At 41.9% G+C, this 576,716-nt stretch overlaps 15 protein-coding genes and 1 long non-coding RNA gene across 47 annotated transcripts in view; 6 read left to right on the top strand and 10 right to left on the bottom strand.

Moving 5' to 3' along the window:
* Window positions 1-6,907, bottom strand: part of KLHL22 (kelch like family member 22) — a 17,943-nt gene extending 11,036 nt beyond the window's left edge. For both annotated transcript variants that reach the window (XM_074607092.1, XM_074607093.1), the window contains exon 1: window positions 6,601-6,907. The gene's annotated coding sequence lies outside the window, so the exon portion shown is untranslated. The remainder of the gene's footprint in view (window positions 1-6,600) is intronic.
* On the top strand, window positions 6,713-36,969 carry MED15 (mediator complex subunit 15). Of its 4 annotated transcripts, none has more exons than XM_074607089.1 (18): window positions 6,841-7,143; window positions 13,658-13,745; window positions 14,936-14,987; window positions 15,449-15,478; window positions 16,674-16,889; window positions 17,454-17,716; window positions 18,537-18,923; window positions 19,917-20,006; window positions 24,927-25,046; window positions 31,038-31,180; window positions 31,472-31,599; window positions 32,499-32,633; window positions 33,028-33,091; window positions 33,260-33,326; window positions 33,801-33,961; window positions 34,166-34,332; window positions 35,221-35,319; window positions 35,461-36,969. In XM_074607089.1, exons 1-18 carry the CDS (start codon window positions 7,076-7,078, stop codon window positions 35,592-35,594), a joined length of 2,412 nt encoding a protein of 803 aa, XP_074463190.1. In that variant the 5' UTR covers window positions 6,841-7,075; the 3' UTR covers window positions 35,595-36,969. The 4 variants fall into 4 exon arrangements, with proteins under 4 accessions (XP_074463191.1, XP_074463190.1, XP_074463189.1 ...); XM_074607088.1 differs by having other exon boundaries at window positions 35,458-36,969; XM_074607090.1 differs by lacking the exon at window positions 24,927-25,046 and having other exon boundaries at window positions 6,713-7,143; window positions 35,458-36,969.
* Window positions 36,970-37,769: 800 nt separating this feature from the next.
* Window positions 37,770-56,126, bottom strand: SMPD4 (sphingomyelin phosphodiesterase 4). 3 transcript variants are annotated; one of them, XM_074607085.1, is made up of 19 exons: window positions 55,968-56,126; window positions 55,633-55,719; window positions 54,981-55,123; window positions 54,755-54,830; window positions 53,771-53,879; window positions 53,104-53,156; window positions 52,321-52,472; window positions 50,852-50,984; window positions 50,186-50,257; window positions 46,466-46,555; window positions 43,719-43,864; window positions 43,187-43,277; window positions 42,086-42,186; window positions 41,628-41,791; window positions 40,721-40,926; window positions 39,932-40,165; window positions 39,071-39,202; window positions 38,775-38,903; window positions 37,770-38,308 (listed from the first exon to the last, which is right to left on the bottom strand). In XM_074607085.1, exons 1-19 carry the CDS (start codon window positions 56,004-56,006, stop codon window positions 37,982-37,984), a joined length of 2,484 nt encoding a protein of 827 aa, XP_074463186.1. In that variant the 5' UTR covers window positions 56,007-56,126; the 3' UTR covers window positions 37,770-37,981. The 3 variants fall into 3 exon arrangements, with proteins under 3 accessions (XP_074463186.1, XP_074463187.1, XP_074463188.1); XM_074607086.1 differs by having other exon boundaries at window positions 53,789-53,879; window positions 55,968-56,123; XM_074607087.1 differs by lacking the exon at window positions 46,466-46,555.
* Window positions 56,127-79,167: 23,041 nt separating this feature from the next.
* GGT5 (gamma-glutamyltransferase 5) lies at window positions 79,168-100,144 on the top strand. 2 transcript variants are annotated; one of them, XM_074606931.1, is made up of 12 exons: window positions 79,168-79,557; window positions 88,335-88,465; window positions 90,114-90,203; window positions 91,300-91,489; window positions 92,060-92,217; window positions 92,608-92,757; window positions 93,172-93,305; window positions 93,889-94,091; window positions 94,533-94,624; window positions 95,410-95,519; window positions 96,660-96,767; window positions 96,998-100,144. In XM_074606931.1, the coding sequence occupies exons 1-12, from the start codon at window positions 79,397-79,399 to the stop codon at window positions 97,142-97,144; spliced, it is 1,674 nt and encodes a 557-aa protein (XP_074463032.1). In that variant the 5' UTR covers window positions 79,168-79,396; the 3' UTR covers window positions 97,145-100,144. The 2 variants fall into 2 exon arrangements, with proteins under 2 accessions (XP_074463032.1, XP_074463030.1); XM_074606929.1 differs by lacking the exons at window positions 96,660-96,767; window positions 96,998-100,144 and adding an exon at window positions 95,712-96,130.
* Window positions 100,145-102,281: 2,137 nt separating this feature from the next.
* GGT1 (gamma-glutamyltransferase 1) lies at window positions 102,282-148,665 on the bottom strand. Of its 9 annotated transcripts, none has more exons than XM_074606921.1 (14): window positions 137,422-137,601; window positions 114,906-115,073; window positions 114,120-114,247; window positions 113,793-113,882; window positions 112,589-112,781; window positions 111,262-111,419; window positions 110,231-110,380; window positions 109,586-109,722; window positions 108,529-108,716; window positions 107,586-107,713; window positions 106,620-106,732; window positions 105,420-105,533; window positions 103,056-103,240; window positions 102,282-102,967 (listed from the first exon to the last, which is right to left on the bottom strand). In XM_074606921.1, exons 2-13 carry the CDS (start codon window positions 115,067-115,069, stop codon window positions 103,097-103,099), a joined length of 1,707 nt encoding a protein of 568 aa, XP_074463022.1. In that variant the 5' UTR covers window positions 115,070-115,073; window positions 137,422-137,601; the 3' UTR covers window positions 102,282-102,967; window positions 103,056-103,096. The 9 variants fall into 9 exon arrangements, with proteins under 9 accessions (XP_074463022.1, XP_074463026.1, XP_074463025.1 ...); XM_074606925.1 differs by having other exon boundaries at window positions 137,307-137,433; XM_074606924.1 differs by lacking the exon at window positions 137,422-137,601 and adding an exon at window positions 135,603-135,949.
* LRRC75B (leucine rich repeat containing 75B) lies at window positions 146,121-167,700 on the top strand. The gene is made up of 4 exons (XM_074606932.1): window positions 146,121-146,509; window positions 151,222-151,350; window positions 154,548-154,660; window positions 165,748-167,700. The coding sequence occupies exons 1-4, from the start codon at window positions 146,252-146,254 to the stop codon at window positions 166,268-166,270; spliced, it is 1,023 nt and encodes a 340-aa protein (XP_074463033.1). The 5' UTR covers window positions 146,121-146,251; the 3' UTR covers window positions 166,271-167,700.
* A 13,101-nt stretch (window positions 167,701-180,801) lies between these two features.
* SNRPD3 (small nuclear ribonucleoprotein D3 polypeptide) lies at window positions 180,802-185,331 on the bottom strand. 8 transcript variants are annotated; one of them, XM_074606915.1, is made up of 4 exons: window positions 185,235-185,331; window positions 183,839-183,988; window positions 182,879-183,071; window positions 180,802-181,995 (listed from the first exon to the last, which is right to left on the bottom strand). In XM_074606915.1, exons 2-4 carry the CDS (start codon window positions 183,962-183,964, stop codon window positions 181,934-181,936), a joined length of 381 nt encoding a protein of 126 aa, XP_074463016.1. In that variant the 5' UTR covers window positions 183,965-183,988; window positions 185,235-185,331; the 3' UTR covers window positions 180,802-181,933. The 8 variants fall into 8 exon arrangements, with proteins under 8 accessions (XP_074463016.1, XP_074463019.1, XP_074463017.1 ...); XM_074606918.1 differs by having other exon boundaries at window positions 185,222-185,256; XM_074606916.1 differs by having other exon boundaries at window positions 185,226-185,256.
* Window positions 184,757-194,721, top strand: GUCD1 (guanylyl cyclase domain containing 1). Of its 2 annotated transcripts, XM_074606908.1 has the most exons (7): window positions 185,062-185,191; window positions 185,838-185,931; window positions 186,994-187,078; window positions 188,557-188,722; window positions 189,478-189,569; window positions 191,206-191,447; window positions 191,909-194,721. In XM_074606908.1, exons 3-7 carry the CDS (start codon window positions 187,068-187,070, stop codon window positions 191,998-192,000), a joined length of 603 nt encoding a protein of 200 aa, XP_074463009.1. In that variant the 5' UTR covers window positions 185,062-185,191; window positions 185,838-185,931; window positions 186,994-187,067; the 3' UTR covers window positions 192,001-194,721. The 2 variants fall into 2 exon arrangements, with proteins under 2 accessions (XP_074463011.1, XP_074463009.1); XM_074606910.1 differs by lacking the exon at window positions 185,838-185,931 and having other exon boundaries at window positions 184,757-185,191.
* A 981-nt stretch (window positions 194,722-195,702) lies between these two features.
* Window positions 195,703-213,414, bottom strand: UPB1 (beta-ureidopropionase 1). Of its 2 annotated transcripts, none has more exons than XM_074606877.1 (10): window positions 213,259-213,414; window positions 212,381-212,552; window positions 210,754-210,862; window positions 209,963-210,057; window positions 208,516-208,677; window positions 204,281-204,450; window positions 200,754-200,835; window positions 199,881-199,923; window positions 198,579-198,733; window positions 195,703-195,959 (listed from the first exon to the last, which is right to left on the bottom strand). In XM_074606877.1, exons 1-10 carry the CDS (start codon window positions 213,357-213,359, stop codon window positions 195,876-195,878), a joined length of 1,173 nt encoding a protein of 390 aa, XP_074462978.1. In that variant the 5' UTR covers window positions 213,360-213,414; the 3' UTR covers window positions 195,703-195,875. The 2 variants fall into 2 exon arrangements, with proteins under 2 accessions (XP_074462978.1, XP_074462979.1); XM_074606878.1 differs by having other exon boundaries at window positions 210,754-210,841.
* A 21,441-nt stretch (window positions 213,415-234,855) lies between these two features.
* Window positions 234,856-266,408, bottom strand: ADORA2A (adenosine A2a receptor). Of its 3 annotated transcripts, none has more exons than XM_074606603.1 (3): window positions 266,347-266,408; window positions 249,103-249,996; window positions 234,856-241,269 (listed from the first exon to the last, which is right to left on the bottom strand). In XM_074606603.1, the coding sequence occupies exons 2-3, from the start codon at window positions 249,450-249,452 to the stop codon at window positions 240,309-240,311; spliced, it is 1,311 nt and encodes a 436-aa protein (XP_074462704.1). In that variant the 5' UTR covers window positions 249,453-249,996; window positions 266,347-266,408; the 3' UTR covers window positions 234,856-240,308. The 3 variants fall into 3 exon arrangements, with proteins under 3 accessions (XP_074462704.1, XP_074462703.1, XP_074462705.1); XM_074606602.1 differs by lacking the exon at window positions 266,347-266,408 and adding an exon at window positions 265,950-266,077; XM_074606604.1 differs by lacking the exon at window positions 266,347-266,408 and adding an exon at window positions 260,570-260,631.
* A 12,844-nt stretch (window positions 266,409-279,252) lies between these two features.
* SPECC1L (sperm antigen with calponin homology and coiled-coil domains 1 like) lies at window positions 279,253-345,706 on the bottom strand. 3 transcript variants are annotated; one of them, XM_074606577.1, is made up of 16 exons: window positions 345,523-345,706; window positions 330,638-330,827; window positions 325,079-325,238; window positions 322,498-324,131; window positions 320,402-320,609; window positions 313,501-313,574; window positions 312,809-312,984; window positions 310,809-310,972; window positions 309,064-309,155; window positions 303,363-303,453; window positions 301,396-301,479; window positions 299,382-299,538; window positions 295,867-295,969; window positions 284,818-284,934; window positions 283,829-283,888; window positions 279,253-281,688 (listed from the first exon to the last, which is right to left on the bottom strand). In XM_074606577.1, exons 2-16 carry the CDS (start codon window positions 330,788-330,790, stop codon window positions 281,599-281,601), a joined length of 3,363 nt encoding a protein of 1,120 aa, XP_074462678.1. In that variant the 5' UTR covers window positions 330,791-330,827; window positions 345,523-345,706; the 3' UTR covers window positions 279,253-281,598. The 3 variants fall into 3 exon arrangements, with proteins under 3 accessions (XP_074462678.1, XP_074462680.1, XP_074462681.1); XM_074606579.1 differs by lacking the exon at window positions 345,523-345,706 and adding an exon at window positions 344,916-345,046; XM_074606580.1 differs by lacking the exon at window positions 345,523-345,706 and adding an exon at window positions 331,496-331,514.
* A 225-nt stretch (window positions 345,707-345,931) lies between these two features.
* LOC141750823 (uncharacterized) lies at window positions 345,932-349,181 on the top strand. Its single transcript, XR_012589800.1, has 3 exons — window positions 345,932-346,069; window positions 346,615-346,738; window positions 347,885-349,181. It is a non-coding gene; the product is annotated as an uncharacterized LOC141750823 (long non-coding RNA).
* A 4,095-nt stretch (window positions 349,182-353,276) lies between these two features.
* On the bottom strand, window positions 353,277-456,181 carry BCR (BCR activator of RhoGEF and GTPase). Its single transcript, XM_074606576.1, has 23 exons — window positions 453,937-456,181; window positions 405,425-405,609; window positions 395,211-395,315; window positions 394,505-394,690; window positions 389,937-390,044; window positions 388,127-388,187; window positions 387,170-387,222; window positions 386,682-386,822; window positions 377,206-377,327; window positions 375,823-375,991; window positions 374,326-374,445; window positions 373,295-373,370; window positions 372,593-372,697; window positions 371,693-371,767; window positions 370,400-370,497; window positions 369,588-369,719; window positions 361,836-361,895; window positions 361,604-361,713; window positions 360,628-360,767; window positions 359,011-359,145; window positions 358,292-358,397; window positions 357,075-357,237; window positions 353,277-356,428 (listed from the first exon to the last, which is right to left on the bottom strand). Exons 1-23 carry the CDS (start codon window positions 455,447-455,449, stop codon window positions 356,339-356,341), a joined length of 4,053 nt encoding a protein of 1,350 aa, XP_074462677.1. The 5' UTR covers window positions 455,450-456,181; the 3' UTR covers window positions 353,277-356,338.
* Window positions 456,182-457,925: 1,744 nt separating this feature from the next.
* Window positions 457,926-477,928, bottom strand: RAB36 (RAB36, member RAS oncogene family). Of its 4 annotated transcripts, XM_074606650.1 has the most exons (13): window positions 477,443-477,865; window positions 476,673-476,778; window positions 475,005-475,157; window positions 474,188-474,276; window positions 472,933-473,021; window positions 470,381-470,446; window positions 469,323-469,424; window positions 467,581-467,645; window positions 466,923-466,974; window positions 465,431-465,512; window positions 463,708-463,798; window positions 463,009-463,128; window positions 457,926-462,776 (listed from the first exon to the last, which is right to left on the bottom strand). In XM_074606650.1, exons 4-13 carry the CDS (start codon window positions 474,254-474,256, stop codon window positions 462,712-462,714), a joined length of 801 nt encoding a protein of 266 aa, XP_074462751.1. In that variant the 5' UTR covers window positions 474,257-474,276; window positions 475,005-475,157; window positions 476,673-476,778; window positions 477,443-477,865; the 3' UTR covers window positions 457,926-462,711. The 4 variants fall into 4 exon arrangements, with proteins under 4 accessions (XP_074462751.1, XP_074462752.1, XP_074462750.1 ...); XM_074606651.1 differs by lacking the exon at window positions 470,381-470,446 and having other exon boundaries at window positions 477,443-477,869; XM_074606649.1 differs by lacking the exon at window positions 457,926-462,776 and having other exon boundaries at window positions 462,817-463,128; window positions 477,833-477,928.
* Window positions 477,929-478,029: 101 nt separating this feature from the next.
* Window positions 478,030-576,438, top strand: RSPH14 (radial spoke head 14 homolog). The gene is made up of 6 exons (XM_074606230.1): window positions 478,030-478,986; window positions 480,566-480,668; window positions 480,866-480,984; window positions 570,966-571,191; window positions 572,544-572,677; window positions 573,657-576,438. Exons 1-6 carry the CDS (start codon window positions 478,788-478,790, stop codon window positions 573,896-573,898), a joined length of 1,023 nt encoding a protein of 340 aa, XP_074462331.1. The 5' UTR covers window positions 478,030-478,787; the 3' UTR covers window positions 573,899-576,438.
* GNAZ (G protein subunit alpha z) lies at window positions 488,911-557,131 on the bottom strand. Its single transcript, XM_074606229.1, has 3 exons — window positions 556,819-557,131; window positions 530,698-531,967; window positions 488,911-490,964 (listed from the first exon to the last, which is right to left on the bottom strand). The coding sequence occupies exons 2-3, from the start codon at window positions 531,418-531,420 to the stop codon at window positions 490,620-490,622; spliced, it is 1,068 nt and encodes a 355-aa protein (XP_074462330.1). The 5' UTR covers window positions 531,421-531,967; window positions 556,819-557,131; the 3' UTR covers window positions 488,911-490,619.
* Window positions 576,439-576,716: the final 278 nt, after the last annotated feature.

Raw genomic sequence — 576,716 nt, 5'->3', positions numbered from 1 at the left:
CTGAAGTATGTTTGAAGAAGTATGAAGAAGTTTGACCATCCTCCACAGCTGATTTTTGGCTAGTCAACAGCTGAGCCAACAGGTATTTTGTTATGCTCTATTTTATGAATTTTGGCAGTCCCTACTTCTTGTTCTCAACTTCTGCTCCTGGATTGTATCTTGGCTATCACTAGTGGGCTGGACTGTCCTCAGGGTGGTCACTCATGCATGTATATCAACACAAGACCTGTCTTGTGTGTTTGGAGCACAGAGACACTATGATATGGAAATTCAACACTGTAGCTATCGATGAGTATTTTGCCATCTGTATTTATCAGCTGCCAGCCAGTTAGCTGCATGTTGAATACCAATGTTGCTGTGGAAAAAGCGTAGAATACTACTGAGCAGGTACAGTGTACATGGTCTAAAACTTGCCAGCACTCATGAGCTCTTTTTGTACACAGATACATGAAGTTTCTTAATTATGGTGGCTACTCTGAGAACCTATATCCTGGTGTGTGTTTCTCCCTGTTCTCCTAAATCAGTCTTCAAGGCTCGTAAATAACTATGAATGCCTATTATTATAGTTTTAACCAGTGGTAACACACTTCTTTAGAAAAATTCTCACTGCTTATTTTTATGAATTCTTGCCTACTTATAAAATTAAAGGTAAGCATTTATGGTTTTAATCTATGATGTCTGACTGGCATAGGTGGTTAAGTCCTCTTTAAGCCAAAAGCTAAGGAAAGTCTCTTAACTCATACCTAGGTACTCTCAGGAGCTGGTAGACAAGACCTTTAAGACAAGGCAGGTGTTGGGGGTGGCCAGCAAGATTCACTTAGCTGATTACTGACTGTCCTCAGCTTTGTAATAGCTGTACAAGGAGCAGCTGGGGCTGGATGGGTAGGAAGTTACAACGAGTAGTTGTTGAATCAGGGTTAGTGGAGTTGTGTTGTGGGCTTCTTTGAAAGAAGTGTGGTGGTTTTGGCATTGAAGTTTTCTGGATTAAATGCAGAGTGCTTGGTGAGTTTAGCGTATCTCTCTGGATGTTGTTCTAAATGCTGACTACAAATTTGCTGTGGAGTGATATTGGTGTTGGCACAGCACCTTGCTTCTCGGGCTGTGTGGTCTAACTTTGACCTTTCTCCTGTGTCCTTTGTGCCTTTGTTACTGTCTGGTACCCCAAACAGTAGAAGTGTGCTATTTTATGTGTGGTGTACCAGATGGGTGGGGGGGAATGACTGTTAATGTACCTAGGAATTGTTATGCCTTCTAAGTGTCCATCAATCTTAAAAATAGCAAGGAACTTTATTGAATAAACTCTGTATATTTTTAGCTGAAAATAATTTAACCCCATCTCCTCAAACTTCTATTGTGCTTAATCTTTATTGTCCTTTAAAAAAACAAAAGCTAAATGTAGTACAAGCGGTACAGCTCTGAATGGAGAGACAGAACAGGTTTGTTCAGCTTCTTGCATGCTGCGGAAAACCTTCTGTTTACTCTTTTTCCTTCCTGACCACTTAGAAACTCTGCTGCTGGCTTTTAAGGCTTGAGATGCTATTTTCACAGACTGGCATATCTGTCCCTGTAGATGAAGGAGTTGTAGGCAGGCCCTTGTTAGCTAATGTAAATGCACAGTCCTTTGAACCATGCAGCTAAGTTCCCTCAGTCCTGAGCCTCTCTACCAGAAGGGGGCTTGGAGGATGTTATTGAGGCCTCTCTGTTCTCTTGCTTCTCTTACTGAGAAACTTGCTCTATGACTGAGCCAAGTTCCTAGAAATCTAAGTAATACTTCTCCCCCCGACCCGGCCTTGTGCGTGTTTTTCTTTGATGGTCAGCTGTTAACAATGGGATTCAGTGGCCGAGTATTGCAGGACTGACCCTAAGGTGGAAGAGACAAGGAACTCCTTCTGTTCACTCAGTTTCTTTAACAGTAGCAAAGATAAGAAGTATCGTCTTATGTGCTGTGGGATGTTGCCTTCAGAAATAAGGTAAGGCAAGTCCTTGTTCTAACTGTGTTGAAATTGCAGAGAAAATCAGACTAGAGATTTTCTTAGCTGGCTGCACAAGGTACTTGAGACTGAAGTTATGTATGTTTGCGTTTATCTTTTAGAGGACACGGGTTAATGTTGTGATTAATTTTAGGGTATTACAATTGAGTGTCCAGTATGTTAAGAGGAAGAAGGCGGTCAGTAATTGTATGTGCATTTCTATAGGCAATGCTAATGTAGGAAGACCTGCACTGTTTGGTCACTTCACATCAAGGAGTTAAAACAACAAAACAAACAAATCCCCCATAAACAGCAAAACCTTCAGACAAGAGGGTTGTAGAGGGCAGAAAGACAAGACTGCTCTTTTTCAATAGACTGAAATTTTCTGTGTTGTGTATCTGGATTCCATTTGGGAACTGTGAGAAAGCAGCCATGCCTTGCAATGATAGACAGGGAGGGAGTATGAAGGATATCTAATATTTCCTTCTATTCTCTGTACTATATTCAAGGTTTAGTGTGGTCTTTTCTAATAAGCTATGAACACAGTGGAAGCTATGGCATCAGTGGCTTGATGATAGCTCAGTGTGATTGTCTTGTATTCAACCTCCATTGCCACAACGTGCTTCTGCAGATTACTTGTACGAAAAAGTGCAAGTCTTAGTGAGGTTTCTGACTATTCAACTATCTGTACATGAAAAGAGTTGTGGTTCATTTTTTTAACAAAATCCCTCCTCTAATCAATGACAGAATACTTGCTTTCACAGCAAAGGTATGTGGTTTATGACTGAGGAAACCTCCTGGGACTGGGCACTGGGGCAGGAGGAATGGACTGTGGCTTGATCATTCAAATGGCAAAACAGCAAGAGACTGATATGCTGGCTTGCTCTTGTGCTCACTGAAAATTCTCATCCTTTTAAGAACACAGGGTATAGGAATGGAATAGCTGAACTAGAAGGGGGAAAGGAAAAGTTAAAGGCATGGTAAAATAGATGTGGTGGAAGAGAATGCAGTGTCTGTACTACCTAAGTTTTTAAGTGCAGAGCAACTGTTACATGAAGGTGTTTGTGTGGTGCTCCAGTAAAGAACATTCTGGGGAGTGGGAATTCATATGGCTTACAGCATGGCTTCCTGAGACCGAGAACGGAGTCCTGCTTCCCTGAGAAATATATCTGTGTTGTACCTGGGAGCGCTTCCCAGCAGCTGGGTCAGGGCACATGTCCTGGATGCATCCTGCTGCCATTATAGATATACTCAGCCTTTATCCTCTTTGGAGATATGCTGTGCACTGATCCTGTGCTTTAAACATAGTGTAGATAATTTACAGTGCTGAAGTCTGTTATTGGTGTTGCACGGTATGATACTCACCTAGACAACTATTCACCCCTTCTACGACTAGCATCTATGTCATACACTGATGCTTACTATCATCAGTGATGACAGCCTTGATTCTCTACTATAGAGAAATGGCTGGATACAGGAAGGATTACCGAAGTTAGTTTCTATGGAAACTCAGACATTTTTGTATTGAAGAGCTCATGGCTGTCAGTTACATCTCTACAAAGATGTGTTTTATGCAGATAGTGATATTTTCTTGTGCATCAGCTGTGCCCAAAATAAACTAGAGCTTGCTGGTGTCGGGTATCCAAATCTGTTTAGCTTACTGCCATATGGACAGGTGGTTCAAGCTTGGTGGGGAGCCCATGCTTTCTTAGAATTGTGGAATAATTTAGGCTAGAAAGAAACTTGGGAGGTCTCTAGTCCAATCTCCTGCTCGAAGCAGGGAAATCTTCAAAATTGGGTCAGGATGCTGAGAGCTTTGTCTAGTGAAGTGCAGAATCTCTAACCTTGTCAATAATAGGAAAACTGAGTGCTTAACCATCAAATTTGTTTCCTTCTTTATCCTGTCTGAATTTCTTTTCCTGCAATTTGTGACACTTGCCCCTCATCTTTGGCACTGTGCTCCACAAAAGAAGAGTTTGGCTCTACATTTCCCTGTACCCATTAGAGAGCTTAAAAAATGGCAACTGGCTCTCCCCTTAGCCTTTTCTTCTCTGGATTGAACAAACCCAGCCTTCTTGCCTTACATGTGCTTGTATCTCCTTGTACATGCTCCTGCCCTCTATGGTGGTCCTCCACTGAACTCACAGGTTTGTCTTTCAGCATGGACCTCAAAGTTGGGCAGGGTATTCAGGTTTTGTGGACTTATAAGTGCTGAACAGAGTGGGAAATAATAATTTCCCATGACCCCAATTTCCCAGTTTCTTGCTAACACAGCCCAGTATGAAGCTGGCCCCTACTGGAGGAATCATATTCAGCTTTGCTCATCAGGACCCTCAGGCTCTCTTCTTGTAAAGCTGACTTCTAGCCAGGCTTGTCTCCAACCTGCTCTGATATATGGAGCCATGCATGCGCCCAGATGCATGACTTTGCTTTTGCTATTGAAATTTATGTGGTTCCTCTTAGTCCATTCTTAAAGCTTGCTCAGTTGCAGCTCTGTTCTCTCTTGCAGGCCAGCTTCTTCGTAGCTTTTTTCTAATACAGAGCAACCACTATGGCGTGCTGATTGTGATCCAAATACATTAGGCCCTTAAAAGTCTTAGTGCATTGAAGGATGTTTAAAATCTGTGCCCTAAGGCTTCCCACACCTTCATCTCTCCCTAGGGAGCAACAAGAACTAGGATCTAAGCCAGGCTTCAGATGAAAGCCTGACAAGAAGACAAGATACAAGACTAGAGCAGGATGCTAGTTTATGCTGACTCTCAGGGGTTGCAAATGCAAATAGGCAGAACCTGGCCACATACCAGAATTTTAACAGGGCAGAGGGCAGGCAAACAAATAGATCAACTAGTCTGGGAGTGCGCAGAATGGGGAGGCAGCTGGGTGCCTGCCAAAATACTGCAGAAAACAGAGGTGATGCCACAAACAATGTAAACTGAAAGGCAAAACTATTCATTCTAACTAGAGTGCAAATACTGGCATAATTCACTAACTATACCATAATTTGTAATGGGCCCTTGTAAGACTCTGCTACATAGGAGACGACTGAGTACACCATTAGGTGTAGACAAGACTTTAAGCCAGTTTCATGCTTTTTGAAGAAAAAACAAAGAGAAGAGGGGTGAAGAAAAAACAAAGAGAAGAGGGGTGAAGGAAAAGCAGCAGCTTTTCTCAGCAGCGCTTCTTTCAGAATTATCCCTCTATGCATTCACAACCGTGCAAAAAAAATTAAAATCATCTTCCTGAAATACCACTTCACTTTAGGAACCTTCTACAAATAGGGGAAACAACCCAAACAGCTCCTTTGACCGAGGTCCCCACAAAAAGAAAGAAACAAAGACAGACATCTGATAGTATACAATATCTCAACATTAGTTTTGAATGCTCATCAAGTGATGAGATGCTTTTGATAGGTCTATACACACCATCTTTCTTTAAGTCACTAATGGAAATACGCAAGCACATCACTCTGGGCTGAACTTCTGAGCCACTTTCAGTTTCTAGCACTAGCAGTGTACTTGAAGTGAGGGCATAGTTTGGAAAACAGCTTTTGCAAACTATGCTGTCTCACAAACTTTGGCATTCGTTCCTTTCAGAAGCAAACACCAGTTGTGTTTGTTTTTCCAAGCCTATTAGAAGTTATTTCTAGAGCACAGAGAGAATAAAACATCTCATATTTAGTATGTATATGACAAAACTCCCATGAAATGTATCTATGTTTAAATACACAAAAAAATCTTTTTCCCATGAACAGTAGCATAACCTACAGAGTATGAGCTTTCTAACTTGAATCATTTTGCCTTATCTATGAGTAACTTGCAACTTACCCAAATTCATAAATTGTAAAGTTTTCTGTAGAGTGTTTTTGGGAGGTGGCCTGTGGCCCAAGTGTTACCAAGAAATTGTAATATGGAAGAATCGTCATGTTGTCATCCCCCTCCCTGTAACTGATACATTTTCCCATCAGGAACAGGGAATGAGCAGTGTTCTCTGCAGGGGATGGGACATCATTAAAAGAGACAGCCCGACTGCAGGCTAACCCTGTGACGAAGAAGTGAAAGCCATTCAAACATGCTTATGGTTTTACTTTCCCTTCCCCTGCTGAAAATGCCTTTGCAGGCCCTGAAACCCGCTACCCCCCGCCCCCGGCTCATCCCGTGCGGGCAGCCCGGGCAGCCGGGACGGAGGTCTCGGCGTCGGCCTCGCCAGGCCAGTCCTCAGGGGCTCCGTGCAGGCAGCAGGGCCTTGGCTGCTAGGGCGGCCCCCGTAGCTTCGTGCGGGCGGCAGGGCCTCGGCAAGGGGCGGCCCTGGCCGGCAGTGGGGCCAGCAGACCGAGCGCCGGTACCCGCCGCGCTGCCCCCAGACCCGCTCTGGCCGTCGCACCCGGCAACCCCTCGCCCGTGTCCCTCCCGCCCGCCGGCGCCCCTTGGTTTCCCTGCGGGGGGACACCGCCTCACCCGCTCGGGCCTCGTCCCGCCGAGCCGGGACAGGCTCTCGCCGGCTGCCCCGGTACTCGCTCTGTCCCCAGCGGGAACAGGTAACGCCGGGGCCGGCTGCGGGGTACCGCCTCCCCGGGAGCAGCGGGCGGCCCAGCGCTCCCTCTCCCCCCTCCGCCGCCGTCCCAGCCACCTACCGAGAGCGGCGGCGGCTTCCGCCTTCATATGCGACCCGGAAACGGCGGCGACGGCGCGTGACACGCCCGCCCGGCGAGGGCGGGGCGGCAGCGGCCGGAACCGGGGCGGGCGGCGGGGGCGAGAGCCCCCAGCGTCACCCGGGCACCCGCCAGCCCATGGGGCCCCGGCGGCGCAGTGGTGTCCCTGAGCAGGGTGTGCCCGGTCGTGCGGCGGCGCCTGGGGCTGCGGGCGGCGGCACCGCGGCGGTGCCGGCGCAGCAGGTGGGGTGCCCAGGGTGGGACTACGTTTACCAGCGAGCCCCGCGCCGGCGGGCACCTCTCGCGAGAGTTGGTGGGTCTCCGCGCCGGGACTCCATTTCCCCCAATCCTTCAGCGCACCGGAAGTGGGTGCGTGACGCTTCCGCGGTGGCGTGCGGCGAGGCGGTGGCGGGGAGCGCGGCGGCAGCGGCGGGCGGCGCTCGCGGTGGAGGCAGGGATGGACGTGACCGGGCCCGAGACCGACTGGCGCAGCACCAACTTCCGTCAGAAGCTCGTCAGCCAGATGTGAGTGCGGGCTGCGGCCTCAGCGCTAAGTAGGCCTCAGGCGGGCCTTCGCTGCTGCTAGAGGGGATTCGGTGGCTCCTGCTGCCCCCGGGGCCGCCCGCGCCCGGGTGGACGCGTCCCACGCGTCTTCGCTCCTCTGCGAGTCCTTCCTGGTTCTCCTCTTGCTGCCCGGGTTTGGCCGTGATCCCCGGTGTTTCCTCTCCCCCGGGCCCTTTCGCCGACCCCTGGTGAGGGGGCCTCGTTAGCAGGACTTGCTCAGACCCTGTGCGGGGGTAGCCGGGCCTGTTCTTTGACTTCATTTCTCTGCACTGCCTTCCCTTTCGCTTCCCTCTTCCCCAGGAATACTGGCTTCTCGTCTGGCTTGACAGCATCTGCTTTAGGGTCGATTCTGGCAGTGCCCATAGTGTTGCCAACTTTGACATATTCTGTCCTATGAAACTCACTGTTGCGATCTTGCATCTCACTTTTTTAGGGCAAAAATGAAATAAAAAATGTCGGTGACTTAATTTTTTTGTTATTTTGGACAGGGATTTGCTTTCTCACTTCTAGAGCAAGCATACTCGTAATTGGTATCTATCTGGTGCTTAAAAGGCTGTTAAAAAAAGTTCAGCTTGTTGCCTTGTCAGTTGTTTGTGAAACAATCACTTTACTTGAATGACTTTGCAGCTACGCATGCTTTTTCTATTTTATGGAAGGCTCTTTTACCCTACAAAAGATGGTTATTACAGAAGTGAAAGCACTGTTCAGTGCTTCTGAAGTAACATTGAAATCCTTATTTATGTTTGTGTGAAAAGCTCGATTTTGCCTTGTTGCTTATGAGAATCAATATTTAAAAACGGGCTGTCTTTTTTTTTTAAATGATACATAAACAGTATGCTGTTTGACTGCAGGTGGTTTTACTGCCTAGCTGTAGGCTTAAGGTGCTGTCTCAGAATTAAACTGTTATGGTATTCATTAAAGAAATACAATCGTGTGTCTGTCAAAGCCGTGCAAACTTTCTTGGTGCTCGGAACTGATGTTTTACTTTCTAAACTTTCTGCAAGGTTATTCATGTTGTTAGATTAGTCCCTTGCTTTTTCTTCTCCTCCTCTTCGACTCTTTCATGAAAACAGGTAAACTAAAGTGCCCTCAAATGCTGTGTAACTTTGAAGAAATAAATATGAGTAAGCAGATACAAACCTTAACACAATAAACCTTTGGTTTTGTGTTTGACCTGCAAACTGTAACTGTTTTATTCTCTCTGAGCAGGAAACGCTGCTGATAAATGTTTCAATGGAAGCATACAGCAAGAGATTAAAAAATTACTACTACTGACTAATAAAATCTTTAAGGTTAATGCCATATGAAGAGATGACAGTAATCCTAAACTTTTTATTCTTGCTGTGTAAAAGTAGAAATAAAATGTCCTCAGTTTGTTGTCTTTTACATATGTGTGCAGATGTCTGTATATAACCTGTGTGCTTTTTGTTACAGATGTATTGACACAGTCTTTTTTTTTTTTTTAAGATTGTGTCTGTAAGTGATATTTCTTCCTTGCACTCCATCCAGTTTTATAGTATACATCGTGTGTTTGTATTCACTATCTTGTTTAAAAAGCAAACAAACCTGTTACTGGGTAAGTGTACAATGACTGCAGTGGATTTTTTTTTTTTTTTAAAGTGATTAATATGTGCTAGATATCAGAAAACAATTTGGCTTGGCTTCATGTTGGTACTTGGAATAAAGTGAAGCTAGCCAGAAGTAGAGTTTATAATAGATAGGTTTATTGAATAATAAATGGAAGCAATATATTGCCTAAAAAGACTGGAGTTCTGTATGCAACGAATTTTTATTTATTTCCATGAGCTTCCAGTTTTACCATTAGTGAGGTTTATGTAGGAGGTAGAAGAGGGAGGTAATTAAAATAAATATCTGGTGAATCATCTGAAAGTTTTCTTAATTTGTGGGAAGGTTGTTCCTAACAGTTACGAAAATACCCTTTCTTATATGTATATATATCTTCCAGTTCATCCTGCAAGTAACAAGTGATATTTGTCAAGACAAATATTAGCACGTGGTCTTAAAAGTTAAGTTAAACATTCACATAACTCATTTTGAGTGCCTTGTTATAGCTTCTGGATACAGAAGTCTTAACGTGTTGCTATTTCACCCTTGGGTTTCCTTTACAACACTGACTGTAAGTTTGGGGTTTTTTTATGGTTTGGGTTTTTTTTTTTTGGTGTTAGGTTCTTGTGTGACTGCAGGTCCAAGCAGGACTTTCATACTGTTGCTAGATGAGCTCAGATGACTGAGGCCAGGGAGCACCTTTGGCTTGTCCCAGGTTGTTCTAGGAAACAGCGGTGATGTAGGAGTGTGACTATATACTTGTGCTTACCTTTATTCTGGCCCTTATAGGGAGCAGACACATACTGGTGCTTCGGGAGTCTCCTTTCTAAAGGCCATTCCTTAATATGTTTTTAAATGTTGGCATTGCCTAAAGGACAAATCTGAACTGGGTTGTGTGGTAGGAAACTCAGTATGCAGTTGAGTACAGTTCCTGCCCCACGCTACTTCTAGGCTATGTTAAAAGGGAATCGTGTTGAGTGAAGAAAAGGGATGTAACTTAAGTTGTGTGATGGTCCATTAGTTTTGTGTTCAGTTTTTCACTTGAAGTTTTGATATGTATATTCTCACTTAAGATTGAATAGATTCAATAGGATAATGGTTCAGCTAGATGAGAAGGGGAGCACGCGTGAACAGACATAAGGATGGGAATGTGGAGAGCACATGAAAGGAGGTAGAGGTGGAGACCAAGGAACAAGCAGGCAGGAGATGAGTGGATCAGCTAAAGTTGTTTTGTTAGGTTTTTTCGGGTTTTTTTTGTGGGAGGGTTTGATAAAAGGAAGATCATCTGCATTGCTGCACTCCCTGACACACTTTGCAAAACCAGTTCATAAAGCAGCCTTAATTTTATATTCCAGCTCAGGTTGTCTGATGACAATTCAGGCTCAAAAGGCCAAGGCGGCAGATGTTTCTCCCTTCCTGGGACTGTAGCTAGTGAGGGATGAGTTTTATAAATGCTTACTTTGACACAACTATGAGCTGAAGAAGCTACTGCCTCTGCAGTACCTCTTCATTGCAAGTGTTTGGGTTGCCATGCAGTCACCCTGTTGGGGAAATGTCTCAAAGTTAAAAATAACTCAGAAAAAGTGGTTATTTTAAACCTTGGTTGTTCTTCACTACTGCTGATGGTGCAGCCACACAGACATAACTTGGCAGGGGCAGCTTCTTACCTAGACACCTCCACTGGAGGATATCACTTGTGCTGGAGGATGTGCTTGTGAAGCTATGAAGAGGTGATGATGTGTGTAGAGGGAAGGGGTTTGTTTTTTTTTACCCCTGCAGAATTGGAGAGAAAGGTAATGGTAGAACAAGGCTTTAGGGAGGCTGGATTGTCCTTTGCTTCCCTCTCTGTAGCTGAAGGTGGTGTTCTGGGGACCAAGGCCCTTCAGGTCTTTATGTGTTCTGTCAAGCAAATGTGAATAAGTAATACGGATGATTCTGCTTTGGGTCTTCTGCTAGTCTGTGTTGTTATGTGAGTATTGCAGTGTTGAGGTTTGGTATTGATGAAACTTGTTAACGTCCAATCTGTCACTAACAGCAATGTTGATGTGGGACAGCATCATGTGCACAAAATCAAGTAGTGAAATCTTAATATATTTGTTGATGTTTACTTGGAGGTTTTTAAACCTTGTAATATGGATAGATGTGGCTAAGGGCCTATCAGCACACACCCCCGCCCCCATTGTTTTAAGCAGAAGAGGTTTGTTGAACTGATTGTTATAGTGATGAAATAGTCCATTTCATGAAGGAGCATTTGGTGATGCTTAATGTGGTATTGGCTCTGTAACTCATTGCCTTTTTGTTTCATTGGAATGACTGATTCGTGCAGTTGTGGTGTGAACTGGATGGGGAAGCTGGGATAGTTTTGAAGGAGAACGTGTTTTGCCAGATTTTTTTCAACTAGACCAGCTGGCCTGAGTGAGAGGTTGCACATTGTTGGGCTGGAAACAAGCTTCTTCGAAATGGACGAGGAATTCCTGAAGCTGATGTTGGTCTTGAATGCTTCATCTTGTGAAGCCACAGCTTTGAGTGTTCTGCATGAAATGAAAAAGGCAGAGTTTTAGCCCACATCTCATGATGTGTTTAGTAAGTGCTTATGAGGCAGACGAAGGTTGAATTGGCTGGTACCATCTAGTTTTCATAGTTTTGTTGAGTTTTGTGTTCTGCAAGGATATGATACATTATTTGGTATCCTTAAGTCTATGTTAAAGCTATGACTTTTTTTTTAGTGACTTTCCCAGTCTTTTAGCGTAAATATTTATATATCGATTGCAGATGAATATGTGAACAAAGAACAAGTTGTATGTTTTATTTTTTTTTTTTTTTCTTCCTCCTAGTCTAAACCTGTGTTGGAATGTTAACAGATATGACATGGAGTGCTTGGGGTGGCATTATTGGTAATGCAGATGTAGCCATTATAAAATGTCTTTCATGTTGTGTAACATCAAAAGGAAAGGGTAGCTACATATAAAAGTAGTTAACTTCTTTGTTGTGTTTGTTTCCTAAGTTCTTGATACCACATTGATCACTGTCTGTATGACATCCGCTCAGTACTACCTACATGTTACATCCTTTACTTCCCTCTGCATAATCTTTTTCCTGTTTTCTGCCTGCTCAGTTCTTGGTGCTCTCCAAAGGAGAGGCATTGTCATTGTACTATGGGACTGAGAAGTCAAGGAGGATTCAGAGAGTAGTGTGGACTTAGAGGCAGCCTTTCTGAAAGGGAAAGCACTGAAAAAGGGAGGTGTCAAAAAAGAAGTGGATATAGCTTCTTCCTCTGCAGCAGCGCTTCTATATGAGCAGCTCACCTTAAAGCTAGTTATTCTGTATTATGTTTGGATTCTGATTCAGTTTTCATTCTGAATAAATAGCATTTTTTTTGTGTCTACCATACCACATGAGCAAGCTACCATGAGACAGCCTTGCAGCAGGTAGCTACATTCTACTGTCTTGTACTTTGCAGGCTACAACAGGTTAGCTGTATGCTGCTAGTTTGCAAGGTAAGGGTGCGAGTTGTGGCAGCCTAAGCTCCTGCATTTTAAGGCTATAGCATCTGCTCTTCTCACTTCTGTGACTGTGTTACTGAGTTAATTCAGGAAGCTGAACCAGCTTACTGCTCATACAAGCGCCGTTCCTGCTGCATGGGAGGTGGTAGAAGTTCAGGGGGAAGAAAACGGTAGTCCCCCTTCAGACTGGCCAAAACTTTCAGGGATCGCTACCCTGACAGGCATTTAGTGTAGGGTAGCTGCTCGTGCAACAGCAGTTACTGAGAAATAAGTTGCTGAGATGTTAATTACAAGGTGAAAGTATTTCCTGGTAACTTGTTTGTGGAATTTAGACTGTAGCTTCTAGGCTGCTTTAAAACAGAACAGGTTTTGCAGTGAAGTGAAATGTTTCCAAGAATGAGAGTGCCCAGAGGATTTGAATAGGGCTGTTCACCTGACTGAACTCCTCGGTCTAGGACATCTTTATCTTGTTGCATGTTTCACAGTTGAATTGCTTGCTACTTTTTCATGAACTGAGAATACCCCTTGTTTTCCACCCATATCCTTAGCAATGTGTGGTTTTCTGTGTGTTTGTTTTTTGGTTTTGGTTTTTTTCTTGCCTTTTCATCTTGCATGTTCAGTATCCCCGACCAGAGGGCAAATCTAGATCCAATTTACTAGAGGTGTGATGGAGGACTCGTCATGGGACAGCAAGTCCCTGTGGTTCTGGCTGGTAAATGGGAAAGTACAGTAAGGGAATTGAAGGCTTTTTATTACCAAACCTGTAATTTTTCTCCCCTCAACTTTCCATCAACAGGGCCTTCTTTTCCTCGTATTGCTTCACCTGCTGCTTTCATGTCGGTTATCCACTCCCTCACTGCACCTCTGCTCTTCTCTGCCCCTGATCAATGCTTCCACTCATTTTCTCGCTCATTGGTCAAACCTCTATGACTTTAGGCATTTATTTATTTTTTTTTTTAAATTCTTCCACCTTATGTTTAGAGGATTCTTCTGAAAATGCCTGAAGCTAAGCAGGCTGAAGCCCGTTGTTTGCCAAACATGGGTTACATAATTCCTGTCATTCAGCTTTCCTCAAATGAACAGGTCCTGGTATTTTGTCAAAATAATACATCAGTAGGTAAAATGATGACTTGCTTAGCAGTTACTCTTGAATTTCTGCAAAGAAGATTTGTGTTGCCTTTTAGAAATTAGTTGGCTTTTTTCTCCATCATTTGAAGAAATTTTGAAGGGTGGCAATTTTAAGTAATATATGTAGTGGTGTTGTGGGGTTTTTCATGTTTGTTTGTTTTTAAATCTATAAATGAGAGAGGGGTAAAAGGCAGTTTTACAGACCTTCCTAACTACAGAAGTTGTTTTCTGATGTCCTCAATTAATACCCAGCCTTGTTTTTTCCTCTTGTTTTGCAGTGATGACGCTATGAGGAAGGCTGGTGTTGCCCATAATAAATCCAGCAAAGATATGGAGAGTCATGTATTTATGAAGGCCAAAACAAGGGTAAAGTACCTCTATTTGTTTCCAGAAGTTACTGGAGTGTCAAAAGAAATTTGGAACAACCCGCAGAAACAGAAAACTCAATGCATTTAGTTATCTGTTTCTGTTTAAGAGTACATAGTTATGCAAAATTTTTAATTTGTATGTGCTACTTTTACCCTGAGGGGAAGTGAGGTGTTTTCCATCCAATATATGCATCAAACTGGACTTCAGTCCAAGATATCTGCAACACTTAATGCGTATGTGGGACCACACTTAATTCTTATCCAAAGACTTGGGTGTAGTGAATTGCATACAATTTCCTTTATCTACAGTGTAGCACCATTCCTTATGACCAGTTTGGTGTCAGGAGAGACTAAGGTATCAATGAAAAGGCTGTGTCAGGAGTAAGACCAAGGGAAGTGCTGTGGTCTCTGTGAAAGTCTGGTTATCAGGTACAACTCTAGACTCTACCCAAATGTAAACTTCTTTCCTGGAGCAGTGTTAGAAGAAACTGTATACTGTTGCTGTCTCCAAATTAGCCAATTCTGAGATAAAACTTCTCTTGGTCAAAGTTTTGTAATGATGATGTCACAAACTTATGTCATCCTCACTGGTGAGTTGGTGTTTCATGGGCAGGAAGGCTGTCTCAGCCCTGTGCAGTTTCTCTTACACATTATGAAGCGCGCTAATAAAATGCTGCAAAGAATATTTGTCTTTCTGCTTCTGATGCTTCTATCATATGTTAGTCTTTAAAGTTGTTAACTTGTAGTTGTAATACTAACTTAGCTTAAAAAAAGTTCTTGTAGTATGAATGTGACATAGTTGAAGAACTGAAGTCAGTCAGTGTACCATGTAAGCAGGTTCAATCCTTAAAAAAGGAATTAGAGTGGATAAGAAGTGGAAAATGGATGTATTGGTTTATAATTATGTTCACATATTGTGATCCTGGTATTGTAACTGTCATGAAAGTTCTTTCCAGTGAACTTTGTGGTTTCCTGGCCTTCTTGTACCATCAACCACAATGACCTATTAATAAGAATATTGTCGTTCAGTTAATGAACAGGCTGTTCCTTGCAAGAGAACTCCTCTGAAAAGCCCACAGCCATTGTAAAGTAAATATGTTATGTTGAGGAAGAATACTGAAGAACCAGAAAGTCAGGGTTGCAATGTTTTTATTTCCTATACTAAAATACTAATTTTTTCACCTTTAGGAAGAATATCTTTCTCTTGTGGCCAGACTTATTATCCATTTTCGAGATATTCGTAAGTAATTGTTTCGGTTTGGCTTTTTCTTTTCCCCCCTCAGTAATGGGATTGCTCATCCCATCCTCCCAAAAAAGTAAATTTTAGGGTTTGTGCGTATGGTTCTGCATGTGACAAGTTGCTTTAAAATATTTTTCCTGTAATATACATGCCTATTTCTAAGTAGTGTTTCTTTTACACATCTGTCAATAATTGAAAAGTGTTTGAGAAATTATTTAAGCTTACTACTTTTTCCACCTTCCTAATTTTTTCCTGTATTTTTGCTTTCTTAACATTGTTTATGTAGCATTCTGGTTACCAAATTGGCTTAGATTAATGTGTTTTGTTAGAACTATAGTAGACTGATTTTTAAAATTTTTTAAATTATTATGTAAATATATTTCTTGTAGAGAATATATCAGAAGGGCTAAATTTACACGTGACAAGATTAACAAAGGCAATTAATTATTCTTCCTTTGCAGACAATAAGAAATCTCAAGCCTCAGTCAGTGGTAAGAGCTCCTTTTTTTTTTTTGCCCCCCCCGTTTCGTTTCTAAATAGAATAGCTTAGAAATCAGGGCTGTGGTGTACTAAGGATAAGAAGGCTGTGGATTCCCTAGCTGGAATATTAAATGCTGATGGAGGAGACAAAAGGTAGCATGGTAGTCTTGGAGTTGTTCAGTGATGCGGGTGACAGGCTTGGACAGTCCTTTGTATGTAACGCAGGAGACTTGTTTGTTTCCCTGTTTGTACTTTTGTTAGCTCACAGCCTTAAGGTTCTTGAAAGAACAGGAGTTCTGCTGAGCAGTCCAGGTTTCTCCTTGTTACCAGCTTTGGGTTCCTCATTGTGTTGCAGCAGAGGTACACGTGTTTGTTGGGTGTATGCATTCTGCCATATGACTGAGGTTAAATCTGATCATGCCTTCTGCCTCAGTGATAATTCTTACAGCTGTGTATGTTAGGAACATAGTATGATCCTTTATTTTTATCCCTCTGTAGGCTAAATATGCAATGTCTGTGATTGATTAACATCCAGCCTAGACACTTGGAAATTATTTTATAAAGTATTAAGAAAGACGGGATGTTGCGTTCTTTACCTGATTAATATTGCTTTGTGCCCCGTGTTGTGTTTTGCCCTCTTGAATTGCCATTCCTTTGTTGACTTCTCTTTTCTGAGTGCCCAGGATTCAGATTATGACAATTGTCTTGAAAGGCACTGATTTTATCCACTGCATAATAAACTTGATGTTATGGGGGAACTGTGTAGCAAAGTACTTCCTCTGGTCTGAGCACTGCTTCTCCATGTTGACCTCAGGAGGAACAGGCTAATTGGATCCACAGTGGAGTCTTGATTTTTGAGGTTATGAGCTGTATATCCTCATGGAGTTTTCTTGGCAGCTGGTTTTGACTTGCATATAAATTCAGAGGTGGCTAATAAGTTCCTTTTCTCTAATATATTTAGAATCTATTTGGAACTTTGCCAATCTGAAGCAATTGAAATAATCTCCACTCTGTTTACAGAGCGGCAGAGATGTGCGAGAAGCTTCTTGTGGTCTTACAGGCAGAGCAGCGAATGCTATATTCTCGGGGTGTTGCATCTAGTCATGGTCTGAAGCTGACAGATCAGAGAGTGGATGATGGAGAACAGAGGATTTTGGGGAGGCAATTGCATGGCTGGCTGCATATTGGTAACTATTTTCTTTGTAGATCCAATGAATGCCCTGCAGAATCTAACTGGGGGTCCCCCAGCAGGGGCGCCTGGAATGGGCATGGCTTCCCGAGCTCAAGGAGCACCGATGAGTGGGATGAGTGGCCTTGGTCCAATGGGACAACAGATGAGTCTTCCAGGGCAGCAGCAGCCTCCTGGAACCTCGGGAATGGCCCCTCATGGTATGCCTGGTGTCTCTACAGCTACTCAGCCGAGTAAGTGCTTGGTTTGCTTTAACCACTGAAATTGTTAGATCAGCTTTTCAGTGCATAAATCTTTTCCACAAGGAAGGGGTGCTGAAGAGATTTCATGCTTCTGGCTAAATCAGCCAAGTGAACTGCAGGAAGAATTGATTTCAAATACTGCTACCTAATGGGATAAATGTATTCCAGTCTAGCTGTCGTATGAGAAAATGCTTCGTTCATCCTACAAGATGTCAACATCAGAACTTTGCTTTTGTAGAGCTCACCCATGTTTTCTAAGGGTATGGTGCTTCCTGCTGGTGACCTCTATGTATATTTCCTCCTGCACATTTTTACATTCTTTACCTAGGTTGCTGACTCAATATAGGCAGTGAGAATTAACGGCTGGTAGTAGGAAGTGTCATTAATTCTGCTGCTAATGTGCCTCATCCATTTGGGGAAGGAAAAGTATATGCTGCTAACAAATAACATTAATGTACTTTAGGGATTATCTTCAATTATTATGAGTTATACTGGGTAACAGTCTCTCGCACTGTTCGGGTCTCATGTTTTAAGTAGAGTCTACCTTCTTTTTAGCCCAACTTCAGCTTCAGCAGATAGCTCAGCAGCAGCAGCAGCAGCAACAACAATTCCAGCAGCAGCAGGTGGCTTTGCAGCAGCAGCAATTCCAAGCCCAGCAGTCAGCCATGCAACAACAGTTTCAGGTCCAGCAGCAGCAGGCGGCAGCAGCTGCAGCGGCCCAGCAGCAGCAGCAGCAACAGCAGCAGTTGCAAGCCGTCCAGCAGCAGCAACAGCACATGCTGAAACTGCAGATGCAGCAGCAGCAAAACCAACAGCAGGTGATGACAAATAACTACAATGGCAATTGAGGTGATCTGTGGTCAGTTACTTGTCAAGTAAGGCTTGGCTTGCGTGGAAGTACTTAACATCAGCTCTGCCAGTTATTAATGCGTTTCCACTTTAGGGTAGGACTTCAGTTTAGACTGGCAAGTTAATTGGCAATAATATATTACATTCCTAGAGGAAAGGCTTAACAGTCATGTGGTTGCTTTCTTCTGTCGTAGCAATAGACAACTAAAACCTTTGTTTCTTTGTCTACTTTAATAGTAGATATTAAAGATGCTAAAGATGTCTTTAAATGTATCTGATAAATATCAGGGTAGTCTGTCATTCTAAGAAAACGGATGTGGGAAGGAACCAAAAGCACTCTAGAAATAGTGGCTGTTTTATTGTTGTGTGAATTACACATTGCCACTTTAAAAAAAAAGTATCATCCTTAGGCACAAAAGCAGAAGAGGAAACTTCAGCTGTCATGTTTTAGTGCAGTTTCTGGTAAATAGTGGTGCTGATGCAGGCTGCTTACATTTGAAGAAGTGCTTTTGAGCCCATTTGTACAGGGGAAGCTGATGGACTTCATCTTTGCTTTTGAGAACTGTTTTAGTAGCAAGACAAGCTTGTAATATTGAAACCATGGGACGTGTGCTATGTAGAGTTGAGATATATGAAAAGTGAGTGGATAAAAAGTTTGGGCTTTCCCTTTGGGCTTAAAACCTCAGGCTGGTGTACTAGGATTCTCTTTGCTCTTGGTTTATGCTATAAAAATAAGGCTGCTATCGCGTTGCTGGAAGCTTTAGCTATCTGGCTTTTCCTGCTTTTCAGATGCAACAGCAGCAGCAGCAGCAGCAGCAACTACAGCGAATTGCCCAAATGCAGCAGCTGCAGGCAGCACAGGCTATGCAGGCACAACAGCAGCAGCAACAGCAGCAGCAGCAACAACAGCAACAAATACCACAACAACAGATACAGCAACAGCCACCTCAACAAGTAATGCAACAGCAGATGCAACAGATGCAACAGCAACAACAGCAGCAGCAACAGCAGCAGCAACAACAGCAGCAGGTTGCTCAGGCACAACAGTCTCAGCTGCCACCACAATCCCAGCCTCAACCTCAGCCCATGGTATCTCAGCCACAGGCAATCTCAGGACAAATTCCTAGTCAGGTTATGCCTGTTACTCTTACGCCCCAGCAATTAAAAGCAATGCAGGTAAGGGCTAGTGACCAGCTGATTGTTGGTTCATTATGATACTCTAGAGAAATAATAAAACCATTTATGAAGCTAGTATTTAAAAATAATTTCTTGTCTTACTCTTGAATGGACAAGAAAAAAAAAGAAAAAGAAACAAACTCTGGTTAAAGGAAATATCACCTCCATGATGTTTGCTGTTCTAGGACATGAGCAAATGCTTTGAAGTGCCTAGTACATGTGACTGGAGCCAATGTTGGCTCTCTAGCATGCTGGCTTTTCTTCTGCTGCCATGTTTAGAGTTTTTGGTCAAAGGTTAAGATACCATGCCTTGAAGAGAATGTGAACAAGACAATAGTTTTATGGTGTTGAACCTCTTGCTGGGTCATCCTTTTGATGGTGCAGCTTTTTGAACTGTTGCATTACAGTCAGTTTTTTCTGTGCTGTTGAGCAGAAGCTCAGATGTAATCCCAAGACCTGCTTTTCTTTGGGCCTAGCTGGGAAGGAGTGTCAGCCATACTTGAGAAATTATTCACCCCACATGCATGAGTTAATATATCCACTGTGTGCTCCTGCTAGCTAAGCTAGGACTAGTGAAAGGTCATGTTCATCACACTGACAGTCATAATGAATGTATAGACATTTGAAATGTTGGTCATTGGTAGGTGCTTAATACAGTGTGCTTGAGGGAAGTCAGTAGTTACATGCTTAACTATGTTTGCCAGAAAGTTGAAATATCTAGTATTGTTGTAGGAAGACCTGATAGAACCGGAAAGAAGTTGCAAGAAGAAATCAAATCTTGGGTGCACAGTCTGTAGGAAGACAGTTCCAAATGTTAGAAACATCAGAACTTGCTTTCATAATGAAAGCTCAAAAAGTCTTTAGAAAGAGTATGTATGTGAGGCTGATCTTGTCTTCACACCCCTTTTGAGTGTAGTCAGTGTAGTTGTAATAGAAGTGTCATGCCCTGATCAGGTACATATGTTTACTTCATTCTTCCTTTTTGTACTCAAGGTAAGAGCTCAGCTGGTCCAGCAGCAGCAGGCAGCGGCAGCAGTGCAAGCAGCTCAGGCCCAAGCTGCTCAGATGGGAGCTTCAGGGCAGGTAAGGACCCAGGAGCCAGTGTCACTAGTTACAGGCCTGTAGCAAGTGCATGCTAGAGACTAGCATGGAGGTGGGTTTATGGTGGCTTTCTGATGAGGGGGTCTAGCATTGGTCCTCCCCTTTATAAAGGGTATATGGGCTTTTATGCTGTTTCTCCTTTGCCTGGAGTCAGAGGCAGGATTTCGTTGACAATCTCTCTGTGCATGCTCTCTGTCTCAAGTAGGTAAGATTGTTGCCTGTACTGACACAGGAATGCACAGTCAATAAGACGGCCTACTGTGGTCACACTACAAGTCTGATTGTTGGTACCTGGAGTGTATCACCTCTTCCTTTGTTAAACTTTCTTAGGTGACTGCTTTGTTGTGTAAACTGATTTCTGTACTGTGAATCTTTGCCTGCTATCTTTACTCACATGTGATTTACCTTCCATCTCTATGTATCAACCATAAAAATAGTATAGACAGTGAAATCTCTTTGCACTCCCCTCTTGTTCCTTTCATCTTTTGCTCTTCTGAGTGAAATGGGCAGTATAGATTGCTCTTGTTCTGGATGTGAATTGTGAAGAAAAAATGGCATGTGTCACAAGTGCAGAGTTACATTAAAAAAAAAAAAAGTGCTGGGTGAAAGCTTGTTGTCTAACACAATTTTCTTATCCTGCAATACACTTGTAGCCCCAGTGATTGTTCCTTGATGTGTGTCTGGTATGAAGGAGACATGGGGGAAAAAAATTGGGAATGGCTTGAGCTGAACCTCTCATCCCATTTTCCACAAGAATATGAAATAGTCTTTCGTGGCTTACCTCTGTAGTGTTTCATATTGAGGCATTTTACAGACATGGGTAAGTACAATTATCACCACTTTGTAGATGAAGAGACTGAAGCAGACAGGTGAAATGAGGTTTACTAGGATTAATGGCAGAGTTCTTTTCATATACCCAGACATTCCATGTCTACATGCACCATTTCCCCTTCAGCGCACAAGTGATACTATAGTTGTAGTGAGACATTTGGAAGCTTTTTACATGGACCGTGGGAACAATTGGTTGTTCAAGATGCATCTCCCAGACCTGTATCAGGAATAGTGCCTTGTACCATCATTGTACATCCTTGTTGGTGGCTAAGTTCCGTTTCTGTATTGGTCCTTTTGCTTGTGTCAACACAGGATGTGAAAGTTGAGCAGTGGTAAGTACAGTTGGTACAATACTGGCAGCGATGCAGAATTCTCTTTCTACAGTTGAAATGTGAATTAAAACTTCTGTTTATTTCTTAAATAATTTCCAGGTGGGAGCTGCAGGGACTTAGGCTGACTGGAAGGAGACTCTGACTTTTTTTCTTTTTACTAACTTAACGGTGCTCTTTCAACTCCTAAGCAGATGGATTGTGCTTATGTAGTCAACTTAATTCTTGCCCCATTTAGTGAATTCATATGCCAGTGGCTTAACAGCATGGTGCATTTGAAAAGTTTCAGGTGATAAGATGGTTGACAGTGGGTTTTGTATTGCAGCTTTATTCAGACATATAGTAGACTCAGGGATTGCTCTTTATCTATCATGGATGGAGTTTAGAAAATTCCACCTACGGATTTTACTCCATTTGTGTTCATGCCATTGCAATATGAGTCCACTAAAATTCATTTAACACTGTGAAGTCCAATAATTAAATGGGTTTCTTGTACTTGTGTAAATACTCTCTGTATATAATCTTTAGTTTTCAGATTGTGGCAGTGTACAGTATTACAATGCAGCTTCGGTATTGAGAGTGTATATGGAATTTCCTTAATCTATAAGAAGTTTCTTTTAAGAGTAGATTTTGGTTTGTATTTAGTAAGTTTTTCACTAGCGCCAGCATTTTTAATAAATCTGCCTTGATTTCTTCATTTGGTTCAGGGAAGCTTTTGTTATAAACAAACCCTATCCTAATCTTTGCTTTTTACATTTAAACTTAATCTCTAGGGGCTTTCAAACTTGGAATTTTGGTTGTTATGGCTGTGTTTTTCCTTTTCCGCAAAGTTTCTGTTCATTCTTCCTACATAAAAGTAAAAGCAATCCCAGGTTTAAACATGGATCCACCTGAGTTTTGAGGTTGTTCTCTGAAGTTGTAAAGACACTGTGCATGTCAGTGTTCCCCTGCTTGGGTGTCTAGTCCTTGTGAGCATGTAACTCACAGGTGAAGCTGATAAGTAAAGTGAGTAGTGTCCTAGTGACCACAGAGTGCCACACAAGTGCTTGCAGCACCAAGAGAAAATCTGTAATGAACTGGAGTTAAGTATCAATAAAGTTTAAATCACTGTTCTGGTGCAACTCCGTCAGGTGCTCAGAATGCAGATTGGCTGTTGCTTTTAGAAAATCAGAGCTGCCGTTAGTGGAGTGACAGCAGCACAGTACTTATATATGCTTACAAGAAGCTGCATATTTTTGGAATTCTGAATCTTTGGATTTTAGGTGAAAGAAAATTACAGGTTCAGGATTCTAATTGTTATATTCTACTTCATTTTTATCAAATATGGGTTTTGTATCTTACGGTGGAGGTAGATTCTCTTCCTCTGCTTGCCCTCTGTTTTTGTGGGGTAAAATTCTTGATTCTGTAAGTTGAGATAAATCAATTTCACTTGCAGAGGAGGATTTGCCTTCAGTTTAAATCTTTTTCAAAAGAACTTGAACACTTCTGGTTGTCTTCTGTTTTTAGACTGACAAAAACTCTTTCATTAATCTATTGCTTTGCATAAAACAGATGCAGTCTTGGGAACCACCTTTCCTGAGTCCTTTGTCACAAGGTCACAGGTTTCATAAACATAAATCAGCTGGAGAACAGGAAAAATAGACTACTTTTGTTAAGAGAGTGGAATTTGTGTCATTTTATATGTACACTTCCTTTCCAAAGCACACATTTCAAAATGCAAAAAATCAAAACCAGAGTTGCATGCACGTGCATACGTGTTTGACCAACCACAAAACAACAAGCAGCTGAAAGCCTTTGAATTGGAGTTTGTCATGTTGGTGTTCAGTGGTTTGCCAGGCACTTAAACTGTGAATATGCTTCTAATTTCCTTGACCTCTGAGGAAATAATCTGAATCTTCACACTTTGGTGGTGTGGCTTGAGAAAACAGGTCCAAGATGGGATTTGTGGGTCACCATAACATCCCTGGGTTCACACACCCCAGACATCCATGTGCATTCACGAGGGTCTAAGATGGGGTGATTGTGCCTGGAAGGATATGTTTATTTTTTTTTTCTAGCAATGTCCCTTTTTTTTTTTTTCCCCCTTTTTCTTTTTTGTTAGGGTTGTGTTGCTTCACCAGCTCTCATGTTGATACTGTAGCTCTTCACTGCACTTTGTAGCATCCACCTGTGCTTTGTGCCAGTGCTGGGTTGTTGTGTTTGCTTGTGGTGGCTGCTGCATGCTGTGTGTATACATGCGCATGTGTGTATGATGTCTGAAGCGCTCTCATTTGTTGCCCTTTTGAAATCCTGTCTCTGACCATCCCTCTTTGCCTGGATGGAAAGGGACTGCATTGCTCTGATGTTGTGAACTAACAGCTGTGCTGAATTTGACACTGTTTTCTTTATCAGTTATTGCTTTCCTTTTTCAGTCCTGCTGTGTTGTATTTAATTTTATTTATTTTTAACAGTTGTAAGCACATGCATTCTCTGACTTTCTAAAGACATGTTGCTGGCTGCTTCAGTCCATTTACATAGAACACTAAGCAAGAATGCCCCAAACCATTTACTGAAAGGAGACTTCATTAACTCATAGGTTAGTTAGGGCCTGTGTAGGTTCCTTGGTAATATGTATGCTGGAAAAAAAAGTAGCCCAGAGAACTTTACTGTAGATCTTTGAAGTACCAAACAGAAGCTCTTTTACTGATAAGTGAATCTGCCCAAATACTACCTCAAAAATATGCTATATTTTCTGTAAATTCTCAGCATATATGGTGTAATATCAAATTTTAAGTAAGAGAGAGCTATACAGATATGTATGATTAAATCTGTGTGGCTCATGCAGGCTGATGGTTCTGAAAGGCACTTCTAGACACTGCAGAGTAGCGTAGTCCTAATACTATTTTAAAATACAAATAGATTCTAATGCTAACCTTCATCATTTGTCCTAAATGATTGTACTTTAGGGTGTGCTCAGTCTATACATCAGAAGAATCAAATAGTGCATGAACTAGCTTGAGGCAGATTGTGGACTCAGAATATTTTTAGGACAGTTTAGTAATAGAGGAATGGGTATTTGTCAAAATGATGGAAATTGCAAGGATATATTTGGCTTATTCTGTGGGTTATAAAAGGAAGGAAATAGCTTTTTCAAACCCAGAAGTACTTTTTGTTGTCTTTGTCATTGTTATACTGTCGTAGGTTAGGTTGGTCTGAAATTTGCTCACTGTGGAGCATTCCTACTGATAGTTGCTGTTGAACTGTCTCCCAAATTCTTTTGCAATGAAATATGCAAAAATATGCAAATACTGCTAAATTCTTTGAGTCCCCAGCGGGGGAAAGCACATCAGAAACCTATGGCATTATGTAGTTTCTTATATGGAGCATTCTTGACAACAGTCTTGGAGTACTTACTTCCAAGAATTCTGGAAAGTCAAGATGTCAGGCAAAATTTAGGAAAAGCCCTTCATGCAACTGATAGCATAGTCAACCCTTGACCCATGAATCTTAATCTACATATCAGCTCTCTCAAGATAAGTAGAATTCACTAGATGCTTTCTAAAACTGGATAAAAAGGGGATAAAAAGGAGTTTGATTTACAAGCTAGCATGGTAGGTTAGCCTTTAGAGAAAAGCTCACTAACCTGCCCTTCATGCTCTTCTTCCCCCTAATTCCTGGAGGTTGCATGTGCTTCTCATCCTGCCAGTGCACTGCATTTCTTGTTTTGCGATTACTTTTGTCTGTTGTCCCTCTGTCCTCAAAGATGATCACCGCACCTATGGCCCGAGGTGGGATGCAAATAAGACCACGGTTCCCGCCTACCACCGCTGTGTCTGCTACACCGCCAAGCTCCATTCCTTTGGGCGGACAGCAAATGCCACAGGTATTTACTGAGTCAAAGCACATTGTGTCAGGAATTGTGCAAAGCGTTCAATACGTGATTGTATAGCACTTGCCTTCAAGCAAGGGGAAGTTCACTTTTTCATCAAACAACTAACTTGCTGGTGTTACTCAGGGTATTGGGCTGTTTAGGTTTTTTTATGGATCTTTTTTCTTTTTAAAGAATAGGTTTTCTGAGACCTTGGGATATCAAATAAAGCATTTTTAAAGCGGTATAGATCTTTAAAACATTTATAATGTTCATAATTGATTCAGGTCTCACTTTAGAACTCCGTGGTTTCTTTGTCTGTGCTCCACGAGTGTGCATTCATGAGAGTGTTGCAAGTCAGTACTGCATTGTACTGGCTGAGTTGTGTCTGGGACCTTACTTGTCATGTGTTCATACTCTGTACATGTGCTTCTTTCTTTAATAGTAAACTTGGCTCATTTCAGTTTGAGTAGTTTCTTGGGATGTTATCAGGGACCAAGAAAAATGGAGCTGTTCTCTTCTTTCACGGTTGTGTAGGAGGAACTGCCGGAAGGATTCCACTTGTACCTGCATCAGAGAAGAACCTGTATAGGCAGCATGGCAGCACCTCTCCAGCTGTTGCTGGAAGTTCCATGAGGTCAGAGTGCTGCATCTGCCTGCTGCGGGTCCAGATCTGCTAAAGACATCACAGTCATGTTTTGCAAGCAAAATGTGTCATTTTGGGGGAGCAGGAATGGGGAGAACCAGAATGAGATAGAATTGAGTTTTTACCAGTAAGTCACAAGACAAGGTACTGGTCTGCTCTGCAGAAGTTTGCTGAGCCTGATGTGATTGGTGTTGGTTTAAACACGTATCATATCATGATGGTGGAATAGTGTTTAACTGCTTTTTTTCTATCTGTTATTCATGAACCTCGTATCTTGTTCTTCTAGATGCTGATTTTCAAATTTAATAGCAGGTGCAGTTTTAGTTCTTAATACCACTGCATTTTGTTCCTAGGTTTCATGAAAGTTTCTTCACTTTTTGCATTTTACTTCCTTTGCAAGCTGCTTGTGGGGCTGTGGAATGTCTGCAACTCTGCTTCCTAGTGCTGCTGCACCAAGTTCAGTAGGCACAGCCTTTTCTTCTCAGAAATTTGCTAAAGTAGATACAGTGACCAGAAAGATTCTATATACCTAGGCAAACACATCTGTTGTTGTTTCTGGTTTAAGATGGATGGTCACTTTAGTCCTGGTCATTGCTTACATGTTAACTGAAATAAAACCCAGGCATAGCTGTTGAGTCAAAGAATTTAGTTTGAGCCTTATTCGCTGTGGCAGTTTATATATACTGAGAAAATCATCTCCCATATGAAGTATTCACAATGTTTAGTTTGATGATGAGAGCTTCCAATAGATATTTAAGTATTAGATTGGCTTATATTTATATTTGAGTCATAACAAAAGACCCCTAGTTTGAGCATTCAGTGCCATAGGCCAATCTTTTAGTACTGTCCTGTCTGTGGTTATTGAGGAGCTTTGATTTCTGACACCAAGTGAACTGGTCATCAAGGAGCGCTCTCAGTAGTGTGCCAAGGATTGTGAAAATGATGTAGAAGACTGAACAACTAGAGAAGGCAGAAGAAGAAAAGGAATTTCTTTATGAATAAAGTGATTGGAGTGAAAATGGCTCCAAAGCAGGTGGTAGGATGAGGGAGTGAGTCATAGTTTAATGGTGGTGGGAAGCATGTTTTTAAAGCCAGTCTGACATGCCATATACTTGACAGCTCTGTATCAGCATGAATATCTAGTGCTGTCTGCCAAAACATTTTGTTCAGGTTCTAGGTGGATTAGAAATTAGAAATGTTGTAATGTGCGCCTCTAAATATCATAAAATGCTTAAATAATACTGTCTGTTTGATATAACTACCTTGTCATAAGAGCCCTTGCAGCTGTTCACAGTAGGAGTAAAGGGCTGTAGCATATATCTGGTTATTAATTACTCATTTAAGAGTCTGTCATTTCCTTAACTACTGTTTCATTAGGCTTGGTGATAGGTAATTCAGAGTGTCTTTTCTCTTTAGAAAAGCATCCTGGTATTGCACTGGAGGAGAATCTCTTTCAACGAAAGGACCAGATGTGTTATCAATTCTGTGTGGCTATTTATTATTACCTCATATGGCATAAATGTCAGTCTGTCCTTTTTTGTCACAAGGCTTCATTGATTCTGCAGTGGGATTTTTTTTTGGTTGGGTTTTTTTTGCTATTGCAGTCTTTTCAGTCCAAAGGATATATTTACTGATATGGCATTGTATTCCACAATCTCCGGGTCTTTTGAATTGCCAGAAAATTAGAACTGACTTGGTTTTTTTTCTTAGCTGAAGTTTGTTTGTGCCTGAATAGTTACCTAACATGAACTATAATCAGTATTAGTGGCACTTTTTGAACAGCTAAGAGAAGTTTCGTATACCATATTTGGATTGGCTCAAGAAACCTGCTGATCTTGAAATTTTAAAACATTAAACTAATACTCAGCTTTTGCTTTGGCAGTTAGATAACTAATGTGCTAATACCAATCATTCTCCTGTATTTCTAGTGTCAAAACCTTCCCAGTTCTGTCCACAAATTTATTGCAGTCTGCAATAGTATGAGCTTCCAATTTATTGTTGGCACAGAAATCATCAGCAAACTGAAAATATGGGGGGGGAGGGAAGGGGATAAAACTGAGTTAATACTAAAATAAAGCAAGGGATACAGGCCTGACTGGGAATATGGAAACCTGTAGCTGAACTTTTTTGAAATTCTGCAGAATTTCATTTTTTTCATGTCAAGCAGTAACCCAATTTGCAATGGAGTAGGCAAGGCTGTGCTTACTGGCTTAACACTAAAACTGAAAGTACAGTAGTCTAAATGCTTTCTAGAGTTTTCCCTTAGACTGAAAATGTTTCTACTGTTCCTCCTTATTACCCATCACTTCCTTGTTGCAGTCTCCTTTTCCTTGCCATTAGCTTCTGCATATTGTACACCCTTGCTACCAGGAGCTGAAAAATTTTTGCTAGCCTTATCTAGTCAGTTCCTTGCCTGAGACTCAGCAAACTGGAGGTAGGTCTCATAATTAAGTTTATCTTCCAGCATGGTATGCTCTAAACACTAAGAACAGCTTTCATTTGGTGTGTATTAAGTGCAAAATTTTGTCATGCAAGCCTAAATATCTTTTGGGCAAGACTTTAGAAAATTAGGGCTTGATCAGGTCACTGCAGAGTCGCCAAGGAAATTCATGTTCAGTGGGGTGCGATAGCTGTCCATGAATATTCTTGTAAATGCAGAAACTCTCATCCTGCAGTGAAAAAATGTGTACTTGCATTTCCTTATGCGTGTTGAAGATGAAGGGTGTACAAATGGTCAGTAACCATGGCTTAACTCTTAAGGTTAAATAAGGAGCTAAATGAGTGTAATGGAGTTAAAGCTCCAGAGGGAGGTGTTTTTTTGTCTCTTGGGGTTTACTGGGTATTTTTTTTTTTTTAAGCCTTCTTTTTAGTGGGAGTCAGTTCGAAAGAGTATTCCCTAGAAGTTGAAATGTCATTAAATTGTTAATCCGTATCCTGCAAACAGGATAGAAATCTAAAGCTGAAAGCATCTTTAGATCTATTCTACAGAGAGACATCTGAAATTATTATGTAGCAAATTAACTGCTTTCAAAGAAAAGTAAGGCAGTAAGTTCAGAATTACATACTTCTGAGTGCATGTTTTTGAAAATGTCTCAATTTTGCTGAAGTTTAGATATTAGACTTGGGTATTCTGAAATGAAGCCGGTGGAGAGCAAACCTGTTTCAAGAAGGAAGGCTGTTTGCCTATGCATGTAATTAAATGAGAAGGAGTAATGCAAAAAAAACCCAAACCCTAATTCATTCTATGCTTATGTGTGCAGTAGATGCTGCATGTTATCTTTGCTTTTCGGCAAGATTAGTAAATTAATGTGAAGGGACCTTAGTGTTGAAATGGATACAGAAGCTTAAATTGGGCAAAAAACCTAATGAAATCCTTCTTCCTTCCTTCGCAAAACACAGAGATTTAAGTTTTCAGAAGTAATTTTGTGTAACCAACTTGAAACACTTAAAAGGGGCCTGATTTTCAGGAAGTGATGAACCACTCAAAAGTGGTCTTAGTTTGACTCGGTGAAAAATGGGTGCAGCATCCATATGAGTAAGTTCTAAATCACTTGCTGTTCAATAGAATGTTAACTAGATTGTAAAAAAATTAGGGAGTGCCTTTTGCAGTGTTCATAGAATCACAGAATGATTCGGGTTGGAAGGGACCTTAAAGATCATCTAGTTCCAACCCCCCTGCCACGCTTCCTTCCAACAGTGGTGAATGCCTCATTTCTTTGGGAGGCAGATCATGCTTTTCAATCTCAGAAATGCTTTTCCAGCTGTTGAGGAGGAGATACGCTGTTGAAGAATCCACCTCCTATGAAAAACAGTAAGCACAGTCTCAGTATTTGTTGATTGTGGAGAAAAGGAAGATGTAACGGCTGATTTAAAACATCATTTCAGCCTCACTTTTCTAGATATTATCTTTGTAGGAGAGGCTGTGAAAGGTAATGGGGTTATTGAAGATTGAAAAAAAAAAATCATAGTATGTCATTTGATTTTTAAACTATATTTAAATGGATGATAAACTAATATCTTCAAGCTTAGTAGTTTTACGTTTGCAACTAGCTGGGGATTGTTTGGGCTATTTTTTTATTTAGTGGAGTGTGACCTCTTGCATAGCTGTAATGTGGTATTCCAAGCAAAGCATTTCCTGTCATATTCAGTGTGTACTTGCAAAAGCAGACCTTGCAATACTTACTTCTTTTTAATGTGCTAAATATCATGTCCTCTGGAAACAGTTGGATAATTTAGATTTAAGGAGTGAGTGAAGGACAACACCAAATTGCAGTGCCCGTGAAGTGTCTGGGACTTTTGGATTTACTGGGACCTTTGTTTAAAAATGGTTTAGACTGAGGGAAACAGAGTTGTTAATTCATAAAGGTCCTAATCAATGATTTACAGAGTGGATGCATGAGTTACTGCCCTCTGTGGGCTAATACAGTTTATCTGTGTATGTACTTATTTATAGCCTCAGGTCATAAGAACTCTGCATGTGCCTTAAACAAACATGATCACTTAATAACTGCATTACTATACCATGCTCCTGGCCATGATTTTTTTTTTTTGGTTGTTTGGTTTTAAGCGATCAAGGGTAAAAAATTCCATTAGAACAAATGCGAGAAGTTGCTATAATTTGAGCATCATCTGGCTCTGACACTTTAAAGCGTACAAAATAAATTTAGTTGTTACCCAGAATTTGGTGCTGTTCTGGAAACATCCGTCTTCTTGTCCTTCAGGCACAGCTCATCATTCTCCAAAGGTCAGAAAGCTACTTCATTTTTTTTTCCACCCAGCCATTCAGTTTGGAGTGTTTTGTCTCCACCCAGATTTTCAAAGCTGAGTATTTAAACAAGATGTTGGTGGTTTGGCTTACTTAATTATTTTTATTTTCTTCCTCCTAAAGAAAGCCAGTTGGGAAGCTACAGTCAAGTCTGACAGACCTTTGAAGACTGTAATTAAATTGTCAAAATAAGGAGGGGGTTTTATGGCTGTTAATTCTCCAGTTAGAACTGTCTTTTTTTTTTTCCTGCTCTTCTTTACTCTAGTTCTAATAAAGTACAGGTTTTTCAGATGGCACTTCTGACGTTTTAATTGCAACATGATGGTTTGGGAAATGAAAAACAATTATTACACAGTTATTCAAATTACGTGCAGTTTTAATGGTTATTTCTAGTAAAGCTGATACGAAGTACTACCCTGAGAGCCTCAAGAGTGAAACAGGTTGGACCGTCATTATGGGGAGGAACAGGAAACTAACACTTTCATTTCTTGTAGGCCTGAGGATACGCTTCTCTCCATAGGTAAAGCCTTTTAGTTAAGTTCCCATCCCGTACTCCCTTTTGTTGTTATTGATCTTATCTTCTTGCACATTTCAGGTCAGCCAGAACAATATTACCATGATGTCATCCCCGTCTCCTGTCCAACAAGCTCAAACACCCCAATCAATGCCTCCGCCACCACAGCCGCAGCCATCTCCTCAGCCAGGCCAGCCAAATTCTCAGCCAAACTCAAATGTCAGGTGAGCTAGACTGCAACTTTTGAGGACTTTTGTCAACGCTGTTAAGGGTGAGGTTTTCAGAAGCATTCAGTGTATCTTACTCTGTTTCCAATTAAGTGAATGAATTTTAACTTCAGTGAAAGCACAGGTGGGATTGTGCCGAAGACACTCTGAAAATCCTCATTTTAAGTAAAGTCTACTGGCAGAGCTACAGAGTGCCATAGCGATGCTTGCTAAAAGGATATCTGCTCACAGGCTGATCATGCTTCTTTGTCAGATTCTGACAGGTTTGATTTTATGTTTATTTTTCAGCTCTGGCCCAGCTCCATCACCCAGCAGCTTTCTCCCCAGTCCATCTCCACAACCATCCCAGAGCCCAGCAGCTGCACGAACACCCCAGAACTTCAGTGTCCCATCCCCAGGTCCTTTAAACACTCCAGGTAAATGATCTGAGAGCTATACTGCAGACCATGAGTTGGTGTATGTTTTGGTAACTGTAATAGTTCCCAGGAAGCCTGTTATTATTTCACATGATGTAAACTTTAAAGAGCTCTACAAAGCAGCCAGCATTGCAAGTAGTGAACGTCACACGCACCACATAACGCAACAACATGGATATCTCAAATCCAAATCAACCGAAACCTCTTTTTTCATCACTGAGCTATGTAATGGGTTTATCTGACTTCCCCAATCTTTTGAAAAGAAGAATGATACTTAATTTAATGGAGCAAGTTTATAGAGGCATAATGATTCCTCGGTTCCATGCAGGAAGGAACCCTTAGCAACAGCATGCAATTGTAAAGGATGTAACCACTTAATCACGGATGGCAGGCTGCTTTGCTCCAAAACATCTTCCTAGGGGTACTCTGACACTTGTGCTCTTCTCTCTCCCAGATGTAATAAGCAGTTTCTGATACTGTGAGTGGAAGTAACATACTGGCTCCTTCTCATACCAGTGTTGTGTGCTCTGCAGTTTGGAAAGCACCGACTTAAGGAAAACTGCAGCAAATTCAGTGTATTGATTTAGTGCTTAATGCACCAGAGTGATGGCAAAATGAGGACCTAGAAAATGGGTATATGAAACTTTGGACCTTTTCAGAAAAAAATTGTATTAAATGGGAATTGCTGTTCTGTCTACAGAACATGTTATTTCTGCACAAAGATTAGAGGGTTGGACAAGCACTTAAACTGAGGAGGGCATCCAGTTGTGGATTTGGATATTTGACGTGAGCTACGCTTTGAGAGTGCCACATTTCAGATCTAGATTCTGAAATGTGAGAATGCTGTTCTGCAGTATCTTTTATCATCTCTGTGACATGCAGTCTTTACTTCTTGCCAGGAAATCCAAATTCTGTCATGAGTCCAGCTAGTTCTAGCCAGTCAGAGGAGCAACAGTATCTGGAGAAACTCAAACAGCTATCAAAATACATTGAGCCACTCCGGAGGATGATCAATAAAATAGATAAAAATGAAGGTGAGGTTCCCTATATTTAGTCATGCATTTCTCTCTGTCCATTATCTCTTCTGATGAAAGCAGTACCTTGCCTTTTGTGATGGTTTCTGTTCTAGGAATTAAACATGAACATCAGTTGCAGTGAATGTTAGTTGCTCTTTTTTTGCCTATGACTGTAAGGATTTTACTGTGAAGCAAAATCCTTAAATTCTCATCACTTTTCCTTTTCTGATGTTTTTGAGACGCATAGAGCTTAGACAATGGATATACTTATGATTAGATGAAAGATCTTTGATCCTCACTACTTTCTTCAGTGTTGGCTCATGTTTTCACTTTTAGCAGTATGCTGTATTTCTGTCTGCAAGTACGGAAATTATTCGTGTAGTCAGTGTTTGTGTGTCTGATATTATTTCAGATAGAAAGAAGGATCTGAGTAAAATGAAGAGTCTCTTGGATATCCTGACTGACCCTTCCAAACGGTAACTCTTTTTCCTTTTGTCTAGACATCAGATTTGCCAGCTTTTCCAGAAATTTGTTGTTTAGCATCCAGCCATGTTGGCATTGAAGCTGGCTGTGGGACTCAGGTAGCAGAAACACTTCAGCCAAGGAGACCATTTTGTGGTTATGAAATTTCTCCTGTTCTGCAGGTGCCCTCTAAAGACACTGCAGAAATGCGAAATTGCTCTGGAGAAGCTGAAAAACGATATGGCTGTGGTACGTAATGCTTTGTGCTAGCAAGAGATAAGGAATTAATTCCAAAAGGTCTTATGATTTGGCAAGATAATTTTTTTGCATTTCTTGTTGCTCATGCTGTTAAGACTTCAAGTAAGGTTGGACAAAATAAGAAAACAGGAAAAAATGGGCAAGCATTTACTTCATGTAAGTCACCTGTATATATCTTTTAACTGAACTTTCAAATTTTTCTGCTTTGTGCAAAGACTTGAGTAATTCTTTCTATGAACTTTTGCAGCTGATTTCAGGACAGACTTCCTAAATGAAGTCTGCTTCCGAAATGCAGACTGCTTTTTTTTTTTTGCCCTTTTTTTTTTTCCTCTCAGTTTTGAGAATCGTTTGCATTTTATGCATTGGAAGTTTTCTGCTATAAAATTTTGCAGAATCAATAGATCAATAGTAGAGACTTCATTTTTGGTGATGATTAAAAGAAAAGGGGCTTCTCTTGTGTTTTAGCCTACTCCACCACCTCCCCCAGTGCCCCCCACCAAGCAGCAGTACTTGTGTCAGCCACTTCTGGATGCTGTTTTGGCCAACATCCGTTCACCAGTCTTCAACCATTCCCTTTACCGTACGTTTATGCCAGCTATGACTGCAATTCATGGACCACCGATCACGTATGTATCATTGACCTGCTGTCTGTCTTAAATGTTCATTATTTAAGGAAAAAATATTTATTTGTGGAAACTATTAAAAGAATAAATGGGTTTATGGGTGGGTGTGAGTTATATCTTTTGTTTTTACACCTGTAAAGTATTTGATAAATGCAGTGTTGGCATAACACTTTCACCTAGTCCATTTGTGGACTGTATTTTCCACAGGGCCCCAGTTGTTTCCCCTCGAAAACGGAAATATGAAGAGGATGAAAGACAGACTATACCAAATGTCTTACAAGGGGAAGTTGCAAGATTAAATCCTAAATTCCTGGTGAACCTGGACCCTTCCCACTGCAGTAATAATGGCACAGTTCATCTCATATGCAAGCTAGGTAAGCAAGAAAAAACTAAGGGACAAATTCAGAAAGAAGTGCTGAGCTTGATTGTAGAAATTGAAGAGTTTTTTGCTGACAGTCTTGAATCTTGCCAACCTGTGACTTCTGCGTGAAGTCTGTACTTACCAGATTCCTAGCACTGCTTAGTCATGATGTTCGGCACAGCCTGCTTCAGGGTACACCTGGAGATTTTGTTCATGCTGATTGATCCTTTCTTTGTGCTGAAGTTGCAATTGGTAATCTCATTTAGTGTCTAGAAAATTACTTGTTGCGAGCAATAATCTTGATTCCTGATTTGAGCTATACTGATACGTAAGAATCATTCTGCCTCCAACAACTAGGACAGAGCTAGAGAAATGCTGAGTTAATTTTTGGGTCTACTTCAATTTGTACTAATGATTACCGGCAATGATGTATGTTTAAAATAGAAATTCAAATTACATCGCTTTTTCATCTCAGCTGAAGAAGCATAAAGTGTTATAGTCTATTAGCTTATTTTGCACTTGGATTCCAATGGGGAAAATAGATTCTTTCCTCCTCCCCTTCGTTTAAAAAATCTGAACTGCTTTTGTCCTGAATATTAGTACATAAGGCACTTAATTTTGAAAAATGAGGTGTATAACTTAGTGAAGTTCAGCTGATGAAATGTTGAGATTGGCAAGGTGAAGAAATATGTGAGAGATGGAGCTGTGTTTGCCAGGTTCTTCTGAGAATTTAAGAGTGTTGTTAAAATGAGAACGAGCCCACCTTCCAACAAAAATGGAGATTACAGCCTGGTTCCTCCTTGGGGTTCAGAGGCTAGAAAACAAGCTGAATTATGCACAAAACCCATCTCTGTCCAGCAAGGAATGCTTTGTTCTGATGGGAAGTGTGTTTGCATTCTAGATGACAAGAATCTTCCAAACGTCCCACCACTACAGCTCAGTGTTCCTGCGGACTATCCAGATCAGAGCCCTCTGTGGATAAAAAACCCTAGACAGTATGGTATGAGGATGCTAGCATGACATTTGTTGGGCATGTGTATGCGGTAATAGTGGGGAAATGTCAGCACCTAATGTTATTCTTTTTTTTTATATATTATTTTTATTATAACTCCATTTATCTGTTCTCTTTCTTTTCCAGCAGCCAATCCCTTTTTGCAGTCAGTGTATCGGTACATGACTTCAAAACTATTGCAACTTCCAGACAAGCATTCAGTCACAGCACTCTTGAACACCTGGGCACAAAGTATTCGTCAGGCCTGCCTCTCTGCTGCATAACATCTTACTTTCTAAATCGTGAAGCAAGAAAGAAGGTCTCAACAGCTGGCCTCTTCCACATGCCACTGGAAAATCACATTTTGGGGAGGGTACTACAGAAGAAAGAAGCCTTATGTTGTTTTGTTTCTAGGTGTCAGGTTCGGTAGAGAACCTGATGTTAGATTTAGCTTTCATGCTTTTTATCTTCTGCCTCTGTGGACTTTTGCCAGCATTTTCAAATATACAGAATGTGTATATATGGTTCTTGAGACTGTATTAGGATGAGTTTTTATTGTCTTCTTAGAGAAGAAACTATTTGTGGACTTCCATCAGGGAGTCTGGTATAAGAGGGAGTAGGGAGAGAATGTCCTAATTTGCTTCAAAGTTTGCTCAGTGCCAGTATTCCTTTCACACTGTATGTTTTGTGACCTGATGCTGCCCCAGAAATAAATTGGCTGCAACTAGAATGAGCTTGCAAATTTCTCAGTGGTTGCAGGAATCTTTTTTTGCCTATTAATTACCTTTGCCCAGAGATGGGATAAATTACAGCCTTTGAAGGCATCCCTCAAATATGTGAGATAGATAAATCTGGATGATTATACTTTGGGGTGGGAACCAAATACAGGAAAAAAAAATGTATTTTATAGCTTATTTTAAACACTACTTTCTATAAGCAGTTTTTGGTTGTCATGGACCACGTTTCTCACTCCAAAAGAGTGAGGTGTTTAGAAAGAAGAGATATTAATGTGCACACTGAGTTCCTCTATAAACTCAGTAAGTGTGTACCTGAAGGTGTGTGGGGGGAAACACAACAATATAAAGCCCGTATAATACAAATCAATCCAGCAAGCTCGTAGCTGCATTTCTTCTTATACTAAGAGTCTCTCTGTGGTGTCTGGCTTCCTTTGGAAGTTGATGCTGTTCAGTGAAAATGCTTCTATGCTACATACATTTGTTTAAACACAAAAGGAAAATCAACATAGCTCAGGAGTAGAACTGACAACTAATATTTTGTGCCTTGGGCAATGATGGGCACTCAAGTCAGTCATCAGCTGCCTTATTGTTGGGCACTTCTAATGAAAACATTTGCCACAAGTAATTCTAATTTCATGCATAGTGTGATTGTTTTATAAGGTGCTCACTCTTAATTTCCTCATGCAGAATAATTTCAAATTTCAGATGTTCCCATTATATCCCGGTCCATCTCCCTGTATTGCACAGCAAACCTTAAAGAGCAGCTATGACTTTCGTAAATCTGTGTGGTGTCATCAGTTTTAGGATGTTCTTAACTGTGGGTACTTAGTAAGCACTGACTGAGGCAGCAGAATGCTATCAGTATTTTGTACATGAATTATCTGTTTGTTTCTATTGTAATAAATTTATTATTATTCCTGTGTTGGATGCTAACATTATACTGCTCTTCCCATGCTGATCCTTAGATACTAGTTCTGTTGTGTCTGTTGGATGATGGTTACTTTGTTCTATGGTAAGGGAAAACTTGTAGGCTTTGAAGGTTAGAGGAGGAAGTCATAAATGGCTCTTCATCCCATGCAACACTGTCTTTACTGTTCTTATAGCAAATTGGAAGACCTGCTCAGGAGTTTGGCAATGGTGTCTACAAATGAAAGATGTCATTTTCTAACCAGTACTGTTACATGGCCGACTCTTTCCTTAGGGCAAAAGAGCCAGCAGCACCAAGACAGTTTGTAATCTGTCTTGATAGAAATAAGAATAATAATAAGAAATGGGGGGGGCAGGTGGGTGTTAATACCCCATTGAGCACAGTGGCTACACAAGAGGTGCAAACATATGGAGAAGTGGCTTATGGAGGTAGAAGGCATGGAAGTCCATGCCTGGACTGGGGAGGCCTCAGGCAGGGAAGAGGAGGTTTAAGCCCAACACTGGGCTATGAGATGCCACTTGTGCTGCCCTGTCCCATCTTCTTTGTTTTGTGGGTTTTGTTTTTTTTTTCCTATTGGTGCAACTTCCTATAAATGTCTTGGTCCACTTGCAGTTTCTGTTGCCTTTGTAACTTCTCTGCCTGTAAGCCCTACAGCTAATTCTTTTTTTAGAACAGTGCAAAAGGCTTCAATGCAGTCATTGGTCAAACAGAAATGTTTCTACATATGGCATTGTTCATTTCAGTATTATAAATACTGATAGCTCATTCCCCCCTTCAAAGGAAAAGGCATTCGCTACATTCCATAGGAACACTTTTATAAAAATAAAATTTACATTGATTATACTCACTCTACAAGACCACATCGTTGTTTATAAGACTCCATTAACTTTAATATTAAAAAATACTTTAGGAAGTTCTGATGTGATAATTCAAACATTTTAGTCATTGAATCCCAGGCTCATCCTTAAAACATTTATTTTTACAAGTGTAAGCTCAGAGAAGGAAATCAGTGTTCATGTGGTTTCCATCCTTCAGAGAAAAAAGTCATTATTACAGCATAAAGAAAATATCCAATCAGGATAACGAATGTGCAGCCTATTGGCCCAATGTAAAACCAGGATGCAATGAAGTAGATCATTAGCAAAGAAATGAGAGTCCTGTAGCTAGCCAGAAACCTCAGACTGATTCTTGGTCCCCAGTTCTGGTTTGTTCTGTCCTTCACCACGGGACTATACCTGATTTTCTGTATGAGGTGGGGGTTGGTAAGATGATAGCGACAAAGTCTACCCACAAAATCTTCCCTGGAGCAAAGCGCATCCATCTGATCAGCAAACTGAGGTATGAAAAGTTTAAATATTAGTATTCTACTGCAAATACTATCATAAAGTGTAACTTATTTTACAGTTTTCTTCATTTATAGGATGAGGATTATAGGAAATAGAGGGGAAAAAATATCAAAACACACTTTTAAATAGTAGAACTGCTTTAAGTGCAGACTTGCCTTTTATCTGTCATACCTATAGGAAGAAAAGGATTTGGTTTTCCTGCTTTAGAAACATTTATTTTGAATGATATTCCCTTTGTTTGTCAAACATTAATAAATAACATTTTAAATGTATTCTTTATGTTTTGTGTAGGAAAAGCAGAACTACAGGTATAGAAGCTGATACTATTAGGAAATATCCATCTAGACAACAGTAAAGGAGACAGAGCAAGAACATAGTGTCATATATGCGCAGGCACAGTGAAGAACAGGAATTTGCAACAGAAAATATAGAAGGAGGCGGTGCTGTACTTACCCTTTCGTTAAGCGCTGAGGATAAACGAAATAGGAGGCGGACAAGAGTGGCATTTTCGTAGCTTCGGATGGGCTGAAGTTCAGTATCTCCTTGATACTGCACCTCAAATCTACGTAAGCCGTTTATGATCTAGAAACAAGAAAATAAACCCTTTATTTTGTAGCTCCCATTTGAAGTGCCTTTATACAGGCATCTCTCTCTTGCCCCAGATAAATTGCACTTCTCTTGATGTAGAATAACAATTTGTTTTTTTAAGATCCATCTAGGGTAGCTATATGAAATCTTTCTTCTCTTACCTGGTACCTGCCGAGGGGTGTAAGAATGAGGCCATCCTCACTTTCAATGCAGTCTGGAAGTTGTTTTTTTCCGTTCTCATCTTGAGCTGTCCCACACTTCATCATCATCTGGGTCAGCTGGGCTTCATTCAGCTACCCAAGAATAAAACAGTTCTAAAGCATGTGTTTGATCTGCCCCCTCCTGTTTTGTTTCCTTCTCCCTTCACAAACTCCTTAGCATTGTAACCCTTTGACAGCCAGCACAGATACCATGAACTGCTTAACAGCACCTCAGTTAGACATTAAAAGGAGATAAAAGTCTCCAGAATCCTTGTCTCTGCTCATCAAATCCAACAGAGGTGTTCTGTTTTATGTGTCCCTTACGCCTCGAGGGTGTCAAATAGCTGCCTTCTCCTAGGTCAGTTGTGTGGCAGACAGAGAAATTAATCTTCTTTTAAGTTTAACCAAAGAAATAGCCTACTTCATCCATTCACCTATAGCTGCAGTTACATGTTGTATACCTCTTTACATTTAGAAGATACTGGACTGTTTTTAAAATTTAAGCCATGTCTTGCCTGTTTGTAAACATGAGAAAAGGTACAAGAGACAGGTTTGATTATAAATTATAGGCCAGGACAGTGCTCACTTGAAACAAAGTGGGCTTAATATTTAAAAATTAAGAACAGAACATCTAGTTCTATCTATATTGAAAGTGGTTTTGAAGTGGTCAGGTAAAGTCAAGCCTGAAAGATGTTTACAACAAATTTGCTAGCAGGGTCTCTGGCTGTCTTTGTGACCCCACAATGTACAACAGTGACAGAAGTACGTTTAAGGAATCCTGACTCTTGGTCACACTGCCACATAGGGAAAGTTCTTACGTACCTTAAAGATTTGGCACAAGTATTCCAGTGCCTTCTCTAAATATTCATCTGTTTTTTTGATGCTGTCTTGCCCAATTTCATCAAGGTCATTGCCTGTGTAGGAACCATTCATCTCCGACGGTGTAAATCTAAACCACGAAAAGAAGGACTGGCTAGCCGTTGTCTCCGCAGAATGGTCTGATATGGATTTTGCCGTCTGCTGCGCCTGACAAATTAACTGAGCCAGTTTTAATACCTAAACCAAAGAAAATGAATTGTGTGGGACAAAGATAAAAGACTACTAAGCATCAATACATGGATAAAACTGTGCCTTGATACCTGGCGGTGAGAGCAAACCCAGCAAACTCACTCTCTTAGTTCATATGCACTTATGCTAAGACTGTTGGTTGCGTTTCCAATAGGGCAAAGGTAGTTCTCTGCTGGTGAAGCATTTAAAAAACTTTTTCAGGTGCTTTTTTTCCTTCCTGCGATTTTTATCTGACTTGCTGATGGGTACTAATCAATACAATGGATCAGAAGTTCACAGTAAGCATGTTTGAAAGAAAATACTTGCAATATACTACTACAAGGCAGCAGGCTGTTACATTAATTTCTTATTTAGCAAAGAGCAAGATTTTTACAGCTGCGCTGGATTGAGACCTGTCAGGTTCCAGAATTCACCATCAGTAAACTTTAACTATAGTGCAGGGTGTAAAGTTTTCCATTCTTAACTTCTCGTAATATGAATGCTCAGCATTGAGCAAACACCTGTCAAAGCAGAAAGATGCACGACAAAAAACTTGTTGCTTACCAAATTTCTGACTTCTGTGCCAAACATCTGTTTATACTGGAAGTCCTGTCCTTCCAGGCTGTAAACATGACTCTTCACTTTAAATGAGGCATCTGTAATAGCTGGAGGCCATGATGAAAAGAAGCTCCCGCCAAGTGTGGAGGTCATAAAGAGTCGGTGTTGACGATGTGGAATAACAAGTTCTGGCTCCAGGAATAACTGTTCTCCTGGAATTTGAGAAAAGTAGTGAAGATGGTTACATGATACTCCCGTTTCTGTCTGGGGAACATCTAGCCACACAGCATCTTACATCTGCTGGGCAACTTGCGTTTAGGTGGGCAGGTAGTTTTGGGAGGAAAGAGGCATTAATTGCCTTTTTTTTTCATTTAATCGTCTCTGCCCACAGCAGAAAATGTCAGAGTGCATTTAAATGCAGACCACACAGACAGCATTTTAAGCCTGTAACTTGTTTTTCAGCAAAGGCAGCAGATAATCATGAAACTTAAGACACTGATACTTGTGAAATCTGGCCTCTCCCAAAATTACTGTATCCTAATTATCCTGAAGTGTATACATGACTAGCTGTTTTGCTAAGTATAGATACCTATAGAGACATAAGAAGTTTTAATCCTGAGGTAAATAATCAAGTAAGACGAGTGTAAGAAAAACTGACTTTACTGTAAACACACAATATTGTGTTCTTTATTCTTTGAAGAAAAGTTGTGGAATGACATTTAAATGATGGTGGTTAGAAAAGAACTATAGACATATTAAACCTATATGACAAACATTAGTGAAGACGCAAGCTTTTGAATGGTACAATAGCATGGAAAATGGGAGTAAGTCTATTCACCTTCTGAAGTAAGATGTAGCCATTGTGAAGAAAGATTGAGACAGGACAGCATAAGATGTCAAAATATCCATTTACCTTTCAGGATCATTTCAGCTAGATTGGGCTGAGCAAAGACCTTGGCTACTCGGAACACCATGAGAGCATTTTTTGGACTGACCAAGTCTGTTCGAAGAGCTCTGTTCAGAAATCCTACAAACAGCTTAGTATACATGAGCAGGTTTTCTTGAATGAAGGCAGCCCTGGCAAAGTGAGTACAGGATTTGTGAGTACAGCTATTTAAATAATTGTTTTTTTGTCTTCTGCCAAATGAGTCATTAAGGGAATGTTTTCTACTGTCTCTGGAAAGATGGTTTACTTGCACTGAAACAAAAGAATATTCCTCTCAAAACAAAAGCTTGTTAGAAATCATCTCTAATCGTGTACAGGAAGCAAATTCAGGTTGGCAGATGGTTCTTGAAATCCTGCTGGTTTATTTGGGATCTGCATAAACTTGAGGTTTGGTTTGGATTACTCACAGCTGCTTTCCTTCTTACCATTTCTCCGATACGCTGCGAGGTAAAGACTCTGTACTTTGTGGTGGCTTTTCCGGAGCGTACCTCCAAGGCTGCAAGTAACTTAACCACATCTCAAGAACCTAAGCAAAATCACACATAAAATCACGTGAGCATCAATACTTTTTGGAGAGGAAGACAGAAAGGCTTTTTGGTTTGTTTCTTTTAAAACTAGTGAATACAACGTTAATGACACCTAAAAGTTTTTTAGCAATAAAGTGCTCTCTAGTAATCTGAGTATCTTTGAAAAAGAACAGGGAAAAAACTATGTGCATGTTCATTAGGACTAATCTGGATCTTCTGTAATACCCAAATGAGATGGCACTCAAACAGCTACTACAAAAAAGGAAAACTTAGTTGGTGGTTATATTTGAGGTGCATTTAACAGCTCTGATAGTGTTCACTGAATCTCTGTTGAACTGAGTAAACAAGTTGCTACATTAAAATAATTTCAGCTCTTGTCTTCTGTGTAGACGGACCTACTACCCTGAAGAAACACAGTGGAGTCCTGATTGCAGTGAAGCCAAGAATAAATTTGCCACTTTTCTTCTGACATTCTGCCTTACATGTGTACCTCAAACACTGGGATATAGCTAACTGTAGGTCTAGTGAGCAACATCTAGACCTGTTACATTCTGCACTCAAACTCCTACATTAATTACCAAGAGTCGTGGTCTGATATATTTCTTTTCCTGCTTGCAGTACATATTTGCAGTATCTATTGCAAAATAATGTTTATTACTTTTGGTTATGACCTATTGTATTAGATAGGATATTAAGAAATTAGGACCTAATAAGAATGCATCTGTTTTCAGAGTAATACCCACTTCTTTCAATCAATAGTAATTTTCAGTGTCAGAAAAATCAGCCAACAACCTGTAGTAATTCTCACCAAGATCGATTCAACTTCCTTCTTACTTCTAATTGGCACTTTCTCTAACATTAAATGTACATATTATATAGAGAATTTCACTGCTCTAGAAAAAAAAAGAAGATTTAAAGACCAAGAAATAGTTGCTAAAAGGCAATAACTAATTACCAGTTATGTTGAGTACAGACTTAGAAAGAGAAGCAGGTACATACTGCTCTGAAAGAGGCATCCAGAGGCCAGTGACCAAAACAGTGTTGCAGAAAGATATAAAGCTTCTCCTGGACAAACCGAGGAATTACAACCCTGCAAACAGATTCAAAGACAGTCACATGTAGAAACTAGCAGCAAATTTTAAAAACAAAAAGCCCAACCCCACCAACCTACAACCCAACATGCTTCCACAAACGCAGATACAGAGAGTTCTTCCTTAACTGAAGCTGATTCTAGCTACTGAATTTCAACTGAAAAACATAAATACAAAATTCTGCACTAAGCTTGGCCAGAATCCTCTAGTAGCATTTTCTTTTCTTTCTTGTGCCAAGATATAGACCAGAGCAATAGCAAGACATCCCCCCTCCTGAAGCTGTCGCGTCCCCCCCAGTCTAGTGCATGTGAGAAACACAACCTATTTGCTATCATGTACTTTTAATAATGTACTTCTGTATTTAGCAATCGAAACAACCTAATTCAACCTCTCAGGGAAAAGCTCTGTATGTTTCAGAGACTGGCTGCTCAGGTACCTACCTTTTAAACTCCTCTAGTGGGCTGGCTGTGTGGGAGTGGGCTGAAGGGGAGAGAGGCTCTGGTTTCAGGCTGTTGCTGAAAGCATGTAGATGTTTCACAAGCAGCCTTACCACTAGCACATGCTCTTCAGTGGGCTTAAATGACTCCTAGATTCAAAGCAAATGACAGGAAGACAATGAGTATCATATGTTAAATGTCCAGGAGATAGTTCAGGAAAATTATATGCTCAAATCAGATATCAAAATACAAGAAATGCTCTCTTCCTTATAGGTTCTTCACTGTAGTTGGAGCCACCTGACTCTAGACAGACTTTCTCCTCAGGACAAGTTGCAGCAATCATCTGACATCAGTTCACTAAGAAACAGTAGCATATTTTTGATAATGTGATTGTAAGAAAAAATATCTACAGTACTCTAATGAACTGAATTTCAGGCTAGCATTAAGGAACAGAATAACTTGTAGATTTCAACTTACCCCTTCCTGAAAAAAGAATATTCGGCCTTTCATTACGGTTATAAGTTCATTGCTGTGGACAGCACAACAGATGCTTTGTTTATGCTCTTGACTGGCTTTACTGAATTCTCCTTCCTATGCTGGTACTCATCTGCCTTATAAGAAAGAATAATTCTAGAAAGAGTTATGGTAAGAGTAAGAACTGCTTCAAGTCCTGCGTGATCCTGTTGCTTCTGGTATTATGGGTAGAAGCAGCCTGGGTGGGAGTAGCAGAAGGAGCAATGGTGGGCCACAGTGATGTTACTAATAAATGAGTGAGTGCATGATATAGCAGGGAGATGAATGAGGTAAAAAAAGAGCTAGTTCTCCTGGATGCCCAGCACCACAGCTGGTCTGCTGCAGCATCTGGGAACAAAGCACTAACTCCTTTACTACTGTAATCTGCTTTAAGAGTAGTGAACTAAACTCAATCCACTGCTGAAGGCAGATTTTAAGATATCGTTTGTATTCTAAGTTTCACAGCTCTCATGTTTCTCAGAAGTTGGGAAGAATGTACACGAAACACAAGTTACAGCTGCAAAAAGTTACAGCTGCAAATATAATAGAAGATGCTGGAAGAGTGTGTTAGACAATAGCTGCAAGATGTTTCCAGGGTTCCATGCTGAGGTAAGATGCTGAATATGACTGCAGGGGACTGACAGGCATTTTTATACAAAAAGCTTCCACTTCTGAAATCCAATCAACAGTATTTCCACTGCTGGGGGTGGGGAGGGAGTGTGTGTCTGTATCATTTCCACTGCTGGGGGTGGGGAGGGAGTGTGTGTCTGTATCTTTTCTCTGCAATGCCTGAGGCAAAGCAGAAGTGGTTTTACAGTCTCTGAAGATTTTTAATACACTGTAAAGTACGCTCCAGGAAAAGAGTCAAAGCTTGATGATGATATAGTCATGTAGTACAGGTAGAACTGAGCCTCTTCTAAGAGAGTGGATAACCTGTTACCAGTTCTAATGAAGGCTAGTTTTGTGTTCGTGACAGCTCCTGGTTAAGTCAGCATGTTTTCTACAGTTCCGAGGAGAGCTTCTATATGAGGGCAGAACTCTGAGAAGTTACTTGGTCCTAGGAGTTTAGATTGGGATCTCCAAAAGCAATTAGAGAGGCTGAGTACTCTGCTATAGGCCTTGAAAGGGCAGAATTGTAAAAAATTCTAGGCTCCCCTTGAAGGTACCTTTTGAATTTACAAAACCACCAGTACCACTATTTCAGTACATCGTTTCAGGTGATGCTAGTAGTTTTTCCACTTAGCAATTCTTATAATTTCCTCTTCACCTGGATCAGCACCATTAGAAACAATACTGGTTTAAAAAGTATTTTTCCTCACAGATGTTTTTGTTGTCAAACTTTAGCTTACAAGATGGAGGTACACCATTCTTTTCTTAAACACATTAATTAGATAAATGTAATAGTAAAAAAGATTTAAAGACAAGTAGTAGTTCCTGTTTTCCTTTCTAAGCAGTACCTTGAGGTATCATAGCACTTAGTTAAGCAAAAAAAAAAAAAAGAAAGGATTAAACAGCAGGAAAATTCCACGTAGTGCTAAAGAGCTTTATAGTATAATAAGAGCTTTATAGTACATATGCTCAGCCCTCCCCTCTCCCAGAATGAAGACCCAATGAATAAAGGGCTGAAGTAGGAAAAGAGGAATCAGCAATCTGTTCCAACAGGAATGTTTTTGCATGCACATTTCCTGAACAATCTGCAAATGTACCACTCGTGCTTTTGCAAAACTGAACAGTCAAGTTCACATTGCCACTACAAATTTAGTACTAACCAATGACATTTCACTGGCTAAAAAATCCTAGATGTTACCTACCTTAATTTTAGGGGACAGCCATGCAAATTCTGATCTCCTCTTCAATGCAAGGTTTGCTGAAATGACTGCTGTGAGGGGCAGAAATCTGCCATCGGTGAAGCCAGTTTTGGTGTCAAAAAAATGTCAGCATAGCTGATAAACCTCTTTCTACAATGCATTACAACAATGCATTTCTAAAAATGGAGTTCCCAATTAGACCTCATAATATGCTAGATTTTAACTTTTTTCTCCATGACCTTTGCTAATACCTCTCAGTATCTGTTTTCACTGAAAATTTAGTAAATCTCAAGGCAGTGCCCTTAATCAAGTTGTAAACCCACACCTTAGCAGAAAAAGCTGTTGTACAGCTAGCACCAATACACTTTGCAGATTATATGATGGAACAAGATTTTTTAAAAAGGAAACAAAATGAAAAGATGATAATACTTGGTATGCGTGGAGGGCCTGGTAGCTGGATTGGGCAGGACTACCGTGGTGTTTACTGGAGATACTGAGTCGGTAGTGGAGAACCTCCAGCTGAGACAACAGAAACAAAAAGGAAGGGGAGGAGGGAAAAAAGGAGAGAAGAGAGCAAGAGAAAAAAAAAGTGAGAATGAGCCCAAGGAAGAAGGGTGGGGGGAAAAAATGACCATCACAAATACAGTCAGGGACAATGTATCACAATAACAACTGCAGCCACAGTATCCTCTTTTTTCTGGTGTTCAGTAGATTGATTCCAGAGCCTTTTATACCCTTTATCAACTTCTTTGAAATACAATTGGGAGCAGGTGTCAAAAAAGTATAGCTGTAAGTGGCAGCGGCGGTTCTCTTTGCTGACCGTAGAGCAAGTACTGGTAGGGCATATGGAGCTTTTGCCAAATAAACTCCCTGTTCCAGAAGTTAACTGAACTGCAGCAACAAGGATTTACACACTGTTACAGTGTTTCATTAAATAACAGAGTAAAGGAGTTCAATATTCCGCAAGCTTTTTCAATACTATTTTGAAAACTGTCATTTCTTCCCATGCTGTTGGAGAAGGGGGGTTTGTATACTGGGAAGAAAATCCAAATTGATACTTTCTTCTTTCCAAGGAACAGGAAGAAAAAAGTTTGGCTATTTGTAATCACTGTGAGCCTGTCCAGTAAGTTTCTGATTTGGAGAGATCCTCTGCCTCCTTCTATTTAAAGGCCATTTGGGAAGGCTGCAGGTCTCGTGAATTTCCTCAAAAGGGGAAATTACTTTTACTACTAGAGAAACTTGAGGTGTATAAAAAGGCAAAAGACATATATAACATCAGTGTTATATGCTGATGCAAAAGGCATCTTGCCTTAACACTTGAAATCTCTGCAAGTCTCAGACAGATCCCTTCTTGGATGAATAAGGTAGAGTATTTTTTGACAATGTGATGGTGAAGAGGATACTGTAGCAACAGTGACACACATGTATGAAATTAATGAAAAACATAAAACAAAAAATGTATACTACACAGATCCCAATGACTATTGTCAGGCGTCTAAACTAACTCTCCAGATCACACCTCTGCTGTCTTTGAACAGCCCCTACCCAGTCTCCTCTAGTGCCAGTTTGGTATCTTTTGGTTTTACACTCTTCGAAGAGTGGCAGGATTGTTACTGCAAGCTCCCCAGCAGCTCGAACACATCGTCTGCTTCATAATCAACTGCCCTGCCACAGGAATCAGCAATCTAATGGGCGTTCCACATGCAGTGCTGGGGTCTGTGGCACCTGGCATTGGAAGGTCAGGAAGCATTACATAAAGTTTTATCAAACAACTTCTTTTTAAGGGTTCATCGTGATTACAGCAGAAGGGAATGGGGAAAGAGATGCTGCACGCTTGGGCTCTGGATGATCTGAGAAAGAGAAAGTGAACAGACAATGTAAAAGAACAGGAAAATAGTTGAGTTAATGGGGAAAACAGTGAAACTCAGTGTAGCAAGTAGTATCAACCTCAGGTTCACACCAGACCCAAAAAGAATTCAAAGCAGTAGAAGTAGTACATCTTCTCAAAAGAAATTATTTACTACTCATTCTCATTCCACCCCCTTCTACTTGTAAAGAGAAGTCTGTGATGACATTAACAAGGTTTAAGGAAAATCTATCATTCCTTGAGGCACTTCGCAGGCAAGTTACACATCTGGGATCTGGCTGGGCCCATCAAAGCAAACAAGTCTGGCTGCTGGACAAAGAGCAAGTTCTGTGGAATGTCATCCCACCTTCCAATACAGGTATGTAGCTATTTCAAGTCACTGATGGTCAAACAGGTCTAGATCCAGGGATTAATGATCACTAATTACCCCTCCTTCCAAACGCACAGAAGGCTAAATGGAATCAAGTGAACCTGCGTAACTATTAATAATTTTAAGAACAAGGTTTAAGGTGATCTTGCGTTTCCAGTCAAGCCCTTTAACCCTCATGTTAAAACAAAACTCTGAGCAATCTTATCTAGTTGAAGATGTCCCTGCTTACTGCAGGGGGGTTGGACTAGATGGCCTTTAAAGGTCCCTTCCAACCCAACACATTCTATGATTCTATTCTATGATTTCTGCATTCTCATTTGAGGAACTATCATGCAGACTATACTCCTTCAGCCCACCCTGTGGCCAGTCTACAAAGTTTAGTTTAAGCATCACAAGTTCATGAACAGTCCTGTCCCCAACTGCTCTGGAACCTGCAGGAGGGATTCTTCATCCATTTATAGATGTCATGGGGAATTCCAGTTGCCTATTCAGGCATTTTAACTCCCAAAGAGCAAAGACTTCCTATATTACACGCTCCCCATCAAAGATGAAACTAAAATATTGTTAGGGGAGTTATGGCCTCATGTTGTGGCTCAACACACCTTGTGGAGGATCCAGAAGTGATGATTTTAGAGAACTTTAAGATCTACCTAGGCCCTATTTGACCATAACATTCATAGTCATTGTCTAAATTTTTGCTCCCTAGTGTTAGAAAAGAGCATCTGAAATACAGAGGGTGAACAGAGGAGAGAAGTTTAAAGCAGCCATTATAATTTCTGGCCTAAGCACAGCGCTTGATGCACAGAGACTGAACAGACAGACACACCAAAGGTACTTCAAGCAAAGCCTTTCCATCACAGGTGCACAGCCATGCTGCTGGGAGTCCCAAGTGGAGACTTTGCAACATTAGTGAGTTTGCATTTTGACCTCAACTTTAAAAATAAAAGACAAACCCCATCCCACTTCAGCTCTCCAATGTTTTTCCCCTAGCAAAATATAAATATGTTTGTTATTTTATAGCCTGTGGAGCAAAGGATCAGAATTTCTTGGTCAATCAACTCTCTTATTACTCCTTCACACAGGAATAAATCCTGAGTGGCTTTTATATTTCTCTCCCCTTCTGTGGAAGTCCCACTGTGACGCAGAGGGAATTCAGAGGATCAACATTTTCTCCTTTAAATTCCCTTTACACGTATAGTGCTTTGATCTTAGCCTCCCCAACACTTACTTAGTTTTTACATGCAGTAGATTGTTAGTGAACAGACCACCACAAACTGCTTAAAACAGTGTATTATCCGAGCAAGAGCTTGTAAGATATTCTGAATTCTGTAGCTACAGAACTGCTTCTGACACCATTATGGTGAAAAGCGTACTTTGGAATATGGAAAAAAAACAGTTTATTCACTTAAAACTGAAGGACAGTTAGTAAGATTTCCTTTTTTAATTTGGATTTATGCTAAAAAAAGTGCTTACCAATCTTAGAAATTATTAATTGGTATTTCGGTAACAGTTGCTATCACTGCTGAAAATCAATTTAGATAATTTTTAGCATCCATATTACCCCAGTGGGATTTAATACTATGGTTTTATAGTGGCATCTTCCCTATCATTGGTACTTTGATTATTGGTGTTCAGATTGTTGTGACCATCCCACAAACTCGTCTTTCACAAAAAAACCCAAACAACAAAACAACACAACTTCTGCAATGAAGGCAAATCTGGATGACACACTTATTCACAACATTCTTCATAACTGGATTAGTAATTCTGATGCTCTCATGTAGGTACTCTGATAAGTTATTTCTTTCCTTTGCACCAATATACCAAAAAAATTCTCCACAGAATAAGAGATTACTGCAAGATAAGAGGTCAACCGTCAGATGATGCTCATGAATTAAGTACAAACTATTACCTTGACATGAGGGGACTGCATTTTCTGATACATTTCCAGTGAATAATGATGAAGCCACATTTCAACAAAGATCTGAAAAACAAATATTTGCTCAGCTAGGGAAAAAGAAATAATCCACTGACACTGTGTGTCAGTCACAAGCTAGATATAAGAGAAGGCCACAGTATATAATTTGAAAGCTAAGCTGTACTTGTAAACAGACAGTTAGCACCTGCTAAGCATCAATAATTCAGTTCAGCAACATGGTAGGAACTTGCTTCAGAACAACTGTTAAGTCCAGATTCTCCTTTCCCTTCCCTTTAGGTTGAACAGAACCAACTTCTCTGTGCTCAACCTTTGCTTAGAGCATAGAATTGATGTTAGATGAAAGGGAGGGAAAGGGAAGGAAAAGAAATCAGGTTTAGAAACTTTTCTGGAAAAAATTACTCAAATGCTTGAGATCAGTTGTTAGATACGCAGACTAGAAAAAGATATTAAGTGCCTTTCTAAACTACAGCTTAACGTTTCACAGTGCCGCTTTGTTTCACTAACAGAAAGCAACAGCTGCACTGCTCAATTCCAAAACCAAGCTAAAGCAAATAGCGTAACTGTCTCTGGTTTAAAAAGAAGAGATTCCTCAGCGTCAAGAAATGTTGTGGGGTTTTTTCTTCCTTAAATCCAACTTACCTGAAGCAGTGTTTCTGATCTCCAGATCTCCTGGGAAGCTGGGTCAGCATTCACGGAAGGCTGATGGGCAATGTGCCGTTTCAGCAAGCTGGTGTGATGCATGCCATAGGAAGTGAAAGGCACTGGTGGAGACCTTTAAAGACAAATGAATGGAAATACTGAGGTCAGTAAGGCTTAGTACAGGGAAATATATCATTGCTTTTAATCACTGGATTATAAAATGGAAAACAGTCTTTGAGAAGTAAAACTTGCACGACTGATTACATACCTTAAACTTCTGCAAGATGTTATAATTACTGGTCACTTTAACTATAAACAAACACTGTATCACTATGCATACTGCATTAAACCAGTGTAACACAGACCTGATGTTCAGTAATGCATGATTTTATACTTCCTCCTTTTCAGTTTATTTGGTTTCACTCTTCCTTCCATATTCATAATTCATTTGATCTGCATTTTCCTACGTACATGCTAGGGCTCAACAGACCATCGAAAATTATATTTGAAATGTATTTAAAAATAGAAATTAGAAAATAGAATGGCTATTTATTTTTACATTAGTATGAAACTGCTAATATTGATAACATTTTATAATTTTGAGTAGCAAAACCAATTTTGAAAATGTGGACTTTCACACACTTAGCCATTACAAAGAACGAAAGACTGGGTTCTTGTATTGGAGAATTTTCACTTCAACTTCGCGAGTTTGTTTGTATGCCATTATCACATAGACACACACAACTCCAGTAAGTGGTCAAAAATCTTCCATGCTCTTCCTTCCAGTTGTGGCTAAATAGCTTGATCTATTACCATGCATAATGTCACCTGAAATGCAGTCACTCGTTATACAATTTGATTACGAATGTGTCTTGGTTTTTTATATCGGGAAGTTATGAACTAAGAAACCTATGAACTAAGAAATCTATAACCACAGACATGGTCCTGACGCAGCAGTTTCAAAGAACTGCAGAATAGGTAATAAAAGCATTACGCAATTAAGGATGGCAAGCTCGCAACTGAAACAAAATGGCCAACTGCCAAGTTGTCTGGCTTTATAGCAACATTAATGAAAGTTGCAAGTGTCCTTATAACAGTGGTTAATATCAGTGCCATCTTTACCACATACCATATGTATCTGAAAATAGTAAAAACTACTGTGAAGTTACAGTCAGATCTGTCCTAATCCAGTTGCAGGGCACAAAACACAACTGGAGCTGCTGAAAGGATGATTTTTTGTTGCTTTGTATGTGCCTTTTCTGCTCCAATAATAGCTACCTTTCAGACTTCCAAATGAAACCTTTATGGTAAAATTAAGTGAACCTAAGTCTGTTTAATTTTTGTAATTATATAATAAGTACAAGGATCATGAAGAGCAGCAGTGTTTTCTACTTGTTAGATATTTCATTCCAACAAGCCGTATTTTGTAAGCACTATTCCCAATTTGCCTCTGTCACTGCAGTCATTACCTGGGAGTTGGGGAAGGGATGGCTCCCCCAGGACTTGAATAAGGTGGAGGAAGGACACTTCCTTCTGTGGGTAGGAAACACTTCAGGTACGTGTCCACCAAGATGAAATAAGCACTGTTGGAAGGGCTGACATGATGGGTGACAGCTGAGTTCTGAAACAGACACAAGGATATACTTGGAGTTAAGTACTGTTACTTTAAGGCACTGCTAGGGAGTGTCTGCTACACAGCCAGAGCCATTTAGTATAAATAAGGAGAAGCCCAGTGGTTATAAAGGGTAAACTGAAAATGAAGACACTTTGGAGCAAAGGTAAATTACCTAACTGTAAAAGAAGTGTTGCTGTAGTAGTGAATGTAACCAATTAGGAGAAGAGTTGTCATGGTTCGGGCTGGACTGGCCACTGTCTCTACTTCTGTCTCCAAGGAGTTATACAGCACAGGTAACAACAGGGAGAGGAACCAAATAACCAGACACCAGAGCACAAAACTGCAGCTATGAGTGTCTAAATGGTGTTATTGGACAGAGGGGTAGGAAACCCATTTGGAATCCATTGGCTGCTCCATGTTGGCATGTTGTTGGACAAACTGCTTACTGGTATATCTAAGGTGGGTATTTTGTTTATTATCCAGTCTTACATCATCAACCGAACCAAAGCAATAACAAATTCTAGAAGTATAAATAAAACTACTGTTAATTTAGCTGGACAGCATCTCAGCAAGCCCTTAAAGCGTTGTGAAGAAAGGCTAATACTATTTTAAGAGAAAAATTGTGAATGGTACTTACCTTCTGTGTAATCAAACTAATTGCAAAGTAGAACATGTAATATTCAAATGGATCTGGTAGAACAGAGTCAAGGATCAGACAATAAGAAACAGGTACAGCTGTTAGATATCTGGGGATGCTGATGAGACATTGAATTTTTATTTTGTCAATGCTAAATTAACTTGCTAGATCTTAACAGCAGATTTGGCTTTGCATTCTTGCTTTCCAACCTGACTCAAACATTGGTAACTGAGGTGTTCTCTATGTGACAAGGTGTGTTTGCATTATTCTTCTTAGCACATTTCACTATCTCAAACTGAAACCAGTGCAGCTGCAGCTAGACTGCTTCCAACAAGTACCCTAGCTGCAAAGTTAACATGCCCTTTTCCTATCATATTATATAAACTATGAGTAGTTACGAAAACAAAAATTGTGAAATACAGGATCTACTGAAACTACTGGGAATTTTGTTGTTGACTTGAATAAGGCCAGAAATTCCCCCACAAGGGTTTATAAGAGGAGGATAAATTTATTTTTCATTGGAATCTAAACATTTCTAATCAGCCCAAACTCTTTAGCATGACCGTGATTTACCATGGACACACAATGAACAGACAACAGAAATGCTCGCAATTTTAGATATTTAGATATTTAAAAGGAATTAAATATACAACTGTTAAAAGGATACTAAGAGCCAAATTCAAACCTAAACCACCAGATGAAGGAAACTGGACTTTGTTGTGGTATAAAGAACATTCAGGTAAGACTTGCTCTTGTATTGAAGCCTTCACGGGGCCCTGAAAGATAGAGTAATGAAATACTAATCAGGCTACTCAGCACACAATATGTTTTCAGATAGTGAAGTTCTGCTGCATTCCAGCATTCTGGGATCATATCTACATTCAGCTCAGTGGGATTTTACTGCATTGCAGTAGTTCCTTGTATAAATGAATACTCTTTAGATAACGGCCAACTTCCTCACTGAATATGAGTATTCAGTATAAGAAAAAAACCAAACAAACAGCCTTCACCAAGACTTTGCCAGTTGGAGTGGGAGCAGCAGAAGACCATTTGCCTGATGGCTGATGGTTTTTTTAGGGTAACTGAGCTGTGGACCAGCAATTACTATACACTCAGTTGATGTTTCCTGTTGTTAAAGGCTGTGGAACTATCTGAATCAGTTTCTAGATAGCAGGTAGCTGGTAGTAATGGAAGAAACATAACAAAACAACTCTGCAGATAACACATTTTTGTTTGAAATATCATGCTTCATATCCAGGATAGCAGTCAGTCTTCAAACACAAGGCCATAAAGTGCTGCCAGGGAAGGCACTGCTCTGTGACGACCCTGGAAAACTATTTTCAATCCTGCAACTAGTGGCAACCAAGATAAAGCACACAACTTTCTCTGGGGATGGGATAAGAATCACAACGCAACTTTCTTGGCTGAACAGCACAAATGTCTAGGCACTAACAACCACCATCTCCTACAGACTTTATGGCTGGGAACTCTACTCCTCTAGCAACCGTTTAAAGAAATGAGTATGCTTTAAACCTGGAGCACTGAGGATATACCTTGGCCTATATTGATCTGTACATATAAAGTGTGCACAAAGTTCCAATAGCTGCAATAACAACTACATTATCTTCTTACAAATTTTTCAGTTACTCACTGGAAGATATGAGACTGGGAAATCATATCTATACTCTTCTGCTTGGAGTTTGTACACCAGCTTCATCATTGGGCCGCTGCAAGCAAGCATCAGAAAGAAAATCCATGGTAAGTACCCTCTCCTGTCTCACTTTTGTGAATATATGTTTGCACAATGGAAAAAGGTCGAACACTCGTTCTTTGTTCCCTGTACATTTTTTAATCTGTGCTGAAATGAATGAGTTTACCTGGGATCCAGGAAATCCAGAGCCACAGGATATTCAGTGGGATTTGTTTTTCCTTGCAAACAGCGAAGATTCCAGCCTACGATGATGCCATCTAGGCTACCAAAAATGCTCTCCACTAGCCATGGGAAGATGCCATGTAGTTCCTTTAGGGAAAACAGACACAAATAGTTAATGTGTACAATTCCTCATCTGGGCAGTAACAAGAGTGCACAAAGATACTGTCTGCCAGCTATTAACAGTACATGATTAGTTATGATTATTGCCAGCTTACCACTGTCTGGGCAGAGCTTCCATTCAAAAGATTGTATTATAATATGGCAGTAACAGGAAATCTATCCTGATTTCTGATCCCAATAAAGTTGCAAGGATACTGATCAGCACTGCATGCAACTATTGGTCACGTTTTCAAAAGTTGTTTTCCTTGTAAATCGAGGCTGAAAGTTATAAATGAAGTGCAGTCAACTGAAACAATCTTTTAATGAGTAGAAAAGGCTCTTAACTCTTAGGAAATACTGGATTCCCACTGTTTCACCCGGGGTCCTCAAAAGTCTTGATGAGAGAAATCGCAACAAAGAAAATAGTGATATCAAAAAAGCAAATGCTCCTGAAATACACCAGGCAGTGCATTTCTGAAAGGGCAGGGACTGCTCACCTTGGCAGGAAACTCCTCAATGACCCTCTCCAGGTCGTGGCACCTCTGAACGAAGGGTTTGTTCACACAGTCTGCCTTCAACGTGGCCTGTTACAAACCATACGGGAAATCCCATCACCGTTGCCAGAAAGGCCGATACTTATCACGGCCATGATGTAACCCTCCCCCCCCGCCCCAAATTACGCCGCTCCTCCGCTGCAGCACTTCTGTTGACGTGCTGAAGTTACACCGACCGACCTTATAACTTCACAGGCACGCAACAGAGCCGGCCGTTAACCAGAAACCGGCAATCCCTGCCCGCCGCTCGGTGCCCCGCCTCCCCGCTCGCCACCCACCAGCAGGAAGCTGGGCTGCTGCAGGTGCGGGCCGGCCATGCCGCCGCTCCCCCCGGCCGCGGGGCCGCGCTGCGGGAAGAGGAGCGGAAGCTGCCGCGAGCGCTTCCCGCCCGCGCCGCGGCACCGGCTCCCTCGCGGCCGCCGGCGCCGCAGTTCTGCGTCACCTCTCGCGCCCGGCGCGCCGCCGTGACGCCACCGCGCCCAGCGGGGGAAAGGCGCTGTTGCCATGGTGACGGGGCCGCCGCCATTCCCCCTCCAACATGGCGGCGCTGAGGGAGCGCTCTGCCCGCGGCCCGCGTGGCTTCAGCCCCTTCCCGAGAATCTCTGTGGGGGGATGCAGGGGTTTCTTTTGCGGACGTATCTGGAGAACTGTTAAAAATGAACGGAATCGCCAGGCAAAAGGGACGGCGGTCAGACAAGGCCACGGCAGCTCGGGGTTGGGTGGTGGTGAGGGTGAAGCCATCGTTTGCTAAGATAACTGGTGTTTGGAGAGAGCATCTTGTGAGCGAATTGAAAGCAGTGTGGACAAAGGCGCGCCTCGTTGATAATACATACTTCCTGACCGTTCAAAAGGACAGTTGTCATCCAAACTATGAGTGAATGTAAAAACAGGGTATTAGAAGAACATCACAATACTATGAAGGAAAAGTAAGAGGTTTTAAATAGAAGTGTATTAAATGGTCAGAAAACCACATCGGAAAATAGGCAGCTATGACACGAGGCTGTTAGAAATGAGAGCTACGTACATCAGTTGAGCAATAGGAAACAGTAATTACATGTTTCACATTAAGAGAATTTATAAGGGAAGCTGAAGTCACCAGGAAAAATACATGTTTACAGAGGTAAGGATAATCGCTTCTCAATTTGAGAATCACTTCTCAATGTGAGAGCAAAATAAATCCTTATGGTGGTAATATCCCACTGGTAGATGCACAAAGTAAAATTAAAATTGCTAATAATGCAAAAGAGTTTGGTACATGCCTATAATTCTTATATAGAAGGAAGCAAGATGATATATTTAATCACAAAGCCCCAGTAATTTGTGTGCAAGAAAAATAAATGGGCAGGAAAACTATGAGCTGCTCATTTTTTTAAAAATTGGGAATTTTGGGGAAGTTCCATAAAACCAAAGGAATGCTCATGTTATGCCAATATTCAGAGAGAGAATTCCAGTCAGAGGTCTAGAAAAGAATAATTATTTTATTAAATACTAAAGACAGCTATATAATTAACACCAGTAAATGTGATTACAGAAAATAATCTTGCCCAGACAAGTTTGGTTTTGTTTGTGACAAGATCTACAGGGTTTGTCAGAAAAGATCAGTGTGGGTAAATGTAGATTTTCTTGATCATTTTGATTCTTTTACGTGAGGAGGTGCAGGAATAGTTGAATGAAATGGAACGGTTTAGGTTGTGTAGGAGGCCAAACAAAATGCTGTGGCCTCATACTCCACTGCTGTCATTAATACTGAAACAAAGCGTAAAAAATTGTGTTAGAGAGAATGACAGAGGAATTCCTTTTGTAACATCAGCTCTGACCCTGCAGGTGACTTTATTCATCCAGTTTAATAGGATTATTAACCAGTGTAAAATGATTCAATACTTACATAAAAGTTTACAGGATCAGAATTAAAAATGGTACATTATTTCTCGGTATTGATCATGTGCTTCCATTCCAATCTGCTTTTCCCAAACTGGATCTCAAAACTGCGTTTTGATCTTGGCAGCCAGTAGAGGAGGGAAGGCAGCAGCTCCAGTGGCAGTAGAGCAATCCAGTTCCTGACTGCTGAAAAGACAAATTAACAGATGGCCCCATTTGGAATTCTACCAGGCAATTGATTTGTTTATTCCTTTCCTTTTTTATATTATGTATGGTTTTTTTAAACAAACGTCCAGTATTTTGAATATAGTAAGCTGGTAAAGGATGACAGAAGAGTTCTTTGACATGTATAAAAGTGTGATTGAATAGAACTGTTAGAGCTATGTTTGCTGTGATGCATATACATATTTGAAATACGGGCAATGTTTTAAAAGTGCATTTTCAGATGGAGTCTGTGTATGACAGTGATTGAACACTTTTCTTTGAAGGGTCGGTCCCTCCTCAAGGTGGGGATAAAGAGCTATTTTAGCTCCACAAAAAGCTGTTGGGACTTGCTGGCAAAGCTTCTGCAATGTGTTTATTTAGCTATAAAAGTTATGGGTATGATTTCCAGAAGTTAAGGAAACAGTAGACCTCATGTATGTTCAGTAGGTCTTAGAACTGGAGAAAGAAAACAACAAGAAATAAATGACCGCGTGAAGAAGCGTAAACAGAACAATGGAGGTGCTTGGTAGGGATGGGTCAGCAACACTTGTGCACATTAATAAAATAGCTGCATGAGAGAAATTTATCAAATTATTTTAAGAACTAGGGGAACTGCTGAGGACAACTGTGGAATGACAGTCTATTTATATTTATAGGTCTGTTCTGGAGCCTACTGAAATCAATGGTATAGGTCCATTATCACCCGTACATATAGCATTTTCAAATGTATCTATCACAATTGTATGTGTATTTTTTTCCATTTTGCAGATGGAGAGACGGAAGCCCAGACTTACCTAGGTTTCCTTTTTCCTTTTCTCCTAAATTAAAGCTGTCTTTAAGCCACAGCAACAAGAAGGGCTTTTTTGGTTTGTTGGTATGTTTTTCCTGAGAGGAATATTCCTGAGGTAGTGGGAGACTGAGCTGTTTTATGAACGTATGAATTCCATTCAGTAATCTGCTTTGGTGCTTGCTATGTGTTTTTATCAGTCATTGTGAGAGAGGTTTCTGTTAGGCAAAGTAGTACACAGCTGAAGTGACTAACTTCTGCCATACTAACACTTCTCCTAGGTAGCTTCAAAGGTAACCCAGTATTTTCCCACCTTGGTGTAATCACTACAGCATTACAGTTTCAATCAAACTCTACAGAGGTAATTAAGCTCATACAATTGCCATGAAGATGAATGACTCAGTAGAGCGCAAGCAATTTGTGCGTAGGAGAGGGAGCTAATGCAACATTCATCACTAGAAAATCCACTAAGAAAAGAGACTAAATCCTCCGATGGCAGCTTGCACCATTACTGCTCCTCAGGTTAAACATCTGGGATATGTAAGAAACCAGACTTGTGTGGTTCTGGTACTCGCAATATTGTCTCTGGAGCTCATACAGCCTTCTTTTCTGAAAGCAGTACTAAAAAATTTGAATTAAATCATATGGGGCCTCCACTGCATTTTACAGACTTCAGTGGGAAGTTTGGGTACAGGAAGAGTTTTATATCAACGCTTTAGTAAGTGGCATACGCACTTTAAAATGAAGCAGTATTTGTAGCGAAAGATGCCATGTTTTATAAAGCCAATAGATATCAGAGGGAGAAACAGACAAGCTTTTGGGCACTCCAGCTTCTCTTGAGGTCTGACTCAGATGCAACAAACAACTCCACGCTGGGAACAAGTTACTATAATTTTAACCTGATTAGGGTAATCAATGAATCTGAGAGAAAAAGATGAATTAGAAAGAATCTAATTTAACAGCATAGGTTTCTGATAAATTGGATAGAGCTTGTAGCTTGTGCAATTTAATCTCTTCGTGTAAGGACAGGTTAGAGTGTCGTAACACCAAAGAACTCTGTCAAGTGTTTTGTTTTGGCTGGAGAATTGTTTGGGTGTTGGTATATTAGGGGTGGATGAAATGATTAGAAAACATATAGTCTGTTCAGCTGTGATGGGAGCAAAACCAGACTACCCGTTAATGAGAATTCAGCTGGAACAGAGCCTGGAGTCACATAGGTGAGAAGAAAAGGGGAATTTTCAGAACTGTGATAATTTTTCTGGTCCAACTGAAGCAACTTCTTTTTCCAAAGCTGTCCAGCTCATGCAGACATCAACATTATACTGTCCCTAACATGAACAGACCTGCTAAGGCTGTAAGTCAAAGTTTCATGTGGATAAATATGAGACTTCCTTTGTAGCCTGAGGAAACATTAACCCACTCATTGTGTATAACGGCTTCTCTTCTGAATGAAACTTCAGCAGGCTCTCAGGATATGTTTAACCATTGCAGGGCAATGTATCTGTATGTCTGCCTACTTTTAGTGTACTGCTCTTTGAGCAGTCTATTGTACGTTTCATTTAATTAGCCAGGACAAATATTTTAAATATTAAACTTCGCTCTCAGGTTAAATACATACCTAGTAGCAGGATCTTACAGAAAACTAATAGATTCTCAAAGGATAAGACTTTTTGTGGATTCCTTTCTGGATTACAAAAATTTATCCTTAAGAAATATGAGACTACTGCAGTTGTGCACTACTGATGCCAGGACAGTCTCAGACAGAAATGGAAGGCTTCATAGAAATATTGCTCTAGCTTATCTCTTATGTTGTGGCTCTTTTATTAGATCAGAGAGCATTTTCTTTGTCTTTTAATATAAAGTAAAAATTGCAGTAACTTTTGGTTTGAAAAGACGCAGAAGCAGAGGACAATAGTGCATTGGAATGGCTACCTGCTGAGATGTGTAATCTCCAGGGGTTGATGGAAAGCAATAGGACAGCTCTGCAGGGAAAAGTGTTCTTTCAAGTCTTGCACCATATGTAAGAGAGAGAGAAAGAAGACAGAGGTTTTTTACGTATCAGTTAATTTCTATTGGTGTATATGCATTAATTTCTCCTAATAATTTCTGCAATTTTGTTACATTTTTGCCTAGCTTCTGCAAAGAGAGATTGCTTAAAATGTTGCCTGACAGCATATCAGTAGTCCCAATTCCAGTCTGCCTCCCACAGTCTTGTCTGATTTAATAAGCAGTGTATTTTGTGCCTTTTTATGTGTACTTCGAGTTTTGCAACTTTAACAGTCCCATTTTGAAGATTTTCTTCTCATATGAAGTGCTAGAAATTTGTTTTTAATTAAAACTGGATTTGTTGCATAATCACATGAATCCAGGAGCTTGAGGCATAAGTAATAATAAGATTTCAACACTTGGGATAAAATATGAGTACTGGTGGAAGAGCGTATAAACACAATGCGTTATGCAGGGAGCTACAGTAACTCTTGAACCCAGTGTCTGAGGAAGTTTGAATATGGTGAGCGTTACTATGGAAACTACTTTCTGAGGTTTGCTTTATTAATATAAAGGTTGAAGTCTAGGGTTTGGGCTTTGAGAAGTAAAGCAACACTTAATGTACCATTTTCCATTCTAGTTGCTGGTGATCCGTATTCTGATTTTTAATTTAGCAAAGTTAGCCTGGGGGGAAAACCACTTTGTTCCATTTGCGAGATTTTCTTGTTGATTTGGAAGGAAATGACACTTCAAGCCGGTAACTATGGTTTCATTTTGTTTCTAGATATTTCCCCAGCAAGATCTTGATGCAGTAAGATAAGCATGAATTCCTCAGTATTGATTAATATTTGAAGCGTGCAGTTAGAGTTCTGCTTGCTATTTATACTTTGCCAAATTGACATTCCTGTTTCTCAGTTCACCAGGTTTCTGCAAAATGCCATTGACCACAATGTCACCTTTTCTTATTTGAGTTGCAGTTCTACACTCAGGGCTAGATGTGGGCACTGTGAAGAAGGAGGATTGCCTTTGTCTGCACCTCCATCATACAACTGGATGTGCATACTGCACCATGTAATACTAAGGGGAGGAGTGAGCTCTCTATGAAACACTCTTCTGACTGGGGACTTTGTTACAGAGCCCCAAATCGGTCTTTAAATTCTGTGCATTTCCAGCTGTAGAGCCTGGGCCTTAGAGAGAGAATCTGACTGTCAGGTAATCATTGTCCTCATTTAGAACAAATGTCTCTGTGTGTTCCGACACATTTTCTAGTGTCTTCCATAACTGCATGATATTCAACAGTGTCTCTCAACAAAGGAGACGGTGACATTCCTTGCTAGGCTGTGCTGCGTACCTGCAAATGTGATTGCTCTTTCTGTGTGCCTGAAAGGCAGCTTCTCTATCTAGGGGATGTGTTGTAGCTGAGTTTTCCCAAGGATCCTATATAGCCGTCACCATGGCAAGATGTCTTTGGATTAGTTTAGCATTCAGGTCCTTTTATAACTCCAGGACTCCAAAAAAACCCTAAACAAGTAAATGCAGCTCTAAGCTGCTTAATAAAATGAAATATAATAAAGAATAAATAATAGCCTTAGGAAGGGAGGCAGTTCAGAGCCATAATATGGATGGAGTAAGCCATAGCTGGTTGGTTTTGTGACTGATAAAGTATTTCATGTTATTTTTATCCTTCCAGTTAAAACCAGATACTGCCGTTCTTAAAGAGCAGTGAATCTATTTAATGATACCTTTAATAATCTCCTCTTTCCTTTTGAAAGCAGTATTTGGGAAGCAGAATGTCTCTCCCACTAATGGCTGTCTGCCAACAGGCTTTCATCTTTATCCTTTCTGATTCTGCAGTCATTTACCCATGTGAAGCATTTGCTCTTAGAACATGCAGTTTTTAGCTCCTGGCAGTCAAGATGAAAGAAATCAATGTAAATTGCTGGGGTGAGTGGCCAGGAGGTGACAGTCGAAAGCCTTAGGTATTGGGTGCTTCAGCCTGACAAGCAAGATGAAGTATGCGTGAATGGAAACTTGCACAGAGCTCATGAAGGAGGATGGGTTACAGTGTGGGTTGCTAGGAAAGCCTGGTGCCCCAAGGCTCACGGCGTGATGAAAGCAGTTCCCAGAGAGTGTGAGAACAAACCACGGTTTTCCCTCCTGACACCTTCGCCGTGGGAGCAAATAAAAAAAAGAGCAAATAAAGAAGATACCCTGATTTAGAAAGGAATTATTTCTTGAGACTCCTGTAAGAAGCTTCTGTGAATATTGGATGGGGCTCTGGGTCTGCAGAAACCAGTGGAAGAACCTGAGTTGATCTCAATACTGGGAGATCATTGTCTTCAACACTATTAGCCTGTGGACCTTTTAAGATAAGGAATAAGGAAGCTAAGTATTCTCTGTCAGAAGTTTCCTTAAGTAAAAGCATCTGCTATTGAGCAGCTTAACTTAGCTTGGAAATAGTTTTAGGAAGGGGAGCCTTGAAATGGCTTCTGGAATTTGTTCGCTTACACTGATCTACACCACTGTGATTTGGGACTGGGATCCCTGATATCTGAGGGAGAGACACTTTATTTTGACTCTGATTTGGTACTACTAGATCTGAGTGCTCCTAGTCAGGGGAGCGTTTATGATTCTAGATTTTTTTAAAATTCTGTGTAGCATCCTTAAGAAACTTTATATGTTGCACATCTTGCAATACAATCATGGAAGTTGGCATTACTGCTGGTCAGTTGAAAGGATGTGTGGAAAGGACTATGAGTAGATTCTCTGCATCCCGAGACATCTTGCTACTAGAAGAATATAGATTCAGTTACTATGAGACTACCAGTGAAATACTGGGAGAATATGTGTATTTGACCTAGAAACGAACATGTCATAGATAATCACTTCATATAAGTTTCAGTATTGTCTTTGAGCTTGGATTCTCAATCCTTTTGAGTTTGTGAGATGGATGCTGTTGATTTGACTCTGTCTCTCCCCTCAGCTGCTCCTCTAGAAAACTCAGCACTGCATTTCAGAACTTCTGGTGTTGATTCAGCTTTCAAAGATTTACACAGGTTTATTCTCCACTCTCTTTTCTTTATTTGACCTAACTATTTGTGTGGGAGAGCACAGATTTGCATGAAGATCTTTACAGAAATGGCCTGGACATTTGTATTCAGGCAAATACATTTTTGAAGATAGTTTGGATTGATATGATCTGTAATTTCTTTTCAGAAGCTGGTACTTTCTTGTTCCCTGAAAATGAAAGATGGATGTGTTTCATTGCAGTACAAGAGAAATTATGTTTTGAAGCTGCTTTTCTAATGGTGGTCATGTAACACCACTTTTAATGCATCAGATTTCACATTATCTATTATTTGCCTTTTTTTTTTTTCCCAAGTGCCCAGGTCTCTAAGCAAAATTTTCACAATAAAATTTCACAGTCGTATGAGACTAGTACTTGCATAACGTTAGAATGGAATTAAAAGTTTCTGCTTTGTATGCAGAGCCAAGCATTCAAGAGCATTTGAAATGTTGAGATGAGAGAAACTGTCTTGGAACAGGCTGTTCTTATCCTGAACCATATTTCTTGGTGTATTTCCAGAAGTACTGAACATAATTGTGAAATGATACCCAGAATTAAAATTTGGGACCCAGCAGGACATGACCTGTTCTTCTATTACTTTGCACCCTTTGGTATTAGAGCCAACCTAAAGCAAACTGTCAGCCAGTGTCACCAGGCTCATGCCTGCCGTGTGTGAAAGCAATGACACAGAGCTAGCTGGAGCAGATAACCAACAATTCATCTTATGCACATGAAGTTCTCAATTGCCAGATTTCCCAGGTTGAAGTTTATTTTGTAGCATGAGACCAGATTTAAAATAAACCCTGCAGTTCTTCACTAAGTGTCACCCTGTACTAAATGTAGGGAGGTTAGTGGGATAATATCAGGTGCAGGATGGTTTCTGAGGGCTTACAGGAATATTATAAAAATGGAACATCACATTGTTCTGTTCTCCAAAATACTAAAACTTTATAATCGTGCATCTGAATATGAAATATTGGATAGTGAATGTCACAAAAGGTGCCTTTAAAATTATTCAATGTTATCGAAGCAACACTTAAGGAACAGCCCGGGGAAGTTCTCTTAGCCTTTTTCGTGTGGGTGTCCTCATCTCACAATCTATTAACTAAAAGGAATATTAATTTCTAAATGCACTGAGGCACTGATGGCTCATGCATAGATTTTCTCATAATACAACTCACTTGATAGTGCAGGGTACTCATCAAAGCATTACTAGAGAACAGCAGTAGCTTTGCCATTGGGGACTGTTGGGTCCATCTCCACCTAAACTTTAACAAGTTTTGTGGTATATGCCATTGCATGAGACTTGCTGCAGACACAGGGTTAGGGTTAGGAATCTAAGGAAGTGAAATCCTAGATGTGCAGTCGGAGAGGGACGCTCAAAAGGGGTTGCCAAAATACTTGGAAGGCTCTTAGTAGGGTTCCCTCAACACTATGTGACCTGGGGATGTGGCTGATCACAGAACCACAGAATGGTAGGGGTTGGAAAGGACCTCTGGAGATCATCTAGTCCAACCCCCCTTCCAGAGCAGGGTCACCTAGAGCAGGTTGCACAGGAACACGTCCAGGTGGGTTTTGAATGTCTCCAGAGACGGAGACTTCATCACTTCTCTGGGCAGCCTATTCCAGATCCTGGTTTAGAGATCCTGGCTTAGAGCCCAGTCTAGGTTTAGAGTCAAGATTAGGGCTGTGAGAATGAGAATTCAAGACACGTAGTAAGTGTGGAGTTCAAAGGGATACCAAAGTAAAGTGAGTGCTCCTACTAGGGCTCTCCCCTGAGTGATCCTTTGCCTGGGGAACTGGAATGCCGCATGGATAAGTGCCAGCCTAGGGAGGTGAGGGGTAGGCCCAAGTGGCTCTGAGGCTGGGACAGTGGAGACCTCCTCAATCTGAGCTTTATACCCTTCTGGCTCCTTCTAAGTTGTATTTCCTGTGCTAAGTGTGGATGGTGTGCATGCCAGCACTAGGCTGGGCACCACAGTGCACTGGAAGTGTAACTAGAACCAGAGGTATACTGTGCCTGCACAGTAGCCCTCGATGCCTGGCGGGGATCCACCCAAGTCAAAGGATTAGGGCTATCACTGCTAGAGAGGAAAGAAGACGCCATGACTATTTTCCCCTAGCACAACCAGGGTTAACACAATACAGCCTCAACACCCACTCATTTTTCTTGGGACAGAGCTACTCTCCTATGTAAACAGAGATTAAGTTCGTTGCATCCTTCTAAAGGACCTTGCTATCAAATTGCATTTAGAATTGCACAGAGGTCCAGGGAGAGGGCAGGGTTCCCAGTTTCACTAATGAACTTTGTTTTCAAGCCTGCATCTTTTTTTAAAAAAACTCTTCTCTATTTCCCAGAAATGTGTTCTGCTTTTCAGCCTTTAGTATTCATGTCTCATATATCTAGCGTGCTGAGAGACTCCAGTTCATGCTTCTTTACTTCCTGCCCTTGGTAGTTTAACCTCTAGGCATTCACATTGCTTTATCACCATCCTCGAACTGTGGTTTTGTGATTCCTTACCTATTGCCAGCCATTTTATATTGCTCTCTGCTGTTCTCAGAATATTTGGATTTAACATTCCTGTTACTTCTGTAAAAGGAAGTGACTAAACACCAAGGAGCACAGAAAAGGTGACTCTCTGATGTCAGATTGCATGAATGTTGCTGTGTATTGCAGAGCTGCTGGAGTGCTAGTTCTTCAGCATATGTAAAGCTGTGGTCATATGCATTTCTCCTTGTTAGGGAGCTCCTGGCAGTGTCTTGAAAAGCCAGCCCCTTGACAAGAATCCCTTTGCTTTGTCCACATTCTGGCTAGAGCATAGTTAAATCAGCCCTGAAGAAAATCACAAGTTCACTAGTTATCTTTTAAATACTTCCATTTCTTTTATATCATTTTACTATTGCTGACACTTTATGGCTGATCAGAGATGCCAAATTACAACCCCAAGAAAAACAAAGCTTCTGTTCTCTTACAAGAACAATATTTGCAGGATGAGAATTCATGCTGTGCTGTCACAAATAAATAGGCATCAGCTGGGAGCAAGGAGGAGACTGAGGCTAGTTCCAACTTTTAGCCTTGTTATTGAGGATACTACTGTGACAGTAGTTTTAAAAATGTAGACACCTGTCCTGTGCAGCAAGTAGTCACTGTTAATCCCCACTTTGCTGAATCAGTGAAGAACCACCAATGTAACTGCTTGGACTCAAAAGCAAGTTTCGTCTTTAATTTCATGTGGAAGCTGGCTATTATGGATAGCAGCTCTTAACTATAGTATGACATAAATATTATTCTCTGTCGGAAATGATTTCCAGTCCATCATGTGTTTTCAGTGAGACACATATGTTGTCACTGCCTCTATTGTGATTATCAGTTCATCAGTTAACACCTTTAATCTCAGTTGACTTCAAGTGTCAACATAAATATAACTGTGATAGGAATTTGCTTTTGGGTTTCTAGTGAGTCGTGGGAAATTAAGTTTATCATTTGTAAGCTGTGATTTGAGATGGTTCCATGTTTCTGTTAACTGTTCTGTTATGGCATATTTGCATTTATCAGGAGATACCATTTAACTGGCCAACACATCCATGAGGCATGAGCTAAACATTAACTGTAGGTGCAGGGTTATGGTTGAACAGATAAAGCGTGTGTTTTTGGATGACTAAGTGATTACTCAAATCTCCCTTTTTCTTTCTTCTTATCAATGCCTTTTTAGTTCATATTCCAGGACTCCTGCTGGGCTGTGACTGTACTTCAACTTGTTTCTCAGAAAAGCCCCTAAAAGTTGGCTCAGTTGCCTAAAGGGTCCTTCATAGTACAGGCAGCTCTTTTGGTCTCAGCGGGTTTCTTTCTCTCTGATTGTTCATTTAGAGTAGCATTCCCAAAGCCTTTATTCCAGGTCCTTTCATGGGCTCCTCCTTCAGGGATCAAAATGCTGCAGACTGGAGGGTGTTAAAGGGGAGTGGGTTTCAGTAAAAGTATTAGTGCTGCTTTGAGAGTGGCTTTTTCCTGGTAACCTTATTGTCCTGGATTCACAGAAGGTGCAGCAGGAGGTGACAGGCCTGACAGCACAAGAGTCCCCTCAAACAGAGAAGAGACAGTGATCCTTTCAGGTTAAATACAGCAACTTTGACAGGTCCTGTTTTTCTAAAGGGGAGACTTGCCACTTGTTCCGCTGCTGGAATGACGGCAGTCTAGGGGCCCTGGGGTGAAGAGCCTGAAGGGATGCAGCACAGTGAAGATGTGGACTGTTTCTCTATAAATTCAAGCATAACCAGGTGGGTTTAGAGGCACTGGAACATGACCATTGGTGTTGGCAAACTTGCCAGCACATTCCTAATAATGAGTTTGGCCTGTTCCAACCAGCAATTTCCTCAGACGTATCCTGGGTGTGGGTTGGCAGTTAGGGAAGTCAAGGAAGTAGTCTCAAAAGGCAGATTGCTGCCGCCATTCGGTTTTAGAACTAACCTGGACATGGCTGCTCCGTACCAGCTGACTTCCACGCGCCCAGTTAATGTTCTACTATAGATGTTGTTATAGAGCCCAGAACGAACCAAGTCTCAGCTCATGTTCGAGCAGTGCTCGATGCTGATGGAGTGATAGCCGTTGGGTGTTTTAAGTGGGTCACTCCCACTCTTTCTTCATCTCCAAATCCAGAAACTGGTCTTCTAATAGGGCCTAGAGGAATCACAAGATTGCCTTTGAGACTTCGAAAAGGAAATACAATTTTGCAGATACTAAGGCAATAGTTAATTGGTAGGGATAGCTCATTGTTGCGTAATACTTAAGCTGCTTTATTGTGGTGCTATGGCTTTTGGAATTGTAACAGCATTAAAAAACAGATAAAAACCACGCAGTTTCCTTAACTTTCAAATAAACAATAAGTTTTTATGTATTCAGTGTTTTGCTCTGAAAACCTTCAGCATCCAGTAAATCAGAAGCTGGATGAAATTAGAGAGCTTCATGAAACTAAATTATCAAGGGCTACCAGATATAAAGACTGCACTTGTTGCTCAGGAAGTTTCTGAGTTGCAAGTATTTGGAGACTGGGAGAGCATTTAGGGGAAAAATCATTACATGTTCATTGCTATATTCTTCCTGCTATAGTCTTCCCTGGGCATCCACTGTATCCACTGGGATACTGAGCTATGGGGCTCTCAGTTTGACCCATCTGTCTGTTTTTGTGTTCATATATAAATATAGTCAGCATCTAAGCCTGTTGTATAGAAATGGTGGAAACTGAATGCAAGCAAATGAGACAAATATTCTTCAGATGAAACAGTATATATGACCATGAAACCAGGACAGGGCTGCACTAGATGTCTTTACATTAGAATGTTGAACTCTCTTTTTTTTTTTTTTAATATTTTTTCTCTTTCTAAGCAGTGTCAGGAGAGCAGAGAAGTTTTCTGAATATAAGCACTTTTGCTTTTACTGAGTTTATATTTTCAAAATGGCTGTTTGTTTGGCTTTGGATAAACAAACCTCTAAACACTGTGTTGGGCAATCTTGGCCACCAATGTGTGTGTGATGTATGTGTTTATGTGTGTGTCCAACACTGTTCAGGCTGACTAAATTTCAGTGTCAGGAAAGGAAATATAAAACTTGCACAGTCTGCTGAGAGACTGGGCTTGCTCTGTAGCAAATGTCAGACCTCGAGGAAGAAGCAGAAAAGAGGAAGTCTGACTTGGCTCCAAGGCTAATAAGTGGCACCTTTTTAGCACTTGACATGAAAATAGAGACTGACATCCAGGAACTGAGCATCACTTGTCTCTTCTCAGTCACCCCAGGCTGGGGAGAGTGGGAACAGGCAAATGAAGGAAAGAAAAGTGGTGGTTGCCTTTTGGCAGGAGCAAAGAGCCTGCTGAGGGTTGAGTCCAGAAGAAGCGTTTCTTTTGGACTTGGAGTACCCCTTGGTGATGGCTGCCTGGGTGTGAAGGACTATGTTTCCTCATTCCAGATGCTGGGCAGAGCTACTGAAATAAAGAAATGCCCCTGCGGCAGAGGCATGGCCAGGAGGGAGTTACCAGGGAGGGAGTGCCCCAGGCACCAAGTGACCAAAAAAAAAGAGAGATGAAATTTTAATAATAAGGCACTGCTCATGCTTTTGGGCAACCCAGAGTATGTCCATAACCAATTATGGATTCCACATGGGTTTGGGGACTGCATGCTTTATGGCGGTGTTAATGCTATGCAGCACTCAAGAGGCTGCACCAGGGATTGCCATCTGGCAAGGTTGTGTGTACATGATGTGGATCTCAGGAAAGCAGCATGGAGGAGGACAGATGCTGTCTATGTGATGGGAGCACCTGCAGTCACCTGATAGGAGAGCTGTGGATCTCAACCCTCTGTAATTCATCCTGGGGCCTGAAGTGACAGAAAGATTGGTCACTACTGGTGTACAGCATCCAAAACACTGCGTGAACTAAGTACTAAAAGTGGAAGTATTGTGAAAGCTGCTGGTGCAGACAGGGAAGAGGGCCAGAAAGGAAACCAAGATACAATTAGTCCCATACCTGTGGCACCTGGAGTTGGGTTTTGGCTTCTTGATTTCCAGAGAGGATGATGTGTGAGGCTGAAGGACCAAGTCCATTTCCTTTTTGTTTCAGCGCCATTCTGACTGCTAGCATGAAGCTCTGGAGATGCACGCTGAGATCCTCTTTCTGTGCTACAAAGCTTTCAAATTAATTTCATTTTCATTAAAATAGTAACCCCTGACCGGTCACTGCTGGAAGTCATTTAATCTGCAGCAGACAAAACCCAGATGTTTCTGTGTGCATTATTTACTTTATGGCCTTTCTACACTGACCCTGGTGCACCATGTAGAAACTGGTCTGTTTTTCTTTTGTTAAATGCTGCTGCTCCCATCTGTGAGTAGCTCTGCTTTTTATGAAAAAAAAAAAAAAGAAAAAAGAACATCTCTAGGTTTTCTTCAGTCAACCTTTTTTCACCTTTCTTTTGATGACTTCTGTGGAAGTCTGTGCATTACTAGTTTAGGGTTTGAATCCAGAGAAGGCCGTGGTGAGTAAAGCAGAATTAAAGCAAAGAGATGAAATATACAGTTCTGGTATAGCTACTGCCACATGATTTGGAAAGGGACTATGTCATTGTTGGGACTTTGATTTCTTTACCCAGCAGGAGTCTTGCTCAGGACTGTATTTTTTAATGTTTGCTGTTGCACTGTTCCACTTGCCAAGAGCGCTCTCATGGGATTTGCAGGAGGTGGCAAGCACCGAGCTGTATTTACTGCTCTAAATGTTTCTGTGTTCCATATCTCTGCTTTTTCCATTTGTACTATCTGTAGTTAACAGGTGTATAGGTTCTTGCTGTCTCTGAAAGAATATTCAGCATGTATTTATCAGCTCAGATATTTTTGGGCATGTTCCAACATTGTCTTGGCAATTCTGTAGTACTATGCATAGCATCCCATACAGCATTCACCAGCCTAAGTGCTGGTGTGAGTAGCAAATACAGATTTTGGATATAAAAAAAGGGAGGGAATGGGAGGGCTTATGAAAATTGCAACTGTCTAGAATTTATTGCTAATAATAACTTACTTGCATTTTCCAATTTGATAAGCTGAAAATGTCTTACTCCAATATGACAAAAAAACTAACCAGCTGTTGTGCAAAGAAAGGTCTTAAAATTAAATACACAATTTAGAAAAGAAGGGAAGAACATGCATGAAATTCTGAAAACACCTTATTCTCTTGAAATAAAAATATGTAGCACTCATCCAGCTCAGCTCAGATATTCTTACACTACATATTTAACATCAAAAAGATTAATATTCCAGTTCTGAATGTGGGGAGGCAGGGTTTTTCTCTATTCCCATTGCTCATTCTCATGAATGAGCAACAGTTGAATATTTGTAATTTCTACCCCACATTCCAGCTGAGTAAATTCTGGGACTATAATATCAGTGCGTCCCTAGAGGAAAGGGTGTAAAATTTTGAAGGAAGAAAGAAGCCATTTGCAGTGATCACTGTGTGGGAAAGTGGTTAAGGATAAATAGTAGAACAGCTCCAAAGGGAATTGTGCAAGAGCCTGGAAACACCATTTCTTGAAAGGATTTGAACACTGGGGAATTTCCAAAGTAAAACAGCAGTGAAAGATGAGCAGGGAAAAAGGACAGAAAAAAAACTCCAGAAGACTGAATTTCTCCCTTCCTGCATATTGCTGCTCCACTTTCTGGTGAAGAAAGCAAACACTTTCTTGTATTCTTGCACAAGAAAAGGGTTGTATCACACGAGCTCCCAGGGCCATTCAGAAGGAAGGGAAGTCATTATGAAGCAATGCTGTTATCTCTGGGACCACGACAGAGCTATGAGACTATGTCTGTGTTTGCACAATCAGAAAAACCCTCTTTTTTTTGCACCAGGACATGGCACGGGCTGTTTGTGGAGCTGCTTTTTTCCTTTTGTCAGCCTCTTCATTCCTTTGCTTGTGAACTACATGAGGATCACAAGGGCGGTTAAGAACCTGCTCTTACCCCCTTCCCATGCAGAGAAACTCAGCTTGCACTGTGTTTGCTTATGCGCCCGTTCTCGTGAGATCCTTATTGACTTCCAGCACTCACACATCTGGCTTGTATTTCCAGGATTTATCCTTCCCAAAGATCTGGAAGTGTGGCAGAGAGCGGGCAGCAGTGCTGAATGCTTAGGCTGTGTTTAAGCTGGAACTCATGGGAGGGGAGTCTATGGCAAGTGTAAGTCTCTCCAGCAGCTTGTGGCTTCCCAGTGGCACGTCCTGGTCCCTTCCTACCCTTTCTGCACCAGCTGCACAGGTTCTCCCTCCTTCCCCCTTTCAGCACCAGCTGTGATGCTGGTGGATGTCACTGTCTCCAAATGAGATGATGGTAGGAAACTGCAAAACTCCAGTGGGGATGCTCTGTGTGTGCTCTCGTTTCTCAGGAAGAGCTGCAGGGATAGGCAGAGAAGGGGCCTGCTGTCTCCAGGGGGAAGTGGGATCTGTTTGGCTCTGTCTGTTCTCTGATTGAGCATTCCTGCTCATTTTGGAGAGGAGATGAAATCCAGATGTCTTTATTCTTGACTCAAAGATTTCAGTGTGGTTAAGCACTTTGGAAATGCTTGCTGTGCAACAGTACAGCTCTGTCATTTACCTGGGAATCCCAGAAAAGCCTGGTCTCATTTTCTTTTCAGTTCTCATTTAGGGGATTTTTTAAAAAATATTTCCCCTCCTTGCTCCTCTTTCTGAGAGGATGAGGTTGTTTTTAGATGGTCTCTTAAGACAAAAGTCCCTATTGTTTCTATGTATCACGAACTTAAAAAAAAAAAGCAAACAAAAAAAAAAAGGAGAGTTGTACTAGCTGCACCAAAAACCTAATGCAGACATAACATCACAATTGCTTGAGGCTCAGTATGTGCAGCCTATGGAGTGCTTGCCCTCTATCTCCTGTGTGGTGTTAGCGTGTATCGGCTGACTGTGTGAGGCAGGAGCATGGACCAGGGACCCACAGTGTGTGGGGATGGCAGGGGGTAGGAGAGGGGGGGATATTTGGTGGGGAGAGTCACTGCTTTGTGGAGACGGAGTTAGGAACCAGGGTGATAGGGGCTGGAGAAGCAGGTAGAGGGCTTAGGAGAGGACACAGAGGCAAGCCTGTGGGTCTTGCCAGTATTTATTCATTTGCATATATCCCTCTCCACCATGAAGAACAGCCCAGCCCAACTCCAAGCCCAGGTCTTTCAGCCTCCCCTGGCAATGGGTGTACTGAAACCAGAGGAGTTTCCAAAGCATCTGTGTGAGGTTCAAGAGGACAGCTCAAGCTGACCTAAGGACTCACCACTGCCCAGGCAGGGAGATACCTCTGTATTTCCCCTCTGCACTTGTTGCAGCTCCTCTCACCAGAAATTTGACTTTTAACAGGCTCCTTTTGTTCAACTCCTGAGCTCCCAGGGCTCAGCTCTCACGGCAGATCACATTATTTCAGGTGCTGCCTGAAATAGAGGAAAATAACTTCCCTTGATCTGCTAACCACACTCCTGAAGAAGTCCAGTATCTGCCGGCCAGGTTTGCAGCGTAAGCGTGTTGTGGTGCATGGTCAGCCTGGCTCCTGCTGCAAGCCTAGGCCCTTCACAAGAGAGCCTGTGCTGAGCATGGTGTTATTGCGCCCAGGGGCAGACCTTTGCCCGGCTCTTTACCAGATTTCATGAGGTTTTTCTGTTGAAGATCATCAAGGTCCCTGTGGATGATGCTCTGCTGCTCGTCCTGTCAGCCACTGCCCTTAATTTAGTTTTAGCCAGAGATTTGATAAGAGTGCATTTTTGTCCTCATTGTTTTCCTTTTTGACTTGCCAACTGTGTTTCAACCAGCACACCCTTTTCAGAACATCCTTCTACGGCTCTTGGCATTAAAGAGCTCAAGATTTGGGTATGTTGCTTTCTTCACTCTGTGAGATCCCTGGCAAAATCATGCATCAGCTTCCTCAGCTGATCTGGTTCCCTCATACGTGCAGAGTGGCTCGTGCTGCCTCGTGCTGTGCTCTGTGCAGACCAAGGGACCTCCAGGCTGCACAGGACCCAGCAAGCAAACCCTGATCCGGGCAACTCTTGAACTGAGCATGGCAGTGAACCATGATTCCACTGATTGTGGCTCACTGAGATCTTACAAAGCATATGATGGCAGCTGTGTAGGTTGATACATATAGGTACATGTGCATTTAACTATAAATATGTTATGTTTAGGACTTGCAGTGAGTTTAGTACTTTCATGTGAGTTAAAACCCTCCACGGATATCCTTTGGTGTCACTATCATAATACTTTGGCCTAATTTAGTCAATACAGAGTTCAGACAGAGTTTACTGTTGGTGTCTTTGGTTGCACACAAAGCTCCCTTTTGTTTTCCAGTGTCAGTACTTTCAGCCGCTGTAGTAATTATATTAATGAGGTTTAGTCTTTAAGAAAACATCTCCTGCTGGATTTGCTCCAGAAGAGCACTCAAGAGTTAAAGACTGAGTCAGAAGGTTTCACTGTTAATCTAATCTTGAGTGTAGCTGCACTGTAATAGAAAGAATAAAATGCTGATGCTGTGCCTGGATATGCTCATCAAATAAAGTTGATGGAGAAGAGTTTCCCTTGAGCAGTGGTCTGTGCCGTGTGTCCCAGTAAGTAAAGCCGTGCAAATAATTGACTTTCAATATGTTGATCAAACTGAAGAATAGAGGATTTTTAGGTTTGGGTTTAACAGAGCATTTCTTTCAGGCATTACTTTGTAACCAGCAGGAAAGTTAATGTAGGAAACTTCAACAAAGATATAGGAGTCCCTGAGATTCTGCTGGGTCTTTTTGTAGATTTCAGTGATGTGAGAAATGGTGCGCGTCCTGCAAATGTCCTGCTCAACTGCTTTCGCTTTGTTCATGCTTGGAGCCCACAAAGAAAGATCTCTCACAGTGTGAAACTGAAAGTTAGTGTGGCTGAGGAAAAGAGTCCCAGAGTAAGCGTTGGACTGTTAATACATGTCCTCTTCAAGACGTAGGTTTACCCACTTCCAGTCACCTGTTACTGCCCTGCTGCGCACTCCTAACATATGGGACTGCTTGTGATCATCCTCAAACTCTTTCAGGGCTTGCAGGAAGAATCTGTGTAACCAATACAGCTGCAGCCAGAAGTGTGTTTTCAAGATTTAAGATGAAGTATTGCCAAGTTTCTCAGCTGGAACCAGGAGAGTTGTTCCCTGGCATTCTTTGAAATTAACAGGAAAACAAAAAAGCCTTGATTCAGAAGGTACTTAAATGTTAATCGCAGTGGAACTTAAGTCCATGAGTAATTTTAGAGTATGTTTCCCTTTCTGATTTCAATAGAAAAAGAAGCAGAGTTTAGTTTTCCTGCGTCAGAGGAGTTTATAGGCTTCACTTTCATTCTGAATTCTGAGAAATAACAGAAGAGAGACAGACATGAATGAGAAGTTATTCAAAATTTCCGGTTTCTGAGTATCTGTTTTTTCAGATGTCTGAAAACTATACAAACTTGATTTTTGTGGGAGCCCTCGATAAAGAAAACTTGTTTGTGTGCAAAGGAAAACAATGTGCAAAGGTTAGTATTTCTCAGCTTCTGAAAAATTGTACTGAGACAAATGGATCATGAGCACCAAAATCTGTGGAACTCACAGCCATGTCTCTTAGAAGATTTGAACAATAAATTCCCAGCATGTTGCTTATATTTTTATGATTTGATTATCATATAGAGACAACTGATATTCCTGGGTTATAAATAAACATGACTGGAGGAGAAGATGAATGGTGTATGAAATACATCCAGTTTGGCCTTTGGTTGCATTCTCTTGGAAACTTTCTTGGACACTTGTCCAATGGTTTGAACTTAATTTAGAGTCGGGAAATGCAAAATGCACTTCTTATTTATTACAATAAGAGCTTGGTGACTGTAGACAGTGCTCTGCAAGCAAACACCAGCAGAAGGAGGCATTCTCTCGAGTATGTTGCGATGTAATTTGAACAGTGTAAAGACAAAGGCAAAGGAGGATGCTTAGGACGCTAGCATGAGAATGCCTCAGGAGTTTGGTGTATGGTTAGGGTTCTTTTAGTTTATATTTTTAGAAGATGAGATAAAGAGTGATAAATTGAGGGTCGTTATCTTAGTTAGCTTTTCTTTGCTGAGTAGAAATGTCTGGCTTTCTGTCCAATGATGTTCTTTTCTTCCCCCTCAATCAATGGAAAGCGTCACTGAAGAAAAGGAGGCATGGAGAAAACACAACGCTTGAAATGCTGTTCATGCCACAAATGTGCTCTTTTGCCACAGACAAGGCAGCAACCTTGTTTTCTTTAGTCTGGCCCCAGACTGTCATGAATCCTGCTTCAGCAGGGAGATCTCTGTCTTCTCAGAAGATGGCTCCTTGATTTGCATCTCCGACTTTATTCTGCTGAATGAAAAGCATGTGTACAGCATGTGTAAATGATGGTGCTCTTTGGGAATGTCTCCTCACCTCCAGGATCCTGAGGCTTGTTATGAGGGCTGGCTTTCAACCAGCAACCACCTTTTTTTCCTCAAACATGACTGATACCAATCATCTGAAACCAACTTCACTGTCAGAGAAGTAGGCTCTACAGACGGTAGCTCAGTGTGTCAAGAACATGTTGGAGCTTGAGGTAAAATTACGTTACCTTAGTGCAATACACTGCTGCCAAAAGAAGCAAAGGTGCACACTGGGCACCTTCGGCAAGGCTGAAGGTGAAGCTCCTGGTGCCTCCAGAGCCTGCCCTGGTCCCTTTGCTCACTAGATGATGGGATCAGACTAACTGCCCTGTGTACTCTCCCCACAAACTCAGCCCAGTGGCTGAGGCCCATCAACACCTCTGCAATAACCTACCTGCAAGGGGAATTTCTTCCCAACTCCTTCACTTAGTATTTATGCTCTGTGCTTAAAATCTGAGTATTTCTATCTCTTGATGATTTCTTACCCTCCATAAGGTAGCTGTGGTGCTCACATCAACCTTATCAATGCCTGTGCTTCAGATGTTAAATAATTTTCAATTTTGGTCACTTGATTGAAGATCTGGACAAAGATGTAACAAGACCCCAACAATATAAAGGACAATTTAAAGATACTGTGCCTCCTTATTAGTTAATAAATGCTGAGTCTCTTAATAATTACAATTCTAATTAAAATATCCTTGAGTATATCTTGGCCTTTAAGGGTCTTTAAATGCCTGAGCTCCTTTTCATGCAGCATACAAAGCCCTTCATGCTCACAGTGGAGGACCAGAGAATCCGTGCAGTGCAGTGCTATGTTTTGCGATTTATGCCAAGGCAAACTATGTTCCCAGACAATGATGATAAATGTGAAAGTTTTGAGAAACAAACAAACAGACAAATAGAGGTCACAGTCCTGAGCTCTAGCGTGAGAACAGCTAAGCAGCCTCTCACATGGGAGTGTCAGTGCAGACTTTGTATAATATGGTCAAAGTTGAGTGTTGCACCAACATGACTGTAAGGGTTATACATTGAAAGAAAGAAGTAGGCTCAGTCTTCATTTCTAAGTCTAAAAGACAAACAGGTTTGCCTATCGGAGGTATCTGTTGGAATAGATCATAACCATGTCTTGGCCTTCCCATGACACTCTCTCTTACCTTTCTTGCCTCTTCCAGGTCTCCTCCTTGGCAGCACAAAGGTAATTTTCCAGATACAGACGTTTGATGTGCTGAGTTGAAAACCAAATTTGATGCAAATTTGGAGACCGCAGTTGAATTCTCCATGGCATTTGGTGAAAGCAAATGGGCAAAATCCACTTGAGCCTTGAGTCTATTGGTACTGAATGGTCAGGGTTTCCAGCCCTGCTATGAATTTACAGGAAAGAGCTTTCCCAAAAAACACCAGAGTGATGATTCTTTAAGTGTAATAGAATAATTTGTCAAAAATGAAACACAAAAGAAACACAAAAATGAAATGAAGTCATGTAGGGATTGAGAAATTTTACAAGGTCAGCAATGTTTTGCAATGGGGTGAAATGAAGAGTCACATTAGAGCTGTGGTGGCCTGCTACACATGCCAAGTATAGTCGCCAAATCAGACAGATGTGGAGACCAAGAAATTATTCCCCGGGGACCATAGTTTTATCTTGGACAAACCCATATATTTTTCTTGGGCTATTCTTGCTTCCCCAGCATAACCTTACGGGAAGATACAACTACAGAAAAAGACAGACTAGTCTATCAAATCCTTTTCTTGAGATATGATACATGAAATAGTATTACTTAGCTACGAGATAAAATTTTGTGGGTACAGGCTCAAAGTCTGAAATACAGGTGTAAATTTGCACAGGTGAATTCCCCTTCTCCAAAATCTAGCTGGGAAAGAATCACAGATAACATCTTTTAGAAAGACAGCAGGTAGATGTGGGTCATATCTTTCACTTTTTATGTGCTAGGAGAACTGTATAATGAAGGGGCTCTTAAAGAGCTAACTAGGGCCATTTGCACTGTGTAGCAATTCATGCTGCTCAGCCCTGTTTTGTGCTGCTGTTAGGAATCAGGTCTGGTCTTATTTAGCAGCCCTTCACTCCAGGGTGCTGTGGTTGCTGACTGGTACAGGCTGGACCCCAGAGCTTTTAGCTTGTAATGTTTTGCAGAAGTGCAGAGGTGTGCTGTTTTATTCAAGGTATTCTGTTTTGCTCATTTGCAGAAGATGTATGGTGCGGACACTGGCAAGATTTAATGATGAAAAAAGTAAAAAAGCAAGAATATAATAAACTATGAGGTAAAGTAAAAGTAAATATGAAGGTTCCAGCTTTGTATTTTGTATGTAGCTTTTACTTCTTTGAGTAGTCTTATGGAAAGAAAATACCCCAAGTTTGCTATGTAGGATTGATGATGTAATTTTACCAGTGATACACCATGTAGGCTGCCTTTCTTTGGTAATTTGCTTTATGTGGCAAGAATGTCAAGACAGGGAGGCTGTGTGAAGCCGATAAGCAGTGTAGAAATTTCACTTTGAAGTGTTCCAGCAGTGAATGTGTTAAATGTTCTCATCAGAGCCGCTAAAAAAAAAAAAAAGGCATATGGTGGACATGCCAGAAAAAGTTTACTTTATAAAAGAGAGTGAAAAGCCTCTCACATGTAAGAGAGCAGGAAAGGAAGAGCACACCATTTCCTTTTTAGCGGCTTTTAAATGTAATTCTCAGTCGCAGGGGGCAGAGCCCACTTCAGTGAGACCTCCTTCCCAAAACTGCCGGGATCTACTTCCACCCTGAGCAAAGCAAGCGCCTTCGCAAAGGAGGAAAAGCCTCCCAGCTGCCTCCAGCGGCGCAGGAATAGACATGTCCACGGGGAAGATCTGTTGTCTGGTGCTGCTGACCCTGGGGGTGCTGGCAGTGGTGGTTGTGCTCGTGGTCATCCTGACTCAACCCAAGTGTGGTCCTCAGCGATACCTGCACGGTGCCGTGGCTGCTGACACCGAGACCTGCTCTGTCATCGGACGGTATGTGCACAGACCTCTCAGTTTTTCAGATTACATGTCGCATATGTCGTGGACTCAGACTGCCAGACAGGTACATGTACTAACTACAGGAGTAAGCTGGGTGTCTGCCCCGTCCCTGCGTCTGGGGCTGAGCAGCAACGCTGCTCCTGGGTGCTCTCCATCGGCAGGGGAGCTGCTCAGAGAGCAGATGGAGCCCTGCCTCTGTGGTTGATGCTTATTTTCGTTATCGAATGTCACACAAATTTGCAGCTCTGCAAATCCATGGCCTTTTGGAAGGTACAAATATTTATAGGATACAAATGCAAGGTTGTTTTTAAGTGGGGAAGGAGGAAATTAACTGCTTACTTCATGGTGGTAAGTCTGTTTGTTAGATAAATGGCTTAGAAATAAATTAAGGAAGAAATGAGATCAGCTAGCAGAGAGCTGCAGCTGGGCTTCAGCAGAGGCAAGGAAGGCAGGCAGGGTAGGGGGGGGCTGGGCATCCCAGCCTTTAGGGTGTGTGCTTCTGGACTAGAGCCTGCAGCAGGTGTGTCTGCTATCAAGAAAGACATTCTGTATTGTAAAGCAAAGAGCAAATTTAATTGAAATTCAGCCAGGACAGTATAAGTACAAAAGACATACTTAAATCACTTAGAAGGAAACAAACAAAAAAAATTCTTTAGCAGCCCATGTTGTAACACATCAGTTTATCTAACAACTTCTCTCTCAAACATTTTGGCTCTTATGTTATTATTTTACTATTACTGTTACATCAATTCTTAAACACTTGTATACAGGAAAGTAGAAGGATGGAACTTCACAAGCTACATGTGATGCTGAATGCTCCAGCAAAGGATGCTGAAGGTGTGTGCTCTACCTTGTGGCTGGAGGAGTGAGATAAGATGTGATGCCATTACACCATGTCACATGTGGTTCTTGCAATGACATGCTGACATGGCGTTTGTGAGTAGTTGGAGAAAATGTACAGCGGCTGCATGTATGTTAAGGAATGAGATGGGGTTTTTTAATGCTAAACTACAAGTTAGTTCTTCAGACGGTAGAAGAAATATCTTTTAAATCAGTATTAGTGGAAATAGAGGAAAATACGTTATTGGACTACCCAAAGAATGCTGGGAAAACCATAGCGCTTGTTTTGCAGCTACTGTAATTTTAAACTTGAAGTAGTGTAGAGTCAGCTGGAAGGTGCTGAAGTGAGAGCCACAGAAATCCATGATCAGGCTGACAACTGAGAGGCTTTGGCTGGCTGGCTACTGTTGCTGCTCAGCCATTAGGCGCTGATGTCCCCACCTGTGAGCTGACACTTCATTTGCCACTTAACTTCAGCAACAAAGTGAGAGTTGGGCAAAGCCAAGCACAACCCTAACTCCTTCCCAGACACTACCCAGCCAGTCAACTGAGTGTTTTTGAGATCACAACAATGCTGTTGACTTCTGCTGTTCAAAAATAATTAAACTCCCAAAATCATGAGACTTAGGAGAGAGGAAACAAGAAGAAATAATTAATCTTTTTCTTACTAAGGAATGTATTTAGGTCTTCAGCCTTCTTCTGCAGTTATGCAAATATTTGCAAATTTTTTACGCTGGATGTTTGGACTTGGAATGATGTAAAGAGTTGAGGCATTAGGTGAACAATCATGAATGGCGAGATTCCCAACGGCACAAGAGCTGAGACCTGTACTGCCATTCCCGAGTCCCTGCTGGGCCCTTTGCTACCTGTGCTGCTGCTCTCTCTCTTTGGCCTAATCACTGCCTCACCCCTAGCCCTGTGCCTGCCCCTTCCTCCTGCTATTTGAGCCTGTGCAGTCACTACTTCTGGTCTTCTCAGCCTACCAAGACAACACCTTCACCCCTGCTCCCAAATTGCTCAACCTTATGGGCTTTCTTTGCTCTGATGCTGCCTCCACATCTCAGCCACCTCACTCGTCTCCCGTCTCCTTTGTGCTTGAGGCAGGACATGGCCACCCTCGTTGCTTGTGGTCCAGCCTGGGGAGCACAGAGTACTAAGGATAATAATTTCCTTGTTTTTTCCATGCAGTTTTTTTCGATGAAGCTGTGCTTAGCCTCAGCAGCTCAGGGTTGAAACAGGCTGATTTCTGCTATCATTGCTTAGAAATCACAGGAGAATTAATCTACCAAAACTGGTTAATTCATTGATAATCACACATATATGCATTTTTGCATCTATAAAAATAAGTAAAAAAATGTATATGATCAACATGATCAAATTTTTAATGGTCAGCTTTTGTTTGGGTTTTTTTCCCCCCAAGCAAACAGCTTGGCCAAATTAGAGTGAATTGTTTGAACTGGAGGCAGACTACATCTTTGGCTTTGTACTTGCACACTGCAAAGCCTCCTAAGAAATTTTCTAAAGGAGTTTGAAAGAAGTAAAATAAGGTAAACAAAAAAATTTCCTCAATCTAATGTTTTGGTAATTGCTGAATGCTTTTAGTGGAAGCATACAGAAAAGAAAAGAGCGACTTCCACAGCACCATGTGAAAAAAAATTAGGCTTGGTGGCTTGGGTATGGCAAAGCTACAATCAAATGAAAACCACATGTTGTAATTGAACCTGTCAGCCTGCCTGCCCGCCCCACTGCTGAGAGCAGGAGTCATTGCAACCAGTCCCTACAGGCATATCACAGAGAGATTCAACAGCGCCGGTTTGTCCCTGCTCTCCCCCACTGCTCCCACAGACCCTCTCTCTGCTGGGATCCTGGGCTGCCCCCCCGCAGCGACCCCTTTCATCCTGTAGATCCCCGCTCAGCTCCCAGGAGCCCGTGCTGGGGATGCTCGGAGAACAAGGCTGGGCATGAAATCAGTTGCACTGGTCTGGCACCTAAAGTCTTGGAAACTAAAAGCAGTACCTAATCTCTGACCTACTTACAAATTTTATCCTTTAATTAAAAAATCTTGTTTACTTTTTTTTTAAAAAACAAGCAACTCAAACCACATGCTCTGTGAGTTGTCATTGGCAGTAATGAAATTCCTAGGGCATGACATGATACTGTGTCGGTTTAAGATGCTGCTGTTTAAGACAGAATCTTTGTGTGCTCCTAATAGAGCTTTCAGTTGAACTTATTGAGAATAACTGAACGCAATGTCTTGCCCGAAGAGCAATCTTGTGTTTTAAGAGGGTTGGTGGGTTGGGGAAAACACCTCAAAGCCCTTGTATTTCTCTCCCTGATAGTTCAGCTGTGAAGGAAAGATCAGTGAAGGGACGATGTAGCTCTATAATCGTTAGTACAAGCAGGAGATGGGGGACAGATCCACAGCCCCTGTTTGCTGCTCTTTTTCTTCAGTCCTGCTCAGATGTCATCTTCACGCTTGGGTTTTCCAGCTCTGGAGATGGTGTTTGTATATTCTGGGGCTGTGTAAGATTGGACTTTCTGAAATTTTTATGCAACTCTTTGGCTCCCTGCAGAAAGTGAGCAATCTCAGCAAGCCTCCAGCGTGTCATCATCCTTGTCGCAAGGTCCTGTTCTTGTTTTGTTCTTAGCCATCAGTGCCCAATTCTCTGGTGAACGAGGTCAGGTCTTTCACTGCAAATATTTTACTGCTGGATATTGGGGACTGAAAGCAGTATTTTGCAGCCGTGTGGTCCAGACAGAGGCCCTGTGCTGGAAAGAAATTTGGCCCTGAATGAAATGAAACACTTTAATGAAGAGGGGATGGGAGGCTAAGAGTCAGAGAAGTTTTTAACCTAAGGATATGGATTTGGTACCAAAGTCCACCTCAGTAATTTGTCCTCATGGAGACGACAGAAGGTGATTGCCCTGGCAGCAAGTGGTACCCAAACCCACCTTCACCTCCCACTCTGAACCATTTGTTCCCTCCTGGCAATGGAAGAGGCTTTTGCCATCAACCATGCAAAAAGCTTTATATTCCCTACCAATGTGCTGTTTGAGTTCTGCCATCCACTGCTCTGCGTCCGTTTGTTTCCCAAATGGCAGAAGCAAGAGGCAGCATAAAGCCAGGGAGAGATTCAGGAAAAGTGCTCCTTCCCAGGGATGGGATTTGTGCAGCGAGGCGAGCTGACCTGACCTGGCCCAGCAGCCACCTCTGATCCCACTTCTCCAGTGTAGCCTAGCATAAACCCTGGGAACTGGCTTTTTCTGAAATGAACACCCATTTGGGGGACAGGGTGGTGGGGAGGGTGAGAATGGTGAGAATTTAACACTCAGAAAATGTCTGTGGTCCGGGGAAGCTCAGTTCTAGGCAGAGAATCCTTTTCAGTGATGGCTCAGCAGCATTTCTGAGGAATGTTAATATCCCAAAGGATTTGCCTTCCCTTCTTCCTGTATTTTAAATTTGGCAACTGGCCCTTTTTTACAGAAACAGCTGTTTCTTTTGCTCTTCATAAATCTTAAGCAGGCAGCTCCTATATAATGGGTGGTCTCCTCCCGGCCCCCAGCTTTCCTTAGCAGAAAAAAGAAAAGAATCAATATAATTTAATACCTTAGTCTATACCTCCAGTGTATTTAAAATGGCTTCAGGGCTCCTTGTAGCCCAGAGCAGAACAGCAGACTTGGGCTGCAGCCCCGCACAGCCCATCTTTGCTGTGAGGATTGTGTGAGAAAAGTGCTACCTTTCCTGGGAGGGCAAATCCCTGTTTTGCAGCTGCTGGATCGGGACTTGGTTGTTAACATCCTCTTCTGCTCCTGAACTTTATGGAAAGCCGTTAACGGCCAAACCCTAAAGCTGAAACTGCGTGGCAGGAAGGACATAGGACAAAACATGTTGTTATCAGATCTTGTCAGCTGTAGCACTAAGATATCTCTAGAGACCTGATAAGGTACCACACTTCGACTGTGGGATCATGTGTCTCTCCAGGGTTTTGCATTATAATTAAGCTAGTTATAGCAGTGACCCGTATAAAGGAAGCGACATAATGGGACAGGGTGTACTCTGCCAGTTTAGCTAGATAGGAAAGACAAAATGGCCCTAAATTCCCCGGGCATCACTTCCAAGAAAGTGGCAGGGCTCTGGCTGAAAGGGGGTGACCCAGGCATGGGAACCTGCGTGCGATATGCCAAGAGCCAGCTCAGAGAGTGGGGTTTTTTTTTGTTGTGTTTCAGTCTGCAGAGGGGCTGGAGGGAAAGCTGTCAAGACTGGGGGCCAGTCTGCAGATAGCATAGAACGGCCGTGGGCCCTGGACCCTGCGCTGATGACAGGGGACGCATATCAGGCCTCCTGGGTAAAACAGCAAAGCAGCACAAAAGAAAACTTAATAACCCTGATGAAGATTTGTTTTTACCTTTGCTGGGTTCAGTTGTTTCTGAGCTTGAGCTAAAAGCCCAACTGTAAGGTTTGCTTTTCCTTAGCTACCACCGTGCCTGTCCTGTGTCACGGGACACCTCTGTGCTGGGGTGCAAGAAAAACTTGGCAGGCACATGCAGCCCCACAGAGCCAGGGAAACAACATCACTGTGGTGTGCGAGCCCTCCAAGATGTATTGGTGAGACTTGGGGCTGGGAGTGCTTCTTGACAGGCTGGGAAAAGAGCCAAGATAATGCCTAGTTTGGGGGAGAAATCTCAGCTCCCCTTCCCTCTAACCCCTGCCCTCCAAAGAAGCAACAGACAAAGGACGCTGCTCAGCATCACACAGCCCATTCCATGCTGAGATGGTCTCAGATAGCGCACGCTGTGCTAGTGGATGGGCAGCCTTAGCTCTCCATCTTGTGGTGCTCACTGAAAGGCTGCAGGCAACTGGAAAACTCTCCTTCCCTTGAGCAAGAAACAGGTTTGACTATGGGTTGTTAGATGAGGTATTTGCCACCAGAGGTCACAGTGCCACCTGCCACCAATATAGACACAGTAGACAGGAATGGAAAAATTCTGGATTATCTGGAAATTCTGTTTTTCTTGTCATCTTGTTTATATTGCAAAAATGTGATTAATGAGGGCTAGTAACCAAGGACAAAGCAAAACACGCTTTGGTTTTCCATGAAAAGGTGTCCCTGTGTTATCTTTGCTCTATCTTGCATTAACACCAAGGAGTTGCAGCCAAGAATCAGGGGCCCGCTGTGGTAGGCACAGAGCAGGAACAATAAAAACTACCTCTGGCTTTCCTGCCTTCCTGAGGCATGCACAATGTCAGTGTCTTGGGCATGACCCATCTGAAAACTATGGGGTGGACTAGCAGGCTGGAGTAATCAGTGATCATAAATAAAAAAACACCCAAACCACTTGATTTGCCTCGGCCATGCCAGGCAGGATGCGTCCATCCTGGCAGTGCTGCAGAATTCCTCCCCACTGCCCAGTGAACATCCTCCTCTCACTTGTTCCGTGGTGGTCTCAGGAAATCTGTGTCCCTTTTGCCAATGGCAGTAACAGTCCAGGTCTAACTCCCTGGAGAAGTTTCAAGAAGTTTGCTTTAGCAGTTAGATACATCTTTTCTGCTGAGACTCAGACCTTATTTGTCCTCCCTGATCTCAGTGGGAGCCAAGGGCACAGCTAAAAACTGGAGTTCAGGTGACTGGTGTTATCCTGGCTCCATGTCTAACTGGGAGTGTTGGAGGGAGCATGGACAGGGTCATGCTAAGATATTCTCAGGGTTGTGTGCTTTGTGCATGTGGCACTATATTTGCAGTAGTTAAAGGGTACTTAGCCCACAATGTCACTTTTATAAACAAGTACTTGGGAACGCTAAAAGATTTTAGCATCATCCAGAAACAGGCCATCTAGGTGTACAAATATTAAATTAATAAATTGGTTAACTGTGGTCACCCTTTAGAGCATGCTAAGCTAATGCAGTTCCAGTGCAGAGCATGCTGGCTTGGTGCAGGTCAGTGGTGGTGGTGGAACAGCTCATCTTTTGGAGCAGGTAGACAACTATCACCAGGTGACACAAGAAGGGACGTGTTCTTTGTCAGGGAGTGCTCCTCCGGGCACAAGTGTTTCTGGGGATGTGGTGAGGGGTGTATGGCACTGGCTTCAGAAGGAGAGTGGCAGAAGGGTCCCTGGACAAGAAGTAGTGCAAGATGTGCAACCGCTTACGCAACTGTGAATGTGGCTGGGAAGTTCGGTGAGGTTCTGGTGCTTTTGGGGCTTTGGGAAAATGACAGAAATGTGGCTGATTTACCATGTTAAGGCCTTAATGCATTGCGTTGAAATGGATACACTACAATCTCTAAAAGTTTCTTCATAAAGTTGTTTTTCAGTGCAAGTTATCTCAGAACCATGGTTTTCCCTGGCACCAGGCTTTGTACATGTGCTACCCCACAGCCTACAGTCCAGGGGCTCCGAGGAGCACTGTCCAGGCCAGTGTAGTGGTCCTTCCCCCCTCCTTCCCCGAATTTCTAACATGCTTCCTGGGCCTTCTGCAGGGGTAACTCAGTTTCTCACGAAGGCCTCGTGTCCTTCCCTTCTATTGTTAGCAATTAAAAATCTTCAGCTTCAGAAAACCACCACCCAGGGAGCTTGGTGTGGTAAGAGTCTTACTCCTGCTGCAAGGAGCTGAACGGGCGAGCCTGAGCCTCAGACCCCATTTTCAGAGCTACAGCAGGGACCAGCTTGCAGCTAGAAGGCTAAATGCCATGTACACCCCAAATAGAAAGCCCGGGGGTTCCCTACCGTTTCTTTTCTACGCGCATGTCCACATGCCATTTCCTTACAGGCAGTGGTTCCAAAGGCACTTAGAGAAACAAAGGAAAGCCACAATCAGTGTGTGCTGGCAGCATCCTGTTCCCAGCCCCAGCAGGTTCCAGCCACATCAATGGATGTAAAATAAACAGCAGCCCCTATATGTGCTCTCTGTTCCTGTTGCAGCTTCTGGGAGCAGTTGCACTCCAATTAATTACAACTATTCTGCATTCCCTTCTGGCTTTGCCTTATCTAGGCAGTAGCACAACCCAAACAGTCAGAAACTTTCCTAGGAAATACCAGTGCTGGGTACTCGCAGGCTGTGCAAGGAAACCCCACCCCAACACGTTTCCACTGCAAGGAAAAGATTTGGTTTACAGCTGTGCTTGAGGGAAGCATTTGTTGAGACACGTTTCTCTAGACAAAACTCATTGCTGCCAACTGCATGAGGCTACCTTAATGCCTGTGCGTTCTTTGGTGTGGCTGTGCCTAGGTAGAAACAGTTGAGGGTTTTTTTCCCCTGTTTTTTTTTTTCTTGTTTTTTTTTTTTTTGCCTTTGGAGATACAGGGAGGGGGTGGGATTTTCACGCTAATATCACATAAGCCCAGGAAGGCACATTGTAGGAACAATGCATTAAGGCCTGAATTTTGTGCTAATTGACATGTTAAATCTCAGGGGGTTGCTTCATGTGAATCCATTGTTCCTGCTTCAGTGCCCCTGTCCTGTTGACCAGCATATGCCTTTTTATTGGGAATAGTAGGTGGGGAGCTAGAAATCATTTGTTTGGCTCCCAGCATGTGGAAAGCTCTCTCCTCTGCTGGGAGCTTCCTCCTGCACGTCTGGGAGCCCTTGCTGTCCCTTTTTGTCAACAGCAATTGTGGGCAGCTGCAGTTCGCTCTGTCCCATCACTCTTTGCCCAGAGGAAGACCAGCCTTTCACAGGTTGGGCCCCGGGCGGCTCTTCCCTCCTGCAAACTCTCTCTTCCCACGAATTTTTTTCTTTCTCACTCCCACAAAGGAAGGCGCCTTTCTGTGCCCTCACCCCCCACATTGCTGCCAATAGCTTCCTCCGACTACTAGCTGCTCTTGTCAAGCCGGGGCTGCCTTGCAAGAGCTCCAGGGAGACATTTTCCTATGAATCCTCCATTCCATCATCCCGGGATTTTAACATTGTCTTTTTTCCTCCATTTCAACCACAGGGACATCCTGAAAAGCGGAGGCACAGCTGTGGATGCTGCCATCGCTGGCTTGATCTGCACCTCGGTGATGAACCCTCAGAGTTCAGGCCTGGGTGGTGGGGTTGTATTTACCATCTATAACGCCAGCACAGGTATGGGCCAGCCCTTGCCTTTCCATGGTGCCCTGCCTCCGTGCAGACACCCAGCTGCTGTGGAGAAGTCAGAATCCTTCATGTTGTCTGAAAGCAATTGTTTGAATATAAAAGCTGCATCCTCTGCTCACAAACCATACTTTCGCTCTTAACCCAAAGCATCCATTACAGAGAGGGCATCTTTTCACAGCAAGAACATGGCGGGGGGAAGGAGCTTTGGATTTAAAATGAACTGACTTTGCTTCTCCTTCACCCTCCAAAGCAATCCCAAATTGTATTTCCAAGCCACATAGCTGCCAGTGCAGCAAGGTGTGAGCGGTGCTGTCTGAGCTGCTGCTGGGCTGCCGTGGAGGCCGAGGGGAGTGGAGAGAGGCACCTGTGCTGGCAATGAGTGCAGCAATGTGGGGCAGGTGCTGGCTCAGCTGAGCCTTTGGGCTGGGGCTGCAGGGGCTCATCCTGCACCAGCAGCTCAGGCAGTGCCTGCCAACATGGGGGCTGCGTCGCACGCTGCCCTCGCTGGCATGGGGAGGACTCCCCAAAGCAGCAGTGACACTTCTTCACTGTAGGAATCTAAATCTAGCAATGTTCAGGGCCTGCCGGGAAGCCTTTCTGTGTTTGGTTTAACCCCTAGTGTTGTGTTCTTGCTTCTATGTTTTTAGCATTGTTTTCTTTTGACTGCCTTGGCTCCCAAAAGCCCCCAGAGCTTATAGATCGAAATAGTGAAAACAACAAAGAACACAATAACAATACTGTAGTCTTAAAAACCCTGCCAAGTAGTCTTACAGGGTCACGAGTCCCTGGAAGTGCTTGGGTGTATCTTATGCAATAGCATAATTTGGCAAAACACCTATATTTTTTCTTTTTTTCCCTTTTGGCAGAGCCATGTAACTTTGTCTCCTCTTAACAGTCCTCTTCTGCTACCTGAATTACCCTCTTCACAGAGCCGCACATGGCCATGCATGGCTCGGGTGCTTGGTACACTCGGTGGCACTGGGGGCTCCTGCAGCTGGCTCTGTGGCCTGGGACAGGAAAAGATAACTACAAGGCAGAGGTGGTGAAATAACAGGGTAGACCTGAAATACGAGTATATAGAAGTGGGGGGGTTTGTTTGTGGGTTTTTTTGTTTTTTTTTTCCTTTCAAGCTTATTGATACATAGAGAATCTTTCTGTATGAGCATTCTGCTTACAAACATGATGGACATGCCCCACCGTCACTTGGAAAATGGCCCACCACGGAGCATGAGGCTCATGTTATGTCTCTGACACGTCCCACCTGTAGAGGAAGTGCAGGAACCTGCAAATCAGATGTGAAGCAACAGTCCCAGCCCATGTCCCAGGCCCAGGAGCCCTGGGGGGGATGACATTAACTGGCTGGAGACAGGCCCTGGCCTTGTCCCTGTACCTTCATTGCCTCTAGGTAGGCACTGCTTGGTCTGCTCTAAATAAACGCATGGGAGCAAACAACAATGTGTGCCGACTGCAGCCTGACCCTGCGAGTGTGCTTGACACATGTGGCACTTCAGGGCAGTTCAGCACGGTGCCCCGGGCTCTGGGCTTGCAGCCCGTGCCATGCTCACGGCTGGCTGACGTGTGATGTTCACCTGCTTCAGGAAGACAATGTTATGCATTTCCCTCTTCTCCTTTCTAGGAACAGTCGAGGTGATCAATGCCCGCGAGACAGTCCCACAAGTGTTTCCACATGATTTGTTGTCTGGCTGTGATGGTGGTTTCCCCATTGGTAAGGACACAGACCGAACCATGAGGGCATGCAGTGCACAAAGCTCAGGGTGGGGGAACCTTGCTGACTTTATCTGAAGTTCTGTTCAAATGCTAGTGCTCTTTCTGGATTGATTTTTGCAAAAGTAAAAAAAAACCCAAACAAACTAGATGTGTAAAATTCCTGTTTTGTAGTAACATTGGCAACCTGACCATTGAGGGGGTGGGGAGCAGAGCATGTAATTTCTCTTCATAGGAAGTCTGCAGTTCAAGACCAGATTTCCCAAAGCACTTATTTCCCAGCAGTTCTTACAGAGAAAAATAAGGTCAATAGCTACTCAGACTTTCTGGAAACAAAAGAACTCAATCTAGTACGCTTGCCCGTTACATTAGGAAAGCAACCTGGCAGCATCAGTTGAGTTGCTGGGCTCCAGCTTAGCTCAGCTCAGCTACCACCTTGCTCCCGTCTGAGGAGGCTCCATGTGCATTTGCTGTTACCGTTTTGGCAGCAGGGACTTCACTTTAGCAGCACATCTTGGATCTCTCCACATTTCTTGCTGCATTCATTCTACCTCCCTAGCACATTTTCTCTTGGGGAGTGTGCTAGTTCCTGATGGAGACGTTCTTATTCTTGGAAGAAGAGCCTGAAAAGCAATCAGGACCAATTCTGGTTGGAACGGACAGTTGGAGGTCTCTGCTCCAACTCTTGCTCAAAGCAGTGATGTGAGAGTTAGCTCAGGCTGCTTGGGCCCTTGTCCTGCCACATTTTTGAGCTTCTCCAAGGATACAGAGTTTCACAGCTTCACTTGTTCTAGCCTTTGACCAGGCTCCGCATGAGTGCTTCTTCTCTTATGTCCAGCTGTCAACTTGCTGCAACATGTGCCTGTTGCCTTTTGTGCTTTCACCGTGCACTTCTGAGTCTGGCTCCAGCTTCTCTATACCCCTTCTATTAGGTAGTAGAAGAAATACATGAATAGAAAAGGGAAATAAAAAAGCTAAGCTTGCTTTTAGAAGCCTTAGTCCTGCCTCCAGAAATGCACACTTCCATTGGAGGGCTTTCAGAGAGGTGAAGCAGGCCAATGACTTAGGGGGTATGACACTGCTGTTCTGCTCTTCAGGTTCCCGCTGGATTGCTGTACCAGGAGAACTTCGTGGGTATGAAGAAGCCCATAAGAGATATGGCCGCTTACCATGGAAAGCCCTGTTTGAACCAACCATCAAGCTCCTTTCAGAGCCACTTGCCATTTCCCCAGTTATGGACAAAATGATCCATCACCCAATCTTTCCCAAGTCAGGAAAAAGCCTGTGGTAAGACCCATAAATTAAATTGCAGTGTGAGGACTCCTGTTCCCTTAGCTGCAGACTGTTCCTCTGACATGCTGACATGGAGCGCAGGCTGCTACTGCGGCTTCTGTTCAGTAAATACTTGCTATGGAGAGGGAAAGAATAACAGAAGTATTTTTTAGATTCTTTTTTCTGTCAGCAACATATTTTTTTTGTAATTTAAAGTGGCTTGGCACAGCAAAACTGTCTGCTAAGCATATATGCTCATGAGGAGGAGCTGGCTGTACGTGGCCTGCCTCTGTCTGTGTGGAAATCGTCCCCTGACAGCAGAAACTCGTTTGGAGGAACCCCACAGACCTGAGCCAGGGTCAAAGTGTTAGGTCCCATGGGGGAGACTTTTTCTTAGTAAAGAGTGCCTGGTGCTGTGGGTAGCAATTGGCTGAGAAAAACTTTTCTCCATGTAGGCTGCAGTATAGCACCACTCAGAAAGTATACGACACGTGTAAACCAAATCAGCTTGGGGTAGGAAAAGAGCTTGGAACTGGGTACAGAATAAGCACATGTTGTAAACTGATGGATGTTCTTCTTTATCAGCCCGCTGATATGTGATGGTCAAAGGTTTTTGAAGCATGGAGAGACCTTCAGGTGGCCAGCACTGCAGCGAACACTGAGAGCCGTAGCAGAAAACGGAGCTACAGCGTTTTATGAGGGACAAATAGGAGAGGCCCTGGTGGAGGACATTAGGAAGGCTGGTAAGTAACAGCTATAGTTAATACTAATAGACAGGCCTTTTCCCAGCTATTGGCTAACAGTGAGTCAGTACCAGGGGAAAGCCAGCATATTCCATTTGCATGCCACTTGGGATTATACCTGGCATGGGAAGAGGCGCCACCTTTCCCCAGCTCTTATAAGTCAGGCCCAGAAGCAGGGTTGAGAGCCACCTACTGCTCTGGCATTCATCCATAGTGCTCATGCACTGGCCTCTCCAGCTCCCCTAGGCTTTGTGATGTCCTGGGGTTTGGCAGTAGATGACATTGCTGTGCTTGGTGGAAGAAATTCAGAGAATTACAAGGATGGCTCTGTCCACACCTCGTAGAAGTTAATGTGCTAATGCCAACTACTCGTCTGGTTTTCTGTTGAAGGGTCCAATATCTCACTGGAGGACCTTCGGGCATACAAAGCAGAGGTGTCCTCAGCTCTGAACGTTACCCTGAACAATCACACCACAGTGTTTTCTCCTGGACCACCCATGGGAGGTGCTGTGCTCATGTTCATCCTCAAGATATTAGAAGGTAAACTCCTGAGGGAAAAGGGGCAGCGAGAGCTTTGCAAAGAGTGTTGCTCTAGAGCAGTAGAAAAGTAATGGGCAGAAATGGAGGTGGCGAGCCACAATGGGCACCAAAGCAGCAGTGTGACCATGCTATGCAGCAGGATGATGAACTGGCTCGTTTTTACAGTGGATCAGCATTGCCATAGCTGCTGCAAAGGCCAGAGGCTACACAATTTTTCCAAGGCTTCAAGAGGATTTGAAGTCACGGCAGAAATTATTACTTGATTGTTTCTGTGCCCACATCCTGCTAAAGCATAGGGGGAACTTGATAAGAACTGGGATGGGAAAAGGAGTTTCCTTTCAACTGTTTTTTTACAATTCTTGAAACAACATTTCCTTGGGTCTATTAAAAAAATTATTTTATCCTGCTCCGTAGAGTATAAACTCCATGAAGCATCATTGGAGACACCCAAGGATAAAGTGGAAGCCTACCATCACATTGCAGAGGCCCTGAAGTTTGGCAATATGCTGAAGCCCCTTATGAGTGACCCAGCCTTCTCCAAAGCACAGGTGAGCTGGCATGGTGCATAAGGGCAGCCACAGACACCCCCAGCATTGGCAGGTTCTACACTGCTGCTTAGCAGAGAGGAAGCAGGGAAGTCTATTTCCTGCTTTTTTTTTTTTTTTTAAACCTGCATTGTCACTGACTCATTTTAACCTATGTGCTAAGCCCTCAAGCAGGCTACCCTAGCGCCCAGACTATCCTGCCTGCCAGCACAATGCTACAGCACCAAACGATGCTTTGACACCCTCCTGCTTTGCAGCCACGGAAGGAAAGAAAATACTTAGAACTGATAGTAAAGAGCAATGCTGCTCAGCTGGCCAAGGCAGAGGCAGGATTAGGTCATTTACTTTGTCTGCAGTAACAGATAATGCACACGCGCATGCTCTTGCCAACGCTGAAGTGCCTGAGTACTGAGCTTGTTTCATTTTCTGTGGTGAGCCTGGGGATCCAGGCTGGGGCTGAATACTGCCAGTGCAGGTCCCCAGGCTCTGAGCACTGGGGCTGAATCCCCCCAGGCTTCCTTGTGCCCACAGAAAGCCATGCCTGTGTTTTGGTGACACGAGCTCAGTGTCCTTGCTGTGATTGCAGGTGACAGTGGGGACCATGCTGTCTGACAAAATTGCTGAGCTTGTTAGACAACGAATAGATGCCCGTGGTGACCATCCACGCAACCATTACAACTTGTTGGACTCCATCTACAACCAGCGATACAAAAGTATGGGCACAAGCCACATCTCTGTGCTTGCTGCAGATGGCAGTGCTGTGTCCGCCACCAGCACCATCAACTTCCCGTGAGTAGCCAAGGGGTTGGTAATTGAGTCACACAGCTCATGTATCAGGTTCACAGTGTACCTGCAAGGGCTGTTTACCACGAATGCAAAACCCTTGAGCCTCACTGATTTAGGCAGTCTCTTATTGATGAATGCCTTTGTCATGTGACAGCAAAGGTCTTGGTGCATCAGCTCAGAAGAACATCACATCTCACAAAGATGTAACAACTTGCTGAGCTCTGCTGAGTTTCTATGGGTTGGACAAATCTCCACATGCCCCACTAACAGGGAGCAGACCTCTGGCTCCAGCGCAGCAGCACAAAGACCTTTTGGACACCCTGTCTGGGGCAGTTGCAGGCTGGGAGGAGACAGAGGTAACCCACCAGGTGCCATGTTCAGTTAATGTCATCCACAACAGGAGAGCACTGGGCACTGAAAGGCCACTTTTTTCCCCCCCTGCAGGTTTGGCTCCTTTGTGTATTCTAACCAAACCGGGATCATTTTAAATAACGAACTCGCTGATTTCTGCATAGCAAACAGAAGCATTAAACCAGGTGAGTATTCTCACCCTCAAAATAAAACACAGGGCCAGGCGGTGGACATGCAGGGACTCTCTGCAAACTGCAGGTACTCTTCCCTTTGCTAGGTCTGGATGAGAGCAAGTTTGTTTTAGACTAACAGAGGATAAAGCCCTGTAGCGTGTCTTGTCTACTCACATATGCCCTTACATGGAAACATGGGAGTTTTGGTTTCTGACCAGGGAAAATGGAGACTAAAAAAAAAAAAAAAAAAAGCGGAAGCTGCTTGATAGGGAGGAGGGGGATGAAGCAAAGAAACTACTGCTAAGACAAGCTTTTTTTGGATCATCTATGTAAAAGTATATAGTTGCTGCACAATCACTAATGCAATAGGCTTACACTGAATTCTGTAACACAGCGGTGTTGATGCAGAGACATTGCTCTGTGAAATAAGCTATCCCTGATGCAATCTCCCTTGGGTCTGCTGTGAGAGAGGCCATCAGTACTGCGATGGCAGGATTGCTGCTAGTGATTCCTCAGCTGGGTTGAAAGAGCTGCAGCAAGTCCTGAATGCTTGTAGGATGCTCTGCACCAAGAGATGCTTCCTATTTAGCCTGTGCCATTAAGGGCCAGTTTCTTGTGAGATGGGGTCTCAGCACAAGGAAGGTAGTTTTTCTTAAAGACTTGAGCTTCTTGAGGAATAAGCAGAAACTTAGTTTTCCATGGGGAATGCAAGAAGGGTGGGGTAGATAAACTTAGGTGTCCCTCCAACTCCCTTAAGAGCCACATGGGAAGGATAATACTCTCTGCCTCTGCTCTAGGAGAGAAGCCTCCCTCAGCAATGGTGCCTTCCATTCTCATCTCCAAGACAGGAGACATGCTGGTGATCGGAGGAGCGGGTGGGGCCTGGATTATCAGTGCTACTGCTATGGTGAGTGAACAGGAACCGCACAGTAACGCTTTCCACTGAGCAAGGGGAGCACAGAGCACACACTGTCCTGAACAAAAGGAATTACTTTGCCGCTGCTAGCATTGCTGTAGGGATGGCAGCAGTGAAGAGGGCCTGCTGCAGACTGAGTCTGTCCTCACCGTCTTACCTCTAACATTTCTGTGGCAAGGACAGGGGGTAGCTTCATCTCTGCTGTTGAATTGCACTTCCACCAGGAGGGACCAGGAATGGAGGAGATGGGAGAACCCACAGCAGTCACTGGTTCTTTCAGCCCTCCTGAATTTCCAGCCATGGTCAGTGCCACCTGTTCTTTCTACTCAGCTCTCCTCAGGTCTTGACTCCTTCTTGCTTTGTTTTATTTGCAATTTAGTCACGAAAGGCTGCAGGTTGGAGGCCAGAGCAAGTGCCACATGCCTCGCTCAATTCTTTTTTGAAAGAGAAAAAGTTAGAATAATTAAATAGCAAGTTGAGGAAGTTATTAGGAAGAGAGGCATTGCCCAAAACCTTGGGCCCCCAAAAATAAACTGATAAGCTATGTGATAGAACAAACAAGAAAAACAGAAAACCACCACCACACGTATGCCCAGTAATGAAAAAGAACTTGCTGAAGCACAAAGTCTAACAAACATCTTGTTCAGCAATGAAATAAAAGCAGATAAGGCCACAAGAGGAAAAAGATAAAAGATTTCTTTTTATTTTTTTTTTTCATCTTTCTTCAACTGAAGAGAAGCATGGGAAGGAGTCCATGCTAGGACCCGAACTAAAAACAAAAGGAACAACCATCAATAGAAAGATACAAGATCCATCAGTAACTACTGAATTCAATGACGCCGCTTTAGCTCAGGGAAAACATTAGGGGAAGTATCATTGCGTGCTCACCCTGTTCTTACGCTTACCCTGAGCATCTGCTGTTGGTCACCATGAGGATGGGAGACGAGGCTAGTAGGACTTCCAGTCTGACTCAGTGCAGCCTTTCTACAGCCCACGTTTGCACCATCCTCCAGGCAGGATTTGCAGTAGAGCTGGTCTGCCTTTACCAGTGCAGAGGATGGCAGCATGTGACCCGGGTTCTTAGTCAGTATCTCCAGACGGACAGTCATTAAGGGATTTGTTTCATTCCAGGCGATTATAAACAAGCTGTGGTTTGGCTACGACTTGGAACATGCTATTTCAGCTCCCATCATGCATACTGACGGTGACAATATCATGTTTGAGGATCATTTCAGTGAGGTGAGTGGCCTCGCTTGGCTCTTACTGTTTTCTCCTTCTGGTGAGAAGGAAATTGCTTCTGTAACTCTCCTGAATAATCTGTATTTTTCTTTTAGCTAACCTCCTTCTTGCTTAAATCTCACTTTCTTAACCTGACCCCACATCCACATCCTTCATTTTCACACCTGGCAATGCTAAGACCTCAGGCCCTTGCCCCATTCACTCCATTTCCTCTTCTCTCCCCCCTACAGGAGGTTAGGCACAGCCTGCTGGGAAGAGGACATAAAGAAAAGAAACCTACATTTGCAATGAATGTTGTGCAGGGAATTTCCAAGGAAGGAAAATGCATCTCTGCTTACTCTGATAAAAGGAAGCTGGGGAAGTCAGCTGGATATTAGCATGACATGCCATCACAACACCAGAGGAGATAACTAGATTCAGAACATGCTTTGGCTTGGACATGCCAATATTGCCTGTTCCCATCAGGATGCCTCCTAGAGTACGGGCAAAACTTGCGAAGTCACCCTCAGGCAATAAAAGGACAGGTCAGCCAGCCTTGTTTAAAGCTATACCCTTCATTACTTATGCGACATATGGAAAAAACGTATTTCTTGAGCACGTCAGCTATTCAGGATAAGACAATACAAAGCGGGAAAGGAAAATTGGTCCAAAACCCACCATGAAATGACCCAGCTGTTATCTTCCATTCTTGCTGGAGAGTCTCAGCTAAGAGCGGAATTGGTTCTTTTCTGTGTCTGTTGCCACAATAAGCTTATTATTACTGGGGCTCAGCAATGCGAAATAAGGAACTATTTTGGTTATGAGGATTACAAGGACCTGTAGGGTCAGCATTTTAAAATCTTAAGCATCCAGGCTTAGAGGGTGGGTTGGAAAAGGGAAGGGAGCAAAACTCCACACTCTCCCTCTTGTTTTTCCCATCCAAAGAAGCCCTTCTTTTCCCAAAAGTGGCAGATGACAGCAGCGCATCATAGCACAAGTCTGCTGCCCTACTACCCTCTGCCTTGGGGATGCAGAGGACCCCACAAGCTCAGAGTAACTGTGCCAAAGCTTCCTTGAACCCTGCACACGGGTGACTTTGAGAATAAGCCTCCCATGGAGCAATGTGAATTCCCTGCTCCTGGGACGGACAGGCTTCAGCTTAGTTCCCCAGGTGCATCTCTCCCTGTGGCGAGAGGAGTCCCAATCTGTGCCAGTTCTCCTTCCTCAATGCCAGCAGAAGATAAGTCATTTGGGGAGGCAGGTGAGGATTGCGGTGGAAGACGTGTTGGTTTTGGAAGCTTTATAAACTTTCTTCAAAAAGCAAAGGATCAGAAGGCTTCATTTGTAGCCATGAGCTCAGCCTGGCCACGCAAACACCAGGACTGCAGAGACGTGATGCAGCACTATCAGGCATTAGCAGAATACTTTCCTCCTATAGCTTAAGAACATGCTCCAACTCCCTGTTTACCACAGTTCGTCTCTAGTGTTCCCTTAAGATCACAAGGAGGAAACTGTAGGACTACTTAAGAACTAGCACAGAGAGAAAACTTCTGGAGGAGAGACCTGAACTCATGCACCTGGACACAAAAGGTCTTTTTTAGTTATGCCATAACCTTGCCCTGCTCAAAGTAGCCAGGAGAATCAAACATTCAGAAAAAACAGAACCCAACCCAAACAACGAAACCCCCAAAGCTCTTCTTAAACACCCAAGGGCAAGTTCCCACGATCCCCAACGACTCCATTTTCTGAAAGCTTTTGAGCTGCACTTCCTTATGGGCACAGACAGTATTGTGTGTTTCTGAAAGCAAAGCCAAACCAGAGCAAGGCGCTATCGGAGCCCTCCCCCTCGCATGTTAGTTCATAGCGCACACACAGCCCATGGTACTCTCAGTACACAAATAAAATCCCTCTGTAAACACCATAACAAGTATTTGAGCACACACTATTAAAAAACAAACCAAAACAAGGCCATCCACACACACCCTTGCAAACAAGGCCAGATAGGCTTTAAGTCTACGTTCTTACCCAGGAAGTCTGTCCAATAAAGCCATCAGCTTGTTAAAATCTCAGCCTTCACTTGCGTTTTAATGATGGTCTGAGTGAAGCTGACTAGAGCCAGACATATGTTTTCATTCAGAAATTGTACACTAAGGACTGTAGTATGACCGCAGCTGTATCAGAGCTTAATGAAAAAGTATTTCTAAGTTACCGGATCGTAACCGCAAGCACTTAATCATGTATCTGGAAGACAAGTTACTTACGTATAGAGCCAGCTCCGTGCACTTCCTCATCCAAATGGCACTTATCTTAGATCACCTAGTTCAGGAAGGACTACTGTTTTCTCCATCAGAGCTGCTTACTCATTACAGTACTGCTGAATGTGAACAGAGACAGGGAATAGGCCTAAAGTTTGATGGGGGGCAGTATTTATGTTCATTTGGAAGGAGTTAGACTGGGGTTTTTTGGTAATCATATTCAATCTACATCATTTGCTGAAGTTTTCTACTTTCATTAACTCCTGTACCTCAGCTACCAGTTCCTGGGTGCATTGGTTCTAGTGTCAGAAGTAACACCCCAACTACAGAGTTGTCACAGGGGAAGCACTTATGGGCACCAGACACCGTCTGTGGCTCACATTTCAGGACCAGACGGACTAACTAGACCGGATGCTGGCTTTAGCAAGATCTGTAGTTATTTCTAGCAAGCCCAACTGAGCTTCGAGAAGCAACCGCAAATGGCACTGGCTGGAGACAGGGAGAGCAGTTCTTGCTTCCCTGTTAGGCTTCAGGGCACCCTTCAGCAGCACCCTGGGCCATACTCTATCATGTGTCGCTATCAGAAAAACCGAGTCACCAAGCCTCAAATTACCTTCACTTCTGACATACCCTAGGGTAAAGCACACCTCAGTAATCCACTCCATCACCTTTCCAGTGCAGTAGTATCACAGCTACTTCCCACCACGAAGACACGGGAGTATTATCTGTAGTCCAGCGCTCACTGCAATTTAACAGCTTTGCTACTAACATTGAAACTGAGCCAATTAAGCAGTTTTAAAGCCCCTCACAGCTTTAATTTGCAAGACAGAAAGAAATGAGAGTGCAGATCTCTCACTATGGGAGAGACTTCGAGTCCTGTAGGCCTCACTAGCAAAACATCTGGTGAAGCGGAGGGGTTGTACCTCCCGTAGCTCCTATGCGCTTGCCCTGAGAGCTCCTCACCACTGCTGAAATTTGCTTGTGTCAAGACCTTCCAGTTTTGTCCCTCCCCATTCATGCTCAGGCCAACAGGAGAGTATTATTTTTGTACTTTTGGACTTTTAAAGCATCACTGTACAGAGTCTGCTCTATTTTCTAATGAAATCTTTAAATTATATTTTTAATAAAGTGTTTTTAAACCTGTCTGGGAATTTCTCCTTTGAAACCGTTCCCTAGCCTAACACACAAGCAGTTGTTTGAGAGAGGACTTTAATGCAGGTGTTTCCAGCAATAACAGTTATTCGTTCTGGAGACTTAATACACCACTGGAGAAGCTGAAGAACTGTGCGGACGACTGCATGTGCCACTTGTCCCTCACAGCTTGGTTGTGGCACTTCCCTGTAGCCCTTCCAGAGGATGGACAGTTGACGGATGAAAATTGTGGTAACGTTAGACTGAAGAATGGGGGAAAGAGAACTCCCCAGTTCATGGTCTGGATTGCCTTTTAACAGTACTGCTCCCTTTCACATCATCTGGAATTGATCATGGCAACAAGTCGCGTTCTCTGTACCCTGCCTTGTGTCCGGCAGCTAACCGCTCGGACATCATGTCCCTACTCAGACGCAGAGGGGGGAGGTGGCTGCATTCAAAGGGGTGGGAGAGGAGCAGGAAGAAGTCTTTTCTTGTGGCTGAAACACTCAGACAAGCTGAATGGCCTGCAGGATACAATTTACAGCATGAGCCATTGACTGACATTTGCCCATTGATACGCAGACAGCCTCCATGGGGTGTGAGTGGTATCAGAGCAGGTGGCAGGGTGCATGCCCTATGCACAGATGTGTCCAAATGAGATGTGGATAATTACAGCATACAGAAGTACCCGTAGTTTTTTGGGTTGTTTTTTTTTGGTTTTGTTTTGTTTTGTTTAATGCAGGATATAAATGCAAGCCCAGCTTAGTTTTAAGAAATCAGTCCTCTGAAGTAATACAGCTAAAACAAACTAACAAATAAATTCATTTCTGCAGAGTCAAGAATTCAAATGCATTTATAACAATAGTTTCCAACAGAAGTGTTTTTAGCCATGGCAGAATCTGAGCTTGCCACAAGGGAAGTTTTGTAACAAAGGCTATAAATAACAGGGGAGTTTTCTGACTAGCTAGAAGAAATTCAGGAACAAAACTAAGACTGCTGTATTATGAACTGTTAGGAGCAGCCCAGCAGCAGTTACTCAAGCTTGTTTCAGAAGGGGCATGTTCACCCAACATCATTTCCCAGAAAACGGTTACCTTGCAGTATCAGAACCCAAGCATTTTCTGCTGTAGTTCTGACTAACTATAGTGACTGTAAGGTTTCAATAAGCTTATTTTTCTGTGCAGTCATTTTGTTTATTTCTCAGATCGCACTTGGCCAAGAAAGAGCTCAGCTAGTCCTAAATCCAAAGGGCCAGGAATTTCCAACAAATAGCAGCTGCAATATGGATTTAAACAGCAACCTGCCACTGAGTGGCATCTATCATGGAATTACAAGTAGAAAAGTCAAAGTCTCAGTTCAGCAATAAAAGGATACAGGTTTGGCCCCAGACTAATCAAATTCTTAAAGGAGACCAATGACTCCAGGTATTTAAAATCACTGCCTTATCTGCACCTAACATCATCATCAGTAACAGCTCAGGACAAAGGAGCACCGAGCACATCCCAGGCAACTTTTGTTAAAGCAACTCATTTAGTGGAAGTGATATAAGCAATAGATATGTCAAAGTTTTGACTCTCTGATTTAAGCATGATCTAGCTATCATGTTATTCCTTGCAACTAGACTCTCCTCAATTCCAGAAACTATTGGGAAAGAGAGGGTGTCTGATGCCTAAAATTTCAGCCTTTCATTTTCTCCTCAATGCATTCTGTATTTTAAGGTTCTTAAAAACTGACAGGACATTTCAACAAGCCAAATAGATGAGTTCAGTTACTGTTACTTGTGTTTCAGGGATTTCATAAACATCCCTAGATCTTGACAACATCCGGAAACATTCAGTTTTGATCTTGGGCTAAGTTTATCTGATGTGACGTACTAGTCCATGTTGGCAGGTGAACACCAATACCCCCTGAAGCATCGGAACTCTTCGCTGTTACATATCAGATATAGATTTCTGAGAGACCATGAATTGTCTGATTAATGGTAACTTACCTTCAAACAAGCGTAGCTGCAGTGTGCCCTTTTTTAGAGGTTTCATTTCCTCAGATTCTGGTAGTTCAGGCCTGCAGTATGATGTATTAAAAAGCAAATTAGACAAAGCCAAGCCTGTTTTGTATATTTAATGTCTTTTTTTTTTTTCTTTTTTTTTTTAACTCATAGCTTCATCAAAGGAGTGAAGAAAAGAGAAAAATCTCAGGAGAGCTTCTTTCATGCAGACTCTCACCATTCCTTTTTGCAGTAGCAACTGTGCAGGCAAGAAAAATGTGTGACTCCGTATTTATTTATTTTAGTTGTGCTCAGAGTTTTACAGGTAGCATCTTCCCTTTAGACCTTCTCAACAGAAATATAAAAACGTTTGAAGCCATTTCCCCATTTACCCACTCATCTCCAATAATCAACTGAAGTGAAAAGCAGAAACATCTCTTGTTAAAAGAAAGAGCGGTGAGTTTGTGAAGGCTTATCCCAGTCTAGAGCTGAGCTTCCTGCTATGGCACAGATCTATTAGTTTGTAACTCAGAAAACCCAGTCCCCAGAGTCCTGTAACTCCCATCTACTCAACAGGCAACACATCTCTTCTCTAGCAGTGACAGGGACATTGCCGGTAGCTGACGCTGTGCAAGGGAAACACTTCCTGCAGCTTGAGTGAGCTGGACCTTCTTCAGGAACTCTGGGTACCCAATCTGTCTTCATGGGATGGAGAGGAGGCAGGGAACAAACTCTTCAAGGCAGAACAGACTCTTCAAGTAAGTACTGCACATCCTGGTAGACATGCCTGTCTTAGCAGGCTGCTGTAGCATGAGGCATTTCGGTCATGGCTGTAGAGAACTGTCCCAGCTCTGTCAATAGAACCACAGGTAAATTTGTTCTCTTTCCTGTGAGAAGTCCCTGAGTTGCAGATCTAAAGGATCTTCCCCCCAAACACACCTCAGTGTCACTAGACCACTGAAAAAAGGAGCTGAGCCACATCAGTAGCCTGCAGGGAAGCCACCTTTCCGGGAATCAGAAGCTGCAGCCCATCCTTCATCTGTTCTGAGAATGGCCTGCACGACCGCACCGCCGCTCACCCGTGTGGTATCGTGTTTTCTCTTCTTTAATTGTTCTTCTATACCCTGGAATGCAAAAGTGAATGAGGACAACAGGAGAGAGAAGCTATACGTGCACCGTGGTCTGCGACCTGCATCCTCCACGGCTACCCAAGTGTTCAGTGCCTGTATTAGGTAGGTCTAAAACTACAGGCTGTTCCTCCTCTTCTCTTTGCTTTCTTGGGATGCCCTGCTTTTGAAGAGGTGGAATTGAGAAGATGTAGCTCAGCCTGGGCTACCAATATATTCCTGGTCACAGAACTTTCTGTCTCCGATATTGATATACCAACAGCCAGAATCATGTTTGTGAAACAGGAGAAAACACAGGACTTGTAGAGAGCAGGGCATCCTTCCCACTGCAGGCAGATACCTCAGCTGTTATCTTAAGAAGTTTGTTAAAGGAGGATCTTCTGCATAATTTGATGAAGAAAACTGCCTTATGTAGGAGTGTTTTCCCTAATATAGAGAGATGGGATGAGATACGTACAAAGACTGCATCTGTCCCGGGCCTCTGGGATGGCCTCAGGGTGAATGAAGCTGCCAGCTCAGGTGAGTGGTATGGAGACTGAGGCTGATCAGCTCTCTGACAGCACTGTAGACCTTTACTGTGAAAATATTTTCAAGTTTGTCCTCAGATCCCTCTGTGCATCCTCCTTTGCTAGCTCTGTGCCAGTGCTTCAGGATTCTATGATGGCATTACAGCATTGGTGGATAAGGGAAGAGCAACTGACGTCATCTACCTGGACTTGTGCAAAGCATTTGACACTGTGCCACACAAAATCCTTGTCTCTAAATTGGAGACATGGATTTGACAAATGGACCACGCGGTGGATAAGGAATTTGGATGGCTGCACTCAAAGAGTTGTGGTCAATGACTCAATGTCCAAGTGGTGACCAGTGATGAATGGCGTTCCTCAGGGGTCAGTACTGGGACTGGTGCTGCTCAACATCTTTGTCAGTGACATGGACAGTGGGATTTAGCGCACCCTCAGCAAGTTTGCTGATGACACCAAGCTGTGTGGTGTGGTCAACATGCTGGAGAGAAGGGATGCCATCCAGAGGGACCTGGACAAGCACAAAAGGTGGGCCCGTGCCAACCTCATGAAGTTCAACAAGGCCAAGTGCAAGGTCCTGCACCTGGGTTGGGACAATCCCAAGCACAAATACAAGCTGGGCAAAGGATGGATTCACAGCAGCCCTGAGGAGAAGGACTTGGAGGCGTTGGTGGATGAGAAGCTCAACATGAGCCGGCAATGTGCGCTTGCAGCCCAGAAAGCCAACCGTATCCTGGGCTGCATCAAAACCAGTGTGGCCACCAGGGTGAGGGAGGCGATTCTGCCCATATACTCTGCTCTGGTGAGACCCCCACCTGGAGTACTGCATGCAGCTCTGGAGATCCCAACATAAGAAGGACATGGACCTGTTGGAGCAAGTCCAGAGGAGGCCATGAAGATGATCAGAGGGCTGGAGCACCTCTCCTATGAAGACAGGCTGAGAGAGTTGGGCTTGTTCAGCCTAGAGAAGAGAAGCAGCCTTCCAGTCCCTAAAGCGGGCCTATAGGAGAGATGGGGAGGGACTCTTTATGAGGGAGTGGAGCGACGGGACAAGGGGTAATGGTTTTAAGCTGAAAGAGGGGAGATTTAGATTAGATGTTAGAGAGAAATTTTTTACTCTGAGGATGGTGAGCCCCTGGCCCAGGTTGCCCAGAGAAGCTGTGGCTGCCCCATCCCTGGAGGTGTTCAAGGCCAGGCTGGACGGGTAGGGGGGTGGAACTATGACCTTTAAGGTCCCTTCCAACTACAACTGTTCTATGATCTATGATTCATTGGGAGGTTACACAATAAGACAAGAGTTTCCTGAGTCACTGGATTTAGACTGCTGAATGGCTTGGGCCCTGATGTGGTTTTCGCAAGTACTATTTTGCATGTACTTTGAGCCAAACAACATTGCAAGAAGATACATACCTTCAGTTTCAGATGTAGGGTATGCTTGAATGCACTAGGCTTCAAAGCCACATGACAGACTAAAGATACACTTTGAACAGCTTATTGTGACACAGTACTTGACCTGTGCCAGCTTTAATACTGCTCACCGAGGAACACTTGGCAAAGCTTCATGATTTTCCACAAGTGCGTGCCTTCCCAACACTAGGAACCCAGCACCATACAAGAAGTTCACACACACCCCAGACTGTAGCTAGACAAACCTCCTCTATTTGCTGCTCAAGCTCTGTGATATTGGGAAACAGCTGATCATGAATTCTGGGTTCTTCCACTGCTTTCTTCACATCATAACCAAACCAGATGGAATTGATGATCGTCTGTGAGAAGCAAAAAGCCTTAACGTTAGTTACATGTCTTCAAGGAGGCTTGATCCTTGTAGCAACATAGGCAGAGATGTCTAAAGGATGTTCACCAGAGCACATAAAAAGTGCAGTTTCTGGTTTCTGCTGCTTTTAGTGGTTCCCCTCTTGGCTAAGCAAAACACAGGTACATTGCAGCAAGTCAGCTTGTATATGTTTAGGTGGATTCCCACACACAGAGACCATGAGTTACTAAAATTAACACAGTAAAAGGATCAGATTCTCAAACTATTGTTGGTGTGTTTATGCTGCTGTGATTAAGCTAGTGCTAGCTCAGTTAGACACACAGCAGTCACCTCAGCAAACATACAGCTACAGCTTCCCGCTACCGTGCAACTGGTTTCCTTCAAGCTGGCTCATCTCTACGTGCTTAAATTGCAGGTTGGAGCTGCTGGCAAGTGAAAATAGCCTCAAGATCAAGGGCTTAGAAAGCTGCTTGTAGGGGTTTTTACGGAGACTTCTCCTCTACCTCAGCCAGAAAGCAGGATCCAGCCTGGTGCTCTGAACTGCTGTGCGTGCTGGCACAGGAGACAGATTTCTCCTGCAATCATTTTTGGTCTAGCTGGGCCTTCGAGTGGCTGCCACAGAGAGCCTGCCCGTCAGATGGCCTGACGCCATGCCTGGCCTAAGTTCTTATTTAGCTTCTCTGCGGGACTTTCATCCAAAGTTTAGGATTTTGGATGGAAACGGCTCTAAATTGAATAAAGAGACTAGTTCATGGATATCCAAAAAACAGAAGTCAAAGCTAAACTGAAGTCACAAATCTTCAGCAAGTACTAAGAACAACTTGTCAAAGGAAAAGACCCGGAGTCAATAAAGAAAGTAGTTTAAGAGACCCTTTGTAGCTCTGGCAGGAATTGGTGTTGGAGGTCTGGCCCTCAGAAGGCCAGGCAGGAACCTCCCTTCAGGCCCCTGGCAGGGCAGGGAGCCACAGCCATGGTCATATCACAAGTGGAGACTTAAGCCCCTTACCCCAAACACTGCCTCACCAACACCTTGTTTTTGCCTCACCCTTCTTCCCAGTTTACCCATATCATCGCATACCAGCGCTGTTGCTGTAGTTATTTTTGTTCCTCCAGAAGCACCAACCACCATCCTGACCTTTTTCGTTTTATCCACCAAGATGGAGGGGCACATAGAGGACATCGGCTGTTTACCTGTTGGGGACACAGATGCAACAGAGACTCAGCTTTCTACCTGCAGCTTACAAATTGCCAGCTCCTAAACCCAGAGCCTCAGTATCCACCTTTCTGACTCAGCTCACGTGTCTTGTTCAACCCTTGGGGATCCCACAATCCCCTGCACCCATCTCCTCTTGCTCCTGCAATGCAAAGCTTAACCCTAGTCTTTCACACAGAGGCTGAAGGTGCCTTCCTCCACAGTCCTGTCCCAGCTGGGGCTGTCTGTGATGCAGCTCCCTCCGGTATGCCATGGGACTTCCCTTGCTGTCCTTTCACTTCCCTGTCCCTCTCCAAAGTGTGGGGTACAGGAGAGTAGCAGAGTCCCGGCCTGCTTTAGCAGCAATGAGATGGCTCTGCAGGAAACAGTGGTGGAGCAGGCAGGTTGCTTGGGTTAGGTATGTATGTGAACTGGGTCTATCCAGAGCTGCCCTACAGCTCCCAAGGCAGCAGAGGGAGAGGGCTGGACAGTGCCATCCAACGCTTTGCAGTCAGCTCCTGCCTCCCTCTTAAATCAGTTCAAAGAAATCTTTTGCAGCCCTAAGTAATTTTATTTGACACATACTGAGCTTCCTGGGAAAGGATTTCTGGTTGTTGGAAGGAGGCATACACAAGAGTTTTTCTTTAGATGGCCTCTCCTCCTTCAGGGTGCACCAGGGGTGGCTGGTTACGTGCTTTTGGCAGGGATGCCTTGCTTTCATCCCTGTCCTCTGCAGAAAGCCCCAGATCTGTGCCTGATGGCAGACATGCTGCAGCCTACCTTGCAGACACCATAGCATTAGCATGCAAGATATAGCCAAAAGAATGAGTCAGGAAGGTACTTTACAGCTACCTGGTGCTATGAAATTTGCTGGAGAAGGAGGGATCCCAAATCCATTGATTATGTAAGGTGAGCTGAAGTCATCCATCTCATCATTAAATATGATTCCACTCACGTTGGATCGTACATCAGAGCCAAAGCTAGAGAAAACAAGTTGGCGCAGACATGTCAAAACCAGAGCAAATCCAGGAGGAGCTTCAGGTGAATTACTGCAGTGTGAAACCTGGCATTTGATTGGAGTAACTCTCCACTCCCTCCTGTTGTAAAGGGCATTCTGTCATGCCTTGGGGGAAGGAAGCAGTTGATACCATGAGTGCACAGCTACACAGAGAGGACAGGCAGCCCACAGCCCTGCTGTACAGCTCACCTGCAAGGACCCCGAGGGGAAAAACAGCACAGTAGCTAAATACAACGAGCTCCCCTTCCAGATGGGCAGTACTGCACTCTGTTCAGAGGCAGCATAGCTCAAAGGCTGGCACCTTTGGGAGTGACTGGGATTTTGCTTAGATGTGTCAAGCTGGAGACATTTTCTATGGCCAAAAGGACCTTCACCCTCCAGCTTCAGGCCATATGCACAGAACACAGCTCTTCCTGACAGCACTCGAAGCCAAACGCTGTACTTCCAGGACAGCTGTATTAGTTCAAATTCCTTCCAGAAGCCTGGGAAATCAGAGCCAGCAGCAATACCACTGCTTATGAGAAGATCCAGATGCAGTGAATATTTTCTTGGTGGGTGAACTCAACATGAGAGTGGACACATCTTGTCCTCTGACCCAACCACACGGGCCTCAATGTTAAGAGCTGACCTGCAAGCTCAGCAGAAGTGCCCAACAACAGTGCTACTTATCACTACCCCACCAGAGAGATGACCGTTCAGTTATGTTTTATACCAACCACAGAACCACCACTAGGAAGATGGCAAAGGCCTACATGGAAGTAATGTCTGAGCTCATACTATTGGTTGATGGTGCTGGTGGCGGACACAGCACTGCCATCATCAGCCACAATGGAGAGGTGGGATGTACCGGCATTATCTCCAGTGTAATATACTGGCTCATAGTAGTCAACTGGATGCGAAGTGTTGTCTGTGATTTTCCTCCGGAGACTATCCGCAAAGAACTCGGACGTCATGTTTCTGATCGCCTGTCAGAGAAATCCAATGCAGTTACTCAGCAGATTAAGTTTAAGAGACATGTAGTTATAAGGCTGATATCCAATACTTCAGACCACAGAAGAGTGGCAAATCCCAGGAGTGAGGCTACAGTATTCCAGCAGGGGCTCTCCTCCTTCTTGAAAGATGGACACTTTACCAAAGAGCATTTGAAGCAGTCACAGAAGCAGCTGTTACAATGCACCCCTTTGTGTAGAAAGTTAATCAGCATCCATTATTGTAGATCTATGGAAAGCTGTCCTCACACGGCTGTAAGGCGTAGGCAAGCAGTGTTACACTTGCTTCAGAGATGAGAGGAAAGGGATCGGGTTGAGAGGACCGGGCCAAGGAAAGCTCTGATCATTGCTTGGTAAGTTGCAAATTCGTGTCCATCAAGCTGGGCTGGGCTCAGATCCTGCTGCTTTTGCAGAGTCACAGAAGTGAAAGCACAAAGTGAGAAGTGGGGAAAAGCAGGGTTCCTGCCTCACCCATTCCCATCCATTGGTCCATTTACTATAGGCAGGACTGTGGTTAGAGAGCCACAAGGGTGCTGGGCATGTCATCTAGTGAATAAGGCTTCAACACTATGAAAACAGGGAGGGTTAGCCCTAAATATACTCAAATGCTCCTGGTGAACTGAAGATTTTGCTTTTCCTTACAGCAGGAAGGTTTCCTCCGTTTATATCCCTCCCAGCTCAGCCATGAGTCACATAGGACTTCACTTTTTGATTCAGAGATGTTTCAGTACCTGTCAATAGCAGGTGGCACAGAGCATCCCTGACAAAGTTTAGTCACCCAAAAACTTTAAGCCATGTTCCAGTCAACCTTGGTGGTGCAGAAAGAAAAGGCTTTTGCCAGGTACCTCTGTAATGTTGACAAATTTTGGATCTCCCAGTAAAGTCCTCTTGGCGTAGGCAAAGCGAAAGGCCTCCACAATGCGGTGGTAAGTCAGACCTTTCTCCTCCATGGTTTTGATGCTGTCAGCAGAGAAATTATATCCTGGCAACAGAAGACAAACGATTGTGAACTTAAAGGAAAGTACACGGTCAATGGACTGCTAATAAACCCGTGTCAAATGGTATAATCTTGAAGCCTGGTCTCTACAGAGGTGCAGTCACTGGGCTGTCCTAATTTCCACCTGGAGAACACAGGAGCTCTGGTAGGTTTGAGCACTGTGGGAGTCACCAGCAGGATTTGTACTTGCAGAGATGTTTTCCAAAGAAGCCTCAAATACAAATTACTTTTCACCCATTCATTTATCAGGGAAGTGCCCCAATCAGGAGCATATTTTTCCTCTCGCACCTGTAGTTCAAGTAGGAAGGCAACATCCCTGAGTTTACAACAGAAAAGGAATGTTTCCACATCTCTGATCCCTTCTCGGGTCTCAGACTTCTCACCTGGTGGAGGGCTATCAAGGGAGGCCCAGCTCCCAAAACAAAAAAGGCATTGTCTTTGGAGCTCTCCCAACTCCTGCTGCCTGTAAGGCACTGCTCAGTGGCACTCTCACCTTTCAGTATGTTGAAAATGAGGGCTAGTACGGGGCCACTTAGGGGGGCACTAGGCGTGTAGAGAGTAAACTCCCCAAGTGTGATCTCTATGGGGTCTTCAATCACTGTCGCATTGTAGTCCCGCAGGTCATCCAATGTGACAATACCCCCTGGAAAAGAGAAGGAAGCTATAGATGTAGCTTTATGTGATCTCTGGTGGGAAGAGGAGGTAATAGTCCACCACCATGCATCACAGCAAGGGCAGGAAGGAACACAGACAAATCCAAAAAGTTGCAAGGTAAGGAAAGCAAAGATGGGTACACAGGAGATGAATTTATTCCTTCATAGATACAGCTGAGGCTCAGATAGCCTAAGCTTGAAGTTGGACTAATTTACTGCAGCCAAAAGTCTGGTGATTTTTTTTTTTTTTTTTTTAAGGACACCAGCAATGTCAGGTAACAAAACGTCATTAAGAGTCCTGTTTACAGGAGGAGGATGCAGCTTTTGAGTGCAGATGCTTTGTGCTACCCCACAAAAAGAATAATTTGTATGTTCTATTTTCTCTCTTATCAGAAGGGAGAAGACAGTAATTAACCATCACAAATAAAGCCAGTAAATTGACTTACACGAGGTTGACTGAGCTAGCCAATGCTAGCTAGTAACGATAGGATACTACCACCACCTAGTGGCACCGAGAGATCAAACGAGCTCCGAGTTTACAGGACCATGTGTATAATGTTTTAGGTAGAAACTTGTTGGAGTCAAGGCTCTGTAAACAGAATGTATCTACTAAGCTATATCCAGAAACGCACAGACTTGTTAGACTATATGGTACAGAAATGCACAGTATATACTATCCATTTCCGACTAAGTTTCAAATGCATCCATTAAAGCGCTAATGGCTTCTCTTGGGTGTCCTGTTGTCACAGATCTCAGAGGTGGCATTTCAGGCAGCAGGCTTGACCCACTTCCAAGGCTTCTGCAGGTCACCAGCTCCTCCCTAGATGCTGAGCAGCACTTATGCTGTTTGGACAGACGTCCTGTTTCTCACCTACACTGCGGATGTCATCGATGATCTGTTTTGCCAGGCTTCCTGTGTAAAAGGCATCTGCTCCTTCACTGGCTATAGTCTCGTATGTGTTGGCTAGTTTAGGCATCTTGATGATATCGCCCTCATGCAGAATTTTCCCTCCTCTGCAGAACACTTCGCTAACAGAGAAAGGAGATTGAGAAGATCAGATCTGAGACAAGTTCAAAACTATGTGTACCTATACCAGCTGTCACAGTATTTGAGTGTTCATGCTAGAGGCTTCTTGGAGAGAAGAGAAACTGTCCGAGCCGTGCCCTAGGGGTCCTGATATCTTTCACTGGGACATAAAAGTGAACAGTGGTTTCTGACCTGGGATTCCACATTGCTCAGAATTTGCTCAGTGAAGGCCGCAGGAGGGAGTGTTCATTTTTTTCACCAAGGCAGGCCACCCTCCCTAACTGCCCAAGTGGCCAACAACTGCCTCAAGATGCCCAGGAGGGGCCATAGTCCTTGGACTCAGGCAGTTCCATTCAGAGCACAGATTATGAAGCTACTAGGCTGAAAGCTTCCAGTGAGTCCAGGAGAATGTGTTTTGATCCCTGTTTGTCAGAGCACTGAGGTAGACAGTTTCCTGTCTAGCTCCCTCATCATGGATCATGAATGTGCTGCTGTGGACCTGCCACATGGAAGTACAGGAGATAGGCCCAGGCTGTACATCCCAATTGGATTGGAAACCAACCTGCAGCTGGCAGAGATTGTAAGGAAAAGAGAGGATTAAGTGTGATCTCCAGTAGCGCCGGACATAGACACCAAGGGTTTGACTATAAGAAGAAGCAGAGGATCATTTAAAACCCTTCATGTTCATGGCCATTGCCAGAAGTGGATCAGAGGCACTGTTTGAGGAAGGCTGACTGCAGAGTAAGAGATGACCCAAATTCCCTCTGCCTGACAGCAGATGAGATGTTCAAGGAGACTCTGCAATTGCCTCAAACACAGGTAAGATTAGTTTGGTGCACTTACGGCATGAGGAAAAGCTGGGGATTCAGAAAATACATTGCCATCTGACAGATTTATCCCAGCAGGTACTCTAATTCCACCTTTGCTCAGACAAATGGACTTAAAGAGCAGAAATTATCTCCCTTTAAAGGTTGGGACTGAACGTTCCTAAAATTGGCCACATGATTTAGCACCTTCAGGTAGCTGGAATAACATCACCAGGTACAGTGAGTACAGTCCCTGGAGGGGAGGCGCACTCCTCACAGATACTACATTACACAAACAGAGACTTTTCAGCTAGGATGCAGTTACCCCAAATTCCTCTGCACAGAACAGCAACTGCTCTACCTACCACAGCGAGGGATTGCTTTCAATTGATTCCTCTTTTGATTTGATGGCTGCTGCAAGGCCTTTCCCAATAGGGAATCCTTCTCTTGCCAACTTAATGCTGGGCAGAAACAGGTCTTTCCATGCCAGTTTGCCATGACGTTTGTGAGCCAGTTCATACCCACGGATTTCTCCTGGAACAGCAATGGACAGTCCTCCTGGAGCAGATAAGGAATGTATTAGTCTTCCATAGCAAGAAAAGAAAGCAATTAATGGAGTAGGAGGTACAGCAGACTTCTCTGTCAGCCCTGTTTTTAGGCAGGGATTACATGTAATATGACCAGCGCAGCTTACACATACGATGCTAACAGAATTCTGTCTGACATTTACGCCCACGTATTCTGGACTGTCGAAACACCTCTATCCTCCTGCTGGTAACTCAAGTTTTTGTGTCATTTCCCCTCAGTAGGCTCTGGACCAGAGAAAACCTGCTCAGAACACAGAAGCTGTCATACTGCCTGCAGTTTCCAGTCCTTCAGAGAACACACTACAGTAAGAGGACACAGACTGTGCACATACTTAAGCCAAAAATTTTGTTGCAGCATTTTAACTACAATTGCAATAGATTGTTTACTACATTACACAGCAATGCAGCAGTTTGCTTCAATCCTGTTTTTATTGGCATCTCCCACTTCTCAAACCTCCTCCAAGGTGCTGTTCCTCCTTGGTTACGGGAGTGACCATGAAGAGAATTAGTTAGGTTTTTTTCTTTCTATTTTTGATTAGAAAATACTTCCCTGAAAGGAAATGACTACTTCTTCTCTGGAGCCCGTGAACCATTAGTTCAAACCACCACAAAAGGTATTTAGGGAGGACACTTGAACTGACAAGAACTAAATTGACCCACAAAGATTTATTCAAAGAGGTGTAAAAGAAAGATGGCAGATACGGAACAGGTCATACTCAGTGCTTTGGATTCACCTGCTTTGTCATGAAGTGAAAAGCAGAAACTGCTGAGGTGACCAACTAGTTTGAAGGACATTATTTTTAACTTCCTTGTCAGGACGGAGTTTGCAGATTGTCTAAAGCAGAGGACATTTCTAGGTGAGAAATCCTGTAGATATGCAAGAACCTAACCATAAGAAGTATTCTTAACTTAGACATGTTAGTAGCAGCTAATGTTGGAGCTATGTGGTCCCCTCAAAGCAGTGAAACAGCCTTTGCCGTACCTTTCAGAGAGAGCTGTGTGTTGTTCCCAAACATGTCCTCCGATGCTTTTTTTGGAGCCACCTCTCTTGCATTAATGATTTCCACTTTTCCTTTAATGATAAGAGCAAGGAAGATGATGTTTACCTCTAAACTCAACAAACAGGCATGGTCTCTGCTGAAGAAGTCTGATGAATGTGAGCCAGTTTCTTGGCAATTATTTTGAGGACAGCATGTTCCCCCAGAGGCTGTGAGAGTCAGTCTTTTACCTTCACTCAGGTAGGATAGATCACCTGCTTTAGAGAAACAGTTCTCAAACTGTTACAGATGCGTATGGCCCTGTCTCTTACCTGTGCTGCTGTAGATGGTAAAGAAGAGGCCCCCTCCAATGCCCATACTGTGAGCATTCATGAGTCCTACACAAAGCAGAGCTGCAATCGCAGCATCCACTGCTGATCCACCTTTCTGAAGGATGTCCCTGTGTAGCAGAAGAGAAGGCATCATATGGTGACATGTTACAGTGTCTCAGTTACCTGTGAGCAGTGGATTCATCTCGTCAGTGCAGCTATAACAGATTCTCTAATGCACTTTTGTCCACACCCAGACTATAGGTTCCTCAGGAACAGGAAGTTTTGAGCTTCTGTCACCTTAGAAAACAGATCCTAATGGTCTAGGTGCAGACCAGCCCAGCCCTCATTACAGACATATCCAAACTAGCTTGAAAACACAGAGATGTGTCAAAGTACATGGAGGGGACAGATGTCCCAGACACATTCATTACACATGAGAAATAGCAACTCTCTGAGGAGCCTGAAATCTGCAGCACTTGCATCTCGAACTGGAGGACACATTGGTAAATGGTTTTTAAAAGGAGCTTGAAAAGCATCTCTTGTTCCCATTGTTCGTGCATCTAAGGAATCTTTGCCTGCTACATTGTCTTTGAGCAACTGCAGTAACATTGGTCAGGCATGGTAAAAGCCCAGGTCTTATTATGGCCTCCTCTTTCTACAGGAAGGTTGGAGATTATCTGTGCTGGGCAACTGCCAGACTTGCACCTGAACATCAGGGAAACAACAGTTTTGTCTTGCGCAAGAGCTGTCAGAGATAATGAGAGTCAGAGCACAATTAGCGGGTACCTTCCAATTATTGAGCACTGCCCCGCGTCTGTAGCCACAGCTGCCCTCTTATAAGTGTGCGTGTCCCCTGAGTCAGAGCGCAGCCCGAAGAAAAGTCCCAGGAACAAGATGAGCCCCAGCAGGACTGCAGTCAGGACTCCGGCCACCACACAGCGCTTCTTCATGTTCCTGTGGGAAGAGACAGGATTGTCAGCCTCACTGCTTCTGGGGCACATGGGAACTAGGGAGCAGATGATCAGGCACGAGAGCCCATCTAGCCCCCAGCGGCCAACAGCTCTGCATGTGGAAGGGTGGTTTGGGAAGGAGTGGCCAGCAGAGGCATGAACCCAGTTCTGGCCTTGACAGTTACATCAGGGTGATGTCCTGTTTTGAAGTGAAGTAGAATATCAAAAGGAGTGGCGATGTTGAAGATGTCCTGCTACTATTACCTTTCAGTGGCGATAGAACAACCAATTGCTCTTTGTGACTTTATGCTCTGAGGATTTCAGGTGCTCAGCAAGCATTTAAGTTACTGCTCTGCTTGGGAGGACAGGGGCCCACTGTCAGACTGGATTTGCTCTAGTTCCCAAATCAAGTCAGCAATACCAATCAGAGTTTTTACGAGATTCCCCTCTCCAACAAACACTGGCAGGCTGTTTACCTCCTTCGTAACATGATGGAGTCAAGGACTGCATCCTGCCCACACCCCCAGAGCAGGCTGGCTTTGCCAGGTGAGCAGCCGCCTGTGTTGATCTCTTCCTCCCTGCTTCATAGCCACATGGTGAAGCTGTATATATATGACTTCTTCCCATCTTTCCAGCTCTTGCTTTTTAGCAGGTTTTCATGAGTTGAACTGTGCACAGTGAACAGCTTCCTCCTCCCCTGAACCTCTCACAGAGAGAGTCTCCCAAATATGTCCTCACTCAGATTCACATCAAGACCTTTTCTATGGGTACTGCCAGTCTCATTTCTCTATACCCCTGTCACCTCTGTGCAGAACAACTGTTCGAACTCCAAAGCTTTTATCAGCTTCCCCTTTATCCATTACTGCCATCCTATTTGCAGAGTGATCTACTTCAGTGAGCAGCCCTGGGACTCCTGGAAGCCCTTTGGAACAGCTCTGAAGTATTATAGTACCAGCTACGAAAAGGCCCCAAACCAGCAACTATTACTTGGGTAAGAACCTGTCTTATAGCAGGTAGGTAACCTCATACACCAAAACAGCAGCAGATTCATAGGTGAGAAGAAAAATCCAAGGAGCAGAACATAGCTAGTGTTAGTCATGACTCACATTATCTTCAGAGGAAAAGTTAAAAAAAGATATTTGACTTAATATAATCTGCTTTTAAATACCATGCCTGTGGAGGAGTCTCTGTCCAGGAGGTTGTCAATGACCAGAGCAAAGCACATCCTTGGCCAAAGGTGTTTGGCACACCTCAGTGTGAGCACAGCACCCCCTCCTGTCCAGGGCCCTTGGCCAGAGCATCTGTCCAATGAGCCTGTCACTTCTAGAGGACAGTGGCCAGCACTCATGTCTCCATGTTTCCCAGTCCTGCACACAGCTGCTCTTGGGGTGCACAGAGTTACAGTTCATCTGTGAGCGAGCATAGGACACCAAGGACCTCTCCGGTAAGCATATTCCAGATACACATCAGAATGAGCTGAGAGCTATTGAGGGGATGGAGAGTCACTGCCAGCTTGTTGGGACTGACAGTTCATGAACTACAGCTTGAACCACTACTCTTTGACCCATTTCCTTTCCCATTACAGGATTGTTCCAGCAAAAAAGACCTAAATTCATCATATTGCCTTCAGGGACCAACTTCCCCCGTGTAGTGCAGCTTTGGGTTTTCACCGTGACTACTGTACTTGCGCAGTAGCCAAGATGCCCTTTACCTTACCAAAGCATCTGCCATCCTCAGAGACAAGCCAATCCATGGCACTGTGGGTGAAGAGTGGATCCACCAGCCCCACCCTCTGTGGATGTTCAACAGCCCAAAGTAGAGAAAACTTCAGCAGTCAGAGCAGCACTCGGTGCCTTGCAGCAGGAGTAGGGAGCAGTGAGTGTGCCAGCACTGAGCTAACCAGAGGAAACAGGCCAGGCAGCCAAACCAAAACTTTTCCCAGAGGGAGGAGATTAGCAAGCACTGCCCCCTCAACCTCACCCCCACTCCTGTTATTTAAATCAGGAGATATACATTTGCTCTCCAAGTCCTGTATCTGTGAGTCTCAGTCTGAGCACTAAAGATGTCCATCTCCAAGTAAAGTGGCTCAAACCAGGGTGTAAATCTACTGTATATGCCGTTCTGTAAACAAACGTCAACTGAGGGCAGTAAAAGGTAAATGGATGGAACCTCTTTCCGGGTTCTAGAACTTGATTTACACTCAACTACTTTTAAAAGAGACCAGTGGCGTGTTTGCAGAGCAATGACTGTGCAGGGAAACAGAGAAGCCATTATGTCCCCAACAATAGCTCACACACAGCTTCAGAGTTTAAAGACAGTTTTGTTTGTTGGCAGAGAGAGTTCAGCTTCAGCACTGGCAGTCTCCTCCAGGCTTCACAAGAAATGCCATGGGATCTTTTATCTGCGCCCCAGCTAGGCAGAAGGTACTTTGTTTCATCTGAAGGCTGCTCTATGCTGGGCTGTCCTGCAAGCCTGGGGTGACTCAAGCCCCGTAGCTGGTATGTTAACCCGTAGGCTCCTGGCAGGGGCTGTGCAGTTCTCCACAACTGCTTGCCTCACTGCTGGGCTCCTGTAAGGATTTTCTGCTTTGTCAGGCAAGTTATTCTGAGAGCAGGAGAGGAGAAGGGAAAACCTCAGATGGTACCTCTGCTCTCATCTTTCACCTCCTCTCTGGATTCGGATGACACGTGTGAGCGCCTCCTAGACCCATGGGCTGGATGGACCCATGGACCCAAGGGCTCCATGCTGAGTGCCCAGCTGCCCAGTGAGCGTACAGGCCTTGAAAAGGGCCATCCAGCCCACTTCATACGCCTCAGGCACAGCTCCTGGCCTGCTGTCAGACCCCGGTGATAGGATAAGACACGCACCGTTGGGGGCAGGAACAGGCACACAGATTGCCATGAAGAGGAGACACTGATTGCTGGGCACTGCTCCTGCACTGCATTGTGGTATCCTATTGCTCTCTGGGCTGGGTCTCTGGGACCCAAGTGGGGCCAGAAAAAGTGAATGCTCTTAACAAAAGTGCATCTGTGCAATCTGTCAGATTGATCCTGCAAAGGAAGAAGCAGATGTACGAGCTAAAGATCTGAAGCTTTCTGTTATTCAACAGTACAGAGAACAAACTCAGCTGAGGATAAGCCTCTCCACCTGAACTGCCAGCTCAACCCCCATAAGGCCCATAACCTATTCAGGCCTGACCATAGAGGGAAGCATCCCTTGCACAGTCCTTACTGCCTTCCTAACTGGCACAGCAGAGAGCTGAATGGACATCAGGAGATGGATCAGGAGCCCGCAGATATCCATTCTCTGACCCACATCTCCATACTTGCCCTGTGTCCTGGGTTCCTTGGCAGGAACAGCTGAGCTTTTGCACTCAGCTCTGAGGTCAAGCCCCCACTATGATTTATTGCTGGGAGTGGAGCAGCAGCTGCAGCCACCACCTGAGCTGGCTGCCCATCTATTGTCTGCTGGGGTTGACTTTAACCTCCACATCTCTGCCAAATCCAGCTGTTTGGAAGTTGGCTAGCACTTCAGTCACACAGCACTTCATTGCAGCTTGGCAGCAGGGGCTATAAAACCAATATGATTATTTCTCACCATTATAAAGGTCGAACAACCAGTCCTAACCATGGAATTTAAAATGTAGCCTGATACATTAACCTTAATTTATATTAGGAGAGGGGGAGGGCCAGTAAGTAGCAGAGTTATGCTTGTACAAGTGACCCCATTGAGCTGTATTCAGATGTGGCACAACATTCACAACCTTACTTAACCATGACACTGTTCTTGAATTAAAAGAACCCCAGTGCAACAGGCTGTCTAGTGTCAGGCAGGGGATACAGGGTCTGACATCTCTGCCAAGAGGGCTGGGGCGCACTGTAGAGATGAGGAACCTGCCACAGTCAGGGAAAGTGCCAAGAGAACTGAAAGAGGAGGAAGAGGAGATGTACCAGCCAGAAAGCAGAGAAGCAAGAACAGTGGGATACCAGAAGATGACAAAGGAGTCCAGGTATGGTCAGGCATTGCCTTGTTCTTGAATGAAGTAGCGAAGGAAGCATGCACTGACAACACCTAGAACTTTAACCCAACAGGCTTCTGCTTTAAACCCATCTTGCAACAGCTGCATACCTTGGCACCCACTCCTAAGAGTTCCTCGTACTCCCACCCCCAGCCCAGTAGCCAATACCCAGCCATTAGCTTTGAGACACCCATCCTTACTTTCCCCAGGCAGCACACGTTATGCAAGGATAGATTGGACATCTTGAATCTTGTCACAGGACATAGGCTATGCTCTTCTGATAAAACTCAAAGTCTAATCCATAGAAATAACATTGCATGTTTTAAAAAAATAATAAAAATCAGTTGAAATAATGTTTTCACACTCTTCTGCTGTGTAGAGTGAACTGTCAATGACTTTTGAGTGAGAATGGATGTAAAGCCAACAGACGCAAGATTGCCAGAGGGCCCCCAGCAGTATAAGCCAATAGAGGCATCAAAAGAGCAGAACCAGGCTGCTAGCAGAGTCCCAGGGGCTGTTCACTGATCCAGCATTATGTGACAACGTAACAAAGGTGCCTACAACTGATCACACAGGTGGAGCCATGTCTAAAGTCTATATAAGACAGCTGCTTGCACTAACACCATACTTCAGGAGCAGAATCGATCACTGACATCCTGTCTTGCTACAGGTGTAGGTACTGTTCGACAGGACAGGCTGCTTATTCTCAAGGGCTGTTCCCAGCATCCTGACAAGGGGCCAAGCCATATTCAGAGGTGAAGGAGGAGTTATCTCCAACCATTATCACAAGGATGGATAGGTGGTCCATGTCAACCACCAAGCTGGTGCTGGTTCCCCACACCATTATCGTCTTGCTTTCCTCCTCACTGGGACCTCGCTGAGAGGTCGTGAATGAAAAAAGCAAATTATTCCTTCATCTGTGGGAAGCCCTTGCACTAGGAGACTGCACGCGCACCCAGTTTCCCAGAAGACAGTTTAAATCCTCAGGTATAACTGTGCTAACCATGCATTCCCTCACTTGTCAGTAAGAACAACTGACAGCAGCTTCTGCTTTTATCTGGAAGACTATCCAGGGTCATCAGCCTCTGAGCAGCCAATTAGCTGGGGTTATCTGCTCCAAGAAGGCTTGCACTAAAGAAAATAAGGACAAAACCAATACAGAAAGTACACTGGGACTCTCTGTGGCTATTTCTGGTGAGTTCAGCTATTCCTTCCACTTCCAAAGGGAGAAAAGTTTCCTAGATTTGTTTGCTGTTCTGAGTTATCCATTTTGTACTCTGCTTATATACCTGTTTTCCAGTAGTTCTGTAAGATTTAGCATGACTCTGGCTAACTAAGTAGGGTCTTTGCCCCTTTCCTACTAAACCCGATTGTTATGCCCTCTAGGACATGTTATGCTTTCTCACATGCCAAATCCAAAGTTTAGGTTGCCCATTCCCCATCATCACTCCTTCATTACTCAATCTACAGTTCTTAGGTTCTGGCAGGCTAATATATGCTGTAATTACCCAAAGGCCAGGGGATAAACAGCTTACACAACTAGGATTGTGTAAAGGTTACAAACATCAAACCTGCTTCCTGCCCACCAGGTTATAGGCTCTCCAATTGCAACGGGGTCTTTGCATCTCACCACAAATAGTCCCAAAGCAGCAGTGGGTGAGCTGGCACAGGCTGTACATACGTTTATTCTTGGACTGAACTGGAATGGCTCAGATGCAATATTTCTACCCACTAACAGGTTTGTGTTAGCCCAAATGGTAGAAAACTCTGTAACTTTGTTAGCGATATGTTCATGCCTGCTCTTCTATGGCTTTGTTAGGAAACACATAAACTGCCTGAGCACTCTCCTTTTGAGAGCAGTCACAAAAGAAAAGGGTTTGTTTTCTTGTGCCTTCTGTCCTGTACTAACACACAAAGATCTGGTCCCGTATAAGCCTCTCCGTGCAGCCTTGCCCTGCAGTTACTGCAATAAGACAGGAACTTAAGCCATTTGAGATTCCGATCTACAAGTTTACGTGCTAAATATTTTTTCCCCTCAGGCTTTTTACTATGACTTATAGTAGCAGTCACCAGGACGCCTCTCAACAGGACTCTGGCTCTGCTATCAACCACACAGGCAGACAGAATCTCCTATCAGGTACTGATCTTCGTGGTGACTAGCAGGCATTTTTTCCATAAGTATTTCTATCTTATCCACATGATGCCTTCTGGAGACTTTAAACAAGTTATTGACAACCACCTCTTGTATCTAAAGAAGTATTTCCCATTTCAAGTCTTATGTAGATTTCTTACATAGAAAACTGTGACTCAAATATTGAAGTATCTGGAATTCAAAATGAGCACAGTCCATAGTCTAGTCAATTCCAGGCCACACAATGAGATAGGAGATACGTTCTGGTATTAAACTGGAACTTAAAACTATGAAGTTCTTGTACTTACCCATCTCGAGATATTTAAGTTGAAGTCTTATGCAGTCATCTCCATCAGTGACAGGGGAACCAAAGCAGAGTTCAGCCAAGCCATGAAGAAGCCCAAAGAGGCTTCCAAATTGAGATCTAGGCACTGGTCCTGCCTGGAGCATGGGGACAGAGCAGTCCCTGGAGAAAGGCAGTAACTCCATTCAACTCAGTTAAAAGCCTTCCTTGTAGCTAGGCCCTCGATGTCAGTTCCTGTCCAGCTGGCCTGCACCGTGTGTGACTTACCGCCTCCCTCCCCTCAGATGCAGGTTAAAAGCCTTTAGCACCCTCTTTGTTAAGCCCTGGCATCGAGGGCTTACGTGCATACAGATCAATTTTAAGGAGAGAGGTCTCAGTGCAGATCAGTGGTTGCTACTCATTGCTGTGATGCCAAGCCAGAGATAACTGACACTGAACAGAACTGAGAGAAAAGTCCCTGTTCCAGCTGGCTTTCAGGTATGCTGTTCACAAAGAGAGCTACTGTAATCAAGATTTGCAACTCCTCCACAGGCATTAGGTTTTCTGAAGCCTACTGGGATGTAGTATTCTGTCCAATGTAGAGTAAACTATGAACTCACTGAGAAAGAGACAATGATTTCCTCTTGAAGCAACTTTTTTCCCCAAAAAGCTTTCATGTTTTCCTCCAGAAAATTCAGTGTCAAATGCAACATTTTTTATTTTAAGACAGTTCAGCATAAACTATGAAGTGAAAGGTGGAATAAATGCAGAATACCACATTTCACATGGTTTTCTCAGTGTTTTCTAGTTGGGGACCTCCCAGAAATCCAGGACTAGCAAACTCAAACTCAAAAGTGCAAGTTTTAATGAAGTTTTATAAACTCATTGAGAACACCACTGTTACATTCAATCCTAATTTAAAATCAAAATGCTTAATAGTTCTATTCTCCCAACTGTTGCCAAAGATGTTTTCAGATGCTCCTCGGCCATTAAACTAGAAGTTGTTTATTAGACCGGAGCTTATTCAGACTGGTTAGTCAGGTCCTATCATTCTCTTTTGGCAAGCTTTCATCTGATATATTTAAAAAAAAATAATATCACATTGTCCTGTGTTTCACGGAATAAGAAACCCCACAAAGCATTTCCAGTGGAATGGCTTAATGAAGGTAATTTCTAATTCCCCCTTACCTCTCTAGAGTATTTGCAAGTCTGTCCTGTCCTTTTGCACAGGATATATCTTGATATCCTTTGAATATCCTTCTCAGGCAGCGAACCCCTTTCTAGAGACAATACATCCTTGTAGCAGTAACTACTTATCTTCCCTTAAAAGCTCTCTGAAGCGTACTATACTATTTGATATTTGTAGTGCTCTGCTCTTGGAGATTAACCCATTGAAACTCATTATGTCTGAATTCACAGTACCAGAGGAATGCATAAGTAATCATTGACTAGGTGAAGAGTCAAGAACCCACACATTTTAAAGTGCATATTTTAGCATCCACAACAGTTGTGTATCACCAGCAGAATCATTCTGTGTTCTTGGATTCAATTACTACATGGTGCAAATATGAGTTTTCCCACACCTCATCGCTAGCTCTTAAGTTCTGATTAAACAACTGAGCAAATATGTCATCATATTAAGTAGAAGTGCTCCCATCTCCACCCTCACACCCCTCTTGTCTAACCAACTGGCACCCTTGTGGTTCAAAAAGACTGGATTTTAGCTGTGTCTGTACCTTGCAGCTTAAACCCAGACACCCTGACAGATTCAGCTGTGATTACATTTGGTGGGAATAAACTCTCTGCCAAGCGTGAGTGACTGCCTGCAATGCAAAGGCACCTCATCAGCTCACATATTGTTCTTCAGCAATCACAGCTACACACTACTTTTAATTGTCATTGGTTGTAGTTTGGATTAATACTCCAGTTGCAATGAGAAGATGCAATGCCTGTTTGCTACCCCTGCTCCCACAGCAGCACCCTCTGGCAGGGAGGATGGCAGAGCAGGAAGGTAAGGATGAAGAAACCTGCCCTCCGTCACTAAACCTCACTGAGGCTTTTAAGCAACAATCCTATGTGTCTGCTTGTGCCAAGTCTAGAAGCACAGTTGCAGCTCAAAGGTTACAGCTCACCTGCTGTTGAACAGTGTAGCATAAACCCCAGCAGCAGCCCAGACTCAAGGTAATGAGCTGCACGAACTGCCTTTGGACTCAGGTACTAAAGCTTATGCCCCTGCTAGAAACCTCAGACCCAGCTTTGAACACAAGAGCTGAATGCCCATCCAGAATGCAGCACAGGCAAATCACAGCTTGCCTGAAACTTGGGCACAGCAAGGATTTAAGCCCCTGTGTCCTTAGCCTGATTTTTAGCCAGAAGGCTGTCCTGTAAACACTGGATGAAGCAAAGTCTGCCTGGATGCCAGTCAGCACTGCTAGATGCTATCTTTTTGACCTACCAGGGTCAGTCAAGTGATTAATGTCTCAATTCCAAACCTGTCCAGTCCCTCTGCCCCACTCCAACCTTTGATACACTGGATCTTTACTTACTTCAGAAGGATGGTAGCTATACTACAATGACTCATTAACAAAGTTTGTCCTGGCTCCAAGAGTAAAAGTTTTTGGGAACATGAGCCATATTTCTTCTACTTAAAAATACTACTTCTTTTCTGCAACAGCAACAAAATGGAGTTCTGTAACATTTACGTTTGGTAAAATCAGTATTATAAAACATGAGCATTCCAGCCTTGACATATTTGTAAGGGATTTATCATGCACCCATCTTTCAAAAAGGACTTTCAAATATCCCTTTCAAGACATTGCATCAAGAGAGCAGGTCCCTTCAATTATGTTGCTATTGTCCAAGAGATCTTGAGCAAAAATGGAAACTTTTTGGAAAGTACATACTGGCACAGAAAATATTCTGCAGGCTCAGAAGTATTTTATGTATCTGCTGTTTCTACTGTCCAGTCTGAAACACACATTCCGAGTCCAGGCCTTATTCAGTTACTAACACATACCACTCTCACTGTATCTAATTTATTGATGTGAGACCCGTGATGTTCCATAGAAAAGATTGTGATGGGAGCTGTTCCAAAACAACTATCCTCTGAAAAAGCAGACAGTGTGAAAAGATATCTGCCCTCTGCCCCAAATGAACTGAACTGCCCTTGCAGTCTGTCACACCTTTAATACTAGACGATGAATATTTTATAGGGGAATTTAAGATGCAATCTGCTGAACCGAACCCTTTTCTTAATTTACTAACCCCATAAGTGTGATTGGTACTAGGTTTTATACTTAATAGCAACTTTAGGACTACAAAGTTGCTAAAAAACTATGAAACTATGTCCCTGAAGTAGGTCAGAAGAGTGTCTCCCTGCCACCACATTTGTCTCTGAGGGTGCAACGTGACACTGAAAGGCTGCTAGCTGTAAGAAACCCCTGTTCTAAATCATAATTATCCAACCGTTATTCTTCACCACTTGCTGAAAGGTGAGTTTTATAACAGTGAGACACCAAAATTAAGCAAATTCCTGTGTCCTTCTTCAAGGGCAATGCAGTCTCATCCGTGGCATGTTCTTACCAGCACAGAGCTGGAACAAGTTGGATGCTCCTCAGCAAGTTACTCTTTCACTTATGCACACGTAGAGTTGAGAATGGGGTCAGAGAAAGTTATGAAACCTGAAGTTAGTATTTCTAGTTCTGATAGATGAATAGGTTGCTATGTACAGGTTGCACTGTGCACAACTACCTGATTTCAGTTGTACACAGTCTTTGGGAACGGTCAAGGAATTTATATAATAGTCCTGTTTAAACTCAGCCTTGCATGGCTCAAGCAGCAAAGCCACACCTCAGACAGAAACACCTTGTTTAACACAGGTGCATTGCTGCCTTGTTAATCTCAACATCTCAACCCATTGCAAAAAAAAAAAGAAAAAAGTACCTGCAGGGCTTGCCACCTCTTTCCATTTGTGATGTTCATGGCATGGTCATCTTTAACATTCTACAAAAATTGGCATGCAGCATTACATTGAAACATGAGCAATGGAGTGAAATCTCCATTTGTTCCTTCTTCTAAAGGAGTTCATATCTGCCAGCATATGAAGCAATGCCTTCCCAGCTCTTGTAATAGAGCTTGCAGATACTGAAAAGCAACAGGTGACCTGAAGCCACTTCTGGGTAGTTTTCCTTTTTGCTTCTTCCCCCACCCCGGATTGATTTTTTTCCATAGGAATTTCATGAAGCAACACCAGCAACGACTCACACAACACAGATCACGCAATCATATCTACTGTTCAGGCTCCTCCTTTTTGTGGCAGAACATGCAATCAATCCAAGGTCTCCAGTTCCTGATGTTTTAACTAATGCATTATTGGAATAGAAGCTGTTACAAGCTGTCCTCATTTTGCAGGTCAGGCATTTTTTCCATGAGGAAGTCATTCCCCTCTAACAGAGCTATGTTGCAATCCAATACTGCCTGAACAGAAGCATCAAATAGTATCTTGAGAGCCCAGTATCATAGAGATGTTAATAAGCACGTGAGGCTTCTTGCCACTAAATAACAGTTTCCTTTCTGACCCCTCCCTCCACTCTTTCACGTTTAAGGCAACCAGTAGAAGTTAAGTACCAGCTGCAGGGGTAGCAGGCAGTCCTAATTTAAGTTGAACACCACATAAGAAACACTGATGCAAACAAGAGATCACTGTGGAGAAAGCTCTGGAAAACAAGTCACTAAGGGAGACTTTCAGAGTTGAAACTAAATACACAGAGGTTTGTCCACAACCAAAGCACCTCCTTCCCCTCCAGTGAGAGTTGCTTCCGCTATAATGCACCTGCTCAAAGAGGAGGAACCCTCTAAACCCACATGTTCTCATTTCATGAAGTCTGACTTCCCATAATCATCCTCAGGTGCACACTCCTCCCTGGGGCAAAGGTAAGCAAAATGAAAGATAACTGGTAAATGGGGTGGTTTATTAACCCTTTCTTGCCAGCGACACGGTCCAGTTCTGGTTATACTCTTCTACCCACACAGGTAGCTGAAGTAGTGTTACTGGGACTGTTTTGGTGTGACAGCTGATGAGGCTCCTCGGTGGTCAGAGGCGTTGTTGATTGCTGTGCAGAAAGAACAGTGATTTACCTTTAACAAAGACCACTGGGATGTGTTTAAAGGGGGACAGTTTTGATAAAGCTTTTTGAGGTTGTAGTTTTCTGACATTGAGGATTCATGCTGCTGGCATATTAATAAAACTGTTATGATCCCAATGGGTTCTGATTCTTCTACAGTGGTTATAATCCTAATGATATTCCAGAAGTAGAAGAGAGAGAAATCTAAAGGAGATGATGATTAGACAGTGGTATAAGATACTCAAATTAATTATGACAGGTATACGCATATGTAGATTATATAGCTTAGGGTATAAGAAGGGTCAGTGCAAAAAGCTATTTCCTGAGCTTACCTTGAAAGGCTATTTTTACATTTTATGTGATCTTTTTCTGCCAGATAAAGAGGACGTATGCATGAAAAAAGTAACAGCTTACTAGCGGTATTCTGTTTTGTAAGAGCACTTTCTTGATTTTGATAATAAAGGATGTTAACCCTTATTTCTTATTTTCTGTTCAAATTACTTTTTATAATAACTCAGTACACCAAAATGAGAATAATGACGGTAGCAAGGACCAGTTCATCAAACCTTATCTCATTTCAAGTCCTATCCGACAATAAATGCAAACATTCTACTTCTCCCTTCCAGAAAAGGGTGACTGTTCTCTGTTCAAGGTCTGTCTTTTTTATCACTTTTCCTCAATTTATTATCTTTCTGCTATCTAGTCTGAGTCTTTACTCATAAATTTTATGTCAAGCCCCACAGTTTCCAAAACCTACACCAACCTGTACCATTTATTTATCAGCTTTATGAAGACCTCTTATCTTTGCAAAGCCTTTCTGCCAGGCCAGTAAAGGGCCTGTGTTCTTGCAGCTAACAGAGCTGCCTTCCCCTGCAGCAGCTCAGCAACACAGTCCCACACAGCTTCCCCTCAATCTCACCATCCTGGAATAAAACAGGGGAGGGGGCTACTGAAGGAAGAAGTGGAGAGAAAAAGAGGGAATAACATGGGGGAAAGAAGAAAACCCAAACTGGTGGAAGGGAAAAACAGAGGAAGAGGGAATGAAAGAGGCAGATAGGAGGACAAAAAAAGACTAAAGAGTAGGAAAGGGGGAAACTAAAGGGCAACAAACAAACAACACCTACTCTTAAGGCTAAAGGCTTCCGCAGTTTAGCCTGACTGCTGCAGTTGGACCTATCCTTCACAGGTACATTGAAGCTCTCAGATCACAGTTGAAGTCTGGACTTTCTCAGTGCTCTGCAGAAGGGTTTATTTAATGTTATTGACATAGGAGGTAACTATTTATTTTATAGACTATAGAGGACTTGGACAGGAAAAACCAGACAAACAAAAAAACCCCCTAGATTTCAAAGTAATAAATGAACTCAAGGCTGCATTCACTGAAGAGATTTCCACAGACTTCAGAAGAACTTGGAAAAGAGCTCAGTTTCCAACTGAAAAAAAAATTGTAGCTACCTGCTTAAATTCACCTGCTTTTGCTAAATCAGGACTGTCCTAATTGCCATGGAGCTGGTTTGAATAACTTTGCCTCTCCTGAAGTAGCCATGGTCTGACTCCTGCTCATTTTGGACAGCTGGATCAGGAAATGCAGCCCAGAACCTTGCGCTGGATTAAAGAGAAGAGCGCTGGTCCTGGAGAGCCCACCTTTGACATGTTAGAAGGGCTTCAGCACAAACAAAGCAGTTATATTGGGACTGAGTGGATTTTCGGTGCGGGATGCTATACCTCTTCCACTGGAGAGCTAACCAGAGACGTTGGCTTCAGTTTTAGTAATCAACATGAGATGGAGATACCATACCATAGCACAAGAGCAGGAGCAGGTATTTGTTTTCCAAGTATGTGTAGGAGAGGGTCATTTTTTTGCTCTGGCAATGAGCACACAGTCCCCTGGGTGCTCTTCTGGTCATTCATGTGTCTAAATATTAATTTTCCTGGGCAGAATCTGTTCCTTCTCACACAAATACAGTTGCCCTTGATAGTTCCTTGCAACAGAAATTTCTTTACAATGAAATAAATGTAGCCTGCTTGGTTTATTTCAGGACCTTTTTTTTCTGCTTCATAGGCCAGTTTCCCCATACATGACTAATCGCCAGACACGCTCTGCTGCCTGCTCTCCCTGCTCTGCATCAGGAGCTGTGCTCTCTCCCACAGCACTGCCCTTCCACTCTGCTTCTGGAAGACACTCCCAGCATCATCCCATTGTCCCTGCAGCTTTTCTGGCTCTGCCTCTGCCTCCTGGCCTTCCCCCTTGCTGCCAGTGCTTGATGTCCCATCCCAACAAGGTCTGCATTTTCCAAATTACCACTTAGAAGCACAGAATGATGTGGAAAGAGAAGGTATGCAAAATCTATGGATTTCAGCCCACTCCTTAGACCTAGCTTTGGCTGAAGAGGACTACTTGCCAGGAGGACATTGACTTCTGTAAGAATTTATCATCTTTAGGACCCCATAAAATTTGCCTTCCAGTGTTTGTATACCTCTGATGTCTCAGGTAGTTTTAAGAGTTTTTCCTCCGTCACATTGCTAAAGTAGCACTTCTCTTATCAGCGTGCCATACCACTCGTACTACATGCAAAACCAAGGTCAAGTTGTGACTCCGTCTTATGACCCTACATACCAACATTTCCACAGACCTTTTCAACCCAATAAGGAGTGAAGACCAACATCAAGTTGGGTGGTAGATAGGGTACCTTCAAAGGGTTGGATGGGCCATGCAGAGGTGAAATATCTTGCCCAGTGACCCCAGTGACTGAGATCCCAGGTCACTAGACTCCCAGCTCCTTTCTCTGATCTCAGCCTCCATCAGAAAACTCAATTCCTCTTGAAACCATCAGTTCATATACTGCTGACGCTATCAAGCCGTGGTGTTAAGTAGCTCCCCTAAGAGGTGAATCAGTGGCTGTTCAGACTGCCTGGACAGAGATCCTGCTGCCTGTGACCCGCTCTTCCTTAACTGAGAATCCAAAGTCAACACAGTAGATCAAGACCTGGCAATCCCTATAAAAGAGAAGCGCTTGCTCTTCAAACATGAGCCTGAAGGCTTGTGAAACAAAGGTACACTTTAATAAAGTATGATTAAAGAGCTGGAAAGGTACGTAATAAAGGCAAAGAAACAACTCCTCTATTTCACACCCCAATCCAACCAAAATATGGAGATAAGATAAAATCATGATGTTTACTCACTACTTTAAAAGCTCTGTTCTCCCTGGGTGCAGTTCACCTTCAGCTGGTGACACCAAAAGAAGGTGCTTCTGCCTTGCTCTCTTGCCCCTTGTTCTTCAAGTGTTCCCAGAAGCCTTTCAAAAGCAAGATTGGTCACACAGAGCTGAGTGGTAGCAAGACTTTATATATGGGAGTGGTCAGAAAGGGAGGGTGATGTAATGAAGTCGTATCTTTGAGCAGTAAAGGCATGCCACCCTTCCCCCTCCCTGTCCCTAAAGAATTGCTGGCTCACAGGGCAAGCTGAGAACAGAGTGGTCAGACACTTTCCGTGCCGTACTTTCTCACGGTAAAGGGAACAGCATAGAGGGTGGAGAGTAAGGAAAGATCAGAATTGAATGGAGCCGATACTTTGATGTTGGGTAGTCCCAGGAGTGAATCCGTACTGGCAAAGTAGTTTCTTTCCTTTTCTTCATGCACTGAACAATGCTCTGCCAGTTGCTGGTTTTGCCCTCAGCACAAGCCCTGACAGCAAGGACACCCTCTGCATTAGAGCACTGTTGCCCCCATACCCACCCTGTTCGTGAAAATGGCATTCCTTCTCTCTTCGAAGTTAGCTGGTGCTGGAGTACTGCCCAGCTCCATGGCCACCGAGGCTGGGAGCTCTGTGGAGGAGAAGGAACACACATCCCATAAAAGGTGGTGTCCTGGACACTGACCTGGGAAGCTCTTGAGAGGCACATCCTGCCCTTCTCCATTAGAGGAAGTCTTGTAGCCTGTGAATGGAGAGGAAATCTCTCAAGGATGTACCGTTGCTCTCCAAAGGGAAAATAATTCATTTCCAACTTCCTTCATGATAGTTTTGTTGATCTTTCACTGAAGGGCTTGTTTGACCGTGAAAAGCCGTGTCATACATTAGGATAAGGTTTGACTGATTCAGAGCATATCAATTACTGGTCAAGTATCTCTGGAATAGCTGTATAAAGGAGATGCCAAGTCTAACAGAAGATGCGCATGTCTTCTCAGCTGAGGCAAGTGGAAAAGGCAGGAGCCAGCACAGGCTTTCACAAAATGGAATTCATAGAGTTACTGTCACCTACCAGCAATGGCACCAAGATCTGCAAGATCATGTGACAGCAGCCAGATAAATGCCACCAGCTCATAGAATCAAAATCCCGCACAGACAGGAACCTCCATGGCTAGTTCTTAGGCTTGGGTGGGGAAGGGAGATGTGGGAATGACGCTTGCAAGCAGAGCTGCTTGTGCAATGCATAGTGAACTGGACTGGAGAATGATCTTACTTTTTCGCCTTCCCAGGTTGTTTTTCATTCAGATAACTCCCCTGTCCTCTTCATGTAACACTGTGCCAGCCTAAGTAAGGGAGCTATTTAAAGCACTGTCAGAAGTGTTCCTGTACACCAAATCGTGGTCCGAATCTCATTTTACCCTAAGGGATGGGCCAGCTTTGGTAGTGTCAAGGGACTCAAAAGCAGATACGTATCTGAGTTAGATCCCCTTCTAACTACTAGGGAGGCTGCATAAGAAATTTTTTTCAGATCTAGGACAAACTAGCTTTCTCTCACATACGTAAAATTTGCTCACTATATTTGCACTCCCCTGCAAATTACACTAACATGATCTCAGTAAACTACTTCCTCTTGTTCTGTTGCTTTGGAGGGGGCCTGGCTTTGGACCTGTCAGGATGAAACCAGAAACAATTAACATTGAATTGTTCTGATATCCTTATCCAAAGGAGAAATCTTCACGCCTGGCAGGCATTTTTCAGTATGACCACAACTGCAGCAGACCCCATCCACCCCAAGGAAAGCTCCTTTATTTGCTCAAGGTGCAGCATGTCTTTTACAGGACAGTTTGGAGACAGCCTAAACACACCAGGTGGGTGGCAGAGTGAGCTCTAATCAAATCGTAAGCACAAAGAGGAAGAACAGAGTCATAATAGGTCCCTTCCCCTATTTCTCCACTGATACTTATGGTAAGAGAGAGAAAGACCCAGGGGAGACTGCATAAAGCTGCCTACCAAATAGCAACCTCCAGTACTCACCGCCCCTACAAACTCCATAACCTGTCCAGATTGCCAAATTCTTATCATCATCACCACAAAATTCGTTACTACTTAACAGCATTTTTAAGCTACTATCAGGGTCAGGGAGTCTTACAGACCAACACGTGAAAAGCATTCATATCCCCACTTTAGAGACAGGGCAACACAGACAATCTGGCCCAGGGCTCCAGAGCAGGTCAGTGCCCAGGCTGGAATAAGGAACCTTCCCCTCAGATTCTTTCAAGCATGTTGCTAGACGTCACCTCTCCTCCCTGTCATGGGTCTGATATATACAGTAAATCCAGATACAGTTGGAAGGGACAAGTGCAGAGGCTGACAACGATTTAACTGCACAGTGCCTGGAGCTCCGCCAGCTGTTGTTTTCACTGTTTCTCATGGCTTTGCCCCCCCCCCCAACTGTAAACAGAAAATGAATAAAACATGAAGGTAGCACCATCTCCTTGTGAAAAATGACAGCAGATTAGATTGCAGCAGAGGAGCTGGGGAGAAGTTCAAAGTGTTTGCTACTTAATGGAAAACTTGGGGATTATTATAAAAAGTTGTTGGGTGACTAATTGCTGTTAAAGTCTAACCAAAGCAAGAGGGCCCTAAAACCAGAGGAACAAGGACTTTTCCCAGGAAGAGCCAAGGTCCACTCTACAGACCTCCACAAATCTTTTTTCCATTATGCCTAAGAACCAGTGGGACTTGGAGACGTGAGGCTCAGAAGTTATTCCTGGACATGAACGAACACTCACCCGAGGCTCAGCCCCACAGAGATCTGTGTGTGCAGCCCACCCAAACTTTGCCACGAGAGCCATGTTTCTCAGGAAGCCACACAACTTCTTGTCCCTTTCTCAGCAGTTTCTGCTGCAGGATCAGCTCTACTGCTCTTGGAGCAACAAATGAAACTCTCAGCATAAAATTCAGCACATCCTGGTAAGCCAGAATCAGTCCTGAGTTACGTTAGTATGGCAAGTTTTCAACCAGACCATTTAGCAGCTCCTGCCTCATAGCAGGGTCAGGGCTGCAACCTCTCAGAGAGGGACAGGGCAAAGCAGCAGAGGCAAGGAGCAGTGCAGCCATCCCCACATCTGCTATCCCTACTTGTCAACCCGCATCCCCAGGCCTCTTGGTGCCTGCCGCCACCACTGCACACTGTGGGGCCGCTCAGCTGATGTGGTGGTGGAAATCAACCCATCTCTGAGGGTGCTGCAGGAGCAGAGAGCCACTGATGGCTGTTCAGGTGCTGCATGGGAAGAATTTTCACTGGATCACTGACAAGGCTTTAGATACAGTGCGAATTTGCCCTGAGTGTGCAGGGGCTACATACTTTCCAATTACACCTCCCCCAGGCTCCAGAGGGAAAACCCACCTCTGGGATGAACACACCTATCTTGGAAATTGTGAATGGGCTGGCTGGGCCGGAGGGCAGAGGCTGTACCAGCATGGCTCCTGGGAAGACCCGCTTGCCATAACCCTGGGAGGAGTACACATGCCACAGAGGCTGGACACACAGCACCACACAGCGACGAAGCCTGCACAGGAGCTCAGCCCTCTCAGCTCAGCCCCTCCATCCCGCACGGGTGGGCTGCTCTGCGTTTGCTCCACAGCCTCTCTGTGTTAGGATGGGGCAGATGCTGGATGTTTTCCCCATCTGCTGAGCCCACACCTGCTGCCATTTCCACTGCCAGTGGGAATCACAGGTCCCTTTACCACATTCCAACCCAGTCTCTGGGGAAGGCTTTGTTTGTTTTCCCAATGTGCCAGGGCTGCAATGAGCTGGCAGAGCAGGCAGCAGGCCAGTCACACCTGCGTTGCACAGCACAAAGGGATATGAGTGAGCAACCTGCTTATAACACCCACCCTCATCCACCTGGGACCCCTGATGACTGCTCCCAGGCAGGGAGAAGTGGCAATGGATGGAAAGTCACAGAAACTTCTCTGGCTCTGCACTCTCAACGATCAGGAGATCTCCCACAAATCGGGACGAGGGGCACCACAAACATAGGCAACCCCTGAACTATGATAGCTGCAGCAGAGACTGTCATCAGGCACAGATGGACATTTGCAGGGGGGCAAGTGGCCTCCGCTGGGAAAGTCCCTCATGGTCCCCTGCAGATGGAGGCAAAGGGGCTTCCCACAGGCTGGGGCAATATCCCCACCCTTATTCCTCCCCTAGATGTCAGGTGTACGTCCCCAACTCTGGCCCTCTGATGCCTGAGGAGATGGTATAACCATTTTTTGATACCAGTTGTGCCTCTGTTTCCCCTCTTGTCCCCTGCACAGTTGCCTTGCAGCACTGGGGAAGAGGGATGATTTGCAGGTGAGGTCAGCCCTGGTGTGTAATGGGTGTCTGGGGGAAACAGACCTTGGGGATGCAAGGGGCTGCTCACCCAGGAGTGATCCTATGGCCAGAAATCAACTTTGAACTCCAGCAGGGCAAGGCTGTGCAGAGACAAGAGACTAGATAAAAGAGACTTTTTTTTTTTTAAGAGAGCAGGAAGGAGCGGAGGAGAGAGGCAGAGTCCAGGGCTCAGTCCAGCTGTTCAGATCTGAGGCTACCAGAAACGCTGGCTGCTCTTGAAAGGGCTTCCTGCCTCCCCCCACGCCACCCCGGCTGCCTCGCTGGCCTCCGCCACAGAGAGCCCACCAGCCTCAAGCTAATTTGGGCTTGTGAGGGAGAGCACAAAAACACAATGGCGACAGGAATGAAAAGCAGTGGGGGGAATGACACCCAGGAGACTCATCCTTATCAAGGAACAACATCATATCAAAGGAGAGCTGCGGAGACTGGGAAGAACCTTTTGTAAAACCCACAATTGAGCCAAATCCTCCAGTTTTCACATGTTGGTCCCCTAGGAATCCCATCATGAAGACTGCCTCAAAGAGGGACCCCTGTGCCAGGTCAGGCCATGTGCCAGACATGCTGCACACACAGTACTAACGCACCCACTGCACAGTCGCTGTTTGCCCTCTGTGCATGCTTTTTAATTACAGTTTTTGTTTGCAAAGCATCTCTTATAGAAAAGACAAATTGCACTACTCTCAGCTTATTAAAATCATACTCAGAGTTTCTCAACTGCTAATTACACCAGGCAGCAATGTCACTGTAATTAAAGCTGGGATGCATGTTTGGGGAGCCGGGAGCCCAGCTGTCACACAACCCCTTCCCTGCACCGCTCTAACCAGACGGGCTGGCCAGAGCCAGGCCCAGCCACCACCACGAGCTCAGTCCTGCCCAGGTCTTGGCCCCCTGTGATACCCAAGCACTGCCGTGCCACAGTGGAAGATAATGCATGTGAGGCCAAACACCTCCTCAGCATAGGGAAGGAGTCCCCTGGACCAAACCTCCCCAGGTTACACCTGGGCACCCACATTGACTCTGCTGCATGGGCAGGGGCTGGGTGAAGGGAAACAAGCGGCCTTGGGGTTATGGCGCTGAGGCTTGGGGAGTGAAAGGGGGTTCACTCCTGTTTCTGCTGCTAAATGATTGCAATAAATCACATTGCATGTCTGAGCCTCCACTTCCTTGCATGTAAAACAGATTTTGGGCTTACCTGTTAATTAAGGGGCTCTGGGGACAAACTGCAGAAAGGAGTCTTGCTGGCACCCAGCTCACACAAACACTTTAAAGCCTGTGTAGACTGTGGCACACCAACACACTTGGGAGCAAACTACATAGGGGAAGGCGTGAGGCCCTAGAGACTACAAGTCCCCAAAGAACTGAGAGACAGCAATAAAGGAGCTTACAGACCTGTGAGAAGCTGGGAGCTCGCTGGAGAACAAACCCTGCCTCTGCACCGCTCGGTCTCGGAAGAGCAACTGCAGGTGTGCAAACAGCCACGCCGGCAGCACAGCAAAACAGCAAAACACCTGTCCTGAGCTCAGGCACCTCGGAAATACAGCTCTCCGCTGCACAGCTGAGACCAATTAAGCTTTGGGCAATGGGGGCTTGACACCAGCACTGGCCTCCCACTGCTGAGGGGATGCTTTGGAGAATATCACCTCCAGGAAGATGGAGCGCTAATTAGGGAAAGCAGATAAACACTGCATCTGTTCCAAGATGAGTTTCCTTCCCACTGAAATCCTCACAGTTTCAGTGCTCAGCAGGATGCAAACACATCCTTAAATGGCTTCCTGGAGCCCTGGTTTCAAAGATCAGCCCCTTCAAAAGCAATAAAGTGCCAAGATCAATAGCAGCCCCAGGAAAGCTCTGAGCATGCCAGCTCCAAAACCACTGAGCTATCACTACAGCCAGTTACCTATCAGATGCTAAGGGGCAATTCTACTTTTTCACATTTGAAAAGGCTACTGAGACTTCCTAGGCAATCAGGCTTCTTTAAGTACCAAGGAAAAAATGAGCAGGAAAATTTACATTTCAGAAACAGCATGACATGCTTGTGCAACGTATCCCAGAGAGGCAAACCTGCAGAGCTTCATGAGGAGCAAACAAGCAGATACAGCTCACAAGCAAAGAGGAGCAGAGCTCACAGACTCCTGGATGTGATCCTGAGAAAAAGAATATGTTCATCTGCTCCTTGAATGATTTTACTACTAACTCCCTGAAGTCGCTAATAAGAAGTTCTGTGAAGCAGGTATCAGATAATCATTTTAAATCCAATATAAGTTACAAGTGAAGAACAAATGATCAAAACTTCCTGTGGAAAAAGCTGAGTGGGATGCCCTATGAATGCCAGAGGCAGCATGTTCAATGTATTTACTTGTGTCCCAGTAATGAAATGGCAGAAGTTAGTGTATGAAGCTAGCAAAGGGCATCAGGAAAATTTCAAAGACCTTGTGGAAGAACTTGAAAACATCTGTGAAAAGGGCAAATAAGAGTAGATGAAATTCAATGCAGAGAAACATGTAATGCCTGGCTGTCATAAACCAATATGAAGGATAGATATATACTGATGGGTTTGAGTTAGCTTTTTTCACCACCATTAAATCTCTCATACAGATTTGTGAAAAAAACGCAGCAAGAAGGAAGCAAGAATTTGTTACCTCCTAATTTGTCCCCTCTTATTTAGAGCTTATAAATGAAACTGGGTCTGTAAAGAGGAAAAGTATTCCTTTGAAAAGGATAAAGAGGACAGAGGCAGTGTTAAGAATCAAAGCTGGCAAACCAAGCTACAGCTATAGAAGTTTTTTGAAAAAATAATAACTTAGTACAAGCAACTTACCTAAGAAACGGCGTAAAACAAAGATTATGCCTAACAACCCATAGCATATTGAAAAACAGTGTTTTACAGTCTAGGGTGTTCACTTAAGTAAAGCTAACTGTAGCTCGCCTTGGAATAGCATTGAAATCTGTCCAAATAGGAGAATTCCAGTTCTGACAGAAGTCGGTATTTTCATCCCTTAAAACACGTGTGCAGCGTCAGAGCATGCCACGGGAACACAACACCTGAAAAGCAAAGGCAAGGTTCCCGAGAGCTTCAAGCCTTCCTCTCCCTACCTGGAGCCTCTGGCAGCGAAATATTGCCCAGCCTCATCTCACCTCCAGCCTCTGAACAGAGTCACTCTCCCCGCTCCATCCGCCCCACAGACACACCTGCGCGCTGCGATCCTACCTGGAGCTAAGTGGGATTTTCCATGCAGGCGGTGCGGCATTTCAGGGGTCCTCCCAGCACATCCCTGCCTGGCCCAGGGCTTGGCGCCTGGCCCAGGGAAGGGAGAGCCTCTTCTCCAGAGCAGCCGGGCTGTTCCCCTGTGGGTGAGAGGCTGGGTCAGTCCCAGTTCTTGTACTGGGCACTAGATGGCACAGATGGGAGGGAATTCAAAGGTAGCCAGCCTGCGATCTGCGGCATTTCGGACAAGGGGGTCTGCCAGTTGTCCAAAGGAGGCAGCTGCTATGGGGGATGCGCGGCCAGCAGCAGCATCCCACGGGTGTATCCCCTCCATGGGCTGCCCCCCTTGGCACTGCCCTGCTGCATCCCCTCAGCATCCCATCCTGTCCTGTCCAACCAAAGGGTCGCCTGTGCTGTGCTAAAGCTGGATGGCCCTGCAAGGTCCATGGCCTGTGACCATGCCCCTGCCTCCTGGACATGATCTGCTATTCCTTATGAAGCACAGGCTCGCTGCATTGGGCACACAAACACCTTGTTCATGAAGCAGCCCTAAATTTGGCTTGAAATGCATCAAAAAGAGGGGGGAAATCTTCCCTAGGGCCGACTGTCCTGTATTGCTGTGAGGCTGCACCATAGGTGTCAGCCTGCAGGATAATAAATAGCACCTGACACCAGGGAGCACAGGGAGGGGATGCTGGGGGTCAGATACCTTGTCAGCGGCCCCTCAGGGTTCAGGGTAGGTCTGGGGAATGGCACCCGGGACCTGTCCTTTACCCTGTGGGATGATGGTGCAAAGAAGGGAATCACTTGGTCACTGCTCTTAAAATCATCTTTCACAAGGTAGCTCCTCTAAAGCAGCTCACTTTTCCTTCTGGTTTTCTTCTTTTTCAGCACTGCTACCTGCAATCACTGAGGCAGGACCTGTGCCCTAAAGCCTTCCCAACCTCATCTTCCTCAATTTCTTTAAGGCGTGGATGAAATTCCTTACAAATGAACTGTGTGGACTGACGCGATGAGGCAAACATGGGCTAAGCCACACAAAACTGCTGCAGTAAGCACAGAAAAGGCCAAAGAATTTTTTATGGTGAGAAAAAAAGTAGGGGAAGGTGGAAGGCTGTATATGGCGTCTGCTTTTCTGACATAAGAAATTCACTTTACTTCAAAGGTTAACACAGTTAATGCACCTGGTGAAGATCATAGGCTCTGACAGCCTGACTGGAAAGGCTCCATCCGTAGCACCGCACAAGGGACAGTGTGTGCAAAGACGGCACCGAGGTGAGCAGCAAGCTTTGTGCCTGAGACAGAAGTGTCACACATGGGTGCTATCCAAACCAAACCTGAACCTGGCAAAGCCCAAAAGAGCCTTTGTGCTGAGCAGCTCAATGGTGCCAGGTATTAATGACACAGACAAGACTCCTGGGAAAAGCCTGTTTGCTGAAGGGAGCAGCAGTGGACACGCTATGCCCCAGGCCCCTGGAAAAGATCAAGGCGGGCAGCATTACCCTTTCCCGTCTGTCTGCTCATGGCACTGCCCTGCAGACTCAGGTGGGTCTAGGGATCACCTAAGCTTAAACTCCACAGGGTAAATCCCTCAGGGTGTCTTAGGTGAGGGACAAAACATAAATCAGATGCCAGCAGTGTAAGATCCAAATTCTTTGATAGTGTAAACAGGGCAGTAGGTCAGTTTGGCTCAGTGGCTCTTATCTTTCAATGGCTGGAGAGGGTGACACTGGTGACCTGGGCACAAGCTGGAGGGACATTCATGCTAGGTTCAGGGGGCAGCTCCAGTCCAGCGTCCAGAGGCTGGCTGAGCAGTACAGAACAGCCAGAGAAGCCCCTTCAACATTGGGCTTTCACCAACAGACTTAGACACCTGCTTCTGATCACCTAGCTAAGTCTAAATGCCGTGTCGCTGGTGTGTAACAACCTGGCTGTGAAAGCTTTCTGGGCAGAGGAGGAGGTGCTTCAGAAAAGGTTTTTATGCTCCAATTGCCACCTCAAGCCCTGCTTCTTGTACTCTTCTATGACTCTTCAAGTACTTGGCATTTTTCAGCTGAGAGATGTCTTTTTATCTTTGGATATAGACGGAGAAAAACTAGTCAAGCTAGAAAGAAATAATAACAGCTGGTCACTTTTCCAGGCCTATCAGGAACTGTAAACAAGCCTTTAAAACTGTTTTAAAAAGTGCTGAGGTCTGTGGGGAACATGAAAGTTTTAGTCAGTGGTGTCATCCTCCACAGCAGACAGACATCTTATGTGGCACCCTGATGGCTGGACTTGCTTCACTCTGCCAGAGCCACGGAGCTTCCCATGCAGACAGCACTCAAACCAGCCGCCAGCATTTCCATGCACTGTGCCTGCTCAGATCAGACCTCCACAGTTTGGCTGTCTGGCCTCCAGCCCCTGGAGGCCTGTGGCTGCTCTCGGCGGTTTAGCACTGCTGCTAAGATGCTTAGAGCCGATATAATCTGTGCACTTAGTGGTTTCAAGCTCCAAAAGAAGCTTAGCAGCACCAGGTGCTGCCTTCTGCCTCTCATGTATGGGCTTAAGGTGGTTTAATTCTTTTATGAAACTGTAACTCCAGCCCATAGCCTTAAACTGCGGAGGTCTCTTCTAAGCCAAGTTTTCTAAAAGCTCTTTAGAAATACGAGACACACAAAAAAGGGATCCCAGAGGGACATATTATAAGATCATGTGTTTCCGCCTCTTAAAGGCTGGAAATGCGAGATCCCCATGGCAAGGTGCATTTTAAGTCCTTGCGAGGCTTTCCTCCACTGTTTCTCCTGTCTTAGATCAGCCTCTCAAATGGTCTAAGGTATGGTAATACCTGGAGAGATCCCAGGACCTTCCCCTACACCTCTCATCAGCCTTGTGAAAGCATCAGCAGGCAAGCAGCCACCGCTATGTCCCAAAGACAGGTGTCTGAACAGCAAAGCAGCCCCCTGGGACCACAGACTGCCCCTGGACGTGCCGCTTCACAGCATTTGCTTCATTAACTGCATTTGCTCTGCCTTTTTTTGTTTTTTTGTTTTGTTTTGTTTTTAAACTTTACTGCCTCCCTTTACAGGCTGATCAAAAGCACAAGGTGTTACAAAGGAGACCTTGCACTGTTGCCTCAAAAGGCCTCCTGCCGGTCCCAGTGACTCTCCCTTCCCTTTCTGTGGGGCTTCTTGTGGGTCTGCCAGGGGAAAGCAGGCAGCTGGGGAGGACAGGAAAGGTGTCTGGAAAGCACGCACAGGACTAGGCAGCAATGGAGAAGTAGAGAAGGTGGAAAGAAAGAGCAGGGAAGTGCGAGCCTAGGGTAGAATGTAGGAAGAGTCAGGGCTTCCCATCACCTTCCTTAGAAAGCCCACACAGGGCTGGAAGAAATACCCCACACTGGGGGTGTGTGATACGCTTCCTGAGTGGGACAGGACGGGAAGGGTAAGGCCTTTGTGCAGAGCCTGGCTGGCCGCAAATGCTTCCAGAGCTGTGACGGGTATCTCTGGTGATGCCCTCAGAGCTGCTTGCTCTGCCTTTTTGCCAAGCACTACAGCCACTGCAGCAGTTCAGCGCAAGGCTGTGTGTCCAAACCTCACAGCATCCAGATGTACAGTCCAGCCTAATTTAATCAAGATTAATCTAAATGAAATGGGTGCAGCATGCTTCCAGAGTGGAGGTAACAGAAATCCTCCATATACCTCAGATACCTAATTAATTCATCACGAACGTAATGGAAGCTCAGAATTCTCCCGTGCTAAGAAGTCAATTCCATGTGTCACTGGAGAGGACTAGTGACCTTCCCTGTGCTTGCAGCAACGTTGTCCAATTTAACTCTGACCACAACATCACAAGTCGTTAAGATTCTCTATGGAGGCAATATACAGGCCAACAAATCTGCTTTTATGGGCCCTGCTAGAACTTGATTAATTTTCACAATAATGAGCAGCCCGGTGTCCGTAATTACTTAGCAGAACTCTGTCATTTCTAAACCCCATCACTGCACAGATGCATGCCTCGGATGCACAACACCACCAAGCAGCCTCATGGGCTGCAAAGAGAGCCTCAGCTGCAAAAGCAAAGGCTTAAGATCTAATTAATATTACATGGGATATTGCTACCATTCCTCCATCAAGTGCGAAGTCTCAGCAGTACCTGGCCTGCAGTTGCTACTGCCAGCACTGACACTGCGGGAACTCCCAAAGACCACAGTCCAAATGATGCTGCGTCCATCTTTTATCTCCCCACCTCCATGTACTCTGCACAACCATTAAGGGGCTTTCTTCCCCGAAAATGCACTGTCATGGACAGGTGGACCTTCTCCAGGTCTGTGCTGCTTTATTTACATGAGTTTACAGATGTTTACAGATGAAGCTCCCCACATACATTTCCCCTTGGACAGATCATGGGCAAACAGCAAGTACTTTTGCCCCAAGATGTTAATGAATTAAACCTGGAGCTTGGACTAGGTCTTTGCACATATCTCTCCAGGGCTACAGCTCCCTTCCCTGCAGGAGGCTTGGCTTTGAGGGATCTTGACAACAAGCTCAGAGTCACAAGAAATAACAACTTGTGAGTTCAGACAAGCTGGTTTGCAGGCAAACAAAAGATGAAGCTGTGAAAGTGTGAGGCAGTCAATGCAGTGTCTGGCAGCACAGCCTCACCACCGCCTTAATCCTCTTTCCCTTCTTAAATGCTAAATTAATCAATTAAATTTCCCAGCAACAACTGTCAAAAATGTAACGTTCATCATATACAAGGCAAAAAAAAATTAGGATTGTCATTTGAATCCAGCTTGACCAGCATACAGATCAGAACAGCCTCAGTGAGTGTGTGTACACCTGGTTCCTCCCAGGCAGGGGCAATTGGAATTGCAGTCACACTGTGAGCACCACGGGGTATTTCAAGGAAAAGGGCTGTGGCACGAGCTCTGCTTGCAGCCATCCAGCTCTGCAGCCTCTGCAGGGAGTGCTATGGTGCTGAGCGCTGCCTGAACAGGGCAGAGGCACATTATACAGCGCAAACTCAACCAAACCTCCAGTTGTGTCAGGGAGGAAGCCACAGCCTTCCCAGCCACAGTACATGCGCCCCATCTCCCAGTCTAGCACTACATATGCCACAGGACCTATAGGGAAGAGACAATACAAAAATGAAAGGGGCCCTGGCAACCTCTGCCCACAACTGCCAGTGTGAATTTGTAAGGGCTGAGCAATTACTACCCCTTCCCCAGTCTACTGAGGGGCAAACCAAGTCACAGGGGGCTAGTATGCTGTGCGATGGCAAGAGCAAGCCAGGAGCGTGTTCAATGAAAGCATCAGCCCACGGCTCAAAAGCAATCAAAAAAGCGAAGTGAGTGCTAGGAGACAGAGCAAAACTGCGAACCTCACCGTGCTATCAGATAGCTCCAGGGTGCACCTGCATCCCCATGGCTGTTGTGCCAGTTGGCTAGAGGCTACAGCAGGACTAGAGGAGGGGCAGGGAGCTAGTTAAGGATGATCTAAGGTCTGAAATGGCCACAAGACCAAGACTCTTCAACCTGGAAAAAGGACACCTGACAGGGACACAGCAGAGGTCTGTCATTCAAGAGCAGCTTAGAGAAAATGAATAGGTAATGACTGCCTGCTGCCTCTTCCAATATTTAACCTACAAAACATCAAATGAAAACGGTAAGTGACAGATTCAGAACAAAGTAAATATTTATTCACACAACACATAGCTGAACAGTGGAACTCACTGCCATAAGATGCTGTGGATGCCCAAAATTCGCTCAGGCTCAGAAAAGGTTTAGGAAACACCTGTAAAGGACTATAAAATGCAGGAAATTCCCAAACTACAGATGGCTGATAGTGAGGAGGGTATTCAGGAACACATCAACCTGTGTCTCCCTTTCTTATGCTCCTCGCTAGGCATCCTCTATTAACCACTGCCAATTCAGGATCCCCGGGGAAAGAGACCTGGCGTCTGATCCAGTACAGTTGCGCTTCTGTTCCTGACACTGACCTGAGCTCTCCTCCTTGCCCAAAAGGCCAGGAGCTGGGAACATTCCCATTACTGGGCATTGGGATGACAACAAGGAGATGTGCTCACAGCACAGAATTTGAGTGAATCTAGAGAGGATCTCTGCTTTTTATTTTTCCTGTTTCTTATCTTAGGAGAGATTTTTGGTAAAACTCTAACTCAGCCTTGCTGCACCCAGCTAGTTGCAGTTGGCAGCACCATATACATCTGTGCCGAGGTTAGAAGCCAGTTAATATCCTTCTGAGAGGTGTTAATATATCCACAGGGATGGGGAGGAATCCCCTTTCCAAGCCTCAAAACCACAGCTTGTGGTCACTGTGGGAGGCCCTGCAGACCCCACTCTGTCCAACCCAAAAAGCTCACGAACTGATCTGTCTCCCTGTAGAGTTTTCAGGTGTCCTTGCCACCACAGCAAAGAGAAAAGGGAAGGTGAGGACACTGCTGTTGATTGATATCCTTCAGGTCTTGCATCCTCACCTACTGGCTCAGTCTCTCCTAGGGCTGCATAGGACCAGAGGTCTCTGACAGAGTCTACTCTTCCCAAGCAGACTCCTGCCTCCTCCCCCTACATGCAGCAAACCTTGACGCTCTTAGCTATAGAAATACACCCACTGGCTGTCATGTGTCCTTTGAAAGTGCTCACACTGATAGGGCAATGTTCATCTCTTAGTTTACAAAGAGCTGCCAGCCAGCCATTCTCCTTCAGTAAAATCAAGCATTGGTGTGTTTCTCATTAGCTCCTATTATTCACACTGTTGTAGTATTTCCAGTTTTAAAGCTCACAGCTAAACTGCTTCCGCAACTGTTTGTTTGTTAAGAGGATTTGATCTGTGGTGGGATACTTCCAAGTTACACACAGAGGAGAAGGTATCCTGGTAACGGTGTCATCCTCTGAGCTACTTGCTTGCCCTGCATCTCCCATCGCCTGGGAACAATGCACACGGTCTCATCCCCCCCTAAGAGTAAACTGCAGATTATGTTTTCTTCTCCTGACTCTCAGAGATAAGGTGTGAGACAATGCAGCCATACAAAGCCATTCAGCTGTTAAACTGATCCTGTGGTTACAAGCCCTGCTATTGCTGCTCCTCCTTTCAGCAGCAGCTCACAGAACAGAGCAGGCAGAAGCACAGATCTAAGGCAGCCTGTCCAGTTGCCAGAGAGCTGGGAAAGGCGACCATGCAACACTCCACTGACACCTTTACCCATCGCTCTTAGCCAGGCAGTTTTTGTCCTTCCCTTTGCTCCCAGTGACACTCCTATAGCCATAATGCTGCACCTCATATAAGTGATTTGTTTCTTGACCCAGCCTCTCTCAAAGCTTTCCGACCAGATCCTGAAATCCTTACTCAGCATCTACTCCCTCCAAATGGCATTAGCCTGAGTCAGGCTCAGCGATATCTCAGGATCTGTTGATGCTAATTTGTCTCTCACAGGTGCTTAGCTAGAGCAGGGAGGGGAATAACAGGGAGATGGACAGTCAGGGCTTTTGTCTGATGAAACACTGAGTAAAACTCTGAGAAGGGCTGTCAGAATTTGGCCTATCATGATTAGAGACCCACATAAACACTGTGACAAAACTGATGCATTGGCCAGACTGCTTTAGAGTCCAGCCCCGTTTTGTCCCTGTCTCTTCAAGCCAGACTCAGGTCACCCATAGAGTATTTGAAAGAGGCTGCAATGATACAGGGCACCCACATCTCCATCCCCATTCACAAATCTGAGGAACACTGAGAAGGAAAATGAACCCTGCTGGGTCTGTACAGCAAAGGGCCATCCCTGTTCCCCCAAAGTGAGGACCTGATGGCCACAATAACAGATTCTCCTACAGATGCATTGGGCGATACTTGTCTAATGGATGCACACGGCAGTGGGAACCTCAGGCTGTTCCTCTAGCTGTGTGCCCTGACGTTATAGCTACCAGACACTCCTGCTCTGTGTGCAGGACTTGTAGTCCATCACAGGCACCTGGGCTCAGTGTGGTGATAGTCCTGAACAGAAGTGAGCCCATGGCTTCAGCTCCAGAGAGCGGAAGGTCAGACTGAGCCACTGGTTATACTGGAAGCATGACTCAGCTGCCTGCAAAATCTCAGTGGCTGGAAATGGGATCCAGGCTTTGTTTTTTACCATCCTGTTGGATGGCAGTGATTCTGTCTGAGGAAAAGCATGTGCTAAACTTGCTGTGCACTGCTGGGGGAGGGAGGGATGCATAAGAGGAAAACACTTCTACCCACAGCAGGTAAGGAACGGTGCCAGCATCGTACAGATCGTACAGCATCGTGCCAGTCACAGACAATGGGTGGTGGGCAAAATTGCTGCCGCTTTCTAGATTCATAAAAAAACCTCCTCTGGGTCCACAGCAGACTGATAGAAAACACAGCCCACAGAAGCAATCACAGCCAGATGGTGTGTTTTGAAGCACTATTAATCTTGACAACCTTTTGCAGCGTTCAAAGAGTTTGCCCAGGGAAGACAAGCTCCCCAAATTTCCTGGATTCAAGGCGCGGTCCCGGCTGCGTCCGCTCCTCTCTTTGTCTCCTCCACCGAGCATCTCCCGGCAGAGCAAACCCGGGAGGAGGAGGCGCCTCCGGGAGCAGAGGCAGCAGGGGCTGCCCAGCCGCTGGGGAGGCGGGTGCTGGGGCAGGGACCCGAGCAAATAAAATACCCCTGGGGCGTTGCTCCTCTGGGAGCGCCGGGAATCACCAGCCGCGGAGCACGGGGAGCCGGGGCGGGGCCGGCCGGGCGGGGCAGCCCGGACCCCCCGCCTCCCTCGGCGCCTCCCCCGGCCCAGAGCCCGGTGCTCGCCCGGTCCGGAGCGTGGCACGGCGGCATCGCGGCCATGGGCTCCCGTCTGAGCCGGCAGAGCAGCCTGGAGGAGGAGGGCACCGAGGAGCCCTGTGCCGGGAGGCTGGAGGGCGGCCGGGGCGACTTCCACCTCTCCTCCCTGCTCCTCCACCCGCAGAAGCTGCCCGGGGTTCTGCGGAAAGCTTCGCCGGCGCCTTATGTGCGGCGGGTGGGGTGGCTGCGGGAGATCCAGGCCACCATCCGGGAGCACAAGCGGGAGCACGCCGTGCACATCCTCAGGCTGCTTAGGAAGGTAAATGCCGCGGGCGAGCCGGGCCCCGGGGCCGCCACCCCCGGGGCAGTGCGGGCAGGACAAAGAGCTGTGCGCGGCGCGGGCGGTGCCGCCGGGCCGGGGTCTGCAGCTCCCCCCACCCGGCGGTGCGGGGCAGGCAGCTGGGGTTTACAAGCCCCCTCCTCCTCGGCGGTGTGGGTTTGCAGCCGCTCCCTTGGCGGTGCGGGCCGGGCTCTTTGTGCTGCTTTTCACCGCTCCATGCCCCGGTGGTGCGGGACCCACCCCGCTCGGTCCCCGCCGCGGCAGGAGGGAGCGGCTGCGGGAGGCGACACCCGCCCTGGCTCACTGCCACCTCCCCTTGTCCCCTCCCGGGCCAGGGAGAGAGCGGCTGGGAGGGAGCTGGGAGGAGGGCTGTGCTGCACACAGGAAAAAGGGTGTCCAAGCCTCAGCTGTCCCCCATCCACACCCCTCCATGCCAGCCCCAGGACTGATGCCCCCCAGAGAAAAGCAACTGCCACCACGTCCCATTATGCCCACCCAGCCAGGCTGGCCAAGATCTGCCTTTGGGAGAACCCAAAATGGTTTTGGAGAGGATCTGTGGGACAGTCTAGGCTGAGAGGAGAGGTAAAGGGGTCAGTGTATCAGTGGGAGCTTGTTTCTGTCTGACGCCATTCAGGAACAGAAAAGCCAGTGTGCAGGCAGCGTGGTGCCAAACTGATGCTGAGGACAGAGCCCTGCTGCTGGAACAGAGCCATCTCTTCCATCGCTCAGTGCTACCACCACTTTCCAGGCAAACTCAGCTCCCCCAAACTGCAGGCAGCTCTGCAATCAGTAGCACAGGAGACAAATCCTCCCTCTGATTTGGACATAAAACACCATCAGTTCTTAGCTTATCTTGTTGCTTCATTAGATAACGACCTACATCTTGGGAACATACTGAGTTTCTCAACATAGTGGCAAGTAACCTTTGGGTGTATGTTGGAGCAGGGACTGGCTTACTGGATGCTTGTACAGCCATACTACCAGCTGCAGGGAGCTGCATTAACAGCTCTGTGTCTGCTCTGAATGTCTTGGGCTTTACAACACACCCAACAGTGGTGGTCAATGCCCTGGGCTACCAGCAAGTTGCACACTCATGAGTAAGAATTTACAGGACCAAAAATTACATCTCTGCTTTTCCTGTCCACTGCCTTAGCATTCACATGAGCACCACAAATACTCTTCTTGCCATGCATGTAGGCAGGTGAACCCCCAGCAGAAAGCCTGTATGTGTGCACAGGTATGGCAGAAAAGGGTTGAATAAGATTTCAAAGACAGTTTTGGAAAGGCATTATTACAAGAAGCTTGCGAAGAAAGAGAGGCAACCACTCACTTCATGAACGTGGTGATGTAACATGAACAGACTTTTGTAGGGTATGTCAGAGGCCAGAACTACAGAATGTCATTTTCTATAGTGCTCAGCACCTCTCCTTGAGACTGAAGCGCTGAAGTCCCCCACAGACATTGTATGTCTCCAGAAGGTCCACAGTTTGAATGCTAAGTCACAGGGCCATCTGGAATGGGGGATTGTTTCTAAGCCCTCCTTTCAGTGCAGCCTGCCAGCTCCTCTCAGGATAAGCTGAGCACCCAGCTTCCCCACATCCGCCCTGAGAATTGTCCTGAATGCTCACATTTTGTCCACTGCCTTTCCAGTTCCCCTTATTATTCCTGGTCCCCATCTCTGCCTGTCCATGTGGAAACAGTGACCCTCTGTTCATCTGCTCATGACAGAGCAGTAGGACATGCGTGCTGTAGCACAACACAGCCTCCTTCTGCCAAGTAAGATGGGAACCCATCCAACACCACCCCAAAGCCTCTGGTTTGTTGTGTGCTCAGAGATTTCAGAGACAGAGGGCTACACCACTAATACGTACCACACACCCTTCGACAACTAAACACAATTGTCTGCCAGTTTGGTGTCACATAATCAGAACCAGTCCTCCTCATGTGTCCAATGTCAGCTTCAAAGAGTACTATGATCAGCCTTTTTTCTCATTTGCAAATTTTCCTCACTCAACTAAATTCATCCTTTAGCTTGTCCCCCAGCAGCATGTCCTTCCTTACGCAGACTGGCTTACCTTGGCAGTAACGTACTCTCAGGAGTCACAAATTAATGTGTCCCAGGTGAGGGTCTGTTTGTTACCTGTAAAGAGAGAGACACTGTGTTCACTCTAGTGGACAGTGAGGATGTTTAACACCAATACCTCATCACCGTGCCTTGGACCAGGGTGCGAAAACCCCAGAGAACGCAGAGCAATGGTGGGAGCGGAATCACAGCCTTCACAAATGAGCAGACGTGCTCAGCCAGGAGGATGCAGGCTCCCAATGCGTGCTGCCTGCTGCTCCCAGCAGATACAGATCTTGCCCAGCCCTGCAGATGTACCCCACAGGATGTAATTGTATCTGCCAGTGTTTTTTGACCTGCAGACTGCTCCTAGGATGTTGAAAGGGTGTAATAACGTAAAGAAAGCAAGCCAGCCAGAAGCACATCCACTAAGAGAGATGTGAGATCCCAGCATTTTAGCAGAGTACACAGAGAGCAACTGCAAACCACAGATGTACACTCATGTAGACTTGCATTGTCCAGGAACACTCGGACAGCTCCATTGCACATCCCCTTACCAGTCTCAGAAATAGCCACCTGCCAAAGACAGACCAGCTTTCCTGCTCGTCTAAGTGGGCATCACTCAGCTGAAAACAGGGGAAACAATAGACTTACACCAGCAAAAAAGTCTAGTACAATCTGATTTTCCTGTGCTGGGACAATGGCCAAGTGTCAGTCATTTTTAAGATAACAGCACTAAGCCAACTGAAGTGGCAAGATTTATAATATTCTGCTGTCTGCAGCCACTCTTTAGGTGGTACAAAATTTTCCAAGAAATGAGGAGGGGGAAAGGGAAACCAGTAAGATGAACCAGAAAATGCCCCTGGACAAAGAATTTATAAACTATCAATGTGAAGTGAATATTTACAGTTATATTATTTATAAAACCCTCGCAGGCAGCATTTATAATGGGAATGCAGATTCATCTTAATGGTATAGCTCCAATTGGGGGAGTTTAATTACTGCTGTGACATCCACTGCTGTGTGCCCAGCCATGCCATCCTCTCGGCAGCTTTCTTCATCTGCGCCTATTACACTTGGTGTAGGAGGCTCCATTTCCCTGAAGCCTCGCAGTTAAGGGAGACATTGGCATGATGCCTTGGTACGCTTCTGGCCCATGTCCAGCTGTGTCTGTCTGTCCTTCAGGACTGATCCACCGCTTGGGTTCCTTGGATGCTTATGGGTATCATCCGTATACAGACGGTGATGGGGCTGTAAAGCATTCTATTTATTCTCCCTTTCTCCACCAGATCTGTAGCCAGGGTCTGTTTGGTGTTGTGCTCTCTGCTTGATCCAAGCATATCCAGAGCAGGAAAGAGTGGATACAGCACTGGCTTTGATTGTTGCTTAGGGTTAAGATCCCACATCTCTGCCAGCTATGGCTCCATCCCTGCTGCTGATGTATGTGTATACACCCAGCTTTTTTTCCTCCCTCTTTTTAATTTTTTTTTTTTTTTTTTTGAGCTCTCCGTGCATCTTTCACTGGGTGGTGCCTGAAGCACACATTCAGTGGAGCAGCACGAACATATGGGGCACCCATTTGCTTATTCATTTCTCCTGGCAGCAGCATACAGAATGGGCAGAGGACTTGTTTCCTCCCTCAGCTGAGCCCTCCTTGTCAACTGAATCAAACCCAGCACTATCCCTCTTAGGGAGCTTTTTTGTTCTACATTTCTACTGGGATATTTTTTTTTCTGCCCTCAGGGTATTTTCATGTGAGTATGTGACCTCTGTTTCCCAGATGCATTTTTTTTTTCCACAGCTCTGTGGTACCTCCTGATTGTAATAACTGACATATATTAGATCTTAGCTTTCCCCTTAGCAAGAAACAGCCTAGTTCTTTGCAGTATCGTCCATCTGGCCCCTGGAGAGGCTTTTTTGTTCCCAAGGATGCTGAGGTTTCTTCCAGCACATCCAAGGTGCCCCACATCCTGGTCCATGTTGCGTGGATCACAGATGTTCCCCTAGCTCATGTGGTGGAAGATGGGAAGAGGACTCCCCACAACCATTGTGCAGAGCTACCTATAGATGTACCATTACAGCCAAAAGACAACACTTCCAGTGCTTAGCGCTTACTGAGAAATTTAAAGCACAGTTAAACTCATACTGATGGGCAGGACTTTTAGTCAGCCAGGCGCCACCAGGGTGGCATGGCAGTATCTGAGTACCTGAGAAAGGTTTGATTCTTCCAGAAAAGCTGAGATTGGAGTAGCAGGTTTAGAGCCAGCCTTCCTGCTTGGCTCCTTCAGCAGATTCACACATAGAAGCTGACAAAACTGTAAGTTTCTCTGGAGCTAATTCTCTGGAGAGAAATGATACCACTCTCACCTTCCTGTGGTAGGTGGAAACAAGGCGGTCAGCCCCTAGGCTGCCTAGCTCAACTTAACACTGCATCTCATTCAGCGCTCTGGCTATCCACATCCCCCATCACAGTAATACTGGGTCAGACACAGCTGCTTCACCTTTCCTGTACTGAGCAACCATCTGGCACCTCATGGGATCTACTTTCTGGTTTCTAGACATCTCATGGTCATAGCTCCAAGGGAGCCTGTGTATCTCACTGACTGTGGTTTGTTTTTTTTTTTTGTAGGACCTGGGACTTGAAGGAACATTCCTCAATGAAGTGCTCTACAAAAATGCAACTTTCCTCAACTTGGTGGATCCCATCTCCCATGATTTGCTGATGAGCCTCGCTAGAGATCTGCAGTGTCCCAAAAAGGTGAACCCTTCCCTCAGCTCAACGGACATTTTGCAACATAGCACTGATGCAAAGAGCCCTAACGGGGTGACTGGTGCTGGGTGGTGCTCTGCAATCCTTCAAAACCAGACAGTGTATGCCCTTGGAGTAGTAGCATATACAACGTTGTGCATATTTCTGTAGAAAACAGTTAAAACTACTTCAGAATGTGAATGCAGCTGAAGGAGGGGGTGGTTATGTGCACAGAAATAAGAACTTTACTTTTTGTACCAGTAGTAAACTTGGTGACAGGGTACAGGCCAGATAAAAATATATGGGGTGGATGGTGATGCTATATTCACTGGTATGCCCCAGAGGTTCAAAGCAGCTAGCTTATGGGGCTGCAGAGGGGAACAGAGATCTCTGCACCTCTGCCCAGGCTGGTGCCTCTGCAGGAGGAGGACAAGAACCTCTCTCTTCCCAGGCCCTTTGCCATATGTAACTACCCTAACCCAGCACTACACCTCCCCTATAACCTCCCAGATCTCTGAGTAAAGAATGGTACTGTAGGAATATATTGCAACTCAGGGTTCAAGAAGCAAACGCGTTATGCACACAGTATCCCTCCACTGCTCTGGCACTTCCCTGCAGAGAACGAGGAGAGCAGAGACAAAGAAAGGCAAGGCTGAGTGCAGACAAACATCACAGATACCACAGACCCACTGCAACACCTGTATCTACTTCTGTTAGTCTTTGCCACCACAAACACTTGGATTTGCAATACATCCATTTGCTCATTAGGCTTGGGAAGTGTCGTGTTTGCTTTATAAGGAGAACAACAGAGTGAATTTCTTTATTCAAAGAGAGATATTAAGTACACACAGCTCAGAGCAAACAGCAGCGCCCTGGGGAATGCACTGAATGCCTGGTGTAGATTAGTGGCATTTCTAACCTTATTCTGCCATCTCCTGAGGCTCTCTGATAACAATTAACCAGTCAGGTCTCAATAGTCAAGCTACATTTAGCCAAAGTTTAATCATCATCAGGCTGCAATGCAGCCTGAAAAATCTTATTTTCAAGTATGATTTTTGTGGAAATTTTATGAGCATCTAAAAAGGAAGGGGTTGGGTTGCAGCAGTTGTACCTCTGAACCATACTTCACTTGACTTCATCTCCAGCCGTTCTACCAGACCATCTCCAATCCCATACTGTGCAGTGCCCTTCAGGGGAGGCACCATGGGGGGACGTTACCCTACTCCAGTACCCAAGTGCCTAGCAGATAACACACTACAGTTTTTATATACCTGCATATACCACCCCCTCCTCTATTTTCATGTCTTGTAGATGCACATGCTTATCTGCACTTACACATGTAGCATTGTATAGATAAGATTTTCCCCATTCCTAAGGAAGATGTTGAGCACCCGAGCTGCCCCTCAAAGCCAACAGGAGTTTAATTAAGGGGTTGGAGAGACTCAGCGCCCTTCCCAGCACAAACATCGACAGACCACGTCCCCTCTCCAACCGTGGCTGAGCATCTGGTGGGTGTTAACTGCATTACAGGCAAGCAGGCTGAGTGCAATTCCCAGTCTGCCAGTGGAAATTAAATCAGTGAGGACACAGAAAGGAACAGGAGGGTAATTCTCAGTTGTGAGCCAACAAACGCTTGCGGAGCATTGTGCCAGCTTCTGTGCTGAAGCCTGGTGTGCACGTGCACCCACTTGGAAAGGTTTACTGTTGGAGGTGACAGCAGGGTGCCAGTTGCAGCCTTGCCAGAACAGTAGTTGTCTAGAACAAGGCACCTAAGCCAAGGGTAAGGGCCAGTCCCTGTAGGGTTCCTAGGGGAGCTGGGACAGGGATCAGGGGGTGCTCAGCTGAGCACTGAGGCTGGGATCCCTCTCCACTTCGTACAGCAGAACGGCCACACGCTGGCAGAGCATCCCTGGGGAGTTCAGCTGATTCAGTGACTGCTTAGGAAAATCACAGTGCAGCTGTTGGCCCACAGTACAGCGCTTTAACCGCTTGCAATAAAGAATAAATTAGCATATTCCCCGACAGCTTTACTATGTGTTTACCTATCAAATCCCTAAATGCACATGTTGCACCACAGCTGGAGGGTTGAGGAATGGGAATGCAGGTGTCTGACAGCATTTGGAAAATATGATAGAGGGAGCAAAAACCCCAGCCTTCAGCAGCTGCCATTTGCCATTCTGCTTCACCAGAGGAAGAGAGGTGCCATTCAAAGTCATGGCGATAGAGAACTCATGGTGCAAACATAAACCCAGGAAATTGGCAACTTATCTTGGTGCCATCTTTTCCTGATGAGTTACTGCAGAGGCTGGAGGGAACTGCTGGCATTGGGAAGCTCCCAAACTCAAACCTCCAGGAGCAGAATGGACTGCAAGGAAATAAGATGGAGTAAGAACTTGCTGGTTCCCTGTCCCAGCAGCTCCCAGCTGGAGCACAAGAGGGAACACAGTTGAGGTGCTACTGCAGGAGGAGCAAGGATGTCCCAGCGCACATCTCTCCCAGCAAGAAGCACCTCGGGGATGGGGCAAGGGTGCTGACTGCTGAACCTTCCACAGGAGGGGAACAGACAATTAGTCCAAAGACAGTATGCAGTTAGAGTTTGAGAAGCATGGCAGCAAGGTAATTGATAGAAATTTAGCATAGTCCTGTAGCACGAGTTGGCAGCTTGTCTGCCCAGCTGGGGATGGGTGCTGCTGAGGATACCGCATTGAGGAGCTGAGACACTCACGCTGTCCCCGCACTAAGCTTTTTTGAAAGCAGAGACCTTTCGAAGAAAAGAGCATACAGGGTCCCTGCACAGAGCCCTTCTTGCATTGTCAGCCCCCCCTGCCTTCCTGAGTGTTGCCTGGCCTGGAGCTGGAAACCCTGCCGCAGCTCTAGAAAATAACCCCCTCTTCTGAGCCCCACTTCTTCCTTGGTAGGGTGTGAAAATGTATCCCCGCTCTGGGCAGGAATATGCTGGCTGAGCTGTGGTCCTTTCTGGCAGTGCACAGCTACTGCTCCTCCACCCCAGGAGGAGATGGCATGTGGCACAGAGGCATCTCAGTCCTTCTCACCATTCCTCTTTCATCCTGTCTTCATGTCCTCCCCTATATATATTCCCCTGCTCCACTACCATCTCTGATCCTTTCCCATCTTCCTCTGTCTTCCCCCTTGATTCCTGTTCTGCTGTGGCGCACACAGAGGCTAAGCTGTCCCTTTGCTTTCAGGAATATGACCCCTGGAAATCCTCAGACAGGATCTGCAGGCAGCTGATTTACCACCTGACCCCCCACTCAAAATGGCACCGGCACGGCATGCCCCGGAGGAAGTCCCAAGTGTGGTAAGGAGCCTGTTGGGAACAGTGTGGATGGGCATGGAGGGGAGTCTGCCAGGAGAAACTGTGCTGCAGCCAAGCACCATCCCAGACTACCACTACTGCCCTTCTCAGACAAGGACAGGGCTGAAAACCTGCATGGCAGCCTCTGCTCAGTCTCGTAGAAAACCTCAGCCAAACGACACAGGGTCAGTGCCAACCCCCCATTCCCCTATCTGGTTTGCTATTTATTCCTTTTTATGTAGTCTTTACAGTTCCTTAACCTTTCCCTAGTGCATTGAAATCAATCCCACGGATTGCACAGCACAGACAACCCTCCCGGCAGGGTTTGCAGGGTGTTTGGCCCTAGGAGCACGGCCAAAGCTGGCAGCCTCACAGATACACACACCTATGTGCTGAGCTGGGTCCCAGCTCCGCATCCCACTTTGTCCTTGTTTATGCCAGTAAAAATTCCCTGCCTGTGGGGAAGGTCTCCCTAAGCTGATCACCCCATTTGGTAGGAACCATTTTGGGGTGGCTGACAGAGAGGTCACCATCCTTACTTACCTCCCACTTCTCTGCTAGGACCAGGCATAATGCAAAGCCTTTCGCAAAAGGAACTCGACTCAAGGCACATTGGCTATAGACAGCTACCGGATGGCAGCTGCTTTCTACTACTACAGACATATATTCAGACACCCACACTTGTTCTCTCCTTGACACTTGCTGGCTTTTCTAACCAGATAAAGAGCAATCCCTACTTTTAAATCCACCCCTTCTCTCCTCATTTTCTTTGAGCAAAGCCTGTTCCTGTGACACAGATCACCAGAGCTGAAGAAAGGACAGAAAAGTGACTAAGAAAAGAGGAGCTCATGTCCACCCCATTAGCTTCATAGGAATAAATGCAGGATTAGGACAAATGAAATGCTAAATTGGCAACACTCTGAGAATGGCCTTGGGCTTTTCTAAGACTTTCAGAGTCTTTGGTGCATGTGCCTGCAACTTAAAATCCCCCATGGGAATTGTCATTTCCGTTGTACCTTTCATTCTGACTCAGAGGCAGATCCCCAGTGCATCTTAAGGAATAAAAACCCTAATGCCATGATTTCCAGACCATCTGCCTCTTATACCTGTAGCCCCACTTTGCCACTGAATCTGAGTGCTCTGCGAGTTTCAGTGTTCTCATCCCCAGCACCCCACGGGGCAGGACTCTTGGTGCCAGTTTGCAGGTGGGAACCACAGCACAGAACAAGACCGAGGGATCAGAGCTGAGCGAGTCCTTTTCCAGACATACTCAGAATGACATTTTCCCTGTGGGATCCTGCAGAGCGCTGGAGATTCAGGATTTAGAGAGCAGGTCTGACCTCATCCCTGTCCCCTCCCAAGACAGAGAGGTTTAGAGATAAGTGCTGGAGACAGGGAGAGATCTATAGAATGTGGCTGTCTCCATTCCTTTCCAAGCTCCCTTTTGCTGGAACCCAGCCTGATTCTGGTTTTCTAAGTAAAAAATCCCTCCCTGCCACAATTAACTCAACCCTCTGCCTCCATACTCCTGTTTGCAGGCAGGATCAACCTCTTCTCCAGGTTGGAGAGTCAAACTGGAGTTGTTCCCTCTGATTGCACATCTGGGAGAGAGCAGAGGACTGCCTGCTCCAACCTCATCACTTACTAACAACACACCTGTGGCCAGAGGAAGAGCTCTGGGCCCCATGAGCCCAAATCCCACCAGAGGGGTCAGGCCCTAAGTACTGGCCAGGTACAGAGCACCTGTGAGCACAGGCAGGGAGAGGGCAACAAGGCAATGTGCGATGGAGGGAAATACAGGTCAAAAACGGGCAGCCCTGCCTGGCAGCCAGGCCCAGATGCAAGGTGTTACATAAGGCACAAAATAATTTTGATTAAATATTAAACAGCAGGGCTTCCTCTTTTAAGACTGGAAAGGAACTGGTTTGCAGTTTGCGGCAAAAGGCGCCTGCAGAGTTGGCATCTGAGGCCACTGCAAGAAAATGGATGTTGCCAGTAGCAGGAAGGCAAGAAATAGCTGCTTCATTTGGAGACACCAGGGCCTAATTTTGTCCAGAGAGACTGTTTTTACCTGATCTGAATTCTCCACTTCCCTTTGTCTGCTAGTGGGAGTATTTTACCATAATCTCTGTTTCTGAACCTGTGCCCTTGGCTTGTACCCTTCCTGCCGTCAAGGTCCTGTAAAAAGCATCGACGTAGCAGCAAGACTTTGAGGGCATTTCTAAAGTCTAGTGGGGATTTGGGACAGTGGGGAGGAATCAGTGTGTGGGGACCACATTCAGGCACTGAATTCTCCTCTCGCTTTTGCAGTCTCCTGGGCTTTGGCTTCTGGCTTTCACAGAGCTGATGCAGGACCCCCTTGTTCTCTTCTAAAATGCGATTTCCGCTTTCTGGCAGCATGTCAGATGAGTCCAGGAGATAATTAGCAAGCCCAGCCATACAGAGAGCTTAGAACATCTGCCAGGTTTTAATTACATTTGGGCTGTTACGGAGATGCAGTATGGGAGATGGAAAGGACCTGCAATGCTGGAGCTGGATCATGCATCAGGTATTTCTCCCCACTGCTAAACAGCAAACCAGCAGGTCAGAAACAGACTAACTGTAGTTAGGTCCCCATCTACTCTCAGTGGGAACCAAAACATCCAGCAAGTACAAACCTAGGCCACCCATGAACTGATAAAGCAGAAAGGATAAGGTACATTTCTTAAGCACTCCTATTTCAATACACAGGCCAGAACAGAAGTGTGGAAGGAGGAAGCTTACTGCAGCACAGTGGACTCGATGCCACAGCAGCTGAAGCAAGTAGTAGAGATCCAGCCCAGGCTGCGTCTGGTCTCTCTGCTTGATTAAACTGTCAAAAGTGATGCTGGAAGGCAGTTTGCCCTCTGCATCCATGCCTGGGGTTCTTGACAGTGGCTGTCTGCCTTGTACAATGAAGGGTTAGCAGTGTCCCAGCTGTGCAGTCACCCAAAGAGACAGTTTCAGCTGCCCGGGTGATACCCAGACAAGTTTGCCACACTGACAGCAAGGGGTTCAATTCTTCTTCCCTGCAAAATCCTGTCTCAGGTCTGCAGCTTTCAGCCAACAGCCTGCACCCCACTTGCAGCTGACCCTGCTTGGGTTGACTGCCTAACCAAACGAGGGGAGGCGAGCTCTTGGGGGACTTAAAATTAGAACCTCAAAAGCTAGAGGATAAGATTCCTGCAACAGGGACCGGCATGACTTTACTGCACAATTTTCAGTCCCTTACATCCTAATGAAAATTCAGTTTTAGTACCATTTTACAGTCGTATAGGTCACTCACACTTAATGATCAGAATACATCCTAGAGTGTTTTATAACTCCAGCTTCACTTTCTTGTTAAATTGACATTTATAGTGTAAAGCATAATGGATTAAGAAATGCTCTTCTACACAGACATAAGCTTTTTAGGCTATCAACACCACTTCTGTGGAATTTTGACAGGTGCAGAATTTTTGGATATTATTAATTCTTGTTTTCAGATATCTTGAGGCTGCCTGCAATGCTGAATCAAGGAAAACTGCATGTGCTAGTGCAAGTGCCACCATCCACCTCCAGAACAGGGCTGGACGCAGAGGGTATTACTTTCTGAGGGCAAGACACCCTGAATGCAATTCAGAGTGGAGAGGGAGAAGGGTATCAGGTGAAGACAGCCTTTTTCTGGGGAGCTGGATCACAGGCTAGTACTGCAATCGAGAAGCTGTGGATTACAATTGAGACCTCTTGGCAAAGCCATGTCAGGGAACCTCACGTATCTTCCGCTTGCATCATACCCAGAGCTGGCTACTTCAGTGTTAACTACTTCCTTTCTTGAGAGCAAAGGATCAAACATGAATCCACAAAGCATGCAGTCAGTAAACACAGAATGATCTTGACAATCAGGGAGTTCCTGGCACAGAAAAGAAAAAAAACCCACCAGATTTTTCACACAGTGACTGGTTCTGGAAGAGCAGAGGCAGTTGTGTGTATGGAGTTAATAACTCCCGCACTGCATGCGTCTGGGCTTTCCTTTTCACAAGTTTCACCACAGCTTTACTTTGCTCATCTGAGTGAATTTCATCTTGGCTAATCCAAAACTGGGTGGAGAAGAGCATCCCTTCTGGGTTTATTGCTCTGTTTCTCAGTTATTGATGTGCATTGCTCAGACATTGCGGCATTAGACGCACTTCTAAAATACAATGACAGCACTAGTGTCTAGAAGACTGCAAGGAAACAGCTCTAAAGGGCTTTGGATCTTTTTTTTTTTTTCCTTCCCTTGAAAACACCACTCAGGGCTGCGGATGACAGCTCTGGCAGATTAGATCCTAGCCTTTGCATGGCATGAGGTGAATATTAACTACAGCTTCATGTCACCCTTATGCAACAGGATAAATAAGCACCATCATTTCTGCTTTGGAGAAAGGAAGCCAAGTTAGAGAATACCAGTCAGTTAACTAAAGCCACATGGTAGCAGTCGTATGGGAGTACAGGAACTGCCCCACACACTGTTTTAAAGAAGCTGCTGCTCACAGACATGTCAGCTGGACAGACATGAGCTGGTGAGTAATTGTGGAGAGAGGCAGGAAATGTCTCCTCATCTTTTAGTGCAGAGAGCTACAAACACTACCCATGATCAGGGTTCCCAGCAGCATTGAGAGGCAAGTACATCTGCAAAGGTTGTTGGAGGTGGTAGAAAGGGTCGTCCAACAGCTTGTCTAGTGCCTTGTCACAGATCAGAAGAAAAAGTCCAAGACTAACAGGCAGGAGAAGCAGAACACTTTGACAGAGAGATAGACAGTGAAATAATGGAGGCTGGGTGGCAGATTAAAAGGAATCAGCAGAGACCTCGTGCCTTTATGACTCTTACACAGTTGAAAGTCTGACAGGGATGTCCCTGCTCATTGCAGGGGGGTTTGACTAGATGACCTTTAAAGGTCCCTTCCAACCCAAACTATTCTATGATTCTATGACATAGGCTGATAACATGATATTTACAGTGAGGAGGTAGCATTATTCCCCGCTTTGCTAGGATAGACCTAAATAATGAGGGGAAACAGCTAGAGGTCTTGGGTGGAGCACATGACAGCAGGAGGAAGACCAAGGGTTCACAGCTGTCTGGAACACACCTGCAAGGACAGAGTGAAGATGACAGCAGAGCCAGGAGGAGCACGAGAGGCCCTCAGCTGCATCAACACCTACAGCTATCCATGTCCCACCCCAGTTGCAGAGGGAGCATGGTAGGAGAAAGGCTTCCTTTGCGCTCCCTTCCCACCACAGCAAGGGATCTCCCCACAGCTGATCAAGAGAGCTTGGGCACATGGATGGAAATGTGTCTAAGGGAATTCTCCTGCAAGTGGTCTGTTTGCGCACTGCCTCCACCTTCACAGAGGTGCTGGGCCCAGCCTCAGAACAGCTCAGGCTGGGTTAGTCTAGGTCAGTGCTTTTGAGCCTTCTCTTTCCTTTTTCATGTCTCACTAGAGGCAGTTAAAGCCAGCCCTGCACAGCAGCACCCTGTGCCACAGGGAAACAAAGCAACCAGATTATGCTAAGTAGGCAATGAAAAAGCCCAGAATCCATCCCCTAAATCACTGCTTAAAGCAGAGAAGCCATCCAGATGCGCCTGTCACTAGGTTCTATGCAAGGAAGAGCAGCCAAGAGATACCTGACACGTGGCTAATTAGCCACTATTGGCAGTACCTGTTAATGAAGGAGGGGATGCACAGTGTTGGAAGTCTCTGGCATTAGGAAAAAATTATATTTGGAGGCAAACTAAATGTGAAAATAAGAGAAGGAGGGGGAGAAAGCCGCTAACTGCACGGAGAGACAGGCAAGGAGTAGTGGGCATCCCCCATTACTGAAATCCTATCTGACTCTTACCGTCTCCTCCCAGCCTCTATCCATACCATGGAAGACAAGGAAATGGGGCTGGGACTCCAGGAACCTGAACATTCTGGGGCCGATCAAACCCCACAAAGCTAACAAGAGGCCAAGCACCGCTGTGGCTGCTGCAAGTCCCACGAGAGCAACAGTCAGAACACCTCTTCCCTGCAGCCAAAGAATTTAGCTGATGAGCAAGAAATTGAAGGGATTCAGTACTAAAAAAAAAAAAAAAAAAAAAAAAGTGCTCATCTCCCTCAGCTTCATGGACTCAAAGAAGGACCTGGAAGAAGGCCTAAGGGTTACGTCCCAGAGACAAACAACTAGCAATTAATTTCAGGTCCCCTAATTGTTTCATCTCAAGACAGCTCTGAATTTGCTTACGTTAGCTGAGTTCCCAGGAGGCAGGAACAGTGACTGCGCCTTATGTGGGGCAAGGAAGATTTTTATCCCAGAAAAAACACGAGGGAGGCACAAGATGGTTTCATCCCTTTCCTAGTCCACATTTCTGATTTAGAGACAGAGCTCTTTCTTCTGACACCTGCAGGTCCCTCAGACCCCTATGCTGTCTGGACCGATCCTGGGTGGCTCTCACATGGCCAGGCTCATGGTGCAGCCTGGGGACTGCTGGCTGATGCCTGCTGAAGAGTAGAGTTGGCACCTAGGGAAGGGATAATTGGCAGCGAGGGTGGAAGGAAGACTGTTTGCATGTCAGTGGGAGAAAGGCCAGACCCCAAGGAGGGAGTTGTGAATGATGCAAGGGAAAACTTGTTTCATATGAGATAAACAAGGAGATGTGCCTAGAAGAGCTCTCATCCCCCAGCAGGGATAAGGGTTGCAAGCAAGGCGCTGATTCCTTATAAACAGGAGGACAGGCAGGCACCATTCCTCACTGGATGCTGCATCTAGCTCCAGGTGGGCAGTAGGTGATTGGCTGCTGATTGCCCTTGCTTGTTACTCCAAGTTTCACAGGATTCCTCACTTGCAGCCATTTCTCCAGCATCTGAGGGAGTGGGGGTTTGTTTCCTCTGTAAGCTTGCTGCAGATAATACAAACATAGTCTGCTTCCCTGCATCCAGGGTCCATATCCTCGTTAGATGCAAATCCCCACAATTATAAATCCACACACAGCACCAGTTGCAGTAGCATTAGGTTAATCCAGCCTCCAGTGCTTTGCAGTCCTCTGCCCACAAGTCCCATGGGCATCAAGAGCCATGTTGCTAAGTAGCTGTTTTGTCTCACACAAAGAAAAAAAAAAAGCTTCTGCAGCTGAAGCAATCTTTAAGCCTATTTTACTTGCAGAAATTAGGCGATAACAGATGACCCATTTCCCTGGAAATAAACCTGGCATTTTCTCAGCTGCTGCAGAAGCGTCTGAGAGCCTGGGGTCCTGTGTCTCGTGCCCACTCCCCACCCCCCCACCCCAAGAGATATCGAGATTAGCAGAGCTCAAAAAAAATACCAAGTGTCAGATAATTCAGACTAAAGCATCTACCCATGTCTCCCTGTCCCTTTTCTGACAGCAGATATATTTACCTCTAAAGCGATAGAGAAGGAGTGGTCAGTTACCCTGTGCCCTGCCCCAGAGATGGTATTTAGCTGCTCAGGAACACCGAGGAGAAGAGCTGCCAGGGTTTAAAGCACACGCGCAGCATCAGGTCTCATGCTTCAGCACTTACCAGAGAGCCGAGGGCCTGGCTGCAGCATTAGGGGCTACGTCCACCAGGGCAAGGCTTCTACAGACACATCCCTACAAGAGGCATTTTTACAGGCAAGAGAGCAACTTAAACACAGGAGCAGCACACAGTGCTGAGACAGGAGGCCCAGAGTCATCCTGGCAGGTACAGCAATGAGGGCAAAAGGAAGCAGCAAAAAACGCAGGAAAGGAAAGAAAAACAAGCCAGCCAAGGAGGGAGGGCGGGCCCTGGCACAGGACAGGAGGCAGGATGGTTTAAGCACGTTCAGCCAGGAGCAGCCCAGTCTGGAGAATCAATTACAGGAAGATAATTTGTCTGCTTGATTAAGGCCTCCTTGGGGTATTGGCTTGTTGCTGGGGGGAGCAGCAGAAGGTACCTGCTCTGGTCAGAGCATGATCCATGACTTATTACTGCAGTCCCTGCATAGGAGTCAACAGCAGGGGAAGCTTAACAGGCAGAGGCAGACAAGCACATTGCATTTGTCCTTCTGATATTTTCCCTCACTTATCACTGTCTGCACTCAGAGCCAAGTCACTCAAAAGAGGACCCCAAGAGCCATTCAGTCTTGCCTGCTGTTAAGAATGCTGCTGTTACAGACACAGCAGAAAAACAGCACCTGAATGCTGAGGGCCAGCAGAGGGAACGGTGCTGGCTCAGACATGCCCTCCAGTGGTCCCCACTCCAGCCTGGTTCCCATCCCAAACTGGAAGCTCTAAGGCTTGTTTCTTGTAGCTTTACAATAGGAAGGTCAGAGGAGGCTTTGCACAGACTCAGATAAGGCTCGGGGCTGGGAAGGGGGAGGGTATCCCTATGCTTACGTCTCCTTTCTGCTCCCCCCAGGATCTGTCATGGGTTGACAGCACTGGGCAAGAGAATGTCCAGGAGCCATAGGCTGCATTTGCACAAAACAGTCACTGAAGTAATTACAGGCTTGTTTATCCTGTATCCCCTCACATCCCCAACAAAGTCTTACTCTAAACCAACACAGGCCAGAAAAGACTTCCATCTCATCTCTCATACCAGCCCCTACTGGATTTAGGTGACTATTTCCTCTGTGCAGTCAAGTTTACACTCAAGATTCATTTCTCCCTGCTTTATCCAACCATTATGAATGCACACCTCCACTGTGCATTTGGTGCTTCATTTTGCTGGAACAACAAGTACTCCGTATCAGACACCCAGATAAACATCTAGCGCATCTAAAGGGATAACATTGTGCCGGGGAGACCTGAGACTCATCCAGGCTTGAAGCCACTCCCTCGTAGATTTTATACAAGTTGAACCCTCTTCTATGGTGGTGTGCTATACCACTGCCAGCAGTTGGTGATAAATTATGCAAAAAGAAAAAAAAGAAAAAGCACACATTTTCTCCCCCAATAAAATTGAAGAAATACAGCTCCCAGGCAGCCTGGGCTGGTATCAAGCATCCCTTGGATTAGCAGGAAAAGGGAGACTAGCCCAGCGCCATCCAGGCTGCAATATGCATAATTCACAACTCCTGCTACTGCAGCAGCAAAGAGAACTGCACTGCTGCTACAAGCAATGTGGTTGATTAATTCTTCACAGTCCTGTCTCTGGGGCCCTGATATTGGAGAGTTATCAAGTACCGTGTTCAAGTGAAGGCCCTTTGAAGAACTCACTAGTGTGCTTTCAGCCCAATTGTAATTCACCAGTACAACAGTCTCTGCTGTTCGACATACAGACAAGCACTGCGCCCCTTATCCCTCCCATGATCCACTGAGGAGTTGTCTGGGTTACGTAAAGTGTAAACATTTAGTAAGTAACACATAAGGCTCTTTTAAACCTTTAGGTCTGAATATAAGTTATTCCATACTGTTATTACCTCTCTACCATGAGAGCTCATTAGCTCAAACGCATGGTTGCGGATACAACCTCAGCCTTGCACAGCAAATTCCCACAGGAAGCACAAGGACACATAGAAGTAGCCTGAACAAAGTACTGCTAAACCCAGAGCAGGCATTTGTGGGCTTGAGAATTGATAGGGCAGGCCACAAGGTCTTTCCACTTCATACTCCTCCAAGGAAGCACAGCTACAGGTTTGTCAGTGCTGAATGTGTCCATGAAAGGCTGTTGCCTGCAGTGTTGCACATTTATTCACTTGTATTATCACATATTCATAGGGGATTATTAAGAACTGAAATTTGCTGTGGAAGTGAAGCTATAGAGGCAGCATCACATCCTCTCCACAACTGCAGAAGGGCCTGGCAACGCTAAAGCTCATAGCAACATTCTCACCTGCCACGGGAGCTCCTGCGGTGCTGCAGCCTCCTCCAGGGAAATTGCATGTCCCCATGTACCCATTGGTCTCAGGGACTGGCTGTGCCACAGGTGTGCAGAACACTACAGAGAGCCAGATAGGAAGAGTGGGGACCTTCAAATTGGTGGTTAATTCTTAACCCACCCTGCTCCTCCCAAGCTCAACAAGGCGCTTATAGTCCTACTGAGCACACGATGAATGACACTAGAAGGGGTCCTACTAGAGCTCCCATATCCTTAAAGCCAGATGTGCCTGAAAGGACAGCAAGACTAATACCATTTACAATAAGGGATTAGGCTTTCATATGTTACACCAACACACATTTCTACTCAATCTTGCAACGTATCCCCACCAGCTCCTATAGCCCCACAGCTCCCACTTCTTAGAGCACTCTCACAAACCCACAGTCCATCATAAAATGCCACATCCCACTTCTTTTGCATACCCAACAGCTACATAGTACAGCTATACCTCCTGTACAGTTTGCCTACCTCCTCCTCACTCCACTTGCCAGGCAGACAGCAGAAGAAATGGCTGAAACTACCTCTCTAGATTTCTTTTAGCACCCTTATGCCCTCCCCGCCTCCTCACAGCTGCAGCAGATCCCAGATGATCTGCTGACCACAGAGACCCAAATAGGCAGCCACTGGTACTGCTTACTGACTAAGTGCTGCTTGGGAAGGCTTTTAAAGGGACATGCAGTAAATCTGCTCCTGGAGTACAGTTTGCCTACAGATTGTTTTCCTGATAAAATATCCATTTCTCAGCCTTTTAACACTTCTCTCCTCTGCAGTAGCCCTGCAGCACAGTCTGTTTGCAACGGACCTTGGCGTTCACCTGGCGAGGTGGCACACAAACAGCCCACTCGCAGCACAAACCAGTGCACTCAGGAAGTTTGCTTGACTTGGTTACTTTTGGCTTCCAAGCGTGAGCGTCTGTACATGCACATACAGACAAACCCTTTGAAATGGGCTAGTGGAAGACACTTTAGCATCCTATGTTTAGCCAGTTCTGGCAAAGTGTATGTGTAAGTGCTGAGAATACATGGGAAAGCCCCAGGACACAGTCTGCCCAGAGGCACAGTGCAAACCTTGCGCTTGTTTCCCAAATGGGCTCCATTAACCCTTTGCTTAACGTTCTAGCCCATGTTCTTAATAAGTTCTCCCCTATGCCAAGTGATCTGTCACATGGATATGATCCCCTTAATGATCTCTCTCTATATCCCTTTCCATCATTAGCCTGAAGACCAGCCTGCAAAAGAAGGTGAGCCAAGACTCCATGGATTTGTCAGGGATCCCCCTGACCATGCGTGATGTCCACCGCATGGCCTACTACCTGCAGAACAACGGGGACCGCCTCACCTCTGTGGACCTGAGCTTCACTGAGCTGAATGATGACATGGTGCGCCTGCTGCTGCCCTTCCTCTGGGCACTACCCAAGCTCACTCACCTTTCTCTCAATGGCAACCGACTGACACGGGCAACCATGAAGGAGCTGACTGACACCATGAAGGACATGAACAAGTTCCCTTGCCTGGCCTGGGTTGACCTTGGCAACAACGTGGACGTCTCCTCCATGCCTCAGCCATTGCTCGTGGGCCTGCGCAAGCGCCTCAGCCAGCAGACCACACTGCCTACCATCTATGAGGCGCTCGACTGCGACTCGGAGATCTCCAGCGGGCATGAGGGCAGCCAGCCAGAGGATGAAGTAGCAGGAAGCACCCCACCACGTGCTTTCTCTCAGCAGGGCTGCGAGAGGTGACTGGACAACAGGCTGGCACTGGCACACTGAAGCCACCCCAAGGAGACCTCTTGAGTACAAACATCAAGCAGAGGGCCAGCTTTACCGGCTTCCTTTGGCTCTTTCCTCTCGCCTTCCCTGACATCTCCCCCCAACTTGCTGTGAGACAAAAGCCTGTCATCCCCCCACAACGTGCTCCGCTCCCCCCCCTCACTGCCAAACCCATCGCCCACATTCCGGAGAGGAACCAGTGACTTACAGTGAACCTGGTGCCCAGGCAGGGTCTCACTGGAAGACGGGAAAAGACCTGTCGGAGTCAAGAATATCCTCCAGCAGCCATTGGGTTGAGGGAAAGGGATGGGGGGGAACCTAAAACAGAAACAGGCTTGTAGTTTACTTTCTTTCTTCCTTTTCCTATGCACCTTGGGACCTGCAGCCCTGAGTGTGAAAGGAGGTACCCCAAGAGCCTAGCTGTTGTGGAGCCCGGCAGTGTGTCTCCCTCTTGTGTCTGGCTCCTTTTGTTTTGTTTTTTTCCTATTGTGTGTTTTGTATTAACGTCTGAACAAAGGGACTTGGTCAGAGACCATTGGATTGCATAGGCTGGGGCGGACACATGGCTTGGAACTGCAGCATCAGGATATTTGCTGTGTGACCGGGGTGAGAGGGAGGGGAAGGAGGTATGTGTTGGTGGGAGCATGGGGGATGGGATGAGTTGGGTTGGGATGGGGGGAGGGGGGAGGAGAGGCAGGGGGAACAGTCTTGTGGATTAGCAGGATTGGTTTCAAAAACTGTGCTTTTGTACTAAAATTACAAGTTCCAAGTGAAATTGAGGAAAAGCAGACAGCTAAGCGCATAAATGTGGCACTAGAGGAGCAAGCGGTGAACGTGCCAGAGGTGGGCACTTCCCAAACTAAAGCGCAAAGCTTTGGCTCCTCATGGCCTATTGCATACCTCGTAATACAGACATGACATGAGCAGCTGCATCACCATTTCCAATGCTGTCCCAAAACCAAGCCACCGATGCAATATTTCTAGTGTTTTCCACATTGCTCATGCTCTATGTAAACATAATAAACAGTTCTCTTGGACATGAGCATGAAGCACTACGGAGTCTGAGTATCTGGGTTGTTCACAAATTGAGCCAGAGCCCAGACACTGCAAGAATGACGAGGAGTCCTCTTGCAGTGCCGGAGCAGCATGGGAGAGGACCAGCAGGTACCTTTCCCGTTGGTGAGAGTGGTTCATTCCTCTAAGGAAAGTGAAACATGGGTGTTCATCTGCACTGATGCAAATAAACTGATCAGACTTTAGCTGATAAGTCAAGTCCTCTCACTTATCTGTCCCCACAGGAATTCAGAGAGCAGATATGTTTTTGAAAGAGTTAAAAGTTAAAGAAATCAGACATATAAAAACCCCCATATAAATCCTGACCCTCCTAAATTAACAATGGTAACTTTGCCTGCCTTTGCTGATTCTCTCTGGGAGTCTCAACACACATAAGCAACTCTCATATACTAAGCCACACAAATCCACATGAAACACATACACCTTCCATGCTCCTGGCTTCCTTGCTGATTTTACAAGACATTGCAAGAAGCAAACCAGTGATACTTATCAAGTGATTTATCCCTTTGGACCAAGAGTGTGAGGGCATTGAAAGGTATTGGTGTCTCTGATCAACTGCCAAAAGCCCCCAATAAATCCAGTCCCCTGAGGAAGAAAGCTGGGTTTAGAGACACCGTGCTGAGTATTATAACCTGACACTGCAAATGCTGGACCCAGTTCTGTTTGCACTCCAGTCACTGGAGCAGGACCTCATAACCTTCACGTTGTTAACTTGCAAACAGAAGTGTTGTAAAGTCTCTGTCCTGCTGACCAAAAAAGGCAGAAGATAAAACAAGGTAAAGCAAATGTAGCTAGGGCCAGGTGCTAGCAGCCCCATCCCAGCAGAGGCGGAAGAAAAAAGCCCCAGAGATAGCCAGAATACAATGTTTGTCCAGGAGGATGGGGAACAGGGCATGCAAATGTAGCCAGGCCCCAGCACAACCCAAAGTGGGAAGGGAACACATGCTCCCCTGCACACTCGTCACCCAAACCCACTTTTTAGCCCTTCTACTGAATCTGGAGAAACGGAGTAATTTCTATGACAAAGACTGTGTTTGGGGAGCACAAGGTTGTTTTTCAAAAGACAAAACAGAGCTGCTCAAGTGTCCATTCCCATTACTGGGGGAAGGGCTGTGCTGGTTCCAGAGGTCACCGCCTGCCTCTCTTCTCACAACTCATTTTTCCCTTCTCAGTGCAGTATCTGTTTCCTCCCCTCCTGTGGAAGAGATGGTATTAATTTTTTTTCTTTTTCTTCTTTTCCTTCCAAAATACCTTTCAGCAAAAATGAAAAGCATTTCAAATGTCAGCAAGATCTGCTTAAACTCTTACAGTCTAAGCAGAGCAGCACTCTGTGCCAAGAAGAAAACTCGGGCATGAAGCATTTAAAGGAAGGCTTGGAGCTGCCTGGTGAGTCAGTGGCATATCTAGGAAGAGGGAGCAGGGGTGCTGAGCGTTCCGTCTTTGGCTCTGAGCACTGTCTCTCTAAGGCTCTGCGTCAAGGCATCTTCACAGCTTTTCCATAACAGTGGGATGCCCCCAAAATGAGGCAAGACCCCCAGCGTGCAGCCCAGCACTGATGGAGCTCTTCCCTGCAGAGTCCCTGGCCCAGCCCCAGAGAGGATCTGTGCAGCCTGTTTCCAACCCTGCTGAAAGTTGTGGGTTTGGTTTGAGCTGTGCTCAAACATCCTCAGCAGGATGGAGATGAGACATTCAGCCCCTTGCAAGGGAATTCTGTGCTAATCACTGTCAATGCCTGGCTGCCAGTTGGGAGCTCCGGGAGCTGGAGATAAAGCATGGCTTGAAACAGACTGGTTCAGCTGGGCAGCTGTGGGATCCATGTTTATTTCTCCATATGTACTAAATTGCTTTGCCATAAAAACCTCCCCATGGAGAACTAGTTATGAATAAATACATATAAATGCAAATTATGAGGTCCTGGCCTAGGAAACTGCCACTGCTTCTTGGATGAATTCTGTTGGGCTGCAACTTAGCTGCGGAGAAACTATCCCAGCACACCCAGCTGATCCCTGCCAGCTCCTGACTGCACCGACAGGTGAAGAACTCTCAGGAGCACAGTGGTGTGCTTCCAGCTCCAGAGCTGCGAAGTGTCCTAGTGCCCCCCTACAGAGGAGAAGGCCTGGCAGCCCCAAATCCAGAGGAAGCTATTTTCATAAAAGCCAAGTTCACAAATCAGAGAGGATGACACAACCCGGATAAGCCTTTCCTTGCACTGAATGAGAAAGCTCAGGGCTCACAAAAGGGATTAAAGGGATGAGCTGCTAATTCAGGTCTCCTCACTGATACCCAGAGGGACCAGCTTTGTTATGCTCCTAAATCAGGGGATGCCTGCCCCACAGTGAGCCTCTGTCTCCTACTAGATAACACAGCAGGAGAGATGGATCCCTGTCATACTGAATACTTTCCTCAGTACTGTACTTGCTGGTATAGGGCTGCAACCTCAGCTACTTAAAGCAGCACACACACCTCAGTATCAAGACTCATACAGCCGGCTATCTCCAGCATTTGCAGTTTCCCAGACGGCCTCCCTCCCTCCCTCCCTCTCCATGCAGGATGCAGATGGTCAGCCTGCGATGGGACCCGTGTCATCTAGCAGAGAGGAAGCTGCAGCTGCACAGGGTAGTATCACAGCCCCTTCCCCACCCTTGACCTCCCACCAGGTGATCAGTCTCACAATAGATCACCTGGGGCCAGATAGCAGAGGGAAGAAGGAACAGGCCAGATGTTGTCAGTTACTCAAACAGAAACGCACTTGTTCCCTCCTTACCTAACTGAACAACACCTTCCCCAATCCTCCATTCTTTATTTTACCTCAGTCTCTGACCATAAAACCCAGGGTAACCATCTTAGCAAGCTCCAGGTAGTAATGTGCCTAGCACAGAGGTCACCACAAGCTTCCCTCAGTCCTGTGACTCTGTCTAAATAACTGGTAATCATTTTGTTGCGGTAAGGTTGCAAAAAGCAGCTGGAAGCACAGGCTTGTCTGATCTATTTTTATTTCACACACTTCAAAACCTGTCAAGGCCCTTCTCTTCTGCACTGCAAAAGCTCCTTTTTCAACTTACAACTCACTCTGCATCAGAAGCACTTGGAAGATGAAGGAGTTTGTACTGATTGGGGTAGACTGACAGGCTCCTTAGCGGACAGCTGCTGACAAAGATGACAAAATATAAATTGTTTCATCTTAAGAAAGCAAACAAGTGAGGATTAAACGTTTGCCTTTAGAGATCGCCCTGGCCACCACCAGAGCACATTTGTTTCACAGCTCAGAAGAGGCAATGGTGTGTCTCAATATGAACTCCTACCACTACACTATCTTGACAGCGCAGCAGGTGTAACAGCCTTCACGGGCAGCTGGCAGAGAGCCCAGCCACCCCAGCTCTGAGCGGCTGGGGACAATTATCAATGGACAAGAGAATCTGTTTTGCAGTTTACTGGCATTAAACAAGTGCTCTTGAAATAGATGCAATAGCTGGTTTAAGGCTGCCAAGAGGTAGTTCACAAAACAAAATAGACCAGAACACTTTTAGCTGAGGCCAGCGCTCTGGGAAGCCATGACCGCATCTTGATCTACTTTGAGACACTAAGTACTCGATTATGAATCTCTTCTGTTCCTCTCTGACTTGATAGTATTCCGGTTCAGTGATGCTGATTCAAAACCCACAAAACACAATAACCACACAGTAACTCTTCCCCAGGAGAAGGGTGAAGAGGAAAGTCAGCTTTCCTTCCTTGTGCATTTACTCCTTGTCCCAAAGCCCAGCACTCCCCCTGCTGCATCCAAACTGGCCTCAAATGCAAGTGAACCACAAAAAATCTGATGTTTCCTCCTACAGCATCAGGTTTATTCAGCTTGCATGCAGGCATGACACAAGGGTGGAGGATAGGTACTTTGCTGCTTACTGATCAGCCAGTTCCTCCACTTCTGGGAGGATTATTCCTCCCAGTCCGTTTTTGAGGCAATCTGCCCCAAGTTGGATACAATGATGGGAAGCATTTGGAAAGCTATCGAACCACTACATTATTCAACCTGTAACTCCCCTGAAACACATGGGGTCTCATTAAGCACAAAGATGGCACACAAATCTGGACAGAGGCACTTCCCCAGACTAAGAGCAGCAGCTGCCTTTAGGTCTCCGTGTCAGACTTCTGAGCGGAGCTTTGTTCTTCATCCCCTGAAATCTTCCAGTTTGCAGAGCCAACAGTTTAACGTGTGCACCTTTGGATGAACTCTGCTGCAACTGAATAACTGAATAAGTCAGAACCAAGACGCTCATTTTACCAACAGTTTTTTGGAGTTTTAGTTTTTCAGAAACTGCAATTGAAAGAGAACAAAATGGAGGACACCAAAGGAACAGCTTTGACATGCAACCAGATACTCAGAGGCAACAGCCCAGAGGGTCTCTCCACTGCAAGGTCCCCTCGCCAGGGTCTCAGCCCTGGACTGTCCCATCCCTCAGCTCCAGTATGAATATGAGTAATTTAGAGAGGACTGCCCTGTGCCTGTGCCAGTCTCCCACTGGTGGCGCCCGAGCCTCCTGCCTGCCCACTGCTAACAGCACCAGGACAACAGGGGTGATCGGCCATTTTGTCACCCTCTGAACTGAAAGGTCAGGAGCAGAAATGGCGGCTGCATCGCCTCGGTTTTTGTACTGATGCGCTGTTTCTGTCCCCTACCAATATTATTAGGTCACTGAGTTGCCCCTAAATCGGTGACGCTGACTGACTTTCCAGAAGACCATAATGGAGACTCCCTTGTGGTAAACACACAGAAGGGCCTTCTTTAAAAGGAAGGCAGGCAATGCCTGGCTCCTACGTGCCTTGCCTGCTGGCAGAAATTAAGCCAAGCCAGAAAAAGGCACTCCCTACCCACTAACCTCAGCTGTCCCAGAGGAGAGAAGACATTTTGCCATCCTGGGGCAGGTGCTCTGGAGCTGGGTGGTCACTTGTCCTCTGCAAGCAGGGAGAGCAGGGTGCCTCCACCAGAACACCTTTGTGTGGTACATGCAGCTGGCACTGCGCTGGGGGCCCAGCCCCTGGGGCTGGCGGTGGGGCTGCGGGGCTCTGTGAGGAGAGGTCGGGGCCGCCCCTGCTGGGCACAGCCGGTTCCAGCTGGTTCCAGCCGGTTCCGTGACAGCCCCACTGCCAGGCACAGCTGAGCCCAGCTTTGAGGCTGGTGGCACCTCTGGGAAAGTGTATTTAAGAAAGGGCAAAATGCCACAGGGCAGCGAGGGGTGAGGGGAAAAAAGTGTGAGGGGAAAAAAGTGTGAGAAACAGCCCTGCAATGCCAAAGCCAGACGAGGAGGAGGAGCAGGGAGACAACGTGCTCCAGGCACCAGAGCAGAGTCCCCTGCAGCCCGTGGGGTGACCACGGTGTAGCAGGGGGACAGCCCTGACAGAACCTGTTATGGCCACAATGACCACATCCCCACCCTGCCATTCCCCATCCCCCTGCGCCGCTGTGGAGGGGAGGTAGAGGAGTCGGGGATGAAGGAGTGAAACTGAGCCTGGGAAGAAGCCGGGCAGGGGGTGTGTGGGTGGGTGGGAAGCTGTTGTTTTAATTTGTCTTTGTTTCTCACTATCCAAACCCAATTTAACTGGCAATAAATTAATTCTCCTCAAGTCAAGTCTGGTTTTTCTGTGACAGTGGTTGGTAAGCGATCTCTCTGTCTTTATCTTGACCCACGAGCATTTCCATCTGATTTCATCTCCCTGCCCTGTTGAGGAGGGGGAGCGAGAGTGGCTGGGTGCCCTGTGCCTGTCCAGGGAGACCCCCCCCAGGTAAAACAACTGGAGCCATGGCTGGGGTTGGGGTTCAGAGGGAGACAGCCAAGATGTAAAACAGTATTGGGGATCAGGGTGCTAAAGTAAAGCTACGGCTGCTACTAGAATTATCCCCAGTGTAACCCTTAGACCGGGGGATTGGTGGGTCTCATAGCATTAGTTTCAGCCTAAGAACAGGATCACGTTGCAAAAAGACATAGCTGAAACACACACTAAACGCAAGGCTTAAACGGGGCTGCAGAAGTAAAATGAGGGCTGCTACTTGGACCCTCTCAGCAGTCTCTAGCCAGAGGCTTCAGCACATCCCAGGGTATTAATCTCAGCCTAGGTTCAGGATTAGACTTCACGCATTTGGAGTCAAATTCTGACATGAAAAACCTCTAATGAGTTCCCTGGAGCTTCACCCACTTTTTCCATGTCAAATCTGGCTCATTAACTAGAAAAAAAGCTTGTAGTGAAAAGACAAAACAAAGACAGCACATCCTAATAAATACCTGGAGAAAAGGCAGAAGCAACATTTCCTCTATGTGCATTCATCCCTCCTCTTCCCAAACCACAGCGCTCCCTACTGCTGTACCCAAACTGTCCTCAAAAGCAAGAGATGAACAAGACTGCAGGCAGAATGACGCACTCCTGCCTGGTTCTGAAGACCTCTCTGATGTGCACTTTTATATGGTGTTCTTCAAAGAGCAACAATATCGGCTAACAACTGAGCTTTGCAACAAAAGGCTTGCTGTGGAGCTGTTCCAGAGACACATGAGACTTCTGCAGAAAGGAGCTCATTCAATTGTGAAGCAATAAACAGCAACACCTTTTTGTTACAGAAGAGTAAAAATCTCCACGCTTCAGTTCTATTTCTCAGCTAGATATTGTGTCAGGGGGAAAAACCCCTCTATTCACCTTGCAGTCTACTTGAGATTTTAGAAGACTGTAAAGATACCAATAAGCAACCTAAAATGTCACCATATGGGTCTATGCGTTGTCACGTTCTCAGCTCCACAGCATGTCTGCTGAGGGCCATCAGCTGCAGTACTCCAGAACCTCTAAGAGGCTGTGGGCTTATAAAGCTTGTGGCCTGACTTGTGTTTCTAATGAGGGCTAAATGCTGCCAACTCACCAAAAAACCTCATCCTCTTTCCCCAAAAAGCCCGAATGCAACCTTGACAGCTCCTACTTTTAGACAACAAATCTCTGCTTTGTTATCTACAGATGTAAATTGCAGTCAATAGATTCAAAACTGGAATGCAAAGCCAACGTGCATTTGTGTTGCAGAGGTCTGTTCCCTACTGCCAAGTGGGGTGGAGAGGCTTCTACCCTGAAAACAGAACCAAGTCTTCTGAAAGAAGGATTATAAATAAGCGTAATCCTCTAATCATCATCTTTGATTGCACCTGGACAGAGGGGTTTTCAAGGTGTTTTTACCACAGTATCCAAGATCATTTGATCAGTGATTTATCTTCCCCATATCCTTGCAAGGAAAGGAGTACAACTATTTTGTCAAGGAACTTACCTGTAAACCTCCAGAACAGAGGCAGAGACTGTAGCCTTTTCTCCAGATTCAGTCTCATGTCTTTCCCTGAAAGTGCTTCTCCAGAAAGACATTTTTCACTTTTACGTATAGTGAGTAAACATGTTTCCCAGAAGCACAGGAATCTACAGCAGCATCAGACCTGCAGCTGTTATAAACTTACAGGTAACATTTTTTTGTTCTCCAGAAGGGAACATCAGTCCATGTCCTTTAAGGATGAAATTAAGGGAAGAATTAAGGAAGGAGAATGAAAATAAATGAAGGTAGCACAGATTCAGTAGGCCTTGCTGGAATTGCCTAACAAGGAAGATTGATGTTTGTTGCAGGAGAGCAAAGAAATCAGAAAAGAAGGTACGAAACAGCTGTAACAGACACAACAAAACTGCATTTTCCAGACGCCACTGAGGGACTTCCAGCAAAGCAGCCTAAATATCCTAAGTATCCACTCCAGTAAGCCACCACAAAGTGGTCTACTGTTCAAGAGGAGACTGATGTGGGAGGTAGTGCTCAGAGACCATCACTTCTGGGATGATCCAGCAGTTAGAGCAGTCACTGGGCCTCTGGAGACTTTGTCCCAGAGCTCCAGGAACACTGTTGGGCTGGTCACTTAATGATAGGTATTGAAAAGTACTTAGATGCCTTGCTCGTTGGTTTCAGGAGGAGTTGTGGGCCCAAATCTGTCTTCAAATCCTGGTCTGAACCTCTCCATGGCTTGGTCTCCATCTCCCTTTGTGAAGTGCAAGGTGACAATGACCTTGTACCCTGTAACAGCTTTGTAAAGAAAAACATGTGAAAGTGATGGTCAGGCACTTCAGAGCAGGGAGCCATGAACAAGCTGAAGAGACAGTTCCATATAACAAACTATTTCCCTGCAAATCCAGGCATTGCCATTGTCTTCCCTTTGCACCGCCAGCCCAGTGCTGTTGATATTCCCACTGAGTGCTCTGTCCCACTCCCTGTTAACATTTTAGGCACTGTGGGAAAAAACGTGAAGAGTTTTGCCTCACAACAAGCAGTGGTTTGCTCTGGAGTAGATGTACTAGCGTCTCTCCACTGAGCTGGAAATAGGGCAACCCCCCAACCGGACAACAGATTTTAAGTCCTCAGGCAAGGGAAAATGAAGAACAAATTAAATTTTCGCTGCAAGCAGTTCACTAAACAAAAGAACAATAGCAGCGTTTTTCTGCCATTCTTTTCATTTCTCCCAGCATAACTACACATCTTCTGGATACAATCTGTTTCTTTGCCAGGGCTTCAACATTCTCCCCTGAATTAATGATGCTGGAAAATCTCCACTTTTCATAGACTCTGATAGTCTCTGCTGAGCAGCAGAGGGCTGCACAATACTTGCTTATGCAATGACTGGTCCTGTGCCAGGAATAATAGCCTGTCTACTAGGAACAACCAATTCACACACAAAACAAAAATACTTTTCTCATTAAGCATCTGAATTAAGTGAAGTAAAACCACCCCGAACCTACTGGTCATACCGCACGCTACTGTCAGCCTCCACACCGAGTTAAATAATCCCATGCCTACTCTTTGAGGAACAGTTAGCATGAGCAGAGGGGAGGGTGGCACTTCCCTGTTCATTACCTCCAAAGTACTCTTGACACTATCAAGAACTATTATTACAGGTCCAGGCAACAACAGGACACCCAGAGTAGTTAATGTGCAATTTGACCTGGGAAAGTACTTGCAGACAAGCACTGCTTTGGCTACTTCAGGCACCAGCATGCTGTAATCATATGGTAGCTCTTTTGTCCACAGGCGTGATCTGTCCCTGAGCGGATGAGGAGGTGGAGAACAGTATCATCTTACTTGCAAAGTAATCTGCAGCACACTGCCCATATCAGCATTTGTTTCAAGACTATTCTGGACCATGCTTTAAACGTGGTGTGTCCGTATTTCCTCCCAAAGAAACACTGAAGGCAGGAGGGTCCCATAAAGGTAGCTTTATCTAATGTGAGAAGAAGACGACCAGGTCTTACTGTCTGAATCAGCTTAGCTGCAATAAAGTGCAAGTCCAGATCTAGGTTTTTGCCTCTGTCAGGATGGAAACATCAAAGAACCCTGGGAGAACCCTTCCTCCATTTTGACCCATGGCTGAGAAATAAGCAACCAAATCATTGATACTTTCTTGCAGACCTCAGAATTCCACCCTTTGCTACCTTACCAAACCATTACTTCACTGGGACGTCTGGCTTCCATCCTTGCTCACATTTTACTGGGAAGAGGAAATAGGACATCTCTACTTTAAATGGAAGCTCACAAGTTTAAGTAGCAAAGAGCTACACAGTGGACAGTTATCCTGACCACCAGCACCAGAAAATCTCATTTTCCACTCCATTCTGCCCTTCTAGAAGAGGTTTTCTGGAGGGCATGGAAGATCTAGGGGCCACATCCTTTTACTTCTCCCTTTCACTGGCAGAGATTAAGAGGCTACTGCCTCTCCCGCAATTTTAAGAATTGGTATAAACTCAGTTCTGTTACCGTGGAGAACAGGGCTTTTACAACATGGAATGTAATGATGCTCAGAGAAGAGACACCATAGCTTGCCACTCATCTCGTCTACACAGCATCTCTTCCCAGCCTCTCTCAGCTGTAACCCAGTATCTTGCAGACTGATATTTTGCAGAGCACCCTTGGAAAATGAACTAAAGAAAAGTACAGCTTTAGGGTCTCATATGAGTTAGACACGCCTGGAGAGCAGAACTGCACGTGCATGGGATGAAAGCACCTGGTCAGTGAGGAAAAGTTCTACAGTTCTGTGCAAAGCAATTTTTTCAAGTGATATGTTCCCCAATCATTTATCTCTTCTCTACTGTTATCAGGCTCTCCCCTCTGTTTTTGTACCGGAGCACAACCTCGGTTTTGACTCGGGAAGACTGGGTGAATTTCTGCCTGCACTTCCCCACACACATCATTTTGCATGGCTGCTGTGTGGCTTCTCTGGCCCACATGAGTACTACAGAGGCATCTACACGGATCATATCAAAGGGGCAAGTTCATGTCAAAGCTTCAGGCCAGTGGCTTGTGTGTCTCTGCCAAAAGCAGGAGCTATGGTGAGCCCTGAACCCACTGAACAGGAAGAGGTTTACAAGCCCCCACACAAAGCAATAGCAAAGAATGAAAAGAAACACTGCAATGTGTGACCAAAAAAAAAAAAAGATGACAAATAAGGGCTATTAAAATCAGACAGCTGCATCTATCCGTAGTATCCTCCATCCCAGAGAAACAGATCAATTAAGTTGCTGAACTCCAGGAATCTGCACGACCTACCTAAGCGCATATGCCCAATTAGCCAAGTACCAGGGACACTCACATCAGGGAACAGCTGGAACAGACTGGGTGCATATGAAGCCAGCACTTTGGGAACACTAAAGAGGAAAGAAAACAAGCTGTGCGTTTTCATGCTAGAGTTGTAACAGTACTGAGCATATGGATTTTACAGCAGAAGTCACATTTCTTGCATTTTTTCCTTCCAGAGGGTTCCGGTTTCCTGTATTTCATTCTCTTACCAACAGAGCCATCTAGTGGATGACGCATCATTTGTTAGAAGGAAATTCTGATTTATCCCATGGTAGGTAAAAATACACACATTGTACAAAGGCTCTTCAAAGCAGCTTATAACCAACAGGCGTTTGGTTTGTCTTGTCAGATTTTACTCGACTAATAAGAAATTGCTAAGTGATATGTTTGTCTTGGCTGGGGCTTAAATTCCTACCAATGTGAACCTTCAAAATTTTCAACACTAATTCACAATATCTTTCTTTCTGAAGAGGGTAAACAGTTCATCCTAGATTCAGCCTCAACTTGAATTTGCAGTGCAAAGCTTTTAATTTATACAAAATCCAGTATCTTCTTCAAAGCTGATGAGGATTAGAGATGTTACATGTTTTAAATAAAGCCTAAAAACTAAGGCAACACCGCTTGGAAAAAAAGGTTTTTAAAAAAGTTTCTTTTTGCGTGCTCAGTGGACAGTCACAAATATAGAGGGTGAGAAACATCGGAAGGGGTAGAAACTTCTTAAAGCAGATATGCTGCAGTTTGTTCTGTCAGTCAGACCTGCTGGGAAGGGCTCTTGTTTCTTTCCGAAATTCAAGGTTGTCCGCCTGCCCTCAGTGCTGCTGAACGCCACATCAACTGCTTCAGGGAAGAAAGGTCTCAGTGGAGAGAACAGAAGCCTGGCATTGCACAGGAAGAAGGAACAGCAACTTTAAAAACCAATAGAAAAGGTAAGCCAATCATCGTCAGTGGAAACAATCCCCAACAAACCTGTTACTGCCAGGCAGTTTTAATTTGCTTAAATAGCATTTAACCATTATACTTTTTAGGGTGCCCTTCGGTGTTTCAAAGCCTTTGCCATTCCAGTAGCTGTACATGTTCAAAATGGGTGCCATTCCTCCCTGACCTCTGCAAAAGAAGCGTGTAACCTTCAGAAAAGGCTACATGATACTTATCAGGCAGAAGGAAACAGTGAGGTGCAAAGCCAATAGGCCAGATTTGCAGTCTTGCCAAAATCTTGAATCTCTTCCAAAAAAATACTTTTAGTCAGGTCCCCCATCTGTGACTTACTTCCTTTTCCACATATTAATAGTTCTTTTTGGAGGCTTTACAGAAAAAGGAAGCAGTTTTGAGGGCTGAGAAGTACCAGATAGTCCCAGCAAAAAAAAGAAGCGTCAATCCTTACTGTTAGTTTCCTCAAGAGGTTACAGGGACACCCAAGAGAAGCCAGACACAAAGTGGTTCTGCCAAAGCGATTGCTCTTTGCTCAAACTGTGAGTACACCTCTTGTCTCTCCTGATACTAAACAAGGTAACGGTGACTTCTTCTGTCACTCACTGTACATTAGCCACAGCCTTTAGCAGAACAGCTTGCCACATCCTTCAACACACACATGCTCCATCCGACACTAGTTTATATTTATGGCAGTTAATTGTTGCACTAATCAATCTCAGATTTCTATTAGGTGTTTGCTTTGGAAAGAGAAGGCAGTTCTAGCTGCTGAAGAAGCACCCTATAAAATCTCGCAGCAGACACTTGCCTCAAGTTACACAGAAAGCAATCATGCATCATGCCATTCCTGTTCTGCCTGTAGTGACAGTAGTGCAACTCCACTGTACAAAAATTCCTACTCAATTAGCAACACAATCACAAGCCCGACGTGTTAAAAGCAGTAAGACCAGTTAACAGACTGCAAATAAAAGACATCTATTTCAAATGGCCATACTACTACCTACTAGGAAAGTGGACTCCTCGTATACCACTCTATAGCAACAAGCAACACCAGCAGATGTCAACAGGAATATCTGTTATTACCTACCAACCCATTTCCAGAGATCCCAGGCCTCAGGACGGGATACTATAAGCAGACAGTTCAATTCTTACCATGAAGCTCATGGTACAGCAACAGGATGGAATTCTTTTTTTCCTTTGTGTCTTAAAAAACATCAGTCTCAGTGGGCTTCTAGTATAAAGACTCAAAATGGACTTCAGCTTCATGTTGATTTTAAGATGTCCTTTCTCAACAGTCTTGAGAAATTCAGAAGCCTTTACTTAAGCAGAGGGAGAAAATTCTGTGAAAAAAAGAGATGTCTTCTCTCCCATAGTAAGAGCTAGAACCAAACCGATTATTAAAGTTCCAGAACATACAAACAGCTGTTATTATTAGTGATTAGAAAGGTTGTAGTTTGCATACAGACCAGTTTTATTTGCCCTTATATTACACAGATACACTCTCAGAGGGAAACAGCCTGATCAACTGGTATCAGTCACCAGTCTCCTTAGAATGACTGTGGATTTGAAGAATGACATTTCCACGAGAAAGCGTTTCATATCATTACTAAAGCCCTAGAGTGGTCATTTCAAGTTGGAAACGATCTCTTCAGGAAAGCACTCGTGCTATATGAACATGACTCACATGCCATGTTTTGAAGCAGGGCTTTATGAAAACTGTTTTGTCTTTTGGATGGCTTCCTGTGTCTAGGCATACAAGAAACTAAAGTGTTCTTATAATTTAAGCTCAAGCACATCTTAAACACATTTTAAGGAGGTTTCTAGTACAAATGCTTAGGATCATTACTACCCAGAAGATGTAGCAGGGTTTTTCTAGTGATGTGAGACCAAATACAGCTTTATTTACAGACAAAAATTCAACAAATTAATACATTAGTTCAACTTTCATGTCTGCGCACAAGGGAGAGTCTTCACAGCATCATAGCAGAAAAGCAAGACTAGGTATCTGATACATTTCCAGACTGATAATTGACTGTATGCAAGTATGTGATTAGGTACAGAAGTGTTAACATTCACACATTTCAAGCCTTTAAGTCAGTAAGTCAGCCACACTATACTTTTAGAAATAAGGTTACAACTACATTTGGCTTCCTCCAGATCAGCTGATAATCTTTATGCCTGTGTATAGATGTGAAGACCAAAAGCTAAAGTTGATCCTCCTACGCTTTGTTCAAAAGATTAGCATTTCTATTGAGTTGTATTTAATGGATAACCCCTTATATGACTTTCACTATACACCTGCACTACTTTTCAAATTTACAAAACACTTCAAATTTATCCTTGAAAATGCCTGGTTTATATTCTGTCTTCTTTTCCCAGGTAGAGAGAAAAAAAAACAATCCCACAAACAAGTGAACCACTAAGAAAGTTAGAATAGAATTTTTCACTGCAAATATAGACTCAGACTATCAAAGCTGTTGTGTTCCCAATGAAAAATTCTCCCTGTATCCTAAGAGAAAAATAAGAAACGCAAGAATACAAGCTCCACGTACAGCTCTGAAGATGGACCTCTATTGTAGATCCATATAAAGCAAAAGAACATAGTGCTTTGCTTCTCAGGAAGCTGCCTGTTTGGCAGTACGTTCCACAAATGTAGCTGCTAATATGACTTTAAAACATAATACCTTAAAATTCTTCATCAAGAATACCTTCCAATTCTTTACAGAATGAACGGCAACAGGACTAAACAAGAAAACCGCAACATTAAAAGTCAATGCATCACACAAATATAAAGTAGTCAAATCTAGATGTAAAATCCACTATTTTCCAGACAAAGCTATTTTAAGCTTGAAATCAACCTACAATGTACTTGCCCAAGAGGAGTCCTGTCATACAAGACCAGACAAGTTTTTGTCAGAAACATTTATTAAACAAAACTGATACCAATGCACATGTAGTCAAGTTAATACGCTCTAATAAAAAAAAAAAATGCACGTCGGTCAAGACCAAGATTATCTTCGCTTCTGGAAGATGTTGCCACGGCCCATGCCACGGCCTCTTCCTCTTGCAGCCACTGAAGAAAGAAAACAGCAGGGATGACATGGATTTGACATAACCGTGTATTTATCTCAACAACCAACAAAGAAACATAAACAACACTCAAAGTCTCCTGCTTAGAAGCAAGGAAGCGAGGCTGTCCTATGAAGTTCAGGAAGTGATGTAACAGGAAAAAGCTTTCTGTGAGAAGAACCAGAACTAATGGTTACACAGTCTTGTTACTTAGAACAGATGCAGTGGAATATTTGTACACTTTATGTTCCTTCTAATCTGACGCACAAATTTGTAGCCAGAGATTTAAAACCTCACAGTCTTCCAAGACTTTGCAACAGAACTCAGTATGTTTCAGCAGATGTTATTATTCCCCCACATAACTTTAGCAAATGCTGTAAGGTTAAGCAAGGACTCTGCAGCCCATGACTATTACTTAGTCTTGATATAATTAGGCTGTTCCCCTGAGAAAGATACAAATGAGAGTGAACTATAGAATGGCTGATAATTACAGCTTCCCACTACTTTAAGTACCTTCTTAATACCTGAATTTTACAAAAGCTCAATAAGAACACCTAGATCCTTCCCTAACTATTCCAAACAGCTAGCGGACACAAACACCGGAAAAAAGATGACAAAGTTTTATATAAAGCCTCCTTTCAACACGGCTACTCACTATATCTAAATTATTGTAGCATCAATATTACACATTCAGGTAATTGGGCAGTTTCAGTCTTGACTCCTACCATAAGATGAAATACACAGAAAAACAACATATGAACCAGTAATCTTTCAGTTTCTTACAGCTTGTTTCCTCAGTGATAGAGATGACAGTTTTCCAGCTCTTCTGCAGCAAAATGGGGGGGAGGAAGGGGGCAGAAACACAACCATAAACAAGTTGTACGCACCTTGAGCTTTGAGAATAGCTGCTTTTCCTCGTCCAGCTCCAGAACCCTGGTTTTTATTCTTCATGCTCTTTAGCATAGGAGCATTCTTCAACATATCTGGTAAAATAAGAAACCGTATCTTGCTCCCTCTGATGTACACCTGTTCAAGCTGTGCCACTCGTCCATCTCTGTATGTCACTGTTATGTTGGACATCTGGAAAATAAAGATCAGTCAGTGCTCACAGGCCTCTAACACAGTTCTGTATTCCTTCTCTTGCCTGCAGAATACACAGCCAAGATTCAAGTACTACTGGAGCCCCAAAGACTTCCCAAGGATACTGCTTTCTCAACTGGAGCTGTGACACAAGGCATCCAGGACCATTTAGCCATATTTCTAAGCCTGCTACTATTCAAGCAAGTCCAGGACTTTTGCTTTCTCCCCAGTTTGCAAATTAGTTTTATCAGCTATGTTAGTTTGGTTTTCTCATACTGAGCCAGTTTCAAGAAAGCTGTTCTATTCCTAACTATTAAGGAAGCATTTTGATTTCAACAATGACTTGCCTAAAGTCAATAAAAATTAAACCCTCTTGGGATGACTAAAGTAACATGCATTAAAACAGCTTCAATTTCTTAAATCAAGGGTTTATTCTTACACTCAGTGGCTTTAAATAAAGAACTCCAGCAGAAACGTTGTTCACAGAACAGAATCTTGATATTATTGACAGGAACATCTAATATAATTGACAGGAATGCCCAACCCAATCCGACTCTAAAACAAGAATAAGGTCTGGCCTCTTTGGCACGCTCAGTAATCCTGAACCCATTTCACTATGGTAAGACAGCACACGTACAGCAGTACAGTTTTCTTTATCCTAAGACTAAAAGCAACAGTCTTTTAATCAAGCTGCCAATAAGCTAGCTATCAGCCTTTCCAGACACATGTCAGAAAGCCTTGCCTCCAACCTCCTGAAGCAGGTATACCTGACAATTCATGTTGTCTTCAGCTTCAATAAGTTTGCCTCGGTAAACTTCTCCTGTATTGGTCTCACATGTCACAATATGGCCTTCAGCCTCATGCAGGACTTTAATTGGCACTCCAATCGACATGTTTGCAGTGCTGCGGTTCTACACCTGAGACAAGAAAAAACAAAGGACATAATTACAAAGAAAGTTGTAGACTAAGCTTTACCTACACAATCTATGATCTTTCACAGTGTAAAGCGCTGATTTTCTCTCTTGCCCAAACACACCATATGCTTTGACACTACATTAATAAAACTTAAAAGATCAGCAAAATTAAGTCTTTTCCAAGTTCATTCTGACCTGGGAAATTCACCTGTAAATACCAGCTAATTGACCACCCGTGTAGCCAGGTGCACCCCATAACGGTACAGCCAGCCTGGCCACCTACGAGCGCAGCTGCACCTGTGGTGAGGACAGCCACCCTCGCCGACCGTTCCTCCTAAGTGACAGCCTCTACCGTGAGGGAGCCGAGCCCAGCCCAGCCCACACACCACACCGCACCGCACCCCCACACCACCCTCCTTCGCTTGAAGGCCCCCCAAGGGCAGAGGGGGGCCCAGCCTGGCCCACCCCGAGAGGCCCAGCAGAGCCCCCGAGGCCTGCGGCCGCTCCACCGCGGCTTCGCCCCCTCAGGCCCAGGCACCTCAGGGAAGACGGAGCAGCTCGGATGCTTGCCCAGAGAGCGAGCAGGGCCCGGGAACACCACAAGACGCCGAGGAACCCGACCCGGGGCCGGTCCCGCCGCCACTCGCCACCCACCTCAGCCCGGTCCCGCGCTCAGCCGCTAATGGCCTCCTGCGCCTTCCCACCCTGCACCGCGCGCCGGAACCGGAAGGCACCGGCGGGAGCGACCCCTTCCCCTCCCCTCCCAGCCCTCCACCGCCATCGCGCCCGGGGCCGCCGGGCCGCGCAGACCCGGCGCCACGGTTCCGCCGCAGTCTTGTCCCGCCGGCCGGGGGCAGCCCCCTCCCACCGGCGGTGCCCCTCTGCCGGGGCAAGGCTGGCTTCCCCGCGCGCCCTCGGTGCCGCATCCCCCACCCGCCGTGTCATGCCCCTGCCCACCGACACACCCCGCCGCCCACACCGCGACCACGGCGCGGGGCAGACGCCCCGGGGCCCGGCCCCTCGCAGCCCCCGCCTCCTCCCCCGCCCCCGGGGCCGGGAGGAGCCAGCGCCGCGCCGAGGCATGCCGGGCCCCTGGGCCGCGCCGCCGCCCAGGCCGGCTCGGCGGGGCCGGCAGTGAGCAGGCGGCAGGCGCCGCCGCCGCCGCCATGAAGAGCCCCCAGGAGGCCGGGGAGCCGCCGCCGCCAGGTCAGTGAGCCCCGGCAACCCCGCAAGTACCTACTGGTCATACCCCGGCAATCCCGCAACCCTTCCCTCTGCCGGCGGGGACGCGGGGCGGCCGGGAGGAGCCCTCGGGGGGAGGGGGCGGGCGGCCCTGGCGGAAGGGGCCGGGGGAGGGAGCCCGGGCACGGCCCTGCCCGCGGCCGAGGGGTCTCGCCATCCCCCGGGGAGGCCCTGGCGGCCCCTCCGCCCGCCCGGAGCCGACGGTTCTGCCAGCAGCGGTGTGGAATCGCCGGCTCCCGGTGTGAGTTGTTTGCGCCGAGGAGCCGGCGGAGCGGAGCGGCGTTGTCGGTGCTGTTTACAGCCACAGCCTGCACGGGCTCGTATCGTATCTCGGGACAGCCGACAGGCATCGGTGAAGAAATCTGGGTGTGTTGGGAAACAGGATGACTGGGAGCTGAACATCCAAGAAGATTAAAGTTGTTACCCTTTGAAGTCTTCACGTAGGAAACGTGCACCTCTTCAGTTAATCTTGGGACTTGACAGAGGCTCTGGGTATTAACAGAAAAGGGACAGAATCATAACACGCCAAGAAAAAATGATGACAAAATACTTACAGATCTTGGTTAGAGGAGAATCTGAAAATTGCGTTTTCTTTTTTTTTTTTCTTTAGGATACTTAATCTATATTAATTAAAAAGATTGGATATACTAAAGGGTATGCCAGTCTTCAAAGTCATGATTAAACAGTGGCGCAACTATGAAAAGGTATTTGAAAAGAGTCCAGAATATCTGTATTGGCTTGTCCTGACAGTAGGCTTATAGCTTTTTTTAAAAATAAGATTACAAACAACACTATAAAACTTCTTAGATAAATAAAATTACATCAAAAGTAGACCAGCCCACATGACGTCAAGTACGTTTTTATTCCCACCTTAAAATGTAGCTGACCTTGTATTAACAGAACTTTTCAAAGGTCTTTTCGAGACCAAAGGTAAGGTTGTTGAGAAAAGCCCTTTATGATTAACTCACTTTGACTGGTGCTGAAGTAACAATAATAGGGACAACTCTTCATGTCCTTTGAGCGGTAAGGAACTTTCTGAAACTGAAACCACCACATCGCCAACCCTGTAAAAATAAAAACTGAGGCAGAAGGATGGAGTTACTTGTATTCTGGGACTTTTTGGTAGAGATCGTTCTTTTTCCCGCTCCCTTTGCTGAGTTATTGACTAAGTTAATGCGAAAGGCCAACAGGTGCCACTTGTGGAGCTTTGTTAACTGAAAATTACTCCATAAATTACAGTCCCTGAGGAAAAAGACATCCGTAGAAAAGGCTCTGATCTGTGTGATTTGTAAGAGATCAGCACCTAGAGATCTTGGTTGTATCTGTTTTCTCACAGAACTCCTTTTGTGGCATAGAAGTACATGCAGACACAAGAGAAGGGATGAATACCTGTGCCTTACCTACTGTTATTTAGGAGGGGGGGATACAGCTTCATAGTTGGCGGGCATGTCACCCCACCAAAAAGAATAAAATCAAACTTTCAAGGAGAAGGGGGTGGACCATATGGCAGAGTGATCCAGGATAAGGAGTATGAGATTAAACCAAACGCTTAAGCGTACAGAAATACCAAACTTACATTCCCCTAAGAAAATAAAAAATACCTGCCAATTAGATAAAGTAAAAAAATCTTTCTAAGCTTCTGCCACTATAGTGCTGAGGACAAGCTGACTTTTAATGCTGAGGTATGGAAAAAACACTCCTGTATGATCTGTGTTGTTGCGTGACATCTTTCGTGTTTTACTCACAATGGGGTGTTTCCACTACAGTTGACTGCATCCAGCTGAAAGTGCCGGTCATTCAGCAGTTGTACCACTGGGACTGCGGGCTAGCCTGCTCCAGGATGGTGCTTCAGTAAGTGGCTGTTTTGGTTTGAAGGGGTGGGAAATCCCATCCCATGGGAGAGGGGTAGCGGGAAGCAACACGCAGGGAGAAGAGGTGCGTTGATGCAGCTGTGAGTTTAACTTAGTCTTACGAGAGCACGTATTCTCAGGTACCCTTGGAGAATTACTATGCCTGGCACAGCTCTCCAGCAGGAGCAAGGGGAAATATAAACCAAGATGAACTTAAGAGCCTTTTGAATAATTGACTGTTTTGACAGATACAAAACATCTGATCAGCTCTAAGAACTTTGCAGGTTGGCATGCATAAGCTAATAAAAAGTTATCCCTCTTTCCTATTGTTCTAATTCAGAACGGATACTTAGCACAACAATTCCTTTCTGTGTTTTCAAGTGATGGGTAGGTGCATCCCAGTTGATGAGTATATACTACCTCTGTCCTGCTGAGCCCCCAGTCTGTGGGATGAGTGGTTTTGTTCCAAGAATGGTTTCAACTTCAAAACAATGCACTGTGTTGCCCTTTGGGTTTTTTTGGTTTTGTTTTGGTTTTTCTTTTTTTTTTTTTTTTTGAACTAGTAGCTGTCCTGCTGAACTCCTCTTTCCTTCCACAGAGGAACATGAGCTTAGGTGCAGGAGAAATACCTATTTAGATGTCCACTTAGTAGATATGAAGCAGAAGATTTTCATTTCTCTCCATCCCTTCTGCCAAGACGTTAGTCCGTGTGCTGGTAATTTCCCATCTTGACTACTGTAACCTCTGCCTCTTTATTCCCTTTACCTCTTTGCCACTCCAGTCTGCCCAAAACTCAGCTTCCAAGATTAATCTTCTCACCCTGCTGATCTGACCTTGTTTGCCCTGCATCCTCAATTCCAGTCCTTTTTTTTTTTTTCCCATTTACTTCCATTTGTTTTCTAACTTCCAGAACTCTCTGTAACTGCCTTTCCCCCCTCCTTTGCAACCTGTCCCAAGCCTGCTCCTGACTTCATCTCCCCTTTATTGCCTTTTGTGCCATCAGTGCCAAGACAAGCTTCCTTTGAATATTGACCGACTTCCTTTACAGTTCCTCCTTTTGAAATCCACCTATTGCGTGAAGCAAGTTTTAGTCTTTAACACTTCTTTCTGTGTTTGCTCTAATATGCTTGTACATTTAGACTGTAAGCCCTTCAGGACAGAGTTCTATACTTGCTCAGTATAGCTTGCCTATTGTACAGCACCTGTACACTTCTAGCACTATAAACAGTCAAGATACTCATACATTTCCAATTAAAAGAAGTCAGCAATAAATCCAGTTAAATATTCCCTACTCCCTTCCTTTCCCTTATATTTGTGGCTCCTTTGTGGGTTGGTTTGGTTGGGTTTTTTTTGTTATTTCTTAGCCAAACCATTTGTTTCAGTTTTTACGTCCTGTGATGTGGAGGCTTGGGCTACAGCACATGTTTTGCTTCTCCTAAGATCTGTGCTTCCCTTCCCCTGCCTTTCCTAATACCATAGGTACCTGAACCATTTGGACAATGATGAATTTCAGAAAGCCATCCAGGAACTCCAGTTAACAAAGAGCATCTGGACTATTGACCTGGCCTACCTAATGCGGCACTTTGGTGTTAAGCATAAATTTTGCACCCAGACGCTCGGAGTGGACAAGGGCTACAAAAATCAGGTTAGTATTCTCATCTACTGGGAGACAGGAGACAGTTTTAAAAGCCCTGTGTGTCATGTTATAAAAGCTCTGCTGTGTCACTGACAATTAACCACAGTTCCTGTAAACAAGGTTTGCCTATTGCCAGAATTTGCACTAATCAGTTCCAAAGGCAAAGCTAGATTCGATCCCACATATTTCACATCTTGGATTCCATAATACGAATTGTTTAAAAAGTTTTCACATAATGCTCATAAAAGGTTCCAGCCTATTTGACAGCTTTGGAGACTGAAGCCGTCTATTTATCTACAGAACAGGTAGAGCCTGGGCAGCAGCAGTGCTAGCTTCCACACTTTCCCCACCACCGTGCCTCAGCCCTGACCTGGAAGAACCACCTCTAGAGGTGAGAGGGGAACTTGACCCCCATGGCCATTGAGAGCTTGGCCTCTTTAAGATTGCCAGGGGGCCAGTGAGGGCCTATGGTGGCGATGGCTTTTCTAATGCAAGCTCCCGCCCAGTACGAACAAGACAGGCTTCTTTCATGCAGGCAGCTGAATAGCCACTGGATGGAAATTACAGCAATAACGGACCAGCGGTGAATTTAAACTTAGAATTTACAGTAGGAATCCTCATCCTGTTACCAGTGACCTACGAGAGAGATCTCTCGTCCCATAGCCAGATCTCCAATTTACGCAGCCCCTGCTAGCAGGGATTTTAAGTAGTAGATTACCTAAGGTAAACTTCATTCCAGTTCATAACGTCTGTTGTCTCCACAGTCGTTTTACAGGAAGCACTTTGACACAGAAGAGAATCGAGTGAACCAGCTCTTTGCACAAGCCAAAGCCTGCAAGGTGCTGGTGGAGAAGTGGTAAGATTATTGTTTTCTTTCCTTTCTCTTTGGAGATTCTGTGGGCCCCATGCTTTTCTTGGATTCACACAGCTAAAATGGTAAAAGAGACCGAAATCAAGCCTTGAGCCTTTTTTTGGTGAATTACAGCGTCTTTCTACTATATCTGTCTCAAAAAAAATGTAGACATCAGGAGTTAATAGTGAAGTTTGAGGAAAAACAGTCACGACACAGAGTAAGTGATTTGAAAATGCTGACAGGAGTTGACTATTGTTTATGTTTTGAATTTGATTATCCATTAAAATTACCCAGTAGGGAGTGCCTACAGTGCTCTAATTGGCCATTGTTGGAATTAAGGAGAGCGCTACGTGGGCACACAACCCATTGTTCCCAGAGCTATGCAAATAGTATAGCTCTCTGTTCCTACACAGACGCACAAAGAAAAAGCTGGCATATGAGCTTTTGCCAAAGGGAGGATGAAATAAGGAACCTCTATGAAAGAGCTGCAAACCCAGGAGAAGAGGAAAAACTGCAGAAATGTTTCACAACTGACAGTGATATTCTACATGGGAAATAACTAAAGTCCATGTTCAACTGGAGTTGCATTCCTTTTGATAGCGAAGCTGGATTTGGATCTCTTGTTGAAGTGGGGGTAAGCAATCAGAAGTAAGAAAAGAAGAGAGGGTACAGGGCAGTCACAACAGCATTTGAATGCTGCAATGCAACTTTCGTTTAACAGAATTTTTAAGTGTCCTTTTTAACGTACATGGAGTCTGTATGGCACCATCTGTTTAGCAGGACAAAAGGGACAGCCAGTCCATCTTGCTTTAGGAATCTTAAGATCGTGGCCTTGATCACAGCAGGGACAGAGGGCACATCTACCTGTGCAGTACTGAGGCTGGGGCATCAAAGAGGAGAACCAGTACTGGAAAAGGTTAAAAAGCACCTGAGTTCAGTTAGGTAGTGCACACAGCCTGGACGTGTGGAACATATCCAAGGGATGAGTTTCTAATGCATATGGAATACACCATCTGCCTCAGAGAAGGACAGCTTTTAACAGATGAGATTATAAATTGTTTGGTTAATAGTCATTCTCTGTAGGAGGTACTATAGAAATAAAGCCTCAAGAACATCAGGTAGTCCAAAATTGCAACTGGGAGAAACATTCCTGTGTGACAGAGGCAAATCTGGGCATGTCTTAAGTTGGTTAGTGATTATACAATCTTTAACCACTCAGTTGATAAAGATTTGGTGCTTCAGAGATAAGCTTTTCTAAGAGCAGGAGAGAACACTTCACTTATGATTTCCCCACAACAGAAGTCTCTGAAGTTATTGAATGAGGTGCTAGCTCCTTTAGTACTCTTCTCTGGGACACCTGATACATTCTGAGATTACGTTTATATTACTGCAGAATCCAGAGCTGTTACTCCACACTTCAGTAGCAGTAATGAGATCAAAAGGCCTTAAATGACACAGGTTTTGTCAGGCTTTGTCTGTAGCAAAGCCTTCAGGGTTTTATCAGCAAAAAGCTGTACCTGTGATACATAAACAACCATGCCAGCTGCAGTCATAAGTACTGTCCGTCACCACACACTTCATTGTATACCAGTGTCTTTCCTAAACTTGTTAGTAAGCAGATCTGATGTTTTTTCTGCAGCACAGTAACTGTTCAAGACATCCAAAAACACCTGTCCCAAGGTCATGTAGCCATTGTCCTAGTGAATGCAGTCCTCCTATTGTGTGATCTTTGCTCAAGTCCTGTCAAATACTGCTGCTTCCTCCCCATTGGACAGAAGTGCTTCTGCAGGAATCCCGACTACCAGGGCCATTTCATTGTGTTATGTGGCTACAACAAAGCCTCAGGGAGTATTTACTACAACAACCCTGCCTATGCTGACCGTGAGTAGCCTGTTCCTTTTGGGTGGATTCTCAGCCACCACATTACTAACATGTCTGTAATGCAGAGCCACAGCTGGGCTTCCCCTAATAGCCTGTATGTATTTCAGGCATCACTGACCAATATGTCAGAAGGGGTTTTGCCACATTAATTAAATCAGTGCTGTGATTTACTTAAGGCATTAACATACGCATTCTAGCAAACATGTCTGGCTTCCACATGGGTTAGTTAGAGATGCTGAACTGTTCAGAAGAGAACAGGATGGCCAATTTAGTACCTATTTACAGCACTACTTCAGCAAGCACTGCCTTTGAGGCAGAAAGACCTGAGTAAAGCTGTAACCTGATAGGTCTAGTCTGTGTACTAGTTACTTCTCTTTGCAGAGGCTGCTAGACCCAGTATAAGAGCCTTTCACAGGCAAATTCTTCTCAATTTTTAGTAACATTTTCTTCCTTCATAACAGGAACATGCTGCACCAGCATCAGTAACTTTGAGGAAGCGAGGACAAGTTACGGCACTGATGAAGATATTCTGTTCATCTACACAGACAGCTGACGTCCACGCCTGATACTTGTGGTCCTTTCCTGTGCAGCCTGCATGGCAGCTGGCTGCTTGTCTCAGGACTCCCCCTGCAGAGACCTTCCTCCTGAATTGCAGTGGGATCTTAAACAAGGGAGGCTTTATAGACATTGATAGGACTATATTGCAATGCTGTCTTTACCTTTTTTTTCTGATGATGTATCTGATTTTGCAATGTATGTATCCGTTTTTTGTTTGGGGTTTTTTTCCCCCCTCATTTTCAACATCGCATATTTGACAGCAGTTTTAAAATACAGGCTCAGAGCCTATTCACTTTGAGCTTATTTTCAAATTAAACACATGAGAAAAAAAGCACCAAATTTATGAACTTTAACACGTGGTAATACATGCATAGGTTTAGGTAAACAAAACCAGAAAAAAAAAAAAAAAGAAAAGAAAATACCTGTTTCTCTCTCTCTGTCAAAGCATCAAGGGTTTCTTCATCCTAAATCTAGGGATTTGAGGTTCAGTGGGGTATTATGGAAGGAAAAAATACTAACTTAAATCACTTTTAAATAACAAAAAAATACCTTGCTGGCTCATCAGTATTGTCTGCATTGTAGGAGTGAAACACAATTACTTAAGGAAGCTTCCTATGTACCAAATTCACCTTACACAAATTTAGCATTTATGCCACTATATTAGATTTTGACTCGTAGTTCTTGGTATTGTTCCTTGTACTACAAACTCGGTCCCTTTTAGCTAAATCCTCTAGAATGACTCCTCAGAGCTCTGTATTGCCCCAAAAGTTTAAGTGAAGATATTTTATTTGTACCTAGACGTTTTCATTGCTCTTTTCAAAAACCTCTGAATGTTATGCCACCCACATGGGCCAGTTTGCACAGACTCCATTCTAAATATAAAATATAAACTTACTAAGCAAATACAGAAAATTATCATCCATGCTAATTATATTAATTTTGTGTATAAATTATAAATACCTGACAGCATATACTGGATTGTAACTAAAATGCTGAATCATAATTTGAGCCAAATTTAGCTATTGTTACTAGTTCAGTGACCTTCTAAGAAGAGCTGAAATCAATTAAGAAAAGAAGGAATACAAATGTCGCTGTTACAAGTAAGAGGCAGTAACTCAGACTTTTTAGCTCTTATAATACAGCTGTATTTGGATTAAGTTGGAGTTACTGTATTCAGACATGATCAAATGAAATTTTCAGCAGCCCACACATAATCCTGTCATGGGTTTAATTACTTTGCTGAGGAGCACTGTTAAGTGTAAGAACCAAATTCATCCATCACAATTTCCTACAAGTCTTGATCTCAAGTCCTGCCTATGTTGAAATGGGTAGAAAAATCAATACTGATGTGATGCTAGCAAAATTTTATTTTGCACTTAAGACAGAGATCCCACATCTTTGGCATGGTTTTAGGAAAATTACTGTTCAAGTTCTGGAACTGCGTGGAATAACAGTAAAAGGACATTGTTACTTAGTAGTGGAAATAATACATAGGAATCTACTTTTTAGCATGGTAGCAATTTTTTCTTAGAGAAAATAGTTTATCATCAGTTGACTTACTAAAAAGTATCTGGAAAGTGTACAATAAGTACACTTAATAGAATCAAGAGTGCTCCTTTGTACAAAGGCTAAAAATAGTAACAGACATTTCAAAAGCAGTAGCCTTTAAAAAGTTCCAAACAGAAAGTATGTGACAAAAAATTTTCAGTATATTGAATTTTGCTTATCATTGGTGAGGTTGGAATACATTCTGGCACTTATACACGCAAAATGAGTAAAAGTTAAGATGTGATTTGTGAGCAGTAGAACCAGTACATTGCTGCCACCAGCAGTATCCCAGAAAAAAGGTACAAAACCTATTTACAAGAAAAGGCCTTCCCACTCCTCCACAGTCAGTCACCAGAAGGCTACTGATCTGGGAATTTTTATGTCCAAGTCCAAATTAATGATGTTTGATTTAGAGAGACTGTATTAGCTATGTTACTAATTAACAGGTATGTAAATTACAGGTTGATAGAGTACTTCCTTAACCCATTCATTTTCAGGTAGGTAGTTCATTCCATACCATTAAATTGCCAAAGGATTAATTTTAGAGCAGGCTTGGTTAGCTAAATAAAAACAATTCTTACAATAGGCTTGTAATTGACATTTAGCCTCTTACTGGTTCAGTTATCCAAATGCAAATCTTGAGCTTATACATAAAACATGAACTTAAGGGCATGCTTAAGTGTTCTGAAGTGCACAGATAGGTATAACAATATTGACTATTAAATGTTTGGTACCCAGGGTTTAAATACTTCAACAAAACTGAAAGATAAAGAAACAAAGCTGTTTAAGCTAATGCAGACAAAAGGAGAGCTTCACCATTACATCAGGATCTCTTGCAGCCGCCAAATGGAAGACGGCTATGTGAGATGAAAACATGAGGAAGAACCAAAAGCCAAGTGAAAAGACTGAGTATTTATATGACACAAATTCAGATTAAAAAGAAGCTCTCTGCGCAAGCATTCAGAACGTCCGCATTTTCTGAAACTGTTTTCCATTACAACATTGTCTATCAAAATACTCATTCTGAAAATGTTTTGTCACTTTGTTTCCTTCATGATGTCAATAGCAAAGGAAGGGGTATTTTACATGCAGGGATTTTATACATAAATATATTTTTATTTGTAATTAAGCCATTCTCAATAAAGGTTTAAAGTCACAGATAACCCTGTATCAATGTAGTGAGTGCATTTATTTACTAGCTTATTATGAAAAACGCTGGAAAAATCTTTAGAGGACGTTATATACTTAATGGAAATGGCATAGATGAAATTTTAATTTGGAAAAAATTATCTAAGAGTTCAAATATTTATTTCAGCTATAAATTCATAGTTGCTAGTCTGTAAATTTTAGTCATTCTGCACTTCCTGAACACATACTGCATCACCTGAATCATACAAAACAAAATTTCAATACACATCAGTAGCTGAGAACAGCAAATGTGCTGCTATTATGTATGTTCAACAGCTGTTTTGTGTACTCTGCAACCACCAAGTATCCTACTGGAGTGCAGCTCCAGGGAAGTAGTTTTTGTTACCCATCCTGATCCCTAATAGCATCTCCATGGCTTTCTGTTCACAATGAAAAGTAAGGCAACTGCACCAGCTTTGCCTGTGCTTTAGCTGGCGTTTCTATTTTTGCCTCACAACACAGCACTGAGCTTCTGAAGATATTAAAAGCATCTGTCTGCAGCACTACTTTTGCACCTCATGGAGCCCATCAAAGACATTGGTTGAACTGTGGCTGTAATATGTAGCATAAAGTGAAACAAAGAACCAGTGGTCTTGCTTTACAGCACCCACAAATCTTCAAACAACTAGGACGTCTGGCACGTTACTTAGCTCTAACATCAAATAGTTCATAATTTAAAAAAAAAAACAAAACCAAAAGAGATGAAAACAATTTATGCCTCCTTTCCCCCTAAAGTGTGCATTTGGGTAGAGGGTAAAAACTGGAAAGCAGAAGTAAATGATTATGTATAAACTTTTATGTCCTCTGAACCCATCATTTCCACCAAACTATATCACAGTACTGAATAAATTTCATCATTGTTTTATGTTAATGTATTCCTACTGGATATATTTCTACTAAGGAACAAAAGTTTGGACTCATTAGTGTAAATGACAAAAAAAAAACCCCACAACCAAGAAGCCATTTTTCAATTATTTTACTTAGCACAGTTTTAAAACCTATTATTTAGATGCCAGTTACAGGAAATTAAAGTGACAACATTAAAATAACAACTTGCGATCCACAGTAAAGCTATCATCCAACAGTACCTTTTAATTTGTTACGTAACATTTGACTGTAATGAGATGCTCTCTCTTACTCTTTGATTATATTGGGGATAAAATAAGGCTGGACTGCTTCAGTGAGCTTCTCTGCATACATTTCATATCTACCAGTCATCTGGAAAAGAAAAATAAAAGCTTCAGTTCTTTTAGTGAGCTATGAAAGTATGTCAGTAGAAAATATTTATATCCACCATTTTTTTTATGATGATATATTATTTAATTGCCCCCAAAAGTAAAATCATAATTGACTCAAACTGCAAGACCTCCAGTGCCTTAGCACAAACTGATATACTTTTATAAAATAACTCATATTGTGTTGCCTAAAACTGTACTTCTACCGAAAAAAGAGTAGATCTAAAAAGTAAAACTTCAAAATTAACACCTTCCTGCTTTGCAGCTCTCCTTCACTGACAGTCACTTCTGCTGACTAATTACTTAAGGCTATTTTGGTTATCCTAGATAGCTGAAAGTTGAATGTGAAAGGTGGACTCACTTTCTTATCCATCAACAATACTCTCATTTAAGTCAGTTATGTAAATGAAGACAAAGGAGTGTATCTGTAATTATGTCTTCATAATGTGGCCTTGACAACTGATGAACCTTGCTGCCAGCAATAAGTATGCATATGTGTCACTGACGGTATTTGGGTTGTTCTTACTTTATGCGTTAATGACACAAAATACTATCATTGCTTTGGGTCATACAGTAGCTGGAGGCTGGAATATAGCACTTCTCTTAGTGCACTATCGTCTTCTGAAGTGCACAGCCTTCAACATTGGCTCTGAGAGGGGCAAACTACTTCCTTCTTGCCACAGTGAAGTGAGGACAATTTAAATATTTTGCTGCTGTAAGTTTAGCAAACACTTTCTACTTAACATCCCTTTCAGGCATCAATGAATGCAAATTGCAGATACCAGAGCAGGTTAAATAGGTTCCTGCTTGCTATCAAGGGTTTTCTGCAGTGGATAAAATGATGACTTCATACTTCCTCATTCCCCTCATATCAAAAGCTACCTCTGTCTTGGCCACAAATGAGAGGAAAAGGAAACAGATATCCCCTGTCGTATAAACAAAAGCCACAGCTGTGCCTTATGTGCCAAATGACCAACAATAGCAATCCACACCACCAATGTAAAGCTAAGGTGCTGAACGCACAAGACTTGAAGACAACAAAAAATAAGCAATTCTATACAAAACAGCTAAAGGTCAGCGTTTTGCTTTTACTGTTTGTTTTTCCTAATCAATACAATTGCTTTTGTTCAGATACCCCTCCTAAACTGTTATAAGCAATGCTCCATGTGCTTCCTGACACACTCTGCAATAAGGGCCTCTGATTTCAATGGCAAAGCAAAACTAAATGCCTGCCTGACTTAAAAAAATTGGGAATCTCTCAGCACACTTTAATTCCACCATGTCAACAACCATATATGTACCAAACGCATTTGTAAAATAACAAGTGCAATTCTGTCCAGATGACCTGAAATTACTTTTTGTCTTTAGTCCATATGTATGGATTGGCAGCATTACCAAAATTCAGCTGTAGCTAAGAAATGAATATGTTTCAACTAAGAAGTTTATTCAGCATTTCAAATCCACAGAAAATTTGTATTTTTACATCAAATTGAAATCAAAACACATTATATATTGCACTATATTGTAATGCACAAGGTGGTTCCAAATAAACCAGCTCTTTAAAATAAATGCTTACAATAACATTATGTGCAAAAATTGACACTCCTTGCAAATATTTGCTTATTTTAAATACTAGTTTATCACTGAAGAATCTACATATATTGTGATGGTTGCTGGCCAGGAGTTCTGGTCTACTTTGTTAGGATCAGATTAAAAGAAGAAACTAGAGGGTAGTTTGTTTAAAAGAATAAAAAATAGAAAAAATCTGGTCTACTAAACCTGTATACAATACAGCACACCATATACCTGGTACTGGCACAACTGAAGGGTTAGCAAACTGCAGTGCTGAGGTGGCAATTTCTTAAACCAGCACTGCTGTTGTACAAATTAAATCAAAATTACAATCTCATGACAGATGATCCAAATTAGATTTATCTCAGACCGCAAAAAAATAGTAATAAATAAGTTTGCTAAAGCCGTGTGGAGACACTTGCAGTCCTCTTAATCTGATTTAGATTAATTCAAAAGTGGGTTAGGATGCTTCATAGATGAACGTGCACAGTTCTCCCTCTGTGGCTTCAGCACGTTCACAAATTCAGGGAGTTCACACTGCAAGAAGTTTGCACACAGGAAGTTCTCAGAAGCTTAAGGATTCTTGTCGTTTGGGGTTTCACTAACTTTCACCAAAACTGACAAGTAAGGCCTGTAAGAATATAAAGAACTACGATATTAGGTCAGATCAAAGGCCCATCTCTCAGCTCAGTGTCAAATGCCTACATACCTCGCACAAAGAAACCACACACACTTCTCCTAGCAGTTCTTGGAGCTCCTGGCAATCTGCACTTAAGGACCAAAGGTTAAGTTCTTAATTTAAAAGCTATTGGCCTAGTTTCCCTGATTTTGGCTATTCTTTTCTGAATCCATTTATGCCTTTGGCCTCCAGAACATCCTGTTAAATTAGTTCAACAATTTAAGCTTTGGACTGTTAAAAAAAAAAAAAAAAAGGCTGCCTTTTTTAACCATTGTAAGATTATATGATCATTATGAAAGCTTGTTTGTTCTAATATCATATGTAGGTTTGTTTCCTTACAAGGAGGCTTACCTTAAAATTCCATTTGTCACTGACTTGCCTGCAAAGATTTAGATCCATCTCTACCACCAGAAGTCCATCCCGAGTGCGAGAGAGTCCTGGGGTCCTACTGCCGTCTGGTGCAGCTACGTAACTCGAGCCATAAAAATGGCCCAAATCATGGTGTGCTTAAAGAAATTTTTAAAAAGCATGTAATGCCATCTGCAAATAAGTATACAACTTAACATGCAGTGTCCCATAAAACCTGGCTCAATTTCTTGTGGTTGCTCACTCACTGTGCCTTAAGCAAGATATCACCCTGAAGAGTCACAGCACAATCCTAAGGTAACTGCAGTTTCAACCTGTAGTTACTTTTATGCACATTACAGGTTTCAAATATATTGAATTAACAGGAAAAAACTCACTGCATTGCTTTTTAAATAATGTATTATTATGCTTTCCCATTATTAAGTCTCTGAACTAAAGTAAAAGCTTTGCTTTCATTGTTTTTTATTTAGCATTTAAATTAATTCTAATTGTCAAATCACACATTTCCAAAACAGCTGACAGAGATGCACCCATTCAATTTTCAATACAAAGTCAGAAGTGAAAACACTGGGATTTGAGGCACAGAAAAAAATATCTTACTTCATATTGCACAACTCCAAGTTGTGCCAATAATCAGCCACATCTGTTGTACTACTAAGCAATGGATACCACTGACCTTTTTGATGCAGCTGCTACAAACACTTAATTCCAAAACTAGCTAAAAAAAAAAAAAAGGCTCAGGCTGACTCCAGATTAAGCCAGAAATTCTGATGGTTATCAGAGGACAAATTACAGCGTTTCAACATACAAGTGAAGTACATACAAACAAATCTCATAGTTGTCTTTGAGAATGCTCTTCTTTAAGCATTTTTTATTTCCAGCAAATCTGTGAAACAGGGGAAAATGACTTGGCCGGGAATTCAGGTTAGGGCCTGAATCTTAATCTTAAAACTACATATAAAATATCATGCACACACTGAAAACACAGGCTAATTTGTGGGATTTCTGTCTTCTGGTCTTACAACACTGCATTGACTCAAAAACTCTTAGTCCTCTGAAAGCATATCGAAACCTTAGGTATGAATTTCTGGTGACCACATACTGTGGTACCACTACCTTTAATAGGAAGCGCTGCTTCTCTCCAGCTTACAAAATAGCAGACTTAAGTAAGGCAGTCACTAACCACCATTGCTGTCATGGGACAGACACTTGCAGGAGAGCTATTGTTTCTTCAGACTTTCTAGTTGACAATTATTAGCAACCACTGAATGTGATTTCTGAACATACCTTCTCCACCATCTCCAGAAGTAAAGGCATTCTTGTAGTATTCCTGTGAAATAAGAGGAATCCATAGGTGGCAGTATAATTCCATTTCACTCAAGAAATCCTTGCTAGTCTACCATATTTAGTATGGAAGTTTATATAAATCTATTAAGAATTTTTCTGGCATACTATCAGCACTGTCTAGAGGGAGCCATCAGAGGGGCCTAGTTTCTGTGATGGATAGGCTAGAAAACAGGATCTTTTTCTATCACTGCCTGTTGTTCATACACTTTGGGGAACATGCCTCGTATCAGTTTCACAAGTCTAAAGAAAAGGCAAAAGAGGAGACATTTAACCAAACACATCTGAGTGGACTGCAAAAGAAGGCAAATGTATTCACATAACTGCAAGAACAAGTCCAGAGTTTTGCAGAGAACCTTATAAAGTAGGGTGTTTGGACTAATCTGAAAGCAAGAATGACCTATTTTGTGCAAAATAAATTTTCATTATAGAATTTCAGTGTCCAGAAAGAGGTAGTATCTGTACAACAGCAACCAATTGTGTACCACTGACCTGAAGTTATATTTTACTTTCAGTCATTTTGGCTAAAAGAATACTGATTTCACCATAGAAACTAGGAGAATTAGCAAAAGGGTGGGTGCCTATTACAAAGAGAGCAAGTCAAGAACAGGAAGCAGCTGCAATGAAAAAGTAGGCTGCCAGCAACAAGGCAGCTCTCAATCTCTTTATCACTATCCATCTTCAAATCACATTATAAACACTAATACCGTAGTTATACAGTGGAGGAATCTATGCACTCTAGTGCTATTCAGTTCGTTAGCTTGAATTAACGTATGTTAAACTTATGAAAAGAAATAGCAAAGTGAAGATACATACCGTTCCTACCCTGTTGATGGGACATGTGAAGCAGTGATTAGCTATGGCAGCATTTCTTGCTTCAATTGGCCACAGTGACTCGCTGGAATACACAAAAGAGGCGGCAGGTATTCACTACTTGTCTATTTCAGAGCTAAATTTAGATTATGACTGTCTCAGACTGTACATTTTCTGTAAAAGAAGCCAAAGTTAGGTGCTAAGACTGATCTTGCTCTTACAGTCAAAATCTCCCCACAGATACAGCCAAGCACTACAATTATTTTCTGCTCAAATACAGGTATAAACAATTCTATCTGACAACAAATACGGCTTTGCCATGGCAAAAAAAAAAAAAAAAAAGAAAAAATAACACATCTCAAGATTTTCAAAGCAATTAAAGCATACAAAGCTCTACTCTGCAAATTACATAAAAGATTTACACATGTGCTTTCCCATTCCATTAGTTTTCAATATACCAAATATCATTCTGCAGCAAAACTGTAAGAGATTCATATGAGTTGCCTCCTTTTTCCCCCAAATGGTCGAGGAGTGGCTTTTGCAGAAGTGAATGAAAAAAAATTAATTACGGGAATAATAAAAAAAATGAAAGGAAAAAAAAAAAAATCAATTTCCACGAAAATTTCCTATTTCTGTTATTTCAACCACAGTTTTCATAGCACTTTCCAGTAAGTCATTTTCCCATGGTGGGCTGATGAAAAAGAAAGCATATTTAACAAAAGCATCCCAATAACTTCTCAGTAATTCTCTACTAAACCAGTCACTAAATTTACATAAAACCAAGAACTGAGAAATAAAAAACTCCATCTCTTTTACAAGCCTCTACCTCTTTTCCAAAGGAGATATCAATTCTGACTGATGTTTCAAACTGAAACAGTCTTCTTTTTATTAGATGGTTTGATACACAAGGATCAGACTAGTTAATAGGAGGCCTGGAAGTACTGAGAGCTCCAAAACAAAGGTGATACAATTTGTACACTCCTGTGACAGCATGTACCTGCCAGATCCTGAGTACCAAGACAAGGTTGCAAGCATCTGACTCATTAATCTCCCAGTCAGGCTCAAGAATCTTAAGAGATGGTCGCTGGACTGACTGAAAGGACTTGGTTTATTGCCTCTTTTCTCAATTGCTTTGAGTCTGGCAGCCAACTCTTCTAAGAAAAAGGGATTTTATTGAAAAGCTCCAGCAAATTACAATTTCACAGAAGACAGACAGGGAAAAAAGGCTATAGCCAAGAAACGACCCCAGAGACAGTTTTTACTTAGGCCTCAAGAGTCCTCTTCCTGCAATAAAAATTATATGCTTAAAAACAATCGAGTGAAAGCCAATAATTAGGAGAGCCTGAAGCACCCAGAGTACCAATGAAGTGCTATATGACAACAGGGTAATTTCTGTTTGCTCTCCTGTTAATGGACTATAAGTGGACAAACATCACAAATATTATTCTAGCAGTGACATAAATGCCCCAAAAGCACTGCATATTCATTCAGCTCTTTTTCAAAGGACATTTTCCAACATTACTCAACCTAAATTATCTTTTATACCAAAAACTATTAAAGGCAGTTTGAATGACAGAATACTACATCTAACCTACAGTTCTACACTCCAGGTTTGTAAACTCATGGTTCTCTGCATCTGAATTGGCTGTGGGTATGAAAATTTTATGCCTCTAATCTGTTTTTCATCATTTCTACCCTATTTTGAATGCCCATTTGTTCTCAGAATTTTCTAGCTGGTCAGCAACAAAAACTGGACAAACACTCTTGGACCTTGTTACAGAGACAGAGAAACTCCAAATTTACATTAAACAGGTAAAGAGAGGGGATTGGATGAATCCTGAAGAAATGGAAAATGTTAAAAAAGATATTCCTATTACATTTCTAACCCTTCTATCATCTTGTATACCCAGTTAGCAAGTCTATATTGCCTGAACATTTCATACACTAAGGTTTACAAAACTGACACTGGAAAAATCTCTTCCTCTAGGTTTAAAGAAATAAAAATGAAAGTTATCTGCAATTAGCCCACACACACAAGCCCAGCTGAAGGGAGAGAGAAGAGAAATGAGAAAGAATTTTTAGTATTATAAGAGATCAGTATGTCTTCTTTTTTTGTCTGCTACTCGATATTATACTTGTATTATGATATCATCAGTAACAATTAAACATGCTCCCGTTAGCTTCCTAAAACTTATCTTTGGAGTTGGAAAGTCAAAGACAGTTCAGCTAGCCCAAAGTACGGTTTTTTAACTCACAATGGAAATGTTTTTGTTCCAAAGAACTCTGCAAAGCCAAACTTCCCTCCCCTCGCCCTGTACAAAGCCAGCCACTTATGCTGAAAAGGGTTACAAATATTAATAATTAGGCATAAACTACCATCACTTCTTCAGTCATACGTATGTAAACATCATATAACAATAAATTACTTTTCAGAGTCTTGTTAGCAGGAAAAAAACATCCAAAAAGAAACCAAAAAGAAACAGCACAGTTGTTCCACCATGTGTTAAGCTGATGTGTAGACATGTTCTGGAATCCCACACTTCAATTTACAAATAGTCTAATTTGGAATGTAAAAGTATCAAGTAGTACAGCAAAGAACAGAATACAATGAGAATGAATGGAAGGTGTGGTGATTTTGTCAAGAGGAACGGTGTAAACCACTGAAACCATTTCTACAAGGTTTCTACCTAAAGAAAGCTCCCTCACTGGCCCCAAAGAAATGCAGTTGTTTTGCATCACATTATAGTATCCCAAGCAATACACAGCCTGTGTCAGACAATGCTTTAGAAGCATGACACATTCAAAGGTAATTATATTAAAATGTGACCGATGCTGATAGTGTAAAGGCAAAGAATATTCAAGATCTAATCCACAAATTAATCGTTATGAGCTAGCTAAGAAATATATTTTCTTAGCTCACTGAGCTGGTTTTCTTTTTTCTTTCAGGAAATCAAGTCAGTAGAGTGCAATTAATGTCAATCTGCAGAAGATTAATCTCAAGGGAAACAGTTTACACTGGTTCAGTCTGGTTCAAGAGCCCTGATAATCACAAAATTGCCAACAGTTTAGAAAAAAAAAATGTTTGTGAGAAAAGGGTTTCTCAGCCTGGCTCTGAAACTGCAATTTGATACCATACTTACTGGCTCCTAGGTGGACGATGCAAGCTGGCAAGCTAAGCCTGAACGTAAATTACTACTGCCTACGATAAAGCAAAAATATTACATAGATAATCTAAATAAATTCTCGTTAGTTTTCAGAACATCAGCTGGATGCTGGTTAACTCTGTCTCAGAGACAAAAGACCTGCAGATGTACAACTGAAGTTCTGGAAGAGAATTAGTGATTATGAGCAGACTGGTAGCCCAGAACTCCAGATGGCAAAAAATGCAGACTCCTTCATGAAGGCAAAACAAGGAGGTGGTACCTCAGTTTCCAAGACCTCAGCAAGATGCCCCTGAAGCCCCAGCGAGGGGCTCAGTTTTTCAGTTAATCCAGAAAGCGTGCAACAGCCTAAATTAGTTTGCATTTTACCTGAGCGTTCCAATAGTGGCTGAAGGGTTGAAGATGATCTCTGCTCCGTTCATACTAAACATTAGCCAGTTCAGAGGGTGATGGCGCCCATAGCATATATTCACAGCAATTGCTCCAAACTGTGTCTGAAACACTGGGTGTCCTGTATTTCCTTCCATATAGTAAGTAGACTACAAATGAAACAAAAAACCACAAATGTAGACTTCTTAAAAAAGTGAAAAGAAATACCTCCCACACTGCTTTGACACTTCCCAATTTCTGATTATCACCTTCAAGTTGTTAGACCATAAGCGAGGACACCTTTCATTTAGTACATAGCTGCACTGTAATAGGTATATAGCAAAAAGTGGCTCTTAGGCTGCTGAAATCAAATTCAAGCCCCTTTCTGTTTCCCTTCACTCATGTTACACTTAAGCATTGTCTGACTTTGACACAAACACCTCTATTAATGCTAGAAACTTCTACAGAAGCTTAAGAGGCATCCACAAATTGACAAACTTTAGGGACCTCTCTTAGTACTTTCCCCACATAAGAAAATTTTCCTAAGTCATCATGGTCCTTTGATTCTGATTAAACAGATGATGAACACTGTTTAAAGAACACGGAATTCCTTTACATTCACCTGTAATGACATGCAGTAATTTTATGAATGTTATAAGGAAGTGTTAGTGTATAGCTAAGATTGATTATTTAAACTTCTTATATGCCTACTGCTCCAAACAAACAGAAGGTTTGAAACTACCACCAGGAAAATCACAGGGTAGATCTAGAGAACACTCCTTAAAGAAACTGGAGCCAACTGTTGGCTTAGAAGATCCCATTTACCATATGCTGTGAACTTTCACCTTATCATATCAAACATTTCTAAACACTTAAAAACGCATTGGTTCCTGTAAAAGGCACTAGTGAAGAGAAGCATAGAGCATTGTTAACAGCTATCAAGAAAAACATTTAAGGAGATATTCTAAATGAAATGTGCAGAAACAGTTCTTCCCAGATACAAGAAAAGAAAAACATATGTGTGGAGTCACTGACGGTTGCCTGCTGAGTGCTCAGTAGTAGTCAAAACCCCAAGAAAATCTCAGGCATCAACAGGAAGGGTATTGAAACATAACAGAAAACATCGATTTGCTGGTTTATAAGAATTCTGTGTGCCCGTGGCTTGAGTACTCTGGGCAATTCTAGTTCCGCATCTCAATAAGGATATACTAGACATGGAATACGCAAAGGCAACTGAAATGACAAAAGGGATGAGGCAGCTCCCTTGGGAGGAGCAACTAAAAAGGCTCTTCAATGTGCAGACAGAAGGCTGAGGGAGATATTACAAACGAGATTTACAAAATCACAAAGGCGGTGGATAAGACGAATGACATACAGAAAACCCAAAGCAGCGGCAGTAGTGTGCATTGACTGAAATTACACTCCTGTACCTGTTTTCAGCCAAAGTAACTTTTTTCTTGCAGCAGTGCACTTCTGAAAAAGCTTCTTTGTGAAAGCAGGTATTATCACGAGGTTCAGAAGGGATTAGACAAAGTCATTGATAAAAGAACCACAGATAAGAAATGAAACAGACAGTAACATGCCATCCAACATCCCTAATACAATGTCTGTGGATATCACGGGAGTACAGAAGTTGCAGAGTGGCCAGACTTGTTCCTAATAGTACCTTTTTGTGATGATCTGAGAGACAAAAAAGTAAGGTACATAATCCACCAGCCTGACACAATGGGGCATGCCTCTCATCATATAAGAAAGTTGCGTTGTAAAACAATTCCCTTTTCATTGAAACTACCTGTCCATTTTAACAACCACTGCTGTTGGTCTTGAAGGAAGCAGAACCACATCAGGCCTAAAGCAAGCAGTTTCAGCTGGAGAACAAACTAGGGCCGCATCAAAGTGTTGGAGCATGGCATGATAGACACAGGAAGATCATCTTCTGAAACCAAGAAAGACTAGAGGTTCAGTATGCCCAGTATATCTAATATCTCATGTTTCTTATTTATTATCAAGGTCTCATGAATTTGAACAGTCCCTTGGGCACTGATTTTTACCTCCTTTCATGTCTGTAGAAAACATACCACATGGTGGGCACTCACACAATCCTTTTTCAAAACAATTCCACTGATTGACTGTATTTCCATTTTTTCTTCTATTCTCAGCTTTCTTTTATTACAGTAGGAGAAGAAAAACAAAAATGCTGTTGCTTCAGGGAATTCATCAGTTCTTAGTTCTTTATTCCTTACCAGAGGTCACAATCATCTCCACAGCAACCAACTGTGATGTCTCAAGAAGGATTGATTTTTGTTTATTTATATGCCCTCACACACACGGCTGAATAGGTTACAGACCAATCTCCTTCGCCTCTCCATTTAGTTCTCACCGATTCAACAAGCATGATTTCAACAAGGCTCCTTTCCCTATCTGCTCTACAGAGAAAACCCACAAAAAATAATTTCAAATTCCACCCTTCCTTTGGGGGTGAACTGTTGATAAAGAAAACAACATTAGAGTAACAGAGATGAGCATAATCTTTCCCTGAAGTCTTGGTGGTTTCTAAAATACTTCTATCAAAATTGCTCATCTTGGAAGAATGGACTTAATGCTTTGCTAACAAAATCAGCTAAAAAGACAGCACTGTTTTGGGTAAACTCTACTTGCTTCTATACTACCTCTATAATGAGGTAGATAAGACAAGGAATGTCAAATCATTATAGTATACCTGTAAGGTATAAAGAGATTGTTCTGTGGCAATCCTGGCATTTAGGATAAGAACTAACTCCTTTTAGGAATCATGCAAAACTCATAACGAAACTCTATTTATACTTCACATTGAAAAGTAAAAATATTTTCTTTTTTTCAGATGCCTTTCATTATAGTTTCATAGCTGGAAACAAGGAGTTTCTCGTAATCTGTTGCTGATCCAGAAAATAGTGTCTGGAAAACTGAAAGACATCATATTTTAGCACAAGCAACACGAATTTATTTTTTGTTTGATTACACAAGGAACAAATCAAGAATGTGGAAAGTAACCAAAATTCATTTTTATTAGTGCTTGTATTTTATATGGGTTTGTTAGTTACTGTTTCACTAGCTAAAAGACAGATCCAATACAACAACATTAAATATCAAAATAATTACTAAATATCAAAATAATTACTAAAGATTTCAGAAGTCAACACTGGTGGCTGACAGGCCTGTGCCAGAAATCCATTGTGTAGAAACCTATTAACAGCCCCCTCTGAAGAAACACAAATCAGCCCGATCAGGCCTGAGAGCCCAGCTCAAAACTTCCAGAGGTTTTTGAACACGGAGTTTCAAGATATAAAAAAGATTTTAAAATTAATAAAAAACCAGTTTGGATTCTGAGGCCTCAGTTTAGCGACTGGAGCATTTGGACTGGGAACAAAAGCAACTGCAGCTATATAGCCCCCAGTGCTCAGAAGAAATGCCTCTGTTAATTACCCACTTTAGCTGACAAGGAGAGATTTAGTTAGGTAAGACAATGTATTTTTAGACTTAGGTTAATTTTTAATCCTGATCTTTCTGCTTGTGACAATTCTATGGATGGATAAACACATTTCAGATCTACCAGTTTTCTTCTGATGTGGCCTTTGCTACCAGTTCAGTTTCTGAAGCTGATTCTGGAGGACAGTCTGAAAACTGCTGGGGGCTTCAGTGGAAGTAATGTGATAAGTAAACAGAAGATGCCATAAACCAGCTATTCAGTTAGAAACGTTATGAATTAAGGGATTCTGCTCAAAGAAACATCAGCAAAAGAACTGTGATTTCCAAGACAACCTCACAGAGAAACAGAGATCAAGACCATAAATAATGCTCACACATGACCCATGAAACAATTGCCTTCCAAATTAAAATAAGTTCAACATGCACACATGCAAAAACTAAGCCAATAATGCACAACTAATGTAACAAAGCCGTGACTTAGTGAATTTTCTTTTAAAGATCCTCAATACTTTTGTAGTTTCCCTCAGGCCAAGGAAGAGTACATGACAAAGACTCAATGTTATTTGTCCTTTAAGAGTCATCAATCCCTATTCTTGATAAATTAACTTACTATAATTTCACGTGAGAAAAACTGATTTGACACTTAAAAGAATCACATTTTCTAGAAATACATTATATTTCCTGCCAATGTGACGCTGATACAACACATGCTGTTACGAACAAGAGCTGCAAAGTAAGACTAGCTTGATAATCACAACACTGCATCTTACCTCATTGAAATCTCCAACTCTTGGAATGTGATTTTTCCTACTTTTGCCAAGGACAGCTCCAGAATTAGAAATGACCACTGCAGCATTCCACAGAGTTCCCCCATGTATGTCATCTCGCTCCAGGATTGGAGATACCACAACCATGTTGTATTTCTTTGCCAGCTATACAAACGAACACAATTATTTTATTATACACAACCCTGCGGTAATTATTTTCATTTTTTGGTCATAAAGAAGAATTTTAAAAAGTTTTCATCTGGTACATTACTCTGCCTGTTATCAACGGTTAGTGCTTAACCCACAGTGGCATGCCCACATCACCACAGTTTCTTCATCAAAGATGGATACATTGCAGAGAGCTTTCCACCTGCATCCTTCAACAAGAAACGCAAGGTAACAACAGGAAAAAAGCATCCTAACAGCAACAGTCAAGCTACAAAGCCCACCTCTATCTATTCAGAGGCAGAAGAGGAGATAGATCTCATCCCATTCTTTCATTCTGGTATACCACATAAGTAGTATACCAGAATAAAAGACACCATGCCAAACCTGGGGGGGAGAAAAAAGGTAAAATAGCATTACATGTTAACTATAAATGTTAAATAACATACACGTGAAAAATATAGCAACTTCTGGCTACCAGTTTACTAGCACATTGCCTTTTCCTTCAAATCACTTCTCTTTCTTTTATTTCTCCAAACTTCCATAGTGTCATTAATTCCACAGTGAGAAGCAACACGCACCTGCCCTAGATCAGACTAAAGATATTATGCTGTCTACAAAAGCTTAATAGGTCAGTGCATATCTAGGCAAATCTGACATCAAAACAGTGTTTTGTTGTTTCGATCACTTGTAAAAAGAAATAATTTAAATTTCTTATTAAAAAAAATTTGTCAGAAAAAACCCCCAACAAACTCTGTCACCTTTGCAATCAACAATCTCCATAAAAATAAGAGTCAGACAATAACAAATCTCCTTGGGTCCATAAAAAGCCCCCTACATTTTGTGTCATTTCACAGGGAGATGCAAAAAATGTGAAAGTGTTCTCTGTTCAGAAAAGGCTAGCTGTTCTACTCACACCTTCATACAAGCATTGTTTAATAAGCAAGAAACAACTTCTAAATGGAAATTAAAAAAATATTTGTATGAAGAATTGTTCCTCTCTTGTAAAATTCAGGAACAGTTAAATGGGCAGTTTCATATGCCTTCCATGATACAAGGAAGTCTACAAATGCAAAATTGTTTAAAAAATAAATATTGAGCACAGTTGTTGTCCACTTATACTTCACTCAGTATCATAATATTTGTCAAGTAAGGTGAAAATTTATTTTGATTATTTCAGTTTTCTCAGTGGTACGAGATGGGTTCATAAAGAAATCCATGCGAATCAGTGGCAGTTATGGGCTGAGGCTGGATGTGAGGTTTTTTTGCTTGACTGTTTTTTTACCTCTTGACAGAATTTTGTTGTTGGCCCATCCTCTGCTGACTCAGCAAATTCAGTCCAAGGAAGCTTCTCTCTTGTACAAAAAGCAAAGGGCATGGCTAGAAAACACCAATGCAAGACAAAATTTACAAAAGTGTTCATGTCACTCAAGAAATGCACACTGTATGCATGAATACAGATAAAAAAATTAAACACTTAAGAATGATTCAATTATTTTCCTTGTTTAAAGGCAAAAGCTATTTAAAACTGTTTTTAGCAAGGGCAAGGAGTTTTGCACCCATGTGGAGCAAAGTAGAAGAGAAAGAATGCACTTCATGAAGTCTTACCAGAGGTAAAAATACAAAATACACCCCAGTCACTAGCATACACTTTCTGTGAATAACCTGTTTTCACAACTCGGGCCTTCATTTTGTTTTTTCCCTCTCTTAAGCCTTAAAGATTCAATTTTAATTAAAATTAGATTTTTTAAATTTTCATATCTGTCTAGAAAAAATCCTAAGTTTTAGAAGAAAAAAAAATGAAGGAAGGATGACACAAACAAGGCCCACGCATACAAATATCGCTGTTGCAGCGTACACCAGTCTTCAATATAACAGACTTCACATACATCTTCCACACAGTTCTGCTAACTAAGACTGTTTTTTCCTTTAGAAAGCAAATCAGTAAAGTCAGCTGTTGTATCTTGGAATATCTCTGCTGTTTACTTAGAAGACATACTTCTAGTACAGGATACTTGTTAAAATAGAAGGAACTTGACCTCTGACAACCTAGAAGGAATCACAGAAAATACTCACTCCAAGCCTCCTGGAAACAAACTATGTTGACCCCACATATTGCAGCTACTTCCACAATCTCCTCAATTCGTTTGTGCAGTGCAGCCACCTGATCGCGAGAAGTGTCATGCTATAAAAAAAAGCTGTATGTTCAACTCCCTTGTATATTAATAGCCTGGTTTTACAAGCTTGTTCACATTATATTTATCTCATTCTATACTTAGTCCCACTGCTTTCAGGGGGAATAACTCAAGGAGTTATCATTCCTGAGCACTGATAACAGAAAGAGAGATGGATTTTTAAAAGCATTCAGATGCTGAAAATAGAGAAAGCAATCCAACGGAATTCTTATTTCATGGTTACAACACTTAAATATATGGCAACTCATTGCTGACTGACTTGAAAATAGCTAAAATTCTTAACAGAATCAGCAAAAATTATAATTTTGCTGCTCATCATAAACATCCTAAAGAACAATGCTAAGTAAATGTGAATTCAAAGTCAGATACTCTGAATCTTAAAATATGAGGCAAGGACTGTCTATCTCCCGGTCATCTCTGAATCCTGCTCACGTGTGGATCTTGGACACTCTATAGATGTTATTAACTCCAAACTATTTTCTAAATCTCTCTGTCCAAAGAGCTAATTGGATTATTACCAAAAAAAAACATCAAAGCATTTATTACTTAGTCAAAAAACATTGTTTCAAAGTACTTTTTTCTTAAGTATTCTACTTAAAGATAAGCATAGGTGTAGCACTTTGCATTGATACTTTCAGGTGTCAATAAGAAAAAAAAAAAGGGATGCAAGACAAGTCAACAGTCACCTACAAACTCAACAACTGTACACTGATTTACAGAAATAGTTAACTAGTCATTTATAAGGTAAAATCATTAATGTAACTGCTAGTCTTTTTAACAGATGCTACAAGGAATCCACAAACTTGATCCATATAGGGAATTAATTACTTGCATCTGTGACAGGTATCTTTCCAAAACAAATTACCTCAGAAATGTTCTGTCCTGTCACTGTACAAAACTACTTGTCCAGGAGATTTTATAAATGTGGTCTTTTCTTTCACTTTTTTCAAGCTACTTTTAGGAGGCTACTTCTATATGTCACCTCAGTGCTTTTGTGTCCAAGATGCCAGGATATGATGGTTACCTTGTAATAAGATTTGGTTTACTGCTGTACAAAGAATAATGAACACAGCTTTATTAATCTGTGTTTACTCTAATGGATTTTTCCGTAATGGAACATTTCTCAATTAAAACGAGAACTGCACCTGTGGTTCCCATGGGTTGCCATCTCTTTTGATTTTGGGTAAATGATTCTCTGTTACATTTTAGAGGCAAAGGATTTTCATGTACAAAAACAGTGACTAAATATTTAGCTTTGGAAAAACTGCAATCAGGTTGGTCAATTCACTAGGTAAATACAAGAGATGTTTCTGAGAAACAATAAAACCGAATGTGTCATTCGAATTTCTCACAGTATACTATATTAAGCTAGTGATGGGTCCTATATTGCCAGACAATCACCAGAGATTTCATGCTGGAGTTTCTAACATCAACAACTAAGGCGTGTTATCTCCCAATCCAGTAGAAGAGGAGTTACAGACAAACGGCCCAGATCCCAGTGAGTGTACCTGGACTGCCACAGCTGTGTCTGTGGGAAGTGGAATTTTATTTTGTACCAGTCCTACTCGAACAATACGCGGCCTCCTCAATTGCTCTGGAGCAGCTTCAAATCCATAGCCCTGTAGCTCAAAATCTCTTTCCTGAGCTGCTGATAGAGCAGCAGGTGGCAAATTAAGTTTTCTGGATTGAACAAGAAACAATGACATTTCAACATGAGACATTCTCCTTTTCTGCTCTGCATGCAGTGGATCAAAATGATCACAAATACTGCCTACCCCTGCCGAGACACCCAAGCTCCCATATGCAACTATCAGACAAGGGAACAGTCTGACAGTACCCTGGTCACGTGCAAAGCTCGCTGCTCTCCTCCATGGCAGTGAACTCCCAGCATCATCCTCTATAATTGTGATTTCCAGCCACTATTACCTTGCTATGGAAATCGAGGAGCACATATGTACAAACTTTCAAATGTAACCCCCATATTATAAAACGCTTTCCTTCGAACGTATTTTTCCTCATGTTAGATCCCCACTTTTCCAGCTCCCTGACCCCGAAGCCACAACCTTCCCAAGCCCCCCCTCAAAATTATCCCCCTCAGGTCTTTCGTTCCAGTCAGCCACCTTCTCAAACGACCTCTCTACCGCCCTGCTCCCCAGACTTGGATTACCTCCAAACTACCCCGGCTTCCTCACCACAGCCTGACCTCGCCCGCAGCACCACAAGACCTACCCTTCTTTTTTTTCAGCCCAGCCCTGTGTCCTGCTCACCCGGCCTCAAACCGGCTCCTTCCCCTTCAACTCCCGGGCTGGGCATCCCCGCGGAGCCCGAGGGGGAGGGAGGAGGGAGACAGACGGCAGGGGGAGGCCAGCCCGTCCTAGCAGCGCACCTTGCCTCGCCCCCGTAAAGGATCCGCTTCACCTCGGCCAGGTCCTCGGGCGGGATGTGCTGCTCCAAGCACGACTCCACCGACTCCAGGCCTCCCGCCATAGCGCGGCGCCGGACGGGACGGGACGGGACGAGGCGAAGCGAGCCGACGGTTGGGCACGCGCTGACCGTTAGGCAAGCGCGCGCCCCTCCTTCCCCCGTGAACTTTACCCCTGGGCGGCCCCCGCCGGCACACGCCCCTTTCGCCTCAGAGGGGTTTCGGCGGGCGCCGCGGAGGGTCCCCGCCGTGGCACGCAGGGGTCTGGGTGCACAGCGCGGCCCGGGAGGGGGCACGGACGGGTCTGGGCGCACAGCCCCGAGGGCGCAGCGGGCAGCAGTAGTGGGGCCGGTCCCCTTCCGTTGTCGCAGGGCTGGTGGGGGATGTGCACCCTGTGGCCTGGTTGCTAACCCTGAGATATCCCTAAGGGTTAAAAGACGCATGGATGTGACCTTTCCCGCCTATTTGCCACTTCTGGACCAACTCCTCAGCCTCAGAAATAACTTATCTAAAAGCAGAACATCCTTAGGAGTATTTTTATAAAGATACCATTCAACAAAAGGGCTTAGAAATAGGAAAGGTGTCATAAAATGACAATGGTTTTCATTGTGCCTTTTAGTTGCAATAAGACTTTGAACAGGAGCCAATAATAAGCGATAATTTTGTCTTCAACATGGATTTGAGGCCCAATATAATTGGAAATGCGTCCCAAAGCCAAAGTTCATGCCAGACAAAGGATTGAACAAATTAAGACCTTTATCTGGGACCAAAAATGTGCGTCTAAATAAAGGATATTTTCTTCTGCGGGTACGAAGTGGACACCCCAGTTTAAACCGGTTATTCACACTGAACTATTGGCTGCACCTTCCGCTTCAAAACGCTACTGAAATTCACAACGTGGTAACTAGTTTTCTCATTCAGATGAAGCACTAAGTCCAGGGATGGCTACACATGGCTAAATATATCACACCGAGTTTAAGCACTGCTTTATGTATCTTGTGGAGGATGTAACAACATTCAGCACTTCGCATTCGCGGTTGTTAGGTATTTTGAGTTAAATATTAAGCCTTTCAGGCTAAATTAAAAAAAAAAAAAAAAGTCAGGGAGAGAGTGTCTAATATTTAACTTTAAACAGAAAGTGTCCAGGGGTAGTCTGGTTTCATCGAGGCCTTTTGAGATACGTGATTCTTTTGCTCTAATCCACTGTTTTTAACCCAAGAAGTTGCAGCAACGATGCGTGTGCCAAGTGCACCGGGGCAGAGGCGGTGCTCTCCCGCCCTATGGGGGCAGGAACGCCTCTGAGTAACTCCTAAAGAGCACACTAACTCCTTTAGGCAGCAATCAGGAAAATCCTTTAATCTTTGGGGGAATTTTCAAGATAAACTACAATTAGGGATGATGGTATGCTATAAAGCAAAAATGGTAAATTCGAAAGTGAAGAAAAAAAAACAAAAACGTCATTTGAAAGGAAGGAACTTTTTAAAAGTCTGGATAGCTAGTGTATTGTGTAAGTATTTGCCCTGCATTCATCAGTGTAGCATCTCCCTGCTCATGACCAAGAGCCTAAAAGCCTATTCTTAAGAATTATTTTTCTTTCCCAAACATACTTCCGAAGGGCAATAATAAGCAGTGACCGATACTTACATGGTATTTTTCATTTGATGAACCTAATTTGGTTTAATGGCCAATTTTAAAGGTATGTATCAGTAACATTTTGTTCCGTTCATGGCTGGCAGATCGTTGAACATTGGAGAATGGGAGATCAATGCAAAAATCAGCTGACAATACAGGAGGGAAATCAGGAGACCAAGTAAGTTCATTCCCATATCAGCATACTCAGGATGTCAGCTAACAGATAAAGCATTTCTGGAGGACTCGCAGAAACAAACAGAAGGGCTTGAGCTTCTCTGGGAACTGTTCAAGTTCTTTTCTGCCTGGACTGCAAATTAAAGGGAAAAACAGCAGGTCTATTTTGTATCCAGCTCCTGAAGAAGGTCACATAACTGAACTTTTCTCTTCAAGCTTCTATTCTTAGTGTGAACTTTCACTGACTTCTCTATTGGTGCCTTGTTTGTTTGTAATTTAGTGAATTGTACTACATGTAGGAAATGGACTTCATGGCAATAAAACTGAAGCCCCTGAAAAGAATACTCACGAACAGTCGAGACCTGAAAAAACAGTACATTTCCTGTGCACCGTATCAGCCATCCTGCAACAACGCAGTGAGGTCCAGACTGCGTGAATAGGAAATGACAAGCCTAGAATTACTAATAACGATGAAAGGAGATCAGGCTATTCCATAGGGACTATGCGTATATAAAGGTATAACTCTAGCCAACACAATAAACCTTCAAAGCACAAAATGTTAATGTTGAGCAGGAAAGTAACCTAATAAAGGAAGATGCCTTCCATATCCCAGACAAAGCATATTAGAGAGTGTGGATTTAAGTCTGAATGTTCCACTTCAGTCATTGCAATTATCTGTTAAGTATGATGCTTGAATCCAGCTCCCAGCTCTGGTTTTGACTTCTTCAACCCTCTGTATTTAAACTTCTTCCCAGTTCTGCATTACCTGGACCAAGTAACTGTTTTGGGAAATAGCTGAACCTTTTGATATGAACCCGGGCTGTAATAACTGGTTTAGAGGAAAATAAGCTGGATATAGAAGTCAGGACCACACAGTGTAATCTGAACAGAAGGCAGTTCTTGCGCGCTTCTGTGCTGAAACCCTGTGTTGCACAGATGCCATCTCAGAGCCAAAACTGGGGTTTGGTAACACTGGTCCACACACTCTGTGCTGCAAGACTGTTCCCAAGAGTTCCTGTAAAACCCCACAATAGCACCCTGGCATTAGTCAGAAGCACCCTGGAGATTGAATTTAAGAGCCAAATATCTAGAGTTCAGGCTAAAATTGGGAAAGACCCAAGAAAAGATTTAAACAAACAAACAAAATCTTTCCACTGTAACCCAAGATAGGAGCAAAGGCATCATGTATCAGAGCTAGTAGGCCCGACTGTAGGCAGCATTTCTATCTTTCCTTCCTAAGTGAGTCGTATGTACATATACTCCCTCTGAATCACCTCGCTTCTTACAAACCCTGCTACTGTCACGCGAATCATATTTCCAGACACTTTCTTCTGCTGTCATTCCTTGAAATGGGTCACACAGAGTTCCCCAGAGCAGCTAAATAGATTAATAACTTTTATCCCTAATGCAATAACTGTCTCGGATCACCCACGGGGTCATGCTGCTTGTTATTAACACCTATCAAGGGATTTAGGTGGACGTGGATCCAAACATGTCCTGCAAAGCCACATGATATTGATGCTCTAAACTTGCTTTTTAGATCCTGCAACACCCTTTCAAATGACCTTCTATGCTGTACTTTTCCAGTGGCCACAAAATAACGTACTGAGTTGTACTGCAAAATAGATCGCTGAAATAAATCTTTACATTGCTTCACCTCAAATACAGACTCCCTTGCTTCATGCGGAGATATAAAACAATTATCTCGGAACATACCTGATTCAAAACATTTCAAGTGTAAGAGACGGGCAGTGAAGGGTAATTAGCATAACACACATTGTAAGAGAAGAGACAGGTCTAAAATATAGGGGGAAGATAAAACACTAGCTTCCTGATACTTAATATACAGCTAAAAGAAGGAAGACAGTAAACTTACTTTCTGTCCTGCTTTGGTTTATACATTGAGACAAACGAGCTTTAAGGGTGCTGCGATTAAGGAAAACCAACATTCTCAGTTTTAAAGTCACTCTTTGTACCATGACCTCTTGCTAATAACACTTAACTTCGGTGGGATTTTGGGGGTTTGGGTTTTTGGGGGTTTGGCTTTTTTGTTTTGTTGTTTGTTTTGTTTTGGGTTTTTTTTGCCTTTGCACTGGTTACAGACAGAGAGCTCTTTTCCAAATTCTACTTAAATCTTTACAAGTATTTTTATCAGTTTTAGAAATGGGTCTGTACGTAAAGCAAAGTTGAGGATTTTTATACGGATGGAAAATTCTGGTCTGTGTTTAGATTCCCTGCCTTTCCCACGGACTCTGCAGAAACCACAGGTACAATCACCTATAGAGTAGGAGAGCCAAATTATAAACCTCTTATAGTTGGCTTTGTGTCATCTGCTCTTGGCTTCCTGCCGTTCTGAAGGCTGGGTGAGGGGAAGTGGCTGAAAACTGAGGAAGTTTATTGTTGACACTACGTTTTGTCTGTTCTCAGGCATGCCTGGGACCAAAGCAGTCCCTAACTAGTCCCAGGTCCGAGGAGCGAAATGCAAGTTTTCAGACACCTTCACCTCCTTCCTCGTCTGCCTCCCTCCCTCACACAGAAAAAGCCCAGCTCACAGTTTTCAAAGAGTTAATGTACCTTTGGAAGAGTCCTTCTGTTGTTAGCGCTATTGTCCCAGCTAGAAACATCCTCCTTGCTTGCCTTGACTAAACCACACCTGAAAATGTATCTTTAAACCAGAAGAGATTCACAAATTGGCCACTTCTGTCAATTAGAAACTTCATTCTTCCCTGGAATATGGCTATCTCCCTGGTGCACAGGAAGTGCATTAAAGAAGTAATAACACTCATAAAACACATTTAATGATCTAACATTTAAGAGCAGCGTTCTTGTTCATTACTGTAACTTTCTGCTAAATTACCACCAACAAGATTGCTCATGGGCTCAAAAGGTCAGTGTTATTTTTGCTGTTGAAATCGTGGAGTCTGGGAAACAACTGTGTGTAAATTGCTGATAAACTGGAACAAAGACAGAAGAGAAAAACACTGAACATATAAGAATGCAAGTAAACCAGCAGGAAAGGAGGGGAGGGGAAGAATCTCACGGACAGTTTATTAAAAGAACAAAAGAATAAAATCTGGCGCATTTGTTTTCCACGGGTTCAGGAAGCCTGGTCTTTAAGCACCTACTATAAATAGAGTGTTCTAATTCTTCATCAAAGCGGGTAGTAGTCTATACCAAAATGAATGAATTTTAGGTATATTCTGGGAAGAGGAAGATGTCCCTGCCCTCATAGTAGGAGAAGGATCTTTTGTTTCAATCCTTGCAGAAATTAGATATTTCAAAGTGTAAGAGCTTGAGAGATGGCGCAGACTCTGGAACATGATGTTTCTATACTGCCAGCTTCCTGGCAAGAATACTGTTAGAGAATGGAATTAGCAGACATCTAATTTAGGATTGAATAACCTGGTTTTGAGAAAGATGATCTTGAATTTATCGCATGGCTAAACTGAAAATCCTCAAGGAATTCCCCTCTGAGTGGAGGTTCTATGTGAACTCTAAAGACTTCAAAAAAGCATTTGATAGGGTTGATAGGGATATATAGAAAGAAATGGGAACTTATTTAAAATTCTGAAAAGGACTATTTTCAGTCATTTAGCTCTCTATAAAGGATTTGAGTGTAAAGAAATCCCAAAAAGCTACCTCAGAGACATCCAAGTTATAAACAAATGCAGAATACAGGAGCCTTACATTGCCCCTAAGGAAAAAAAAAAGGAAAAAAAAATCACTGAAAAATTATTTCATGCAAAACACTGTAAATTGTTTCAGGCAAGGTTATTAAATGGCCCAAACCCCATTATTTTATAGGTGAGACAGCTTTGACAGTAACAAAGTAGTATTAAATGACCCAATACACCACTCTGGCTGTCAATTGTATGGGTTTGGGTTCAATGTTACTCAAAGCAACTCAACAAGCAGGATGAAGAGGTTTGTTTCTTCAGCCTGCCCGCTGAGCTGAGTGCCTACTGAGTAACTTGTAGGGTAGGCACTGAATATTCTTCAGGCAGGTCAAAGCCTGCACACAGCAGTCAATAAAGGGCCCCATTAATCTTTAGTTTCACACTTGGCAGCACAAAAGAAATAAAAACATCCCCTAACAGTCAACATCTTGCATTTCTGGGAAGGCATTCAAGCTGTGAAGCAAGAAATTATAATAAGGCCTGTCCCTCACAAAGGATGAGACCCTTCCTACCATGAGGATTATTACGGAAAACCTGTTAGAACTCTACATGTGGGCAGTGCCAAACAAGGACCTCCAGTGCAAATTGCATGGACTTGCCCAAAGACAGAACTTATTAACATGCTTCCCTGTTAGTCTCTCACCATCGATATTCAACTCACAGCGCCCACAGACCAGAAGTAACTGGGGCTGCGGTATGATTTGGTGGAGGGAAGGGAAGAAAAAAGGGAGCATCTGTGGGATCACTCTACTGTAACATGAGGTGGGAGCACAGTTTTATCCTAAGAAGTGGGAAAGGGGGCTTCAGCCCTTCAGTTGAATTTGTCCAAATGAAATGATGCGTACCCCCAGGCACTCGGGAACCCAGACTCTCAAAGTTTCAGGCATTCAGGGATTTTAATATAGGAGGACTTAGATTGACACACAGCCTGGAAACTTCTGCTTCAAAAGAATTCAATCTGCTTTAGATTTATTTCTAAGTAACACACTCGTATTCCAAAGTGAGAATATCCACACAAGGTGCTAACTAGAAGTAATATTTCACTTGAACCGCAGACTCCACTGCAATCCAAATCAGTTGTCTGCTGTAAACAAGCCCTTTTTTCAGAGAAGTGGGAAGACGACAAAGCATAACATCTTTTAAGAACCCCTCATGGAAGGGACGCTGTGAGGCCTCAACGGCACATTCGTGTAGCGAAGGCTGATATCTCTGGCTCATAGCAACATGTGAAATTGGGCAGACGGTTGCAGCTGCACTTGGCAAACAAATAGTAGTAACCTAAGCTTGACACTATAAATGATGGTTATTGAACTAGTGTCTTCATGAGAAGGCTGGATGCTGGCAAAAGGGCATGATGAAGACAAAATAGAAGTTTAATTAACTTAACGGGAAAGCAAATGTCTCCTAGATAAAAGGAAAAGAGCCATTTCTGAGCCAAGTATTTAAAGGGTTCTCAGACCTTCCCAGGCCAAAGAGTGTGTGTAATGCCGACTTCCTTCCAGCTCTGTCTGTGCCAGAAATAACTCGTCAATGGACTATATCTCATTAGTGCACCTTTTACCAAAGCCATTCTTGCAAAAGAAAGTGATACTTGCTGCTGACATGCTGCTGGCAAATGAGGAAGAAGGAAGCTGCGTTTATGAAGTGTAACACATTCCACTGTCCTTCTGCTGGAGCACATACGAATGCTCGCAGACTCGTAATGGTATGAGCTAAAGACTTTTAAAAGAGAGAGAGAACGTGTGCATGCCAGGGCAAGAGTGAATCCGCAGCGACCAAGGGGAGAAGGGGAGGATTGAATGGCCTCTCCACGATCTTAGGTATCTTCAGCATCTCTCAGAGGCTCTTAGCAGTTTACATCGCTGATACTGTCTTTTGTGCCTTGTTGTTCCTAGCCACAGCCGAGCGAACCTGGAGTCTATTATGGTTGTCACACAACATACTGAAGTCTGGCCAGTTAGGTTGTAAGCACAGGAGAGACTTGCGTGTTGCCTGAAGACACAATCCGTAACTCTTGACCTGAGAGAGGCACTGAAGGAATCATATTACCTATGTGGTTATACTGTGGTTTGCCTGGCGTGCTCCAGTTCAGGATCTGTGCTTTAATTTAGAAAGAAAAGTACATTTCTATCTTTCACGGTTTCAAAGAAAATAATTCACACGTGAGTAGAATGGGGCAGCTGAAATAGCGTCTGCTGAAGTCTGCAGAGAGCCTGAATCAAAGCTCTGGGAAGAGTAATTACCATCCACCCAGGTATCTCACTGGGCTCCAAAACTCAAACAATGCCTTTATGAAGGGAAAAAACAAAACAGAAATAAAAAGTCCATGTTAACCATTTAATTGCTGGACAGCAGTCTACAGAGACTGGAATTCAAACTAGTTGGACTGAGATAAAAAGACAAGATGGATTAGAAACATAAAGGCAGCAGTAAGAAGGAAGGGAAGAGACTGTGGAGGACCTACTGGTGGAGATAATTTTCCTGCTGAGAAATAGTTACCATACCAATAATTTCTGAGGAAATTTCTAACAGTAACTGTAGGAGGGTTTTTGTTTGGTTTTGGGGATTTTTCCGTTTACCAGCTAGACTCCATACTGGACCTTTGGTCCAACCTCACAGTGCAGAGTTCTGTGGGTCCAGAGGAGAAGACAGAACTGAATTTATAGCCCCAACTATCATTAAGGATGGAATGTAGTCCCTTCCAGGAATGAGTAAGACCTCCTCCCACAGACAGAAAGGGGCTTTTATCTTTTTTCTTTTACACACAAGGCACCCTCCTGCCCCCCCACTGCACTGCATGCATATAGCCATTTCCTGAAACATTTAAAATTTGTTTTCCTTAGGTTATTTGTGTCTACAGCCACCAGCTGGTCTGTGTCAACGCTGATATGTTCAACATATTATTCCATTATCCTATTAGGTTGAACATGGCCTTCCTCCCATGAGAGCTGTTAAAATATCAGTCTTAAAGAAAAGAGACAGCTTTAGTCCCACTGTCACCTCCTTTCTCCTGAGTAACACACTATCCCCAGCGATCGTATGGCATATAGCTAACTTTTTAGCCTATCTTGATATTTTGTGTTCATACATGCAAGAAATGATACCTGGCCATTTAATATCCATCTCTCTCACCGAACAAGCTACACACATGTATCAAGTGGCTGAAAAAAAAAGCTCTGAAGGCTTGAAAGAGACAGTGCCTGATACTTTCTTTTTTCAAATTACAATTTTCTATATTGTATTATAAGACTCTATAATTTGAAATTATCCCTTCCTCTCCTCCATCAAGATATCAGTCATATTTCCAAAACTGCTCTCTTGATCTTAAAAAGTCTTGGAAAACATCTCCAATTCAGGTCAACGACATTTAAACTGAGCAAATGGTCACCTTTGGTTTTCCTCTGCAGGCTCCTCAAACCCCTGGGAATGGGAGAGCAGAAATTCCTGGCTGGTTTCCATGACCCCAGGGACTGAACATTCCTTGCTTGAGGAGCCTTCCCAACCCCTGCAGCAACTATAACTAAGGCAGCTTGTATCTGCAAAGATGATTCAAAATACGCCATTTAAAGTTGGTAGGGGTAGAAGGCACTGGGAGAGGAGAGAGAGGGAGAAAGAGACAGCACCACTGATGGGATGGAGGCAGCCAACACACAAACAAATGAGCCTCCATCAAAGATATGTAGGGTCTCCTGGGGGAATACTTAAAATCACTGGCAACAATATGAGCACTAGCTTTTGCTTCCCTCCAAGAAGCAACTCTGGGTGAGAAACACCCTGAGCAAAGGACCCTTCTCCTTTTTACACCCCAGAAAGAAATAGTTTTGGAAACAATACATAGCCCACTTCATTTGTATGCCTGGGGATTTCCTGCATTTTCACAGGACCTAAGAGATAACTGGTGAGGGAACAAACATCCCCAGGGTCACGTGAAATGGAGGGAGACGTAACACATGCTCCCTGGACAGATCATCTGCAAGACATGGTTCACACACAGATGGACAAAAGAGGAGCGCAGGGAATGCGCGAGTGTGGCAGGGGTGTGTGATGGATAACTAGGGCATGCAGGGATAAAGAGCTGGGGTAGCACATTGTCCCATGAACTGCTAGCCCAGAGCCTCCGTACCAAATCAAATCTCTAACTGTTCAGATAGGCTATTCATGGCACTTGGTGACAATAAAGGAGCTTTTTTTAACTTTATCAGTGGTAGCAGAAAGAAAGGCACTAACTGGCAAAAGGCAATGCTGCAGTACATCTTCCCCCAATACACACTCTACTTGATTCGGTCTCCAGAGCAAAAGGGAGGCTGCAAAGGCTTCATACCCGTGTTTTACCACCTGCTTACTCACCTTTTATGTTTTTTGTTCCACAATGGGAAGCAGTCACAAACATATCACCCACAAACATATTGACACTCAGACCATGCTTTTGCCAAGAAAGGTTGGACCAAGTGATCCTTGAGGTCACTTCCAACCTGGTATTCTATGACTCTATGATTCATTTCCTCCTGGTGCGGCGTAACGACAACCACCAGCATCAGCTCAGTTCCAGGAAGTGAATAAAATAAAATAATTTTTAAAAGCCTCCATCAATCCAGGCTGTGCCCAGCCTCCTCTTGTGTTAATCAGAAAAGTCAGGGAAGAACACATATGTGCTTACCTCCCCATCCATCTCCCCCTCCTCAGTCTGACTCAGCAGAGCATTATCAGGCACTTCAAGCAGGTGAAAGTGTGCGAGTAGGCTCCATATGGCTCTTTCAGGAGGCACCAAAATTCACAGTTGTCCCAGGAAGGCTGTGTTCATCTCTATTACTGCTGCATCCCCTCCAGTTGTATTTTTTTATGATCCTGTAAGATAAGGGTTGTGCGTTCTCCCCAGAGAGGTGGGCAGTGGTAGCTGAAAATTAACAGACATGCACGTAAAACATAGGAAGTTAATGAATAAACTGATATTCGGGAAGAATGGTAGGGGTTAATATCAGTAGCTCCCATTGGGAGTGGCTGGGGAATCACCGTTTACAGGTGATGGCAGAGGGGGTTTAAAGATGTTTATGCTGCGGAAGCAGCCACCGTGAGCCCAGGTTCCCAACAGAAGAGAGCAGCAGTGGTCCTGCTCTTACTGTGTCTGCTTACTGTGGGGTGGGACAGCTGGGGGATGCCAGAGCATCTCTTACATGTGCTGTGACTCAGACCATACCCAGCCCCTTTTCTAATACACAGGGGTACCATTTTTCATTTCCTTCCTCGCTGGATTCCTTTTGTCACCATAATCCAGATGTTCAGGCTTAGGGAGGGAAGAAGCAATTATACCAAAGGACTGCTCAGCACTGCAAAACAACGCCAACTTAGGCTGCGGTCCTGAGGAGTTGCAACACTTATGAGATTCACTTGGACTTGCATTCAGTGTACAAAAATGCGATACACTGTCACATCTGCTGGTCCGTGCTCTTCTGTTCACATTATGTGCTTAATTTCTTAATTTGTTAGCTACTACAGGTCTTCAAAGCTTCCTTCTAACATCATGTAATTTTCCACCATAAGCAAACCCGCTTTAGAAACCGCTACCAAACTACCTGGGAGGCTTTGTGTACACAAAGCTGTAGTTTTCGGTGCAGCAGTTCTCCCCAGGGCTAAAGGCACAATCTTAGTGGAAGGATTCCTCACTTCTTACAGGTACAAAGAACCATTCTCTAGTCATGCTGAATCACAAGATCTTGAATTACCAGTCCTAGAAGAATGCTTGCTTACAACACAGTGATTTATCAGAATGATGGAATAAAAAGGTGAGAGAAGCAGCAGCATAAAAATACCCACCGATCGACCACAGTTTCAAAGTGTTAGTGCCCAGACCCTGGAGCCACAGGTTATTGGACAGAGACTGGAAGCAGCAATAAGGGTTGCCTGCAAATGGGATTCATAACGATTGTGCAATTTAACCCAGCTATCGTGAAGATGGATGGATGTAGCATGCACGTGTATTGCTGTCTGCACCAAACAATGGCTAAAATTGGGCAGGGGGAAAGAAGACATAGAGCAATTTGCAAATAATTAGTATGCCTGTGGCTTTTCTTCACCTTTCCATCTCCTCGTGCATTAGACAAAATATTCATGTCCCAGGCAATAACCCTTCCCAGTTTGGACCTGCGCATCCCATTCTTTCCTCCTGCCTCTGATTCACCTTTCCTCACCCACGTAGGCTTGACCTGTATGTTCTCACTTACTTTCATACACTCAAACAAAACTTCTACAATGACTACCATTTAATCTGTCGGCTGCCTGCTTAAAATTCACAGCTTCCATATGGTCTGGATGAACTCAGACACACGACCAAATTGGTGCTTGTTCTCTCTGTTACTCCTTTGTCTTATTTCTATGTCTAATATTTTTACACTGTATTCTTTTTTAGCTTGTTCAATGTGTACAGCTGCTAGCAGAGCAAGGGCCAAATGTAACAACAAAACAAATATTTAAGATTGTTTCCTTTCTTAAATGCAGAGAGCTCAGTTTAACCCACAGAAAATGTCTCTCTGATGGTCCATCATCAGCCAGACACAGGAAGCACCGAGGCGGCTGTTCTTGGGCCTTTACGGAGAACTGCAGCACAGTGTTTCTCATTCGTGCTATGGACTGTTGTGCCACATCACCTCACTGTCTGATCAAACAAACAACAGAGGGAAGCATTGAAAACCATCTAATGCCCGGCCTCTTAGGATGACTTACCTTGTTTAACAATGAGCCCTTTGGGTTTATTGAGCCTCTGCGTCTTGTGCATGCTGGGACATGTGAGCGGTTTAACTGAGGTGAAGAAAAATAGCACTTTTATGAGTTGCCAGGCCAGTGAACAGTCAGAGCGAGAAAGTCTTGTTGCTCCTGACCAGAAGTTGCTCACCCTTCAGGGGCATCTAACCGAAATACCGTAAACAAAAGGCTGATTATGTTACAGCTGAGAAACGCAGGAATGTCTTCTTGAGCACAATTCCAAAATGTGGTCTGTATAGAGAGCGAGCTGGGGGGGAAAAAAACAGAAAGTAAGCTAGCAAAGGGGAATACCCTCCAAAAGAAGGAGGTGGCCTCACAAACATGAGGTGAGAGGCCATACCGAGCTGTCCAAGGCAAAGAGAAGAGGTGCCACCCGGCTTGCTGCGAGCACTCTGTCCAGTTCAATTAGTCAGAATGTTTTCAGGCTACATGAGAACAAATAAGGAACTGGGCTAATAACCTTAATAAGCCCAACATTCAGAGTAATTTAGAGGCACTTTTGCTCTTTAGTTGCTTAATTGCTTTTAAAAATCCCTTGTGGTTGTCCCATTCCCACCTGACTTCTTAGCACCTCCCTAAGAGCCTTAGTCTTGATGCTGAGTCAAGTAGCGTCACCTTGTGGAGTAGTGTCCTGGTGAAGACAACTGAGTCTCCGTCATTGTCTCGTTTAAGAGAGAGGAAACCTGCCTGAAGTAAATGCCTGGAAAAGTCTAGAGAAGAAGCTGCTTTACAGACCTGAGTGTTCTACCCAAAACTGAGCAGGATTTTATTTCCTCTGTCTTCCCGCAGGATGACACAGCACACGTGTTACCTAATCAGGGTAGACCTCTGGCATGAGTGTCTCCCAGTCTAGTCCATCCTCTGCTGAATACCAAAACTGAGACGTCCGTCCCTTCTCAGTGGTATATTACGCTGGGTCCAAACCTGAATTCAGGTTCACACACAGGTTGTGACCACAGAAGCCAGCAGAGCCACTCACAGGGTGCTGTGAGACACACTGCACCTCGCATGTTAACAGCAACGACTGTATTTGATATGAGTCCTTTACAGAGTCACCTATGGGCTGAACAGCTTCCAATGCCAACTCCACCCTGGCAAAACACTTAACCTGAGCGGGGACAGAATTAGTTGGGAGCCTGAAAGCCCACAGACAGCAGAGGGAGCTCTCCCTGCTCCCTGTCCTACCGCTCAAGCATCCTGTCAAGAGTTTGACAACGAAAAATAAAAGTAAAAATGACCCACAGTGGTCATCAGAAAAAAAAGAGAGGTACAACTATACACATGCTGCACTTGCAGGACAGGCTCTGCTGAATTATTACATCAAGTTATATTCCCAAATCAGGGGCTTAAGAAGGGCTGTGTTTTGGAGGTTGTTTCCCCTGCTGTACGGCCTGGCCGTCAACAGCCTGCACCAAATGCATCAGGACAAAACACAGCGATCAAAACACGCATTTAGTCCAGATTCTGGTTTGTATCTAGAGTTTCAGTGAGGATGTGGAGATGGCAGTGAGGTCTGGACTGGACTGCTGGGGCCACCAGTTTTGGTCCCACCTTTCCTGCTGTGCTGCTGGAAATCCCCACGAAGGCTCCCTCCCACCTCTGCTCCGTGACAGCCTCCAACTCTTGAACGTGTTGAACTCAGGCAACACTGAGCTCCCCCGAGAAGTGCGGAGACCTCTCGGGACAGTCACTAGACGAGACGGCCATTTTGTGAGCTGAATCCCATCAATTTAGTGGCTGTAACATTTCTGCAAATACCAAACATCAAGGAGCTAAAGAAAGAAAGAGTCAGGGGTGAAATGTCAAGTTTACACTATTGAAATGCAAGGCAGATGCTTCCTACTCTGTTTACGGGCACATCACCGGTGGTTTGGTGTCTGCAGTCCTGACAACCCAGTGTTTCCAGATCTCTGAGGAAAAACGCAAGTCCCCAGGTTCCAGACGTTACCTTTTCCCCACCACGTGCTTCCCAAGCTAGAGGAAAAGCAATTGCCTCTACTCTGCAAATCCAACTTGCTCAGTAAAAAACTCAAACCCTTTAGACAGCCCTTTTCTGCTACCCCAGCAAGCAGAAGGAAATGCTGTAAATAAGTGGAAAGGCTCAGTGCTGCCGCTATTTCCTGACTCCCAGCACGAAATGAGAGCACAGGGGTCTGTGATCAAGGAGAATATTCCTGAAGAGAACCTATCATAGAAGGAGCGAGGCTGGAGGCCTTCCCTCCACTTGAACACCAGTGCCATCTGCTTCCTTGGCTAAAGCAACCTGCGTGTGTATAGGAAAAGTGCACGTACTGAAGGTTAACTTGTGGTAGCACCTGGAAATCTAGGACAAAGAGGGGAAGAAACCAGGAAAGAAACAAAAAGCAAAACCAAAAAAGCAGAGAACAGATGCACAAGATTAAATGGAAAGAATACCCAAAAAAAGTGAGGCGGAGAGGAAGAGTGCAGCCACCTTCCAAACGCAGCACAGGTAGAAGCTGGGGAGACGGGGAGTTTAGACAGACACAACAAACCTCAGGATTTACTGTGACAAAAGGGTTTTCCTCTATCCCTCCCATCATCTCTGCCAGCCGTCCTGCCCTGTTCCCCCCACCCACCCATGCAAATTCACCTTCAGTTACCTCAGGAACATTCATTACAGGAAGATGCCCTGAGTGTATCAAATTAGTGCCTTACAAAAGCCCATTCAGGAAACATCCATGTGATCCTTATTCAGTTATCAGGAGGGGATGGAGTGGGGACGCCACCTGAGAAGGGGTTTTATGCAAACACAGGTCTCAGGACGGATGGGCCGGCAGTGAGCTGCGGGCACGGTGCAGAGGGACCACATCCTGCCTGCTCCCTTCTGAGCACTGACATCGCCTCACATTGCTTTCATGCGCTAAAATCATTGTATTTTAGAGTTGAAAAATTTTGAAGCCTAGGTGGGAAGTGCTGGGATGAACAATTGGGCCAGGAGGTATCCGCAGGGGATATTCCATTTTCACCCACACGAGAGACCAAGGACAATGAGCCTCAGATGCCCCTGGAGTGTGTTTTAACCTCAGAGCTTTGGTGTGAACTTATGGCATTGCAACAAGCAGCTGAGGCACTTGGAGCAACAAGATCATAGCACTCCAAAGTGTTCCCCTGTAGCTGGAGTTGGGAAAAGGTGAGACTTCCATGTCTCCTCCTCCACAGACCTCCACAGAGGTCTTGACTGCTGCAAAATCTACCCATTAGTTGAAACTGTGCCCATGACACACTGGTGCCTGTTTTCAGCAGGTTTTCTTGGGTGCCGTACAGAGATCTCAGCCAGAGGGCACAGCCACAGACTGATACCTCTGCTCCTTCAGGCAGGGTCTGGGAACGTGGTGTCTCATAGAAATGTCCTGTTCTCCTGCTTGTGTTGCCCCAGGGAAATGGGATGTAACACGTTGCCCACAGCTGTGAGCAAACAAGATTGTCCACACGGCAGCTGTAAGGCAATGGGACTGAAGAGATAAATTCCTGTCTCTGACAACAGCTAATGGGCTCCAGGCAGACTGGCAGCTGCAAAGCGCCCAGTTCTCTGCTCTGGTTCAGCTGACCAGGCACCTCTGGGACTGTACTTTAGCTGGTGAAGAAGAGAGGCAAAACAATTCTGCTTCCATCTATTTTTATACTGCAGATCCATCTGCTCCTCTCCACAGCTGGCAGGGCCTGGAGCTCAGCTTAGATCCCCCCAACAAAAGCCTCTTTATGAGGAATGGGAATCCCCCACCACCATCGGCACCATTTGTATTGGATTGCCCACGCAGAGGCTATTTTGGGCACCACAGGTGGCTTCTCCGTCTTGCTGAGCACAAGGATGGAGGTAGCAGATGCCTCGCCACAATACCTCCCAGCCATACCATCAGGGATAAGCTCTGAGCAATGTGGAGGCCCTGATACGCCCACAGGACCCGCCGGATGGGACACAAAGCAGAGGCCAAGAGGAGGAGTTGAGGGAATGGGTTTCACAGGTGAGACAGAACAGAGCTTCCACCAACACAGAGACCCTCAGAACTGCTTTTGAGACAGAAAAACAACCAGGTGGAGCAGAGCTAATCAGTCTCTGCCCTGAGCAAAGCACTAATTCACCCCACATCTAGACCCATTCCATTCCATTCCATCTTCATTCGGACCCTGTATCCTAGAGAGCGACTGCTACTCTGTCTGGGCAAAGCAGAAACCTGTTTTTTTTCTCTTTTCCTCTCTGTCCAGGCAGTAACTTTCCTTTGTGTTAAGGCTCGAGATCTGCTTGCTCCTGTTAAGAGAGAGCTCCAAGCTCTGCACTTCCCCCCGACACGCTCGCAGGAGAAAGCTGTCCCAGCCTCTCCTTTCCCTGTTATCTCATTGCATGGATGCTATTTCCTGTGTTTATTTTTCTTGTCTGGCTAGCTGGCCTGGAGGGTCTCACCTGCTGGAAATCTGCCATTACTTCTCCATCTGCAACACTGACCAAGGATCAGCAAAAAAATAGCCTTAAGGTCACTTCTAGTTTCCTTAGGATGCCTGACTACCAGCAGAGGCCAAAGGCCACAGATGTTGAGAGTGAGCAGGTTCCCGTGCGTCTTACCTGGAAGCTGACATCAGCAGATGCATCTCTTTAGGAAGCAGAAGGGGGACACGTGTTTTACAGCACTGGGATTTATCCAGCGTAGAGAGAACACAGACACCTGGAAAACACCAAATACATGGCTACGTGCACAAGGACCTCCCTTCAGAGAGAGCGAACGTGTCCATGCAGCAGACAGAGTGCAGTTGCTTCCAAGACCTGATTGACATGCAGGCTTCAGCATTCGGTGTCATCCACATGTCACTGACATCCTGACCCCAGGGTGCAGCCTCGTGCTTTTGATGGGAAGAAAGCACTGAACTCTCCCCGGGAGGATCATATGTCCCACACAGTGCTTCCAGATCAAGTGCTGATCGAAAGATCCTCCTGCAAGGGAATCAGAGACTGCTGTTAGAGAGCACATCCCTCCCTCCAGCCGCACCGTGAAAATCTGCAAGAACACTGTTTGCTACAGTTCTTTTGAAAGTCTAGGTATTGCTGAACCACGGAAAGGGACAGACAGCCCCTGCATCTTGGATAAACTTCTCGTGCTGCCCGGGTCTGGCATATAGCAGGAAAGAGGGGATCATCTGCAAATGTAGAACTTAGGATGGAGAGAACTTGCATGGGAAGCAAGTGCTCAGAGAAAGCAAGCTTCAAAGGTTTCTGATTAAAAGCCTTGATTCCCAAGCATTGGTTCAATCCATGAGGAATAGGGGACCTTGGGTTTAATTTAGTTGCAGACGAATGTTACATGGGGTAGTTCTGCAGACTGGAAGACCTCAGTGCAAGTGAGGGATATTACTGTATATTTCCCCTGGAAGGCAATCAAAATGCTATTTCTCATGAATTCAGAAAGGACGCAGCTGTAGACCAAGCAGCTGACTCTGAGCTTTAGTTGTGGCATTGAGTTACCAATGGTGAGAGAAAAGACTATTTCTGTTTTTCTAATGCAACCTTTAGCATTTTGATCCTTCTGGAATTAGAGGATGATCTTGAGGAGGGTCTGAGATTTTTTTGTCTCCACCCTATTCTGTTAGTGCTTTTGGCATGAATATAAAGAAAGGCAGGAAACACTTGGAATACTGGACCGTTCCCAAATGGCAGGCACCTCAGAGACGAGGCAGCCAGTGGTGCTTTGCTTTAAGGTGCTGAGTGCTCATGTAGCCCAGCACCCCGGTGCCAGTGCTGGGGGCTCTTCTCTAGAGACTCTGCCTTTGAATGAGCCACAATCTTTGTGAATTAACTGCAGCCCTGTGGCCTCTCTGGGACCGGGAATGCAACCATTTGCCCTCTTCTCCCCAGTGTCTTTCGGCTCTGCAGAATAACTTCACAATCTGATGTGCTGCCATCACGGAGCAGCTTCAATTTAGCAGCACATGATTCCCAGCTGTCTGCGAAGGAGCCCTGTATATCACAGCCCCGGCCACCAGGGCTAGCTCGGAAAACCTGACTGTGATTGCTCCCAATCGTGGTTAACAGAGGAGATGGTACAGCAGGGATTCACCCGGCAGCGGGCAAGTCTCAGAGCTACCATTCCTGTCACCTCCAAAATTGGCCACATCCTCTGGATGATGGAATTGTTTAATATCACAGGATCCAGCGCGCATGGCAGGGCTGCTCAAAACACACTAATAGAGGAAGCAATACTGTTCAATGCCAACTTAAATGCTTGATGGGTTACGCAGTAATGTGAAAGGATGGGAGTCCTCTTTGCCCCAAGATTCACACCACTGCAAGCCGCATTCTTTCTTTGCAAGACATTTCATTTCTTTTTATGGCCCAGCGGTAAAAGGTTGTATCAGCATGGATTCAAAATGACCTTCATCCAGCCTGGATCAGCATGGTCAGGGATGCCGGGCACAGTGCACCTGCCCTGCAGAAGGCCTCAGCATCTGCCACCGTTCAGCCCTTCAGCACACCTCCAAAATAGGAACTTGGCAAACAAAGCTAACGGAATGCATTGCTAAGCAGAACATTCTGCCGAGTCCCAACACCAGGACTGCATGTTATAGGGCACTTGCCAATTCCTGAGTCAACTTTATTTATTATACACTAGAAAGGTCATGACGAATCTCAAAAGATAAAATCTGTGTCTGTCAAGCCGCCTTCCTTATTTTCATTGGCCCAGACCCTCACGTTCCACACCAACAATAACAGGACATGGGTTCAAGAGGCACCATGAGTGCAGCTTACCCTGAGGTGGCCCAGGCTTGTTTTGCATTCTTCTTAGAACTGATCCAGGCTCCTCAATTCTCTTTATTAGGACTTTTTTTTTTTTTTTTCCTGGATGCAGCCGCCACACTGCACAAGAGCCTTACATCCCTGGGAACCCCAAAGCACAGGCACAAGCTTTTCCAGCCCAGATGATGCCAAATGTCCAAAGGATACCGCTGCAAGTCCTCCATCAACACAAAGTATCAACTGGGATATGCTTAACTTCCACGCAGAAGTAATATCCTGGACTAATACCAGCCCAAAAGACATCCCCATGACCTCATCAACAGCTGAGGCAGCAAGATCCCCCGTGCACATGGATTTTCCTCACTGTCATTATGAGCTGTTATCTAAGCTCCTTGCCCCAGGTAAGGCAAAAATGCAGAGCTGCCGAGGGCTCTGTGTAAAATCCTTGGCAAACACAGCCTGAGCAATCGCAGCTCCAGTGCTGTTGGTGTCCAAGCTAGCAGGTTTAAAGACTGCCCCGGGCTCTGTAGAAGTTGCAGTCACCTCTCTGGATTGCAGTAGGACACTCCCAAAAACCACAGTCCCAGGTTTGGAGTTCAGTACAAGAGGCTCAGACCACACAGTATGGATCTGCACTCCAAATAACCTCATCTTTACGCAGTTTATTCTGAATCTGCAGATTGAAAGCTCTTTTCCCAGTCCTCTCCTTTCACTTGCTGAAAAATCACCGTGCTACTCCCAGACCCAAATTTGGCTTAGATCATTTTCTTTGCCATGATGCAAGGACTCCAATTCTCGACATGAATTTCTGATTTTCTGAGATCTGGGTAGTACTTTCCTATCGCGCTGCAGGATCTCAGCAGTGAGCACTGCAGTCACACAGCAGAGAAATGATACTGCTTGTAAGAGTGGCGCATCTTACAGCCAAAACCCCTCTGACAGTTCCACCCACTGGGTCATTTCTGAGGAAATCTCTCCAACATTCAGAAGTGTCCCCCTTTTATCTCACTGAAGGACACTGAAGAGGCGATTGGGAAGTCAGGGAGGAAAATAGCTCCACTTACTATTCAGCGAGACTCCAACCTGCAGTGAGTCGCATCATCTAACTTCAGGTGCTCGTTTTCCGGATCAGAGAGGTGGATTCCTCCCGGGATCACCCTGAGCTGGCAGAAGTCTCTCTCCCTCCCATGAATGGACACACGGGGAATCCCACTCCTCACTTGCTCACTTCGGTCAAATGCAAGACAGTGGAAATCTTTCCTGTGAAAGTAAATTGCGAGGTCCACAGGGCCTCAGAGCTTTTAAGTCCCTGAAACTTCTTGAAACAGATGATGGTCCAGAGCACAGCAGGCACTTGTATGTACTATTCTTAGCAGCAAATGCTTCCTGTTTGGGGGCAGAAGTGACAAGGATGATCCTGCTGCTTTAAATACTGTGAAAAGCTTTTTAGCCAAAAACATTATCCACCCATTAGTAGGGAAAACACCATCCTCCATGGGCCCATCCTACTTCACCAGAAATGTCATCAGTTCCCCAGCGCTGCAGTGAACGTTACATTATTGAGCTATATTATCCTCAGACAGCTCTTAGTCTACAGCAAAAGCCCTGCAAAGTCTAGTTCCTCTGGGTGACTAAGCCAAGGTGCGGATCTCTGAGCAGAGATTTCCAGATCAGGCCAATTGTGTTGTTAAACTGGGAGCTCTCTCTGTTCTTTCAAGTACTCGCTTTCTTCCCAGGGCCAGGTACGGCCATTGTTTCCCTGGGCTCCTGCAGGCGCCCATTGTTCCTCCGAGCTCCTGGCCTTTGATGCTGCAGAACAAAATGCACAGTGTTTGTGAAAGGAGGGAAAAATCAGAAAGCTTTTCAATTACACAGTTGGTTGAACAGCTCGGGCACAGCTGGCCACCGAGCACCAGGGTGCCGGTACCTCTCCACAAAGTGGGGCCTCCAGGGAGCCCTCCAGCCCAGCTGCAAAGTGAACCCAAAGGGGGAATGAACTGTACCTGATGGTTATCTGGTGAACTTGCATTTCGTCACTTCCCAATTCCAAATGCTCCTGGATTGTACAGATTTTCGCTAAACTCCTCACACACACATTTAGTAGCTGCAGCTGGAAAAAGCTGGAGATTATTCCTGCTTCATCCTGTCAGCATTGCTCAGAATTGGCCTGAGAGACATCACAGTAGCATCTAGATTCACTGCCTCGATCTCCAGACTAATTTGATTGCATCAGGCTGGGGCTAGCTCAGCCTGAGAGGCGTTGGCAGAACAGGACAGAGGTCTGAAGTTGCCGTGGTCTTACAGGGAGGTCTGAGGCGCACCCCCAGGGCCACGTGGAAGGACAGCCAGCAGGCTGGGATGCTCCAGTCACAGCTACAAGTTATTTCACGGTCCAGGTATGGACCCTTCTGGTCCTGCTATGTAACACACCGTTTCTGACCCCGTGGTGGTTTGGGGGAATACAGTGCTCTACCTTGTGTTCAGTACGCAGCTATAAACATTTTCTCTTATTGCCAAGACAACAGATGGGAAGTCAGAGATGTGAGGGGTCTTCTAGTCTTGGGCATCTGGGTCTGTCACCTTGCTCCTTGCTAATACCTTCTGCGAAAGAAAAGGCAGCGCCAGGGAGAGAGCTCTCTGGAAGGATTAGTCCACGGAAAAAGCTAATAAAATAACAAGAAAACACTTGCACAAGAAAGGGCCAGCCAGCTGGAACTTCCTGCGACAAAGGCACTCACACTCTCTTTTACAAATATATTTTATTATTTTAATGCTTATTAAGAAATGTAACCAAGACAGACTCAGCAGCACCAGCGGCTCCTCACTGCCCAGCAGTCTGATGACTTCACAGATATGAAAACTTCACAGATTCAAAAGAAAAAAAAACAACAACTTTGGTCAACGCACTTTAAATACATTTGCATGCACAGATTCTCCCACCCCCTTCCCTCCCCTCCCACTGGTAACTGACAAACAGAGGGAAAACAACAACTATATTCATAAAACACTTAAATTAAAAGAGTAATTGTTTTATAGTGACAGCGTGTGCAGCAGGGCGTTCATAGTGTCTTGGCTGGCAGACCACAGAGACAACCGCTCCACAGGACAGGGGGCAGGAACACCAGCTCCTGAGACAGAGTTGGGGAAGCAAAGGACGTTCTCAGATCAACAGTTCCAGTCTTGATTTCAACACATCCTTGTGTGAACAGTCCCAGCAGACAAATAAGACAGGGTGTTACACACAACATTGCCCCAGTTTGGGGATTCTCAGTCTGTCAGGGTTAGCCACCTCTCACGCAAACGAGGAGCTGGTGTGATTTTAGTTACTCTTGATGTGTTTTACTGTAAAGAAGGCCAAAACTCAGGGCTAGAAAGAAAAAACTCTGTTGTATGACTCAGTGCAGTTTGATGCCCAAAACAAATTGGGAGAGAACTATTAGGCAGCTAAACTCAGCAAACATTGCCAGAGAGTATTCTACAGTTTTAATGCATGTCAGCTCTGTTACAGCATGCTCGTCCTTCCCAAAGAACATGGCTGGATTGATTTGTTATTGGGTAGGGCTCACGTTCATGAAGCAGAAGGGCTTTTGTTACACCTGGACACGCTCATGAAATGAGACAATGCATCTGAAAAGGAGACAATCCATAAGAACCATCTCTACCTCAGTCACATACAGACCTTATGAGGTCAACCCTCCGCACACATCAGGCAAGGCTGACCTTCTGCAGCGACCCCAGCAGAGCTGTAAGACTGGACATCCTTTCCAGAGTCCTTCCTCAGCAAGTCACACCTTGGTCTCATGCCAGCACCATCTGCGCAATCCCCACCATATTCCTGCTTCCCTGAAATCCTCCCAAACACCTACCCTACAAATCTTCCATCACCACCAAGATTTCCCACCTAACCCCAACCCTCCAGCCTACTCCCACACCTTAGAGACTTTTCTATATCCACCAGCATCCCCTGGAGCCTCTTTTCAAAGAGCGATCAAAGATTCAGACTACTCCATGTAACTCCCAAGTCCACCTGCACAATAAGCTTCCTGGCACCAACTGAGATCAGTGGCAAGCCTTTTCTGTCTACAGTAAAACCAACTATCCCACCATGCCAAATGGCTTCTGTGTTCAAGAGCTGCAGTTCAAGCTTGGCTTTGAAATATTACTGATCCAAAAGAAACTCTGCAGGACAATGCTGTAAGTGCATTCACTTGCACACACCAAAAGCAGTGCCCTATTGAGGAGACAGCCCCAAGAAGAACTCTTGATAAAGTTACTCCTGGCAACTCAAACTTTACTTTCTCCAAAACCCCATAAAGCAAATAAACCCTGGAGCCTAAGAGTCTCCAGGGAATGGTGAAATTCACGGAATGCCCTCACACCAAACGAGGGACTACATCTCTCTCTGGGTCTTGAGCCATTTTTAGTAAGATGTTCCAGTTCAATGAAATTAGTCTCTTCTTACCCCAGCTCTTACTCTCTGGACCCACTGCACCTCGGATTCCCAAAGAGGTCTTCTCCAGCCTGTCTTGATGGTCACCTCATTCTTCCCTTTGTCTTGGTACCACCTTTGTTTATCCAGAACAGCTATATTTCATCACTAAACATTCTCCAGCTGGAAGGAAAATAGGGATATGAGAGGGGAGTATAAGAAAAAAAATTAGTCAGCTTTCACTTTTCTAATGATCCCTGCCCTGTGCAATCTGGAAGAGAGATACTTTTCTCAAGGGCAGAGTGTGCTGCCAGGAGAAGGAAAGAGCACACTTCGTTGATGGGATCCTCTGAATCCTTCTTTTATATGGAGAGAAAAGAGAGAAAAGAGAGAAAAGAGAGAAAAGAGAGAAAAGAGAGAAAAGAGAGAAAAGAGAGAAAAGAGAGAAAAGAGAGAAAAGAGAGAAAAGAGAGAAAAGAGAGAAAAGAGAGAAAAGAGAGAAAAGAGAGAAAAGAGAGAAAAGAGAGAAAAGAGAGAAAAAGAAAGCCTTGAAATCCCAATCCTTAGGGAACAAGAAATAAGAAGCTCAAAATGCTGTTCAAAAGGCTCATGCTGGCCACAACAACTGCTTCAGAAACATCTTCTGAAGGTCCACCTCAGACATATGTCTGCCAGAAGGCACACAGCATGTGGTGCAATTGCCATCCCTTCCTTCCTGTGACTACAAACTTCCAATTCTATATAAAACACGCTGCGTCCTTACCCCCATTGCACTTCCTCCTGCACACATTCCCTGGCCCCTTCACACACCCTTTTCATTTCAAATCTGGATCACTAATATTGAAAGGGACTGGACACACTTGGGGGGCATCTCAAACAGCAACAGAAATGCTAATATCAAGACATCTGGAAACTCAGTAAGCTCGCGTGGCAATCTGGTTGGGCAGGAAGGTTTTCCAGAGGGACAATCCTAAATTTATCGCATCAACATAGATCAACTTGATTCTTGCGGCAACCAAGCAAGAAGCTGCCATAATTGAGTGTGAAGAAGCTCAGGAAACAATAGAAAGCAACCAACCAACATCAGCTGTTGAAAGTCTGATGCAATGTGGCATAAAACATCCATTTACAATGGCAACTAAAGCTCAATAGGAGGCACTTCTGCACTCGCGTGTTCTCCAGCACATGAGCGATGCTGGTATTTTCCCACACTTCCTTCCCTGCTCTGCTTCTTTGTGGACCTAATTGTTATTGACATGAATACCGGATGTAATCTTGTGTTATTCTTAGAAACATTTCGGCTCCCAACTGAGGCCTGAAGAGATCAGACCCCCATTTTCCTGACTGAGTTCCTCTGCCACTGTTACAGGAGGTCAGAGGAGCCATCCCACAAATAACCTACAGAAATATTCCATCAAGAAAGAACAAGAGTAACAAGATCCCAAATCACCCTACAGAGGAATTACCTATGACGTCTGTCACGGGGAAATGGCTTAGCGTTTGTTAATGGTGCTGGAGTGATAATCCACTCCTCTGACGTTAGACTACGTGGAAGAGCTGTGCCAAGAAAGGAGCGATTCAATTAAACTGTGAAGTCTATTGTTCTACAAACTTGCCTGTCTTTCTGCTAAGGATCGTGGTGGCAACTACATCTTTTTATCCGTCTCACAGTAAGCTTTGTGCTAGCCTGGAGTACTTACATACTTGAACACGTTCAGTATTATAAACTACTCCCCACCTTCATGTAGGGAGACTGGCAAAGATTCTCCTCAAATAAAACTGACTTTTCATTTTAATAGTTCACAATATTTAAAATAAACATCGAATAAGAACACACAAACCCAACCTGCTTTTCCTCAAATATCAAAATCCAGTTCCCCTTTCCTCTGTGAAAATGGGATTATTTGGCTTCTGAAATGTTAATGGACAGACATGAGGAGGAGTCAGTTTTGGGGGATGATATTTCTGGTGTTTTAAGCTTCAGCTCCCTGGAATTACCAGACTCCTAGTTTTCCAGTAGGACCATTACTGCCTGTTTCTCCAGAAGGTTGATGGTATTGGACATGGATTATTTGTCTGGAACACAAAAACCAGACAACCTTTAGGTAGAATTCAAGCTGATGTGGCATTCTGCTGTGCTTGAGCTACCAGGCTTCATAAGGGATACAGAAAATTATCAAACTGCTGTGGAACACCTCTACAACAAGCCATATCAGTGCACACCCTTGCTGCAGCACAGATTTGCCTTTTCTCTTATACAGACAACCACTGCAGCTTCTAAGTTGGTTTCCACTACTACTGACGCCTTTCCGCTTCTCAGAGCAGGAGCATCTTCTAACCAGACAGGCCCAGCTCTGTTGGCCTCTGCACCACAGGGACACATCGGGCTTCACAGTAAAGCACATCAGGAAAAAACTGAAACCACAGGAGAAAAGGTGCTTAAATAGAGCTCACTGGAATTCCAAAAACAAGTGTTAGGTACGTGCGTGTGTTCCTCCTTACTCCAATAAAGAAGAAAAAAAATCCCACAGCCTTTTGAGCGAGGATGAAAACAACCGTGGAAAACAACCGTGGAAAACAACCGTGGAAAATTAGTTCCCCTCACACATGTTTGGGGCCATGGAAAGAATTTGCATTCTAGGAGCTCAGGAGGACAAGCACAGAGACAGGGGAAAAAGCAGACAGTGCCCACCAGCCTACAGACAGCTCTTCACAACATCTCGGGGCACAACCACCCTGGAGACACAGACCACAGCCCGGCCTGCTTGTGTACTCTCTGCAGCACCAAGTCCTGCTAACAGCCCTTCTACTAAGGGAAATCCATATTACAGACGCCGTTTTCATTATTTGTTAGACAAAGTGGAGAGCTATGAGGTTATATTTGCCTTGTGCATCTGGAACATTGAGCGCTCAGGGAATGGATATGAGGTTTTGCCCATTTTTTATAACTTAACATAAAGTAATCTTATCAAGACAAGAAAAAAACCCAAACATTCGAGCAACCTGTTGCAGTATAAGCTTCAAAAACATGAACTGAAAGACCAAATGCCATGGTTGAAGGTATCCAAAGTTCCCATCACATAAATTCCTTCCCTCTCCAAGCAGCTGCTGGCATCCTTCCTGACCAATAGATGTTGCTCTCCCCCTTTTGTTTGTTGCAGGGCGAAAAGTACTAAAAGGCCCCTTCCCTGTTGCTCTTTGCAATTCAGTGAGTACTTCCAGCCATGCTTTTATTTCTGTTGGTAAAGAGCAAAACTGACATACGACCACAGATACACAGTATAGCATTATGTCATGATATGCCCTGCATCAGCAGAGTCTCCCAGTGCTGAACTTGGAATGACGTCTTTGACCTTGGCACTGCTCCTGGTGACAGGTCATTGATGGGCAACGTGTCCCTCCTTCCTTAGTCCGTTTCAATGGTCTCTTGGCTTTTCTCCAGTCTAGTATTTAGGATCATCCCAACAGTCCTGGGTAGGGACCCCTTTCTCCACAGCGATCTGAATACACACGTCTCCCCCCGCCCCCCAACCTCCCTTTCTGCCATGGCAGAGGTCACCAATCAAAAAAAAATAATTCTACCAGGAAGACTTTGACAGTCTCATCAGGAAACATCCGCTGCTGCGAAGGCTGCTCTTTCCAGATCTGAGTAGGACACCTGGGCATCAATTAGCTCTTCACTGTGAAGCTCCCTGTTCATACATGCATCTGAGAGAATCCCATTTTTGCAGGAATGTGGGAGATGCCCATTTGTCTCCACGTCCAGAGCATTTCCATTCTGGTGCCATTCCAAGCCAGCTTTACATTTGTTTAAGTCCTGCTTTTCAGGATCCCTGTGAATCTCTCCATTGGTGTATACCTCTAACGCATACTCACTGATCCGTATGCTGGCGTTCTCTGCGTCCCCACCATGCATGGAAGTCCTAGAGCTGGCTGTTCCTGCTTTGAACGGCTCCTTCCGGCCCAGGATATGCTGGCTGATGATTTTACGGAAGGTGTATCGGAACTCCCTGATTCGGTAGGCATAAATTAGAGGGTTTACAACCGAGTTGGCATGAGACAGGATAATAGCCAGATACATCAGCCAGAGGGGAGCATGGGCACAATTTGGGCAAAAAAGGGTAAAGCAGTTAATAATATGTAGTGGAAGCCAGCAGACTGCAAACAACCCGACAATGATGGCTAAAGACTTAGCTGCATGGACTTCCTTCTGCAAAGTGGAGCGAGAACGTTCCCCGTGTACCATCTTGTTCTCCATCTGCTTCAGCTGTCGCCGGGCTGCCATGAAGATTTTCAAGTAGATACCAAACATGAGGAGGAGGGGCAAAAGCACACAGGCAAAGAAGTTGTAGTAGACCATGTACTCCATGGTGACCACAGCCTCAAAGAGACATGCGACCATACTGTTGCTGCAGTTGATGGGAGAGGACTTATTGGAACCCAGCTCTTCGATCTGGGAGCGATTGTGCCACCCTAGCATTGGTGTCAAGCCGATGATGAAAGATAATACCCAGCAGATGGCAATGATACCTTTAGCTCGAGAGCCAGTCACCAGGCCATTGTACCTACAAAGCAGAGGAAACGGGAATTACATCAGTATCATTCAACAAGCCCCTCACACCCAAGCAACTTCCCAATGTCTGAGAAGACAGCAAGAAAGACACCTGCTTCTTCAGATGAGCCTTTCAACTGCCATGCAGAACCCACGCAGCACGGCAAGGACTCCATGGTGACAATGTATGCCACCTATTTCCCTCCCCTTTCCTTTAGGCAGTGAACAGGTGACAGACAGAAAAGCAGGGAAATTAATACAGTTTTCATCTGTGTTCCTTCACTCCGCCAGCCCATTTTGTCATGCACATAGATCTTGCAGCCTGGATAATCAACAGCACGGCTCTGACCCTTGGTAATGAAGCCCACCGTGGCTCTCTTGCTGAAGGCTGAGGTAGTTCCTCCTTTGCAGCAAAGGAGCAGCCTTGTAGCATGGAATTGCTAGGTCTGTCTTGCAGTAAACCTGTAAGCCAAATAGCACAAAAGAACTCGGAGGCACCGTGCTATCGCCCCCCTGCCCACGTTCAGGTGTGCTCCTGGGAAACTCTGCTGACCCAAGTGCAGAAGCCAGGCTGGCATCGCCTTGCACAGCACCTCACTCTGCTCCACAACGGCACTTCCAGGAAGGCAAGCACCACCGACCTTCCTTAAATAACTGAGATAAATCAGCTGTTTTCCTCACCAGCCCAGCTAAGCTGACCCCACGTCTTCCTCAGGAAGGAAGAATTAAGCTGACGGTGCTCTGGCTACAGGTGTGCTGTGGGCTGCACCGCACACACCAAAAGGGACTTCAGTGGTGGAGGTATTGATATGCCCGGCTGAGGCCACTGCTCTTAGCAGTAAATTCTCCAAGATCTGTTGAACGAGACAGCAAGCAACATGGCAAGAATCTGACAGCGCAGGCAGGGACACTGGTTTGTTTGAAATATCAGCCAGTTCCCAAGGCCTTGCAGGTTACTGTGAGTCCTGAGCTGACTCCACCAGTTCTTCTCTCTGAAAATGTAAATCAGGGCAACAGTTTAACATTTCAATGCAATTTCCTTCCCTTGGTAATGCTTAGCATGGAAAGTAGATGGCCGGATTCCCACATTGTCCAGCGTGGGTCCCACACTGTGCTTGACCCCATGTGTCTGTGATCGGACAACGGTAGTGCTGGGCTCCCAGTGTTTACCCAATGCTCCTTCTCCCTCTGTCCCCAGAATTCTCTCAGCAAACAAACATTTAAAAAAAATAATCCAACACGCCATAGAAATCTTTCCATCTCTCAATAAAATAGTCACTCCCACAGGTTCATGCTCCTATCCCAGTGCAAGTTCAAGACATGGGATGAGAGAGGCTGCTTTTGCCAGGCACGGCACAGAATGGAGATCCTGCACATGCTTTAAATCCCTGCTGATGGGCCTTGGAAAAAAACTGGCTCCACGCAAGACCCATCAGGCTTGAGTCTCTCTTCCTCAGTTGCATTTCAAAATCAAAAGAGAGGGAGTGGGTGAGGGAGCCAACCACGCAATTCCCAGTACACAAAATACACTGAAATCCTCCTTCCAGAAATGAGGGAGAGATTCAGCTGATTCCAAGAGATAAAACGGTTTCTCCAACAAGTAGTGGATCCTGCTCAATGCTTAGGGGATGCTGAGGGCACAGCATGGTTGGTAGCAGGGAGCTGCTGACTTTCAGACCTCATCAACACAGCAAAACAGCATCTGTCCTTTGAAAAGTACACTTCAGGGAGCAAGAGATTGGCTGAAGGCACTTGAAGCTTGGAAAAACAAAAAGAAAAAAAAAACCCTCAAAACCCTGCAGCCCTGGAATCGGCTACATCTTGTCAGAGGAATTTTGAAATTGTGCAGCTGTTATCCCACGACTAGAGATGTCCCTTCCCTTCCACTAAAAATATATTCATTACTGCTCCAGGCAAACCCCCCCCGGTTCTCCCTCCCTCTTACCCTCTGGGGATTCCCACACAACAAAGTTTACAAGGCTTAGGAACAGCACTTAACCCAAGCAGCCACCCGCTTTCCAGCCACAGTGTATTTGGCAGTGGCAATTACCAACGTATCAGTGAGTGCATTTCCGTAACGCCTTGCTCAGTATCTCCAAGGGTTAAGGGAGAAAGCTAAGAGCATCCTGTCACATAGTGTGTGGCACTACGTTGGCCAGGTACCCACTGAGAAGTGTCCATTCACTTGGGAGAACCTGATTTCTAGGACTCACGTGAGACACCTCTGGCTGACTTGGCTGAGGTAGGGGTATTGTCCAGTTGGACTTTCCTGGACTCATTCCTTTTGTCCACTTAGAGGTGTCACCAGGCCAGCAATGAAGAGTTTGTGCACCTGTCTAGGCATCTCTCTAGGCTCACAGCAGCCAGGCCAAAGCGACTCTCTGGATCCCCAGTGCTTTACAGCTCTACATGGTAAGCTCAGGGCTTCCAGGAAGCATCACATATACTGCGAGTTGCTGGCACCTATGCAGGAGACACAGCCTGCTGAAAGGAGCTGGTCACACCTACAAGCCCACGTTCTGCATACTTGGCGGGTGACTTTGCAGCATGTCTGATGTGTCCAGACAGCACTGGATTGCCAGTGCACAAGTAGTTCTCGTGCTTTCTGGAAATACTGGACTTGCTACACAAACAACTTCTACTCGTGAAATTCCAGACACAAAGAACACTAGGACGAGGGGTAATGGCTTCAAACTGGAAGAGGGTACATTTAGATTAGATATCAGGAAGAAATTTTTCACTATGAGGGTCGTGAGGCACTGGCCCAGGTTGCCCAGAGATGTTGTGTCTGCCCCATCCCCAGGGTGTTCAAGACCAGGCTGGCTGGGGCTTTGAGCAACCCGGTCTAATGGGAGGTGTCCCTGCCCAGGGCAGGGGAGGTGGAACAGGATGATCTTTAAGGTCCCTTCCAAGCCAAACCATTCTGATTCTATGATTAGTGCCAATCACAGGGACACTCATGGTGGAGTTGGGTGTGGGGATAGGGTCACCATACTTCTCCAGAAAACAAAACCCACTTTTGCAAACAGAGGAGATTGTGGATGTTTTCCCCAAAATAGTGTCACCTGCCCTGCTGCTCTCCCAGCTGTCAGGCTGGCAAACGGACTCCGGGAGAACAGCTGCCCTTGGCGAATGCACAACTCATCTGTGCTGCCTAAAGTAGCTTGGCTGAGGATGTGACACTTCTGGATCCTTGGCCTAAGCTCTGTGTCATCGAGACAAGGATTCCTGCAGAAAGTATAGTACCTCACTAGTCTGATTTATAAAGTATGAAGCTGTGTGGAAGACAGAGCTCATATAGGAACCATAGGGTTCTTATACCTCAGGTAGAAGTTAAAATCTTTCCATGTATTGCACGATATGTAGCTGGCCTAACTCATCATCAAAGCATCCCACCAGCCTGCTGCTTGTCTTCCAAACCCAGCTCTGGTCACAGCACTGCACATCTTGGCCAGATGGCTCTGCCATGCATAGAGCACGTTTCAGCTGTTACTGCATCACACCAGAAAGCCTGTGCTCAGTGTTGAAGGCACTGGGCTTTGATCTGGATTCCATCTGTGCTCAACAGTTTTTAACAAATCACTACAAAACACCGAACAAAATTGCCGAACGCATCCCTCAACAGCCCACACCTCAGGCAGCTGCAGTCATAGGGGACAAGACAAAAGGAGGACATTCTATCCCTAATACCTATATCTGGAAACACGAGACACTGACAATCCCAGTTCATCCAGGAAATCTTGTGGCAGAGCAAGAAACCAAACCCAGACCTCTCATGCACCACAGAAACAACCCTTTCCCAGTAAGTCAGTCAAGAAACTTTCTCCCCTATGACCAGGTGCTAACTGATACTAGTGCTTGTCTATGTGACAGAGACCGGCTAGGGTGGGATCCCACAGGTGGGCACAGCGCTCTAAAAAGCAGAAGCAATACTGGTGGGCAGGCGCCACTCTCTTGCTCATGGCACAATATCAGCTTCCAGACTAAAACCTTGGTAATAGCAAGTTCCACTAGCCACGAAGCCATAGACAACTGCCACTGCTTTCAATGCCGTGCCCATGGTTGCTCAAAGGAGGCAGTGAATTCTTCTTCTTTCATATTAGGTTGAATCTGCCCATAATCTATTTGACACAAACATGAGCACATGTAGGAAATGACTGTCATAAAGTCAAAAGGTTTATGGTGACTGGGGAAAGAAATAAGTCTGGATACGGCTTAAAGTGACAATAAAACATTCAATTCCTGATTCACTGACTCAGATGCTCATATACGAGCATTTGAGAAGGCAACCCTAGAGAATTAAAGCAACTGCTGAAACAGACTGTTCCCAGCACAAAGGTCCCTTCCATGTCCTATAATTTATGCAGGGTTTGTGTCCATCTCCCCTATTCTTCCTACCCCGGACTTTGAGAAGCCAGTTCTTCATGTCCAGCACCCCTAGCCTCTGGCAGAAAAGCATCCCAATGCCACCTCAGAGCTGCAGTTTCAATCACCACCACACGGGATAAATCTGTCCCTATGTTCCAAACATAAGGGAGCTGCACCTCAGTAATGCTTTCCCAGAGAAGCATCCCAGCAGCTTAGGCATCTCCAGCTTTCACCAGAGGAAAAGGTCTGCACTTCAGCAAGTTCCTGCAGTTGGCACTGTATGACCTGCGTAAATATTTATGCCACAGGTGGATACCTGAGTCCAGCACACAGAGCGAGCAGGAACCTCAGAAAACTTTTCCGTTTGCCTGCAGGAAGAAAAATGTCTCCTCTCTTCCCCGTGCATCGGAACTACCTGTCCTTCACCACGGCAGTATCTTTACCAGAAATGCCTGCACAAGAACACGTGGCTGGGCACTGTGCCATCGGAGCATTTGCTGGCACCAAAGAGCCTGGAAAGCGGCAATTGTTCTTGGCTCGTGACTTCATCCTGGCGCTCAGACTTGCAGCCAGTTTTGTTTAGAACACCCAGGGATTTTATATCAGCGAGCGCAGGTTTGCAGGTACCTGCCATGTTAGAGACACAGTTTGGATTTTACCCGAGACCGAACAAGGGCTCGGACTCACTGCCTTGGGAGTACTTTATTGCCACTTGCAGAGCATTACATTTGTATAAAACCCGGCAGAATTCAGCAAAGTGTTTGAAAACTTTCCAAAAGTTTATCTAATTCTACACAATGCTTTAATCGGTTGAAAGGTAGAACCCGTAAGACGTTCACAAATTAGCTTTTATGTATTTTTAAATTTCACCTATAGGTGTCTTTCCTCACTGCAATTTTTTGGGGGATGGTCTTTTATCCACAGAAAAATCATTCCAAAAGTTACTCTAATTATGTACTGAGGTGTCCAAAACCAACTCTTCTGCCTCCTTAACACTGACAGTTTATTTGTGTGGGAGTACACATCCACATACATGTCCACTGAGACGTGAGGTTGCCCTCCTTAGGACAAATCAGATATGAAACAGTTAAAAAGAAAAAGAAGAAGAAAAAAATCGGTTTGGCCCTTTTTGGTTTTGTTAGAGTGAAGGAAGTCCAACTTATTATTTTTTTAAGAGCATTCATCTAATGAATATTAGGAATGCCTGCTGTTACCTTTCTTGTCCTCTGAGGAGGAGAGAAGAGGCTTTCCCAGGCATTAAAGGACGGGGTGAAAACGTGCATCATTAGTGGCAGAACTTTCCTTCCAATGGTTTGACACATTTTTTGAGACAACCAGATATTAGAAAAAGAAAAAAAAAATGAGGATATGAGCAGTCTGAATCATATCACATTTCCCTCTTCAGCTAATGAGCTTTCACTTTCTCAGCATGTCTGAGGCTATAAATCTAATGCTTATTCAGCCATTAATTCTTAAGGGGAAACACAATTTATAAGTTCTTCGCTCCTACTGTAAAAGGACAAACCAGTAGAGGACAAGGAGGGGGACGAACCTATGGATCTACCTGTGGGTTTCTGCATCCAATCAGCTCCCCTGTTTCTGGGGCAGAAGAGGGTGTGCTCTGTTTTTTCAAAAACAAAACAGTGAAACCGGTACAGTGCCCAGCACTGATGGAGTCTGATTTTTCTAAAAGACTCTCTACCTTGGCTGTTCCAGGAAATTAAATTTTCAAGATAATATAGTTACAATGATACCCCCAAAAATGGGCAGAAATCCAGATTTTTAAAATCCTTTTCCTGGCAAGTCATCCTCTAGCAATAAGAGTGCTTAAACCGTCAGCAGAAGTCTTCAGATTTAGCTCATGAGAGATGAGTTAAAGACATTAGTCCTTCTCAAAACCATTTCAGAGGCAAGCCCCCAAGGGCTACTCTACATATGTTTCTTTGTACTATTTATTGTTATTTTGGTTTATAAACTGAAAACATCTATATGTGGAACTGTAGAAAAGTGGAGGCAGTCCAGTTTATAGGTAACTAATATCGATAGAGTTTTCTCCGCAATGGAACGGAATTGTTATTTCTTACAGCTACATCAAAAGTAGAGGCACAGCTATAGGTTTGGAAACCAGCAATTAACGGTAATGATATAGCAGCACAAGGTTGCTGAGGCAAGGCTTCAGGAAAGACTATGCTGCACTGGTCCACATGGAAAGGTAATCTCCGCAGCTCTAGGGAAAAGAAAGCTTTCTATTTTTGAATGGGAGGTTTGTGTTAATCGACATAAATGCTGGATGACCAAAGTATTCACAAGAGGCAAAGTTGCAGAGGTCAGCACAAGTGATTGAAGCTCAACAGGAGTGAGGATGTCCAAAAACTCAAACTTGACAGCACAACAATCAAAAAGTTGTTCCATTTTTGCAGCCATATTTGTTGTTCAGGACGGGAAGCAAATCTCTTCATTCCTGAGTGTGCTGCATCCTCCTAAGGACAAGACGGGAAGGAAGGAGACTCCTACACTTTGCCTGCACCAGCCTCTCTTGGGGCTTTCTTGACATCTTTTGAGCCTATTGAATGGCTCGGAAGCATTGTCACACAGCATTCAAACCCAGCCCACAAAACACAATGCTGCTCTGCACCCACAGTCAGGTATATCCCGTCACAACAATGTGCTTCTGGAAAACTGAGCTGAGTAGCAGCCCCTGTGCGTGCGGCAAAACTTCCCCATCAGCCTCCCTGGTTGCACACAAAGTAGCAGCTAGTCATATTCAGCTTTCAAGCTCTAATACTGGAACGTTCTTTTCTTCCTTTAAACTCCAGAGTAGAGACCACAGAATAACCATCTGCAGTTCTGGGCTGGGACAAGCCATTGCCTTGACCTAAAACACGTTTTGCTTGCAGAGGCAGTGCCTAAGCTGCTCCAAATCTTCGTAAGGCCCATTTCTTCATAGCCTGCTGCTTCTCCTCCCTTCACATTTAATGGATTCCCAAGAGAAAACCCCCATCCACACGCTCCACAAGCCTGCTGCTACAGCTGGAGGCAGAGTCCCCCATTCTCCTCACGTAAAGGAGACAAGTTGGCCTCACCCCCTTTCTGCCCTCCACCATGTATTGCTTTAGCTCCACTTTCCCACAGTGATCCTTCTGGTGCTGTTGGTGCAGCTCAGAGGGCAGGTTATTGAGGTTACCGCACGAGTCCGTCTAAATATGGAACAGCAGCTCTGAGGCAGCGCCACTGCGATGCCATGGGTGTACACCACATGAGGACAAAAAAGAATTGGAAAAAGAAGCAACCATAAAATCCATCAGCCAAGGCAGCCTTCAAGACCTTGAAAAGTTTTTTTCACATTACAAGAGAAAAAGTGCCGATCCTCATTTAACTTTTCCTTCCTCAATTCATGTCCAGATCTGTTGTTTTTACTGATATTCATCCCTCACTGCCCTCGCCCCACTCCGTCCCCCCAGCTCATCCCCGGGCTTACCTGAGGGGTATGCGGATCGCAATGATTCTGTCAATGGCAATAGCAAGGAGGCTGAAGATCGAACTCTGAGTCAAGACCAGGACGAAGCAGGCAATGAAAAGGCAGCCATAGAAGAAGGCACAGAAACCAGTGCTGATGGTGATGGCAAAGGGGATTGCCAGCATGCCCACGGCAATGTCCGCAGCAGCCAGGGACACCACAAAATAGTTGGTGACGTTCTGCAAGTTGCTATTCAAATAGACTGCCCAGCAGACCAGGATGTTCCCCAGGATGGCCAGCACTGCGATGATCAGCTCCAGGACGATGTAAGCTACATCTGAGAGGAAGTCTTCTTTCCCATGTACTAGCATGGTGAGAACGACCAGGCCAATGTGAGAACGTGCCAGAAAAGCTCAGCGTTCATATCTGCAGAGCACTGAACAGCCAAGACACTTCAAAGCTGCCTGGGGTCTGAAGAGCACTCAGCTGCCAGCCGGCGAAGGCTGCTCACACGCACCCTGTTCTCCCCATAGCTGCTGAAGATCTTTACAGTAGCAGGTGTCAAGAAAAAAAACCAAGGGCTTGCCAACTCCAGAAAAGGGAACTAACCACATGCAGAATAATTCAAACTCCAGCGGACGAATGGACAGGAGAATATCTCATGTAGACATACGCTGCTCCCCAGGCTGCGAAGTCCATCAGGCAATACGACACTGAAACTATATCATATGGCAGCGTCACGTTGGCTGTGACTTTTTGTTTCCTGTTGACAATCACACTGCTAGTCATGGCTTCCTGTCATGTAGATACCTACTACCAACATCCTCTGGTTCTCTTTTTCACCTTTTCCCGCTAGGACGTGGGAAATATTCTCTTCAGATGAAGCAAACGTTCAGCTTCTTCACTTGTAGTTTCCTTTAAAAAAACAAAACCAAAGACAAACACTAACCACATACACTAAGTAATCAGCTCTACGGAGGAGATGGAAAAAGCAAAATCTCATTACAGTGGCACATTAAATTGATAACGGATATTAAAGAGACCTAGAAGAATACATCATTGGTGAAAATCTCACATTTTGTCTATCCTGAAAGCTGCAGGGACAGAGCCAAGGTTCAGGAAGGCAGTATTTCACAGTGGTGATGAGAAACAAGGGACGTTTTGTTTTCGAGGCTACCAACTGAGCTGGCACTTCAGCAGCTGCTCCAATAGTCTGCCCTGAAACACAAGAGCCCCGCTAATTACGCCTTGGCAAGTGCTGTGGCTGCACAGAGGAAAGGTGGAGGAGCCTTTTTCCATACACCTGTCGCCCTCTGATCGTGAACACAAGACTTTGAGCCACCTCGTGCCGCCCACCCGCAGGTACTTTGCCACAAAAGCGTGCTGCACCAATACGCTGCTCTGCGATGACACAAACCTTCATTCTTAAGGGGGTTGTGTCACTGGCACATGTGGTCACCACCCTGTTGCCATACCCAGTCCTTCCTTCAAGCGCACAGACACTGGAACGTGATCAACGTCAGGGAGAATAGTTCGAGGTAAGTCAGACAGTGACATCTTTGAGGACTTTCCCACTGAGCATGCGCACTCTCTGCAAGGGCCTCTGCAGGTTCTCCTCCTGCAACAACATCGGGTTTGTTCACATAAAACTTTATCCTATAAGCAAACCATTTATTTGTTATACCTGCATTGTCCATAGTGTTTGCTGCGTCCACAGATACAGGTCAGCACCGTTCTTCAACTACAACCAGCCGGAAACACATCCACCAAGACACGTCGCTCCCAGAAACACAAGACATAGGCACAATGCCAACGTCATCTCTCAAGAACACGTTCATGTTCCTGCGGTATCACGCACACAAATCTGGGGCTAAATTTGGTGCTGCTTGCAAGGGAACATGGTCCCTACAGCTGCCATTTCATGTGAACAGATATATATCTATGTGCTTGCATGCCTCACTCGCACACTAATCTTGTGGGTCACCTCGTACCTCTGCTTTCAGATATGGGGGCATTTCACCACTGTTTCAGCTAAAAATATAGCAATGGAGAATACAGTTCCCTGAGCTTTGTGCAACAGTCAAGACATAATTGTTTGCTGTCCCACCCTGTCACTTCCAGAGTGGGTTTTCAACCTTATTTAGCAAGCTTTAGCAGCAATATTTTCTCCTTTAAGAGGGCAGCTCCTTGAAACATCAAAGGGCTGGGAGAGAGAGACACAGCACTAACTGACAAATCACTTGAGCTCAGTTTTCGATGCAACGGGAACCTCCAAAACAAAAGATTTTTGGGACCCCGTCCACAGGTGATCTGGTGTGGTCTAACCCAGCGGGGTCTCATGCCTTCACAGTTCACTCTGTTTTCAAGTCAGAAATCTAATTTCTCAGGATAAAATAAAAGGGTAAAGACAGTGATAATAAAAGAAAATATGATTAACTTGTGATTCACATCTGATCTCAGGAATATAATCTAATTTTAGTCCTTTCATTGATTTAGAGCTGTATTGCTAATGCTGCATTTGAAAGGAAAGTGAATGATTCTTGGTGGTTTGGATGTGCTTCAAAAACATAGCTTTTTGTCCACCTCCAGCAATCTTGTTTATGTGTTTTCTTTGGTTTGTGTGGAAGAAATCAGCAGAAGAGATTAGTTTGTGATCTAGCTGTTAAGAGGAAGATAAAGATCATCCATTTAATCTTTTCTAAAGTACAAAAAAACCCCAAGAAGTCTCTGTATTGTCTATCATCCTTTAGCAAAAACTCCGTTTTTCCATTGACCTCCTAAAGATTGTTTCTGCTTCCTTGAATTTCAGGGATATCAGTGATATGCTCCTACATCACTCTGCTAGCATCTGATTGTCCTTTACAAATCCCAATAGCTTTGTTCCAAAGCAGTGATACTGAAAACTAACACTCCCCCCCTACCCCACCCCAGCCTGACTTCCAGGGAAGGGGATGAGAATTAATATTAGATAGAAATAAAGAAAATGTGGAGGGAGAGAAAACAGAAAGGGTGAGATGAAAAATAAACAATGCTCTGTGTGTGAGCAAGAAAGGAGGAAAAAAGATAGGAAAAAGTTGGTAGGAAAAAAACAACCCAACCAAGCAAGGGAAGTAGCTGGCAAAACAGGTCTGTAAGAGAAAGAGAGCACATGTGCCTGTCAGAGTATGGCACACGGCTGTGCCTGAAGGCTCTGAAGCATCACGTCCCTTAGCACCACGGCAGCAGAGACGGCGACAGGGTAACACTCCGGCCATGGAGGGGCCATGCACCTCTCCTCTTTCCAACATCCTCGCACGTTTCCATGCAGGTCAAGCTCGTGACCAAACTCCGGCATCGGGACAAGTTTAGAAAAAGTTAACAAATCACTGTGACGTACTTGGGCCAAAACTACTGCTACGTAAAGTAAAACCACCACAGAGACCCCCACGAGCTACTGTGAGATGAAGTCAAAAGAACTGAAGAAACTGCTTTCTGAAAGGAGCCACTCTGAGAACTGGTCATGTTAATCCTGATGCTGAGAGGATTTACTTAAAGTCCTGCTATGTTGCTCTTGCACCTCATGTTTGTACCACGTACCCCTCAGTGAAGAGGATCAAAGTGAAATTACTGGGATATTCTTCCCCATTTCAGAGATTCCTTTAGTAGGATTATGAATCCATATTAATCCCAGATGCATTTTGTTTAACCTGACTCTTTCAGTCGCTCATCTCAAATGCATTTTCCAACAGGACACGGAGGGAAGTAACAGACCTACGCCATGGAGGTCTTCCACATATTAATTGTCCAGCACAAAGACAAAGCTGGAATTGCCTACAGCTCTGCACGTATCCTGAAAAACCACAATGCTGGAATCTGAAGTTTAATGACCACTCACATGCTGTTTTCTGACACAACAGAGCTTTTAATGTTCTCCTTCAACTGCTTATTTCATGGTCTGATGTTAAATTTGAATTTTTAATCTCTGAATTTGTTTAGTCCCTTGTTTCCCCTCCCCCTTCACAAACAGCAGCCCGATTCTTCAACCCAACCCTTAGCCATTTATTCCAAAGCAACCTGTGAGATGTTATGTCCGGAAGAGGACAACGTGTCCTTCCACCCTCTGCTCTCAGATGGGCTGGAAAACACTTAGAGAGTTCTGCAGAGCCAGCACATCTCAGAAGAGAAATGACTGGAGCTGAGCAGGTGTCCCAGTCATGACAAAACATTTTGTGTTTGCTTCAGCACCAGTGCTGCTTCTGCAGTAGCCACTGACATGAGAAAAAGTAATTATTAGCCACACAACCCCAGCACATCAGAGGCCTCACCTGCTACCTACAGAAGGTGCCACAACCCGGGAGGTTCCCATATGCAACCCAAACTCACCCTCTCTCCTCATTCATCTCTTGCAGTGTCAGCCCGCTATAGCTTTCACCCAACACTACAACAAGTCTTTAATTGTAGAAGTATTTGCAACTTGCTTTAAAACAAGAACAGGCTCAGCCTTTCTGCTCATACGACTAGAAATTCACTGCACAGGCACAAAATGAAATGCAGACCACCTAGTGAACACGACGTGTATCCAGAGGCAATACAAAATTTATTATAGAATCATCTACTTCATTGAAGACGCAAAGGCTCAGCAACCAGGTCTGACAAGACAAAATTAATTAACAACCTGCTTTACTCACCATAGAAGTGTATATTTAACATCTCAAGCCCTTGAGGGATCAATATTGTAAGCTTCTTGAAACGTAAGAAAAATAACCTGTATCACACAACCTGCTGGACAGCTACAATTAGTATTTCTTCTTAAACTCGTGTTTTATTTTGTTAATTGGATTAATTCCTTCTTGATACCCTGGGCTACGTTCCGGCCTTTTCCCCATGATTAAATAAACCTTTTTTGCCACTCACAAACCTGTAAAGCTGTTGCTTGGTTCATTTTTAGTGACTTGGAACACTCCGTTCTCTCTCATATTTCACCCCCAATGAAAAACTGCTCCTTGAAAATTCAATAAAGCATCTGAACAGCACGTTCCCATGAAGCAATTCACCACTGCAGCCTAAGCAAGCTTTTGTTTGGCTTCTCCAGTTGGCTTTGGACTAAGGTGTTGCCCCTTCTCTTTCCTGAGTGCCAAAGCCATCGAGGTGAACCCCTGGCCACTGCTTGGGTCAAATCACCCACCTCAAACAAGCCCATTTCCTGCCCTTGGCCCCATCAGGCTGACATCAGTCACCCCGGGTTCGGATGCCCACGCTTGGTCACGCTGGTACGGAGAAGACGCACTCTCTGCTCTGCGTGCCAGGCTGACGTATATGACAATGTGTGTGACACTTCAGTCTGACAGCCGCTCTCAGGCATCAGCAAAATCTCCGGGGGATCAGCAGCCCTCAGGGCACCCAAGACAGTCTATGGGCACAAAGGTGAGAGGCTGCAGCTTCCCCAGGCTCCGAGAGGACTGGTTTCTCTTTGTCTGCTTCAGGACAAGGTAGGCAAGGCAGCAGGCAGCTCAAGAGGCACGGGGGAGTCTTCATCAAGGCTCATTCCACAGATCGCAATCTAGCATCTCCTTTTGACAACATGAGCCTTCCCAGGTACCAGCCGGTACAGATTACCTAGCTCCCTTAGGGAAAACCCTTCAATTCACACATGGCTGTAAGCAGAAAAATTGGTGCTGCTAAATCATTTGTTTCCTACTTTCCAGAGCCTGGAGGGGGAGATGCTTGTCAGTTTTTATCCTCTCTTTGAAATCCCTTCAGCTCAAAGAGAATCTCCCTATCTGTTAAATCAAAGACTCTAAGAAATCTTGTCTCTCCCCAATTCTTTAGAGGATGAAGTCACAATAAATAAGCCAATGTGCTCACAGGCAGTACACAAGTTTGCAAAACAACTCAGGCTGTAAAACAGCTGTCCTTTTGGGGAGAACGATAGGGAAGGCAGCAGTAGTACTTTTCTGAGTTGCTCAGTGGTTTCCTTCCTGACGTTCAATATTTTATGAATACTTCACGTAGAGCGGCTTCCCCACGCCCCTTACTGCTCACACGAAGCCAGTGTGCTTGGAGCTCTCCGAGAGCATCCTCACTCCTGCCTCTTATCGAAGGACAAAGAGTGTGACCGGGTGGTGCAGGACAGAGAGGGGGAAGGAGGCATCACCTGTCTAACTAAGGCATACTCTTTCTGGTTCCCCTATTTGCTTTATTATTGGCTGCTGGCTAAATGATCTTTTAGGTCATCTGCTTACAGTAATAGGAGGAAATTAAATATTAATAATAGACTATTTCCCTCTAGACTGCCCTTTGTTAACAAAGGATACAAGTGAAACAAAGCAGGCAAAATTATCAGCACACAATGCTCTTGGTTTTCAGGTACCCGCAGCACTTGCAGTTTCCCCTCAACCTTCCCTGGAGTTAGAGATGCCCAGTGTCCTGCACACCTGCCTGTGTGGACACCCACACAAGTGCTGAACGTGGTGATGTCTGGAAATCCTTGTTCCATCAAGGGGCTCCACATGGCAGTCTGACCCTTCCAGAGGATCGTTTCAGACTTTATCCAAAACATAATCTGAGCCACTGATGCTCTGACTGCAAAAACTGCAGGGCTAAGGGCCTTTTGAAGCACAGAGCTTGTCTTCGCTTGGGGAGTGAAGTCTTCCTCCAGTGAAAACCCTACACTGGGGTAGCAAGGTTTCTGGATTGGCTTTGTAAATTCTCTAGAAATACTGAGTAAAATGAGGGCTTCAGCTTTGCTGAACTTGGTCTAATCCCTTCTTACAGAAAAGCAGCAGCCCTCCAAGACTTAAAACCTTCACTCCATGTACTTGTGACAGGCAAAAGAAATGGCTCTTCAGAGATCTGTACTACCCCTGAACTGACAGAAAAAGATCAGAAATGGGGAAAAGGGACAGCATTTCTGCTTTACGTTTCCATCTCAGCTGCAGTCCAGGCCAAAAAAGGAGGCTATACTCGCAGCAAGAACAAGCATGGTGAATCTGGGTGTAAAGTCTTTATTGACTAGGGGATTACTAGAGACACCCATACCACTGCAGCTGTGACAGCAACAACAAGCATAATAAAATCATACCCTTCAAGCCTGTCCCGTGTGTTTCTTATCCTCATGATTTTGTTTTGTGATATAAAAATTACAAAACAAAAATGCCCCAAAAGTGAAACCCCACTGGGCAACAAACAAGCAAAGGTCATAACACCAATGGGCTGGCGAACAGGAATGGCTAATCCAAAACCAATATTGCAGCTTTGCCTCCTGCCCTCCAAGTGCTACAAGTGGATTAGTTTTTATTGCAGCAGCGGAAGAGAAGACTAGAACAGAACGCATTTCACCATTTTTTTTTTTCCTAAGTGGATGTTATAAATGTTTAAAAGCAAGAAAAAAACCTCACAGTAATTATTCCCATTCTAATGGTCACAAAAAGCCAGTGAGGGCAAAACTAAGTAAGGCTGAATGACCAGCAGTTAAATAAGCCAGATCGAACAAACAAACAAAAGGGAAAAGGTTCCCCCGTGCTCACTAGAGTAAAGTCTCACTGAGCAGCAGGCATCATGATATATTGCCAAAAGGCACAGAAACATGTTGGATTTTTGAGCAAACCATTTGTATCCAGGACTGATGATGACCTACAGTGGCATTTCCAAAAATAAATATAGTGCATTTGGATAAGCTTTCATAAGACAGACATGTTAAAAAGCATAATGAAAACCACGTACCATGGCCAGAAACATGTTATTCCTGCCAATATCATCCGCAATGTCTCTGAGGAGCCAGTTTTCTTTTCCTGTGTGAGGGAAGAACTAAAAGCAAACTCTGCCTCCCCACAGCCCTACTAAAGCCAGCTGTGTTCACACATAAGGAGCATTTCCTTCAAGAACAAAATAAAAGAAATGAGGAAACGGGATATAAAGAAGAGGTGACCCACTGAGGAATACAGGCAAGGGAGGAATTCACTCTCAAAATATTTATCGTATTGCTAAATGCATCCATTCTGGTATATTTTTAAATAATAGAGTAGACTTCTTTCCAGATGTGACTTCACCTCTCATTTCCATATGAGGTTTCCAGAGAGGCAGTTGAGAATTGTGTACATCTGTTTGTTTTCCTGTCTTTTTATCTAGTTGTTCCCAAACCCTGCTTGCCTCCTCTAACTACAGGTTTGCTCTTCATCAGTTCTTGTGAGCCCTGCTCCCTCTCCGAGCACCGTCCTTCTGCAGGTTGTAAGTAGTGTTGGCCTAAGCTCTGCCAGCTTAGGTGCAGGGACTCAGCTCCAGTGCAGGGACTGCTGTTGTACCCAGTCAACCAACATCCTACCTTCCAGAGTAGAAGGAATATACCTCTTTCCATCTCTCTCCATGTAACTTAAAACAATGCCTCATCTGTCCTTCCCTATCCTAGTGAAGGCACTGTACAACTTGCACAGAGATGAGCAAATTCTACCTGCCTCTGAGCCAACGCAAAGCTGTCTCACTGCATTAGCTCATCTGTGGCTCATATGCTGACCCCTCTGCACAAGGGTTATTACTCAGGACTCACCATGGAGCTCCCATCACCACCCAAGTGGTTTGACTCACACCCACCCACAGTTTGAAAAGCAGTCAAGCCTCCATTGGGTTGCTAACACAGCTCATCACATCCTTCCTCCCCAAATTGCCCCCTTCTCTTATCAATTTAAGCAGTGACACAGCAGCAGTACTCAGCCCGAGCTCCGCAGCGCCTGCCCCACTGACAACGGCAGCAGAGCCTGTCCAAACACACCCAGAGCTCCCCCCTCCTCTGCCCCTGCACAGCCACCTCACCGACTGCCGTTTGCTCTTCATGGGCTCTTCACTGCTGCCTCAATCCCAGGGATCGGGCACGTGCTCCCTGTGCCTTGCAATACCGGCTGATTTTCGTCCAACACAAGAAACCCTATTTCCTCCCATGCCCCAGGGTGTGCCCTGGCCCATCACACTCCCAGGTTGTGCACCAGTTTGTTTACCCAACTCATTTCCCTCAGTTTGTCAATCAGCCACCAGTGAAAAAGCATTCAGACACAGAGGGACGATGCTGGTGTGGTGTATTCATCCCAAAAGCAGGCAAAAGCCACAATGACAAATTTTCTGCCTCCTTAGTTTGTTTCCAGCAACTTTCCCCCTTCCATTTTTTAAGGTACTTACCCTGACTCACTAATGCTTATTTGCTCTGTGTCACACATCATCCCGTTAGTGTTTCTGTCTCAGTCTCAAAGCTATTTAAGACATTTTTAGGACTCTGCCACCCTCTGTGGATAAGGAGGAGTTGATGCTCTGATGATGTCTCGAGGCCACATGCCCTTACTTTGTCCCTCCCTCGTCTCTTTGCTATGACTTGCACCCTATGTCTATCACTCTTGCAAAAATGACTTGCATTTTCACTATCATAGTCAGCCACACCAATACAAGCCTTTTTAGAGGTACTCAAAGTGACTTTTTTTATCCCCCAAGTCCTCGATTATAATCCAATTTATTAAGAAGTCTCCAGCATCACTGCTTACTGATCCCAAAGTCTCAGTCTCTAGCTGGTGCTCTGACGACTCTAACAAAGTCCTTCCTTCATTTCCTAAGTCCTCGTGCTGTGGTAAAAGCACATCCGCTTACAAGTAACAGCCTCCTGCCTCTGCCCGCTTCCTCCTCCAACTGCTCAGCCCAGAGACGCTGATGTTCTGGGGTGGAGAAAGCATGCAACTGCTGATGAAAATGACATTTCTAGTCATCAGATTCTCTCCTTCTACATCAAACCATTGCACTGGAGAACAGTAGCCATTCATAAATCACTTTAGAAAATATTTTACCAGACTTGATAGATGTTTATGAGTTAGTGTGTTTGTCTAGTCTAGAGGAAGCAGAAAGGCAAAGAGAGCAGCAGCAAGTACCCAGCTACAATAGAGACACCTCCACCACCCTTAGGAAGCAGTCTTTTTCTCCTATGAAAACTTAAGATATTTATAGTTTCTGCACAATAGGAGATCATTAAAAGCTCCAGCTGTAAAGAAACCTGCAGTCATTTCTTAAATACATGACAACCACGATCTTCACACCTTGCTGAACAAGGATAAGCCAAAAAAGATTCCCAAGGCAAATTCCTGAGGGACTGTGGCAACTGGTTCCAAACACAGATGATGTCAGTCAAGCAGAGATGGATCCCAGGGAGGTGCCCAGAACAGGCAGCCCCAAGACTTTAGGATGGTTTCTCCCAGGTGGACTGTGTCCATCTCTTGCCTGCTGCAATCATACAGCTAGGCTGTACTGGGGCTACATGGAGGAAAGGAAGATTTCCCTTTAGGAATGGGGTAGGAAAGACAACAAAAACTGACAATGAATCCTTTAGCCCATGAATACATCTTCTTACATTTCTATATCCTGCAAGAGCTAACACTGTACAGTTGTACAGAGAAAAAGAATCATGTAACTACATTGAATCTGCCAGAATCCTCTATATCTACCCGTGTTATAACCCTAAATGAATCAGAGCGGTCAAGCAGAGTTTGGGTCAGCATTTAGCGAGACACAGGATGACATAAAACAAAAGACTGACGTGTTTTAGGCGTTTGACAAAGTTAGGTGCCTCAGCATTAACAGGTCCAGCCAAAGAGGCCTGATTTCTGGGAGGGAAGCACGTTTTGGAATCAGGGTATTTTAAGGAATCCCTGACTGGGTAGTGATTAGCACAGGTCGCATTTTGCCAAAAATCCAAGCTGCAGAACATTTAAGAAACTTTTTAAAAGTCAACGTGCTTCCCCACACATTCTCTGGGAACTCTAACGGTGCTGGTGCCAGCCCAAGTCAGTCTGATGTTATTTTCCACCGTTCCATTGAACCTGGGCACTGATCTGTGGATCGGACGTATGTGGAAACTGCAATTATTCAAATCAATTTCAAACACGTGCCTCTGCTGAAGATTGTATTAAAGAGCTACATACCTCCTAGCTGTCTTTTATCCTGGGAAACTTTTCCTATGGAAAATCCCAGTCTGTGCCCAAGTATATGGCTCTCATACTGAAACCAAAGTTGTTATCACCGCAGCCTACTTCCCTTAACTCCTTAACCTCAACGATGGATTCATACCAGAATCTGACAATCCTATTCTTGGGAAACCTCAATAACCAAAATGATAGGTCATTTTTTACAGGACTTTCCCAGTACAAGAAGGGAGATGTGGGTAGCAGGCCAACATCACAGAACAGGCAAAGAGAGCAGAAACACTTACACTCCCCTAGTAAGAAAAAAAAAGGGGGGAGGGAGGGGAGAAAAAAAGGGAGACAAGAAGCGAGAGGAGAACACAATAGTCTAAAACCGAAACAAAATAGTTCCAAAGAAGCAAAACCAGGAGAAAAATGGGAGAGACTCTGAGGTCTGAATACTAATTGAGGAAAGAAACTTCTAACAGGCAAAACACTACAAACCTCACCACTCCCAAAGGGATGCATTAAAAGAGCAGAATGAGCCCAAATTACACTTCCCTCTGTGGAGCAGCATTACTCACTCAAACGCATGAGGGACTCTGCCCAGGGAGATACGCAGATGTGACCCCCGGCTGACGCTGGCTCGGGTTCAGCTGAGCTTCGAACGGCTCCACCAGTGAACAATCCCTCTCCTGCCCTCCTTGAAGAGCTGCTGAACAAGGAGCCACAACTGGCCCTGTGAGTGTCGCCTGGGATAATCACAGGGGACGGGGAGATGGAGCATGCTGTATCTCACTAGCCGGCAGATAAAACAGCCCCAATCTGCAAGTACCAGAGGCCTCCTGAGAATGCCTGAGTGCCTTCCACCCTGGATTTGAGTGCAATCACAAATGCTAATCAACATACAGACAGGAGCTCAGCATGTCATTCCTCACGTCTCCAAAGCTTCAGGAAAACCCCCCTTTCCTCTCCTTGTATCAGAGAGGGACAGGAAGATTCCCTCATCCTCTGTATGCCGTTCCCTCCCCTCCCCTTCCCTGGCTCAAAGCATCCCTGCAAGTTTCACTCCCCGCTAACTTCTCCATTGTCTCCAAACCATTGTTTGCAAATGTTCCCTAAAAATACTATGTAAGGTATTCTTTATTCCTGTTTCAGGTCTTTCCACATCCCTATGTAACACCTGGGCTTTTATCTTGTTACCTGTCAGATAGTGATAAACCAACTGCATGCAGCCCCTGACTTATCATCTAAGATAAATACGATCCGTCTTGTAGTTGTCGTTTCTTTTCAAACCCTGCCTTCCACTGCTGCATTTGTAGTTGTAACAAATTACTTATTTTATTTGGGCTTGAAATTTGTAATTAAAAAAAAAAAAAAAATTAAAAAAATCAGCAAGACCCCCAAAACAAACATAAAATTTCAAATGTGACCTTCCTGGTACTAGATTTACTGCTGCTTTGCGGGCAAGGAGGCTCCAGTACTCCTGCTCTTGCGTATCTTCTACAATGGCATTTGCATATACTTTACATAAGATATGTTGTATTTTATGCTACCTGGTAATTTTTATTTCTAATAATCAACCAACAGGCCCAATGATGAAAAGCATCCTTTCTCCAAAGCAAGTCGTAAACTAAACTGATAAGATTTGAGTTAGTGGCTTCAATACAAGTGAATTGTGAGGTCTAAAGTGCTCCAAGCTACCACCTGAGCCTCTGCTGTCGCTTTAGAAAGGCACGCGCCTCCCCCAGGTCCTATCCTATCCTCTGCCAGCCCCAGGGGGATGTCTCACATCGCACTAGATGTCTGTTTATAGCACCCGTATCAAGCCCCAGGCATCCTGGGCAGGAAGGGACAAAGCTCACACTCAGACACATGCCGCAGCACTGTTAACGCTTTTGCCTAACAGCAGCCATCACCCTGAACACGTAAGTTTTACAGAAGCCACCTTCTTGCATTTGGCTTTTCTCTGAACTCTCCTAAGCACTTAGTGGCTCTTCAGCTCTTTTCATAACCTCATCGCTCTGTGTTTATCCAAAGAACTTGATCCTAACTTTACAATTGCATCACCATACCGAGCTGTATCGCAGCCTACCTACCCCATCCCTCCCCTGCTTCTGCGGATCTCCAGCTACGCCGAGCACAAGGTAGCCAGGTTTCATACGATTTGCTCCTTACAGAACACAGGTTGAGGAGTGAAAGAGGTCACGCCTTTATTCACTCACATTTACCAAATACCTGCATTTGCTGAAGCACTTCTAAATACTCTTTCCTGATCCTCTGCAGGTTGCCCACTGTGCTCAGGATGAGGAATGAGTTACAGCAAAGGAGGTTTAAGCTGAACATCAGGGTGTTTCCTGCACACCAGGAAAGTATGGAGTCTCCACTGCAGGTCTTTAGGAGCGGGATGGAGAAATAGCTGTCAGGAATGGCAAAAGCATAGCTGATCCTGCCTTCAGGCAGTGGCATGGATTAGATGACCTCGAAGCACCTCCTGAGGATATTTTCCATAATTGAGAGTTGTATGTGCCATCTGTCCATTCTGATCTACAGAGATTTACTTCAGAAAAAAAAAAAGTGCAACACAACCAATATTTATTCCTGACACAGATGCAACCTTTGTGAGGGGAGAGGCATCTTCTGCCCCTATAAACTGAAGCCTTCAGAGGTTAAACCACCTTCTGCGTATCTGCCCAGATCCTCTTGCCCTCCCCAAGGCAGAACACTGCTGGTTCTCTACCCCGAACAGACCAACCCTCAACATTCGGCTACACGAGCATCTCATTAAGTAGGCAACTTTCTCTGCCTTTTTACAATGAGCAGAGAGGCAAGGAACTGGTCCCATTGTGTTCAAGTAACTTCACCAAGGCTGTTCAGGTGCTCTGATGCAAAACCTGAAGGTGATCCATGAGGCAACCAAGCCTTTTGGTCCTAAACACCAGACCCCGATGAAAGTGAGTAACTCTCCATTGACTTGTGAGAATTTTCCCCGATTCCTTGACACACAGCTCAAGTTCTCTTGGGTTTTAGTTTAGAGTCCAACAAAAAAGAAAGCATTAATAGCCTGTCTCCATTTTCAAATGGAAACCATGCAATAAAGGACCTAGAGAGTTATTCACCATCCAGATCAGATGGAGAGAATGAACAAGAGGAGCTGAAATCTGTTCAAGCTGAAGACAAGGACAAACTTTGCAGGACCCCAAGAGAGATGCTGATACCAGCCTTTGGATGGAAAACACCTTGCTCGCAGCTGCACAGAATTCAGAGAGAGCTCAGCCACACCGTGCCTTAACCCATCTCACGTGTAAAAACGTGGGTGGAAATGTCAAACCAAAGCGAAGAGCTGAAGCATAGTGAAAAAAAGTGTTTTGGTGGAAAATCTGTGAAGCCTGTATAGATGAGAAATCATACAGCCATGTCACCCAGGCAGAAAGGAAGTGGTAAAGGGGGAGGTTTTCCCTCCACACCAGATGGAAAAGCTGCCAGGCTGAAGACCGAAGGGGATGAACTTGGCCAACCAGCCCAGACCCCTCAGAGAAACACAACTGAAAGGACAAGTGAAGATTCAACACAGTCCCTCCAAACCTCCTGCTGGACTGAGCTTTCCCCAGTAGTTCTTAAGAGGGCTTAACCACATGGCTCTACATAAAATCCATTATTGAAGATTAAACAAAAAAGATGAATAGCTTTCAAAAGTTGATTACATCCAAACGCAATGGTGGCAGCAGCCCTTATGGAAACATCCTATTAAAATGTCAGCAAAAATAGAAATGCAAACACAGGAGACCTGGCAGGAGGCTTTTCAGCTCAGATCTTTAGTGCCTTTTGCACCCGCTGACAGAAGGACAGAGGCTAAAAACATCATTACTGGGCTGACATCCCCTGACCTGGCACAGGATGATGCTAATTCTACTTTTTATGTATAAAAATACATATGGAAAGAGAGGCAGATTATGTATATGTGTAAATTATGAACTTATCACCTGAACGGCATTAAAAAGGAGACCTGCTTGCCTTTTTTCACCCCCACACACCCTAGAATAGGTCGTTTTTATTTTATATACACACATACATGTTTGCAGTTTGTACCCATGTGTTTTCTCTACAAAGTCAGAGGCTCATGGCTTTCCTGGTTAATTCAGAATTTAATCCATTTGCCACTTTAGACAGGATTTCATTTCCACAGGATTTCTGTGATCTGTGATTACATTTATATTGACTTTTTTATTGAGATTCGAAATAAGATATTTCTTTCACAGATCTAATTCAATTGAAATATTTCTCACATCCCTGTTGGTCACTTTATCTAATCTTTTTGTACTTCACTTGGGCAATATGCTCTGGGGGGTGTCTCTCTAAGAGGAGGAGCTGGCCGTGCTTGCTTTCTCTCTCTTAGTTTCTCTCCCGCAGAAGAATGAATTTATCAATTACTACAGTTCTTGAGTTACACAGGTCTGAGACTTACAAGCGTGATAAGAAACCTGAAAACAAATACACCCAAAGATCAAGTTATCTAATAGTTGACCATCTGCTTAGGAAAATAATTTTAAATAGTTAAGGCAATTCTATTAACTGCTATTTACTAAGTGAGTCACGGTGTTCTCTTTAAGTTAACCCTTCCTGTCTCCTCTGTGGGCCCACTGCCCAAGACAGTTTTGATGAGGGTGCTCAACCACTTTTACTACTTCCAAGCTACAACAAAGCTTGCAACACCTCTGCACTCAAACTTACCCCAGGCTCATACTGCACCAGGACATAAAAGAGCATTCAAGCAACTGTGGTGCTTCTGGGGAGCACTTAGACCACACAACCAAGCATGCAGAAAAATCTCCTCCCAGGAGCATCCCCTTTGAAGGCACCACACACCAGCACGTACACAGCAGGAACGCGTCTGCTGCTCAATGTGCTCTTCCAGGATGGGCTGCCTGCACCTCTGTGAGGGCAGGTCCCCCTGGCAGGGCCCCAGAGCCCTGTCTGCCGGGGCAGAAAGCCTTCTCACACATCCTCCCAACAGCTCTGGGGACAACCGCCACCTTGCAGCCTCTTCCCCTTTCCTTCATCTGCGCTCAGCACAGAGATTCCAGGCCCCTCTGTGACTGGCAGCTCCACTAACATACTCGCTGGGTACCAAGGCTTAGAGAGCTCCCAGGCACAGCAGAAGGGACACCACCAAAAAGCTGTTTTAGTCGCTTGACACAAATGAGGCAGGGTTGGGGCTTTTGGGGACAAAGAACGGGAGAAGACTGCGTGCAGGTTTAAGGCCATCTATTCAGTCCCTGCCCTTTTTCCCTTAGCGTGATTGCAAAGTGCATGGAAATCTCCTTTGTTAAACACTACAGAGAAGTTCACAGGATGCAGGGTGCTCCTGTGGAATCACTATTTTATGATAAAGCACAAGCACAAATATCAGCTGAAGGGGTAGGAGGAGGGCTGGGTGCAGGGGGCCAAAGTCCAGCACTTGATGTTTGAAGGAAGATTCGTGGAGCAAACATCTCGGAGCGCGGGGGTGTGTCGAGGGACTGACAGTTGGGAATCGGTACGGTGTGAAGAGCACCGGCTCCACGGTGGAAATGGAAAAACCATCCAAGCCGGCGCAGGGAAAGCAGTGGCAAAGAAAAATCGCCCCCATCTTGAGGCAGAGTATTAGGGAGCACCGAGGGGGCAGCGGGCGGCCACTTTTAAAACTCGCGGGAGAGGCAGGAGAAGGGACCGGGGCTGCGGCGGACACCGCGAAGCACGCCAGGGGAGTTGAGCTGCCCGCAGCGGCTCCTTGGACCGGCGACCGCCGGGCTGTGGATGCACCGGCGGGGCACCGGGGCCGCCCGCACCGCCCCGGCGGGAGGAGGCAGCGGGGCGATCTCCGCATCCCGCCCCGGCCGGCAGGTCCCGCTCCGCCCCGAGAGCTGCCCGCCGGGCACCCGCCGCCCCTCACCGCGGAGCCCAGCCGCGGCCACCGTCACCCACCTGCCCTCGGGGTGCCGCTCTGCTCCCGCACCCGCTCCGCACCGCTCCGCTCGCGCCTCCGCCGCCGCGCCCCGGGGAAAGGCGTGTGGCCGCGCCGTCCCGCCGGGCGCTGCCCCGCTCCCGCCGCCGCTCCCGCCCCGCGGCGCCCTCCGCCGCAGGACGCGGGCGGCCCCGGCGGCGCGGAGCCGGCGGCAGCGGCTCCCCCTGCAGGGCGGCGCGGGCGGAGCGGGGCGGGGGCGGCGGGGTGGGGAGGATTGGGGGGGAGACCCCCGCGACCCCCGGGCGGGAGGCGGCCAGCGCACGGAGCCCGGCGGGTTTACCTGGCGGCCGGCGGTAAGCGGGGGCTCCGCGCCGACGGGGAGAGCGCTCAGCGCCGCGCAAAGCGACCGGCACTTACTTCGAGAAGTCCAGCTCCTCTTGAGGGACCTGCAAGTGACAGAAACGGGGCTTTTACTGTGCTTGATCTGCATACAATGAGAGTAGGAAAGGGAAGGAGGGCTTTTCTCCAGGCATTGTTTTAAACATCTACATCTTTCCAGGATGGAAAACCCACCCAGCGAGCTAAAGCCTCCAGCTGGACCACGCGGCACCGTGCAGCGCTGTGTGGAGATGCCCTGGCAGACCGCACAAGCAGAGAGAAACTTACAGTTTCTGCTCTTCTCTGCTCAACTGTCCTTACTAGCACCAGAAAGGAAACCCTCTGCATTACTACTCTGGAAGCGTTTAAGAGTTCTCAGTAAAGATGTTAAGCGTTTTATAGAAACTGCACATTTCCCACTGAGGAGGTCTTTGTGGATCCCACCAGTGCGTGCACATGCGTTTCCTGCCCCGCGGTGGCGTGCCCCTTGGGGCCACCCATGTCCCCAGCCATCTCCTGCTCCTCCAGGAACGGACTTGGGGAACAGCCATGACTCATCTCGCAGCAATTTTTAAGCGGGGAGAGAACCTCTCAAGAATTTGAACCCACTGCTCTTTGTGGATATCTTCTGAGTTTTTTTATTTCATTATTACATCTTAGCAAGTAATTTATCTACTCGTTCCTATTGGTTGGACATTACAAACAGGAAAAACCACCAGTGTGACTCCACACTTCCCACCAACCCCATGGCAGACACCAGCCTATGAAAAACCAATTGATTTAAATGGCAGCCAGCCCAGGCCCCTCTGTGCAGGGGACTGCCACAGCTTGGATGCTCGTGCCACGCAACAAGAGGTTTCATTTCAGCATTCCCAGCCCCGGCGGTGCTTTGCTCACCCCACATCTGCCAGAAGCGTATGCACATTACTTTGACCCACAGGCAACCGGCTTACCCAGCCTTCTCTGGCAGCAAGAGCATCAATGATGCTTTCAGGTTTTTCGGTGTATCAGGACAGTAGGAAAGAAGTAGCAGAACTGGCAGCAGCCACTTCAGCACCAACCTCAAAACCTATCAGCATTTAAAGCATGAAAAATTTAGCACTGGCAGCAGCATCTGGCACCGGTGCTGTCCCCCCTCACCCTCCACTCTTATCCCAGCCAGGAAGGCAGGCTGGTGCCCGGGCTGCCCCAGCCACGCAGCTGTGAATCACAGAGCGGCTGGGGGACAGAGCGCTGCCCCAAACACAGTGGGAATCCGGTGGGGAGGGAAAAAAAAAAAAAAAAAAAAAAGTAATTTTTCCCAGGAAAGTTACAGAAAAGGCTAGAGTAATCTACCACACAGTGATTTTAAGGACCACGTATATTGACTAGCCAAGTCAATAGAAAATGTACAAGTGGGAGACCATGAGAAATTTAGGAGCTTCATCAAAACATGCTGCAATAATGATAAATTTAGAAACGCCGCCTACTTACATGAAGTTTGCCAGATCTTTCTGAAAAATGCCGACACTAGAATTGGGCACTGTTCGTGTAATAGTCTCACTGTTGGCCTGTACAAGAGGCAGCGTTTTCCCACTCCCAGCTGATACTCCACAAAGTTTTATGCCATGGGATCGTATTTGAACTCGAGGGGCAAGTGCCATGCTGTAGCAATTAGCTGTGTGCCAGAATCTGCTGCGTCTGTTCAGCATTGCTCCTTTCCAGGGTAGTGTTTCTTATATATATTGTTGCCTCTCATCTTTGGCCCAGGTCCTCAAAGACATCCAAATGACTCTCTCCCACTGAAATCAATGAAAGCTGGGAATCAAAACACTTGCAAGGAGCAGGAATGCAGTTTCTGAACTTGATTTTGTTCCTGAATACATTAAAAACAAGGTTGCTGCAGTCAGCTCCCCTTATTAAGCCGTCAGGCTGGTTTCTTCCAACAGTCCCATCCTCAACACATCATCTTACAAGTTTCCCAAGTCACGGGTGTTGATCAACATATCTTTGAGGCACCCTAGAAATGCTTCATTGGATGGTTCTTTTCCCAGTTATAACTCTTTATTTGATTTTTGCAGCTCATCAGTTTTAAGATTATTTGATGTAGACTATGTTGATTTTTTTATTTATTTTTTTTTTTAAATCAGCAAGTCACAGAAGATCCAAAGCAAATGTCGGAGTGCTTTCACAGAGCTGCCTGATAATGGTACTCTGAGAAACTTCTAATGTTTCTTAGAAATTACTTCTTTCCATAAAAGCATTCGGATACCACTACCTAACCCGCCAAACCACTGGTTCCTTCCCTCAGCAGCCATTCCAGTTTGGAGAGCAAATTAGGTCCCCATTGGCACCTACTGATTTTCTCTGTGCAGTTGGGAATTCTGCAGTGTTTCAAGATGTTAAAAATCAATATCAACATCTCCCAGAGCAACCGAGCCAGTTCCTCTATTATGTTTGCATGCTCATTTCTCACTTCTGCACACGAAAAGGTGTTTATAATGAGCAGCTGCTGGTTTATGTCCTATTGGATAGGGTGGCTTTCATTAATACAGTAAGATCTGAATAGATCTGTTGCCTTTCTTTTGAATTAAGAAATTAATTGGGTTTCTATTATTTTTATGCTATTGTCCCTCTCATGTATCAGAACTGCACCGTTCTTCAGAACATATTTCTTCTTGTGTATATTCAATGCGTATTGTCCTTACCTGTAGGTATTTCTACTTATGCCCTCCCTTACCAGTGGCCAACAATGACAGTAAAGGAATACAATAAGCATTTATTTTTCTTTGTTTCTATTATATATAGGGGGGTGCAGCGCAAGAGAGTGCTAACTTCCTTTCCCTTCTTAGTCACTCATGAAGGAAAAAACAGCATTACCACGACTGTTGTGGCCAGATACGCTTTGAGAAGGGACTACATGAAGAGGTCGGCTGAAACTACCTAGAAGAAAACCACATTCTAGCAGCCATGGGGAAGGTACAGCCACATGCCTAGAGCCCACTGCTGGCTCAGACCGGGACTGAAAGAAGTGCAGTACTGCAAGGAAAGAAATCGAGTTTTCTAATTATCCTGCATACAGGCAAGAAGGGCTTTTTTGTTCCTGAAAAGCAGAATTGCAATAACATGCTAGACACGATCTCCTAATCGAACAAGCCAAACTCCTGAATTTTGGGCAGCTGAAATGCAGTGATATGAGCCTATTTGCACTTCTCAAACTTAGCAACTGAGCTAAAGTAGTAGACTCTAGAAATGCTGCTAGAATAAACTTTGAAATGCTTCCTTCAAAAAGATGAGAGCAAAGTAAATAAAAACTTTACACTTGAGATCTATCATGAAACTCACCCTTCTCTTTGCTGAAGCTGCGTGAGCCACAGTCTGCTTGGGCACGACAGTGATGCCACTGTAAACACAAACCAGACTCATCTGTAGTGACTATAATCAAACCCAGCCTGGCACCTCGGTACGTAGCAAGAGAGCGGGAAAATCATACCTAGGTATTGAGGCTTCCATATGAAGAACTGAAAATGATCATTGGTTTGTCTAGAACAGAATCTGGAAGAATTAATGCTTTTTTTAAACAAACAAAAAATATTTCTATCTTTAAGAAAGTAATTACTCTCTACCAGTTTTGAACTCTCCTCTGTCGAGAAGGGATGGAGGCAAGGTTATTGAAGTCCTTTGAAAACGAGCAAATCCTTCAACATTAAAGACAGATACATATAAATAAAAATCCATATGTATGTGTATATATATATGCAATTATTTCGTATTGCTCAACGTTAAATATTTGTTAGCAGTTTTAAAATCAACACTCTAAAAAAAAAAAAAGCAGCTAGATTTTCTGAAGAGAGAGTCCTTTAACAAAGTTACACATGCAAAATTTTTGCTGGAAATGCCCATCGCTGACGACGAAGGACACTCCTCTGTGTCAAAGACCGAAGCCTTCCCACAAACTGTTCACCTCCAGCACAGGAGTTCAACTATTACCTGGGCTTGAGCAAAACAAGCTAAAGTCGAGGTAAGATCTGTGCTCACAGGGAAACGCAAACCCATATCCACAACACTCTTTAAATCCTGCCATTTGCACTTAGGTCAGGAACGAAAGGATTTTCAGTCATTTCATGTTGAGAGCTGGACTAGTCTCCGTAAAAGGCACTGCCCAACCAGACTGTGGCTTCATTTCTCTAAATGCTATTCAGCATGACAGACTATGAGATGGAGTTCAATCTAAATTTAAGCACTCTTTGTAGACTATTAATAGAAGAAAAACTGGTAGCATGAATCATCATGTGGGAGCTGCAGAGCAACAGCTATTTATTTTCTATAATAGTAATATATAGAAGTTACCTTTATACAATAAGTGAACTGTTGGAGTTGCAAGGCCCAGCAGAAGTCAAATGATTCTTCTTCATTTACACTATTCTCATGTTATTCTAAGGAGGAATGAGAGGGCAACCCTTATTTAACTTGACAAAATCCACATTGTGTATAACCAAGCGCTGTCACAACATAAATTGGAGACAAAAAGTAGCCACTGACCCTGCTCCCCACCACTCCCTGCTCGGGAATAGCATGTGCTGGAAATGTTTGTGCAAAATGATGGAACTTCATAGGTTTAGAGTGCGAAGTTAGTGTTTTGGCACCCTGTTCCCATGCCTGTATAACGGTTGTACTCTGGCCAAGAGGAAAACTGTGGCATGCCTTCCCTTCATGTTTCTTCTCTGCTGGGACGGTAGTCCAGCTGTATTATCACTAGACCAGCCATTCTGGGGGAAGATTTTTCAGAACGGCTGAACATCTAACAGCTCCTGAACTGCAAAACTGCTGATGCTCAGCACCCCTCCGGATCACACCCTCCAACACAGGGATTTTCTTTTTCAAGAGATGGCACCGGTTATGTGCTCCCCGGGCTTTGCTCCATTGCAGTTGATTAGACTCTGAATGTGGTCCCACAGAGGCACACAGCGTTAACTCAACACGCTGGCATTTCGGTGCTCTGTGGGATATTTATTTTTGAAAAATACGATATTGTCAACAGCTCAGTGAAGTTGTCTCCAGACTGTTATGTCTCCTTCTCAAGTTTCTTTCATTTTTAAGAGCTTAACTTTTAGGCTTCTGGCATGAGGAAAGAGCCTAAAATGGTTTAAGAAAAGAAAGAATAAAGAAGGGTGCGAGCTATGCACAGCACTGGAGAGAAGCACAAATATTTCCTCATGCTATATAATCAATGCAAATGTCTAGCAGTAAAAATACTGTGATAAGACGCTACTGTGTTCAACCCTATTTTCATACTGAGATTAAGGAGGTTCCAAAGAACTAGAAATCCTGAAGGGCAAAGAACATCCAAGAAAAGTCAACTTCACAGTTTTCAAACAGGGCGTTTCATATACAGAAATTCAGTTCTATGAACAGAGTTCAGTTAAACCACGGTGATACAGAGGGAAATGGCAGACAAAGGCTAGTAAAACCTTAACTTGGATTAGGACTGATGGCACCAGTCCCTTATCTACTTTTATTTTTTTTAAAAATTCATAGGCAAGTTTTTTTCTATACAAAGATGCATGGGAGAAGTTTCAAAGCAACTTTTCTAACGTAAGTGAAGCTAGTAAACAAACATTTAATTAGATACAAATGATCTAATCTGGAGCTGCCAGGAAGAGAGACACGAGTTAGCTAACTTCTCCATTCAAGGTGCCGGGTTGCAGCATCAAGCAGTAATCCATACGGAAGGTATGGGAGCTTTCCACAATACCATCACCACTTTCTGAGCAATTCAATCTAGAATCCTATACCTTACTCAACCTTTAGTATTGAGGAGAACACAAATGCTGGGCCCAAGGAAAGATAGTGCTGAAAAAAACCCCATAGACAAAACACTAAGCGAGGGGGTTAGGAAAGGGTGAACAATGTGAACAATTTTTTTTTTTTTTTTTTTTAAAGTCTTAACAGTAGCTGCTGGCTATTAATAACTTCCCATCTGGAGAAGGGCGTTAACTTTTTGTGATAAGTTAGTGTCTCTGTTTTAAAAGAATTTTGCGTGGGAAGAACTTACATCTTCATGAGCCCCTCTTGTCTACGCACTTTGTGGACCGACACACAGCTCTTGGCAACGTATGTGATATAATCCAAGTCTCTTCCGTTGATCAAAGCATTTGTGAAACCCTTTATGAAAAGAATTTTAGTTGAAAGTTCTGTAATGCTAACCTAGTTCCTATGCAGAATTTAACTGCAGAACAACCATGACTCCAATATAAGCTTTTGTGATTTAAGGCAATGGAATAGTATATTGTTGCTTCTGACATCTTTATTTTACTATTCCATATAGCTGCAGTTTTTCATTACAGTAAGACCTTTAAAATTATTTAACTGATTTTATTATATTCAACTTAAACATGCTTATGGAGCTAGTTTCACATTTTTACCAAAATTCTCTAGCGACAGCTTGGAAGACAATCCACGAAAAAAACCCAAACCCCACTTTGGTTAGGGAATTTTATTTCAGTGGATATGGGAAAGAAAAGTTGCAGCTCTGCAGACTGCAGCGACACTAGTGTTTTAGCGTACCTCAGGCCTGACCTGTGTCCGGTTCCCTGCTTCTGTCTTGACCTTCAGAGTGCCAGTTGCAGGCACACGAGTCACTTCTACAATGCTGTCATGCACTTGCTACAGAAAAGAAAAACATCCATTTTCTGACTGAGTTTACTACACTACACTTTTAAACACATTTATTTTTAAAAAGTATGAAAACTGAAGAACCATGCTTAAAACCAGGATATAAGTCCATTTTGAGAACTAAGATGAGTTTTCTTAAACCACTCAAATTCAGGGAGAATACTTCACCTCAAGAAAGGAGAAGCGAGACATTTTCTTGCAGAATAACATTACTGAGACAAAGACTTTTCCAAATTGCTGAACAGTCATAAAACACACAAAATCCCCCCCAAAAAATAGGTAATAAATAGGTAGAATTAAAATACCTATACTAGTCAGTGCACTTAAGACCAACATTTGAAATAAACAGGAGCTCAGTCCAAGCCTCTGGATCCAATTGATTCCAGAGCACTTGAAGTTAAAGCTTTAAAACAGTATTTCAAAACAGTTACCGTCCAGGATGACTGAGACCAAATCAGATTGAAGGTGCTCCCGTCTTTATTTTCACCTGGAAATTTTATTTTTAGCCATCTGCTTTAAATACTCTCATCTGTTATAGAGGTGAAGTCCTCAAACCCTCCCCAGCCCAGTTCCTTTAGAGAGAGAGAGAGTACACACGCATGCATTGCCTTACTTGGTTAAGTAACATTTAAATAATTCTAATCCTGCAATTTATTACAGAAGTTGCCTAAATTGAACATACTCTCTGCAATCCCCTTCTCTGTTACTCACATTCAAGACTAGGCCAATACAGGCTAAGCAGATGCCTTATCTATTCACTACCTTATCATTTACAACCCTTTGGGGGCAGATACCATAAAGTATGCTGGTATGCCAAGAGAGACACGACTTCCAAACAATCGTGAGGTTCTGTGCATGCAAATAATTCGCATGCACTTCTCATCCATAGTGTATAAACCACCAAAAACTACTTCCTGCAACATTTACTCCTGAAAAACCACGGTGCCACAAATAGCATTAAAATATTCCCTTTTGTGGCAGCTTCACTCAAGTAAACATAAACACACATTTCTGCTTTTTGCAATCTTTATTTCATGAATAATTAAGAAGAAAACATGGCAACATTGGCAAATTGAAGGCATACATACTAAATACTCATACAGAATACATTATGGAGAAAGTAAATGCCCAGATCTTTAGTGGTCCTTGCAAACTAAAAGCATATTGGTCCTCCAAAAGGTTTAGCTTAAAATACACTTGCTGACCTTTTAAGTTCCAATAATCGATTAACAGCTTGTGCCTTTCAAACCAGAGACAGGGTGAAATGCAATTTGAACATACTTCCAAGTTTTCCCCAAACCTATATTTCTCAGCTCTAACCAGAAGCAAACAAAATGTTTTTTCCTCCTTACCTTTTAAATGTATACGCTAATACACCACCCCAAGTATTCAAGACACATGCACTTCTTGAAACATGTTCAGTTTTATTAGGAACTTGCATATGTACATATATGTATACACACATGTATATATGTGTGTATATATGTACATACATATATTTATGTAAAACCTCTCTATGTAAAATGTCTATATATGTCAATGTGTGTGTGTAAACCATTTGAAAGGGTTCTGGAAAAGAGAAAAGTGCTTGTTGTCTATAACAATTACTAAACCCATACAGGTACTGTTAGGTCAGGCTAACAGTTGTGTTTCAAGGGAGTATAAACTAACCAGAACAAATCAGAACTAACAAATCAGAAAAGCTGGATGGATGTGAAGAGCTTTTAAGAATCACTGTTTATATACCATCTTTAAAGGCCATGGAAAATAAGCTTTAAATTAGCTGTTTAGGAGATATTAGTACTGGCTACAGTGTCATCTCAAACAAGGTTAGTCCTTACCCAATACAGTGCTGTGAAGTTAGATTGAGACATCAATAAAATTCTGTTCTTTCATGAAGTCCAAAATTCATCACACTGTTCTGTCAATTCTGCCTCACACCTGAACAGAAAGTACCCTCATCCAAGAGTTGGAGGGTACCAATTAATGCCCTTCTGACTTTGATCTGGAGAGTCGTCCAGTATTAAATGGGATCACCGATTTATTTCATACACATTGAACAACTCTTGATCTTCACTGACCTAAAGTGAACTTACAGTCTGGAGGCTAACTAGTCTATATTTTGTGTAGTAGTGTTATACTTTCCATTAGATAACATACAGAAAAAAAATAAATTTCTGTTCAAAAAAACCCTTCAGATATGTATAAAAGTGCTACTTAAAAAAAGTAAAGTTAACCTTATAACATATGCAAAACCAAAAGTGTCTAACAAACTGAAATGTTGTAAGTTACAAGGATTAACTACTTGAGTATGTTACGTGCACTTGTGCCTTCTTGACTGAACTGATTCCCAAGTAATTATCCTAATTGAACATATGCAATAATGGGTAACCTGTAAAATACCTCCAGAGAAATTTCAACAATGGAACAAAAAAAGAAGGGCCTCTTTCTCCCCATTTGTTGAAATAAAGTTCAGAAACAAAAACTGACTATTCCATTATTGCAAATGCAGTCTACTGTCAAAACAGGTCAGTTCATGAACTGTGGAACCAGGACCGCCAACGGCTCCTCTGCAGCAGGAAATGTCCACTGGGCTTCCTAACTACCACGTAAATACACCAGCTACATGCCATTAAAATAATACATATATCACTAGAATGAAAATGCACGTAACACGTTGCTATGCTGGGGCATGATAAGTTTAAAGCCTTGACTTCCCCAAACAACTTGTTCATATTCTAGAACTCTATGCAAAATACAAAAGCCTTAGAAAAGTGCAACAAAACTAGCTTCATGACATTTTTCTTTCAGTTTCCATAAATACAATCTCATAAAAATATTATTAAACAGAAGCATACTTCCCAGTGGAGAACAAACGTGCCACATTTCAGCTTTGAGTAAATGATTTTGGCTAAACTGACCACGCCCCCCCCCCCAGCTCTGAAAATAGGGGATTAAAATTAAGCCAGCTTAATCGCATCAGGCTGCCGTAATAAACTGCTAAAGTTTCCCCTACAGTTTTGCATCCCCAAGTCCTGCTGGAACTGATGGGAAGTTTATGTGCAACTCTGTGGCAGAGTGTGGCCTAAGGGTACGTAATAGTCCAAATAAGAGAAAGGTGTCAGCTGGAAGGAAGTCATCTGGTATTCATAGGTTTTACGGAAGTTGCACTATGAGGAAATAATCCTATTATCGCAGAAAGAATTAACTTATGGAGGCTAGGATAGTGGCCTTGGCAAACTGAGTTCAAGGGTGTAGCGTCCCCAAAACTAGCAAGCGCAAATACATAAAGGAAAAAAAGACACTCGTGTCAACTCTAACAAAAATCGGAACTGTACAAACCCCGAGCTTTTAAGTTATTTAGCAATAATTATCAAAAGCATACTTGCTACGTATTCCAGATGCTTAACATCTTGGCTTTGACAATTACAAAGTGTACTACAACACTGATACTGAAATCACAGGCAATACAACAGGAAAAACTTAAGATGAAGGACTGGGAACGCTCAGCAAGCCAGTCAGTAATTTAAAACCCACCCAGCCACTCTCCTTTGAAAGCAGAAACACTATTAGAGATACCTTTCTAAATACAGACAATTAAATATATTAAGAGACGTCAATGATCCCTTAACTCATTTAAGGAGTTGATAACTAGGGGGCAAGAGCACCTGGAGGTGACGTAGGCGATATGGGAGATAAGGAAGTGGTGGGAGAGTCAAGCAGCTCCAAAACGTCTTGCTAATCAACAGCCACTACCTTGGGAAAGCACAGCGGCGTGGCCAGAGCCCATGGATGACAACTACACTTTGTTACCACCGTTCATCAAATTATTTCTCAAACTGGTTAGTGTTACTGAGCATTCATACCCTAATGCTAGCTTAAAGAAAGGAATTGCAGAAATAGGGCTTGGCAGAAGACACAAATAAAACAGAAATAAATATTTACCAAGTTAAGGGAAGGACCACAAACAAACTATATAGTTAAACTGGTCTGTACACGAACACCTATTTTTAAATCCTCTTTCTTAGGCCACCTCAGAAAGACTATTACTCACAATAGGCAAAAAATACTGTATAGGTGTACAACTGGATACCTTCCCAGAAGAATTCTGCCTCTTAATAGCTCCTGCTGGATGCAGCCTGCAGTTAAGCTGTGCCTGTATTAGTTGCAAGAGCCAAATAAGAAGTCAAGTCACCACATGCACCACACGAATGCAGTTTTAAAGGCTTAACTTTAGCCTATGCACAGCTTCATGCCTGTCATCCAGAGGGGGCAGCTTTGGAAGATATTGTCACATATCACCTGAAAACCAGAGGGCTTTCCCAAACCAGTCACAAGCAGAACACAGAAAGTAAGCAAAACGCCCAGAAGTTTCCTGTATCTCCAACTTCCCAAATAATCTTGTTTAAAACTAGGCTATAATAAACTTTATACCCTGTGCCAAAACTGAACAGAAATACAGAGAATTGAATAAGCGTGAAAGCGTGATTTTTTCGTGATGCAAAACATGCAACAGAATCCAAATGTCTGAAGTGTTGAAACAGGGAATTGAAAAAATGGATAAGAATTCAGCATTGAGATCATTAACAGAAATTAGATGCCAATGAGAATTTTTTGTCACAGGTACAAAATTCTTAAGGCAGATCCTCAGCAGTTTAAACCACGGCACTGCATCGTTAGAGCAAGGGGTAAATTTATTTCTCCTTGTAAAACCAATGCACGTAAAACCAGAGCAGGAGTGCTGCCAGTGCTATTAATATGAGTTTACACCAATACATCAAAGCAGAGTTCATTTAGCTTTGGCAAATTAAGGGTCCCCTAAAGCCTGATGATGGACTGTACAGAAAAACACAGAGAGTGGAAATATTTTACAAAACTGGAGACAAAAAATTATCAGAAATGCTACATGTAACTTGAGGAATATATTTTATGCAAAAGAGATAAAAATTTACTTTTACATCAGAATATGCTGTAATTAAATACCATATTCTGGATAACCTATCCATAAACACAAATTTAAAAGGGAAAATTTCACTCACAATTTTCCAGAGGCATGAGAATGAGAGATCTTTGTGAGGGCCACTGAGATTCACACCAGAGATACTAAATTAGTGTTTCTATTTAAATATACAAGACAACCAAATCAAACTGGATCAAACAAAACCAACTGAAAACCAAATCAAGCGTAATCCATCCTGAAGTCACCTCAGTTCTGTTATTATTAGATACTCCGTATCAAAACTTCTCTGACAGAATTTTCCTGAATAACCAAAATTCCAAAATTAAATTTTTCCTCCCATCCCTTCTTTTTTGGTAAAGAAAGCCCCACAGCTGTTCATTCAGTTCACTGCTGATGATCTTGCATCAGGCTGACAACTAGCCAAACGGAATAAACGTCTGGCTCTGAAGTGACCTCTCTAATCCATGGAAGTGTTTCAGTAAGCAGGATCCAGAAGATGACATACCTGTATCTGCATCAATATGCTCGACAGCTCCGTTTTGTTGCCCACCCCAGCCCTACAGCTGGCAATGAGTAACCCTGATATACTACAGCGCAGGCATTTGCAAGGCACATATTAAAATGCAATAATACAAATTGATGATAAAATATTTGTCCTTTTTTTTAGTACATTCAGAAATATTTTCTGGATTAAAAAGAAAGGAAAGTAAATCAGCATAAACTCGTACTTCATATGTACAAAAGCCCAGGCTGTTTCAGGATTAACTATGAGTAGGAAGCGAACAGAACAGCATCATCCACATCCAGAAGGGCTACAGTTATTGTTCCTCTTGAAAACTTTAATGCTGTTTGAACCTTCAGAAAAAACACATTGTAGAGTGCAGCAGGGCATTACGTTTATTTTAGACCTTCCATTGCTTCATTCCTTCCCTTTGGACAGCTGTGCAGCATCTTATATGAAAAGGCTCAGATATATCATTATAAAAAGAAAACTCTTTGTGGAGCCCAATATTCCCTTAACAGATATGAATATAGTGGAGGTTTATCAGACTGGTCACACCAGGAGGTTTGCAGAGCTCTGAAGTTCAAAACAATATCATTTTTATAATTACCAATAACTTTTCTCTCTCTCTCTCTGAAGATTAGCAGCCCATCTTTTTAACAGAAAGTATCTGGAAAATGTGACTTCACCTTTTACAAAAGGTTATATTATTAGTGTTATTTCAGACTAATACAACATTCCAGGTAAATGAAGTTGAACAGTGGACAAAAAAACCCCAAAATCAGCCTAAGCTCAAATTACCTTAACAAAACAGGTCATGAGTGAATTTAGACCAAGAGATGCTATCCTTTTTATTAGAAAAAGATTTTCTTAAAATCTAAGGCAATGAATAAGACAATCATAGCTATGGATGCCTGTTGGGAGGATGAATAGAAGTTTTTTTAAGCATAAATTGGCAAAACCTGAAATTTAGTAGTAAAAGATGGAATGTGAGACAGCAATAATGCCTATTTCCAATATGACTATTCTTACTGAAACTTATTTGAAGAAATGAAGCAAACAAATTTTTTTTAAAGAAATGTATGTGAGAGGAAATTGTATTTCAGACTTTTATTAAAATCTGTTAATGAAGATTTTTCACTTGAAGCCTCTCTTGCAACAATTGTCTTTAGATTACGTTGGCTCTTCAAATGTACCAATCAATAATCTGAGAGTATCCAGCTACTTTTAGGGCTCTAAAGAAGTGTAAGAATGTGTGAGAGACTGCTGCTCTGAAAATTTCTCCAAAGGCCCTCAGCATGGAGTAAGCAGTTATTTTGCAAATTTTCAAAATTCTCACAGGCACCTATCGCTGTAAGCATATATTTTTAGATACCACTAGCTGCTAGAGACATGCTGAATTATTACTCTTCACTGGGCTATGTTCCTCAGATGATAGGTTTTTGGATTTGGCAATAATTTTGTGTTAAATCTGTGCTTTTATACCATGATGAAGTTTCACAGATGCCAAGCACAGTTGCATTCACTGGGTTAACATCTATGACATTCAAACTGTCCTTAACAGTCATAAGAGCACCATAGAAATGGCAGATTCATTTTCTTTATAACAGGGTTACTGTGTTGAAAGAGCATGTGCTTATAAATAGCAGTTGTTAACTCACTTCTAAAGTAGGCTTCTGCTTAATATTAATGAGAGATGCTCAACTGTGGCTTAACTGCCGATAAGTATTTGGAAAAATGAGGCAGAAGCAACGATAGAATCAAGTCTTCCCTTGGTTTCACAAACAAGATTACAACAAACAGCATATGACAAATGGATATATTAAATCGTTCTGAGCCATTAACATTCTCCACGAGGCCCTGAAGTGCCAGGATGTATCAACTCCATGATCGCTAAGGCACTTACTTGAACTCTTTTGCCCAAGAGCTGTTACATGAATTCAGGTACATTTTAGGAAAATAGAAGTTGAGCAGACTAAAGTTTCTCAGTTCCTTCCTTGTGACAGTGAGTCATTTCCACGCAATATTCAAAACTACTGGTGTATACACATTACATCAGTTCCTCCAGAGTTCTTGTCAGAGAATGTCTCACCTTCTGTCAGTCAGATGAGGATGTGCAAGATCAATGGAAACCACACAGAAAACATGGCAAAGCTGGATTTTGGGACAAACTACTTCATTGTTACATCTTATTGAAAATATCTTCTCTGCAGAGGAAATGCTATCCCAGTTCCAAAATTCTACCACAGAAATCCATGCCGTATGCTCGTATTGCTGTAGAGTAAAGCCTGGGGTAGCTGTGCGTGCGATACAGGCAAAGGAGGAAGAGGAGAAAGAACAAGCCATACAAGGGTTGATTATTGATTCATTTCTGTTATAATGGAAGCACAGGGAATTTGGACAGATTCCTTGAAGTATAGCGTACCCTGAAAACCAGGAGCTGTATGTGCTAGTCTTTACAATCCATAAGATAAAGTTGGAAGCCACATCACTGTGACAGAGGTAGGCTTATAATGAAGCTTTAGAATGAAGAGTTCTTCTGTGCCAAAGTTTTCGAGGTATCGAGAGCACTTTTCCACTCAATTTGTCGTTATGGAATAAAAGCTTGTTTTCCTAGAATATTGTGCATATTTTAAAGGAGGGAAAATAGCTGTAAAGGCAGTAACTAAATTGCCATTAAGAACTCTACTGTATTGGGGTGCCATATGCTGTGTGTAGAATATATACTCTGTGGTATGGTATCAGGATGCTACAGAAAGTTCAGGAATACGATGCCATGTTATCCTTTTCCTTCTCAAAGCTTTAGCTGTACATCCAGTCTCCTATATGCTAGAGGATCCATTCATCTCACTCTCCTAGGAAAGAAAGCTTCAGTGAGTCTGGCTGGAAAGGCAGCACATAAGTAGTCCAGGCTCTTTAGGCTACATAATTAATCTGAATAGCTTAATAACTTGGGTTACTCCAAGCACTGTGGCAATGAGTTCTTGCTTTGAAACAGTTGTTTCCAGGCTTAGTAGCTGAAGCAATCTGAGGCAATCCAGGGTAGTGTCACTGAAGTTTGAGGGGACTCAAATGTTGCCAGTTTTCAGTGAAACGGGGATTAGCATTTCAGTAACATTTCCATCTGGTAGCTCATGTTGGTTCTATGCCATGGATCTGTTGAATAATTAGTGTTTCAGGTTTCAAAGTATTTGTAAATTGCTGTAACATACAGCATGACATTCTGCCAGTCTGGACGCTCAGTTCGCACCATTTCATTGATGTCCTGTCACAGAAAACAGATTGGTCACAATCAGGCACGATAACCTTGTGAGCAACGCGGTAGTGTTTTTACAAATTCCTAGGAACAGTAAATCTGCAAAGTTTCCACAATTTAAAGTGCTGATGAAGAAAGCTCTATTTTCTTCCATACGTCTTTGTATTACTTACAAAATGTAAACAGCTATGAACAGCATATCTGTAGAAAGTCATTTTCTTGACTTAAGATGGAAATGCGTAAGGCCGTGCATACTCGAGTTGTCCCCCCGCTCAGTACAATTAGTACAGCAGGCAAGACTTCAGTGTTCACAAACCCCTACACCAGCCTCGCAAGTCAATGCAATCCACCTAGATATCGTGAGTCACAGAATCAAGGCCCGGTTATTAATTGAAATTAAAGTTAAAAATACCTATCGGGGTAGGAGTCAGCATCAATAAGTAACTGAACCTCATTTTACAGTAGACTACTGAACTTTAGATCACTTTATACATATTTGTGAGTAGAGAGACAAGGAAGAGAAGTTTACTACCAAATTTGGTATATCCAAGAGACAAAGCAATCAGTTTGTGTCTAACTGATAGACCAGTTCACATGTATTTCATAGTAACAGTACACCAGATTGTCTGTGAATAAGCAGGGGAAACAAAGCCTGATCTATCCTTTCCAGCACATGTACAAAGGAAAACAGTGTGATTTTTGCTTACTGTAAGGGTCTATTTTGTAAGCTTTGAGTTCAGGAACCTCCAGAACTCAAAAAAGAGAAAGCAAAAATTCTCCACATGAAAGTAGCCGAACACTTTCACATTCAAAGAACAAATAACTTCCCCTTACATTAAACTGCTGTTTATATACAGTAGCTTTCACACCTTTTTTCACCTTCTACCCACAGAATATGGACAAGGAAAAAATCCACAAACATACATATCATACACACTGTGTATGTAGGTAAGTAAATAGCTACTAAATCCTCAAGATGGACACAATTTGCACTTAGAAGACTTAATTCCATTCAATTTTCCTTTTTAGAGCATCTATAATTAAGTACATTACAAAAAGAAAGGACAGCCAGCCACCGTTTAGACTAAAGCTGAGTTATGTAAAAATTACCGCAGTTATTTTCCACAATCTAGTTCTTACATCAGCACTTAGTAAGAAACTTCCATGTTTCAAATCACTGACAAAGTCAAAGGCCTAAAGCCCAACAGTTGCGATGCCATTGTCAGCAAATACAATGCTGGGGGGGTAAAGGCTCTGATAAGGATCAGAGAAAGTGTTATTTTTAAAAACGTCTGACTTTGTTGCATTATTAGTTGCTAACTATTGCAGCTTTGTTAGAATTTACGTTACAAAAGTATCACTTAAGTATCATTTCTGGCAATTTTAGATGAATTTTTGTGATTATTTGCAAGGGCTTGTGATTCTCCCAATTCCATACCTTCAGAAATCTTCCTTTTCTAGTAAATACTATACTATTGAAAACTAATTCTTTTAAGCTAAAATTGTTTAAGAAAGCTTATTATAAACAATAATTGAAAAAACCTTTCAACTACTTACAATGATGACCAATTAAAAGTGTAAATTTACAAGTAAAAATCTTGACTCTCATATTACACTGATCAAAAAGAATAAGTCACATAGCTTGATTTCTACCCCCAGAATTAAAAAAAAACCCAAATAATTTGGAAGGAGGTCAGAGACAGGAGAGAATTAATAAATTCTTGAAGATTTACTCACATAACCATTTCTCAAATTGTTCTCGAGCAAATCCATTGTGTATATTGTTATTTCTTATGATATTAATATTCCTTTTATAGCTTTTATAGCTTATGAGTTTATCTGCTATAGGCTACCATGCTGTTGCCTTTGCTGCAGCAGCTGGAGTACAGGTCTGTCTCTCAGTCACTTCTTAAGGCAAAAAAACACGTAAGTTGTTGATGACAGTGGATTTATTAAACAAAGCCACTGAGGTAGGGAGTATCGTTTATGGTTTTCAGTCAAGTATGATACAGGGGCAATAACCTCTAGCTGAGCTCATCTGCTGCTATCTTTAAGTATAAAGCATCCAAATCTTTCAGAAGTACAAAACAGAATAATTTGATTTTTATAAATGGAACATAATTCATTCAGTATGCATCTAAAAGCTTACCAGAGTAGATTTGATGCCAACACTTTCAGCTGCTTGAAAAGCCAAAGTGAAATTTCTTCTCTGCGTGAGATATAAAAACACGTTAGAATCCAAAGAAATACAAATTCAAACACAATAAACTGGTGTTAAGAATGTTTGTAGTAATGCTGCTACTTTTGCTTCAAAAGGAGTCTGTAATTTGACCATAGTAATTTAAAAAAAGCCATAGAAATGAACATGTCCTAATATCATCCAAAAATTATTAATTTCTCATTCAGAAGATAATGCTGAAAAATCATTGTCAGTGAAGAATGACTGAGTTATAAAATGCTAAAGAGTAAATTATTTATTCTTTAAAAAGCATAAACAAAAAAACCTCTTCATGTGTTAATGAAATATTCTTATTTTTTTAGGAATTATCAGTAATAATACACGTCCAGATAACATACCAGTAGGTATTAACTATAATACACTGGAATACATGCAGACTACTCTGCAGTCTTGACATCTTCTAGTTTACCTTTATGTGATACGTATCACTTGAGAAGAGCATCAGAGTCCTTATCAGTAAGAAAAAATAGCATTAAACAACATCCTTGTATTATTGAAAGAAATGAACAAACCATGTCAAGATACAAAAATTTGAAGGATTTAAAATCCTTAAGCTTAAACACTCCTTGCTTCCAAAACCCAAACTGAAAACAGTTCCCAGCTGTTTGGGTTAAATGCCTCAGACTTAGATTTATGACCTTCTGTTTTGTTTTGGGTTTGTTTTTTTTTTTTTTTTTTTTTTCTTCTTCTTATACCTGTTCCAAAGTTCTGTTTAACCCATTGATCTCATACTATTAAAATGTTACAATAAGAATAGCAGCAAGGTACTTTAAAGTGTTTCAATTATGATTCCTAGTAATATTGGTTTTTTTAGAACTCAGATTTGTTCGTTCTTCTTCATTGACCCATATTAATTATATAGTCTCGCAGTCCCAGGAATGGGATTTTTAACGTCGTACCTTGTCCTGGCTGTTTAGTTCTTGGTAGGGAATATGGGCTGGGAGGTAAGTGTGGAGGACTGCACAGAAAGCCAAACCATCATTCCAGCTACTGCTGAAGTTTGTTATGTCGATATTCTTGAAGGGAAAAAAAATATAAACAATATTAAAATCCCAATCTAACAAGTATTAGTTCTGCCAGTACACCAGTATTTATGGGGGTTTTTGTGGTGTGTTTTTTTTTTTTTTTTTTTTTTTTTTTTTACTACCTTTGAAGAAATCAGCAAAGAAAGCAAACAGCCAAATACTAAAGTTCTGTGGTAAGAAACCAAACCCCACTACTACAGAGAACAACAAAAACATTTAGCAATAAGAAAGTCGAAAGTCAGTTATCTTGTATATTAGTTCCAGGTAATATTAAGCACCCCCTCCCCCCCAGCCCCGTTCCCCCCGCCCCCCCCCCAAAAAAAGAAAGTGCAAAATGTGTGTGTGAAAGGTGTAAAATGTGCTAGAGAGGGTCATAGTATAGATTCAGTACAACTGTACACATCATGGTGGAAAAGCAAACAAGTTAGACAGGAATGCCTAAAATCCCTGAAACAGACCATGTGGTAGCATCTCTGTTAATGTAAGATTTTACTTTTCTGCTTCTACTGCATTAATATCCAGACAAAATTTCTAGCTGATGAGGACAAGTATTTTCCCTTCTGAACAAACAATTTCTATTCAGAAACTTATGTGAACAAAGATCACAAACAAAAATTACATTTCAGTTGGGAATAGATGTTCCAACAGACTTAACACCGACAGTGGCAGGGAATCGTTATCTTCAGGATCGGAACTGAAATTGAAAAATGCAGTCTTGCACTCTTGGTCTTTCAGTTCCAGTAGGAAACCCAGTGGCGCTGGTAAACGCATCTCCTGAGACTGTATATATTATTGTAGAAAGAGTCATCCCTGTCCAAAAGAGTTATGAGCAAGATGCCTTGGTGACCTTTTAGATTACTGTATACTTGGCTGTTGGCAGTCAAACAATGGTAAAGAGCCTAAGTGGAGAGTAGTCAGTTTAAACTTTAATTAAGAAACAACCAGTAACAACAACTCACAGTTTATCTTTTAGACCTTTATGGTGAAATATAAATATGCTTTAATATCTATCTCACTTAACTGGTCTTATGCAGAAGCCAGCCAGCTCCCCTACTTAGTCTTGAAAATTTTAATGTAGCAGGAATTATAACCTCCAGTCAACAGAGTTGCAGAACCACAATCACACAAGTCAAACTTTCACCTGACAGCAATTTAATAGTCATCACCTGCCTTTGACGAGACACAAACACTTGTCAATCGCAATGCAGAAAACTCCACCCGGAATCAGCGTGACTGTGCCACGCAGGCTGAGAACGAAGGCAGTTGTATTTCTTTTCAAACCAGTGATTTGGATTACAAATGGAAAACAACTGCAATCTCCTCCAAGAGAGGAAGAAAACAAAACTAAAGGCCATTTCTGGAAGAATGTGAGGGAAATCTCCATTTCCTGCTCAGCTTTAGCACTTTTTATACAAAGTCCACCAAAAGCAGGTTGAGGCTCTGGTGACGTCAGCGTACGTGCTGGGGCTCACAATGCCCAGGGCAGTGGTCCGGGCCTCGCCTGCCGTCCTGCTGCCTGCTTCCAAACGGAAATGTCATTGTTGGAGACCCCCAGTCTGTGGGAACATGTTCTTCACACAGCTTCCTCAAGCCACAGGGGTGGGAAAATTTAAAAGCAAAAGAAAAAAAAAAAAATGAAGCTCTCCCTCCTTTCTCCTCAAGAGAGACAGGAAATTGGATTTAAATTAATGCTCCGTTAAAACTTTTTCAATGTTACTTAAATTAGGCAAAGAAATGCAACACACAGTACAAGGCTTTAAGGAAAAAAAAAGGGAATAAATATCAGATTGTTTACAAAGTTACTTTTTGAAAAGTTCTTTCCCCCTACCCGTAACCAGTAATGCCTCAGACCACGTCTGTACCAGTAAGATGGAGAAAGGCAGGGAGAGGGGCTTTTTCTTGTCACAGTCATCTGTGACAAGCTGGTTATAAAAATCAAATACGAATGACTCTGTTTCCTTTGCTACATATTCTACTGAAGGAGAAAAACTCAGTCCTGGTTTTCACCCCTTGGCTGAAATACTCTCCCTCCTTCCCCAGGATGGCCAAGTGACATGGGAAGGGGAGGAGAACGATGTACACTGGCATTGTCACAGTGAAGTTAAACACAGATCTGCTCAGACATACACGCATGCATCAAGGCAAACTATAAAGAAAAAAAAAGTAGTTAAAGCTACTGCAGAGCATTAGCAAATTTTTAACTCTCAGGACTACAAGGATAGATATAACAATCCTTATTAAAGTAAGGAGGAATGCTGAAGCATCACTGAATCTCATTAACAGTTTTTAACGCACCAGTTTCCAATCTAATGACTTAATGCTGGCTATAGTTTCTACAAGTACCTGCTGAATTGTTTTTATTGTAGAATATAGTCTCCCAAAGATCGGGAGTCCATTAAAGCCAGTCATGGTACAAATAGTTTGATAGTACCTTGCCTCCCAGAGCTTCCAATGTCTTTGTTCTCTCCCAGGTTGCTCTATACATTTCAGAGGAAGCACAGCAGTATTTATTTGAAAATGTAAGAGTTTGAGCCTGAACACCAGCATCACTGAAGCACAGACGAGATCTCAGTGCTGAAAGAGGGATGGAAGGATACACAGTCTTCAAAGGGAGAAATAAAGTTTATATTGGAAATGAGGGAGGGCAGAGAAAGGAGAAGCAAACGCCGCCAAACTGTTAAGCAATGAGCTGAAATAGTGATCTTTGCACCAGTCAGGATGGACATCAACAGGCAAAAATGAACTCAAAGTTAGAAAGTAGGATGCTGCCGTGATGTGTATGAGAACATCTGAACCTACACCTGAGGTTCGACCCTGTGGATGAAGAAGCAAGACTTGTGCTCAAATTATACGAAGAAAGAAATTGCAAGGTATCAAAACAGTCTGGATGCATTAGAAAACAGACCTATAGAACAACTGGGGCTGAAGACAGAACTCTTCACATGATTAAAAAACCAGGAGGGGGGCTCACCTCCGAAATCTAGAGACATTTTTCATAGTTCTCTAAGTATATTCCCTCACCCCAACATGCGAGCAAGAAAAAAAGGACAAAGTTGTGCTGAAAATGGTAAATGGAACTAAAACAAGAGAAAGTCATCTTCATCTTCCCTTAAATATTATAGTTTTATAAACTAAAAATGTCACTTTAAATATTAGTAGCATCCATAGACTGTTGAATTTTGAATATAAACATCGGAAAAAAGGGCCACATTAAAGTTCACCAACAAGTTTGGTTGCTTCTCAAAAAGAACTTGGAATACCCTATTTTTGTAAATCTTCCTGTAGGGTCCAGCTTTTATTATTAAGACAACAAGCAGAAAACAAACCCATCATCCAAGAATTTTAATGTATCCAGAGAAGCTGAATTAAATACAACGGAAGGAAACAATTAAAAGGGACTGGTTTCTGCTTCCAATTGCTCTGAGCATTATGAATTATTATTATCTCTCAGACTAAAAAAGTATAATATTGGTCAGACACTAAAAAACAAATCTAGAAACTGGACAGATTGTCATTTAAACTGAAAATTTAATTTTTTATGTAGGGCTTTGAGCACATAACTGGCACATTTAAATTCAGCATAATTTTATTTCCCAAATGCTTTTAACTACTTGTGGTTTTTTGAAAAAGCTTGGTCAGTATAATGAAATCAATCTTGCATTAAGCTCTTATTTCTCAAAGAACTGACGGTAAACAGAACATCAGCCTAAAATCTCTGACATAATTTCTTCTTTGTTACTGCTTTTATTAAGTAATTGGCTCTATTAAGAGAATTCTGCTGGAATCTAATCCGGATTTTTTCTTCAAGCCATTTCAGACCACAAAGTATTAAAGCAACTGAAGGACATACTTTCAGATAATTGTCAAATGAGGAATAAGCCTTTCTAGAGAGAGGTGAAATAGAAGGAGATTCATCAGTCCTCATCTCTAAACGTTTAATACTTAGGATGTCAGTGAAGTCACCTCTAGTATTTGGGAGAGATATTGTAAAAAGGCAATTCTAACCAAAGGAGTTAAGCAACAGGCTGTTGTCATAAAGAGATCTGTGGAAGATTTTCCAACTAGGAATAAAAAACGGAGTTAAAAATTTGAAAGACTCTCCTAGTGACAGAGCATAAGAATATAACATTTTACATACTCAAACAGATGAAATTCTATAACCCATTCTACAGCCATGACAAAATGGGAGGAAAAAAAAAGATGGTAGGGGAACACCCTGGTGGATCCACAACCAAAAACCATTTCAAGCACAACTCAAGCTCCTATTAAACTGCCAAATGCAGAGTAGGAGCAGCAACCACAAAATGAGTATTCCCTTGTGCTCATATAGGAAAAAAAAAAAAGTTAAGAAGATTCTTCCTGAAACAACGTTGAACTGTAATAGGAACAAAACGATCCATCGGCTTAGACTGAGACAGTGGTTGAACAGTAAATGAACTGATTTGAACAGGAACCAGAAGTGCATCCTTGCAGTGATGAACGCAAACTGTGTCCTGAGCTGCATCACTAAGAGCACAGCCAGCAGATGGACGGGTGGGATTCTTACACTCTGCTGGGCCCTTGCAGTCTACGCTGTACAGAGCTTTGGGGCCCCCACTTCAAAATAAGTCACTGAGGAATAAAGAAGGGCCCAGCAGAGAGTTACCAAGATGATGGCTAGAGAACCTGTCAGATGAAGAAAGGTTGAAGGAATTTGGTTTATTCAGCCTAAAGAAAATTCAGGGGAGATGTAATCAGAGTCTTCCAATGCCCAGAAGGCATTTATAGAGAAGATGGAGGTACTCTCTTCTCAAGGACACATAGTAACAAGATGCAACAGGCACAATTTCTTCCCAGGGAAATTCTGTCTGGATATAAGGAAAAAAAAAAAGTTTTCACCATGAAACAATTAAGCATTGCCCAGAGAAGTAGAGGAATCTCCCTCACTAGAAACATTCTAGATTGTTTAACAGGGCTGTGCATAACAGCAATCTAAGGTGTCTCCCGAACTATGACTTTTCTAGAATTCAGTTTTAAAGCGTTTTTAACCAATGTAGTGCTAATTTTGAAATTGACTCCTATTGCTTTTTGCAATAATCCTAAATTAATGGAGGGTCTTCTATAACCAGTGAAAATATTTTTTAAAGAAAGCAAGAAACAGATAAACAGATGTTAACTATTATAACTCAGCGATTCAACTTTCTGCCCACCCCCCAACAAAAACTCCACAGCTAAAAAACCCCACAAACACCAAAAAACCCCGACTATAGGAACCATGGTTTCTAACTTACAGTTACAAGCTAAGAACAAAGTTATTTTAACTCCCTCTTCAGCGGACGTATCCACAGCTGTCTTCAATCTCCCTGCACTATGTATATTATAATTTGAGCAGAGGGCCATACTTCAGAGCAGCTATTTCTCCATCCCTTGCTCTGCACAAGGAGAAGTTCCCACATCCTAACTCAGTTTGGCTCAGAAATGAGTTAGGACACAGAGAAAATAAAAACATGTGTCTATGTCTCTGTTGCATTAGTTAATGAAATAAGTGGGTTGAGAAAGCGAAAGCATTAATATGATTCTGTACTATAATATATTAAACCATTAAAACAAGATTTGAGGTCTAAGTGTACAGACCTTGGCAGGCTTCTTCCCATGGCAGAAAATTACTATTAAAAAGCTTTTAAAAGCTTTTAAAGACACATACACACACACAAAAGAAAAGAGTATCCATTAAAAAAAATAGAAAGGTAAACTATAAAATAACTGCTATCCACGCTCCACTGAATCAGGATTCCCTGATTCTTAAATCATGGACTAAAGCTCAGGCTATCGGTACTTCTGGCAGTAGGTGAGAATGTAAAAGTATTTCTGGAATAGACATAACAGGAGTCCCCACTCCTGCCTCTTCAATCCCAGCTAAGGTAGTAAATGGCAAATACAAACCACTAAAATCCTTACATATTGACTGTTAATGTTTCTTTCCATACCAAAGACATGTTATTTTTTAGTTTTGGCACAAAAAAGAACCATAAAAGGAGCAGCCATTCTCAAAAAGAAACAATAATAGCTTCAGACATTAACATTTGAAGCACTTACAGGGATACAGACAGCTTCATATTTTATTCTAAATTTTGTCATAATTAAGTTTAACAAGTTGACATTTCTCTTGTATCAGAATCCAATCCAAACAGAAAAAGGAAGCATGTCCTTCCTTAACTCAACAATTTTTGGCTAAAGCATCACAGCTTAAACCAAGGGGAGAAGTGCTCTGGCAGCCTGACTAATTTGATGAATCAACCAGACAGCACCAGGGAAAGCACTATTTGAAGCACAATCACTATTTGAACATCGGCTCACACAAGCACAGTCTTGTCCTCTTTTTGTGCTTTTTAAAAAAAATCAATATAATACTTTGAGTAGAATATGATCTAGCTTACTGTTGACAAAGATGCGTATACAAGAACAGGTTTAAAAACAAGGCAACCCAAACCATCTTTTACCTTCAGCTTTGTTATTCCCCACTTATTACTGAGTACAAATGAAAGCATTGCTTGATTTCAAGGTGCACTCAGCACGGCACTAAGTACACATACATTCATACTCAATCACCCTGCTCAATCACTAAACGATGCAGATAATAAGTTTTAAATTTTTTGTACTTTGATCTGTATAGGAGGTAGCAATTAGGTGGTCTTTCCAGAAAAAGCAGCATTGTGTGAATTAGAGAACACGTACTACAAAGCTACTTTAAGGAGGTCTTCCAGTGTATCTGTAATTAGGAAGCACAGAAAGCTTAAAGAATGGGTAAGGATGTGTGTATCCTGTTTATTGGTCCCCTTTTTAACATGAAACATGCATGCTCACATCCTTTTTTGGACTTTTATTAGTTGTGTACTCAAAATGAAAGTAGCTGTGTTCCAGCTAGGGTAAGTGCTCCCTAACAGCTGGAGAGGATTACTTTATGCTTTGAAGATATCTGGAATTTATGACAGTTTTATGACACTGCACATATTTTAGAGGAGCCAGGAGGATTCTCTTCTCTCCAGAAACCGCAGCACTTGGCACTGTACTCTGAATCTGTATGTCAGATCCTGAGCAAAGCTAACATGTGATCAAATGTCAAGTATTTTGCGCCTATTCATCTGAAAACTAAAGGTGATTTGCTCCTCCTTTATCTAAATGCTTTAGAAAACCCAACCACCTTAAGAGAGCAACTCTCCTCCTTCATGGCTTAGGGATCTGTTCAGCCCTGAATATAATTAAAGTCAGTAAGTTAGTGACTGCAATACTGTCTAGACTGAACAGGCTCTAGATGAAAGTTAATACAGAACCTGACTGCCGTTAGTTGTGCAATGACCTTCTGCAGATCACTATTCTCCAAGTCTAAGCTTCAAGGATAAATTCTACTTGCAAACAACATTCAGACAGCAGGTATATTAAAAGCAACAATATATTCACAGAAAAAAAACCACAGTTTTTTACATCAGTAAGAATTTATCTTATTTTCATTGGCTATTTTAACCTTATTTTTTTATGGAGGTACTCCTTAAAATATACCAGATTTGGAACGCAGTTAAATATTGTTTAGTAACTACATTTCAAGAAATCTATTCATTTATTCCCTTCCAAATTTGATTGAGTAAATCAAGAAAACTGCACAATGTGCAGATTGTTTATCATAATGCATTCACAAAAGAGAAAGTCTTAAGATACCTTTAAAAATTCTGCTATGTGGAACTATGTATTTGTCAGAGGTGGAAAGCACAGTTTGGCTTAAATGTCTGTGAATGTGCGTGAGGGGCTTTAAATAAAATCCTTCCACTATAATGGGCTGAAATTAGAGCTTCACCACACTATCATCTTTGAATTATTTAGCATTCATGGAATTTCAAGCTTCTAGAACAGAGATACTTAAGACTTTTAATCAAAAGCTTGCAAGTCATTTCCTAGAGGCGATAGGAGAGCAGAAGTTATTCTTCTTCCATTTTACTTGAGCAGACAAAAAAAAAAATACTAGTTGTACCAAGCAATTAAGTAGTACTGTATTCTCCACAAGTACCTTGTGAATAAAGGAAACCACCTCTCTGTGAAACACTACAGACCTTGTTGTGGTGGTTGGCTGGTTGTTTTTTCTTCTTTAGTATTTTCAACACATGGAATAAAAAGCAGCTCAAGAACTACAGCTGGCCAACAAAGAGAATAACGTTCAATCGTATGCTGCTGCTCATTAATAAGGGTAAGCCAACCGCATCACACCTTGCTTTTAACATTTTAAGCCACTGGCAGCTTACCTATAACTGTACACCTGGATATTTATGTGATTACTATTTATTAGTCCATGTATAAACCAGAAATTCAACAATTCTCCAATATCCAGTGCAAAATATATTCTCATAAATTTAAGGTAAAGCAATGCCAGGAGCAAACATGGCTCTGTTAGAAATGGGGCTTTAACTCAAGGCGCATATTTCCATCTTCTCTATGAAACACTAACAACTGAAATAATTTTCTAGGACTATTTTAATACATGGCTGTATTAAAAAACTATAGCTGTGAGGGAGGGGTGAGAGGGAGAAAACAAGACCAAAAAAAAGTGAGTGTTGTTAGCAAGTGATGAAGAAGTGAACACATCTTTCCACGTTGGTGAAGACATCCTTGAAAAATATTGGCTTACAGGGCTGGGTTTTACTTAAGTATTGGTAGTTTAATTAGATTTGCATTAGAAACAAACTGATATAATATCAATAGGACAAAATTAACAAAAGAATTATTCTGAAACAAAAGCCATCTAAGACTTCCTTTTCCTTGTTTCCAAATCATGGTTAAACTCTTCCAGGTGATTTTAGAGCTTGTTACAGACTCCATTTGCAAGTATTTTTCCTTTAAACTGTTAAATATGTAACTAATAAATAATAGCAAACAGTGATTTAAATTGGTAACAGGATGGAAATTGGACCTATTGCTATTCCGACAGAGGAAAAGGCTGGGATATTTAAGACTCCGCTACTCTGTGTTGCTCACGCAGCAGCTCAGAGTCAGCAGACAGCAGGTAGCTCTAAAAAGCACATGCTGGCTCTTGCCCAGACGCTAAGCCAAACAAAAGCTAACAGTGGTACAGAAGATAAGGAGAAGTTATAACGATGGGAAACGCTGGGGATAAAAGGGAACTGTGTCAGAGTATAAGACACTAGGAGGAGCTGGAGGTAAGAAAAGGCACCCTGGCAATATTTGGGTGACAGGGAAGGAGAAAGAGAGATAGAGTACCTTAAGTAGGATTGAACGAGGAAGGGAGATGTTCATTACTCCGATGCTTGTTTACAGCTTGTCAGTTCTGAATCACATAGTTTTAAAATAAAATTTAAATCAAGCAAAGCTTCAATAAAAAAAAAAAAAGAGATCCTTATTTGGTATTGATAACACTGTTGACATGCCAGAAAGCTGTAAAAGCACCATTCACGATGAACACAATGCAGATAGGTTTAAAAACACTAGAACACCACTAATACGGTATTCAGCCAGAACTGAATTTCAGGGGATGCTGAAAATAATCAGATTTTGTACAAAAAATAAATGAAAAACGAGTGTACCTAAAGCAAGAGACATACTTCTCAAAAAACTAAATATAACCTCCTGATATTATCTTACTCTTTCTAAAGAAGGCATGCAGGGGTTCTACAGATGCTATACGCTATGGTTTTCCAAGGAGCAACACAAGCAGAAAACCATATTACAGTTGTTGAAGCAAGTACAGTAAGTCTCAAAACCTGTTCTTCTACTAGTGTTTATAAAACTCAAGTAACTTTAAGCAGCAATCTATATAAACAAAAGCATGCTCTTGCATGTCCCCAAAACTATAGAATGAAAAGTTTGGAATACCTTCTATTACTTTTCCTAACCAGATAAGGAAGCTGTCAAATACATCTTTCATTTCAAGACAATATGGGAAAATATTTTTGCATTCTGTTTTAGAGGATTTATAAAGAAATATAACATCCTGCCTTTTTTAAAATGTGGGGAAGGAGAAAGGTTCTTTCCACAAAGCAGCTTATCCTCAGAAATAGCACAGTTTAGTTCTAGACGTGCCACAGGAAGAGGGGGGAGGGCTTATATCACAAGCCTGTCCATTGTACTGAAAGACGACTTTTCCTATGGATGGGCGATCATCCTGTTATGCGGCTCTCAACTTCCTCCTGCATTGTGAGTCTCAAGTCATGGAAAGAGTAAAGTTCTTCAACTGAGGATTGTGTTGGGAACTCCAAACACTTTCAATACAAGTTAACCAAACAAATACATCATGGTTAGACTATTAACATCCTGGTTTAGTTTGCTGAAGCCACTATTCTTTTGAAAAAATAATGTAATCAGGAGAACTCTGGATAGTTATCTTGTTAGTTCGTTTGGCTTCTGATAACGTTTGGACTAACTGAAAAAAAAAAAAGTCTGAAACCGAAGTAGAAAGCCAACTTCAAAACGCCAGACAATGCAACCTTCACAAAACAAACTGTGTAAATAGAGACTAAATGGGAGCACACTGAAAGATCCAAATAAAACTACACTAAATACCTATCAAAAAAATATCTCAGAAATCTGAGAAATGGTATGCTAACTGCATTTGGGAAACATTAATTTAAACCTTAAGTTGCTAAAGTTTCAGTTACAGTTTCAAAGTGCAGTCTATAAAAGGTTGTTTTAAAGTGTCTCAATAGGAGGTCAGCTGCCCCCTTAAGAAAAAAAACCTATTACCAACATGGAGCAAAGTGACTAAAGAGCTATTAATGTTAGTTAGGTTAGGACTTGTAGCATGTGTTCCAAGAAGAGAGTACAGTACATACCAGTGCCATTGCAATCTATGCAGTCAACTGTGGAGCAGCCTGGTTTATGCCATTGGCAGATTCTGATGTGTTGCAGCTATAAGTATGCTGCGTTAAACAGCTCTCCAGTTACCTGATAGCCTTCTGTTTTCTTCTGGCACCACTTCAGCAAGGCATTTCTCTTAGATCCTCCATATTCTCTTGCTAGGGCAGACAAGGGATCTTTCCTCTCTTCCCTAGGAACAGAGCAGAAGGGCAACTCAGAGCTTGCAATGTAAATTTGGCAACAGAAATACATACTGTAAAAGCTTAAAAAAAGAGCAAACTATTGTCACAGTGAAAGTAGTAGGGTACAGCACCACTGACTGAAACAGAATATGCAGAAATACCTGCAGAGACTTAAGAGTTATTTTGGAGTAATTCTTTCCTTAGCAAATCATCCTTCTTTTTCCTTTAAATTATTTTCTTTTTCTAGGTCTTTCAACCTCAATGATATTTCTTCTATGAGTTCAGAAAATTAAAATCACAACATGGTAAGTTCCAGCTCGATCCATTAAGCTAACTCAAGTGACTTTATTTTGTATTTTGAAAGAGAATAAACTGATGCTATCTCTTTTGCATCTCATGGCTGATTACAAATGTCACCTTGAAACAATGAGTTTGCATATTAGCAGCATGCCATTATTAACAGAACATTTGCCTGAGATCTGGAATTCTTAAAAAAGAAGGGGGAGATCTAGCTATGCTGATCCACCATTTGATACACTAGCACAATAATGATTTGCTTTTTTCCAACAAGAATCTTCAATTAACAATGAAAGCTATCAATTAATTTCACTTCCAGTCTGTCAAGCTATCTTAAGTCATTTTTTCTTTAAGGAAAGATTGGGGAAAGAAAAGAACGAACTTATCGAGGTTGGTCAGTTTTTATATGAGCCTTACATTACATCTCTACCAGGCTTACAAAAATGAGTGCTTTGATTTAAAAAAAAACATATTATAGACGTTAATACTTTTGTAGTGGCCTAGTTATACAATTCAATATTTCAACAGATAGTGTAGGGAACAGCCTCTGACAAAAAGACTAAGTATTACACCATTATGAAGCTTATTTACTGGACTAACTGTGCCGGCAGTTGTTCTTATTTTTAATAATTTCCATTTGGAAAATTAAATTAAGATAACCATCAGTGTATCCATACTGCAAAGATTTCCTCATCTGCCATTTTTTAAAGGGTTCCATGCAGATATAAGCAAGATTTTCACAACATCCACAAAGATGATACCCTAAGTTACTTCTTTTTGCTATCTCCAAAAAGACATACAGATTGTATACATTCACTCAAATCTTCAACTCTTTGTTCTTTACAACCCATTAGGTGACTGGAAAGAGGGGTGGAATGTGGAAATACGTAATATTTTCAGTGGATTCTCTGCTACAGATTTACAGGTAGAATTCCCCAGGTCCTGCTAGGAAAATAAAGCATCCAGGGAACGCGTATTTCCTCATGCGAGAGTGCTACCAACAGAACACCAGAGAATGTTCCACACATCAGCATCTGTCGCTCAACTCATAAACGAAGAGAACATGTGCCAACATACAACAAAATGTTCTAAGACACTAATCTTCAGTATATGTATTGCAATTTGCTTGGTCAGTCTTCACTGAAATAGAGATGGCAAGATCTCAAAGTTGCTCAGAAAGAGGTATCAGTGGTGGCATTTGAAACAGCCGTGAAAATACAGGCACAGCAGAACAGGAAACAGTAAGTGCCTTTCAGCATGAAAGATAGCAGTATGAGCATTCAAACCTAACTGCTAATTTCAGAGCAATTTAATGTGACAAGGAAGTTGCTAGTTGTGTATTTTAAACATGAAAGAAATGATCTGAATAGGTTACTGTATCTAAATGTCACAGGTACCACACAGCCAGAATGATGCTTCAAGAAATTCTGTACTTCAGTTCTGGAATCAGTACACATTTCGACAACCCAAACTGGTGTATTTTTTTCCAATCGGTGATTGAAACAAATAATAGTGGGATTGCGTATTCAATCTACAATGAAGATTATGCAATGCTATGAGAACTTTAGCACAGAGATTCTGGACAACATACGAGAACTCAAATTAAAAGCTCCCTCTCTTTACGCTAAACATACTATTTAGCCATGAGGGAGCTGTACAGCCTGTTCTCAAATTCCAGTAAGAGCACATGGTTTATACCAGGTTCTCACAGTTATGAAAACACTGCTGAAGAAAATAAATTAGCGTAAGTTGTATGGAGACAATGAGAAATGGTTTGACACATAAATCTTACAAGTTAGTCTATTAGGTCAACTATATTCCAAATCAAAGAGCCAAGGAAGTTTCAACTAGAACAGGGAACAGTAAACTGCAAGCATTTGGTTTAGTGAACTATAGCAATACCTGTTTATTTTACAACAGCTTTCAGGAAAAGGTAGGGGAAAAAGGGAAACCTGATCACATAACAAATTGCAGTCCAGCAGCAACATTCTGAGGACTGTTCCAAAGAGCGTGCTTGTCACCATGCACCCACTACTGCCACTTCCACTGGTAAGTCTTCTTGTAGTGCTGAGGACTGCAGTCAATGGTTGGGCAGCAGAGTAACGGTATCATAAATACAACTGTACAATTTCACCATGAAATGCCATGCTATTTGCTACAGTCCGATGCCATCAATGCCATTTTATACATTACCAGTTCAAAGTTCATACACATATACAGGTGGGTTGGTTTTTTTTGTTGTTTTGGGTTTTTTTTTGTTTTTGTTTTTTTTTTCCCTTCAATTTCTGGAGCTACTTGGTCTAAATTTAGGTGCTAACACACACAATATTAATTGCTGCTGGTAAAGTACCCACAGACTCAAACTCTTCCCCACAGTGAAAGGAGAGCAGCACTGAGGCATGCCTCAGATGATTTCAGGGAAATAATTTTCAATAGCACCCACACTATTACCTATTGCAAATGTCTCAGAACATTAAGGGTTTAATATTTCTGCTGTACAAAAGTTTTGTCAGGAAGTTCTGTGTTAAACGGCCTCAAGAAAGTCATTTAACCCTTGTCTGCCGATTTGCCAATCTATGAAGGAGGGCTAAGTACATATTTCACTTGCATAACATGAGGCTTAAATACTTTGAAGTCCTTTGACTGATAACACCACAGATAGGAAAAGTTTTAAATTTATCAGAGACTTACCTTTTTATCTTACTAATGAAAGGGGGTTGCCTGGCCATTTGTAACTTAGACTTGCATTATGATTTCATCTGTGGCACAAATAACCCAGGCCCATTCACTCATGGCTATTTAGAAGACTTGGCAGTGTCTGGAATTAAAACCTAGTCATGCTGCTTTTTGCCTTCAGCTGCGATTACAAAAGTTAAGGTTTATCATGCCGTCTCCCTGGGTCCAAGCCACTCTGAAAGATTTGTTCAACATGCCATAACATAAGCTCCTTTCCTGAATTTGGCTTCATGGTATTTTGGACTCATATAATGCTATTATTTAGCGACATGACTTAGTTTGGTTTTCTAGTGGAGCATAAAGTTTTGGTATTAACCTCGTAAGCTCTACTATGCTAGTAGCTATGAAACTAACACATTTCAGTGCAGCACAAAAAAGGTTTTTCACCTTATTCGACTTCTGGTTGTAGGGGTGACTGATGCCGTAGGAGAAGATGAGAGTGACAGCTGTGGTGAGGTGGTACCCATTGCCATGAGAGATGCTGGAGACGCTCCATCAGGTGCATTGATATCCCGTTTGATTTCTTCACTACTTCTTCGAGAGACTAAGTGGGAAAATGCCCATATATTTATCATTTGCAAACATAAAACCTTTCAAACTCACTCTTACTCTCTGACAAGCACTAGTTCAGAAACCATGCGTGGAAACCCATATACAATACTAGGCTTCAACATTTTTCTTGATACTTTCCACTTAGGAAATATCAAGGATTTAGACTGCACTATCAACATTTATGATCAAACCTGTATCTTGAAGCTTAGAAAATTTGATGAATGTATCTTAATGGAATATCGCAATTTTATTTGAAGGATTTTATGAGTGAGAAGGAATTTTAACACCAAACCACGTAATTTTTCTCTAGTCCATGTAGCTATGTTGCTAAGCTTCGAGCAGTTAAGAAAAAAGAAAACCAAAACAGTTTAGAGATGACAGCTGCTTTACTTCCACTTAATTTTAATCAAGAATTGGCATGTATTTGATGCTCTGGACATTAATTAAATATCATCAGCAAGCAAATCAAAGATTGACTTGAGACCATTCAGCTACATTCCACAGAGCTTGCTTCATTTTATCAAAGGACAAACAATTTTTCTTAGAATGAAAGCACCAGCGTTATACTCTGTAAAACGACATTTGGAATGGTTATGTTTTCTCTACATGGAGGAATCTCCACTCAAAAGTATAATGTTTGCCTTTTATACCTAAACACTCACCATTTTTTGTGTTTGTGCAAATCAAAGATACAACTACCAACATCTATCAGAGACTTATTTTGTAATGACTTGGGGCAAGTACATTAACTTAGAAATACAAGACACAAGAAGTTGGGAAAACACACTTTTGGGTGGATTTTTTTTTTTTTTTTTAGGACAAATCAAAATGATCCAAACCAGATTTTCTTCTTGAAACCATATATTCAAACATAGGTATTTTTAAAAATATTTCTCTCAAATTCATTCTGCCAAGTTTACAGAAAGAACCATTTTCACAGTATCACAATATTGTACTATAAAGATTTGTTTTTAGAAGCCCCTGCTGATACTGAGACATCAGCTTGATAGTATACCAACACTCTACATAGGCTTCTATTCCTCAACTTGATTTTTTAAAAATCCAAAGTTAACATCGAATGTACAGTATGAGTAATACTGAAAAATATTTGTAGGTTATGCCAGTCACAAATGGACTATTTTAAAATAATTCACTGCAAACAGTTTTTTGCCCTACAGAATGGGTAGAAGTTGTGCTAGGCAATATGTCAAAACATTTATATGCATTCGATAATGCATAATGATGCATTTGTTACCTTAAAAGAACAATCCTCCTATTTTAAACCATTGAAAAGCATTCTTTCCACACAACCAAAAAAATTTGAAAAAGAAAGGAATTGTTTAATTTGAGAAGAATAATATGCTTCTCTGCCTTATTCACTTAAAATAATCCCACATTCAAGCAGTAAATAGTAACAGCCAGGAACAGTTTTCTTCCTCACTTATACCTTGCACACCAAAATTATTTGTAATACAACAGAAGATGACACAGAAGTCAACTGTTACATGCATGATTCAGACTCATCCATCTAGTATGTTGGTACAAGTCAAATATGCAATAACAAGAAGATGAGCAATTAAAAAAAATAATCTATTCAGTTCCACTTGATGCAATAAAAGGGAATATTATTTTAGCATTGGACTTTAGTTTCTTTCCCCAAATATTTCAACAGAAAACTTGAACACTGAAAAATAAGCTATTCCAAATATCCAATTAGAAGGTTTTCCTGGTAAGAGTTTGATGGTCTGAAGACCAAAGTTTTCCCTTGAAAAAGTAAACTGTACCTGTAGGTACAGTATTGAAATGAGAGTTCCTGATTTCACTAGTAATCTAAAAAAGGTGATATTACCAGAAATAGATTTGGCACTTTCCATAGCGGGTACTCTTGGCAAAGATGCTGGTCTGCTGGTAGAAGATGTTCTCAACAAATGTTCTGGACAAAAAAAAAAAAAAAAAAAAAAAGGAGAGAGAACATCATTAACAAAGATTCCAGTTATATGTAAGACATGTAAGTATGAGTCATAAATGTTGTCTACCAGGGCCTGAGTTTGGCTGTTTTAGTGAGAGCAACTGCTTTTATCTGTATGAAAGAGAAGGCCTAAATTTGCTTATTACCAATAAAGATCACTATGAATACATCATGATCTTCTTAATCCTTTTTCCCTAAAGCCTCTTACTAAGCCACATTCCCTAGACTATAAAAAATTTAATTGTTAAACCAAAAGGCTGAGCAAAGAATCCGCATTTAGCCCCTGGCCAAAAATATTCCATCAAAAATGGACTGGTAAAGCAGATTGCTTTATCCCTTGTGATTTTCTTTTTCCTTTGGTTTGTTGGGTTTCTTTTTTATTTTTTATATAAAAAGATGTGTGATTTTTTTCCTTCCCCATGCAGTGGAATCGAAAAGGTGCCTTTACATATTGTAGGTCTGCCTACTGCCAATGAGTAAAAATTCGTCTTCTGTAACACCAAATCAAAACTACTTCCTATTATTGAAGAAATATTCCCTCAAATAAAAAGTTTAGACTGTAAACAAAGGCTTAAATACTCCTGTATAGAAACACTTAGAAAACAGTAATTTGAGTACAAAAACACCATGAAAATGAAGAATGAGGATTAAAAAAGTGAGACCTCGATTCATTAGTTGAAAACATGACGACACAAGAAACGTACATTGCTACAGAGACACTTTAAAAATACACATGGTTGTAAACAGGAATTCTGTCTGGCACATTCTCTATTTGAATGCAGTCCTGCTCCTGCATTAACTGACTATAATGAAAACACAAAAACTATATAAAGCATACCACTCATTCTGCGTTTAAGCTTATGTCTACCCATGAACTCTCTAACAATTAAAGAATCCTAAACTATCTTCTTGGAAAGGCATTTCAATATTCCTAAAAATATCCAAGTTTCTAAAATTAAAACTCCAGCTGCATTGTACAAATAACCTCAATATGCATTCAACAAAAGCAAGAAGGAAATCTGGCACATACAGACTATTATGAAGTGCTACAAAAAAAAAAACCAAAACAAAAAAACCCCGAACCAACCCTTTAGAAAGCATCAGACCTCAGGAATACCAAATTCAGAGGAAATATTCAGCCTGGAGTCATATGGGGATTATCTTGAGAAACATCTACAAAAAAACCACCCTAAAGCAGGCATAAATCAGCAAGCTACACCCAACACATGATAGCCATTCATTCTCACAGGAAGAGCACATTGTTAACAGCATTTTGAGAGACAAAACAAAGTTCACAGAACAGGCAAATATTGGGAAACAGATAAATCAACACTCAATTTAATTCCATTCAATTTTTTCATCTGGCTCCTGAAGATTCAATACTTATTAAGTTTATGTTTTGTTATTCACATGGAATGCAATGTCACCATCATCCTCGTTTCATTCTGGGGGGGGAAAAAATCCCAAACACACACTACATAATGCAACCCCAGAGGTGTGTATTTCTAGTATCTGGAAGACAACTGCAAGACGTGTCCCTTAAATCATCTTGTCTTGATTTTGCAAGTGATCTTAGTCTATGCACACATTAAAAACTGTCAGAATAATGCTGAGTTACCAGGATGCAATCATGTTTTTGTTGAAAACTCAAAAAAAAATATCTTTATGATATACCACCATGTGTGATGAAACACACAAGTAATAAAAACTTGAAACATTCTATGATTCTATGCAAATATTATCATAATAAAAAGAATATGATAATACTTTGGATACTAAACAATACAAAATAAAAAAGTACTGATAGCATTGCTAAAAAAATAGTTTAAATGAACTTGAATCAATACCTTGAACAGGGATTTCAGCATAGCTTGGTCTTTTGTCTGTCAGTGTAGCAAGGGGTTTTGAAGCCGAGATTGGTCCACTTATAGAATGCCTCTGAAATGGAAAAATACTTGTGTCAAACATAATCCGAAGGTAAAACACAAATTTGGAATTGCAGAATCATTTTTAGAAACTCAGATATGACATTAGTGATTTAAAATAACTAAAAAACTAAAAGAATCTTTAAAAATTCTTAGTGAAAAAGGAAGCGTCCTCTTTACCTGGTCCTTTTGTCAATCTGACTGTAGATACACACACTATGCATTGATACTGTAACATTTAATTCTTTAAACTTAAACCTGTTCCTCAAACCAATGTTGCAAATTAAGGTTGTAAATTCTCTTGCAGTTTTTGTGTTAATTTTCATGTTCATTTATATTTTGTTTGCACAAACCTATTCTGATTAAACTTGATGTGTTTATTTAAACTAATACAACCTCCTATACGTAGCCAAGATTTTAGTGTTTGATTTGTGTTATTAACATTTGCCTATACACCTTTGTGGCTTTTACTGGAAAATTAGGATAATGGTGTATTGGCTGTAGTGACACAAACTAGCCGTTGCTAAGAGAAACCCTACTGAAAAACCTATTTTTTATTCAGAATGTCAACAGCTTTTGTTACCACCTATTTAACTGAGATGCTCCGTGAACAACCGGAGAGAGACATTTTGTTAAGTATTTTCTAAGGTGACTTTAATTTCTGTTCTGCTCTAAACTAGCTATGAAATGAATTTTTGCAAGTTTTATGTAAAATATTTAGCACCGCATGGCAGTACACTATCACACATGCGTTACATCTTGCACATAATAGTTAACCACTGGACAGCACTGAAATAAGCATTTTAGTATCACACAAATGAACTGTACACTCCAATAATTACCCTTACACTTACTGAAACTCATATTCAGTTGCCGAAGAGTCAGGGAAGAGAATCTACAATTATATCTTTTTTAAATTAATAATTTCGAAGAGCCTATTGCAAATTATAACACATTCTTTATTCACCTTGTCCTTTCTATTAGATTCCTATATTTAATCACAGTCAGACCAGTAATGTGTGTATACTTAAAACTCTTTCAGCTCTCCATCTGGCCCAAGATTAGATGGGAACATTAAATGAGCCTTATCTTCATAAAATAATAAAGGTCAGATGTTTCCCACGTCAAATCATGCAGGCAAGACAGACAAATTCAAAATTGTGATTAACGAATGTTAACAGTATATATTTTGCAGCATCCTGTAGCGCAGGCAGGATTACAGGGCTACTTATTCATCTTTTAGAGTCCAAATAGAGTTGCGCTTTTGTGCTAGTGCTAGAAATCAAATGGAGAAAACAACTGCCAACGATCCAAGAATCTAACTCCAAAATACAGCATGAAGAATTTCATCACCTTATATCTCAAGAGTCCTGCACGTACACTACAAAGATTATTCCTTAAACGTGCAGATGAAAGTAACTGCAATTGGGAGCTATGTGCAGAAGTGCCTACAACAGCTTCCCACAAGAACTGGTATTTCAAACTTGCATTAACTTTAAAGTTCACTTCACTCACTTAGGAATTACTGGTTTGGTTTTTTTTTTTTTAATAAAGGACAAGGACGCTATCAAAGTGAGAGCCTCTCCCCAAAAAAGGAAACCACTATAATAGAGTTAGATAACAAGGTTAAAAGCAAAGCATTCCATGTTGTCATTTTGTCTAGCTTTGGGATTGTCATTACCAAGACAGTGTAGTACAGAACTTCAGCCAGGAAACAAAGGTACGTACAAGAGCAGGCACCATGCTGGATAACCATATACCTTTATCACCTTCTCAGCTTCTAGATATCACTTAAAAACAAACATCCTTTACGGATATTGTCAGAAAGCGGTCATATTACTCAACTGATAACTTGCTGCGTACTGGTCTTGTCCCCTCGTTACAAAATAAACTGTTTGTCTTTTTGCTCCTGTTGACGCTGCAGATAGAGCTGACTCTCACTGTTGCTAGTTCCTTATGACATACCTTACTATCACAATAACCAGTAGCAATGTAGTGACTAACACAGCAAATTAGAGGAAAATGAACCAACTAATGTTTACCTACTTCCACTTGGCAATAACTATATAGCACTAGCGCACAAGTGTATTGGAGAATAATTTTTCCTGAAACATTTTACAAGTGTTAGAAACTGTTCTGCTTGACTGAGCTTTTGCTGAATTTGCAGATCAGCCATTCCTCATTTCACTTAGAAAACAAAACACATCTGATGGGCAATCAAACATGTATGGATCCTACCAATCCCTTTATAAACAACTTTTTTCTTCAACTAAAAACACATCCTACAACTCGCTTAACTGCTAAACACCATTTGTCATTTATACCTGTGTTCAAACTCCTCAACACTAATTGAAAGGATCAAAAGTTCGTAGGAATCACGTGCTTTTGACGCTATTCATGAAGGCTACTAATGGGACAGAAATTATTAAAGATGTTTTGCAATCTGCAATCCTCCTCCTATTCATCCTACATTGAGGTCTAGCAGAAAAAAATGCTAGAAACTTTAAGGACTACTTTCGATGGGATGTATAAAGAAAATAGTTCACAGAGTTAAATAACATTTTTACATAGTAGTCTCTGTGTAACATAATTACAGTAACAGACAAAGATGTTAAGATCAACAGTTACTTTCTCACAGCCATTCCTAGTTTTAAGACAGAGCTTCTGCTAGCTGCCTATGACTTTTTTTTTTTTTTTTTAAGATGAGTAACAACTCCAGAAGAGAACCAGCACACAGGTGAGACAAACAAAAGGAAAAGAGAACAAACACCTGACACTTCAAATTTGAGGCAGAACTATGGCAGGATGAACTAATCCCTTAAACTCCAAATATTTTGCTTCTGATTCTTCATCCTTGCATCCGTTGTTGGCTAAGGAAGGAAACACTACCAGGTATCAATTCCTGATAACTTTGCACTTCGGTCAGTATGTACTTCAATGAAGTACTTCATACCAGAGCACCTACACACGGCAATTTCAAAACAAACACGATTCTTCACATATTAAGTAGTTAAGATATGGAAGTCTGACACTGAATTGCTTGGAGCCTGAAAGTTTATATGCTCAAAGCAAAGCAGGACATTTAGTGGTGACTGCTGAATCTGAACCCAAGTCTACTTCAGAGAGTCCTCCAGCTATGAAACGGAAAAATAAAGTACTTGGGGAAAGCAGCAGATACGCTTCCCTGTCCTTATATTCCTCCCCAGGCGTCTGCTGTGGTCACTCTCAGTGGCACAGCGGAGCAGCTCAGCTTTGGGCTCACCCACAGGGCTGCTTTTACATTCTGAAGAGCATTCTCTTTGTACCTCTTTTCTTGAATTGTTTTGCAGTATTGCTAAGCGCTATGGTAAATAACAGCTACGTTCCACTGCTGGCTTGGCCCTGAAGCCACAAAGGGGTTTGTTTGTTTGTTTTCAGTTGCAAAAATGTATCCAAGAATGTATTTCCTTATACACACACATATTACTGTAAAGAAAAACAAACAAAGCAAACCAAAACTTCCCAAGCTGGAAGAAAATCATGACGCAATCCAACGCAAAAATGAGGTGATACACACAATTCACAGAGGGCACATGTTGATGCGTCTGTATTCGGAAAATCTTTTTTTGCAACCCATCCACCTTATCACAATATCAAAATTGTGCCAGTTTCTCAATAGCTGCCCGTGTAAATATTTCCCCTGTTATAGCATGTAAAAGCAACCGAGATTAATGATAATAAGCACTGCAACACCCATGCAGAGATCAACCCTTCCATCTTTACTCAATATCTTAAGCCATGGATGACTTCTGTAAGGTGGGAGCTGATAGGTCATCTCACATAGCGACTTACTAAAATCTCACTTTTAATTTGCAAGAGAATAAAAACAACAGACAAAAAATATACAGAAGTTGCAGAAACAGAACAGTAGAAAACAAGGCAGTAATATGAAAATAAAGAAAAGGAAAAGATGATGAAAATTGTTTTTGAACCCAACCCAACCGATTGTTTTGAACCCAAAACTCTTATTATTTAAAGAAAATATCCTTTAAATGCAATTTACATAATTGAGGTCACAAAACCCAGTTGCCTTCTGGATAATTGCAAATATTTTCAAGAAAAACACCTATCTTCAAAAAGACAATAGCAGCTGTTTTCATTTACACACCCTCCCCTTTGTTTTTAAGGCAATGTTTCCCACTAATGGGTATCCAGCTGTTAATGACTTGGTTCTATACCAGAAGTAGAATTCAAAATTCAAGTAATTCTGGCAGATCGAGAACATCAACACAAGAGCAGTAAACCTGAGCAGGTTTGCAGTATTTTAAGATATTATTTTGGTTCATGGTTAATTTACAGGTAAATAAAGTGAAATAAGCCTTAGGCTTGACTCAAAAAGTCTTCTGTCTGCCAAAGCTCTGGTCTAGCCTTTTAGAACATGAGATTAAGTGTGCTTCTTCCTACAAGAGCACAGAAATACACACAAATATAAAGACAGATCAATAGGAACAAAGCATCTGTCAGAGAACTTGACACATTTAACTACTTTAGAAAACTGCTGTCAAGAGTGACTGAGCCACAGGAAGCAGCAGAAGCTCTCACGAAAACATTTAATTCTTTCTCTCTGGTTTGAGGCTATCTATTTGTTCTATGAAATTCACTTTTAAAATAATCAAAGCTGCACTAGTCTGAGCAAAGGAGAACAGTCAGTTTGTTCCAGGTATTGTTCCTTGAGCACTAAAAGCCAATATGGATATAGATTCTTCACACGGAGAGGATTTATTACCGAAACAATATGCTGACCGATAGTAAAAATCAAGTTTTGGTACTTCTGGTAAGCAATATCCTGAAGGCAACAAGGAGAGTTACTGACATTAAAGGATTAAAACACAGTATATTCTCTGATTTTCCTTTGCAAATCTGATCCCATCTGCTTTGCCCTTAAACTTGTTGGCTTTTGCCAAAATCTCATTTCACACAGTTAGTGAGATAATAAAACCAGCAGTGATCTATAAAGCTGAGCATTAGAGCACTGATGATGCAATCTTAGCATACCCAGGCTCCTGTAGCAGCTGAACAAACGGACAAAGCTTCAGAGGGGACAGGAAAAAAAAATACACAGTATAATCACCAACTGGCCAAACTCTCAGTCAGTACAAAACGAACAAAGATAATCAATTCAGAATGATTTCACTCCTCTCTGGTCAGGTCTGATATCGAAAGCCCATGCAACATGGGATACTTTTATACTGATGATTGCTGACAGATTCTGCACAGATCTCAGACCATTGCCCAAAGGGGATTACTGTTGTTTCCGTGCCAGGCACAGGACTAAGAACTGACAAACAGCAACTCTAAAACTAAGGAATGCAGATAAAGTTGCATGCTTCTCAGTAGCACAGGAATAGTAATGGTTGGAAATATTTAACAAGAACTTCCAAATTATGCCAAAATCTTGTATTTACAACATGGTTCTCTGTGAAAGACTCTTCTGTTAAGACTGAACATTTTAGTACTTACTTACTTGAGGCAACATTTTATCATCATTTCCCCACAAAGTGAGCCAATATTTGTATATCACCACCTATAGTTTCACATGCTCTTCTTTGGAAAGAAGGACTAAGCGCAGTTATAAAACACCTACCTGCATAGGGGATACAGCAGCAGCTGGGGGAGTTTTCATGGGACTTGGGCTCAGGGGAGTGCGAGGAATTGTGGCAGCAGCAGGGCTTGGAACTAGCAGAAACACAGAAAGGAAACCATCGTGAGCATCGTACTGTTTTGCAGTGAAACAGAAGACTGGCTGTTACAGCAGACTCTCTCCTTGTACTTTACATTACTAGTTTTACTGGATCACATCTTTCAGAATTTCAATTAGTAACTGACTGCAAACTAATTTAAAAGTATGCCTACACATTTACTCCTCCACAATCATATTCATTTTCTGTCTTGAATATATTACCCATGGTAAAACCTAGGTTTACTGGGGGTGGACAAGGCTAAGGTGCAGGATACTATTACCCCGGCAGATGTAAATGATGGCATTACTAATCCTCTGATCTCCCGATAATTAAAGAGATGGTAGCAGGCTCCTGGGTCTGCCGGTAAGACAAGAAAGATAACCTATTATCACCTGCTTCTCTGTCCCAGCTTCCAATCAAAGTCCACGGGTACTACATAGTATATTGGGAAAGACAGTCCCTGAAATTTTGGGATTAAACAAATAACATGTTTAGAAATGTATGAAAACAGACAAATACTGAATTGGTGAATCAATCATCTGATTATTTAACAGCATGGTTAGACACAAATGCTGAGGAAGAAGGCAGACAGTGGCTTGAAATAAAAGGTTAAAAAGAAGGCAGAGGGGACTTACCATTTTACCAAACTAACTCTGGCAAGAAAGCACCTTTGTCCAATAACAGATTAAAAAAAAACATTCTAAATTAACACTAGGAAAGTAAAAAACTGAATACCTATGAACAAAGAGAACAAGTATGGAAATAGACTAATTTACAGAATCGCCAAATAATGCAGAGATACTTCTATAACAACAATTTTTCAGGTTATAAGCAGTCAAAAATAGATTTGCCATATAGTCTACTTCCAGCTAAGCCTTTTTACATCAGACTTACAGTGACATTATTGTAAATGAAATTCAAAGCCAGAAAGCCTGGCAAGGTAAATATTCTAACTCATACAAGGTCTCATATGCAGCTAAAGGTAAAGCCCAGTTGTTTCTCATTTCAAGATAATGACTTGTATTCCTTGTTCTGCTCACCTATAGAGAAGGACAACAGCACCTGTTTCCACAATCAGAGAATTATAGTAAAGTCCACTGTCTCAACGGTGAGATCCCTTTCATTTTAGAAATTACACCCTACACCTTTTAATAGGTGATACTGGTTGGACCTTATTTTTAACTTTCATTGGCACCTTGACTATAAGAATAAAAGTTATTAAAAGAAACAAACTCTACTCTAACTATTACGTGGCTTTTAGAATCCTGAATTTGGCACGTTAAGTTCACATTTTAATAGTAAGGCTGAAATCAGCTGTGCTTCCAGCTATAATTATGTGTGTAATATGTGTTTATGTATTTCTAATATACAGGAGCACTGAATCAAAGCATCCAGCATATGAGTCATCAGCAATGCGACAGTAAAGAAAAAATAAAGAAAACTAAAAAAGATGCTTGCACTTAACTGCAGTGAACAATCTCTTGTGCAATCTAGTTTAGATAAGTTACGGCTGAAACGAACCTATCAGTCATGACAATACAATTAAAAAAAAACAACTTACCTTTGAATTAGCTCATTGAAAGCATCCACGTCAACATATGCAAAATCGTAACTTAGTACAGCCACTACACTGGTTGAAAATAATTACCTTGGGAGGCACTGTCAAATGACTTGATGAGTGTTTTTACAGTAGGAGTTGGCTCTGAGGAGGTGGATGATCTGCGACTCAGCCCCATTCCTTGTCTCAGAGCTGCCAAATCTCTCTCTACAGCATTCATGTAATTGTACACTCGACCACGTTCCTCTTCCTGCCTAAAATCAATATGCAGCCCATTTAAGGCACTTTAAAAACACTTTAACATGCAAAGTCTTAAAATTAACACAAGTTTGAAGCCAAATTAAAATCTACGGTCCAAATTGGTCATTACATTAACCTAGTTTTCTTTCCACTGTAATTTAGAAATAGATTATCAACCTAAATTATCACTATAAATTCCTACTATTTGTCAATAAGACAGCTTAAGCACTAGCTGAAAAGTCTATCAAATCAATACCGGATTTAAGGCTTAATTCCTGCTTCTGTCTCTCAAATGCACACACACAGCACATGGACAGAAAAAATTGAGCCTTAAGGATTTCACCATTTCACATGAAAATAATCAGCTCAGAGGGGAGAATTTTTCTTCCACCTGCATAAACAAAACAATTTGAATGAATACTAAGGAGGTAAGAATACACTTCTGGCACACATCTTTAGGCAGCATATGAATCCATTTAAAAAAAAAAATAGATTTTTAGTACAGAATATTTATGGTGGTTATCGTATTCAGTGTCACCAACAAAACAAGATTTGTTAGAAGCAACCTATTTTCTACAGTCTGCAAGAATTAAACATTGACTGATTTTTGCTTCAGACGCCGTAACAGACTTTCCTAACACCTTCGCCGCAATACAGTAGCTATACCGCTTCCAAGGAATCTAATTCAGTTGGCTCTTTGTTCTTTGACTGCAGTGAATCAAACGTCAGAACACGATTGTGTATATGTATAACGACTGTGTAAAATGAATATACTGACTGGAATCAGCAAGCCAATTCTACTTTCAGAAGTGCAACTGTAACCTCACAGGTTCACTTCAAGCAGTAATTGAACAATTACAATTCTGGCTGAAATGTATTAGTAAGAATTGCTCGTATTACTTAGTTTGGTGATCTTACTTCAGACAAGATACCTTATGCCCATCACGCATCCATCCAGATAATATTCCATTTTCAGTGCAACCAGTCTGTTCTTCCTACCATCAGCTTTTCCCTAAGTTCCTTAGCCTGCATTATCTCATATCCTGCTGGATGCTGGGTTAAGTGTAATGTATCCTATAAAATGCCCATCCACATGGAAAAAAATTGTTTAATATATATACACCACAAACATCATTACTGTAATTATAAGCTATACGTGCATTCAATCCCTAGAGACAACGTAGTCAGGATTCATTCAAATGGTGCTGTCCAAGATGTTCCTATTCTATGGATTTGAAGGACTTTCATACTTCTGAAACACACATAACTCAGTTTCTAAATAACTGTAGCACCTAGTTCAAGCCACAAAACATCACAGTTTAAATTGTTTTCATTAAAAATGTTTTGATACACAAAGCATCTCTAATTATTTCCAGAAACAATTACCAGCAGAAAAAAAACAGTACAAGATATATGGAGAATTAGAAGAAGGTTTCTTGTCAGGTAAAAATCCAGCTGTATTTTTTACCATACCAAAAGCCTTGGCTGCTAAACAGAAGTATTAATGATGGTACAGAAAAGCCAACACTGCTTGTTTTTCACATTGAGGGAAGTGAAATCATGTCCAACTGTTAAAAGGGAAAAATCCTCCACTTCAATCTGGTTTTGCAAAAGCACCGAACTGCGTATTCTTGGACAGATTAAGTATACAGTTAGAGAAACAAATGTTGTTCTTATAAGTTTACTTATTTTGACCCCCAAAGCCTGCGTAAAGTAGCTTGTTGAAATAAAGATCCTCACAGTGAGAGGATTTGCGAACTTCCAGAGTCTCAATAATAGCTGTGACACTGGATTTCCAAAACTGTACCCCCGCTACGAAAGAGACAATATCCCTGTTGTCTTTTGCATACTTGCGTGACTTTATTTCCTCCAACTCTTTAGTGAGCTTCTCGTTTTTCTCCTGAGCTTCATGTAATCTACGCTTCAGGTCTCCTATCTCTTCTTGGGCCTCAGACTTTATATCATTTGCTATAACCACTGCAGTCTGTAGATCAGCCTGGAACTGACGCCATTCTGCTGACTCCTCCTATAAGTAAATAAAACTTTAAATTGAAAGCAGCAGCAAGAATTGTGAAGTTAAAAATAAAAGTTATCCTTATTATTCAGAGTTTCCCTGTTACAGGAGACAATTTACAGGAACGATAAAGGCACTCATCTCTGGCATTAGGCACAACCTAACTTACAAGTTAAATTGAAGAAGTTTTCCTGGAAATAACTAGACTTCCAAGGTCATGGATTTCTTTTCTAGAAACAAAGAAAATGTTCGAAGTGGAGCAGAAAAAAAAATTAATATTAAACTATGCATCAGAAGACACAGGAACATTTTCTCCCAAGCCCAACACCACATCTGTGTCACACTGAGAATTTTTTAGAATTCTTTAGTGTCCATCGGGTAGTAAATATATTCCCATATGATGCCTGTGTCTCAGAAATAATTATTTTAATGGTATTACATCTATCATATTACCTTTTCACAACCTCACATGCAGGTCTTGAGAAATTCCAAGTTTACAATTTATTGATTTTTTAGGTTTTAACCTACCCGGAGTCTCCTATGAAGATTCTTTATCTCTCTTTCCATGTCATGCTTTTGGTCCTGAAGTTTTTTAACTGTATCTGGAAAGAAAGTCAAATTCTCTGTAAGATCTTAGTCAGGGATCTGTTTACTTAAAGAGTAACTGAAACAACCTGCAAATGTTTTTAAGAACTAACTCAGAGAATACATTTTTATAACCAAAGCCATCTGGAGAAAAATAGTATGAGCAGAAATAATTTGACAGAAAGTGTCAATAGGTGCATAACTTCTCTATGACTGGTGAGGGGAACAGCATAAGAAAACTCAATTCTTATACAAATCCCAGTCTCTTCTCCACCCTCCGCAATATTAAAATGACAAAGCGATAACAAAAAGCAAATAAACAAGGAGGGTAATTTAACATGGAAGGGTCCTAAAGACATGGATGTCTGGCGGGTTTCCCCAGAAACAGCAAAACGCAAAGCCTCTTCATTCACTATTTACTCCCTGCCACAAAGCAGCTGACATAACAGTCACAGCCATGCCTTCAACGGGGATAAAATTCTACTCATGTCCTCAAGAATCTTCCATTCTTGTCTATCAAGCTACTATTTGAAGTTGAAACAAGCTATATTTACAGCAAAGGGACAAACAGTCTATGAGATCATGTTATGAAAGACATGGTCCCTTAAATCTGTCCGCAGTTATACAAAAGGGTATGCAGCTTGATCACCACCAACTCCTCATCTGGCGTCTGACAGACTGGCTACCGCAATTATTATTCATTTGTTACTTTACTCAATACACAAGGACAACGTGATTGATTACTCCATTCTCATAACTAAGCAACTAACAAAGAAGAACACTGATCTTTGCATTCTAGGATGATTTTATTTCTATAGCATCATGTAGCTATTTCCAAACTGTAAAAATGATGGGACAACTGACTGAAAGCATTTTTTTGTTCAGGTTCATTATTCCAAGACCTGCTGGAAACAAGTATTTTTCCTGTATATTAGCAATGCTCTTTCCACAAAAAAGAATGAAGGTGCATAATAAACTTAGGCTGTTCAAAACACAAAATCTTGGCCAAAAATCTATGAAACTGCATAAAAAACCCCTGTTTGAATAGTCAGAAGTATATAGGTTCATACAAACCGATTGATACAGTAAAGTTTCATGGCTCTCAATTTCTAACATGAAAAACTTTCCAGTGCTTTTATTTGGGTATGAAGTCTCAGGAAAACCAGCAAACCAGGTTTTATTCAAAGTTACTTATTCTGCCAATACCTACCAGTATCTTCCCAAGTAAGCTTATACTTTTCAGTACTCCTGGTCTTTTATCAAATGGCTTTTCTTAATAAGAAAAATAAGGCTACAGCAGACTAAATGGAAAATAGTAAGCATTTCAAAATGTTTAAATCAGATGCACCAAAGACTACGAACAGATTTAAGCTGATTTATGCTGATGTGTACATTAAGGAGCCTCAACTATGCTCATAAGAACACTTCAATTTTTCAGCCATGGAATTCCTTTTGGTTTCTTCATCAGAAGAATTCTTGAGTTTCCTCAACAGTTGCAAGCACAGAGGCTTTTAATGCCACAGCTAATTTCTTTACGAGAATGATATAAACCTCAGTTGGCCTGAAAACACGATAACCTTTTGGGCTTGGAAAAGTTGAAACACTAAAATTAGACAGATATTTCTGTATTTATCTCCTCCTTACAAGACTGCACATTTTACGATGCATCCAACTGATCTTTAAGCTTTGAAGATAAGCCTAACAGACCATGCCATTCAAATCTCATGCCACCACATTATTTAAGCAAAGCCCTCCAATTTTTAGCTTGTCTCTGTACACATAACTTGTTCAGGCTAAAGTCAGCACAGCTTTAGGTCAAAGTGATAAAAGTCGTTCCCCCTCCCCACCTTTTTTTCCTTTAAACACATGCTTAAAAAAACTCGATGCAAGTTAGATAACTTTCAAAAGTGACAGCAAGTACTGCTTCCAGTAGCATTTTGAAACAAAATCTAGCAGACGACCATTTTCTCTTTTAAAGACAGTTCAAAGAAAATGTGTTTTTACAAATAAAATCTGTTCTACTGCTAAAAGCAAGCTATAGTTTGTCTAAAAATAACCACAAACCAGAAACTATGAATGCATCCAGAGTTAAAGCTTGTGTAATGCCATTGTTTTGAGCTTTTGTGAGATATGAAATGCACCATTAAGTTTTAGTATATTTATGCTTTGAAGTAAAACACAATGGTCTGAATATTCTGCAGTTACTATAAACAATACAGAGCATTTTACAGCAGTTGTTAGGAACAGTCTTCCCCTCCAATCAAATTAAGAGATTTAAAAAGAAAAAAAAAAGAGAACTGAAAAGAACTACCAAATTCCAACTGAATTTGAAACAGTGAGAAATTAAGACTAAGGTAAGTGATTTCACCTCTTACAGCTTAAACTCCATTCTTCGCATTGTGCCACCAATTACAGCCTGAAAATTCAAGTAGTCAAAATAGGTCCACAGGCAGCAATTCTCTGTGCAGCTGCCCTGTGGCATCCTTCCTTTGCAGCCCCACAACCTCCACGATTCTTCTCTAACACACACGAACCCTTTCCACCTGTATGTGCTGCAATTTTCAGCACGGTAGGACAGGTACTTCTCTTCTGCCATTATCCACTCTCCTCCTTTTAAGGAGCACAGACAAGAAAGGGCATTGAGATAAAAGGAAAAGTAACTACTGTTTAGGATAAGTGAAGAACAAGGAGACCATTCTGATGAATGAATAGGATAATCAAAAATGGCAAATCAGCAAGCTGCTTGTGTTTTAATGCAGGATTCAATTATGTCTACAAGTTACAAAATGATATTGATGTAAATCACAGTTTAACAAGGCCTTGCTTTTTAAAAGGTAGAAAAATAAATTATGGGAAATGCAGACTATAAATGGTAAAGAAAAACATTACAACTAGGGCTGGAGATGGGACGAAGAAACTAAGGTATCATTTGAATTTTGTACAACTGCCAAAGTATCACTGTATTCTGTATCTCTTACTAATTACAATTGGCAGTTAAAATTTATTATTATGGAATAAAAATGAGTATCAACATTCAATTGTTTAATTTCAATAGTCTCTGGGGGGAAAAAAAAAAAAGAAAGAAAAAATATCAATATTCAGATATGCATAGTAGTTTCAAAACATGACATTGTAATGCCTGATAAGCAATGCTAAACCAAGTAATCCTGACACAGGCAAATCCATAATGGGCATTCTCGCAGTTTTTGTACTAGCTACATTGCTTTGCCTTATACTAGGATAGCATTTCAATTTTTTAGCATAGAAATAGCTATCCTAATATAATCACATCTACACAGAGTAGTGTCAGCATTACAGTTAATTTAAGAATTATAGCTTCCTTACATAAGGAAGAGACACTGGTTACAAATATACCAAAGCTCGGGCAACTTGCATATCAGTCTTGCTTTGGAGCTCATTACTGTCAGACAGCAGATCTATACAGCAAGAAAGATGATGTTTTTAAGGGTCCAACATTAGCGGAAAAAAAAAAAAGTACTAACAATTAGAAAACTAACATCCAATTGACTTTTCCAATACTTTAGTAGAAAATGCCTAAATATGATAATGTAAAAATTTAATTTCACAACTGTTGTCAAGATCGTTTTCAAAATGAGATATTGCAGAATTAAAAACTAACACTGTCAGCTCCATAAAAAAAACCCTATTTATTCACCAAACATTAGATATCTCAATCTTCTTGCTCACCTACCCTTGTTCAAAACATTTACTGACTTAAATTGTTACAGACAAAGAGAATTGCTATGTTTAGCACACGTACCTTGTGCTAAGTGAACATGCAAAGAGCATTTCCAGGCTTCAGAAGAAACATCTGACAACTGATAAGCTAACCTACAAATACAAATTTTCTGCACATCAGGAGACAAAGTTTTCAGTAAAAGTGTCCCCACAAGCTCTTATTAACTGCTTGGAAGAGTAATAGATTTCTTTTTTCCCCTTAGCCATTGAAGATGACTAATGTGACAGCTTGGCTCCCTGACTACCGTTTTTCCAAAGCCAGAAACGAGAACAGAAGGAAACACGCCATCTAGTGCGATGCCCGCCTGCCCTGCCCTCTCCCAGCCCCTCACCTCCGCTCCCATATCACAGACTCATCGCCACTACAGCTTGTTCCATCTCAGCGCGCTAGTGAGCATAAAAACATACAGGTTATTTTAATATTTCTTTGAATTTTTAGATGCAATACAGAAGCACTATGCTTAAAACTCCTTCTCCCACCAGTAACGAGTTCAGCTGCCACTGACTATAGTTCCTCCTGCATCCGGATGACATCAGGAATATACTGTATGTTTTTAATCAATGCAATTTACATCCTACTGTCCACATCAAAGAGATCCCAGTTTTTGCAGATAGACATATGAACAGCTAAAAGGTGACAGTTCAACATTAAGATTCCCATGAAAAATATTTTATTATATGTTTGCTGTACTTCTTTTTGGTGTTTGGAAAGCCCACAATGAAGTGTGCCCTAAGCACCAGTGCCAGAGCATTTCACATTTCTATGTTACTATTTAGTGTTGATTAACCATTAAATTCAATGAACACTCACCACCTCATCTATGAAGCATCTTTTTCCTAACTGTAAAGTGTGTCCTTTGTGAATTCTTCAAGTGATAATTTTCCGCCACTTACCACTTGTCATTTATCAGTTGCCTTGCCATCACTTTCATTTACTTAGTAACTCTGCTATTAGGCAAATCCTCTCCTTAAGGGGTGGCCTAGATTTCCTCATATTTTAAAATCTAAACCAAAATTTCACTAAAGAAAACCTTTATGGTTCTTTATTACACTTGGTTAATTAGGGTGAAAAAACCCCACCGTTCTTCTAACTAGTACTTTATAATACTTAAACTTACACTGAATTCTCCACATTTAAAAGCACAGGCACTATATATACATATATTTGGCTGACAATACCAGAACTGATCAAAAGTCTGATTGCCTTAAGATACATTACTACTGCTAAGATGTGCTTTTCTGTCTCTTTAATACAAATTATTAAAATTCTGTCTTTTATATGTAATACCTCCAAGTCCCAGATTTTCTGAGATGCTGTTCTTTGCTGTCACTACTTACAGGCTACCACCAAGAAACTGCTGCATGACGTTTAATTATGAATCTATAATGAACAATGTTTTAAAGTGGTCAAAGAAAGATATTTTTTTAAAGTTTACTAGTCTTCGTGTGCCATCTCTCCTTACCGCCACTAGATGCCACTCTCCTTCCTGCCTATAACTAAAATCCTGCTTTCTTCCCTAAGGGATCACACCAGGCCACCAGTTAGTACAGTTGAATTTTCCAAACTATTTCAAAAGCGATGAGTAACAAAGACTGTCGCAATTTTTGTTGAAAATTTCTGCCCAGGCAGAGGTTTGTCTGCCTGAATTTTTACGAGTTTAAGTGAAATATCTGACAGCTGTTTTGTACCCCCAAAGCAAAAGCATCAAAAAATTAGGGCTGCCGTGTAATCAGGTATTAGTAGGCACATGTTTAAATGTTGAGTTGACTACGGTGCTGTCTCCTGTATGAATGTATTTCAGTTAATGGAGAAAACAATGCAAGTAGTAAAGCGCTCAACCTTTTTAAATCTTTGCTACAAAACAACTTCAGGAACAAAGTCAGAGCCCCTGACCACATATGCCTGAGCTCCTGCTCCCAAGTAAATGTCTGTCTGGTTTTGGCACAGGAGAAAAAAAAAATAAAAAATTGCAGAATAAAAACTTAAAGCAATTTTGTAAAGACAAACAGTGATTGCCTTTCAAGATAAAGAAGGGTTGCTTAGGCAAACCATGCTGACACCCACATGTCTGAAGGCACCGAGTTTCAGTTGAATAAAGCTTCCTTAAGACTACCTTTTCTTGATAGCGGACCAATTTAAAATCCTTTCTATGAATATTTCCCTTGCTGTTAAAAGGGATTGTGCTTAGTTTTTTCGCTTGTTTCATCCTCGTATACAATGGAAGAATAACAGATATTTGAATTCTGTATCACTGTGCAAACACAGCTTGCCAGGGTACAGTTGCCCTTATTTAGATGGAGGCTAATGGCAGAATTCCAGCCCGTGGCAGGAATGTCTGAGCAGGTCTTGGAGATCAGAGAGGAAACTAAGGCACAGAGAGCTAGACAAGTACACAGTAAACATGAATTTCATTGTAAGCGCCAACCATTTCTCGTATGGTGGCAAAAATCAACAGATAAAGTCTGATTCTAACTTGCTTGAAGTTTGTCAGATTCATTTTTAGGTTCACAGATCAGTCTCATGACGAGCAAATCTACACAGAAAGAGACATATAATACATCCATATGCCAAGTCAGCTCTAACATTTGTAACTTTCAGGACCTCCGTTCAGCCACTTCTCCACTAAAACCACCTTTTTTCAGGTGGGAGAAATCATTTATTATACACATTCTCAAACTACCTGGTAACTCCTAATATTTGGGTGCTTGAAAAAGAGAGCATTCTTAAAAAACCCAAAACAGTAAATCAATCATCCAGTCTCCAAAATGCACAAGGAGCACACTATTATTAAGTCTGTAATTATATGTTCTTCTACTTTGAAAAACAACTTGAAAACAGCATTATCAGATTTCATATTTATTCTCAATTCACAGGTTTTCATTCCCACACCAACTACTACCAGGACTGGAAAAGCAAAGCCAACTTGATTTTTTTCACCTAGTGCACAAGGGTTCTGCAAAGCCCAGTCTGACTTGACTCCAGACATCCGAAAGACAAGTGCAAATATTTTCACTATTACAGCATTCTACTGCAGCTGTTCTTAAATGATCATTTCTCTCACAAGAGAAACTCTTGAACACTTACTCTCCAAATCAGATATGATGAGATTGTCATGAAGCTTCACAGCACGATGCTGCTCTACTTCATCCTCCAACTCAAAGATAGTCTCTTTCATGTCGCTTCGCTCAGTCTCTTTTTCATCTAGTTCTGTCCGAAGTTTTTCTAGAGTCACATTGAGATCCTCAATTTGTTTTTTGGCTTCTTCTTGGAACACTCTGTATTCATCTTCAACCTGAAAAAGAACATATCTTATCATAACTAATTTGGTTGCATTTTAAACCACATTTTTAGTTTTGTAACTACCATACTCACAATATATTTCTGCAACCATAAAAAAGTATGGGATAAGAAGTCAAGTGTAAGCCTTTAAAAATGTATTGTTCTAGTGCAACTATTTTCTTGAGCCAGAGTTAAACTCTTTTCTTCCCAAGCTGAATATATGAGTATTCCCCAGCTACTTTAACAGCAGTATCCTGTATTGAGTGAAGCAACCATACCATAGTACCAAGGCTGTGGTTTCGTGAGCAGCTGATCCAATTTAACATCTAGCTGCTGTGGAAAAAGGAGGGGGTGGTGAGGGAAACTCTTTACCCTTTATTTCTCTTGCCAAAAAAAAAAAAAAGCCTGCTCTCTTCTGTGCAATTTTAGTGCTTGCTGGACCTGTGAGAGGATTCATTTCCTTAACCAAGGAGCAGGATTCACATTTGCGAGTGAGATATGTTAGTGAGTTGAAGTAGTTCCCAGAGGAGTCTTCAAGGCTATGGAACTGAATTTAAAGAAGCAGGGAAAACAAGAGGTAGTGGACTTCTCCCTTTTAGGAGCAGTGAGACTACTTTATCCTGCCTCACGAAACTGCCATGCAAGTAAGAAGCCGGGATCAGAGGCACAGTAACATTAACCCCCACGCCCAACAGCAAAAATAGGGTCTCAGAAAAACAAGAGAAATTAGGTCATGGCTTAGGGTGGGTCAAAACAGCCAGGCACCAATTTTAATCCACAAAATGTCCTGCTTTAAATCATCTGTTTCAGTACTTTTTATTTTAATAGCACTACCCAGCTTTAATTATTAAAATTATGGTGTTGGGTTTTTTTACTTCCAAATTAAGGTTGATTCTAACTGGCTGGTGATCATGACTAACATGTTGATTTGCAGCTAATATATAGTTCAAACATTAAATTTGGCTTGGATTTTCTCATCAGGAAGATATACCTTTAAATGCATACTCAAAGTTATTAAATAAATTTTATCAGATTCTTATTTTTATATTCAATTATGGTAAACACTTTTACTAGATATATTTACTAGATAAATTATTTATATTTGAGTTAAAATAGCTGGTTTAGAACTAGAAATATATATTTTGATCCAAAACCCAATTAACACACAAGGTGCTCCTGGATGGATCATTAGTAAAAAACCTATGTGTATTTGCCATATTTAATAATAATTGCTTAAAACCTTATCACAATGGTTTGGGGTTTTTTTATTTATTTAAAACTAGAATATATATTCAGTAAATTAAATTAAATTTGATAAAAATCTCTGTCTACCTCAACATCAAAATTAGTAATTTCTTGACTGGAAAAAGAAGACACTTCTCTGCTTTCCGTATAATTAGGTTTTTTTACATTGGCTGAAACAACCTGAATAAGCCGAAACAAAAACATTCTCTTAACACCTGTGAAAGATTCTACAAGTCATCAACAGCTGGGTTGTCACCTCAAACTTTGACTCCCAGCACCTTCTCAGTGACATCCCCCTTCCACCAGTTTGTCACTAACTCCTCAAAACTCTTACAGAAGGCATGCAACTTAAACACAAAATTCCTAGAGTATCTTAAATACGGTTTGGTCCTTGAGATGAGCTGTGGAGTTTAAATACCAGTATTTTAAAAAGTAACCCGACAGTTAAGCCTGTGGCGGAGTGTATCCATACAATTTTTCAACAGGCCTATGTAATTTTTATTAACAAAGGTTAAGAGAAGGTAATCAACACTAAAACTACTGCACTCTGACTAACCTCATAATTGATCCTTCAATTCTAGAAAAACTACAGTGACCAACAGTAAGTCATGGTGTGTATGGGATGATAAAATACAACAGTTTGTTTTGAACACTACCTTTGCAATGGCATCTTGCAATCGATTGGCATCATTGCGAGTGTGTGCCAGCTCTTCTTGCAGACTACTGGCCAATGTCTCTGCTTTTTCTTTATCCCGCCTGACACTCTCCAGCAAGTCTTGTATATCTGATTTATCTCCAGAGTTGTGTATAGAATACAACTCAGCCACTTTCTGCTTTTCATGCTCTAACTGAGCTTTCAGCCTATTCATCTCAATCTGGTCACTGGCTACTGTGGCTTTGTACTCCTCTAAGGTAGACGCTATTGCTGTTTTGCTTTTCTGCTCTGACTCAATAATCCGTTCCATGTGGTGATTTCGTTCTTTTAATGCCCCTATCATTTCCTGGGCCTCCTTGTTGTCTTGTTCTGCCATCTTCAAAGTGTTGCTCAAGTGCTGCTGAACACCTAACAGCTGCTCTCGCTCAAAACGAGCGTTCTCTGCAAGGTCCATGTAACGTTGCTCTAACTCCATGTAGCGACCACTTTTCATATCTTCATCAATTACATATGAAATATGGTGTTCATCTAAAAGGGACCGAAAATACTCAATCTGACGGCTGAAGTGTTCTAACTTGTCGCTTTGCTGGCACAAAGATTCCATAAGGATTACTTTTTCCTCTCCAAGTCTTTCATTCTCACTGTTTAACTCTTGTGTTATTTGTTGCAAATCTGCAAGCTCTTGAAGTGTGGCTTGGAGTTCTTCAGCTGTACTGTGTTGATTCTCTTCCATCTGATGTATCCGTTCTGTCAGACAAGCTACGGACACTTCACTTGCATTGCCACTGCTTCCCTTCCTGGATCTTTCTATACTTGGTACACCTTCAGATTCTGAAGACGATGGAGCATCTAAGGCATCATCACTTGATGTCAGTGGCTGATAAACTTCACTGCACTCACTGTCTAAGTTATCCATGGAATTACTATGTTGATTGTCCATCAAGGTGTTTTCATCCTGACTTAACAAGTCTTCCATTGACCCAGGAGCAGAACCTTCCACTGAAGATGTCAGAGTACCACCACCATCACTGTGGTTGCCAGCTGTAATCTCTGGACTCAAAGACTGATAGCCAAAGAGTTTTTCAGAGTTGTCCAGCCTTTGTTCCAAAGAAAAACCTAATGCATTTAGCCTGTCTTTTAACATTCGATTCTCATTCTTCAGCTGGTTGAGCTCTTCTCGGATGGCAGTGTTTTGTTCCTGTAACTGTAGCAAGGTAGACTCTACATCAGTTGGCTGATGGACAACAATGGCTTCTTTTTCTTCAGATTTTTCATCACCTTCAAGTTGATCTTCATTAAGTCCCAGCTGAGCACGCATATCCCTTAGTTCATTCCGTAGATGCAAGATTTCCACATCTTTAGTTTTTGCTAATGTCAAAAGATCGTTCACCTTTGCTTCCAAGGCAGCTTTGTCACTGATTTGATTGTCTGATTTGGACTTGCTCATCCGAATATCCGATTCTGGATTGGTGCGGCTACGGGAGCGTTTTGCCAGTACCGTATCACTGGTCCCCTGTCCACTCAAAGGCAGCTTTTTGCTCTGGCTTAAACGAGAACGATCGCGTATCCTTTCTCTAGAAGAGCTTGACTCTTTGTTTCCAGATGAAGTGCTACGCTTAGTTGTGGAACTTGTACCTATATGTTTTTTGAAAGTTAGGAACATTAATATAAAATACAGTATCTGTAATAGAAGACTGTATTAGCAATACAGTGCTTGATTTTCTGAATCACACTGGTAAATGCATTTTATAAAATATATTTAGAGTAAACATTTGTACAACCTTAATCATGAATCAATGCAGTTCTATTTTAATTGATACATGCTTTACTAATTGCTATGCTTTACCAGTATTCTGAAAATTAGTTAGATCTTAAAGTTTAACATTTGCAAGTTTCTTTTTTTGTCTTCACCAGCTTCTGATAAATTGCACAAAAACTGCAGCAGTGCTATTCCTACAAGTTCAAATTTGTCTTTCTTTTCACTAGATTTCAATGCAAGTGATGAATTGCATGTTATTCCCCAAAATGCAAGTTAAGGTTTTTTGTATTTTCATCTCATTTCATAAAGACAAAGATCAATTATTACTAGTATATTTCCAGACGCTTTACAGCTTTGCGAGCATTACTGAGTCCAAAACATAGCAATGGAAGGCAAGACATATTTCCATCCATATTGATAACACACTAAATAATTTCACTTTTCTGAAGTTTCTGAAAGCTCTCTTACTTTATTTCCATAAAGCAGTACAGAATGTCCAAACTGTTGACTGCAACAAATGATCACATCTTAAAGATTTAGTGCTTGTGGCATGGATTTTTTTTAGACAAACTAAATTATTTTAGACATATCTATGATTCTCTATTTATATTATCTAGTTTTATATAACAGTTGCATAAATTAAAAGGAACACCCTCCAAAAAGGCCATTACATTATTAAAAACCAGGAAAAGAGTACAGGAGGTGTTCAATTTGACTGTGGCCTTACTGACCACTTCATTAGGCAGCCTGGATGCTCAATACATAATAGGAAAATAAAAAAACCACCCAATCACCATCTTTAAGGATTGATACATCCATTTACCTGCAATAGTTTTGGGTTTATTTTCCAGACTGTTCATGGTCATCCCTGAAGCTGAAGATGCTGTTGATACGCAAGTGCTCTTCTTTGCCTTGACACCATTAGTCATTGTCACTCCACCGCCACCAGCCATCCCCGCTAAGAGGTCATCATTGCTCTTAGTCTGAAAAAAAGGGAAGAAGCACCTTTAAGACAGTTGACTGAAGTCTGCATAGTCAACATTTCTCCTGTTACAGATTCCATCAGTTTAAAAAGTACATATTTGACTAGTCATGTGTCTATGCAAGAACGTTGAAAATTATAAATGCACTGCAGAGTTGGTAAGTTGAAAGTGAACTTCAACCCCTTACATATGATTGACCATAGAAACTAATGTCTCAATACCAAGGGAAAAAAAAAATTAAGGAAAGCATAGTAACACAACAGTGTAACACTTCTCAATTTTGACTGAAAGTGTCCTTAAGCATAAAAATGAACACAATTCTTAGATAATTAAACAAGCAAATACTAGCAAGTTAGTATAATGTCCTTCGATAGAATATGATCACGCGTTTTCTTGGTGGACAAGCTCGCAACAAAAAGATCAAACCAGATGACACCACAAATCAATCCAACATTAATAGAATACCCTTTCTATCTCAAAATACTAAGCCACAAATCACTAGAGACAAGGGCAGTATTCAGATGGAGGAAATACATCCTTGCGTGTTTTCATGCTCTTTACTAGGCACTCTCAGAGACAGGATATCTGCCTGATGGACTTCTGTCTGACCTCTTGTGATCATTCCTGAAACTACTGTTAGCCACAAAAGCTGCCTGGAATGTGACAAGGCAGTAAGTACGGGAGTCTCAAGAACCAGATTCCCAAACAGAGAATACATCTTTCAGAATAAAGCCAACACTAGAAATACTAAGTTCCTAGTATTAATCGGCAGACTTTACAACTATTTAAAATGCAATTTTTCAAATGGAGAAACAATCAAAATACGCTAAAGATTCTTCCCATTATAAAGGCAGTAAAAATTAAAAGAAAACAGCTGTGTTAGCAGCATTCCTCAAGTAACTGTATTATTCAGCTGAATAACACATTTGAAGTCTCAACCACCACCCCAGCTAAAAGGTAGTGCTTAGCATTTAACCAGTTGCTTTACATCATGACTTTCAGATTCTCCAGGTTTGTAACTTCTAGCTTCCATACATATTCATGTCGAAACCTACGTGCCAGACATTAAATTCTATACATTACAAGTGAAGGTGACATTTGCTTAATTAAAAAAATAAAAATAAAAATTGCACCTCACTCTATTCTATATAGCTTCTTTTTGCCAGTGTGAATTTCAGACCAGTTAGGAACACTGATCATGGTCCTGTGGAAAAGGTATAGATGGGATTTGTGCCATTTACAAAGAGCAGCTGCAAAACAAAAGGGAGCTTGGGAAGAGAACGTATTTGTTCTGCATGCAGTCGTTAGACATACAGATAATTTAGAGCTAGAACAGGCATTTGTAAGGGTAAAATCCTCTAGGACAAGAATGTTTTTACTGAATTGTGTAGGAAATGGTATGGCCTTCTAAAAAGGTTTATAAAAGGCTTGAAGAAAACGTTACTCTGAGGCTCTAGTTTGATGCGCATCTAAGTTGGCTTTTCTGCTAGGAAAAAGCCACTGTTGCTCTTCTCCATGTGCTTACACACTGTGCCAGTTAAACTGAAGCCTTTTCAAAGGGTTCCTTCCTCCCAGGAGCCAGATCAGTTCCTTGATCTGTCATGTCACACAGCCGTGCAAAACAGCAGATGCAATGGAAGTACCAATGAGAAAATAAAAATGTTGGAGGGCTACAAAATCAACAAAGCCCACACTGCTTGTGGGGGGGGGCAAGAGCTGAGCACAAACTACTACTGTATTACAATCCTTCGTTAAACTGTAATCTAATCAGATTTCATATCTAATCCAAACTCCTTTTGTGGGCATGGGGGTAGAGGGGAAGGGAAACAATCTTGTGATGCAATTATCACCTAAAACAAGGTATTAGAAAAAGGCACAGAACGGTGATTTTGCTACTGACGATCAGTCAGCAAACTTGATAGTTCAAAAGAACTATTTGCTGTCAGCATTTTCACCCTGTTGAAAGAGTGGGGAAATTAGATTAAGCTTCTAGACTTATAGTACATGTTATCAAGCCAAATAGGTCAAGATGTGACTCAGCTTGAAGAAAAAAAAAAAAAACAACAACCAACTACTAAGTAAAATACACACTTTCTGACATTAGTCATCTCCAGTCCTCGCTGAACAAAGGAATTCAAGACAGCCATTCTTCTTCTGACTTACCCATAAACTATTTCTAGTCTAGATTGGAAGGCACTGCCTCCTCTGCAGCCAATTAGTAAACAGTTTCTCAAAACTGTAACACTATACTCTTGGCAAAGAAAACTATTTAGCAAAGGTTTGGAAAAATTACAAACCAGCAGCTCTCTTTTCTTAACACTCCATTCTTGACTTTAAAAAAAAAAAAAAATCAAAGTATTTTCATAGCATTTATTTTTAATGGAAGTAAAATCAATGTCGCATGTTTATTAAACAGCTTTTTCCTCAAGGAGGAACAGTTTATCCCATTTACTGAAAACTGCAATCCTGCTTAGTATTAAACCCCCTACATTAAAATATGAAAAATTAGAAAATATCATAATTAGAGAAATGCTCATCCAGACCTATTTAGATTTGCTATACAAAAACCATACTATAATTGTACAATTCATATTGTTTTCCTCCACATCTTTCTTTCAGTGCATTGAAACTTGAATGATCACCTCTACAATTCATTTAATCTTAGTTTCTCAACAAGTATACCCTATTTACTGTACTTCATTCAAATCCATTTATATACATCTAATTATTCCTACCTGGGATTTTCTTTGATGCTTGCTGTTGCTGCATTTGAGTGCTTGAAACATCAAACTTCACAACAATCTGTAATTAAGTTACTGCATTTTGCAAACAGAATACTGAAGCCTAGACACATGAATACTGAAAACACATTCCAATTTTTAATATTCAAATGGTGGTGTGCAAGTCCTGGATTTTCAGGGACACTGGATTTTGCAATTCATTTGTATGAAATACAACTGCCATCTAATTACAGTTATGAGTGTTAGCACGATCACAAGCTCATTAGCTAAAGAAGTCAAAAATAATCATCTTAAAAATAAGAACACGCTGTTATTTGCGGAGTATTCTTTGGCAGATTAAAACCTAGAAGTCGTTGGCAGTTAACCTTCTCCTGTAATAACCTGTGTGAAGTGGTGGGGGGTGCTGAACATTTACAAAAGTCTTGGGCAAAGTAGGAGCCAAAAACCTACAAAGAGGTAACCAACAAAAAGGCATTCTGAAGCAGAGTGACAGCCCGACCTCTGAACAGTGTTCAGCTCTACAGAAGGGTGGGTCTCACAGTTTCTTCCTGTGCTCATTGTCCACACACTTTGAAAACTCCACAAAAAAAGGACAAACCTATGAAACAATGAGTAGTGAAAGAAGCCCAGCCAAAGCCGAACACAAAACAGAATACAATTACAAAGTAATTTTCAATTTTGCAACATCATTACTGACTGAATTAAGATTGGTATAGTACTTTAAGTGTGTATTTCTACTCCTTAAGAGTAGCCTTTCATTCAATATCCAACTCAAAGTTTTCTGAATCGATATACACGTTCACTTTGAGGTCTGACTAAACTAGTAAGCTGTTGCAATTAAAGTTATTTAACGATGGTGCTTTTTTTTTGTCAAGGAATATTAAATGAAATTCATAATACACACACCAATTCACCAAGTGTAAGAGAGGATCCTACAACCACTATGACGAAAACAACGTGCCAAATGCTTTATCAAAAAGATCAAATACAAAACTATTAAAAAAATATTTTAAAAATAATGCCACTTGTTATTGATACTTCTTTCAAGTCAGTAATTATAAGTGTGATTTGCTAGTACCAGTAAATAAAAAAATACAAACAACTAACTTTGTTGTATAAGTATGGAACACTCAAAGAAGATAAGTCGTCATTATTATTAAGTCACATAGTTGGCACAACAGCAGCTTAACAAGTAAAAGCCATCCAACTGTATGAGTAAGCCTGGCTGTAACATAAAGCTGAGGTAAGTCTTCGTAATTAAGCAAAAAATTTTCATTGTGTCTCAAACATACAACTGTCATAAATTCTAATCCTACACCCAAACATAGCCAGAAGTGTTACTAATATAAGTAAAATTGTGAAAGCATACTGGGTCAAATTTCCTCAGTGTTAGATCATCCTCCACGTTTATCTCACTGAGAGGTATGACATAAGAAGCTTGATAAGCAAACTACAAAGGACTTTTGTTTCCATATTCTTTGAGAGGTTTCTAGAAATACGAAACAAGTAGTGTCAACAAGCATCAAGATTATTTAAAGTTAAGAAAACTGCAAGGTATGTGGGGTGGCAGAGGAAAGGGGGGGCACTGGGAAAAAACCTAGCTGAAAGCTGGCAAGCAAGTTCATCAGCAAAAGTACTAACCATTCTTCCATAAAAGAAAAACAAGAAGTAAAGAAAAGAAGGGAACACACCACTTGACTTCAGCTATCCTGCATAGCTACTACAGAGAGCTCAACCCTTACCACTTCTTTAATTCTAGGTCTTTATTTGCCAGTTATTTAAATGGCCTATCTGGCTTCCTGTAGGTGACAGTGGTTCAGGCCCCAGTTGCAGACACCAGCCCTTCTCCTTGTTCTGTTCATTTGCTCCAGGGCAGCAGCAGTGCCCCAGCTCTGCAGACTGGGCTGCAGAAAGGCAAAGGAGGTGCGTCCAGCCGTGTGTCTGTGCCAGGAGAGGGAGGTGGACCACGCAGGTTCATACCATCTGTCCAACCCAGATTTGTTTGCTCCCAGATGAAAACTCCACACCAGCACACCTCAGTATGTCTTATTTTTCTTGGTTGTAGAAAATCATATGCTCCTAAATCTACTGCCCTGTTTTGCTAATATAAGAGAAAACCTCTATCTTTGAACTTGTTCAAGGAGCAAGAATCAACTTGTGAAAATTCAGCTCAAGCAGTACTTCACACAAAGCAAAGGCCAAAACAGCCAGAAGAATGTAGCTGCACTGACCTGACACGGATCACTGATATCAAAAAGTTTCTCATGTTAGATACCTCATTAGTTCTTTTTTCAGAATTCGTAAATAGCTCTTTTCAAATCCCATTAGTCACTGACACACCATTCAAGCATAACACATGACACTACTAATAACATTCATCAGAATGCAACCACCACTCTGCTCCTGTTGCAGAATAGCCAAGTTCTGCAAAGTATATTGCTTTCCGTCGCATGTTGCAATACGAAAAATACAGCATGAATGGCACACAAGGTCCTATTACCCTGGCCAGTGCTGTATAACTACCCGAACTCCCTTCAGTTACCCGTATAACAAACCTCTAGTCTAAGCTGCATTAAAGACATGCCTAAAATTCTGGCTTTATTTTTAAAGCTTTATTGCAAAAAATATAAATAATCAGAACATTCTATTGGTTATTACCTTCAGAAGAGATGCTGATGTCCCAGTTTTGGAGAGTTTTGTTACTGCAGACACTGAGGAGCCGTTTTCTGGTTTGGCTTTTTCAGTTGTTTGAGTTTTATTTACTCCAGGCACTTTGGGCACTGAGCCAACACTCCTGCTTGCTTTCTTCATTCTGGGCTGTCTGTTTATGATGCATTTACAAACAAATCTACAAGCAGAAAGAAAGAAATTTTAAATATAAAATACACATGAAAAGCAATGTCTCTTTCTATAATGCTCTATTTAAGACCAGAAGTCCAGAAAAGCATTAAAGCCCACAAATTAGAGCCAAACAGAACGCATGTGACTGACCAATGGTTTTTGCTTTTTTAAAAAAGACATTTTACCAAGAACTAAGCGCTTCCTACAGCTCCACTCCAAATTATATTTTTTTTCAGTTCTCTTTCCACAAATGGCACTGAACCGAGGTTATTTTATAAGTGACCGATGTTGCCGAGTTCACTCATTAGCTAGCAAAAGAAAGGCTTATTAGGGCAGCAACGTTCTTTATTTCTGACTGTGGGAAGGAAAATACCGTGGGAGTATTCAGGCAACAGCCTGACTACCAACAACACTGGATCTGAGAAAAGATTACCACCAGCCTGGTAATTAAAGTACTGAGAGATTAACAGCAGCTGCAGAGAAAAAAAACACTATTTTTATAAAAAAATTATTAAAATGCCAGGACAAAAAATTTTAAAAAGTTGAAAAATTCAGATTCTCTGAAACCATTTATTATTAAAAATAATGTTAATAAACACATGGGATTTTATAAAATTTAATATTCGTCATATGATAATGAGGATTATCTCTGAGAAGAAACATGAGGTAACCCACCACGTTCCATGGTCCCCAGGCAGGACACTTCAGCATCTTTACCTTGCCTTCAAGTTTTGTCAGAGACAACTGTCAATACTGTCATTTCAACCAGGAGCAAATAAACTAAACACTGAAAACAAAGCTGACTTTACTCAAACCAGGAGCAGCTGCAGCAGACCTGAGCCCTGCAGTTATCACAACTGCTAATTCTAGAAGACAACCTAAGAAAAGATAGACTAGCCAACAGCCATAACTTGAAGCACAGACTACCAGAAGGACTAGTCACATTGGGACCTTCTACCCCCTTGCAAGAGCAGGATAGTTGGCAGCTGTTTTCTTCACCCCCCCTGAGTCAGAAGACATAGGAAGGAAGATTAAGAGGAGGAAACTTCCACTCCCCTTTCAGTCTTACAGATTCTGGGTGGAAGCGAATGATCAGGTTTATCTGAGCCCAATATCCTGTGGCTGATTAGAAACATGAAACACATGTAGTTGTTTCCATCTCTTAAGGAGTGAAGCATTTCAAAGACACAAAAAGCAGACTCATGATTGAGAGCATGAGATGTGCTACACAAAAATACAGTGATCAGGAGCGCTAATTCATTTCAACTAATGAAATTAACACTGTACACTAACACACACTCTTTCCCCCCCCATCACCACCTCAGCTGCATACAAGCGTATTTCAAGTTTGACTTTGATAAAAGTCAGGAAGACTCCAGTTTTGCCTCCTCAGAGCCCCGCATGCTGTTAACAGAAGCAACAGGAAGTTCCATTTTAAGACACTGACAATATTTGTTTATAGTTTCCAAATTCCCTTTAGCTCTGAAAGCTGGCATGAATAGACACAGAAAACTTTGTTTGCTGTTGCAGTTTCATCATCAGAATGTCAAAAATGCACCGGTCCTGCCATATGGCTACTAGTAATCAGAACGCCTTCACAGAAGATTAAATAACCGAGACATAATTTGAAATGGGACACTCCTTAGAAAACCAAAACCCAAACCAGAAAAGCCCCATGAAGGTAATATGTTTGCTATGCACACACAATTTTAAGTGCTACAACTGCCTACTAAACTCCAGAAGCAGATGCTAATATTTACAGGTAGGACCAAGTTGCCACACTTACATTTCTTGCCTTTTTCATGTTTATGAGTTGAACACTTAGTTATCTTTTGATCTTATTCAATTGAAAACTAAAACTGAAAAGACCAAAGAGGATAGAGTTGTTTAGTAAAACTGGCATAATTACTATTGAATGATAGTTTTGATGTTCTACAGCCTACATAAAAATAGTTGTCCATAGCATGCTTGTGAAAGAATCAAACACGTTTCAGCGCACAGCTTGTTGTGAAGCTGACTGCATTTTAAAAATTACTTCCAAGAAAAAACTATACTCTTGCAGCAAACCAAGTAAATCAGAACCATGGCTTTCTGACAGCTCGTAGAGCTAGTAAACCGGTGCTATAATGAAGGTTCAGGTCCTGGCAACGATACGACTAGCATACATTTGGGCAGAGCTTGACAACCTCGCCTGGCAATCGAGATAAAGCAGTAACTCCAGCTGGCCTGCAGACATCCAGCAATGGCCACCTACGATACACATTTATCAAGGCTACAGAGCACATTCATCAAGTCTGACACATCTTACAACATGCCAGATACACATTGCACACATGATCTTTGCATGCACTGTGAAAGATCGATATATTTGGGATCCACTCATTATAGCAAGCGATACAGTAAAAGAACCCACAAGATGTAATCTCAAAAAGAGATCTCAAAAGGCTAACATTAGCTTTCACAGTACAAACCATTTATACTCTTACGAATATATCACAGAGGTCAACAGTGACAAAAGACTGTGTGAAGTCAAATGTTTCTCATCCGTAATGATTTGTAAAAAACATGTATTTTAGAAATGTTCCTAAAAACATGCAACAGTATTTGCTTCAAGAACAGCAACTGCATAGCAAAGCCACGTAAATAAGTGAAGCTAAACAAAGTAACTCAGTATAATCCTCATGTTTCACCACAGCATTAATTTAAAATATCCATAAATTTGACATTGAAAAACACTATTTGTGATTTACTGACACTCAAAGGCAGAACCACCTTACCAGAAACTTCAAAGATACTTAGAGGCCAGGGAGGGTTACGTACTGCCGTTCATGTTTTTCTTCCAGAGAAACTAAGTTCTAGCAATTACTTTCTTACTGAAAGGAGATTGCGTAATTATAGTTTAAAAACTGAGAAAAAGATACAAATGAGTCCAGCTTAACTTAAAATAAGGAGGAGACGTTAATTAGCATTACGGGTTCTAAAAGCAGCTGCTCACTCAGGCTCCTAAAGTGAATTTATGACCTCTCAGTGCCAATTTCTCCCCTCCTGCCTTCTCCAGGAAGGAAGAAGAGGATGGGGTTTCAGCACTGAAAACAGAAGACATCAATATTGTTGAATTTTAAGTGGAAAAAGCCCTACTTCACCCACTTTCTCAAATGACAGATATCGCAGAAAATACTACCTTAATGCTTCTAAACAAGAACACACCACACTCCTTAGGAAGACACAGTATTAGGAACCAACAAAAAATTTGTCTCTGCCCAACACTAAGTTTTAAAATAAGAAATAAAATGGTCACTAGCCAAAGCTTTCTGAATATTAACACAGAACACTAATAATTCAAATGAGAACTAAAATTAAACTAAAATTAAAACAATCACTATTGTTTTAAAAAACAAATACTGCATATAAAACTGTAGTTCATATTTTGCCCTAGGGAGAAAGCCAGAATTACTGAAGACTTCCTTTCCCTCTACACACACCCCATCCCACCTCAAAAAAAAAAAAAAAGAAAGAAAAAAAAGAGGGGGAAAAAAAGAGTGAAGTAGGCAAAGTAGGAGATAACACTAAAAAGTTGCAGTGTTATTAAGAGTTTTAACTCCATGAGATAGTCAAGAGAAACTTTTGGAAGTGACTCATATCACAGTACTAAACAAAATACTCATCTATCAACAGACACAAGATGTTACTGGAAAACATTTGATTAATGCTAGCACTACAGTATCAATTATAAAATTAATCAGGATGGAAAAAAGCCAAAACAAGCGCAAAAATATCAGATAGAAAGACTGCATTCCTAAACTAAAATGTAACTATTCGCTCTAACCTGTACCCTTTCCCAGACGCCTCTCTCTCCACAGCACACATAGCACAGGAATCAAAAGGGAATCTAGTTCAGGAGCGGCTCTCCTTGCTCTGGTGGAGGCATGTGAAACCAGTCCTGCATTTTATACCAACTGCAAATACAACTCCATAAATAATAATTTAAAAGTGTTTTGCCCAATAGCGTGGCTCTGCTCTTTACTGTAAACTGATATGATACATCCACCCAGGCAACATGAAATGCTTTCAGGGTTACTCTTATGTACTCTTTAGAAACCTGAAAACTAAGGGGTGTGGGGTTGTATGATTTCTTACTGTGATTATTTTAATGTCATCCATTATTTAATATTCTTACTTATTCTAATATTGCTGTCACAAAAGTAAGGCTCAATTACAAGGGTACAAAAATAGTTTCCTGTGCCTGTAAGGTGAGAGAGGGTCAAGCAGCAAAGAAAGTATTAGTCTTTTGCACTTGGTTGAAAATACAAAGTATCGAGAGGTATTAAGCAGTTTTATCTATTAAAAAATTGTGAATTATGAAGAAAATGATAAATAATCTTAGAATTATTTTTTTAAGAGTTCCAGAAAAATAGAAACAATTGATCGCTCAAATTTGAGGATACTGAACATTTTTGAAACATCAAATACCCAAAATGCAGAGGAAAATGGAAATATTCACATCCAAGAGCAATGGAGTCAGTACACTTTCATTCTCTATTTGTACAAGGTTCTTTGGTTTTGATATATTTAGGCTGACAACTTTTGCCCAAATAATTAGGGAATGACATTTTTAGGTCACTTTCACAGTCCCAAAAGACAGAACTGTGAAGCGAAGATCATGAAATACAGCCTCCTCAATCCCTTGTAAAACACAGATTCAGAACTTCTCCAAGTCTCTGCAGGTAAGACAGCGTAGTCACCAACGACTCAATGTCTAGGATAGGAAATAAGCTGCATACTAAGAGACAGAGTTCTCTACTTTTATAATGTCCACAGCTCAAACTTTCAGCCTGCAAGCTGCAGAAGCACTCTAAAATGACGTCTCTTGCTCAATAATTCCAAAAACATAACCCATTAACCACTGGATTCCAGAAGCCCAGAGCAAGCAGTGCATTTGTTTTATTGCTTAAGACCAAGACATCAGTTTTAGTGACTTGAAAGTTTGCTGATGCTAGTGGGTTATTTAAGATACCAAGGATAACAGGAAACTGCATGAAATAACAGAAGACCCTTATGAGACTAACTGGACAATAAAAACAGCAAATAAAATTAAACGTAGGTAAACACAACGCAATCTATCTCTTGGGGAAAACCAACCCCAGCTTCATATATAAATGTGCTCTCAACTCATCAACACTGCTCAGCAAGACTTCAGTGTTTTGATTCACAGCTTCATTAAACTACCAGTACAGTGTTTGGAATGAGGCAAAAAAAGCAAAGCAATTCCAGGAATTACTAAAGAAAGAAATAGAGAACAAACCATAAAACACAAATATTGCACTCAACAAATCTACCCATCTACCCGCACTTTAGTTGGTACGTGCAGTTCTGGTCTCTCAACCTCAAAAAAAGGATTTCTTACAGACCTCAAAAAGGTTCAGCAAGGGGCAAAAATAAGATCAAAGGTATATAACAGCTCCCATGAGACATCTCACAGGGGATATGATAAAAGCCTATCAAACCTTGAATGGCATCAAGAACGTAGGCTGGGACTGGCTGCTAACAATCCCTTCCAGTACTAAAACTAGGGACCAACAACTGAAATTAGAGCCAGGTACAAAATAAGAAAAGTGAGCCGTATTTTTAATGCAGACTGGAAGAATTCTGTGGCTGGATGAAGCGCGAGTGAAAGGAGAGACTGGACATGCACAAGGTAGAGAAATTCCCTAATGATGCTAAACAGCTGAGCACAAAGGCCTCAGAAACCCCTCCGAGCCAAAAATAATCACGGGGTGGGAAAGCCGTCAGGGTAGGAGGGGAGACTTTGGTTTTGGGTCTTTTTTCCCCTGAGGCATCTGCTCACAGCCATGGCCGAACCCGGAGCACCAGGTGGGATGGATCCCTGCACCAGGCAGGGCGGTGTCTGCTACGTTCTTATGCCGTGAGGAAAATATACAGATGTCAATGATTTATGGGTGCTGCAATTTTGGAACAACTGCTGCAGGTAGTCATTTAGAGAGGAAAGACTTTCCTATTACTTTCTATTTAAAAAAATTTCCATTAGAAGGTGTGGAATCACAAAAATAGGAATTCTACCTTTAAGTTATGTTATCCACCCACTGTCTTCAAGCCACACTTGCTATTGCTACTTCTCTTTTAAAACCAAAGGGAGGAAAGACTGGAGCTTTGGGCAAGAATTGGCTGTTATACACCTAAATTTCTCTACTCCTTCTTTGGAGAAAACTTCAGAGCTGTAACTGCTGTGAGCAATGTGTAACCGTTGCAATACTTAACATTCCAGACAAGTGACAGGAACATTTACAGAAGAACTCCTAAACTTACGAACTGTGCTCTAAAAGCCTTTTCATAACAAAATTAAATAATGTACTCTTGTTTTCAAGCTCCTACTTTAAACAACCGCTATGTCAAAACTGCCGAGGAAAGAAAAAGCAACTGTTCATCAACTAAATCCAAGTGATTTTTCCTAGCGTGAGGAATCTGTTCCACAAGGAAGGGGAACACTGTCCAAAAGTCGGTCCTAGCACAGACTTCTACATTGACTGCTCCTTCAGAAGTTTTTTTTTTTTTTTTAATTGCAGTTTTGGAAACCAGAACAAAAGACCAGGTAAATCTATATCTTACTGGTATCCATCCTAGAGCTGATTAAAAAAATATTTTAAGTACCCCATAGCCACCCATTAACTATGGCTGCTCACACTAGAGATGAGAATACCATCCACATTACTACTACACAGGTTTTGTTTCATTGGTGTTAGAAACATCCTTATATCTGAAGGCAGTCTGTGTGTCCCTCAGTGCAAGCTGAGAGAAACTTCAACCAGCAGAACACGACGAAAGAAACAGAAGGAGGAATATAACATGTAGAATATTAGTCCAATAAACATGGAGGAACACTAAAACCTGGTTTTGGCCATGGAGTCATTTTTCAGTCCTTTTGGTAAATTTCACAATTGCATCCAAATCTTAAGCTGTGCACTAACATATGATGCAATATATACCTATTTTCAGGATAGTAATTACTCCTCTATGTTAAATTTTAAAGGCTTAAACAAACTTAGCAGGAATATCAACCTCCTCTGTAAACCCCTTAGGTTTATATTCCAATAAAATACAACCAACTCTTATTTTGGCACTGTAGGTTTTCTGGGCAAAAAAGATCTTAACAGAATAAATTTCCAAGGACTAGCCAGCTTTAACTGTAAGAGCAGCTAGTCTAAAAAGTGATGCTTGGTCAGTTAACCAGGTTAACTGAAAGCGAGATTATCTATCATCATTCCAAGCAGTAAGTGTTATTACAAAAATCAATAACCCTCCAGTTACAAAGGTGTATTTATGTCACATAACACTAAGTATATACTGTATTCCTTAACCAACAATTAGATTCCCCTGCACGCATGGGAATTTTCCTTGCACTGCCAGAGAAGTACTTTTAAAACCAGCAACGGACAACTTTAAGACCGGTGAATTTGGCTGAATAGCACGCCAAAAGGTGCACAACTACCACAAAGGATTCCTTCTGTTTCGAACTAACTAGCTCAGCAGATGACATTTCTTGCAATGTACTCCGTCTCTAGCACAGCTGTTCCCAAAAGTGCCGGCTGGAGTAGGTGACCAGTGGTGACCTTTTCCCCTTTTCTCCATTCAGAACATTTTCAGCTGAACTCTTGTCCCACCAACCGCAGCAAAGGCTTCTGCAGCATGACGTTCACAGGAAGAAGAAAGGGAGGCAGTAGGCTTGCTGCCATCAGAAAAAGGGGGACAGAGAAAGGACAGGCAACATGGTGTTTTCAGGACCTAAACCAGCAGCTCCCACCACAAGTACGTTACAGGTGAAACCTGTAAGATAAGTGTACCATGCTCATCCAAAACACTCCATCAGATCTTCAGTTCATGAGAAACCCCAAAACGCCAAATCCTGTTTCCAGTATGGTTACGATGACAAATCTGTTCTTGCCCTCTGTTGACTAATGTAGTCTCAACTTGAGGACTTTCTATTGCCTGGATTTCTGGAACTGGGAGGTGACTGGGTCACTATGTCCACTTCACCACCAACCTGGTTCGGCAACATTCCTGAAGGCATTGTACCAAAAAAAATTGAGAACAGGAGAAGGATCCAGAGATACATCCCCCTGAGGACCTTCCCAGCCCCCAGGTGCTTGCAGCTCTGGGACTCCCAGCCCCAGAAGGACCCTCCTGGTCTCAGCTGGACCAAGGGAATGGCCCACGCGCAAGCCAGCCTTGCTAAGGCTGGGGGAGGGAAGTACCTGCTAGGGATTGCTTAAGATAATCATGAAAGTAATTTAATTGTACCCTGCCACCAAAAGAGGCAGTCCCACCCCTTCTTCAGTCCTCTCCCTTCTTTCAATTCTAAAGATCATAGCTCATTTTTTGATGAGTTGGTTTTTCAGTCAGATCAGGACTGATCTGACTCACCTTATAATTGCTAGATACTATGCAAAGGAAGCAGCGGGACTAGGAACAAGAAGAAAGGCTCACCCCTTCTGAGATGGTGTAGGCCCAAATTTGTTTTAATTCAGTTTCAGGCTATTGGACGCTCAGCAACAGCCCCAATTTAAACAAACCTCTTATTGCTGCCCAACCACTTTCCAAGCCACACTGTTCTGTGGAGCCACATGGTAAGATAGATGAGGCAAGAGATGAACTGTGTTATTTCTAAGCAATCAACACAAGACAATACAGGGCACTGACCACCACAAAGGGTCGAAACGCTGACTATCTACGGGTTTGAATTCTCTGCTCCGACCCACATCTTCCTTCACCTCCAAGGCCTGTCAGCAGCAGCACACTCATTGCTTAGTTTAAAATCCTTCAGGCTTGGCAGACAGCAAAGAGACAGGACTGCATGCAAATCTTTCCTAAATACCCTGGTATCACTACGGGAGGAGCATTTACCTACCCCACTATGGAAGCCCAAGGACATACATTTGAGTTATAGAGGAAAAAAAGTCTTGGGGACAGGATGGAGAGACTCCCATTTATTTGCAGCCACTACTTTTTTTCCCTCCCCCAGGAAAAAGGATAAGATACTGTTTCACTTCCATATTTTTATTCCAAGCCTTACAGAAAGGGGTGAATCACTAACCAGCTTATAGATTCCCTGTTTCCTTGGAAAGTTTGGCTGTTGGAGCAATGCAGGACACTATGAGGGGACGGAGCCTAGGAAAGCACCAAAAGCACTAAAAGCCCAGGACGAGTACGGCATCCCTAACTGATGTGACTGCTGATGTGCTGATACCACCATGGAATGCCAAGTGCCTAACACTTCAGCACTTTCCATTGTGAAACACTTTTATGGCATTTCTTTGAGAAGCTCCTATACCTCCAGGTTTCATGGTGAGCCTTTGATGTTCAGCTGAAGGCCTGGGAATAGTTTTCCTGTTCCCTCCAGAAAGATGTAGTCTGTCTACTAAAAAAGGCTTTACTGAAGGAGTTATTTTTTTATAGTTATGTAGTTATTTTTTTCCTCCAAGTATCCTTTACTTACAAGACTAATGTCCGTAAGTTATAGACTTAATGGAATTTTCTTCTGTAGACAGATACTATTTATTTTTTACAGGTATATATCAGTAACATTTCCTTTCCATTAGACTCAGTGTGTTACTTACACTACTAACTGCATCTGGAAGAAGAAAAAGACCAACGATGACAGCACTGAAGAAAGGAGGATAGGCCATCCTTCAAAATCCACAATGCTCACTCAATTAAGCAGATTTGAATAGGTAAAGAATGATATCTACTGTGGAACAAGGATACTTCACTATTAAATCAGAACCCTGGGTTCTATTCCTACATCTGCCCATTTTCCCTATAGATTTGAGACAACCAGCTCCCTATGTCTGAGCTTGGTCGTAAATCACAGTAATACCTGTCACAGCAAATGATCCGAACCTTTGGAGATTAACAAGGCAGCACCCTTAAACTTTTTCAAAGTCATAGCGATGCCAGTAATTACAGGTTGAGGAAACCCTCTCCTGTAGTTTTGTATAAAGTTGGAAAGAAGAATAGCAATAGTTTGGGGCAAAAAAAAATAATACTGTGTTAGAAAGCGTTCATTCTAACATCTTAATTCTTGATGAGAAATTCTCAGTTATAGTCAAACCGGGTGATATTGCCACATTCAAGGATGTATCTTGCATTTACAAATCATAAATCAAGAAAAATTTGATGACAAGAACTTCCTTCAACTGTACGTATTTAAGAAGTTCATAATTTCCAGAAGAGACACATAATTGTCCAGTTGATATAAACGAGTGCAGATAAAAAGCAGCCTTGCATGATTTTGTCATTGCAAGGAAAGAAACATGGGTTTTTTTTGGTCACAGAAAAAAAATAAAAGCAAAACTAGAACTTCAAGCGAACAGAGTTACTCAGTCAGATTTGTGATAGGAATCATGTCTATAAATAACAGTTTTATTTTTTTTTTCTTTTCCTCCAGAAAACACCTTCAGGGACTTGAAGGAAATATTTGCCATTAACTATTACAATACTGGTTACCCCTTAAGGAAAAGCAAATTGAAACAGTGAAGACCATTTTGGGCAAAGAAAGAAAGGCTTTTGACTGCACAATAGCCGTTCCTTTAACTGCATACTCATTATCAAATCCCAGTATCATTTACCTTGCTAAATAAAAGAAACTGTAAGCTCAGCACAACCTGGCAACTCAGTAAAAATTAAAAAAAATATATAAAAATTTTAAAAATCTATAGCTAAACAGAGAAAGTCAAGCTCTAATAGATCACTTTTATGAACTTGTCCGTGTCAGTTAAGACTTGTCAATATGAAGACTGCCAACATTTTATCAATGAACAGTGAAATATGTTGAAGGAGCCTCTCCAGCACCAACCCTCACAAAGCAACAGAATTCTGTAGCCGAAGTTTCAAGAAGGCTCCATCTGCCAAAACCACTGTGTGCTTTTAATTAAGAACATATATCGAAATGTAAGAAGAACACAGAAAATTTCAAGGAGTGTTAAGAACGCCAGCCTCTTGGTCAAGCTTTCCACCCACCCCCTCGAATGTATATCCCATCGGAAATCATTATTCACCGCATGTACCTGTGCAGAACACGTATCCTACACTGGCTAAATTGGTTGACCAAAGTCAGGGAAATGTCTTTAGCATCAGAAAAATACTAATACCTTCAGGCTGATGTCATCAAATACTTCAGTTGAGTATTTCCATACTACCTTTATTATTTTTAATACTATTTAAATACTAGATATTAGATGCTCGGTTTATTTTCCTGACTAAAACTGCATATATACCAGTTAGTTGCAGGCGATCATTAGCTTGGCTTCATTCTGGCAAACAGTACTGGAAAATAAAATTAACTGAAGTTTTATCTTTCATAAATGTCAAACCAAGTCTTGAAGTAAAAATGAGTTATTTTTTCTCTTGACATTTTACTTAAGTGCCTTTACAACCCTTTAATATGTAACAAATGGCTAGTTCTAAATTATGATTTTTTTTTTTATACTGAAACCTTGCAAATTGATTCCTTTTAAAAAGTCTGTCTCCTTCTACCTAACTTCACAATTTATTCTTGTATTACTCTTTTTTTCTGTAATTTGGGAAGCTACTTGTTCTGCTACTTATTTGCAACGCAGTGTCAGTTCTTTGCAAAACTAAGGTATCCCGAGATGTTTATTTACAAAGATGAAGATCAAAAGTTGTAGTGCCTTTAAACAAAAAGTCCTCTTTCCCAAAGAAAATCATGCATGTGTGTGTGAAAACTCTAATGATGAATTATTTATATGTTAAAAGATAGCATACTATGATTTTTTGCAGGCTGCATTAAACTGTTAAGTGCTCCAAATGGCAGCTTCTCTGATCATTTCAGTTGGAATAAGCTCAAAAGAAACAAGTAGTATGTTCCTTGTGACTAGTCACTTAAGGCAACGATTAAGTCTATAACTCAGCTTCGAACACCCATTTTTTCTCCCTTTTTCAGTATAAAGACTATAAATAAGATCAAATGGGGTGATTTTTGAAGCCAGGAATTACAAGCGTAACATTTCTTGTGCTGTTTTTCCCACCGAGCAATAGAGATTCAGTCACATTAATAGCTTTATACACTTCTAGAACTGGATCCTAGGTGGCAAGACAGGCTCCAACGTTGCAAGATCAAGGCATGAAGAAAAGTACTTCTGAAGTATGTTAGTGAAAGATCTTTTAAGGAGCTTCCATCACATGCCTCTACCTTCTGAGAACGTGTTTTCCTCTAGCACAGACTTATTTCCGTTCACCAAGTTACTCGTAAGTATATATTTATCCATACCTAAAATGTTAACTGCACGTCATCTCATCTACTCTGTACAATGAATCTTTGCAGCATAAAAAAAAACATTCCAACATGCACTTAGACAGGAACTTCTAAAACTCATTTGCTACACCTTACACTAGCAACTAACACAAGCCAGAGATCATTCTCCAGTCTGGAGGTAAACCTGCACTGCTTGGTTTGTGACTACACAGCGAAAATCGCTTTCCCCTCTCCCCCATCTGGAAAAGGGGGGGTCATGGTCCATGTCTGTTTGAAGAAGTCCTGGCATCTGCCACCTTTGAATGATGCCCAGGTATGGCTAAGGAAAATGCTAGGTGGCCTAGCTAAGCCATGCTAGCGACCATGCTGACAATTTACATGCCAGACCTCACCCTAACACTCAAGTATTCTTTGATTTGCAACTATAGACACACTCTCCATTAAGGGAAACCTTCATTCAAGCCTCTCCTCAAGCCTGATGCAGAAGGCACCTTTGGTAGCACACTTGGAAGGCCACAGAGATCACGCTGCCTTAGAACACGGAGGGAAAAGGAAAATACTGCAGAGATGTTAAGCTGCAAAACACAACAAAAAGCTCAGTCCATGAGAATTGGAAATCCCTGCACGAAGGTTTGCCCAAAGTGACAGTCCATTTAATAAAACAGTCCTTTATACCACTAAAGAGAGAACACAGATCTTTATTAATGATCAGACCAAAATTCATGTCGACAAATGGCGCTCTGACTTGAGCACATAAAAGAACTGAAAAGTTGACTGCAGTGCTTATCTAGATGGCATCATATTTGACAGAAATAGTATAATAAGTTAAAAAGATTTGAGGTGTTTTGTTCCCCACAAGTCCGCATTGTATTCAATAAAGAAAGAAAAAGAAACATTGGTCTTCAGACATACAAAAACACCTGAAAAAAATCAAGTCTTTTCTCTTATTTCACATAGTCTACCAGCCTAGAATCTGATTTTTCCATTAACTGAAAAATAAGTGGCAGTATTACAAGAAACAAAAGACCACTCAGGTCTCAGTTTCTCAATTTTAATCTCAGACTGTTTACAATGACCTGCTCTTTTCATTTTTGCTGGCTACTACCTAACAACAATCAACTAGGCTGGAGGGGGGAGGAGAAATTGTACTTCTGAGCTACCGCAGAACTATATTATGATCTGCAGATTGTTAAAAGCAGCCACTGGCTGTAGTTTGCCTCCATTTCAGCAGCCAAAGTCCATACCATTAATTAAGCAGGAAGCAGCAACAGACGGTTTATGTTTGCTTTGGGGGTGAGCAGAGCTTGCACTGACTATGTCCTTTGACAGAACCTACATTGCTTCAGAACACTTTTCACACAGTGGAACCATTTAAAAGACAAATTTTCTGCTACAAAAGAGCTATGTTTTTCAGATCCTAGCACAGACAGACACTACATGCAATCACAGACAGCAAGAAGCTGTTGTGGAGGGCAGCGTGCAGTTTGCTGAGCATCAGCACCACATTGTTTTTCTCTGAGGACACTGAGTATAGAAGACTCTTAGAACAGGCTGTGACACTGATTCTGGCCCAGCTACAGGAACCTGCTTTCCTCAGGCGCTACCAGGTCACGTAAGGCTTGCAAGAAGGAATACTGTGAGGCACAGGAAGGCAGGCAGTGGGCACAAAACTGGAACTTGGGGGATCGTTGGGCTATAAAAATGCAAAAAAAGGGCACTCTAGACAAGCGTGAGACCAGAATCCGGACAAAGGCCCTCCCCGCCACACCAAAACCCAGCTACAGAGGTGCGACAGTGTGGGGACTCTACCTGTCTACTCGCAGAGCTCCCACACGCACGCCACCGTCCCTCTCCGCAGAAACAAGCCAGCAGCGCGAAACAAACGATTTCCCCGCGGGATGCAAACCCGAGCTCGCCCCGCTGGCCGGGGACCGCGGAGTCCTCCGTTACCTCACCGCCACCGGTCTCCCCCGGGGCGGCTCCAGCCGGCAGCGCCGCGAAGGGACAGTCACAAAATGGGTGACAGGGAGGACGCGGGGCGCTGGGTCAGCGAGGGGAGGGGAGGAGAGGGAAGGGGAGGAAGACGCCGCCCGAGCGGGCGGCCCCTGAGGTGCTGAGGCGACTGTCACCGCTGCGGCCGGCGGAGAGGGGCGAGCGGTGCGGCGGCAGTGACAGCGCGGCCGGCGGCCCCTCGGGGCAAAGGGTGCGGGCGCCGGTGAGGAGCAGATCGAGCCTGGGGGCGGGAAGGGGCTTCCCGCGGCGGTGAGGCGCTGCGGCCGGCGGCAGCCAGGCGAGCGGCGGGAACCCGGGGCACAGGCCCTGCCGGGGCCTGCGCGGCGACGGGCGACCCCCCGGTGGGCGGGCGGGCGGGGGTCGGGGCTGGGCTAGGCTGTTCTCGCCGGCGCTCGGCGCTTACCGGGCAGCCGCCTCCTTCCCGCTTCTTCGCGGCGCGGCCCGAGTCTGAGGGGACGGGACCGGACCGGACCGGACCGGGCCGGGCCCGGCCGCGCGCGCCGCCGGCGGGAGGGGGAGGGGGGCGCGGAGGGGCGCGCGGGGACGACAGGGACCCCTCCGCCTCCGCCCCGCCCCTCGTGGGCGGGGCCTCCGCACTGCGCACGCGCCAACAGCCCCCCCACCGCCTGGGGGAGGGCGCGCGGCCCCGGGCGGCGCATGCGCCGTGGCCTCGCGCCCCGCCGCCGGGGAGGCGCCTCCCGCCGCACCTGAGGGCGAGGGCGGCGGCGGGGCCGGGAGCGGGGCCGGAGCCCTGCGGGGACGGGAAGGCAGCCGGCTGGGGCTCCCCACGGCGTTGCCTGTGGGAGTGGCGGCCGGGAATTCGGCGGCGCGATGCCCGCCCTGGCGACAGCGTCCCGGCGCTGAGGGGGTCGCGCTGCCCCTCGGCTGAGGCGGGCATGTGGGGCGGGGCGATGGCGGCGGCCCCGGCCCGAGGCCTGGGTCTCGCTCTGGTAAAACACCATTTAATTATTATTATTTTTTTCTGGAATAAACCCGTAGATTTTAAGCTTTAGAGGAGCCTGGAGGAGGGACCCCGCGAGCGTGCAGCAAAGCGTGAGGGTGCGGCGGTGGCGGCCCCGCGTCGCCGTTACGGCCCCAACGAACCGCGCTTGGGCACGGGGCAGTGGGGGGCTGAGGTCTCCTAAAGCTCTGCCTTACAGTACAATATTAGATAAATTACAGCTTCCCATTCAAATCAAGACAGTTTAAATGTGGTGGAGAACAGATTTGGCTTCTTAGGTTACAAGAACTGCGTGTGAACACAAGCTTTCAGACTTCTTGCTCCTTTTGAAAGGCTATGCTAAGCTAAGTTTTGTTATGCAGGATGTATGACTGCTGTCATGAATAACAAGCAACTGCAGTTAATAAACCCAAATTACAGTGTTGGTGCTTTAGTGGGAGGTGTAGCAGAGTCTGTATTTACAGGCATTGGCTGGAAAGTGCTATGAACACAGTAACTAAGAAAATGTGCTGATTTGACATATCCCTGTGAAAGTTTCCCCATCAGGGTTTCTGTTCAGCTCAGACCACGGATTAAAGCCTCTCTCCCAACAGCAATTCAGCTCTTTTATCAGAAGAAATGCTTCCGTGTAAGATTGTATTGCAGCCTCTCCCTTGAGGTACGTGCCTTCCTAGAATTCAGAGGGCTGCAGGTTGGTGAAGGCAAGAGTGATTTACAGTCCTTGTTCTTTTGTCTTGGGTGCAACTTAATTTTTAATATTGTAAATCAAAGTAGATTACATTTCATTAGAGTTCCCTTGAAAATGGAGAGGATGGATGCTTCCAGATGTTACAACATAGTTTGATTTACATTGTGGGAAAAATTTACTATTTATGTGTCTTACTAAGTTAGTCATTTTATTTAGATGTCCTTCCCAGTCCATTTCTCCATCTGTCTGCCTGTTCTTAGCTGGCGGGGATTCCCCTGGAAGGCTGCTCCGCAGACATGGTGTGCTTGTTTGACATTGAAAGGCTCCTTTATACTTAAGTAATATTCCTGATTAACAATATGACCAATGTCTCTCCACTGGGTTTTCTGATCCATGATATGTTCAACAAAATGTTGCTCTGTGTTTCTACCTTTGGATCGATTAAGTTACTTACCAGTAAAAAAATGGCATTTCAGTGACAAGCAGCAGCATTACTTCTGTATTAGAGATGTGAAATACATCAGCATTGTTTTGTACAATGTATTTCTTGCAGTAGCCCACAAAGGGGCTCTGCTTTCTGTTTCCTAGCAGGAAACAACGTGGTTCGTTCAGCTTGGTGAATTAATGAACAGGCAGCTAGTTGACAGTGCATGTGGCTGTTATCCTAGTTCAGGAACTTAAAGGTCACTGAAAAAACCTGCATGATATTGCAGCATTATATCCTGTAATGCATGCAAGAGCGGTTCAACTGCCTACTAGGAAAACTTTCTCATTGTGGTTATATTCTGGATGAGATTGCCCAAGAGGATTACAGAATCTCCATAATTGGAGGCTTCTAACAAAGAGCAGACAAATGTCTCGGGAGCGGGGCAGGTACAGCTGATCCTGTCTCAGACTGATAGCTGTATCCTGCAGGGCTTCTGGGGAGCAGCTGCCTCAGGGCAGCCAGCCCAAGCCTCAGGAAGCAGCTCTAGGGCTGCCTGGAAAATGGGAAGACACCTGCTCTGGAGGGGACTGTGTAGCAATTTGCACAGAACATCCATGGTTATTATGCACTCGTATGTTCTTTCTCATCCTGCTCCAGCCTTAAGTTTTGTTTGTTCTTTCTTGTCACAGGGAAGTAGAGTACCGTAAGCATGTACTGGCTGAATTTGCACAAGCTCGTGCTCTGCGATTCATCTCAAGCCAGCGGCAGCGTTCAGTGTTGCTCACCCAGGGTCTTCAACTGGGGAAGGCAGCTGAGAAGCACCAGCCTGGTAGTCAGTGAAGAGGTTGCGGCGGTAGGAGCATCGCTGTGTGAGCAGAGCTCCTGGCAGGAGCCAGCACTGGGGGTAGGACATGGCACCTTCCAGGCTCACTCAGGGGCGGCCTAATACAGCTCAGCATGGTTGCGCTACAAAGATCGGCTTTCTAATTGAGTGAGATCATTCATGTGAGAAGAATTCCACATTGAAGCTATCTGAAAACTATTTTATATTATACAGGTACACCACTGGTAGGAAGTATTAACAATAGTTACTGAGTTTCCCCTCCTTTTCCAAATTCAGAGGTAAGCATGACATTTTTTCTTGACCTGCATCTCATTTCAGTGTAGTTTTGAACACGGTACAGTCAGGTACGTTTTTTGTCTGCTTTGGATGTTGTCATTGAGACATGTCATCTTTGGGATCCACACTGAATGAAAATCAGAGAGCTTTCAAGCAGGCATTTTTTTTATTGTAGAGGTGTATATTTTATATTAAATTTGGACTGTATTAAATGCACTTTAATTACATTATTAATTTAAATAATATTTGATTTAAATAAAACACCAAGAGAACTTGATTTAAATAACTGATTCAGTTTCCACATTGATTGCTACAAAAACAACTAATTTCATGCAGCGTTTGAAGAACTAGAAGCCAGAGCTGATTTCTTAGCTAGTATGTAACTACAGCCAAAGTGTTCTGCACACAGATGTAAAGGTGATGATGTTTTGAGGCTGGCTGCATTCTGAAGTAGTACTCCTACAAAAGGAATGATACCAATCTGAAAATGGACTGTGTTGCCCAGCTACTTCTCTACCTTGCACCTAAACTATTTCCACGCATTATAGTTGGTTTAGTTTAATACAGTAACAACCCTCTACTAACCTCTAGATTTTAGGTGATACAGCTTTTACTTTGTAAAACATAAAATAGCTTTTCTTTTGAAATGCCAGTGTTAAAATTCCATACCTCTGGCAAACTCAGTTGAATGCAATTCACACATTCAGTTTAATGTAGACCTGTTTTTTAGTTAAATAAGAGAAAACAAACCTGACAAACATAGATACAGGAGATTTTATTTAACATTGTGTACAAAGAAAGGCTACAAATGCCTTTTTTCCCCCAAATACAGTTTTTGGATCCCTTTTTCATACCACTTTTCTCAGAAAATTAAAAAAAAAATAATCCAGAATTACATTCCCCACCCTTTTTTTCCCCTTTCCTTTTTCCCCTCTTTGGGCCTAAACTGAGAGATGTTTAGCAGTACAGTTTCAACACCTTTCAGTATTAAACTATTAGGTTTTCTTTTCCAAAACCAGAGCGCTATGGGATACTGAAGCACTATCAACAGCAGTATAAAATGTCAAAAACTGACTCTGTAACATGGTAGTGTTAAAACAATGCCAACAACATTAACTCTGATGAAACCCCAAATTAGCCAAACAACAGCAAGTTGTCTTCTACACCTGATAATTTAGCACTGATTATATAATTTAATTGTATTTATATTTAAATAAATAGTCTTAACTCCTTTTCTTGGAATTCTTCATGGATTATAGACACTTGTAATACTAGAGATAAGAACAAAATACACAACTTACATATGCAAGAGACAGCTTAGTTTTATTTTTTTTGCTGGACAGCCAGAGAAAGGACAACATTTCACAGCATCCTGCTGTGAGATCATATTTAAATTCGCTGTTTCATTGTGGTGCTTCTCAGTCATCCAACACAACAATTCCTTACCCTCTTTGCTGCCCTGGAACCACTTTTACTACCGATAGCCCAACTCTTGAAACCTCTGTCCCTGTGTAGCTAAGTTTTATCCAGGATTCTGCAAGTTTCATATGTAAGTATAAAGCCCAAAACAAGATTTCTCTTAGGCTGTGAGAAGCGTTAGAGGGATTAGAGGAGGCTGTTGTGAAGAAATGACCTTTTGCTATGGCAGGTTTCACATTACCACCTACTATATCTGAAATAGTTTTTAGATATGGATCGCGTCTCAGTTGACTATTTGTGTAATCCCTAGAGTTAGTGTAGTCCCAATTTCTCCCAAAATGGGACTAAAATGGAGGAAATTGGAGCTACTCTGTGTATATTGGCATTTGATCATTCAATTAGGCACAGTAAGAAGGAATCGGATGAGACTTTTCCTGTAACTGCCTTCTGGGCCTCGCTCAGGCTGCCCCAGGGGAGATGTGAGTATCCAAGGACTGAGGCCACTGCACACTGGCAGGCTCTACTCGTCCTGATCCTTGTTTGGGGTCATCTGCAGAAAGCTGCTGTCTTCTCCTTCCAGACAGGAAGCTGTTTTGTACACAAGCCTGCCCTTCCCTACATCCACAGGGATACAACATGGCCTTGTCATGTAAATCATGCTGCAGATTAGAGAAATGGTTCATCTGTAGGATGTCTTGGGTTCTCAGAACATCTTGCCACCAGGGAAAAGACTGCAACAGTTGCACAAACAAAAGTTCTAGTGGAAAATAAAAAAAATAAAGTTTTCTCCATTCTGATGAACCATTTTTGACGAGAGGATTTGAACGTGATTGCAATTAAGACAAAGCAGTAGAGCAAACACTGGGGACTCTGTAATCATATTGATTCCCAAATATGCTTGAACAGGTGTAAATAAAAGAACCTTAACTCACAAACCAGGCCTACACAAGCTCAGAGCTTTAGCCGTACCTGGTCCATTCTGCACTGGAAGACTGGGAATATTTTGGTTATCTCCAGGGATAGCTCTGCAACAAACTGAACCTCCCTGTGGGGTGGTTCTTGCGGTGTAGAATGATGTGAAGTGGTTTCTGTTGGAAAAGGAGGGGTCTTCCTTACTGCAAGGTGAAACATCACAGTAGGAAATAAATGATATGGCAAATACTCATATGGTTTACCTGCATGTATTTACAATGGTCTCCAGTAATTCCCCAATATGATGGTAACACAAAGAGAATCAACAGTGGAGGCACACTAGGTCATTTAATAATTTTCTAATTCTTGGCAATAGCATTTGTGTATTTGCTTGACCTGGAAGGCCCAAATCTAGTGATATGGGGTCATGGAAGGAGGAGAATCAAGACAACACCTACACTCAGGTTTGCTTCAGTCCTGCTGTTTAAGCCATTTCATCATTAGAGCATGTTGTGGCATTTTATCTTTGCAGCCCAGAAACAGACTTTTAGCTTAAACAATAATGTGACTTTCTGGTTCTGTTCGCTTTTTCTTTCTTTGCGGTGGTGTTTCACCTACGGCAATACATGGACTCTATTGCTCCTCCCTATCTATTGCCCCTGGGAATCAAAAGGTAGAGCGCACGCGTGAGCTTTGCTTTCTTAGTACCGAACTGTGAATTTTCAGTAGAAAGAAAGAGGGGCTGCAGCACATCAGAGCTGGGAGGCTGCAGTAGCTAAATTCCTGGCGTTCCTATATTAACGTTTATTTACGGGCAAGACGGTCTTTGCTCACAGTTATCTAGGGCACAGGCCTTCTTCTGTAACTTGGAACATTCTTCCTGCTTCCAGACGATGCTTCTTTCGTTTGTGTTACTTTTAGTCCCTAAAACCTTGTTAGGCAATAATCATTAACTGTAAGTGCTTCCTTTAGAGCTTCTGTTGATTTTAAGGGCAATCCATGTATTTAATTCTATTAAATGAGAAAATTCATAGAACAGAGATGAACGTTTGTTTCATTCCAGTTGAGAATGGAGAGCTGCTAATACTAATGTACGGCTCCCGTATCTCAGGTGCAGGGACCCTGTGTTCCAGGAAGTGAATGGTATTGGGTTTATTTTTCTGATAACAGTACTATGACAATGTGAGAAAAGTTTAAAAATAAAAACATACCTGGACTACAAATTTAAGAGGGCATAAACAAGTGACTTGCTAACTACACCAAGAATTTGATTAATTTGATCGTATTTACTTAGGAATTGCCCTTTCAGATTTTTCTTCTTCAAGGAACAGAAGCAAATCCCTTCAGTCTAGCATGAATGTCTTGGTCTTCTGTAATTACAAGTCCCCCTTCTTTGTGAATTAAAGTAAAAAGAGAAAGCATAGGGGGTTTTCTTAAAACGTTTTCCATTTCTTACAAAAATTTCCATAATAAGAATGCCACACCTCATGTTATCCCAGTAGATGACCAAGCACTGAAACAAAAGGATTAACCAGCGAGGAATCAGAGAGGGTTGCGGTTTTGCCATCGGATTTTAAGCATTTTTAAAAACCATGTCAGTCAATTTACATTTTATACATTCTCAAAAGAATGGCACGTTAAGATAAATGAACACATTGTGATGCCTTCCAGTGTTACAGGGTGACAAACAAATTTGGAGATCCATGTATGCTTTAAAGAACAGTTTAAATAAACTCATAGAAAACTAACATAACCATAAAACAGATTTTTAAACAGGTAAAATGAATAAACTGTAAAAATACTGCATCTCCCATAAACATACTCTGTGGTTCCACCACCTTGTGGCCAACAAAGAAAGTTGCAGTTTTGCCTCGTGGGTGCACGCTGACTGCCTGGTATCGGAGCTGAAGGTCAGGCGGGCGGTGGGCATCAGCAAAGACAGTCCCCACACTGCGGCACTCTGCCCTTAGCCGATACACTGAAAAATAGCAGCATTAAAATACAGCCCGAAATAGCTTAGCTACTACCTCAACTGGTTAAAAGTGTGCAAGAATAAAGAACACCAGCAGCATTTTAATGGATGTGTTTCAATTTGGTTTCAGACGCTCCCCTCCCATACAAAGCACACACAAACACAAAGCGGAAACTCATCTAGTAACTGTTGTCCATCCTTGAAAACTTTTCCCACAGTTTGCTTTACTTAGCTTTTTAAAGTTTTACTCAAAAGCCTATTCAGTGTTAAAAAAAAAAATAAAATCCATGAGAATTGTAAACAGTTTCTAATTGCCAGGAAACTGATGCTTATTCCTCTAGTTAAACTGTAGACGCACAGACTGTCCTAATCATCTGAATTTCTTCAGCTGAAAGTTTCAACGTTTCAGATTCCTGTTACTGAAAGCTACATTTTTAGAAAGGTCTCTCCAATACACATGAAACTGAAAGAGCATAAACTCCCAGTGCACATGTAAAGGGTAATTTTTTGCTAGTTTGCTCTTATTTTGTTGATATTGTACCTTTTAATACAGAAAATTGAAGAGTTTGGTTTTCTGACACAACTCGCAAGGGAATATATGAGAGTCGAAATCAGAAGGCCTTCTCTAAAGCCAAGTTTTGCAAATCCCTTTTTGTTTAACTATGATAAGGCTTATTAAAAAAAATAACAAAGTGAAAAAAAAAAAACAACACCAAAACAAACCCAACCAACATCCCTGGGAAAACAACATAAAAGCCTTTTAGAAATACTTAATTTCTGAAAACATAGGACTATTTGAAAAAACTTAATTGCAAAATTACAGGAAATTCAAGAAATCAATTCTCGTATTTCAAATCAGTCCATTATTTCATCATCAGCAATAAGATGTGCTATCTTTTCCAGCCCAAAATTACCAGCTTTGGGGAAAACATATTCATACTTAACAGAAATAATTAACGGGTTAAGTTAAATTAACTTTTTTTCCCTGATCCACATGCCTGCATGTTAGATAGTGTTACATTAGAACCGAGCATTGTAATGAAAAACTAAAAGCAACAACCTGTAACAGTAACCAAAGCAAAAGCAATTTCTCATGGTTACATACTATAGATCAGTAATTTAATATTAAAATTAGCTTCCTGTATAAATAAAAATAAAAAAAACTTGGGCAAAAGTAAATTGGCACAGTCATTATGGTATTGCTTTCCAGTTTCAACACTGCAAAGAGCAGCCACAGATTCCAAACACCCAAAGGCCAAGGCCGTCACCCAACCACCTGGCGTAGTTTGATTGGGTTTTTTCCTTTTAAACGAAGCCGTGGGCAGCGCCGCTGCCTCCGACACACCAAACAACGGCTTGGAACAGGCAGGCGTGCAGCTCGCAGTGAAAGGATTGCTGTAGAACCGCTATGTGAAAATGAGAACAAATACATCAAAACAAAACCGTAGGGCGTGGTTTACTGGTCTACATGACTTGTCTTAAGTCAATGCTTTTCAGGATTGTGACTCATTTTTGCCTTCAAAAAGGCAAAAAAATACAATAAAATAAAAAAATGAAAATCATAAGCCTTCAAGTTTCCTTGCCTTCATTCCCTCCCTCCCCCAAAAAAGCACCTCCTACTATAAACACTTTTTCTGTTTTACGGGTTCAGAAGTTGGAATGTAGTGGAAATACATACAAGAAAGAAGGAATTTCTAGTTGTACATTACATTACAAAGAGGTTTGCTCCCAGACCTAAGGAGGGAGGGATACTAAGCAATATTAAATTCCTATAAGAATCCTTACAAAGCATGCAAAATATTGATATACTCACAAAATTGAAATTTATATTGGTTCCTTTTTGAATTTGCAACTTCACAGTACAATAATTTCTATTACGCAGCAGTCAGAATTACAGTGACTACAAAGTAATTTCCCCTTAATTTTTTCTTTCCATTTTGTTTGAAAGACTCCTTTGTTATTTTTATTTTTTCATTGAGAGGTTGCAGATCACCCATCAGAAAATGTGCAATTCAGCATAACAGGGGTCGCTTTCTTTGTTGTATTTCCCCTCAAATGGTGTTGACAACCTAACCCTACCAAGCTTTCACAGTCTGTCCCTTCCTCCCCTCCCCGTGCCGATTCCTTCCTTGTCTTCAAGCTGGACTTCTCACCGGGATGATGATGGACGGATGCCACTAAATGGATGCTGCATAACTGGGTAGGAAGTGAAGGGGGCCGGGGTACTTTATGACAGCGGAATCACTCCCGCCCCCCAAGATGTTTGGCACAACTGCTTCGCAGCCAGAATGCTTCGCTCGGGGTACCAGCGACTAGATTCCGCTTTCAGTTCCCCAGACAAACACTGCTGCCCTTTACAGAACCACAGAATATGCCCAAGTTCCCCCTGTGGCTTGAGCTGATGTAGGCAGGGAAACACAAAGTCGGTATTTGGCTGGGCCTTTTGTACTGCCGTATGTAGTTCCACAGAAATTTCTTCACTGCTCTTATTTAAAAGAGGGTTGGAATTTCTGGAGAACACACAACGCGTGCTACTTGCTAGATTGTCCGTAAAGTACATTCTGACACATTATCAAAGTATTTGTATCGATCAGAAAAAGACTCTTGTAAAGCAACGTACAAAGCCTCCAAAAATTCAAGTATCAAAAAAAAAAGATGTTCTGATAAAAGTTTGGAGTAAGCAGCCAGCCAAACTGATAGCCATTGATTATTTTTTTGTGTGTCCACAAATGCTTCAAATATTTTTGCAGGGATAACATCTTTTCTTTGGAGCGTTGGGAATTAACAGTCTTCCCAATTAATTTTCATTAAGTCTGACGGGGTCTAAGGAATTTAGCAATCCTGCCTGGATAACATCACCCCTGCTTTTATATGCAAACAAACAACAGAATCACAAACAGAATCCCTGTCTCTAATCCTCCCTGCCTCTCTTTAATTTACTGTATGTATTTCTAGTGTAACATCATTGGGTCTGGCTCCCTTAACCCAAATAAACCTACCGGAAGCGCAGCACAGGCAAGAGCAGGGCGTCTCCTTCCCCAGGGCTGCAGAAACATTTGCCAGGGAAGGGGTGGGTGAGACCAAAAAAGAGACACCAACCCAAAACATCCCCCAGACAAACCAACCGTTCTAGTTGTACACAAAACTGTTTCGTTTCTTCAGAACTCTGTTCAAATCAAGACTTGAATTTCTGAGGAGGGAATCACAGATCCCAGACCCTTCCCTTCTCCTCTCTTGCAAAGCAATGCTATTTTGTGGCCTAGAACAGTACTTTAAAAACAGCAGTTATTAAAGACACAGTTGTGATGTATCCTTTGACTCCCCCTCACCCAAAAAGGGGTATCCTATCAAGTGGTCCAGTAGAAATCTTGAAGATTCTTTATGATAAATTAAATCCATAAAACGAGGAATACCTTCTGTCACATTCCCAACAAGAATAATAGCCGCACTCTGTGGTGCATTTGTTCAAGTGTCTATTGCTCCTTCTAGTGGAGATTCTGCACAGCTCCGTCTCCAGTTCAGTTCTGCTCCTACCAATTAAAAGTAGAGATTCTTCTTTCTCTTCAGCCTGGTCAACAAACAGCAGAAGCACTGAGGGCCATAATTCCCCAGGACAGGAACAGGCCAGTAATGTCTGAAGAAACGCCAGTCATCTTTTTCTCAGGCGTGGCAGATTTATGCCAAGAGCAGTTTCTTGCATCCTGTTGGTATCGCAGGCACCTACACCTCTGTGGAAAAGAGAATGCTTTGCCTCTTGCTGTCTGGGGTAGGGATAGTCTCTAGCTGCAGGAAGTACAGAAGAACTTGAACCTGCAAAGAGAAAGAAAGAGGTGATGATAAAGCTCCGTTAACTCACTCTCATCTGGCTATTTGAGCGCTGGCAGGCATACCTACAGCTCTCTCCACAGGGACATCTCACAATTATGTATTTGTTTTAATACAGTGAATAACAGCAGGGATATTAAAACTTGCAGTGCTTCGGAGACACTCTTTTCAGCTTCCAGGGTATAAAACTGGTGCTGGTGTTCCGCTGCACTGAAAAAAATCTGATCTGTAATTTGCAAAGAATTTTGTTGTGCGTCTGCGAAGGTTGTTTAAGTGTTGAGGAGCATTGTGGAAAAACACCGGCGGCCCTTTAATCCCAGGCTGGCAATACGGTGCTGTGAGACAGCCCTCAAAAACCTTACTCTGCACAAACACGAGACAAACGGGATTGCCTGCATACTGGCAGTTTTTCATGAAACTTTCATGCATTAGTACAGATGCAAACTGAACCGCCTGAAGAAACTGTTCTACAAACAGTCTAAAGTGTCTGTGTGAGGGTGAAAGTTGTTTATGTTTCTCAAAAAAACCTGTCGTGAAAGCACAGCAGGGTGGCTGAGCCAGGCCTTGCCAGAGGACTGCAGTTTCCCACATGCCGCTTTTACAAGATTCAATAGCACATTTGGGGTTTTACCTGGGACATGACTTCTAGTGACCAACTATCCGTCATTGTGATGGGCTGGGTTGGGTTAGCCGGAATTTTACTGTCCTTCTCTGAAGGTCTGAGCAGCGTTGGTCCAAATACAGTTGCAAGATTATGCAGGGACATCTTGTTCACGCTTTCCCGCTCAGCAACCCTGGGAGAAGAGACAATGAACAAGGCAGATCTTTATAAACATCTGAGTTTGGAAGTGTCCTTGAGAAAGAAACCATATTTATTCCTTTTGTAAAAAGTTTTAGATACATTCAATCAACCACTCTCTCCGTATGTGCCTAAATGAACTTTTAAAGTAAGCAATACCTTGATCTGACACAACCCCAGTCTCCAGGCTCTCTACAGACACGGCCCAGACTTGGGAAAGGGACTGCTGGGTACTGTCGGGACAGGCAGACGCGGGACAGCAATAAAGCAAAGTTTTGATCCCAGTTTCATAAATGACAAAATGAGACACATGGGTTAAATAATTTAGCCAAGGGCAGAAAAGTCTGCAGCAGAAACACAAGTAAAACCCAGATTTCCTGGATTTTAATCCAGAACCTCAGCCACAAGGTTATCTTTCATCTCTCCAGTGACAGTCTCTGGTGTGTACAAAACACATATGTAAATTAACACATTGTGCATGTATTAAGCAAGCTTATTGCATTAATATCAAACACATGGAAATACTTTTTCGCAGTTACAACCATATTTACAAAGACATAGACAAGATCAGAAAGACTAGTCTGGGCAAGGAACTGACAACTCCAGTTAGCAGAAGTGCAAAGCTGGAATTTTAAAAAAATATATCATGTTAGACTGCAGCCACCTTTTGAGACAGGGCTCACAAGTCTTAAACATGGCCAAAGCTTCACAATTTATACTAAAACCTTCCTCGCTCTTTGTATCCAGATGCAGGTGCAGTTTTGCAGCGATATCGCAGCAGGAATTTGCATTTGCACTAGATAAGCCCCGAGACTTTTGCTACCCCTTTCCTTCAGTTCTAATCCGTTGAGTATGAATGGGAATGAAATTCAGGATTTAGTACCTCACTAAGTGCGTATAAGCCAATAGATATGTGATGAGCATTCACAGCAAATCAGCAAATGCTTCTTCATTTGTGTGATTCAGCACAAATTCAAGGAAAAGGCTCCTCTTTTCAAAAAAATGATGCTTTACACATTAAATACGTGTCTAGAGGATCCCCATATTACCTTTTTAAATGGTCCAAAAGGAAAAGGAATGTCACAAGGTTGGGTTCTGGAAGCGATAACAATAGATTCAACATACAGCTTTCCTTTGCAACAGGGTCCGAAAGTGCTACAAGATAAAAAATAACAAAACATCACCACAGGCAGTGAACATGAATTTGACTGACTGCCGAATTTTCCAAACCAACAAATACGGATGGTTCCAAATGGACTGTAATTACATCATAGGTTGGAAGGTCAGAGTTGCACATCACTACCTCTTTCCTTTCTTTCATGCATCTGTAGAGAATCCTTTTCTCTCACGCAGTTCAAGTGCTTTCAGACTTTCAACCATTATGATGCTTTTCCCCTCCGTCAAGATAAGCCAAGGTATATCCTGGCTCCCTCCTCCCCAGAGAGGGCTCCCCTGGAAGCCTGACCAGGGCAAACAGCAAGCCCAACCTCAACAAGTAGGCTGTCATTCTATTATTAACCTATCCTTCAGAACCTGGGCGCTTTCGACTTACAAAAAGGCACGGCAATTGCCCATATTCAGGCTCATCGGAAGAATATGTCATTCCAACGCTCATTTCTGAGCTCCATTTCACTTCTCTAACAGCTTGTTCCAGGCTTCTGTCCAACACTGTAAGTATGGGGTTTGTATTGCTTTAGGAGCAGCTTCCTGCAGAACAGCGCCTTTAACACAGACCCGGTTGCCAAGAGTTATTTCTGCTACCACCTACCAATGCCCTCAGCAAAGTTGGGGTACAGCTCATCTGTAAAGAGGGGTTCAGGCAGCTCCCGGAAGTAGAGTTTGAGGGTGCCCGCAATGGCATTGACATCCATCTCGCTCATCATCACTGACACGTCTTTGTTATCTGAAAGAGGGAAGAGGGGAAGCAGGGTAAAGAAGCTGCTGGGCTTGCACTCATTTTTTTTCCTTCCTTTGAATCTCTTTTTTTATCCTTTGTCTTTGCCCACATAGCTGAGAGTTGTCCTGTTTACGTTTCTCCGGATTAAATGAGCTGTTTTCTGACAACTGAAAAGTGCTGCACAAATGACTGCAAACAGTTTATAGCTTTAAATCAAGTAGAGGGAACCTCACGCTACCCAGGGTTAGTTACGCTGCGCCAGCGACCTCAGCCTGATCTGGAACAAGCCCTGCTTGACTGTATTTATACGCATTTCAACTTCTGTTAGTGATAACAATTGTTATGCCAATCCCCTGCCTCTAACAGCTTAGAATAAGGGACTCTGAGGCTGTCTGACTCCCCACTGAGCATAGCTAAAGTACACAGGCAATTCATAGCTCACATTTCAGTTTTATTACTATTACGGACAACAAAACCACTGTCTTTCCCTAAAACAAACAGGCCACCCAGCAGAGCCAGCAGCTGGTTTCATGAAGCTTAGTGTAAAACAGCATGTAATAGAAACGAAAAAGTTTGTTTTCAAAATGTGAGACACCCTTACTTGCACTAGTGAAGATTCATATATCAACACGTTTGGTATCTTAGGGAGTTGAAAAGAAAATACAAGGAAGAAATGGCATAAAATAAGTGAAGAAAAAGTGCAGGGAGGGTGAATTTGGGCACCTGGCACAGGCCTCATGACTGCTGGCATCAAAAAGAGAGCTCGAGTGTGGCTTGGACCATCATGTGGCGGCTGGAAGTAGGGCAGATTTTCACTTTTTGTACCTCAGCAATTTGGAGGTGTTTCATCTGTCTCATCTTGGATGCCTTTTGGGACATACGTGCCATTCTTTTAAATGCAGCACCAGTCAGGAGCCCTGTTCTGCTCAAGATCAAAGAAAGCTTTACAAAGGTTGGTCAAAATTATCTGATTTTACTATCTATAGAGAGTTAAGAAGAGAACTCGGGAGCTCTGACCACCCAACTTCAGTTTCGTGAACACCCTTCCTAGTCAACATTAAAAAAATTTTTTTTTTGCTGGCTTCCTTTCACAGAAGATTCTCAATTTCAAGGACTTCTATTAATTTGGAGACCTCACAATAGCGAGGAAATTATGGCTTCTGATTGCTGCCACTTCCCTTGAGGAAGGTGTCTGCCATTTACAAATATTTGGCAAGGCAGGCAAACCCCCATTTCATGTCTGCTGGCAAGAATAACAAGTGCGTTATTTGCTATAAGGATCCATCCCATTGTATGTCTTAGGTTATATCTGTAGCTGAAGAATATTAATAAAACATGCAGCCAGGGTTAAAATGGTTCTCCTTGTGTGAGAATCTCTACCTCTTAACGTTTCCTTGAGAATATAAGACTAAAAATAGCATAGCCACCTGACAGGGAGCTCACACAGGTTCTCACAGTGCAAAGGAAAACATCAGCACAATTACTTACTGACATCAAAGGCAGCTTTCAGAGCTTGGATATCGGTGGCAACCCCAGAGACACGGTAGATGCCCACCTCCTCCATCCCACGTCGCTCAATCTCCTCCACACACTGGCGCACTATGTAAGGCACCTTCGATCTCTCTCTCCTAAAGAAAGCCAGACAGACATGAGAGTGCAGTCCCGCCCGTGCCCTCAATGCTTGTCACCCCAGCCAGCCAGGCTGGCTACAATCACCCCATCGTTTTGCTGTGCAAACCTCTTCTGAGAAATGGGGCAGGAGAAAGTCTGAGCAGGCAAACAAGAGTGAGCTGAAAAACTCCTTTTAAGACTGGAGAGGGTTTTCTGAGTGTCTCAGCCTGCCTTTGGCTGTCCTGCAGCTGCCCTGAGTGCTTGGGCTTCTGGCTGTATCCTAGTGCCCCCCGAGTCTGCAACTTGCCCAGGTGATCAGAGGATTCCCAAACAGACCTTGGATACATAGCAACACTCTTGCTTTCCAATTAATGCAATTCCATAGGGAGGAAATACCACACTTCCCAAACCATATAACAGAACAAACAGGTTTCTTCTGGCAAACGATTCATGACAAAAGATCAGGGGTTAAAATAATACAACGGGATCCAAAGAACTTGAACATTTCCGATTATGGAAAGGAAACATCACTGTTCAGTGGCTCTGGAAATTTGTGACCTCTTCAGCTAACTACAGAGAAAAGGCGCAACGGGTATTTCTGGAACTCAGAAAAGTGATATAGTGTAAGTAAACACCCCAGGTTTCAAAGCCTGTGTGCATGCTGGCTTTTCCCCTGCAAAAAATGAAGCCCAGAGAACATACAGCATCTTTCTGCAGCCACAGCCACCTACGCTACTGCCCGAGTGGAACAGGCCGGACTGACAAATCCCTCAGTGGGGCAAACACAGGCACAACCCACTGGCCGGTTGGCTTTCTGAAAAACAACAGGGAGAAATGTGACCCATCAGCTCACTTGGTGACAATAGCGATCTTGACCCCAAACACCCCAGTCTGTTTCCGGGACGGCATCCTTTTCAGGCTAAACTCCCGACTGGTGAACTTCACCGACAGCTTCACTTCCACCTAAATAAAAGAGAACTGTTGTTACTTTTCAAACTTTTTTTTTTAATGCTGCAATGAAAAGCAAAGAAATAAAGCACAGAAGAGGCAGAGAAGCAGTGCTAACTTCTGTTTTCCATACTTACTCCATTCATGGAGATGACTGTGCGTTGCCAATCTTTGTCCTGCAATGCCTGTGGGTCCAGCTGAAAAACACAGAAGTTACCCATGAGCTAGGAACAGACTTCAGAGAAATTAGCTGGCCTGAAAGGCTTCTGTAAGTGAGCAGAGCACCACCACTTTCAGCATGTTATGTCTTTTCCATAGGAAAACACACGTTCCAAGGTTTCCCCAGTATCAGGTAACGAGACGCTCAGATATTGTGTGGTTCTCTAAGCAGGGCTGATGAGGACTCACACGCATGGAAAATGCAGCAACACACATGCAGTGTCTGCTCAACAACGGCAACCTCAGCGAGCAAAATCAATGTTTGAAAGCCAATAACCTCAGCTTTCACAGGAAGAGAGACTGCACTCTTTGCTGTAGCACAACAGGCACATCAACAGCCAAATTTGTCCCATCCCACAGGGCTAGGAGTCAGAAAAGGGGAGGAGAGATTTCTGAAATAACTCTGATTTAAAAGAGAGGAAACTGTCTCCCTCTGCAGTTTTCTAGAGACAGGTGAGGTTGGATGAGTGTGAAATTACTGCACTGAACTAAAAAGCCAGGCTGGTGAACTTCAGAGCTCTTGCCTATGAAGCTTACAAGAAGGACTATGTTCCACTGAACTCAAAAGACATAATGACCATAACAGTGAGATCAAGGAAGAGAAATATGAAGTAATTCATACAGAGACAAGTAACAAGCCAAACCTCTGTCAGGATCTGGCAGAGGAGAAATGGAGAAAATCAGCCCAGAAATCATGGGACTTCATCCTCCCTCAACCTGTCTATTCCTTTTCATTTCTGTTTGAGCACAGATGCAGAAAGAACTCCTAGACCTGCTATTGCAAGAATTCATTACACAGAAACAAGTTCTGACACAAAGCCCTGATCTCCCATTTTCAGCTTTGCATGATCTCTTTGGAGTGGACAGTTGCGAGGCTAGGGAGCAGCCGACAAGTACTCAAACATCACCCAGCCATTCCAATACTGCCTGGGAGAGTCCAAACACGTCCCAACACTTGAAGAGCAGCACTCAGCTCAAGCCAGCCTGGCAAAAGAGAGAAAAGACCTGTCTGCATGGGAACTTCTATCAGCAATCAGAACCAGTCAAAGCAAGCAGATTTTCATGCCTCCTGAGATGGCTTTGTAACACTTTGTTCTTAAACCCTGAGACACAGTAAAATCAGGAGGAGGCAACTGCAGTTGACTGTGTTTTGAGTTTACTGTCCTCAGCAAACGAAAGGACACCCAGTAACTAGAGCTACTTCTGCAGCACAGCTCCTCTCTCTCACAGAGCCCCATGCAAAAGCAGAGTTCCCTGACGGGCAGAGGTAAATGCTGAAACGATGGCAGCTGCAGTACATTCTGGGAGATCTTAGATGCAATCATGCTTGTTCAGGTCATCAACAAACTAGCCCTATGCTGCTGACAGCTACAGAGACAAGTCCCCCACACCCTTCCCCGCTCCCCAAAAAAGACAACCAGCAGAGAGAAAAGTTTCTCCCTGCTTGCTCATGCTGCAGAGACCCCAAGAAGCAAGAGACAAGCAAGTCAGGCCAACCTTATCCCTGCGCACTTTGTTACGGACGTGAGCCCACAGCGGGATGCTGCCAGTGCACACATGGTTTCCTGTTGAATTGGACCGGTTCCTGTAGGTGCAACTCTGGCAGAAATTCCTGAAGACCCCTTGTAAGGAATAGTCAGTAACCAGTAGCTCCCACATTTTGGGACTGCACAAAGGTCCAGGAGGCCACTGGGCAGCAGCACTTAGCTTCGGTGCTTCAGCAAACCCAAATAACAGACTGCTTGCCAGGAGGCCTTGCTTATAACTCTGGCGGAACAGATCCGCCCCCGCCTGTGCGGCTTGCCAAGGTCCCTACAAGTTGGCCAGAATCTAGGCTGTTCTTCCCTGAATTTCCGTGCTGGAAGTTTGGTTTCTTTCAACAACTGCATTCTTTCCCAGAATCGAGAGGAAACCATTTCTGAAGTGTCTGGTTTCCTATGAAGAGCAACCATGCTCATTATTCCTGAAAGCTTGATCTCCAGCTGCCTAAACAGTCATCTCGTTAAGCTGCCACAATGGCCCTGCTGATAGACACAGTCACAGCCAATCCTCTAGCTTGGAAGCAGTTTTCCATATGCTTTTAGAATGGAGCCACCAAGAGTGTACTATTTATAGCAGGGAGAGACTGCTTAAGACTGAAGGGGAAAGGCTGTTTTGAATATTTGCCAAATATTCAAAGGAAGAGTCCAGCAGGGTCCATTCACAGTTTATTTAAGCTAACAGGTATTACTGGTTACGTCTCAGTGATGACCAGGGAACTCGTACCACTGTGTAAGACGAACGCAAGTAAAGAGCTATTAGAAAGTACGAGCCAAACAAAGTCCTGCTCTGTCTCAAGAGTGAATATCGTACGGCTGCAAAGGACTAGCAAAAGCAGCATGCCGGAGCTGAGAGCTCAGAGACTCTTCCATGCTGGGTAACTACTGGAGCTGAGCAAGGACTGCGAGTGTACTTGCTGCTGCCTCTTGTTCCCTTATCTCTGAACTCCGTTGCAGGACCCCCGCGCTCCCCACCTGCTGTTTGACTCCTGCTGGAGAACAGCTTGTACTGAATGGAGACAGCTAGGGAGAACAACCACCAGGGAGTGGGTCTCGCTGACCCGAGCCAACCCTGCATAAATCACTGGCAATAACTGCAACAATTAAAAAAAAAAAAAATCCCTCCCAAGGTGCTTTTTAAATAACAAAGCGAAATGATGGAAGCTAATAAAAGAGCAAAGCTTGAATAAGCTCTCAGCAACACTGAGTGAGACAGGAAGATCAGGTCTAGCAGTCTGACAAAGTCACGGTAGGAAATAAGAGTCAATAGGAAACCAAGAACGTCATTTAGACTTTGAGCAAGTTTTCAGCCGTATACCCTACAGATGACTGACCTTCTAAGGCCAGCAAGAGCAACACAGGGAAAGGGCAGCTGGAGCAGACGGGTTACAAAGCAGACTGAGGACAAAGCGAGTTAGTGAGTGTGATGCTCCAGCACAGAGAGAGCCTGTGACAAATGAGGTCATGCTGTCTTCTGGCCTGATTTGGAGATCAATGACCTGGAAGAAGGAACACAAAGTAGAAGAATGCAATCGACAGTGTGCCTAAAGGAAGCCGCTCCAAGCGAGCAAGCACACAGCGCTCGCTCTGCCAGCTCAAGCAGGGGGAGGCACTGTGAAATGGCTGCTTCTGCATTAATTTGACGGTGAATTTTACTGCACCTCTAAACACTTCCTTCAAACTGAGTGACAAAAGGACCTGAAACTGTGAAAAATTGTGTTGTTTCCATGACCTGCTAAAACACTCAAAGACTGTATCTCACAGGCTTGTTTGCACAGTCCCCACTAAAAGTGCATACTGCATAGGAAAACTACAAACAAACCAGTTTGCCTTTACTCCTCCAGCACCTCCAGACCCCTTGCAACCCATTCTTCGGCATTTGCAGTGGCAAGCTACAGCCCCAAATTCACTAATGAATCAAGCAGATGCCTCTCTGTATCCTGCATAAAACACATTAGAACAAAGCAGCTCAGCACCACAGGGATTTCTGAGGGCAAGTCTCTGGCCCTCGTACCAGTTTGGCACTGAATGAAGACAATTAGTGCACAGACAGAGGTCAGTAGAGGCTAAGTGTGCAGGACACAGAGTGGTGAGGACCTGGGAAAAAGGCAAACTGAGGATGCTGGTCAATGGCAAATGCAAGCCAGGCACTGAGAAGAAGGGTGTCTGTGCTCTGCCTTAGGAAACCACCGCGAGAGTTTGATGAATTTTTTTTTTCCCCAGCAGAGAAAAGAAAGTATACAGAAAGAGGGAGAAATGAAAAAGCATCGATGGAAATCAAATGCCTGGGAGCAAGGACTGAGGCAACCTTAAGGTTAGTGTGTTTTCTGCTATTTATTCACATTACTTCCTCCTTTTATTAAACCTCCCTGGCAACTTTACACTCCATCAATTTTTAATTGTAACTGATGTCACATACATGTTGTCAGAGTCTCACTGCTGCTGGAAACTCCCAGTCCAGCCATAACCCCATTCTTCTCAAAGCTCCCCACTGACATGTTAATCTTTCCCGCCATCACCCTTTAGACATGACCCATTGCCTCCTTCATTTCCACCCTGTTTTCAGTGCTGGGATACTTTTCTGCATGAGCAAACTGTTTAAATGAACTGGAGTGTGTAAAAGGTTTTCTGAGTTGACACTTGGGAGGTGTAGCATGTGACAATCTGTTTTACATGGAAAACAACTTAGATGTCTGAAATAGCCATGTGCACTGCTATGAGACATCCCAGATAATTAAGGAGATAAGAGTGATTGTTTTGCATGGCAACAGAGGAATGGTGTTGCGCTGCTACCACAGAATGACTGATCTAAGGTCATATCCTCTCTGATTTTCCAGCACTGCTGTGAGGGAGAAGGAAATGGTTTGCCTGAGCTGATCAGGCAGGGGAAAAAAACCAAACAACCCAACAAAGGAAACAGCATTTCTAGGAGGCACCAACTGGAGGAGATGGATCACAGGATGAAGTGTCAGTTTACTCATGCAATCTGTTCCCAAGGCAGAGGCCAGTTTTGCTGACACATGTGCCCACTTAGATGCAGAGTCTCAGGACCAAACAAAAGGCTGCTACGCTCAAAATACATGGACCTGCCTGCCACGTGAAGTGCAAAATTCAAAGAGCAAAAGGGCCAGCCTCCCAAGTGCCTAATCTGGATTGCAAAGTAACCAGAGAAAGAAAATAAAAATAAAACAGAGTTCAAAATGAGAGGAGCTGATGATTACAACTGAGCTAAGCTTCACGTTTTCTCCTGTAAGACAATGTCCATTTCTTCCTCCCCTAAGCCCCCCAATAATTTCAGTTTCACAGACCACCCAGGAATGGCACCTTCTCCCTGTATTTCTCATGCCCAAGATGTAACAGAAGCCGCCAACCACGCGTGCTGGCTAATTAAATGCTGAACATCCAGTGCTGCCATTCCCAGAAGGTCGGATGAGGACTTCACTTCTACATTTACATGAGGTTCTCCCATATTAAAACTCGTGGTTTTATTTTTCAGGGATAAAACTTGCAGGTTGGGAAGCAATGAAGCTTTTGCATGTGGCTATAAAAACAGGTAAATAAAATATTCCATAAGAAAAGAAAGTATGAGCAATGGGAGCTATTAAAATTGCCCATTCCTGGAAGCTTCTGACCACATGGACCAATTTCCAGTCTTCCTTCCTCCAGTGCCATTATGTAACGGAGAGATTTAATAAACATTTCACAGCCAAAACAGTCCTCGTCTCCTTGATGCATTGTCCTCATCACTGCAGCTCAGAGAATTTGGTGAGTCAGAAATCCCAGTAATGGGAAGTTACAGATTTACAATAATACGTGGCTTAACAATACATTGTGATTTAGCCAACACAGAAATTTCCCTGTTTTTATCAGCAGGAGGATGCAGACACGACTCTTGATGTTCCCAGAGTTTTTAACTAAAGGGAACTTAGGAAAAAAACCTCATCCAACTTCACAGAACTTTACACAAGACAGATTTGGCTCAATAATGACAACACAACAACAAAACAGAAAGCCCTAGATACAATAGCAACTCTAAAGTAAACAAAATGTAATGTAAAGCACTTCAGAAAATCATGAAAGAAAATTCCTATAAAACAGTGATTGGAAAAGATGCTGACAGCGTTAATACAGCTAACCTTCAGCCACAGGTTGTAATTTGATTTTGTTGTTGCATTATGGTGATTTCTCAATAGAGAAATGGTGTTTGCTTTAAAAACAGAACTAAAACAAAACAGAAGCCTTTAATAATTCTTATCAACCCAACATCTTACCAGAATCTCTTAAGACTTCTCTTTGCAGTTATTCAATACTGCTAAGAAGTTGTGTGATGGGAGAGAAATCAGAGAATTAAGAGGATGTTCTGAGAGTTCACCAAATTTCTTTATAAATTGCAAGGGGGATTTACTGAAAGCAAGAGAACTTTTGCATTTGCCTTTTATGATACAACAGAATGCAACTTTTGCACATTAATCAACTTTTATTGATTTTTTTTGGTTGGTTGGGGGTTTTTGTGGTTTTTTGTGGTTTTTTTTGTTTTTTAATTACCAATGTTTAGGTTTCTCTAAAAGAATCAATATGGAGTTCATATTCAAGTGTCACCAAAGAGCATTTTTACCTATTAAGTATGAAATGTTTTAACAGTACAAGTGATCTAAACATACAAGTGCTGTGCATAAAAATGCCCACTCTTGTGGAAAAAAAAAAGTTGTTAAAAATTTAAAAGATTTTATTCATTTTCAAATCATTCTATGCAAAATATTTGAAGAATTTAGAGGGTCAGTGATTTCAGGGTTCTCCGTTATAAGCAAACAAATCTCCAGGGCATTTCAGGGCTGAAAACTTGCTCTTTTATAGTTGCTCAGCTCCACGGAAATAAGCCTTTGTTAGCAGAAGGGACATACAGATTTCTGGCTGGCCTGAGACACATACATAGGAGGCACCCTGTACTAGCATTTATTGATTTGTACACGAGTTTTCTTTCAATCACCCACCATGACTTCAGCGACAAAAGCTTTCCCTGAAAAGGGCATGGCAGCCTCAAGGCTGCAAGGAGGGAGGGAAAGGAACAGGCCTAATGAAACCCATTTAGACAATGAACCCTTCTGGAGTAAAGGTGAGATATGATCCTGCAGGCAGCTCTCAACCAGAGCTGCTTCTGAAGTCCCACAAATGGCCTTGGCCTGTGTGACCATCCCTCAAATGTTGGAGAGAGCTGTCATCCATGGAGTGATGAAGAGTCAAAGGTAAATGGAGGAGAACTGGTGCTATTTTTCAGCGTGCCAAAAAGGAAAACGTCTCTGGGCAGGGTCTCTGTTCAGCACAACAGCCAGTCCAACACAAAGAATACGTCCGCAGAGCAAGCATTTTAACACCCTCCTAAAGTTGTGGACAGACAGTGCAACGAACTGGAAGAAGAGGAGGAACATATGTTCTCCTTGTCATCCCCCACTGATGGCCTGATTTCTCCTGCATGGAGCTTTAGCGCTTTATCACGCAGCAGCTCCCCGAGAGCAGCATCCGTTTGCAATCATCTCATCACCTCCCCTATTGTATTACAAATTTGTCACATAGACAAAGTGTCCCGTGCTGATTCTCAGCAGTGGATGTCTCTCTCAGATGCAGCCTGCTGTCACGGACACTATACCCTGGACATGGCAGTTATCAGGACAATAAGCATGTCCTCCAAGGCCTTGCTATCACATCAATCAACTTCCAGGACGTAAAGAACATAGCATTTCTTACACATGATTTACAGAGGGGATTCATTTCTTCCTCTTTTGTCACAAATGGAGCATCCTGAACAGCGCTGAGGGCTCAGTGACAGTGCAGTTCCTATACACTGTGCTGGAAGTTTTGAAGTTAACGGGCAAATCAGAGATCAAAAGTAAATTTTCACAAACAAGCATCTATTCCATAAGGGTACTGAAGTAGACACAGGGGACAAGGCAAGAGGGAAAAAGCTGCTAACTTCCCGCCTCTGAATCACACCATACACCTCACTATCTGGAGAAAAAGCTCCAATGCTGAGACAATCAGAAGGCAGAATAAAACCTCCCTGGTGCACTCCAGGATACAAAAATCCTGTTACGTTTTGCAGTAAGGGTAGCAGGAATGAGTTAAGCACAGTCTTACTTGGATCTGTCCTTTCCCCATTATGCGATCCGTACTCTCTCCATCCTCTTTGGTGAGCTTGGTTTTGTTGTAGCACTTTTCATAGCACAGAATCCGCAGAGTTTGTGAACCTTCCAGCTCAATCTCAAACTCCTGCAGGGCACCAGGAAAGGAAAGAGCAATGAATACATCACAGCAGGACGCTAGTCTCTTAATGATCAATATAGTTTCCTTAAAACTCATGAGGAGGTAGCACTGAAGGACTGACCAAAACCTCCTCCCTAACGGACTTGGTCTAGAAATAAACTGAAATTGTATTTTGTATATATAAGGTGGTCAAATCAGAGACTAAGGAGTCAACCATCCTAGTCGGGTTCCACTGAGTTTCAGCAAACCATCATTCAAAGGGACAAACTCACCCACCTTCCCTGTATTTAATTTTGCTCCCCAGCAGGTTTGAGTTGGCTGTAAACAGGCAAAATGTCTACGTCTAATTCTTCCCCCTCACAACAAATAAACAAAACCACCTCCTCCTTCAATATATTCTCACTTACATCTTTTAAAAATATAATCAAGCATGCATCTGTTTAAATGATGAAATGCTGGACAAGAGTCCTTTGTACTGAAATGTTTGTTTAGCTATAGCCAATCCAAGAGAAAATCTTCTGCAAGCCCTGACAGAAATGAACCTGGCATAAAAGTGTTCTCTGAAAGACAGCACATGCAGCACAAGTGCTAAGCAAGCAGCAAATTACTCCATTTGCGGGTTTTCTGCACACATGCATTAATGTTTGGCACATAGAACAAGTCACATTAAGAAAAATCCAACCTACCTCATTCCAGTTGGGCTCTGTGGTGTCTCTGTAAACTCTAGTTTTAGCCTTGTTCACGAAATACCCAAAAGAATCCACCTCTAATGTGCAGTACAAATCTGAGGAGGGGAGACAGCGACAGAACCTTTTTAAAAATTACTAGAAACTCTGAACCTGCATTAATCACTTTCAGGGTGTGTCTGCATTTGCATGTTCTTTGTATTAGTATCAGTAACACTATTCAGCACAAATCTCAACACCTGGACCAGCAGATTTGCCTTGATGAAGCTGAAGTACCAGCACAGCTGCATAAATGACATCAGCACAGACAAGCCCTTCATCTCTACCATGAATCAGGTGTATGCTATTACCTAGTATTTCCCAAATCAATCCACAAAGAGCAGAAAGTGTACACCAATGAGAAATTAAGCTTCCCCAGGTAGATATTGGACCCCATCACCGCATCAGAACCAATTTCCCTGAGAACAGCAGCAGTATAATATCCCTCAGAGAGTAGGCTAGGGGCCAACCATCAAAAACTCATTGTTTCTGTCAAGTGGTTAATCAGGTGGTACCTGGTGTTTTTGAAGAACTAGTAATGATCTGTAGACATTGCCCCTATTTGTAAGTTATGTTCCAAGTGACATTAGACAGCATCTGGGAAGTCAACGGTTCAGCAGGAGGACGGCCAGCAGAAAGCACGTATGCCCAGTACCTTTCCTCCTGAGCCTGCACATGCAGCTTTGATAAGAACAGGATCCCCAGCCACAGCGCTGGGTACGCTTTGCAGCTTTTCATGGATTGTCCTCATCAATGGCTGAGAAGCACGTTTATGTCTATGGGTGTCCACTTCACTCTATTTTTTCACCTGGTTTGATCCTTCTGTCAAATCACTCCCCTGAATTATAACACCTCTTTCTTTACACCAAAAGTTCTGGATGTCAGAGAATGCTTTCCATTCTTTCATTGCAAAACAAAATACAGTTGAAAGAATTCCAGATAAGGGCTGACTCATATCTAAAACTGTTGGGTAACTAGCAAACACTGCTTTAAAAAAAATACCAACAGACAACCTAAAAAATAACGCTGCATGCTTGATCCTGGTCTTCCTGAGAGTTAATAGTAGCATTAAAAAGATTGCATTCCCCTAAATTTACACCAATGCCCCAATTCTACTTCCAGTTCCCCAAATCACCTCTCTTCCTCACCATCATCCCAGATGCTACAGTCCTAAACCAGTCAACGTCCAGCTGTCACAGCACCTGAATTACCAACCCCTATCAACACCTCTGTGTGTTACAGACTGCAACTCACTTGAACTTTGCTTGAATCCTGTGGCAGAGTGGACAATGACATTCAGGAATCCATAGAGACCTGGGGATTCATCATCTGTACAAAAGACCCAAGGAATTTTGTTACTTTCACAGAGGAGCCAAGAGTGAAAGACAGAGTGATGAGATTGGTATTACACAGGTTAATGAGCAGAGGGGTAAACTGTCTCTGAAAAGGATAGCAGGAGCATGTAATCTAGCCATTTCAGTACGAGAGGAGACTGTTCCAGGTTCAGCGTCGGTTTCACCTGTAATGCCTTCTGGCAATGGGTGGCTTTTACAATGACATTTTTAGGGTCAGCAAGACAGCACGGAAGAAATTCAGAGGAGAAAAAGTAAAATATAGAGGCTAAATCTATATTAGCAGATGAAACAGTAATTTAGGATGGTCTCTGACAAAATTTTGGCCAACTAGTGTTCTTCTAAAGGATTCCCAGGCATAGTTCAAAGTTGTCCCAGGCTAGGACTTCCAACAGGCCTCTAATTCCTGGCATGATGGCTGCACGTAGAGACCATTTACTAGTCAATGAATACATATTGGAGGATGTCCAGGAATATTTTACTAATTTAGATGTAGCCATATCATTTGAAGCTTGTATTTTTATTGTTGCAGCAAGTAACATTGGTATGACAGATTGTTATCGTTCCTGCTGCTCTCTCTTTGTACACCATCATCTACTTAACTAAACTACGCAAGTTGGGTACATATGGCCTCAGCTTTTTGGTTTTTTTACAGGAAATCTCAGTTTGTAACTCATCACCAGGTTGAAGCCTGTAGCAAAAAGAAACAGTAAGAGCAGTTCGAGGGAAAAGGCACAAAGGCAGGCAGAGGCAGGTTTTCACTGCAGCCGTACCATGTAAAAGCATAAACTAAAGGTCTCACCTTCCTTATTGATAGTGAGGGGAATATTGTGGACTGTCTGAAGCTTCACACAGGAGTTTGTCAGCATCTGAAGTTCCACCGATGTGAGTGAGAAGCTTTTAAAGCCTGCCAGAGATTCAAAGAGGGAGGAACTGAAATTCAAAGCAGAGGCTGGACGTATGCTCCCTCATTCTGGGCATACATGGGATAGCTGCTCCCGGAGCAATGCTCAGCAGGAGCACCGTGGTGCTCAGGACTGTAGTGCAGCCACAGCTCAGCTCTACTGAGGGCATATTTAGATACTCTTTGGAGTAAAAAGTCTCAGGATCACTCACAGGAAACAAGGGGGGCTCTTATTTTCTTGCAAAGCCAAAAAGCACCCATGCTAAAAAAGTAAATAATTTTCTTTCGACTGGAGGCAGGTAAAAGGGTGCAGCTGTTCCCTCTACCTGAAGCTGCACAGAGCTCTGATCTCCAGAGTAAATGGGACAATCTCTCCACACACTTACTCAGTGCTCTTCCTACACATTTCCTTTATGTTACTGCAAGCAAAAGATCCCCAGACAGTCTCAGATGCGCAGAGACAGAAGACATCCATGTTGTGCTGTGGATTTCAATGCACATGTCTCATTTTCCAGGGGACCCTGCCCCACACTTCATCCTCTAGACTCCTGCTGTCTAATAAGATCCCATTGTACCAACGCCCAGTTGAGAGACACTCACATTTCTTCTGCTGCTCCCGGATGTTCTCCCTCCACTCTGACCTTTCATAGTCCGATGAAATAAGGAATGTGTAACTCTACACAGGAAAACAGAAGAAAATGGGGTATGCATTAGTCTGACCGATGACTGAGAGCAGGTCTGTCTGCCTCCCACCCTCCTCCAGTGCAAATTGTTGGATATACTGTCCTTCTAGTACTCCTGCCGGTTGCCCTATGTCACAGCTCTGTCAGTGACAGGCAGGACTTTGGCAATATGCTTTCTCAGCAATGTGCCAGCAGCACCAACACAGACTCCTGCAGTCAGAGCTTTCACAGAGCTCCACCCTGCAAACAGCAGCTGCATCCCTGGCAGCATGAGGTCCCATGGCAGCTCTGTGCTCTTCCTCACAATGGTTGCACCAGGAAACCCAAAAGCCTCAGGCACAGGCCTAGACACTGATGCAAACTGAGGAAGCAGTGACCAGCTTGTGGATTTTCACTGAGTAGCAACAGGGTCTTGTGAGAATCCTTCGCCATGTGCATGGAAAGGCCACAGTGACAGGTTACAGCACTGCCAGAGCAGGGGATACCTCTGGCACACTGAGCATCCCACAGTGCTAAAGGAGACTGTTCACAACCTTTCAGTATCCTTGGTGCCAAGTGCAGCATACAGGCCTGAGAAGACAGACCTGAGTGTGCTAAGCCTTGAATTCAAAGGAGACTCTAGAAGGCAGCTGCTGCAGAGCTGTATCTTAGGTGAAGAGAGACGTTCCTATTGCTCTGCTCAGGCAGTTGCTGAGGTAGGGGATTAATTTCTAACACTATTTTTTAAATGCCAATGTTGCATACAAATTAGTCATAGCCTTACAAGATGCCATCATAACCTCTGGTGTAGCAAGGGTTAGTTGTCTGCTGCTTGGAAAGTGCTTTCCATAGACAGTAGAGGGCATGAAGACCTCCTTGTACAACAGCATATACAAACACACCCGCACACACACACTCTCCCCTTGACCTCTGTCTTGTACACTGAGGGAGACTAGAAGAGCCACTCACCTTGCCATTGCGATTGTGTACCCGGAAGGCCATGTTGGGAGACATCAGCAGTAGGAGGGATTCCTGCTCGGAGAGCTTCTTTTTCAACCTCTCAATGACCTTACTGCCTTTATTGGCCCTCTGAAGGGTCAGGGAGGGAGGGAGACAGAAGACACATGTTATTCTCCAATGTCTTCCCCCACTTACACTGACAGACTTTTAAGATCTACAATCCCTTCCCTCTGTGAGTAGCCAAATGGCCCCAGGCAGGAGAAATGCTGTCAACAGAATCCACAGGGCTCCCAGCTGCTCAGGAAGATCTTACCTGCAGTATCTCTACACTCAGTCTTGGCTTTGTTCCCCAATTCCAGCTGCCCCAGATGAAGGTGCAGAAGTGCATGGCCACTGTCCCAGCTATACCCTGTACTTTTCATTCCAGAGGCTCCAACAGCATCATGTCACTGCCATAGCACTGCCAGGTCCTCCCCAAACATCCTTAACTAAGGAGACTGTAAGGAACTTCTCTAGAAGCTGCCTAGAAGTCTGTTGCCAAAATTCTCTCCCACCCACCGATCCATTTTCAACAGAGGTCAGCTAGAACAAAGGTTTTTCTTGGGTAAAACCCAGTCACGTATATTGTTTGGCACTGATGCACTGAAGCATGTATCTTGGGCACCTGCACCTTTTGAGTAAGAGGCTTCCACACAGTGTTCCTCCTAATATCTTACTTTTTCCCCGAAGCCCTTTCTGAAAGCCCGCCAGGGCAGAGAGGCAGAAGCATGTTCTTTGGAAGAGCCGGGGACAGTCTTCTCATGGTACAAGCAATGTTATTTATATCCTGTTCTACACACCACCAGGCTTCCAGTTTTCAAACTCTTATTTCTCTTTTGGATTCCAAGAAGGTTTGGAGTCTAACACCTCTGAGAAAACACGTCTTGCAAGCAAAGAGAATCCTGGGCCAGAGACACTTTATCTGTGTCAGACTGTCCAGTCAATATAATTGGTGTTCTCCATATATTTGCTGGTGCTTTGACAGCAGTGAAGTCAGAAAAAGTGTCAAAAGCATAACTGAGCCTACAAAAATTCATAAGTACATGGCTTCTGACCCAAATCACTTGCAGGATCATACTTTAATAGCCAGAAATTGGCATGCCACACTCCCAGTCCTCCTCATGTCCACAGCATAAGAGTCCTGCCCGTCACATGGATGCTCAGGGATAGCAGTTACAGACGGTTCCATGCAAATAGAGGAACTACTGGGAACAACTACAGGGTCTTTTTGTTTCTGCCTCCTCACAGGACACCATCATTCGAGCCGTGCACTAGAACAAGCAATGATGGGCTGCAGAGCATCTAGATATCACTGAAAACAGAGCTGCACCATAACCCTCTGCCGAACAGTCTTGTTTCAGCATGACTCTCCATGCTGTGCAGCTCTGGGAATGTGGCTTTATTAGCACCTCATCTCAGCAGAGACACTAAGTCTGTACTTGGCATGGAGTATTCAACCCCCTTTACCTTTTCACGCTGGATGTCATTCTTGATCTGGGATATCTTTATCTTCATGGCATCCAGTTCCTCATCAGGTACCAGTGGGATGTTGGGCACTGCTTCAGACTCATCCACCATTTGGAAACTAAGGTCAGTGAGCGGGATGTACCATTTGCAGTCATACTGCTGGCTTTTTCTGAAAGACAGAAGCTCCAAACCTTCTACTATCACCAATGTTTGGCAACACTCACTCCCCCTTCCCACAAGTCCTTCCCTGCTATAGTGCATACAATACAGAAATGGGCACAACTTCGCCATGACTCCCATGTGGAAAAAGTCTGGTCAAGGGCTGCTTTCCAGCAAGAAAGCCTAGAAAGGCCAGTAGGCAGTACAGCACATGACAAGGCAACTTGTTTTGTTATCTAGTCCTTTTGATCCTAAGGAACCATAATGATCTTTTTCAAACCCTTTCAGTCCTGCATGCTCTCCCTTTGAAGCCTCCATAGAGGCAAAGTTCAAAAGCCATGCCATGCCTCTGACCTGGCTGTTACCCAAGATCTAAACCCAGGTCTCTCCTGCCTGAGCTAAGAGGGCAAAGTTAGGGAAGGTAAGCCAATATGGATAAACCTCTGTGTAATCCAAACAGAAGAGAGAAATGACAGCTCGTAACTGCCATCCTCCAGTGATTTCACCAGGATAACTAGTTCACTATTTTAATGTTTCAACCCTCTCCACCTCTACTGTCAGGAACATCCAACTCTTGGGAATGTCCCACTCTTTTGAAGGTTCATTCCTCACAAGCATGTGCTTCAAAAGGGGCAGGGACAACTTTTTGCTTGAGGAGGGCAAGATGGTGAGAGCAGAACATTTACCAAATGAAGAGAAGCCCTGTTTGAGGCAAGCATGTTGGTGGTAAAGGTTTTTCCACTCTCATTTGTGAAAAACATCAACAAAACTGTGTGTATAGCTGCATTTTGGGATTGACACATAGTCTGTTTATTGTACCTTTTCCATTCTTTCTGCAAAACTGTTAACTGTCTGTAGCTGCAAGGCCAAAATTAATAACCTTAGTACCAAAAGAAAGTGAAGAATGTCACCTATTAAAAGAAAGGGGAAGTAGAAAAATGAATTACATTTGTCCAGAATACCAGCAGCTAAAGAACATTCTATTTTCCTAGGAAGGCTTGGAGCAGGGGCAGGAGGAATTAACCTTTCCTGAGGGATCAGAACTTGGCCAAGGTCTCATAAAATAGACAGTACTACCTTGCTGATCATTCCTTGTCTAACTACATCTCATGGATTATGGTTACCCAGGTCTGAGGTATTCATATTCAGCTAAAATTGCTGGCTAAACCCAGGATTCTGCTGAAACTGAGGTGCAAAGGACACACTCCAGAAGGAAAACCTCACCCTCCAATCTGCTTCTTCAGCTTGGCACACAGGAACAGATCAGTAAAAAGAAAGACATGACGTAGCTTGCGAGCCCCCTCAACCAGCTCCACCATGAAACTGTCCTTCAGCAGCTGCCGGTGCTGGTGAAAAAGCAGAAAAAATGTTTTGGTTAGTGCAATATAAATCCCATATTTAGCACTGGGACATCTGAAAATAAATAGTTCAGAAAAAAGGCTATTAAGTGTTCCTTGCTGTAAGCTCTGCTCCCTGCTGCTGCCCCCTCTCCCAGTGGCAGAAATGGCCACGCATCTCCTTTATTATCTCGTTCTGGGTCAGACTTCAGGCTTCTCTCCCTCATCTGTTCCTGAACCCAAGTGTAATTTATTGTGAGTCATTGCCCAGCTTCCGTGTCCCGAAGGGCTAGAACCGCTGACAGCACATCATTCCCTCACAAACCAGCAGAGAGCAGCAAACACCACTTTTCTCAGAAATCACCTGGCCACTGAATTCGGCTTAAGCTACCCCACCAGGGAGAAAGAGGAGCGAACACCACCACTCCCCATCACAACAGTAGTAGCAGTTTGTCAACACTGACAGCTGAATGCCATTGCTGCTTCTTTATTACAAGTGCTGTTAAGGGATAATTCCTGAACAAAACGTCTATCTAGCAAACTTCTCGGTAGTCCCTTCTCAGCCTGTGTTTAAATAGGAACATCTGGATATGCCCCCACCCGGTGCCTATTTAAATCTCTTTTATATATCATATAAACATTCCCCAAACATAGAAGATGCAAAGAAGCTGCACAACCCTGACGCCTTTATTCCTGTTTCTAATTCCAAGGAGCTTTACAACCTCCTAAATAAGTTGCACATCTTGGTAGGCAGAAGCATCACTTCCCTAATTCCCTTATGGGGACTCCGTTGAAAGACAAACATGCTGCAGCACTGGCACTGAAATAGATGGCTGTGTGCTGTTATAAGTTTCAAGCCCTACTCAACGCTCAGGCCTTCTTCTGCTCTGATGTCAGGATCAACAGGACTTCGAGTGCACATCTGGAATAGATATCTCCCACTGTTTTTCAAACGGAAGTCAGGAGTATTCAGCTTTGGGCAAACTGTATTCCTACTGATACGTATAACTGTCAGTGTTGCCTTGCTTCACAGCCAGCATAAGCAGGAACCACCAGCTTCTCTGCGCAAGTACACTAAGGTATTTTTTCCTGACCTGTACTATTTCCTTGCTATTCCAGCTAAGAGGATGCCCCCCTGACTGACACCAATGAGTGACACGTTACACATACCAATTAAGCCTAGACTGCACCATGGCTGGGGATCTGCTAACACTGACCAGTACCAACACCCCTCCCTGCTGTCTCAGTCTTCTCCAGGCCCACTCTTGGGACTTAGTATGACTCACTCCCAACCTCCAGTATCTCTGTGATCCCCACTCTGGGAAACACGTACATGAAAACTGCCCATTTCCGAGAGGCAGCTGTGCTCAGCTATGCAGCGGCATGCAACAGGAAAGCAGTTAACCTGAGCAAGGTCAGGACATACAAACCAGAACTGATGCCTCAGTTTCTCAGGTTATGCCCCATGGGTTCTGTTTGCTGCGTGACATAACAAGCCCTGAACACATTTGCTGCAGAGGGTGTGGGAGTGCAAACCCCCACGCTGCCTCTCCTTCCGCCTACCATTCTTCCCATCTTGGCTCTCCAAAATGAAAACAAACCACACCAGTCCTGGGCCCAGCAGGCATGATGGCAAGGAACACGAGGCAGAGAAATGCCCTTGCAGACATAATTCTGGTTTCCACACTCTATCCTGCAGCACCCTAAACTTCCTGACATAGACTATAAGTCTGCATTTTCCTGTCTGCAGCTGCACTAGCACTACAGCTAGCTGTTAAAGCACACACAGCAGTGTCAGCATCTCATCTTGGTGCTGCCTTCCATTACACCAAGGTCCTGAAAATCTGTGAGCAGCAGCAAAACCTACACCTTTCCCACAGCGCCAGGAAGCAGGGTTGCTACCTAGCAGACTGTTGCACCATCTCTGGGCAAGAGTCTGTGGAGATCTGGTATCCAGCAGTGATTCAGGCTCAGAAAGGCCCATACATATGTTAATGTTTATTTTTAGGTGGGCGTGATCCTCCTGGCTTCTCCTCAGTGGTTTTGGAGAGAACACCTGCCTGCATTAATGTCTCTGCTGCTGATATGCACTTGTGCATGCCTCCCCCTCCTGCCTCCTCCGTGGCAAACAAATCCCAGGTAGGAAACCAGAAACACTGAGAGCTTTAAAAATAAATAAATAAAAAGGAGGAGGTATGTTGTCAGTAGCAAAAACACTCTTCGCAGCTTCAAAGAATTTTATTTGGGAGCAATAATGAAGCGGGGAAAGATATTTTCTGAGCAAGCCAAAATCCTGATTTCAGGTTTCTTTATCTGATGCATATTAATTACGCTGCAAATCCGCTCAGCTCCTCTGGGGCAATGAGAATAGCTGCTCGTTGCCAGCTCAACCTCTGCTCATTGTTCGTAGGTGTAAAGATGTTCTCACAGCGCAGTCATCTCTGCTACCCAGCAGGATATGGCACCGTCCCTTCCCAACTGACAGGGACATGGCATGGTCCTGACCTGGCCTTCTGTCCCCCTCTGCCAGGCACTGGCAGCGCGTGAGATCAGCCAATAGCCCAGCCCAGCACCCTGCCCAGAGTTCCCAGCTGAAAAATACCCCAGGCTAGTCCAGAGCACAGACTCAGCACCTGGTCCTGGGAAGACACCTCTGGTGGCAGCAATGTGTTTCTTCACAGGCAATGGAGGGCACAGGCCCAGGAGAGCTGTTGGGGGACTGCGAAGGACTACCGCTCAGCCCTAGATCAGCCCCCTGGTTTTGGCACTATGCCAGTACCATCATCTAGACCAGGAAGGTCATACAGGGCACCAGTTACTGGAAACCTTTGTGTCAGGCCTCAACAAAGTAAGAAAAGAACAGCCCATCAGTATTCCCTGCAGCAAGGCTGCAGACCTCTCCACATGGCCTGCCTGGTCCAACAAGGCCACCCCTTCTCCTGCCTTCTGAAGTTTCACCTAACCTGTCCTTGGCTGCACAGTCCTTGGCTGTCACCACTCAAGCAGACTTCCTCCAAGCAGCCATGCTCTCTGTTCCACATCTCCCCAAAACCCAAGCAGAAAGCTCAGCCACATGATGCCAAAACAGGGGTGTGATTCAACAGCCTTCATACTTCCCACCTGGGACTGAGGTACCACTCATTTGCACTGAGTTTATTTTGACTACCACTCCTGGGTACAAAATACCCTGACTGACATGAGACAGAGCGCTACCATGAGGCAGCAAAAAGTTTTGGGCAGCATGATCTCCCAGAAAGAGAACCGGGTGGGAAGAAGACAAGTTCTATTTCCCGAGCTTGACTGGAACAGAAGTAAAGAGGTGAAAGGGATGTATTCCAGTCAGCCACTCAGAGGAAAACACTGAGTTTCCCAGACCTTCCAAGGCTTCCTATCTTCTCGCTCATGAGCTACTTGGGAAGGTCTCCCTTTAGCAATCAGCAGGGGTAAACTGCCCCAAAAGCAATCAAGTATCTGGGGAGGAGAGAACAGGAGAAAACATCTGTGGATCAAGTCAGGAAATCTCCCCTCACAGGGGTGTGGAGCTTGATATTAGCTATAACTACCAGCTTCTCTTGGAAAACAGGACTTTCGTTAGGGTTGGGCAAAACAGGCATGCCCCAGGCTGCTCAGCATCAGTGGAGCAGAGGAGGAGCATTTCCAGCAAAGGGTCACATCCTTGTTGCAAATGATTCATCTTGCTGGGAGGGTTCAGCAGGTCAGAGGGAAACAATAAAAGGATTTCCCAACTGGCTTACCAGATCCCTGCCAAACCCCACAGTGAGGGAGTGCAGGGCATCTTCCTGGACCTCCCGACATGAGTCAGCCCATCCCACCCGACCCGGGGGGAGCAGCAGCCCCCTCAGACAGGACTCATGCCAGTCAGATGCCCGTGCCACCTCAGCTCCACAGGTATTCTCTAGCAGTTTGGGAGCCAAAGCCCACTTTGGTCAACTCCTTCCACCCAGGGCCAGCAACAGCTATTCCTTTGGTGGTCTCCTGTTAAACAGGGTCTCCTGAAACATGAGTCTTTTGGCTGTGTCATCCTTCTGTACATGACATGCAACAGCCTATGTGTGGGAAACCATCTCTCTACCTTGTTTCCAAAGCTACTCTGTTTGCTAAGGTTAACAAAGTTGCTAAAGGTTTCCCAAAATACACTGAAATGACATATAGACTACAGAAACACCAAATAAACATCCAAGAAAACATAAGCTTAGGATCAGAGTGACAGCACAGTGGCAGAGTGACCCTCTCTCTTCCACAGACAGCCCCACAACTGTCAGGTGTCCATCACAGAAGCTCAACTCAGCTATAGAAAGATGTTCCATGAGGCCTGGGGGAAAGCTTCCCATTTTGTGTCATAATGGAGTGAATTAGGATCATCTTTAATCTCTCAAATGAGGCCTGGGCTGACTGTGGGCTTACCTTCAGTGGCTCTTGCAAAGCTCCTGTACTGGTGGAGTATAAGTCCCAAGTCTCTGTTCTAGGCCCTGCTTTCCTTTGCACGTTTTTACCTCCTGCTTCTCCCACCCACCTGAGTGCTCTGGACAAGAGAGCTCTCCCTGTATGTCTTTCAGTGCTTGGATACCCTCTTTGGGTTGCCTGTTGCTGTCCTCCTCCTCTTACCTCTCTCAGTGAGCATCTCCCCCTCCTCCGCTACCAACTTCATGACTACCTGTATGCTCATCTATTCATCCTACAGTGTTTTAGTGCTATTTGCATATCATAAATCCTGCTGCTGTCACGTACTGTTTAACTCCAGGAAGTGTGGCAGAGGACAAGTTTGTCTGAGACACATTACAAAAAGTGGAATTTGAAAGTCTCCTCATCCAGAACTACAGCTGTACAAAAGGCCGTCTCCTCACTTGTGTGCTGAGGAAAGAGCTCATCTGATGTGGTGACAGCAGAGGCCTGCAGTGTGTGTGGGTGAGAGCCCCGGGAAGGGCTGGAACATGTGTGATGCAGGAGGAGGAAGGTAAAAGCAGGAGATGGGTATTGGCATACGTCAGCGAGGATGAGGTGGTTTGGCTTTCTGCAGAGCGTAGGAAGAAAATGATTCCTCATGTGTGTGTGCGCGTGTGTTGCAAGACCAGCATTGCAGAATAAAGGGATGCTCTGCCTAGGGAGCTAAACTGGCTGCTCTTTGAGCCTTTTAATAGCCTTTCCTTTTTCTTTCCAAAGCTTCTGTCACCAGGAGCTCTCTGACTCCAGCTGTAAGACAGAGCGTGAAGCATCCAAGATCATTTTTGATTGCTCTATTGCCAACATCTGCCCAAGGCCTCTAGAAGCAGTAGGCACCAGGCCTCAAGCTGTGCATGACTGCCTGTGTCTAAGCTTAGCTCCCAGCTTTTCAAAGGCTTTAGTCTGCACTTCTGCTCTCTTGCAAACATCCTTTGTCCTTTCCCTTCCCTAGCACACTTAGTCTAAGGCAACGATACCCAGGGTCCCCTGACTGCAGTTTAAAACCACATTTAGAAACACAGTAGAGCAGCTTGCCAAGCAGACTCTTCTCTCCAGGGCAAGGGAAAAGGCGCACAGTAGCATAAGCTGATCCAATGTGATGTAGTGGGCTTGATCCCAGACAAAACTGTCTGTCAGCCCTCTTGTGTCTGGCCTGGTGCTGATGAGACCAGATACTAAGCCACTCAGCCAGCAGAGTGACATAAAACTCAAAAAGGCTTCATTTTTAAGCAGCTCCGTTACTCCATGGCACTGTGGGAATACACAAATAACAGTGAGAACACATCAGAGAAGGTGGGACTGTGTGGCAAGGCAGAATGGTGGCCACCACCACTCAGGTTGGTCTGAACTGCCCTGAAACAACATCCTGCAAAGAACATTAGACCAGCAGCAGTCAGGAAAGGAACCATCATCTCCCAAATGAACTCTGCAATTTTTTGCAGTTTCATTAATTCCTGCTTTACAAGAATGGGCTGAATTAGCTGGAAACACAAGCCTTTATTTCTGGAAGGGAAAGATGACACAAGCTCCACAGTCATTTTGCATCCAGGTTTAGCTGAGAAAAAAAACATGCAGTCCATAGAGCTGCTCTATTAATAAGGCTAGAAAGGTTATTACTCCCTTCCTTCTGGCACATAGTAGCGGCACATCCTTCACCTCAAAGCATTTGTTTTCTTGCTTCCCCAAGGGACCATCCTGCGTAGAACCTTAAGCAGGTTCCCTATTTAAGCCACGAGGATAGAGGTGAAGAAGGATCAGCAGTGAGCAGCTAAGATGCCTGCTTCATGGTCCTGAGGGGTGGAAGATTTTCCACCACATGCATTCTGAGTCAGAAGGTACAGTGCTACTCAGACTCCCTTTCCCTCCGTGCATTTTTTTTTTTTTTGGGGGGGGTGGGGTGGGGGTGGGGCGGTGGTGGTGGTGTTATTTAGAGGGTTGGCAAAGTGGATACCTGCAGGTAATCCATCCAAAAAGTTAAAAAGTAAAACCACAAAAGTAGAAAGATGGGAAAAGGAGGTAGCAAGAGAACGTAGCAGATCAGGCTGAATGGAAACAGACCCCAGAGCCCAGATAAGCCTCCCTTGTGTGACCAGGCTGGGGCTGGTGCTCTCCTGGCTCCTCTGTACCCCAGCCCTCAGCAAACCACAAAGCAGAGAAGACCAGCTACAGTCAGCCTGGCAGCAGCAAGGACCAAACTATGCGTTCGTAGGCTTAACACACCAATACTGCCCTTCCCTGTTGTAGTCCATTCTGTCCCTCTGGTGAATGGTTTTACTCCCTTTGTTCCCATCTCCTTGCACTACCTGAAATACTCGTTCAGCCCAGCAAACTAAACCAGGTCCACACGTCACAGAAAACTTTCAGTTCATATGCATAACTCTAGAACTAGAAAAAAAGCCTACTGAGCCAAGCAGAACCAGGGGGCTGGTGTGCAGGAAGGACACCTGACAGCAGGCAGAAAGGCAGCAGGCAGGTCAATGCTCCTGGAGCAGGGAATTACTTTTTGCAAAAAGGGAGGAATACTGTGCTGATGAGCCTGAACTCTCTCCTGACCTGCACTCCTCTCCTTCGCAGCCTGTCACTAGGGAGATTAACAACTGGCTGCTTTCCTCAGTTCAAAGCAATCCTGAAAAAAAGAGCTGGAGCAAGAGGCTGGCAAAGGAGATTTGACTCCTCCCCACAATGCACTCAAAGGGGAAAAATATTCCACATAAAAGGCAAGGACTGGGAAAAAAGGTAACTGAGATCAGCACCTAAGCAATACATGAGGGGAAAGGGCTGTTTTCCCTCCTTCCTTTCCACCAAGGAAATTTCAATGGGAGGAAGACAAATAATGAAAAAAGCCATCAAAGCAAGCTGGTGATTCATTAAAATAAAAAAATACATTATGCATCGAGAGCAGTCAATTAGGAGATGCAAACTGCACACTGTCCTGTCACCCTAGGGGAAGCACAAGCAAGACTAGTGGGAGGAAAGGATAAGTAGAAAAGGAAAGATTTACAGGCATAAACAAAACCCAGCTATGACCCCAAGCTGAGCAGCTTATAGGAAGGAGCAGCCATCACTAACCCACACAGAATAGCTGGGAGCAGACTTTTGTCTCTGGATTACTACACAGAGAGTGAACATACCTACTCTCTAGACACAGAGTGGTGTCAACTGGGGCGTTACCACTTTGAAAAAAGTGGGATATTGGTGCCAAATGACTAAAGAAAGTATCCACCATCAGATTCCCGGAGTGGAAGGCAAACAGTGGGAAGCATCAGAAGCAAGTCCTTTTCTTCCCTGGGCTCAGTGAAAGCTACGTGCAATGAAGGAGAGGACAAGGGGTTCCCAGTCCCCTCTAGCACACCCACAACCCTCTCCTTGGGTCTCCCCTTCTTTCCCTCCCCACATCACACGTAGAGTCACTGCAGGACCAGTGAGTGTGTGAACAAGCCTCCTGAGTCCAATCCCGACAAGCCTCCCCTTGCTGCTTTCTAAGATCTGAAAAATACACCGCTGCAAAAAGAGATCATCAGGAGCATCCTTCTGAGCCTGCCCCTCTGCCTGGGCTCTGGCACCTCATTAGGATTCTGCATGACACTTTTCAAAGCCTCCATCCCTCATTGAGATGCTGACAGACAACCGGAGAACATAAAATGCTCCCTCCCCTGCGAAGGGGCATTCTAGCCTGCGATTTCTGCTACAACTCAATCAGCATCCACTTTAACGAGGCCATCTACTATCACTGAGGCCCTGGTGACTGATGTCTGAGCTTCTACCTCAGCCTTCAATTGCTCAGCCCCTCCTCTTCTTTTCTCAGCTGCAGACTTCCTCAGTTGACAATATGAGACAATAAGCAAGACTTGCAGGATAAAGTGCGCCAAATTCCCAGTACTGCAGCTTCTAGCCAATCTTTGTCAGCTGAAAATCAGTTTAACAGCTAAAAGTAAGCATGTTTAGCTGACAGGATTTGGGACTACATCATGAAGTTTCATGGTATTTTAACAATCTCCTGGGCTTTGTAAGAGATGTTTCTGTACAGGGTAATTTGGGTCACTTTTGATCAGCCAGTGTCTCTGGCACACTGCCACAATTCCTCTTACACGTATACACTATAGGAGATGCACCCCTCTTTTGTCCAATCTCCTTCATCCTTCTGACTCTTAATACTTCTGTCAGTCCTGCCCTTTCCTCATCAGGAAGGACTGAATTGCTTTCTACTGAAATTACGAGGCAGATTAATCAAGCCCATTGAGGCATGCAGGACCTTACCGTTGTGTAGCTCTATGCCCTCCTTGCACAACACTGCACGCAGGTAAAGAAACCGCATATCTTAGAACTTCCTGGGTGTAGTCCAGCTCCTAGCAGAGCTGAGAAGAGTTATATTACACCCTTAGGAGTTCAATCACCTCCCTTAGCTTTCCCAACCCATTCTGCTTGTTTTGCTTCCTAGTCCCATTTACAACATTCTTCTTTAGAAATGAGGAAACAAAGAATGAGTTTTATGGCAAGAATTGAAGATTCTGGAAAACAGCTTTTCCTAATTTTTTATGATTTCCGATGTTTCCTCACCTTTTTCTCCTCCCAGGCTTCCTGTTTGGTTTCAGTTTGCAGGTAAAATACAAATACATTTAGCACATAGCAATATGCCAATATGCATCATAGAAATTATGTATGACAAATGATTTTAACAGTGCTAAGGAAAAAACTCTTATTATACTTTTCCTCTGGGTTTCCAAACTGTTTTGTGGAAAGAAAACAGAGGAGCTGTACCACATCCTTTAGAGAACAAGGACACTGCATAAACTGTATCTTAGCAACAAACGAATTAATAGCGTTAACTTCCTAGTCCGCTCTACAGAAAAGGCACAACCAGTATTTAGAAACTGAGAAAATAACGAAAGCAGGAAGACTCACCTCGCCCTTCTTTACAGTCATGGACTGCCGACGAGGAGTGATCTCTTCATTGATGCTGGACAGGAAGTTCTGTGAGATCCGCAGAGCGTCCTGCAGGAGTGGATGATCAGGGTGGCTCACTGGAGTGTGCTTGAGCAAATCCTGACAACAGGAACACAACAGACAGAACCATGAGCAGCACTGGAAAGCAGAAGGGTCTGAGGGCCCCTGACTACAGCTGTAAGACAAGATGCTCCAGCTTCTTCTTACAGATTAGAGCAAGGCTTTATCTCTACAGGAAGAGGATAATACTCTGCACTTCTTGGAAACCTCACTGAGGTAACAGCAGGGTCCTACCTATGGACTCCCTGCCCCTAGTGTAAAGGGAAGAGGCTCTTATGCAGCATGACAGGTTTATTTTCGCAGTCCTGTAGCCCCATGGAAAATTTGAAGGGCAAAGAAAATAAGAAAGGGGCCTAGAGTTCAAAAACTACCCTTCAGATACTTACATGCAGGACAAGTGTGCTGCGAGTCACTCGATCCACTGGCTTGTATAATAGAGCTGTGAAAAAAAAAGCAGCAGGAACATAAGGGAGAGGTACCTAAATACAGCCCCTACAAAGCAACTTGCCCAATGTAACTGAATGTAGAGGCACAGGTTTATTCACCAACGAGCTACTGTCTCTAAAGTTAGTGTGCTGAACAGCCAATAAAACACACATGAACACACAGAGGAAATAAACATGCTCCACAGCAAACAGATGCCCACTTGCAAGCACGCCCTGCCAGACCACAGATGAGGAGCACACAAGGTAGTACAGAACAACGGCACACAGCATGGCATACTTCCGGCAAGTCCCTGGCAACCTGCCTGGTCCCACAGGTCAGAATCAGGCATTGCACTTTTAAAGTCGCCAAGGAGGTCCCCGAAAGGTTGGAAGTGCATCCCTCCCTTCTGGAGTTCAGCATGACCTGTTGAGTGCTTCCAAATCCTGATAATAGGCCAAAACAGGAAGGGGATTGGCTTCTATATTAGTGAGTATGGAAGCTTATTATAACATGAGTTGTCTTGTACTCATCCACAAGCACCATAGAACTTGATCTTGACCAGGCTTTCTAGATGCTACCACAGGGCAAACACCATATAACAGTAACTGCTATGATCGCATTTGTGCTATCACTGGGTAGCAGATGTTCTCTGAAAATCACAGCAGTCCTTTGGTTGGCCTATTTTTCCCCAGAGGGACTGATGAGGTTTTAAGCTGGGCAGGGGCTTCCCCATGCATGCATGCAGCTTACTATGCACAAGCTCTGCTACTTAGCAAAAGGGAACTGATTTCCCAGGTAGAGCCAGCAGAGACTCCAGAACCCTCCAGCATTTAAAAAGAAAAAGGGAGAGTGGAAGTTTAGCAACAGCCTCCACACTGTCCTGACAAACCACAGTCTCCTCTGCATCGATCACTCACTTTCCAAGGAATTTTTCGTCGTCTGATCTTTAGATTCCTTTGTGCTTCTAGCTTTTAGATTCTAAAAGAAAAAGAAAACCCACGTAGCAGATGGTCAATCACCTTGAAACATCACATGGGATCACAAGAGACTATCTGCTCCTCCAAGGGAGGGCCTAGCTGTGAATGGAGGACAGCCCTATCACAGTTCAAGTCACTGAAGGAAAAATATGCTTTCCTTCTTAGTAAATCCACCATTGCCATGTCACAGATGCCCACACATCTCAAATATTAAGCAATTTTCTTAGGAGTGCATGTCAATAGAAATGCAGCAAAGCAGGGAACCACCTATAGCAACATGGATGGTGGAGTTTTTAAATCACTTGCAGGAGAAAGATGTGTCTGTAAGGATGCAGCCATTATCACAGCATGTGTACACCACCAATAAATAAAGTACAGGATTGGGATTCAGTACCCCCAGGTTATACCTCCTTATACCTGTACTCAGAGCTGGGTGACCTTGGAGAGGTCAGTTCTATATCATGGCAGAAAAGGAACAATGCCTGCACTCTTCTCTTTGCACATGGACTGTGAAGGTGCATGCATTAATGTGCTGAGCTCTGAAATCCTCACCAGGGCACACATGCAAAAGTATCATCACCATCGTTCCAAATACAGCAGATACTAGGATGATTTCAGAATTATCCTTCAGAAAAGAGCAAAACCGAGGGATCACATTTGCACAGAGCCCAGGACACTGGGGTCTTAATGTCTATTCTGTCTTCTAGGGACTACCATAATACTATCTGTACATATTACTATAAATAAATGGGAAAGCCCATGAAATATGTTTTAGTACTGAAGGAAAAGTAAGCACAGGGGAAGCTTCTTTACTAATGAGTTGACACCACTAGAGCACAGAAGTTGTCAGGCAATGGACCAGAATAACCTCATGGAAATGTTCAGGAAAGAAGACATTTGCACTCTGGTGAGTAGTACAGCAGGTACCAAAAGTCAAGCCTTCCTTCCCCCATTTCACAGAGGGAACATGTTTTATTTCACCTCTTTATCATAAAAATCGAAAAGGACGTGCAATATTGAATGTACTCAGGAGTTTATTCAGAGCAATAAATGCCGCCAGTGTTATTCAGCTCTGATTGTTTCTAAGGACACATACATGAAGTTCATGTTTTCTTGGCAACCGAGTTCTTCAAGATATAATCACCGCAATACAAAGAGTCAACCATGCACTGCAGGCAAAGCTGGTGTCCTGGGAAGCCTGAAAAAGTATTCAAAATGCTTTGACACAAGGTACTCCTCCTAAAGAGGGGAAATCAGAGTAGCCCAATGAATAATATCATAGATTACGGTTGACACACTTGCCTTTTTAAACAGGGAACTACCCTCTCCCTTCTCTCCACGCCAGTGAAGCATGCAATTCCACTGGCAGCCATAATTCAAGCCATTAAGGACAGGTTTTTACACCACAGTCAGCATCATCATTAGCAAGAGAAATATTTGAGAAACTCAAATACAGCTTTCCCTTCTAGAAATGCATGAAGGTGGCACAGAGCTGAGAAGTTCAAAGCAGTGACAGCTTTTACAAGATTCCTGGGGTGGGGACAGCACATAAAGGCTGTCTGTGTGATCACCTCTATTGGCCCAAAGCATAAATTGCTGTAAGAACATAAGCTGAAGCAACGAGCCTACGGGAGCACACAACTCCTCCAGAAGTCAGGGCTGCAAAGATACTTGGAGGATAGACAGGAGTGACATCGCAGAGTATTAGTCAGATCCAGACGGCTCGTGTGTCTGAATACTGTGACATTACCTCAGAGATTTCAGCAAACTGAGCATTGGCTTGGCAGCATTTCTCTGCTGTCTCCATAGCAACTTCATAGTTATCCACAAAGGCCCGGTACACTCCCAGCTGGCTGGCCTGCAGGAAGCAAAACAAAATAAAATAAACGCTGGGGAAGAAGACAGTTTGGGATGGCCAGCCTCAGTATCTAATGATCAGGTCGTGTTCCTTCATGCCACTCAATCGCAGGGAATGCTGAGCAGGCCCTGAAAGACACCTCTGACCTGCCAGCTTTGCTTAACCAGGGCAGGTACTCCCATGCACCCAGTTCCATCTATGCTAAATAAGTTCACAAGTGAAGGATATGAAAGCCTGTGAGGATGACACATCCTTATTATTGCCATCTATTTTTCCCTTCTGAACTGACAGATTAGTATCTATTAATATTTTAGCTCATTGATGTAACTGGAGCTGCTGGCTATTTGCCTCAAAATATGAATCAGACAGGAATGATTCAGCCCAACAGCACAAACGTGAGCCCAGTAAGCTACTTGTTGGCTTTTGCATGATGGACACACTAACTCAAACCCAGATATTAACCCATATCTGCATTAGTGAACATGGTCATAAGGGTGGCAGAGTGCTGAACATACAGAAGAGAGATCCAGAGCACAATCTGTTTGGAAGGCAGGGGCTGCAGCACTAGGTGATCAAAAATGGCAGTTTTTCCAGCAGAAGGAATATGCAATTGGTCCAAAAGACAATGGAGCAGGCCTCAGAGTGCAGTAGTAAGCCATTATTACAACTGAGTCTTAGCACTGATCGCAGGATGTCCCTGACTTAGGAATTGCAGCCATATTCATGCCGGAGAACATAAGATCCAGGTCAGAAAATCCCTGGGTAGCTTCCAAGCTTGTCTGGATTGCAGAGCTGGTTTTCATAGAATCATAGAATTGTTAGGGTTGGAAGGGATCTTAAAGATCATCTAGTTCCAACCCCCCTGCCATGGGTAGGGACATCTCCCACTAGATCAGGTTGCTCAGAGCCCCATCCAGCCTGGCCTTAAAAACTTCCAGGGATGGGGCTTCCACCACCTCTCTGGGCAACCTGGGCCAGTGTCTCACCACCCTCATGGTGAAGAACTTCCTAACGTCCAGTCTGAATCGTCCCATCTCTAGTTTTAATCCATTCCCTCTAGTCCTACCATTACCCGACATCCTAAAACGTCCCTCACCAGCTTTCTTGTAGGCTCCCTTTAGGGTACTGGTAGGCCACTATAAGGTCTCCTCAGAGCCTTTTTTTCTCCAGACTGAACAACCCCAACTCTCTCAGTCTGTCCTCATAGAAGAGGTGCCCCAGCCCTCTGATCATCCTCGTGGCCCTTCTCTGGAGATGTTCCAGCACGTCCATTATCTTTCTTGTAGTAGGGACTCCAGAATTGGACGCAGTACTCCAGGTGGGGTCTCACGAGAGTGGAGTAGAGGGGGAGAATCACCTCCCTCGACCTGCTGGCCACGCTTCTCCTGATGCAGCCCAGGATACGATTGGCTTTCTGGGCTGCTAGTGCACACTGACGGCTCATGTTGAGCCTCTCGTCCACCAGCACCCCCAAGTCCTTTTCTTCAGGGCTGCTCTCAAGCCAGTTGCTGCCCAGCCTACATCGGTGCTTGGGATTGCCCCGATGCAGATGGAGGACCTTGCACTTGGTCTTGTTGAACTTCATGAGGTTGAACAAGAGGTTTTGTGTTGCAGAGCTGCACAGGCTGTGTTCTAAACACCTCAGTACCTTGAACACATTTGCAAGTGCATGGTCAGTAGTGAGCCAACAGGTGGAGTGCTGTAAAAAGCTCCATTAAAAAGAATTTTGTTACCAGAAGACCCTGCACTTACCTTATTGTCTCTGCAACTTCCCTAACACTTCTGCCCAAGACATGCAACAGACAGAGCAGTTAACTTTCCCACAGACTGTGCTTTTTTTCCTCTCCTGCTCTCTCATAATCATTGTGTTCCCCATTCTCTACGGAGCTTTGTGCAACTGACGATGGAAGAGAAAAAGCCACTCTCGGGAGAACTTTCCCTGCACAAATTTCTTTAGCTAAGAGAGGCTAAGAAACAGCAAGCTATTTCCTAGAGCACGTTTTACTGAAAGATTAGGAACCAATCTCAACCCTCATACAAAATAACACGGTTATGGCTGAAGCTGAAGGAAACTGCGCTCACTTATGCCAGGGATGACCTGACCCCAACAGTCTGGAGAGAATAAAATCTGATTTTGCCACTGGGGCACAATTTCGTGAAGAAGCAGGGCTTATGACATTCGGATTTGGATGATGCCAGATAACACAGCAGATCTTTAAAGTTTCTCCATTCCTGTGTGGCTCTTTCATTTCCTGCTAACTCATGAACAGTCTTTTCTAAGCTTTCATTTTCCTCCTCTAAACATGCTGCCATGAAAACATCTTTTTCATTGAAAACTGAGCTTCCAATCAAAGCAATAATGCTCATGTACAGTTTTCATGCTGGTTTAAGTTTTCTCTTTTTCAACTGAAAAGAACACATTGAAAATTAAACAAGCTTTGGTAGAAATAATTGGCTTCTGGTTAAAATTTTTTCCATTCCTGAAAACCATCAATGATAATATTTGCTAAATATTTCTTCATTTCTAAAAACAGTTCTAAAGTGTTTCCTTTCTACTTATTAAGAAAATAGACAAAATATTCCCAAAACTGAGAAGCATATTTCACTCCCACATGCCTAGCATCTTTTTTTCTTTTCCTTAGTTTCCACAGGAAAAAGGTGGAATAACAGTCACTGATGTTGCAAATGGATTGTGCTTTGTGCCAGACTATATGAAATTCTAGGACTCCTTGCATACACTTCTAGAACTTCAATCTATGGTGCTTTGTTTTGCATGATATTAAAGAAAATTAATGTCCCCAGGGATCACAGGATAATAACAAGGATTCCAGTGTTTATCATCAGATTGCACAACATGACCACAAGTAAACAGTCTGCTCCAAAAGATTTGATGTACATCCTGTAAAGATGTCTTGTGATGCCTGGTGTTCTTGCTGTCTCTCTCCTCTAGCTGCCTCCCACTGCCTGCCAAGAATTATTAGCTTTATCTCATTGAGCAAATAGTTCACAATTCCCACTGACACTGTACCAAACCAGACACTGAAACTGCTAAGCTAGCTCAAAGCTTCCTGCACGAGGGCAATTCGCTCCTTTGCTTCCAATAGGAATCCAACAAAATCAACAATTCTGTTACAAATGCACAAACATCGGGGAAACATAAAAACAGAGTGCCAGAAGGGCTTAACTCCTGAACCTCCGACCACCCATCAGCAAGAAATGTTCTTAAACAAAGGCTAAGTAGCTGTACGGTGAGTCAAAGCTTGCTTGACAGCCAGCAGTGGTAAGGAATATATTCAGGTCTTCTTCAATTAGTATTATCTTCACTGCTGCACTACACTTTCAATACAGTTTGTGAGGCTTCCACTTTCAGCAGCCTTCTGTATCTTTGCTTCAGCAACCAGCAGCAGGTGGTTTTGTCTTCTTAAACCAGTTGCTCAAATTGCATACCATGAACTACTCACCAAGACACCAACTTGACCCCTCCTGGCTAAAACATGCTGGCAGTGAAAAGCTGATTCCCATATTTTGATCTTGAGCTGCTGGTGTGGATGGAAAACATCATCTTCCAGCCAGGCCCATCTTCCCCTGCTCCATAGGGTATGGGGCTGGTGCTGGGCTACACAGCTGCTAACAACTGAATGACTTTGGTAAAGCACACTCCCCATCCAATAAACCCCTCACTGGAATGTCACTCCTAGCCTGAGAATCAGAGGCACCCCAGGAATGCAGAAATTCTTTTCTTTTCTAAAAAGGAAAAAACAGCTCCTTTAATCCTTTGCTCTCTGCACATGCTAGGGGAGAGGCTAAAGGGGCCAAAGGAATCTCATAGAATGCAAACAATTCGTCATCTGGCTCAGAAACTCAGCAATTTTAATTCAGCCTCAGGAATATGCTGTATATGTCTTTGTCCTTTTCTGCACTCAGAGAATTTTGTGGTGGTTGCTTGGAGGATTCTCAGCAGCAGGTTGACCGCATCAGCACAGCAGCAGCAAGAGGAGTATCAAGGCCAGGATGGCGGTAGAGAAGCAAAGCCAAAGGTGATGACCATAAAACAGAGGAAATCAGCACAAGATAGAGGAAAGCACCAGAGAGAGAAGGAAGTGAGGGAGTTCAGCCATAATGAGAAACACTTAGCTGTCAGTGTTAAAAAGTATACTTTTCAACACTGCTATTCTCCCATCTTCCTCTAAAGCAAATGGTTTGATGACACTGCAGACACCCTGGAGATGTGAGATTTCTGTGAAATTGTATTTGTATTAGTAGCAGAGCTTGCTGGAGTCTTTAAACAGACACTTTTGCTGTAGGCCCTTCACTGCAGCGGCAAAGCTAGAAGCCTCTCATCTAACTCAGCTATGGGCTTTCATCCCTTCGGTGTATGCATAGTCACCAAAGGGAATTTTACCAGCACCTGTGAGATGAATGAGAGGTAACAGAAATTTTGGTGTTGGTAGCTGACTCACCAGCTTTTGGAAGAGGTCCCCTACACGTTGCTGGTGGCTCCACTGCTGCACTCGGGGAAAGAGCCCATCATAGAATTCTTTGTGAATCTCATAGAGCTCAGGCACTTTGAAGAATATTGTCTCAATCTGCTGACTAGTCAGCACAGGCTGAGAGGTGGTGGCAGCTGCTTTCAAAGGCTTCATAGGCTGAAATGAGGAAAGAAGGAAATGGTTATCATGCAAACCAAGTACATTCACCCTTGCCACATTGCAACACATCCCTCCAGAGAGTTGTTTTTCATCCTATTAATAACTGATATTTGCATTCACACAAATCCCAAAAGCTAGACATTAACAAGTTCTCTCATGGGGATCAGCCACTCCTGGTAGGTAGATTTTCCCAGGATATTAATGGTGCAATATAAATCCCTTTGCACTCCATTTCTTTAATCTCTGTCCAACTGTACAGCACCGTGTCAAATAATTAGCACAGGACACTGAAAAACAGGGCTCCTGGATACTACCACACTAGTAACTCCCTGGTTGTGCCATATCCAGCCCTTTCTTTAAGCCTCTCTTTCTCTAATGGAGGAAAGGAGTAACAGGTACCCTTTGCACCCAGCAACTTGTAACCCATGGTATGTGAAGTTCTGGGCAACTTTGGATGGAAGCAGCAGTGAAAATTCAAGTACCAGTGTTTGAAATGGTATCTGCCACCAGCACTTACCAGCAGCAGAGCTTCCAGGTGGCTCAGGTAGGTTTCCTCACTGGCTAGGATTCCTGACAGGACCCATTTTCTCATCTCCAGGCCTTTCTCCAGGTCTGGCTCACTCTACAAAAAGGTTGTTAAGGAGAAAACAGAAAAATTAAAAAAAAAAAAAAAAAAGAAGAAAAAGGGGGAGGAAGAGAAAAAAAACAAGAATGAGGATGGAGAGTAAAGATATCATTCGGCGGACCACAGCATACTTGGGATTTTGGTTTACTTTGAGACTAAAAACAGCAACGAAACAAAACCCCCACCTGTGCTCAGTGTCCTGTTTCTAGAAAAACACAAAGCATTAAACGAATTTTTATTTACCAGCAACTGATTTCACTTAGATTATTTACAGGTGTTAGCTTTAGTCATCCAACTTTGGTGCCTCAATTAGACGCCCAGACTTCTTCACAAAACACAGAACTTAAAAATCAGAAGTTATTCTCCTAAACAAATCTTAGGGACTCTTGGTTATGTGCAATTTTCTCTTTCCTCCCACAAGAGTCCCCTATGATCTTATTCCAAAGCCATGTTTCTCTATGCAGACAGGATCACTTCCCCTGCATCTACACAGATGCACATGAATATACAGCAGTTACAGCCTGACATTGCTGTTAAGATGGCTGTTCTTTCTCCCACTCTCTACTATTCACTAAATTATTTTTCAGTGCCAGCTTGCACAATGTCTATTTTTAGTTAGAGGATGGAATAATCAGCACTGCTTGGAACGCACATGCTGGTTTTCTTATTGGGATTCCATGAAGGAGTTCTTAACCAAAGCAACTGAAGAAAGAGAGAAAAAAAAAAAAAAACAACCCCACATTCATGGGCAAATGTACACATCAAGAGAAGACTAACATCACATGTTAAGAGAAGCAGTAATCCCCTCTGTTGAATTTCAATTATCTTTCCTCTCAAACTGTTACCTGAAAAATATTTAACCTGATAAAATTAAATTGAGTATTTCCATAAACTCTGAAAAAAGTGTAGCCGAACAATGGAGGTTATAAATAATGAGAAACACCCCCTTTTACAAAATCCTATTTCCCATTCTTTTTATTTCTGTCATTCACAGAAATGGCTTTTTACAATTCTTGCAACCTTTCATGTTGTCAAACGTCTCTAACAATAGAGTCAGTAGCTGGATCTGAAAGGGCAGATACTTTTCAAGGGCTTTAGGTAGGTCTTTTCAGGCTCCATCGTACTCCTCTTAACATCCAGAAGAATATTCAGCTATTGATTTCAGCAGCAGGAGGATCAGGAAACATAGCAGTATGCTCCACTCTATTGACTGAACAGAAAGCCCTATAGCTGATAAAAAAAGCTACATTTAATTTAGGGTCCTCTGCTTTGAACCCAGGAGATGTATCCATGAGGTTCATTATGGAGAGAAGGTATCTTGGCTATAGGTAAGTTACAGTAACTATCACATTCTGAGTGTGATTTTGAGCCTACGCACCACATGAATAAAGAAGCGGATCCTCACGCTCCCAGATATTTCTGGATTCAGTCTCACCAATAACCATCCTGGTTTTTGCATGCTTTCATTAAATTTCACAAGCTATTTTCTAAGCTAAAAGACCTTGCAGCAACTACTTCATAAAAAATTTTTGAGGTGTCAAATACCACCATCACCTCTTAAATAAAAGTGGCAGACAGAAGCTGTTCTAAGGAAATGAGTAGAATTTACACACACATCAGGTACGACATGGAAAGAAGAACTTGTCTTTGTATCTCACCCTTCAGTAAGGTTCAGTAAGAACCACAGAGCCTTTTAAAATCTTGAAAGGGCATCTCAAAGAAGCTAGGAATTTGTAATTCGGCAGTCGTGTTCAGAAGATTTCAGAAAAACACCAGTGACAAACTACACGGTAAAAACGAAAGCTGCAACAGATTCTATGCATCTACAGAGCACCTGTGCGACTGGCTGTTACAGCTCAGACAGAAACGTGAAACAATTTTATGACCATTCCTTATGATTTCTGTATCAGTACTGCCTGGATGTTCACCTCATAGACCATTTTGTAAGGCATGGTACGTACACGTAATCAAGACAGCCCCAATATGTTTAACAAAGATTGCCTTCATCCAAGAGACAGGGATGTAGCAGCCCTTCTGCAAGAAAAACACAATACCTCTTGGTTTCCAAAGATTTCTTACAACACTTACAAAAGAAAAATGCAGCTTCACAAAGAAGCATTGAGAAAAACTAACAGTGCTCCAAAGCCCCTGCTGCTGAGGATGAGGTCACTGGTCAATATTGACACAGTACTATTATTATCTTTAGCAGGTTGTCTTGGAGGAGGTGAGGATTTAAAAACCATCTGGGTATGTTTGCAACATCTGTAAAGAGCAGCACACAATGGCAAGTTATTTAAATGATTCAAACTTCCCCATCACGACAGTGGCACAACAGTTTTCCTTGTAGCACTGAGAACAGTTTTCCTCTTCACAAATAAAAGCTTTAATTTACAAGCCAGTTCTTGCTGGGCACCGTCAGCTGACAGAGACAGCATTTTCTGCCTGAATGTTAATTTTCTCTCTTTAAGAGAGATGTGCTTTCAGAGAGACAAACATCTCCCAGGACACACTAGAGGCCTTCCTTCCTGGCCATTACCACAAGGTCACTTTGCAAAGTCCATGGTATTGTCCTAACCCTTTTTAATAGAAGCATTTTCCAAGCGTGATGCTTGCAAAACTAGCCTCAGACGCAGCCAGACAGGGCAGGGCCTGACTGCTTTAAGCTACAGTGCAGCAGTTGCTGAAGAAACCCTCAGGGGAGTTTAGGCAACAATCACATCACATATTACAAGGTCTCCAATGCAGTACTTCAAATTTACATACAGATTCCTTATATGTGAAAAGATGAGCTCCTGCTGCTCCTGCTGTGTCAGGGATCAATATGACGCCAGGGCGCTGCTGTCTGCATTGTGCTGCCATTCTCTTTTTCCTCCTGAGAGCCAGTGCCCTGACAAGAGTTTCCTGCTGAGGGAAGCCTTTTCCGACAATGTCATCTGGGGCTGTGCTGAGCAGCATCTCTTGCTGCTAGATGAACATCTGGAAAACAGCCCCTGTGCTTCTTCAGCCTCAGGGTGCTTTTTAAGTCACACTTGTTATGAAACGTACTCCAGGACTGAGAAATTCACTGGGAGCTGGTGCCAACATCAGGGCAAAGAGGAGCAGGTTTATTATTTGGTATTACAACATTCCTCACTTACAGAATTGGGAACAGGCTCACCTGCTCACCCAAAACAAGACAGAGCAATTAGCAGGCAGAGATACTGCGAGACTGTCCTTCCACTCTACCCTTACAGCAAGCCAAGATGTGATGCACCCAGTGCCAAGGGCATTTTCTGCTTTGCTCGTATCTGACAAAAAAGGGAAAGAAAGAGCAACACTGCGACCACAACAGCCTCGCTGGCTGCTCCACTCCAGGCAGAAGGGCAGCTAAGAGAGGGAACATCCCAGGCGTAGGTATCAAGCTCCCCACTGGTTCAGGGAAATCTGCCAAGGCTGAGGACTCTTTTCCCTTACCCTGGCAAGAAGCAAGCAGTCACAAATCTTTGAGCTGCTTGTGGCAAGGGGAGGAGCTGGTGCCACATCTACCAGACCACATTAGCTAGGGGAAAATACACCTATTAACCAAAGTGCAGATGGGGTGTTCCCAGCAGGATGTGGGGAGCAGCCTGTATTGGCAAACTCGAGCCACTCAGCAGGGAGTGCCAGGTGGTCAGCAGTCCGTCCCATGCTTCCTACCCAGCCTGGTTAGCCTGTATTTTACTTGTACAAGTCTGACTAGTATTTCATGTTCTGACTCTGTCCCTACCTCTTTGATGCCAGCATCCATTTCTAGCCTTTCTCCATTGCCTTTCCATCTTTTGGCTACCTCCTGAACCACACATTTCAGAATAAATCTGTCTTACAAGACTATCACGGGGCAGCAGCCAGAGCATTCCTGTCTGTCTGCCATGGGAGTTGTGAGGACTCAACACCCAGCCAGTTATGAACAAGTAAGCAAGAAATCAGTGCTCTGCTCCCACTCCTCGTGAACTACATTAAAAAACAAAACAAAACAAAACAAAAACAAAACCAACATAAAAAGGAAGGTGGAAAGCTGTATAAAGGAAGTTTCACAGATTTCTCATGCCTATAAGGTTCTGGTGTTTTCTTCTCAACTAGGTGGTGCTTCTTGCTATTCCAAAGACTTAAAAACTAAAAGACTGAGTTGCAGTCATAAGCACAATCTTGCGACCTGAACCAAGGCCAGTTAGAGCGGTTAGAAGCACTGAAGATATTAGAGAGCGCGCATATGCTGGCCCCGAGCCATGGCTGTTTTGAATGTGTTTACAGCTTGTCAGCCTAAGTACTTTAGTTTACTAACCAGGTTGGCATTGCATGTTGTATTCAATTACTGCAAGCCTGAGATACACCAGCTCCAAGGATTAGACAGATTCAGCTCTTCCTTACTCTGTTTAAAGAACTTGGGGCTTCTGGTTGTTGTTTAAATTAACGGCAATAATTGTTTTCTTGCAAATGTGAGAAGAACATAGATTAAGAATCTAAAAACCACAGCACATAAGATTTTGCAAAGTGGTTGCTGCCGGCACAGCTCTGTAACGAGAATCAGTGACTCAAAGTGGGTGTATAAAAGGCACTTTAACTCTCAGACCTTCCTTTGGTACAGTGTGTTCATATGCTGTGCAATGAATGTGTTCAAAGGAGCGGTTTCCCGTAAGGACAGCTCAGAATCTCATAGAGAAGCTGACAGCCTACAAAAGAGAAAAACTATCCATTTCAATTTTTAAAGTGTAAATATCTTTGAAAGCTTCTGCTAAACAGGCTGGAGGTGTCTCTTTGTCTTGGTGATATTAAACAGGGCAAATTCTGTAATCAAGCCAATTGTGCTCCATGCAGGGAGGGGAAGGAGCAGGGAGAGGAGCCAACATTATTTATAACATCAGTACTGGTGTGCCAGCTCTCCTCAGGAAGGGCTGTACATCCAGGCAGAACCCTTAAGGAGCAAAGCTTTGGAGAATAAAAAGGAAAAGTTGCATCTGTTGGGGGCGGTGAGGGGAAAGTGACAGTAAAACAACAAAAACAAACAAAACCAAATACTGAGAGGAAGAAAGCAGAAGGATTTGGAATGCTGGAGAGGGAAGGACAAGCCAGTAGCGGTAGTACTAAGCAGAGCAGTAATCCCATTTATTGATGTAGCTTCAGAGGTCAACTTTTCTGGACCCCATTGGGACCAAGCTAGGAGAAAAGTCTACAACCTGTTCTGCCACAGCCCTGCTTGTCACGTAGCTGGAAGATAGTGAGAACAAAAGAATCTGGACTGAGGAGCGGCAATAGCTGCCAATGCTGCACCAACCATGGGCTGCACAGCAGAAAAGGGAAGAGACATTCTACCTGGAAATCTCTAAGTACCAGCGAATTTCCCCTCCAAACACAACAGAAAGTAGGAGTCGCTCAGCTTTAGCACTCCTGCCTCCCTGGGCACGATAAATACAAGAATTGGAGAATCTGTTTTGGCACAAAACTCATCTTCTAAACTCTGGAAAAGTGACTCTCCTCATTTCCTGGGGTGTGGAACCAGCCTTGTCTCTCCACTGGCTGCCCTGCTCCCACCTCCACACAGCCCCACACCCTCAGCTGCACACACGTCTTGGAGCCTGGCTTTGTCAGCAAGCAGATCTTGAAAGGCCTTTCTTATTTCTACCCTTCCCACCACTGTAATCTCTCCCCACGTGAGTAGCAGCAACAGGAGCGTAATGGCTAAAGCTTCCCATCCTCTCATTCTCTTTAGCCTCCAAGCTGCAAGCTACCTGCTCCACAACTCTCGGCAATACTTATTCTCTAGTGAAGCATGTCAGTCACTAACTTTCCAACTGTCCCAACACTTTCCTGTGCCCCAAGAATACTGCAGCAAGCTCTCTGTCCTCCTCTAACTCTATCCAGGAATCTTCTCCACTGACAGACACATTCTCTCTCTTTCTGGAAGTGAATTATCACTACCTATTACAAACACTGTCTGACACCTTCTGAAGCTACCAGCACTGTCTTATTTGGCAAACATTTGGGCTGACATTTTCCAAGACAGGTTTCCAGAATTTTTGGAAAGTTCAATCACAACAGTTCAACTGTTACAGACAGCAAGGTTCAGGAAAATTACATCACTTCTGAAGTTAAATAAACAAACAACTTAAGCATTAGTGGAACCTACTTCTCCTTTCTCCTTTTTCCCCTGTAGGCTTGCTTCAGAGCAAGAGTCAAAGTTTGGCAAAAGCCCTGGCTTTATGCCGGGACGTGCGTCAGCAGCTCAGCACGAGATTCTGGAAGAGCCAGAAGAGGGGGTACGACCTAGCTTGCTCAATGCAAACATTTGTTAAGGCCTCCTTACCACAAAAATGATGAGTCAGGGGATGCCAAGATCCACACTACAAACGCCCGTGTTGATTATGTCCTCTCTGGGTCACAGACAAAACCAATGCTGGTGTACCTCTTGTCACCCTCCTTAGATAGCAACAGTTGTTTGTGCAATAGACATAGCAGGTGGAATATGAATACATAAGAGGTGGCAGTAGTGGTACAGTTTGGAGGCAGACCAGACAGCATCTTTCAGTCTGCTTATATGACGCAGGTGGTGGGGGGGACTGGAGAACAGATCCCAAATGACAAGGTGTAGAACAGCACAAACCTTCTGGAACACAGAACATGAGGTGCTGGGAGTTGGTCACCCTACAACACTGAGGGAACAACATGAAGCCCCTGAACAAATAGTCCAGGAGGTATCCCTTCACTCTCTTTTAGGAAGAGACACTCTTTTTGCCACTCTGCACTTCCTCTATGGTGGCTAGGTAGACCAGGTGGAACCCTGATGCACTATCCAACCAAAGGCTACAGCTGCTCTAAGGAGATGGAAGGACTTAGTCAAACACTTGGCAGAAAAATACAAAACCCAGAGAAAGCCTTGATATCCAGATAGCAACAATGCAGTCTCCAAGAGGAAGGCTGGTCTCATGGATAAGGCAGATGAACATCACAATAGAATGCTGCTATGTCTGTGTCTAAGTGAATTACTTAGAATTACGTTTAAATAAAAATAATAATAATAAAAAATATCATTGTTCGCAATGTTTTCCATTTGCTGGGCGCCTGACTGGAGTGTTGTTAACTCTTGGTCACAAGTGAAATTAAAGGGATTTCCATGTTAAATGTGAAGAAAACTGCATTAAAAGTCAGAACCTGGGTTTGCAGAACATTATGCATCTCATATTAAGCACTCAAAACTAGCAGATGCTTTTCCTATGATCTGTCTGCCTTGATTACCTGTGGTTAGTGAACATAACATCCCCTTATCTCACAGGAACATTACAAGGATAATTAAGACCTCTGTAGCATTCCAACTGTATTTGGAGTTAATGGTCATCCCAAAAGGAAATGAGTACTTTTGTACTCAGAGCCGAGTTTGCACAGTATCCTGTAAATAAGGTGTACACATAGCTCTAGAGATAAAATATTGAATCCAGTGAGCATCATTCTCTATATACACTGAGCAATGCAGAACCCCCATAGAAAAATTAGGACATGATTGCGTAATTGAAAGTTATCACAAAGGTTCAAGACAAGGCTACAGGCACAAGGCAAGGCTGGATAACCATAGTCAACTTCTGAATGATTTCACAATCTTAATATTTTGTGAAGTGGTGTATATAGTGCATGTGTTCTGTTGTTACATACAGTTAGCTGCTGACTTCTAGACTCTGGTCATAAAGGTCAAAATCTGGTCAAAAATCTAAAATTGTCAGAAGTAATTGCAGGCACTAAGAAGTAAAAGGGCAAGGAGACAACTATAAAAGCAAACACATGTGAATAAGAAAATGTTTTCTGCTAATCAAGTGTAGTGAAAAAGAAAACAGAAAAGACATACGTCCTGGTATTTCTGGTCCAACGTATTTTATATGCTTGGCTCAGCACAGTGCATTTAACACTTAATTTTGTTACTGATGTCTTTTCCACTGCAGCTGAAAATGTAACTACAGCAAAAGCCATCTATCAACTCACAATGACAGAAAGTTTAACTTGTTTGGGAAATACTGCAACCATATATAAATTAGTCTCTTCCTCCTTGTCATGGACTGTCCTTCATGAGTGGCATTGTCATTTGTGGACTAATTACAGACAGGATCAATTGAAGCAGCTGAGGTTCACAATTAAAAGTCTAATCTGTATCAGAACACCTCTTTCTTTTGGAAGCCATAAAACATCTTTTTATAGTCAGAGAGAATAAAGCAGCCATTTATGTTAAAAATTATTTTTAAAAAGTCAGCCTTCTAGCATTATTAAGGCCACTTTGAAATTAACTACTCTTAAATGCTTATGAGGCAATATTCAAGCAAATAAAGAATAAGATTAAATATTCGGCAGTGTCTCTTCCAGGCCTCCAGTCACAGGCACTATGACAACTGGTTCTTTGAAGATAAGTCTCAGCCATACATAGTCACATAGCATTTTTCCTTCATCCTGAGAAACATAACCTGGAAATCTCAAGTCAATATTAAAATGTTCTTGGAGCTTTTGAATTTACTAATGATCATTTCTTCATTAAAAGCCTCTTACATATCACAAGAATTCTCATCTTGAGAGATAAAAAAGCATCTCGGAGTTAACAGACTAAAGCATAAGCAGCTAACTAGATTCCATACTACTTTATAGTCAAATAAAATTAAGCAAACATCAACAATATATGTACTTGATAATACTTTAAGAGATCTTGACAATGCATTTTTATAAATGAAAAAGAAGAACAAGAACACTGTCTCAAGTAGGCTTCTTAATCTAACATTCGTCCTACAAAAATTAAGGAAGCATATGATATGGCACTAACCCATAAAGGATGTAGATAATGAATGCTAAGTAGCAATGGTTTGTGGAACTCGTCAGACTCTTGAAATTGTTTTGATGCAAGATAAATAAAACTGTCTGATAAAGCTGATGGTGTTGATTTACATGTACACTGATATCTAAAATATCTATCTTCTTCTCCCATTACAGCTTAATTAAGAGGACAAAACAGTATAAAGCCAACACATAAGTTAAACCAGTTAAATGACAGATTTCAAAGTGCCATTTACAATGTGGGAATCCAAGGTTGTTTGGCTACACTTTCTTAGAAATACAGTAGGAAGGAAGTGACAGTTGTCTTCGTGCTATTGAGCATTTTTATGAATGGCTTGGGGAAACCAAAATTTTGTAGATGACAAAGATATTCAGGGAAACAGAAACTTGGGATTGAAGTGTTCTACGATCTAGGAAGCAAAAGGATAAAGAGAAACAAAGACTGAAAGTCAAATAGATTAATTCAAGCTGAAACTAAGGTATTTTTGACTATGAAGACAGCAGAGTCAATCGTTATTTACCAAGGCAAACAGCAGACTCTCTACAAAGACTATTGTAAAAACAAAAATAGAAATTTTCCTTAAGTTCCAAACTATAGACATGCTACTGAAACTGAAGCAAAAATAAAGCAAGATAGGCTGAAGGTCCACATCAAACCACAGGTCAGGCGAGGTGGTCTCTTCTGAACTTTTTATTTATCTACCATATTTGATTACATAGCTAGCTATTTAGTGAATAGTCAAATTTGTTACAAGAAGCGGCCATCTCCCACCAAAGTCTTCAGAGTTGGCAGTTTTAATTCCTCTTATTCCATTTTCACAGTGTGAAGGAAACAGATCTTATATTCTACACTTTGATAAAGTGCTTTATCAAAGCCTTTAACCTACCTGAAAATAACTCTTGCCATTATGAAAGGCAATGACAAACCTACATGCACATCATATTGCAAGATGTTTTGTTCCAGAGTCTCCTTTCCAAAATATCTGGTATTTAGAGACCCTCTCAACATCAATTAATCACCAATTCTCTCCACTAAAATTCACAAAGCGTGAAAAACTGAGGCTTAAAAATCATACACATACCATTTATCCCAAAGTTTAGGCTTAGCATCAGCTAGAAGCCTCAATTTAGCTTTAAATACACAATATCAATCAGGCACTGCTATATGATGTCAGGTAATCTGTCCTACAGTGCTGGTAGTCCTTGTCTTTGCTCCCTGTTAAAGCAGTCTACACCCCTGGCAAGCCTACAAGGCTTTGCTGACTCCAAAAAGGCAGGAAAGGACTCACTGATTTTGTAGATTCCAGAGACCCTGAAGATAGTGTGTCTCGGCTGCCCCGACTCTTGGAACTGAGATGGGGTGAGGATGATGGCGAGTCATCAATATAGGGCATCATATCATGATGTCGCCTCTGTTCTTCAGCACGGTCTGCATCATACGCATAGCTAGGTGGCGTGCCACTGAATGAAGCATCTGTAAAACACAGGAGAAAAATCTGTCTGGTCAGAGTCAAGCTGGACAGGAGACAGGCTGGTCAACCAAGGCACTGCCAGCCTCCCAGCTATTATGATTACTTATCAGTAAACCCACAGTCAGTGGTAGTTAAATATAGATCAAGTGGAGGCGTAAATTTAATTAAATGAGTGTTGTCACCAAACGTTCACTTCACTCGTCCTAAAAGGTAAAGTCCTTTCTAATACCTAACATGGGCGTTCATTTAATTACTCCTCCTTCCCTCAAGCTCTCCTTCAAAAGCATTAGTATCAAAATAAATCCTTTTGCAGGCTCCATAGAAGTTATGCAGTCTGGGTTTAGGAATGTAGTGGGTATGGGTAACCAACCCTGTTTTTTCTGTAGAACAAGAACAGATGATGCCCCTGCCATTTTAGCAATCACAGAAAATCGTAAGCTCAGGGGAGAAACATAACTCTTTTGAGACCTCTCAGGAACAAGAGGACTAGGAAAGAAAGGTCTTACATGTCAAGTGAACCGGCCTACTGCCAAAAATAAAATCCTAAGCGGCTGTCTTCTATTGGCTGCCACTCCTCCTCAATTTTGAGACTTAACTCCTTAAATGAGCAAACCACCACCCTGCTCCCTCCTACCACCCCTCACCTCCCCCAGCACCCAAAAAAACCCTAATCAAAAAACAAATAAAAAAGGATGATGGTATGAAGAGTCAAATTATCCATTACTGCATGAGATATCAATGAACTCCTGCAGGGAAGATGAGTAATAAAATTGGTTCTGGTATCTTCAGTAGCTGTGTACAGAGACTGGTTTCTGCAAAATCTCTACTACGGACACACACTGAGCAGCTCCCTCTACCAGAGGTGAAAAAGACTGTTACCTCTCTGCACAAAGAAATAGACACAGAGGAACAAAATTTCCTTCCTGCACAGTGGCACCGCTTTATATACATCTTGCCTGAGAGAAGCTGGAGACAACCTTACGTTTGAGTTACATGGGCCTGTGAAGCACTTTCACCTGTCAATGCCCACAAGTGTCCTGTGTGTAACAGTAATAGCCATGCACGGGCCACTGAACACAAAATGGTAGAGATCCTCCTTCTCTTTCAGGTACAAGTCACAAAATGCCACTCTTCTACCAAAACTGAAAAAAAACCACAGGGAGGTAAGGTAGATCCACTTTTACAGTAGCAGGCGAGCCTTAGGGAAGACAAAGCCACAAAAAAATTAGCTTTTTTGTCTTATAAGTTTAAAACTGTGCATTAAATTCACACTTGAACACAAGTAGAACAAATTTATACTTGTTTTGAGAAATATCCAGGTTCTGCGAAAATAATAAGCAGCAGCTGCCAAGCATACTAATAATCCTGTTATACTTCACTAAGGCAGGGTGGAGGAGTAACATTTTAAAGCCCACTTTCCTCCCTCACAGTAAACTCAGTTAAAGCATGACTCATTCCAGTAAAGGATGTGAACTTTGTGTGGAACAGAATAAAACTTGATCCATGTGGCTTATTCAGAAGGGAGAGCTGGTCTAGGGAATTTACGCAAACAATATACTGAAAATCCAACAATAAACTCACTGTAGAAGTGAGCCTCTGTCTCGGTTTGCACCAAATACCACCCAGCTAAATAACAGCTCTATACAAGGCCTTTAGGCTGCTGAAGGACCACGGCAATATTATTTTAACAAGCTCAGTGAGTTTTATGTCACCCACCCGCTTGTGGTATTACCTTGTGCTTTAGCTCTGAGTTCCTCAAAAGACTCATTAGATTGTGCAAGACCACAGGAATGGAGAAGAAAAAAAATAACGGGGAGTGGGTGGGGGGGTGGGACACGTTCATTGGAAGGGACTTTTGTCTAGATGTCAGAGGTTTCCAGAGCTCCCTAGTCATTTAGAAGACACCCTATTAAGTTAATTTGGTAAATGGAGGCTTGAAAGGGAGTTGCTGAAATAAGGATGCTCAGTCACAAACAAAAGAGGTTTTTAGATATCCCAAAGTTGGATGATGTCTACAACATCTACAAGCAAAACAAATTTCATGCTGAAATTTTCAAAAGCTCTTTGGCTAAAAGAATGCGGAAGACAAGACAGCATGGCCCCCACCTTGCACTACCCAAACAGCCAAGGAAACACTGAAAAGAAAAAGTAAAAATACCCTCCTCACACACAGGGTGGATGGTCTTCTGTTTGGCCGGAAGGTTAAGGGACCATTTTGATTCCAGAAACGAGAATTAGAACTAGGAAGGAGGATGGGAGTCTCCTTGCCTCTCTGCACTATTTATGCCATATTAAAAAAATAAACCAAAAATCCCAAACCCTAAAACCTTATAACTTCAGTGGAGGAGTGCAGATACCTATTTTCCGTTCATCTGTGCCTTGTGCAACTTTCTAACCCAAGAAGCCTGCAAGATATTACTGACAGTTTAACACTGGCATTATCCAAGGAGGAAAATCAGTACTGGGCGCTTAACGTACGCTTCATGCCTTTGATCAAGCAAGAGTTCTTTTTCCTTCAGAAGTTTCTTCAAACTGCTGTCATCCAAACCAGTTTCTCCTGCACACATGCAGTAACAAGACCGTGGTGCTGTGCAGAAATTAAGGCAGGAATATTTCTTTCACTCCCAATGCCCACTTTCAAAATTTATAGTTTATTCCACTTCTGTTAATGGGGGAGTGAATACAGACTGAAATATATTAACAGAAAGGCCTGCAGTGAATCACAGCATTTTCGCTTTCCTCACTTTCTCCTGCTAAAAAGCAGGCTTCACACTTCTGCCTTCCGTAACATGTTCTGTCTCCCACTGCACAGGGAAACCTTTATCTGAAACTGAAGGAAAGGGCAGGTGGAGGACTTGAGCTCAGAAGAGGAGACTTATTCCTACCTTTGCAACAACATTAAGTCTACCTTTGAATCATTTTGTCTTCCTAGCCATAAAAGTGAAAATACCACATCTCAACAAGGTTAGTTGAATGAATCTATCAGTGTCACAGGTGGCCAAACAGAATTTAAAACTTTATTTCTGGATCCCCATGGGATCCTTCACACATTAAAAAGCTTAGAAGTAGTTATAATCCCTCTTCTTTCTATTATTGCTGTGTACATCACTAAAATCCACCTATGGAGATTTTAATTACCTCCAAGGCAGAAGGACCTTCTTGCTTTTATTCTATCATTTTTTCCAGCAGAAGCAAAGTATTACCGTAGCCAGATACACTACGCAAGTCTTAACACTAATAACAGAGGTAGGCTTGTATCTCTGTGATTAAAGAGACCACTGTTGCTAGGGAAACTAGGTTATTCAGATCTCCTAAACCCAGCACAATGCTGCACAGGCTGTTCAGGCTCTACCTGGGAGCAAAAAGACTAGAGCAAAGAGATTAGAGCCAGGAGCTCACCTGCTCAGACACCTCCAGCTACTCTGGGTGCTGCTACTGTAGATGGCAAGTGGAGACAGCAGCTGGGCCATGCAAAAGCACTTGGTTTCTTAGCCAGTGTCTCAGGTAGGGTGAGCATTAAGAGGGTTCTCGCTCTCCTTTTAGGGCCAGCCAGTAAGTCATCGGTAACTGAGCCATGAAAGCCAAAAAAAGATGAAACACAGGAACAACAGACAATTGCTGACAAGGGACAACTAAGGAAAAAGGGTAGGCCTACAAGGATGATGGGCTCTTAACATGTTGTATTGAGAGAGCACCAGAGAGATACTAAGGACACTACTCCACATGTGTCATGCTTCTCGCCTCACCAGAAGGCCCCTTTCTCCTCCTCTTTGGGCGATAGAGAACAGCAGCAGCATGTGACTTACAGAAATGAGCCCTCTCAGCCCTTAAGAGAAGCTAGTTCTACCGCTGACATTCCCTTCAGTACCCCTCTCAGGTGCAATGAACTACATGAGGCTACAAAGGCTCATCATCAATTCACACATTCTGCTAAAAACCTCAAGCACTTACTTCTACCTTTGGTTCTGACAGCAATGACCTTCCTGGCCTTGCTTTGCTCCAGCTTTTATGAGTCTGTTCCACCACCACCCTTCTCAGTCACTGCTTCCAGCCTCTAACCTCCTTTCTCATCTCTGTTCCATTTTCATTTTCTTTTGCTTTTCTCAAACTTCATATTCCTTTTCTGTATTTTCCTGTTCCTCCCCTCTTCTAAACTGCTCCTCTCCCTCACTGCCTCAAATTTCACCTGGCTGGCGGATAAGGAAGAATCTAACAAGTTTACAGTTAGTCACAAATTCACTGGCACTCAAGAGACTGCACAGCAACACTGTTCCCTTGTTCAGTTGCCTACACCCTTCCTGCTGGGTGCCACATTCATTCTTTGGAAATATGAAATCAAGTCATAGATCTAACTTGAAAGCAGGAAGGGAAAAAGAAATTAACTTCTCAGTAAAAAGAAAGATTAGCTGCACGTAATCCAGGGCCACACAGTGGTTCAAATACATGTGTCATACTTTCACAGCATCACAACATCCATGGCTGCTTGAGAGGCTTAACAGCAGCATGCAGAGAAGCTTCCAAGCTAGCTGTGCTCCAGCTAATCCCACTAGCAGAGCAGTGAAGCCACAGCAGCTCAGACCTGCCTAAGTAAATACCTAGAATCCTGGAGGGGGAGGGGAGTTGCACCTCATGCCAAAGCCCCACATCACTGTGGCTTCATTGTAAAAGGTACGAAGCCTAGCACAACTTTGTAATGTCTATACTCACTCCAAAAACATTCCCGCAGCTTCATAGCAGAAGAGAGCTAAGGCAGTTTGCATCCCCTGACTCTGTGTTTCTATGCCAGGGAATGCATGAGGCCATAGTTTGACAATGCATTGTTTTGGCAGCAATAGGGGTTTAAGGTTTCCCCCACCAAACCATAAATCACTGCATGGCGCTTTCTCCTCTCATTCCCTTAGTTCTGCAACCCCACAGATGTCTATGGTCCAGATAAAGAACTTAGCCAGCTCAAAGAAAAATATCTTTGACACTTCCCTTCTAAGCTGGATCAGCTCTCTGATCTAGTTCATGGCACAGAAATCCAAACTGAAAGGATACGTGCGTGGTAGTTCAGGGGTGGGTATACTTAAAAGCTTGTACTGCAACTGAAGACATAAAGTCACCAAATCACTGCTTGAGTTTTCCTTTAGGCTGAAGCTTAGTTAATTCCTGAGATTTACACATGGCTAGTTTGGGGATAAGTTACCAAAATGAAATACAAAACCATATAAAACAAAAAGAAAAGAAAAAAGTATCCTTTAAGTTATCAATATGCCACACCAACCTTAGCTCTGGCTTGTACATACTACTGTTTGCTTGGTGATAAACAATACAAAATCAGGTCATTTTATTTCTCAGTGCTAGCCAGGCTACTTAGAGAATGATCAGGGATTCGGGCCCAGTGCTGAGCACATGTAGAAGTACATCAGTGTGGATGAGCTGTGAATGCAGTTGCCTAGGAAATTCAGCAGCACTTTCTGAAAAATAGAAGAGTTAAGCTACGGAAAACTAAGCATCTTGCCTATTTCCTTAACACTTTCTGAATCATCATCTCCAAAACCAAGAAATAGTGCACTCAATAACTTGCACACTTTTGCACAAAACTGAGATCCACAAACAATAATTATGCTGTCTACCTATATCAGGAGCCTGTGCCAGAATAAAGATCAAGTATCAAAAGGAAAAAAAAAAAAAAAAAAAAGATACATTTGCCATGTCAAATCCCTATGGCTTTATTCTTCTCAGATTGATGAAGAAAAGGCTCCACTAGGATGCCAAATAGATTCAAAACAAACTCTCTCCCTTGTATTCTGTATCTCTTCTCTATGTAAAGACAGTACATATACATGTAAAGATGTTTAGTGAAACTTGAAATCCCCACTCAAATGCCAAACCAATTCATTCAGCAACAAAAAAATCCCTTTAGTTTGCAAATTCATTCTTTAGTACTAGATGAGCATGAAAACAGAAAGGCCAAAAGTTGCAAAAGCTAGCTGCAAGCCTGCCTATGGCCTCAAACTGTATTTCTCCACTAAGCACATGAAGAGAATCCAGCTGTCAGTGCTAACTGATAGACTCCTACAAGGCACCCCATCATTTGCCATAGGAGAAAAATGTCCACAGAGGATGATCTTGCTTATCACTGCTGAACAAGCTGTTTAGAAGCATGGGTTGCAGAAATAGAATTGCAGTGAAATACGTAACACAGCCCATCCACAGGAGACACCCCTCAGCACAGAAAACCAAGGCAGCATTAAACAAGCTGTTTCATACATTGCAGCCACGCTGCAGTTTCCCTTCTACAGACAGACATGAAACGGGCTCTGAAAGCGTGCTGTATGTTGACAACTTGCAGTGAAACACTCTTTAGGGAGTAGGATGTAAGGGGAACAGTACCCCAGGAAGGGAGGTTTCTAAATACATAGCTGGACACTGGAATGACAACTACAGCTTATACGGAGCAACCAAAAAAGGAGTTCTGTGAATCCAAAACTTCATCAGATTTTCCTAAAATCACCAGATCCATTTCAGGTTTGCATCCTCCCCTCTCCCACTGTAATAAGTCATCTTTCTCCAGCATGTTAAATGGCTGCAGAAACAAATATCTGTCACATGTAATTTTACCCAGTGTTTCATTTTCTTTTAAGCGTAAGTGTGTGTTTGCCTGTGCACATGTGAGTGCACAAGTGTGAGTGCATGTAGAGAGTGAGAACAGCATCTTATTTTTGAGATGGTAGGAGAAAGCAATGTACCGTGCATACAGAAGTAGCAAGCCAGCTGGTGGTTCCCCACCCTCCCTCCCCTGGGGGATCTCAGACCATAGACATTAACCAGCCTCCAAGAAACTTCTGTCTCTACCACAGATGAGTTTTATCCTTGTAGCAGACAGCACCTTTAAGTCTTTAGGAGATGAATTAACTGCAGTCCACTTTTAATCTTCTAGGTGTGTCAAACCCAGATCATTAAACTTCTAAAAAAGAAGATCAGAGTTCTTTAATCTGCCCATATAGTCCATGAAGAGTCCATGCAGAGACCAGAGGACAGCTCTGATCTGTTTGTAGCAGTCTGTCACTGAGAGATGTTGTTGCACTTTGCTCTGATTGGCATTTTCCTGGGAACAGGTTTAGCATTCACACAGATTCACCCATGCAGAGTGAGGTTCCATGACATGAAAGCTGGGACTACTGAGACCATTCTCCACCTCAGGGAAGCCTAAGGCATCCTCACACAGGACAGAAAGAACTGCTCAATAAGGCTTCTGAGAGAGTCATTATCATGAGAGAAAAATTCAAGAAGCTAACCTGATCATCCAGGAGATTGTCTTTTACCAGAAAAGACTGCACGGTAGCATGGACATTCCAAACATTTCCCTTCCGCCAGCCAGCACAACTTTGCCACTGCTCATCTTTGCTTCAGACAACTCTGGCTTAGCAACCCTAGAATGCTACATGCTAAGGAGCGTAGACCAAGCTGTCATCCACACACTACATTCAGCCAGGCTTTGACACGGTGCATGCCACAGAGGTCAGCAAGGGAAGAGTAGCAGAGGTGTAAATTTCTCATCTCTGCAAGACATCTAACACTTGGATCAGTTTCAATCAAACTGAAATACTGGGAGGGAAGCACAGCCGTTGCACACCACAAACTAGACAGAGGAGTCCAACTGATGATAACAGTTGTGATCAGGAGGAAAACATGTTACACATTTTTCCAATACAGGGTGCATCCAGAGCAATTTGTAAATTTTAGGATATACTACAAGCATGCTGTATGTAACTAACATCAGGAAAGAAAGTTACCCATAGTTACTGCAGAAGACAAGACTTGAACATTCGTCTATGACAGCTGACAATGCCTACATCCTACATGCCCTCCAAGGCACTTAAAAAGTTTAATCGCCATCACTTAGAGCACATGCATATATGAATGAGGTATGTTCCCAGCATGACTGACTGCAAATATGCTGCCAACAGGTAAAGACAGAAATTCTGGTCCTTCATTCAAGAAGAGTGTGAGAATACTTAACTCACAGGGCAGGTGAAAGCCCAAAAGAGTGAAACTCCTGTTGCCCTTTTAATTTTTTTACTGTTTCTCCTAAATGTTTACCCCTAAGTCATATGGAACAATGTAACACCCCATAACACCGATAAATACCTCTCAGACTCCTGCCTTGGAGAGAGCAAAAAGTGAATCTGTTTCCATCCAGGGTCTATGTCTTTAGATTCCTCTCCGGTTCTATGTTTTCCCAGGCAGGCTGGAAAGGTTTCCATGTTCAGTTCATGTTGGCAGTCAGGCCACTGGATGTTCTTGGCAAAGTAAATCCCAGAGAAAACTGGAATGCCTTTCCAGTTTTCTTTTCCATTCCTTAGCCAGGATTGTGCACCAAGTTTAGCTGTTCTCATTCACTGCAAGTCTAACATGCAGAAAGTAAATTTTAGGACTGGTCATTCAGAATTAAAGATTTTTTTCAATATAGACGTACGTGGACGGATAGATACATTCGTAAGTACATGTGGCTTCGCAGCAAAGGCACCGGGAGCTTTAGCACTGGCTGAATCAGAGGTGCAAGCTGACTGAAATAGATAAAAGGTTTCCATGAAAAATAAGGTTAAAAAAACCAAAAAAAACCAAACAAGTAAACAACAATGAACCTCACGCAGTTGTAAGGAGATGAACCGAGAAGTCACACTACCAACAAATGCAGGGGCTGCATTATGAGAGCTAAAGTTTTAGGATTCAAGCAGTCTCCATGCCCTTTGTAGGTTCTTGTCCATGTCTCCCCCTCCATCCTGTAACAGAGGTGTTTGCAGGGAGTACAGCAAAACACAGTAGGAGCTGACTAAGCTAAAAATATCTGGCAAGAGTGTTATTTTATAAGCCAGAGCAGTTCCCTATTCCATTTCACTGATCATCTCCACACAATGCATCAGCATAACTGAGCACAGAGGTGGGATGGAGCAAATGTGACTGTTCAGGTCAGCACAACTGCCGTGCTCAAACTACAACCTTAGTTTCATTTCTAAAAAGAAATCCAGTAACAAAGCCTAATAGGAAACAGCATGTACCAACTACATTGGGGGGGCTGTTTCTCTCATACCTAGTGTGACTCTATCATTTGTCAGGCGAATGGACAAAAATTCCAACCATGATAAACATACTATTTACTATTTTGTTCTGCACAGTTGTCTCAGAGTTTTACACCACTTCAAACAACATTTGGCAACAGGAATCTCAAGAGAAGTAGAAGAGATTAGAAAATTAATCAAAACAAAATGTACCGATTGCCACAGCATGATCTCTTACCAAAAAACCCCACAATTTATATATTCCATTTCCTGTATTTAACTGGAGCAGACCAGAAGTCCTGCCATGCAGAGAGGAAAGTGCCTGTTAAAACAAGAGTTTAACTGAGCTGACAGTTTGTGAGAAGGGAAGGGAGGACCAGCCCTAGACAGCAGGGGGTATTAAAGTCTAGTCGAAAAAAAAACAGTAAATGTGCCTGATAAGAATACTGTTCTGTTTCTAAATCTTCAACATCTTTCAATTTGAGTTCCTTTGTCTTTTTTTTCCCCCACATTGTTTTGTTTTCTTACTAGTGCAGCTAGGACACTAAGAAACCCATAAAGCTAGACACCATTTTCCAGTTTACACTGTAAATCTGGCCATTGACATCTTACATTTACACTGTAAAAAAAAAAATAAGCTATTGATTTACCATCTTGGCCAAGAACACGCAACCCAAGCTAAACGCCTTGCTAGGCAGATGGCTCTGCCTACACCACTAACAACCTTTTCTGAACACAGCTGCTGCCCAAGCTCAGTGTCTTCCTGTGATCTGGCTGGAGAAGAAAAAACAACAATTTTATTTCCTTCATAACCATGGCAAGGTAGTTATAGAAACTTTTTTTTTTTTTTAAATTAAAGATGCTGAAGGTAGAACACAGCTCCCTACCAGCATTAATAAACACCATCTACTCCCCATCTCTTTTGCCTTGAAACTACTAGATTAGATGACAGTAGTTGGAGTCACATGTCAAAGTTTGTCCCAGGCTAGTACATTCTCACCTGACATACCATACCACCTTCCCTCCCAAATTGTGCAGTCCTTTTGCAGAATCTGCTTTTAGAAGTCCAAGTCCTCCTCCAGTTATTATGATTGTGAAGAATACATTTAGAAAAACAAGATTCAAGAACAAGCAGCACAGTAGTGCCAGTCACAGTTCTTAGAGAAGCTGAAGAGCAGATGAGAGGAAAGAGCTCTCAGCCTGAGCTCGTGGTGTACTCCAGCAGACACCAACAATGCTGTTTTACACTTCAGCGTCATTGATTCATTGCTGTTCAGGTTTTATTAAAATATGGGAAAAGAGGGAGCTTATTTTGGTAACACAGATGTGTTAACACCACCGTTTCATTAAGCCCTGCCATCCCACAGCATGAATAAGCCAACAAGTGATTTTGAAGCCATGCCAAGTGGAAGGACTAAAATGCCAATGAATTTAATCCAAAGGAAAATAGGACCACACCAGTCCCGAGTAAGATGCAACAGCCTCTCTAGATGATGGTGTTCCCCAACAGCTTTCTTCTGTACCCAAACTTGCATATACAAAGCAGAGCTCTTGCTCAGACAGTAGCTCCCAAAGGAAACAATTAGATGTCCTCGTGGCCAGCAAGTCACAATTTCATACAGTAATTTTGCACCAAGGCTAAGAACTGAGCTCTTGTGGCTCCCTAATACTTCAAATGAGAGCTGTGGATATGCAGACGCATACAGGCCCAGGCAGGGTCAAAGCCTGGCTGCCTGACAGCAGACAGCTGTGACTGCCACACACACACACTCGTTCAAGGGCACTCAGAAGCTGTAATTCTGATCAGCTGGTGCAGGAGAAGATGGCAAAGCAGGAGAAGGACTTAGCCGTGAAAAGAGCTGCAGGCCCTGGAGAAGCCTTTGCACTGTTGCTGTACTGCAGATGATGTAGTTAAGGGTTGTCAACAGAGAGGACTCATTCCCAAGCAAGTCACAAAATAAAGATTTTTCCAGGCGGTGTTCCCCAGCCCACTTTCCTGCACAAGACCTTCTCTTTCCCTAGTGGTGAAGGAAGCTTGTCAGGGAAACACTCCGGACGCAAAGTGTCAAGAAACACAAAATATATACACCAAGTGTGTGTACATACACATACATACACACGCTGCACAGCAGAGGATTGATCAGTTGTCCCAACTATCCGCAAACAGGATTTGGCTGTGCCAAAATACAGGCTGAACCCAAGAAATCCACACCAGACTCTTACTGAGCAGTCTGCACTGCAGGATAAGATTTTAAAAGATGAACCAGTACAGCATGGATATTCACATACAGAGCAGACACAGCCAATGATGATGCTTGCTGCTGCTAACACTTTCGTTTCCAGATTCCATTGTTTAATAAAAAAAGAGGTAAAGAGAGAGTCTGAGCAGCTCGTCCAGAGCATAACAGAAGCTAGAAGCAGACCTAGAGAATGAATTTATCCCAGAGGAGCTAGTTCAAAGCAAGAAAACTTTAAAAACACTTTCTCCATATGGTTTTAGAGTTACTTTCTGCTTTTATTTACAGTGGCATCCCCCTCCCAAAAGAGCCAGCCAGCCATTCCCCAAGATGAAGCACTGAAATTCCAGAAGGAGCGATAATCACAGTGCTCTGACACTGGCACTTAAGGCCTGCTTCTGATTTCAAACTTGGAAAAAAAAAAAAAAAAATCAATCAATTATTTACCAGAATTACGACCTACTTAGCAGATAATAGCCTGGGCTCTCCTCCCTCCCCCTTTACAAGCAACATTTTGCTAGAGAACAAAGCATTAAAAAGGAAAGTAAGTGGGAGTAGCTGGAACAGGAGCTGTCTTGCTTGAGCTATCGACCACCAGCAGTACCATCACACCAACTGCTGGAGACGAGCCCCAGGCAGTTCCCAGCAGGCAGGTGGTGATCGGAACCAGCTCCCATTGTGTCAGGGACCACTGCACCTCTCATCCCTTTGCTCATTGCAGCACTCCAACAAGGGGCTTAAAAGCACCTTGGGCTCAGCCAAAGCAATGAGCAGGCCTGAATGCCTATGACTGGCATCTGAATAGTGGCTGGGAAAACCCTGGCTATTAGATGCTTCTCATGAACTGACACTGAAATCTGTATTTTGGCAGTAAAAAGAATCTGCAAATCCAAGAACCACTAAGAGGAGCTCTAAGGAGGGCCATCTACAGCTATGAAGAGAAAAACATTAAATTTTTTGATACAAAATCCAAAATCTTCAAGGCATAGATACAGAACTTCCAAAAGCCCTTTGTGTGGGGCAAGAGATCACAGAACTTTGTGCCCAAATGCATTACAAGTACACATACAGTCTCAGCATCTAGATCAGACACTTTATAAAGACTAGAGACCTAAATGATTCTTTGGCCTCATTCAGTTAAGGTTAACAGAGGTGGGGAAATGCAAATTCACTTCAATTTGTATTGCACTGGAAGCTGGTTTCACCCCACCTAACCCCAAACAACTGATTTAGGAATGGTGTCAGCCTAAACCCCTTATATGTCCGGAAGCAGACAAAAATCTTAGATGGGATAAACTGCTTACTGGAAGGGGATCAATCGCTTGACAACAGAAGAAATCCTCACAGTTATGCTACCCCCATCAGAGGGAGAGGATCCAGGCCACGGTCTCTGACTTGACTGGACCATTTTGGAAGGGAAAAAGATCAGCCAAGCACAGATACTTAATCTGGAGTAAATTGTACGTACAGATAATTTTTGTGCCAGTAACAGAGCACACACCCAGAAGGATGGCTGCGCTCCTCCATGCAGCACAGCTGTGGCCTGCTGACTGCTGTAAAGCTTAGCTGCCTCATATCTTCATTCCTTTTATAGAAAATGTATTTATTTATTTTAATCTCTTGTCTTTCATACTGTGTTTATAGGCAGTCAAATATTTTGAGTGAAAACTTCAGAGAAAAACCTAACCCTCTTTAAACGGAATAAATGTACAACCAGAAGCAAGTAAAACACAACAGGGGAAAAATAAAGGAACACTTGTACATCAGCACTATATTTAGATACTGCTTTACTAGGACTTTTACAGAAACTTGGAAGACGTGTTGTGTTGATGCTCGGTCCAGCCCTAAAAAGCTTCAAGCAATTTGACACAGCCCTGAAATAGAAGTTCTGACGTTTTAGACTGCAAGCTGCACAGAGCAGATACTGTTCAACAGCACAGTAACTGTTTTCTACAAAACCTCTGCATGCCGCTACGTTTCCTGAATTAATGCTTCACAATAATTTTCAGCAGCATTTTTAAACAAAAACTACACTGTCTGACAGACACACACTTTGATAGGTTTGAGATAACTGAAGAATTAGTGCGACAAGACAAGATTCCTGTCAGTATTATTACACTAGAAAGACAGAAATACTACTTGTAAGTTGCTTTGTGGGACTAGCATCTGCTGTGCCAAGCAGGGTGTCCACTTGCATAAAGTGGAAGGTCAGTTCCTATCCCAAGAGTAGGGTTTGGCCAGAATGGAAGGCAGACAAAAAAAACCCACAACCCCTTAAACTGGGATTTGTTTTACTTCTTCAGAGTGGTGCATGCCACAGTACAGATTTTATATAGTTCATAAAATGCAGCCACCCAGCACTGTGGGCACATATTTTACTACAAAAGCTGTATGTGGCAATGGAAATCCTCTTCAGAAGATCACTACCACAAAATAACAGCCACCATCTTCAAGAGGCTCCTTTTCTGTCCCAAATACTCGTTTCTCCTCCTAAAACCAAAAACATTAAAAATAGAAAAGAAGGAAGGTATCTTGGGAAGGTGAATTAAAAGGGCAGTACTGGTACAGAATATGGTGTTGAATTTTTGGGACTACACTGGTACCTCATAAATCCAAGTAATTAATGAAAATAAGACTTAGACCAAATATACCTGAGCAAATTTTAGCCTAGATCCTTGGCCAAGAAGCTTTCAATCAAAAAAGTGTAGACTATAAAAAAAAAAAACACGCGTTAAAGATGCCACAGAGAATGACATCAAGTACTAATGGAAGGAACAGTTCACACAAAAGAGATGACAAATATCCTCAGGCATTTTCTTCCTCTTAATAATCACAACCGTTTAAGTTGTTAGTTTCACATCAGTAACGCAGGGCTTGTGGACCAGAAGTGGCTAGACGCAAAAGGAGCTACAGGAAGTGAAGCATGCCTCTTCTATCCTAAAATAAAAATGGGCTGGAGCTCAGTACCAACCGATCATTTTATAAAGGGCAAGTTGCCTTTTAACAGCAGCCTAGTAGAGATGAAAAATTATGGAATAGCCTCATTTTTGTTTATGGGCTTGTTTTTAACAGATGGGAATGAGAGGAGAAGAGAAACAAAACAAGCATAACTCATTCCTTTTGCATATTACTCCTGAACAGCCAAGAAAAAACTTGAAGTTTCATAAGCACCTGCACTGATGATCCATGTGTATTAATGAACCTTAACACAAAGCTTTCATGAAGCTGAAGGCTGAATTCAGTGAGCAAGGTGAGAGCTTCCTAGGTGAACCTTGTGCCCACCAATGACCTCTCAAAGTATAAAGTACTCAGTCCTCAGTTTTTATGTCAAGCACATGGGGTCTCTTGCCTCCCTGTCCCTCTTCAACAGGAGCATGAGGATCCACACTCTGTCCAACTCTCTTGCAAGATTAGGTACAGTTTCTCCTCTGCCTATGATTAGCATCTGATGTTGACCAGTGGGAGGGGAATAAGAAGGGGAAAAAAAGCACAGCTGACCCTTGCCAAAGGGTGGCAATATGACGGCCTGGATATCACCTAAACTGGATGTTATCCAAAGGACTTGGTTGCTCAACCTTAGTCACTACCACTATTCTCTACTAGTCACCACAGGACCTTACAACTGCCAGGTCCCTCTTCCAAAGCCTGGAAATTTAATCTCAGACTGAACCTGAAGTTAACTTGAAGTCATGCACACCAGCTGTTCTGCCTCAGAGGCACAAAGGGTCACAGGAGCAAAGGCAGTGAGAGACTCAGGACCTGAAGTGCTCATACAGGGGACTATATTAATAGAGTACCACAAAGTATTCCTGCTGCTGTTGTGTCTTACGAGGATTTGAGCCTAACATGCGAGCCTCCTTCCGTGGCTGCCTCCCTCCCGCAGGGAAGGATGAGCAGTGGCTGATAGGTCCCTAGTGAAGCGCAGCCACTATTCCTTTTCTGTAACTGCTTCTTGGAAACCAAGTTCCCCACGGGGCCTGGCAAAAAACCAAGGGTGAAATGCAAAATTTAGTAACAGCAGGATCTTCAGCACAGAAGTCTCGCAGTGCACAGACTTTTCTAAAGGGATTACTGGCTATCAGCCACTCTCAGAGGGGGCTCTTTACATAAGGCTGGCACTTCTCCCAGCAGAAGGTGTTGGGGGATGACATAGACACTAGGTAACAGAGACATAACAACCCAGCAGGCACTCACTATGGATGAACCCTCTTTGAGAATCAGGGAAAAATGGTTACTGCAACAGGGCGTCTTGTCAGGTGACAGTATTAACTCTACAGCTACCAGCAGTGTACCAAATGGTGCTTAACCCCAGAGCACCCCATAAACACAGGGGCTTACGCCCCACTCCTCCTCTCCAGGGCAGGCAAATGGCACAAGTGGAACCAGTGTTTACTAGAGATCATCACACATCTTGGCATCCCATGAACTAGTCTCACAAGGACATTATTGATTGATACTGCTTCCCACCAGGTTTACGTAAACAACCAGCAGATACTACTGGCACATGGGAGTGCAGGCAATCATGCTGTGCCTTAAACTGGGGAATGTGGAGAGATCTCCACTAGCAGGCATTAAGAAAGCTCGTGCATTCAAAAGACAGGTGTGTAAAACTCACCTCTCAGAAAAACTTGGAACGACCATATTGCAAAATGAGCTTCCCTCTGGTTATACAATTTCATAGTCAAACCCAGACTTGCCTTTCAGGCATATAAGCAGTCCAGAATTAACATGTCCTTCTCTCCCAAAAAAGGCATTTTCTTTCTAATCTGCCCTCTAGATAGGACAGGCTTGCCTCCCCGCATTGCTTCTCCCTGACCAGAATGTAAAGCAACTTCTTGCCTCGTATCCTCCAAGAATCTAAGACTTTTCTTGCTTAGACCACAAGGTCTGCCAAGAAGCCAAGGCTGGAAAAGTTTTTGTATGTGAATATTCCTATTTCGCTGTCCCAAGCATTTTCATAAAACAAGAGGAATGCTACACCCTATAGCTGTACAGGTGTCAGTATACCTGGCCTGCAACACAGCAGGTTGCACGATGCAGCTTGATAAGAAATTCCGAAGAGGACATACCCAGTAAAGATTCTCACCTCCTCCAAATTCTGTTAATAATCCACTTTCCTACTGAATGCTGTCCATACATTACTGAGATCCTAAGAATGCAACAGTGTAGGTCGTGTAGACAGCACTCCACATCTGGAGCCCTGCAAACAATGGGAGGCCAAGGCTGCATCATGTGCCAGGAAGCTTTAGGCACCATGCAATCAGCTCAGCTAGTTTTGTGGTTTAGTGCCTAGCCTCAAAACACCATGTTCCCATTTTGAACCTACCAAAAACAGCCCAACTAATAGTCTCAAATGCTCTGTATAAAATATATACTTAAGGGAAGCAAGTGGGAAGGGGGAGGGGAAGAAGCCATGAATAAAAGCCTTTATGTTTTATGTCAGGAGTTACTCCCCATCTAGTTGTTGGGTATTTTAAAACTCTCCCTCTCCACTGCCCATGGTTATTGAGTTTGATGTAAGGGAAGGAGGGAACCACCTTGGACAAGCCCCTCCTTCTTAGTTTCTTTAAATGGTAACAGGTTCCCATTTAGTTTCACCACGTGTAACTGAAAACTAGCATAAAGCACTACTACAGCTACTTATTTTATATACTGAATTACTTACAACACAACAACAGGTCTAGTGAAACCCATTTCCCTGTCCCTAGTGCTAGTCTTTCCCTCTGTTCTCATGCCGGATACAAGAAGTATTATACACAATGGCATCCAATGCCAAGAACTCTTCCATTCTTTGAATAGCAGAGCCCATGAGAGTGATCCTACAAAGCAAGGCTCTCAATCAGGGATGAAAAGACTTTGCACATGGAAAAAGAAGAGGTATTTCTTGTGATGTCATTACTTCCAAGAAATGGAGCACAGACATCTTGCAGTATTGTCCAGAAGAAACGGAAGAAAAGATTGAAGAAAAGGCTTGAAATAGAAGTTATAAAAACAAGCAGTTGCTTTAAACAGAAACCTATCAAACAACTTTTTTCTGCACAAACAATTGTAGTAATTTCTGAATGCTCCTTCAGTATTCCATCCAACGTGTCAGGAATTCCTAGCTACAGAGATTTTTACTGCATTAGAGAAATTGAAACCTTTTTCCTCCTTAGATGGAGAACACATCTAATGTCATCTGCGTAATAGATTATATACACATGTGAGTTAATGCCTCTCCTGGCAGTAGTTAATGGATGACCCTGGTAACATAAGGATTATATCAAAATTCTACCACAAAGGATAAAACTAACTTACAGGGAAATAACTTTGAACCAAGTGAGATAGAGATGCAAATTAGGAGGACTAAAGCTTAACTTAGGTAAGCTTCTCTCTGCAGGGACAGAACAAAAATTTAAACTGAAGAGAAAAAGAAGAGTAGAAGAGCTGGTGACAGAGAATCCAGTCCAAAGAGACGAGATGGCAAAGAGAAGGTAGCTTCTCCGAGAATGACAGCTGGAGAAAGGAAGTCCTGGCATGCAGGAAATCCAAAGCAGAAAGCACTTTCCATGCCTCCAGGACTGCTGGAAATTAGGAGTATTCCAGTAATTTAAATTCAATTGCTTATAACGTTACAGCTCTCTGAATGCAATCAGACTGCTCTGGAAACTGGCAAAACCTATCACTACTTTCAGTATCACTTGGGCAGTTCATTATTCATAAGAAGTGGCACAATGAACTTGTACTACTCTGTATCTTGCATATCTACAGAGTCTGACATAAAAAAACCCAACAGTCAGTGATTCACAGCAATCACTGGAAAAGCATCTAGGAAACTCTTTTGCAAGGTTTGACAGCGTGGCACCATGGTTACTAAAACAATACAAGGCACAAAATCCTGCTGTACGTCTAATCCCTTTGTGTTTAACTATCTGGGACAGCAATTCCTTTCATGTAATAGGGATGAGCCCCCAGTATTTTAGAAATGTGGCTGTTTGTCCAATGTCCACAATTTCTGTTACTTTTATCTTTCCAAAATGTACAGCTGTGCTAAATTTATTACTTTATTTATTAGTACCAGGACACATGACAGAATGACAACAACTAAGGAGATCAGGGTATTTTGTTCAGCAAGTGAACAGTCAGACTTCAGGAAGAACCAGATTAGTGTCCAGCTATGCCTTGACTTCCTCCATTTTTAAATGGAGATATCTACTTACATGTGGAACTTTAAAGTTAAAAAAAAGAAAAATATTTGGAGACATTTGGGCAAAAGTCAGTTATTACAGGTAACGTTAACTCAACTTTTCTTAGGCTAGCCACTTGCCAGAAAGTACATACACAACAAATCAATTTTCATAGCAGGGAGGGTTTGGTAAGTGAATTGGAATAGTTTACATAGCTAAGGATCAAATTATTCAACTGCAACAAGGGGAAATTCCAAGCATCATTCAAGAATAGCTTTCTGAGACAAGGAAAATTATACACCTTTAAGTTACTATAGAAACAAACAAAACAGACCGCCACACACAACAGCAGAAGTTCAGAATTACATAAATCCAAGACCCTCAAAGTCTTACGTATATCCTCATCATCACCAAGCTGCAATGCAGTATTTTGCAATCAAGTTCTTATGGATGCCATGCTTTACTCCTCTTTTACCTTCCTGCTACCAACTCTTTAATCAAAGCTTCTGCAAGGGCATGGAGAATAACTACATCAGTCACAAATTCATAATATTTATAGTTTTTACCCTTATGCACTCCCTTCAGCTGTGATTTCATGGATGCTGATACTAACAGCCAGTCTTCAGACTAGCTTATACGGTAATTGACTTGGCATCTTCTTGAACACTTACGCATTATTATTTTGAGAGCTTACAGGTAGGAAGGCATTGTATGAGAGCATCCCTCTCTCACACATCCTCCGCTTCTCTTGAAATCATGCTCCAGAATACACCATCACATCCACTGTCAAGGTACTGCAACATGAGAAAGCTTAAAAAAGACAAAGATTAAGCCAGCTCCTGTATATATTCCACCACTATTCCTCTCACACACACAGGCCGTATAAAGACAATTTGAAGTCTCACTTTCTACACTGAACTGCAATCTGCTATGCATGCTTCTACAGAATAACTTTTCAATAATTAAATAAAAATAAATCTGTAGGATGATGCTTTTTGACCTCCAGCTGCTGGTTCAGCCTGAGTAGTTTCCACAGCTCCAGGAGCTCTGTATTTGCAGTGGGCAGGCAGCTGGGTCACTGCCGTACCTCAGCAGAGCACAAATATAGCTTCAGCCACTTGACACCAATTTCTATTTTTTTGTTGTTGTTGTTTTCTCCAATCAGTCATCCCCTTTAAGTCAAATCCTGGGTTTTCCTGTTGTTAAGAACTGGGATTCACTGCTTCAGCCTGGCTTCCTCTAGGACACATGGGCAGGAGAGATAAGCCCTCCCTTTCAGTCAGTGCTGACCACAGATAAGCACAGGGGCTTTATTATTTTCCACCTGGTCTCTACCAGCAGAACACAAGCAAGGATAAACTGAAAACTTGACAGGTTGAGGAGTGGACGAAGCAAATGCTTCTTCAGCAAGTCTCAGCTTACTAACAAGGTTTAAGCAACAGGGCACGTTATTTTAGGCTCAGGAAGTAACCAAATATTATAGTTCCGCAGGAAAGAAAATGAGTTCTCCTCCCTAGCAAAACTGAGGGCAAATAGCTGATGTGCATAACCATTCTTTGGAGATCAACATGTACTGGCAAAGCTTTTTAAACCAGCCTTTAGCCACATTAATTCCCTTTAACGCAAAGGAATTTGAAGACCACAGTCTAACAGATGAGGAAGCTTTGCCGTCTCATCCTTTGCTGGGAGGCATAGGTAGCAACACTTGAAAGTATCAAAGAGGGGACTGAGCAAAAAAAGAGGGGGAGTATTTAAAAACATACTGTAGTTCTAATGCTTCAACAAATGCCAGGAAATTCCAAAGTCCTGCCTCTTACTTTGTCCCAAAATACAACGGTATGACTTAAGACGGGTGTGTGAAAAGTTTTTTGGTGCACCTTAACTGTGTATGCTGTTGCCCACAGGCAGAGACACTGTACTCCAAACAGCACAGCAGCCTTGATTTCTTATCACCTTAAGCTATATTGGAATAGATGTGCTTTTTAATTTTTTTTTGTTTAATATCTTGTATCTGTGTCACCCTGCAGATCTTGCTAGAGAAAAGCTTGTCTCCTGGAATAAAAAAAGACAGCATTTTGAGACATACACAAGCAGATTAACTGAATTCCTAAACCCATTTCAGCAACTGTGCTTCTCATTTATGCTCATGTGCTGCATTCTCCAATACTTTTAAGTTTGTTGCCACATTCCTAAAGACAGCTATCAGCATGGCAATTGCCATTATAAAACTGGAGTTCCATCTTAAGTCTAAAGATGAAATAAAGTCTCAGAAATGAGATACAAGAAAACAAGTCTGTACTATTAAACATTTGGAAATTCTTAGTCAAACAGCTGAGACAATGTTTCCACACTGGAAGAATGTGCCCTGTTCATCAAAATGCTGCCTAGTACTTCATGCAGATTTTCTCTATGCTGCCACTTCCAAGCCGGTTTCTCCTGTTAAATTGAATCCTATGTGGATGCTTGTCAGCACCGATCTTCAGCAGAGAGTTTGCATTTCATAGACATTTCTAAACTGAACTCCAGAGGTGATCCCTACACATAACACACTGAAATATTTACCGTGGGCTTAAAAATTTATAGATCTAGTCTTTCCCTTAGAGACTGTTTAGATTTTTTCCCAATTAAAAGTTTGAGTTATTTGTGGGCCAGGACAAAGAAATACATAAGAAATTGTTGTTAAAAAAAAAAAAAAAGATTCTTGTAATTCATTTGAGCAAATTCTTTCTACTGAAGCCAGTGGGACTATATGTCAGAACATATGGTTAGAAGAAACACTAAGAACACTAGCAGAAACACTAAAAAGTCAAATACTCAAATGCTTTGGAGCATGTGCTCCTTAAGAGACAAAAAAGTAATCTGCAAAATAATCCAATTTAAAACGCAACAAAAATCCTCCAGAAACACAAACACACAAAGCAAGATGCTCTCAGTATGTACAAGCAGGCACAGCCAGCACCTGCAGATCATTTGACCTATTTTGATTCTTTATAATATTTCTGTAAAATAAAGCACTTAGATAAGCAAATCCAAATATTTTGTTTAATCAATGCCCTCCAACAGTGTGCTACGAGACTGCCTGTCAACGTAGAAAAATATACAGTATTTTATTTAACTTAAAATGAAGAAACACTCGTAATTAAAATAAGCAGGGAAGTACCCTTCAGTGAGGAAAAGGAGTAACCCTGGGGCAAGTCATTGAAAACTGGTTTAGATTTGACAAGCTACACAGTAAGCTCAGGGACTACACAAGCAGTACACTCTGTGCAGCATACACAGATAAGGAAGACCACACTGCACATACATCAATGGGTAATCTACACCATGCAATTAAATATTTAGGGAAATTAGGGCCTGCATGAAGCTCTGCAGGAGCCCTCGCCTCCTAAAAGAGGCTCTGGAAGAGAAGGTATACATTAGCCTTTGCACAGACTCTGCCCTAAGTAAGGATAACTTTCACCATCATGACAACATTTGAGTGAGTAGTTGCAGCAGAGGAAGATGTGATGCTCCAGGTGACAAAACCACTTCACACTTAGCAAGTAGGCAAAAGTTACACAGTCCCAAAGACTTACAGGGTCGGGGGTCTTATGCTGACTAAACAAACAAATTTACATTATATGCATACGGACAATAGTGGATGCCAAAACATCAGCATGTCAATGAATCATATATATCTTTTCTTGAAACAACAGTTTCAAAGAAACTCACGCTTTAGGCACCGCAGAGAAGTGAGGAGAAAAGGCCTTAGTGCTGAAACACACACACAAAAAAAAATCTGCCCATTGTGATGCAAAAAAAGAAGAAAAAAATTTAACACACTCTGTAAGACATTTAAAACATTTGATAATGCCTGCATGGCAAACCATAACATCAGAACTACATATTCTTTTAGCATATGTAAGGGAGTGTGTCTGTCTTGCTTTTAGAACATTATAAAACCAGATTTCCTAGAGAAAGAGCCTCTCAACATTGCTACAGTAGAGCAAGTAAAACCAGACTGCAACAGCTACCCGAAAGAACACAGATTAAGGACATAATGCATGCACAAAAATAGTGTCAGCCACCAACTTGTACATGCATTTGCCTGCAATTATAGCTTATTATGGCTGCAGCCATAACACAGTTATTCAACAATTTCTGAAGACATTAGCCTCCTGGAGAGTATGAAGTAATTTTCCACCACCAGAAGAAGCAGCTGCCTGAGCATTACTGCAGTGATAAAAACCTCTTTCCCTCCACATCACCTTACAGTGACAGCAGGGGCATTGAGCTAAAGGGACAATGGACAAGCCACGAGTCTGTTTAAGTAGACATCTATGGAGTGGGAAGGTGGCAGAGAGGTGGTTCTGAAAAGAATTACCCCAGAGGCAACACAGACCAGAACGGATGGATGCCAGTTCAAATGAAGAATCCTGCCTGATGATAGATAGGTCCACACATATTCACAGATTACAAATCATTACAGGAAAAAAGTGGCAACATTACATGCTTTACATTCTGCTTCTCTGACCCATGGAATTATGAAATTATGTAGATATTTCTACAGCCTTAGCTCTGACCAGAGCAGCTCTGCATTCACAAGAGGAGTGCACACAAAGGCAGGAAGGAGCAGCTCCTGGCAGGAGAGGTCCCAGCGTGCCAGGCCAGCTGGTTAGCGCTGTGGGAACATCACTCCACTGTACCAGCACAAGGAGTCTGGCCGCTTGCTCAGAGACAAATCATGTTACCAGGGCGTTCCCACAGTCAATTCATTTATTAAATCACCCTTGTCTCATACCAGTTTTCAGATTCAGTATGAAGCCTGACCTTGATTAAGCTGTAAGATTGGACTGGCAAAGAAATGCTACAGAAAAGTACACCAGAAGAGGTAAATCTTCCACCGAGCTATTCCATTAATTTTCATTTATAAATCCAGCTTTGCAGATAAAAGAGGACACAGTCTTCTGTGAAAAGGGTACCCCTAATTAACCACCATCATAAGGGAAGATATTGATTCAGTTGCAACAATTCAGCTCTAAAACATTCTGAAATCAGACTTAAATAAGCAGTGTCATACTCTGCAGACCAACTTCTTTTGAGCAAAAAGGAGTTAATTTCTGTTATGTTCACATGTACAAATCAACACGAGACACGAACAGGATTTCGGAGCTGGTATTACAAGGCTTTTCTAAATCACCAAGTTTCACACAGACAATGCTTCAAATATGCCAGGCAGAGCTTTGAAGAACCTTCTTTTTCAGGATTTCATAGGTGTACATGACACATTTAGATTTTTGAGGTTACAGTATGTTCTCAGATACTTCAACTCATGCAGGAAAAAAAAAAAATACTCCCCAAAACAAATTTATTGGCACTTTCTGGCCAGTATTTCAGCCGTTTAAGAATCAGGAATGTAAAGTGTGCTGGTGCTTGAACTCTGGGTGTGGTTACCACTAAAGTGAAGGAGAGAAACAAGCTAATGCAAGAACCACCTCATGTTTTGCCAAGGAGATAGAAACAAAACTAAATAAAAACCAGAAAATTGTGGTAACAAATACTAAGTGTCATCTTGAGTAGCACTGACTTAAGACGTGCCAAAATTACTGAATTGACTGTGCACCTGAGCACAGCCAGCCATCATTCTGTTCCTGTTGATTACTAATTTCTTGGCAGATGATGCATGAAGCTAATCAGCAAAAACAAACACAATAAATGAAAATTTTAGTTTTGTTTCATCTTCAGAGCTTTCAACGTCTGTCCAAGCAGTAACTGTTGGAAGCTTTATAAATCCAAACGATATGCATGAAATACAGTGATGGTTTTCTTCTTAAAACACAAACAGAAAATTCTCTGTCACACTTTACGCTATCCTTACCGTGCTCCTTTGTAACTGGAGATAGCACAGTCTCTGCAGTACCTAAACACAAGGACTATAGACAGAAAGTCTTTCTATTATCAAAGATGATTGCTCCTTTACCCCAGCCTTTACACAAAGAACTTCTTTGCATCCCTATCACAATCAAAAATAGTATTCCGTCTTCCATACTCCTCTCTACTTCTTCTCACCACCTCCCAGCCATCCCTATCTAAACAAATACAGAAGAACAAAGTTTGCCTGTACACTTTAATTTACAACAGATTCAAAACTGATCCAAGTGGCTGTTAATCAGAGCTGAACTTGCAGCCTCCCAGACATTTTCTGTCTAGGAAGAAACCAACTTTCTTGTGTAGAAGAACTCAGCGTCGTTGTTCAGAATGTGTAATTAAAAATACATCTATTTCTAGGGTAGGTTTCTTATGAAAGGCTCAGAAATACCTTCGCTAATCCCTTTGAAAGTGATGAATATTTACAAGTCACAGATTACCACTGAGACAATGCACAGAACTTTTGAAAAGCAAACCAGACCCCCAAATCCTCCCCTTAAAAAAGAAATCTCTTGTTCCAGACATACACAACAACCTTGACAAAGGCACTTGTACTCTAAAATCATTCTACAGCACTTTCACAAACAGATCTGTGTAGCTGGCAGAGGAAATCCCATCTTGCTACACTGGGCAGAAAAGGGCTGAAGATCCAAAGGCTCCATAGTGTGTATGTGATGGGAGGAATCTTCCTGTTGTTCCTCGCTGCAGCAGATAAAAATTCAGGAATTTCCCCCAGACCCGAGGAAAACAGCACCAGAGTGTTCATTCCCCTCAATTCCCCTCCCCAGCACCTGTAGCAGAGCATAAGTTTCTAAAGCACTGCTGAGCCGTCAGCTGCACCCACGAAGCAAGCAAACAGACATCTTTTGTGCCTCTCTCATTTGGCAGCTGCAGGGGAGAGACGTGGGGGCTGGGAGAAGGGTGTTCTCCCCTAACACACTCAGGGGAGAGCATCATCAAGCATGGAAAAAAGGACTCAAGAAAATGGGGGGGATGCAACAGAACAAGCACACAGATGCCCATGTATTAACTTCCTCTCCTTCCTTTCAGCTTGTAGTTATTTATTATGAAGGCTAATTTTTAATGTTGGAGGAAATCCAAGCCCACCTAAGGCTGGAGAATTTAAAAAGAGAAAAAGCAAAGCACAGCACAACCTTGCCTGCCTGCAGCCTTTCTGGGATAAGGAGAAGAGAAAAGCCTGTCTGACAAAGCATCTTAGTCAGCCACAGTAACCCACAGCTTCCACCAGGCAGCCTTTGGCAAGATCCAGGTGACTAACAACTGGAACAAACCAAAAGTGCCATCGAGCAGTATGCGAGCGCTGGCATGCTGCCAGGGGATCTCAGTCCTGCCCCACAGCCAGGCAGCCAGCACGCAGATACCATAATGGGGCATACAACAAGCTCCCATACCACAGGCAACAGGTGGATCAGAACAAGTGTTAAGTTTAAAAAGTCACAGAAGGGGAGCAGCAGCTGAACAGGTGAAAGCTCTCAGCAGACCCCAGCTGGAACTGAATGCAGCAAGTCAGGAGGGCAGTGGCAGCAGCAAGTGAAACTAAGCAGCAGGAAAAGCTACAGTTTTCCGCAGAGCCAAGTCCTCCAAATTCAGTCCTTAAAACATAAGGAAAAGTGGTAAGCAAAACTAGCATAGTAACCATGGGAGGGACAATAGGAAAAAAATCAATATAACATGCTTAGATAACATTTACCACATTTAGTGCCAATACACTAAACCTGTGTTCCCTTTTTGAAATTTTTCTGCACCTTCCCCTAGTTCCCTGTGTTCCTCTAACTAAACACTCACTATCCCTCTAAAACTCAAGAAAGCAGTGAAACTCAAATATAGACATACCACACTCCTCTCAGGCATTGGCCCATCCTGCAATTTTCAAGCTAAGTACGGAGTTACACTCTACACAAGTCAGTTAATTAACACCAGCTCAGCTTTGACAGCACCTTCTGGTTTTTAATGCTGTCAGCTGGTCTATCAGCTGTTTTCTGCATGTCCCCTTGCAAATTTAAGAGGCAGTCCAGGCAGCAGAGGTTTGAGCACTAAACTCTTGGATTAACAGGGGTTAAATAGGGCAAATACATAAGCAGCAGCACCCTGAGGAAGTTAAGAATGGAAGCAGAGCTGAATAGAGGCCAGAGTGCAAGAGCCATCCAATCGGTATTTCTCAAACTCTTACAACGTTTACAAACCTACAAGTAATGGCTGAAATAGGCTGAAACTCCCTAAAAATAGACAGGTAAATTGCTCTAAGACTGACTTAATTACAGTTAAATAAACCCTGCTATAGATCCGTACACCACCAACAGAAGTCATAAGAAAAAAGTAAATAAAGAGGCAAGTCATTCAATTTTTCACCTACCCTTCTCGTATCACTTCTTATGTCTAAGTCACTGCCGCATTCCATAGAACTACCAACCACTGAGCAGCTCACGCACACAGGCACGAGACCACTTCTTCCATTAACACAGGCTCCACTTTGAAACAAAAGGTTCAAAATACTAATCCATATAATTTATTTTCACCCTCTAACTATTACAGAGGAGATACCATACAGCCGCTGGGGCTCCCTTATCCATACAAATTTAAAGAAGAAAAAAAAAAACCACAACCATGCCCAGCATCCTCCAGGAAAGGCATCCAAACCAAAGTTAACTGGAAAAGCAAACACAGCCAAGGCTCTGTAGCACTGCTGGCCGTTCCTAACGAAGAAAGCTGCCATGGGGCGGAGTTCAGACACACCCACGGGCAGTTCTGGCGCAGATTTGGTCTCCCTTTGCATTAAGTAAAGTTCAAACCAATTTACAAAGGAAATCATCACCTTCATCTTCCATGAGAAGATGACAGAAGTACAAAGAGGCAAAGCACATTCCCCCTCAACAGTCCCACTTTCTTCCACCATACCTGCCATACTAAAGGGATCCCAAGCAATTCAGGCTTTCTTGTATTACCGTGCAACAGGACTCCGCAGCCAGAAGACAAATTGCCTTTTACAGTTCCTTGTAAGATGATCAGCAGATGGGAGCTGAGGAAGGCTGCATTGGAACATGCTTTAGAAGAACCTTGTTCACCAGTCCTAGGTAAGCAGGCTTCACTGCTCCAACAGCTACTCATCTAGTTTTGTGGTAACCTTGAGCCTTCAACCTTGCCAACCAGCAATGCAATGCCTCCTAAAATATGCCACAGAGAGGCTTTTGTTGTGTCCATCATAACTCTTTCTGTCCTCTCCCCCGCAAACAGTAACTTTGCTGCTGTGCAACAAAACTGTGAATCTCCCATCCTCTTTTACTTAGTAGCAATGAATGAGTAGGGCCCAGAGGCAGCAAAGTGAGAAGAGCAGTCTGAGGCAAAACAGCTCCTGCTGAGCAGTCCCTAACTGCTCTAAATGGCTGTCTCCCTATGCAGATACAGCTAATGCAGTCATCTCTCCTCCACCCCTTCTGCTCTCAAATGACTGAACGATAATACAGAAGCAATGCTCCTTTCTCGCAGCCAGAGAAAACTGAGGGCCTCAGCAACCTATAAACAATATGTGAATATAAATGACATCCCATCCAAAACTCACACTGTAGTCAAGGTAAGACAAATGGTTCCAAACCTTCTTTTCAAAACGAAACCAAACCAAACCAAACAACAAAAGCAACACTGGATAAACCATAGCTCCCCTACTTTCAGGCCTTCCTCTCCCTACCAGGAGTTCAAGATGATCCCCTGGTAACCTCAGAGAATAGCAGCTCCTTCTCCTTGACAAGCCACTAGATGCTTTTTGGGGCCGCCCCATGAAAGCAGGGGTTCCTTTATTTAGTTTCTTCCCTCCCTTTCCCACCAGGTATTTTTGAGGGATTATGTTTCCTGTTTTCACCGCTCTGTCTCCATTTGTCATTCAGCATGGCCATTAAAGTAAGAGGGAAGCACAGGGGAGCAGACCAACACAAAGCAAACCTTTATGGTTCAGCAAGCAAGGGATTAAATGTCACCTCTTCCCCGCCCCCCATCAACCTCACCTCCCTCTCGCACACCCTCCAAGATGTTATGTAAATACGGTTTACCCTCCAGCATATACCCAGATTCTGACAGCTTTGACAGGTCAGACATTTCAGGATGGATCAAACAGGCAACCTATTCATCCTGGTTCATGACAGCTACTTACCCTCCCTCTGGCCGGTCCAGTCTGGATCATGAACAACTTGTTCTGGAAAACCCCTGCCTATATCTTGTACCTAGAAACGGTACCACAACAGTTTTTAGAGTTGAAAGCAGAGCAATATAACCCAGATACTCTTTCTTGGTATGCTGTTGATTTGCAGACATTATCTCCCCACCACCTCAGTAACGGGTGTCCAATTTTCAGAAAAATGCAGTCAGAAAAAAAAGGAAGAAAAATAAAAGTCCTGGCAACAATTTAGAAGGATGTAATCCACGGAAGTCCTGCCCTTTCCCTAAACCTTTGCTTATACATTCCCTGGCAGCAGTCTCACAAACCTTCTTGATGAAGGTTGTACTTACTGAGTAACTCAAATGCAGTATAGTTGCTAGAACTATACTGCTACTCAATACAGTTGCAGCTCTTCTACAAATTATTATTAGAAGTACAGTGACCCTTGGGAGGAATAAACACCTGGGGTATCAAAGGTAACGTGCGTAACAAAGCAACTGGCTTTGAGTAGAAAAAGGACAGTTTTACTGTTTTAACACCCTTTCAGGTATCTCAAGCTATTTGCTCTCCCTTCATACATTCTTCTTTACTATAGCGTGACTCCCATCAGTCACCTGAGACTCGCAAACAAACATGCTATCTATGAAGTGGAGCAGAAGTGGAGCTAGAAGCACCCGCGCCAAGTCTGTTAACCCCCTCCAACAGTCCACAGGCACCTATTCACATGATGCACAGCTTCCCCAAGGCTGCTGCTACAGTTGCAACCTTCCCCCCCTCTTCCTCCCAGCCACATGGCAGGGCTGCCCCAAAGGTGACGATGCATTGTAGTAGCAGCAGATGATGGCGAGTCGATGGAGGGAAAGGAAAGACTAAAAAGCAAAATGTTGAGACAGGGACACAAAGACTCAAAATAAAATGCATTTGGTTTTTTGAAGACTGCTGAGGGTATGGCTCAATTATATGGCTAAGCTACTCCAATAAGCAAGTGTGGGTTCATGCAGCAACAAACCATACACAAAGGATTCTTACATAGGCATCAGAAAGAAATTAGTTTAATTAGGCTCAGGACAGAGAGATCAACACCAAAGAGGAAACTAATCACATGCGAAACTGAGCCATGGATGGCAGGTACAGACAGGAGATCAGGAAAGACTGGAATGGTAAGGGGCACTAAGGGAGAAAAATGTCACAATCAAAAATTCTGTCAACAAGGAGAGAAGTCAGCATCTGAGATGACCACAGACACTTCTGAGGAAGATACATTTCTGCTCCCAGGTGCAGGGCAGAAGTAACCTGAACTTCACGGGACTGCAAAAATGAACATCTCAGTGGTCAAGAACAAAAGCAACTAAAATCGTAGAAAAGGATCAGGAGACAGACTAGGCTCAATATCTGACAGCTCAGATTGCACAGCTGGGCAAAAGGGAGAATAACCCTCAAGATAAAAGCAACTTCCCAACGCAGAAATCAAGTTCTCCCTTCCATTGCATTAGGAAGGGCAGGAATCCTACCAACACTATCTCAAAATAGGAGTCTAGTTCTCTCTAATAAACTGTGCAACTGTGGAAGTCTATCACACCAATGCCTGTGCATCAGAGCACGCTCTGATGATTAAAAGCCTATGATGAGCCACAGGTTGTGCATATACGGGAGGGCTTAACACTGCAGGGTTATACACAAGAAAGTCAAGAGAGCTGTGTAGGCACCATTCCACTCAGATGGTATATTCCCTGAGGGCTGGGTATTTTTTTACCTTTGAACAGTACCGCCTCATTTCTTGATATTAGTGTAAACAGACTCACTACAAAGACCGGTTTAGGGAGCTGCTGATTCAGAGCATTAGCAACTTAAGATTTTTAAGTTCTCCTTAAGAGGTAGAACAAGCAGGCGGCCCAGTAAAGGAGCTTTGGAAGCAATAGTAATAGAAAAAAAAGAAAAAACCCACCCAAATAAGTACTATGAGTACAAATAGACCACCGGACAGTGAAGACCTGTGCAAAGCCGCTGCAAGTAAGATACTTAAAGTTTGTAGGCTTTGCTGGTATACCACAGATACAATACAGTTGTGTTCCTTTGCTGAGTAAGCACACCAGCTTCTCTTACTGGTCTTAGAAGAGAATGTTAACGAGACCTACCTGGAAGGCTTTAAAATTTAGGGGGAGTACTGTTCTGGCAGGAACTTACTGGTTAATAAGTCTATCTGAAACACCAATGACCTTTACTGTAAATGCACCTTTCCAAGCAGTTAGAAAACAAATAACACACGCACACACAAAAAACCAAACCAAAACCCAAACCAAACATCAACCCACCCCCAAAAAAACCACCAACACAGAGATCTGCCTTTGGAGAAATGTAAATAAGAAAAGCTGGTTGGTCTAGAAGTCAATGTTGTAGCACAGGAAAACTGGAATTTTTTTAATTCCTGTCTCCTTTATTGTTGCCAGCTAAAGGCTAGGTTGATTTCTTAAGCAAACTCAGGGGGATAATAGACTGGACTTCCCTGAAATATTCTCCTGCCACATAATTTCTGTATTGCAAAGTATCATTCAATTAACAAAGTTATGGGCAAAAGAAGTGTTGCTTTGCACTGTGGTAAGTGAACAAAAGTCAAACCCCTGGATTCTACTGTGCTAGGTGCCATAGAAATGTTTGGCAAGTAAGAAGACAGAAGAGCTTCCTAGTAAGGAGTCTCGTAATGAGACAAACTATAGCTTCAGTCCATTTACATGCATTAGTAATTAAAAAATAGCTGTTTCGTTCGTTACATAAAAGAAGCTGTGGTCACCAGTATGGTTCTTCATCATTCAAGTAACCCAAGAATAAGCCAACAAAAAGGGACTAATAATGGAAAGAGAAGATGGTTATGTGGATTTAACTAGCTTTTCCCTTTAGGCCCGATCCACTGCAGGGCTCTAGAAGAACTGGTGAAAACAGCAAAGGTTAAACCATACTTGTCTAACCACCACAGAGAGAGATGAGCCAGGATAAAGCTTATTTAGCATTGATCTTACCACATCACTTCACAGATGAGATCTATGTAGTAGAGACTGTCTTAGAGGTTAAGTTCTAGAACTAAGAACAAAAGTTCAGGATTGAAATCCCAAAACTATGATTTGTAGATGACCTTGGACACTTTATTTGGAATTATCAGATTTCCCTGGATGAACAGGCTATTGATAGTTGAACTTATCCGTGTTTCTGAAACACCTGCAGATCCCAAAAACAGACAAGCCTATATCATTACAATAGTGCATGAGAAGATTTGGAAAGAAAAATCCAGTTTTAATATGTGTATCCTTCCTCTTTTGTGCAGAAAATACTAGACTGAGTTTTTTCCCCCCCTCGCTCCCTAGACAGATACAAGATACTTATATGCATTTTTAAGACAACTTCCAAAACACTACTTTGCAACATTAGAATGATAATTTATCCCCTTAAAAGTAAATAACTGACCCTACTCACAAGTTTCACACAGACTTTACTATAATTACAACTATATTTCAACATACTTAAAACAAAACCCAAGATTTTTCAAAGACAGGACTCCCAACATCTTAAACACTATTCCTTTCTGAAGGCTTGCCTCTCTGAAAAACATTCACCCATCCAATTTTTGCTTTATCAGGAACCTGCTACATTCCAAAGGGCTGTGCTCAAGGTTGTAATGTTATTTTCCAGGCATTTTGCTGACTATTTCACTGCCAAATAAGGCCCTTTGCAGGATGCACTTGTTTGCAAGAGCTCAAAACCTGAGACATTACAACAGGGCTGCACAGTATGCTGACGGGAAGAAGTAGACTGCTGTTTACTTCAATCAAAGGGAAAAAGTGTGTCACTTTGTGTATTTTTAAAACCAAGAATTAATAATTGACATTTGCCTGCTGACAGTCCTTTGATCCCAAAGCAAAACAAGCTAAAGGGATACATTCAGTAGCACAGCTGCCCCTGGGGTGAGCCACTAGACAACTGCATACTCTGTAAGGTGGAGAAGAACAGGAAGAAGAACATGAATTTGCCCTTGTAACAGGGAAATAACTTCTTCTGAGCCTTCTTCTGAGCAACTAGGCTTTGAGTATTATCTGAGAGACCCAGTTGTAGACAGCACGATGGTAAACAGCGTAAGTGGTTTGCTACTTCTAGTTTTCCCCTATAAATAGCAACCCCTCCCCACTGCCTACAGCACTTCCTGACATCTCCCAGACACACTTGGTATGCATACAGAGATCTAACAGAATTTGACAGCAGCAGGTTTCATTTGGAACCATCTTCAAGGACATATTAAACGATGCAGTTAAATCCACTTAAATACCCGATAGAGTATCAGAATAAACCTGTTAAAAGGATTATTCTGCATAGTAGTTGATTTCTACAACAGTTGTGTTTGTTGCAAAAGCCCTTTAAATGAATACAAGATAAGGAAATCACCTTGGGGCTCAGGGCTGGTAGAGCACGTAGATAAGATTCGTGGGCCTATGAGAAGAAACCAGCTATTTTAAAAAGGGGTTTGGCAGAAGACAACCAGACCCATCTCTGTTGAGTTGTTCAAACTGCCTCAGATATTAATCCTATTTCAGGAATATAGGGAGTGCTCTGGGCACAATGAGTCAGTAGGGTGGGGCATTTTTTTCCATGTTTGTGGACTGAACAGGAACAGAAAGAGCAAAAGAATCTGGAAGCCAGAAATCTAGCACCTGGCTGCTATACAGGCAGGAATTCGGCAGGGTTAAGTCAGAAGAGCTCACAAATCTGTGCAGAGACAGCACTCACAGGTAAAAATAGAAGTCTTATCTGGGAGTCAAGTAAACATCCTAAATAAAATTGAAAAGAGAAACTGTAAAGATGTTTCAATGCTGTAAGCTACATATATTTTCTCTTGATGACCCTTGCCCCCTCCTTGTTCTAGACTAAGCTTTCTAAGCAGATCACGCTATTTGACATGTTGCACTATTAGGCCAGGACAATGACATTTTATATTTCAAATGCAAACGAGTGTAAGAAGGCCTAGCAATTACCTCTAAAACGCCCCTCCACAAAAACACTCATCAAGGGAAAATATTCACATACTATGTAGTTATAAGATGTAATATTGCAGATGTCTCATTAGAGTAATCACATCATAAAAAATAATATGAAATCTTAGCCCATGAACACTCACACATACACTCCTAAAACCAAATGCAAGTTACTTAAGGTGATCTACTCTCCCCTAAAAGCTCTGCTGACCTGACGGCCATACGGTCCTCCTTCCAGATGATTTATGACCTAAACAATCTTTTAGCAGAAGCTAGAGACCTTTTTTTAGTCTTCATAAAAAGGAATAATTGTATTTTCTTTTCCATTTTCTCCTGGCCATAAACAGTCAGTGTATTTGCTGATGTAATAATTAAAAACATGAAGTACTTACATAGGCAACTGAAAGGGGAGTCAGTCACATGGACTAGGATGTCATCTGGTCTGTCTTGCAAACAATACTGACTGTAAATATATCTTTTTCCCCATTTTCAGTCCTAGCATTCTACTTAGATTTATTCGATGAAATAAACTATTTCAAACATCAGCAAGCCCTTTAGCTGCCTTTTCTTCCTCCCTCGCCCCCCAACAGCAGAAACGAAGCATCTGACTAGGGAAGAGGTACTCTGTTCATAGGATATCCCAAACCTCTTCCTGAAATCCCAAAGCAGCTGGCTAATCAGAAGTGAAATTGTTAAACGCGACTTCTCAACATTAATGTTCCCATTGTTATTTGAATTAACAACCTCAGAATCCCAACAGACCCGGGGTTTAAGCATACATTGTCTTTCATGGCATTATACTCCCTGCCCTCCAACACCAACCAAGCAGTTGCTGCTCCAACACAAACATTTTTGGGAAGGATGGATGAGATCCATGGTTAGAGGGGTTTTGTGTTTTGGTTTGGGGAGTTTTTTGATTTTTTTTTTGGTTTTGGCTTGGGGAAAAACACAAAACAAAAAAAAACAACACACAGATAAAATTCCCTGATCCAGTTCTCAGGGTGAACCTACAAATGAACAGTTGTTGGCACAACTGACAGGGCAGCATGCCACAGCATGAAGCATTATCACCAAAGACAATTTAAGTCAAGACTTAGCCTCAAGGGGCATAATGTGAAAATACTGGAAGACATATACCAATACATGTTGTCAGACAAGGCAGCCCTTGCTTCAAATTTTAAACAAATAATAATTTTTTGAAAAAGTAAAAAGTGGAAAAAACAGAGATCAACACATAAGCAGAACTAGTCACACCAATCACACCCATAGGCAGGCAAATGCAACCCAGATTTTGAACTTAATTATTTAGAGGGGAAACTGAATACGTTAATAGAAACACAGAATTAAGAAAGAAAAAAAGAATTAGCGGAAGAAAGTATATTCGTTGTAGGAATCAGTGAAAGGGCAAGCCTCCAGCAACAGAATTGAGGGGTTTTTTTGTCTTGTTTTTTCTTTTTTACAGTATTTTCCTTTAAAAGTTATATATGAATACAAACTCATTTCTAAACATGGAGAAAGTTAAAAGAAGTGTGGTCCAGGAATAATTGGATTCCAGGACATTAGGGCTCACTGAAATTCAGATAAAAGCCTGAGCTTCAGCTCAAGCTGCATACTTCCTCGTTAAAACACTGTTTTTCTTTCAAACTTCATTTTTCATCCTTTACATGCATTTGAAAAAATACTTGCAAATGACTTGTTTCCTTACACAGAAATATACAAGCACAAAACATCCAACTACCAAGTACTATTAAACAAGCCTATTTGCAACATGCATCAGCCCTACACGGCAAGTGCCCATTAATCGGAAAAACAGTTTTAGCATCAGAATGTTTCCTTAAACAGCTGTTGATCTAATTACTTGAAAAATCTTGTTACAAAGTTTAGGTGGAACTTTATAAGGGTGCTTGATCTTTGCATCAGTGCATATTTGCACATACATTGAAACCAGTCTGAAACACATATACAGAATAGAAGATTTAACTTCAAGAATTCTTCTTCTTCAGGTTTTTATTTGCACACATATATTCAGAACATATTTACATAACAGATAATCAAGCTGTCTTCCTTGGTTTAAGAGGAGCCACTGAGATTTCACACAAGTACTGAAATTGAGGACAGGCACTAACTGGAAAGATGTGTAACCCTTTATCTGCAGTATGAATTTTATTATGTTTACATATTGAACATAAAACAGAGCAGAGCTTAGATCACATTAGTATGTATTTTAGTTTGACCAGACGGTGAGACCACAACAAATTATGTATAGGTCAGTGCTCAAGCCTGAATAAATTTGGGGTAGTCAAGGTCAGGGCTAGGGCATATTTGCTGAACACAAGCATGACAGGTCAGTCACAATCCAACAGCTAAGATCACACCATGGTGTAACAGAACATAAGTGCTACAGACAATCACCCAGCTGAAAAGAAGGCATCTTCTGTTGTCTCCGATACTCTAAAAACATAACAGAGATATTTTTCTCCCCATGCATACTAAAAAAATAACCTACCTAACCAAAACTCATTTTGACAGAGTCTTACCTCAGAGGACTGGACAAACTGAAAAAAGCATATCTGATGTTTTGATGCAAACACTATTTTGTCATTTTCTCTTGCCTTTTTGCCTCTTAAGATGGCAGAGGCAGAGTGGCGCTAAAAGAATTATTAAATAAAGCAAAAATGCTTTTCCAAACTGCATTAGTGTTTCCATAGCACCCATCCAGGAGACATAGCAGATGCATATGGACAGCTAACACAGTTCTTTAAAAGGCAAGAGAAACTTTAAAACAGAACTACATTTTTGAACTGCCTCCCCAGTATAGCTCACAGACAGCTCTCAACCACATCTGCAGTATTGTTACTGAAACTGGACAGCATAAGCTGCACACATGTAAGTTTTAAAACATTTATAACACAGGCCTGTGAAAATCCTATCAGCTCTTTTGAAGCCAAAGATCAAGCCCACACTTCAAAATAAAGATAACTTGGGAAATTCTGGTTCAGGTAGTTATATAGAAACATACAGCTAGTGCTGTGGAGTTTCAGTCACTGCAAAACAGTCACTAGAAATTCCCTGACATCAGCAAGTCCTGCATCAAGACTTTCCTGAGATACTGTTACAGCTCTCAAGAGCAGCCATTGGTGTATCCAACTGTTAGATAAAACAAAAACAATAGCCCTAGTTAAAAAAAATCAAAATTAATTAAGGTCTCTCATTCCTTCCTTGCTAGTTATTCCAAAATCTACCTCTTTTCCATCAGGATAATATTTTTTCCTGGTGGGAACTATGACCCTTTTAGCAATACAAAAAAACTCTGGTAACAGCAAGTTGACTTCAGCTCTGTAACTGCATGACAAGAATTTGTATTCTTACTACCTTACCAGGTGGTTTTTACTGGAGTTGTCTTTCAGTGCCCACTCCCCTGGATGTACTCAAGGGGCTCCCTTTGAAGCTGAGTTCAGTGCACCAGTACCTGCCTGCCCTCCACAGCACAGGTATAGGCACCACCTTCTTAAAGAACAGCCAGTTCTTTACTTATCTCAGGGAGTGCTATATTTTCTCCTCTGCTGGGGTCAGCATTATCTCACCCATTCACCTCTCTGGTGGAATGTTTCAGTACAATGCAGAATTTTTCAGTGGTGAGAAACACTGAACACAAACAGGAGTATAAAGATAAAATCAACATCAAATTGCAGACACTGTCATGGAGGTCTTAAGCTAATAGCGGGGAGTACTAAAAGAAACATCGTGATACTATCAACCATCTACTAAAACTTTATTTAAAAGATGCACAGATGTGGTGCTTCGGGATATGGTTTAGCGGTGGACTTGGCAGTGCTACCTAGTTAGTAGTGCTATCAGTTGGACTCAACAATTTTAAAGGCCCTTTCCAACCTAAATGATTCTATGATTCTAATCTAACACTGAAGTAGAGAGCGATCAGCATCAACCTGAAGTTTCTGATACAGTTTCATGGTAACCAGTACTCCAGTAGCTCCAAATATTTAGTTTACTATGACCATCAGTTTACTAATATAAAGTTATTTCACTCGGTGCACACGGAAGTTGCAAAATCAATTTGGATTAGAAAGGGTCAAAGTGATGCATAAATCCTATGTATATATTTTTTATACAGAGCAGTGCGGTTTCTCAACAACTTAAAGGCTTAATAGGTTTGCATAAGTGCTCAGCTCTGCTTAGGAGGACCTTCAAGAAATTCAGCAAATCAAATTGAGGAAGTGCCTCTCCGGAGACTAAATGGCTGCAGTGACAGGTCTGCATTCTCTGGGCTATGTGTTCAAACACCACCCAGGAACACAAGAAAGTGGAAAATAATTTTCTTCAATATGCCCTGATCTAAATTTATCAGATATTTATCAGTGCTCCTGCACCCACATGAAACAGAACCCAGCCCTCACCTGAATGACAAGAGCATCAGACCATGTAAACAATCTCAAAATTGCAATCAGCCTCTCATTACTGTCATTCAGTACAGATCAATTCAAGAAGGCAGCCAGGCCTGTAGCTCAATACTACACCTGAAATACCAAAGGAAAAACAGTGAACCTTCTTGATCACTATCATCAGAAAAGAGCATGGGGACCATCAGTCAGGTCTGCCAAAGGCCCTTATGCTGGAAAAAACTGAACTGTTGCATGAGTGTAAGATAGCAAGTGGTTCCCAGGCTCCCTGTTGAAGGGAACACATGCTGGCTCTTCTGAAGATACTTGAGGACTAAACACATAGTGTTTAGTCCTTTCTCCCACACCATACCCTTCCATCTGATTAGATACATGCTCATCATGCAGTTCTGCTAGCAACATCTGCCTTCTGGCAAGCACCACAGGTTTCCTAGGAAAGAGGGCAGCTGCAGACCATGGAACACCCAAAGCAGTTACATGATTTGCAGCATACTTCATTCCTATGGGTAGGTTCCTTAGGAAAGAAGCTAGCAGAGAAAAGGCTGAAAAAAAGCTTCACCCACACAATTATTCAGGCAATTGTGAGGCCCAACATATTGCTTGCGTGAAGTGTGTGAGTTTTCTATCGCAGAAGCAGTTCTTGAAGGTTTTTGAGGAGCCTGCTTATGTGAGCTGAGAGATACTTGTTCCAGCAAGTTAGGAAGCCAAGAGCACCTTTGAGACAATACTCTGGACTTGGCTAAAGCACTCTCTTCCTGATATCCACCTACCCCATATCAGGCGCTATGGATGACCAATATTAGACTAGACAAGTGGTATATGTCCCAAGGCCGAAGAATGTATTTTCATCAAGACTACAGCTTCTCAGATTTTTTCCCTCTTTGCAATTCAGATTTCACTCATCATCAGTAAAACAAGGAACAGACTGTAAGATGTGCTCTTCGCTGCAGTCACTGATGTGGTGCAGGCTGCACACCACCTATACATGGCACCTTTAATCACAGCTAAGCACTGGGCTTGATATCCACCACAATTAGGCTTAGACAGAAGAACTGCAATAGAAGTTTACAACAGGATGTTCTCTGCTGGCTAATCTACAAATTCAAGTAAGTAATTAGTACAATTAGCACAGATAAATATATCCATCCAAATACCACCATTTCCTCAATGACAATGATAAAACATTGACAGATTGAGGCATTACTATGTCGTCTTAGAGCGATGACAATGATTTCACCCCTATCAGACTGAGAGTTCCAATGACCACCTCAGGAGAATGTAGAGCAAAAAGACACCCAGCGAAGGGAAGGGAATTCTCACACTCAAACATTCAACCTAGAAGGATTCAAACAAAGAGGTCAGTCTGCAGAAGAGGTAAAGGGCAAGGATGGGGGTAACACACAGACACAGAAACCTTCCAACAGTGATCAATTCACTTTCTCAGCATATTATTTTCTGAAACTTCATGTGGTAATGTCAGCGTTGACCATTACAAAAAAATTTCAGGAACAGGTACAGGTTAGCAGGAAGCAAAAATGAAGACTGCTATGAACTGAGGTAGTTAGATGTTTTTCTGTGCCTTGGCTCATACTAAGCATCATAATCTAATCTCTTTTGGGAAGCCCTGAGCCCAGCCAGGCTGACAGGCCATTACTATCTTCCTGGGCAAAGTCATACCATGGTATGTAATTGTAGACTGCAGCAGATACAGTCCTCTGTGTTTGCATGTTACACCTCCCTAGTGACAACAGACCAATCACATTTCCTTTTTAGCAGCTCAGGCACGTTTGAAGCCTGATGCTCCAGGGAATGAGGTATTTTTCTTCAGAACAGATTATTCTAGGAAGTGGCTGGCCCATTTTAAAAGAACACACAGATGTGACTATAGGTAACTGATGGCTTTGTTGGGTTTTTGTGGCTTTTTGTGTGGGTTTGTTGTTTGGGGTTTTGAGGGGTTTTGTTTTTGGGGATTTTTTGTTTGTTTGTTTTTAACTATCCTAACAACTAGCGCATGCTCCAGCCTCACCCATATTGTGGGTTCAAAAATGGGCACTCCTTACCTAGCTTTGCAGCCAAGGGAGTATATAATTTCTGATAACATAATAGCTGGCACATATCCCACCAGAGAAGTAGCTGCATTTCAGTTTGAGTGTAGAATATTCTAAAGCCCTTAAGAAGAAGTAAACAGACATATCGAGCCAAGGCTGCACAGTGCACTTCACACATCAAGAACAGGTCACAAACACAGAGCAGCGGCTGAGTACAAACACGCAAGCTGCTCACTATTAAGTAACTACTGCAAAAGCTGGCTTCTTAGATTTCAGGTAATACTGTGTGATCCACAGCAGCCTGCTACAGTTGTTACTATCCTGTTGTCACAGACCAATCTGCAAGTAATTTGGGGCTTTTGGATACTTCACAGTGAGACCTAACCTGTACAGAAGGTTCAACGGAGGATGGCTTTTTTTTATATATTATTTTTAAAAGAGGGAAGGTTGTGGTGTACTTATTCTCCCTAGAAAAGAATTCCTTCCTCCACAAATAAAAAAAACAACCCAGAAGCAACAAGGATCAGTGAAATGACTACAAATAACAAAATAACAGAAGACAACAACTAGGCAAAGGGCCTGCAATACAAACAGACACAATTAAGTAGTATAAACCAACAGACTGAACTTTGCTAATTCACTCTTCCTACAGGGCAATCATTGTGTATTCTCACACACATACTCCTCGTATTCACATAGCCACGAGCAACTAACTCAGCTCCAGCCGCCACATTTGGGCAGAGCTTTCTCTGAAACAGAGATTCCAATTACATTTGCAATAATCTTATTACTACATCAGCCATAACCTGTTTAAGAAAGGGTCTGAAAGATACCATTTTGGCAGCTGGGAAGAAGACAAAAGGGAGACATGCTTTTGTTATTTTAGTAACAGGAAGATTTGCAAACTACAACCAGATTTTGTGACAGAAATATACCATGCTGTTCCTACTGTTTAAAACACACACAGCACAACCCAAAACAAGTTTAGAGAAGTTACGGATTTGTAAAACTGCCTCAGCAGTAACACGGACCAATGTTCAATGATTTACTTACAGTTTATGGTTGCTTTCTCATCACATGTAATTTAAAGATATGATCAGGAGGCAATCCACTTTGTTATCAGTGAGCTGGCCAAAACCTGCTTTGTAACTTAAGACACTCAAATTTTTGTTTTGGAAGTACTTTATTCACATGCAGTTCACCCAAACTAATCTATGCCAGCATTTCTGTTGTCACTTGCAGTCTACCCCTCTATCTGCACCGCAAAGTTGACATTAAATCTGTACCAGAACACCATTTCTTTTCCTACATGTGCCAGCATGAGATTACTAAAGTCAATGACATTTCACCAGGGAAAGAACAGGATCAGGTCCTTATTGTTCTTTCCATGCTTATCTGACTGGGCAGAACAAATCAAAGAGGAGACAGTCAAAAAAAACCTGCTAGCCTTGGTTTCTCTAGGGGAAAGCAAGCTCCAGATAAGCTCTGCCTCCAATCAACAGTCTGATTTTCATGAACAGCAATATGCTTCCCTTGGTAATTGAAATGGAACAATTCTCCTCAAACAGCTTGCCAAGTCTCACCTCATTAACCTTTATGGACTGACCTCCAAAATTCCTTGAAGCTGAAATACATGTCCCCCTTGCCTCTGCACGGTAACTGTTTATCCCTGAGAGGTTGGGGAGAAAGCGAGGGCGTTAGAGAGAGAACTGCTAAACATGCTAGAACTGGAAGATAGGTACCTGTTTCCAGGCTATTACTGGGGCCCAAACCTTCACAGGCTTCTGCCTACTCTGCTGGCCCATCTTTCAGACAGCCTGCAAAGCCAAACTTGGATTACAGATTATCCTCCCCTCCCCAACACTTCTTTTAAGAGTCAGTATCATTAGCTATAGCATGCTGCCCAGTGTTCAAACAAGCATTTCCTAGCCCACACTTGATGGTTTAGCAAATTTTCTTACTAAAGCTTATTTCCCCCCCCAGCCCCCAAGTCTGTTACTCAGGATGCCTACTGCCCATTCCACCCAGGTCATTTACTACCTTTGCTCACACCTCATGAAACTTTCTGGTAGCAGTGAAAAGCAAGCTGTCAATGAAGGAGCAACTGAACACAGTACTTCGCATTTTATACAAACATCCAAACCAAAGGTAAAAGATGAACGGAAGCACTTCGGAAAGGTGGTAGAACAATTAATTCCACAAATTAGTAGACTCCTAGCTTTCTTTATCTCCATGTTAGCTTCAGGGGGCATAACTGCAAGAATCAAGAGTACAACATTCCAGTTCTGCACCTCTGGAAGTCTGTACATAGGATCATGTATACTTATACTTAATAGTGAAAATCTTCCAGGTTAAAACCACACATTTGGGCAACTGCTTTGCTAGAGATGAGAAAACAGAGACCAAAGCACCTCATTCCCCAACACATTTCACTGCTTGAAAGTCCACCACCTACATGCACAAGTAAATCACTTCATAAGCCACGGTCAGTGCTTATAGCAAGATAAAGACAGACCCATCTTTCTGCCCATGTTTGCCTATTCCTCCACACTGCAACTAGTTTCACTCCACCAGCCCAGTCCCTTCGTTAGTTCCAAACCCTATCCAATTCTATTGATGCTCATCCCCATCCTCAGCTCTTTACTCCCTTGCTCACCTTTGGTTCTGTAACGGAAAAAAAGCTGAAAAGCTTTCACATCAAGAAAATGAAGCCAGTGCAAAAAAGTTCCAAGACATCAGGTTTTTCCACTCCTCCTTTCTCTTCTTTTTCCTTCAGCCACCTAGAAAGAAGCCTCCATCTCAGAGGAGGTAGTGCAGTGGGGCAGGCAGTAAGCCCATGGATGCTCCCAACTCTCCATGCCACTTCTCAGGGCAGGACCACAATTTTCTTCAAAACAGCAACCTCTCCGTGTTCTTTCCTCTGAAACCATTTGGGCAGAGGCTGACAACTGTGAAGCAGAAGGGATGCACATTTCGTACACACACACACACCAGTTCAACTGCTTTGACCATAAACCAGTGCTGTTTCAGTACTTTGAACAGAGTCAGCAAGGACCATACGAGCAGCTAACTGAGCCACAGTCCTATTATTGTGGTTCCAATTGCCCGCACATTTCCTGCTCAAATGAAAGGCATTATCATCTTGTTGTGTTGCATTCACTGCAATGCTTTAGGCTCTAGCCCCTGGTTCTCTGAAATCACCATGCTGAAATCACCTAGGTCCCACTGTTTTGGCATACATTGTAGTCTGTGGTCGTCACAGTACGGATGCTGCATGGATATCCAAATGGCTCTGTTGCAGCTTGGTCCTAGCCTTGAGTTCCTCTAACATTCCCATACTTTAAGTGTGCACTGGTATTATATGTCACCTGCCCAGCCACAGATCACTGCCTCATGCAGCGATGGCAGTTGCGCAAAAGTGGGCTCATCTCTACTGCCAGACAGACCACTTTTAAGCTGTTGGTAATTATGCAGGGATGACATGCAGCTTTCTACCTAACCCACTACTTGCAGAATTCATAGCTCTCTGTCTACTTACTCCACAGGACAGCCAGTCCCACTTTGATGTCTCAGTCATGGACCATGAAAATTAGTTTCACACAAACAGACCAGGCGACATGAGCACTCTCCACGGCTTCCCATTATCAGGCAACTACTATCTGGATTGGTTTACACTCTCATTTCAAGGGCAGGTGCTTTGTGATTGGAGAAGAACCTGAATGTTGGGGTGGGAGAAACTCCATCATCAGCGTGAGCCTAAGAAAAGCAAAAATAAAATCTATCTGCATGGCAGTACTTATGGTAGGCCTGAGGTAAAGGTTAGTAACTGTTTGTGGAAGAAGAAGCAGAACAAACACGACTGCAGAGTCTACTATAATTATTGGGAACATAAAGCAGAAACTCCAAAGATTCCACTAAACTCAGCTGGAGGGAAAGAGAAATCTAGCAGAGAAAGAGAGGGAGCTCTTCACTCCCACAGACTAAGAAGAGGGGAGTGGTAGCACAAGCAGCTTGATAATCTCAACAGCCACTAAATCGCTGGAAAGCAGGGGAGGGGGGGACGGGGTGGGGGGGGGGGTGTTAAACAGCATCTTGTCATGAGTGCTCCTAGGAAACCCACTGATCATCACAGCAAAGGATTAGATGTGTTTAAAAAGTAATAGCAAAATGAACTAAACAAGCGTCAGAGAAAATTTAAATGTAATTCCTGACCCAACGTAAGTCACAGACTGACAGCAGGACCTGTGGCCAGCAGCCCTTAAAATTAATGAGATCTACACATTATGAAAGTTCCTACGTCTCAAATCCTCAGAAGGAAGAATCACTGCACAGTGGACTGAAGTCTGCCTCAGCTGCTCAAAGGAAAGTTGTGTTTCTAACAGCAGCAACTGCACTGGGATGTTCCCCCATGAGTCGTCTTTGTACTGCTAAAACATTGCAAAGCACTTTTCAAACTACATCTTGTAAAATCCACAGAATACAATAGTGGGTGGAAGAAGTGCAGAATTAAGAAACTTATCCAAGATCTCAGAACATGCAAGTAATTCAGGAAGGGACCCTTGCAGAAACTGATATAGAACAATGTCCTTCCATGATGACATATTGCATGCTTTTAGGGGCTTTAAAATTAACTAGTGTCAAGGATTACCCTAAAAGCAGAAAATTCAGATGCTTGCCTATCTGCTTAGGCATTTAAGGCATACAAAAACTGAAAAATCTACTGCTCTAAGTAAGTATGCCCTTTAAAATGGCATTCTGCTCAGCTGAGATAACAGGAATTTTGAGTCTTGCAGTTCACGTGCACAGGTAAATTCTGCACTCTTTCCTCTGTCTACATCAAACTCACTAAAAACATAGAGAACACTCCATGCTCTTCAGAAAAGGACATTCATCACTCCCACACTTTGTAGAGGCTAAAGTAAGTAAGACTTTACTCCCAGTGGAATTAAATTATGCGTCCCCAAACTGATCTTATATTAAGCATTATGGCTGTTGGTAGATTTCTATAGAAAGAGCCTGGCAGAACTCTCTGGAGAGCACTATCAAGTCCTCTCAAGTGAACAGAAATCATTACTGGAGCACCTTTAAGGAAGCAGCTTTACAGGTAAATATTATCCATGCGGACTCCAGATAGAGTTTCCATGGTGTTATGCAGATAGATAAAATGATTTCACACACAGAGCTATGAAAGAGCATGCACTGATTTTATGGAGCAAGCTATAAAGCCAAGCAACAACTCCAGTGTGCTCCTCAATTAACAGACTGTTAATAGTTAAAAAACTGACCCAACTGAGGCCATTGCAAGGCCTCCGCACTGCATAACAGCACTATGCAACTCTCCCCTTGATTATAAGCAGAAACACACAATGGGTGGCTTCTCTTGAGTCTGTCTCTGCAACTAATGTTTAACAGTAGACAGAATTTAAAAAAAAATCCTGCTCTTCCTCTGCAATCATAGTAAAAACACCCAAGCTTTCTTTTTCCTATTCCCACTACAGGAAATTAGTGACACATAATTCATCCTAACATAAGTATCTTTGCTCAGGCTCTATTAAGGACGTTTAATAGAAAGTACAGTTATTACCAAATCTCAACCCCAAAGCTCTCATTCTGCTCCTTGGGAAAAACTGAAAGCCTGCTACCTTGGTCTGATTTAAGGTTATTGATAACCCAAGAACCCAGATTCAAATTTTGGCTTGGATCCCATTCACTTGAGAGTGAGGTGACCTCCTTCTGGTCCTTTTTTGTAATACAAAAGAGGAAATTATCACTTGACTGGGAACTCGAGAAAGAATTTGGACAAAACAGCACATGCCTGCTGGCCAAGCTCAAAATGCACTGGGGCAGCAGATCCACACAGAAAGTTCACATCACACCTGTCCACACCACTTTCAGCATTACTAAGGCCAGGGTCATGAAAAGCAAAGCCAGCAAGCATACAAAAATCTGAATGCACAAAGAAGCCAAATACTATTGAACAAATCCCACTCGATGCTAATTAACATTAAGGCTGGCCAGAACCTGCTGTGATTCAAACTTGCACTCTCCGTTCGAGCAAAACTTCACTGAAGCCTGGCAGAACCAGTGACCGAACCACAGGTGCAGGAAAAGCTGGCTGGAACTGTGATCTGCTTTCATACCACGTGGTGATGGAGAACAGTCTGCATCAGAGCATGATAGTTGGGAATGGTAGCCAGCCAGCTAATCACATAGTGACCTCTCATGCCTTTTATTTGTTTTATGAAAAAGCAGTTCTGCCAATTGGTTTCAGATCAAAATTCTTCCTAATCAGGAAAGAAAGAAACTTTATATAAAATGATGCTCAGTAGAAATTAACCAGAAACACAGTCCTCCTGAAAGCATAAGCTTTTTTGGTCAAATAAAAAGTTGCCACCAGCTAATGTGCAAGACAGTAATGATTAGCCATCTGGTGAAGGTTCCTGCTACGCTTGCCATGTTACCCCCTATGCTGAGGAAAGCAGAAGGTGGATCAGTTACATTCTGTCCTTGCCTGCAATTGTGTGGTCCTTAGGAACAAGACACAAAGCTTTCCAGCACAACCAGGAATTGTAACTGTTCTGACTTTTCAACAGACCACCTTCTTTTTTTCTTTTTTTTTTTTTTTTGTATTAAGATCACTGCATCCCAGCTAAATTATTTAAAATAAAAATTATCTATTGCCTTTCTGAAAGTTGAATGTATCATCAAGCTTTATCAACCTTTGTTATTTTTGTCCCTTTGTTTCCTTCTGCAAAAATTGCAACTGCCAGGAGGCTTCCCAGTCATCTAAAGAGCATCAGTAAACAAGAACAGAGACAGATGGCTGCAGCTCAGTTTAAACCAGCACAAGATCCAGCCTCTCCCCTGCATTGCAAGTACTACCCATAAGATACAAACACATGTATAGATCCAAACAAGAACGCAGCAGTCCCAGATAGAAAACACGTATGTATATACAATCGCATAAGGAAGAAGTCACTGTGAGGACAGGGTGCTGAGGTTTCATGTACAGTGACCATCCATTACAACTGTACAGCCTTCCAATAATACAACAGGATGTCAGGATAGCAGGGGAGAGCTCTCCCTCCATTTTTGCTCCCAAAAGTATTCCTGGCAAAAAACAATCAGCGGGGAAAGTTAAAACCAGGCACCTCCTTCCAGCAAAGTTACTCTTCTGAGAACTAATACACCAAATTCACACAACCTAAGAAAGTGACAACATTTCAAATAGGCCTCTCAATTCACCTACTACTTCAGGAATTCAGTCACATTGACAAATAACATGTTAACCCCTTATTAAAATGACAGATTCAGAAAGACAAAGAAAACCTATAGGATAACTCACAGATTTAGAATTATAGAAGTCTATCAAAATAATCATACTGGGTTTTTTTCATTCCTGGATTTGATTGTTTTTCAATTACTGCTTAGAAGACTACTGGTGTTAGCACAAGATACTGTTTATATTATGTGCCTTGCCTCGCTAAATAGATTCAGATGTCCATGTCCATTCAATAAATCTATCTGAGTCAACATAGTTCACTGTTTGCCTCTTCCACCAACTATAAATCCACTGCGATTCCACAGACACACCCGCATGCCTGAACAGCTTCTAGAAGAACGGGTTCAAACATTGCCCATTCTTCCCCAAACAAAAATTTTGACTCTGCTGAAATTAAACTAACAGCTCTCCCTCGGGGCTTCCTGATATTCCAAGTTCTTCCTTAATGATAGCAGAAAGCTTCAAGAACAGGGTTGCACAATCATCACCTCCAATCAGCTCTAATTGAAGGATGACACGAGACAGAACGAGAAACTAGCACTCCAATTAATACAGACAGGAAAAAACAAGATTGTGGGAGCGGCATCATTATTGGTAAAGCTCCAACAAAACCCTCAGGTTGTAGCATGTTGGCACACTACCACCTCTGAGGTAGAGTTTAACTACTCCTCAGCGCAAGAATACGAGGGAGGGAACGATCTGGTGGTGAATACTGAACAGTATTCACCCTTTTTACCTCAGTGTTCGCATTGAAAATTTAAGAACCAATTAACACGGCACTCTGTTGATCCTCTCAAGAGATGCCTGAATCAACCCTTCCGGGAATCAAATCTGTACTCCTAAAATGAAGCCTGAAGTATATTTCTGCAGGACCTTCCTAAAACAGGACACCTACAAAATAACCACAGACTTCTCACACTAAACGGTTGCCCCCCTTAGAGCAATTCACCCAGGGTGACCTAGAAAACCTCTCCCATTCATTTCCATGATGCAATTTCCTGCTCCATACTTTAAAAGACTAAACAAAAAGTTGGTACACACCTGTATCCCCGTGGAAGCAGCTGTCCTGGTGACATCTCCCAGAAGGCAAATCTCCATCACTTGGCCAGATCTGTCCTGTTTTTCGTACACCCACAATAGTAGCCTCAGACACAATGACCTGCTGCTGCCTGTGCCGTTTTTGAGACTGGGGGGTTGGTGGACTGCTACTGTCAAAGGACTGCTGAGAGTTCTGTGAGGGAGAACGGCTTTTATCCCGATACATGCGGTAAGTGGTAGGGCTAGGAGAGACGTGGCTGGACTGCCCTGAAGAGAAGTCTTCCTCACTGGAGGTAAGGTTCTCATTAGAACTACAATCAGGAGTATATCCTCCTCCAATATCTTCAAAACTCCTGGGGGAATAAGATCTCCTGGGCCACGTTAGATGTTTTTCCTGGTCAGTCATGCCCTGATTTCGCAGAATAGGTCCTTTCCCTTCTCCTTCCCCCATAATTCCACCAACATAGATACTTTGATAGGGTTGAAAGTCCATGGGTTGCCAAGGTGAGCGGTTGCTGCCATTGGCATTAATCAAGTTATCTTTGAGAAACCTGGGGTTCAGTTCAGCATCCTCATATTCTCCATCATAGCCAAAGCTGCTCTCCGAGGACCTTCCCCTGTAAGCAGGCCTCTGGAACTCACTGAAGCTGGGTACCATGTTAGAAGGCAGGGAATGTAAAGACTTTTTGCGTTCCATTTGCATGGCCTGGCTACCAAGGGAGCTTATTTTATCAGAAACATCTTTATCGTTGACCTTTACTAGACCCTTCTCATGATGATACTCCATATTCACATAAAAGGGCTTTTCAACAACATCCTTGTTATCCCCAGAAGAATGTGAATTAACCTTTTTAATCCTCTCAAAATTAGACCTTAGGGCTGCCACGCTGGTGCTGTTCCCTCTCTCCTTAGAAATAGGTTCAAACGATCCCTCCTTCTCAGCAGATCCCACTAGCCTGCGAGTGGAAGCTGATCTGTGTTTTGAAGGAGAGCCATCCGTATCACAGCGATTCTCCATATCTTCTACAACTCTCTTCAGTTTCTCTTCACCATAGTACTTACACCTGTCCTGCTCTCCCTCTCCATGATGGGGGCTGTCCAAAGGCGACAGGTCTGACCCATCACTCTGGGTAGACAGCTTCCGCAGAGAGGGTATCCTGGGTTTGAACTTTTCCTCCCCATGGTGTGACTTGCTTTTTTCATATTCGTCCTGGTCAGCGGACTGGTGATGCAGGTCTTGGATCTGCTGCTCTGCACCCCCTTCAGGCAACTGAGAAGCACGTTTAAAACCCCATCTCTGCCTATCATAGCTTTTTTTTTCCTTTGCCAGAAGAGTCTGCAGGTAAATCATGCGGAACCTCTCCTTGTTGACCTCCATCTCCAGTCTCCGAATAGATGCTTTGCACATCTCCAGCTCCTGTTCAATGTCTCCCACAGATTTCAGCTCCATTTTAGGAGGCTCAGAGTCTGCAAATTGTGCTTTCCAAGCCTCCACAAACCCCACAGGGTCCACCATTTTGCATACAGGAGTAAGTGGAGAATAGGGGAAGGAGGCTGGAGAGAGATAGGTGGAGAGAATAAACCAACCGGATCTCACATGTAGAAGCAGAAACAGCTCCGGCAGGGTCAACTCAATGCGTCTCTTTCACGGTCCATGCAGGGAAACTGGGAGGCAAACGGCAATCCTCGGAGCAGTCTCTCCTCCCCGTCTCCTTCAGCTTTTGCCGGCCCCAGCCCCCCGTACACTCGCTACCCTCTCCCCGGCATGACTGATCTTTTGCTAGCGAACAACAATGCTCCCACCCCGGCGATCCCAGAGCACTTCAAAGTGGGTGGACAAAGGAACAGGCTCGGGGCGGGGGAAGGAAGGCAAATATCGCCCCCATCCACCCACCCACCCACCTCCTGCCGCTGCCCTCCTGGGCACGGTCCTCAGTGCAGCCACGCTCGGGAGTCCTCCGCTCCGTCCTCCCCTCGCCAGCCCCCGTGTTGTGCTTTCTCTTTCTCTCTCCTCCTTTCCCCCTGCCCCTTTCCCTGTCTCCTCCTCCCGGCTATTGTGCTGTCCTCCGGGCGCACACGCTCTCCGGAGCCTCCGCGCCAGAGCAGCGAGGCGGCGGCGGGTCCCGCGGCGGGCTCTGCCACTACCCCCAGGTGCCCGAGCGCCCCGCGGCCCCGCGGGAGCCCCCTCGGCGCGGCGGCGGCTTCCCGCGGCCGCCCATCGCAGCCCGGCTCTGACGGCGGCGCCCCGAATCGCAGCGCTGCGGAAGGGGAGGAGAGGGAAAGAGCCAGGCGCGGCGATTGACACGGCGCTGGGGCCTCTTAAAGGGGCAGCCCGGCCGGCTGAGGGAGGCCGGGCCCGCGGGACCCCGCCGGGCTTGGAGAGGGGGGGTGGGGGCCCTGGCCCTGCGCTTTCCCCACGGCGCCCTCGGAGGCAGCTGCCGGTGAGACAAAGGCAGAGATCTGCAAACCCGTGTGCCCGCACGGCTGCTCGTGCTTGGCAGCCAGAGGCCTGAACGTTACCATAGACAGACACGAACGTGCCTAAGCCTGGGCAAGAACATATCCTACACATATCCCTGTGTGCACAGGAGGTATCCGTTCCTGTCCATACGTCCACACCCTCATGTATTACGTATAAACACCAGCATGTCTCTGCGCTCTCTCATGTGTTCACAGCAATGCTCTCCCCCCGCCCCAGGCACTGATGCAGCTCACCTTCAAAGGTCACGTTTCCCCCCACTAATGGTAAGCACTGTCATTCAGTGGCTTGTCATTCACTCAATCCTTCCTTCCTTGCCAATAAATGACAAGCTAAATTCTGAGATGGGAAACTGGTGCTCCAAAATCACTATAGTACTAACAATAAAGGCTGCTTTGTTCAGACATTAGTCTCACTTTTGTCCTGTATATTATCCTAGCCCAAATAACTCAGAGTTCCACTCTTCAGCTCTGGGTGAAGGGTGGCAAATGATTTAAGCAAAACTCTGGCTGCCGAGTATTACTCCTCTGAAATCACAGTCCCTGATCTTGCTTAAGCCCTGCGTCCTTTCCATGTACTAATTCAACCTCTGAAATTGTGGTAACAAATACATCTCAAGTTCCATCCTGCCTGTTTGGATGATAGGAAAAAGTGAGATATATATGCCTCGTATTCCCCACAAACCTCTTCTTTCACATTTGCAGTGAGGTATATCTTTTCTGGTGTGTGTTACTAGAATAGAGGGTGGAATATAGCCCCAACAAGAACTAATAAAATCTCACAGGTTTTAATTTGTGCTAATAAAAAGCACAAGCCCACAGGTGTAGCTCTCTTACCTTTGAAATATGTAATGTTTCATAATCCATTAAAGAGTTTTTCTCTTCATGCTTTTTTATATGCCAAACAAAATATTTTTTGATATTTTCAGACATATCACAAATGTCTACTCAGGTATTCAGTTCTGCATAGCTCACCCCTCTTGGTTTTTGTTTCCTGGCTTTAACATCTTTTCCTGCACTTGTTTCCTCAGCTTTTACATATAACAAGCATTGGCTGACCTATATGGAAAACAGATTATAATCTAAATCATAATAAAATCTATACGTTTAGTAAATACCTCTATAAATCTTTCAAGGAATCTCAATCTTTCACAGAAATAAAATGTCTTTTCACCATTGATACGGTTTGTTATTTGCTTCAGTGCCAGTTTGAACAACGCAATTCTGACATGCAATGTATTTCTAGTAATAAGTTTAAGACTGTATCGGCACAGTTATAATAGTGACAGGTATGTTACATCATAGGGATACGTTCTGGAATCATACAGTACTTTTACTGAAGTCTCATAGTTCTGATGTCTAGAGTTTTTTGCATTTGGGTGCACTTTTCTGACATTTGTGCCCTTTCTGGAGGAAGTAAGAATTCTGATGACTCAGAAGAGGGATTTCTGTATTGACACTTTTAGTGACTAATACTATTAAACAACTGCACTTTCTTTATCTATTGAGGTACTACACCAGAAATTCCAGTGGGAATCTCTGAATTTTTGGTGATACTTTATGCATTCAAATGAGTATTATTTTAATAGGATACAAAATTTCATTAAGGCTGTGGTGGCAGACACTGTGATTTGAGACTGAGAATCCTGTAACGAAGGGTCTAAACTACAGCCTGGCTGCCCAGCACATACCCTCTGCTGGCCTGCCAGAGATTGCAAAGCGCTTCTCTGCCCAAATGGAACTAGTGCTACAGTGACCACAGTGCTCCCTCTGGTGGGAAAGAGGAGCCAGCCGGCTTGGTCTGAAAAGCTCTTGAGTTGTCACTTACGAACGGTTTTTCAGCATCATCCCACATGCGAGAAGCAGAGGTTTTGTAAGAAGAAAAAAAAAAAAAATTAGTAGCACAAAAGCAGAGGGGTGGGTTTTTTTTTCCAAAAGAGAAATAAAACATGATTTCTGATTAATCTGTGGCTGAAACTAAGAAACCATATTTTTGTAGCACAAAGCAGCACCCAGTGGTAGAGTTTGATGAGGCCAGTAAGCCTTGAGAAGTCCCATGCAGACTAAACCATTCTATGAACCCAGAAAAATTGGAACTCCCTGTCTTAGAATTCAGAAAATGGCAATTGCTTGCTGTGAGAACAACCTTGCGGCCAAAAATACAAGAAACTGATCAACCATCTCCACTACCAAATGCAGATTTCTGCTACAACTTCAACTTGCCAAACACTTAATTTTAACTCACATGCTCAGAGACTGTGATACACAGAGGAGTTTACAGCATTCACTCACCAGTGCATTATATTGTACTCCCTAGAACGACCTCTAACTATTGATGAAAGCCTGAAAAGACACAGAGGGGACATATTTATTCATGAAGAATGGACTCCAGTCGTACCACAATGAGCTGAGCATGAGCTGGGAACCAACAGGAATGATCTGAATCATATGACCTATAAGAATATAAATAATATCTTAAGTGTCAAATAATCACTCAAAAGGCAGAAAAAACACCACTAAAAATTAAAAGGAAAGGCTTTTATGGTAAGAAATTAACTTTGCCTGACAAGTGATTGCTCCTTAAACGGCTTTTAATCCATTACCAGCTGTTTTGCTCAGATATGCACACTTATTTAAACAGGAACTCATTAACACGATAGCTTCTACTTATTAAGACAAGAAACAGCATAAGTACTTATTTTGAGACATTGATTTTTACAATTGCTCTTTACGTTTACTTCAGACTCCGTCTGAATTTCACTTCTCCAATTTCTTAGCTGCAAATTCCACAAGGAAGCTGGCACTGCAGCTGTTGCCATGATCACTGTGAGGGCTTCAACTGGTGTAAAAATTGTGGTTTAGCCTACCTATGTTTAGAGTTAATGCAGTTGTTCCAACACTGTTTTCCACAATATTAAGACTTCTTCAAAGCCAATTAAGTTGCTGATAGAATGGACTAACATGCATAGATAAAACATACACCAAATAGAAATGTTTAAAAACCTGCAAATTTACATTTATTTTTCCACCACCATTAATTTCCTTTGTGCTTGCCTAAGCAACATGATCCATGATGCCTAAGCAGCATCATTTGCAACATGATCCAGAATTCATTTTAGATGATCCGTTATTAATACTGAGTTCTTTGCAAGGGAAGTCTCAGTGGGGCTAAAAAACACACCCCAGAAATCAACCAACCAAAAAAAAATCCCAGTCTCAAAGATTCCATCATAGAACAGATGGAGTCAGACCGCTGCCAAGTGATAGTTAATGACTGACAGAGTATTGTATTTGTATGTGCGGGTTTTGGAGCTCCAGAAGATACAGATCAGTAACGACATCAAGCAATGTACTGAATCCCTAGAAAAAAAACTGTCCCAGTTGATTTTCCAAGCAACATGACTGCATGGCTGAAGAGATTGCATCTCCGATTTTGTACAATAATTGAGCTCAACAACAAAAGAAACACAAGATATATTTTTTTTGCGGGGGGGGGTGGGGGGGTGGGGGGGTGGCAGGGGGGGGAACCTGGAATGCTGATCTTTTATTGGGTTTGTTACTGAGTCATTTTGCAGCTGTAAATACAAACAAGTCTGCACTGAAACCTAGCACCCAGCCTAGACAACATGATTTGCTGCAGTAGAGCAAATCATAGTTTCTACTCTCATTCAAACTCAGTAAACATGAAGACCATGGCCATGCTGCCCACGCAGTGCAGCATGTGGTACCAGTGGAGTATATATTCGTCATCCTCGTGAAACAGATTCGGGACATGAACAAATACACAGAACATCATAAGGTTAAAATATGACACATTTGGATAAATAACTCCTTACATACCCACACATACTCATTTTCTCCACCAAATGCTACATTTGCATCTTTGCCAACAGAATCTGCACAATTGCCAAAGTGAAGATTGTATGATAAAAAAAGACACAGAGTTCCTAGATCTCATTTCACCATATTCTCTGAAGCTATAGCTTATGCCATAAGAAAATGAAAGTAATAAAAAGGATGTTTGAGTCATTTTTTCCTCCACTTTTTCCTACTTCTTATCAAACAGTTTGGGGAGAAAATGGCAGATAATCTCAGATATTTTCAGTCTGATGCATAGATTTATTAACAAATGTCTTTCTCAACAGCTCAAATATGAAAGATCCTGTTATAATCAGTTTTCCAGATACTATTGTTTCTGTAACGATTGAATGAGTATCTTAAGAAACTGTAACTTGTCACTGTCCATAAGTTTTCTTCTTTCTCTCCATTTAAAAAGGTTGCAGTATGAAATTTAGAGCATTATAGAAGGTGTTCCTTTTTTTTTTTTATGCCAGCATAGCATGTAATGCTGGATTTTAATCTTAGAAGTATGGAGTTATAAACTGCTGATAGATTTCTAGAGAAGCAGTCTTTCTGTTGTCCCACTTTCATTCCTTCATTAATTCTTTCATTTGAGTGCTTATAGTGATTTTGGAGGACCATAAATTTGTATGGTTTAGTGCAAGCAAAAGATTTACAGCATCTCATTTATCTTTAGAGAAATATCACTAACTAGATACTCAGAACCGAATATTAAAATTTGGTGAGATGCTAGAAAAATTAGAGGGAAATAAAATGACTGTATTTCCCTTTCACTTCTTTTATACTTTTGCAGTTTAAACTTAATTATCATAATCCATCATACTAATACAATTTAGTGACCAAATATTTGTATATAGTAATTTCTGGCAACGTTATTTGTCATTCGAGTTTCTGGCAATGTCACTTGTCAGCAGAAATTACTTTTAAAACAGGAATACCTTTTGGCCTCAGTCACTGTTGCCCAGAGTAGAAGAGCATTGTAAAGGTGCCTTACTTTGATGAAATTCAGTAGCACCCAGAAACAGTCTCTCCCCATTAAACAATGATTGTCATTTCTAAAGAACTAATTTCACAAGGTTATGTCAAAGGGTATTTGACAAGGCAAAATTAGGGCAACATTTTTTTGATCCAACCAGCACACCAAATCACTGCAACATATCCAGAGAATGGTATCTTCATACGGCAAGTACCTTAGGGCTTAACATACTTAACAAGCATGTGCCTCCTTTGGAGAACTCCAGGTTTTCCCATCCCTCTAAACCCACATACACTTGCAAGTCTTTTCACAAAATGGCAGAACTATTTCTCTACGATTACTGCTTCTATTAAGCAGTGGAGCAAATTGCTCCCAGCATCTAGTGATCAAATCATATTGTCCAGTAAAAGCAGCTAGAGTGACTAAGAGCTTAGCAGCAGCATTGAATCTAACTTACCAGCTCAGAGTTCCTACCACAGACAGGGATGAACAAGTTCATGACTGAGACTGCGTACGGTTACAGAATCACGTTACATTGCTACAAACAAAAAACCCAGCTACAATATAATGAAAATGTCATTACTCTTAGCAACAAAGAAGAACTGCAGTGTAGGCAATATTCATGAAGATCAATCCAGAGAAGGAATCTGCATCCTCTTTGGAAGATGGAATACATGAAATCTAATTTTTCTATGCCATGCATCTATATGGCAATTCTTTCTTATTCAAGAGGGTGGAAAAGAATAGCATTCTTATCTGGTAACATTTTCAAAATATTAGACAGCTGGGATAAACCAATAAAGTTCCTACCTGGATTTCTCCTAGGCTTGGAAATATTTAAACAATGGTCTCTGATTCTGAAGTGGAAAATGAAAGATAATATAGATTTTCCTGGATGGAGAAATCAGTGAAAACTACGCAGTCTGCATTTGTGTACTTCCATACCTGTTATGTAAAAATATTTCTTTTGAACAGTTTTAAAATAATTGGAATGCATACAAGCAAGTCAGAGTTATTTTATACTATGATCTCAGAAGGCAAAAACATATGGATAGCACCCTATATTCTGAACTGTCATTTGTTCTCTGCTTCCATGAGAATGTGATTTCACTATCTAAGACTTCTAGAGAATTATCAAAAAACAACAGACTTAAATTAGATAACTTGTGACTACAAGTGTTTCTGGCAGACAGGTGAGCACGTGGCACTGGCAATGTCTTCTTGCATTAAGCCAAGGATGTCATATTTCCACTACACAGAGAAAGGTTTATGTAACAATTGTACCATCCTGCACAAGTGAGCCTGCAGCAGCAAGGGAACTCTCAGAAAGGAAGTCTGGATAAGTTTTTCCTCCCCTTTTTCCAAAAATACAACTTTCTATTTCTGGTTTGAGAGCCTTCATTTTTGCAGGTACTCTATGCTGCTCTACAGAGAAATATGGTGCTTGCAGAAACAGCTGACAGTTAGCAGCAACTCAGGCTGACTTTAGCATTGCCTTCTGGGATATCCATCATGCTCTTCTCCAGTTCTACAGAAACAAAAAAGTTATAAAATGAATTCACAAGAAATTACACCATCCAATACTAAGGGTAACAAATGCTGAATTCAGCCCCAGTAACTTCTATATGCTAGAACTCAGGTGGACACTGACATGAATATGCTGGCAGGTGTTTGAAACAGGCATTAATGCTTAAAAAACCTCCCCAATCCTTCACACCGTAAACAAGGAAAATGCACACAAAAAGCAAAACTTAACATACTGATGAAGTTTCCTGTCCCAATTCGGGCCTTGCACCCAGCAGTTTTCCCCAGCTCCTTTATCATGGACCGTTCAAAGGCCAAGGCAGCAACTCGGGAAAAGAACTCTTTGACATTTTCCCCTGGTAAACAGACAGAAATTACGTGTTTTTACAACTGCACATCAACACATGATCAAGCATAACAAGCACATCTGTGAACACATCCCTGCTCAATACTGGGACAGAACAGGCCTCTCCAACAATCTGATCTCCATTCTGATCACTGCAGAGAGAATTTCTCAGTTTCTTAGTCTAGAATAGTGTACCCCATACTGTACCTTTATTTTTAGTCAGCAACAGAGAGAATTCAGTTTGTGGTATAATCTTTTTTCATTGCTAATGCTGAGTAGCAGGGCACACGTGTATTTATGTAACTACCTATGAATGCTTAGATAGTAATATGCTTAGATAGAAACATGCTTAGACATTGCACAGCAGCTCAAGTACTCATTTCTGTAAACATGACAGTGCAAGCACACATAAAAATGCTCAAATAAAATTAACCATTAATAAACGTGAAGTTTCCAATAGCAACAAATGGAAGAACAGCAAAAAGCAAAAACTGCACGGGAATGGGGGCATAAGGAACTTTAACTTCCTCCCACCTTAACAATGCCCTTGTGGTTATGCTATTTTTAAACATCCTTTGCAGTAACTTACCTGTTTTGGCTGAAACTGACCAGTATTCTGCCTGCATCTCATTGGCAAAGCGGATGGCATCTAGCTCTGTTCTTTCACACACAGCACCTGACTGAGTAAATAACATGGAACAACTTTAACATAAATAACATGGTAACAACATAGAAGTACTGCTAGCACCTATACTGTGATGCTTCCAATTTTCACAGTGGCCTTTCTGGCTTTGCCTTAGAACTTGTGCAATCAGACATGATGGCAAGAATATTCAAGTAATCAGTCCTGCTTTTAAAATTGAAGTTTCCATTCACCTCCCACAGCACTGAAACAAAACAAGTTAACAAGTGTGACCATTGTATCTAACTATACAGTGTGGCAGGGAGCTACAAAGACAACAGCTCAGTTACTGGTCTTTAAATTCTTGTAACCCCATCATCCTCAGCACAAGAGTTGCCGGACCAACTAATCACAATGGTTCTATGGGTTTAGTCTTTCTTCTCTTTGTCTCGGATCCTTTCTTCTACTCCATCTATTTTTACTGCATCGTAACACAATGGCCTTCCCCTTACTTTTTATGTTTGCTGTTTCTTATCTCTTCTTAAGACTAAAATTTCTTGCTCCTTCAATGGGTTTTGCTTTCTTGAGCTTAGTTTTCAGGTCTTTTTCCCCCTCTTATTTGTTGTCTATGATCAACCATATCAGTATGTTGCTATTTGCTTTCAATTTCTAGCCCATTTGTGATGGAAGATACCAGTCTTTTTTGTTTGTACAGTTTTCTGTGCACTGTCTTACAATGGGGAACTCCTGCACAATTGAGAAGAATTCTAAAAATCCACAAAGGATGATGTGACATCAGGATGAGAAGTAGAGTGAATCCAACTGGGAAGGTATTGGCTTCATACTGAAGTAATACCTAGAACCCACAATCCTTTGCTTTGCTCTTGTCTCCCTCTCAGTTGAAAGTGCTATCATTTTAAAACCAGAAACTAACTTACAGTAAGGAATTCTAGCTTAGACAAGACTTCAGATCTGCATCCTCAGAGGTCTGGCACATTAAGCTTTTACTGCATCTCAGAAAAAGCAGCATAAGCAACACAAAGTACCAGAAAACTGTCAGACATGCAGCTTTCTGGGTCTTATTTTCAGTGAAGGGTAAGAAACAAACTGCATAAGTGATACTATAGCAGATAGCGGGGGAAGGGGAAATGAAAAAAAAAAAAATCAACTAAAGAGCAGAAGAAGCAAGTTTGTTTTGAAATCTTTAAGAATTACACATTGATAGCTAGAGAAAGATATGCACAAGACTCAGAAAGGTATAGGGTAAGTGCATTATAGCCTCTTCTTCTGAAAATGATGTCACATTCAATTAAGTACGAATTCTTCCCTCTTCCTGAATAACGAACACACTGTCCCTAAAAAAAACAAAAACCCCCAACCTTCAAGATCATCATGCACTCTGTTATTTTTTGCACCCAACTTTTCTCTGCCTTTTCAGTTGTTTGTATCTGTTTGGAAAATGTCATGCAAGGAATGGAAATAGGGATATTTCACTAACTACCCATTTTTTCATAAAGTGTCTTCTTACATTGGTTCCATATGTGTTGTTCTTTTTACCTGTGATCTTTCTTTCTGTTTAGGCTTTTCCCTCAAGGCTTTTATCTCAACAGCATTGTGTACAACTTGTAAGGGCAATTGCTTAAGGAACTAGGGGAAATATGATTTCCTAATCTGCATTTAATTTACTGACCACCAAATCTTTTTTTGTTCCAACCAGAAAGATGAAGCTGGAATCTGGCTCATTCTCCCTCAATGCGTCTTCTAGCCACTGTCTGAAATACAAAAAAGAAGCTAGAGAATCAGAGGGACTGAGGAATATAGGAGAAGGTGACAAATAATAGGGTCATAAGAAAAGTGAGAGGATGAACTTATGTGAGAGTATGAAAAGCGTTTTCTTCTAGACAGAAAGAGACCAGGAGCTATTCCAACTCCTTTGAATACATGCCTTCCACTAATGAAAAGATCAAACATGCCCAATGTAGAGGGCAAATTCAACAATGATTTTAGGACCCAGAGAGGGTATTTATCAGTATAAGGGAGGTGACAAAGTTTTGATAAAAGTTTTTGATAAAGAACAAGAAAATAAGAAGCAGAGGAAAAAATAGGAACAACATAGCAGATTAGATACAAACGTGAATAAAGAAGAGTGAAATAATCAATTCAGCATTATAAAACCAGCACCCTATGAAGGCTGCATGACTCCTGCCTCATAAGCTTTTGTATTTTTGTTACTCTGGCAATCAAGTTCCTCTTGAGTCATCCAACATAAGTCAAGGAGGGAAGGGAGTGTGTGTGGGGGGGAAAATCAGGTTCACAGGCTTCAATTATTTTCAACCAAGCAGAGACACTAATATATATATTATTTTACAAAGTCCTATGTAAATGAGCTAAATACCACAGCAGTACTCTAAGGAAATAGTCTAATACACATTCAAATAAGACAGAGTACAGATTGCAAACAAGCATGTTACCTGCATTACAGTCACAACAGTATGTTAGAAATGTACACACTCTGAGCTGGCAACAACAGTGTGGATCATAGATCCATGGAGGGTTTAAAGCAAAACAAGTTCACTTACAACAATTAGCGTGCTGTTGCAACCAAATCATTACAAATATCTGAACCAGTTAAGTTTAGCTGTATCTATACACACTTTGAGTTTTTCATTTTCCTTCTTCTTTCTGACAGCCTACCTCCTACCAAAATCACTACAGAAACTAGAAAAAGAAAATAATTTCGGGCTAACAGTGCACCTAGAAAACAAGAGGTTCTTGAGACAGTATGCATGAGATACATCTCGTCAATTTCACCATTTACATCAGATGCCAGCCTGTTATTCTGTTTACAGCAAACAGAGGGGGGGAAAAAAGGATGCTTTTCAGGTGCACTTCATCTCTTCCTGGGTGTCTAATTTTGCAAGGATTAAGCTCTTATTGAAGTGCCTTTTTCTCTCTACTTACTATAAAGGAAGTCAAGGGTAAGTGGTTCAAATTTATGCTCTGCATTTTCTTCAGAAAAATCCCACCCTACGTAATCCAAACAAGTGACTGTCATTCTTCATTTCTTAGCTCAATAGAAAATACACTCACGACCCAGCAAATTCTCAGCAACTACAGGCTATTAAAGGCAATTAAACCTGCTCTAAAAGCTTTAAAGGCTATGCCAAAATACAGACACTTACTTGGTGTGATCCAAAGTCTGGATATCAGCCAGATCAAACACTGTTATTATAACTGCAATAAAAGACAATAACAGAAAAAAAGTAATTAAGTTAGAATGCGTATCAGAAGTCTCTCCAACTCACCTTGCTAAACGGAAAGAATGTTTACATATTAAGTGCAAGAGCAGATTTAACACAGAAGAGATGGAAGACTATTCTCTTCCTCTCTATTCCTCTTCCTTCTATAGCACCCAGTAGGACTGAAGTCTTCAGTTTTCAACCTTATTTATTCTTTACCTGTAGTCTGCAGTCTGTAGTGCTATTACTCCTTTTATTTTGGCATCACTTTAATTCCTGCAGAAATTGTCTTTTACCAAAGGGAATGTCAGAAGCATCCATTTCTAACTTCAGCAATAATCTTACCCAAAAACCAAATTCTTTTCCCCCTAGACACAAGTGCCAATTTTTATCACTGCATCATCAGAACATTCAGAGCTTGCAGGTGTGACAACATATCAATTCATGAGTTTTTTTAGTCCCTTCTTCTCTCCAATAACGGACAACCCATTCCGCCACACTGCGTCTACAGGTACCCTTCCAAGGAGCACATACGCATATACGTTTCTATATAAAGTACAACCTCCCGTCACAGCCAGGATCAAACTAATATTGTTCTCACCCTCTGCTCCTCGGTAGTAAGCAGATGCAATGCACTTGAACTTTTCTTGACCTGCTGTGTCCCATCTGTGCAATGGGGGGAAAAAAAAGAAATTTCAGGTTAATGAAACCCAGTGTAACCCGAGTAAACATGCTAACGAAGCAGCAGACTGGTACAAGCTGGATAAGAATGTGACACCAGAGAAGTGTTACCATCTGGAACATGTTACTCATTAACCGCTGATAGAAATACAGTGAAGCTCTATTATTTAATGAAGACATTTGAACTCTGTTTTTTAGATTTGTTTTTTTAATTATTTTTTTTTTTAATACTGGTCAATTTGGAGACAATTCAAATATTCATATTCTGCATGGTAATACCTTTTTCTTAAAATATTTTTTCCTCATCTATGTCATTTGCATGTATTTCTATCTCAATCTAATTTTTAAAGTTTATTGTGCTAATACTAGCTAAATCATACATTAGCCCATATTAGAATCTTCCAACTGCTAGATACGATATCTGTCCATACACTAGAAATTAGAGACCTACAGCTCAGTCCACCAGGTACTAATGACACCATTAAAGAAAAATCAAGAAACTGCTTCCTATTAAAGAACATGATACACAGTCCTCTCAGCTATTGCCAACACTTCAGAGCTTTGGGTTTTTGTTATAGCCTAGTACTGTCAGTCATGGATATTTGCAATTTATCTTGTATGGAAATCTCTCAGCAATAGGGGGCACTAGTGCTTATCATATGGAAACTTTCTACCCTGACACTGACGATTCTGCAGATAATGCAACCTGATGTTTAATAGCTCATGAACCTTATTACTCTAGCTGGCAATATACTGATGCATCAGCCTACATTTTTAGAGGGACTCAACTTTCAAAAGTATAGAGCCTGGCAGAATTTTCAAGAACAGAATGTTACTGAAATAACTGGAAAATGGATTTCTGAGTATTTTTCAATAAATCCCACTACCCATCCTTTTATCATCAATAATATCTCAGAAAAAACACGTTCCTGAGTGAAAAGGTTTTTAAGATTCATGCACTAAAATACTTCACACAAAGTGTCTTTTTTCTGCTCTAGGTCACACTACAGCATAAATGATTGAATAATGCCCTCTACAGAACAGTACTGCTAGCCACTGGAAATACCAAAGGACATCCTTCAGCAGAACCACAGCATGTGAGAGAAGGATAGGATTTCCACTAGTCTGATAAACAAAGCTGAAAATCAAAGATTCTAGGTTCACATTCTAATAAAAACGCTCTAGTCTTTCTACAATTTGGAGAAAATCACTTAGTCCCTAAGTAAGAGATGCTGAAATCACTGGACACCTTAGCATTAATTTCAATGGTTGCAGGAACAAAGTCCCCAGTAAAGCCAAGTTCAGTACTCAGTGTGCCTACTAAACTTAAACAGTATGGTGTAACAGTAGAACTATACAAAGTTTGTGGGGCAAAAGCTTCCTCTACTCTTTCAAGAAACTTGAGTAAAAAAGGCAGAACTCCACTAAAATGGCACAAGACATCCAAGATGAATTTTCATTTACAAACTTATAATATTTCTTAGGGATGTGAAATCCAGGAAGGTAAAATTTTTACTAAAAGTCCAGGTACAGAATCTGGTTTTCAGATAATGTTATTCTTCGTGTATTTTTATTATTTTAAATTCCACTAGAGGCTGCAGCAGCTCAAGCTCAGCTGAGATTATACTCTGTGCAATACTTAACCACGCTGTTTCAACTTACATCTGGAGATTGTATGGTATTCCTATTATTTCAAAACGTTCAATTTCAAAATCCACTCCAATGGTTGCCTTGTAGTCTCGGTCAAAATTATCTTTACAAAATCTGTGATTAAAAAAAAGAAATAAAAGAGATGAAACACTAGTAACACCCAACTACAAATAACTGCAAAACTAACACTACCTAGGGTAAATTACGAAGACAAGAATTAACTAACTGTGTAATCACTATATATTGCAGAAGCTTATATAAAAAGATCAATAAAACCAATTAAAAAAAAGGAGCTACTGGATAACAAACTAGAAAGCATATACATCTATTAAGCTCTCAGGATCAGATGAAAATCAGAATAAAATATCTTGGGACTGCCAAGGAAGATACAGTATTTTATCGTTTTAGTTACAAGGGAACATATTTTGTGCCATAAATAATGACCCAAATGATTAAACAATGAGATTAAAAACTTATCATACCTACTTAAGAATGGGAAAGAAACAACAATAATAGAAGACAAACATAGACAGAAAGCTGTCATGGTGATCACAAGCTACAGAAATTCAACGATCTTTTCATTGGACTTAGATACAAAAAACATGAGAGCTGTTTAAAACCTCTCATAAAGAATCAACTATTCTTTAAGTTTATTTAATAAGCTACAGAAAAACTTGAAATTCTTCTACAGTCTTGCAGCTGTAGAAATAAGTATAGGTACTCTAAAAGTAAGGGGAAAAACATGAAACCAAGACTTAGACACTGGAAAGATTTTTTTTTTTTTTTTTTGGACCTTCTGATTGTTTAGCCTTTAGAGTGGATTTCGTAAGGAAACACTGCATCATATTTGACTGGATAAAAACAGCTCATAATATAACATATACTTACTAAAGTGCCAGAGAATGACTTTCTATGTTGGTATATTAAGCCTGTTCTGTCTTTTATTTAATACCAAAAGCATGGTTTAAAACAGAACTATGAAGTATTACCCTGAATGGACAGAAATGGAAACGTTGTAACATTTATTTTAGAAAGAGCAGAATCAAACCATCTGCTGAGATATACTGTACCTGTTGATAAGGCTGGTTTTCCCAACATACATGTCTCCTACCACAACCACTTTGGATATTTTCAGCCTGTTATAAATATTTGAAAATATTACATGTTTTTAGTACCAATTTCCACATTCTCTCTTTAAAAATTCTGATTTAGTTCCTTAAATTGCAAGTGATGAGCACATGCACCTGTGACTCCAGTTTACCCAAATGCCACTGTGCCACAGGATCAGAGTCTTAAATTGTATGAAAAGAGGGAGGTCACCATATTTTTTTCTTAAATATAATCCAGTGGAGCATAAATTCTATTCTATTAAAATTGTTTTGACTACAAGTATATACATTTGTCAGTTTGCACAGAAGACCATAGAGTATCTGCATCCTTTTCATTAAAATTAATCACAAGCTTCTCGTTGACTTTAATAGTACAAACCAAGTTCTAAGTGCAGAAACACTAATAAAATAACCCACTGCAGAATTTGTCTCTGGGAAGAAAACCCACATGTTTAGAGCCAATACATTTTCTGACTATCTGGAATAATATTAAGCTGAACCTGGCTTCATGCAAATAATCCTCTTTGCTCTGGGTCCTCCCACAGAATACAGCAGATGGGCTTTAGGTGACTCAGCCTGCATTCTTAAAATTGAAATGTAGTGTATTTTTAGGAGATACCAGTGGATAAGTGAATGTTAAGTGTATTTGCTGACCTCAACTTGGATTGACATCTGCCATGTACACGCTACAAAAATGGCTTAAGAGGTTTAATGTTCTTTTGTATCAAAGAATGGGTTTTTAAACAAATTAATTTATCTTCTATTGAATACTATTTCTGGTTATATTAGGCTTCCGTGTGATGCTGATTCCAAGTTATCTATTCTAAATAGCCTAAATCTTGACTGTTAAGTTGCATTACTAATATTTCTGAATAAAGAAGGCATTTTGTGTGCCAGTCAATGTAGGAGGGTGGCCACAGGCCTCTAAGCTGCTGACATGTCTCTGCCCAATTAACTGTTACTGATAAAATACTGAATAAAATCAATGACCTTAAGGGAAGTGCAAAAAAGTAAGTGATGGTTTAGAGCTATGTGTTCCATTAATTCATACTGGGGGAAAAAAGCCTCCCTAGATTACACAATTTAACACATTGATGGAATATCAAGAGAGTCTTAAATACAGCCATTAGCTACAGAATTTCTCAGACTACCTTTCCAAATGACAAAGAAATATTCCATTACTTGGCATAATGGAAAAGGAAGATAATGTTTTTTCCTGTCAAGCTTTACAATTACTGCACAAAACACTCAGTTGTCTGTCCCTCCTATCCCTGCCCCACCAATAAAGTGACCTAATAATAATCATATCTAGAGAGCAGTGACAGGAAAGTGGTTTAATTTTATTCACAAAGACAAAATGTGAAGCTTTTTAGCTATACTCTGTTACCAGAATCAATGAACTGGAGAGTTGGTTTACTCTGGAAATAAAAAAACAAATAGATCTTGGTTATGGAGGGTAAAGAAATGCCTCAATTCACTAAACCATATCTTGCTAGCAATTTGTCTGGACACTTGTAACAAATCTACATGAAACTAAGACAGTGACAGTGCTTCTGAAAACCAATAAACTCACTGATGTCTCTCAGGGAGATGTATTTTGTCTTCAAATTTTTTTAGCAAGAGTTGTGCTTAAAGATGAGTATCATGACAAGTCTCGTTGTAATCAACAACTCTAGATTTGAAAGAATAGTGAGCTAATTGTCAGTATTCATAGAAGCTCCACTTTATGAAAGATCCTTCACACTGGAACACAAAACCATTTATCTCTAAAACATAAAGCTATTTATTTTCACTGAATAGTGATGATTTCTAACACAGTTTAGCTTTCTTGCCTTGCTTCATGAATTAAATCAGTACTAGTAACAGTTCTGGGAGAGAGATGATGTGAAAAAAACCCAACAACGTAAAGATTATTACTAGGGCATAAAACAGTTTATTTGGATTTTTCAATGCTGTATATTTACCAGAATTTTGGTCCAATTTTAAGGAAGCATTTAAGTGAACTTCTCAGAATGTAATACTTCTAAAAGACTAAAGCTATGTTCTTATGTGTTTCTAGCAACTTAGAACTGCTGTATGTTTATAGCCCCCTAAAGCTTTATCAACTGCTCATTTGGAACACCAACAGACAATACAACATAACTGCTCTAGAATTTGGTTGCCATACTGACTTGCATGTGCAAAATTCAACACTAATTTAAAACAATCAATTAATCTTTTGAACAACAAGTTTAGTTCAAAGCTGCTGAAAAACTATTTGTTGCTAAACAATGCTGCTATTTTTTCATTGCTACTTATGCCAGCAGAAAACGTATCTTTGACACTTATGGGAAGAAGAGGCACTTTATTAAGTCTCTGTCAAACAGGTCCAAGAACTGCCATGTGCATGGACTTAGCTGCCTTGAAACATGCTGGAGCGAGCAAGATGAGGAAGGAAAAGCCTATGAAGGAAGCAAGCTATAAAGAGCTTAAAATACTTTCTTCATTGCATACGTGGTTTATTACAAACATACCCAACTGTTCCAGTGCTCTGCTGACAAGCAGTCCTGACCTGCGCATGGAAGTGCTCTTTGAACTGCAGAGAGGCCTCAGATGTGTACCACTGAAAACAGGAGAGAACAGCTACTGGGATAAACTGTGCAATGTCTGCTTTGCAATAAGTCAAATCAGGAAGGAAAAAATAGATGAGAAGATTAATTCAAAGAGTTGTCAAGTACCGGGATACCCTGGCATAAGAAAAAGGATACCTTGGATTAGAAGGCAGTAAGGCTTCCCCGCAGTTATGTTTGTAAAAGCTCCTTTGGACAGTGCCATCATTTGACCACCTTTCTGAGTGTCAGCATCCAAGCACTAGCTAAACTTCCACAGTCAAACACGTTTGCTCATGATTCTGTACAACAGCAAGTACCTTAAATTATCCCAGTAATCTAAGACACACAAGACAAACATAGATGGGAGCATACTACCAGCAAGCCATTATTACTATGAAGTCTTTTAGATCTCTTATATGTGTGAAGCACCATTTTTATTACTAGTTTTTAATTAGAAATTAGTTTAAAATGAGGAAAACTTATTTTACCTTATATTTGCTTAAAATTACTGTGGTGGTTTTCATAAAATTAAAAGCAAAATATGTGGCTGAGATCAAGCATGGAAAAAAAATGCTAACTCCCTTAAAAGGATATTTTGAACAACTGAAAAAACAGCATGCTAATTCCTTGTCCTTCCCTATCCTTAACTCTTCTATTATACTTCAAGTACATAACTCTTTGGGGACATGAATGGTCTTTTCCGCCTTTATTTCTACAGTGCCTAGTACATTTTATCCACTCAATGACTAAGATTCCCATACAAACAGAAAATGAAAATTGCCTCAAATTCTTCAACCAAAGTGTCCATATAGATCTAATTAGACTTTTTGCATATTTAGTATCAGCTATGGTTCTTATTTCCCCTCAGTGTAGGAATTCTTTAAGCATGTAATAATTAATGTTTGGCTGAAATAACTAGATATTACCAGATAACACTTTTGTGTCAAGAGTCACTTTCTCTAAAGGCTAAAAAGAGAAGTGAGAATTATTATTAAACACATTGGCACTGAATGGGAACATGAGATCACATTCATCTTTGAAATAAATCCTTAAACAATTTGTAATTTTAGCAGAAGAGAACAACTGTACATTAAATTAAAATACTATTAGCACAAGGGAAAGATAGCTCAGTGTGGCTGGTGATACGTAGTGTGCACAGAGGATAAAGAATGCTCACCTTGGGAAACTGAGAGATTATTCTGTCCCTACTCACTGGAGGAACAAAATGCATTACGTTGGACTTCATCCTCCAAATTCAATTAAATTCTACCAGACAAGAAAAATGTAAAGAGAAACACAGTAGTCATGAATTGTCTCAATACAGGAAAAATGTTATTAAAAAAATTAACAGTTCTTACTGGCTCATCATCTTTTTTTTTTTCCCCTTTCAGTAGAACTGGAAATTCTTTGACTTTATTTGCATTAAAGAAAACCTGTTTCTTACATAAAAGGGACTGCTTCAGTGCACATAGCTGTAGTAGCGAACAGTGGCTTTCTGAAACTACAGGGCCCCACCTCTCATTCCATGGTAGGACAGGGAATTGTTCACTTAATTCAACGTATGCGCTTGCAGTTTAACCCTCAAAGGATTTTGCCGTGTTTAATTTAAAAATTTTGCTCATTGTTGTCTGAAATGCCTCTGCACTAAGCACATTAAATGTTAGGGGATATCAGATTTCATTCGGTCAGAAGAAGAAAGGAGGAAAGATGACGCTGCCACACTTCTTGGCACAACATCAAACTTTCACCCAAGATCAGCTCAGAAAGAATGAAATCAGTAGATAGTTTGACTTGGAAAAAGAATAACGTTCACATGAAAATCACAAATTAATTTAGAGATCCCACTTGAGACATATCAATTTGGTTATGCAATGAAACCTCGTGGGTTGCTGGGGGAGGGGACCCTTAATAGGGTACCAATTTCTTACTGGCATTCAAAAGAATGTTTCTAATAAGAACATTCATCATGTAGCAAAGCGTAAGGAAGGACTCACCGTACAGCAGCTGATGCAGCAGGATCCCAGTCACGCAAACAGCCCAGCCTGCTGCTGCGTGGCCATAGCAACAGGCTTGCAACAGTTCTCTTCCTCCCCTTCTCTCACCCATTGGGAAGGCGGAGTTGGAGTAATTTGGCTGTACATAAAGCACTAGTTTTAAAAGAACAAACTGGTTTTAGGGGACATACAGATTCCTTTGATCAGAAACTACTCTTTAATAAACAATATGGTCCCCTAACACTGTATAAGAAAATAGTTCTGTTTTCTTCAAAGATATTGGTATATATGGATAGAAAGAGCAAGACTAACTCGGCAGACAAGGAACCAACAGGGCAGGGAATTGTTACAGTGCTAATATTAAGCATAGTAGCAATTATAAAGAAACTCCTGAGGGATTTTTTCAGAATTTCAACTTGATTTCATCTCAGATTTAGGGTCAGGATGAGCATGCCACCAATGAGACATTCTGAATTAGATAAATGTCTTTGTAGTCATTAGTAATCTTGCTTTCTAGCATACCAAATACTAAAGACAACGAATAAGAAATCACACAGCTCTTTTGTATTGCCTAAATATTGTTAATCAAGCCATTAACTTAGACAACATTTTGTATGCTAGACAGTAATTTAGGATGCTAAAATATTTTGCTATTTATTTCATTAGGATTTAAATTTCCGAGTTTCAGGACAAAAGAAAGCCCTCACATTCTAATAGCCATATTTTGATAATGCTGGAACAGGCTTGGACCTCTTCATATCCAGGAGAGAAGCCTCTCCTTTTCCTGCAGCAGGCTAAAAATATTAAAGGGCAGATCAATGTTGACGAGTAATTTTAAACAAGTATATAACAAAAAAAACCTACATCTGTGTTTTACAATGCCCCACTAAGAATAATGCTCAACAAAATTGCTAGTTCACTACTTAAAATTAATGTTTTATTCTCTTTTGTGAGGAATTGCTGTTAAATCACTTCAGGCGCTCATGTGATCTCAACTATACTGGAACACCCACTTCCCCCAGAAGAACTGCAGCTGACAGGTTATTCACCAAAGAAGGTGACATTACAATATTTATTACCATATGCCTAGTTCTATTTATCATGCTACTTGCAACCCTATAAAACTAGGGAGATCTAGACCTTTATGGTGTGCTCCTGCCCTTTTGGCAAGTCTGAATGATTTTATGGCAACGTTAATGTGTTAAAATAATAGTTCTGAAAACAAAAACTAAAACCTTCCCAGTTGTCAAGAGTTTCAAACAATAATTTGCTTTCTCCATATTCTCCTAGTTCTAGTTCAACACATCCTAAGCATGTAGAAGTGTCATGTGTACACAGGCTGACTCATGGCTTGTTTCCTAGAGCTCTTTCACAAACTAAGCTACAAAAAAAAAAAAATAAATCAATTCAACACTCTCAGTGAATCCAAAGTACAGAAGGCACCAAGATAACCAAACAGAAACATTTTAAAATTGAGAGGCCACCTTCACTTACATTTAATGTATTTAATCTAAATCTTACGCACACATAAATATATCCCAATTTACAAAATCAAAATTAGCAAATTAGCCACACCACTGGAGGAAAAAGATCAGTAATTTAAGAAATACAAAGCTGCTAAAAATACTGAGAATGATAGGTACTAAGATCCAGATTTCTTCTTCTTACAGAGCTGAAGGGGATTCAGTCACCAGGGAGGATTCGGAATATAATGTCTCCATGGCATCACAAGCTCCTTACATCAATGCTGCAGGAACAGTATCACTAGCAGACTCTGCAGACAGACAAAGGATTTGAGGAAGGCATCCAGAAGCTGTACATAACATAAGTTAACATCATGACCATGAACCAAAATCAGTATTCTAAGCTACGGTGAAGGACAAGACAGAACAACTCATGCCAAAAGGACAAGAGCAGAGTTAACACTGAAGGACAAGAGAAGTCTCTGATTTTCTCCTGCCCCTTCTACATTGAGAAAAGTTCAGGTTCTTGCTACTAAAATAAGGCTAAACATTACAGATATATAGTTAACCAAAGTCTAATCTAATTCAGGAAAATAACTTCTACTTTAAATAAACCCCTTTAAAATGTTGCAGAAAAATAAATCCTTTCCTGAAAATACTTTTTAAAGTAGTAATTTTTCTTTTGTGTATTTGGAAGATCAACAAACCAGAATTTATTCCTGTGTTTCATTTTAATCCAGTTGATCTGAAAGACTTCAGCTTTGTAAAATCCAGTTTCAGAACTTTGATTATAGTAATTGTTACTCAAACATAATGAAAAACATCTCAACAACTTCTCTATTTGCAGAGAACTAACCTTTTATAGCACAAGCTATTCAGATTTTTTTTCCTGATGCGAGATCACATCTGACAATCCAGATCACCCTCAAGTTGTGCTAGCCACATTGCAATGATACATTCTCCCTGCATACCAACCTCTGAACAACGCTGTACTTTTTAGCAGAATCGTGCTGAAGAAGATGTCTGTGTTGAACCTCTGCTACACATTCTACCTGTTTATAGTTTCATTCTGGAGAAGACTAGGAAAACCTAGACCAGAGCTACTGAGCTCTCTTCAACCCTTGTACCTCAAGGCACTCGCCTGCTACATCTCTGCCATTAACTCGACCACCATTTTGTTCAAGCTGAATTTTTTTCAGTTTTGTTGAAACGAAATTACTTTAAAAACAGGGGGTGAGGAAAGAGATTCCCTCCACGCTTTAGGAAAGAAGCGAGGTAAAACGGCCTCCACACGGCAACCCCACGGCGGTGCCTCTCCCCTTCCCTCACACGCTCCCCTCCCTGAGGAGCCGCGCCTCAGCTCACCCGCCCGCGGCGCTCCACAATGTCCTGCGCCAGCAGCGTCCCGGCTTCTAATTCGCCAACTACGCCGTTGACGTTACTCTCTCGCAGCAGCCACCGTCAAACGCGGTGATTACGCTGTTGACGCAGGAGCAGACTGAGCACGCTTGACTGCGTAGCTTTTATTCACGGAGTCGGGTGTACGCAAAGAGCGGGTTGCTGTGGTAACCAGAGCACGCGCGCGCGAGAGGCGGTGGCGTAGTGGGCAGGAGCTGTGGAGCGGGAACCGGGGACGGGCTGAGGCGGCGACATGTTGGTGGGACAGGGTGCCTTTGGTTGTTTAGTCTGTTTCTTCTGTTTTGAAGAGAGAAGTGCAGCTGTTTAGCAGGTGTTTTAACTTTGCAGTAGGCTTTTTTGTTGCGCAGTTTTAAATATTGGAGGTTGTATGATTCTGTCAGCTGAGCCATTTTCTTGAGGGAAGGGGAAGTCAGCCATCGCCGATTCTGTTCAACGCTAACGATTCGTTCGGGGGCGCGTTTAAACTAGACCCGTTTTAAAAGAATGCTTTTTTTTAAAAAAATGGTATTTTGATTTCTTTTGCTGTTATATTTTGAGACCCTTCTTCGGTTTGGTACATTGGACTACTTCACTTTAACGCTTTGAAAAAGATCCACTACTTCACTTCGCAGTTTGAAAATTTGAAACTTTCCCCCTCTCTCTTTTTTTTTTTTACAGTGTTCAGTAGAGTATTAAACCAGATAAGACAATTCAGCTGATGACCACGAACCGTTCTAGCCTCTTTCATAGCTTTTCCTACCTTCCTAGCAACAAATGTGCGCTAAAATAGCTCTTCTGGGACACAGAGCACAGTTTAAAGTCAGTAGTTGTCTTTTTGGTGCATTATCTGTCCAGTCACCTGGTGCAGTCTTTTTGGAGTAGTTTTAGGGATAAGGGAGAATCTTTCCCAGGAAAATTCGGGATGGCACATGCTCGTATCTCAGCCAACCTGACCCCTGATATAGATCCCACAAAAGCTCCTATTGCATTTGGAAAGAGGGCCCTTCCTAAACTGAATGAGGAGTTACAGTCTCCTGAGCTACTGACTCAGCAGCGGGCATTGATGGTGCTCTGCGATCTTGTCCATGACCCAGAAAAAGTCTACCAGGCAATAGAAATAGGTAAGTGATCTGTTGTCATAAGCTTTGACACAGTGTGGGGGGAAAAACCCACTTTACTTTTGTGTACTACTTTTTTATTTGCAATATCTTTGGTGACACAAAATAATGATGAAGATTTTTTGGTTTTAATCTCTACTTGTTTTACCTTAAAAAGGTAAAAAGTATTGTAACCCTGTTATTCACGAATCTCAGAAAAAAGTAAAGCAGTGAATTTAGGAATTTCTAATAACATAAAACTACTAGATATATTTTCCTTAGAAAGGTGAAAAGAAAAAAGCTTTTAGTTATCCTAGAGCAGGAAAAAAAATGCAAAATCCCTTTTTTTCCCCCCTTCAGTAGACACTTTGTACCAGGTGTGACATATGACAGTGGTACCTTCCTGGATTTTTCATGCTTGAGGTGCTCGAAATACTCAGATCCCATAATAATAACGGGCAAAAAACTCTGATGCTCTGATGAACCTTTTAAGTAACAATTAATAATTTTTAAATATGGTTTACAAGTTCATTTGCAAAATCCGTGAAGTCATCTTTTGCCATTGATTCCTTCAGCAGCGGGTAGCATGGCACATCCAGCTATAAGTTTACTAGAGATATAAAACATCAGATCTTTTTATGCAGAACTCCTTCTCGGAAGTATCTTGGTGATTGTAGAATGAGTCTATAACAAAAAAAAAAAAAACACCAACCTGGAACTTCATGAGAAATGAAGATACAAGACAATATAACCCATCAAGATTATATCTAGCCACCACTAATTTCAAAGTTTTTATCCCAGCACTTGGAAGAATCTAAGTTTGGATTTGGGAAAAAAAAAAGCCACACAAGCTTATCTTTGCAATTTTTAGCAGTGTTGTGTATCTACATAGCTCATTATGTAACATTGAAGAAATCCTCCAGTTTGCCACTGCTTTTTTCTCCATTTACGTCCTTCATGTTTTTTTCCTGGTAAGAGATACCAATAATCGTGTTCAAAATTTATTAAGTTACTGTTTAACACTAACTGAAGCAATGTGAGATTGTTGGTTGATTGGGGGTCTTTTTTGGTCAGTGCTATGTGTGTATCCACATAATCATTAATGGCTCACCAATTTTATTTCTATGTGTGAAAAGCAATGCTGCATGTTTTTACATATCCCATGCTACACCTAAAGAAATTTTTAAAATTGTAGCTGTCAATCGTGCAAACCCATGGTTTTATAAAAACATCAATAGCTCCACTGACTTGAGTTATTTTTAGAGTTATGTCATTTCATAAATATTTGCAAGAATAGGATTTGGAAAGAGGGCCCTTCCTAAACTGAATGAGGAGTTACAGTCTCCTGAGCTACTGACTATACAGAAGTCAGCAGCTTGATACAGAAGTCAGCAGCTTGTTTGTAGCATGGCATTATTGGCAGTAGGCCTTGAAACTTGAAAGTTTCTTCCCTTCTTGAGATATGGCAAAGAGAGTTTCACCATCAGGACAAGATAAAAATTCTTATTGTTTGCACTTCAAATTGTGAGATAAAAATGAGTATTGCTATTTTAAATTACTGCTGAAGGTAAGAAATTTTAAAATGAACTATTGTGTCTCATAGGATTCTTGGATAACCTGAAGACTTTGCTGCTACATCATGACAGTACTGTCCGACAAAAAACAACACAAATCCTCTATATAATGGCTATGCATAATGTTGGTAGGTAGGTGTAATTCCAGAGTTTACTTAATGGTATGGGGAGCAATAAAGACATTTCAGTGAGTAATATGAACAGAATTTCTAAGTTTTGGCAAGATAGGTGCAATGTAAATAAGGGTATTTAGTTAAAATTAAGCATCCTGCAAATATAGATGAATTTTATTATGCTTAGTTAAATCTGCCCTGCAATGTTGTTTGCAGGCAAGGATTGATCCAAAATGGAGTTATTTCTGCCCTCGCTGAGCGCTTGGATGATCCAGTAGATATCTGTCGGAAGAACACGCATCAGGTTTTTGAAATGATGTCAAAATTACCTGAAGGTAAGGATTTTTTTTGGTAGTTAAGTATTCAAATAGGCAAAGCAGATAGGTAAATTTACCCGATTCCCAATGTAATATCTTCCAGATTTATTTTATTCCATTTTCCTTGAAAATCATATTTAAAACCAGTATTTTTTCTATTTTTGCTCATCTTAATTTTCTTTAGTTAATTTTCGTATGAGAATTTATTCTTTGGGTTCTGAGAGAAAACTTTAAAAGCTATAACTGTCATCTTTTTTATTGGTGGAGGAAACTATGTTTTCTAGAGCTGTTTTTGCACTTCTAAAAATTTGCAAATTGTGTAATGATAGTGAGAATACTTAGCCAAAATACAGAAAATGGTTTACATAGATAACAAGTGAAATGCCCCGTGTTAATACTCCTGGCTGGGGGGAAGGGGAGGGAGATCCTACTAGATCTGTTAATTTTCTTGGGTCTTATGCAAGTTAAGGGTACCTGCTCAAGATAGAGGTTGTGTGGACTGCATGCTTAAATTTGTATTTAAGAATCTTGCATCAAAAATTCACTTTGTCGTCTTCTGTTCAAAATGATGATCAGCTGTTCATCATGGTGCACTAGTTTCACAGCACATGGGGTTTGTAGTAAGTTTTTAATGTGAAATTTGTTTTATGCCTTCCACGGTCCTTGCAAGCCCTGGTGCAGGAGCCAAATGAGCAGCTAAGGGCACCATCCACTGCACTGTGTATTCCACAGATATAAGGTGTCTTTGACCTCAGTCACATAGACACTGTTTCTTAAAGGTACGTTTTGGACATTGCTTTCAGGTGGTGAATGTAAAAAACCAAAGTAGTAGTTTGCTTTTTCTGATATTTTATTCAAATATTGTTTGCCAGTAGGTAAAATTGTTAAATGGGCTTGGTAAGATATGAAGTTAAAAATGTGATAAATTACACCTAAATTCAGATGTCAAATTGAGCAATTCATCCTATACTCCCTGCATAGCAGGAGAGAAATCAGTATCTCCATGGACACAAAGTCTGACATATCCAAGGTGCTTTGTTTAGGATGAGATGAGTCCTGCTCTGATCATGTCCATTTATCTCCAGTGAGATAAACAGAAGCTGGGTTGATTTCATCAGTCAGGCATCTAGCTTTTAAATGCTTCAGTCTAAATAGAGGAATCCAAGCTGAGAATTTGACTTGCCAGAAGAACGCGGTTTTGTACTGGTTGTACATGACTTCTTTATTATCTGTATTTATAGTTTTCTAAATCTCTTATACACTAAGGGAATTTATGCTGATTTGTTACTTTTATTTCCAGATTCTAGTATTAGAATTTCAATAGTTTTTTAATCTGAACATTAGTCTTAAACTTTACTCTTGCAGTTGATGAAAATTATAATTTTAAAATTAAAATTTCAGTCGATAGAAATTATCAATTAAAAAGCTATACTATTTAAATTAGTAGGAAAGTGTCTTGTCTGAGGAATTCTGTTACATTACTGGTGCTTAAAAAATAATTAAATGAATGCTTAAATCCTTGCTGAGTGAGTGTATGTGAATTCTGAAAATATAAAGATGTATTTTTAAATGTATGCAACCCTTTTTAAGGTCTTAAATAATTTAATCCATATGAAGGATATTAATATAGTGGGCTAAAACTAGCCAGTTTACATATTCTCAAATCAAATGAGAAAGGGACTTGGCTTATGTGAATTTTGACGTGTCTGACTGCCTTTAAAGAATTCTGTCCCTTACCTGTAGACAGATAGATACCATCCTGTGAGTATGTGGATCATAACAGAAACTTATGGAGAAGAAAAATTACCAGAAGTAAATGAATATTGCCAAATTTTTGCAGATCACTATTTATCATTAACCATTCATCCCTACTAGCTAAGGCCTTCTTCTTAGCCCTTTTGGAACTGCATAATTCATTAATAAGTCTTGCCATTCAGTCCCTGCTGTATCGCACTTTATTATTAACTCCAACCTTCAGATGTGGCTAGATCTCTAATAGGCTGATGCAGGAGCGCTTGTCTCCTTTTGCTGATGCAGTTTTCAGATGCGTGCATGACGCACAGCTCAAGTTGACTGGAAAGGTTTCAGCGTAAACAGGGAAACTGCCTCAGGGTTTGGTGGCTGCCGTGCATACCTTTTTAGATACGGATTTGAGACTTACAGAAGTAAACTACAACTAATGTTACATTTAAACACCTGCCTGCTTTTAGGTTCTGTCTCCCAAAACTCAGAGCATGTACTAAGTAGGTTGTAAGTTGGAAGTTTAGCTACACAAGATGAAAACTTCCACTGGAGGATGAGTAAAAGTTCTAGGGGGAAAAAAAGCAACTTAAAAAAAAGCCCTGAGATCAAATGAGGGCTTTTTTTCCCCAGTGTTTGCAGTTAGACACTTCCTAAAAAGCAGGGACTAAAAACAAGTGTTATATAGAAAGCGTTTTATTAGAACCATCACTTCTATTTAGACACTTAGTGTAGCAGTAAGCAACGTTAGCTCTTGGTGGTGCTAAAACATAAAAGGTTGCTTATTAAGAATGCCACATAAATCAAAATACATTGCCCAAACCAGAGGAAATGTAGTGGTACACCATACTGCCACTCAGGTCTACTCCCATTGTGCCATCTTTGCCCCTGCAGGCATCTGAATATGTCATCTTAGGTCAGGAACCACTGATGGGATCTGTCGCAAGTGTAAAACCAGTTTGGTGATAATCAGGAAATATGAGATTATACTATACAAGGAAAATCAAGTTGCCTGCTAGAGTTGAAGAATTATTAGACCCCTGCTGAGCAGAGAACTCCGCAAAAGCTGAGAACCAACTGAAGCAGTGTCTCTCCTCAAAACCTTGCCTTTGATTGAAGGCAAAGAATTCACAGCAGCTCTGAAGTGAGCAGGAACTTCTGCCAGAGGAAGACCAGCTTCCAAATCTTGTTACAGTCCCAACTTAGTAAAAGTTGCCTATATTTACCAGAAAGGCTACAATTCTCTGAGTGTGAGTTGCTTTTCAGTGAGGCTTCTCTTAAGCTAAGACTGATACCAGTTTCTTCATTTTACCTCTCCCAGTTGAGGTACTGGTGGCACATAAGAATCATGTTTTCCAAACCAAATTAACATTGAGACTTGTTTTGGGAAATGGTTCTGGAGTTTCATCTCCAAAAATCAGAGAAGGGCAATTAGTAGTGTTGAATAGAGGATATTTAAATAATTGTAAAATTAGTTATTTGGTAAATTCTGTGCATCAGCGCCTTCATTGCAGTTTCCTTTTAAGTGTAAATAAGGAGAATTACTTTATTAGAAACCTGATATTTATGTCTCTTTTGAATAAGTTTTTTTCTGTTCATTAATTCTCAGCATTTAGTGTAATCCTAATATATTTGCAGTGATCATGCTCTGTATACATGTAGGCCAACTTTTTCCCTATTGCCCCCCCTTCTATTTATAAGAAATTAAAAATGAATGTAGAGGAACTCTTTACGTCTGTGAAGCAAGCAGAATTTGAGCTCTGTCTTCTGATCCTATATTCAGATATCTCAGAGAGCATGATATGTCTAGCAGTCTCTTTATAGCTTGCTTGAGTCATACCTTTCTAGGTGAAATTCTCTTCGAAAGCTTAGTTTCTTCAGCTATGAAATGATGCCAGATTTTGACTATTTCCTCTGTCAATGTTTGTGCTGTTAAAAGCCTCCAAGACTTGTTCAGGATAGAAGTCCTTAACTAGATTAAAGTTAGTCTTGCATAGCTTTCTACAGACCAAATTTTCATACAATGTCCCTTGACAGTTTGGGGGTGGGTGGGGGAATAGACAAAACCCACGATCCTCAGCCAGTCAGGTATGTACAGTATGTAGGATCAGTGGCGTAGAAGCTGAGCTAACATGTAGTCTGTGAAGTTATCTCTGAGTAATTATCCTTGGAAAAATGTGTTTTTCAAGCCATGTATTCTTTTCATTTAGACAGAAATATAACATATATATAAAAATATACACACCTGTGTTTAAGAGTTAGAAAATAACTCCTTGAGCAGAATTGTGTTACTGTAGCATGAACTCACATACAGATGGCTATTTACAAAAAACCCAAAAAGGTGCTAGAACCATTTCTTTGCTATGAGACAATTTGGGGAATTATCAGGGAGAGCAGCAAATATTTTCCAATAGGTGGTAAGAGTCACAAGGCCCAATATAATTAATTTGACATATTACAGATACGGCAATAGTATCTGCTTGGGAATTCTTCATCCTTCTTCAGCTAGCCAAGAAATTGTCTTCCTCTTTGCATTTACTTCTACATCTTACATCCAGATAAGGAGTTAGGATGTACCTTGAATCAGCTGAAGGAAGTCAGCAATTAAAATACCATTCTACAGCTAGATTTCCGATGTTTTCTAGAGCTGAGGTAATTTACAGGGCCAATAAAGCAGTATGTGCCACACTAGACAAAAGGAACATGAGCTGTACAACATGCATTTGGCATGAAGTGTAGTTGGTTTTGTTCACTGCAAAGTGGTCAGTGATTCCAGTTAGCTCTATGCCAGGCCACCTGTTCTTTCTCCAAACAGGAGTAATTTAGGAAAACATGGTTATTTTCAGCAAATCCACTTGCAGACTATTTTTGATTCCTAAATTTAAGGATGTATACCAGTATCCTCCAGGAACAGTGCGATCATTAAAAACCAAACGGTGGGAAAATCCACAAAGATTTGGAGAACATTGAGGAGTAACATTTCCAGAAGAAACAACTTAGTGGCAATACTTAATGGCAGAAGAAAGACAAAACTAAGACAGATATATGTATTCAATAGAGATAGATGAGGGAAAAGAACCAGCAGCAGAAGAAAATGAGGCAATCATGGGAAAAGTTAATAAAAAAACTTTCACTCTGTGAAAACAATTTGTTGACATGCAATACTTAACAATGTTAGTGAAAGGGTGTTAAGCAGTGATAAATGACAATAACAACTGCAAAAATAGTTCCAGGAAAAAAAATAATATCTTTCACTAGGTTATGGTTAATACTGGAAAAGTGTAATAATTCTTACCCATTATCTGTTCTGTCTTTTATGATTACTTAATCCTTTTAGGCAAAGCCTGAGATGGATTGGATAGGGCAATGGATTTTTAAGCTTGCCAGAACATCTGTTTGGGAAGAGTTGAAGAGATAATATTTCTCCTACTTTACTGACCCACAGTCTCCCCACTATTCCACCCTTGGAACGTTATAACCAATCAATCAGATCTATGGATAAGGACCATTTAAGGATACCTCTTTCCCTTTGAAACTTATTTTGCTGTATGACCTGCACATGATAAAAGGACAGATGGCATTCTTATTGCAGCAGATGGAACATCTCTTCTGTGAATGTCATTGTTGCCCAGGTGAAGTGAAATCCCAGCTGTATTAATGCAGCTCTTTCAGGTGGCAGTACACTGCATCACTGATAAACCTGAGAACTGAGAAAATAGATGCAAATTTAATTGCATGATTTATCCAGGTGGACAACTAAGAGTCAAGGGATTTCACTTCAGCACCTGTCCTCAGCCCAGACTTTTTAGTGTTATCTTCCCTGTGCCTCAGTTTTCTTCTACAATCAGAAAATAGAATTACTTTACTTCTGTGTAAAACAATTTATTTTAACATCTTGAATTCTTCAGATAGAAAACAGTAACCATGAGTTACTCAGAATACTAAGATCAAAAACATCATAGGAATTAAATGATTAGAGAGTTAATAGCAAGGAATTGCTATTCAGAGAACCTGATTATGTGAATTGATTATTTAAACCTAATTATTTACTGCTTTATGCCTCCCCATGCCTATGCTCTTCTTAAGTTAAGTAGGAACACAGTGCTTCAATTTCTTGTCTCCTTCCGAAGATAGCCTTCATTCAATGAGTAATGCAACACATTCCTTTTCTTTAGAAATACCCTTAGGCCTTTGTTAAAATATCCTAGGTTCTCCACTTATATTGTAGGTTGCCTCTAATACTTACATTGGAAAGACCTTAGTTGAATAAAGATTTATTTTTTAATATAAAATGTCTCTTACCCTCCTCATAACTGACTGCACTTTTATTTTTAGTTCTCCTATCCAGCTTTCTTACCAAGAAGCTATGCTCTAATGAATGCCAGTGTTTTCTTGTCCCTTCTTTCACTAGTCTCAAACGGCCACAGTACCATGAAAGCTAGAGGTGAAGGAGGCATAGCATCTAACGGTCCACTCACTGGAAAAGGAAGCCCTGGCTCATTTTATACCTTTTTCACACTTCAGCTGGCTAATAATAGGATATTACACTATAAAAAGCAATTTAGACTAGAAATCCTGTGCAGTTTCTCAAGTAAATGATAGCACTTTTACAGTAAACAGAGCTTAGAGGATCCTGTATGAGCTCTATGGACTGTACTAGCAATTACAATATAGAGTAAACTCACCAAGTCAAGCAGTCTGACTGCAAATTTCTCAAGCAAGCAACAGTATCTTCTTATTACAACACCTAAATACTCCCTGTGTGGCATGACAAACCTTTTATACCTTCAAGGCACAGCCTCATTGGCTCTTTTGCCTCTGTTCTTCAGGTGTAACAGTTGACAGGGAATGCTTAAGGGGGCCCTGTGTCTTTAGTACGTGGATAAAGTATCATGTTCAAAATTAGACAGATTTTTCCCCATTATCATTTATGTCTGGTCTGAAGAGTTTTGAAAGTCTTAACCCATGACTTGAGCCTCAGAGAATATATTTGGTTATGGCTGCATTCTCTAGCAAGGCTGAAAATGATTATTGCTTGAGCTACTGTCTTCAAGAGTATTATAGTTCTCTTGGCAGTCGCAGCTCATTATTAGCTTAAGTCTCCTGGTCACTTAAAAAAATCCTAGCTTGAATTTAGATATTCTCAAATAGACCAAAAGAAGGATTCTTAAACATAAGCTAAAAAAGATCAGGACTTCGTTATGCATTTTGTAGAAATGCCAAGAAGCAAACAAAGGGATGAAACTATGCAAGCACTTCAGATATTTTCAGCTGGTCTCAGACATGATTAATGGGGTGAAGGGTTCTAAGTCAAATTCTGTTTAAACTCCAGGGATATTGTTTATCTAGCATCCTCTAAAAAAATTATTTTTATGAGTTTATGCTGTTTATGCAAGAGTTGCACCTTTTCTTAATGTACATCCACACTTCTAAAGATTTCAGTTAGAGGATGTTCTGGAAGAACCTTGTTATAGTCTGAATGGATGGAATTTTCAAGAAAACTTCAATAAAAGCCATCAATAAGACTTATGCTGATAGATCACTTTATATGGTCACTTTTAAAAAGTACTTAGATTTTTCTTAAAGCCTAACTTTTCACAAGCATGAACTTGTGACTTTCATTTGATTTTGGAGACTTGCTGAGAGCCCAGTAGTACAAAAATGTGAACATATTTTTCAAGTTTTTTTCTATCTTTAAATACAGGTTTAGGAGACGAACTTCAGGCACTATTCAAAAATTTTTATATGTGCTTATACCTAGATGTGTATTTCTAAGCATAGATATCCATGCAACAAAGTACCTGCTTGTGTAAGACAATATGCAGGTAGGCTTCTTACGTATCTTGCTTCTCTCCTGATATTTCCTATAGATCTTGATCTACAACTTCTTTCCTGAAATTGCTACTAACCATCTCCCAAAAAAACCATAACAATAATATGCATTCAGAATATGTAAAGATACTAAATGGGAACACATCCCTTAAATCTTACTGAGTTGCTCAAATATAATTGCTTAAGATTGAAATTGTTGAATGTTGGTGAATAAACTGAGGAAAAAGAGCTGGTGCAAATAAACAAAACTCAGCAGTCTGTCATAAAGGAAAGAAAGCTTCACAAACATTATCCAATTAAGTAACTGTTGTAACACTAATTAATGAACACACTATAGACACGTTCAGTATCTTTTGAATTATTTATTTTTTTAAGTGGACAATTTAAATGTTGATGTTATTAACCATTTTGTTTTAAATTTCTTAGAGCCCTTGGCTGAAATTTCTTGCACTAATCATAGTACATAGGGGGAACAAAAGTAGAAGGTTATCTTCCAGTGTGCATGTGTGTCTGTGTCTCTGTGTACGTATGTGCTTTACAATTATCAAACATATATTTACACACCAACTTTACACTGAAGTCTTTAAGAAGTCTTTTCTATGGCAGGGGAACGAATCAACTGACCAAACACTCAGGTCTATATGATCCATTTGAGATTTTCCAGTATTGTCCCACTGAACTTCTTATGCATTCAAACTTTTGCTGGAATGTTACTTCATCCAGTAGTGTTTCTTTATGAGATGAAACCTGGAGCTGAGGAATGCATCTCTTCAGTTTCCTTAACTTCACTAAACTGTAAATAATTTAAATTATTAAATTGAAATATCAAGACATTTAGTTATTGTTCATATCGCTCATCTTTAACCTTCTAATAATACATCACATTTTTAAAATAATTAGAAAAACAACAAAAAAAAGACTTTGGAGGCTATATACTATACAATCTCCATGGCTCCTGCTTCTTGGGAAATCTGTTACAATATTACAATTCCCAGAATATATTTGGAGCAGTGGAACAGAATTGTCCGTTGGCAACTTTCACATTCAGCAATCCAGAGACACAACATTAATTTTAAAAATTGCCTTGTGATTTATTTTTTTATCTGGATTAAAAAAGGAACACTAACCTACTTTTAAATATAGTTTGTTTTTTGTGAAACACCACAATATTTGGCAAAAAAAGATGTAAAAGACGACTGTTTTGATGTATAAAACTCCTTACCAGTAGAAGAAACACTGACCTTAATTTGGCCTATTCATAGATTCATCTCATGTAGTTTTGCTGCATATTTGAAGCCTAAAGACCAAAAAGAGCTGCTAGTCAGTTTGGAAATCACAGAACAGTTGTGCACCAACAATTCCTTTAACAGGCAAGATGTCCTTGATAAACAGTAAAGTAAAGCAAAAGTGTGTACATAGTATATGCTGTGAGTCATGTGCGTATGCATACATGATGTATGTGTATATACTGTTTGGTTGTGTGTACCAATATTGTGGGTGCATGCCCATTCTCTACAAATTTAAGTAGTATTTTGCTTAAACTCTCCTTTTCTGTAGCTTCTGGTTCGAACTAGCTTTTCTCCCCAATACAACCATTCTGCTCCACATCCTGCAAACAAGTTCATCTGTCACTCACCATCTTTATATCTTCGTGTCTGTAAAATTTTAGGACAACTGGATGAAGAATTATTTCTTACACAGAACATGATAACACTCCCACTGTAGGAAATGGAATGAAACAAATGGAATAAAAGTGCAGTGACTGTGGTGAAAACACCTCCACAGAGTTATGCCTCAATCTCTTTTATTGTTTTTGTTTGGGGTTTTTGAGTTGTTGGATACTTTTTCCACTGGGGATTGCGTGTGTGTTTTTGGAGAGGAGGCTTTCGCTCTCATAAACACATATTTGTGAAAAATGATGTAGTAGGTTAAGGGGGCATAAGAGGAACTGTGTACATACATCAGATTTCCCCTTTTCTCTTCTTGGGCTACTAAGCATTGCCCCATTTTTTTCCACTAGAAGTGGAAGTGGTTAGCCCCTTTCTTATCACTTCAGGAAAACAGATTAAGCCCAAGGATTCTTAGCAGAGGCCGATATATTTGAGATTGTTCTGAATGATGACATCTGTCACTGCATCAAAGACAAATTGGATGTTACTGGTATCAGTGGCGCAGGTGAAGTGTGAGTAGATCTCCTTGGTCTCCTTGTTGCGATTCAAGTCCTCAAACTGGCGTTGGATGTAGACTGCTGCCTCCTCATAAGTGTTTTGGCCTTTGTATTCAGGAAAGCAGACTGTTAAGGGTATGCGTCGGATTTTTTCTGCCAGCAGATCTTTCTTGTTCAAAAAAAGGATGAGGGAAGTGTTGATAAACCAATTGTTGTTGCAGATGGAATCAAAGAGACGCAAACTTTCTGCCATTCGACTCTGTAGGAGAGGAAACAACAGTGTCAATAATAGTGTTTCAGCATAACTGTGAAAAGCACACAAAATATATTATGTCTATTGCTGAGCAAAATCTGCTTTTAGAAATAACTTTTGTTTTATTTGGTAACTGTCCATATTACCTGACCATGAAATTTCAGGAATTTTAATTCACTTATTTTGATACATTTCACCACAGATTACCTCTTAGTTTATTTTTTTACAATATTCGACATCTATGGAGGAAAGTCTAAAGCTGAAGATTTATAAACAACAGGTGTAACTTGGGAAAACATGGTTGTGTTCAAACTTAGGTTAGTACTATAAACACATTCTTTAAATAAAAGGGATGAGTTATTTCTAAGAATTTCACACTGCAGAAACATTCTGCTGTTAACATTTTTTAAAGAGACGGAAATACTACAGCACAATTGTAACATTGCATCATTAGATATGTAATTTAGCACACCGTGCCTACTCAGAGTATTTTCCTTGCCTTACTTCTCCCCATTGTATAATGGTAAGCTTGGAAGAGTACACAAGAACCACATTCTACTATGGTGGGACAATTTGCATATTTATAGGTGAAAGCTGAGTTTAGACAGACATGTTTAACATCTTTCTGTCTGCTGCCCTGAGTGAACTCCACTTAAGAACAATTTAGGATGACCACCACAATTATATATTTGGGAATAACAATCCAATGCTGCTATAAACTGAGAGCAGAAAGGTCCGTTAGAAATGAACGGCCGCCTTGAACGTTCCTCGTGTATTGCTGCTACGATACGCTTGTGTACCTGGAGCTGTCCGTGGTACCAAGCGCTCTTGGAAGGCAGAGTTTATTGCTCGGTTTACACCCATAAATAAGTGTAAATAAATGTAAATGTTTTGAATAGGAAATATTCTAGACTATTAAAATAAATATCACTCAAGTACTGTCAAAAGTAGATAGAGAAAATATCTTAATCAGGCAGTTTTGCTGAGGTCAATGTTTTCCAGCATGTTACAATTTAGATCTTTATTTCTGTTAGGTTTCATTGGCACATGAGCATTATCATTATCTGACTAACTTTAGTCATATATTTGGTGTGGCCAGTTTTAAAACCTTTATCATGCATCTTCCTATGTTCTGTTACATAGGCCCAGATCCTGGCATTAGTTCTGGAAGCTCCTGTTAGACCTATCTGATTCCACAGTCATGGAACTAGTTTTCAGAAATACCTCTTGTAACAAAAACCAAAAAAGTTCATTTGACTTCTTGCATATATACCTGATATTAAATACAAGCATTCTTCCCAACAGAAAAAAAAAAATGCTTTTTGATGGACTTCTATGCTTGGTATTCTTTTATCATATAGAATCATAGAATTGCTGAGGTTGGAAGGGACCTTTAAGATCATCGAGTCCAACCTTTAGCCTACCCTGACAAGAGCCACTTCTAAACCATGTCCCTAAGCGCCCCATCTACCCTTTTTTTAAACACCTCCAGGGATGGTGAATCCACCACCTCCCTGGGCAGCCTATTCCAATATTTAATAACCCTTGCAGTGAAAAAATGTTTCCTAATATCCAATCTAAACCTCCCCTGACGTAACTTGAACCCGTTTCCTCTTGTCCTATCACTTGTCACCAGGGAGAAGAGGTCAGCCCCCATCTCTCTACAACCCGCTTTCAGGTAGTTGTAGAGGGTGATAAGGTCTCCCCTCAGCCTCCTCTTCTCCAAGCTAAACAACCCCAGCTCCCTCAGTCGTTCTTCATAAGGTTTGTCCTCCAGACCCCTCACCAGCTTTGTAGCCCTTCTCTGGACACGCTCCAACACCTCAATGTCCCTCTTGTAGCAAGGGGCCCAAAACTGAACGCAGTACTCGAGGTGGGGCCTCACCAGTGCCGAGTACAGGGGGATGATCACTTCCCTAGTCTGGCTCACCACACTATTCCTGATACAGGCTAGGATGCTGTTGGCCTTCTTGGCCACCTGGGCACACTGCTGGCTCATATTCAGCCGGCTGTCAACCAACACCCCCAGGTCCTTTTCTGCCGGGCTGCTTTCGAGCCACTCTGTCCCAATCCTGTAGCACTGCATGGGGTTGTTGTGACCCAAGTGCAGGACCCGGCACTTGGCCTTGTTGAACCTCATACCATTGGTCTCAGCCCATCGGTCCTGCCTGTCCAGATCCCTCTGCAGAGCCAACCTACCCTCAAGCAGATCAACACGCCCGCCCAGCTTAGTGTCATCTGCGAACTTACTGAGGGTGCATTCGATCCCTTCATCCAGATCAGTGATAAAGATATTAAAGAGAACCAGCCCCAGCACCGAGCCCTGGGGGACACCACTTGTGACCGGACACCAACTGGATTTAACTCCATTTACCACCACTCTCTGGGCACGGCCATCCAGCCAGTTTTTTACCCAGCGAAGAGTACACCTGTCCAGGCCATGAGCAGACAGTTTCTCCAGGAGAATGCTGTGGGAAATGGCGTCAAAAGCTTTGCAAAAATCCAAGTAGATAACATCCGCAGCTTTTCCCTCATCCACTAAGTGGGTCACCTTATCATAGAAGGATATTAGGTTTGATAGGCATGACCTGCCCTTCACAAACCCATGCTGACTGGGCCTGATCACCCTGTTCTCCTGCATGTGCCGTGTAATGGCACTGAGGAGGATCTGTTCCATGACCTTCCCAGGCACCGAGGTCAGACTGACTGGCCTGTAGTTCCCCAGATCCTCCTTCTGGCCCTTGTTGTGGATGGGTGTCACATTTGCTAACCTCCAGTCAGCTGGGACCTCCCCGGTTGTCCAGGACTGCTCACAAATGATGCAAAGTGGCCTGGCGAGCACTTCCACCAGCTCTTTCAATACCCTTGGGTGGATCCCATCCGGCCCCATAGATTTGTGCACCTCCAGGTGCTGAAGCAGGTCCCTCACCGTTTCCCTTTGGATTACAGGGGCTTCATTCTGCTCCCCATCCCTGTCTTCTAGCTCAGGGGTCTGGGTACTCAGCGAACAACTGGTCCTACTGCTGAAGACTGAGGCAAAGACTTCATTAAGTACCTCAGCCTTTTCCTCATCCTTGGTCACTATGTTGCCAGCCCCATCTACTAGAGGACAGAGATAATCCTTAGTCCTCTTCTTATTGCTAATATATTTATAGAATATGTATACAAGGAACATAAATTTTGCAAAAGTTCTCAAAATCTTTATCTATCATTGTATCTATTCATCTATCTTTGTATCTGTTTCTATTTATTTCCTGCAAATAGAGACTGAATAGGACAGACTGGAAAATAGCTATGTATTTTATTGTTCTGTATAAACATATTATGTCAGATATATTGGTCAAGTACATTTAGAGAATCCACATTTTCTTTTTTATAATTTAGTAACAGAAAGCAGTGAAAATAAGGCATTGAAGATGATGTACAGAATTCTTTGTGGAATTAAAATGTGTATCAAGTAATATATTCCTTCTACCAAAGATGTGTGCCATCACACACAGCAACAATGTTCTCATAGTGCCAACAGGTACAGTACTTTGGATGTTTGTTACTTTGGATAGTGATTCCATAACCACTATCACACTTCACTAATTTCTAACATTCCCACCTATTCTTCTGCAATAATCGACTCCTTTGTTTTCTTCTAATGTTAACCAGTAATGAATTCACTGTTTCAAACAGTATTAGCTGCATTTCCCATATAGATTATTCTGCAAGTCTTGCAGTCCTTTGTATATGCAATATCGTAGGTTTCTAAAAACCTTATATGTACATCTTCAGTCACCTTAGTGGTCAGAGTAAGTGAACAGAAGGGATTTGGGATATCAGAAAAGAGCATATTTTGTTTACAACATTACTTGCAAATATATGTGTGTTCCATTTTTCTGACTTGCGTTCGGAGGGTATGAAAATAATCTAGACTCTAGGTATTTTTGTTGTTTGACTGTGAAGTATTCTAGCCAGTTTTCCTGTTTGGAAAGTGGAAGTGAGAGGATGATTTTGGCTTTTAATAGAAGTAACAGTATCTTGTGCCTAATTCTCCTGAAATTTGCATAAGTTGTGTCTAGTGCATCTCCTTTGGCTTCACTCCATATTTCAACTGGTGAGATGAAGAGAGAAGAATCATTCACTGTTTATTTACATGTAAAGTAATATGAAAACATAAGTTATTTAAAATTTACTTTTTATTTGTTTTATTAGATAATGAAAATATATTTTATTGTTATTCAAAGGAAATCTGCAACAATACTGATCATTATTGTTACACTAAAACAGTATCCTGAAAAAATTACCCCTTAAAAATTAATTGTTGCTGATACATGAACAGACTGTTTACCTAAGCTTTTCAAATTACCTCTTTTACTTTCCTCATTTTATTTGTGTTTCTATTCCTTTTTATTTGCTATGGATTGATTTGGTCAGAATCGCATCCTCTGTTTCAGAGTTCCATGAAGGCATTGATTTAGTTATTTCAGTGAGTAATTCTATGTTTACAGATTGAAACCACAGACCTTTGGCAGTTTCTGGTCATTTCAAAAGCCCCAGGAGCACCATGGCGCACCATGAGGGCTGGCACTGCTGCAGCAGCAGTATGTAGACATGTTGAAATCTAACTCACAAGCCCCTTAAGGCATACTGACATATAAGCAAAATTATATAGTCCCTATATTTGGTGTGTGTGTGTGTTTACTTCTTTCTTTGTAAAGGTGGGGTAATCAGACTTTTGAGCCTACTTTAAATACAAACAGATTTACAGGTGTAAAAATGTGGCTTTAAAAATCTGTTTGAGGGTTTATTTTTTACTTTCACAATGCAAATCCTGACACAACAGATAATTCCCTAGAACCATCATAGGTCTGTTTCCAAATAATCATGCTCTTCTTTCTGACCTTGAATTTGTAGCCGATAATGAAACAATGCAAGAAATTTTTAGCTCAATTGAAATGCCTTTCCTACTAATTGTCTGGAAGAAAGTGTTTTAGAGGTAATATAGGTTTTTGGCCAACTTTCAGAACATTCATGCCAACAGGATATTGCATTTTAAGAGGTTTGTGTTTATTAATGTATTTTGTAGTGAATCATAATACTGTCCCTCTACTACCAAATCCTCAGCTGGAGTCTGTAGTCCAAGGACAAAATCAGAGAGTTAAAACCATTCCATAAATTGTGAAATGTAATGAACACGTACAAGAGGACTGACAATTTTAAATTAATGTAAACTTGGTGATCTCTTACATGATGTAAAGAAAGAATTAGTAAACTGTTCTAGCTGACACCTAAGAAATTTCTTCTTCAATGTAATATCATTATTATAATATTGGGGGGTATTTGAAAGTCATAAAAACCTTTACTAAAGTAAATAGAATTTCTGTTAGTTAAAATGCAAATAAGTTAATCAGGAATCATTTCCAACAAAGATGCAGGCTATATTACACCATTGCAAGACTACAGTTGCATGGTATAAATGTATGATATACCCCAAAAATCCATTTTGTAATTTAACTATAATAGTCAAAGTAGGAAAATGTATCACCGCACGGTGAGGAAAACTCAAGTCTTCAAGTAACAGTAAGATGTCATCCATATAATTACGAAAACTTTAGGGAAAGAGAAACATGCAGCACCTACTTCATATGAAGAACAGAAAATCAATTGAAGCTATTCTGAAAGTTTTTTTTTTACCTGTGACCATGGAGACATGAAACACATAGTGTTCAATCTCATTTTCTGCATGGAATTAAATAACAAATAAATAAATCCAAACCTAAGAGAAAATAGCATACACAACAAGACAAGGCCTTTATAAATTTTAAGTGTTGGCTTATGACACATTTGAAACAGCAATACATAACATGGCGCTTAGTTTTTTATAGCCGGATGACATCTTGATATATCTGAAGATCTTAAATAAGAGGTGGTAAGTCCACAATTCTAAGATGAAGGCAGACGCTGAAACAGAGCATAAAGATACATGATGTATCCACTTATGTACGCCTGTCCTAACACAACAGGTACATTTCTGGTTTCATAAATATTAAAAAAGTACTATACATATTATAGGAGAAGTGAACTTGAAAAGGTAATGGCTTATAATAAAAAAATAGAATAAATTACTGTACAACTCCCAAAGGAGTTATGAAAATTTTCTATTAATGTGGAGGAAAAATAAAGGTAGGAAAAGGCATTCTTCTCTGCAGTGTCTTTTCCAGTTCAGGAATCCTAAGCGGGGTAGCTAGCCAGGTGGTTAGAAAAAATGTGCTGCTGTAATTTCATAATTATACACAAGCTGGGGTATAAGCAATATTATGCCAGTGCCTTATCCAGATGGCCTTGTTGGTGGCTAATTGCAAATTCTTCTCTGAGCATGAGAACAAGGAATTGGTTGCTTAAGGGAAAGAATATGCTAAGGAACAGATGGCTGCTTCTGTTCTTCCAATAATTTGCAAACATACAAACATCCCTGGTCATCCTCTGGAACAGTAGAGGTGTGCTTAGCAGCAAAGAGTTCCAGACCAACTAAGAGTTTTCAAAAGGGAAGACCCTGTTATCAAGATAGCAAATAATTCGAAAAAACACTATCTCCTGTAGTATCTCCTCACGGCTTTCACATTAAAGCTTTCCGGTCGTGGTTGGGAGAACTTTGAACTTAAAAATGAAAAATTATGATGAGAGAAGCTATCACAAATAAGGAAATTAACAGCCATTTGTACTAAATACCTAAGAACTTTATCTTTCAATCTTTATTTCTCTTTCATCAGTATTTTAAAACTGGTAGGCATTTGGGGATTGTGAAAAACCTCAACTAAACTAAATAAAATCTATCTTGTGTAAACCATAAACAATGATGAATAAAATGGGTGCAAGAATGGTAATGTTTGCTTTCCAGAAAAGATGGAAAATCTGTAAATGTCAGTAAGTCTTGGAAAAACCAGTGGAAGCTGTTGCTATTTTCCTGTTGAGGCTTTTCCTTGTGATAGTGGCTGCCATTTACCATATGCTGGTAGCTATGAGCTATTTCATAAAATGGCACAAATCTTTTCTTTCCGTTTCAAATGTGTTGTTTAGAGATCCACAACCCAAGATCTTCTAAAGAAAGCAGGTGAAGTTAAAGTATTTTAAGAAGAGGTGGTGCAGTAAAAAAGTAATTGAATCTGTTGGACGTAAACATTGGGTTTTCCTGAAGGTTACTATACAAAAAAATTGAATCTGTTCTGAAATAATAACAGTCTACAAAATAAATTGAAGGAAATACCATTGCCCAAGACAGTCATAGTCAAAGCAATTCAGGAATTCAAACTATGTTTGAATAAATTTAAAATGGAAGGCAGAGAGAAAGCAGCAGAATTTTGCAGAAAAAATACAGATGATGCAGAAAGCAAGAGATAGCCTGAATAAATATAAAGAGATACTTTTTTCTTGTAAAATATCCTAGATTAAGTGCTAGTTGAAAGGTCCTTCCTGTCTAGCAGTTAGTCCTTCCTGTTTGAGTGCTGTATGAGAGACTTGATTTAAAAAGAAAGACTATTGTATGATTCATCTTTTGTTCAGACAACTCCTAAAATAATGCATAGGATCAGGTGGCTGTGGGTCTAGATGGGGAAAGATGACGAGAATTTCATGAGTTAGAAAAAATAATTGCTTTCATCTAAAAATCAAAAAGAAGAAACTAACTATCCACTGGAGAGAAGTAAATAGACTTAAACCAGGTCACTCTATATATCTCTCAAATAAAGACATTAAGAACCTCACTGAGGTAGGATTTAACTGGGATAAAACACTTTACCTGTGTTGTCCTGTATATACCTGTTTCTAGCTTTGGCATCTCCCAGAAGGGACAGGGTAGCCAATAGGGGTTTGACTAGACAGAATTGTTTTGCCTTTCCAAACCCTTTCCTTCCAACCCTAGGATCCCAAAGCTTTCCTAGAAAATGTTAGGAATTCTAAGAAGGGTTCTGAAGTCACTTAGCAGCTTAACTTACTCTAACAAGCAGACAAAGTCACTATCCCATCACCAAAGTAATGCATTACATTAGTCTAAAATCACTGCGGGAATTCCTGACCAGTTACATGGCAAACAAAACAGGGAAGGGGGCAGGATAACTAGAAGCAGCTATGTCAATATAGCAGCTATCATATGGATATATACACGCATGTGCTGTCTATTTCTGTCCTTCCTACCAAAATTCCTTTCAGTGTCCTGCATATCTAAGAGAAATGTGAAGTGCAGTAAGGTGGAAAACTAACATAGCATGTTATGTATATACATATACTTCATGCCACCGCAGTAAGGGGAAATTGAGAGGGATGATAAAAGAAGGTTTTATATTAGAGGAACCTTGAATGTCTACAATGAGCATACAGAATGCAGAGAAACATGGATGTTATGAAGTGGAGCCCTGAAGAAATCTTGTGTGGTTTTGGATAGGAAGATATGTATTTACATAACGAGGGCAAAAAAAACGTATTAAGCGTGAAACAAGCTTGCTTCCAGTTTTTTTAAGCAGATTCATTCTCAAATCAGGAGGAAATATTATACTAGCAAACGAAATTTGTAAACTACCGAATTAATTCCTCACTATTTTAAAGATAATGTCATTTAATTGTTACAGTTTGTACGTGAAAAGGTAGAACAGGTAGAGGAGACAGTAGTCAATATTTGACACCTCTTTTTCAAAGAAGAACGGGAAAATAAACCTGACAAAGCAGTACTGCAGCATATTGTCCCTTGATGATTTCCTGTGGAGTATTACTGCTGTCTTTACAGAAAATTCTGCAGGTGATAACTGAATTTGGCAGTATGATTGAAAAATGAATGAGAATTACATGGGGACCTTTAGCCTTGCTATTGTATAGGATGACAATGAAAACATTATGAATATTTTATCACATATGATCCCTGTGACTGGAAAAGAATCGTAGTGTTACTAAGGCTTATGTGGACTAGACTAGACAAAGCAGATTTCATCGGGAGTATTACTTTAACAGAGTCCTGAACGTTTGTCTTTGAAAATTGATCCCTGCAACCTTTTAGGTGCACACTGAAACAGCAAGTCATGTCTGTAGGAATACATGGTAAGTAAAACACTGTTGTGTAGTAGTTATGTATGGGTGCCAATGACAGACTGGGGTAAACCGCTTTTTAATACTATCTATCAAAACTGTTTTATATTCCTAGATCAGGAACAATACGAATTTTTTAATCCTTGTAAGTACAGTCTGATACCAAGCTATGATTATACTAAGGAGAGTGCCTGAGCTGAGAAAGAAGTTTGATTAAATTTTCTGGCAGGATGATTAGATTTTGAGCCAGGGGATTTCCAAGCAAAGGAATAGGACAACAGGTTCTTCTGCTAGGACTTATAAACTAAAGGGAACCTAAAGAAAGGGTACATAGAAAACTCTTGGAAGAACAGAGGAAAAAGTTACTGAGTTTAAGGATCAGAAAGAGTGGAGCACTTCATCATTTAACAGAAATGCTAGAAGATCCAGATAAAGGCTACTCCAGTACGCCTGCCCAAGGTATTAAAGACTGTTCCACAACATGGAAGGGGCAGAATAAAAGTGGAGAAATACATGTAGATTGAGTTATTGCTTGTGACTAGCTATACATATCTTCTCAGCAAGCTGAAGTACAGGAAAATTATATTTAGAAGTCATAAAATGCGCATGTGATAGGTGCTATATTTATCGCTTCTCATAAGAGAATTACAAGTCCAGAGAGAAGTTCTAGAAAAAGGTATGTTCAGGAGAATAGAAATATGGGGCAGTCAATATTGGTCCTGTGCCTGATAGAACAGCAACACAAGGCAACATTTATGGGAGGGAGTAATAAGGATAGACTGGCAAAAGAAATGCTACTGCAGCTGATGCATGCCAAAAGAAATATAAAGTCACAATGGGCCAACATATTAAAACGTAACCATTACGTAGTATCCAGCCAGGGCAGCACTGCCAGGGCTGTAGTAAAAGTATGCAAAATAAATAGTATCATGGAATTTTTGCACAGATCTCCATTTAATCAGTAAAGTAGGTGGGTAGCTTGTTTTTTCTCCTCAAAGGAAATCTTGCTATGTTTCAGTTTCTTAGTAAACAACTGTTAACACTCTCCTTTTACTGCCTCAAAGCTCAACAAAGCTTTATGCTACATAATCATCTTGACATAAGAGTTATGAGAACGTGCACTGTGCTTCTCTGTATATCATTTTGGGGGACAGCAGTTTTAAGAGGGCAAACATGCCATAAAAGGAGTATAAGAATAAATCTTCAGTGTCTTTGACAGTGACAGAAAAATCAAGATTTCCTAAATACAAATTAAGATGTTTATTAACTTAGTTCTAAGAAGCAAATTAGCAGCATATAATCGCTATGCTTGTTTTGGGGGCTGGGGGTTTTTTTTAAGCATTGTACAGTATTCCAAGCAAACTGCATGTTTCTGGAGTTTAAGAAAAAAATCTAGTTTAAAAACATTCTCTTGTTAAAATCATATTCATTTAAAATCTCACAGTTGTCCAAAATATATCCAAAGTAGCATGAACAACCATACTTTAATTGTAAATATCTGGATGTTTTGTCCTTAGATTGATTTATATATTGTGATAATAGAGGCCAGCTTTTTTATTCCTGGTAACATATTTCAATTGATTTCAATGCATACTCGTGTTTTCACGTGGGGTGGGTTTTTTTGGTTTTGTTTTTCTTTCAGGCCTTTAGATTATTTGCTTAGCTCAAGGGCAAAAGGAGCATTTCAAGTACATATTTAACATAGCTGAAATGTTGCATAGCTTTATACATAAAGTGGTCCAGGACTTTAGCTATCCTCATTTGAAACTTTTAAGCTTCAGCCTTCTGTGTCTAGGCAATATATAACAACTGCACTGACCTACAAGGAGAGGCTGAGGGAACTGGGCTTGTTTGGGCTGGCAAAGAGGAGGCTAAAGGGTGATCTAGTAACAGCCTACAATTACTTGAAGCATAGTTACAAAGATGATGATACTAAACTCTTCCCAGCAGTATTACATGAAAGAGAAAGTGGCAGTTGCAACTTGGCAGGTTCAGATTAGATGTCAGGAAAAAAAAATAAAATTCACTAGCACAGTACTGGAACAGTTTGCCTAGAAATTTTGTGAAATCTCCATCTGTAGAGGTTTTCCTCGCTGAACTAGATAAAGCCATAGCTGGCCTGATTTACTGTTGGCAATAGTCCAGCTTCAGCTGGGACGATATCATAAGTGACCTTCAGAGATCATATCTAGCCTACATTTCTGTAATTCCATGAATTGTAAAAACGTATTTATAGTTGAATCCAAAACTGAGAAGTCAATTTTATGTATGCAGTTCTGAGCAGATCTCAAACTTTTCATCCTGAAGAGGTGAATTCAAGCATAAGGGCTATCCTTTTGATGGAAAGAGTTTCACTACACTGTCACTATCCTGTTGGTAAGGCAGGATGAAACGGAAATGGTCAAAGAATGGAGTTGTGGCCTTCGTGGAATACCCATTTTTAAATTGTATTCTGTTCTTTCAAGCTCCCTGGACCTTAGAGTAGCCCCTAAGCTATTAAAATAATACAGAAATCTGCATGAGAACAATATAATATGTAAGTAAGAAGAAAAATGTTTATCCACTGTTGCAGACTATTGACTAGCCTACCTTTTGTATAGTTTACACGTAACCCAAGCTCTGGCTGATAGATTATGTGTAAAGAAACAGTGCTTTTCATTGCACCTTCTTTGAAGTGTGGATTTTTCTAATACATCAGAGGGGCAGGGAAGGGTGTTAACAGGGTGAACTGGTTCCTGTCACACAGACAATTGTTTGACTTAATTGAAGTGAAACAATATATTGCAAACATCAGATAATTTTTTTTTAAATGAAAGAACTCCATTACTTTATGCCATTAGTATGCCACAAGAATGCGCTAGTAAACTTATTAATTTTGTGTAACAGAATAACAGCAGGGGGACAGACTGCAAAATCCAGTGCCTGTGAATGCCCTTTCTCTGGATAAAAAACATTTGAAATCTGAAACATCAGTGACAAGAGTCCAACCTGATAAACTATGATATAAAAAAAAAAAGAGAGGACTTCTCAAATAAGTAGGTTTTCATTTTAGCACAATTGAGTCCAGCTTTAAGGCAGGACTTCATGGATATTTATGAAAGCTAATAGATACAAGTAAGATGAAGGATCATTTGTAACAGTTAGTAGAATTAGAAAATACAGAGAAAACCAGCAAGAATTATCCCAAGTATAGAATGACTATCATATGAAAAAAATTAAATAAACTAGTTTTCTTCAGCCTAGAAAAAGAAATAACTGAGAGAACACAGATGAGCTCATAAAATCATGAATGGTATAGAATGGTGAATAGTGAATAATTTTTGCACCATTTCTTAAAATACAAAAAGTAAGAAACATCAAATTCAGTTATCTGACAGCAGACAAGTATTTCTTCCATGCAACGCATAATTAAATGTAAAACTCTGTCATGAGGTGTTAGAGAATAATAATAATAGTAAGAGTCAGAAAAGCGTAATTGGGTTCAAAAAGCAATTAAATTCAAAGGGCACTTAGAAAGATGTTGATGCAATCCTTGGTTCGGTTATCCAGTAGGGTATATCGCAGCAAGTATCAGCGTATGCTTGATCTGTTTCCATATTCTTTCCTAAATATCCACTGTTGCCCAACTGGACACAGACTACTGCAGATATTTGCTGTGACCTAGTACAACTGGTTTGTATGTTATGGCTGTCAGAACAGCTCATCCTTTTTGTGAAATCAGCTGTTTCATTCCCTATTGGTGAAAACTTCTCCTTTACATAACCCATATAAAATTGCCACAGCTCCTAGACAATTTTGTCTTTCCCGTTAGTCTTATCCAGTTAAAAAAAAAAAAGTAGTTTGTTTTGCAAACTTCACCATCATTTGAAGCAGTGAATATTTCTCATCAAAAAGGTGGGCAAAGGGAACTAGAAGTACTGACCTCCAGTAATTCGCATTGTCCAACACTGGAGTGTATGAATGACAGGAGATAATGATATTTTCTCTTAAACCCAGACAAAAAAAAAAAACCAAAAAAACCCTAAAACAAACAAAAAAAAACAGAAAGAAAGAAAACTGTCCCGCATTGATACTGAACCAGTTTTCACCAGAAAGGTTGGCCAGTAGTTTCATTCTTCAGTAGTATCTGAACAGTAAAAACAGCCTATTATACCATAAAAAGGTAAATACCACTTTATACTGTGAAATTCACTACAGGGGGAAAAAATTAATACCCACAAAACCTAAGACTATTTCTCAAGTTGCATGACATCTGGAGGATGCATTTTGCCCTCACAGCTGCTAAAGCTGAAATTCTTCCACGAGCACCAGCTTTTCATTTTATTGCATCTTTGAAGATATTTTTGGTAGGATGCTTACAGAGTTTGTCACAGCTAGAGCTCTTGTAGGAACAATGGCTATCTTCCCTTTTTATCCCACCTATGTTGCAAGATTAACGTAGAGTATTTCAGGAGCAAGTGGTTATTTCAGATCTTTCAGCAGCCTTGCCTATAATTCTAATGTAGTTCCTGCCATCATGCTGGTCTTGAGGTTGCCTCCTACTAACCTAGAAGAAACATAAAGGCTGTGGGGCATATAGGTCAGTGTTGAGAGTCAAGAGTTAAAAAGGAACAGAGAAAGAAAGCTAAATGAAAAAATGGAAAGTAACGTCAAATAGAGGTTCTAAATCTGGGTCTGATCTTGGCCTTTTTTGCATAAGCTGCGAGGAGTACTGAGGAGTACAAAAGCAGCATGTTTAGCAGCATGGAGAAAGAAAAAATCTTGTCTTTCAATAGATTCTTCTGGTTTTAAGCAGCATTACTGGAATTTAGATCAAATCAGTTTCAAGAGATAATTTCCACAAAGTTATTTTAGAGTAATTGGAGAAGAATTAAAGGAAAAAAATAGCGATGTATTCTGAAAAAATGTTTCTCCCATATTTGTAATGAAAGTTCTAGTCTGTTGGGCTAGAAATAAAAATTATTTTAATTGATCAAGACTGAATTAAAAAAAAAAACACAAGAAAACACATTGTGGTCCCATGATGTAAATCTCCTCGTTGGTATAAATCACTATTGTTAAAGTTGTTTGGAAAAAAAAAGGGAGATTAATTTTGATCTGCAATTTGTTCAGCGTTTTGGTGGATCATTTCTTCCACTTTGTGTAGACACTGAGACTGATCCACACACTTTTTCATCAGACCAGTTTTGTCTTTTTTGCTGATCTTTACTTCTCCAGTACTAGGCTCTTGCAGCATCTCAGCCGTTACTTTAAGCAATTTCCATATTCGGGTGGGTGCTCCCTCAGCAGAGGGTTAACTACACCACCATCTGTCTTATCAGGCCATCTCCGTTCTTTTGATCCTATTTCATTATATGCTTTACCAAATGCAACTCAAATGAGCAATTAAGTAATCATATCTACACATCTTCAATTTTTTTTCAGCTGGCAAAAGGGAGAGATTCACTATTGCCATCTGTCCAAAGAGATTTTGAGTCTGTAAAACAGGTGGAAAGACTCCATCAATTAAAAGGAAAGGTTGAATAAGTCCATTTTAGTGTACAATTACACTGCTCTAAATTTGGAATATTTCTAGTGATGTTACCAGAGCACTGCAAAATTGAAACAGTCAGACCACGGCTCTGTATTGCACCAACAAACTGCATTATGAATCTTAAGAATCACACTGTTTTCTTCAGGTGAGAAAAGTACATTTTTTTTCATTTACAGTCACCATAGTGTATACTATAAGCATATTGGAAAGAAAAATAAAATTTTAAAGAATATTAATAGTAAAGAATTATATCATAATAACAGTTTCTGCAAGAAACGCAAGTATCTTTTAAAATTAACTTTTTATAGACATTTAAAACATTACACACACACACCATTTTGGATAGAAAATTTCTTGTAACAAGTCCTCATATCAGAAATGTAAGTTTACAGCCATGTTAGAAGTCTACTATCTACTAGCAGTTCAACAACTTTCATTCTTCAATCCCAGTTAGCACAAAAATCTGCAGTAGATTTCTGCTTTTAACACTGGCAATATTAAACACTGAATCAAGGTGAAGATTCATCTTCAGTGTTGTCAGATTTTTCATCAGAGTATGAAATGAACCTCCCAGGAACTAGTGACCACCACAAAATATAAATATACAGAAATACCCAATGTGCCATGAAGAGACAATGAAATAAAATTAATTACATGTGGCATACATCACTGATATTTCTTAAGGTGTTTCTAAAAATAATTACAATTTCACTAAGAACCTATTTACAGAAACTTACTCTAGAATGTAACACAAAAAGGATCTAAACTAGAAGAACATGAAAATTGCAAACTTAAATGCTCAAGTGTCAAATGCTGAAATCATAGTTGCCTATATAGTGTTACTCATGTAAATCTCATGTTACGTGAACATATAGTTTTTTCTTCATTGAACCCTGTCTCATTGATCTTGCAAGATGGACAATGTCATGTACTAGTCAATATTTTTCTTTATTGTGACAACTTGATTTATAGACTCATGCTTTACTATAAACTTACTATTTATAAGCTGCTTAAAAGACAGAATTACTAGTTTCTTCTTAAGCTTATAATTATTGTATCTGAATGTTTCATTGGCTTTGTTTGTTTTCACAGCATGTTGTCAGATCAAGAGGTACTGTTAAAAGTGACTTATAAATAGGGAACGATAAAATCTATATAATGAGAAAATATAGTTAGAAGGAACCCAATCATTCTAGACACCCAATCTGATTTTCTACAACCTAATTTTTCAGCACACATATTTATTTATTTAATGAAGTTCAATAGGTTTTTCAAGCTATCGTTTATAGTTGGTGTAGCTCTGAGTAATCAGACCTACTACAAATCAAATGACAGGATCTCAAATTGGGTCCCTTTGAGTTAGGAAGAATGTGGGATTGCCTATGAAAGTTTTCATTTAAGAAACTGATTTGGAACCAAAAAGGAACATGGACCTATGCCAGGATCTAGTAGTATTCGGAGTAGCATTCGGCTGCTTTAGCCATGTGAACTTTCTCTGTTTTCCTATAATCCTATGTTCCGTTAGTTTCACATTTTCCTCCCTCTGCAACAGATGATGGCAGTGTTCCTACAGTTGACAGTCTTATTTGTCACATAAGCCCTCATTAATCACAGAAAAACATTATACTCATTGAATGAAGCAGAAAAACCATGGAAAAAACCATCATCGCTATAAAGCCTGAATCAAAATATACAGAAACAAGATGTTTAAAATAAGGTTACACCAACGATACTCTCCATTTACTAACTCTTGATTATTTGATTTCACCCGATCGCTTAAACCCACTCCACCTCATATTCCACACCCACTGCTTCACAATCTAAACTTACTCCCAACCTTCTCACTCCTTCAGTTCTGTTTCCTCCTCAGACTTGTACATTCCAGATGAGAAACAGTGCTTATGTAATTTTGTGCCATTAGAGGCTGGTCAGATCTCCGTAATGATGGTCTATACCATTCATATTAGCACAGGAATTTGCACAGTTCAAATTAATTCAAACTGGCAAAGAAATGAGAAAACACACAGATATGCGAGAACAGCCATTCCGAATATCAAGGATATCTTGTTAAAATTGTCAGATTTTTGGTATTTTTCTTTTTCAAGAATAGGTGAAAATATTTTTCCCTTGCAAATGGATAACCTTAAAAAAAATTCAGCATAGATTTTGCATATTTGCAGCATAGCAAATTTGCAGATATCCGCATATCAGCATAGCGTATTTGCAGAAGGGCAGAATTAGTGTCTTCTCTCCCCAGCTTTCTCATCTCTAAACTGGTGCAATAAGGCTCCTTAGTCGTTTTGGTGTGTGTAAGTGTATGTGTATCGGCATCTGATAAAGGATCTTGGCTGTAGCTAATTCTGAATTGATCCTACTGTGCTATTCTAAAATTTCTTCTCTCCTACATTGGGGAAAAGTTCTCGTTGTGCTTTACACTAATCCTAGAATTTGCAGTGCTAGAATATAAGGCTGTTCCTTTTGTACATCCATTCCCAAATTTTATCGTTTGTTATATATGTAAGTTTCACGTAGTCTGAATATTTTTTTCCTAAACTATGGGATTCCATATATGTCTTGAGTATACCACATTATTTTTCTTTGCCATCTAATAATTACAGCTGAAATTGATAACTGAGATCAGGAGGGATGTCAGATACCCAAGACAAATTGAGTTACAACGAGGGCCTGTTCACAAGGAAGGGTCTCATGGGTCTTTCCTGCTCTCAGGAGATAATAAAAACAGCACTGTTAGTTTACTTCAAAAAAATTACCCTGTTGCTTGGATTGTTGCTTGTGGGATCACAAGAGGAATTACAGTCACATCCTAGGAAGTGCTGGTAGAGTAGTGACAATTTGGGTAACAAACAGAATAGAGGAATAGGGGAGAAAAAAAGGAAGCTGTTTGAGCGTCTGATCTTTTCTGTTATTACAGAATTACCAGTTGTACTCTTTTTTTTTTTTTTTTTTTTAAAGGCTTACTCAAAATCAGTAACAAGGTAGTAGTCCTTGCAGCTGGCTGATGTCTTTTCCAACAAGTCAACTTTTGGTGTTGTCTCTGGAAAATAACTGCTGTCTGGTTGATGAGCTCTCAATTAATGGATCTTGAATTGAATCAAGAAAGAGACATTCTGAGAATGAGTTATACCAGAGGAAAGAAAAGAAAAACAACAAAGTTAGTAGCTCTTGCAATCTTGCACAGCTGCTTATCACTTGTCCTTTTATTTCTTAAAGAAACGTAGAATGATTTTCTATTCGATGCATTAAAAGGAAGAAGTTTGTATTTTGATTTTGGTTTGTATACTGCTTTTCTATTTTTAACTTGGTGATTATACATTAGGCCAGAAATACACTATAATTAATTTTGTATGTGATTGTAACAGAGAATAATTTTGGTCCAGTGAGTCCTGAACTTAGCCTAAGCATAGTGAGAACTCAGGATGCCTTCTATTCCAAACTGCGTTTTCCATTGCATTCATTTTAAGTTCCTCTTCAGGTTTCCATGGAAATAGCAGAGAAGTGTGCTTATACTCTTGGCATTAAAATATTCATTAAAAGAGATAAGGAGATGGTTTAGGTGGCAGATGCTATGGTGCTGAAGCAGGCAGTCAAAAAGTAAGCTCCTTGTATGTAAATGATCATATGCATAAGTGAATGTATTCTGGGAAGAATAGGCCCCGAACGTATTCTTCACAGGGAGAGAAGGAGGAATAGGTAGTATAAATCTGACCTGCAGAAAAAACAGGAATTTCTGTCTGAAAAGAAAGACTTTCCAGAACAATGCAAAATAAAATGCTGCTAACATTTTACCATTAGAAGTTGAAATCTTTCTCAACGGAACAGAAAATGATTTAAGCTTGCTACAGAGGCAGATGTTGTACTAATGATCACATATTTTAACCAAAATGCCTTCTCTAATAAAAAATGTCATGTTTCTTGAACCATAAATTCTCGGGTTGCTGTCAACAGACAATATATTAAAGTCTTTAAGCCCAAAGTAAAATCTATCTTCTTAATAGAGAGAATAATTTTATAAACCTGATGTTTGAGCAGACCCATGAAAATCATATTAACAGCATTTCAGATTTTCCAATTTAAAATGGGCAGGTAACAACTGTTTTTATTTAAACATAGGCAGAAACAGACTTTGATTACAAATGTACATCTGCTTGTCCTAGTAGTTGTACTATATGTGCTAGAAGGGCAGTGAACTATATATTGAATCTAGGACTGATTCCTCTCTGAAATCTAAACACATTAACTACTTGTCATAGATGCAAGCTTTTAGTTTACACATCAGGACCAAAATTAAACTGTGGGCCATGCCAGAATGATGTCTTTACTCTGTCTGAATGCAGAATCATGCACTCGCCTTTCTTCATTATGGATGTAGTAGGTTAGATGAGTCTGCCATTCATCCTATATGCCCTTGCAGTAGCATTACACAGGTAATGCGAAAAGTCTGCCTTAAGCCTTTCCTGGGTGATCTCCAGCATTGTCTGCCACAAGGCCAGATGAGCTTTATGGCAGGAGTCTGAGCACATACAGCTGGACTAAAGGGATTTCAATCTGCTTACTGGCAGGGGCTCTTAAATACAGCGTAGACTGTCATTATCATCACCTTTTGGCAGTCTTGCCTTTCTAACACCTAATGGAATCTTGAGAAATCTTCCAAGACATCATCTATTCTCTTAGGAGTGGAAAAAAAAAATATACTACAGTTTTCAGACTCAAGTCTTGCTGTAATGCTGTGCATGTGTAAATAATTGTTGAAATGTGCAGGTATTGCAAACATAACTATGACACTTATTAAAATTAGATAAACATTAAAGGAAGCCATTTTCTTTGGCTGTAATATTCAGGGAACAGTACACAAAATGTCATTTAGACATAAAACAGAATAATTTTTGAAGGTGATAATACAACTGATTAGAAGATAATATAAATTATAAATCTGTAGTGGTGCTAAGGATAGTCTAGATTACTTTTAAAAAATTTTATTTTCATGTGTGTTTCAATTTTTTTTTATTGTTTTTTTTTAATAATATAGTTATTTATCCAGTTGAACTGAGGTATAATATGAGGACAGAAATTCACTTTTCTTTCTTCTATCTGCATGAGTTATAGGGATCTGATGAAATTTACTTATAAATTTTATTTGCTTTACAGAACATTGAAAGAACAAATATGAAGTGAAACCTGCATGTTTTCTAACAAACACCTTTTTTTTTGTCCTCTTTCTATGATATACTTATTTCTGACTTTCCTAATTTATTAGCAATAATTAATACAGCATTCTGCACTGGCACAGATGCAACCCTAATGTGACTTAGGAAACAGCTGAGCAACCACAACACTTACTCTGTATCCGAGTTCATTCACCACTTTCCAAAGAGGCAATGAACAAGGAATTTCTGTATAGGTGTATATACACATACAGGCATTTATCTATCTATTTATTCACTTTATGACGAGTTTACATACTCATTTTCACATTCAAACACTATTCTTTCTGCTTAACCTCTGCCCATGGATTTAATGAATATCTATATTCATTTCAGATGCCATGGTCAGAAACCCAGGTCTTAAAATGATTACATAGCACATCATTCACACATTCTGGACTAATGTAAGTCTATTCCTTTCAAACTAACAACGAGCATGTTTATTATTTTGGCAAGGTTTTTGTCTTCTAAGCTGCACCATTGTAACTTCACCAGCCCAATTCTGCACACCCCTAAAACTTCAAATGAAAATAACTTTTAAAACTCCTATCAAATGAGATGACATCAACAAGTAAGCACCTGAGCTGGAAATCAAGTGCTGCCATCAGCCCAGAATGGATCAGATCTATTATTATGCAGACCAATTGTGATTTTTTTTAAAAAGGGATAAACGTAGCGAAACAAGCCCAATTTAGAATAATGCAAGCAGAATATGGCAGACCATACAAAGAATCACGCCTCTTTTTCCAGCCAAAGAAAATATTTGAAAGTGTGCATCCTGATTTGAAAATCAATGTGACAGTCACCTGATCCAGCGTACAAAGACCAAGTTTTGTATCTTGTTTCTGACCTAGCTTTTTTTTTCAAACCAATTTTAATTTGCACATGAGCCTTTCTGTTATTCATGAGGAAACAGCAGTAGTAGCTTCCCACTTTAGTCCCTTGTAGATTGTATTTCCTGCAAACCTAAACCTGACCACAGTGCACCAACATTTTATCTATACTATAGCTTCAACGTAACACTGTTCAACATAAAATATAGTAGAGAAATAATGTACATTTTGGGCTCTGAGAACTGCAGTGCTGATATAATAATGATCTGCTCTGTGCAACTGTCAAATAGTTGCAATAGTTGTCAAATAGCAACTCTGTGCAATAGTCAAAAACTATTGACAAGGAAATTACATTGAATCCTGAGTCTGTCACCATGCCTTCTTTTTTAATGTTGTCACACGACAAATTGAAACATGGCCTTTTTTTATGTTTGTATTTGATATAACAGTATTAGGCAACCTCAAATTACACCTATAGTTGGCAAACATACCTTTGATCTCTTGCTTATACTTTGCAGTTGTTGTGACTATATGTAGAAAAACATATATCTGCAGCAGAGTAGCATATTTTTATTCCTATCAAGAGAAAGTTACGATGAAACGGTATGGTGCATTATGTCTTATAAGTATAAGACATAAGTATTATAAGTATGTCTTATAAGTATAAAGCGTGGAATTACTCACAGAGCTTTCCAAGAATATTCATTTTTTCATATTTTTTTTAAGACTTCAACTGGATTTTCATAACTGCCTAATCGAGATTAGCAATAATCAGAAACTACAATTTATGTCACTACCTTTTACCATGTATGTTATTTAAAAATTCTTCTTGTTCAGAAAGTAAAGGAAGTGCCTCGGGCATATGCCATAATTTATCTGGGTATCATGATAGATTCCACAGTAAAGGTTTATATTATGTGTCTATTTTATGCTACTAAGCTTTAAAAGCTTCTAGTAAAGCACTGACACTCCTTGTGATCCTTGATTCCATAGAAAAGGTTACAGGAAAGCTTATAATCAGTCTGACTCCAGAGATGGCAGCGGTACAAGAACATCCCTGCATATTTCATTACAACAAAAAAAAAAAAAAACAAACAAACAAACAAAAAAAGGAGCTCCTGATTTTTTTCATCTTGTATCTTAGGAACGACCAGTCATTTCACCAGCGAAGTGGACCTCATGGGATGAGCACTGATTTGCATCTAGATTTGAAATACACTTTAGGATAGCAATTTTGCAGTCTTTATTTAGTTAGAATTAAGCTCCAGTGCCACCAGTCTGAAGACTGAGATTTTTGTAGTGGTTTTTTTGTTTGGTTGGTTTTTAAACTAAGTAGTAAGGTTACTTCTCAAAAAAAAAAATTTCTTTGAGTGTTCTCTTCACTTATTCACATCAGCATTTTTTGTCAATGCATTTTGCTATTTTAAATATTCATGTTTTGAAGGAGGAACTGAATGATTTGAGTACAGAATGGCTTTTGTATTCTCAGAACAAGGTGACATTTCTTTGACTCACTGTGGCCTTTTTGTTTAAAATTTCTTCTGAAACAGAATAGCAATGGTAACATTTCAGAAAAGCTGCATCACTCCTTTTTACTCAGGACACCTCCACCTAACTCCTATTTAACTGTCACCTCAAAGAGAATTTATTAAATGATTTCTTTACAACTGTCATGGATCACTGTGCAGCTGAAATCTTGTCTCAGGCTGGATCACTAGATATTTTGTGGAATTTAAAGTCTGAATGGGAAAGACCCACTTTGGACACTGAATCCCATGGATTAGCCAATTTAGCAGATAGTCTCAAGAGAAAATTATGGTAATGTCTGTGTTCTAGTCTGCTAATATTATGGTTACTGTTTGTTGGGTGGTGGGTTTTTTTGTTTTGGGGTTGTTTTTTTTGTTTTGGTTTGGGGTTTTTTTGGGGTTTGGTTTGGGGTATTTTTTTTTTAAATAGATGCTGTATCTTTCTCATTAATACTGAGGAGAGGAGAGGGGCTGGTACGTTACTGTTACTGAAGTATACAGCTTATTTTGTGACCATGTAGTTTGGAAATGTGAACACTCAGTAACCTACAGTTTCTCTCCTTCCTCTAGTAGACAGAGGGTATAATTACACTGAGGGTAGTAATAGCTCCAGTCTTGACTGCAGATTAAAACAGCAAGAGCTGTTTAAACAAGATAACAGGATGAAGGTGAAAATATAATTTAAGCCTCTAATATTTTTATAAAATGGAATTTTTCAACTCGACTGAGAAAAGACCGAATAATTATTTCTACATTTCATTTTGCTATTAAAACTTACTACACCATTTTCTGTCTTAGAAATGCGTAGAGATATATTAACCCGATTTACATCTAAACATCCCCGGAAACAAACATGCCCCCAGTATTTCCATGACTCATTCATAAACCAGTATTTAGTTTTGCTATTTAATTAAATTTTGTTAGATATATTCTGCATTTTCCTTAACTTATTTTTATTTTTATTCTGTGATATTGTACTTCATTTTATGTCTTTGGAGATCAAATCTATCACCCTAACGTGTGGGAATACACATACATGACATCCAACTTCTCAGTGCAGTTGTCTTCTAGCTACAAACAGAGCTGCTCCATATCAAGGACACATGGCTTTGATACAACATTCTTGTTTTCATAGTATTATAATAATTAATCCTGTATGGCAAGGGTACTGGAAAAATTCTGTGGATGTATGTTTCATATGAAGCTAGCTGATGACCGATGACAAATTATAATGCCATAGTATTAGGCTATAGCTCCCTGATAAGCTGACCTTGCCGGTGAAGCTGGCACTACTCCTGCAGTGCAGTGGAATATCCTTCGCTTATGCCATCACATCTGTTTGTGAGGTCACACCGTAAAAGCGATCAGTAAAACTGATCAACAAAGAATAGCTCATTTTGGAGAATGTGAGCGAGCAGCACAGGAGAAAAAGAAAGAAGGTTTGGAACTCTAAATTAGACTTGTTACCAAGGCTCTGGTAACATCAGGCTACTTCTAAGCAATGCGTGAAACAGATCAATACCTAGTAAAATTAACATGGGATTAAAATGAGGTCTCTACTATGTTTGTACAGTGCGGAGATAACTGTATTATGTAAATAGTCAGCAAAGAGCACCAAAATAAAACCCAAAAGCACATCTCCTCACCTTTCCTCTCTTCCACCCACACAACCAACAGGATTTCTTCATGCTTCTGAAAGTAATATCTGGGGAAGAAATGGCCTGTATTCCCACTCGCACCAATCGAAAGCACCTATTTAAAAACTAAAAGGTTGTGTCCCGAGATCACCTAGCAGCGGTTGTATATCTTAGCTGGCAGGGACATGCTGCTCTTCCCCTTTCCCCTGCCTCCCGCCTTCAACATCTCACAAGTCTGTATAATGGGTCCTACTACAGTCAGCCAGATTTTGTCTCTTCTTTTAGCATCCACACTTCTTTTTATAAATCTGTTACAATATTTGGCAGCAGTTATGGAATAACTGTATACCTCAGTGCACAGGCAAAAGAAGCAAAATTTAAACAAGATGAAAAAATAACATCACTGAAAGTACACATAGAATTATCTTTTGTAACGGAGAAATATTTCACGACTCCAAACAATTCAGTTAAATTTTAAAGTCTCACCTGTATAAAGCTTCCAATTCCTTTCAGTTATTACAAATAGAGGATGTGATACAAAATGCAATTAAAATTTCCCCCCTTCAAAAACACTTATACATTTGAACTGAATATATTTATTGTTGTAAAATAGCCATAAAACCCTTAATATTCTTTTAATCATATAAAATCTAATTGTAAGCAGGAAATATGCTGACTTATCTATATTTTTACTCATGACTCTTACTCAGAGTAACTACCTTGGTTATTTATTCATTACAGATATTTGTGTTAGTGAAATTATTCTAATAGTATAAACAATCATTTATATCCTAGAAGGTCAGTTTTTCTGATTAAAAACTCCAGTCCTTGAAAGACCATTGCATGGCCGGACTCTACTATATTACTTTGACTCTTGAGGAGAATGGAACACAATATGATCTTAAAGGTCCCTTCCAACCTGGATGATTCTATGATTCTATAAAAGGCAATTTTTTAAAATCTATGAAAAACAAGCAGTAAATATATGTAGCATTTTAAACCTCACTGTTAGAATATTTACTATGTAGAGATTTAGTTTGTTTTTCATTTTCCAAGAACAAAGGTATTTTTAAAATATACGTATATAAAAATAAACACTTCAGTATGTCAAAATAACAGCATTGTCGCTTTTAGCAGTAAAATTCAAGAACATTGTATTGACTTGTCTGCATGAAGATATTCTCAAAAAAAGCCTTGCAAATCGTAAGATGACCAGTGTGTACCTATGAAGACCTGTCAAATGTTTATTAGTCTTTATCTATAAAATCAGCATGGGTTTTGGCATGTTTAATCAGTAAATTTCTTTTTGAAAGGCACTCAAAAAAAGGGTAATATACCAGTCTGTTAAACCTATTATCTCAGCTCTTCATGCAACAAATACCCCATTTTTATGCTACAAAAAGTGTTTAAGTAAATACCTCTTCCAAGAAGGTTTTTTTTTAAGCCATACAGATCTGAAGCTGAGAAAAGCAAGACAGAACAAGAAGATTAAGCCATTGACGCAAGATGATAGAGCAATCAAGAAAGAGCAATTGAGATGAGGGTTTTATAACACAGAGAAGGAACACTGTAATACAGAGAAGTTTAAGAATTGTTGTTGTATAGTCAGTACAGATAGGCTATTTTGACAGCATCTTTCTGTGAAGTTTAATAATTAAAATTTTAAAAATAATATATATCCTTTCATATACAATTCTGTATTATAATATTGCAATTCAGGCCTCAGCTCTAGGAAGTGGTCTTTGTAATGGAAATGTATGACATAAATACCAACACTGAATCAAGAGGATCACATCAACAGGAACATCAAGGATTTAGAGGAAGTACGTTTTACATGTATAGGTCTGATGAACAAAGAGACAGAACAGCAGGTCATGAAACAACTATTGGAGATAAGATACTTTGAGTAAACACATTAGAGGATTTAGGCAGCAACAACTAGATTGTTCTTTCTGGAAGGTGCATTTGTAGGTGTCAGTCTTATTACACAGCTGGTTGCAAAGACTGACTTTTTTTTTTTTTTTTTAAACCTTCTTTGTGTCAGCAGAAATGACATATGCCCTAATCATAACTGTATGGGGAAGATGACACAGATACCACTTTACCTCTTTATTTTAAGAACAGTGAAGGTATTTTATGTCCAAGATTTATTACCTTGGAAAACCCTTCTGTTTCCAGTTTGCACTTTTGGATAATCCTGTAATTTCCCTATCATTCAGAGGATGATCATCTTCATAACAAGGAAACAGTAGAAAAAAAAGTGTTTGTCTAGCTGTTCCAAAATCACCAATCATTTCTTAATGAACATGCCCTGGAACTGTTTGTGTAAGGTAAACCAAAAAGGCACCTTGTTGAAGACCTCAGTGGAGAAAGGATTACAGTTTCTGTAATGTCTTCAGATTAAGTTGAACCTGCAACTGACTGAAATGATACCATTTGTAAAATCCGTATTCAGAATAGTTCTCAACTAAATCTCTGACTAATCACGCACAGTTACCTTACAGTGAAGCTAGGTGCTGTCAGCTTTGGAGCAAATAACCCAAAAACATGGGACAGAACTCGTTCAGTAAAAACACAACTGCCTAAATGTTAAACTTGGATTATTTATGAATCTCTCTGCCTCTGCTACAAAGTTGAAAACTAATTTATGTGACCTAACTTTAGGCTAATAAATAATAGTTTAGGCTCATAAATAATAATTTTTTAAAATGGGAGAAAAGTGAAGAAAAAACCAAGATTCTTTGAAAGGTTTTATGCATGGGCAAAGAGTTCCAATACCTGGCAATAAAAAGTGGGAAAATATTAGCAATCTACCATATGCATGACCTACAAGTTCAATAAATAACATTCTGGTGAGCCAAGACTTCATATCTTATATCCCATCTGTGCTTCACTGGATAGCTTCACCATCCCTCACATTCCACTACTGCATAACTGATGCACTTTTAGCAGGAACTATTATCGATCTATGCCAACTAAGAAAAAAGTGACATAATGGTGATATTACAGATTAGGGATTAATTCAGTGTACTGCGGTCATGAATATAATCATATTGATGAGGAAGATTGGCTTTAACCAATTTAATTGATAAATTTTTTTCTTCTTTTTTTTCTTAGCTGTATGATGCCACATTTCTCCTGAAATGTCTTTATCCTTGAAACATTCTTAAATACGTTTAGACACACTCATGACTTTTATTTCTTTATTGTAAGGATTTGATACCATAGTATAAACATGGCAGTGTTTCTGTTCACTTAGTCACTTGTTGAACAAGGGACAATGAACTGAGAATTGTTAAGATGCATATGAAATACATCTTGAACCACTATGCTGGATAAATGCATGATTACTAGTAAATAAAAGTTAGGGAAAGTGGCACATCATACTGGATTTTTACCACTAGCTAGATTAAAACATTCTGAAAGATTTTCTTAAGGATAGGGTGAATTTTCCAGCAAAAAATACTGTGTAAAACTCTCTAGTGAGGCTTTTACAGTGAGTTATTATTGTCTTTTCCTAATCTGTTTTAGAAAACTAAATGAATACCTTTTGCTATGAGCGTTATTTTATCTAGAAATCAACCAAGACTGTTATAGGATCTTGAGTAGGAAAATCTCCCAAAGCATTATTTTCTAACATTATTTTACGTTGTTTCTTATGAATAGATGGGCAGCAGAACGGATTGACAATTCACACCATTGTAACTGAAAGCATCATCCTATTTCACTTAATCAGTGAACAAGCAAACTGATATGCTATATTAAGCCTGTTCTAAATTTCTTCAGAGGCTAATGCTTTTTTAAGTGCACTTTAAAAGCATTAAATCATTTGAAAGGAGCTCAGTTACTATGAAAAAGTGTCTGTCGTCCAAAAGAAAAGCAAAAAATACAGAAAAAATAGCAATTGAAATGGGCCACATACTTAGAAATTCCAATTGATTTTAAATCAAACATTTTCAGGTTTTTGTGTGGTTTCTTTGGTTTGTTTTTTTTCCACATTGAAGTTTGCATACAATGAAATCACCACCACCACCACCCTGATTTCTTTAAATAAAAAAATTAAGTGGTTCATGTCAGACGTGCCTTACTAGAAGATGATGTTTTAGAAGATATTTGTGGTATCTGATATGGTTTCTGTAACTGGAAGACTGTATTATGAATTATAGATTTATATAAGCTTTGCCTAATGGACTGTACAGAAAGTGGCTGTAGAAGTTTGTTGCATACAAGAAAACTATTCATAAAGGCAGTAAGCTATGTTCAATGGAAAAGGATTTTGAGAATGTAGGAAGTGAAAAAGCTGGGGCTGATGGAATAATATGCAGATCACCAGAAGTAAAGACTTCTCCACATAGAAATGATGCGTTGTAAGATTGTCAGTTGATAGGCTTGTTTCAATGTACTTTTCTGTATAGCTGTTTTCTCTACTTTCAAAGCGGAGCAATCTTGCATTTAGGTTATCTGTTCTCTTTGTAAATATGTTTATAGCTGATGGCTTCAGTGTTTCCTCTGGAATTACATGACAGTTCAATTTCTCCTTCAATTTATTTTACATCCTGCTTCAGTGTAAACCACTACCCTACAAGTCTTCATCCTCTTATATTGTACAAGAGCTTCCCTATCTATATTGTGCCTAATCATTAAGCAATACAACAAAATGCATATAAAACTGGTTCCTAAATAGGAAAGTCACCTTTATGAATCAGAAAGCAAGATATCATCCAGGATCTATTTACCCATGAAGGAAACAATTGAGAATGTGCAGGATTAATAAGAATGTGCACGATTAATAAGGAAAATGAGTACTAATAAAAATTAGCTATTTCCTCACAGCAAATAATGAATGCAAAGAGCACAGAAGTGCAGAAGTATTAATCAGCAAAGCAAAGTACAAAGAAGTAAAATCTGCAGCCTGGCTTTGCTCATATTAGAACCAGTGGTAATAACATTCACTTTGTTATTTGAAAAATATTGTTATTAAAATGAAATCAGCATCTACAATACAATCTGCTGGAATTCTATAGAATTTCCCAGTACTTATTCCCCAGTAAAACAAAGACTTCAAATTTCAAGCCACATATATGATGATATAATTATTTTCATCATCTAATTCTATATTTTGCAGGACTGTTTACTACACCATTCTTTGTTAATACTTTTTCTAATCCACTTGTAAGAAAAATTATAGTTGATTATTCTAGTGTCTCCTTTAGGAGTTTATGAAGTTCAGTATTTCTAACAATTTCTCTTATCCTTCTATCAAGCACAAGCTTTTCATTCCTTATCTTTGAACTGTAGTTCTCACATCTTCTAAGACAGTGAATAATTCACTGTGATAAACATTATAACATAAAAAAGAGCATCAAAAAGCAGCTGCTAATAAATACTGGAATGAGGGAGAAGGCAAGAGTAGGAGTAAGTGCATCCTACCATGTATCCTGATCTGTTTTATCCCTGAAAAAATATAGCAGAAATTGACTGAGAATCTAATTTCTGTCATAAAAACCCTATGATTCTAGTATTTGAAGTGCTTGCATTTAGAGAAGAAATTATTCATATGCTATTAACCTATGCTCTGACTTTTACAGAAGAAAGGAAGAAGCAGCGGGTAACATTAGTACTTACCATCTGGTAATAATGTCCTGAGCAGCTCATACAACCTAGTATTCAGTCAAATGCAGATACAGAGGTTCGTGATGTCTTCCCTGTAACTACAATAGTGTATCTTTCCTACTTTTATTTTCCAAATAACACAGATAAGAAATCTTATAGTAAGGTTTAGTTATATAGGATGACTTTAGCTGCTCTAGCAGTTGATAAATCAAAATGAGGAAGTCTGACTCATCTACCTTTTCATTTTCCTCTGCTTCTGGACATGGGAGCCTACTGTTTGCCTGAACACGGATCTGGAACTCACTGGTCTCTTCTGAGTGATATACTCAGGATTCCAGCAGAAAATCAACCACACTGAAATACTGGATAATTTTCTGGTAGGTTTGTGAGTCTTATGTTTTTAGCAAAGGGCCCGAAGAACAGTAGAGCTGGCACAAGTAATGAGGTAGAAGCATGCAGCAGGGGTAGCAGTACTTGACTGAAGAGTTGAACAAGCAGGAGGGAGAGAATGAGACCTCCCTTTCTTCCTAAGTGGCGATCTCACAGACAATCTCAGCAGGCTTATATAATTTAATATATGCATTCAATATGCATTTCCTCAAGTGCATGTAATTCTGTTTTCCATATTCTATGCTGTTAAAAAAAAAAAAAAAGAAAAAACCACACACAGAATCACTTTATCAAGGTGAGGGATCTTAAAATGAAAGGATTTAGTAGGAATGCGTTATTTAATTTATAAAATAACAAGGCTATAATTTGGACTTTTATTTCATCTCTGTATAAATAAATATTAAACTGAGAGTATCATGGTTATTGGATCTTTTGGTCTAACTTCCATGTATCACAACAATGGTCATTTCCGTCTATTGGGTTTTCCCTATCCTAAGCCTAGTCATTTGTAGCTGTCAATGGCTGTTTGACTAAACTCTGTCTTCCAGAAAAGTTGTTTCAACTGGTTCAGCCTCCTACCTAAAAAAATAGAATTTAACAAAAAGCCAGTTCAAGTTGGTATTTATCTGACTTAGCTTCTAGCCATTTGTTCATATTTTGCATTTCCCCATTACGTTATTTAATTATTGAGCATTTTTTGCTCCTTCAGGTACTTATATACTAAGCAGGTACTTCACAATCTTTTTAGCTAAACAAAACGAATTAACCTTTTGAAACCTTTTTAAATGCTGTAAGTCTCAGTCTGGATTTCTGGATAGCAATGACAGCCAGACGCTCTGCAGAACACTGCCTCCAGGACATTTTAGGCACAGCCACACTGCATTTAGTTTTGTCAGCCTTTGATGTTATTTTTTTTAACATATCTGTAACCTCCTTTATTAACCTCTCACATTTCCAATTCATTTTGATTGTTTTCCTTTTTCCATGTATGGGTTGTTGGGTTTTTATTTATTGATTTCTAATTACTGCTTTCATTTGATCTATGAAGAACAGCAAAGGCACAATGCAAGCTGCTATTAGAGCCATCCCTCTCTGTATCACTGCCAGGAGAATTCATACTATTGGACTACACCTCATACTAAAAAGGCATTGTAAAAATCAGTCTACTCTGACAAGTCCAATGACATCCCCTAGCCAGTATTATCAGGGCACTACTGCGTAAACATTTATACCAATGGAACCGCAACTGATTTTGGCAAATGTTAACGGAAAGAAACTCATTGCTATGTCATAGCTGCAGTGAGAAAGCTCAGATTGCTAGAAACACTGGTAGCTTTGGCAGGACGCAGCTGAAGCAAAGCTTATTGTCGACTGATGTGACACTCCACTGTGCCATGTTGCCAGGGAAACAGCAGAAGAAGAGAACATAAGGTTGTTAAACTGGAGGGGTTCTAAAAAAAAATAAAATAAAAAATGCTCAGGGCCAGGCTGTCTTGAAGTAAATGTAGCATATGTATGACATACCATCATGTTATTCTATAAAATTAGTTTAGTCATAAGCTTTCTCCCCATAAATAATGGGCTGAAGGATTCTTGCTTCTAAAGATGCTACTTCTGTTACATGGATTTTATGGTAAATTGTGTTAAACTATTATCAATAATTTATTTCTACTGATGATAAATGGTTGGGGGTTGGTTCCTATTTGTAAAGTAAAATATGACCAATTGGTAAATAATGAGGAAAAGTACAGAGAGAATGACTGGACTGTGTATTTTGAAAGCAAGTTGTTTCAATCAGTTTAATAATGGAAAGAAAGGACAGTATCAAGATCAAATATCTAAAAAATAAGTGACAGGAGTTAAGAGAACTGAATTAATCGGAGTAGAGGAGTTATTCATCATTTGCTAATTTTGAAGTATAATGAGGGGACACTGTCATTGGTTGACAGGTTCAAAATTTAACTAAGCCTATTAATAGCTTCAAAAAAATGCATTTTGATCTTCAAAAATCTATCCCAAGAAACAGGCTTAAGTATTCGGTCTTGGCAGCACACAATAAAAATAAAAATAAAAAAAAAAAAAAAGAAAAATCCATGGCACATGTGTATACTGTCTCATCCACTACTTTTCATAAGGGAAGGGAAAAAAAAAAAACAACAAAAAAACCCAACAGCCATCCAAGACAAAGATCCATCTAACCCAAAATCCCATGTTTTACACTGGTTAATAGTAGGTAATTTGGGGAGGGGAAGAAAATCAAGATCTGGAGAAACACAAATACTTCCCAAGTATTTTATCCCTGCTTCTCAAGATCTGAACTCAGAACTTCCAAGTCAAAAGCACTATCGTGGCATATTTTACTTAATACATTTTTCTGTCAGCTTCCATTTCAGGACACAGTGTCTTTCTATATTCAGAGGTAGAAGAGCTATGTCTGATATCTCTGTTCTTCTAAGCTAGGGAGCCTTGTAAATTCACACATTAGGAGTAAGGCATGTGAATAAATTCCCATTAGGTGTGTTTTTTATGTTACCAAACAAAGCCAGCTGTCTCGTGAGTCAGTGAGGATTCTGGATACACTGAAACACAGGAATACATACTGAACAAGCTTTCTAACATCCTGGAGGGTTTTTAGATTGCCACCCCAACAGTATAGAAAGCTCAGGCGTGTGCCAAATTACACTTGTATTACTTGGGAGGGGAATTATAGAAGAATATATTTACCTAAAATATGGACTTGTAATAACAGAACAAAGTTCTGAAAAATCCACCAGCACCGGAACTCACTCTGAAGCTGTATTAACAGTAAGGATCCTCCTCCTTTGTTCCAGCATCTCTGCTAGTTTTTAAGGCTAATTAGAACCCACTACTTTCTCCAGGGTTGGCATACCACAGAGAGTTCTTACAGCTTTTATCTACTTTTATCTTCAGAACCGTTACAGAAATAACCCAAAGTAGCTGCTTTTCCATAACAAGATGGAATTTTTCTACCTTTTTTTTTTTTTTTGGTATTGACGTGTTCCTATTCCCGGTGATTATTAAGTAGACAATATATAGTATTATGAGAGATTATATCAACACTCTCTACTCACTCGATGGATTCTAGAAGTGTTCTGAACATAACCCTTGTTAGTCTATTCCTGGCATTGGGCTTCAGAGGGATCTTGGCTCCTTACAGTACAGTCAAGTGAACGTCCAAACCGCACATATACCATCAGTGTTTCTCGTAGTATGTCTTTTAAGAGTTATGTTTAATTTATTGTGAAGTTTGCATAAGAAGCCTACATATTTTATCAAACAGAAGTGACTTTCCAACCCAGTTGAGAGAGGCTGAGAAATTCAGTTCCTTTCCTTCACAAATGGATTCTTTATCAAATAGATGCCAGTTTATACCATCAACTTCTCTGCCCGTGAAACCAATATGGATAGGAGGTACTTTCTGCACATACTAAGTTAACTGGACAATGTCAGTGGCTTTGCTACTGACTTATTACAATTCTGCAAGTGCTTGTCAGATGTCTTGTGTCCATATATACTACTCTAGTGGCTAGTTTAAGACTGTAATTAGAAAGCAAGTTTTACCTACATACTAGATTGATAGGCATTACTAGAATTAGATTTGGGGTTTTGTTGTTGTTGGGGTTTTTTTCCTTCTTTTATAGTTTGAGGGATGGTAATGTTACTGAATAACTGAGATTTTTACTTAAGTTCTGTTTATTTATATGTCAGTACACGTCTCTCCACCTAAAGACTGTTCTGAGCCTGAAGTCTATAGGATATTTAGGAGTATTCTGCCACTCCTGATGTCTTTGTATTTTATTTACCTCTGTACTGCCATGCTCTGAATTAATTTAAAAAAATCACAGTAATACATCTTACCTAGTCTAGGAGTTTTGAATACAGCCAGTCACGGAGACCAAAAAAAGATAGTTATATCATCTTTCAGGCGTTTGTCATAGGGGGGATTTGAGCCATCCCCTGCAGTTACCTAGATACGCAGGAAAATTTAGTCATCTAATTCAGACGCAAGTCTGACAACCAAGATTGAATACCAAAGCAGATGAATACTACTCAGTAGGTCCATTGCAGGAATGCTGCAGTAATACAGCATTGCTTTCATGCCATATTTTTCCAAAATAAGTAAAAGTCTTCCTGTTGTTTTCTCTCTGAAATTTTTTGAATTAAGCCCACTGCTCTACAGTGATAAAAATACCAATTTATCTTCAGGTTTAAATAGAGCTTTGTCTTAGGAATTAGTCTATCGACATTAAATAGATAAGCTTCACAGCAAAGCTTCTCAGGCTTTTACAATTTGATACCAGCATCTTCATCCAATCAAACCATGTCATTAGAATGAGTCTATTTTTTATATTGCACAGTGTAAAGCATTATCATATTTGTGAACTTCTCTTTTTTTCAATTAAAGGAAGTAATTTAATAAATATATACAGGATAGTTTATGTATAAAGTTACTGTTAGTATCTGAAGTTAAATGGAATATAAACTTCAGGGTATGGCAACAAGTCCAAAATATAGAAAATTGCTGTCCCATGTGTTCTACATGTGGATATCCACATCAGAAGCATACAATTACAGTGAACGATGTAACCAAAAATTAACCTTCAGACTTGAAATAATATATAGTAAAAATAATTGCAAATTGGGAGTTGATTGATCATTCTCTTATGTATATTCATTATTTTACTGATATTTACATATTGTAGAAGATATATGCTTGGATACAAGTCTTCAGGCTGGAATCCTGATATATCACTATAGAAAATTAAACTTTGGTAAGGGAATATATATTACTTTCTTAAGTGAAAAAAGGCAAGGCTAGAATTTCATTTGCAGTGCTGAAAGATTACACACATGAATGCTGACATCATCTAGGCTTCGCTCCCACACAAAGTTCACGATGAAATATCTTGAAATGGAAAGGCTTCATAAAAAATGAGAGCACCTGAAAGGCTTAGGTCAATCTTTTTCGCAGATTCCCAAGAGGCTTAGTTTGTTAGAAAGACATTTGATGATACGTTTTTTTACCACTGATATAACAGGTGCTAAAAGGGCTATGTATAACATGTATCACAATTTCCCCTCTGTCCTGACTTATTAGTAATACTGCAGGAAAATAGCTGCATGCCAGAAAGGAGTTTTAATACACTGTACTCTCAAAAAGCAGAAGTATCAGGAAAGGCAAATAAGCTCCTTAAGTATTTGGTTTCAGGGGGAAAAAAAAGAGTTTACAATTTTGTTTACCTGATAAAAAATTTCCTGGCAGAAACAGGACTTCTGTTCAAAATTCATACAATTAGCATGTGACAGAGGGCTTTCCAGGTAAATTATTGTTAGGTAATTGAGAGGTTCCATAATGACCCCAGTGATTTGTTTTGCATGAGGCCCACTGCAGTCCAAACTGTTTGCTGCAGTATTTTGTCTTTTTCATCTGCATCTTCCTTTTAACAAGATGCTATACTAAAAAAAAAATAGCCTCAAAAAAGCCTAAAATTACATTTCTCCATTCACTTGCAATGGCTGTAAGAAAGAGAATAAAAATTATCTAAACCTTAAGTTACCTGCAAGTAGTTTTCCTTTAACATTCATATTGAAAAGCAGGCACGTACAACCTTTGCTTGGTATCTCCTGCACCAGGTGAATCTGCTGCAACTGCTGACCTCAGGAATTCTCAATCATACATTCATGTTTAAATCATTTCATTATTTACTTTATTATTCTATCTTTGAAGAATCTTTCTAATGGTCTAGAACCCTGTTGCAGCTACACACTGTAGAAGAAAACTGAAAAATACCCATCAGAATGTATAGCAGGTACGAAACACAAAACTGAGTGCATACAGATAGACATGGGGAGACTCAGAAAGAAACTGCAAGACTTCTTTTCAGGATGAGAGGCAGGAGGACTAACATGAGAGAGCAGATATTATTTAACATTCTCTAGCACACATTAATTTAAGGAGAAATTGAAATAAAAATGAGACACTTAGCATTAACAGGCAACTCTTCCTAAGTGCAGGATACAACATGTAAAAAGGCAAAAAAATTTTAAAAATCACTTGCTAATTTAACATTATCAAAGGCCAGAGATGACATCTTAATATGTAATAAAACATGGAATGGGCCCATCGGCTACTAAGGACCATGAAAACTAGGAGAAGTAATTTATTTGATATAATAGAGAATAAATCAGCCTGGGGATATAAAAACTTAAGGCAACCTTCTCAGAGTGCTGCTCAGGATTAATAATCTTACAATAAATCAGTAGCATTCCAAGGGTGTCGTACAAACCAGTTTTGCAACTGTGTCAAAAGAGAGGCAGCTGTTACCTAGGTGAGTCATACTAACTATGTGCATGGAAAGATAAAGCTATATTTATTACATGTTAGGCAGAAAAAAATGTCTAAAGCATTATGGAAATGAAAATAGCCACAGATCACATTTGCAGATAACCCTAGATAAGCAGGAAAAATATTCTAGAGAGTGACAGAGGAAGACGCACCAGGTAGAGGGGGGAAAAAAAAGTGAAGATTATAGTTCTCACTCTCTTGCTCTTTAGTAAGCAGCTAAATATCATATATTTTGAACAGATACGTCAAAATACTAGTTTGGACAGAAACTGTTAACTCAGGTGATTTTGTCTCTGCACATGGTGTCATCCAGAATAAATTGTAGCAGGAGTAAGACAAAGGCCCCAGAAAAATTCTGTCTTCCCCTTCTCTCATTTGTTTCCAGGCAGTATAAAGTTTAACTTTTTTTGTGTCTTAAAATTACTCACAAAGGAAAAATTGTCCAGGCAATTGATAGTTTGGACATTGTTTTTGTTCTCCTTTCTGCACGTTGGTGTCACTACAATACTCTCACCCTAAACTGACTTCACTTACAGCTATATTCAGGACCTACCAATATGCAGAGCTAGCTTATTTTTCCCTCAATTTTTACCATATCTGTCAATCATTATTTTAACGCATCTTAATAAAGACAGAGCTTATGCATAGCATTTATCCACTATTGTCAAGTATTTCTGAAAAGTTTCATCAAAATTCAGTTAGGTGAATGTTCTTGACCATAAACTTTTTTCCCTTGAAGAATCATAGAAAATGCATGCAAAAGGGATTCAACCATATAAGGCAAGCTTGTAAAACAAAGGGAATATTTTTGGAAACGATTTTGTAGTCTTGGTTCAAACCTAAGTATAATTGCTTCTCAAACTTACCACTTAGCTCCCTTCTAATAAGAAAAAATCTTTTTAAAGAAACCGTATTAGCAACCAAAAATACTGACAATGGATTTAAAAGTACAAATGAGTTGAAATAATTTCATGTCACTCTACCAGTAATGATAAAAGATTGTATGAAGTGATACTTAAAGAATCCCCTTCTACATGCATGGGATGCAAAGGGAATAGTTTCACCCATTTTCTTTGGTGGTGATCTTTTCTTATATGGGTTTGGAGGGAAGGAGTTGGTTGCAGAACCCAGAACTTGAACAGACAAGACTTTACTGAGAGGTATGGCAGTAAACACAAACAAGCAAACAACAAGCCAAGGGTGAGATTTCTGGGAAGTATTGCTCTACAGGTTTTGTCTGATACTTGTTTATTTTTGATTTGTGCATTTTTCATACAGCTGGGAAGGAAATATTAGCATCTTCCTTCAACTCTACCTCAGTGACTGCTGTCAAATTCCAGTACAATCTCTGGAAAATATGTCAGAAGTATCACCTATGGAATGCCTTTCTTTAACCACTTCCATCTCATGGAGTTTCTCCACTGCAATTACTATAAATTCCTATCACCAGAGCTGTGGAATCCGCTAGGTCACTTGACAATATTTTAATCTGTACCATGATTCTATGATAAGTGATACTGTATAAACAGCAGACTAGATAGAAGGCACTGAAGTTGTTTCAGGTACTGAAATAGTCCACCTTGCCTCAGGGATCTGGTGAATGGCACGTGTATGCATAATTTTGGGATTTTTATGCATAATGATGCATAATTTTTGGAAGGCTTTCACATTTAGGCATTAAAGCCATTGCAGTTATTCCAGTCATTACAAAATCATGACCATGTAGTTGGCATCTTTAAAGAGCACAGGAGCTCTCAATAAACAATTTTTAATGAAAAAATCAGGTATGCAACTATGTTGACATTACACAAGTCCAGTACAAAATAAACATAAGTGAAGAAGGTCACAGCCGGCCCCTTCTCCAGGACAGGGGAGTGGAGCTTTTCAGGGTAGAGAAAATTCACACCAGGGAGATCTGCACTGTGATAGACATGTTATGTAGAGCTTCAGTACTTCCATCCACTGAGTCTGTGGAGGAAATTCCCTTCTCCCAACCTGTTCCCCTACTTTACAATTTTAAAGAAGTCCATATGAGTTGGTAATCAGTTGTAAAGGTAATCAGTTTCAAGGGTTCTTTGAAATTACTATTTCAGGGCAAAAAGGGAAAAGGAAATAGACGGCTGCACATAAAGTGGTGTCACACCCATACAAGCACTAGAGGATGTCACACAGATGATACAGCTCTTACCCATACCTGTGCAGCATACTGCATTTGACTCAAGATATTCTGTAGAGAAACTTTAATATATATGTGTGTACTACACATCTATATTAAGGGACCATGCAGCCAAAACCATTTGTTGTTGGGGAGTGTGTCTGATAAGGAACAACAGTTAAGGCCGATTAGAATCCTTTTTCATAGAGGACTGCCAAAACCAGATCATTAAACCTGGCTGAAAGATCCCTTTCTGTAAACTTAATGAGATCCAGTTAGATTTGAAAAACCATATAAAAATTTATTGGAACAGTTTCCTCCCCGACAACACTTATGTAATGCACCTGCTGTAAAAGAACAAGGATTCCGGTGTTCTGGAGTACTCCAGGAACTGGTATTGGTGAACAACCTTTCCAAAATGTGGAAGATGTATAAGGGAGTACAAGAGAAGTAGAAGCAATTTAAGGTTAACTTTCTGATTTTACAGTATAGATTTTAATTCTTCCTGAAAGGCAGCTGTTTTCAAACATAAATACAGAATGTTTAGGAACCACTAGATGATAGAATCATTATGTGTTCCTACCTACGAACTCCCATCTCTTAAGCATCACGTTTTACAAGGCTGTCAAAAAATAAGTTCAAATAAAACCCTACAAAGGTTAACTCAGGCAAGCTGAATGTGGTAGCAAACACATAGTTGTGTATGCGTTCATATATTTTTCCATAGTTACTGTATTTGCGTGCTGTGAAAACCAAAAGCTAATAGCATTAGAGAGAATTAAACAGGAGTAGTTACACATTGAACAAGGCAAATCAGCCATATAAACAAAAACAGTCAAACAAAATTTTAAATTTAAAAGTTGCATACTAATTAAAAAACTATAACTGATTTTTTTTATTAATTTCATCCCAAATTCTGATTGAAAATCCTTGAAAAAAATGGGGAGAAAACTGTTACTTATTACTATTTTAGCTTCAAAATTTCCCAGGACATGCAAAACACGGTGTCCAAATTAACAGTCCCTGTACACCAGGATGTCACTACTGTCTGCCTTTTTAAGTGATGTTTGGAGTAACATTTAACCAGGTAAACATATAGCAAAAAGGCACAAAGACACAAAAATGTACTGTCATGCGAAGAGCAGCTCCATTTCCCCAAAGTAACATTAAATAAACAAATAAATAAATCCATCCAGTGCAGAAAACTATCCAAATAAAGGAATCGTAGCTTCCGGCTTTTTACTACAGATTAGCGGTGAGGGGAAGGAAATCACATTTGGGGCTGGGAGCTCAGGGATTACTGCCTTGGGAGGGTAGGGACATGGGGGATAAAAAAAGGCCAAACAGTGGGGATGAGGAAAGGAAGAGACGGAAAAAGAATGAGGAGCTGAAGGTGCACTTACTGTTTGGTTATCTTCATACAGCTTCAAGTCATATCCACTCAGCTCCACACAGAAAATTATTGCTGTAACCCCCTCGAAACAGTGGATCCATTTTTTGCGTTCAGATCTCTGTCCACCCACATCCACCATTTTGAAAGTCAGCTCTTTGAAGGTGAACTTATTTTCTACAATCCCTGTGGTCATGTCCCGAGAACGCAGAATATCTTCCACCGTAGGGATGTAGTCCAGTGCTGCAATTCTTTCTAGGTCATTTAAGTAGTACGCAGCATTATCCTCTAGGTGGTACTCATTGGAGCGGCAAAAACACTCCTGCACACCAGGGTCTGCCCAGAGCCATTTCATGACACCCAGAAGCTCTGGGGTAATCTCACCTTTGCTCTCAGCTGGGCCTGTCAGGGCAAAAAGCTGCACAGCATCATATGCTCTGTCAGGATTGTGAAATTCTATCTTAAGGGTGGCTAGAGCCCGAATGATACGTGTGAGGGAGTCAATTGCATTGTAGATAATCAGAGGTTTGTATTCTTTGCAAGCCTCCAAGTTAAAGCCACCACTGTGAATGATTTTCATCTGCTTTACAATAGTACTCTTCCCAGAATTGCTGGTACCCAGGAGAAGGAGCTTAATCTCTCTTCGTTGTCGCTGACTTTCAGAGCGCAGGTGGCGGTCAATCCTACGGGACCGCCGCGCTGCCTCTTTCTCCTCAGAGCTTTGCCGACATCCCATGGTATAGCAGGCAGTTACAGAAGGGAAAGGTTGGAGATTTTCTCACTCTGTTTGTCTCTGAAAAAGATCTGTGGTTTCAGTTCTCGTGCCAGGTACCTTCAACAAAAAAAAAAAAGTTGCTATCCAATACCTGACGATCCAAGATGCCTGTACCACCTAATTCAGTCCCAGCAGGGATGCAAACACATGTAGGTACGCAACCACAGAAATAGTCTCTTCAGTAGATCTCATGGCACTGCCCTTTCCAGTGCATAAACAGTGGCACATTCCTGTTAATGAAGGGACACTTCCCTTTGCCACAGTTCGACTAGATCTGTCAAATACTCTTTTCTGTTCTGCATAATTATTTTGCTGCCTTCTGTCCAAAGGTAAGGAGCCGCACTTTCACCTTCTCTGCTCTAGCCTTTGTCTTTTGTATTTTCTGGTTGCTGTGGTGATGCTGCTAGATAAAGCTGAAGCTCTTTTCAATGGTGCTGTACTTGTTTTGTTTCTCTTCCCCCACTTCTTCAGCTGATCCAGTTCAGCTCTGTAAATCTGTGCTTTCCACCTGCCAAACAATGAGAAGAGAAATGAATGAAATGAGAGACTCCGCTTCCTTGCTGCAAACCACTCACTTTCTCCTCCTCTTCTAGACTTCTAAACCTTCTATTACCCCAAACATAAGATACAGATGGAAAAATATGTAAAGAAAAGCAAAAATCTAAAACCCTTGCAAAAACGTAGGGACAGCTGAAGCTTGCAGACCTAAGAAAATGTGGTTTCTGAACAATAGTAAATCAAATCTCCCTTTCAGCCTTCTGCGTTTTATTATCTAAACCTACATGAAAACAAACAGTGCTGAGCTGTGCCCCAGTTTCTCCCTCAGCAAGAGCTTATGGCAGTGCTTTTCCTGCACAGTCCTGTTCTGACTGGTTTTCCTGAAGTAGAAAACGAAACAGACTCACAACTACTTTTCCCAGTCTCTCTATTTATATCAGTATCTTGTACTCAGACAGATGTCCTCCTGAATTTTCTTCCATCTTTTCTGTTTGCACTGAACATTTAAGTAACTAAATTAGGAAGCAAAAGGAGGTGATTAATTTTGTTTCATGATTTTGTAAAAGGGAGAGTTACTGATCTTTATGGAATACAGTAACACATCTTGGAGAACAGTACTGTTAAACATACTACCTGTATCCTGCTTAATCAATAAAGGGACGCGCTACTACAACTTTGTAAGCTTCTTTCCATGGCCAAGCTAAGTGTTATTAAGCCTCGTCTCTCCCATTTTTAATACAGAAAATTCTGAGATGCGGTAAAAGTGAACAGTGACAACAAGGCAAATGTTTCATAGAAAAAGCACAGGAAATACCATCCCAAGCAAGGGCTGACAGCTTTTCAGCTGCTGTTAGAGCAATTATTCTTTCCCAAATTAGGGGTTAAGCCTGCTAGTTGGAACTCTGCAGAAGGCAACAGCAGGAAGCAGTTACCTCTCACAGAGGGAAAACACATTACCAACAGCTGATTGGGGATAACTTGCCTCTTTTCTAGGAAAGGCTTGCTGCTCCCACTAAGCTCTGAGCACAGTGGGCAGTAGAATCGCAAATGTCATGGCTTCCTCATTGTGTGCTGGCCCCAGCCCACTTTGGTACCTATATTGCTGCCTCTTTACTTGTGTCTAGAGGGTCTTCGGTGAGTATTTTTACAAACTAAACTACATGCCACTGAGATACCCTCAGGGGTAGGCTTAAGAAAAATTTCAGAGCCTACTAAAGGAATACTACATTTTAATGAGACTAAGTCTCCCAAATTCCATTTTCGAAGTTGCCCTAGAAATCTTTGGAAGATTTTTCTGCATGAACTTTTCAGCATTTCAATCTAGAAGTGACAAAGCATTAAAATACACGTTGGAGAGGGTGATTCCACACTACTAGTGACAGAATGATCCCTCTGTAACAGGTTGCCCAGGGAAGTTGTTAATGGCCCATCCCTGGAGGTGTTCAAGGCCAGGTTGGATGGGACTTTGAGCAACCTGGTCTAGTGCAAGATGTCCCTGCCTATGGCAGGGCGGTTGGAATTAGGTGATCTTTAAGATCCCTTCCAACCCAAACCATTCTATGATCCGAGCCAGATGTTGAACCTCTAGCTTTTGTGAGAAGAGAAATTGAACTACAACCACTTGCAACCTCATGTACTTTGCTTTCTCTCTTTCTTAAGCATCACAGCAGAAATTTCAGTGAACAAAATACATTTCAGCACTAGATTTACCAATATGTATTTTTCCTCTCTCCACATCACCTACATCATAGGATAAGATTCACTTACATAGATATACAGCAGGATGGGTTGGGTCTAATTCCTACTTGGCCTCACAGCTCTGATTGAAAAATATGAACTTATATTTACATGACTTCTATTTTAGTGTGTAACTTGTATTTATTAATACATATACATTTAACAGTACGTGTTTTGTAAGATACTGTTTTATTGTTGAGGATTTCAGCTCTTGGTTTTTGTCTTGTCAAAAGTCATTATCAGCCAGGGATCTCAGTGAGATCTTGCTTTACCCTCCCATTAGCTGTCACCATAGTAGAAAATTAATTACAACAAATAATACTTTTAGCTAACCTTTAAATAACGTTAATTGAGATATAAGCATAAAAGCTTCGAGGCGGACACTTCATAGATATAGATAAGGACAATTACATCAGCTGCAGTACTGGAGAAGGGTTATATGGTTAAAATAAAGAATAAAGCTCAGTTTTCTGAGTTTCTTAGCATCTCACATTTATATGAAAGCAACGTCATTCTTAGAATATTTATTTGGAAGGGCAGAAGGAGGGAATAAATTATATATCTAGGATTTCATTCCTCAGGTGGTAGAAAGAAATATAATGATCTCAGACTTCTGTTCAGGCAAGAGGTATTACTAGTCTTCTGTTATTTGCACGTTCTTTGTCACAGCAGGCTATCCTAATCTTAGTTTCTGTATTTTGCATAGCCTTCTCTCTGAACATGTTTAAAGTCACTTACAGATCTCTTCTGATTTATGATGGGCTGACAAGTGGAAAGGTAGAGTCTATGTGTCTGCTTTCAGATCAAGTCCCCACTGGAATGCATCTCTGAGGTCTACAATTCTGTAACAGCATCTTGGCATTAGCCAGGTTCTTGCAACACACTGGATCCCTTTTCAGCAGTTTTCAATACATAAATGTGAAGGTATCTGGGAACGTGAAGCATGCATGTAGGGAAGGACAAACAGTTATGTCAATCATCATCAATCCCTAAACGTCGGAGAAAAAGGTATAGAGACTGGGCAGAGTCAATGGATGAGAGTTTTACGTATTTGTTCCTGAAGTTTCCTGGGATGTTCATCTGGGACAGTTGAGCTTGCAATCACTCACTCTTAAATACTTTTACTGATTCTATATTTATCTTTAAATCCCTTCCTAACTCTAACCCTGCTTAAGGGAGATACATAGTTGAACCAATGTAGACCTGGATACACGACTACTATGATGAATCAGTATAGGTCAGGATTGGTACCGCTGTATTGTGTATTATATTTTAGTTAGGAGAAGATGAGTAGATGATCGTTGCAAACAGTTGCAAAATTCCACAATTGGAACTCTGACCACAAAAAAAGCAAACACTGAAAAAAACAGTATATGAAAGTATACTAATTAAAATGTGCTTTGATATCCCGCTTGTTCCCATCTTTCCTTAGATTTCCAGAACACTGTTGACACACACATTTTCAGAACAGCAGCTTTTATTCAGTTCTGAAGATCTCCTATACAGTATTTCAACTTCCCCTCTTCTTCCTTGCTCCTGTTTAAACCTACCTTCTCGCGCATTCTTTTAATCTCCATGCTCTAACACCTGCCTGTAAATCCATCCCAAATCCACACGTATGAAATTGCAATAGGACAAGGGGTAACAGTTTTAAACTGAGATAGGGCAGATTTAGATGAGAAATCAGGAAGAAATTCTTTACTGTCAGGGTGGCAAGACACTGGCCCGGGTTGCCCAGAGAAGCTGTTGGACGGGGCTTTGAGCAACCTGGTCTAGTGGGAGGTGTCCCTGCCTGTGGCAGCAGGTTGGAGATAGATGATCTTTAAGGTACCTTCCAACCCAAACCACTCTATGATTCTACGATACATGTCAGTTCAGAGTGCTTATCTGTCGTATTTGCCTGTATAGACACAGTGTATGAGCAGGCTTGTAATTTAAGCATTTTGGGTACCTTAAATTTAAAGATGTCTGAATCCATTGCTCCAAATGCACGGTGCATTGCTATTACCTGGTCTAAAATTCTACAAAGGAGTCTTAAAATCAGCTCTATTTATCTTACTTCCCTTTGCACGTCAGAAGAACATTAGCACATGAAGACCATATTAATCAGCAGAAAATTAAAATAATAGCATACACATTATTAGAATGATAATCAGAACAACTTTACTTACTCTAATACATCAAAGATGAGGACAGGAGAAAGCTCCAAAATGAGGAGTTATGCTTTCTTCAAATAATTGGCTTTTTCTAATGGTCATAAAAGATGAAAAATAAGAGTTGCGGAAGCTGTTTCTTAATGAGTAACTTTCCAGCCACACAGAGAGAATGAAATTACTGTATTAGATATCAGGCCAAATTCTTGTTTTAATTATATAAAAATTAGAGTTGGCTCCATTAATCATGCTTATTCTGACATGTTTAGAACATTTAAAACTGTTTTTCCTTTAAGTCCTCATCATCGGAGGCTTCATTTTCACGTCATTAATAAGACCACTGGTCAAGTTCTTTGTGACATTTTCTACAAGTCTCTGTGATCAAAGATGAAAAATTTTGTAAGAAGCACATATGGGACTCCCTCTCCTGTCTTTATTGAAGTTTCATCCTGAAAAAAAGAGGCTTGCTAGAGATAAGAAGCAAGAGATATATGTTACTTCCATAATGCATCAGTAGTTATGATATATCTGGAGAATTTATGCCCATAAGATGAGCAGATCTTATTTAAACTTTATGTTATTGGCCTCAATGATCATTTATGACAGTTTGGTAGAAAGAGACTTTGAAGAAAAAAAAATTCTTTTCAGACAGCTTGTACGTTCTGCAGAGTATTTTCTATTGCATATTTCCACAACACATTCAGAAGCATCATTCATGTCCCACAGTGTTTTACATATCAGCTATTCTCCTTGCCATTCATTAATATGTTTAACACAGAAAAGGACAAGTAGCATCTCCTTATTGTAGGGAAGACTAGAAGTATGTAAACACTGCATAAATGAGTTTACGCTGTTGATTTTCCTTTTTTTTTGGCTTCTAGTCATTCCTAGTGCATGTATTGCGACGATATTTGGGTAACACTATTTCAAGTAGGAATACAATGAGGTGATTATATTACTGCTTTGTAAAGCAGAGTAGTAGATACCATTTCCAAATACTTTACTACAGTAAGAATGTTTGATGTATTTAAAGAAGTTTTCCCACATATATTGAAAAGCATGTTCATAGTCACTCCTTTTTCAAGTTCAGGAAAAGAATAACTTTACAAACTATTATGTTACTACATTTTACTGTCCTGACTACATAAACACCAACTTCCTCTCACCAGTTTTACTTTTTCTTGGAACACACTCAGAAAGTAAGGCAGTCTATAATTTGTTCTGTTTTTTTAGATCAGATTTCATATTAAAAAGGCAAGTGTTTCATGGCTGTAAGGTTCTAATTTGAGGAAAGTCTTTTCAGTTATTCTAATGGAAAGCCCTATTGCTTCCTTCCACTGTGCACATTTCTCTCTAAACTTTGTTTAAAAATAAATCTTATTCTATAAATGACCACGTTATACTGCATGTGTGCATGTAAACTAATACATCCGCCTTCTACAGACAATCGAAGCTGCTCAAAATGTTAAGAAAATGTAGTTGTCAAATCTGATGATATATACAGGCTATCTTGTCATGACTAAAATGGGTATTTCTTCCACAAGATAAAATTAACGTGCCCCAAATCCTGAGGTAACAGTGATAATCAAAGAAGTAATGCCAAAAAGTTCATTTTTGGAGTGGAAAGGATTCTTGAGCAAAATTCTGCACTGCTTTATTATATAAATCAGTTGAAGCCCGTTTAACTGAGCAGACTGTTTATTACTAGCACGTTCTTCTGTCCACGCTTTTATAGTCAATAAAACCAGTCATTATTTTTGGTTTCATATCTAGGCTTGCTCTTTGCCCCTACCTGTCACCTCTGTCTTGCTCAAACTGATCTGTGTGTTTGCAATCATAAACACTTATCCCTTTTCTCAGCATGTCCCCATGCAACAGGGGCGGGGAGGAAGGAGAATGACACTACAACAACCCAATTCAATTGTAAAAATTTCCCTAAGGGAAAATCCGAGCATTGTCTCTTGTTGCATTAGCTACTGGCATGTTATAATGGAATGCAGAGTTATAGAATCTGCCTTGAAAGATGTCCCCCCCACCCCCGCCAAGATTTTATTGAAAGGTGCTGGCTCCTAGGCTGAGAATAAAGCCAATTGCTGGGACTGTCACAGTCACTATAGAGACTGTGCATGCAGGAAGCTGCTAGCAGCAGCAATTTCAGCTGGCATTGTAGGCACAAAGCTGTATTCTCCCCCAAATGCAAGGTGTACCACTGATCTAATAATTTAGCTTCACCACCACCAGCCTGCACACACAGAGCTTTGGAAGCCTAATCTTATTCAGCTCTTTCCAGTATTTCCATCCTAGTAGCCAGATGATACATATAATTTTTCCCCAGTAGTACCTAATTTAAAAAAGTAACATGAAGTTCAAAAGGTTGCAGCAAACTTTCCACAGCAGTTTTAGCTATAGTTGCCAGCAGTCCTGGTTAACTCAGGACTGATACTCTACTCAGTGTTACAGAACATGTACTACCAGAGAAAGAAAACAAAACCTTACACAAGCTATACTTTCCCACCTTACCGGTTCTGATTGCTTCTTCTTTCTCTTTACTTATCTGAAAGTTCAGAGGCAGTGGACCTGCCTGTTTGAGCACTTACCCACGTAAAAGCAAACACAAGCAAATCTGGCAAGAAGTAGCACAGCACACATCTAAGACTTAACAAGTGTAAGCTAACCTAATGTCATCAGTTTCTAATGATTATACACATCCACAGAGGATTCCAGCACTTTAACAAAACCTTATTTTTGAAGGTTTTAACTTTCAATCACTTCTTACACCATTAACGAAAGAGAAGGCATGAGGGAGTATGATATATAAGGAAATACCCAAGGTGGCTTACTGAGGCAGAAGTCAAGTGTTCTATTAAGCATGCAACACTTTTTTTTTTTTTGAGAGGAACTGAGGCTAATAGGGAATGAGGAAATTGGTTCAGATTTTTGAATCCAGGCAAGCAGTCAGAAAGAGTCCCATACATACCTGCAGTATAAATGCAAGGTTGAAATAATTTCACAGAAGTCAGTTTACTGTTTAATGTATGGTGATTAAAGTGCGTTTATTACAGAATAAAGTTGTTTTAAAACTGGGGCCACAGACATTGCTACCGTTCTCTTTAGACAATCATTGAAATCTGAAAGAAGAGGAAGGAAAAAAGCAGACAGAGGAAGAAAAAGACCGGATGAATTTTTTTTTTAATGCCACCTCTTAGTTGATAGTACAACTTTTTGTTGCAGTTGGCTGACAATATTATTTATATTGCTGTTTTCCATTACTTAAAGCCTTGGGAAAGTACTTAGGTTGAAAATATCTCCATCAGATACCTATCTCTAAATAAATGTTTGGGGAAATTTTTCATAGAAAAAATCGCTTGGGCATTTCTGAACAGCGTGCTTCGGGAAAAATTAATTGTTTCATCCACACTAAAACACACTGAGAACTTTTCTTTAAAATCTTGCTATACCTCCAAACTTTGAGCCAAGAACATGAAATTCAACACAAGATGAGCTTTATGGTCTGGATGTGCATTTGCCATTCTCACAAAACAGGAACTTTAACTTAGAGACTTTCAAAAATTTTAGTTTTAGCTAGAGTACAAAAATATTCCATTTCAAGAAGCCACTTGCTAGGCAGGAGTAGGTGGACTTGCTGGTCTAGAGGCTTAAGACAAGGGAAAAGAAAAGGGAAAGAAAAGATTTTATATTAAGGAAAACCAGAAGCAAGATGTGTCCACTAGAACACCTGTCTCTCCAGAGCCAGAAGCATAAACCAAAGTTACAAACCTGATCATGAACTTTCTTCTTGTAAGTATTTGTGGAAATCCCTGATATTCTCTCTATCTTTCCACGTATAGGGCAGTGGTATCCACGAGCTAAGTATACAACCCAGTCAAAATTTAACATGTAGACTTGATCCAAATTTTAGGAAAATGTAAGAACCTAGAGTGAGAACAAAGTATACCTTGTAAACCAAGCATTCAGCCCCTGCTTTTATAAAGCTAGATTTTGATCTTTAGCTACTAGCATTGAAGTTTGCACCAGCTCAGCTAAGATACAGACCACAGTAGAATACAAGAACCTATTAGTTATTTTTCTTTTAACTATGCACACCCCACTTACTTCAGGAGGTTGGAACCATGAATCCTATGAAGCAGTAATATCTAAATACTTGGTAGGTATTTAAATCATGACCTGTTCTAGCAACATCCACAAACTGGTGTGAAACAGTGAGAAGAAGCCTCAGCACAACCAGTACATAATACTGACCGATTCTTGAGTAGAGCCAAACATACAACAGTTCTATTCTGAGTTGCGTTGCTGAAAATCCAGAGTAGTGTCAGTGACTGCATACAAAGTTGCCTGTGTTCCATAATGATTTAACTAAGACTAGAATCCCCCACAGCAGTCATTTTAGAGGTGACCTTTAGACTTCCATAAAGAATGTAATATTACAAGAATATTACAGTGGGTCTAACAGTGGGTGTGCAGAAAAATCCTGGCTGCTAGACAAGGGTGAGGAGAAACGACACACATAGCATCTGCTTTAGGGACATACAAACATCAGACTTATTTAAAAACTTGTAATAAAGCAACAAACAAAACGCAGTACCCACTCAGCGGGCACCTCAGGTGATGACAGTAGGGTAGGTTATGTCTTCATTAGAATTGCTGTTTAGCTTTTATCATCGGTGTTATCATAGTTCTTATGTGGGTGATTCATGAGCTTAGACTCACATACCACAGGGTCACTGTTTCACAGGCTTACCGAGCTTAAGGAGATGACTTTATTACATAAAAAAAAGCTAGTAAACAATAGGTTTGGTCATGAATACAGTGGCAAATTTCCTATCGTTCATTCAACCTTATTGCACACAATACCTTACGAAAGCATAAGGAAATTTTGGTAGTTATCATAGCAATGTCGCCTTGTAAAAGGAAGTTTCTCTTCCTATGCATAAAAGGTCACATAACAGAGCAAAAACATGCTTGCTTTAGACTGTTCCAGTGACAGGTATGACCTAATCAGAGGTCAAAATCAGAATCTTTGTAGTAAGAACCTGAGAGCTGGCATACACCTAACAGTGTCCTGAAGACAAGAAGTTTGTTTAATGTAAAGCCAGTAAAGACTCAAAGATTGAAGCTTGAGGCCAAGAGAGAGACAAGGAGAAGATGTTCCAGTAAATGGGAACCATGGAAACAATAGACAAGTTTTATCTGTGATGATGGATGAGAAAGCATCTTTGAGACTCTATACAGAAATAAATCACAGTAGTTCTGCTTGTGTGTTTTAGGGGAAGGAACCAGAGGAGAGGCAAAAATTCAGGCAAAGAATGAGAGTAAAGTCACAGAAGCTAGGTAAGATTTCTAGACTGAGCTGAAAGGGAATATAAACACAGGAAACGAGAAATTTCTCTATCAATGAAAAGAAGAGGGAATGGATAGAAGCAATAGAGGAAGGAAAGATGAGCTGAGAAAAACAGATGGGCGCATCTTACTATATCACATTGTCAGAAATCAGCAGAAATCTGTATAAAGAAGAAAAAAGGCCAGTGGGAAAGGATTGACTCAGACATTGTAAAGATGAGTTTTGCACATACAGAATTTAAGTACACTAGCAAAAAAAAAGAGGAGGGAATAAATCCATGGTGGAAAAAGTCCTCTGGGTCATCAGATTTCCACCAGAATGGTTTTGCTAGAGAATCAACATTGTTGAGAGTGAACCACAGCTGAAAGTCAGCAAGTCAGGCCTTGCAATGAAAGGCAGAGCAAAAGGTTTTGGAAGGAGGAAAGCAAAATATGGGAAAAGATTTCAGTAGAAGCGATGAACACTGAATTTACGGGAAGGTGTGCAAGAGCGTGGGAGAAGTGGACTGGTGATGGGATAGTTAAAGTTGGGAACTAAGCCAACAGAGAATGAGTAATGTTTCACTGAGAACAAATCAAAGGAATCTTGGTGAATGGAAAAACAGAAAAACAGACATAGGTTGAATGAGTATGCAGGAGCAGTAAGTTATCAACATGAGATAAAGTCAAAAAAAGGAATATAGGAGATCTGTGTGAAGAGAGAACAGCATAAGGGAGTTCAGAACCAGTAGCTCAAAGAAAGCATGAGAGGAAAGAGCAACATAATGCAGGAAGAGCATCAAAGAGCAGGTCAAAATGGAAAAGAGTAGAAGCAGAAAGCAGGACTGTGAAAGAATAAAGCCAATAATTCTCATGATTGTCTAATTTAGGGAAGGACAAAGAAAGCCTGGCAAACCTGCTGAAGTTATCAGCTTCACAAGATATAAATGTGGATTAAAAATGCTGTTCCTAATACAGCAAGAGAAAGAAAAGAAGAAAGACGGTGAATATCAGCATAAGAGGCTGGGCTATTATCAGGGATAAATTTGGTAGGTAGGGTAGAGAGCAATTTCCAGCCTTGGGCCACATATAAAATTCATCACATGAACTGTGTCAGACAACATCTACATCAGAACTATGCATTTCCTAGGTTCCGTCTTAACAACTCAAATTAAACATGATTTTTCCACAGAAGGGGAGATGAGGGGTGGAAGGAGTATTAGACCACCCCAGGCCAAAAAAAAAAAAAAAAAAAAAAAAAAGAAAGAAAGAAATCCCAAGAGGCTAAACAGAATCCAGAGCATTCTCTGAAGTGTGATTCATGGGAGATGGGAGAGGGCTTGTATGCTACCAAGCACAGATTACAGCTGCAGCCTACGCCTGGTCTCATTCTGCTTCTCTTTTGAAATTCAGAAGCTTTGACAGTCTTACAGTCCTGCTGCATGCAAGAGCTTCAGCAGGTACATCTCAGACAGCTGAGCCATTATTATAGTTACTCTCTCCGATTCAAAGGACTTCTTTTATAAACTGAATATGATGAAAGTTGTCTGTGTTCTGGTTTTGATATGAAATTGCTTTGGGCCCAATCCAAAAAACAGATATGCTTCTACTTCACAAAACATAACTGCAACCAGAAGCATTTACACACAGCATTGTACAATGGCTAATTAGCTCCTGGTTTCAAAATCTAAGCTAATACCTGTTTTACAACATTTTGCCATCTAACTATATTAGCCCAGCTGTAGCTAGCCTAGGTAACTGCATTCAGCACTACATTGCACAGGGTAGATGGGCTTTTTGGTACTTTTAACAGAATTTAAGCAAACTTCGGTTGTTTGCGTGAAGAACTGCAATTCTACCTTCTCATCTTCCCTGCGTACTCAGTAACTCCCTAGCCCTAGAGAAAACTCAATCAATATTTACCCTTTTGGTCTGAGAATTCTTGAGCAAAAGAGTACTCTATGGTCTACCTTCCCCAAAAATACCCTTGATTAAGCTGCTAGAGGCTTAACTCCTTCCGAAATTGCACAGGGAACCAGAGCGGCACCTTTAGTCCCCATCCCCCCATGTTTCTCTGTGCTGGCACTAAGCATTCCTACGTCATACCGGTGAGATAGGACATGGCAGTGAGTTTAGGCTAGGGAAGTGCAACCTTCATCCTTTCTGCTGAAAGTTGGCCACTGTGCAACAAGAAACAAAAGAAATGTGTGGCCAGAAAAAATGATTACAAAAGCACGCGAGTCTGCAGTTTAACAGATTAATTAATAGCTACACAGGTGTAACAAAAACATAACCCAAAACTTCAGCTCATTTTACATATGAAGAAGTACTATAAATGTGTTTAGTCTTGGATGATAACGGACAATGAGCACTCTTCTGGCTTAAATTCAGTTCCAAATTTTCAACTACCAAAAGATCCTCTCTCTCTGTTGTACACATTAGGTATGCCTTGCTGAGCTCCACATATTTTTTTTCAAGCACACATCTTCACTGGAACTAGAACTCGTCACATCATCTTGGCTACATGAAGCAAAGAGTGAGAGTATCCTCGGTGATCTAGAAACAATCCACCATCACTTCTCTGTATTTTTCCAGGTTTTGTTTTTGTCCTTAAGATCAGAGACATCGATGATTTCCTAATGCCTTTATTCAGTGGCCTCTCAGTATAGAAGTTGTGCATTGGTCTTTCTAACAAATCGCATTCTTAATAACTAATGGGAATTTTAAAAAAAAAACAACACACACACACAAGCTTAAGGTGTTCTCCAATTTTCATGACAAGCCTAGAAGCTCTAATATTACATTCTGTAATTGTCCTCTAGAATTCCAGTCCTGTGCTACATAGCTTTATTATTTTTTTCAGTAAGCCAGCTTAAGCTGAATGTTTACAGTTGCTTTCACTAAATTTGTAATGGTTTGCTATATCACTTCAGGTCACATGCTACATTCAAAAGTTGTCCAGTCATTCAAAAGATAAAAACCTATCAACTTGTGCTTGAGAAACTTTCTACACACAGGAACTGAAACACTATTGCAGCAAATTGCCACCTTTACCAACAATAGCCTCTCTGCTGAAGCTCTGTACAGACCTATATAAAGTAAGGGGGCTTTTCCATTCACAATAAAGCAAAAAGGCCTTGGTATCCTCATGCAGCAACATCTTTAGCTGTAATTTTCCCTCCACCAACATCCTCCCCAAGAAAGAAAAAAAAACAAAAAACCAACCAAACAAAAAACCCACACACAACCACCACAAATTGCTGCTAACAAAGAACCTAACATCCTTTTCAAGGTTTGGCAGCTAGCGGGATTTCTCTTCAGTCTCTCCTCTCCAGTTCCCTCTCTCTGGAGGGAGGATCACACCTTCCTCACACCCCAGCTGCCGTTGTGCAGTTACACACCCATAAGCCAGAGGACACCAAGTCGCTTCGTGCGGGCTCCTACCTAGGGATTACGAGAAGCCCTGCTAGCTTGGGGTGTTAGACACACATCCGACATCAGAGAGCACTAGAGCGGTTAAATTCCTTTCATCAGACTTTAAAAATGTCTTTTAATACATGAGTTCGTTGCAGATGAAATGAGAGAAAGTGCAGTTTTAATTATCTGAAGAGACTGAAGGCCTAATTTATCCAGAGAGAGCAGTGAGAGCAGCAGTGCAAGCATCTTGAGCAATGCTCTTAGCGTGGCTTTCACTGCATATTCTCCAGAGAGGTTAAGTCTCTTAAATAATGTTTGGTTTTTCCTCTTATTCAACCTTGATTTTTTCTACTGTGATCAAGAATATTTCTACTTGGCACTAAATGAGATTGCAATATGAGCTAGAGCAACTCTGCTTCTGTAGTTGAGGTCAAACAGCAGCCTATGATAAGCGACACTTTGGGGTGAGACTATTCATAGTTCTTCCTAAGCAGAATAAATACCACTGTCATTGTTTAAGAGAAAAATAAAAATAAAAAACCCCAAACCCTGTGAAGCGCTATGCTTGTGATCCACTTAAGGAAAGTCTTTTAGTTGACTTCAGTGGGTTTTGAAATGAGCCTGTATCCTGTTTTGAACCGGATGAAAGTAAACATAATGTATTTAAAAACATTGCAGCAGGATCCCTAACTGCCAGTAACGCAGACAGTTTTACTGATGAAAATTTAGTATTTGGTGCATGATTCATACTCTTCTTGTATATGAATATCTACAGCTGAAAACTTCTGGAATAATAGATATGAAATTGAATAGTCTGACTTTCAGCTCCCCATTTTTATATGATCTCATCATTACTGTACTACTAGTAGGTACCGAAGCATGATCAGCATCATTGTGTTTTAAGATTAGTTTCTTCCCTAGATGCATGTGTTCCAAGCCTGGCTTCTGCTGGTATTCACGATGTATGTTTGTTCATAGGTCTAGTCAACCCTTGTAAGAACAGAAGCCAAATTTGACCACACAGATTTTGAGTCATACTATGACAAAAGCTAGTGAGGATGGCTTCACATATTCATAGGACTATACAGATTTTGTCACCATTGTGGATTGCTTTCATATCATTCTAAGAATAGATTTTTGTCTATAACAAAAATAAAACAGTAGGCATCGTATTTTGGTTAATATGCATTATAAAAATGCATAGGTAACAAAATGAGCTGTTAAATATAAGTCCGTCTTTTAAGGAAGCTTGCATGGATTTTTAATCTGGGTATTTACAATACCATAGGAGTGCTGTGATTTAGATTTGGCTGGGCAAAGTTGTTATTTTTTCAGCCTCAAGCAAGTTTGAAAATAGTTACTTTTCCCAAACCTGAAACATATAAATCATAGACGGATTTATTTTTGTTATTAGAGGTAAACCAAAATCCAATCACGTTTTTTCTGATCTTTTGTTATTTTTCAGCCATGCATTGGTTACCGTGCCACTACTAGTGGTATTAGCAGTTGTAGCTCCAAGTTTTGTAACACATACTGATGATTATTTTGGTGTTCTACTAAGACTGCTAGTTCTTTTGTGTGTGTATACGTACGTGTGTGGAGAAAGAGGGGGAGGAGGGTAATTACTACTCCTATTCAAGTTTGTGTTGTCTATAAGGACTTTTTCAACATTCAGATTTTTTTCACATGATTATAAATTTTCTATTCCTGCAAGCTCCCTACCCATGCAACCACAATTTTTACTAAAACCTATGACAGCATTTTTACTAGTTCTTTAGACCTTAAATTCTCTCTGCAAATAATCTGTTTCTCCTATTGTACCAGTTCTCCTATGTTGAAGTCAGAAAAGTTTCCCTTTTTCATCACACCTCAACTAGAACTTCTCCTCTTCTTTAAGGTATCTAATTAATTAGTTCATCATTTTGTGACTCTTATCATTTCATTCATTTTGCTTGAAATATTGAGAACTGATAGTTTGATTTATGCTACTGCATACGTGATCTACTGCTACTGTTAATAGTAAGAAAACCAAATTTTGCAGGATTTTCTGCATGAGGCAGTCCTAACAGCTTAAGTGAGAGTTTCACAAACCAGACAAGTGTATGACAATAACCACACAATACAGGTTTAACAGCAGTATTTCAAATGGTTGCTCTTTTGTTCTTTTTACTCTCAGTGACATCTCTTCTTGACTCAAACAGCTGTGGCACTAAAATTATCTTAAAGCTGAAAGGTGCTAATCGAGCCTTTAGTTTATTCATTATTCAGCAATGGATCCTTAGTTATTCATTTCTAGTATTACCAGAAAAGATTACTTATGGTAACACTGTATCCTACTATTAAGATGGCACATAAAGCTGAAATTTTACCACTGATAAGAAGCCATGGATTCCTAACTATTCTAGCTCACATTCTGCAATCCACACACGAGATATGCAGGAAAAAAGATGATGACTTACCATTTTATTTCTTTTTGCACACTACAGTGTGCTGTTGATACTGTTGTAAAAAGAAATATGAGGAACGGGCACAGACCTGGGATAAGAATATATATGCTGGAGGTTACTCAGAACACGTCCATACCTCAGTGGAAAGGTCATACATAAATTTCTCAGCAAGGTATATTAGGTGAAAACTGTGCAAAAGCTATTGCAGGTGGATGGGTTCCAGCTTCCAAATTGACCCTAAACTTACAAAACAGATTTAGCAAGGAGGGACCAATATCCCCAATGCATAGCAGAACAATAATTTATCTTGAAAACTTTATTAAGAGAGTATGAGGACACCTCTGAGACCACGCCGATCACTCAGCTGGCAGGGGTGAGGTGGGGGGTTCTGCATCTTCAGCGATCTATTCTCGGGTATCACTAGTTAAGTATCATACCATTTCTTGCATGATAACTACTTGTGGCCTTCCAGGATAATTGTGCTTAAAAGCATAGCTTTTGTTATGTTTTGGTTCATTTACAGCGTACCTCAAGACTTTCAAATTGAGGTATTGAAGTCAGTGTTGTAACTGAGAAAAGATGACAAGGGTACTGCCTCCTAATACTAGCTGTGATTTTTAAACAGCTTTTACATCCTCATTGTTGCAAGGCTGAAAAATTCCCCACAGGGTGCACCTTAGAAGTAAGAGAATAACTCACTATCTAATATCAACCCAAAAAGCTACAGACATTCCAGAAAGCAAGGCAGATAAAATTTCTCACCTCTCAACTCCAGGAAAATGCCTGATAAAGCATCTTCCCACCTCTGCCAAAAGCACAAATGAAAGCAATAGCTAGAGAGCTCACAGCTGACTTAGCTTTCAGCCCAACCCACCTGAAAGCAATTTGAATTTTGTTTCAATTTCTTCCAGCTGGCAGCAATCCCATTCAGATGCAATGCCACTGACATACACGCTTACTACCAGTCTCCTCCTCCCAAAGTGTATTTTGCAACAAATAGTTCAGGGAGAATAACGCAAACATTTTGTGTCACCTCTGCCCACTGAAGACTCCATGCATTAGGGAAACATCCAGTAAAAGTTTTAACTAGTTTTGCTCTTTTAGGGACGCAGGAACGGCATAAAACTAGCAGAACAAGACAGTAGATTGTCACCATAATACTGATTATGCCTCTTTGAATTTCTGAGACCTTTTTTTTTTCCAGCTCTTAAGAATGAGGTACAATTTTGGTTTGTATTTAAGATTCTCATGTCTGCCATTAAGAAGTGTAGATGGGTGCCCTGTACAAAAATAATTTTAACTGTCCCTTCCCATCTTTTGTGTTGGTTGCAGGAGGGAAATTTCTAAAGGTTTTTGTAAAAGTTAAAAGGAAGAGATGAAGCCTAGAAATTTTGCACATCTGCATTATTTTCTGAAATATTTTCATCTTGACTTTCTACTGTTTATATTCTGTTAACTTGCCTCTGACCAATCCTAATACAAGCTGAAGAAATGATTTGTAGTAAAAAATAGTATTTCATATGGATTTTATAACCAGATACCTCTGAAAAAATACATTCTTTTAAATTAGATCTTAGAAAATATGGAATCTATAAATGACGATTCTGACAGAACAGATGCAGACACCAAGTAAACAATGAGATTGATATGCTCTTAATGTAACTCCCTTAAATATAAATCTTCACAACGTAGGTAAAGACAGATAATAAACAATATGTCTAAGAAAAATTCCATTTGCACATTGTATCTCATAGCTGAATAAGAACAGTCCTGCATAGATTGACAGCATTCCATCTGGCCTCCTTTAAAAAAATGTTTACAAGTACTTCATTATTTTCTTGAATTGACTTGTTTATGTAAGGTTTTGATGAGTTCTATGAAAAATTCTGATGGATAAATCATGAAAACACAAAGTATCCAAAATCCAAAGTTACAGTTGTATATATAAGCTTTGAATAATCACAGACTACCTATATTTGGAGAAATGCAACACCAAGAATAAGATACTGTATGAAGATACCAAAATACTGTATTTTGTCAAGACAATAACATTCAAAAATTCTCCTTGCTAATATTTTCATGTTTTACCATAAAGTAGGTGAAACCAGGTTAATTTCTTGGGACTGTGCAGATTCCATATATCATTTACTCCGACACGTAGAAACCAAATGCAAACACAGAAAAAGCAAGTTCCAATTTTATTGAAAAAAATACTTTTGGAAATAATTAAGATGTTTGCTTAGTGTTATTCTGTAATATTTTGCTGCCCATGTAAGGTGGTACACCTTTAATGTTATTTTTATTTGTTGTGATCAAAAGTCAATGTTATTCAATAATAGTTTTACAGCAAGAAGAAGGAAAGTGTCTCAGTTCTTTCGCTCCCAGGTTATTTTCAGTGAGGAATAACAAGTCGTACCACCAGCAGGAGTTCCTACATTCTTTCAGGATTTTAATCAAATTTAGCCTTTCTTGATTCTGACAAGGAAACTCATCACTTGTCTCCAGTCAGCTCATTTGGGTAATCCTATTCAGAATAATGTAGGGAGGCATCTCTAGCCTAATAAAAAACCTTTAGTTCAGATTTCCAGGTAGAGTATGGAATGGGAAGTATGTTGATTTTCATGGACAATGACCCATGCTTTCCATTAATGGAAAAGAACAAGAACTCTTGCCTTTTTCCATTGGCCACTGCCCTGATAAACTAAATTTACAAAGTAAAATTACTTTCTAAACATCTAAATACAGATATTTTTTTGAGCAGGGTGTTTTCCTGTATTGCAAAGGTAGTCCTATAGGCGATACCGGGTCATTTTTAATTTGCTTGTCTATCTTATAAGTCCTTTTTTGTGGAGTACTATAAACTTCTATTTGGTCAGCCTTTTCCATTTGATTCTTATGAAAGACTGGTGGAAAAGTACAGAAGCCATGCAGATTATATGATCATGAGAAAATACCTTGCTGTCTTTGTACTCACTTGAATTTCATTTAGCTGAAATTCTTTCTAAGTAAGATAATATTATTAGTAGAACAACTGAGAGAGGTAATTGTCCTGCTCACTGAGAATTGTCCTGTTCTCCCATCAGTTGTTCATTATGTCCACAGTACTAGAAGGTGTTCCCAGTGGTCCATGTGACTGTGTGCCCAACTTTCCCTTTAAAGCATACTTTTGCTATAATAGGCATCACCCATTTCTATCAGATCAATTCTTACAAAAATTATCTTGCCTAAATGATTTCCAAATTAGGATATTGCAGTATTTTCTGCTTCAGGTTCATTGCTTCCCAGTATCAGAAGACACAACTAGAAAAGCAACATGAATTAGTCAAAAATACAGAGAAACTCAGACACTCCTAGTCTTTTTTCAAGATCCACCATTCATTGTAGAGCCAGGTTGGAGCTGCCTAAATCTCAGCACGAATTAGAACAGTTTCCAGGTATGATCCCAAGAGGCCACGATATCAGTGGCTGGTCTTGGTTTCCTTGACTGCGGAAGTGGGGAAACGGGGAGAGTTGCAGGCCAACACCACAACAAGGAGAGAGGCTTCTCTCACCACACACCAGGGTAATACCCTCGGCAAACATTTAATTTTAGTTTAGAACCCACTTGCACTGGCAGAGAACGGGACTATAGCAGAACCAATGATCCAGTTCTTTGTCTGTGTGGTTGGTTACTACTTTATTAGTGTTTTAACTTCTGTCACATAGAATTGCACTGTTTAGACTGCAGTGTACAATCAGTCCTCTTTGGGAGAATGGAGAATTATCATTTGCAGTGTTAAAAGTCACAGATCCCTATCTCTTTTTGATGTTGATACCTGACACTTTCATTTGTTTATACCACTATATATTTACTTGACCTCTGAAATCGAAGGATATTGCACTGATATAAAAAGATGCACGGATGTGCATGTCAGCCTAAATTCTTGCCACATTTAAACCAACAATTGCTAATCCCTGGAATTAATACATTGTTGAGATTAGTAGCCAAGAATTTGTTCCTGTAACTTAAAAAAATTAAATAAAGTCTTCAGTATTCTATTTCTTTCTGTGAGCACACTTGCAAAAAGCAAACTCGACGCACCTATGTAATCACCATCATGAGGCAAAGTTCAGATTTGCTTTTGGGAATATTCACAGCAGGAAACATAATCAGAGGACGTATGCACATCTAGTCAGGGAATAGAAATAGTATGATAATAGAACAATTGTTCAAATTTGAAGTAGGCTAGTCTTAGAATTTTAAATACCAACATAAATGTCACTGAATTACAAATTAAGGTACGTTTATCTGTTCATGGACATAAATGGATTGAAAAAGAGGTTAAAAACATGTCTCTGAAATGACGGATTAAGGTGAGATTCCACCATTACTGAGCAACACGAAATGAAAGCTCAATACGTTCTTAGCAATTGCGAGAATATATAAATATCTGCCTGTTACAAAATGGCTTCTGTTACAGCACCCTGACTCTGCCCAGTTTCAAAGGCCAGGCACACAAAGGCATCTTAAGAGAAAATCTTCCTGCCGAGACCCAGTTGCAACAGAGGTATTTTGTGGGACACGGTCAACTCAGTAGCAGTACAGAGAGATGCTCCAGTGCAACAGTGTTTATTCTGGTGTATTTTAATGTAGAATGGATTTGATTAGCATCATATGCATTCATTTACTGATGGATTTTAGTGCTTTAAATGATACATAAAGAGCTTTTATGTAGTATTGGTTTGAATCCTCTCCCATAGCATAAACGCTAGGGAAGATCAACAGCTAATCTCATGGACTTTCTTTCCTCCTAAGACATCCAAACTGAAAAAACCCACTCTAATTCACATTTATGTATAAATGGATGATATGTATCCAAATTAAATCATATTTTGTTACTACATTCCAAATATTTGGATTATATGACTTGGGCTTGTAAATACCCAGAAAAGAAACTTTTTATTTAAAAAAACCCCAACCTAATAACTCAAATTGTATTATTTTCAGAAAGATGTTCCCTTAGGTGATATGTAAGTATCCTTTTGAACCACACACATATTTCTCTTTCAAAGGAAGAAGGATAATAACCAGGTACATACCCCATCTAAACAGCAAGCCCCCCCTAAGCTAAACATCCAGCTGTGTTTTTATTACTGTGCCATGACACTTTCATCTGAATTGATTACAATTCAGTTGAATTGTGTTTTTTTCTTCCACAACACAACTGTGTCAACTGAATTTGTGCATCAGCACTTGATATGCTGTCTAATTGTATTTGCGTTGATGCGTTTTGTGAAGATAAAGGTAGTTATTCCGCATTGCCACAATAAGGTTTGAAAATATGGAAAGCAGGCACGCAAAATAAGGGTAGAAACCCATTGGGGATGTACGCTAGAATAGCGCCTGGAGTACTAGATAAAACTGGATAGAAGATTTGGAGTACTTGTACTGTTTTAGTGCAGTCTTTCCTCCAGAATACAATAGCATTGTTAAGATACAGTCAGATGAAGAAACCAGCATTTTACTATCAAAGAAAACAGAGTTGGTAGGTAGAAAGTAGCGATTGTATTATTACTTACAAATATTTATGGTGAATCATAAAAATATCTTCATAATTAACTAGTTAAGACTGGTTAAACGTTACAATATAGACAGTAAGAGTGGGATTCATCTGTCCACATTTAGCCTATGCATGTAGGTGGCTACCTCTGAGCCAGTCACGCAGTGCTTCCGTGGAGGCAGTGGAGAGAAACAGTCGTCTCCAGAGGTCAGTTCATCTCAGACCAAGATAGCGGTCAAAAACTAGTCTGATTAATTGCATTGCAGGAATCACTTTTTCTCTCTATCAACTATAAGGGAAGCCTACATACTCCATATGTACGTGGCCATATTACAGGTATCTGAAAGTGATGAAAATAATTCCTCCCAACTGCCAAGTCCAGGGAATTATTATTTAGTAAATCTACTGTAAAAATATCAGATTAACAAGTTGTAGTTCCTAAGAAATTATTATTAGTTTTCTAGTCTCTATCATTCCTGTACGTGCGCAAAATGAATACCTAGAATTTGAATTCAGTTTTTCAGATTTGCCACTGTATGCTTTTTAATGGCCAACACGATCACTGGTAATTTCACAGGCTATTTCTGTAACATAGAATTGTCTGGAAATGTTATCACACTTGTCTTTTTGATGTGATGACTTAGCAATCCAGAGGAGAAACAGCCCTCTGATATAAGGGCCTTAAAGAGGAAACAAGGGCGGAGGAAAATGGGATTTGTTGGGTAAAACTGTGCTCTCTAATGATACATTGGGTGTCCAATACTAAGTAATAAAATGGGATTCTGGGGAGAGATGAGTTTGTGCTGAACCATAGATAATACTCTGAGCTCCAGAAGTAAAAAAAAAAAAACACATGGAAAGCTGTTACCTTCTGAAATTTTGCTGTGTATTTCGTTAGCTGTGATTTTAAATGTATTTAATAGTCACAAATGTTTGAAGTCTAGGTGACACAGAAATGATGGTGCCCATCAATAATCTGTTCCTTCCATCCTGCTTCACCAATGCCCTTCAGTGTCAGTGAAAAGCAACAGTTGAGAGGGAAGAGTATTTTCTCTGTAGCTTTCATTTCAAGGACTAAATTCTGTCCTTGATTACACTAGCATAAAGGTAAAAGAACTTAAACTGCTAATATATATCATTAGCCCTTCTCTGTCATGTTGTGTATTCCACATACCTTAAATTGCCAGGGAACTCTGAGAATCAATTTTAGTTGTTTTGGATCAGTCTAGTTTTTTCCCTTTTGTGATTAGTCTTCTGCCGATATGGTAGTTGAAATTTGGACTTCTTAACCACTGCTCTTAGATTCCGGAAAGTTTAATAAAAATGTGAACTTCGAATATAACACACAAAGAAGTCGTCAAATTGTCCTCTCATGTAGACAAGGGAATCTGCTGTAACTATTAATGGATGTGAATTTATGCTGCATAATTTGGGGGTCACAAGGAACAAAATTTAGCCTTCTTTTTAAATAAAAATAGGGCAGTTTTTCTCACCAAGTATAAATAATACAACCGTATCTAAGTATGCCAATACTCTGATTTTGAAAGTTCTCTTAGCTAAAATAAAATAGTTAATTGCTTGTGTAGTAAGCTGTTGCTGCTGAAGGTGGGTCACGTCAACCTAAACAGCATTTGTGGGAATAACACGACGATTTCCTCAGTAAAAAGAATGTTATTAAAATCACTGACAATTTACAAATGAGAGTTTGCGATGCAAGTAGAGTCATTGAGACCGTGACCTCACTGCAATCAGCTATAAAACTGTGCAACATTGTTGTTCCCAGAGGGCATGGGGGAACCTGAGCAGTGAAACTAGGTGTGCTCGCGCTGAGCCTGGGCTCTCTCCCACCCAAACCAGTGACAAAACTTCCAGCGACTCCTGTGAAAGCAGGACCAAACCTTTAACCAGAAATAGTCAGATGCAACTCTCAGTTACATAAATCTGGAGAATCTCTTCTGAAATAAGTGGAATTACTGTGACTTAACCCAAAGGAATTCAGAGATTTTTCTTTAATTCATGGGTGGGAGGGAGGGAAAGACATGTATTGCCTCACCACTGCGTATCAACCAAGACTCGATCTGCTGTCAAAATCCTTATCTGCTTAAGCTGGAGAGGAAGAGCTGACTTCACCATTTAAGGATTTAAGCTTTTATTGTCTACTGAATTTTCTGTTATCCTTATCCCTCTACTTATCCCCTTCCCCACTGCTCAGCAGGTAGATTCCTTAAGAAGAAGGGGCAAATTTCTCTTTTCTGGTTCTGTCTAGATTTCTTAAAATGTAACGTACCTTATTCTGTCAATGTGTAACCTGAACTGAGACAACCAGAACACTTTCATTTCAGTCCTTCAGAACTACCTGGCTGGTTATTTTTAGATTATCATCATTAAATTCAAAGCCAAGGCCTGTAGCTGAACCACGGAGCTCTACTGGAGGCTGACGAAATTCAAGGTACTATCTCCAGAAGAGTTATTCAACTCTGTTCACCAGTGGTCAATGAAGTGACAAGCACATAATCCTCCGACGGAGGTGTAGCATTCTTTATGTAGCACACAGAGTTTATTCATCTCTGTAAGGTCCACTGTCAGAATGAAATCTCCACGGCCTTACACAGAATTAATCTGCTTTTCTTTCCTTATAAGTATGCATATGCACACAGAGTGGGCTTCTTTGAAAATGCAAGTCAGTGCTTTGGTAATGGGTGATATAATGAGATTTTCTCCTAAATATGCCATATAACTATCATGTTTCCTTTTGATTGCACCCGTCACTGGCTTCTTGAAGACTGGAACTTCATTCTTCTGTACCCATAGGCCTATCCTGTAATAATGTCCTCTATCCAAGGGCAGGGATCTGTGCTTTTTGCATGATAGCTTCCAACCAAATGATTTGATGGAGACGGCCAAGTTAATGGCAAAAAGCCCTCTGTTCTGCAGAGCTCTATCTCTTCAGCTAGAAAATATGTGCCCTGTTGAAGAAAAGCCACTATTTCTGCCTATAACTGCACCAAAGCCATCAGACTTAAATGTCTGTATCCATAAAATCAGCAACAATCTCCCCTAAGGAGGTACAAAATACACACTCATTCTTACTCCTCCGTGATCCACAATTAGATGTTCACAGTACCGTGTTTTTCTACCTGACCTCCTGTTGTAACCCTTGTAGATGAAATTTTGACGGCCACCCACAGGGTGTGACCCACAATGGCGCGAAATACGGAGACAAAATAAAAATCAAATTGTGGGTGTTAGAGTATCAGTAAACAGATATAAAGCAATGCTGGAGGGAAAACTGCTGAATTTTTCTCGGAATTTTACCTTGCACAGGAAAATGTTGTCGAGATAGGTCAGTAGCCTCTAGAATAAATACCGCAAGACCACACGTTAAACAGCTTCTACAGTGAAACAGCCAAACCCAGATCAGATCCATACTATGAGCAGAAATTAAGCTGACACGTATTTGTCCGTAGCTGTCAGCTAACATCGAAGGGTTGGGGGGTTTGTGTGTGAATCACTCACCCAAAATGCAAAGGCAAAGATAGCAAAAAACTTGTGGTTCACAAGTGCAGCTGGGAGCCATCCACAGGTGCAGGTTAATCTAAGAAAACCTCCCCATTCCTTCACATGCATGAGCACACACGAGGAGGTAGAACGTCCAAGCTCCGCAGAGCCACACATCCTTAGAATGAGCAGATGTGAGGATTTATTACAGAAATTCAGCAGCTAGGAGCCCTTCTGAGGGAACGTTAGCCAGTCTGCATTTCCCTGGGAGGAGGTGCTACAGAGCGTGGAGGTTCTTCTCCCAACAGGCGGAATCTAATGGATTATCTTTCTGAATCATTAAGAGAACGCAACGGGTCTTAGTAAGGCTCAGGTACTGGATATTAATGGGTTACAATCCAGGCGAGGAACGGGAGATGACTTAATTTTGTGAAAAAGGGATCCAGCTGAAGCAGCAGCTGATAGAAGGCCAGTATCCCTTGAGAAGGTCATTTTCACTGTATCAGCAGCCTGCTTCCCCTTACTATTTTTTCTCTACACACAGCAAAATATTTCTGCCTCACAGTGACATTCGTCTTTTCTTCCATCCAGCAAAACCATCTCTTATTGTTTCAAAATTATATTTTTCCTCTCGCTTTGGAAGTCCCTTTTTATTTTGGAAACACAGAGAGAGGGAAATGCTCATCGCTAAACTGATTTAAGAGAGAAAGAAATGCAGAATATTTCACTCACCTCTTCAGCACCAGGCAGGCTCCGCCGCCTCAATCCATCAGTGCAAACGCTCGCATCCACTGACGCTTCTCCGCTCTGCTTCGGCCCTTTTTCACATCAGCATCTACGATTTGCAGGGAGCAGACACACCGCGGCTGCAGACACTAGCCCCGCAGCCCCAGCGGGAGAAAAAACCTGCCCTTTCTCATTTTCTCCCTAGAAAATCAAACGTTAAGAAAAACGGGTGGGTTGGTTTTTTTTTTTGAAGGCGCTAATGGGAACGCTAGTCCGGCGGCCCCCCGCGGGAGACGGGGAGGTGCTGCGCGCTGCGGGCGGGGAGCGGGGCAGGGGGAGCGGGGCTGGCTCGGAGGAGGAGGCGGAGGCTGCCAGCCCGTTTCCAAGCCAACGGCGGGGGGTTCGGCGGGCGGGGCGGCGCGGCCGGGCGGCGGGCGGGCGGCTCCCGGGCCGGCGGCGGCTCCCGCCCGGGCCCGCAGCCCCCGCCCCGCGCCCGCGGAGCCTCCGCGGCGCGTAAGGAGCTGGGCGTCGGCGGGGGGCTTTGGTTCGTCTCCCGGTGCGGCCGGCGGCGCCGCGCTCCCGCGTTGCATAACGGGCGCGCAGGCGGCGGCCCGAGCCCGGGCTGCGTTCAGCGGGTCCGTCTCCTCTGCAGTTCACGGCCCGGCCAGGACGATGATTTTTCTGATTAATTCCGCAATGCATATTTTAGGGGATGAATGAAGTGGAGGGAGCAAGGCACATACGTGTTAGAGTGATGCAAGCAAGGGTAGAGAGAGAAAAACCAAGTACTCGGTTACATGGACTTCACCCACTCTCCGCATTCCACTTTTTCCATCACTCAGTTCCTCTTGGTACTGTACATTTATTTTCTTCTGCTTTTCCCTTACTGCCTTTCTCTTTTCCTGGCTGTTGCATTTGTGAATGGGTAATTTGCTACAGCTTTTTTTAAGTAATGATGAGTACCATTTTCTTTTTCTCTCATTAATAGATTTACACTATTTACATTTCAAATTCTTTCTAGTGTATTTTTCCTTCTGGCCATACTACAATACTAGTTGCATTGTTGAATCTGCAGCCCTGATCAAATAGCTCTGATTTCCCCCTTCACTGCTAATTTTATAAACATCATTTGTTCCTGGTACACTTCTGCTGGAGATAGCAATAGAGAGTTTCAGATGTAGACGTAATGCTGGCATTTTTTCCCACAATAAGGCCAACATAATACACAGCAGAAAGCATCTGATTTCTGTAAATAATATCACTTCCAGTACTGGTATTATCAGCAGAGCTGTTGCAGCGGTGAAGTATAATAATGAAATATTTTAGTGTAAAACACACTGTAGCATCATTATTTTTCTTGCACAGAAGTAGGAGCCATGAATCAGTACCACGTGAGGGAAATTCTCCTATAAGTAATGAATCTTAGGTCTTGTTCACACTAGAAGAGTTTGCCAGTACATCTACACTGGCAAAGTTGTTGTGGTAAACTCCTAGCATTTAAACAAGAAATGTCATATACATAACTTACATGGTTGTCAGAAAAATGGTAATATTCAAATCATAAATTTCCCCAGCTTTAATAAAAAATATAATCTCTACAGGTTTATTTTGAAATTTTAGCTTTCAATATATATGCACATATGTCTTTTGGTGCATTGATATGATCAGATATTGGTCAATTTTAAAGTTTTAATGTTTTGTTTTTCGAATGTAGTCTTAACTTGCAATTGCACAAATCCCTGAGATAGTTATGTTGGCAAGGGAATGGAATAAAAAATTGTATCTGTGGTAACTGAGTACTCTAGATAATAGGATAAAAGAACAATAACAAGGTGTACAGGTTTAATCTGCTATTCCATAAAGAACAAGTAGTTACTATAGAAACTGTCACATTACATGTATCTTCAGCATAGTGCTTTATATGTGAGAAAAAGCATTTTCCACACATTAACCAACTTTGGCAGAAATAACAGCATCAACTTCCATCATCCTGGGTAGGAAGATCATCGTTCACATGCTCCCTACAGATTTCATCACTTTTAGGTATTTCCAATTGATATAACAAAATGCTTTCTTTCTTGCAGTTTTGAGGGAGGCACCTAACTGTAGATCAAATTTTGTCAGGGAAGGAATTACGAGCATGCAGTACGTGAATAATGGAACAAGTCTTTCCCTGAGAAGTTTAGGTGTTTCTATTTCAGCACCACAGTATGGGAGCTTGCTGTTGATTAACGACAGAATTAAAAGCCAACTAATCTGAAAAATAAATCAGCAGATATGTCTTAAGTTTTCTTCAGTCTCACCTTGTCCCGCATCCAGAAATTCTCAATCAGGGCCTTGCAGCATGCATTGATTGCACTACATGTGGCTAAGCTCCTACAGGAATTTAAAGAGAAATATATGTCTCAAAATAACATAGGTGATTAAAGTCAAGTGGCAATATAAAACCAGTTCTTTAGCTCAGTACTCTAAATGTTGTTCTTTGTAAACAAATAGATTAAAAACACACAAATACATGTAGAAAGTGAACAGTTTGCATTACTTTTTTGCCTCAAAATAGTAAACAGTAATGTGAGAGAACTGTGACGATCTGACTGGATTCCTGCTCCCTCTTCCGTGTCAGGCAGGTTGCCACTTTAATTTGAAGGGGGCAGCGTTTGCCTGTTGGGGTGTAGCATCCGATGTGCAGCTTACTGGAACCCTGAGCTGCACAAGTCTCGCTCCACTTGCCAGTGCTGTTCATTGACCAAAAGCCAAATCCTTGCCTGTTTGCTGTTGCTTTCTGTTTGGGATCAATCAAAATAGATGCATTCATACATGTTTAGTTTGAAGACAATAGTGCTAAAACAGAAATGTGCTCTTAAGTGGAAAATCCCATAGGGATTTTTCTAATCAATTACCCTTTATTATACCATGACAACATCAAAATATTTACATGCACACAGGCAATGTTCTTGGTGAATGTACATCTCCAAATGATAGAGGGTAAATTGAGAGGCCACATCTGGTCTGTAATAAAAATATAATAAAAGACATTTTGTATTTAATTCAATTTTCTACCAAACACCCTCTTTTTAACAAGCAATTGTAGATCTGGGTTAGATATTTATAGACGGGTCTGTGATTCTCTTTGAGCATGAAGAACTGAACAGAACATTTAGAGAAGAATAAAAAGGCTGTATTTTTATTTTTAACCATTTTTCTCACGTGGAAGAGTTTAAAATAGCATCAAGTACAGATGACTGGGACTTGATATTTATAACTATCTGGCATATTGTTGCTTTGTACCAGTGACTGGGAGATGGGGGGGGGGGGTGGGAAATCATGAATGCACCTTCCAGCAGGTAGTATCAGCCTGACCTCATTTGGCTTTATCATTTAGAGTGAAAATTCACTTTCTACCAGGCTTTCACCCTTTTATCTTCTTCTCGCATCCTTAACTGACTAACTGAGGGTTTCATTTAATAGCAACTGCTTACTCTTCCTACGAGGTCAAATCATGGGAGACATTTGTGAACGTGACCCCAGGTAATGAGTTACAGCTAATAGCACAATCAACTAAAGAGAAGGACTCCTCTAGTTTATCAAAAGACAAAATGTTTAAAAAGAAAAAAAAACAACAACTAAAACCTAAAACTGTTCAGTGCCTTACCTTCCTTCACAGTTTGCTATGTACCTACTGAATTTGCAGCTCACAGTCATGGGCTCAACCGATGAATCAGCAGTTGCCACCGAAACCAAGTTTAGAGAAACAAGTATTAAATGCAGGGGCTGGTGGACAGCTGGTTGGAGGCTCTCCTGGAGCCCTGGGCGGCACGCTGGCTTTCCCCTGCAGTTCACTTGCCATAGCAGTCCTCGCTTACTCTAAGCTTTGTGATGGATACACGGACCCAAACTCCTTCAGAGCCTTCATGGGAAGAAAGCTACAGACAGAGATACCATGAAATAAGGTAAAGGAATGGAGTTCTTTCTAAAGGATCCATCCTTCAAGGCTGCATTCTTATGGTGTTGTTTTTTTTAAAAAAAAAAAGAGAATTAAAGTATTCTTCCCTCGTCTTCACTACTAAGGGCAAAAGAATGGGGAAAACAAAAAAAACCAAAACCCCCTCAAACTTTAACCCAAAAAGAAAGTAGGGATTATTTAGTAAAGTATACAACAAAAGATCTGTGAAGGGTGGACAACTGACAAAATCACTTGAGATCAAAATACATAGATTCTTTGGGAATTACACCCAAGGAGAGGCAATTAAACAGGACCAGGAATTTTTTGAAACCAAAGCTTTTAAAACAAAACGTACCTGCTTCAGATCTCCTAGTAATGTGATCTGAGCAACAGGCTATTGGTTACTCTTGGGGTACCCTCTTCCCTCCTGCAGTATTCCTGTTTGAAGGTTTTCCACTTTGTAAGAATGATTAAATACTCATTGAAGCAGTGAGTTGAAAGTAGGTCTCTCCCGCTTGAGGATACAGGTAGCGTTTAGGTTTTGTTTAATTTTGCAATAGCAAACAAGCAAAAGGAGAAATGTATTGATTTCAGATATTTTGGTTGTGTCACTGCTGTTATTGCCAGCTGAAGAAGTATCAAATTGGGGGCTCAAAAGAATTATATATATTTTTAATAGGTACTTAGGAAAAAAGTTATAATCAGGTTTTACATTTCCTTGTATCCTTTACGCGTGATCATTCTACTTCATGTAGGAGCCATGAGATATAGCTACAATTTCAGCAGGCACTATTATTTGTCCCTTTTATTACTTTGCTGTGTCTGATTAACAGGAGTAAGAAACTGGTAGTTTAAAAAAAAGACTGAAAACTTTGAGGACACAAAGGTAACTCTGGGAAGCTATGGCAGAAGAGCTGGGAACATTCAGGTAGCTTTCCTGTGGGGACTTTAGATGTCAGAGCAGTTCTGTAAAAATATTGAATACTGCAGTCAGGTCTAAGTAATTAGCTTAGATAATTGTATACACCTATTCCATGTCAGGCCTGTGGCTAATTTTGTATCTGTGTAAACAATAAATGTATTACATACATACATACATCTACCAACTGGTGGTCATTTATGAAGTACAAAGTAGATAGTTATAACTGATGGCTACATCTTTTGTGAAGCATCTTTAGACAGAGACAGAAGACTGGTCTATGGCTATATCAGTGATAAAAGAACGGAAAACTGCATAAAAGTGACTGATGGGTTTTGTGATTTACCACTCCTCTTTTATAGAAGTTTTTGCTGTGCCAATGACATACACAAGATCAATTCAAATAACAAATGGAAGTGACTTAGGAAGCAATTCAGCCTCCAGACGTAAGCCTCTAGGACCATTTTCAGCTTTTGAGGGTACCCTGTCTGGCCCCCAGCTGCACCCCAGAAATGTCCAAGTGTCCTGTAGATCTTAAGTCATACCTGACGGTCCCAAGCAATCCTCAGATACTAAAATAACATTAGAAACTGACGTTTGGCCATCTGAATCACTTTCTTTACTGGGTGATGGAGTCAATGAAATGGGCAAAGCACATTATGCTAACTTTACCTAACACACAAACTGACTAAATTGATAAACACTTTATCAAATCTTTCAATTAATGTAGTTTTCAAACTTACTTATAACAATGTTATTTTTAAAAGCACATTACAGTGGAAGGAATTTCTACCAGCTGATTAAATAGTTTCTGGTATGTGTTATAATTGTTGCAGAGACGATCCTCTGTTTCTGTTTCACAGTGTTTTGAATACTCGGTCTATAATGTTCTTAAAGGTAAGCACATTAGTAGCACTGCTGAAGCACCTATGCTTAATCTGGCATGTTTACAGAAGCTAGACCTAATATTTTAGTCCAGGTTAAGTAACAGTTTCATTTCACTGTTGTTGTGGCTTGGGTCCTACTGCACTAGTTGTCTTCCAAATAAATGATAAAAAAGGTCTTTTTGCAAAAACGCCTTCATTCATTCACTCAGAGGGCCTCATTCAGGAATATGTCTCTAATCAGAAACTATGTATACTGCTAAGACGTGCAACTATTTGTGATAGAGTCCTTTCAGCCAACATCTCTGATTTACAGCTCACTGGAAGAATAAGGCTCTCGACCCAGAGTGACATTTACTGGGGAGGCACTTCAAAAAATAAATCATCCTCAAAGCAGCCCATACCTCAGTGCTCTTGTATTCAGTTAAGACTTCGGAGTTTTTCACTGCTGGAAATAAAATACAGACTAGAACATACTGGAAAACACTATTGTAGAACCTCATTCAGAACAGAATGCAATATTCATTGATCAGTATAAGTACTTTTCCTTAAGAACATGGCTTCCCATGGAAAACAGGGAATCTGCAAAGTAGCGGGTCTGGCTGGAAAGTGGAGAGCGAGCCTGCCTTTCCATCCAGCTCCACTCATGTTGTGCAGCCATCTGGGCCCGTGGTTCTAATCAAGATGTGGTTCTTCTACTCTCATTTCAAACAAAATTGCCGGGCCAGACCATCTGAAGCAGAAAAGAATTTCACCCGCCTGTAGTACAGTATTCTTCTTTTCCTAGCGCTTTTATCAGTTCAAACCATTCAGTTGTGCTCATCTTGGCACCAGTGTAAGCAGTGGGAACTGTAGGATAAAATGGACTTACGGCAGCTTTACCAGCATGCCAGATCAGCAAATATAAGCAGTGGATTTGTCAACACTACAATTTCTCTAGTTTCTTCTTCTTCAAAAATTCTATCAGGTCATTTTTTAAACTAGCAAAAAAAAATAAACCTTGACGGTGTGTAGGAAATGAGCTGTCGCACGCGTCTTTACAACAAGCCTCTGTGACAGAGCAGACCTTCTTTCTCCACAGGAATCTCTAAAACTTACTACAAGGGAAGTAATAATCATATGAACATTTGTCAAACTGGTAATGGTGTATTCACCTTACAGTATCAATTTTTCTGAGACTGAAACTTGCTATAGTTAACACTTTCTACACTCTTGATATACCTGCTTGCTATACCGTATAAAATCCAACATTTAAGTTAGTGTTTGCAAATGTGCCAGTTCAGGTTCTCTTCTGAACATATTCTCTGTGTTGTGCACACTAAATTCACTGTTTTCTGGGAATGCTGCATTTCACAACAGGTACTTGTGGAAGCAAAATATCCGCATAGTCTTTTACGGTTCAGGGCTGCACCAGTCCCTTTCAGTCTCACCTTAGAGCTACATGTCTCCATTACTGACCTGCAGAAAAAAAGGACAAATTTTGACCTGGAAAACCTGAAGTGGGGTAGCAACTCAGTGGCTGAGGCTCAGCTTTTTGGAAGTAGTTATCTCAAGGCTTTAATTTTCTCTACAGTAATTGATCTGAAGACTTTGGCACAAGTACTACATATGTCAGATTGTTTTCCTTCCTTCATGCATTTTGGCAAAGTCTTCCCTGTAGAGGAAATTAATAAATTTCAGGATGACATTTCCTTCTTCATCCAAAAGAATAAGAAAAAAAAACCCCTCTGGGTTATTTTCAGTCTTTAATTTTTACAATTTTTAAAAAACCTCTTCTGAATAAAGGAAAGATACTTTGTCAGAGAAATAAAAGCCAAGAAATTTCCTAATTTGTGTGATGAATATGCATGCAAGATCAGCTGAATGCACGTTACATGTATGCGCATGCATTCACACACTTAGGTATAGAGGCTGATCATGAGTGCATCTATATGTTAAGTAAGCTACAAGTTTGGAAAATGTAAAGATTAATTATATGGGAGATGCAAGCAGCTAGAGTTCTGAAGGACAAATAAAAACACTGAAAAAGATATCAATGCTTATACTTCAGTGTACAAGCAGACTATCAACAATAAGAGCTAGGAAAAACTCTAAGTCACCGTTACTTTATTACTTCTATTTCACCTTCATTTTGATTGTTTGCTTTCTTGTATATGACAATGTATGAATCCAATTTTACTAAAAGAAGGAAAAGTTGCTCTTATTTTGGAGGCTACGTTCTGGTGCCGTGAGACTGACCAGCAACCCACAGTTCATGGATTATGCACTACTACAACAGAGAGCGTATTTCATTATTTCTGCCATAGTGGTTTTGGTGATTTTACACTAAAGGATCTGGGAGTGACATCCATTGGAAGTAGGGTACTTGTCTCGGTCAATTACTGATCTTAGATAATTCTTGTACAAAATCAGAATCCAAGATATATTTTTCAGATTGGGAACTGTCTCTATGTGAAACACAAGTCTACTCTAATTCATCCCTACAGTTTCTAGAGATGCTGTGACAAAAGGCATTCCATAGACTAGAATTTTTAAGTTCTTTAGATATTACTCCTCTTTTCATAGGGCATAAATCGTTTAGATGGTTAAACCCATTGCTTTCAAGGAGAAGGCCACAGGCAGTCTGATGTACTACCAAAATTACTTTTTCTTTTTAAAAAGTGCATCTGTTTCTTGGATTTCTAATTTGTAATGGAGAAGTTAACGCAGATATATTAGTTGTAGTTCCCATGTTAATTATTTTCAGTGGTGCTTTGATATTACAATTTCGCACATGCTAAAGCAAAGTTTCTCAAAACGAAAGCAAGATATGCAGGAGCGTCTTTCATTCTTTGCTGAGGATTAGGAACCTCTTGTTTATCAGAGCAATCTTTCCTGTTCCTTGTTAGTGCTGGAAACATGTTGGATTTTTAAAGGATCCCTGGAGACAGCCACGTTATGTGCTTCTCCAGTGTACTGCTGACTTTTTTTATATATAACCTTAATTTCTATTTTGTCTTTCATTCAGATAACATCCCAAAATCCTTCGTATTGGAAAATTTCTCAGTGGCTTCAAAAGCAGATCCCATAATGCTTTTATGAACTTTACAGCTATTGCATTTTTAGTGAGATATGACAGACGCTGCTATTGAGGTTGTGATTTTATACTTGGTAAATCCCTAGGGCTGTCAAAAGATAAATGCATTTAGCCAATGCACAGACTGGAAATGGTTTGAAATGGAGTTGTTTACTATTTCTAGTCCGATACCAATATCTGCAGTGTTTTCCTCAGTTCTCATAATAACCTAGCAGCTCTTCAGTTCATTTAAACAAGGACTTTCCACCTCTCAGTCCTTTAAGATGAGAGATACCCTTTGTCTCTAGGCACAGACATCCTTTGGGACGCTACTGTTTATTCCTGTTAAGTTATTATTGAAAGACAGGGAATTATTGTTGCAGAGAAGAGGAAAATATTCCGACTTTCAAAGACGTCAACAGAACTTCCCTCTTCAGTTAGATTTGGTAAAGCTGATGGGGTATAGGGGGGTGAGTTCTGTTTCATTTAATGTGGTCTACCTCCTGCTCCAAACTTACCAGAAAGAAATTTCAGCCAAGTTTTACAGTAGACTTGTATTTAATCTACTCCCTGACACAGCTTTAATGCTGGAAGCACCGTGACTCAAAATGCTGAACCTTAGCGTTAAATTAGCTACTACAGGGTTCTCAAAGTATGCTCTTGTGACTGGTGACTCAGAAATCTTCTCAGGGAGTCTAAAGAATAATATTTTTTCCCAATTTAAACAGTAGCGAGCAAGGAGTTATTAAGGAAGGTGTGCAGGGGAAGGATCTTCTGCGGTCACCTTTTCACTCAGAAAGGAAACATTACACAAGCACTGCATTTTTAAGTATATATACCACAGTCTATGTTACCTCTAAAACGGTGCTAAGCTCTTGCAGTGCCAGCGAGAGAGCTGCTAGGTCTAGAGAGTTTGTCTGCATCATTTGGCTGCTCACAGTTAGTGAGCTCCCGCCCTGGGATTTCACAGCCACCGTGCACTGGACCTGGTGGTAGCTCACCGTGATGCGAGGCAGCGCTTTCCCTTCTGACTGTGTCTGGCTCTGCTTTTCTTTTCCTTGTGTGCCCCTTCCTACACAGAAATGCTGTCACTAAGCATTTCAAATAGTTGTGTGACCAGCACAAAGAGACACCGAGGTCTTAACAAAACGTTCATATTGTGTAGAATCTGTGTTTACATATTATTATACTATGTTATACTACACTGTACATCACTTTGTGGCCATGCATGAGGCGCACGCTTTGTACTAAAACAAACATTTAAATGGCTTTGAGTTGAAAACTGACTTTTGTAAGGAAAAGGATTTGTAATGTGATTTAATTGATTTATGTAATTGAAAACCCAAACAAAACACCAGTGTTGCGTACTATAAATGACTCCCTTTGTCTTCTACAAAATTTAATTTGTTTACATGCCCTGCAGCCATACTGAGAGAACAGAATAAATGGCAACTCCTCTTTGGGCCTATTTGAAAAAAGAGTCAGGAGAGGAAGGATGAGAGTGGCCAGAGGGTTATGAGAAGGAAGAGATGAGTGCTCAGATAAAAAGCAGCCCAAGGGAAGATTACAAGTTCCCAGAAAAACAGATCAATAATGATGTTAACTATGCAGCTGCAAATGCAACTATTTGCATTTTGAAAACATTCTTCCCTACTACTTCACTATGAGCAGGGTATCTAGAACACTCTCTGCAATAGATAACGTACCTCTGAAAGGGCAGTATTTTAATGAAAAGTCAAGATCCTGAGGATGCCACTGCATTTTTCAGTATAGGACTGCTAGAAACACACGCTTAGCGTCCCCTCCTATTGCTTGCTCAGTAAGATGCAGGGATCTGAGACTGCTCTAATTTACAAGTAACTCTCAGACAACTTTCCACTGATTTTGTCTCCTCCCTTTTCCCTTTTACCTCCCTAGACCTTTCACCCTTTGGTTCCCTTGGGAGAACCGTGACGAATTTCCACCTGGAAATTTCAGTCTCAATGTTAGGTAGTCTCTTGCTGTTGTTGTTGATGGTCTTTCCTCTCCACCCTCTTTCTCTTCACCACATTGAGACTTCTGACAAGGTCAAACAATTCATCTTTGTTTCTATATTTATATCTAGGAAGCTCCCTTTATAGTAGCACGACAGCATTTCAGATAGGACAGCTTGACAAAACAGTAGATAAGAATGCTCTTGGTACAGAGACCTAGCCTGGTAAAATAAAACATATTTCTAAAAAATGAAAACAGACGGAGTGTTCATACAAAATCAGCACCCACTAGCTACGTGGGGGTCTATGACCGTGGAATAAATACTACTTAATGGCTCCACAAAATAAAAGCTATCCTAAACAACACTCTGTACATTATCTTGCCAGCTTATTCAAACAGAAAGACATAAAGTGGCTTTGTTGTATATTTTGCACTCGGGACTTCAGTGCAATAGTAAAGGTTAGCACCAAAAGAAGACATGAAGTGCGAATGCAATGAATGAGGGATGGCTGAGTCAAAGAAAGTCAATAAACATTAACTGGAAGGAATAAACTCAAAGGCCAATTAAAGCAGTCTTGTCTAGTTGAATGTATTGCTTGAACATATTGGAAGATAAGCGAAAGACACCAACACAAAGAAGTGAAACCCAAATGCTGATACTACTTATTGGCAATATGATGATAAAGTGATCAAGAGAATTGAAATAAGATAGCAAGGAGATCCTGAAAAAGAGGGAATGAAGGTGATGGGTTAAAAAATGTCTGTAAAGTGTTTGAAAGCAAGTGCAAACATAGTAATGGAAACCTGTCTGGGAAAGAAAAAAGTATATCTACCAACACGAGAAAGGTAGACAGAATGCTATAGCAATGGTTGTTACAGGAGGATGGAAAGTTAAATTAAAGCAAGCAGTGGCTTCTCTTGGCTCAAGCCAGAACACTGACCACTCTGTGCAAGAACAAGGGCTTGCCTATGAAATGATATGATGAAATGCTTATGGTGTGACAGTATCCCAAGGAAGACTGCTGTCAATGTGAATTAAAGCTACACAAGGCTGTGGAGGAGCCTGGAGTTTAAACTTCACAGAGCTTGCTACTCTTATTTACATTCAGTGTGTTCTCTTATCTAGAAAGAATGAAACTACTTTAAGGTCAAGCAGTCCAGGTGTGGTTTTGGTTCAAAACCATCACAGATCATCTGGTAAAGCAACTGTACAATAAATAGATACTTGCTAGAGGAATGTCAGCTTATAAGTCTATCACCTCCAATTCATTAATCTTCCTTTGAAACTCTACCTCCCAAATTTTGATTTTATACTGATTACCACAGCATCCCACAATTTAGAAGTGTACCTGGTGAATGTGAAGCAGTCTGGGCGCCCCAATTTCATGCACACAGTTTCTTTTCATGAAAAACTTTGGGAGAAATGTTAAAAGCTGACTTTGAAAAATCTTGTCTTTCATAGGCTATTTCAAAAGACCATTGCAAAGCATGGCTAAACCAGTTCTGGGTATGATTTATAGTCATCTGAGACTGCTTTAAGTTAATTCCATGGGAGCAGGTCACTAGTGGGTTCCCTGCTGCCTGGGGCTTCATAAGACATAGAATCATAGAATGGTTTGGGTTGGAAGGGACCTTAAAGATCAGCTGGTTCCAACCCCTCTGCCGTGGGCAGGGACGCCTCCCACTAGGCCAGGCTGCTCACATGTATCAGGCTGCGTGGAGCATTCCCAGACATATCCTTGCTGTTGCCTAACCCACCCGTACCCCTTCGGTACCTAGAAGTGACAATCCAGACACCTGCAGTTCTTGTCAGGGGAGTTACTGCTGGGTGATGGACTCAGCTGTGTGAGCTTTGCCTCCTCCTCGGGTCCCCTCTGGGAGAGGTCTCTGCCAGACCAATAGTGCAAGTTTCCTTTATCACATCCTCCTGTGGAGACGGTATGAATGGACTGGAGCTGATCCTGGAGAATTTTCTTCTTTTAATTCCTCCAGGGGACATAAATACAGGATTGGGTTGGGTTTTTTTACTACGAAAATGCCAGCCCCCCATCTAGCTTCACGCAGCCACAGCTTCAAAGATAACATTTTTTCACTTTCCTTTCCTGCTTTGCCTTTCTGGCACGAGGAGAAATCCTTGTTTTTAAAATGTTGTTAGCCTGCAGGAATGAATTATCTGAATCTGGTTTTCCTTATTATTTATTTGAATTCTCAGAGCAACTGACCTCCAAATGTAGCACAGGTAGTAAAAGCTGTAATAATACCAGCCCTAGGTGTTTCTTTGCATTTGCATTAGTAAAGTGGATCCTAATAAGTTAGTAACATAAGAAGTTATTCAATGTCAGTAAAACCTCAGAAATATATACAACAGGATAACCTCTAGACTAGAATCGTGTTTTTCACCTGGTTGTAAAGTTGAGGGATTTCTTCCATGTGCTATCAAGTGCCATTAAAATCTCTTTCCCGCTTGTCCTTCTATCTCTGGCTATGGAGATTCATTCGAAAATACCTTGATGACTCTTAACCACAAAACTTCCTTATCTAACCATATATGAATCACTTTGAAAGGAGCCACATTTCCCTTAGCAACCAAAGAATCAGCCTTAGCAACAAGACAGCTGGAGAATTTTGTTTTCACATAGTTACTCGTGGACAGTATGTTCTGCTTTCTGCTTTCCCATGGCATTGCTGTTTCAGTATTGACTTAGTAAAGTGCAAGAAATGGTACGAGTCAGACGCTTGCTCATAGCAAAGACATCATTTGCAGGGCAAATGACGGTCTTTCTATCTTTGATGCTATTTCCTTTAGGAGAGAGCGCAAGAGTGCTGGCTGCTGGAAAGCTCAAAATTTTAATTTTCCCCATGACAGAATTACTACAAAGAAATGTGTGAGGAAGCTGACAGTTTCCAAAATCTTGACTTCCCCCACAGAAACCATAGCGAAGAATCAAAGTATTAGCTCTAAAGGTTCACATCTCAGCCTCTTTTAGCATCTGTCCATGTTGAGAACAATTAGAAAGGCTGGATATAAGGTGACTTTTATATATATATATGTATCTCCCCTGTATTTTCTTACAAAGAATAATTTTGGGAGAAATATTATAGTGGGGAATCCTGGGAACATCAGAGCAATTGCCATTTGGGTTATTACCTGGGCTGGTGTCTTTACAGAACTGTTGGGGGAGCTTCCTGAGGAAGCAGTGCTAAGACGGCATTTATGAACAGAGCGGTGTTGCAGTAGTTCCGTCTCTCAATCCCACATCTGTGTAAGGAAATGAATTACCATATGTATTTTGATCCTATTAAGAAATTCAAAGTGCAGGTAGAAACAGTAAATGCACTCACACCTCACCCGTGTTCCTTCTCTGTCTGCTGCTGCAGGGGCTGTCGGCGTACTGCATGCCGGTTTGATTCCCTTGCTTGTATTCAAATTGAAGACTGAGCCAGAGGAAATCCAGGAGCTAATCCTTGATACGCTCTCCAACTGTCTGCGTGTGGAGGCTTCTGAAGCTCTAGCAACTGGTGTCGTTACTATCCTGAAGGAAAAGCTCACACACTCATCACTGGCCATCAGAAGCAAAGCAGCTCGTGTCCTGTTGGAAATTGGGTAAAGGATAAGAAATCTGTCTATAATACTTAAGCCCAAGAAATACTCATTTCATGAGAGAATCAGTGTCGTTAGTTCACAGGTGTGTTCCACTACACATCGAAGCTGTCACATTTCACATGCAAAGCAATATCAGCCTGAGTGCACACATAAGTAGAAGACTCTCAAAATCGTAACTGCTATAAATCACTCAAGAAAGCAGATACTGATGAGGAAATGTCATTCCTTCCCCTTCTATTTCTCTTCAGTATTGGCAGTGAAATCACAATTTTTTCCTGGTACAGCAGTGCTGAGAAAATGTTCTTGTGTGAGAAATCATGTGAAAACAAGATTCTGACCACTATGGAGATAGTGAGCAGCTCCCTTATCATTTTGGACAAACGCTTTGTCTCAAAAAATTAAAAGTCCTGGGAAATTTTCAACGTGATTGAGGACAGAAATAGTTTTCTGACACAGGCTGCTACATACATCAGTGATGGATCAGAAAAAGCAATCTTTATATTAAATTTGTCTGTCAAACACCGAATGAAAGGAACAACTTAAGTCCACAGTCCTGCAATCACAAAATGCAATAGAAGTGCTGAACAGATGTCTAGTTTTAAAAGATCTGCAAATCACATAGTTTACATACCAGTTGGCACAAAACACTTCCTAATATCCTATAACAAAGTGAGATCTTATAGGAAAAGAGAGTATAGATAAAATGAGTCATAGAAAGAAAGTGGAAATGCACCTAGAGCATGGACGTCAGGTACGTTCTAGGTCCCTGCAGTAGCTGGGCCATGTTGAATATTCCCCACGTGACAGACAGACAGACAGAAAGAAAGAAAGAATCAACCTGGGAGAAGAATTAATTGCAGACTCCTAATTTAGAAGGTTTTAAAATCTGTGTAGGGTTCAACAGCCCAGTTTCTACCTAAATTGGCATTAGGACCCCCAGCACACTAAATCCTACATTCTGTTACATGCTGCTGCCCATCAAATCTCCAGTGTATCATAGAAAGTAAAAAAAAAATCCAAACGTTGCCTAAAAATAGCCTAAAAAATTGTTAAGCCCACACACATAGGTTAATATGATACCATCAGTATTGTATCAGCAAGTAGATTTAATAGAGAGCAGGCACAAACAGACATCCCCTTCCTTTTCTTCCTGGCTGGGGAGTGGTGCTTGCCATCTGTCTAACAGTCAGAGCATTGTAACTCCAAAGAGAACAGAGAGCAGGACCGTGTCAGCGCCGCTGTCATGAAACGAAGGAGGGCTGCAGGGGTCCAGGCCTGGGGAGAGGCTGTGGGTAGCTGCAGCGTTAGCAAACGCGGCTCGAGAAAGGCACTTAACCATCTCTTCTACACAGTACTCATCCAGAGGGGAAAAGCGCCGCATGTGAAGAAGTTATTCCTGTGCTGGTGAGCCTGGTGGAAGACACAGATCCTGAAGTCCAAGCTAGTGCGACAGGAGCACTGATGTTTGCTACTATTAAACCTCAGGGTGAGACACAGAGGCAGTTCTGTTGGGATACCTTCTGGAAATCCGATCCTAAGGCAACTTAGTGAAGAAACTTTTGCCCCACTCCCCCAAGTCCTCAGTTTCTGATAGCGTTAAAGCTCTTCAAGAACCTATAAGATTAGGACATTTCTTTAGATCTGTCTCAAGCAACTATTGTTGCTCTCCCATAGTGTCTTGGGGGGACAGTGTATTTCACGTTTCATTCACCTGAAGTAGGTCAAGCAGTTATTTATCTACCCCACCTGCATCATTCCCTCCAGAGCGCTGCTCCAGCGGGGGAACATCATCTGTGCAAGTTCAGACCATGCAGAGATCCACACACCTGAAGCTACTCTGAATCGCCAGCCCTCAGCAGAAGAGCAATACTTTCTGGAAACTCTTTTTGTGGTTAGACACAGTTTCTGGGAGAGGAATGAATATTAATAAGGTCTGTGGTTCTCCCAAGTAACAGTAACTTACATGACACTGAAGATACTAACTGCTAAATTTTCAGTGTGATGAGTGAGTAATTAGACATAAAAGACTCTTAATAACAACAGTTGTGTTCCAGTCCTCCTCTGCAACTGTCCCCCTGGCTTCCGAAGACAACACAGGAGCAGATCGCAGCATTGGGAGTGTCTTTAAAATAAAAGAATGGAGGATGTTTTTAAGGGCATCTAACCTCCCCCCCAAAAAATAGTTTATGCTGTCATTCAGTGCCTCATATATTCTTAGATAAGTTGTTGCAAATTAAATAATAACGTGCAAGGCAAATGAAGTTAATCAAGAAAGATCTTTTTTCTTACAAATAAACAGCTGGCAGCTAGCTTTGGCCTTCCAAAGAGAAGCATGTCCTCCCTCTTCACACCGCACCCTCGGGGCTGTTCAGAGCTGTAGCTGGGCAGGGAGTAGAAAGTAGCAATTCAAAAGCATGTTCGTTATATGTAATAACGCATTTTAAAGCCAGTTTATTTCTCTACAGGGAGATTCTCAGCCCTAGGTGCTAAAGCCATTCCACCTTTGCTGAAGTTGGTTGCCGAGGAAACCAGCAAAGCCCGTCTGAGCGCAATCAAAACCCTCACCATGCTGGCTGAGGTACCGGAGGGCCGCAGGACACTCCTACATCACACAGATACATTTCAGCAGTGCCTGAATGACCCCTGTGAGGCAGTGAGAAGAGCTGCCAAAATTGCCATCAGTGTCATCCAGTGGAAACCTTTCTGAAGACGTGACGTTTCGTAGAGATCTATTGCCCTCTGTTGTTGTCTGGCTGTAAAAGTTGCATCATTATATGAGACCTTCAAAAACAAAACTCTCTTTCTCAGTTACTCTGGATCAGTTCCTCCCAAAAAGTCAGTTGTCAACAGATTCACATCTATATTGCAGGTCACAGGCAGAATAATGGGCAAAAAGGAAAGTTAGGAAGTCTAGAATTCTCCACTAGGAATTACTTCCCGAGTTAGGAAGATTTTCCTGTGACAGAAGAAACTGATCCTTTTGTTTTCTTCATAATCTTCTCTCCTTTTTTTTTTTTTAAATCTCAGCCTATCAAACATTAATCAATAACTAATTAAATTAGAAAGAAAGGTTCATAATTAACCTCTCTAGCAGTCTTGTCTGTCTGAGAAATTGACCTAACGGCAGGAATTCACATGAATTTTGCTGCAAACATTAGTTGAACATGAGATTAGAACCATTTTTCGAGCATCATCACAGAAAATGCAATGACAATGTTACAGAAGGGCTTCCCCAAGAGAATTATGAGACTTTCCCAGCCTAGAATATAACCAAATACTTATCAGCACCCTTCTCACAAATGGGGTTGCTGACAAGACTTGCCAGCAGTGAGTGCGGTGGAGGTGGACCCCGCTGCCCTGGGCTAGGAGCCCCTCAGCCTAACCCTGTCCCTGGGATGAGATTTATCCGTGCGACACTCCAGCAGCCCCAGCTCATGACTTCTCAGGGAGAGCTTCAGTAGCAGCCCTCGCTTTACTTTGCAGCCCCTTCTGAGCCCCGCTCTTGCTGTGTCTCTCAGCAGCCTCCCCGTCCTGTGTTTTTGAGCTGGTGAGGGTCTCAACAGGCAGGTTTTCTCCTTCCGTGTGCTTGGATCCAGACTCGGGGCTGCTACGTGCAGTGTTCCATGGTTAGAGTAAAAGGAAAATAAGTCAGAAAGACTTTACTAGGGTAGTCCTTGGTAATGCTCTGTTGGGGACAGACCCCACTGCCTCCAACAGAAGAGGGCGCTGACCCCTCTCTGCAGTTGGTTATCGGATGGAACAAAAGCACCTCTGTGTTTGTGCTAGTACTTGGTATTTCATAGTTTTGTACAGCTGTGATCTGTCCTTCGAGTACAAAAATTAACAAATATAATGGAAATGGAAGTGTTGTGCCAGAACTGAAGAGTTTTGTGGCTCACTTTTTGGGGGAAGGAGTGAGCGAGAGAAAAGCTGACCCTAATGTTATGGTTTAGTCCAACAGGAGTTGGACAAGACGATCTCCAGAGGTCCCTTCCAACCTCACGTGTTCTATGATTAACAGCTGTCTGAACAGAGAGACGAGGAGATAAACAGAACAGAGAACTGAAAATGTCGATTCCCTATTTTGGAAAAATGCAGTGTTGTTTGTTTTTTTTCTTTAAAAAAACTCAAGAGATTATTTTAAAAAACCTTTTACTTCATAGAATTGAGAATAACGTAGAAAGTTCAAGCTGTTCGTAGTAGCAAGCCTATCCACCAGGACACAAATTGCCTGAAGGAAATAAGGTAGTTCCTGTGTGTAGAACCGATGGGCAGTCGAAGTGGTGGGAATTTCAGTGGCATTTTTCTCGCTGTGTAGCCAAGGCAGGGCGCGACAGATATGGTGCAAATTTCTCTGTCTGTGGTTGCAAGTGTGTAATTTAAGAGGCATCAACAGAAGGCCTGGGCAAAGAAATAAAGCAAGCTAGCAGGCCAAATCCTGGCCATTCTCAGCCACCAGGAGCGGTGTGATAGTGCAGCTGACTCAGCTTCACAGGGTCTTCACTCAGGTTTGGCTCTCAGATGGTATTTTTATATCTAGAAGTTACTGAGTTGTAGCTAGAACGAAGCTGCGTCATCTGTATAAAAGGGTTATTTGTCAGGGCGGCTTTTCCACTGCAGAAACCCACTGTCACACTGCAAACTGCATTACCCTTATACAAAGTGTAAACTTACTCTGTAGGAGTGATTAAAGGTAAAATGTTTCTCTTCCATAACCTAACCAAAGGGTGAATTTCCTCTCCTATAAAGATGTGATTTAAAAGTATTGAGTCAGTTGGATTCATTCCCTCTGGGCAGGATCTTGGAGGAACTCTGCCTTTTAAACACACTTACCATCCATAAGGCACTCACACGTAATACATATTGATGCCAGAGTGCACCCAATTCAATAACAGAGAGCCAGGCAGCTTAATAACAATGTTCAGTAAAGGACTAGGGAACAACAGAGAATGGGAGGCTCATCTCCTCTTACAAAACTGCTGCAGGAAAACACAGTAACAATGATCATTTTAGCTCGGTTCCAAAATTCTGTCACAGCCTTCCCCGATAATTCAGGTATCGCACTTCAACGAGTTCGCAAAATAATTACCTTGTTCAGATGTAGAAATTACCTTGTTCAGATGTAGAACTGCTCTGACTAGAAGAAATTTAGCTGACTTGGACCTTAAGTAGCGCATTCTGAGCATCTGCCTGATCAATGCTTTAAAGACCATATAAACTGTTTCTAAATAAACTCTCTGGGGTATCAATGTTCTTGTCTTACATACATGCGCAATACAAAAATGGAACAAAGCCTTAACTGAACTCTGAAATATGGATGCTAGTGGTACAACATAAAATATGGTATTTCAATCCCAACAGTAATTCCATTGGGCCGTATTGACCATGTACTGCCTATATAAACACCGGAATTCAAAGTTTGCATACCGAACAGACATAAACCATTATTAATTTTTTTTTTTTACTTATAAAGCTATATTTACTGACGTAAAGGTTGCAGATATTATAATTCAAGTTTGCGTGCC

This window comes from Larus michahellis, chromosome 13 (genome assembly GCF_964199755.1).
Source record: "Larus michahellis chromosome 13, bLarMic1.1, whole genome shotgun sequence".
In the NCBI taxonomy this organism is placed as follows: Eukaryota; Metazoa; Chordata; class Aves; order Charadriiformes; family Laridae; genus Larus; species Larus michahellis.
The sequence above is the reverse complement of the archived record's forward strand: the minus strand, read 5'-3'. Positions and strand labels throughout refer to the sequence as shown.

Bases quoted from the DNA above. Each gene is read 5' to 3' on its own strand.
- MED15 (XM_074607088.1), top strand. From the start codon at position 7,076: ATGGACGTGACCGGGCCCGAGACCGACTGGCGCAGCACCAACTTCCGT. The intron at 31,600-32,498 runs GTAAATGATCTG...ACTTCTTGCCAG, and splicing joins AGGTCCTTTAAACACTCCAG to GAAATCCAAATTCTGTCATG. The intron at 32,634-33,027 runs GTGAGGTTCCCT...ATATTATTTCAG, and splicing joins TAAAATAGATAAAAATGAAG to ATAGAAAGAAGGATCTGAGT.
- SMPD4 (XM_074607085.1), bottom strand. From the start codon at position 56,006: ATGGCCGGCCCGCACCTGCAGCAGCCCAGCTTCCTGCTG. The intron at 50,985-52,320 runs GTAATGACTGCA...TTGTCTTTAAAG, and splicing joins ATCCCTTCCCCAACTCCCAG to GTCTCCACCAGTGCCTTTCA. The intron at 50,258-50,851 runs GTAAGTTGGATT...TTTGTTTTTCAG, and splicing joins GATCAGAAACACTGCTTCAG to ATCTTTGTTGAAATGTGGCT.
- GGT5 (XM_074606929.1), top strand. From the start codon at position 79,397: ATGTCCACGGGGAAGATCTGTTGTCTGGTGCTGCTGACCCTGGGGGTG. The intron at 92,218-92,607 runs GTAAGTAACAGC...TTTCTGTTGAAG, and splicing joins GGAGGACATTAGGAAGGCTG to GGTCCAATATCTCACTGGAG. The intron at 92,758-93,171 runs GTAAACTCCTGA...CCTGCTCCGTAG, and splicing joins CATCCTCAAGATATTAGAAG to AGTATAAACTCCATGAAGCA.
- GGT1 (XM_074606920.1), bottom strand. From the start codon at position 116,800: ATGGCAGATGCTTTGGTAAG. The intron at 114,248-114,905 runs GTACCCGCTAAT...TCTGCTACACAG, and splicing joins CAGTGCTCAATAATTGGAAG to GGACATCCTTCAGAAAGGTG. The intron at 103,241-105,419 runs GTTTGTCTAGCT...TTTGCATTCCAG, and splicing joins TTGAGCAGCAAATAGAGGAG to GGTATAGAAGAACAATTAAA.
- LRRC75B (XM_074606932.1), top strand. From the start codon at position 146,252: ATGGGCTCCCGTCTGAGCCGGCAGAGCAGCCTGGAGGAGGAGGGCACC. The intron at 146,510-151,221 runs GTAAATGCCGCG...TTTTTTTTGTAG, and splicing joins TCCTCAGGCTGCTTAGGAAG to GACCTGGGACTTGAAGGAAC. The intron at 154,661-165,747 runs GTAAGGAGCCTG...TTCCATCATTAG, and splicing joins CGGAGGAAGTCCCAAGTGTG to CCTGAAGACCAGCCTGCAAA.
- SNRPD3 (XM_074606915.1), bottom strand. From the start codon at position 183,964: ATGTCGATTGGAGTGCCAATTAAAGTCCTGCATGAGGCTGAAGGCCAT. The intron at 183,072-183,838 runs GTATACCTGCTT...TTTATTTTCCAG, and splicing joins AAGACAACATGAATTGTCAG to ATGTCCAACATAACAGTGAC. The intron at 181,996-182,878 runs GTGCGTACAACT...TTCTTTCTTCAG, and splicing joins AGCTATTCTCAAAGCTCAAG to TGGCTGCAAGAGGAAGAGGC.
- GUCD1 (XM_074606910.1), top strand. From the start codon at position 185,152: ATGAAGAGCCCCCAGGAGGCCGGGGAGCCGCCGCCGCCAG. The intron at 189,570-191,205 runs GTAAGATTATTG...TTTTTTCTGCAG, and splicing joins AAGGTGCTGGTGGAGAAGTG to CACAGTAACTGTTCAAGACA. The intron at 191,448-191,908 runs GTGAGTAGCCTG...CCTTCATAACAG, and splicing joins CAACCCTGCCTATGCTGACC to GAACATGCTGCACCAGCATC.
- UPB1 (XM_074606877.1), bottom strand. From the start codon at position 213,359: ATGGCGGGAGGCCTGGAGTCGGTGGAGTCGTGCTTGGAGCAGCACATC. The intron at 208,678-209,962 runs GTAAAAAAACAG...TCGTTTGTATAG, and splicing joins CAACAAAATTCTGTCAAGAG to CTGGCAAAGAAATACAACAT. The intron at 195,960-198,578 runs GTAAGCCTCCTT...TTTCTTTTCCAG, and splicing joins GTGACAAATGGAATTTTAAG to ATGACTGGTAGATATGAAAT.
- ADORA2A (XM_074606603.1), bottom strand. From the start codon at position 249,452: ATGCTAGTACATGGGAAAGAAGACTTCCTCTCAGATGTAGCTTACATC. The intron at 241,270-249,102 runs GTAAGCCCGGGG...TCTGCTTTGTAG, and splicing joins GCGATCCGCATACCCCTCAG to GTACAATGGCCTGGTGACTG.
- SPECC1L (XM_074606577.1), bottom strand. From the start codon at position 330,790: ATGAAGAAAGCAAGCAGGAGTGTTGGCTCAGTGCCCAAAGTGCCTGGA. The intron at 310,973-312,808 runs GTATGCAAAAGA...TATTGATTTTAG, and splicing joins GAGGAAATAAAGTCACGCAA to GCAGGAAGAGGAACGTGGTC. The intron at 309,156-310,808 runs GTAATTATTTTC...TGTTTCTGCTAG, and splicing joins ATTTGACAGTGCCTCCCAAG to TTCCAAGCCCTGCTGCTGCC.
- BCR (XM_074606576.1), bottom strand. From the start codon at position 455,449: ATGGTGGACCCTGTGGGGTTTGTGGAGGCTTGGAAAGCACAATTTGCA. The intron at 387,223-388,126 runs GTGAGTGATCGA...TTTTTTTCACAG, and splicing joins GACGAAAAATTCCTTGGAAA to CTCTATTATACAAGCCAGTG. The intron at 358,398-359,010 runs GTAGGTGGTAGC...TTTATCTTGTAG, and splicing joins CAACTTTGCTGAGGGCATTG to CACTTTCGGACCCTGTTGCA.
- RAB36 (XM_074606649.1), bottom strand. From the start codon at position 474,256: ATGAAGTCCAACGTAATGCATTTTGTTCCTCCAGTGAGTAGGGACAGA. The intron at 470,447-472,932 runs GTATGTTTGTAA...TATTTATAACAG, and splicing joins CAGAGCACTGGAACAGTTGG to GCTGAAAATATCCAAAGTGG. The intron at 466,975-467,580 runs GTGAGAACAATA...CTTTTATTGCAG, and splicing joins TTACTACCGAGGAGCAGAGG to TTATAATAACAGTGTTTGAT.
- RSPH14 (XM_074606230.1), top strand. From the start codon at position 478,788: ATGGCACATGCTCGTATCTCAGCCAACCTGACCCCTGATATAGATCCC. The intron at 480,669-480,865 runs GTAGGTGTAATT...TGTTGTTTGCAG, and splicing joins GCTATGCATAATGTTGGTAG to GCAAGGATTGATCCAAAATG. The intron at 480,985-570,965 runs GTAAGGATTTTT...CTGCTGCTGCAG, and splicing joins GATGTCAAAATTACCTGAAG to GGGCTGTCGGCGTACTGCAT.
- GNAZ (XM_074606229.1), bottom strand. From the start codon at position 531,420: ATGGGATGTCGGCAAAGCTCTGAGGAGAAAGAGGCAGCGCGGCGGTCC. The intron at 490,965-530,697 runs GTAAGTGCACCT...CCTCTCCTACAG, and splicing joins TGTATGAAGATAACCAAACA to AGTCGAATGGCAGAAAGTTT.